This window comes from Macaca mulatta, chromosome 10 (assembly GCF_049350105.2).
Source record: "Macaca mulatta isolate MMU2019108-1 chromosome 10, T2T-MMU8v2.0, whole genome shotgun sequence".
NCBI lineage: Eukaryota > Metazoa > Chordata > Mammalia > Primates > Cercopithecidae > Macaca > Macaca mulatta.
In genome coordinates, this window is record NC_133415.1 from 25,856,700 (window position 1) to 26,386,276 (window position 529,577).

At 44.5% G+C, this 529,577-nt stretch overlaps 5 protein-coding genes, 1 long non-coding RNA gene, 1 other non-coding gene and 2 pseudogenes across 27 annotated transcripts; 3 read left to right on the forward strand and 6 right to left on the reverse strand.

The window, feature by feature from the left end:
* Window positions 1-828: 828 nt before the first annotated feature.
* Window positions 829-161,581, reverse strand: GRK3 (G protein-coupled receptor kinase 3). 3 transcript variants are annotated; one of them, XM_001104308.5, is made up of 21 exons: window positions 161,256-161,581; window positions 119,880-119,956; window positions 78,908-78,981; window positions 61,937-62,038; window positions 59,280-59,354; window positions 55,481-55,542; window positions 50,388-50,439; window positions 48,475-48,566; window positions 47,600-47,699; window positions 40,325-40,403; window positions 38,215-38,345; window positions 35,605-35,699; window positions 30,750-30,857; window positions 22,905-22,971; window positions 22,246-22,346; window positions 16,653-16,719; window positions 15,463-15,558; window positions 11,980-12,142; window positions 7,886-8,022; window positions 4,877-4,990; window positions 829-3,701 (listed from the first exon to the last, which is right to left on the reverse strand). In XM_001104308.5, the coding sequence occupies exons 1-21, from the start codon at window positions 161,366-161,368 to the stop codon at window positions 3,540-3,542; spliced, it is 2,067 nt and encodes a 688-aa protein (XP_001104308.2). In that variant the 5' UTR covers window positions 161,369-161,581; the 3' UTR covers window positions 829-3,539. The 3 variants fall into 3 exon arrangements, with proteins under 3 accessions (XP_001104308.2, XP_028683765.1, XP_028683763.1); XM_028827932.2 differs by lacking the exon at window positions 78,908-78,981; XM_028827930.2 differs by lacking the exons at window positions 78,908-78,981; window positions 119,880-119,956; window positions 161,256-161,581 and adding an exon at window positions 77,707-77,882.
* On the reverse strand, window positions 74,276-76,522 carry LOC100426373 (tyrosine-protein kinase Yes-like; annotated as a pseudogene).
* Window positions 161,210-207,849, forward strand: LOC114670384 (uncharacterized). The gene is made up of 4 exons (XR_013399442.1): window positions 161,210-161,329; window positions 195,124-195,245; window positions 195,696-195,744; window positions 207,714-207,849. It is a non-coding gene; the product is annotated as an uncharacterized LOC114670384 (long non-coding RNA).
* LOC114670298 (beta-crystallin B2) lies at window positions 192,605-287,650 on the reverse strand. 11 transcript variants are annotated; one of them, XR_013399440.1, is made up of 10 exons: window positions 287,452-287,650; window positions 285,106-285,207; window positions 282,101-282,223; window positions 279,699-279,831; window positions 278,433-278,572; window positions 276,332-276,431; window positions 214,449-215,339; window positions 214,153-214,204; window positions 194,498-194,585; window positions 192,605-192,925 (listed from the first exon to the last, which is right to left on the reverse strand). XR_013399440.1 is itself a non-coding variant. In XM_077950296.1 (8 exons), exons 5-8 carry the CDS (start codon window positions 278,513-278,515, stop codon window positions 275,901-275,903), a joined length of 252 nt encoding a protein of 83 aa, XP_077806422.1. In that variant the 5' UTR covers window positions 278,516-278,572; window positions 279,699-279,831; window positions 282,101-282,223; window positions 285,106-285,207; window positions 287,452-287,650; the 3' UTR covers window positions 275,755-275,900. The 11 variants fall into 11 exon arrangements, 8 of the variants coding, with proteins under 8 accessions (XP_077806423.1, XP_077806420.1, XP_077806418.1 ...); XR_013399441.1 differs by lacking the exon at window positions 282,101-282,223 and having other exon boundaries at window positions 215,234-215,339; XR_013399439.1 differs by lacking the exon at window positions 282,101-282,223.
* A 15,051-nt stretch (window positions 287,651-302,701) lies between these two features.
* PIWIL3 (piwi like RNA-mediated gene silencing 3) lies at window positions 302,702-343,267 on the reverse strand. The gene is given in 20 exon segments (NM_001195743.1): window positions 302,702-302,925; window positions 303,096-303,243; window positions 306,801-306,926; window positions 308,282-308,432; window positions 308,893-308,963; window positions 311,077-311,180; window positions 311,621-311,818; window positions 313,432-313,504; window positions 315,325-315,509; window positions 329,078-329,192; window positions 329,587-329,704; window positions 329,882-330,008; window positions 331,169-331,280; window positions 334,378-334,581; window positions 335,166-335,246; window positions 336,171-336,292; window positions 336,864-337,078; window positions 338,225-338,356; window positions 340,187-340,313; window positions 343,150-343,267. Coding segments are annotated over 20 exon segments (2,637 nt in total). The 5' UTR covers window positions 343,261-343,267; the 3' UTR covers window positions 302,702-302,808.
* A 3,358-nt stretch (window positions 343,268-346,625) lies between these two features.
* On the forward strand, window positions 346,626-347,819 carry LOC714242 (nucleophosmin pseudogene; annotated as a pseudogene). The gene has a single exon (XR_013400136.1). The product of XR_013400136.1 is annotated as a nucleophosmin pseudogene (transcript).
* Window positions 347,820-384,873: 37,054 nt separating this feature from the next.
* SGSM1 (small G protein signaling modulator 1) lies at window positions 384,874-504,601 on the forward strand. 4 transcript variants are annotated; one of them, XM_015149942.3, is made up of 26 exons: window positions 384,874-384,989; window positions 385,086-385,129; window positions 421,635-421,710; window positions 423,838-424,000; window positions 427,092-427,244; window positions 432,535-432,602; window positions 432,838-432,983; window positions 433,102-433,233; window positions 437,495-437,619; window positions 445,454-445,521; window positions 446,399-446,562; window positions 446,746-446,878; window positions 451,540-451,704; window positions 453,923-454,061; window positions 457,119-457,183; window positions 461,363-461,508; window positions 463,872-464,000; window positions 469,997-470,179; window positions 471,779-471,847; window positions 474,528-475,115; window positions 479,935-480,059; window positions 483,449-483,531; window positions 491,185-491,294; window positions 496,159-496,255; window positions 498,364-498,531; window positions 501,946-504,601. In XM_015149942.3, exons 1-26 carry the CDS (start codon window positions 384,971-384,973, stop codon window positions 502,032-502,034), a joined length of 3,447 nt encoding a protein of 1,148 aa, XP_015005428.2. In that variant the 5' UTR covers window positions 384,874-384,970; the 3' UTR covers window positions 502,035-504,601. The 4 variants fall into 4 exon arrangements, with proteins under 4 accessions (XP_015005428.2, XP_015005430.2, XP_015005427.2 ...); XM_015149944.3 differs by lacking the exon at window positions 451,540-451,704; XM_015149941.3 differs by lacking the exons at window positions 384,874-384,989; window positions 385,086-385,129 and adding an exon at window positions 421,295-421,508.
* On the reverse strand, window positions 479,249-479,319 carry LOC114670672 (small nucleolar RNA SNORD56). Its single transcript, XR_003720368.2, has one exon. It is a non-coding gene; the product is annotated as a small nucleolar RNA SNORD56 (small nucleolar RNA).
* Window positions 504,602-513,084: 8,483 nt separating the features above from the next.
* Window positions 513,085-524,597, reverse strand: LHFPL7 (LHFPL tetraspan subfamily member 7). Of its 5 annotated transcripts, none has more exons than XM_077948642.1 (4): window positions 524,450-524,597; window positions 517,249-517,466; window positions 516,143-516,281; window positions 513,085-513,580 (listed from the first exon to the last, which is right to left on the reverse strand). In XM_077948642.1, exons 2-4 carry the CDS (start codon window positions 517,447-517,449, stop codon window positions 513,318-513,320), a joined length of 603 nt encoding a protein of 200 aa, XP_077804768.1. In that variant the 5' UTR covers window positions 517,450-517,466; window positions 524,450-524,597; the 3' UTR covers window positions 513,085-513,317.
* Window positions 524,598-529,577: the final 4,980 nt, after the last annotated feature.

Below are 529,577 nucleotides of genomic sequence, written 5' to 3' on the forward strand. Positions count from 1 at the left end.
TGCAACAAACAGACGGTTGTTGGTTGCTGCTGCTGTCTTGAGCAAAATGCTTCCTTTCCTCGGTGCATCTCACTGGATATTTAGCCCCCCCCTTTTTTTTTTCTTTTTTTTGAGACGGAGTCTCGCTCTGCCGCCCAGGCTGGAGTGCAGTGGCGCGATCTCGGCTCACTGCAAGCTCTGCCTCCTGGGTTCATGCCATTCTCCTGCCTCAGCCTCCCGAGTAGCTGGGACTACAGGCGCCCGCCACTATGCCCGGCTAATTTTTTTTTGCATTTTTAGTAGAGACAGGGTTTCACCATGTTAACCAGAATGGTCTCGATCTCCTGACCTCATGAACCGCCCCCCTAGGCCTCCCAAAGTGCTGGGATTACAGGCATGAGCCACCGCGCCTGGCTGGCCCCTTCTTTGTGAACATAGGATTTGAAATTGTCACGTCAGTGAATGGACCAATCAGAGGCATAAGCACTTTGCGTGAACGTTGACATAATAAGCTGACTTCTAGAAGTTTTGTTGAAAAATCATACTTAAATATGACAAAGAAGGAAAACCAATGAGCCCCCAAGACATGAGGGCATGAATGAACCAAAGATAATGTTTTAGGTGAAAAATAATAAACCTGGATTCACAAAAGTTTTTAATTTATTCCATATGTATCTTACATAGCAGCTTAAAGTAATCTATTATTTTTAGGCTTTGTTGATTCTTTTGAATCATGAAATCAAGACTTATTACAGCGTGATTTTGTAAAAATACCAAACTCAATTATTTTTCTCATCAATGTTAAAATATCCCAACCACAGAAATCTAAAATAATGAAAAAACGTAGGCTGAATTTTGACCTTTTTAATAGTTGGAGTGTAAGAAGGGTGAACATCTAGGACTTAAGTAACACTTGGAAAACCTTCTAAAACATTCAAGTACTACGGCTGGGCATGGTGGCTCACATCTCTAATTCCAGCATTTTGGGAGGCCGAGGAAAGAGGATCGCTTGAGCCTAAGAGTTCAAGACCCCTATCTCTACCCAAAAAATAAATTAGCCAGGAAAAGTGTCATGCACCTGTAGTCCTAGCTACTCAGGAGGCTGAGGTGGGAGGATTGCTTGAACCTAGGAATTCAAGGCTGCAGTGAGCCATGATCATCCCACTGTTCTCCAGCCTGGGTGACAGAGCGAGGCCCTATCCCAAAAAGTTAAAAAATTAAAAAAAAAAAAATCAGCCCAAGTATACCACGATGTTTAATCCAACTGACTTTTCCTCTGGCCACGCAGGCAACCCGGTGCAGCAGAAACACCTCCATCACAACACTTTGGCAGAAGACATTCAAACCAGACTCCAACACAACGGGTGACTGCCCTCAGAAGCAGCTCAACCTAGTCTTACAAAGGACTTTAAATAAATGACATCTAGATGTACTTCTCAACCATATCATTACAAATCAAATGTGAGTTGGGGAAGTGTAAAAGTTTACACTTTTGTTTGAAGCAAAAGGACTTTCAGGGTATTTTCCAATTCATATATCTTTTCTAAAAGGGAGAGGAGCTTTATGTTCTTTTCTTAGAGCAGAAATTCTAGTTTTTGAAAGAGATGCAGATCAGCTCAATTTTAGAACAAGTGTGGGAAAGTTGAATAATCTTTCGGAACACATTTGTGTAGCTCATGCCCTAGGTACGAGACATTAGACGCTAACCCCAGGTCCTGGTGGAGTCAACAGCAGGCCCTTTATCCTGGAGAAGAGGCATGAGGCCCAGCGCATCCTCAACTGCACGTGCTGAGAACCTATGAGCTTGAGATGCAGACAGGAATGGCATCAGTCACAGCTATAATTAACCAGGGCTGGGAAGGCATTCACTCTTTAAGAACAAAGGCTTTTCTGCTTCTAGGGTGTGTGTGTGTGTGTGTGTGTGTGTGTATGTGTGTGTGTGTTTAAACAGAATTTGAATACTATTCCTTTTTAAATAAGGAGAATGCATATAAGTAGTACATCCCTCCTCCCACACTGGAAATAACAGATAGTAGAAAATGTACGTTCATTTAAACCCCAACTAGTAGTTAAGATAGACAACAAACCCCCACATTTTTTTTGCAAAGTAACTCTTATGAAATAATGGACCCTTTTGGTAATTTATCTTCCAAACTCTCAAAATAACTGCATTAAAAAGTACTTACTTTGCCCATGAACACAGCACACAAATATAAAAACAAAGATTTAGAACCGTTAAAAATATCAAGGACAGGATGCAGACCATTATGATGTCAAGTGATTTATACTGTTAGTAAAGACATACACTAAAACTACTCCAAGAATGGGACAAATACGTGGACTTGGAAAATTATTTTTTTTAAGACTGATGACATGGGGGACTTTGCTGGTTCTCATAACCCAGCATCTATTTGGGGGTATCAGTGGGGCCTGGAGGCAGTGGGAGAAAACAGACTTCACGGGGCAGACGCTGCAGGGACCAGGAAAAAGGCTTCATGCCCTAAGGTCCTCACTGTCGTACAGTCCAGTGCAAAGTATCACTCATTCATGACAGATGGATGACGACATGAACGTCAATATACACAGTTAACCCATTTTGACACATTCATTCTTCAGCATTTTTTCAATACAATTCATCTTAAATTATACTACAACGTAAAACAGACCTGCTTTTGTACATCCATTTCTGATATGTCTCCCAGGGTCAGGCAGAAGGAACCAGAATGACTGTCACACAACTGCTAATTGTCGAGACCCGAGATGGACTCACCCACGAGTGCTTCTGCACGCCAGGTACTGCTTGTCGACTCGTGCACACTGGACTCAAAGACTTCTGAAAACTGCTCTTGCCCCTGAAACCTAAAACTCCACTGCCTGTCCTTCAGAATCATTGTAAATCTTTCCAGTGATGGACGGATGAATGCCTTCAATGACTAGTTAATCCATACACTTGGAGAGTACGTGTCCATCATTCCCACCTGGCCGAGGGGGCCCCGGAACAGACTGGTGAGAGGCTGGGCAGTCACGTGGGTGCAGCTCCCAGAGGAGGGCCCGAGTGCAGAAATATCTTCAACTTTTAACCCCAGGACAAGAAGTCAGTTGTGAAGTGTGCAAAGGAAACACTGTGGCTCTCCCATCCCCCAGTAGTACAGAGCAAAGACACAGACAATCAGCAGTGACTGGAGATAAAATGCGGCAATGCTTAGGGCAGTCTGCTACCCAACACTGAACATCTTTAAATTCCATCCTGGAAAGTCTAAGACGTGTTTGATATCAGACATAAAAATGTACGTGATAAGTGGGAGTCACTTCAAGTTCTAGGTTCATAGGTACCAAAGTGTGTAGCAAAGAAAAAGAACTTTTATTTCTTCAGTAGTTTTGAATGTGGACAAATGTGACAAGGCAGGGAGCTGAGCTGACCCTGAGCCGAAGGGTCCCGACTCCTCTCGGGAGCCTGGAGGAGTCCCGGTAGCGAATAGATCAGATGCCTCATCCTCGTTCACCCCAAAAGGCTGAGACCCTGGTGTGTCCTCCGCAAGGACCCTCCCTGTTTCCGGGTGCTAGAGGCCGTTGCTGTTTCTGTGACAGAGGGATGGCTTTGGGAGCTCCACAGTGCCGGACCGAGGTTTGTTGAGGAACTTCGGGGCTCGACGTAAGAGACGCTGGGCCTCCTTGAAGGTTTCGTTCAACTCCTTCTTCCACTGCACAAACTCTGGATCACTCTGAGGGGGAACACAAAGGCAGACGTGGTGACGGGCTCACCCACTTTGCCAACAGCGATGGGCGCCTCTATTGATTACCAGCATCCCTGGAACCTCTGAAGGAAGCACACCCTAAGTGTCCACCCCCAGTGGCATTACTAGCTGATGGGCCGTGCTGCCACCTTCTCCAGAATCTCTTGAAAAGAGCAGGGAAAGGCCACATGAAAACCCTTCAGATGATTCCAGTACAATCCCACTCTGAGAAGCACTGCCTTTCATTTTTTAGAGATTATCTTTGATTTCTAAAACAACTGAAATCTATAATATAGGGGAAGGAGTTTTGACAAAAAATTTTTTTAATATATATTCGTGTATGTAATGACGTTAGTAAAAATGACTTTTTGCATCTAAGACGTGTTTATTTCCCTAATATGCTCTCTTAAAACTGGCACACACTAGTATACCAGTCGCAAAGTGTCCAGGAATGAAATTTGTGTTACAATGTAACTTTGAGCAAAAGATGGCATTTTCCTTTAGAGAAGATGGCATTTCAGCTTGCCATCTTATATTTATCGAAATATATAAACCTTAACATCGCACATGCTGAAAAATCTTCAAAGTTATAGAACAAATAAAATTCTAGGCCCCATTAAATACTGAGCAGATTTTCCTGATAGGGTAATGACATTATTTTATGTATATCCTCCTTCCATTTTCTGATAATGTTTGCCTTTTTAAAAAAATAACGATTGCCTGTAATCCCAGCACTTTGGGAGGCCGAGACGGGCGGATCACGAGTTCAGGAGATCGAGACCATCCTGGCTAACACGGTGAAACCCCGTCTCTACTAAAATACAAAAAAAAAAAATTAGCCGGGCGAGGTGGCGGGCACCTGTACTCCCAGCTACTCGGGAGGCTGAGGCAGGAGAATGGCGTGAACCCGGGAGGCGGGGCTTGCAGTGAGCTGAGATCCGGCCACTGCACTCCAGCCTGGGCAACAGAGCTAGACTCCGTCTCAAAAAAAAAAAAAATAAATAACGATTAATTTGCTGAAAACCTTGTACCTTGGGGCTTTCTTACTAAGTCTGTAAGTGATAAAACATGGCTTAAGAAAATGTTTTATAGCCAGGCAGCCAACTTCGCTGAACATTTAATTATTCTAACATTCACCTAAGAAAAAATAAATAAAAACTCACCTCACATTGCAAGACAAATTGCTTCCCTCCTTTTATTCTGAACAAAATGCATTTTTTGTCTTTAATTTGAGTTTCTTCCACAGAGAGAATCTGTTCCATTGTCAGTAAATTTTGCTAACGTAAAAACAGAAATTCAAAATTCAAATTATTTCGTGATTTCTTAAGCAGTAATACCAAAAACTACTAAGTTAGAACAAGTGAAAAAAGAAAACGCATTCAGTTTTCTTTCTTTGATGATATTCTAGAAGTAAGGGGAAAATGGCTGTAGAGGAACACACACCAAAGTTCAAATTATAATGTTTCAAGGAAAACTGCAGAGAAAGCAACGTTTTGCTAAGGCAAAACGGCAAAGCTGTTCCCTCAACACAGAATGGATTTTGAATGCTGATGAATTGCAGGCGTACTTGTTGTACGGCACGCTCATACAAATTCTATCAATAACATTGTGAGGAAGCAATAGAGCCACATATGATTTATGTGAGTCAAAGGTGTGTGGTTCAGTTTTAAGGCAGCAACTCAGTAAATGTTTAGTGATGTCAGCTTGTAAAGCTAACAATATTTTGATAGTATCCCAATGATGTCATAAATAGAGGTGGTTTCACTAAAAGATTAAAAGGTCTATAGGCCATGCGCGGTGGCTCATGCCTGTAATCCCAGCACTTTGGGAGGCCAAGGTGGGTGGATCACGAGGTCAGGAGTTCAAGACCAGCCTGGCCAAGATGGTGAAACCCCATCTCTGCTAAAAACACAAAAATTACCCAGGCGTGTTGGTGAGTACCTGTAATCCCAGCTGCTCGGGAGGCTGAGGCAGGAGAATCGCTTGAACCCAGGAGGTGGAGGTTGCAGTGAGCCGAGATCACGCCACTGCACTCCAGCCTGAGTGACAACGCGAGACTCCGTCTCAAAAAAAAAGAAAAAAAAAGTCTATAGCATTATTGCTTAAGGTGAATGCTATAGTGTCATGAGTTCCTTACCATTTTATGGTTTTTTGTTTTTATTTTTAATAAATACTTCAGGAATCCTGAATGAGAAATGACACCCTGATAAACACTCAGGTTTGCTTTTTCCTTACTTAGACTTACGAATCTGCTCATGCATATGATGCAGCTTCTCAAATAGAACGCTAAATGTCGAATCTTTTAAAACCAAGCTCATTTATTGCATCCAATGTTAAACAAAGGTACGTTGTTGTTTTTTTTTAAATTCTCAAACATCCTGAAAAGTGGGGTGATTTCCTTTTAACATTCCAGTGGGTAGCATAATAAATGTATAATCTGCCCGGGTCCACTCATTACCTGGAAATACGCTGAGCTTTGGGGAGCTACTTTGATGCTTCCCAGCCCTGAGATACAATTCAGGGTCCCCAAAAGAATCTTATTAATTGGAACTTAGATCCTAGATTCTAATTTTTCAAAAATCACTTTGATGGCAGGAGTGATGGTGGGAAGACCTTGATTCTTTTCAAAGAAATGGGGTGATATGCAATTGTAATCATTCATAATTGAATGAAAACTTTGCCAACAGTAAACTAAAAATACAGTCCAAAGTCAAATACATGAGATTTAGGTGCCCTGTTTTCGACACTTCTGATCCCTGCAGAACAGACGGGTGGTATTCCAACACATCCAACACATCAACAATGTTTTCAGTGTTTGGGACCATTGTCCTGCTTCTGATGACTCACCAGGCACCACCCCCCACCAAGAAAAGAAGCGATGCCTTCCACCAGGGTTGGCTCCTTCCTTGGTGACAAGCCCTGGGCTCCTCATACAGTAGGCACTTAATAAATGCTGCCTGATTTGCTGAAAGGTACAGTGTGAATCGGAAACTTCTTTTTATCTTGTTCACAAACATTAGCTCTTGAAAGGATCTTAGAGGGCAGCTACATCTTGCTGTCTGTTGTATGATCCACCTACAAATTCTCAACAAGGTGGAGACACAAGGAAGTACCTTTTGGTGACCTCACCTCTGTGTCAAGTGTCATAGCCTGGGACATTATATTTGACCCAACTAGGAGAGGCCATACAATGGAGAGACTGAGGACACAGGACAACCTGGTCTGAGTCACCCCTCTACCTCCTAATTGTCCAGTTGTTTTTGGGTGGCAGACTTTCCCCCTCTAAGCCCGCTTTCCTCTTTATAAAATAAGAGTTGGACCCTCAAATGTTCCTAAACACATGGAGTTGTTGTTGTTGTTATTGTTCCTGTTTTTTTTTTTTTTTTAATAGCACTTGACCTCACATAAACATGCAAAAATTACAGTACAGTCATCCCTTGGTATCCACAGAGGACCAGAGGACTGGTTCCAGGAACCCCCGAGAATACCAAAATCCACGGATGATCAAGTTGCCGATATAAAATGGTATTGTATTTGCATACAACCATCACATATCCTCCTGTATACTTTAAATCACCTCTAACATAAATGCTATGTAAATAGTTGTTAGACTGTGTTTTTTTTTTTTTTCCTGTATTACTTTTTATTGTTGTGTTGTTAGTATTTTTTTCCCGAATATTTTCTCTCCTTGGTTGTTTGAATCCCAGGATGGGGACCTGTGGATATGGAGGGCTGACTGCAGTTGTTATGATTTCTATTTCCCTCATGTCAGATGAGAGAACGGAGGCTGAGAGAGTCAGTGTGATGTGTTCAAAGTCCCAGAGACACTCAGCAGTGGAGCTGAACACCTCTGTCCAACTTCAAAGTCCGGCTTGTCTTTTTTTTTTTTAGATCTGCCTAACTGCTCTCCAGCCTTCTTCAAATCCATCTGATGATGAGGTGCTTCTGACCGCACTAAATAGCATGTTCTATTTTCAGGTATTACCAAGTTCTTCCTTGACGTGGAAGTGTAAAAACAAGTTAAAGTTTGCACATTACAATCTCATGGATACCAGTAAAATAGACACACAGGGTTTCAGAGGATATTGTATAAAACATGTCAGCAACATGAAATAACCATATGCCATTGTACGTACTGGGAAACATGCTCGGTGAGACCGCCTTAGACTTACCCGGGACTCTCCCTCTCCTCTCCATTCAAGTCTATTTGGAAAGAGGTAAAAATAGCGACGCTGCCACTGAGTCAGAAATGGGTTTCCCAGTTTCAGCATGTACCCGTGCATAATACAGTCCTTCCCCAGAGCGTAATCTGAGGAATACAAAATCACTAGGAGTTAAACAGGCTCTGAAACAAAATGTCTTAGCAGCATTATTCTCTGAAAAAAGAACAGACATACTTTTTGGAAAAAGCAGGTTTCTATAAACAGAACACATTACAGAAGTCATGATTTTTGTTTTAAATGCATGTGCACTGGGGATCTAAAGATCAGAGGGCTCTGCAGCTCTCTCTGCTCACATAGTAAATGGCTGTTTCTCAATATTCTGATAAACTCATGATGTTCATTTATCGCTCTGGGAGGGCAAAAGTTAAGTTTCCAAACTCTTTTCATTATGTATAAGGAGAACTGGAGAATAGAGAGTATTTAAAGTCAAGTTATCCCCAGAGTACCTTCTCCTTTACGTGGCGTTGGGATTCCCCCTTTAACCTCTCTTTTATCTTAAAAATAATAATAGTGGGAATTTTCTTGTCCAAGTAATTTAAGGTAACATAAGGATGAAAAATGGTTCATTCCTCAGCTTAATGTTAGGTTTATTCCTCAAATATGTGGTTATGTATACAGATAATTCACACACATTGTTGAGTCCTGATTACATTTTTATCGTGAAATACTGTGTCTTTAAAAAAAAAAGGTTAATTTTAAAGTCTATATTAAAGGCTTTGGTGATTGTGCTAAAATCATTCACTCACACACTCATTTCTTCAACAAGTATCACATGAATGCCCAGGTGCTGGGCGTGTTCCAGATATTCTAGGTTCAGCAGAGAACAAAAGAGACAAAAACCCCTGCTTCAGAGAGTTTACAATCTAGTGAGAGTTTCAGACCATCAGTAAACAAGTAAAACCCATGGGGTGTCATCTGGAGACAAGCAGGAAAAGAACAAAGGAGAGGGAGGGCCCGGGAGGGTCAGTGGTGATGGGGAAGGATGGAGTTGTCGTTTTCACTGAGAAGTGCTCGCATTTCCAAAATCTATTTAAAATACGAGCACAGTCATCCCTTGGCATCCACAAGGGATAGGTTCCAGGACCCTAGCAGATACCGAAATCAGTAGATGTTCAAGTCATCAATCTAAAATGGCATGGTGTTTGTATAGAACCTACACATATCCTCCCACAAACTTTAAATCACCTCTAGTTTACCTATAAACCTAATACAGTGTAAATGCTACATAAATAGTTGTTACACTATGTAGCATTGGTCCAGAACCTTTTTGGCACCAGGGACCGGTTTCGAGGAAGACAATTTTTCCACAGACGGGGGTGGAGGAATGGTTTTGGGTTGAAACTGTTCTACCTCAGATCAAGCATTTGATTCTCATAAGGAGCACGTAACCTAGATCCCTCACGTGTGTAGTTCACAGTAGGGTTTGCACACCTCTGAGAATCTCAGGCCACTGCTGATCTGACAGGTGGCGGAGCTCAGGTGGTGCCTCCTGCTGTGCGGCCCAGTTCCTAACCGGCCTCCCCCTCCTCCGGGGTTGGGAACCCCTGCTGTATAGCTTTTATTTGCATTCTTTGTTATTGTTGTATTGTTATTCTTGTTGTTTTTCTCCAGATATTTTTGATCATGACTGGTCGAATCCACAGATGCAGAACCTGAGACGTGGAGGACCAACTGTATTATAAGTTTTTTTTTTTTTTTCAGGAATCTAAGCCTAGACTATATTTTTCTATAAAGGTGACCTCTGAGATTGTCAGCTGAGACCTACTTATGCACGAATTACTTACTAACATAGGAAGATAAATTCCTCGATTTGCTAAACTTTCTGTCTAATTACAGCTCTAACTAGAAGGATACACTTGAACATGCTTATGAAGATCTATATATATTTCTGGATCCAATTAATCAGGATTCTAGTGACATCATGACACCTCCCTTGAGCAAGTCCACATTGATTCAATTTCCTGTGTAAAATCTGCTGTGGCAAACAGCCCAGTGTGATCACAATGGACTTGTTCTCCAAAGAAGAGCTTAAGGCTGGGCGCGGTGGCTCACGCCTGTAATCCCAGCACTTTGGGAGGCCGAGGCGGGAGGATCACAAGGTCAGGAGTTCAAGATCAGCCTGGCCAACATAGTGAAATCCCATCTCTACTAAAAATACAAAAAATTAGCCAGGCATGGTGGTGGACACCTGTAATCCTAGCTACTTGGGAGGCTGAGGCAGGAGAATTACTTGAACCTGGGAGGCGGAGGTTGCAGTGAGCCAAGATCGTGCCACTGCACTTCAACCTGGGCGACAGTGTGAGACTCCGTCTCAAAGAAAAAAAAAAAGAAGAGCTTACAAATAAAGGCTGTGTGTCCCTGCAGAATTGAGGTAAGCATAGCTCAAAGAATGCACGATTCCCTTGGTATATTCTGGCAACGTTTATATACAGAGTAAGTCATCCAGAATCGAAGACACTTTAAATGATACAGGGAAATTGTCAGATAAGACCAAGGAATCCTATACTAAGATGCTGCCACCAAAGTAACCTATTAATAGAGTGAAAGAGTTTCTGGTCATTCTTGTTACATATGGTTAACCTTGCAAGGGTCTTTGCCCAGAGGGAAAATGAAATTACATCTTAACATAATCATCAACTACAATAAATTATCCAAAATTCAAGAAATCTTAGAAAAATCAAGAGTAATCATATTCATTGAATCGAGAAAATTTGATTTATTTAAAACTTATGTTTCTTACTTGATGTTATGTTTAGTAGGGCACTGAATTATTTACATAAAAATACAGTTTGGCAATTTTTTTTTTTTGGAGACAGCTTCTCGCTGTGTCACTCAGGTTAGGGTGCAGCAGCACAATCTCAGCTCACTGCAGACACCCTCCTGGGCTCAAGTGATCCTCCTGTCTCGGCCCCCCAGTCCCTGGGACCACAGGCGTACACCACCACACCTGGCTAATTCTTATTTTTTGTAGAGATGGGGTTTCACCATGTTGCCCAGGCTGGTCTTGGATTTCTGGACTCAAGTATCCTCCTGCCTCAGCCTCCTGAAGCACTGGGATTACAGACGTGAGCCACTGCGCCTGGCCTGATTTGGCAATTTGTAAAATGCTGTTTGTAATATAAATGTCTTCATACATTTAACTCTTTTGTCTACGGCCATACCACCCTTAACATGCCCGATCTTGTCTGATCTTAGAAGCTAAGCAGGGTTGGGTCTGGTTAGTACCTGAATGGGAGACATTTACCTTTTTTTTTTTTTTTTTTTTTTTGAGACAGAGTCTTGCTCTGTTGCCCAGACTGGAGTGCAGTGGCCAGATCTCAGCTCACTGCAAGCTCCGCCTCCCGGGTTTATGCCATTCTCCTGCCTCAGCATCTGGAGTAGCTGGGACTACAGGCGCCCGCCACCTCGCCCGGCTAGTTTTCTGTATTTTTTAGTAGAGACGGGGTTTCACCGTGTTAGCCAGGATGGTCTCGATCTCCTGACCTTGTGATCCCAAAGTGCTGGGATTACAGGCTTGAGCCACCGCGCCCAGCCCATTTACCTCTCTTGACAAGTGACGTGTCATGCTAAGTTCCTTGCCAGGACCGGCTACATACTTCTCGGGTCCCAGTGCAAAATGAAAATGCAGGCCCCTTGTTTAAAAATGACTAAGAGTCTCAAGGTGATGACAACAGAGGACTAAACTGAGTGAGGTGCCCAGATGACTGCACAGGGCACACACCAATGACACCAGCCCCACTCCTGACACTGTCATACTCAATCTGCAAGGAAAAAACCTCCAAACTAGTCCCCAAGCACTCCAAGATAAAAGGGCATACTAAAGAAACCCAGCCACCTGTCTCCATAGACTTATTTGTGTGCTGACTGAAGACTTTGAAATATTAGACTGAGCTCTTCCAAGCCAGAGCAAACTGAAACGATTTATGGCATTGATTTCTTCTCAACTGGAAAATACCATAAGACCCAAATACTTTTTCAGCTTTACAAGAAATTCTGAAAATTTACTGCATTAGAAATGTATTGAGACACGTGAGCTATTTTACCTTCTTCGTGGCCAAGTTGCTTATTTTTAGCTCTCTTCCTGGCCTCAATTTTATCCGTGTCTGCATTTACTGCTTCATAAACTGTTTCCGTTACTTCTTGCTGCCACCGTTCAGAGATGACCAAAGGGAAGTTCTTGTAGAGTTCTTGGTCGCAATCAAGCAGCTGATTATTTTAAGAAATCAAGATGTTTATGATTTAACATACTTACAAAGGTAAGAGTCCACGGCGCCACATGCATGGTGACTCGATCATAACTCTATATAGGAAGATAACTAGATGGCAGCAGTAATCATTTCGAGGCAGGTTATTAGTTGTCATAAATATCTGCTAATGACAACTCAAGCAATCAGCATCCACAAACAGAACTGGGGTGCACTTCACTTTCAGTCCTGGATCAGCTACATCCAGCCCAATCTTCTATACTATCTTCATGACATGTTTGCCAATGAAAACTCACATATACGGGGTTTTACCTGAAGTACTAGGAGATTCTGACAACCAAGTAAAATTTCAATTATGGTAAGGATATTTTGTTTATATAGGTAGGAAAACTGTTTCTATAGTTTCAGAAACTGTTACAAGAGAGAAGCCAAGAGGGCTTTTGAACCTACCCTCAATCTGAAAAGTTAGAAAAACAAAAGGTAAATGAGGCTGAGCTTCCTATTAATTCCATGAACCTTCCAACTATTTGCAGTTTGACATCATAATCACATGTGTAAGAACTCTCCAGATACACGGAGAGTTTAGGCAATGGAGACTTTAAGAGCTGCTGTAACAAAAATTACACTTAATGGTAGCATTTTTCTTCCAAGCGAGTACTCAAAATTCTTCTTTCTGCCCTCTAGGTAAGGCTGCACTTTGAATATGAACAAAGAAAATGGTTTTCTGCATGTGAGCTACATTTTTATGGCAGAAATACTAGCAAGTCTACTGATAAAAACATGCTTGTCTTAGAAGCACAGACCTCCTTAGAAACTTAGTTTGCTTACTCCTTGAAAGATAAGCAGGGGTAGGTATCTTAACAGGCAAAATACTGACAAGGACAAGAAAGACCAAGGAGGCTAAGGCACTTGCACACATTCCCTTAGCAGATCAACAGAACACCAGAAGAAGCTGCATCCCACATCCCAATATGGGGCCTACTCCATCCAGTCTCGTTGATCTGTTATAATAATCTGTTGCATCCCACATCCCAATATGGGGCCTACTCCATCCAGTCTCGTTGGTCTGTTATAATAATCTGTTGCTTCTGAGGTCGCTTTGACCTGTAGAGCTTTTCCTCTTTCTGTTTTCTTCAGGCATTCCATCTAAGCCCATAGCTGAGCCCCTCGGTTGCTCTGAATGGGACTGGAGGTGCGTGTGTGAGTGTGTGTGAGTGATGGGGTGTTGAAAACCTCAAGGTCCGATGAGCAGCTGAGATCAGGCGCACAGGGACAGGTTCTGAACGGTCTGGCAAAGAATCAAAGCACACTCCTTGCCCAGGTAGTTATTCTGAAATGGCCAACTCTGTTTAACAGACACTGTTCTACCGCCTATCATCTCAGCAAGACTTCATCTTTATGACTGAGCCCACCTTGCTGAAAAGGAATTAAAAAAAAAAAAAAAAAACTTATGTTTACATGAGGTGAGTTTCCCCCACCCTTTTAAAGAAAATGTATTATTTGGGCTGTTTTTAAAAGATAGTTTCTTAAAATGCAGTCCCCTGCCCTCCCTGCTGGGCTCAGCTCTCATGGGGGCAGGACCTGGGCTTCTTGCTTACAGCTGACTCCCGACCAGACAGGACTTCTTGTTCTAAGTGTGCTCCTTCTCAGCTCTCGCTCAGGAAGAACCAAAGCATAATAGTAGAAGCTACTGGTTTGTCAAGCATTGACTATATGCCTGTAGCCTTCAGCAGGCCACCTCATTTATCCTCAGAGAACGCTTGGCAATGAAACCCCCCACTTTACAGGTGAGAAAGCCAAGACTCGAGAGGTCACAGAATGGCCCACATTCACTCAGCCTTTAAGAGGCAGACCCCAGCCCAGTCTGTCTGACTCCAAAGCCTGGATCTTGGTTTACAACATTTTTAAGTATGATAATCTCTTTTTAACATCAAAACATGTTCGTGGGCGCCCACGTAATAGTATTTTATTTTTAGTACTCTGATGGATAGATAGTGGTATACGGCAGGTGAAAAAATTCTATTGTGACAGCAGTAAATTTTAAAAATTCCTTTGAAAGTGGATTGTTCTCCAAAACACTGCTGTATATTCATATACATGACAGGTATCAATGGTTCCGGCTACAGACGATGCCTGGTGTACAGGTCTAGGCATCGGTCTCAATGCTGACCCCAGCCACTGCTCCAGACCACAGAAGGGTGTCTCTCAGTTGGTCAGCAATCCTCACAGCCCTGTGACCTGGGTCCTCTGCACTTTGTCTTCACCTAACCTCCAACACCTGAGAAGCTGGTCCCGTGAACACCCTAATCATCATCATGGCCCAGCCCCTCGTCTCCTGGGGCCCCTAGCTCTGACCAGCTGCCACTGGGTTCTCCAGGTGCACTTAGCCTGTACATGCTGCTCCCGATAGCTGCTCTCCTTCCCCGCAATCCTCCCATCTTCCTCCAGCCATTTACTGCCTTTTCTGTCCCACAGCCTAGTTGGTCCAAGTCCTATGTGTCTCCGGTTACAGCTCCTGCTAGGCCCTTGTATTTTACTTGTCACTCTTTTATTTACACCTCACAGGCGTGTGTTTTAATAGTGCTGCAGCCTTCTGGAGAAGGAAGCTACTTGGTGGGAAAGGCAAGGAGGGTTAGTGTCAGAAGGGTGTAAATGGGGGCAGCTAAGAAGAACAGGGGAGGCCCGGGGGCAGTGGGGAGAGCCTGGGGCAAGCTGCCAGCATGGGGGTAGGTGAGAGCTTGATGTAGTGATATGCTTTGACCCAGCATCTTAAACAGGATGATCTTCTCTCATGACTCACCATCTCTAATTATGTCTTGTCTACTTGGGGGAATGACAATATGAAAGAAAGTTCAAAAAAGGCAGAGGATTGTATTTAAAAAAAACAGTGATTATTTCACCTTTGACTGACAAATGCAAAATGATTCATGCTGTTTGCTCTTTCATCCTAACGTGGGGAGATCTAAAAACTTAGAAGAACTGAGACAGTTGGCTCTTTTGCACTAGGGAAGTATGTTTGATTATCACACAGCTGTTTTTCCTGTTTCAGGTACAATTCAAGTTTTATTTCAATCACAAATATTCCAAATCAATAAACATTTTATCTTGCAGTTCCTCAGAAATAAAACTATTAGTCTGAAGAAAGCTTTCAAAGCCTTTAATTTAGGTCCTTAACTTACACATTCTTCAAATATGTTGATATTCATTTGTAGGCTAGATACTACAAACAGCCCAATATTAAAACAACCACTAAGTTTGATTTCCAACAGAAATCCCCCCATCCAAAAATAAAAATAAAGAAATAAGTGATCGCATGTGTACCTTAATCCCTTTGGTATCCTCTTCATCAAATGAGCCAATATCAAAGGCATCAGCAGCATTGACTTCTCCCCGGGGAGGAATCAAGGGTGGTGGGTACTGGAAGATCCAAATAAGCATGGTACAGTTATCAGATGATCGTATGGTCCCGTCCCAACCTAACATTCCACAAAGACAGCACAGTGCCAGATATCCGCATGCTACACTGTGCAGCATGTCATTCAAGCTTGTAACAAATCACATTTCATATTGTGTAGAAAAGCCTCTGCACTGAATAGCCCCAAAGGAAGGCCCTAGATTTTAGACAAATTAAAGAAAAACAGGATTCATGTCCAAAGCCTTAAATAATTTTCAAATATAACAAAATCTCAGGACTGCATATCCATCCACCTCAGCTTAAGAAAGCACATTCTCTGAGAGGACGCAACACCACCTTCAGGTTACTAGAACCACAAGAGACAACGGGGCCTAGAGGGAGCAGGGCACACCTGCCAACACCCTGAGGTACATGTTAACTGACCCAGAGGTCGAACTCTAATTCGGCAGGCCTAACAGATTAGTCTTTCTTTACTAGAGAAAATCATCATTTCTCGGCAGCTTGAGTTCATGCAAAGCGAATCTAAAGCTGATAATCAACATTTTTCTAAAAATTGAATTCGGGGTGTTTCCTGTATCAACGCAAATATCATGAAGCTTACAATAAGGAAAGGAAATTATCCTGATATAAAATCATGCTCATTCTTATGTAGTATTGGGCTAGAAAATATACATACATTTATGGCAGAAGTTTCATGTACATTTTATAGAGATCTATGTAAAAATACAGTCACGTTGAGATAAGAATTCAAGAAGAAGAGCAAAAACTAAAAACGGCTCAATTATATGTGCATTTGAATTAACTAGATAATAGCTCCATTTTACCCTGTATAAGTTGATACAGGAGATATTTTCAAAATGTTTATATTAGGGAAACAAAGAGTGAGAGAGTGCCCCAAAGGGAATTGGCTGCATGGTAACTCTTGGGTACTAGGGCACTGCGGACACAGGATGCTGGGGGAGGTGGGTGGCGGGGATGCTGGGGAGACAGAGCCAGGAAGCCATCAGTGCATAGAGAGACAGAGACAGAAACTGAGACAGAGATGAGCGTGTCAGGGCGGCAGTACCCAAAGTTGAGTCCCAGACGGAGGGAGTACCTTTTGTAAGTAGACATGCTGCCAGTCAACACCTTTGAAAAAGCTGTGCTCTTTTACTTCCTGTGAGCTGGAGGAGAAAGAGTCATAACAGTGCTAAGTATGCATTTGGAAACATAAGAAATACTGTGCAAAACTGTCTCCTGTTAACAACGCTGTGGAACAAGTATTTCCAGTTTTTCCTTTAAGAAAGCAAATAAATACGCTTCCTGCAAAACAACAGGAGGAATGCTATGATGTTTAGAATACTGCATGCAGCGCCTGGGAAAATTATCCCATATGATCATTTATTTGGGATAGTTATTACAGTTTAAAATAACCTAGAAATTTTCACAGATATATATACACACACGCACACACACGTACAATAATTCTATAGTCATGAGAACATAACTGAAAATGAGAATTAAATTGGATATCTATACATTAAAGAAATTTATAGCAAATATTTACACATCACAATAGATAATATAATAGGAAAATGACAGGAATGTGAAGCATCACATTTACTCAGAAGCAAACAAGAGATCTAATAATATAATGTATACCAAAATCCTTTATAAATTGAAGAAACCCATCCTGACTAACACGGTGAAACCCCGTCTCTACTAAAAATACAAAAAAAAAAACTAGCCAGGCATGGTGGCGGGCGCCTGTAGTCCCAGCTACTTGGGAGGCTGAGGCAGGAGAATGGTGTGAACCCAGGAGGTGGAGCTCGCAGTGAGCCGAGTTCACGCCACCGCACTCCAGCCTGGGCAACAGAGCGAGACTCCGTCTCAAAAATAAAAATAAGAATAGAAATAAAAAATAAATTGAAGAAACAAGTTTTCTTGAAGGTCATGATTAAAAGTCGGAGTACCCAGAGCAAAAGTTGGCCGGGCATGGTGGCTCATGCCTGTAATCTTAGCACTTCGGGAGGCCAAGGTGGGTGGATCGCCTGAGCTCAGGAGTTCGAGACCAGTCTGGGCAACACAATGAAACCCTGTCTTGATTAAAATACAGAAAATTAGCTGGGCGTGGTGGTGGGCGCTTGTAGTCTCAGCTACTTTGGAGGTTGAGGCAGGAGAATTGCTTGAACCTGGGAAGTGGAGCTTGCAGTGAGCCGAGATTGTGCCCCTGCACTCCAGCCTGGGTGACACAGTGAGAACCTGTCGCCAGGAAAAAAAAAAAAAAGTTGCACACTCCAAGGAAAAGCCTGCGTCGGGGAGCAGCACTCCCAGCACATGCCGCTGACTGTCTCTCCACATCCTGTCACAGAACTCAAGGCTGCTTCTTGGGGCCCTTCTGTAGTCAGTCCCTGGGGCATCTCGCCCAGCCCAGAGCTTGAGTGTCCTTATAGGACTCCTCAATCTGTATCCCAAGCACCAACCTGTGCCCTGTGTTCCAGGACACTCCTACTCCCCAGCCCACTCAGAGGACGCAGGCAGGTCTAAAGCAGCCCTCTCTGCGCTGCTCCTGCCCAGGCCCAGGCAGGATGGTCCTGGATGCTTGTCTTCCCTCAGGCTTCACAGCCACCCCTCGGCCAGACCCAGACCTGACTACTTCCTACCATCTCCCATCCTCACGAGACTCTCGCTTAGGGATGGTCGTTCTTTTCTTCCTTTTTTTTTTTTTAATTTATTTTTATTTATGTATTTATTTATTATTATTATTATTTTTTTTGAGATGGAGTCTCTCTCTGTCACCCAGGCTGGAGTGCAGTGGTGTGATCTCAGCTCACTGCAATCTCCGCCTCCCGGGTTCAAGCGATTCTCCTGCCTCAGCCTCCTGAGTAGCTGGGATTCCAGGCATGTACCACCATGTCCAGCTAATTATTATTATTATTATTATTACTATTATTATTATTGTATTTTTAGTAGAGACAGGGTTTCAGCATGTTGGTCAGGCTGGTCTCAAACTCCTGACCTTGTGATCCGCCCACCTCGGCCTCCCAAAGTACTGGTATTACAGGCGTGAGCTACCATGCCTAGCCAGGGGTGGTGATTCCTGCTTAGGGTGCTACTGGCATTTGTGAGCAGGCAAGAAAGAATAGACGTCCCGTCAGAAACACTGAGGCATCAGAGCCCTGGCACCTCTTGTCTAAACTGCTCTAATGCCTCCTCCTCTGACCTCTAGTCCTGCCCACCTGCAGCCCCATCCCACTTCATACAGCGCCCAAATCATCTTCAATGAACTCACCACTTCTCTGCTCAAAACTCTCCAAAGTCTTGCTTCGAACTATCTGGACCTGTCTTACTCGACATTTCTACACCATGGCTTTCCCACCGCATGAGCTTCAGGAAGGCAGGGGCCATGCCTACCATGTGCACTGCCTCAGCCACTTCACGGGGTAGTATCAGTGTGTGCCCAGTAAACAGACATTGAATGAAGGAATGGGATCCAAGTCAGATGTTATCCTTGTGCATTTTTACTGGAAACACTTCAGTGATTTTCTTAGTGGGTTCCATTTTGTACCCATCATTGTCCACACATTAAATGTGGTACGCTAAATAAGAAATTTACTTCCATATATCCAAGCAATTAGAAATGCCCCAGAAAGAAGGTTTCTGGTTCAAGCCAGGGATTGCGTGCAAGCATGCAACTTTACACAGTCTCAATAACCACTGAAATGGCAGGAAAGCAACATGGAGATATAAACCCACCACAGGAGCCAGGCCTGTAATCCTAGCTCTTTGGGGGATAAGAGGGGAAGATCACTTGAGGCCAGCAGTTCATGACCCATCTGGGCAACATAGCAAGACCCCTTCTCTATTAAAAAAAAAAAGAATGTTAGCCAGGCATGGTAATGTGGGCCTGTGGTCCCAGCTACTCGGGAGGCTGAGGCCAAAGGATTACTTGAGCCCAGGAGTTTGGGGCTGGAGTGAGCTATGATCATGCCATAGAACTCCAGCCTGGGGGACAGAGTGAGATACTATCTCTTTTAAAAAACAAAAATAGGCCGGATGCAGTGACTCATGCCTGTAATCCCAGCACTTTGGGAGGCCAAGGCGGGCAGATCACTTGAGGTCAGGAGTTCAAGACCAGCCTCGCCAACATGGCGAAACCCCGTCTCTACTACAAATACAAAAGTTAGCTGGGTGTGGTGGTGCACACCTGTATTCCCAGCTACTTGGGAAGCTGAGGCAGGAGAATCACCTGATCCTGGAAGGCAGGCGTTACAGTGAGCCAAGACTGTGCCACTGCACTCCAACCTGGGTAACAGAGCGAGACTCAATCTCAAAAAAATAAAAAGTAAAAATAAATATTAAAAAAATAAATCCACTACGAGAGAGAGAGAGAGGGCCATCAGCAGACAAGAGGGGATGCTGACACAGGGGCAGTGACTGACAGCAAAGCAGGGCAGAGCTACTGCCCTGGAGACGGAGCCAGCATGCTGAGCTCCAGTTCACCACAGTGTGTGGCTGGGGGATGAGACACAGGACTGGAGCTCTGGACATTGAGCTGCACACGCACACACATGCACACCCATACCCGCTATACTTCCTTCCCCCACACCCAACTCCAGAAGCCTGCAGCAAGGTGTTTACTCTAACATGGGGTAAAACCCCTGAAAGGTTCTACTTTTAAGAAATTAAACCTGCTAAAGATTTTTAGAAAGAAATGAATAAAAGGGTTGAAAATGTATGCTATCGGCAAGTAAAACAAAGAATTAAAGCAAAGATACAGATAATATACAAGATCAGGAGCACAGAGGCCCAAATCTAGAAAGGAATCCCAGCATCTGGCTAATAAGAGATCTACGAGAAACGGAGGAGGATAAATGTCAAATAAGTAAAGTAAGGGTGGTCTCCAAGCTGAAGAGCACGAGTCTCCAAGCATGAGGGATGCTATGTGCCTGCCATCGTGAGTGGTAACCTAGCTCCATGACCTGCACGACTGTTCGCTTGTACACAATAAAGCAAGAGCTTCAAAGTTCTGGGGGAAAATTGTTATTTACTTAGAATTCCATATCTAGCCGAAACAGAGCAGGAGGCAGGGAATCGAGTGAATGGCAGATTCAGACCAGGAGACTGGAAAAGGAAGTGTTGGGTGAGATGATGCGAATCAGCAGAAAGAGAGCACCTGTGTCTCACTGCAGCCGCAGGCTGAGTCCCTCCCGAAAGAAACATCAGGGAAAACAAAGCCCACAACTATCATATTCTGTTCTGAGACAGAGAGAGAGAGAGAGCGATATCATATTTTTTATATATATCATATATTTTATATATATATATATAAAAAACTAACTTAAGGTTTATTACCAGGCTAAGTAGAAACCATGTAAGGAACAACATTTTTGATTCCATAAGAGTATAAATATCCCTTCTTCCTTTGCAACCTTTGAAATCAAACTATATGCAAAGCACAAAGATTGAATATGATCACAGAATAGAAAGCAGTATCATCTTGATAACGTAAAAATAAAAATTAACATGAAAGAACATGAGACAGAAGAAGTCAATGAAAGACAGGAATGTCAAAATCCTCAACTTAGATACTGTTTATAGTTGGAAAAAGGCACGACCGAGTTAAGCACAGAATTTAAAGCTACAGAGGCAAGCAAAAGAGGAGCCCAAAACAGCGTTTCAACTTTTGAGAGGTGGAGGAAGCGAAGGCTACAGAGACGGTAATGGGTGAGCTAAATCTTCATCTATTATAGCAGGAATAGGTAATTTTGCAAATTGATAAATAAGGACATACTCATATAAAAATACATTATTTAGCTATCTATGTAAAATGCTTATATGTATAATATGCACACTAAAAATACATACACATATGTATGATATACATATAGGTAATATACAGTGAAAAGTTATTTCTTATGCCAAGCAAGCCTGGGGGTAAAGAGATACAGGAGAAACGTCTGTCTTAAGTCCCTCTCTATAAGATTTCCAGATATTACTGTTCAGAGTGTTTTGGGGCAGGAGAACAGTGAGCATGTGTTAGATCACAGTTACTCATTTCTGCATGAGAGAAATATGTGAGAATCTGATCAGAATGTTAAACTGCCACAATCACAAATACAATCATCACTAAAAAACAAATGGACTACCAAATATCAGAATTCATTTCTGTCATCTACAAGGTCAATCTGTAAAAGTTAAAAACTGGGCTGGCCCCAGTGGCTCACGCCTATAATCTCAGCACTTTTAGAGGCCAAGGCAGGTGGATCACCTGAGGTCAGGAGTTTGAGACCAGCCTGGCCAACATGGCAAAACCCTGTCTCTACTAAAAATACAAAAATTAGCCAGGCATGGTAGCACACACCAGTGGTCCTAGCTACTCAGGAGGCTGAGGCAGGAGAGTTGCTTGAACCCCAGGAGGTAGAGGTTGCAGTGAGCCGAGATCGCGCCACTGCACTCCAGCCTGGGTGACAGGGCAAGACTCCATCTCAAAAATAAATAAAGTAAAAAAGTGAGTGACTTCTTCAACTTCTTAATTATAAAACACATAGGACAATATATGTATATTTCCCATGTGATTTTTTTTCCCCCTTTCACATCAAAATGGAAGATTTTAATGACTAGGGATGACTTTTGATAGGCAGTATTTAAAATCACTCTTTTGCTCTTCTTTCTGGTAAAGATACCGAAAGGCAGGAACAATGGCCTACCCGCCTCCGTGACAGCCCAGCCGCTTGCTAACGTCTCGCTGAAGCAAGCCCTCCAAAAGGGATTTCAGTTCAGGAGAGAAGGTGTCTGGAAGTTCCACATTCTGGGGAAAAGAGTAAGATTTCAAAAATCCGTTCATGGAAACAGTATCCTAACACTCAACCAGATTTAAAGGCTATTACTGGGCTAAGAATAGTATTAAAAATTGCAGCCTCATTATGAATTAATAGTTACTCTATAGACACATAAAAAGGTAACTAATCAGTTGCAAAATCAAAGTGACTAGGGGCAGATCAGAAGAACCAGAAGGCATTCTCATTCTGAGATGCCAACGAAAGGCATTCTCATTCGTTGGCATCTCAGTAATTTCTCCTTTTCTTTGATTTCTTTACTTCTGGTTCTCAATTTTCTTTAGCTTCCTCATACTGTTTGTTAGTAAATCCTGATTTTTGCCTTGGCATCTATTTCCATTAATTTTTCTCCTAGAAATTCTTTTAGAAATTGTATCTGCATTTATTTGCTTCAAGAAAGCAAATTTTTATTATGTTTATACATAATTTTATATTTCCTATACTATTTTATGTAATAGCATTTTTTATTATTGATGGAACGAAGCATGACAATTACCATGCAGACAAGAATACAGTTTTGAATCCCTTACCACGGTGAGTGTCATTCGGTCAATTTCATGCTTGTCTTTGGTTTTATGTTGTCTGAAAGGGCTGTGACTGTAGAAATAAAGAATTGTTCTATTAAAATATGGCATCAGGTGATATAGCACATATCACTGACTAATATTTGGGTAAAGTATGATGTCCTATCACTATTCATTCGAAACTGGAGAAATGCAAAAGTCATAAACATTTATCATTTCCATGGAAGAATTGGCGAACAAACGTTAGGTCCTGAAATAGAAAGACTTGTATCTCACTTGAACTGCCTGAGTCTCACTTCAGTGAACTTGTGGCCCTAAAACACACTGTCCCAATGGAAATATCATTAGAAAAGAACATACAACTAGCCAACAGGTAATCGTGAGAATAAAAGTCATTTATATAACATTTGTCATATGAGAGTTTGAGCTAAACAATAACTTTCATGTACATTTTTCAGGAAAATGGAGATTGTTTCCTCAAACAGCCCCAGGAATAGCAGTTGAACCAAAACATGAAGGAGATGAAACGATTCACCCCTAGAAACCAGTCATTTTAAGTAATACATCCTTTGGATGAAAACAGAAACTAACCATGCACCAGCAGATTCTCCACCGCTCTGCGTACTTCCTGCTTTCCCTGTGCAGAACCCCAGACTCCAGAGTCACAAAAGCTGGGTTCAAGCTGCGACTTGACTGTCTACTGACTGTCAGCCAGATAGAAACCTTCAGTATCAATTCTTCATCTGTGAAGTGGGGATCAAGCCGCATACTTCACAGAAGCGGTGAAGGGAAAAAGTAAAGTGACATCTATGCGAGTAGCCAAGACAATGGCAGTACACGGTAGGCACCTAATACAGTAATCACTGGTGGAATTAATAAAGAGAACTCTGACTTCAGGAAATGAATGTCTACTTGGTGAACTGTGTAAAACAGATTACTTTTACTCTTTCTCATGTTTTTAAAATTTTGGAGACGCTGGTTTTCAAAGGAAATCTTATCATTAAAAGACACTATTAAATATGCAAACTAGAATACCGTGGTTGATTTTTCATTCTGAAAATTAAAGGGACAGATATGATTGAGTTTTCTTATAGCAAGATGTGCCTGGTAAGTAGTAATCTTATAAATTTATTTATAAGGCATATATGACATAATCTGAGGCAGGCAGGATATTATGTAAAATATTTTAATATTAACTCCATAAAATGGATTAGAATGGTGAATACATAAATCAGTGAGATTCTAAAAAAGAACGAAAATGCCACTTATCTTGCACTGCTACTTACTGCTACTGACCTGGTCATCCTACTGAATTAATTAGGTTATACATTAAACTATCTTTTGAGATTATTACATTTCAGACCATTTATTGTCTGAAACACTTTAATTTTATTTTTGTACAAGAGAGGGCACTCTAGTCCTTTATTTCCTTCCATATCATGCCGTGAAATACAAACTAATTGCCATCTCTTAAAAGCATTAATCTGGGGGAAAAAAAAAAGATCAAAACAAGGTAAATTAGCACCCAGCAAGCATTTAACTTTTAAAACAGATTTTGATTGGAAATATTCTTTTTGCCTTATTTCCAAGGAAAAAATGTACAATTACCACATTTAAAAAGCAGCTATAAAAGCAAACAATATCTGTTATTTATAATTTTTAAAAACATACTTGTATCATTCTTTTATACAAAATCCACGGAAATATTAAGGTGTTTACAGTTGCAGAGAAAAGGAATGAAAGTTTATCAAATCTTACGAAAACCGTAGTCTCCCTGCTTGACACTTAGCTGTTTCCACCCCACGAAGTTCCTTAACGTATAAAAGGGATTAAGTGAAGATCCCCTGGTGTTTTGACAAATCCCTCAGACCTGGCTCCTGCGTGCAAAGCCAGAGGACCCCACTCCTGCATCTGGTCCCCGTGTCCTTGCGGCCTGCTGTGTTCTGACACAAGCACTCTGTGCTAAATTTAAAAAGTCTTTCATGAGACCACAGGGAGGCTTGTGAGGGGACTTGGAGTTAAAGTTAGTGGTGCCAAAACCATTTCCAGCACATGGGCCCCATTGCTACAAATTCCATTTATAAATATAGCGATTCCATGTCCGGCTCAAGGAGAAATTATCAGAAAACGCTCTTCAGCTATTCAATTCTATGCTGCCATGTTCAGACAGCTTGGTCTTTCAAGTTGAAATCTTGATGCACATCTGTTTCCAATGTATTCTTGATTATTCTTTGTGAACAAAGCCAAAGACTTGGTTTCTATTTTGAAAAACGTTAAAGAAAACCTATGATAGTAATAATCTCCATTCTGAGGGAGGCACGTGGTGCGCACAGATCCTGTGCGATCGCAGCTGCTCCCTGATGCAGCCGCTTTAAATAGGAGACAGTAACAGGCCTGTCAACAGCTTCCAAGGCACGGCCAAGCTCTTCCCGTGCAACATGCTGGCTGCATCAGGGAATGCTGTGGGAAAAGAATTCACATGTCCTGTGGTCAAGTGTAGCTTTCTGAACTACAGATAGAATGGAACAGCTGCACGTTTCCCCTAAATGAACTGGAAAATTGTTCAGGACATTATAAATGAGGAGGAAACACACCCCCCACAAAGTTACCTCTACATCATTTTCATAGGGAAACAATGGGTTCAAAAACTTATGCGATTAAAAACTCTCACATCAAAAGTTAATTATAAAATACTCAAAAGATGGCTTGTTATATTAAATGTACATTTCAAACCTAAGCCAGTAGCTGTCAAAATATTTATAAACTTTCCTTTTTCCCCCGCCTGGAACAAACTCAATAGCGCCAGCAGCACTCAGTTCTCCCTAGGCCACTGCCCAGGCTCTCTCCTCATGTCTGACAACTCCACAGGGAGACAATCAACAGTGACAAGCTTAAGATGGAGGCCACTGTCACATCAATTGATTTCCTTAACAGACATCTTAAATCTAGGTGAAGATCATGACAGCAGCTACACAGATTTGCAACATGGACGCATCTTCATACGCAGACACTCTTAAGTATCTGACAAAGTCATCTGAAATAGCAGTAGTGACCAGCACCCAAAGATGGGGCATATGAGTGGCTCAGTCAATCACTGTGAGTCCAGGGACGCAAAAAGCCTTCTCAAGCCTTGACAACTTTCTCCCATCCAGACTCCTTCTCCAAGTGCCTTGCAGTATTCTTGTAGGGGATGAAGACAAAATGAAGTGTGCAGAAAAGTGTTTCAGCAGAAGCAAGGGGGCACATTGGTCGAAGCAAGGGGACATGTTGGTCAGAGCAAGGAGGATTAAATCACAGAAAATAGAAAGACCGGCCAGGCGCGGTGGCTCACGCCTGTGATCCCAGCATTTTGTGAGGCCAAGGCGGGTGGATCACGAGGTCAGGAGATTGAGACCATCCTGGCTAACACGGTGAAACCCCGTCTCTACTAAAAATACAAAAAATTAGCCAGGCGTGGTGGCGGGCGCCTGTAAGTCCCAGCTACTTGGGAGGCTGAGGCAGGAGAATGGCGTGAACCCGGGAGGCGGAGCTTGCAGTGAGCTGAGATCGCGCCACTGCACTCCAGCCCCGGCGACAGAGCGAGACTCTGTCTCAAAAAAAAAAAAATAAAATAAAATAAAATAAAGAGAAAATAGAAAGACCCTTCCTTGGTGGCCACTGATTCAACCTCACTGCACAGCTGTGGGAGGAGGGAGGGGCACTTGCTCTGGGGCAGTGGTCCTCACCCTTGGCACTGTTGACATTTAGGGCTAAATAATTCTTTGTCGGGGTGTTGCAGGGGCTGTCCTGTGCCTCATAGGATGTTGAGCAGCATCCTTGGCCTCTACTTAGGGGATGCCAGTAACAGCCCCCCCCGAAGTTATGATGACCAAGAATGCCTCCAGCCATTGCCCAGTGTCCCCCAGGGTTGAGGACGGCGCTCCAGGAGAGTGTCAGGATGCAGAGGGGACTGTGCCCAAGCCTGTGCCTCGGAGACCCTGCCTAGTCAATCTCCTCCTCCACTCAGTTGATTTCTTAGGCTCCGTGTGCCTGAGAAAAGACAGCTGCCAGGGGCTCCCTTGTACACAGCATAGGAAAAATGCGCAGGAGGCTGAGAGGCAGATTTCTGAGGTTCTCCCACATGCAACTTTGTGAGGAAGTAGAACAGGTGGCATTATCCCCTTGTTCACAGCTGAGGCAGTGAAGGCTCCTGCACACAGTCCCACCTCCTGCCCGCCTCGCCACAGGGCTTTGCTCCTGAAAGGCCCTCCAGACACTTCAGTTTCACGTGAATCACTGAAAATTCACAGACACTGATTTTAGTAATGACATCGTTATTCTCCCAATCATCTGGAATGTTTAACTCCTATCCTTCCATATCCAACCATCTATTAAAAAAAAAACAACAACAACACACACCCCACGAAAACACTGAAGCATTACGGATGCTAACTCTGCAATACCGCCGTGTCATCTGCTCCTGTCAGGTTCCAGGGCTGCTGTGCAAGCTCACTGCCTTTTGCTCACATTCTTCTGCCGGCACCCTGTCTCAGTCCCTCCATTGCTCCAGGCTGCTTCCAGAATAATCTTACTGAAAAGCCATCTAACCCTGCCGCTGCTCCACTGAAAAGCTTTCAGCCTCGGGGCCTGGAGGATAAAGGTCAAACTTCCCAGCACTGCATCCGAGGTCCTCCCAGTGCTGACCCAACCATCTGAGCCTTCTCCTGCAGCACTTCCTCCCTCTTGAGAAACATAGAAAGCTGATATTTTCCCTGCTTCCAGGCTCTGTATTGTCATCCTACCTATCTTCAAAATCTACCCCACAGACCATCTCCCACATGAGGTCAACCCAACACTTCCAGGTTAGAACTGCTTCTCCCATGTCTGTGCTCCCAGCACATCACTCCTGTTGAAGTCAGCACAGCTCGGCCAGCTCCTGATACGGTGTGTGTATCAATAGCTACTCTCCTGGACTGCCTATCCCTCACGGATTTTGTGTGTCTCTCTTCCTGGCTGGTCGGCTTTCTTCCTTCCTTCTTTCCCTTCTTCTTTCATTCTTTCCCTCTCTCCCTCCCCCCCTCCCTTCCTTCCTTCCTTCCCTTTTCTCCCTCTCTTCCCTCTTCCTCCTTCCTCTTTCCTTCCCTCCCTTTCTCCCTCCCTCTTTCCTTCCCTCCCTTTCTCCCTCCCTCCCTCTCTTCCTCTCTCCCTTCTTCCTTCCTTCCTCCCTCTCCTTCCTCCCTTTCACCTTCCTTCCTCCTTCCCTTTCACCTTCCCTCCTCCCTCCCTCTCCTTCCTCCCTTCCTCCCTCTCTCCTCCTTTTTTCCTTCCTTACCCCTTTCCTTTCCCCACAGCATCAAGCACAGTCTCTTGTATATTACAGGTACTCAATAAATGCTTATCACATTTAATTTCAATCACTTAAGTCAAAAATGTTTCCTGCTTTTTGGCTTCAGTGCTATATCCTATCTGTGAGTGACTTCTGAATAAACAATAGGAGGAATGGCATGAGATAATAAATCCTAGTGGAGGAGATTCATCTAATCCTATCTATCACACACTGGAAAGATTCCTTCCACTTCAGGATCAATCAATGGTCACCAGACAGTGACAAGGAGCCTGCTATCCATGAGGCAGAAACCTCCTTCATTGGGTAGCTCAAACGACTGGAGATTCTTGTATCAAACTGCAATCTTATTTCTCCTCAAAATGCATCCCTCTGGAGTTACACAGTATGCATATGATCCCTTCAACAAGACGGCCTTCCGGCAGCTGGAGTCAACCATACGCTCCCCTAAGTTCTGCACTCAGCTCTTTCAGTCTTTCCACAGAAGCCATCATTTCTAGCTATTTTACCACTCTCCATTCATCTCATCCATCCATCCCATCCTCACAGCCATCCTCAGGACGTCTTCTTGTCCGTCAAGACTCTTTTCAGCAGGAGCCCCACTGACCATAATGCTTCCATCAAGACCAGTAGAGGATTTCACAAAGGAATTGATATCTTCCAGTTCAGTACACCAAAGCTGAATTAGAGCGAAATAAGACTGAATTCATTTTATTAGCCACAAACCACACTGTTGGAGCTGACAGAGTTATTGAACAAAACCCTCCAGTCTTTTAAAAAGTGAAGTAGTGTTACACCACATCCTCTCCAGCCTATATGCACAGACATTTGAACAGCTAGAGTCACAAAACAGAGAAGTACACAAAGTCCTAGATACAAGGCTTCTGGGATTGTCCGATTTTACTGCTGATTTTTGCATTCAACAGTTCAGCTGTTACATAGAGTTTTTTTTTTTTTTTTTTAATCATCTCCAAATTCTGTAGGTAGGGGCTGTCTGTCTCCAACCACATCTCCAGCAGAGATCCAAAATAAAGACCTCCTGGGTGTCTTCATGCACTCCATATGCATAGAAGCGACTCCACTGGGGAGAACAGCATCTCATAGGGGAAATGGCTTTCTCTGGTTTGCTTAGATAAACTCTCTAATTAGGTCAGCTAGTCTGATGACATGAATTAAAGCCATCCAGGCTCCACAAATACAATAATTCAATTAAGGAATAACAGAACCCGACTTTCTAAGCAATAATACAATTTTAGATCACAAGTGAATGCAAAGCAGAGAACAACTGGATTATCAGAGTCTTGACAAAACAGAGGGTGCTCAGAACCTAGTTTTGGGGGAATGTGGAATTCAGCCTCTCTCCAGGATGTGCTAAATGTAATAAAATGCAGTGGTGCTCACTTAGGCTCTCCGATGGAAAGGTGCAACGTTTAGCAAACTATCAGGACTGTGTTCATATGAAAATATTAACAGGAAAATCATTAACTAGGAAATTTTAATGTAAAATGCTTTATGAGTCTGAATAAAAAAAATTTAATTGAAGCTTTCCATTAAAATTGGCTAAAAGTCTTAGAATTAATGGAAACATTAACATAATTGTTAAGTGTTTAACATGAGAACATATTTTGAGAGTACTTTCCTCTCATAATCTTTTCTACTTTATTTCATCATCTTTGGTAGTTCAGAACAAGGGCCAAGTATACTACTAGCTTTAAAAGACAAATTAATTTCAGCATTTTCCCCAATAAATGCAAGCTTTTTAAAATGGGTTTACCGGCTAGGTGTGGTGGCTTATGCCTTTAATCCCAGCACTTTGGGAGGCTGAGGTGGGAGGATGGCTTGAGGCCAGGAGTTCGAAACCAGCCTGGGCAACATGGCAAGACCTTATCTCTAAAAAAATTTAAAAATTAGCGAGGTGTGGTGGTGCGTGTCTGTAGTCCCAGCTACTCAGGAGACTGAGGCTGAGGTGGAAGGATTGCTTGAGCCTATGAGGTCGAGGCTACAGTGAGCCATGTTTGTGTCACTGCACTGCAGCCGGGCAACAGAGAAAGACCTTGTCTAAAAACAAAACAAAACAAAAACAAATAAAATAAACTAGGTTTACTTTGGGTTTTCATCCTTTTTTTGTAACTCAAAATTCTGTAAACGCTCAAAATGATGAATAATTAATTTCTAGGGAAAAAATTATTCTACCTTTTTAAATTATCTACATTTCAAAACAATACTTATTCCTACAATGTGGCTTATCACAGAAAAAAATTCAAAGCAGTCTAATTTTAGGTTTAAAAGAATTCTGATTTCCTACATGGTATAGAATAAAAATACGAAGCCATAAGCTTTTATCTAGCAGCTTATCGGGAAGCAGCTTTCACTCTTCTAAGACACAGTCTTCCAGATTAGCACGTGGCTTAAAGATCACTGTGTGATTTAAAATAACATTAGCATCTAGTCATTTCTACATATCCTCAGCTTTCATCCAAGCTCCTGCTGCCATGAGGACAGCATTAGAAGGATGCATTTCCACTCACCCTCTCAGAAGTTTGAAAAGCATGCAGCCCAGGGAGAACCAGTCGGCACTGCTGTCATAGGCCGTCCCCTTCTGCAGCACCTCGGGAGCCATGTACCCATGGGTGCCACTAGGGAGAAGGAAGGATACAGTTATCAGAGCATGCGCACTTCAGAAAACACTCACAGCACCCCAAGGTCCAGGTGTCATTCGTTAGACGGCAGTGACTGTAAACAAAGGAGAGGGGACAGTGGTGCTTCACTGCAAACGCAACGCACTGAACATCCAATGGGAAAACGCTCTTTTCTGCCTTCGCTCATATATGAATTAACATAAATAAGCATATGAAATAAACATGTAAAATGCAAGTTCGGGCTCTCATCAGTCCTTCTCTACTCCAGCTATGAAGAGCAGAGGTTCTCCTGCTGTTTCAGGAGCTCTTGTGTGGAGGTGCATGGGGTCAGGAGAGGCAGGGAAAGGGCAGAGAGAACGGACAATGAACAGGCGACCACACGGAGGTGCTGTGGACCTCGAAGGCATGGAGACATCCACCTCTGTGTGGTGTTGCCAACTGTGCTGAGGACCTGAGCTCGCAGGGGCATCGGCTTGGTCATGGTCAGCAACAGACCCTAGAGGGGATGGGGAAGAAGGAGGAACATGAGCCCAGTTGTACATAAGATGGCGAAATCACGTGTCAGGTTTCAAAAGCTGCAGAAGGTCAAAGGACTCAGCACTAAGCAAATGTGAAGATGATTTTCAGGAAGTTGAGAAAAATCACTTGAGAGGACAACCATTTTATATATAATCTGCACCATCTGCAACTCGAAAGCCCTTCCCGCTCTAGCACTCTCCACCCCTCCTTGAAGGACTGAGCTCGCCCGGCTGCAGCAGGAAGCACGTGAGGCAGCCGGTGGGGAACTTTCCAAGATGCAGCCTGAAGGGGCTCTGGCAAAAGGTTGCATGCCCTACAACCTCTTCATCCACGATTAATTTTCTTCATCAGTAAAATGGGTAATCAGACGACGTCTCTACCACGCAGGGTTGTTGTGAGCACTGCACATACATCATGGGCTCACATACAGCAGCAACTGGATTCATGTTAGGGATCTGCATCTCTGTGCTTATCGTAGTGTAAGAATTTTTAGGCCCTGTGCGGTGGCTCATGCCTCTAATCCCAGCACTTTGGGAGGCCAAGGCAGGCGGATCACCTGAGGTCGGGAGTTTGAGACCAGCCTGACCAACATGGAGAAACCCTGTCTCTACTAAAAACACAAAATTAGCCAGGCATGGTGGCGCATGCCTGTAATCCCAGTTACTCGGGAGGTTGAGGCAGGAGAATCACTTGAACTTGGGAGGCAGAGGTTGTGGTGAGCCGAGATCGTGCCATTGCACTCTAGCCTGGGTGACGAGGGTGAAACTCCATCTCAAAAAAAAAAAAAAAAAGAATTTTTAACTTGCTTATGCTCAGCAACAGTGAGAATCTACTCAGAATAAATGATCCTGGATCACTAATGAGGCTGGGTCATCACTAGGTCCAGTACTCTCTGTCTAAGAGGTGTATTTGAGAGTTTTATCAAATAGTGAAGACGGGCGTTGGTCCATCAGGGCAAATCCAGCATTCTGGAAAGCTCAATCAGCCCGAACCTAAAGTCGGACGGTGTAAGGCCATCAGGCCACGCCGTGAGAGCACTGGAGATTTCTATGAGGGGCATCCAAGCCACTTTCTGGGAAGGTTTAATTTCAGGGTTGCCTGGAAAGTCCTTTCTGGTGACCTTGTAATCTGTACTTTATCAGGATCAAGTCACAGTTCTGGAATGGAAAGATATATACAATAGATATCTACGGGATAAATAAGAAATGAATGCAGACCAGTCCCCAATGCTTATACCAGATGCAACGAAAACTCAACCTTGGACTGCCTGCCGCTGAGGTTTTCTGATTCTGCCTATGGGCCAGCTGCTAATGCTTCCTGACGCATTCCACTAAAGATCTGTACTACTATTAATACTGAACGAACACTTGGACGTTTTAAGACACTGTGACATGAGACACAGCTTTGTGTTCTTAGATAAAATAAGCTAGTACTCAAATTAGTCACTGACAATCTGCTCAGCTCCAGAAGTTCTCCTGTGATTTTTCATGGCTACTTCACAGTTAACTTCTAGTTTACAATAATTTGCGATTCTTTCGTTAAATGGACTAAGTCTAAGCTCAAATCAAAAACCTCAACTACAATACTACTTTGGAGATGGGCCGGCCGCGAGATGAAGTCTAAGAATCACAGCTACAGCTTTGAAAAGATCTGATAAACCAAGTTCAGGGTGAAATTGTGGCTTAAAATCTTCAGTCTTGTACTAAATAGATCATGCCAAAGCCTCAGGGAGTTCATCCACACAGTGTACAGGCTTTGGAATCAGACAGAACTGGATTATAATTCCAGCCCCATGGCATACCAGCCATGTGACCTGGTTCAAGTTACTTGATTTCTCTGAACCTCAAGTTCCATACCACAAAAATTGGATAGCGACATCTATAATTTATGGGGTTTCCACGAGGATGACACATGCACGACTGGGACAGCTGGATATTCAGACAAAGTGAATGCTGCTGGTACCGCCACCACTCCATATGCTGGTCACTTCGGGGACAGTTCTCAGGGCTGCTCCTTCCAGGAGGTCAGGGGTCAGCTCTGTCTTACAGTGGCATCGCCAGCAGCTGGCACGCAGCAAATGTTAAAGACTCGCTGAATTATTTCATTAACTTAACCCTCACAACTATCACAGGAGATAAGTATCATTGTCCTCTCTTCCTCACAGAAGGGAAAAATGAGGCTTACACAACCAGGAAGAGGAACCCAAACCCAGATCTGTTGGCTCCAGAGTCTTTTTTCCTAGCCACAAAATGCCTCCTTTACTTAAAAGTACAGGATTTTGACAGGGCATGGTGGCTCACACCTGTAATCCCAGCACTTTGGGAGGCCAAAGTGGAAGGGTTGCTTGAGTCCGGGAGTTGGAGACCAGATTGGGTAATACAGGGAGACCCTGTCTTTATAAAAATATATTTTTTTACATTAGCTGAATGCAGGGGCACATGACTGTGGTCCCAGCTACCTGGGAGGCTGAAGTGGGAGGATCACTTGAGCCCGGGAGAGGGAGGCTGCAGTGAGCCATGATCACGCCCCTGTACTCCGGTCTTGGAAACAGAGCAAGACCCTGTCTCAAAAAAATAAAAAAGATAAAATTGTATTGTATGTTTACCTTTTTAAAGTAGTGGCCTCCTGATCATTATTTAAACATGGAAACCCACCTTCTCAGTCCTACCTCTTTACAGATGCTTTTCAAATATTGTGCTTTCCAGAGCAGGCAAAAGACCAGCCCACCATTCACAGCTGATATGTGAATTATAGCAAAAAGTGCACTAGGTCCTGCTAGGAAATAACCCCATATCTGAAAGTTAATTCCTCTGGAAGAGTATTTCTTATGAACCCTTGGATTCATATTTAGTTATGACTATGCTAACCAAAAAAATTAGCATACCAAATAGCTGTGGCATTAAAAATTCAAATGACTCTCTTAAAAGAATCTGATGAACTCCCTGAGAGAAGCTTATACGACCACAGGTTCTGGTCTAATAATTGTAAAGTGCTAGCAAAATGCTAATGCTTTTATCACCACATCCCAGATTCCGTAGAAAAAGGGAAATATGTTTACAGAAACAGTGCTACTCACTATTAACATTTGATCAGAGCTTTAAAAGGCAATTCTGATTTAATGCAGTCCTTCATAAAGTATTGCAGTTCAGAACCACTTCTAGTTACACAAAGAGAAGGATCTGTGGTTTATTTTCTGCACAGATGCATGAAATGAGACCACTGGGAGTTTTTTTCAAGACCATTCAACACAGAGATGAATGTTAGCTTAAGATGTAATTTTAAAAGATTCAGTGCTAAGGAGGAGACATTTAAAAAGACAAAATAAAGCAAAAGTTGTCTGCTTTTCCACAAACTGTACATGTGTTCATACTTTCCACCCAGATCATCGCCTACCAAAGAAACAGAAATGAAAACCAGTGCATGTTCCATGGTGTTTCTGCAGAGCTGAAACTGTCCTAGTCCTGCTGTCTTTTTAACAACTCTGAGTACAGAGAGAAGTCCTCGGTTCAGGGCCAGTTTGCACTGATCAAGCAGGGCCACACCCAGAAGCAGTCCGGTGTCCCGGAGGTGTCAGGTGCTGGCTGAGGGCTGTGGCCTCAAGAGTTCCCTCCGGGTGATCACGTAGAGGACCTGGTGCAAGACCCAAGTCTAACAATATGACCTGCAGTGAAAGCCTAAACTGCAAGCAGATGATTTGTTTCTTCAATTAAAAAAGAGAGAGGGAAATATTTCTAATTTCTCTTCAGGGAAAAAAAGGAAGTAAAGCCTTTTTGAAAAAGAAGGAAAAGTAGATGAAGACAGAAACTTGGCTCCGAGGACCTCCCTTGACCACATCCACGCAGCTGCCTCGGTGCCTTTCCAGGCACAGTCTCTTTCACTTATCCTTAGGACAGCTTTGAGGGGTTTATTACTTCGATTACTAACAGACTAAGTAACTGACTGACTTTTAGGGTCACACGGGCAGCATGGATTCTGGTTTCTTGCTGAGGTCCTGATTGTTTCTTAGAGGCCACCCTGGTCCCTGAGCAGGTTCAACTCCACTGTGGGTTAATTCCTGCTCTCCGCAGACAGGGAGGAAGGCTCCCCGTTCTTATCTCCTTTCCCACAACCTGTGATGTTGGATCTTCCCGACATACTGAAAATCACCACTGGCGGTGACAAATGGCCACGCCTTTGAAGGGGCATGAGAGAAACGATGGTGAACCGAAGTTGACGCATTACTTACACGCTCGCATGAGGCTTCTTTTTGGAAAAATCGCAGGCAAGACCAAGATCGGAGATCCTTGCGTGTCCGTGTTCATCCAAGAGGATATTTGCTGGCTAAACAGAAAGAGAATGATCTTTAAGAGTGCCCCAAATGCCATGGAGGCTTTGAGAACTTTGAGTGCGGATGCTTGATATCTTACTATTTTATCATAGCTTCTTCCTAAACACAGATTACAGCTTGATCCCATCACATCGAAGTAGGGCATGATACTGAGAATAATATTTTTCATTTTAACTTCGGCAGAAAAGTGGTAACGATAGAGGCGGAGGATTCTACTCATTAGAAAATGAAACATGGGGCAGGTAACACAGGAATGTCGGGACCACAGTTCATCGGCGTTAAAAGCATTTCCTTTTCCCCGTACCAAGGACCGCTGCACAGAAAGGACAGCGTGCCTCTCAAGGGCAGGAGGTGAATACACCAGCTTCCGGGCTTCTGAGAACCACAAGGATTTCTAAGAGTAAAGCCATGAAGCACAGGACAGAGAGGAAGCTTCCAAGAATGTATCAACACTGACCTAAGCAATCAAAATATTCCATAGTGCCACACTAATCCCAATAAATGTCATTTCTGCTTATTAGTACATCATTAACGTAGGGCCCTACCAAATGACCAAATATAATTGTGACCACAACTCTGATAAAATGTATCCATGAAGATTAGATTTAGTCATCATAATCATGAACAACAAATCTAGTCTCTCTGATATACATTGAATTATAGGCATCTTAATATTTTTCTGCTGGCGATCAACTACTGTTTTGCTTGAAATAAAAATAAATGGCATGCTATTATAAAACTGAAGCATGAATAATCATGAGTGACTAGAATTAAGTTTGAATAGAAATTAAATAATACTACTGCCTTCCAAATAGCTTAGAAAATAAAAATAAAGCATAAAGATGATTAGAAACCAGTTATTGATTTAAATTAGAATGTATTGGAATAGCGCTTCATGGGCCTTCAGCATGTGTTTTGTTCTTCTGCAAAGCTCGCATAAGGAAATAAAATGTCAAGGGCCAACTATTGTCTAGCTATTTCTAATTCAATAAAAATACATTTTTCTTCTTTATGCTTATAGGAAAACTAAGGGAGTAATAATAATTCTGTAACCTTACAGAAAGGTTTAAAATTCACAAAGTATTTTGTAAAAAAAAATAACATTCTTGGAAATAAAATACAATTTTTATAATATCTTAGAAAGTAATCTTCAAAAGCTAATCACGGCATCTCAGCTCCCTAGAGGAAGGAACATAATCTGTACATTTCAGTTGGCCACTGTGGGTTCATTCAAGAAGGCATCTGAAAAGAGAGGCAAACACATTCTCCCGGAATCTTCTTGCCTATTGGGAAATTGTCGGTCCCATCATTTTTCTTATTACTATTTACGTATTTCTATGTTTGCGCAATCATTAATTTGTCAAGGTTCCTTTCTCTCCATGCCTGCCTGCAGGCTGTTGGCCATACAACTAGGTGAGTGTCACCATGGACGTCCTGAGCCAGCTTCTATCTCCCTCCCACGTGTAAAACCCAGGACCAAGCACTACGTTCTGGAATGGAAAAACTCAGAATACTCCTATATCATTGCTTTCAAGGCGAGTGAGCTCTTACAGAGGACAAGAACAGAAACCTGGGCACAGCAGTTGGAGGTTACACAGTTCAAGGATCTAAAACTCTATCAGTGATTTTTAAGACAATCTCAAAACAACGTAAAGCTCTGAGGGTGGCCTTTGGGAGAAATTCCGCAGGCTGGTCGGCAATCCACTATTCACTGATAGACCTTGCCTTGGAGGAGTTATGACTCAGCCATTCTATGTCTTAGCTCACCAGCTTCTAAGCCCCATAAAATATATGTTCTTTGCTTATTCATCATTGTACATGTCCACCTTTACAGAGCCATGACCAAATCAGTTGCTTAGTGAACATTAACTGAATTATAATTATGAAATGTGTGACACCAAAAGGGCTCCTAAACTGCTTTTCTTTATTTTTTTTTTTTGAGATGGAGTCTCCCTCTGCCGCCCAGGCTGGAGTGCAGTGACACAATCTCGGCTCATTGCAAGCTCCACCTCCCAGGTCCATGCAATTCTCCTGCCTCAGCCTCCCAAGTAGCTGGGACTACAGGTGCCTGCCACCACACCCGGCTAATTTTTTGTATTCTGAGCAGAGACGGGGTTTCACCGTGTTAGCCAGGATGGTCTCGATCTCCTGACCTTATGATCCACCCTCCTTGGCCTCCCAAAGTGCTGGGATTATAGGCATGAGCTACCATGCCTGGCCTAAACTGCTTTTCATTAACTGATCAACGAAAATGTTTGGCTTAGTATATGCGCTACAGCAGGCACTGTAGTAGGCACCAGCGTTATAATAATGACAGACACAGACATGTGCTCCGTCCCTGCAGAGTCTGGTCTAGAGGAGATAAAATGTCATATAGCTAATGACTTTATCAGGGCTGAGACGAGGGCTATGAGGAAAATGACAGGACTCTGTGAAATAGAAGGGGACTTCTAGAGGACCATTCACACAATGCCTACTATGCAGAATGAGTCCGTCAACCGTCCTCACCTTCAAATCTCTGTAGACAACAAACCGATTGTGCATGTGTTCCAGACCCAGAATGATTTCAGTGGCATAAAACCGCATCTCCTTCTCAGAGAACACACCGTGTTGTGAAAGGTGATAGTGCAAATCGCCCCCTGGAATCAGATTCAGAATTTAATTCAAAGCATATTAATTTAAAGGACACAAAAATCATTCTCATCCTAAATAATCAGGACTCCGTAGAAAAAGGGAAACTATGCTTCTGCTTTGTCTATATACCTATCTTTCATTCCTGTAGTTTAGCAACAACTTAAACGTTATACAGAAAACTTAAACATTGAGAAGATTTAAATGCAATGACAGGAGGGACAAGACAGCAAAACCAAGCCACCATTTTCAGGCTGGCAGCTCAGCTCCTAGTTCCACTATCACAAGATGGGACCAGCTAACCTGCTTTGATTACTTAAATCCTAGTAAATGAATCAACCCATGGAGTGATCCAACAGACACAGCTTAGCAAATGGCTCTATGGATAGACAAACAACAACAACAACAACAACAACAAAAACTAGGCTGGACACAGTGGCTCATGTCTGTAATCCCAGCACTTTGGGAGGCTGAGGTGGGTGGATCACTTGAGGTCAGGAGTTCGAGACCAGCCTGGTCAACACGGTGAAATCGTCTCTACTAAAAATACAAAAATTAGCCAGGCGTGGTGGCACACACCTGTAATCCCTGCTACTCGGGAGGCTGAGGCAGGAGAATCACTTGAACCTGAAAGGCAGAGATTGCAGTGAGCTGAGATCGCACCACTGCACTCCAGACTGGGTGAGAGAGACTCCGTCTCAAAACAACAACAACAACAACAACAAAAATGGATCATATAGACAGATATTTGACAAAGCAAATACAGTAAAATTTTAACTGATAAAAAATCCAGGTGGTGGGTATCCCCAGGAAAATTCTTTCAACATTGCTATCTGCTTGAAATTTTTCATAACAAAATGCTGGAGAAAGGAAATAATCAGATGGCCTGAAATTACAGAGACAGAGAATGCCATCAACAGGGTAAGGGAATGATTTTATATAACACAAGGGAGAAGCCTCTATTGATTTATAAAAATGAGTGCGTGTATCCAACTTTATTACCCTTGCTTTCACAAGCATATTTCTCTCTCCATACACATATTCCCGTAAAACCACTACCACATCAAGATGGAAAAGATGCCCAGCATCCCAAAAGCTCCCCTACCACTATGCCCTTTCAGTCAAGACATTACCCCCCAGTCCCACTCACACAAAGGTCACTCTTCAGCCCTCTCTCCCCATCCATTAGTTTTGCCTGTTTTGGCAGTCACATAAGCAGGGTCACCTAGGGTAGATGCTGCTGGGTTTGGCTTCTTTTGCTCGTTATTATGCTGTGAAATTCCTTCATGCTTTGGGGTAGATCTGGTTTTAAATCAAACACTTGGAACATAATAAAACTTCAAGTGAACTTAAAATAAAAAAAACTAGGCATGTGAGTTGTGAATTGTATGCTTTATTTCAGTTCTTGTTACTAAAAATACTTTAGATATATACCATGACACTTTCTAGTATCAGAAAGCTCCTTTTCTAGCCAAACGTTTTCCAGCATTTTCAAAATCATCATCCACAGTTTAAAAGATCAATGTAGAGTAGTGCAGATTTAGAAGGTGCAGAAGATTGGGCTAAAATCTGTACTTGGCCCAAAGTCAGTCCTTCAAAGTTGGTTTTTAAATACATTTCTATCTTTGGCCTATATTCTTATGAGGTATTTCATTCCTAAAAGTTGAGGGCCAGGAAATAAGCTAATTAAAGATCTAGGCCAGCTGCATTCCAGAAAATCAAGTTTCACTGTAAGTATTTTATGAGAATCTTTTCTAGAATATTCAACTTCTTGGGAAGAGACTGGGAGGCCGAGAAGGATGTTGCAGTCAACATTTAAAAATGAATTTTCAGTGAAGATTAAAGGGTAAAACGTTTCCTCAAACTTCAGGGGGAACCTAATTACCTGAAAGACCCACATTGCTACTCTGCCTAGATTAATGCATGCTAAGATTTAACATCATGGCAAAGTCTTTCAAGGCAGTCAGACTTTCCAAGTTTTGCTTACCGTTCATCAGATCCAGGATGAAACAGAGTTTATCTGGGGTATGGAAGGCATAGGTCATACATACAATGAAAGGACAGTCCTAGAGTGAAAACATAAAAGTTTATAAGAAGAGAAAAGCTGCCTAGAAAGTGCCAACACCATGCTACATATTTTAAAAATTTCTTAATTTTTAATTGACACGTTGCAATTGTACGTATTTATGGTGTACAGTTTGATGCTTTGACATACATCTATATTGTGTAACGATTGAATCAGGGTCGTTAGTGTATTCATCACTTCACACATTTATCATTTATTTGTGGTGAGAACCTTCAAAAGCCTCTCTTCTCACCATTTTGTAATATACAATACATGCCATGGGTTATTATCCAAGCTGCTACCCCATGCACTGAGCACCGACACCTACATGGTAATTTTTAAAGTCACAGTAAAATGGAGCTGGTTACATAATAAAATGCATAGAGACACAACATTAATAATTGGAGCAGATGACCTTGAAGGTCCTTTCTCGCTTGGATTCAATCACGTCTCTATCCTAATTACATCCTCTTCAAAATGCTAGATACAGAAACTTATCACTATCTTGCCAGGCTTTTTGCTGGTCAACATTTTGGTTCTGGCTATTCAAATATCCATTTCAATCTCTGCTTCTGAAGTTGATGGAATCAGCACAGGTCGGGGAGGGAGGAATGTTATTTGTGGTGTTGTTTTGAAACACTGAAAATAAAAATGGAATTAAATTAGCTTTTGAAAGTGGAAAACTATTATCATGACCAAGGATTGAATAACTCAATTGTAAAGATTTCAGTGTTTCCATATTAATCTATAGATGCCATGTAATCTTAATTGAAATGAAAATTGACAAGGTGGATTCTAAAATAAATGTAAATGGAAACAGACAAGAAAAATTCCAATATTCTCGAATATAAACAAAGCCAGAAAACGTACAGGACCAGATATCAAGACTTATTAGAAAGCAACAGTAATTTAGACAGTGTGGTATTAGCCCAAGGACAGACAAATCAAGTGACCATTTATGTGTGGGTCTATTATGGATTACTTTTTCCATTTCATTGCTATTAAGGTGACACAACAGGGCCTGGGGAAAGGATGGCCTATTCAATCAGTGATGCTGAAGCAACTGAATATCTGTACAATAAAATATGAACCTTGACCCCTGCCTCACACCATACACTAAAGTCATTTCCAGCTGATGTAGATCTAAGTGTAAAAGATAAAACAATAAAGCTTCCAGAAGAAAACAAATGAGAATATCTTCATGATCTTAGGGTAAGTAAAGATTTATTAGGCCACAAAAGGCAGTAACAATAAAAATGTTAATTAGACTAAAATAAAATTAAGAACTTCTATTCATCAGAGGATACCATTAAGACAGTAAAAAGACAAGTCACAGGATGGGAGAAGATATATGAAACCCATAAATACACAAAGGACTCATATCTAGAATGTATAAAGAACTTTTAAAAATCAACTTAAAAAAGTCAGTCAACCCCCAGAAAAATGGCCAAAAAATAGGCATTTCACATAAGAGGATACCACATAGCCCCCAAACTAATGAACAGATGCTCAACCTCGATGTCTCCAAGGTAACGCAAATTAAAACTACAACATGCTGTCACTAAACCCACAAGAACAGCTAAAAAGAAAAACACTGATGATACTGAGTGTTGGGAAGCTATAGAGTGAAGGGAACTTTCATATATGGCTGCTGGAAGTGTACAATGAATGGTGCAGCCACTTTAGCAACCCATTTGGTGGTATCTACCAAGGCTGAGTGTCACTCGCAAACTTTCTGACTCAGTGATTTCACTCCCAGGTAGACATCTAATAGCGGTCTGTACTTAAGTGCACCAAGATACCTGCACAAGAATATTCAAAACAGCATCATTCAAAATAGCACAAGTCAGGAAATAACCCCAATGTCTACCAACAGTAGAATGGATAGTATGGTATATTTATACACTAGAATGCTATATAGAGCACGGATCAGCAAATGTTTTCTGCAAAGGGCTAAAAAGCAAGTATTTTAGGCCTTGCAGGCTGCATACAATCCCTGTCATCTATTATTCTTTGCTTATTTTCTTTACAATCTTTTAAAAATGTAAAAACCATTCTTAGGTCATGGGCTGTACAAAATAAGGCCAACAAGCTAGACTTGGCCTGAGCCACACCTGGCTTTCTGACCTCTCCACACAGCTACAGGAGGGAGTTACTGCCATGGGCAACACCACAGATGAATCTCATAAGCAACATGGAGTGAGAGAAGCCAGACACAAAAGAGCACATTTATAAAGTTCAAACACAATTTGCAAAGCTAAATTATGCTGTTAGAAATCTGGATAGTGTTAAGTTGGGCGCGGGGTTAGTGACAGAGAGGCACAAAGAGATTTCTAGAATACTGGTAACTCTCCGTCTCTTGATCTGGGTGCCAGAGATGCGTGTATTTCCTTATGAAAATTCATCAGTGCTATGTTAGATCTATTAGCTCTATTTATATCTATTGTATCTATGAAATCCACTTAGATTCTTTATATATAGTGTATACTTGTCACTAAACTGATTCAGTTTTTAAAATGGCTTAGATTATCTATATCCTCTTTCTTAACAAACACACACATACAAAATTATTAAATTCCAAAGAAAATGTTCAAATTTCAATAGAATCTGTAAACAGAAGTTGCATTGTTAAAGCTAACAGCTCAAGACCACATCCCTAGGAGGTTCAGCCCCCCTTAAAATGCCTGCCTCAGAGAAATCAAGGCTTCCCAAAGAATTTTTATTTGTTCCAGCCAACACTCAAAGAGAGAGCCCCTGTCTCCCAGCCTCCATGGGAGGGTAGGAGTCTAACCTGGATAAGTCCCAGTTAGCAAACCAACATGGGTCCCATATGGACCACACCCCTTCCTGCATTGTAAAATTCTTCACTTCCTTGACTCTGCTCCACTCCCCATTGCACTCCACCAGCCACTGTCCCTTTAAAACATCCAGTCACCTCTGCACAAGTCAGAATGGAGCTCAGCTATTTCTCTTACTGTCTAGTCATTACCAAATAAATGCTGTTTTAATTACCAAGTACATGCTTTAACTAATGTCCAACTATATTTATCTTTGACTCAATGTAAAATAAACATCCGGGTGAAGGAATCAGATTTGGTTATCTCTACAGAAATCAGTGACTGCAACCCTCACCTCTCAAGGTGCTGAACAGACACTATAATGGGTTTCATGTGGAGTCCAGGACACAATCGAATACTGACCAATATGAAAAAATAAGTGGCAATTTAATGAATGGTGGGATATAGTTCCAAGGATAATTATGGATAAGAGGGCCTGCCTTGATTACAAGTCAGAATAAAAGTGGATTTTTAGAAGTAGACCATTAAGTAAAACTCTTGAGCAAGGAACTGTCTTCTTTGATTTCCTACCAACAGTGAACAAAACAGCTTACATTTTGCAGGAACTCGCCATAAAAAAACTGTGATAAAACAGGACCATGAAGTCGTTAAGAAAATCCTTGGCCAGGCGCGGTGGCTCACGCCTGTAATCCCAGCACTTTGGGAGACTGAGGTGGGTGGATCACGAGGTCAGGAGATCGAGACCATCCTGGCTAACACGGTAACACCCTGTCTCTACTAAAAATACAAAAAAAATTAGCCGGGCATGGTGGTTGGCGCCTGTAGTCCCAGCTACTTGGGAGGCTGAGGCAGGAGAATGGTGTGACCCTGGGAGGCGGAGCTTGCAGTGAGCCGAGATTGTGCATGGCGCCACTGCACTCCAGCCTGGGCCACAGAGCGAGACTCCTTCTCAAAAAAAAAGAAAAGACAATCCTCCACACTGCAGTCGGAGCAATCTTTGTGAATTGCAAAGCTGATTATGGTCTCTCTCTAGTTAAAACACTTGGTTTCTAACTGCGGTCATATCATTTAGGCTCCTCAAGATCGGCCTGCGATGCCCTTCATGGTCTGGCCTGGCCTTCATGTCTCTCTCCAGCTTTCTCTTGCACGCCTCCTCCCACCACCGCAGACCTGGCCCCTTATCTGATTCCCCCAACCTCATGTGCCTGGGCTCAGACGTGCACTGGCTCCTCCAACTTCAGAAGGGCATTCACTGACCCCATCTCCACCTGGCAAAAGGCCTTCTGAGCACCGTGTGCCTGTCTTCCATGGCTCTTGCCACAGGTCCCAGTTGTCCATACATTCCCATCATCATTTGAATAATATCTTTTCGCTTTCTGTGCAGCTCTGTAAGAACTAAGAACTGGGACCACAGTCAGGTTTTCGGAGCCCCAGCTTGCCGCAGAGTGCCTGGTTGAACCTAGACATTCAACTGTGGTTCAAGGAATAAATGAGTCACACTTCTGAGGAACCTAAATGATTGACTGGATGAATTGCTGACTGCTCTTCACAGCTGTGGACACGCTTATGCTGGTTCTCGAACATGCATATTTCCTTTTTTGCCATCTGAGAATTACAGAAGAAAACCGGAACAGCACTTCCTACTGTCTTTTGGGGAGATGGGTGGGATACTTAAGTTGAGATTTAAAAACAAAACAAAACAAAAAACTTCCAGTAAAAAGAAAACTGTGGTGAATGAATGCATTTCAGTTACATACCCACAACACAGGAAAGCCTGCCGATATAGGCTGATCAAAAGCTTCGCCTAATGAGGGTATTTTCAACTATGTTTTACTAAAAACTATAGAAAGTATGCCTTGATTAGCAAAAACAATTCCAAATAACTTTACTGTAATTATTTTGGTTAAATTATGCACTTATAAATTTTAAAAGTATCATATAGTTTTGATATCTTTTTTTTTGTTTGTTTGTTTTTGAGACGGAGTCTCGCTCCGTAGCCCAGGCTGGAGTGCAGTGGCCGGATCTCAGCTCACTGCAAGCTCCGCTTCCCAGGTTTACGCCATTCTCCTGCCTCAGCCTCCCGAGTAGCTGGGACTATAGGCGCTTGCCACCTCACCCGTTTAGTTTTTTTTATTTTTTTAGTAGAGACGGGCTTTCACTGTGTTAGCCAGGATGGTCTCGATCTCCTGACCTCTTGATCTGCCCGTCTCGGCCTCCCAAAGTGCTGGGATTACAGGCTTGAGCCACCGCGACCGGCCCGTATAGTTTCGATATCTAAATAAAATACAAATAATTCTTTTAAATTAGTTCAAAGTGATAGCCTCAAATAACCCTAATTTCTTAGGGTTACACCAGTGAGAAACTACACAGCTACTTAACCACATCTCCTCTCACCTGAGAGTCAAATCAATATAAAAATACTACATGAAAACTATACTTATGTTTTTCCAATATTAAAACTTTTTTTTCTATAGGCCTTCTTGAGAATAAATATCCAAGGCTTTGAGATAACTCACTGAAAATTAATATTTTAATAACCACTTATAATCTTCATCCAGTACTCACATCCACGTCTGAAATTTAGGATACAGACATTTCCAATAGAAATTAAAAGCCAATGCCATTCACACTGATTCCAACAGAGTATGCAGGATGTTGGTTTCCATTCTCATCAGTTAAAAACTTGGTCATACACACAAAGCAACTCTTATTTGAAATGCTTAATGCCCATACAGTGGGAGGTCAAGGCACATAATTAGAAATTATTTATGGCTATGGGGTTTCCATTTGTTACAACTTAGCAACATTACGCTATTCTTTTGCTTCAAGAGCAAATACCTCTTCTAGAAACACTTTAACAATAGAATAATATAAACTATAATACAATAAATACAGATGATAAATGAAAAACATACAGTCTATAAAGTGATGATAATAGGAGTACTGGCCAAAAAGTCTAGAGATTTGGGGAAGGAAATTAACCTCTCTGGGTCTCAGGTTACTTGCTCAGCAATTGAAAGGAATTCTTTTGGCTGGGCGCGGTGGCTCACACCTGTAATCCCAGCACTTTGGGAGGGTGAGGCAGGAGAATCACAAGGTCAGGAGATCGAGACCATTCTGGCTAACACGGAGAAACCCCATCTCTATTAAAAATACAAAAAAAATTAGCCAGGCGTGGTGGCGGGTGCCTGCAGTCCCAGCTACTCGGGAGGCTGAGGCAGGAGAATGGCCTGAACCTGGGAGGCGGAGCTTGCAGTGAGCCGAGATCACGTCACTGCACTCCAGCCTGGGTGACAGAGCAAGACTCTATCTCAAATAAATAAATAAATACATACATACATACATACATACATACATACATAAAATAAAATAAAGGGATTCTTTCATTAGCCACTAAACTTTGGTTTTTGCAGATCCTTTTGGTGAAGACCTTATTTAGAATCCAGCCATGGGATCTGGAAGTCCCTCACATTTCTCACTGAATATAAATCTTCCTGGCTGGAGTATCTACAGTTTCATTCACATGTGGGGTACACAGTTAGTGTCTGGCCCCTCCACGCTCGCTCACCCCATGCCTCTCCCTCTCTGTCCTGACTCCCTAACCCACTCTGAACACCAGGTCCCAGCCATGCCAGTGCACACGCGCAGGAACAGGGTACTGGGAGGATGGGTTTTTGGATGTGTCTTCACATACACTGGCATCTGTACAGACACATAAATGCTGAGGTTTTCATCTTGGGTAATACCATTAACAGAAAAAGAAATTGGAATGGGCAGCTATTTAGTAAGAAGATGTAGGGTAAAAGTGGGGTCACACATGTTGAGCTAAAAATGATAGCTTAGTATACAAAGAAAGTGTCCAGTAAGTAGAAATACGGTGCTAGAAATGGAAAGGCTGATAATCAGAGTAGCAGGTAGGTACTGGCAGGTACCGGTCACCTTCCAGGGAAACACTGACTAGGGACAATCTCAAAAGGACAATTCAGAGGTGACTAATCCAAGTCGCTTCTCTCGATTTGCTTCTGAAGGACAGAAGCCACTTTTCTCTTACTTCTCCTCTCTAGGTTAGTCCTTCTTGCCAGTCGTTTAGTCAAGGCTTGACTATATTCCAGTGATTTTTCTGGTTATCATTATTTTCTGCCATCTCCACTACCATATTCTGCAAAGAAGGAAGTCAAGGCCAAATAAATAGACACTAAAGGGAGAAGCCATGCGTGTGCATAATGGAGTTGGCTAGTGTTCTTCTAACTTGCAAAATCAAATAAAGAGATACTATCAGATTCTAACCCACCCAAGAACTCACTGGCCTTATAATCAGCTAGAAGAAAAAATAATAAATCATCCTGCTATAAAACAAACAAAACATTTTTAAAAGAAATGCTGGAAATGGAATACTTACTCCTGTGCTGACAAGAGACAACATGATTCTTTCATTTAAGGCTAATGTTTCTCCTTGCTTCATTTTGATCCTCTTCTTATCTAAGCATTTCATTGCATACCTAGAAACATAAATTTATTGAAAAATCTATGCTGCAAATATATCTAGACTAATTTAAACAATATACATCATACTGGGGCAAGTTTCTGAATATTTAGGCCATGTTTGAAAGAAGCAGAGTAGCACCCAAGCGCCATGCAAGAAGTATTTTTATTTTGCATGTATTGTGAAAATGAAATCAAGCAATACTTAAGATATTTGTATCATTAAATGGATACAAATCCCAGTGAAATAAATGATAAGGCAGATGAATATAAATAAATTTTATTATGACTGATAATGGGGGCATATGTATATATTTAGCAGCTAGGAATTGTGAATTCAGCAATGGTCAATTTTTGTTTTGTTTTGTTTTGTTTTGTTTTTTTGAGACAGATCTCACTCTGTTGCCCAGGCTGGAGTGCAGTGGCGTGATCTTGGTTCACTGCAAGCTCCGCCTCCTGGGTCCATGCCATTCTCCCACCTCAGCCTCCCAAGTAGCTCGCCCGCCACCACACCGGCTAATATTTTGTATTTTTAGTAGAGATGGGGTTTCACTATGCTAGCCAGGATGGTCTCGATCTCCTGACCTCGTGATCTACCCGCCTCGGCCTCCCAAAGTGCTGGGATTACAGGCGTGAGCCACTGTGCCCGGCCTACAGCTTAATTTCTTTTGGAGGTAAAGTACTTCAAAAGCAATGTCATAGGCTTCCATGTTTCTCTACAGGAATTTTCTTTTCATGCAAATATTAAAATCTTAATAGTGCCAGTAAAACATACGAACACTGAAAGCTTACATTTTTCCAGTGTCTGCTTTCCTGCACCCATAAACTTCCCCGAATCCTCCTCGTCCAATAATCCTATGCACACTGAACTCATTCATGGTCAACTGGGAAATCCAAACACAAAATGAAAACATAAGATTACATAAAGCTATGGTGTTTTAAATATTTTTTCATGCAAAACATAGACAGTAATTAAAATAGCAATCTGACTTAGGGATCTACCCTTTTCATGACTGAGTCTTTAAGCTGAAGGATGAGATGCCCCAGGAGCAAGATTTTCCACAGACTCCCTCAGCTCCACCTCCAGGATAAACGAGGCACCAAATGGAGGCACGAGGGAAGATGATGGAGTGGAACCAAGCCGAACTGTTTCTCCATTCTCACGAATCCCAGATTACAATATGTATATCTTGAAGACAAGTGAATGTGAAATGTCTAATCAAAATGAAAAGTAGCCTTAGCTACTCCAAAGCCTAATGTCTGGGAACAATCCAGTGCTTCCAAGAACTATCAGAGTTGAAAAATGAGAGTCCATGTCAGGGGCATCTATGTGTTTATGATACGAGGCCATATGATCAGGAAACCCAACAGATGCAGGCCATGTGAAGTTGTTATTGATAACATTAGTGAATAGAGAGAACTCATGCTGGCCATGTGAGCGTGAAACAAGGCTAAATGTGAGTAAAGTATATACAGAGGCTGTATTCATAAGCACTTTCCTTCAGTCAATAATATCTCAGTAATGCCCCACTTCATCATTAGATTTAATAATGTGAAATGGCACAAAGACAGATAGTGAATCTGACATTTCACATAAGAGGTCATAAGACAATAGCAAGTACCTATTACTTTACATATCCTGGAAAATTAAAGGTGGGATTCTTTAAGGGTTCCCCCAAACAACCTTAAACATCGTATAGAAACCTGCATTTGGGCCACAGAATTCACGTTTGATTCTCAGAGTCCACAAGGACACAGGGTCACAGGGTCTCCCGAGGCAGAAGCATATGAAAGAACCAGAGCAGAGATAAGGGGTTTTTAGGGTATGTGTTATTGCCTCTTGCTTCTAAATCCTTCCAGGAAATATCATGGGGAAAGGAGGTTAGATATTAAAAAAAAAAAAAAAAAGATCATTTCTTGGCCTTTTAGTGAAGATTAAAAAGAGCAAATATTTTTAAAAATTTTTTTTTAAAAAAAACTGCTCTTCCAACAATATTATTCAAGTAAAAATCTAAAAAAAAAAAAAAAAAAAAAAAAAATTCCAGTTGATTGTTTTGCCCAATTGCAAGCCTATGAGAAGGGAGATTGTAAAACAGAAGGTAAGAAAGACTGTGCAAAGAAATGTGGGCATTTTCAAACTGCAATAAGGATGATGCAATAAGAATTATTGAAATTGAAAACTTAAAGTAGATGCAACACTAAGGAGATGACGTGTTAGAACGTGGCCTGGATTGGAAGATTGCTTTTATCACTCTCAAAATGATAAAAAAGAAGATGAAGCCTCGGTCTGATAAAAGACGTCATTATTTTTATTATGACACTCAATTTGTATTACTACATCTAATAATAAGAAAAAGAAAAGGAACTCTACCAGAACGGCAGAAGGCAAGGACATGAAGGACTTACATTAAGTAAAAGATTTGTGTTTTTACTACTATTTTTGTTAAAGAGTCAATTGCCGCTTAAAATATCCTTTCTTACATAAATAAGCACATTCTCATCTGAATATGAAAACGAATTAAAGCTCCAATTGTTTATAAGGAAGCATGGGAGGGTGAGTGCTTAGTACTTAAAGCTGAAGAGAGACATCTGTGTGGGCAGTGGACCCTCTGGGAGTACGTTCCAGAATCAAGTATTTTCTCATGAGGTTAAGCCAGAGGAAGTTTTTATTTCAGAAAAAGAAAAAAGAAAAGAGTGATACTCACATGGATATTTAATTCAACGTTTTTCCACTGACAAAATCTAGTGAACTTGTCACTAAAAGAGAATAAAATAATTAGTAAAAAGTTAAATATTAAATTAACTGGATTTACAAAACAACACTGTAAGACAGACTAGAACGGCATTCTTGGGTAGCTTGTCAAATAAAGTACGTTTTCTTAAACCCTTTTTCACAGAGCATTTACCAGTATTCACGGCTTTATTTCATGATTCAGATGAAAGAGTTCATGTTTCTTCTTAATTGTCATAGGCTATGGTAACACTTTTATCTGAATAAGCACAGACCAATAGGGAGATAATATGAACCACACATATAATGTAAATTTTAATAATATACTTTATGTAACCCAATATATTTAAAAATTATTTCAACATGAAATCAATATGAATTAATGAGATATTCTACATTCTTGTTACTATATTAAGTCTTTGAAATCTGATCTGTATTCTGTACTTAAAAGCACATTTTAATTTAGACTTGTCACATTTGAAGTGTTCAATAGCTGTATTTGGCTACTGGCTACCATATTGGACAGCCATGGCTTTTAGAGCACAGCTTTAAGACAAAAAATTAATGTTTACAATAATTCTAAGAGTAGCCACGTGCCAGGCCTGCTCATGTATTCCTCCTACCGACTCTACAGCCAGGTACTATTATGATCCCCATTTTACAGCTGAGACCAAGGCATCAAAATGTTCAGAGGCTTGGCCAGGGTCACACAGTGACAGAGTGGGACAGTGGAATTTGAACCCAGACCAAAAGAATCTAATGTATCGTCTTAATCAAGATTTAGTACTGCCTCTCAAAGACACAGGTAGCATAGAAGAGAAACTCTCAGTCTAGAATCCCAAGAGGCAGTAAGTTCGCCACAATGACATGCTCCCACAATTCACTCAACTGCTTGATGAGTGTTTTCTTTATCCATGAGGAAAAAGATATATCCTGTATCTATTTAAAAAGACATTTTGATCACATTTTTTATTAATGAGCAACATATCTGTAAGGTGGGTTTTTTTTGTTTCTGTTTTTTGTTTTTTGTTTTTTTGAGACGGAGTCTTGCTATGTCCCCAGACTGGATTGCAGTGGCACAAAGTCCGCTCACTGCAAGCTCTGCCTCCCAGGTTCACACCATTCTCCTGCCTCAGCCTCCCGAGTAGCTGGGACTACAGGCGCCTGCCACCACACCCAGCTAATTTTTTTTTTTTTTGTATTGTTTGTATTTTTAGTAGAGACAGGGTTTCACCATGTTAGCCAAGATGGTCTTGATCCACCCGCCTTGGCCTCCCAAAGTGCTGAGATCACAGGCATGAGCCACCCTCCCGGCCAGGTGTTTGTTTTTTAAACTATTTTCAAAATAAATGCATTCTTGATTGAACACTTTTTTTTTTTTTTTTTTTGGTTTTTGTTTTTGTTTTTTGAGACAGAGTCTCAAAGAAAAAAGTCACCCAGGCTGGAGTGCAGTAGTGCGAACTCAGCTCACTGCAACCTCCATCTCCCAGGTTCACGCCATTCTCCTGCCTCAGCCTCCCGAGTAGCTGGGACTACAGGTACCTGCCACCACACCCGGCTTTTTTTTTTTTTTTTTTTTTTTTTGTATTTTTAGTAGATACAGGGTTTCACCATGTTAGCCAGGATGGTCTCAATCTCCTGACCTCGTGATCCACCCACCTCGGTCTCCCAAAGTGCTGGGATTACAGGCGTGAGCCACCGCGCCTGGCGATTGAATACTTCTTAAAAGTAGAGAACATTGTGGTGATGGTTCAATCTCATTTTGCCCCTGGCATGATTCATTACACAGACACAGGATTCAGGGAGAGAGGGAGGAAGGGAGGAAGGCAGTTACAGGTAATATCAGCATCATACTGGAATGCCTTAAAGACATCCAAATATCACAGTTCCCTAGGGGCTTCATTTAATGAGCTTTACAATTTTTTTTTTTTTCTTTTGAAGACAGGGTTTCACTCTGTGTCCCAGGCTGGAGTGCAGTGGTGCAATCCTAGCTCACTACAACCCTCAATTCCTAGGTTCAAGTGATCCTCCCGCCTCAGCCTCCCAAGTAGCTAGGACTACAGGTACACACCACCACACTCAGCTATTAGTTTTTAATTTTTATTTTTGAAGACATTGGGTGTTGCTATGTTGTACAGGCTGGTCTCGAAGTCCTAGCCTGAAGCAATCCTTGCTGCCTCAGCCTCCCAAAGTGCTGGGAATACAGGGGTGAGCCACCACACCCAACCAGTAGACCTTTTAAAAAATAAGGAGGCCGGGCGTGGTGGCTCAAGCCTGTAATCCCAGCACTTTGGGAGGCCGAGACGGGCGGATCACGAGGTCAGGAGATCGAGACCATCTTGGCTAACACGGTGAAACCCCGTCTCTACTAAAAAAATACAAAAAACTAGCCGGGCGAGATGGCGGCGCCTGTAGTCCCAGCTACTCGGGAGGCTGAGGCAGGAGAATGGCGGGAACCCAGGAGGTGGAGCTTGCAGTGAGCTGAGATCCGGCCACTGCACTCCAGCCTGGGCGGCAGAGCAAGACTCCGTCTCAAAAAAAAAAAAAAAAAAAAAATAAGGATCTGTAACAAATATTTCTGAGGCTAATAATCAAATTAAAAATCAAAAGCAGAGGAACAGTTGCAATTACAATAGCATCTTTTTTTCAATTAATCTAAAATGACTCACAAAGAGTGTTTCACTGATCCTCCTAACATGTCTGATGAAGTTGGTGAATTAAAATTATGTTTTGAGAGTTTCTAAGAGTTACTTCAACCTATTTTTTAAAAGCATGGTGCATGCAAAAGGCAAAAGCACATTTGGGTGGTGCACTCTGCATTTATAAATCTATGACAGGTCTTTGAAATTCACTTGGTTTGTTGGGCTAGCTCATACCTGTTTTCTCACAGATTCTGGAGTCCAGAGCTGGTGACAGGGATGGAAATCTGACACATTTTACAACTAGCTGAGGAGGGTTAACAAACAAGGAAGAGAGAAGTGCCCACATATTTTGCCCACTAAGAATGGATTTGCTGTAACAAGTTCCTCTTTAGGAAGTACAGATGGCCCTGAGTATCTAGGCTCAGTTCTGTCTCCACGGGGGTTATCTGAGTGCTATTCCCAACCAATGCCTGGTTACTGAGTGGGACACTTTGACAGGAGGGGAACTGTGGCAAACGAAAGAGCCCAGACAATTACAGGGCTTCAGGTAGCTAGAACCCTTGCAGATGACTTAAAAGGATCTTGGAGAGAAGATCAGAGGTTAAAGACATGGAAACGCCTGGGATGCAGTAAGGGTGGAGTAGAAGAAGTGTTTTTAACTCTGATTCCTGACTCAGTCGTTGTCCTGCTGAGCTACTGAAGTTCACTGCCTGAATGAGGCACAAAGCTCTCAGCTAGAAGACAGAAAGCCTCCACTGCCCTCTCCAGTTCTGCCTCACCTGTAACTCAGCCCCATAGCCCTGCTTGGACCTCAGGGAAGGTGGGAAGACATTGCACACGGCCCTGCATTGCTGATGGCTGCCTCTTTACCATGAGACTCTGGGTGGTCATGGAAAAAAATCGCCTTTTCCATGGCGCCCTGCATGTGCCCAGTCCCAATGAGGTCAAAGGCTACATGACCATATTGATGGAGTCCCCGTGCTTTTCAAAATCAAAGCTCCAAATGTATCACCTGACATGAGTTTTTTTTCTAATTTGATAGAAATTAACACATCAACTTTAAAAATAATTTATTCATAGAAAATTGTAATGGCTGCAGAAAATCCCGTGTGCCTGCTTGCCTAAAATGCAAACAGCGTCACTTGCATTTATTGCAAGCATACGAAATGACTGGCTCAAGGAGTGAAAATCACTATTATCTGTGAGCCTGGTTTCAAGCGAAAGGATGCATGGCAAAGTTATAAAATATCCATGGGAGAACCTCATCCCCACTTTTAATTACCTTCCTCTCTCTCCTTTCTCCCCTAAGGATCACACAAAAGTTAGGTTTACCCAAGAGTTGGGAAAGGTCAGATTTTAGGACCAACAGCCACGGAGATGGCTCAGGAGTTGGCTGCAACTCGGCCCTGAGCCAGCAGCCCACCCTTTCCATTTGATGCGGGCGCTTTTTGGCAAAGCTCCTGCTACTACTCAGAAGACAGCGGTCATTTGTATGAATATTAGTTTCCCAACATACTGACTCTACTCCAGGATAAAATTATCTCTTGAACTCCAATAGAATTGCGACACAACTTTCTTTTTAATTGCTTTAGTTCTGTGAATTTGTGGAGAAGAAAACTACAGTAAAGTAGCGATTGTTCTTAAAGGGCAATTACTGAGCAGCTGCAGAAAGCTCTAGCATGAGATATCATCATCATGTATATTGTCTAGAAATTAGCCAAGCTCATAACGTAAAGTCAGTGGCAATGCAGATTCTGTTTTAGAAGGTCCAATTTCAGTGGTGCATTGTCACAGAGACACACTCAAAAACTGAAGAATTGACCAGTAGGTGCCTGAAAAGCGTATGAACTGGACATTTTTATAGGTGTCACTAAAAAGTTTCAGAATATTACATGATAAACATGTTCTATAGTTTGAGTAACCAAGGGACATATTTATTAGGTATTTAATGATGTACACGATTATAAACAGACATTGACCTATGTCCTTAAATTCTAATCCCACATAAATCTCCTACACAGAATCTACCACGCTGCCACTTTTCAACAAGTTCAGGCTTGTCCTACTTTGGGAGACATGTTTCCAAAATCCAAGCAAATGAATCCAATAAATTATAGTCAAGTTTGCATTATTAGCAAAGGTCTCCCAATAAGACACTTTCTAAAATTGAGGTTCCTCAGTGTGTATTTTAGACTATATTGAAGCTAAGAAATTGAAGGTCAAAGAGATGTTAAGATAGACAAACCCTAAAGTTATAATGTAAAGTACTGAGGAAACAGCTGAACACAAAGCCTGGCACATTGTATGTGGTCAATGAATACTTGCTGAATGATTAACACACATTCTAAGGTCAGCATTTACAGCATAAGATGAGGTACACATACACAATAAAAAATTGTGTGTATACATGCATAAAGTTTCATACCTTTCCATAAATTTTTGAAAAATGTCACCTCGAAGACTTTCACAAATTTCTTCTATGTATGGCTGGAAGAGATGGAAAAGAAATTCCACACTGAATGAATCGGAACGTATCAAAAAAACACAAACCAGTGAGACTCAGGTTAAGCGAAGTTCCCAATTATGCACTCCCCATAGCATCATGTCTGGTACCTGCCCTTCTCTGTGCTTGTCTAATATTCACTAATGGATTCGTCAATATTTATCTATACCACTTGATTCCATGAAGACAACACAGACAGGTCTGCCCTGTTTGCCACTATATTCCTACTACCTAATATGACTCCTGGCAAGTTACAGACACTTACTCCCTGAGCAGGGCTTGCTTCACAGAGGTGTGACTCGGAAAAGTCTGGTGCTGGGTTTAAAGCTCTGTTGTTGCCATTTCTGAAATTCTTCATCATTTTTGTATGAGGAGCCCTGCATTTTCATGTTGCACTGGGCCCCACAAGTTATGTGGCACAACTTGTAGGCTAATACAAGCATCTGTAATCTGCACTGAGTTTTAAAAACTCAAAGCTAATAGGTCCATGAAATGAAATTTTTTTTTAATTAGCTATTTTATTTATTGATTTTCTATCTCTTAAGAGTCATAGAGATACCCACAGGGGAGAGTTGATCCAATCCCACTCCTCATCTTGCAGGTAAGGCTACCGGACTGCAGGCAGTGCACTCCCAAGGTCTCTGAGAAGGTCCATGGCTAAACTGGGGTTAAGGCGAGGGTTCCTGGTTCACATACACAGCGCTCTTGCCCTCCTGGAGGACAACTACCATCTACTTCAACTTCAGGCCACTTTACCCGTTACTGAAGAAACAGCATCAGCTTTCCTTTCCCATGTGATGAACTTTTAAAATCAAGAACTATAAAAATATAAAGTGCCAATATTTCACAGTTCAGCCCAGAGTCAATTAGATAGTTTCAGGAAACATTTTGGCACCCTCGGTTCATTGAATGATCCAAATTTAAGCTTTTTTTATGTCTTCATAGATCATTCTGAAAGTTTACAAAAAAAAAAAAAAAAGAAAAGAAAAGAAAAACTACATCATGGAACAGTACAAACCAAGCGACGAGAATAGGAAGTCTGCAGAAGCCACAGGAACCAAACATGGGCTGGGAGGCAGCTGCAGTCCTTCTGGGAGCCTTGCTTCCTGCAAGCAGAAAGGACGCTAGCCTGGCGGGCAACATGGGGTAGGGGGTAGTGGTGGGGGGTGAGCCAGTCTACGCCAACTTGCAGAACTATCCCTGTCCTGGGGAAGGCACCACAGCTAGTTGCAAAAACCATATGGACTTTGTCCCCTTCGTGGTGAAAGAGGAAGCTAAATTATCTCTCTCTGAAGTTCCTTCCAGCTCTGAAATCCTATGATTCCAGGAAACACACATCTATCTTAGCCAAGTCCTCAACAAGTCTCAAGAGGTTCAAAAGAGTCAAGAGACGAAATAGGTTCAAATGTTCAAAGATCTAACAAAAGGCTACATTTATAGATCACAGATTTTTCTATTTATAAAAGTTATTATGTCAATTAATATTTTTCTTTCACATTTTATCAAACATCCCTACATTCTGCTAATAAAGTGAAAGATGAGTGTCACTGGGAATTTCTAAGACTACACAGAATCTACCACGCTGCCCCTTTTCAACAGAAGGAACTGCAGCAGGCCTGCTAAGGCGTATGAAAGCCAGAGTTCAACAGTGACATCAGGATCAGACTACTTTCCCTCTCTGATCCTCAGTTCCCTTAATCTGTAAAAGAGAACAGTCTTATCTAAGTTGCAAGGCTGTTGTGAGAATTCGGTAAGATTAAGAATGCTGAGAGCCGAGCTCAGGGCCCAGTGCATTTTAGAAGCACCCAAGCACAAGCCAGGGCCCCTCCCAAGCCCGCCACCAATGGACCTACCCACTTACTTACTTCTAAAGGCAATCTTACAACAAAAAGAATGTAATAAAAAGCATTTGTATTTACTTTAAAAAGTTTTGTTTTACTATGAACTTCAACTGACTTTATTGGTTAATGTACCTCTGTAAACAGGACATTCAGACACATACTTTTTACTTATACTTAGTCATTATGCTCTGATGGTACAGAATACATAGAATTGTATTAAGACACTCTTTTAATAAACATTATAATATTCTCTTCACCTCTGAAATAAGAATAATACCCATTCTATATCCATTTAGCCAGAAAATTATTTTGACTATGTTTTTAACAAACAAAACAACTCAGTAAAGTGTTTTTTAAAAGATATATGAAAGAAATTGCTTCTAAATTGAGTGTTTTTTGAAGGTATGAAAAGAATCCTAGTGGTCTTTGTATCTCCACTGGAACAATGTTTTTTCAATGTTATTTATGTTATAGTAGAAGCTAAAATCAGATTTGTAACACCCATGTATTATGAGGTATAGTTTAGCAATGTTAAATGTAATTGACCATGAGGCTGTCTACGTACCATGGCAAAGTCTGATGAAAACTGAAATTCTGACACTCAAGTACCATGGAGGCAACAGGAAGCAGATATTGACATTGTACTTTCTGACTGTAAGATGTGTGATAATAGCTAACATTTGTGGAGCACAGTGATGGGCGGGCCTCGTACAACGCAACCCGTGTGTGCCCTTCTCACTGAATCCTCAAGACCTCCCTTTGAGGGAGCGCGCAGTGTCGTCTCCACTTTGCAGATGAGAAAACTGAAGTTAGGAAGGTGGAGAAGCTTACCCAAGGTCCTCCAGCTGCGGTCCTGGGACTCAAAGCCAGGTCAGGTCAATGAATTCCATAACCCAAGCTTATAACCCACTACTATCCAGACAGGTATTACATTTTATGAAAGTCCATCTAATTATTGTCACAGAAAGGTAACACCCAGTTTGTTACTATCTAAAGGCTCTAAGAGCCAAATCGGCATTTGCTCTGCCGAATAATCAAATTCATTTTGCATAAACACTATCATAAAATGCCAAAGTCAACTTACCTCCCTTTAAATGACCAACTTGTCCAGGAAAAAGATGAGTTGATTATTTTCATTTATTAAAACCAATATATTACTCAATGACATTCTTTCCTATTTCTTGTAATTCACAGAAACATGAAAAGCACTTAGTCACTGAAGAATCTGACTGTCCTTGTAAACCACTGCCACCTCTATAAAAAACACAGGATGGAAAAGGCTTTTGGGAGGAGGTGAAACCACCTCATCTAAAGAATGCCAAATATATAGGCCTTTTAGTGGGGAATTTGATTTTCCAAGTCTTGTCATTTAAACCTATATGACTGTATTGTGTTCAAGATACGAACAACCAAGGTAAAATACAATTTTCCATGACTCAAAGATCACTCAAACATTTGCTCCTGAATCTTGAAAATAAATCGTATTTCCCGTAGAGGATAATCACAGCAAGTATCAACAGCCTGGCACTACAAAATAAATCTTGTCGAGTCTTTGCTCATCACAGGTGCTAGAATGTCAAACGGGAAAAAAAGCTTTCTTCTCTGATATCTTATCTTGACTGATTTCTAGAACATAATGTTACTGCAAAGCTCTGGTGGCCTTTTTCAGAAAAGGCTTTATGAAGCACATTGGTAAGAGGACACTTTGCAATGGGAAGACAAGCGATAACAAACTCAAATTGTCCCAGACAAAGCTCCAGATTAGAACACAGTCTGTACAAAGCAAGTCCTCTAGTGTAATTGCACATGCGGAAAGAATGTCACCAAGACCAACTGTTAAGCAAATATTATCTATTTATTTTGGAATCATTTTAACTTACCTGAAAAAGAGTTGATGTCACTTGTTTCTTGGATAAATGACTTTGTACGTGTTCTACAGCTTGCTTTGAGAAAGGCTATCAAAAGTCAAAAATAATATTTTTTAACAATAAGATGTAACGAATCTGTGTATATTATATAATATCACAACAGATAAATTTAGCACAGCAATTACTAAACAGTAACCTATGGTAATTATATTAACAAACACTCTTTAAAAATCTGTTGAGTATTTACAGGCAATCCCAGCAAGTGCTTGTTCCTCTGGGCATCCAGTTCTTAGCTACATGTCCAGAAGAATGACCATGCAGGGGCTGACACTATGCAATTCCAGAAGGGTTCAAGATCACTCTGATAATAAAGTGTAAAGAATCCTATTATCAGGCCAGTGCACTGGCTCATGCCTGTAATCTCAGCACTCTGGGAGGTCGAGGCAGGAGGATCACTTGAGCCCAGAAGTTTGCAATCAGCCTGGGCAACATAGTGGAACCTCATCTCCATGAAAATAAAAATAAAAATGAGCCGGGCATGGTGGTATGCGCCTGTAGTCCTAACTACTCTGGAAGCTGAGGTGGGAGGATTATTTGGACTCTAAATATATCCATCAACAAACTGATAATGGGGTTGTAAAAATGTAAAATTTCCACCAAATAAGAGAAAATACACAAAAATACCCCTAAGAATTAATGTCAGGATTACAAAGTCAAGTCATAGCGGTAAAAGGCTCTAAGTTAAGGAAAGTCTTACTGTAACCCCAGCGAGGGCAAAAACAATGGAGCTTCCACTGATAAAATTTTTTTTTTTTTTTTTTTTTTTTTTTTTTTTTTTGAGACGGAGTCTGGCTCTGTTGCCCAGGCTGGAGTGCAGTGACCGGATCTCAGCTCACTGCAAGCCCCGCCTCCCGGGTTCACGCCATTCTCCTGCCTCAGCCTCCCGAGTAGCTGGGAGTACAGGCGCCCGCCACCTCGCCCGGCTAATTTTTTTTGTATTTTAGTAGAGACGGGGTTTCACCGTGTTAGCCAGGATGGTCTCGATCTCCTGAACTCGTGATTCGCCCGTCTCGGCCTCCCAAAGTGCTGGGATTACAGGCTTGAGCCACCGCGCCCGGCCCCACTGATAAAAATTAAAAGGGTATCCTCCCCACTCCAAACTTCACATTGTGTCTTCTTTAACAATGCACAATAAGAAGAAAGGCTTAAAAGTACCATCATACGAATAAACACCCTGTAAATTGTTGAACTACATAAAAACTAAGTTTTCGGAGGCTTTCCCATTGAACATCTGGCATTCTTCAAGGGTTCAGTCCTTCCCTACTGAGGCAGCAAGGCAGGGAGTGGCAACAATTAGCCCTAGGCCCAGAAATTTCTTCACCAAGCCAGGTGGGTCCAAGGAACAGAGCAGTGCATGCCACATGAAAGAGACGCCCTCTTTAGCCACAGTTATGCAAATGTCAGCAGGAACTGTAAACAAACAATGAATACAGAAGCACCAAAATACACCATGACCACGACCTGTGCTGTCCAATAGGACTTGCTGCGACGATGGAAGGGTTGTGTATCTGTGCCATCCAGTACAAAAGCCACTAGCCCCATGTAACCACTGAGCGCTGGAAAGGTGGCTCATGAGGAACTGAGGTATTAAATTTTTACTCCCATTTGATTTTAGTTAATTTTTTTTTTTTTTTTTTTTTGAGACGGAGTCTCGCTCTGTCGCCCAGGCTGGAGTGCAGTGGCCGGATCTCAGCTCACTGCAAGCTCCGCCTCCCGGGTTCACACCATTCTCTTGCCTCAGCCTCCCGAGTAGCTGGGACTACAGGCCCGCCACCTCGCCCAGCTAGTTTTTTGTATTTTTTAGTAGAGACGGGGTTTCACCGTGTTAGCCAGGATGATCTCGATCTCCTGACCTTGTGATCCGCCCGTCTCGGCCTCCCTAAGTGCTGGGATTACAGGCTTGAGCCACCGCGCCCAGCCGACTTTAGTTAATTTAAAGTTAAATGTAAATTGCCACAGGCAGCTAGTGGCTACTGCGTTGACAGAGCGGGCCAGGACTGTCAGGCCACGCTTTGGAAAATATTCCTACTGTAGAGATAGTACATGATAAATCTTTTTCCAGTTACTCCTGGTAGAATCATTTCCTAATAACCTAGTTTATCCTAATGACCAAGTTAGATTGTTTATCTGATTTAAAAGAAAAAAAAAATTACAACTGCTATTTAACTACTAATGAACAAAATTAACATAATGATTATAAGCCACCTTATTCATTCAAAGAGACCATTTAAAATTTATATTTATCAATAGTTGATTAGCTTAATTGTTAAAGTATAGCTCATTTTAAAATAACAAAGCTTAATTTCCTTCAGAATGTCTTGCATTGAGACGAACTTTTTCTTCAGTTGATCTAAATTAGCGATTTTATTTCATTGATTTTTGCAGTGAAAGTATCAGCTTTTGGAAATGAACTAAGCTTAGATGAAGCAACACACGTCGTGCCAATATTACCAGGAAACAAATGACAAAGCAGAAGAAATGGGTTCCATCCCGGGCATGCATTTTTCAATTGTAAACACCTTTCTACTGTTTTATTTTCATTCTGGAAACACTGAACATGGTTCCATATTCAGCAGTACTAAAGTAACAGAGTTAGAAGAAATACTTACATGTGAACAGGAAAGAAGTTCCTTCATGATGTAGGCATCGTAAATTTGTCGACTTCTGCAAAGGCGGTCTTCCTCATTATCAAGTTTTTCATATTCTTTTATCTAGGTTTTTTAAAGTTATCATAGTTAGGTTATGTCTTCCTGGAAACTTGTCTCATTAAAATATATTACTGGCCCAGGCAGAAACCACTTGCACATGAGATAAAGCAAATTACTGAACCAGCTATTCCACAGGAAACAGCTACTTCTAATGTTGTAATAATGAAGTTGGAATAATTTAAATTCAACTAGAAACATACAAGTGGATTTTTTCCCTATGATGACTCTCATCACTTAAATGTAGAAACGTAATATTAGGAAACACGCACTGCCATGGTTACAATTATCTTACAACACACGAGCCATAGACCATGCATCCTTGCCAATTCTCCTCTCCAAAGCACAAATCATTTCAATTTGGCTGTAATTCAGTTCTAGGAGTTATGATAGGGAATGTTCTCACTCAACTACAGTGTTCCAAAACTACAAGGAGGAAAAAAATACATTGCCAGAATTCCTGCAAAGAGATTTTTCAAAAATCAACTAAAGCAAATAAGTATTATAGAAAGGAATTCACCCACAGATGAAAGCAATGACTTTGCAGGTTGGAACCTCAGTTGCACTATAAAAGTATTAACAGGCAAGTGACTTCAAATCGCGTACTTTGCTGTATTCAGGAAAGGTAACCTGGCTGGTGTTAAAAATAACTAAATAATGAGACTGTGCTTTACAAATATTTGCCTTATGTGGAAATGGCTCCCAATGCTCTAACCTGGTAACAGAAGGTCCTGGACCTCAGAATTGTTCCCAATTTATTTACAGAAATACTTTTAATCCAAAAGACAAGAAGAAAATGAAAACATACATGATCTATGAAGCTCGGAGGGAGACTGTCACAAAGATCCTCACTATAATGACTGATAGTACATACGACTTATTTTTGGAAAAGAAGGTTTCTAACAGTTAACCACTTACTATATTGACCTAAGCACTCTTTATTTGGGTATGATAAAAGTTGGCACTAATTACGCCCATGGGAGAGAGCACCAACTAAACAGAAATAAAGGTTACCTTTTACTTTATAGTATGACCTTCACAGTTTTGAAATCAAAACCAGCATATCCTATTTATTAGATTCCTAATTAAGATAAGGGCACAGTCACGCAGGTGAAGGGAAAAGGGTATGTGAAGCACTGAGGTCCCATATGGTTCACACGCTGAGAAATTACCAGGAACATCTTAACTGTCCTGAAAGATCATCAGTGTTACACTGTGATGGCTGAAATTCACATGGAGTCTTCTTGAAAAAGACAATAAAACCTGACATAAAGGCAGGCAGGCTGGGGAAGGTTGATACTCTATCCCACAGGAAAAGACCATCTTAACGAAGAATCAGTCCAGTAATGTCAACACAGCCAAAAGACCAGGGCTTAACCATCCTAAGGCAATTCAGGAGAACAAGTCTAACATGTTCAAGCGCCATACCAGATGTGAATATGGTAGCTGCAAAGTAACAGAAGCCAGATACCAAAATCTGAAGGAGAGCTGGAAAATAAATCAAAGATTTTTGGCTTGGTTGATTCCTTTTGTTGTATTTTGCTTTAGGCAAATCCAAAGGTTAATGCCAGAATGCTAGGATAAAATGGCAGACTATAACTAAACCAAAGGCAAAAGTTTCTGCCTCTACCTAAGAACAACCTCAAGGGATAATAAGACTTCATGGAATGATGATCCTTGAAAACAAATGTAATGAAATTTAAGTTTATGTTCCAAGAAACCTACAAAGCAAACTGACACCTGGTTAAACAAATGCTCATTCTGTGGAAGTTCCTTCCCATGAACAGTCAAATCCCATCATTTCTGGGTAAATGATGCTCTGAACCACAACACTGTCTTTACTAAGAGCCTTGTGCCTTCTAAGCTCCAACTTGAGCAACAGAAAAGGTAGTTCTTGGAAGGCAAAGTAAGAGCCTAAAGCATCTGTGGCTGTAATTTGGTATTCACTTTCTATAATCAGTAAGACCACTGATTAAAGACCATGCAGTCGACTCCCAATAGCTCTAAACAGATGTCCTATTGCAGCATATAAGTAGCAAATGCCATCTCTGATCCCAGAAGTTTGGTTGTCCAGGTAACCTGGGCAGGGAAAGGTCTAAGTTCAAGGTGAAAAGCCTTCCCTGCTGCAGGATAGAAACATTATCATCAATAATAAATATTCACAGACCTGTGGTCCCTTTCTGCTTTGGTGGTTACAAAGCTCCCAGCTGAACTGGAAGACTAAATAACCTGAGCCCTAACAGCAAGCACTTTTGGTCCACAGGTGTCATAGTCTCTGCTTCTGCGCCCATCCTTTGTTCCACCACCACTGCAGTGACATGGTCTAGTGAAGTCATCTCTGCCTGGCCCAATCCAATGCTCTCTCTTTCGTCCTTCACCTTATTGACTTCTCAGCAGCATTCAACTCAGCTGTCCACTGACGCCTTCTTTGAAACATTCTTCTCTGACTTCTGTGACCCATCCTCTCCAGGCTTCTCTTTCTTGGTCTCCTTTGGTAGTTCCTCTCCTCCGCTTGACTTCCAAATACTGAACTGCCTCCCCTTCTTTACCAGCTAAGTTCTCCCTAGGTAAAGTCATTTAGTCCCATGGTTTCAAATATCAATTATATTCTGATGACTAAGTCTGGATCTCTAGGACTCCTGAGCTCCAGATACTAAATATCTAACTAGCTATTTGACATTTCCAGTTGAATATCTAGAAAGCATCTCAAATTTAACACGTCTAAACGAAACCCTTAACTTCCACATCCTCTGTACTCCAGCCAAACAGGCTCCTCTCCCTGTCTTCTTTATCACAAAAATGAGTAAAATCATCCTCCCAGTTGCTTAAGCCAAAAAACGAATAATCGTGATTCCACTCTTTCGCCACGCCCCTGCCACCACCACCCCTTACATCCAATTCATCAGCAAATCATGTTTGCTTTACATTCAAAATATAACACAAACTCAGGCTCTGCTTCTGGTAAGCACCAATTAACTCCTAACACAACAATCCTCCTGAGATAACAACTAGCATTCTGGACACACACACACACACACACAATAAGCACCGAAGAGTCACCAAAGGTACGCAGAGAATGGAAAAGGGCCTCCAACAGAAACTGGAAGAAAACAAAGAGCCACAGAAGGAAAGCTCCAAAATTCTACATATAAATCCAATCAAAATCCCTGGTGGACCCCATAATGACACATGAGCATGGCAGACCCTAAGCAGCCTAGCTAAGCCTTAAAGAACTGAACAAGATTCATCTTCCCCCATGCAGAGAGGACAGGGCTCAGAGTTTGAGTAAGCCAAGTTAACTGTATTCTTCAACAAACAAATGAAAAAATCCATATCCCTTGCAGGAGCATAACAGAGTTTATAGTATCCACAATATATCAATCACATGTTCCAGACACAGGCTAAAATTATTCTACAGATGAAGAAACAGAAAATGTGAGCCATATGCAAGAGGACAAACCATCAATGAAAACCAATCTAAGATAGCCCAGACGTTAGAATTATCAGACAAGGATTTTAAAGCAGCTATTATAACTGGACATAACAGAAAGGATGTTAACAGAAAATATTCATGTAACGAATAAAAAGATAGGAAATAGCAGCAGAAAATAACTATGAAAAGAACCAGATAGAAATGTCAGAAGTAAAAAATAGAGTGTCTGAAATAAAACATTCAATGGATAGACGTAATAGCAGATTAGAGATGCCAAAAGAAAATGCCAATAAATTTGAAGGCAAATCCATAGGAAGTATCCAACCTAAAGAAAAGAAAGAAAAAATATTGGGGGAAAACTCAGACAGGGCATCCAGGATACATAGGATAGATAATATCCAAAGATCAAACATATATATAATCAGTCTTAAAAGGAGAGGAAAGAAAGATTGAGGTAGAAAAATAATCCTTTAAGAAGTAATGGCCCCTAATTTTCCCAGATTTGGTAAAGAAAAATATATATAAATTTACAGATTCAAGAAACTCAGCAAACTCCACAAAGGATAAATACAATATCTAAAATTACTTCACTAAAAAGCAGAAGCTGTCGGAATGAGGGAAAAAATAATCAAGATACTTTTATATCCGTCTAAAAGAAACACACTTTATATATAAAAACAAATTGATAGTGGAACGATAGGAAAAGACATATCATGAAAATAGTAAGCATACGAAGACTGAAGTGTCTACATCTATATTAATATCCAGTGAAGCCAATTTCAAGACAAAGAATATTACCAAAGATACAGACATTTCATATGGAAAGATACAACAATAAAAAATGTTTATGGATGCAATAGCAGAGCTTCAAAAAATGTGGAGAAAATGGTCAAAATAAAAGAAGAAACAGACATTCTACAATCAGAGTTGAAGATTTTAACACCCTTTTTTCAGCAATTGACAGAACAACTAGATATAAAATCAAAAGAGATGTAGAAGCTATCATATCAATTACCATGACCCTAACTGATACTTATAAAACATGACACCTAATACTCTGTTTTAATTTTTCCATGGGCATTAGAATAAAATATAAATATGTTACTCTGGACCCCAAAACTCTGCCTCTCTCTTCAATCTGATCTTATCTCACACTACCTGCCCCTCTCTTCATGCAGTACAACCGGACCACACTAGTTTTCTTTCAGTTCCCCAGACATGCCCAGTTCTTTCCTACCATGTTAGGGGCTCTGTTTTGGCCATGACTTTAGCCTAAAATGCTCTCCCGCTCATCTAGCTTCCATCTTCAAAAGACCAACCTCTTTAACAATCAAACCTGGGTTGAGATGTCATCTCCTCAGACAGTCTTTGACCCATCAATCTAAAGTGGTCACCAAAGTCACAATACAACATGCAGAGTTTTGAGTAGGTTTTGAGTCATTACGTAGCAGTTTTTACTTCCGGGTACATTTCCTGTTTATTATTTGTTTATTGTCTATTTCTCTCAACCAGAATACAAGCTCAAAGAGATAAGTTCTTTGTATCTGTTCATCTGAACAATGTCTGGCATGATGTTGCTGTTTAATAAATATTGGTTATGCTAGGCATAGTAGCTCATGCCTGTAATCCCAGCACTTTGGGAGGCTACGGTGGGAGGATCACTTAAGGCCAGAAATTCAAGACCAGCCTGGGCAACACAGTGAGACCTCATCTCTACAGAAATTTTTAAAATAAAAAAAAAGTATCTGGGTGTGGTGGTACACACCTGTTATCTAAGCTACTCAGAAGGCAGCGGCAGGAGGATCACTTGAGCCCAGGAGTTCAAGACTAGAGGGAGCCATGATTGCACCACTGCACTCCCGCCTGGGTGACAGAGTGAGACCCTGTCTCGAAATTTTAAAATAATAAATAAATATTGGTTGAACCAGTGAAAAAAAATCTATATAGTAACTTTACCTTGGAATAATATTTATTTTCTCTTTTCCATTATTTATTTTTAAATATAGGTATAATGTACATGTTTTTATAAGCCGCCTCAAAATCTAACTGGAACAAGAAGTATATAAATCAACACACGGAGCAGTAACTGTGGGGCATCACTGTCCTATGTGTGTTGCGTATACACACAACCACTCTACAAGACAGGTACTACAATCATTCCAATTCTTAGCTGAGGAATCCCAGGTAGAGAAAAGCTTTCCCATGTTTACACAATTAGTAAGTAGTAGAGTTCAAATCCAGGCAGTCAGAGTTCAGCACTTAGAACTCTGAACCACTATGCTGCACAGAACGGAACAGCATATTATAGATACTATGGTTTTGAAAGCAATTGTTCACTTGGTGTCCTATTTGAACCTTACAGCCCACAAAGTGAGCAGGAGATGATCACTAGCCTCACTTTATAGATGAGGTAACTGAAGCTCAGATATGAAGCCCTCATACTATGACAGCCTCAAGTAAAGGGACAGAGTCTGCATTTCTAAGCTCAGGGTCTGACATAAGGTAGATACTTCAGGGTTTGCTGAATCACTTGCCCCATATGCCACGGCAGATGAGAGGCACTGTTGCACCTAGATCCTAGCTAGGTCTTCTGCTGATGAGTCAAAGAATGGTCGAGATGAAAATGCTGACCACACACACAAGCAGCAGGCACATGGTAGGCATGACATGAGCATTAGACAACAGTGTAAGAATCAGAGGAGTCAGCCATCACAGAAGACGGAAACAGCTGCACAAACAGACTTGCTAGAAAATGTAGAAATTTTCCATATTGAGCTAGACCTTACAGAAAGCTAGGCTTCCAATAAGTGAAGAAGCAGCATTCTAGGCTGGGGAAAGGACACAGTAAAGTAACAAAAAGAACAGGCTTGGATTTGGGGAATGCCGGTTAGTCAGGTTTGGCCAATGTAGACATTCTATGTAAGAAGATAGTGAAAAATAAACAGGGAGAGGTAGGTAATAAGTAATGTAAAGCTACTCTGAATGCCAGGATACGCAGTTAGAACTTTAACATGAGAAATGGGTAACTGTTTGGGGACACAGGGAAGTGGAAATACAATGTACAAAATGTACATTTCAAGATACCTGACGAGAGCTTTCTAGAGATTGGGGTCACAAACCAACAAGCAGAAATTAAAGAAAAATTACTAAACTGACAAAAATGAGGGGTCAGAGAAGAATTCCTGACAACTTCAATGTGTAAAGGCTGCACTGATTTAATTAGAGAAATGCACTTGAGCCCCAAGAGTGGAGGATATCTTCAGTGAAAGAACACAGAGCAGGTTGCTGAGCAGTTTTGCAGCATCCTCCAAGGGGATCATCTGATGAGCCAGACCCACCATGTACCAAGCCAGAAGAGAGATGAAAAGAGCTGGGGAGGACGCCAGTTAAGAGAAACACCAGTGCTTCAAGTTCAAATGGAAATGCATCAGCAGCAATCACCACCGTATCTGCAATAAGTACTTAGGAAATAACCACAAGTAGATTGCCCATCTGTTTCAACCCAGCAAAAATTATCTGCTAAAGGAGATTTCTATGTGTTTGACAAGGTGACTTAGTAAATGCTGAAACGGGAGAGTTCAAGTTTTTAGAAACACAAGAAAGAAACTTCTTATGACAGATCACGCTGTGATACGTATCCAGATAAAATGCCTGATTATGATTCAGACTGAAATAATAAGATCACTTTATACTGAGTAAAATCCTTTTGGATTTAGCTTACTTTTTTTACATTATGGTAGATGTACATCATAATTTGACCCTTCTTTCTAAAAATATATTAACATAATTGTTTAAGTTTTCATGTGTATGTATATTTTTATGTGTATTTTCATATATAAATGAGAAAGAAAAGAATATTCCTCCAATTTTCAAATTTTTACAAGGATGACTTATATCAGTCAGGCCCAGTCATGCTATGCTTTCTTTTGACCATTTAAAATGTTTTAGGATAAAGATACACCACACTAATAATAATGGCATATATCATTTCTTAAATATATTTTCATTAAAAATAGTTTCTAATTTCTACTTTACTTTCCTCTTTGACTTACAAATTGTTTAGAAGTATATTCATTTTCAGGTAGTTAAGGATTCGTTAGTTTAACTCTGTTATTAAATTTGAGCTTAATTCTACTGTTGTCAGAGAACATACTGTAAGCAATTTCAATCATGAAATTTGTAGAAGCTTTCTTTAGGACTCAGCACATGATCTATTCTGATGCTCCATGTGTACTTTAAAGAATGTGGGCTGGATGCTGGTGGCTCACGCCTGTAATCCCAGCACTATGGGAGGCTGAGGCGGGCGGATTACAAGGTCAGGAGTTCGAGACCAGCCCGGTCAACATGGTGAAACCCCATCTCTAATAAAAATACAAAAATTAGCTGACCGTGGTAGTGGGCACCTGCAATCCCAGCTACTCGGGAGGCTGAGGCAGGAGAACTGCTTGAACCCGCGAGACAGGTTGCAGTGAGTCGAGATCATGTCACTGCACTCCAGCCCAGGCAACAGAGCAAGATTTCATCTCAAAAAAAAAAAAAAAAAGAAAAAAGAAAGTGAATTCTATTTTTGCTAGATGCAGCATTTTACATATGTCAATTAGGTCAAATTTACTCATGATGTATTAGGATCTTCTATATCCTTACTAATTTTTTTGTCTGTCTGTTCTATAAGCTGTAGAAGGGTATGTGTTAGGATCTCCCAATAGGATTATAGATTTGTCATTTTGTATCTGCCAATTTTTGCTTTATATTATTTGAAGTGATGTTATTTGTAACATACAGATTTCAGTTTGTGATATCTTTTTGTTGGATTGACCCTGTTATCATTAAGAAATACATCTTTATTTCAAAGCAGCATTATTGCATAGTTTGCCTGATATTAGTTAGTGTACTTATGCTGGCTTTGCTTTGGTTAGTGTTTGTATTATACCACCTTTTCCATCCCTCTGTTTAAACTCTATCTCTTGTAAGCAGTATATTGGGGGAGGGTCGGTTCTTTATCCAGGCTGAAAAACCTAATCTTTTACTTAGAGTATTTAATCCTTTACATGAAATGTAATTACTTAAATAGATTTGTAGCTACTTACTCTTTGTTTGCAATTTGACCCACCTATTTTATGCCCTATTTATATTCCTTTTATTGCCCTTCTGTTGATTAGCAAATGTTACTTTATTTAATTTTTCCCTCTTTTAACTTGTTAGATATACAGTCATGTGGAGCTTAATGACAGGGATACATTCAAAGAAATGTGTCAATAGGAAATTTCATAATTGTGTGAACATCATAGAGCATGCTTACAAGAACCTACATGGTATACCTACTACACCCCTAGGCCATATGATGTAGCCTATTGCTCCTAGGATTCAAACCTGCGCAGCATGTGACTGTACTGAATACTGTAGGCAACTGTAACACAAAGGTAAGTATATCCAAACAAAGAAAAGGTACAGTAAAAATACAGTATTATAATTTTCTGGGATCACTGGCATATACATGGTCTTTTGTTGGCCTAATACCATTATGCAGTGCGTGGCTATATATACTTTTTTTTTATAAATTACCTTAGAAATTAAAATAAACATCCCTGACTGATTACAATCCAATGGAAATTATTACTTATACTAAAATTATTACTTACACTAATCCCCAATAATCCTAGAACCTTAAAATATTAACTTCATAAACCTCCCCGGCCTTTTCTGCTACTGTCATGAAATTTAGTTCTAGATTATTTTAAGCTCGAGAAACACGACATTATTGTTTTATACAGTCAATATTCATTTACATTTTACATACATATTTACCCTTCATGCTCTCCATTTCTTCCTGCATCTCCATCTGGATCATTATTCTTCTGACTAAAGTACTTCCCTTCAGTATTTCCTGTCATGCAGGTCCACTATTGACAAATCCCTCAGCTTTTGTTTGTCTAACTATATCTTTACATCACTTCATTTTTTTAATGAGAATTTTTTATTTCAATTATCCACAAAACAATATTATAATACTTTATAAAAATGTTAAGTTTAGGCTACTATTACTCATTTTAAAAAGTGTGCTAGAAGGCTGTTTTTGCCAAGTTCCTTTTTTGGTAAAGGTTAACTTCCACATTAAGACACTGAAGACGAAAAGCTGTTGGAAAAACTCTTCAAATGTACAAAGTTGTTTATTTTTCTTGGCAATTTAAAAATACAGAACAATTTAAAATGAATACATGTTAAGTTAGTGTTTTATCCCTACTATACAATTGTTATTATATAAGGAACTGCTCCATTCAGTTAAAACCTAATGAATACCATCAACTTTTCCTGGCTTACTTTCCTGATCAGATTTAGTACATAAACATAATTTTGTTACTTAGAAAAATTACAATACCATAGTTCACAGAAAGCCCTTTAAAAATCTCATGTCACAAGTTGTTGACAAGAGGAAATAATGATGTCACTCTTCTTAGGAAGACCCTCTTGGTAGAAAGAGTCAATACGAAGCAGGTTACGTAAACAGAAAAAACAACTACGATTTTTAGTACCAGAACCATTGCCAACTTACATGAAGTCCATCTGTCACATTTTTAAATGGTTTGAATTTGAACATATATGCCATGGCACAGAATTTCAAATCTAATGATTAAATCAGGTAAATAATGATAGTTAAGAATTATATCCTGAAAACAGAGAAACCTAGTACAAGGCTTAATTTAAGGTGTGACTGTATGAGAGTATTTTATAACATACACACCAGACCTTCATTTTATTTATTAGATTCAATTTTTCCTTTGCTAGACACTGATACCACTAATGCTGCTATTCAAATTTGTATTTTGAAATTTTTGAGTGACTCTTAAAAATAGTCTTATTTTGTATGTTTAACTTTTGCACTTCAGGGCAAAAACTGTCCTCTTTTCACCACTGTTAATATTCAGAATAAGTTTTCCTCCCCAAATCAACTATTTAATATATTCTAAAGGGGAAAAAATGACCACCATTAAGCAGACTTTAAAAGTGAACGTAGATTCAAACATGATTTGAAAACTGGAGTTCTAAAAATGTTTTGCATAAAAGCCGTATCCCACTGGAATGAATGTGAAGCCGCAACTTCACTATTTTGAACAAATAATACCCATTTAGTGTGTAAGAAAAATCAGTTTATAGTTAGTTACACCTTAGAGCTCTTAAAAGTCTCAGAAGATAGCTAAGTGAGGAGCTCTGAACACCAGCAATGTCATTTTGTCATTCCATGACATCAACACTAAACATTACATTCCATCTCTCTTCTTGTAAAATTTTCACATTTTCTTTTAAATACAGTTTCCTCTCTCTGTTCATCGATTTCTTTTCTTTTTCTTTTCTTTTTTTTTTTTTTGTGACAAAGTCTCGCTCTGTCGCCCAGGCTGGAGTGCAGTGGTGCCATCTCGGCTCACTGCAAACTCCACCTCCCGGGTTCACGCCATTCTCCTGCCTCAGCCTCCTGAGTAGCTGGGACTACAGGCGCCCACCACCGCGCCCGGCTAATTTTTTGCATTTTTAGTAGAGATGGGGTTTCGCCGTGGTCTCGATCTCCTGACCTTGTGATCTGCCCGCCTCGGCCTCCCAAAGTGCTGGATTACAGGCGTGAGCCACCGCGCCCGGCCTCTGTTCATCTATTTCAACCTGAGCAAAAGTGCGTTCAAGTCCCCGATCTGGTCATATTTTCTATTTGTGGCACCTATCACCATAAGGACATATTAGCAATATCTCACAGTACCAAGTCTATTTTTTCAAAAGGGCTTTTTAAATGCTGGGTCTTACTCTGCATGTTATCTAAAGATTAAAAGATTTCCCCTTGGATTGGATAGTACAGTTTCAATTATATATTGCCTTAAAAAGTCACTGGGCATGGTGACTCACGTCTGTAATCCCAGCACTTTGGGAGGCCGAGGCGGGCAGATCATGAGGTCAGGAGTTCGACACCAGCCTGGAAAACATGGTGAAACCCTGTCTCTACTAAAGATACAAAAACATTAGCCAGGTGTGGTGGCAGGTGCTACTCAGGGAGCTGGGATTACAGGGTGCTACCTGTAATCCCAGCTACTCAGGAGGCTGAGGCAGGAGAATCGCTTGAACCAGGGAGGCAGAGGTTGCAGTGAGCCGGTATGGCACCAATGCACTCCAGCCTGGGCAACAGGGCAAGACTCCATCTCAAAAAACAAAACAAAACAAAAAAATCAATGCAACGTCACACAAGATTAAGTCACTTTCCAGTTACCTTCATTATTCTAAGCCAAACTCTTCAGAAAAGGAGTGAAGTGAAAAATTTATTGTTTTACTTTTCAGTTCTATTAATATGAATATTAATGTACTGCATTATACTTTCAAATTCCACTTCTGTGGTCTAGCATTTAATCAAGTTTGAGATCCTGTTTATATTCCTTTTGAAAAACCTGGCCCATGTCCATGCAAAAGGAGGCATATATTAAGATTGCCTACTGACTGTTTAACTTAGAAAAAACTTTTGAGAATAATAAATGCAAGAAACTTTAAAAAACTGGAATGGAATTATTCGGTCTAAAATCTAATTTTAGATTTTATTATGGTATAGCTTTTTATCTCTCAAGTTTTATCTATAACAACAATTTTCTTTGAGTAATTCTGACTTTGGGGAAGAAAAGAAAGGAAATGATTTATAAGCAGTAGTCTCAGTGTCCTTCATTACCATGCTATCACCCACATTGTCATCAGTATCTTAGCTCTATTTTCTTTGGACCCTGAAATTGGTTGGAAAATTCATCATCGGTACTCTAGAGTTTAATACTTGAAGAAAAAAAAGTGGTTTTGTGGAGCCATATCTGGGATTCCAGTTTACCATTAAAAACGTGCAGAGTAAAGAAGATACTCTTCTTTTGATCCCTGTAGAAACTCTACACAGGTTCTTCATATTTTGGTAGATATGTGCATATAAAATAGGCTACTTGAATTATAAGTTTTCTCCCGGCTGGTACTATGGCTCTGTAGCAGTGAAGTAGTCTTCCAAGAAGGACTGAATATATTCAAATGTTGATCTTTCATCAGGGTCCTTCTTCCAACACAGATTCATCAATTCATGGAGGGATTCCGGACAGCCCTGAGGGCAGGACATCCTGTATCCTTGCTCCACCTATTCCAGTACTTCACGGTTCACCATACCTGGATATGGCACTCTGCCCTTTGTTACCAGTTCCGTCTGTAGAATTCCCAATGACCAGACATCAGACTTTATTGTAAACCCATCATACAGTGCAGCTTCAGGAGCTGTCCATTTGATTGGAAATTCTGCACCTTGTCTTGCTGTGTATTCATTGTCTTCAATTAACCTTGCTAAACCAAAATCTGCTATTTTGCCCACAAGATTTTCTCCTACAAGAATATTAGCAGCCCGGAGATCTCAGTGAATATAGTTCATTCTTTCAATATATGCCATACCATCAGCAATCTGAGCAGCCATATCAACCATTTGTACAAGCTTCAAATACTTTCCATCTCCTTCCTTCAGTCCTTAAGGAAATCTAATAAGCTTCCTTTTGACATATATACAGTGACAATGTAAATTGGCTCTTCAGAAACAACAGCATATAGTGGAACAAGTTTACCATGTCTTTTTTTTTTTTTTTTTTTGGTCATTATCTGAGCTTCTTGAAGGAAAGTTTTGGGCATCATTGTGCCTGGTTTTAGTGTTTGATTGCTACTTTTGTGGTTCCATTCCATGTTCCCATTAATATTTTGCCAAAACATCCTTGTCCTAGTTTAACCTCTAGTCGCAAAATTCTCAAGGGATTTCCCAAGCATCTTTTGCTAGACCTTGAGTCTGAGGTTTCACAGTTGGACACACAGTTGTTAACGTGTGGCATACACTATCAGCATGTTCTGTGTAGTGTTTTGCCAATTTCTGCAGAGCATCCAATTGTTCTCTGGTTGTGATATAGTATCCACCACTGACAAGTTTCCTAATTTTGTAGTGTTTCATTGTCACCCCTTACCTCATCCCAATCACGAATAGAGAGGGAATAAGCACCTTTAGTAGTTTCACTCTCTCATTTTTTTGTTTTGTTTTGTTTGTTTGTTTTTTAGATGGAGTTTTTGCTCTTGTTGCCTGGGCTGGAGTGCAGTGGCATGATCTTGGCTCACTGCAACCTCCGCCTCCCAGGTTTAAGTGATTCTGCTGCCTCAGCCTCCTGCGTAGCTGGGATTACAGGCGCTCACCACCACGTCCAACTAATTTTGCTTTTTTTTTTTTTAGTAGAGACGGGGGTTTCACCATGTTGGCCAGGCTAGTCTAGAACTCCTGACCTCAGGTGATTCGACCCTCTTGGACTCCCAAAGTGCTGGGATTACAGGCGTGAGCTACCACGACCAGCCGTTTCACTCTCTCTTCCTAAGAAAATACCTCATTGATTTCCAGGATTCAGAAGTAATCTTTCAGCATCTTTTCTCCCCATTTTGCGAAAATACCACTCTTCTGCCTGAATGGAATCTGCAGGCGCTACAACTGCTCAGGATATAACCATTCTTTCCTGCAGCGATTGATCTTGCTTTCCACCAGTCTCCTTCCGTATTGTTAATTACTTGAAATCTTTCACCCTTCTTAAATGAAAGGTCTTCTGTAGCTCTAGCTTCATAATCATATAAGGCCACAAATATAGTAACACCACCTGTTAAACCAGCAGGATATGAACTTGGCACCACTGAGAATGAGGAAGATGCACCTCCAAAAGGTGTTACCCCTGAGGATCCTCCAAATGGTGTCATGGAAAGACTGCTGAAATTAACTGCTGTTCCCTTTGCTGAAGATGACGGACATGGTGACACTGCGGCGGGTTCTGCTCCTATGGCTCACCCTTGTACGGACAGGCTCTGGAGTATTTTCAGGTATTTAATGGCTGGAATTTCGTTTTCTTTGCTTTTAATGCAGCCCATTATCAAATCTGTCCTCCAGCTGTGCTCTCATGAGTCGCTGCTGCTGCAGCTCCGGGTGGTGGGAGGGGGCGGTGGGTGGAGGGGAGGCCCCGGGGCGCTCTCCCTCCTCCACCTCCTCGTCCCCCATTTTTGAAGGAAATTTTTGCTGGGAATAGAATTCTAGGCTGGCAATTATCTCTCTCTCCTTTAACGATGGCCATTTCATTGTCTTTTTTTTTTTTTTTTTGAGACAAAGTCTCCCTCTGTCACTCAGGCACCATGGTGCAATGGCACCATCTCAGCTCACTGCAACTCCTGCCTCCCGGGTTCAAGCGATTCTCCTGCCTCAGTCTCTTGAGTAGCTGCAATTACAGGCGTGCACCACGCCTGGCTAATTTTTGTATTTTTCGTAGATACGGGGTTTCACCATGTTGGTCAGGCTGGTCTTGAACTCCTGACCTTATTATCTGCCCGCCTTGGCCTCCCAAAGTGCTGGGATTACAGGCGTGAGCCACTGTGCCCAGCCTCACTGTCTTTTTTAAAAACCATTTTTCTTAAGATGTCAGTCAGTCAAATTGTTGCTCTTTAAAAGTATTGTGTCTTCCCCACCGTTCACCATGGCTTTTTTTTTTTTTTGAGACGGAGTCTTGCTGTGTTGCCCAGGCTGGAGTGCAGTGGCGCGATCTTGGCTCACTGCAAGCTCCGCCTCCCAAGTTCATGCCATTCTCCTCCCTCAGCCTCCCGAGTAGCTGGGACCTCAGGCGCCCGCCACCACAGCCGGCTAATTTTTTTGTATTTTTAGTAGAGACGGGGTTTCACCGTGTTAGCCAGGATGGTCTCGATCTCCTGACCTCGTGATCCACCCGCCTCGGCCTCCCAAAGTGCTGGGATTACAGGCGTGAGCCACCGCGCCTGGCCTGTAAAATTCTTAGTATTATCTTTTCAAATATTGCTTTTGCCCTATTCTCTCTCTCCTCTTTCTGAAACTCCAAACCTACATGTGTTTAAGAATGTCTCATGTGTCTCTAATGTTCCTGTTTCTTTTTTTGATTCCTTTTCTCTGTGCTTCAGTTTGAGATTATCCACTGACCTGCCTTCCTATTTATTTTGTCTTGAACTATCTAACCAATCTGCTATTGAACTGAACCATTAGTTCTAATTTCAAATATAGTACTTTCTGTTCTAAAGTGTTTAAGTCTTCATAATAAATTCAAATTATCCTGAAATTATGTATCCCTTCATCTATTTTGTCCATCTTTTTCTCTTTTTTCTTGAACATATGATTCATAGTTATTTTAAAGTTATTGTCTGCTAACTCCAATATCTGACTCACCTGCTGGTCTGCTTTTATCGCCTTATGATTCACATGATCTTGCTTCTTAGCATGTCTCATAATTCTTTACTGTATGCTAAACACTATACAGTCCTTATATAATGTTATTGCCTACCTGTAAAAAAGACAGAAAAGGGTTCCCTTTGTACTCTGGTAAGCAGGTAAGGAGGGAGCTCATCATCCAATAAGGGATGGCGCTAGGTTGGGTTGTCATTTTTGTAGGACCCCGTCTGCTTCTGCCTTGACCCTGTTTCTAAGGCATGCCCTCCATGGAGTTCAAGGAGAGACTTTTATTTCCTTAGCACTGGATTCAGTTCTGCCCGTAACAAGTTTTCAGCTTAGCTCTTTGGCCTCCCACCCCACTCAGCTTGAAAACTTGGCATGTGTTTTGAGAGGGTGACTAATCTCATATGTGGGGCTCTCCTCTAGTCTTATTTTTAAACTCTAGCTCCAGAAACCTTTTCTGTATTTTTTGTCTCCCAGAAGCAGCCAAGCCTGGATGCTCATCTGCCTGCTACACCTGAAATCAACAGACACCCTGGGTGAAAAGTAGCCGTAGACACTCAATGTCACCAGACCACTTCCTCTAAGGTTTTCACCTCTCGCCCATTCTGTTTCCAGCCTCCAGCCTCCAGCAGGTCTGTTTCCTAGGCACTGTAAGGCTGTAGGAGATTTCAATGTGCCTTCCAGAAGTTTCTGGCCTCTCTCTTCAGCTCCCCTCCAACCTCAGATTTCACCAAATGTCGTATGGGGAAAATCGGTCATGCATTTGAGTGCCCCATCACACCCCCAACCAAATATCCAATTTGTCAATCCAGTATGACCAGAAAACCTGGGCTAGTATCTCTTTCAAAGCTAATAGCAGTCCTCTGCCTCTGCTCACATCTCCAGAACTAGCACGCTTCCACAGAAAATAAAATACCTGGCGCTCCTTGGTGCAGCTCTGGATGAGCCTCCTGTCTCTGGAACTGTCCCTCACTGCTTCCATAGCACTCTAAAGCCTTTAAGAATGCGACTTTTATGGCATGCTCAGCTTTTTATACCTGTTAGCATCTCAAACTTGATACTATATTTTGCACTACTAATTACTTTCAATGAATTTCTAAATATTTATAAGATATTGAGTAGTCTTAATATGTTCCAAAGTACAGTTTAAATATGCTTTTGAAAGAAAAGCATCAGTAAAACAGTTACTTCTTACCTCTTCATAAAACTTCACCTGAGGTACAGCTTCATTAATTTCATTCAAACAAAAATCTTTAAATAGCAAGAAACCTAAAGGAAAAAAATAAAAAATTTCAGGGTGGGCAATTAATTGAAATTTTATCCCACAAGGGTGTTTTCAAAGCAATGTGTTTATACCTCAACCTCTTCCTCCTCTACTTTTTTTAAAAAAAAATTCAAGAAACTAGTGAATTAATTAATTCCTAGAAGGAAATACTCTGGGCAGAAAAATACCACATACTTGGCTCATTGCTTCAGGATTCCTTCTCTATTGATGTTCCCCCCTCCCCACCCCCCACTTTCTACATACTTTCTACAAAAGTATGATACAACAGGGCTGACTTTCGCGACCGTCACTTGGAGCCGCTGACCATTGTAGTGACCAAAATAACAACCAAAGGAATAAGAGATACAGACAGTATGAAAGTGTTGGTGAGAATCACCAAGACACTAATAAACACTATGCCCACTAAAATAGGACTAAACTCCCTTAAAAAACAAAAACAAAAACAAAAACAAAAAACTTCCAAAAAGAACTTTCCAAACCTTTCTAGTCCCTTCTCTTGCCACTTACTCACTATTTCCAAGTCCCTACCAAATACCTAGTGCCAGAGAAGATTACCCACTCCCAGGTCATTCTTTACTCCTTCACAACTACATGCCTCACCTTTAAATACCTTTGCCTAGAATATCACACCCCTCTCTGTATCTTGAAAATTCCTAAAATAACCAGAATTGAACTCAAAGGCCGCCTGTGCTCTGAAGTCTTCTCTGATGAGACAGCCCCTATTGCACAATGCCTGGTACACAGTAGGTGGTCAAAAAATGTGCATTGAATGAATGGTTGTTTACTCAGCCTTTCCAACATTCTGTCAAAATATTTACCACACACTAATTAGTTACCTGATTTATAAGGCTCCCATTCCATTTGAAATCCTAGTGCCTAGCTTAATGCCTAATGGTCACGCCTAGATAAACAAAGTTGAATAGAACAAGCTGATACCAGACTGAAGGTAGAGATACTTGAAGATTATAAAATTCCAAAAAGTCAAAACAATTACATGGAGAGTTCGCAGAAACAGAAGCCGCAGAAAGGAACTGAAGAAAGACTCACAAAGTCTACCACATAGAGATGAAGTGGACCAGAATTCCCCAGGTGGGACTGTAAAAGGAAGTGGCTGTGATGAGATTTTAATTAACATTAGCATAAGGATCTTGTAACTTGAACTGGTCGGTGACTGATCCATAAATTCCCCTCCATAGTTCCTGGAATATGGCCTTTGAAAATGGTAAGCGTTCGTTCACTCAAACTAGAGTAGAATGACAAAGAGTACTAGTTAAATAGGCACAGCCAGACTTTACCAGGGTCAGGCGCACACCTGCAGGGGGAGCACAGCCACGCTCCTCCCATGGAGAAACTGCGATGACCCCAACATAGGCAGGAAGTAGGAAATTCAAGAAGCAGGCAAATGGGAAGGATACATCTCTACCTGTTTGTATGTTAGTATTCTGATTTTAAGAGTAATGATTGTTTCTTGATTTTCATTCATTTCAAAGGATTTCCTAATTTCCCTTGTTATTTCTTCTTTGATCTGTGAGTCCTTCAGAAGGGTGTAGTTTAATTTCAAAATATTTGGGGATTTTTCAGACACTGATTTCTGTTTAGCTCTGTTTGCGGTCAGAGAACATGCTTGGTATGATTTCAATGCTTTTAAATGCATTGAAACTTTTAGTCTATCTAGGTGAATGTTGTATGGCACTTGAAAAAAATGTGCATTCTGTTCTTGTAGGGTGGAGTGTTTCATTTAAAAGAATACAAAGGCAATTAAACCAAGTGGGCTTGATAGAGTTGTTCAAGATGGTCCTCTGCAGCAACACAAATGGAACTGAACGCCATTATCCTAAGTGAAGTAAGTCAGAAACAGAGAGTCAAATACTGCAGGTTCTCATTTACAAGTGGGAGCTAAACAACGGGTACACGTGGACATAGGGAGTAAAATAACAGACACTGGAAACTCCGAAAGGCAGGAGGATAGGAGAGGAGTGAGCCATGAAAAATCACACACTGGGTACAATGTACACTAAAAGCTCAGAGTTCACCACTATGCAGTGTATCTATGTAACAAAATTGCACTTGTACCCCCTAAATACATCAAAATAAAAGATCATCCTCTGAATCTTTACTGAATGTCTATTTATTCTCTTTTGTTTGTTTGTTTGTTGTTTGTTTTGAGACAGAGTCTCGCTCTGTCGCCCAGGCTGGAGTGCAATGGCGAGATTTTGTCTCACTGCAACCTCCGCCTCCCAGGTTCAAGTAATTCTCCTGCCTCAGCCTCCCGAGCAGCTGGGATTATAGGCACCCACCACCATGCCTGGCTAATTTTTGAACTTTTAGTAGAGATGGGTTTTCACCATGTTGGCCAGACTGGTCTTGAACTCCTGACCTCAGGTGATCTGCTCGCCTCGGCCTCCCAAAGTGCTGGGATTACAGGCATGAGCCACCACGCCTGGCCACCTGTCTATTTTTTCTATTCATCATCAACAGTGAAGTGTTGAACTCTCCATTTGTAATTGTAGATTTGTTCATCTTTTTTCAATGTTGTCAGTTTTTGCCACATATATTTCTTTTTCTATTTCTGGAAGAGAAAACTAACATGAGAATTTGAACTTAAGTATTTTGATCAAATCAGAGATGTTTTCAAAATGTCTAAATGACAAAATGAAATAATACCACACATGGACCACTGTCTTTTGACTACACTTGGAATCAAACTGAAACTCTTTACCACAGCCTACCCACACCCTACCCACACCTTCTAGAGTCACCATTTCCTTCTCTGGCCTCATCTCACAGTGCTCTCCTCAAGCTCACTTCACTTAGGCCAAGCTTCTGTACTGCAGTTTCTCTAATACCAAGCTCATTCCCTTCTCAGGGTTTCTTACCAGCTATTCCCACTGTCTCACACACTTGTCCTGGATCTTCTAGACGAACAGCTCACTAGCTCACTTAAAATACCCCTTTCCTTGAGGAGGCCTTTCATGATTCTCATTCATTCTCACTGTCCTGCTGTCTATCTCGCATCCATTCACACACACACACCACAAAACACTTTGTAGCACTTACGATGAGCAAAAATTATCACATGTTTATATTTGCTTCTTTACTGTCTACCTCTCCCACTACAATGTAAGCTGCAATGCATAGGGTACAGGTGTTTTATTCTCTACTACATTTGCACAAGAGGATTGACTGTGACAAAGACAGAGCTCAGGAGAGAGAATAAAGGAAAAAAGGTAGAAGAGAGAGAATAGGTACAAGGAGAGGGAGGGAAGCGGGTGGAAAGAAGGAAGGAAGAGGACAGAAAGAGGAGAGATGAGGGAAAGAGGGAGTTGAATGAATGAACATCCAGCTTAGAATGTGTTTATGTACTTCTTTAAGGAAATTTCCATTGTTGGTTGGTAGAATAAGCCAAGGACTTAGTTTAACACACTATAGGAAACACAAAATATTATTTTCCTCCTGTGTGCACATAAACTGAAGCCTTACCTTCTATCAGCTGTTTAAATGGAGCTGTTAAAATGAAGCAGCAGGAAGAAAGATATTTGCCTTTTGGCTAAATCCTAAATCACTAGGACCTCCTAAATGTCCTAGGCTGAACACAACTTACCTTCATCAGCCTTAAATTATATAAAAAGCAAATGAAGCATGGCCTAGATTAGGGCAAAATATAAGAGGCAAAAATAAGGAAATACTTTGCCTAACAAGCTCACTTCATCATTGCAATTTCTCCAGATCTTAAAGAGTAAAAAATAGTGGCCTAACACCTGCTTAGTAGATATCTATGAAATGTGTTTACTTTGTTTCTATATTTGAACCACTGCAAAATGCTGAATATTAACTTTTTAGTGTATGTAACACCCAGGAAAGGCAAACTATCCCAATTTGCCATCACAATAATTTTTCAAAAATTAGTAGAAAGAATTGTATTGCTTTTTATAAAATGTAAGTTAAGAGCTTTTGAAAGTATTAAATATAAGTGGTTTCTATGAGAAAATTTGAAATCTCCTAAAAATTAGAAAGGTGAAAAGAGAAACATGAAAATTTTCTTGCGAGAAAAAATACTTGTCCTCAGTTTTACCAAGGAGATTAAAACACTAGGAAGGAGAGGAGACTGCATAACTGCTAAAACTTCCTCCCAATATTGACTAATTCTAGAAAACATTTGCTGAGTATCTACTAAGAGCCACTGTGTTACTCACTGAGGATGTAATTGTGAAAACAGTGTTTTTCCAATACGGGGCTTATGGATTAGTGTAAGAGACAAACAACAAAGAAATAAACACATACAATTTATAACAAGGAATATATAGTAATTAAATATGATGCTGAGATAATGATAAAAAGAGGAAGATGTATTTCAGAAAGAACGGTCAGTAAGGCCTTTCTGAGCTGTGAGATAAACAAAATACAATGCATGTCAGATAAGAAAAAAGCTGGAATATGTAATCTCACTCCTCTTCAACACTGTATTGGAGGTCCTAGCCAATGCAATAAAGTAAGAAAAGGAAATAAAGGTTTTCCAAATTGAAAAGGAAGAATTAAAACTGATTCTATTCAATCTGGTTACCTACCTGGCAAATCCTATCTTTGTCAAATCCAAAGTAACTACTAGAATATGTAAGTAAATTTAGCAAGGCCACAGGATATTAGGTCATTAGATAAGAACCAATGAAATTCTTATAAACTCATAGCACACAATTTTAAAATGGAATTTTAAAAACAAGTCAGTTTGTAATAACAAAGGACTATCAATACATAGGAATAAATAAATAAATGACATACAAGACCAATATGCTAAAAACTATAAAATGTTACTGAGAGAAATTAAAGAAGATCTAAATAAATGGAAATATATACTCAGTTCATGGATTGGAAGATTTAGTATTGCTTAGATGTTAATTCTCCTCAAATTAATTTGTAGATTCAGTGCAATTACAATCATAAGTCCAACAGGCCTTTTTAAAGAAACCGACAAGCTGATTCTAAAATATATATGGAAATGCAAAAAACCTAGAATACCCAAAACATCTTAAGGAAGAGGAATAAAGTTCAAGGCCTTAACGCTATCCAATTTCAAGACTCATTACATAGCCCTACTAATCTTAATCAATGCATTAGATTGATTAATATGGTTATATAATTTAGTGGCATTAGATTAAATCACTGGAACAGAAATATAGGGTCCCAGAATATATCCACATTTATATAGTCAATTTAAGTCTTTTCAGCAAATGATACTGGGAAAGCTGATATCCATATGGGGAAAAGGATGAAAGGAATTGTTACCTCACACCTTATAAAGAATTAAATTAAGGATTATCATAGAACTAAATGTGAAGGCTAAAATTATAATGCTTCTAGAGTATATATAGAATATCTTCACAGAAAATCTTTATGTAAAAAATTTCTTAGGCAGGGTAAAGAAAGAAATGATAAATTATACTTTATCAAAATGTAGAACTTCTGTTCTTCAAAAGACACTGTTAGAAAAATAGACCAGCCATGGACTGGGGTAAAATATCATAAAACCTAAGTTAGAAAAAATGCCTTGTAAATTTGCATTCAAAGAAACAAACAAAATTCTTACAAATCGATGTTAAAAGAAGAACAACTCAATAAAAGAACTCAAGGAAGATTTGAACACATCACAACACATGAACACTTCACAAGAAAGGAATATAAACACCCAGTAAGCCCATGAAAGGGACGCAGCATCATTGGTCATCATGTAAATGTAAATTAAGCCACTCTAAGATACCCCTTCTCAACTACTAGAATGGCTAAGTTAAATATTGACAACCCCAAGTGTCAGCAGGGATACAAGGCAGCCAGAACTCCAATAAGTTGCTCAGGAGGACAGACAATGCCTTGGGTCCCCCATGCCTCTGAATCAACAGCCAGGGAAGGGAGATTTTGTGTGGGCTGGAGTGACTGAGCCTGACTGCCAAGGGGATCCACACTAGAGAGATAAGGAAGAGCGTGTCTGGAATACAGGAGATTTCCTAGGGTATCCCCCCACTATTACTATGGCCTGTCATTAAAGTCAAGGGAAAACTATAACCCAATTCAGGTGGGGCTATGAATGTCCCAGACCTTTCAGGAGTAATGATTTCGGTCATCCCACCAGATACAGAACCATGACCCACTGAGGTGCTTACTGATGGTAAAGGGATCACATAATGCATGGCAGTAATGAATACCAGCTACAACCACGTGACCAGTTAGAGGAATGAGGACTGCAACTGTCATGAGTGGTTCCCCCTTATTGTGTGTGTGTATGTTAAACAAATATCTTTGCTTTCTTTCCCCCTTCTTATCCCTTTATCATGTAACAGAAGATATACTGACTTCCTAGTGTAGCATTTAAATATTGTTAACTTTACATGAAAGTATTTAAGTTGCAGGACGTCGAAGAAAAGAGCAAACGTTATCCAAGGACTTTGCATCCTCCTCTGGGAAAAGAATCCATGCATTTTCCATTGTACACAGACTAGTTGTATCATGTTAGATGGAAGTATGACCTTGTTATCGTCTTTATTGGAGATTAATCGTGGTGTAGGGAGATGTGTATGAGCACCAAGATGACAAGAGGTGGATGTGTGATGATTAATTTCATCTTGGAGAATGTCCTGGAATGAGATTAACATTTAGATCAGTAAACTGCGAGTAAGCAGATTGCTCCCCATAACGTGGGTGGGCTGCATCCAATCAGTTGAAAGCCTGAATAGAACACAAAGATCAGATGCCCCAGGGAAGGGAGAATTTCCCAGCAGACTGCCTCCAGACTTCATCTGCACTACCAGCTATCCTGGGTCTCGAGCCTGCCAGCTCACACTGCAGATTTGGACTTGCCCGTCTCCATGATAAGCCAGTTCCTTACAATAAGTCTCTTTCTGTCTGTATACACACATCCTATTACTTCTGTATCACTGGAGAATGTTGCGTTAAATAGATTTTGAGCATGGTAAAGAACGTTCAGTCCCTTAGGAAAATAGTTTGAAAGTTTTTTATAAAGTTAAGCACACACTCATATAATGCAGTGATTCCTCTGTTAGATACTTATCCAATGAAAACCTGTATCTCCAAAAACACTTGTATAGGGATCTTCATAGCACCTTTATTCATAACTTATCTGAAACAATTCAAAGACTACCAACAGGAAGATAGGCAGAATGTGATATTTTCACACAATGGAATACTATTCAGCAATAAAACAAAACAAACTACTGATACATCCAGCATTGTACCTGTATTAGTCACGGTTCTCCAGAGAAACAGAATCAGTAAGATATATATAAGCAAGTAAGAGGAGACTTATTATAGGAATTGGCTCACATGATTATAGAGACCGAGAAGTCCCATGCTATGCTGTCTGCAAGCTGGAGAAACAGATGGTGTAACTCAGTATAAGCTTAAAGACCTGAGAACCAGGAGAACCATTCTCTAAAGCCAAGGGCAAAGGTCTGAGAACCAAGAAAAGGCTGCTAGTATCAATCCTGGAATTCCAAGGCCTGAGAAACTGGAGCTCCAATGTCCAAGGGCAGGAGAAGATGGATGCCCAAGCTCAAAAAGAGACAAAGGATGGGCCCTTTCTCTACCTTTTCGTTCTATTCCTGCAGGCCCCCAATGGATTGGGCAATAGCCATCCATATCCCTGATGGTGGATCTTTTTACACTGATTCAAATGCTAGTCTCTTCCAGAAACATCCTCACAGACACATCCAGCAATAATGTTTTACCAGCTATCTGGGCATCACATTTAACCTAGTTAAGTTGACTACTAAACTTTACCATCACCGTCAGTAAATGTCAGACATTATGTTGGTCAAAGGTTGCCAGATACAAAGAAGTATATGCTGTATAATTCTACATACATAAAGTCTAGAACAGGCAAAAACTGATCTGTGTTTTTAAAAAAAAAAAAAAAAAAAAAAAACCAGCTCACACTTGTAATCCCATCCCAGCACTTTGGGAGGCCGAGACAGGCGGATCACGAGGTCAGGAGATCGAGGCCATCCTGGCTAACCCGGTGAAACCCCGTCTCTACTAAAAATACAAAAAAATTAGCCAGGCACGGTGGCAGGCGCCTGTAGTCCCAGCTACACAGGAGGCTGAGGCAGGAGAATGACATGAACTCGGGAGGCGGAGCTTGCAGTGAGTGGAGATCGTGCCACTGCACTCCAGCCTGGGCGACAGAGTGAGACTCCGTCTCAAAAAAAAAAACAAAACAAAAACAAAACAAAAAACAGAAAAATACTTGCCTCTATGAACATGAAATTGGGAAGAGGCATGAAGGAACTTTCGAAGAATGGAAATATTCTGTCTTTTGATAGAGGTAGGGGTTATGTAGGTCAATACATTTATCAGAATTAAACTGTGTACAGTACTGTAAGTAAATTTACCTTAAAGAACTGAAAACAAATATTAACTCTAGCTAGTAGGTTTGCTTTCACAGTAGTACGAGTTAGCAGTTCGGAAACTATTTACAGTGTATTCTAGGCTTACACAAATGAGTAAATATATTGAGGATAATAAGAGCCTTTTTGGACAAGAGAGTTAAAACATGGAAAGAGAACAGAAGGTACACTGTAGCACTGAATTGGAATGGGAGTATCTATTTGAACTCATTGCTTTTGGTAGGTAGAGATGTGAACACATACACATATACACAAACATTTCTTTGCTCCGTGTATGAAGGTCTAGAAGCAATGACACACCAGCAGCAATGAGCACTTCTGTGTCCAAATTTAGGCTGCTAAACACCATTCTCCATTAAAAGCAACTAGCGCTCCTTAGAGAAAAGGCTGATTGATTCTAGGGCAAGGACAGTGAATAAATAACAACATGAGCTTTAAACATCTGCTAGAAAGTAAGCAAGGGCTTGTAGGATGATGGAGCTATTTGAACAGGAACCAGCTTAAAAGCGCTCCTAGTAGCCAAAACTGGGAAAGTGTGAACATATCAAAATAAATATGAAGAGTAATAGATCATAACCCATTAGATAAATTAAGGATCCATGAGTGCATACTGATATAAATAAGCAAATAGGGAGAAGGAAAAGTGCTTTCTTATAGTCAAATGCCAATCAAAAACTATGGAATGAATGATGGAGTCAGAAAACTGATGGGTGCCAAAACTAGTGAGTAAGTTTGAGTAGGAGCAGAATATTTACGTAGTGTCAAAAGCAACTCCCACAAGTTACTTATTTACAAAGGGAAAACTCATAACAGTGGAGGATGCTAGCAAACACCCACTTTAAGCAAACGGTCAAAATTAACAATCACCAGACTTGGGACAACTCCACATCGTGATGCCTTGAGAACAACACGACATCTGACCTATGGTCTCCCCGACAAAAGTGCCTAACATGAATCTTAATTATTATGAACCACTAAACAAAACAAAAGAAAGGGATATTTTACAAAATAGTTGTCCTGTGCTCTACCAATGTTAAGGTCAAGAAAGTAAAAGAAAGCTGAGGGATTTGTCCAGATTAAAGGAGACTAAAGGTATGACAAGGAAATGCAGGCATGTTCCCAGACTCAATCCTGGACCAGGAAAAATTATCGCAAAAAAAGAACATTTTGGAGAACAACTGTCGAAATGTGAATATGGACTTTGGATTAGACAGTAATATTATATGTGTGCTCAATGTCCTGATTTTGAACACTGTACTGTGGATCTCTAAGACAAAAACCTTGTTCTTAAGAAATATAGGCTGGCCAGGTGCGGTGGCTCACGCCTGTAATCCCAGCACTTTGGGAGGCCGAGGCGGGCAGATCACGAGGTCAGGAGATCGAGACCATCCTGGCTAACACAGTGAAACCCAGTTTCTACTAAAAATACAAAAAAATTAGCCGGGCGTGGCGGCAGGCGCCTGTAGTTCCAGCTACTGGGGAGGCTGAGGCAAGAGAATGGCATGAACCCAGGAGGCGGAGCTTGCAGTGAGCCGAGATGGAGCCACTGCACTCCAGCCTGGGCGACAGAGCGAGACTCCATCTCAAAAAAAAGAAAAAAAAGAAATACAGGCTGAAACATATAATAGTCAAGAAGTGTGATGTCTCTAAATTACACCCCTTAAAAATCATACAAAGAAAGAATAATGAAACAAACGAGGCAAAATGTATACAAACAATGAAACTGTTTAAAGCAGGGGTGTCCAGTCTTTCAGCTTCTCTAAGCCACATTGGAAGAACTGTCTTGGGCCACACGTTAAAAAAAAAAAAAATCACAAAAACATCTCATAATGTTTTAAGGAAGTTTATAAATTTGTGTGGGGCCACATTCAAAGCCATCGTGGGCTGCATGAAGCCCACGGGCCGCAAGTTGGACAAGCTTGGTTTAAAGGGTATATAGAATTCTTCATACCATTCTTATGGCTTTTCTGAGTTTGAAGTTATTTCAAAATATAATTTTAAAATGCATATCAAAATACAAAGTTATTAGAAAAGTGGCAAAATCACAAAACTCATTTATGACTAAAATTATATATAATTATTGGCAAAAAGGCTAGAGAAAAATAACTGAAATGTGGCTTTTAACTATTAGAAATTTTATGTGACTAATAATAGAAATGATTGCTGTCCAATTGGCTTTTCAAATATTTATTCCTTTTATAATTAGTAATTTCCAACTCATTTAAAAACTATATACAGACTTTTGTACTGGAAGAAAACTTACAGCACTTTAAATCCTTGAACAAACACAATATAATGGAAATGCTAATATAATTTAACCAGAGCAATGTTAATAAGCACCCTTATAATTAAACATAATTCTGAGAGGAAACATAAAGGTGCTTTAATGCAGCAAATCAGTTACATGTTCCAAGAGTTCTCTAAAATATTTTATCATAACAATTTGAAGATTATCATTTTCACGTATTATATTTCTCTGCAGTCTTTTGAATAAAACACCCTAAGCAAGCACACTAGCTCCCGTATAATTGGAAATTCCCTCCAACCCCTGCAAGCACCATGAAACAACTACCTTACATCTTATCATCCAGCATCACAACACGTATCATGAGACAGCCCCATTGACCCTACTAGAATTATCTCTAAACCAGGATCTCTAAACCAGCATTACATGTTAGACCTTGTGTCTTAATCTGCCCATGTGAACAAATTAACAAAATAGGTGTTAGGTTTCTCTAATATTAGTAGATTTTTTCAGGTTTAAAAGAAAAACCCCTTGGATTAATCTCCAGAATTTTTTCAACTCTTAGATTCTATATCTCTAAATAAAATAAAACTAATCAAATTAGAAAGTCATGAATTGAATGGTGAAAAATACAAACATAACTAATAATCATGAAATCAAAGAGAAGAAGAAAATGAAATGGACAAAACAAGCTGATTATTAAAAGACCTTAAAAGCTAGGGACAAACACCTAGACAGTAACATGAAGGTCTAGAAATAAAAATTAAATTATCCAAAGAGCAGATAGTGAACACTCACCATAACTATGCTGTATGGAATAATGAAAAGCCCTAATAATCAAATAATCAAATTATTATAATGCATTTTCTTACAAAGTTTCAAAAGTTTGACCAACCAAAGCATTAAAATAAAACATGAAAAATCAACTATTTAAAATATTATCATGAAATACATAACCATTTTGCCAAGAGATAATGGAATCGAAAGTGCCCTAATTATCATTTGCTTGAGAAATAAATTAATTAAATAGATGTATTCATATATTTGGTGCACATTCCGAATTGATATTTTTATTTATTAGTACTGAACAATGGGAAATTTAAACTTAAGCAACAGAACAATAATAACACAAAAAAACCCAACACTTAGAAATAAATCTAACCAGATATGTGCATGATTTGTATGCTAAAAACTACAAAATACTAATGAACAAAAACAGAAGTTATCCAAATAATTAAGAATAATACCATGCTCATGGAATGGATTGGAAGACTTGATATTGGTAAGATGGCCATTCCTCCTAAATCAATCTATAGACTTAACATGATCCCAGTCAAAAATCCAGCAGAAATAAACTGATGCTAAAATTTATATTAAAAATCAAAAGAACTAGAATAATAAACTTTTTGAAAATAACAAAAAGGATTTACACTATCTGGTTTCAAGATACATTATAGGCTGGGTGCGGTGGCTCACGTCTGTAATCCTAGCATTTTGGGAGGCCGAGGCGGGTGGATCACTTGAGGTCAGAAGTTCGAAGCCAGCCTAGCCAACATGGTGAAACCCTGTCTTTACTAAAAATACAAAAAAAAAATTAGCCAGGCATGGTGGTAGGTGCCTATAATCCCAGCTACTTGGGAGGCTAAGGCAGGAGAATCACTTGAACCTGGGAGGCAGAGGTTGCAGTGAGCCAAGATCGTGCCACTGCATGCCAGCCTGGGTGACAGAGCAAGATTCCATCTCAAAAAACAAAAACAAAAACAAACAAACAAAAAAGATATATTATAAAGATACAGTAATCCAGGCAGTATGCTGTTGGAGAAAAGGATAAACACATACATCAATGAAAAAGAATACAGTCCAGAAATAGATCTACATATACATAATCAATTGACTTTTCACCAAGGTGCAAGGATGGTTCAATGAGGAGAAGAAAGCCTTTTCAACAAATGGTGCGGGAACAATTGAACATCTCTGTGCAAATATATGTGATTCCTACAAAAATTAACTCAAAATGGATAACAGAATGAAATATAAATCTTCAAACTATAAAATTGTAGGAAAAAATTCAAGAAAATCTTTGCAACCTTGGGTTAAAGCAAAGGCCACCAAGATCCAACATGATCTATAAGGGTGAAAACTGGCAAATTCAGTTTCATTATACTTTAAGACTTCTGTTCTACATGCTTAAGAAAATGCAAAGACATGCCATATATTTGGAGAAAATATGTACAAAATACGTATCTGCTAAAGGACTTGTATCCAAAATACATGAAAGACTCTCAAAATGCAATAACGAGAACACAAACCAATATTTTTGAGCAAAAGACTTGAATACACTTTCACCAAAGATACGTAAATGTCAACTGAAAGCATGAAAAACTAATATCATTAGTCATTAGGAAAATACCAATTAAAATCACAGTAAGATAATACTATATACTAGAATAACAAAAGCAAAAAAGAAAAGACAATAGCAATGCTGGGAAGGATGTGGAGCAGTTGGAACTCTTAGACCACTAGTAAGAATGCAATTTGTATAGCCTCTTTGAAAACAGCTTCTTTAAACAAACATTTGTCATTTGACCCAATAATCCCACTCCTAAGTATTTACCCAAGAGAAATAAAAATGTATGCTCTTATAGTCACACAGAAATCTGCAAACAGCTATTTATAGTAGCCAGTTTTATATACAGAATCCAAAAACTGGAAACTACCCAAATATTCAGTTGGCGGATGGATAAACCAACTGCGACGCATCCATACAATGGAAGTTTCCCAATACACGGGAGTGAACTACGGATACGTGCAACATGCCAGTTTCAAACACATCATGCTAAATCAAAGAAACAAAAGGCTACATGCTAAATGATTCCACTTATAAGACCTTCTGGAAAAGGAGAAATCATAGGAACAGAAAACAGATCCACAGTTGCCAGGAGCTGGAGCATAAGGCGTGGCCTGACTATGAAGGGTCACCAGGAATTTGGGGAGGTAACTAACTGCTTTGTATCTTGATTTTGGTAGTAGCTGCACACTTTATGCATTGGTCAAAACTCATAGAATTGTAGATCTAATTGCTGAATTTTACTTTATTTAAATTATACCTCAATAAACCTGCACCTCCACACCCCCACCTAAATAAAAATAGCACCATGAAAGAAGAAAGAAAAATAAAATTGGGTACATACAGTTGAGCCAGGAATAAAGCTCAGAGATGTTCCCTCACAGTGGCTGTAAGTAGGCCACAAACTGGAATCTAAAATTTCTAGAAGCCAGCCTGATCACTTGCATAGTTCTCAGTGTCTACAGGATGTTTTCATAAATGCAAGTTTGTATGGAGGATAAAATTATTCATACACATAAGTGTTGACTAAAATGAGTCATTAGAAAGGTTCTTGGTAATACAGAGGTCATAAACAAGTACTCTGACATGTCTAGGATACAAAACATTCTTTACAAATGAAAATAAGGGAAATTGTAGATGACAAATAAAAAAGCAAATTCATAAATAAAGAAAAAAGCATACAGATATAAAACCTGAAAACTCCATAAGATGTTATGTCTCTACTGGCTAGGGATTACTAACCTACATTCCCAATTAACAGCTCTCTGCTTTTTTTCTTCCAAGCTCCAACAGGAGCCAATAAACATAAATCAAAGTGAGTATTCAGTTAACTGTAATCATCTATTTCATATAAGCCTTAAATGCGTTTATTTTTATTTAACTCTACTTTTCAAACTGGAACTGTTACTTCTTGACTTAAAACTTGACAGGAGGAGAAAATTATAAATGAAATATAATTTGGGAATATTGTAAATAGTTTTGGATCTTCTAAAACCCAAGTTCTCCATCCTGCCCCCAATTTAAATTCAACACATATGTGTTCTTCCAGCATATCAATAAAATATTCCTAGATTTATTAATAGGATCATTCATTTAGATAATGGAGAGATTTTGAGCCATGAATATTAAGAGTCCAATAGACAAAAGCACAAATGGAAATGAATGTGGCCAAAGAAAAATTCATGGAATGTTCCAAGCAATTGGCTCTTGACTCAAAAAGGAACAACGCGAACTGGGACTGGGAGAGAAATGTAAGAATGTAGGGGCGAGAAAATTCTATCAAACCCTTCCAATGGCTGGCTTGCTTTCAGCCTTTTAAAATCATTACATAATGACAGAAAAGTAAAAATTTCTGACTATGCCACCATGCTAATACTCCTCTCCAGATTGCAGTCAATTTTTTCCTTTATCACAGTTCTCTGCACATCAGACAGTAAACAAACTGACAGTTAAAATAAAGAGAGATTTAAAATAATTTAAAATGAAATAGAAATATTATTCAAATAAGCCATATGACTTACATTTCCCAGGAACTTCTCTAAGAACAAATATGAAAGCTGGCATTATGGATACCGGGGTCTGAGTGTACAGCACAAATCATCTATCCACCTCTCTGGACAAAGTGGGGGTGGGGAGGTTGTGAACATGCTGAGTCTAACCATAATTTTAACAAGGAAGGAACAGAATAAGAGCCAACCAATCGATACCCATGAGTTTGCTTTGTGATAATTCTTGTGGCTATGAACTCATGATTTCAGCACTTTTCTATATGTATATTTTATTAAATCAATAAAAGTTTATTGAAAACAGAATCAGTCAGGCAGTATTTATGGCATGATACTATAATGTAAAATGAAGGGTCCTCAATGCAATTGTACTCTGCGTGGAGATCCTGATAGCTACACACAAAATGATAACACTTAGTCGTCTTGTATTAAGTGCCAAATTCACTTGGTAGAGGAGAAATGCTAAAACGTCAGTGTTACTTCCTTAGATGACAGCAACAGCATCCTCACTAAGCTCCCAGCCACCTGTCATCCTCCTTTCCGATTCATCCTTCATGCTACTCACATCAGATCTGGATCTGATCATGACACTTCCTTGCTTTAAAACTTTCCATGGGTGTTGCAGAGGATATTGGATAAGACATTCATGTTACTGTAACGCACACCACGCTCTGTCCCATACCTCTGCCGTGCAAATGCACTGCCATAGACCTGACCTGACCAGACCTGACCTACCCACCCACCAGCCAGATGTCCCTTACGACTTAACAGTCCCTTGCACAGAGTTGGGAGAAAAGACATCAAAGTCATCACACTGATTTCTTAATGGCCTTGGCCCAGAGGTGACACAACCCACTTTTCTGAAACGATGGGAGAAACTAATAACAGTGGTTGCCTTGGGGGTGATGGTAGTTCCAGCAGGTTCCAGCACCCACAGCTCCGCATGCTGTATTAACCTATCTACCGTAAATCCTGCCTCTGTATCTTCATACGGACTCCTCCCATCTCGGCACCCACCCTTTCTTCACCAATCTCCTGGCAATTCTCTGCCATCCACTTGTCTAGCCCCTTTCTCACAAGCCTCTTTTCCTGCAGGCTTGACCTGGTTAACATCTGCTACACCTTCAGGGCTTCAGGCGAGCACTACAGAGAGCAGTACACTTGGAAGGCCGCTCCTCAAGGCAAGGCAGAGCTGCCCCTTCTATGCTCCCACAGCACTGGGTTATTACCATTTTCTGAACATGATCCGACTTTATGACAATGATTTGTTTTTATTTTATAAATGAATAACATAGTTCAAAATTGTTAAAATATATTTTAAAACTTTTCCTCTCTTTCCTGCCCTTCATCTTGCCAGTCACGTACCACCACCATCACCCCCAAGGCACCTGCTGCTATTAGTTTCTTCCGTCTTTTCTGGGAAGTGGGGTATGTCACCTCTGGGCCACGGCTGTTAAGAAATCGGTGTGACAGCTCTCTGCCAGGGACTCCAAGTCCTAAGGGACACTGGTGCCACAAGATGGAAGACCTCAGTGCATGCAGAAAAGCCTCACGCTGATCTGTAACAACCTGTGACAAATGTTACAGGCTCGTGACAACTTGTGACAAGCACTGTTACCAAATGAGAAAAAACATTGCCTGTGTACAGTCCCTGACATTCTGCGGATTCCTTGTTACAAGTGTTTGCGTTACCTTCGAATACAATATAAAAGCAAGTGCAAATATGAACTCTAATTTTCCACTGTACTCTATACACACTGTCAACATCAGCCTTTTTTTCAAAACACTATGCCTTGGAGATCTTTCTATACCAGTCAGGAGGAGCTACTTGATTCCCTTTCACAACCGCATGGCATTCCATCTCATAGCACAACATAATTTACATAACTTGCTCTCCAGTGAATATTTGGGTTGTGCCAAATAGTTTGCTTTAACAAAACTGCTGCAATAAATAACCCTCTACGTCCACTGTGTATCATGTATTGAGGTACGCTTGCAGGATGCCTTCCTCAGAATAAAACTTCTAAGTTAAAGGTCATGTAGACATTTTGTTATTTCAGTAGACAGGGCCACATTCGTCTCTGCTGGAGTGGTACCTATTTTAACTCCCACCAGCAATGGATAGGAGTGCCCAGTTTGAAACCTACTGCCATACCAGAAGTGTGTTCTTTAACTTTCGGCTTTTTATCGATTTGAAAGATAATAAAATAACATTTGAGAGCAACTTTGTGTTTCTCTCACTTTTGAATAACATTGAAAATCTTTTCTTAGGTTTAAGTTCCATCTGTTTCCCTGTTTTAATGACCTGTCTGGCTCTCAATAGGCTTTGCCCATTTTTACCCTGGATGATGGGGCTTTTGCTTAGAAGTTTCTAGGGCTTTTCTGTATTGGGATTTGCAAGTCAACACTGTTGCTCAAGGAATCCTCTGGATGACCGCCTCTCAGGTACTTGGTCAGATCCATGTGAGTGATCTGTGTGTCTGTTCCTGGTTCCATGTCATTCCTGGTGTTGACAGAAATACCTCTAGCATTCTCCTCTTAAACATGACACTGGCCTTTGAAATCAACAGCCTGCATCATGTTAAGGACCGAACACATCGTTTCCTAGTTCAATGAGTAGCACCTGGTTCCTCATTTGTCTCCCTGACTAGGCTGTGGGCTACAAGAGGGAAGTGGTCTGTTTTTGTTTATTTTTCTCTCTCATCCCTAGCACAATGGCTAGTACTTAATCAGCTCAATGAACGTTGGATAAATTTACTTAAGGGAAGACAGCACCGTTGCGGTAGGGAAGACAGGCACGGTTGCGGCAGGGAGGACCGACACCGTTGAGGTAGGGAAGACCCGCACGGTTGCGGCAGGGAAGACCGGCACGGTTGCGGCAGGGAAGACCGGCACGGTTGCGGCAGGGAAGACCGGCACGGTTGCGGCAGGGAGGACCGACACGGTTGAGGCAGGGAGGACCGACACCGTTGCGGCAGGGAGGACCCGCACGGTTGCGGCAGGGAGGACCGGCACGGTTGCGGCAGGGAGGACCGCCACGGTTGAGGTAGGAAAGACCGGCACCGTTGCGGTAGGGAGGACCCGCACGGTTGCGGTAGGAAAGACCGGCCCCGTTGAGGTAGGGAAGACCCGCACGGTTGCGGCAGGGAGGACCGGCACGGTTGCGGCAGGGAGGACCGGCACGGTTGCGGCAGGGAGGACCGCCACGGTTGAGGTAGGGAAGACCCGCACGGTTGCGGTAGGGAGGACCGGCACGGTTGCGGCAGGGAAGACCCGCACGGTTGAGGTAGGGAAGACCCGCACGGTTGCGGCAGGGAGGACCGGCACGGTTGCGGCAGGGAGGACCGGCACGGTTGCGGTAGGGAAGACCCGCACGGTTGCGGTAGGGAGGACCGGCACGGTTGCGGCAGGGAAGACCCGCACGGTTGAGGTAGGGAAGACCGGCACGGTTGCGGCAGGGAAGACCGGCACGGTTGCGGCAGGGAAGACCCGCACGGTTGCGGCAGGGAAGACCCGCACGGTTGAGGCAAGGAAGACCCGCACGGTTGCGGCAGGGAAGACCGGCACGGTTGCGGTAGGGAAGACCCGCACGGTTGCGGTAGGGAAGACCGGAACGGTTGCGGTAGGGAAGATCAGCATGGTTGGGGCACAGTCACAGATGGTTTCAGGAAGACTTTAAGTGCAAGCTAGGCTTGGAGAGATTAATGGGCTATAGAGTCAGGAGAAAGAATGAACCAGTAGTGCTCAAAGGCAGGAAATTTGGCATGAGATAAGGAAAGAGTGTGACTTCAATTTAGGCAGAGCAAGTTCCTACAGGGAAGAGGTGGAAGGTATGCTTTATGACGCCAAGGAGGCTCAGGGAAGGTTAGCCTTCAGCCACCGGGCTCAGGGATCCAGCCTCAGGAATTCCAATACTCAGTATTTATTAGTTATATAATACTCTGCTTGCTGAAAGCTTCAAATGCCAAAAAGCCTGCTGGGGAATAGTTTTCAGTATAAGTGGGCAATTGTTTCATAAAAAATAAAAACTCGGCTCTTGGGCCCAGTCCTGAGGATTTTAGAGGAGAAACTCTTTCTCCCCAACACGGGAGTCCCTGAGCAAGGCTGAAGGTCGGTACTATGAATTTGTACTCCTTCTCCTTCCCCCAAGGTACTCTGCAATATGACGCTTATCTGCCATGACACCTGTCCCCAGCTGACCCTTGCATCCTCTTCCCTGTCCCTAACCTTACCCAAAATAGGTACTTGGTGTCAACACCTATATACTAATAGTGCCTGCCTACCTCCACCCCACTGAATATTTCTATTAGAATGTGAAGATGTTATCAAAAGCCTTCAAGACTCAAAAGACTAAACTTGTAACAGTGGAACACGAGGTGATATGGGTGCCACTGCCAACCCATTGGGGGCAGAGGTTAGCCCTGACTGGGCACCAATCCTCACACCCACAGCCTGGTGCTATGCCGCCCCAACCAGCTTGTGGTTAGAGCTGCTTTTCATATTTACTGTGGAATCTAATGCATATAAATTGACTACTTGCTAGAGCAATCAGATGGTTTCTGTGATTATTTTGCCCCAATTCATTTTAACTTATAGCCAACTGAATATAGTAATTTGTCAATTAAATAACAGAGGTATTTTTTTAAAGTCATCTGGTAAGTTGTGAATACCTCTAGTGAGAGTTCACTCTGAATGTTTTAAAGAAAGTAACACCCAGTGGCTTCACAGCCTCCCAGAAGAGGGGATATCTCCTGTGGAAATGAAGTTGGCTTGATTGGTGAACACTCCCTCCCGCTCCCAGTACAAGGGAAGGGCAGTGGACACAGCTGCTATTCCCTGATCCCTACTCCAAACAGCTGCCCAAAGGATCCCTCTACTTCCACAGATATTCATCTTATCACCCATCCCAACAGTGCACAGACATCTGCAAGTCCTACGGCAAGATGACTTGGAGACAGGTGCGTGGGCTAAGACTTCACACTAAGAGAATCATCATCGGCCAGGCGCGGTGGCTCATGCCTGTAATCCCAGCACTTTGGGAGGCCAAGGCAGGCAGATCACGAGGTCAGGAGATGGAGACCATCCTGGCTAACACGGTGAAACCTTGTCTCTACTAAAAATACAAAAAATTAGCCAGGCATGGTGGTGGGCGCCTGTAGTCCCAGTTACTCGGGAGGCTGAGACAGGAGAATGGCGTGAACCCTCGGGGGTAGAGCTTGCAGTGAGCCAAGATCGTGCCACTGCACTCCGGCCTGGGCGACAAAGCCAGACTCCGTCTCAAAAAAAAAAAAAGAGAGAGAGAGAGAGAATCATCATCTAGTATACACTCTTTATATTAAATGCTGCAAATAACAGTTTGATACTAATGGCAGTTGAAATCATTGTGTGCGGAAACAGAAAGTCAACCAGAAAAGAAGACTCAATTCCTCAGATGTGTAAAATACTCAACTAGAAGCTTTAGAATTACAAAGAGAACATAGCCTCAGAGATGAGCTTTGACCTCAAGGATGAGGTGGGAAACATTAAAGAGGCACCTCACAGTATTACACTTTCCACAGTAAGCGCCCAATGAATGCTACAGACAATAAGTAGAGCAGGAACATCAAAAGAGATAATTCATAGTCAGAAATCAGGGTTTTTGTTGTTGTTGTTGATGCTGTTTTATGACGGAGTCTCGCTCTGTTGCCCAGGCTGGAGCTCAGTGGCCCGATCTCGGCTCACTGCAAGCTCCGCCTCCTGGGCTCATGCCATTCTCCTGCCTCGGCCTCCTGAATAGCTGGGACTACAGGCGCCCATCACCACGCCCGGTTAATTGTTTGCATTTTTAGTAGAGTCGGGGTTTCACTGTGTTAGCCAGGATGGTCTCAATCTCCTGATCTCGTGATCCGCCTGCCTCGGCCTCCCGAAGTGCTGGGATTACAGGCATGAGCTACCGCACCCAGCCAGAAATCAGGGTTTTAAGCTAATCCCTGAATGGTGAATCTTTGTGAAGAGGACAGGAAAGAAGGTGGCCTTCCACAGAGGGAGACAGACTGTGAAAGAGGATGCAGGGTGCCAGGAGCATGATGCCTGTTCACAGTGAACACTGAAATTAAGAGATGAGGAAAAAAAGACGGAGGCAAGTTCTGGGTACCTGAGTGACAGGAACAAGCTGACCGCACCCTGCAGTGGGGGCTTAGGAAAGCTTCGGAATGCAATCACACCGTGATAAGACTGTTTTCAGACTGCCAGACAACAGAAAAAGAGCTGGAGATTGGAAGTGCCTGATCCTAACTCCTGGCCAGAGGCTATGCTTCCCAGCAACAATGAAAAGTTTAACAAAAGGGCTGGAGAAAGAAAAAAATCAAAATAGGATAGCCAGGTAGGAAGGTCCTGAACTATCTGGGTTAGGGCAATAATGGCATAACTAAGGTGGCTATGGTGGAAATGGAGGATAATGGGGCAGGAGAGACAAGGACAAGAAGGCATCAGCGAGGCTTCAGAGCTTTGGATCCTGGACAGCTTGGAGAACAGTGGTGTCATTAATGTCAATAGAAAGGGAGGAAAGGACACCAGGTGTGCATGTGCATACGTGTGTATGCGTGAATACAGATGTGCAGGTTTCTTAGTTTGCATTTTTCTGTTCAGGGAGGTGATAATTAGTGAGGTATTGGATCTGTTCTGGTAGAGGCAACGGCAACACATTACACTAGAAATGATCATTCATTATGAAATGAACAACAGAACTGAAACGAGCTGGCTCACTAAGGCTGCACCAAAGCTGTGCCATCAAGTAAGTGCAGAGGTTATTTGTGGGAAGGCACAGGTGCAAACAAGGATGCAGGAGACAGAGAGGAGCACAAGCCAAAGGTGGGGCCTTACAAGGCGGGAATCAGGAAGGCCTGATTCCGTCGTAGCTGCTGCATCCCTCTGTCTCGTCACTTCATCTTTCTGTGCATTAGCTAGCCCCTCTCCTTCTATATTTTTGAATAACTTAAGAAAGTATGGCTGGGCGCGGTAGCTTACACCCATAATCCAGCCCTTTGGGAGGCTAAGGCAGGCAGACTGCTTTGAGCTCGGGAGTATGAGACCAGCCTGGACAACATGGAGAAACCCTATCTCTACAAAAAATACAAAAATTAGCCATGTGTGGTGGCACACACCTGTGTTTCCAGCTACTCAGGAGGCTGAGGCTGGAGAATCACTTGAACCCGGGAGGCAAAGGTTGCAGTGAGCCGAGATCGCGCCACTGTACTCCAGCCTGGGTTACAAAATGAGACCCTGCCTCAAAAAACAAAAAGAAAAGAAAATATGCTTTATAGAATGTATTTATTCCCCTGAATTATAGAAACTATGTATACAGTGACCCCAAAACTATGGCATTGAACTTCTCCTTGAGTCTTCTCTTCCTTATTCAGTTCTGGCTCCAGAACATATCCCAGGCCACCCATTCTTGCATCTCTGCTGCTCTTACTCTGACAAAAGCCAACTTTGGCGACTTCCTAAATGCGATAGGAGTCGCCAGATTCTTCTTCCTGTTTCCATGTTCCCACTCTGATCCCAGCAATTCATTCTTCATAAAGAGGCTAGAATGATCTTAAAACATACATCTGGCCTGGTCAAAACCCACCAGAGCTTCCCATCACACTCAAAACCTTGGCTCCTGCGCAGTTCCCTGCCTCCCTCTTCTCTTTCATCGGATGCTGCCCGTGTGGGCCTTCTGGTAGTTTCTGAAATGCACTGCCCTCTCTCCTGCCCCTGCTGATGACGACGCTGCTCCCCATGATCCCCTGATCACATCCTCAAAGAAATGTCCCCAAACAACTAATCTAAGTAAGCGCTACTCGGTCTCCTTCAGGTTGTGGCTCTTCATGACCCCACTGCACAGCAGACGCTAGGATCTGGCTAATACCCTCACACTGAGGGAGCTGATCCCCGCATCCCACCCAAGGTCAGTGTTCCCTGCATTCCAGCGCCTGCTGCACACCAACGAGCTGTATGGTTCTACCAACTCACTTCCTGCCAGTGCTCCTTAGTTTCCTCATCAATCAAATGAAGGGGGTAAACTCTCAAGTTTCACTTAGGCCTAACATTCTGTGGTTTCATGAATTCAAGTGGGGTCAGTTTTGATTTCATTCTCTTCTGCTGGTGATCTTACTGCTATTTTGACAAAGAGAGGAGGGATTTAAAAAAAAAAAAGGCAAAGGATGTCAACAGGACACAGTTGGAAAAACTGGTTATTTTACCAAGGCTTCAACTGAAACAGTGTGTTTCCCTTCAAGGAATCAAGCTTAACATGTACAGCCAATAAAAGCCCGTTGGCGAGAACTGGCCTCATACCTTGTCTATACAGTCTCTGCACAGGGTTCCTAACCCATGGTCAGTAAAGAATGTCACTTTCTAACAGGTCTGGGAGCTCCCGGTTTATCCTGGGACCTCAAGAGGAGAGGATCACCCAACTCACAGGTATTTGAGGATACAAACCCATGGCTGGGCTTTAAGGGTCTTATCTAAGATTCCTTGTAGAATAGAGTCTCATCAAAGCTAATCCAAAAGGCCCATGTAAAAATAACCATTCTTGCCGCCCTTTATGCAAATAATCAGGCCAAAAGTATAAAACTAGCGTTTATTCATAATTAGTTTTTACCAAACATGAGGACTGGAGAGAAAAATTTTGTTCCAAAGGTTATCATACATTTGTCATTAAATCCTAGTCTCATTAATTGTTTTTAAGCTTTCTGCCTACATTTAGACTAACCCTGCCTATTTCTGTGAATCAAGTGGTGATCTTCTGCAGCTTGAAAAAAAAAAAGAAAAACAGGGATGGGTAATGTAAAAATGTGAATCAATATACTAGTTCTGGGCAATTATCTTGCAAATTCTGTCAGGTAACGGAAGTGAGTAAGGTGTCCATAACCCAGAGGTTTCTTTGTTTGGGAAAATAAAACCAAGGAACTTCACAGACCCCCACAGGGGAACTCTATATGTTGGCGAGTAAAATTTTAGATGGAAATTACCTACCACACCACACTTGTGGGAACTGCTGTCCTCACTCTACTATTTGCAATAGGGTTATATACAGTAGCACCTTCTAGCTGAAATACTGGACAGAAAGTTTCCATCGCTGTCATATTTCGCTTAATTATTATCCCTATAGCAGGGATAACATTTACTAACAAAAAGGAAACATGAAAGTTTTACTATCACTAAGTCTGCTAGGACTTTTTATTGGGTCTAGCGATGCACTTTTAAATGAAACATGCTGCTTTTGGATTAACACCTCTAGTATAGTAAAGGAAAATCTACAGGTACTTAAAAATCAAATCAAAATTATTGACAGGCTTAGGGAAAATGCCGGCTTCAGCCCCGAGTGGCTACAATCCCTCTTTAATAAATTGCAGTCTTCTTTATGGAATTCTTTAACTCCTTTATTAATCCCTCTCTTACTTATATGTCTTGTATTGATATTGGACCCTGTATACACAACACTACAACTCAAATTGTTTCTTCTTGCCTAGAAGCAATCAAACTCCAAATGGTGCTATCAACTGAACAACACATGGACACGCCATTCTTCCGAGGACCGTGATCGGCCCCAGGAGGAACCTTAGCTCTGTTCCCCACAACACCCTTTTTCCGCAGGAAGTAGCCAGAAAGAGTCGTCACCCAAAACCCTCCAACAGCAGTTAGTGTGGCGTCTCCACAAGGGGGAACGTTGTAGGAGTTATTAAGAAATTATTTTAGGCAGATAGGGAGGAAAAGTTTTGGGACGTTTTCCTTTTTTAAAGCATCTTGGGAAAAGTTTCTTGTAAAGCCCCTGCTCTTAGAATCAGGCTGGCAACCTTTGATATCCAAATACAGGCCATTAGAAACTAGGTCCACCCAACAGGACAATCACCACCGCCTTCCTGCCCTTGCCCCACGTTCCTGGCAACCTGATGGCCCCCGCACATCCCCACGTGTGTAGAACATCACGGTGCCCTGCATTTGCATATTAAAAGGCTAGAGTGGGAGGGCCAGCTTTTGCCTCGGGCTATGTGAAAGACAGGCCTGGTCAAACCAATCCCCCGAGCCCTGTGCAAAACCGACAGCGCCTCCTCCAGCCTTTCTCTATATACACCTGGCTGGTCTCTGCCCCATTTGGGGTTCCCTCTCTTGGCTTTGGAGCGCCCCTCCCTCTGTCTCTGTACAGGGGAGCTTCTTCCTTCCCCCTTCCTTCTTGCCTATTAAACTCTCCGCTCCTTAAAACCACACACACACAAAATAAAGATGAAGGAATGTGGGGAGCAGGAGAGAGTAAAGGAAGAGAGAAGGGGGAGAGGGAACCACTTTTTGTGGGAAATGAATCATAATGCTTTCTCCTGGCAACAAGTAGCTACCTCAGGAAGAAACCAACCACTTCATGGACGTTCCAGCACCACTTAACCTGCTGCTGCCCCTTAAGACATTTCAAAAACTTAGTTTGGTCTGGCTCAGTGGCTCATAATCCCAGCATTTTGGGAGGCTAGGACAGGAGGATCACTTGAAGCCAGGAGTTCGAAACCAACCTGGGCAACAGCCAGATCCTATCTCTACCAAAAAAAAAAAAAAATACTAGCCAGGTATGATGGTGTGTGCCTGTAGTCCTAGCTACCCTGGAGACTGAGATGGGACGATCGCATGAGTCCAGAAGTTCGAGGCAGCAGTGAGCTATGATTTCGCCTCTAAACTCCAGCTTGGGCAACAGAGCAAGACCCTTTCTCAAAAAACAAACAAACAAACTCCTTAGTCAGCTTAGTACAGTGGTCAAAAGCTTTAGCTTGGAGTGTGGCAGACTCCAGCTCAGCCCATCACTATGTGCAAGACACCAGGCAAATCCCTTCACCTCTGAGGCTCGGCTCCTTACCTGTAAAAGGGAGCCAAGAACGACCCGCACAGGGTCACTCTGAAGACGAAATGAGACCACATATATAGAGCACTAAGCACCAAGGGCTCAACAACTGTCATTGTCACCCCAAACTGTACGGATACAGCCTTTTCTAAAGCTTCTTAGTCTAACCTGTGCTGTTATGGGTAACCTGGAAGCCAACCATCATGTTTGTGTTGCACCATAAAGTTGTAACAAAGGTGCTATCTGTCTAGGATTTTACAGGGTGTCTCAGTTTCAAATATTTATCAGATTTTCCCACCAAGAGCCAAATACTTTATTTCAAAAATGAAATTATGCTTCAAGGGCATAATACAACAATAAGGACCAGACTTAATCTCTCAACATGAACAACCGGGAAGCTGGACAGAAAAGTTCCATAAAATAACTGTTTTCAGACATGGAAAGGGCTGTGGTCTTTTAGAGAAGGAAAATAAACCAGGAGGATCCCAAGATGGGCTGGCTCTTGGCCTGGAGGTACCTTAGTATAGCGGTCAACTGCACTGAACTGCAGCGCTAGGAGGGGGACCCAAGCAGACCATGGTGGTCTTGCTGAGGTGAAGGCATCAAGAGTTCAGGGATGCTGGGGTTCCTGGAAACACCAAAAAAATGTAAAAAATGAAATGAACAGGTACAGCTAATAAGCCAGTGTGGCAACAACCTAACATACCAAAGTATATTCAATTCAAAAGACAACAGGAAAAGGAGGAAAAAGAACAAACAGAAAACAGGAGGATGGGAGACTTACGTCTAACTATTTTGATAACTAAATGCAAATGATCTAAAAATTACAATGAAATAACAGGGATTGTTAGTCTGGGTTTAAAAAACAGTCTCAAGCAGAGGCTGCCTGTAACAAACACATTTTAAATAGAGACACTTTGAAATTAAAGAATGGAGAAGAGATGTACCATGCAAACACTAACATCAAGAAAGTTGAAGGGACTAAATCAATATTAGACAATGTAGATGCCAGAACAATATATTGCCAGGATAAAAGACATTTCACTGTGATAAATGAGTCAATTCCTCAAAAAGACATCACAAGCATAAAGTCTGTGCACCTATCAGAGGGGATCCAGCAATTCCTCTCCCAGGTATTCACCAAAGAGAAATGACGGTGCACGTTCACAAGGCTTGTACAGAAATGCCTGTGGCAGCTTTATTCATACTTGCCCCACACTGGAAACAATTCCAGTGTCCACAGACAAGTGAACCGTGTTAAGTGCACAGAAAATAATAATATTCAGCAATAAAAGGAAACGAAATCCTGGCTGGACATGTTGGCTCACGCCTGTAATCCCAGCACTTTGGGAGGCCGAGGTGGGCGGATCACCTGAGGTCAGGAGTTCAAGACCAGCCTGGCCAACATGGCGAAACCTTGTCTCCACTAAAAATACAAAAATAAGCCAGGCGTGGTGGCGGGTGCCTGTAGTTCCAGCTACTCGGGAGGCTGAGGTACAAGAATCGCATGAACCCGGGAGGCAGAGGTTGTAGTAAGCCAAGATTGCGCCATTGCACTCCAGCCTGGGCAACAAAGCGAGACTCCGTCTCAGAAAAAAAGAAAAAAATCCTGATACGGGAGACACAGTATGGAAGAATCTCAAGAATATTATGCTGAGCAACGTAAACCAGACACAAAAGAACGTGTACTGTTTGAATCCACTTATATGAAGTTCTAGAAAAGCTGAATGTGATCTATTGTGACTGAAAGCAGATCAGTGGCTGCCCAGGGCTGGCGTGAGTTGAACTCAAAGGGTAAGACTATACTTTTTGAAGTTATGGAAATGCATATTATAGAAATGCATATTATATATCCATTAAATTGTTTTAAAAAGTAAGAGTACAAGTACAGAGCACATTTATTAGTAAACAAGAAAAAAATAACATTGGATTCTTATATTTAGTACCTCATGAATAGGAAATCAGGTATATTCTGAAAATAAACTAAAAGGCAACAATGAAAGAAAGGGCCAAAATCACTGTTCCCAGCAAGCTATTCCACTTCAAGTTCTTTTCTGTCACCAATTGTGAACTCAATTGCTGGCTGAAAAGTAGAAGCCAAAAACAACTAATTTCAATCTTCCTAAATAGACATAAATTTTAAGATAAGGAAATGAATTCCTAAAGAGCAAACTCCAAAGGCTGACAATGATTTAAACTAAAAAATATATATATTTCTTTGGAAAGTAAGTGCATCATACAAGGTAAGAATATTTGCTTCTTTAAAAAGTTGTCCTAGTTTCTCTTTTTGTGTTCCAATGTTATAAACAGACTCTCTGGGGGCCTAGAAGGACTCTCTCTGTCCCAGCTGGGATTTCACTCCTGACTCACACCCGTAAGAATCTTCTCTGTTCATCTAGCAAAAAGCTATCAGCCTCAGGACAAAGCTCTTAGCTTAATGCTGACCTCAAAGCCCCAGCTAGAATGCAGAGGAGGTGTGACAATACTCCAGCAAACGGCCCACTGTGCACATCAAGTTACTTTAATTCCAAGAGGCATAAACATCATCGCCCTACAGTCTCAACCTCTTATCTGAACCTCTCCTCTATCTTTAGACCTGAGGACACAGTGTCCCCAGCAAACCACTTCTCCCCGCAACCCTTTTTTGTACTGCAACATAATTTCTTACAAATCCATGACTTCTCTCTACTTCCACGGCTACCCCAATGGTCCAAAGGCCAGCATCGTCTCTCATAGCCTCCAGCTTTCTAAGAGGCCTCTGAAACGGTTTGGACGTGTAGCCGTGCCCAAATCCCATGCTGAATTATAATCCCCAATGTTGAAGGAGGGGCCTGGTGGAAGGTGACTGGGTCATGGGGACGGATTTCCTCCTTGCTGTTCTCTGAGTTCTCACAAGATCTGATGGTTTAACAGTGTGTGGCACTTCGCCTTTCTCTCTCTCTCTCTCTCTGCCCCCCGCCCTCCCCTTCCTCCCTCCCTCTGTCTCTCCTGCCTTCATGTGAAGAAGGTGCTTGCATCCCCTTTGCCTTCCGCCATGACTGTAAGTTTCCTGAGGCCTCCCAGTCATGCTTCCTGTTAGGCCTGTGGAAATGTGAGTCAATTAAACCTCTTTTCTTCATAAGTTACTCAGTCTCAAGCAGTTGTTTACAGCAGTGTGAGACAGGACTAACACAGCCTCCCTCGCCCATGCCTCCCCAACAGCCAGACTGATCCAGGAGCACTTGAGTCAGATTATGCCATCCCAACTCTCAAACTTCCCCATGTCCCACCTCATTCTGAGTAAGAGCAGAAAACCTCACAAGGGCCTCACGGGCCTGGCCACTCTCCACTCCCACCCCTACTCCCACTGTACTTCCTGTCCTGCAGCCCCCTGGCCTCTTTGTTGTGCCTCAACCGGGAGGTTCCAGCCTTAGGGTCTTTGCCCTGCTGAACACTTCACCTGGGCACTCTTCCCCCAGATAAATCCACAGGGGCTCGGCACCTCCTCTCCCAGAGGACTTTGCTCAATTGTCCTTTATGAACGGCACCTTCTTAAAATGCCCTGTTTAAAGCCGCCACATGCACCAGCACTCCCTGCCTCTCTTCGCAGCTCTTCTACCCTCCTTGAGATTTACCCCCTTGTGGGCAGTATGTATTTTGGATCTTTCTCCCCCAAGAAGGAGGAGTTAGCTCCAAATGGGTGTGGATTTCTGCTTTTGTTCACTAAGGGATTCCCCAGTGCTTAGGAGAAACGTATGGCACATAATTAAATGTATTAAACGAACAACTGAATGTTTAGCAACAAGTTTCAAACAAAGCTTAACCATCACCTCCATAGCACATCTCTATATTTCCTGGTTTTAACTTTGACTAGAAGTAGAAATACTAAAATAAATCAAAGACAAGGTGTAAAACCGTCAGAAAAGCTATCTCCAAAAAAGGCTAAAACCAGAAGATATTATGACAATGCACCACCACCTTGAATTTCAAAACCAATGGAGGGCTCTTAAAATCCTAAAACAGCCCCATCGTCCCCCACTGTCAGTTCAAAAAGTTTACAGAGAACTTTTCCAGTAGAGGTGATGCTTCATAGTTCCTTGGCATTCTCTAGCCATATAGATTAAGATCCCACATTTGCTAATATTGCTGGAGCATATAATTTTTTTTTCCTAAAATACGTCGACCCTGGCAGAGACAGAGCTACAAAGTTGAGTTTAGCTGCAGAGGCTGGCTGATCAGCAAGGCTTACGTTTTGGCTAAGAGAGTAGCTTCTCCACATTTGCCTTAGGATTTAAATTCGTGCCTCAGGAAAATGACCAGTAGGCTCTTCTGGGAATCTCAGGGGCTCCCTGGCGATAGTAAACACACTTAACAACTGTTCAATACTGGAATGCCAGAGGTCTGTGCACTTCCACACATACTTTGCTACCCATCTTTTGCAGGGTGAGCTGGTTAGGGATGGGAGCCTTCTGTCTTAGTCTTCTCTATGTGCCTTTTTGTTTAATGAGACATTCCCAGTGAAGGACTCAAACATATTTGATTGAATGTCCCCTTCAGCAAAGCACATAAAGTAGACCAGCTACAGAGAGATCTTTGTGCACGGCTGCCAAATCCTGGATTTTGGTATCGTTATATAGGAAATAAAAATTATACAGTTGATATGTCATTTTTTTAAAGAACTTCATATGCATGCTAATTTCCACACTAAATTTTGCAGGTGATGGGCAGAAAAAGCACATGACTTCCAACTCTGGCTTTGCCACTTGGGAGTTGTGCAAACTTGATCATATTATTTTACCACCACATAAAATACTCACTGAAGTGTCTAGTACACAGGTAGCATCACTGTCTTAAACCAATAGTAAATCCAATTATGGACTAATAGTATTCCAATCACACAATCAGAAGAGCTCAGGGAAAATCAAGCAGTAAAAATGTAACAGAAGAAAATCTTTGCGAATTTGTTAGGCAAAAAGCTCTTAAATATGACACTAAAGGCCAGGCGTGCTGGCTCAGGCCTGTAATCCTAGCACTTTGGGAGGCCAAGGCCGGTGGATTGCCGGTGGATGGCTGAGCCCAGTGGCTCACACCTATAATCCCAGCAGTTTGGGAGGCTGAGGTGGGTCAATCTCTTGAGCCCAGGAGTCCAAAATCAGCCTGGGCAACATGGCAAATCCTTGTCTCTACAAAAAATAGAAAAATTAGCCAGGCATGTTAGCATGTGCCTATGCCTGTAGTCCTAGCTACTCGGGAGGCTGAGGTAGGAGGACTGCTTGAGCCCAGGAGGTTGAGGCTGCAGTGAGCTGAGACTGTACCACTGCATTCTAGCCTGGGCCACAGAACGAGATCCGTCTCAAAAAATAAATAAATAACATTAAAAAAAAAAAAAGATAATATATTTGCTAGCTGGCAAATCAGCGATCCTCCAGTTTCCAATGATCAGTAGATGTTAAAGGATTGTGCTTTTCCAGTAAAATGCAGCTTTTCTGAATTATTTTTGGGTGGGGCGATGATAATTATGGCTGGTCTTTGAACTTGAATGACAATTTTAAGAAGGAAAACCAGCCCTACTAAGCTGGGTTAAAAAAAAAAAAAAAAAAAAAAAAACAACCAAATTTTCCCATAGAACTGGTTTAGCCTTTTTCTCCTCTTTTTATCCTTTTTAACCCAAAACGCTCAGATGTCCCAAATCTTGAGAGTCACAGAGGCTACACTGTGGGGGCATGTGGCGGCTCCCAGCCTGGGCAGACTGCAGCACCAGGAGCTGATGCCCAGACTTGTTTAGTCCAACACAGATAATGAAGTCAGCTGAAAAGACCGCCTTGCCAGTAGGTTTGTAAATAATAGCTTTTCCTCTCCCCTAGTGTCTTTCCTCTCTGGGCAGCATTTTTATTAGGAAACCTAAGTTGAAACTGTGCAGAGGCTATGACCCTAAGTCACCCAGGCTCCCCTTACTGCTTGCACCCTGTCACTTCACTGCCTCTTCAACAGAAAATCCAATTAGCTGTGCTTAGTCCAGTGTTGGTCTCTGCTGTTTGAAACTTTACATGCCTCTTTAACTCCTTCCCTCACGAAAAGTCTCCACAAAGGCATGGATAATGGATGCAGAATTGAATGGGGCCCCAGGTTTTTCTCCTCTGAGGCTGTGATTGCTCTGGTTAGAGAAATCTTATAGATAAGGCAGGGTGGGAACTGACTGTGTCACTGTCAATCAGGGGATCGGTCAGGGGAGGCCCTTCACTGTGACAGAAACAAACACTTCCAAACAAAGGTAGGAACACAGAGGAAAACAAAGTTGAAGTTGGTTCCCAGGATAACATTTCCCTCTCTACAACCTTATGCAAGAGGGCTCGACTTGCTATAATTTAACCTTAACCATTGAATCCAAAGCTGCTGACTTATACATGTTTTCAGCTTTTAACCATCTATGTGTTGTATTTTAGATAATTAAACATGTCAAGCAATAATTTTACAAATTATGAAATCGATTGGCAACTTTATTCATTGAAACTGACAAAAAAAAAAGTGATCCTAAAATGTTTTATGTTTTTTAGTATTTGGGTTTTTTTTTTTTTTGTAATTACCAAATTTTAAAAATAAGCATCTATGGTATATCCACATCCATCTTCATTATGATAGAGACTGCTCAGAATTTTTGTGTGTGTGTGTGAAAAAAGGACTTTTAAAGGTAGTAGCTTCTGTTTTTATCAATGCATTATTTTTTATAATGAAACACACACCTTTGCTTTCAAAGCCCACAGCAAGTACATTTCTTATGCCTTGGCCCTAAATGTCAAATATAATTTATGTATTCTTTCTAGATAAATGTTCTTTGAAACCATGCTAAATATGTTTGAGATCAACTTAAAAAACATTTAAGAAATTAAAGTGAAAAGTAAAAATTGAAAGGAAATAAAAGACACCAAACTGGAAACAAAGTAGTAAAACTCTTTTTATTCAGATAGGATTCCATACATAAAAAATCCTCAGGAATACACATACGCACACACACACACGCACACACACACACACAGGCAGACATACCTTACTAGAACTGATAAACCAGTTCAGAAAGATCACTGGATACAAGATCACTACAAAAAAACTCATTCTATCTCCATGTACTAGCAATGAACAACCAAAATTAAAATAAAGAAAACAATTCTATTCACAATAGCATCAAAAAGATTAAAATACTTGGGAATAAATTTAATGAGAAATAAAAAATCGGATATCCACATGCAAAAAAGATATATTTAGACCTTGCCTTACACCATAGACAAAAATTTACTCAAAATCGACCACAGACCAAAATATAAGAGCTACAACAATAAAACTACTAGAAGAAAACCTCTGCGAATTTGTCAGGCAAAAAGCTCTTAAATATGACACTAAAGGCCGGGCTCGGTGGCTCACACCTGTAATCCCAGCACTTTGGGAGACCAAGGCGGGTGGATTGCCTGAGCTCAGGAGTTCATGACCAGCCTGGGTCACACTGTGAAACCCCATCTCTACTAAAATACAAAAAAATTAGCTGGGCGTGGTGGCATGCACCTATAATCCCAGCTACTCTGGAAGCTGAGACAGGAGAATCGCTTGAACCTGGGAGGCGGAGGTTTCAGTGAGCCCAGATTGTGCCACTGCCCTCCAGCCTGGGTGACACAGCGAGACTCCATCTCAAAAAAAAAAAAAAAAAGACACTAAAGTATGAGTCATAAAAGAAAAAATGTATAAATTGGACTTCAACATTAAAACCTGTGCTTCAAAAGTGACCATTAGGAAAATGAAAGAGACTGGATTCCAGCCACCAACCAGAAGAAAACATTTGTAAATCATACATAAACAACAAATAACATAGATAAAAAGAATCCAACTTTCAGGATGGGTAAAAGATTTAAATAGACATTTTACTAAAGAAAATATACAAATAACTAATTAGCACAAACATGTTTAATATCATTAGCTATTGAAGAAATACAAATCAAGACCACAATAAGATACCACTTCCTATCCATTCAAATGGATATAAAAAAGACTGATGACAACAAGTATTGACGAGGATATAGTAAACCTGGAATGCTCATAAATTGACAGTGGGAATGTAAAACAGTACAGGCACTTTGAAAAGCAATTTGGTAATTTCTTAAAAAGTTAAACACAAATTTGCCATACAACCCAGCAATTCCACTCCTTGGTAAAGACTCAAGAGAAATGAAAATATATGTCCATAAAATACTTGTACACAAATGTTTATAGTAGCATTGCTCTATAAGCAAAAAGTGGCAATAACTGCTCCATAAACAGGCAAAAAGTGGAAATAATCCAAATGCCTATCAACTGCTGAATGAAGAAAGTGTGCTCTGTAGGCCGGGCACCATGGCTCACGCCTGTAATCCCAGCACTTTGAGAGGCCGAGGTGAGATCGCTTGAGGTCCAGGAGTTCGAGACCAGCCTGGGCAACATAGTGAGATCTCGTCTCTACTAAAAATACAAAAATTAGCTGGGTGTGGTGGCATGCACCTGTAATCCCAGCTACTCAGGAGGCTGAGGCACAAGAATCATTTGAACCCAGGAGGCAGAGGTTGCGGTGAGCAGAGATCGAGCTACTGCACTCCAGCTTGGGTAGCAGAGCAAGGCTCTGTCTCAAAAAAAACTAAAACAAGACAAAAAACGTGTGCTCTGTCTATAATATGGAATGCTATTTTGCAACAAAAAAGGAATGAAGTACAGATACACACGACATGGATTAACTTCAAAAACCTTATGCTAAGTTAAAGAAGCCGGATGCAAGAGACTACAGACTTCATACCCTATAATTCCATTTTTATGAAATGTCTAAGAAAAGGCAGATAGAGAGAGACAGACAGATGAGTGTTTGGGGCTGAGGCTGGGAGCAGAGTAACGACAAATGGGCAGGAGGGATCTTTTGGAGGCATGGAAATGTTTTTAAATTGTATTGTGGTGATGGGTGCACAACTGTAGAAATTTACCAAAATCATCACATAATACATTTATAATGAGTAAATGGCATATAGTAGTTTTGCATTCTGAGGGTTGTTTTTTGAGACAGAGTCTCGCTCTATTGCCAAAGCTGGAGAGCATTGGTGCAACCACGACTCACTAAGGCCTTGAAATCCAAGTCTTAAGAAATCCTCCCACCTCAGCCTCCTGAGTAGCTTGGACTACAGGCATGCACCACCACACCCAGCTAATTTTATTTTTAAATTTCTGTAGAGACGGGGTCTCACTATGTTGTCCCCAAGCTGGTCTCAAACTTCCGGCCTCAAGTGATCGTCCTGCCTCAGCCTTCCAAAGTGTTGGGATTACAACCACCAAGTCATTTTTTAAAAAGTAAAAATTGCAGGGCCAGGCAAGGTGGCTCACACCTGTAATCCCAGCACTTTGGGAGGCCAAGGTGGGTGAATCACAAAGTCAGGAGTTTGAGACTAGCCAGGCCAACGTGGTGAAACCCATCTCTACTTAAAAGAAAAAAAATAGAAAAATTAGCCAGGCATGGTGGCATGTGCCTGTAATCACAGCTACTTGGGAGGCTGAGGCAGGAGAGTTGCTTGAACCGGGGAGGCGGAGGTTGCAGTGAGCTGAAATCGCGCCACTGCACTCCAGCCTGGGTGACAGAGCAAGACTCTGTCTCCCAAAGAAAAAAAAAGTAAAAATTGCAAGTTTTTGTGTCTATATATCAGACACCAAATTATTTCACACAAATTGAAAAAGATTACTATTTAAACTGGGGACTGAGCTCTGAAGTCAGTATTATAAAAAGAAATGCCTTTAATGGCAGTATGTGATATAATATTACATTAATCACCATGTTCTTTATACATGAGAATGACATTTACATACACCATGTATTAAGTATTGATTTGGGGGCTGGGCGCATTGGCTCAAGCCTGTAATCACAGCACTTTGGGAGGCCCAGGCGGGCAGATCATGAGGTCAGGAGCTCAAGACCAGCCTGCCCAGCGTGGCAAAACCCCATCTCTACTAAAAATACAAAAATTAGTTGGGCATGGTGGCACATGACTGTAATCCCAGCTACTTGGGAGGCTGAGGCAAGAGCATCACTTGAACCTGGGAGGCGGAGGTTGCAGTGAGCCAAGATTGTGCCACTGCACTCCAGCCTGGGCAACAGAGCAAGCCTGTCTTAAAAATAAAAAAATAAAATAAAAAGTATCTATTTTGGAGTCTCCTTATAATTTCAAACATGCTCCTCTAACAGGAGTGAACATGCAGACAGAGAAGCTAAGTAGACTGTCCACAGACAGATGGACTTTATCAAATGCCATGTGCCTCACTTGCATGTGATGACGTTACAATTTCAATGTATCTTAAAGAAGAAAAATAGTCACAAAAGAATCTTAACTATAACTGATAGAATGATTTTCCTGTCTATTCAATAACCAGTATCCCCTTAAAACCAAAGATACTGCGTCAATATCTAAATGTGTAAGTTTTACTGACAGCAAGTTAGGGATCAACTTAACTAATATTTATTAAGATATAATTTCTTTATAAGGATAAGGATAAAAGTAACTGTCACGTAATCCCTTTATTCTGAATAATGGCAATTAAAAACAATGAATGGAGATTTCGCCTGCTGTATTAGTTTTCTCATGTTATGCCACAAATCACTACAAACTTAGTGACTTAAAAACAACACCCACATATCATCTCACAGTTCTGTAGGTCAGAAGCGTGGGTGGGTTCCACTGGGCTCTCTGCTTAGGGTCTCACCAGGACAAATTCAAGGTGTCGGTCAGCCTGGGTTCTTATTTACAGGCTCTGAGTAGGAATCTGCCTCCAAACCCATTCCAGTTACGGATGGAATTCTGTGCTTTGCAGTTGTGGGATGGAGGTGACTGTTTCCTCGCTGCTGCCAGCCAGGGCCACTCTCAGCTTCTAGGGAGCACCCACACGCCCTCCACCTGCAAAGCCAGCAACAGTGTGTGGAATCTTTCCTGAGCTTCGTATCTTTCTGACTTCCTCCTTTCTGTCGGCCTGAGGAAACGCTGCTTCTAAAGGGCACACGTGAGTAGATTAAGGTCACTCGGACAATCATCTTAATTCCACCTGCAGAATCTCTTTCAGCCATGTTATGCATGGGGGAAATACCACGAGGCAAGGGTCATGGGGTTGCACCGACACACCTGCCTTTCTAATTAAACTATATTTAAAGGCAACTAAATATCCTCTCACTGAAGAATCAAAGTAATCAATGCAGAAGGAATCGTGTATTTAGAAAACTCACCATTTTGTAAGTCCCTAATAAACTCCACTGTTTGTTTTTAATTGCCAGTATTCAGAAGAAAGGGGTTAAGTGCCAGCTACTTTTATCCTCATCCTTATATAGAAATTATATGTCTTAATGAACATTAGTTAAGTTGGTCCCTAACAAAATAACTGATTGAGACAATGATTGTCAATAAGAAACTGACACCGACCGCATCTGAGCCCACTTTAGAGACCTGACTACAGAGACCCTAAGTGGCATGTGCCTCCTGCTACGACGCACACAGCACCACCTATAAAGCGCTCCTGCCAAAAAGCAGCTGAGGCTAAACCTCATTAAGCTGTTAGAGCGAACTCTCGATTTATAGGACATGTAGGAAACACAGTATAATTTAAATGATACCATTAAAGGCCAGGCATGGTGGCTCACGCTTATAATCCCAGCACTTTGGGAGGCCAAGGCAGGCAGATCCCTTGAGGCCAGGAGTTCGAGACCAGCCTGGCCAAAATAGCGAAACCCTGTCTCTACTGGGGAAAAAAAAAAAATTAGCTGGGTGTGGTGGTGCACGCCTGTAATCCCAGCCACTCAGGAGGCTGAGGCACAAGAACTGCTTGAACCTGGGAGGTGGCAGTTGGAGGGAGCAGAGATTGTGCCACTGCACTCCAGCCTGAGTGACAGAGCAAGACTCTGTCCCCAAAAAATAAATACATAAATAATTTTTAAATGACACCATTAAGAAGCAGACAGAAAAGCCCAGAACATGGAACATTCTACAACACATAGGACCCAGTTTCTTCGGTAAGTTAATTACCTATGCATGTGCTGGCAGGGGCAATGTTTGGGGAACTGTCTAGATTACAAGAAATATTATCACCAATTACAATATAAGAATAGTATTTGAATCCTGATTCAAACCAAGAGTTAAAAACAAACAAACATTTTTAAGTCAATCAGAGAAATCTGACAATAAACTCAGTATTAGAGTACACTAAGAATCATGATAAATTTCATGTTTGGGATAAAGGTATTGCGGCTGTATAAGAAAGCATGCATATTTTTTAGGGCTGCATATAGGACAAAATGCTGTGACTGCTTTGTTAATTCAGTAACCGCAAAAAAAGACGGGATGGGAAAACAAAGTATAGCAAGATGGTGAAATATATCAAATCTAGGTGATATAAATATATATATACACACACATACACATACATACATATGGGGTTAATTATTCTAGTCTACTTTCTGTATGTTGAAAATTTTTAACATAAACAATTAGCTTCTATTCACTGAGCATCTGCTGATGTCGTGTTAAGGGCTTCATGGACACCACCAGCTAAACCCTCTCAACAGCCTCATGGACCAGAACTATTATTATCCCTACTTTTATAGATAAAAAGTAATGAAATAACAGGCACTTCAGGGTGTAGCCAAACAATCTGCCAGTTCGGCAATGCCTCAGAGGCCAAGTAAATTAAAGACTTCTATGGTTTTCATTTTGAAAACCATTTTACCAACTGCCCACAGCACACATTGGAGGGCAGTCCCCAAGCCCTATGGAGATGCTATGTGTCGGGGAGCTTGGGAGGTAAGCAAAGAGGGAAAAGGAGCAGATGGGTAGGCAGGTAAGAGGGTGAAACAGAACAAGAGGACCAGCAAAACAATGAGAGGAGAGGGACGGAAAGATGGCGAGGGGAAAGAGTAAGGCAGGAACGCATGGAGTCAGTGCTGGAAGGCGCGAATGGAACCTGGAAAAGGAAGACCTGGAGTGTCAGACACATTTACTCCCACCATGGCCCACCTTCCACTCTCCCCCATCCCTGAGACCAGGCAGAGAAATTGAGACCAGTCTCAATCCCTGAGACTACTACAGAGAAAAATGGGGAGCAGGCCAACACCACCACACAGCTCTGTCAAAACGTAATTACAGATGGCGGTGTGCGCTCTCCCTAAGCCTCCATCAAACTTGGCTTCTCCTGACCACATCCAAGCTCACGAATTGAAGGCAAGAGAAGAAAGTATTTATTTAAACAATGTTTAACAACTTCAGATAAGATTCAGAGCCCATCAGCGCCCAGTGAGGCTGCTCTCAGGGAACGCACTGTGCAGCTGAGATACTGGGCCACACTAACGCCAATGGGCGCTCAGGTCAGAGCCTCCCGGTGCCAGGGTCTGGTAAGGTTTTAATCCAAGCAACGGGAAATACATGTTTGGGGGGCTGTATGTATGTTTAGGGGGATTGTAGACAGGAAAGGAGCCACAGGAGGGAGAGAGAAGAACAGAAAACAAAAAGAAGAATCCTCGATGCATTTCAGAAACTGGAATGAGAGCTGAAGGGAAAGCAGACTGAAGTTCTGCTCCGTGCTACCACCACAACGAACCTTGAAGGCATTATGCTGAAGAAGCCCAATGCGAAAGGCCACACAGTGTGTGATTCCCTTCATGTGGCGCGGCCAACACAAGCAAATCCATGGAGGCAGAAACTCAATTCGTGGTTGCCAGGAGCTGAGGGAGGGTAGAAGGCAGAAGGACTGCTAATGGGTACAAGTTCTTTTGGGGGTGATAAAAACATTCTAAAATTAGGCAGTGCAGATGGTTGTATGACGGTGAATACACAAAAAGTCACTCAACTGTTTACTTTCAATGTGGGGACTGTATGCTATGTGAAATATACCTCAATAAATCCACAAAAAGAAATTAAAAAATTTTTAACTAGCAAATAAAGAGATAATTCCTTTTTCCCTCCGCTCCCGGAGATACAGAGTTTCTCTCTTGTTATCACGAGCTTTATTTTGTTTTTTAGTACAAAATCAGAAGCAAAGGAGAACATCTGTGTAGCTTATAGTAACCACACACCATGAAAATAATGAGAAGCCGTGAGAACTAACAAAATGAAAGCCAAACTCTTTTAACTTATCTGTTCCCCAACCAGCTCCTGAGGAGCAGGATGAAATATCTCTATATGGCAAAGACCAATCGCTTTCCACACACAGTGCTCAGGCACAGACAGACCACACATCATCTACTTCTCCAAACCACTCCGTCCACCTTCCCCATTGTACTTCATGGGTGATCAAAGAAGCTGTATCTACCAAAGACCACCTTCACAGACAGGTTAATTTTTGTAAACCAGATAAAGTGGTTTACCAAAATCCAAAGATTTCTGCACCAGCTTCTACTCGTAATTATTTTATTATTTACTGGTTACTATTTTATTATCGGAATAAAGAAGAAGGAGAACTGGGAATTAGAACAAGTCACGCCACCTCCCTGTGTCTACATCTCCTCATCAGCAAACAAAAGGGCAAGCCCAGAATTATCTCGAAGGATACACAGTCTTAAAGGGATCTATCAGTCTATGTCTGTTAATCATGGAAACAGAGCACAAATTGAGTTCTAGGGAACTTTAATTTCTTGGAATTTTCATAAAGTAATTTCCTCCAGTCATAAAATAATTTTACAGCTATTACACACAGCTCCCCAGCAAACCACCTCAGTAACCATATGAGGCAGGCAAGACGCAAAGAAAAGAAAGGAATATCCTATTTTCTTACATTCAGCAATGCTGATTTCATGTAAAAATCCTAGAAATACCCATCTCCTAAGAGCTTATTAATAGACTATGCTACTAGGAATATAAGTCATTATTAAATACCTTATTAATTACATGAAATTTCCTTTATTCCCAGCTGCAGCTATAGAGGATATAAAGCACTGGAGGGTGCATTCATTTATTACTATAGTATCGCCCAATTTCATCACTGAAATTACCGTATGCCAAATGAACAAGCAGGACTTACCAATTTTCTGATTGAAAATCTTGTCAAAGGTTATTTCATTTCTCTCTGCAAGGTACTTCTGCATCACACTCCGGATACTGGAAGGGAAGAGTGACACATTTTTAACAATACAGCCTACATTGTGAGTAACCATCCCCAGGATGAGAGAGATAGGGTGTCTTGACTCAAAGATATCAGCTTTACAAGAGAACTTCTTACCACGACTGCATGAAACGCAGACTAGCCTAAAAGCTGGAAACTTCACGGACTTAGCCACCATCCCCTCCTGCGACACAGGGCCAACATTAACACGTAGAAACTCAGCTGCAGAAAATAACTTCAGGGCTTTGAAAACCCACCCTCAATATATCTGCTCTCCAAAATATTCACAAATGTGTCTGCACGCAGCACACACATGCACACACCCTACATGCACACAGCACACACCCTACACGCACACACCACACACTCTACACGCACACACCACACACTCTACACGCACACACCACACATGCATGTGCCCCCCCCACCACAAATTCTGCTCATCAATAAATGGGCTTCTTTCTAAAACAAGAGCAAAAGTTCCCTAGATATACATTAACATTGTTTAAAATCATATTTCTATACACCAACAATAAAGCACAAAACATAATTAAAAGATTTAGCTTGCAATAAAATAAAAAACATCAAATACTTTGAAATTATTCTTTCAAAATATGTGCAAGAACTTTATGGGAAAAATTACAAATTGTACTGGGAGACATTAAAGAGGATCTAAATAAATAGCAAGATATACCACAGTGATCAACAGAGAAATTTAATACTGTAAAAGTTTAAAGTCTACCCACATTTATCTATGAAATCGATATAACCCCCATCAATCTTCCAATAGGATTTTTCATAGAACATAGAAATAAATAAGCTCCTTCTAAAATGTATACAAGAAATACAGGATCAATAATAGCTAAAACACTTCTGAAGAAAGAGAATAAAGATACTGGGGCTTACTATGAAGTTAAAATAATAAAGACAGGATCAACAAACTGATCAAGGAAATGGAAGAGTGCAGAAACTGAGCCACGCATACATTCAACTTTGACATATAATAGAAGTAGCAAGTCAGAAAAATGGGGAAAGGATGGATTATTCAGTAAGTGAACCCCAAAAGTGATTATCCAAATGGAAAAAGTAGAAAATTGAATCTCTATTATCCACTGATGATGGGAGTGAACAACAAATTAGCATTACTTTTTTTTTTTTACCTTTTAAAACAAATTGAGGCATAATTTATATATAATTAAATCCACACTTAAAGTATATTGTTAGCCAGATGAGGTGCCTCACGCCTGTAATCCCAGCACTTTGGGAGGCCGAGGCGAGCGAATCACCTGAGGTCAGGAGTTCGAGACCAGTCTGGACAACATGGTAAAACCCCGTCTCTACTAAAAATACAAAAATTAGCTGGGTGTCGTGGTGCATGTCTGTAGTCCCAGCTACTAGAGAGGCTGAGGCAGGAGAATCACTTGAACCTGGGAGGCAGATGTTGCAGTGAGCTGAGATTGTGCCACTGCACTCCAGCTTGGGGGACAGAACGAGACTCTGTCTCCAACAACCAAAAAAAAGAGTATATTGTTAAATGTGCTTTTGACAAACATACACACCTATGTAATTATTATCTTAAGATACAGGATATTTCCATTGCCCCCAAAAGCACTTTTTACAATCAATCTCCCCATAATCTAGAATCCAGGCAACTATTGACCTGCTTTCTATTTACATAGATTACATGCTCCAATTCTAGAATTTTATATAAAATAAAATTACACACTATGTTGTCTGTTGTGTCTGGCTTCTTTTGTTTGACATAAGACAGCTTCATCCAAATTGCTATGTGCATAAGTATTTCATTCCTTTCTAATGCCACACAGCATGCCATTGTATGAATATTCCGCAATTTGTTTACCCAGCCATCTGTTGACAGACATTTGCGTTGTTTCTATAAATAAAGGTGCTTTAAATATCTATGTATAAGTCTTTTTATGGGCATGCGTTTTCATTTTTCACAGGTAAACACCAGGAAGTGAAATTGTTGGTCATATGGAAAATCATATTTAACATTATGAAAAACTGATTAACTATATTACAAACTGGTTGTACCATTTTACAATCCCACCAACAATGTATGATAGTTCCAGTTGTTCCACATCCTTGTCAACACTTGGGTTGTAAGTCTTTTTAAATTTTAGCCACTCTGTTGGGTGTGTAGTAGTATCTTATTGTACTTTGTATTTTAATTTGCATTTCCCTAATGAATAATGATGTTGAGCATGTTTGTACATGATTATTGGAATTCTCCTCTCTTCCTTTTAGAGGTGTGTAGACAAATCTTTTGTCTATCTTTTAATTGAGATGTCTTATTATTCAGTTGTACAACTTCTTTACTTAGTCCAGAAATAAGTCCTATGTCAGATTTATGTGATGCTAAGATTTTCTCCCAGTTAGCAGCACCTCAGCTCTTCATTTTCTTCAAGGAGTCCTTCTCAGAGTAGAGGTGCTTAGTTGATGAGTTCCAATTTATTGACATTTCTATGATGGACAGTCTGTGCTAAGAAGTCTTTCATGCCTCAAAGTCATGAAGACTGTAAACTATATTTTCCTTTGTAAGTTTTAAAGTTTTAGATTTTGTGTAAACACAAATATGGTCTAATATCCGTTTCAGATTAATTTTTGTACAGAGTACAAGGTAGAAATCAAAGTTCTCTTTTTTCCGTATAATATTTCATTATTCAGGTATTACTTGTTGAAAAGACTTCCTTCTTTCTTTTTCTCCATTAAATTATCTTGGCACCTTTGTTGGTTCAACACTAAGTATGTGCAGGTCTATCTCTGGGCCATCCTGTTGCATTGATCTGTATGTCTATCCTTACACACACATTGTATTGTCTTCATTGCTTCTTTTCTAACTTAAGAAATTGGATCAACGGATTTAAATTATTTCTAATGTAACCATTTAAAATTATAAAATTCCCTCTAGGCATCGATTTAACTGCATCTCACAGATATTGATACATTCTATTTTCATTTTCATTCTATTCTGATTATCTTCTAATTTCCCTTGAGATTTCTTCCTTGATCTATTCGTAATTTAGAAATGTGTTGCTTCATTTCCAAATACTTGGAGATTTCTAGTTATCTTTCTGTTATTAAATTTTATTTTAATTCTCTGATGGTCAGAAAACATACTTTGAATAACTCAGTTCTTTTACGATTTGTTGATAGGTGTTTTATTGCCTAGAATATGATCTACTGTTTTGAGAAGTTCATGTATACTTAAAGGGCATGTGCATGCTGCTGTTGGATAGACTGATTCATAAACGTCAACTGGGTCAAGCTGGTTGATAGTGTTGCTTAGATTTTTCTATATCCTTACTGATTTTCTGTCTATTTTTTCTATAAATTACTGAGAGAGGAGTGTTGAAACAGTCAACTATAATTGTAAATCTATTTCTCTTTTCAATTCTGTTTTTGTTATATATTTTACTGCTCTGTTGTTAAGTACATGAAAATTTAAGAACAATGTTGTGCTACCGTGATGAAACGACCACATGGTCATTATGAAATGTACCTTTTTAATGCCTGTTTATAATCTTTGTTAAGTCTATTTCATCAGATATTAATCAAGTCATTCCAGCTTTCTTTTCGTTAGTGCTTATCTCTGTTAGTTATTATCTCTGTCTATCTTTTTACCTTTAAGGATTTACATCTTCATGTTTAAAATAAGTTTCTAGTTCACAACAGATAGTCATCCCTTGGTATGTAAGCCATGAGTTCCAGGACCCACCCCGGATCCCAAAATCCTAGGATGCTCAAGTCCCTTATATAAAATGGTGTGGTATCTACAGAGCACTTACGCACATCCTCCTGAATAGTTTAAATCATCTCTAGGTTACTTATAAGACCTAATGTAATGTAAATGCTATGTAAATAGTTGCTATACTGTATTGGTTTTTATTTGTATTTTTGTTGTTGTATTGTTATTTCTCATTGTTTCTTTCTTTCCAAATATTTTGATCTGCAGTTGGTTGAATACCCAGATGCAACTCACAGATATGGCCAGGTACCGGGGCTCACACCTGTAATCCCAGCACTTTGGGAGGCCAAGGCAGCTGGGTCACCTGAGGTCAGACGTTCAAGATCAGCCTGGACAACATGGGGAAACCCTGTCTCTACTACAAATACAAAAATTAGCCGTGGTGGCGGGCGCCTGTAATCCCAGATACTCAGGAGGCTGAGGCAGGAGAATCATTTGATCCTGCGAGGCAGAGGTTTCAGTGAGCCGAGATCGTGCCACTGCACTGCAGCCTGGGTGACAGAGTAAGACTCCATCTCAAAAAAAAACAAAAAACAAAAAAAAAAAACAAAAAAAAAACCCCTGCAGATATGGACAGCTGACTGTAACCCACAGATATGGACAGCTGACTGTATAGCTGGATCTTGCTTTTTCACCCTACCTGATGATCTCTTTTAATTGAAGTGTTTAAACAATATGCATACTTCGGTTAGGTAGATACATGTAAGTGAATTAGCTAGATCATATGGTAAATATGTTTTAGTATGACTTTTTAAAACACTGCCAAACCACCTTCTATTGTGGCTATACCTTTCAGATTCCCATCAGCCAAACAGAATTCCTGTTTCTCCTTGAACATACTTAGAAATTTTCTGAGTTTTTTCTTTTAGCCATTTTAGTGGGTGTGAAGTAGCGTCGCACTGTGGTTTTAATTTGCATTTCCCTAATGAGCAATGACGAGCATTTCTGCATGTGCTTATTAGCTATTCATGTATCTTCTTAGTGAGCTACTCAAATATTTTGCCCATTTTGAGGAGGACTGGTATCTTAATATTCAATTGTAGAGTTCTTTATATGTTATAGATACCAGTTATTTATCATAGATGTGATTTTCAAATATTTTCTCAGAGTCTATAATTCATCTTTGCACTTGCTTAGTGGTGTCTTTAAAGGATAAGCTTTAAATTTTTTATTAAACCCAATTTAACAATATTTTTCTTTTAAGGATTGTGCTTAACAATATCATAGCTAAGAATTCTTTGCCTAACCCAAGGTCACAAAGACTTTTTCTTATGCTTTCTTCTAGAAGTGCTAAAGTTTTAGCTCATAAATGCAGATTTATGATCAATTTGGAGTTATTCTGGGAGTATGGTGGGAGGTAAATATCTAAGGGTTTTTGGTTTGTTTTTGTCTTTGGTTTTGCATATGAATATCCAATTTTTCTAGCATCATATTTTTTTAATTCCTATCATTTCCCCCACTGAATTGTCTTGGCATTTTTTTCAAAAATCAATTACTGTAAATGTGAGGATTTCTCCCCTCCATATTCTGCTCCATTATCTATGTTCTTTTTTTTTTTTTGAGACGGAGTCTCACTCTGTCACCCAGGCTGGAGTGCAGTGGCACGATCTCAGCTCACTGCAAGCTCCGCCTCCCAGGTTCACGCCATTCTCCTACCTCAGCCTCCTGGGACTACAAGCGCCCGCCACCACACCTGGCTAATTTTTTGTATTTTTAGTAGAGATGGGGTTTCACTGAGTTAGCCAGGATGGTCTCGATCTCCTGACCTCGTGATCCGCCCATCTCAGCCTCCCAAAGTGCTGGGATTACAGGCGTGAGCCACCATGCCTGGCCCATTATCTATGTTCTTTATGCCAGTGTAGCACCATGTTGATGACGACAGCCCTACAGGAAGTGGTCAAACCAGTCAAAGTTCTCTTTGTTCTTTTTTCAAAATTGTGTTGCCTATTCTGCTTGGATTTCAAACAGGACTGCAGTGAATCTATAAATCAATATGGGAAGAATTGCCATCTTTTTGTTTTTGGGTCTCTGTTGCGCAGGTTGGAGTATAGTGATGAGATCATGGTTCACTGCAGCCTTGGCCTACTGGGCTCAAGCAATTCTCCCACCCCAGACTCCCAAGTAGCAGGGAACACAGGTGCATGCCACTGTGCCCAGCTAATTTATAATTTTTTTTGTAGAGACAGGGTCTCACCATGTTGCCCAGACTGGTCTTGAACTCCTGGGCTCAAGTGATCCGCCCCGCTCAGACTCCCAAAGTGCTGGGATTACAGGCATGAGCCACCATGCCAGGACCAGAACTGCCATCTTAATAACATTGAACCTGCCTTTGTCTGTACTTTGTTCCTTTTTCCTCTTTTCTTGCCTTCTTCTTATGATTCAATTTTTATCTCCCCTACTAGATTGTTTTAACTCTTTTCTTTCTTTTTTTCCTTAGGGGTTGCTCTAGGGTTTACAATACACATCTTTACTTACCATAATCTACCTCTAAATAAAATTTTACATTTCCATGTCCTCTCTGTGATTTGTGCTGTTATTGTCATACGCTTTATTCCTACGTGTTCTAAACCTCACAATATATTTTTACTGTGTTGGCTTTAGATATGCAATGTCTTTACATTCAATGGCTTTTATATTAGTGCAGGTGCTCTATATTTCTTTGTGTATATCCAAATGTCACCTGGTACCATACACTTTCTGCCCAACACACTTCCTCCAACATCTTTTGTAGTGCAGGCTAACTAGCAATGAATTTTCCCAGCTCTTGTTTTTCTAAAAAGTCTTTATTTTTGCCTTTAGTTTTGAAAGGTATTTTTATTGGGTATAGGATCCTAGGTCAGCAGGTTTGTTTTCTCTCAGCACTTGATGTCACTCCACTGTCTTCTGCGTGCATAGGTTATATAAGAAACTGTGCTACAATTTTTATGTTTGTTCCTCTATACATACATTTTGTTTTAATCTGGCTGCCTTTCTTTATCTAGCTTCTTTAAGAATTTTTCAGCTGGGCGCGGTGGCTCACACCTGTAATCCCAGCACTTCGGGAGGCCAAGGCAGGCGGATCACGAGGTCAGGAGATCGAGACCATCCTGGCTAACACGGTGAAACTCCGTCTCTACTAAAAATACAAAAATTAGCCAGGCGTGGTGGCGGGCGCCTGTAGTCCCAGATACTGGGGAGGCTGAGCCAGGAGAATGGCGTGAACCCGGGAGGCGGCGCTTGCAGTGAACTGAGATCGTGCCACTGCACTCCATCCTGGACGACAGAGCAAGACTCCGTCTCAAAAAAAAAAAAAAAAGAATTTCTCTTTATTGTTGGTCAGTAGTTTAACTATACTGCATCTAGAGGTATGCTTTCCCTCCCTACCTTTACCCTGCCTGGGGTCCTCTGAACATTATTTTAGCTTTGTGAACTGACACATAATAATTGTACATATTCATGGGGTGCACTGTGATGTTTTGATACATACAATGCATAGTGATCAGATCAGGGTAATTAGCATACCCATTATCTCAAACATTTATCATTTCTTCGTGATGGGAACATTCAATGTCCTCCTTCCAGCTATTTGAAATTATGTATTACCGTTAACTACAGGGCTACAGAACACTAGAATGTATTTCTCTTATGTAGCTGTAATTTTATATCCTTTAACAAATTTCTTCCTTCCCCACCCTTTCTCCTACCCCTCCCAGTTTTCTATCTTTCACTGATTTTGGAAAATTCTCAGCCATTTTCTCTTTGCATATGTTTTTAGTCAGCTCTTTCTCTTCTCTTTCTGATATTTCACTTACTCGTATGTTAGAACATTTGATATTGTCCCACAACTTTCAGACACGGAGCATGAGACCCTAATTATAAATCCAAAACTAAAAATATAATCTATAGAAATACATGTAAATAATAAAACCATACATTTCTGAAAGGCAGGGAAGTGCGTCATGTGCAATTCATGAGTGGCTGTCTACAGGGAGGAGGAGGAAAGGAAACACAGGGCCAGGAGACGGAATGGGGAAGGAACTCACAGTAGAAAGAAATGATTCTCAGTATCCTCGTTCTCATGCTGGTACTATAAGTGCTTATAATACTTATTCAAAATGAATTAATGAATGATTCAATGACTACAAAATAAAGAAGGCCATGCATAAATTAATAATGAGAGAGTACCATGAATCAAGTGCCATGATTAGTTAAACTCTGTGAACACAAGTTCAGCACTTGAGTCATGGTAAGTATCAAGTAAATTATGAGTCTCAATAAAGATATGAATGAAGAGAAAGGGCTTATTTTTCAAACAAGTTATAAGACATGCTAAGACTCTGCCAGGGATGGTCTATCACTAATTGTAACAGTACATAGATTAGCCAGTTGCTGGCCCCTGCATTTAATCACACCTAGTTATGAGAAGTCACTCATAGTACTCTCCTGTCTCAAAGTTCTAAGGGAATAAATCAAATGATAGTTTTAAATTTTTTTGAAATTGCTAATTTATTGATAACATTTTCAAACAGATGTTTAAAATGCACGTAAAAGTAAAAACGAGAGATTAAGATGTTCTTCATCTCTCACTTTTCATATTGTCAAATATTTCCTTGATTGAAGCAGAATAGTTCAATTGAGTCTAAACTCTATTCATAGATCACATTACTTCTTTTTGAAGAATGGCAGTCTTTTTCTTTAGTAAATTAAAAGACCTCATTTATTTGATTCATCTAACATTTCATGTATGACAATTGGCTTTTCACCTACCATGACTCTCATTTTTCCCCATGAATACTCTTGAAGAAGTGTTCCAGAAGCATTCTAAAACAGTCACCAAATTTAGCAATTTACTACCTATTCCATTCTGAGTTTCCAATTTTTCCATACAATTCCTACCATGATATGATTTTTACTCTTCCCTTCCTGTAGAGGGTTGGTGCTGGTGGTTCTTATACACCTTCATGTAATCATCTGCCTTGAGGTAGAACATTTTATACTTATAAATACATACATACATGTATATGTATACATATACATATGCAAAAATATACATATACTATGTATATTACATGTACATACATACATACAAAGGTGGTCTTGCTCTGTTATCCAGGCTGGAGTGCAGTGGTGTGATCATAGCTCACTGCAGCCTCAAACTCCTGAGCTCAAGCCATCCTCCCACCTCAGCCTCCTGAGTAGCAGAAACTACAAGTGCACACCACCACACCCAGTAATTACTTGTTTTTGGAGACAGAGTCTCACTGTGTTGCCCAGACTGGTCTTAAATTCTTGGCCTCAAAAGATCCTCCCACCTCAGCCTGCCAAGTGGCTGAATTATTGGTGCAAGCCACCATGCCCGGCAATTTTTTATTTATTTAAAAAGTCTAATTTCCTAACCATGAGAAATCTAGTCTGTGCTTATATTTTTATTTTTTCCTACAATTCTTGACTATTCCCTTATGCTCTACTTGTAATTTTCTTCACTGTGATATTCAGTTCCTATTTGTATTTTTAATATCTTGCGTGTTTTTATTTTTAGCTCAAAGAATGTGGCTGGTTGTCTAATGTTACGTACAAAAAGTAATCTGATGTATTCCTAAGTATTTTGTGTGTGTGCAGCTACTGTAAACGGGACTGCATTTTAATTTGGCTCTCAGCTTGAACGTTACTGGTGTATAGAAATGCCACTGATTCCTGCATATTGATTTTGTATCCTGACACTTTACTGAAGTCGTTTATCAATTCCAGGAGTCTTTGGCAGAGGCTTCAGGGTTTTCTCGGTATAGAATCATATCATCAGCAAAGAGAGACAGTTTGACTCCTTCTTTTCCTCTTTGGATATCTTCTATTTTTTCTCTTGCCTGATTGCTCCAGTACTACGCTGAATAAGAGTGGAGAGAGTGAGAATCCTTGTCTGTTCCAGTTCTCAAGGGGAAAGCTTCCAGCTTTTGCTCATTCAATATGATATTGTATTTAGGTTTGTCATAGACAGCTGTTATTATTTTGAGGTATGTCCCTTCGATGCCTAATTTGTTCAGGGTTTTTAATGTGAAGTGTACTGGATTTTATTGAGAGCTTTTTTCACATCTATTGAGATGATCATATGGTTTTGTTTTTATTTTTTATTTTTATTTATTTATTTATTTTTTGATATGGAGTTTTGCTCTGTTGCCCAGAATAGAGTGCAGTGGCGCAATCTCAGCTCACTTGCAAGCTCCGCCTCCCAGGTTCACGCCATTCTCCTGCCTCAGCCTCCTGGGACAACAGGCACCCACCACACACCCGGCTAATTTTTTGTATTTTTAGTAGAGATGGGGTTTCACTGTGTTAGCCAGGATGGTCTCGATCTCCTGACCTCATGATCCACCTGCCTCGGCCTCCCAAAGTGCTGGGATTATAGGCGTGAGCCACCACGCCTAGCCAGTTTTTAATTTTTTATGTGGTAAATCACATTTATTGGTTTGCATATGTTGAACCAACCTTGCATCCCAGGAATGAAGCCTACCTGATCATGGAGAATTAACCTTTTTGATGTGCTGCTGGATTTCGTTTGCTAGTATTTTGTTGAGGATTTTTGCCTCCGTGTTCATCAGGGATGTCGGCCTGTAGTTTTCTTTTTTTACTGTGTCTTTGCCAGGTTTTGGTATCAGGGTAATGCTGGCTTTGCAGAATGAGTTACGGAGGACTCCCTCCTCCTTGACTTTTTTCTACCAGTAGAACCTCAAAACACTGATGAAAGAAATCATACATGACACAAACAAATGGAAGAACATTCCATGCTCACAGATTGGAGGAATCAATATTGTAAAAATAGCCATGCTGCCCAAAACAATCTACAGATTCAGTGCTATTGCTATCAAACTACCAATGTCATTTTTCACAGGATGAGTAAAAAATATTCTAAAATTAATATGGAACAAAAAAAGAGCCCAAATAGCCAAAGGCATCCCAAGCAAAAAGAACCAAGCTAGAGGATCATATTACCCAACTTCAAACTATATTATAAGGTTACAGTAACCAAAACAGCATAGTGCTGATACAGAAACAGACTCATAGACCAGTGGAATAGAAGAGAGAACCCAAAAATAAAACCACACGCAGCTTCAGCTGTCTGATCTTTGACAAAGTCAACAAAAATAAGCAACAGGGAAAGATTCCCTATTCAATAAATGGTGCTGGGATAGCTGGCTAGCTGGCTAGCTAATATGCAGAAGATTGAAAATGGATCCCCACCTTTTAGCATATACAAAAGAGTCCTCAAAAAATTCAGAAAAAGTCCTCAAAAGCAACTGCAAAGAAAACCAAAATTGACAAGTGAGACCCAATTAAACTAAAGTGCTTTTGCACAGCAAGAGAAACTACCAATAGAGTAAACAGACACCCTACAAAATGGGAGAAAATATTCACAAACTATGCATCTGGCAAAGGTCTAATATCCAGATTCTATAAGGAACTTAACAAAAAAAAAACAAATAATTCCATTAAAAAATGGGCAAAAGACATGAACAGACACTTCTCAAAAGAAGACATACAAGCGACCAACAAACGTATGAAAAAATGCTCAATATCACTAATCAACAGAGAAGTGTAAATCAAAACCACAATGAGATACCATCTCACTCCAGTCAAATGGCTATTATGTAAAAAAAAAAAAAGAAAGAAGGCAACAGATGCTGGCAAGGCTTTGGAGAAAAGCGAACGCCTATACACTGCTGGTGGGAATGTAAATTAGTTCAGCCACTGTGAAAAGCTGTTGGGAGATTTCCCAAAGAACTTAACAAAAAATTACCATTCAACCCAGCAATCCTATTACTGAATATACTTATTTTCTTTCCAAAAGAAAATAAATCATTCTACCAAAAGAAAAAAAACCACATGCACTCATATGTTCATCACAGCACTCTTCATTAATAACAAAGACAAGGAATCAACCTAGGTGCCCAACAATGGTAGACTGGATAAAGAAAATGTGGTACATATACACCATGGAATACTGTATTGTCATAAAAAAGAATGAAATCATGTCCTTTGCAGCAACATGAATGCAGCGGGAGGTGATTATCCTAAGCAAATTAACACAGGAACACAAAACCAAATACCACATGTTCTTACTTACAAGTGGGAGCTAAACACTGGGTACTCATGGACATAACCTTTTTGATGTGCTGCTGGATTTGGACACCAGGGATGAATGGCGGGGAGGGAGGGAAGGGAGCAAGGGTTGAAACACTATTGGGTACTATGCTCACTACCTAGGCAATGGCATCAATCATACCCCAAACCTCATCATCACACAATATGCCCACATAACAAACCTGCACATGTACCCCTTAAATCTAAAATTAAAGCTGCAATTATTGTTGCTAAAAAGTAATTCGAGATGGACCATAGATCTAAACATAAAACCTAAAACTATAAAAGTTCTCAAAGAAAATATAAAAAAAACTTTGTGACTATTTCAAGCAAAGACTTTAGACATGTGAGCAAAAACATAAACAATAAGAGAAAAACTGATAAATTAATTTCGTCAAAATTAAAAACCGCTGCTTCTGAAAAGACACTTAAGAGGATGAAAAGACAAGCCACATGCTGAGAGAAAACACTGGCAAGTCATCTACCTGAAGATCTGCACCCAACATAAATAAAGACCCTTTACAGCTCAAGAATAAGAAAATAACCTAATAAAAAATGGGCAAATGATTTGAACAGACACTTCAAAGAAGATATGTGGGTGGCAAATAAGCATATGAAAAGTTGTTTAACATCATTAATCATTAGGAAAAGGCAAATTAAAATCACAGGAAGATTCCACTACATACCTATTAGAGTGGCTATAATTACAAAGGACCATACCAAATGTTGGGGGGGATGTGGAGTAACTGAATTCTCACACACTGCTAGTGGAAATGTCCAATGAAGCACATACTTTGGAAAACATTTTGGCAGCTTCTTAGAAAGTAAAGTTAAACTACACCTACCATATGATAAATCCATTCCATTTTTAGGTATTTTACCTGAGAGAAATGAAAGCATATATCCATACAAAGATTTGTACATGGATATTCTCAGCAGCTTTATCTGTGATGGTCAAAAAAACACAGTGGCCACAATGGGTAAGTAAATACGGGTATCACTATAATGAAACAGTACTCAGCAATAAGAGGAATGAACTATGAATACATTTAAAAACACAGATGTATCTCAGAAAAACTGTGCTGATTTAAAGCAGCCAGACCCCCCAAAAAAATACACAACGTTTGATTACAAAGAGGCAGGAGCAAACTTTTAAGGATAGTGCATGTGGTATAATAAAAAACATATTCAGTCTTTGTCTCTGGTTCCTGACACAGAGCTCCAAAAACACTTGAAATTTCCTGATAGGAGTGTCTTTTATTCCTAAGCAGCCCTTTTCAACCATACCTGAGTTTATGCTAATGAGTTGACTCTTGGTGGGCTTCTAGATTCCTCAATATGGGGGCCTGTTGCCAGAGGAAGCAAAAAGTGTGACTAGAGGGTTAAGACTTTCACCCTCATCCCCTGATCTCAGGGAGGCTGGGGATTGAGTTCTGTCACCAACACCCAAAACTTTCTGCAATCAAGGCTACTTTGCTTAAAAACTCTTGAAGAGTTTGGAGAGCTTTCGGGTGAACACATCATGAGATGGGAAGGTGGTGCACTCAGAGAGGGCACAGAAGCTCTGCTCTCTCCCCCTCCCTGCAAGACCCTGCACCACGTACCTCTTCCATTTTGCTGTTCCTGAGTTGCATTTTTCATAATAAAATAATCACAAGGATAGCGTTTTCCTGAGTTCAGTGAGTCGTTCTAGTGACATAGCACACCAGCAAGGATGGTCATGGGAGCCCGTGAATTTGTGGTCAGCCAGGCAGAAGTATGGGAGACTGGGAACCCCATTCCTAGCTGGCATCTGAATTGGGGCAGTCTTGTGGGAATGAGCCCTTAACCTAGCAGCGGGGAGGGGTTTCTGCTAACGTAAGGTGGTGTCAAAATCAAACTGAATTGTAGAATGCCCAGTTGGTAAGACAATTGAGACATTCATTATCTAAATTTTGGTAATGGTTTTGCCAATGTAGACATACTTACGAAACTGTGCACTTGTAATATGTTGTTTATCTTAGGTTAATTATACCTCAATAATGCTATTTGTTTGTTTGTTTTTTGTTTGTTTTGAGACGGAGTCTCGCTCTGTCACCAGGCTGGAGTGCAGTGGTGCAATCTCAGCTCACTGCAACCTCTGCCTCCTGGGTTCAAGTAATTCTCCTGCCTCAGCCTCCCAAGTAGCTGGGACTATAGGCGCCCGCCACCATGCCCAGCTAATTTTTTGTATTTTCAGTAGAGATGAGGTTTCAACATGTTGGCCAGGATAGTTTCCATCTCTTGACCTCATGATCCACCCACCTCGGCCTTCCAAAATGCTGGGATTACAGGCGTGAGCCACCGCGCCCGGTCTGTTTGTTTTAATTACACCATTGGGAGGTAGTAAGTAAAACCCTGTGTGGGGAAACTACACAACAAAATGACCTGATATCTTTAACAAAAAGTCTCAAGAGAAAATAATGATAGCAGAGGAATGTATAGGTCAAAACAGACTCAAAAGAAATAATAATCTGGCATAATGTATGGACCTTATTTAAAAACTCAATTCAAGTAAAAAAGTATTCTTTAAAAAAAATAGAGAAATGAGAATATGCATTGACTATTTGATAATATTAAGGGAGCATTTTTTTTTTTTTTTGCATTGGCATTGTATTCCACTTTCACTTTTGTATTCTGAAAGAGTTCTTATCTTTCAGGAATGCATATAGAAATATTTAAAGATGAAATTATATATGTATGATCTCTAGACATATTTCAAAATAATCTCAGGGAAATAGGAGGTATAGATGAAACAAAATTAGCTATGTATTTGACCTGCTTTGGCTGTGTCCCCATTCAAATCTCATCTTGAATTATAGTTCCCATAATTCCCACGTGTTGTGGGAGGGACCCAGTGGGAGGTCATTGAATCACTGAGGCAGATCATTCCCATGCTGTTTTCCTGAAAGTTAGTAAGTCTCACGAGATCTGATGGTTTTATAAAGGGGAGTTCCCCTGCACGCACACTCTTGCCTGCTGCCATGTAAGACAGGCCTTTGCTCCTCCTTCACCTTCCACCATGATTGTGAGGCCTCCCCAGCCATGTGGAACTGTGAGTCCATCAAAGCTTTTTCCGTTATAAATTATCCAGTCTCAGGTATGTCTTTATTAGCAGTTTGAGAACAGACTAATACAGTATTAGTAACTGAGAAAGCCGAGTGATGGCTATATCAATTTCATACTCCTATTCTCTCCTTCTGTGTATGTTTAAAATTTTCATTCTACAAAGTTTTAAAGCATCAAATTCTGGCCTCCAGAGTCCAGGGTTATTACTTTTACACTTCTCACCAAAATAAGAGTTATGTACATTATACACTGTATACTGCTTGGAGGCATAATGACTTGTGTTAATTTAATACCAACTGGCTGGAAATATACCAGCCCTACCTGTCATGGCCTACTGGGGTACTGCTACATAAATGCATGGTAAATATAATAAATATTGTATTATAATTTTGGTTTTTTTCTACTACGAAAGTGGTTGAAAGACCAGCCACCAGGTATCTGCTCCCTATGGGCCAAGAATAGATGGGCTAGGTTGTACGTCAACACCTTACTAGTAGAGAAACTACAATCTTTAGGACATAGTTAAATAACCTCACATTATTAAGAGCCTACATATTCTATCTGAGGTTTAATTGTTTTATTCTAATGTCCAAAATAAAATGCATTTAAGCAAATATTTTAATTAACAGGTAACATATTGCCTAGAAAAACTAGTAGTACATAGTAAGGTAGTTGTAAAGGTTGAACAAGTTTGTAAGAGAGTGCTTTCTAAACTATCAGCAGTGGGTGGCTTGGTGGTTCTATAATCTCAGCTCTTCGGGAAGCTGAGGCAGAAGCATCACCTCAGGCCAGGAGTTCGAGAACTGCCTGGGCAACATAGCAAGAACCCCTCTCTACAAAAAAAATTAAAAAGCTAGCCAAGATGGTGGCATGAACCTGTAGTCTCAGTTACTCAGGAGGCTGAGGTAGGAGAATTACTTGAGCCCAGGGGTTTGAGGCTGCAGTGAGCTATGATCTCACCACTGCACTCCAGCCTGGGTGACAGAGATAGACCTTGTATCAAAAAAAAAAAAAAAATTAATAAACTATAAGCAGCACACAGATGAGAATTGTTGCCATTACTGACCATCAAGAAAACCAAAAGACAGATGTTTTTTAATGACCACACAGTCATATCAAGATTCTGTTCCCCCAACTTATATGTAGTTACTATTTTCCACAAACCACTCATCAAGCACACAGAATAGAGCTCTGTTATTCAAAGTCACAATAAAAACTTGACCACTAGATTTAAGACCACCAAACTCCATCAGGATTCTGAAGTAGTCTATAAAAGAATCTTAAATAGTTTAATGTCAACTCTTTGAGTTTCCTCAGTTTCTTCTGTCTCTTACAGGAAAGTCTCATATAATTTGCATAGTATTAAACAATTCAGCACAGGATAATCTACATTCAGATAACCACCCAATTAAGCTAACTACAAATTTATTTTGTGCTTTTCCTACAATATTTTGATAATCCACATTCTGTTTTAATGCCTTTTTCTTTGCAATATAACTAGATACTAAGGTTACATTAAATATACTTGATTTTCACTGGCCCACAGTCATCAGATACAAAAATCATCCCCAAACAGACACCAGCTGAAGGATAAATAAAGTTATGGGGTCCTCAGCTTATCTAATCAAAGAAACTGAACCTTTATACTTGAAACTATCCCTTTAAATTAGTTACAACAAGCAGGGCGCAGTGGCTCACACCCGTAATCCCAGCACTTTGAGAGGCTGAGGCAGGTGGATCGCTTGAGCTCGGGAGTTTGAGAACAGCCTGGGCAACATGGTGAAACCCCATTGTATTGGTCCGTTTTCACACTGCTGATAAAGACATACCCAAAACTGGGTGATTTATCCAGGAAAAAGGGTTTAATTGGACTTATAGTTCCACGTGGCTGGGGAGGCCTCATGATCATGGTGGAAGGTAAAAGGCACGTCTTACATAGCAGCCGGCAAGAGAGAGAACGAGAACCAAGCAAAACGGCTTTCCCCTTTTCAAACCATCAGATCTTGTGAGACTTATTCGCTGCCACAAGAACAGTGTGGGAGAAACCGCCCCCGTGATTCAATTATTTCCCACTAGGTCCCTCCAACAACAGGTGGGCATTATGGGAGTGCAGTTCAAGATGAGATGTGGGTGGGGACACAGCAAACCATATCACCCATCTCTACCACAACTATAAAAAAATTACCCAGGCATGATGGTGCGTGTCTGTGGTCCCAGCTACTTGGGAGGCTGAGGTAGGAGGATTGCTTAAGCCTGGGAGGCAGAGGCTGCAGTGAGCCAAGATCGTGCCACTGCACTCCAGCCTGGGTGACAGAGCAAGACTCTGCCTCAAAAAATAAAAAATAAAAATAAATTAGTTATGAGAATCATTTCAGAATTCATTTGCCTTTTCATCAAAATCCTTTAAATCAGGAATAATACAGAAGAGACTGTTTTATAGCTATGGTGTTATTAGAGGACAGAGACTAGGATCAGGGAGCCTTATGCAGGGAGGATGCAGCCTCCTTGTTTCCAAGAGTAATTTTTCTAAAATATAAATCGGACCATGTAATCATCTCATTTAAAAGACTGCAAGGGCTGCTGGGTATGGTGGCTGATGCCTGTAATCCTAGCACTTTGGGAGGCCGAGGCAGGGGGATCACCTGAGGTCAGGAGTTCGAGATCAGCCTGGCCAACATGGTGAAACCCCATCTCTACTAAAAATACAAAAATTAGCCAGGCATGGTGTCAGGCACCTGTAATCCCACCTACTCGGGAGGCTGAAGCAGAAGAATTGCTTGAACACAGGAGGTGGAGGCTGCAGTGAGCCGAGATCACACCATTGCACTCCAGCCTAAGTGAGACTCTGTCTCAAAAAAAAAATTAAAAAACATTGCAAGGGCCTCTCACTTTGCCCAATGTCCAAACCCCTTAGTGTACTGCAGGGAGCATTTTCATGGAGTTGTCTTTCTCACACTGCAGCCACACTTGATTTTTTCACCTTTCATGAAAGACACAGGCTCTTCCACAGCTCCATCACGCTGTACATACCATTCCCTCTAATGCCCTTTCCTTTTCACACGAAAATCTCCTGCTATACTCCATGACCCAGTTCAGGGGTCACCAACACTATGCAGCCCTCCCCAACTCTGCAGAGGTGAGCCCTCCCACTTCTGTTCCTACTGCTTGCTGTACATCACTGCTGTATCATTTCCCACAATGGACAGTCATGATTTTTATTTTATTTATTTATCTTTTAACTTTTGTGGGTACACAGGAGGTAGATATATTTATGGGGACATGAGATGTCTTGAGATAGACATGCGGTGTGAAATAAGCACGTCATGAAGAATGGGGTATCCAACCCCTCGAGCACTTCTCTGTTGCGGGAAGTCAGGGACCCTGAACGGAGGGACCGGCTGAAGCCGTGGCAGAAGAACATAAATTGTGAAGATTTCATGGACATTTATTAGTTTCCCAAATTAATACTTTTATAATTTCTTACACCTATCTTTACTGTAATCTCTGAACATAAATTGTGAAGATTTCAAGGACACTTATCACTTCCCCATTGAATATCCTTGGGATTTCCTATGCCTGTCTTTACTTTAATCTCTTAATCCTGTCATCTTCTTTGTAAGCTGAGGAGGATGAATACCGCCTCAGGACCCTGTGATTGTATCAACTGCACAAATTGTTTATAGAGCATGTGTGTTTGAACAACATGAAATCTGGGCATCTTAAAAAAAGAACAGGGTAACAGCGATGTTCAGGGAACAAGAGACATAACTTTGAACTGGCCACCGGTGAGCCGGGCGGAACAGAGCTATATTTCTCCTCTTTCATAAGCAAATAGGAGAAATATCGCTGAACTCTTTTTCTCAGCAAGGAACATCCCTGAGAAAGAGAATGCGCCCTGAAGGTAGGCCTATGAACAGCCCTCTCAGCCGTCTTTTATGGTGGAAGCCGAAGGGATGAAATAAGCCCCATTCTCCTGTAGCGCTCCCAGGCTTATCAGGTGGAGGAAAATTCCCACCTAATAAATTGTGGTCAGACAGGTTGTCTGCTCTCAAACCCTTTGTTTCCTGATAAGATGTTATCAATGCCAATGCGGCCGAAACTTCATTAGCAATTTTAATTTCACCTCATCCGGTGGTCCTGTGATCTCGCCCTGCCTCCATTTGCTTTGTGATATTGTATTACCTTGTGAAGTACGTGATCTCTGTGACCCACACCTTATTCATGCACTCCCTCCCCTTTTGAAAATCGCTAATAAAAACTTGCTGGTTTTATGGCTCGGGGAACATCATGGATCCTGCTGACATGTGATGTCTCCCCCGGACACCCAGCTTTAAATTTCTCTCTCTTGTGCTCTTTCCCATTATTTCTCAACCCAGCTGAGACACTTAGGAAATAGAAAAGAACCCACATTAAACATCGGGAGCGGGTTCTCCCGATATCCTCTGAGTTACAAACTATCCAATTATACTCTTTAAGTTATTTAAAATGTACAATTAAGTTATTATTGACTATAGCCACCCTCTCGTGTTATTGCATAGCAGTTCTTATTCATTCTTTCTGTTAATGATAGAAGTCTCTGTCTCCCACCGCCCTTGAAGAGACGTCAGCAATCATTCTAGTACTCAATCCCCCACCTTCAACACTGTTGCATACCAAAGGACTCAACATGTCACTGCAAAATGTCCACAAGGAGTGAAAGAGTATCATTTTTCTAAATAAACTACACAATGATATAAGCATATTCATGTTGGTTAATATTTGCTAAGGATCTGTTATGGGTCTGGAAGTATTCTGGCCACAAGAATATAGAAAGATGAGTAAGACTAACTCATTTATACTAAATCTGTACCCATCATCACCACTGAGCCTTCCCCAACTCTTCAAGAATGGTTTCTACAGTTAAGAGTGTATATAGCAAAATAATTAAAAGGGGGCTCTAGAAAATGTGTTGCCCTACCAAAAATGACATTCCTATTTAACCTTAACTTTTTTCAGATTCTACACCCTTAAAGTTGCTATAACCTTTATGTGATGACCCAGGATTTCAATTGACATCACTGGAATACGTTTTGGCTAAAATTGCTTTTCTGCCTCTTTAAACAGCTTGCACCAAGGGAGGCCAAACAAATGAAAAAGTAACCCGCAGCAGGGTTTCCACTCCTAAACAGCTCATAAATGACAGTGAAACAAAGAGCAACAACTTCATGATTAATAGAAACTAAAAGCTTAGTAAATGTAAAACTTTAAAACTTTGTAATTAAACCAAAGCCTCTCCCAAGTCTATGCATCTAGCTCATAGCCTGCCTGTGTGTGTATGTGTATAATTATCTCATATGACATAATTATATATGTGAGGTCAGTTGAGCTCTGTTCAGCTTTAGAGTTGGTAATTGGTAATCAATAATAGTTTTAATTAATGGATAGTATGGTACCCATTACACTCTTCTACCTATAACAGAAACCTTCCCACCTCAAAAATTAGCAGGGCAGATAGCCAACCAGATTCACATCACATTTCTCAACCTCCACTGCAGTTACATAGTCACGTGTCCTAGCAGCTGCCAATGGAATGTGCAGTTACAGAGTCACGTGTCCTAGCACCCGCCAATGGAATGTGCAGTTACACAGTCACGTGTCCTAGCACCCGCCAATGGAACGTGCAGTTACACAGTCATGTGTCCTAGCACCCGCCAATGGAATGTGCAGTTACATCGTCACCTGTACTAGCACCTGCCAGTGGAATGTGAGTGAAACATGCTACTTCCACTTCACCTCCTTAAAAGGAACTTGTGCACTCCACTTCCTCCTGGGTGGGAAACACCCATAACACAAGGCTTGGCCGAGCGGTGAAAGCCCTATAGCGAGGCAGGCGGAGCTGTTCTACAAGTCCAGGATGAGGGATGGCTGCGGGCTGCAAAACTCAGTCACTTCTGAATACCCTCCCTAGTCACTTCTGAATAACTCCAGGCCAGTGGTTCTCAACTGTACCTAGACTTTAGGATGACCTAGGAAGAATTCTAAAAATCTTGGTGTCTGGCCCTCTCCAGGGAGAGTCTAATGTAATTGGTCTGTGGAGTGGCCTGGGCTTGGGGGCCATCTCATTTTGGGATCTCTTGGTTACAACAGCTTAACCCATGTTTTCATTAACAAGACGGCCTTTCCATTCTAGTGACCAGGCACAGAGTTTCTCTGTATCTAAGTTTCTCAAATCATCTTGACTAAAAAAGGAAATACAAGGCCAGTGGATGCCTGAACCCACAGATAGCACTGAATCCTATATCCACCATTTTCCTATACATACACATCCATGATAAAGTTAAATTTGTCAGTCAGGCACAGTAAGGGATCAACAATAACTGCTAATAAAACAGAACAATTCTAACAATATACTGTTCACAGTTTCTTGGATAGAAGATTCATTCTTACTTCTTAGAAACCTCCACATATGATTTATTCGGTTCTCTTACGTTGAAAACGTTCACCTTCTCACTGAGGCAGCACTTCGCAGCTTCCCTTTGGCATATCTGAACTGCCAATATCGCTATTCACATGCTTCGGGGCCATCATTCAATAAAATAAGGGTTACAAAGGATCTGATGCCTAAGCTAGGTACTAAAGGACTCACAGGGCAGTAGCATCTACACTGAGGATTCCTTGAACGAAGGAACCACGTTCCAGACAGAATGGCGCAAGATTTCATCTTTCTACCCAAAATGGCATGCAAGTTAAAATTTATCAATTATCTATTTCTGGAATTTTCCATGTAATATTTTCAGGCCTCAACTGACTCCGGACAACTGAAACTGCCAAATGCAAAACCGCAGATAATGGCGGAACTACCACATAGCTATAAGCAGAGCTTTCAAAGCCACTTTTCAAAACAAATCAAAATCTTCCAGAAAAAGTACTCCCAAAGATTTTAGGCATTTACTCCCACCTCCCTACTTCTGCCCCCAGTTGATTCTAGTTTCATTTTTGTATATTTCCTTACTCATTAATAAACCATTCACTTTTCTCTAGTATTTATCTCACATAAGCTGCCGTAGCATTGTTTAAACTATTTTTCATAGTTTATAAAATCTATAATGCCAAATCTGTCCAAATTTGGAGTTGAAATATGATGTTATAACCTATACAATATTTTTGGACATTCAAACGAATTCAAGAATTTCTGATCTCGCATAATTTGAAGAATCAAATCTTTGCCACAGCTGTCTCTAAAGAGTCAAATACTGCCGGGCACGGTGGCTCAAGCCTGTAATCCTAGCACTTTGGGAGGCCGAGACGGGCGGATCACGAGGTCAGGAGATCGAGACTATCCTGGCTAACATGGTGAAATGCCGTCTCTACTAAAAAATTCAAAAAACTAGCCGGGCGAGGTGGCGAGTGCCTGTAGTCCCAGCTACTCAGGAGGCTGAGGCAGGAGAATGGCATGAACCCGGGAGGCGGAGCTTGCAGTGAGCCGAGATGGCACCACTGCACTCCAGCCTGGGCGACACAGCAAGACTCCGTCTCAAAAAAAAAAAAGACTCAAATACTTGGTATATTAGCTATGTGTAATATAGGCTATAAATACATAGACTCATTGGGAGGAAAAGGAAAAGACAACTCATCTGTTCATTCACCCATTCGCTCATTCAGAAGATGGGTGCTGCATCCTTATCCTGAGCCAGGCACTGAGTCTGACCCTCAGAATACACAGTGAACCCCACTCATCCCCGGCCTTCAAGAAGCGCATGTCCAGAGGGGGTGCCAGCAGAGGACACAGGCAGTCCCAACACAGTATGATGGGTCGGCCTCCACAGGGGCAACTGCAGGGTGCCCCAGAACCCAGTTCACTACAGCTCAACGATAGAATCTAAGGGATCACGGGCAAGGCTGAAGTGACAGAAACCAAGGGGACCTCTCGGGAAGGATCGTGTAAGTCCTGTTAGCCTGCCCTAAATAATCTAATGGAACAGACAATGGATGACAGTAACTAAGAAAAAAAAAAAAAAAAAGAAGTACACAGAAAAATGCCAGGCCACAAATAGCCTCCACTTTTGGACTGACTTATTTTTACAGTCATGTGAGAAGAATTCCTAAATTACCACCCATGAAATTAACGTCCATCTTTCTGTAGCATTTTTAAAGCAAACTCTTCCTTCCCAATGACTGACAGATGAAATTACCACTAGCAAACAGGCGACTCACTTGATACAAATTGCCTTACTTCCTGGACACCCAAACACAATCCAGGCCTCCTACCCACTCTCTTCCCTAGGACAAGAGCCAGTCAGGAATTTTAGTAAGCACACGCTATCTAAGCAGACAGACTGACAAACTAAAACATGCTCCCCAGAAGGTCATGCAATGTAAGTTTTCCGGTTGTCTTTTAATTTGGATTCTGAGATCTCTGTCACATGCCAACTTTTCATTCATGTCCTCGTATCCATTCATCTCCTTCTTTGTGGTTTCCAGGTTTGGGATTTGCTTAAGAAAGCCCAGAGTATCTGTACTCCATAGTAATAAGAATATATCCTCTTTCTGTATTTTTAGCTTCTTTCTTATCTCATTAAATACCCTGGAATTTATTTTTGTGTATAACATGGAGGAATTATGGCTTTATTTGATAGACAGCTACTACACATCACTCTTCCTCCTAGACTCAAAATGCCACCTGTATTTTACATAAACCAAACTGAGATGTGTACACATCTATGCATGAATATTTACACTGTTTTAGTTGCTAGAGGAATGTTTTATATTAGAGCAGATCTCCATTGTTTTACTTTTCCAAAATTGTATTGGTTATTTTTGCCCATTTTTTTCTTCAGATGAGTGAGCACTGGCTTGTGAGTTTCTTTAAAATTCTCATTTGGAATGACTCTCATTTGAATTTTGGTCTTGGATTTACAGATTAATTTGTGGAGACCTGACAACTTCACGATGCCGAGTTTTCCTGTCTAGAAATACGTTACAGCTCTCAATTTACTCTGATTTTTTTGTTAATTTTTCTCTTAATAAACTTTTGTTTTTCTTCACACTGGTCCTGTTGGTAATTATTTAGTGAGACCTCGTTTAGAGCAACACAGTCTTTTTTTTTTTTTTTTTTTTGAGACAGGATATTGCTCCGTCGCCTGGACTGGAATGCAGTGGCACAATCTCAGCTCACTGCAACCTCTGCCACCTGGGTTCAAGTGATTCTCCTGCCTCAGCTTCCTGAGTAGCTGGGATTACAGGTGCCCACCACCACGCCTGGCTAATTTTTGTATTTTTAGTAGAGACAGGGATTCACCATGTCGGCCAGGCTAGTCTTGAACTCCTGACCTCAGGGGATCCACCCACCTCGGCCTCCCAAAGTGCTGGGATTACAGGCATGATGAGCCACTGCACCGGCCATGAAACACTTATTTTAAAATGATTATTTTAAAATGTTTTCACAAATTAATATTCAAGTAATTTAAAAATAGAAAGCTGTAACATAATTTTAATAAGAGACTTAGATTGCAAGGTTTCCTTAGGCATGGATAGTATGCTTAGAGGGTAGATTATCTTAAAGAGCACGGGTTATTTTTTTTTTTTCTGCTAAATTTAAACATCAGAGCCGTGATTTAACAGACATCCATGATCTGAATGAAGTCAGTGAAGTCTTTTGTACTCAGGAAGTAAATAGATCATCGTTTTCTGAAGGATAATCTCTTACTGTGCTTTCTCCTTTCAATAGCCTTCTTGCATGTTTTTCATCATCCTTCTATGGCAAGCCTTCAGGTCAAGAAGTTGTACATCTGTCCACTCCGGTTGGATCAGTCAGGACCCTTAGGTTGCAAATGAGCCTCTTAAAACTCTACCCGCATCTTTGTAATCAGCATCACAGAGCCTCTTTTTGAGTCATCCAATGCAGTTTCCAAAAAACACATCATCCTCCCGTCAATCTAAGTTGTCTGACATGCGGTACATTTTGCATCTGTGTATAATGCTGTCATAGAAACTATACAGTACATCTTAAGTCACCAGTGCTATTACACATGACATTGGGAAAACTGAGGCTTCCATCGGCCCTGCAGGGACACAGTTGTGATCTTTACACCTAGCCATCTTCTCTACTGTTTTGAAAAATTATTGCAAAAGTTTTCAAACATGCAAAAGGATATAATATAGTGAACACCTAGACCAATCACTCAGCACCTCACTGGAAGTTACCAAGACTGTAATCTGCTACTTTTCCCTACCCCACCCTCCATTTTTTTTCTTTTTCTTTTCTCTTTTTTTGAGACAGAGTTGCACTCTGTTGCTCAAATTAGAGTTTAGTAGTGCAATCTCAGCTTACTTCAGCCTCACTTTCCTGGGCTCAAGTGATCCTCCCACCTCAGCCTCCCAAGTAGCTAGGACGACAGGTGTGTGCCACCATGCCCAACTAATTTTTGTAGAGATGAGGTTTTGGTGTGTTGCCCAAGCTGGTCTTGAACTCCTGGTTCAACTGATCCACCTGCCTCGGCCACCCAAAGTGCTGGAATTACAGGCATGAGCCATTCCGCCCAACTTATCCCACCTCCATTTTTTAAAGCATTTTAAAACAAATCTCAGCCAGTCACAGTGGCTCATCTAAGGATCACCTCAGGTCAGGAGTTCAAGGCTATCCTGGCCAACATGGTGAAACCTCGCCTTTACTAAATACAAAAAATTAGCTGGGCATGGTGGCAGTTGCCTATAATCCCAGCTAGTTGGGAGACTGAGGCAGGAGAATTGCTTGTACCCGGGAGGTGGAGGCTGCAGTGAGCCAAGATTGCACCACTGCACTCCAGCCTGGGCGACAAGAGCAAAACTCCATCTCAATCAATCAATCAATCAATAACAAATCTAAGACCACATGTCGTTTTAGCCTATTTCAGCTTGCATTTCTAAAAATTATGGAAATTTTTCTCATATAAACACAGTCTATTATTACTTCCCAACTCCCCCTTGGAAATAATAATTCCTGAAGATCCAATGCTCAGTTTCTAACCACATTTCCATGACTCAGGTGTCTTTTGTATAGCTGGTGGGTTTCAATCCGGATCTAACCAAGATCCACACATTCATCTGATAGCGCCATCTCTTAAATCTCTTCTCATCAAGGGCATCTGACTGTCCCCACCCCTCACCTTTATCTGCAGTGACACCCCTGAGGAAGCCGAGGAAGCCATCACGGGGGATGCCCTTTCTGTCTGTTGCTTCCTTATAAGGTCTTTCATTGTTCCTCTCTCTCCATATTTCCTATAAACTGAAAGTTACCTCAAAAGACTTGATCATATTCAAGTCCACCATTTGGGGGCAGGAATACTTTTGAGATGGTTTTGGTACTTTATATTGCCTCACAATATGGGGTACACAGTTATTTCATCCTAGTGATGCAAAAATTACATAGAAAATTCAGTTAGTGATAGTCTGATCTCTCCATCTGAAATTCCCCACCAGTCTTTCATTTAGTGACATCATACACTGATGATCTTTGCCTAAATCAATATTTTCATTAAGAATTGCAATATGGGCCAGGCACAGTGGCTCACGCCTGTAATTCCAGCACTTTGGGAGGCTGAGGCAGGCGGATCACGAGGTCAGGAGCTCGAGACCACCGTGGCGAACATGGTGAAACCCTGTCTCTACTAAAAATACAAAAAAATTAGCTGGGCGTGGTGGCGGGTGCCTGTAGTCCCAGCTACTCGGGAGGCTGAAGCAGGAGAATGGCGTGAACCCGGGAGGCGGAGCTTGCAGTGAGCCAAGACTGTGCCACTGCACTTCAGCCTGGGGGCAGAGTGAGACTCCATCTCAAAAAAAAATAAAAAATAAAAAAAGAAGTCCCCTCATTGATTGGTTGGGCACAGTGGCTCAAGCCTGCAATCCCAACTCTTTGAGAGGCTGAAGTGAGCTGATCATTGAGCCCAGGAATTCTCGACCAGCCTTGGCAACATGGCAAAACCCCATCTCTATCAAAAAAGTAAAAAAAAAAAAAAATTAGCAAGGCATGCTAGCCTATGCCCATAGTCCCAGTTACTTGGCAGGCTGAGGTAGGAGGATCAGTTGAGCCCATGAGATTGAGCCTGAAGTGAACTGTGATCACACCACTACTGTACTCCAGCCTGGGTGACAGAGCGAGAGCCTGTCACAAAAAAAAAAAAATTCCTGTCCCGCCACCCCAACCATCAACTAGGTTCTGAATACTCTAAGAAGCAGTTTTCAGGATAAACGCTTAATTCTTTACCTTTTCAATTGCCACTATTGAGAGACAGGTAGGTGCCACGGTTCTACCGCTGGTGGTGATCAATGAGGTGTTCTCTTCTGTCTTGTTTGGGGATCGCTTGTGGCTAGCATCAGTATCTTGGTTTGTTAGTGCAGTCATAATAAATTACCACAAACTTGGGGCTTAAATCAAGCAGAAATTGACTCTTACAGATCTGCACGTCAGAGGTCTGAAATGGGCCTCCCTGGGTTGAGATCAGAATGTCAGTAGGGCTGTGGTCTTACATGGAGGCCGTAAGAGACAGGCCACTTCCTTGCCTTTTCCAGATTCTACAGGCTGCCAACATTCCTCGGTCCATGGCCCCTTCCTCCTTCCTCAAAAGGCCAGCAGTGGCTGGTTGATTCACTCTCATGTTGCATTGCTCTGACACCAACTCCCCGCCCCACTCAGGGTAACACTAGGGCCCACCTAGATAATCCAGGATCATCTCTCTATCTTAAACTCAGCAGCTTAGCTGCTGTGATGCCACCTACACCCCTAACGCCCCCTTGTCGTAGAATAGAACATGTTCATAGGTTCTGGGGATTAAGATGTGGATATTTCAGGGGGGCATCATTCTGCCCACCACAGTGGGTTTGTATCAGCCATATTCTTTTGATGGTCAGGGTATCTCACTTTTAGCCAGTGGGAACCCCTTCTTCTGGCCTCAGAGTTTGTTAGGGATGGTGCCCACCACATTTCTTAGATGGCGCCTTCGCTTTCTGATACAACAGATAACAGAGGTTCCAGGCTCATCTCGCCCACACCTGGAGTCAGGCGCAGGTGCATGGGGTGCCTACGTGATGGAAATGCAATTGTGTCTTGAATTTTTTTAAAGACTGGGGATGATAAGTACACTTATTTTTTTAAAAAATCATGAATTTCAAATAACCTTCCAATTCAAATTTGATCTTACAGAATTTTTATTTAACTCTTATCTTGTCCTCATGTATCTCTTCATTTACACTTAAATTCTTGGTTCTAACCAACAATAACTTTTTTTTTGTTTCACCCGACTTTATATGAAATAATTTCAAAATAAAAATATTAGTCTTAACAGTAAAGCTTCTGAATAAAATTAAAATTTATTTGCAGCTCTATCCTTAAATGTAGAGGAGAATGTGCCCCTATCTTACTTCTTTCCAGCTATCTACCTCAGAGAAAGGCTCACACATAGACCCAAAGGCACCTGTGTAAGAACATTCACTGCAATTGCACTTGGGCTTCTGAGCACAGGGTTAAGTAGATCTGAGTTCTGACATCTCATGCAGCAATTCCAAACACTGACAAGGTCCATATACTGCTGACGAGGAAAAGCTCCACACGCACCACCAGGTGAAGAAGGCAAAAGCCATAAATGGATTTACTAATGTGTTCCTGACAAATACAACTCTGCCCCAAGCTGAGCTCAACAACCTTTCTGGGTAGGGGTTAGATATGCAACCTGTTCCATTAATTTTCCATCACAATTTAGAATGAACTGCTAACGAGTGCCAAGTTTAACATTAAAAATCCTTTACGGGCCAGGCACAGTGGTTCATGCCTGTAATCCCAACACTTTGGGATACTGAGGCAGTTGAATCACTTGAGGCCAGGAGTTCGAGACCAGCCTGGGCAACATAGCAAAACCCTGTCTCTACAAAAAAAACAAAAATATTAGCCAGGCATGGTGGAGCACTTCTGCAGTCCCAGCTACTCAGGAGGCTGAGGCAGGATAATTGGTTGAACGTGGGAGGCGGAGGTTGCAGTGAGCTGAGATGACACCACTGCACTCCAGCCTGGGCAACAGAATGAGACTGTCTCCAAAAAAAAAAAAAAAAAAACTCCTTTACGTATCTAGAGTAACTGACAAATGTGTTCAAGTCAGGGATACTCATTCACCCACTGGCAGGGATGGAGATGAATTTTAATTAAGAATGCACCTAAAATCACAAAAAGATGTTTGCGGTAAGAAAATATTAAGAACCCATAACATGTAGTTTTTCTCAAGTTATAACACTGCCATCATTATTAATAACAATCTTATTACTTAACATGGAATTTATGACACCTTTTCTAGAGAATTATTAATGTATTTATTATTAAGTTAATGTGGCCAGTGAAATTATGCTACTGGAGCACTTCCTCAGACCCCTGCAGTTGATAATCTTTACTGAATGAATACAATGCATTTTCAAACTGTGTTACTAATGTCTGAAATTGACAGTGCTCCTCTACTCAAATTCATGAGTCCCCCCGCCTCATAAAATAAGATTCACCAGGAAAAAGACAGTCTGAAGGTTTCTCTGAAAATATGCTGAATTTGGAATCAGAAAACCTGGGTTTGAAGCTCAACTGTGCCATTTGTTATTAACGTGACCTTGAGCAATTAACTTTTCCCTGAACCTGAATTTCCTTCTTCTAAAATAAGATGATGAGTATTATGGAGCCATTTCCAAGAATCTCTAAATAAAGAAAAAAGCTTGCTCTCTGAGAATTAAAACTTTAAATCAATACATAACACAAAGGGCCGAGAAATGCCAAAGGTTTCTGGTCTGGGCAGCTTTGGCAGTGGTTTCATGAACTATATTGTCAAATCCAGCGGAGGTGTGCCCACCAGCTACAACAGGAAACATGAAAACACGGAAAGATGACTTGTCCCGAGGCCACCCATGGTCAGGGATTTCAAGTACTGGACATCCAGCGTAAGCCGCCCCTGTGGAGCGTGACTGAGTCCCAAGTAACCATCTGACTCATCCACGTGGGTCCGTGCTCGCTACACCACCTTCTGATGGTCATTTTGCTTCCCACAAGGGCGACCCACGAGAGAGAGCTCCAGCCACACAGACGCTGGGCACGGAGGCTCCTACAGGAGCCAGTGTTCAATGCAATGTAGCAAACTGGACATTCTAGCTATGGTGTAGCTTTTCAGGTAAATCTACTGTGTAAGTGAGTTAGCGCACTTTTGGGAGGGGGAGGCTCTCACTTAGTAGGATTCTCAAAAGGGTCTTTAATCTTAAAATAAGAACCAGAGGCCTATAGGAAGAGAATAATTTAGTCAGGCGGACTTGGCTGATTATGTGAGTTTCACAATAAGAGACAGATGCTTAGTACGGTGATATAATAAAATCTAGTTTCTGAGTCTGGAAGGCTAAAAGCCACTCCCTGCACCATAGTCAAGATATTAGTATCTAAGGAGAAAACCAGTTGTCCTCAAATACATAAAATATACCTCTCAATATCTCCACATGGATGAAGCTGGAGTAATTTTTTGTCCTTTTTAAAATTTCTACCTACTACCTGGGAGGCCGAGGCGGGCGGATCACAAGGTCAGGAGATCGAGACCATCCTGGCTAACACAGTGAAACCCCGTCTCTACTAAAAATACAAAAAAAAATTAGCCAGGTGTGGTGATAGGCACCTGTAGTCCCAGCTACTTGGGAGGCTGAGGCAAGAGAATGGCGTAAACCCGGGAGGCAGAGCTTGCAGTGAGCCGAGATCGCACCACTGCATTCCAGCCTGGGCGACAGAGCGAGACTCTATCTCCCAAAAACAACAACAACAAAAAAAATTCTACCTACTACCAAGCATAATTGTAAAAAAGTTAAAAGTTAATATATATATAAAACTATAAAACACTATCTACAAATATCAGTGGGGTTTTCTTAAACTCTAAATAAATGACCATCTACTGTGGGATTTTCTTAAACTCTAAATAAATGACCATCTAATGTAATAAACACGAAATAAATGACCATCTACTGTCACTGGGTTTAATTAGCTAACCTGTATAACTACAGATCTACATGAGAAGTCCGGCAAGTTGGCCTCTCACTAAGATCATTTCAATACTGACCCAAGTCAAACCCTAGTTCTAGAGCATAAGTTTCCTGAAAGTAAGGGAAAGAGGGTTGTAAAAGGCTAGCACCACTGAGCACTTCAAACATGCCCTGCTTTTTCTATCTGCTCCACCATCACCTATGCCACCCCAGCTAGTCATAAACCATAGGCCATAATGCTTCACTTAGAATGATCATCTCACACGAAGGAGTTTCCACCCAAATAAACTTTTCTTATAGAGGAGCCTGAATTTTTACAATAATTTGAAACATCAATCCAGCATCAAGCAGGTCACCTTACTTAAATGAGGACAGAAATGTGGAGAGTCAAGCTAGTCTTCCATGTGGAATTTAATAAGCCAGTCAAATAAATGATGAAACCCTAATAAATCCCTTTCCAAAAACACTCTCGGTTTTATTTTATTTGAGGGATGATGAGGAACAACAAAGTCACCAACATACGTGTCCTCTCATTCATTGCTTAGAAACTGCTATTGTGCAATGTTTTTCTTCTATACTATTGGGATGTTTTGCATAAAAAACAAAGCTTTTCTCCATTGCCACTGGAAACAAAACAGAAAGAAGCAGGTCCAAAATGGAACGAAAAAGATAGGACAGAAATTTTGCACGCTATTCTAGACTTCCTGGTGATGATGATATTTATTGCATGATACTTTTCCCAGTTACGGTGTCATAATATAAAAAAAGACAAAGAAAATTCACTTGAAAAAGGTAGGACCAGGTTAAAGATGTATATTAAAGTCCCCTGATCTTACTTAGCCATGAGGATTCATTCCATTTTAAATAGAAGATAGACCCCACCACCACCACCAAATACCTCATATTTTTTAAAAAGATGTTTCCAAAATACCATCATGGTCTTAGACATTCACAAAGGAAAATGAAAGTCTGCAATATTTAACAGCTGTGTAAATGCCATTCCATGCGACTTTTAGCTTTTGGTTTTCTTTGTTTTTTGTGTGTGTTTTGAGATGAGACCTCACTCTGTCAGGCTGGAGTGCAGTGACATGATTTCAGCTCACTGCAATCTGTGCCTGCTGGGCTCAAGCGATCCTCCCATCTCAGCTTCCTGAGTAGCTGGAGCTGGTACCATAGGTGCGCACAACTATATCCGACTAATTTTCTGTATTTTTGGTAGAGACTGGGTTTTGCCATGTTGCCCAGGCTGGCCTTGAACTCCTGAGCTCAAACGATCCTCCTGCCTTGTCCTCCCAAAGTGCTGGGATTACAGGCGTGAGCCACCACACCTGGCTTCATTTTTAATTTAAACTTTTATCAAAGGCAATAAAGATATGAAAAATTTCAAAGAAATACACCTGAAAATATAACCAGACATATTAGTATCTAAACAAGATGATAAAGATCAGTTGACTGACTTAATAATAAAATGCACGAATACTAACAGCACATTATTCAAGAAAGTTTTATTGCCGACATTGAAGAAGTTTGCTGTCTTCCCTAGCCAATGGGATTTTATGGGGTTTTTTGTTGCTGTTGTTTTGGTTGGTTTTTTTGTTTGTTTGTTTGTGACAGAGTTTTGCTCTTGCCACCTGGGCTAGAGGCAATAGCACGATCTTGGCTCACTGCAACCTCTGCCTCCTGGGTTCAAGCAATTCTTTTGCCTCAGCCTCCCGAGTAGCTAGGATTATAGGCACCTGCCATTATGCCCAGCTAATTTTTGTATTTTTAGTAGAGACGGGGTTTCACCAAGTTGGCCAGGCTGATCTCGAACTCCTGACCTCAGGTGATCCACCTGCCTTGGCCTCCCAAAGTGCTGGGATTACAGTGATTTTATGTTTTTGACTATATGAAACATACCCCGTAATAAATATCCTATGACTTTTTTCTGCATATTTAAAGCTCCCTTTCTTCCTGAAATATTTTAGTCCATAATTATCTAAGAACACCAGTGCCTAGTACCTACTTAGCGGTCAGCAATGGCAGCTGTTGTCATAATACACATGTAACCCATACCTGGCTTCCAACCTCTGACTAACGAAAATATTCATCACCTAAGCAAACTGGTATAATGAATTTTAAATCATTCAAGGAACTAAATCCTAAAATGGAACTTCAGAGGGACTCAACCACACACTTCAAATAGAATTTATTACTAGCTTTGTCATTACTAAATTAATTATGATAATTTTACAGATCTCTTTTTGGTCTTCATAAATTTTGATATTCTTACTCAGCTCAGTAATGTTCAGACTAATGAGCATAGATTACACACAGCAGTGTGCATTATGAGGAACAACTAAAGGAACTGGGGACAGCTTCCTATAAAAGGCATCTTGAGCTAGAGGAGCTGCCTTCAAATGCTTGATGATCGGTCACATTTGAGAGGAACTAAACTTGTTTCTCACAACCACAAAGGGATAATAAGAGATCAGTGCACAGAAGGTATTACAAGAGAGCTTTCTGATACAACAGTTTCCAAAGATGCTCATCAAAGATGCCTGTGGCTAGATATTAGAGAGGGAAGTCACCCATCAAAAAGCATAACTAGATTGGACATCCCCCAAGATCTTTTCAAACATGAGATACTACAATCCTATGTTATTAACATGCAATCTGTTAATGTCTAAGAAAGACTGGAATGAATCACCTTATACACAATACAATGAAGCCAGCTGCTTTTAGATCATGATTTTTGGTTCATTTTTCTGAAACAAAGACTTCTAAAGAATGAGTCAACTCTGCTAATTGCCTGGTTATACCTATTTAATTAGCACGCTTGCAACTCTTACGCACTGATACCACCATCCCGGAGCCTACAGGATGGATAGATGGATAGATGAAAGAAAGAAAGGAAAAAAGAAAGGGAGGAAAGCAAGCAAGCAAACAAGCATGAGTGCAATGAGATACCATCTCACACCAGTTAGAACAGCGATCATTAAAAAGTCAGGAAACAACAGGTGCTGGAGAGGATGTGGAGAAGTAGGAACACTTTTACGCTGTTGGTGGGACTGTAAACTAGTTCAACCATTGTGGAAGACAGTGTGGCGATTCCTCAAGGATCTAGAACTAGAAATACCATTTGACCCAGCCATCCCATTACTGGGTATATACCCAAAAGATCATAAATCATGCTGCTATAAAGACACATGCACACGTATGTTTATTGCGGCACTATTTACAATAGTAAAGACTTGGAACCAACCCAAATGTCCATCAATGATAGACTGGATTAAGAAAATGTGGCACATATATACCATGGAATACTATGCAGCCATAAAAAAGGATGAGTTCATGTCCTTTGTAGGGACATGGATGAAGCTGGAAACCATCGTTCTGGGCAAACTATCACAAGGACAGAAAACCAAACACTACATGTTCTCACTCATAGGTGAGAACTGAACAATGAGAACACTTGGACACAGGGTGGGGAACATCACACACTGGAGCCTGTTGTGGGGTTGGGGGAGAGGGGATGGATAACATTAGGAGATATACCTAATGTAAATGACGAGTTAATGGGTGCAGCACACCAACATGGCACATGTATACATATGTAACAAACCTGCACGTTGTGCACATGTACCCTAGAACTTAAAGTATAATTAAAAAAAAAAGTGTGAGTGAGGTATCATGCATAGAAGGTTCTAGACACACAGTACCACAATAAGCAACTAGAGGAGGAAAACTAAGAAATCTGGGCAATTAACCTACTTATGAGTCTAAGGCTCCACAATTGCTCTTCTCTGTTCCAACCAATCATCCAGCTTTTTAGAAGTCCTGCCTCCCAAACCCATTCCTTCCTCTCTCAGAGCACATGGCACCAGGGTCTCCTTGCAAGACTGCCTTAATATTCGCTATTACATTGTACTTTTTTAAAGGTGTACTTGTATCTTACACTATACATAATCTCAACAATAACCCTATAGTATAAATGTTTTTAATCATTTCTTTTAATATTCCTTCCCATCTTTTTTCTTGAGTTATCCATGTCTGAAATTCAATATGGGTAATTTTTAATGTTTCCTATTATTTACAAATGTATTGCACGACAGAAAATGCTCACAAGGCAGATTTTTATTGGGACATTTTACAATTGGAAAGAAATAGATATTGTATTTTACAGATGGAGAAACTAAATACAGCAAATTTAAGTGACTTGCAGAGGTCCCACAGCAAGTTGCCAGTGGAATCAGATCCTTACCTCTGGCTCCTGATCTAGAACCTTCTCTTACACGACAGTTTGGCAGGTAGTAGGGAAGGCACAGGAAAACGAGGGGCCCAGCAATGACAGTGGCCTTCTGGTGCACTAAGGATGGAGGTCTGGGCTGGCTATTTTCCTATCAGCATCTTTTCCTGCTCCTGAGACTGTAGGAGAAGGAAATGGTGGCAAACGACAGTACGGGTCCAAGGCTGGATCAAGCTGACTTTTACCAACTACCAATCACAAAATAGTTTACAAAATATTTTGCAAAAACATTTTCACTGCATTTGCAATGGGCTCTTTATATAGTGTCCTACATAGAAAGTATTCAAATATGCGTATGCTCCAGTGGAAGCAGAGAGGACCCAAAAGATGGCTTCCAAAATTAGAAGAAACATTTACAGGCTATGAAGAGCCACATTATTACTTATTCTGCATTTTAGACCCACAGAGCAATCACAAAGGGCCCAGGGGTTGTAACTTCTAATCAATGATAAAAATAGGAAGGGAAGAATAAAAAAGTAAGAAATCAGAGAAGGAGAGGGGGGCCGGGATATCCAGTCCCATTCGCATGCAAATTACTTACCATACAAATGATTCTGCAATAATAGAGTAAAAGTTGCCAAATTAATCATTTCCATGTCCCCACTGCCAATGTCCAGAGAATAAGAAGAGACAATGATAGCCATGCACACAGCCTACATTGTCACCTACAGTGGTCCGCAGATATGTGACTGTATTAACAAAGGAAGATTATTTGAATGAGAAAGTGATTGTTATTGCAAATAAAGCCAAATATACTGTTTTTCCCTTTTACTCTTTTCCCAGAAATGAAAAATTCAGGGCAGGGGACAGCTCAGGCTACTCCTTTTTTAAATAAAAAGGAGAGGGGGCAGCTCAGGCGGCCCCTTTTCTAAATAAAAAGACAGCACAAATCCTGTTTTGAGGCTGGGGGGTGAGATGGTGTATTACACAATTTCTCACGAACACCAGCAAGACTGCATGGCTTGTGTTAAACAGAATAGGCATTTAACCCTCAAGCTCATGGGAAATAAGGAACAAGCTGCTTATTCACTTAATCATAATTACCGTTTCTGCAGGTCCCAGAGGAATAGGTGTTCTCTATCAGTCTCTGAGGACTAGCAGCCGATCGGGAGAGTACGAAAAAGGATTTTTCCCCCAAATAAAAAGTCTCGCAGTTTCATCCATTCCTTGCAAAATAAGACGCGAGGGAGTTTGGTATTCATTTTTGGCGAGGCAGCCCAGCAAGACCCTGCCTGGGCTGGGAAAGACCCCGAGCTGGGCAAAACCTGGGCGTCATTCCTGCCTCCGCCACTGTCAGGTGTCACCTGGGCTGAGCTCCTTACCTTCCCTGAGTGTCTGCAACTTCTGTTAAATGGAGCTAATGCAACTCACCTGGTGGAACTATTGTGGGGACAAATGAACTAATTATGCCAACCGCCTGACAGAGGATGAGCTCTCAACTAAAGGTAGTTAATACATTATGACATCATGGAGGTTAAACTTCTCTTTCACTTGCCAGGGCTCCAGGGACCCTAGGGAGGCCAGGCGTCCTGCTAGCTATTTAATACTATTTTGCATTTCACTACTCTGCTGGCCAGCCACTGACTGAAAAAGACCTGCGTTTCCCTTCCTCTAGCCTTGACACCTTCGTCTGATAGTTTCCATCCTTGCCCAAACAGATGTTTGGCAAAGTCCAACTCAGTGTACTGGGGAAACACTTTAAGAGGCTGCCTCTAAGAACACATTGCGTGTAAAAGCTAGAACTGCTTGTACCTCGGAGAGATCTATGAGGCTCTCCATTCGAAGCATTTCACGATGCTCGGCTTTGGCAGATTCTAGGTCCAAAACAGATTTCGCCGGAACATTCATTTCTAAGAATTGACAACTACACGCACTTCTTGCATCTTCAAGTCACTGGCACAAATTAACTTGGACCAAGAATGAAGTAATAACTGAAAGGTCAGAACCAATTATGTTTTGAATTTGTACCTTAATGAAAAAGCAGCAAGAACACTACTGCTTACTCAGAGAACTACTCCTATCAATAATAAGAAATACTTTCTTTCTAAAGGCTATTTGTGCTTCGAACATGGACTTTTCAGTTAAAAATTAGGCTATGAGTACCGGAGAATGAAGACACAGAAAACTCTACAGCCTAAACAGAGAGGAATATTTCAAGTTATCCACCAACCACTTACTGATTGGAGTTAGAAAATTACTGAATAAATTCCGTGTCCACTAAAGAAGAAAACTGGGCCACTAGCAGTAGCTGCACAAACAGAAAGATGCAAACTACCATATCACTATGGAGACTATGTTTAGCTAGTTCTTCAAAGGTAATCACTAACAAATTATTGTAAAACACTTACCAAACATCATGTGTTCTATGCATTATCCTATATTCTATATTCATTCTTTTTTATTATTCTATATTCCATGCATATAGAATAATAAAAGTCATCTATATGCTATTTGTTTGTGCTTAAATAAAATCTTCAAGCAATTACACTTTAAAGCAAACATCCTTCTTGGCTCGACTCTGTGCATTTTACACTAGTCTATAAGCTCCATGAAGGAAGGGGCTGTGGCTGGGTTTGTCATAGTATCCTGGGCCTGGCTCATAGAAATGGCTCTACAACTATGTACTGAATTAATGTCATAAACGGTATCATAAATGTCCTTTAAGGACTCTCAGTCCTCCTAGAAAATTACAAAGAATCTTTAAAATGTCATTTCAGCCCTTCCTATCATATTGTATGAATACTTTGAAAGGACAAGCTTTGCAATAGGTGATCCAACATTCGCAATGTCCAGTAAACAGAAATGAGACTCCAGGGGAAAGATGAAGTTCACGTTACTCAACCTCTTTCAACTATGTGTGATTTCAAGTCATCTGAATTTCGTTCTGTTTTTAAAAAAAGAGTAACAGAGTAATACAGCCTACAGTAAAAGTCATCTGAATCACTCCAGGGTTTAAGATGTTGACTTTTCGTGGGCCTTTGCTTATGAATTAGACCTTACTTAAGTAAAAGTATTTCTTTTCCAACGTGACGTAAAACAACTGGCCTGCACATCTAAATGCTCCTGTTTTAACTGGGCCTGCACAGGGAGTCTGTGGGTCACAGTCTACTACTCCCAATAGGGCCCATTATCAGCTACATTAGCCCAACAACATTTCGGTAAACTAAAGCAGCTATACCATTTGGACAAATAGTCAGCTTTTCCAGGATTTGCACTCATTGGTTAATTGAATAATGTGTCAACATAACAAAATGTTTGCCTCTTGCCATCTCAGAGAAGCAAAATCTCCCCTGGGCAGAATGTTCCATTTTCTGAGACTCTCCTGCAATAGCAGGAAGCTGCAAACCCAGTGTTTCATTTAAATTAGCTAGATATTTCGTTCTGATGCTCTTCTGTTTAAAACTGTGGAAAAGGCAAAGTAACTAAAATAAGGAAGCACAAAGAATAGTGACTGCAAATAATTTGCTGGAAATAAAAAAATCACTAGTGATAGACCAAAGGCAAATTAAAATGTATGCTTCTCATTCAGATACTAAAAATACAAATCTGAACATCTCTTTCAAGAATACCAAAAACTGGGGGTCACATGGCTTGCTCTATAATGAAGCTGAAATAGAAACTCTTATCAGAAAACATTTGACCCGTATCCCTTTCAACAAAAGTGTGAAGTCATACCAGCCATTTAAGTCATTAGGCTGGGGCATTTTAACACGCAGTTAACTTTCTTACAGGATCTAGAAATTCCCCAACCCCCAACCTCCAAATCAAATAGGTAGGCTACTAACTGCCATCCCGTGGTAGACAGAATTTTGCAAGATGTTGTACCTGATAATCTCAATGTGACAGAATCCTAACACAGCCCAAGGAGTGACTGTTACTATGTAAATAGCTACATTACAAAACTAAAGCCAAAGCCACTAAGATAAGTAGAAAACAAATTAGAATCTCAGGGGGAGGTTCCAATGGCCCAATTCGAGAGTCTATTTTAAAAAGAGCAACAGAATAACAATTACTGAAGAGCTGTTTCCTAAAATTACTCTCTGGTTGGTATTTCTCAATTTTAAAATGTCATGAGAAATATGCTGGCTGTCACTCTGCCTTAAAAGAAAGCATTACCAAAGAATACCACTGAAAAACAAAGGCATTCATACAAGGAAGTGAACACCCTAAGCGCATAAGTAAGTTCTTAAGAGGGACACTAAAAAAGCAGAAGTCACATTAAGTTCCAAATACCAAGAAAAAAAGAAAACTGAACAGAAGTTCCTAACTTTAGTAATATTATATTCTACCCCCCAAAAAAATAACTGCCCATGAGTTGAGATTTATCAATTGTATATATAGAAACCCCACATATTTAGGACTCCCTGCCTTTGGGTGGTGGAGGGACACTAGGAAAGGCAAGAGAAAAAGGAATTAAGCCTTTTTCTACCACATTTATAAAAATGGACAATTTTTTCGGTGAAATTTAGGTTTGATATAGGAGTTCTTGTTCTCTAAGTAAGTTTCCCACTTGCCGGAAATTTTAAGCAGCACTGATTATTTCAATTAGCTTCAGATCTGCTACACTCTGGAATAGGGGTGTTAAACTCACGACATCGCAGACAGGTTTGCACTTTTCCCTGATTTTCACTACTTGGCATTGCCTATCAAAGAGTAGCACACCCTGCAAAGCCAACAAGAGGCCTGGGCTAAGGAGGAAAAAGAGGCCAAAAATATCCAGCAAGCAAGTCTTCATTTGCACAATTTAGCTTTTCACAACAAATAACAAGCGGACTGGTATTCTCTGTATCATAGGGCTCATAGATGGACTTGTAAAAAAATCATATGATGATCACTTAGCATTAGGTAACATTTAAGCAATCTCGGGCGCCTAACGCTTGACGGACTGATGATTTCAAAAGGACAGTAACTTTGGTGTAGATTCCAATATTTTACAGAATTGCATGGTTTCAAATTCACCATAAAGAAAATGCCTCTTTTGAGCATCAATTCCAAGAGCTATTTAGCATCAAGGAACCGCATTAGCTGCACAACTCATGATGGTGTTAATTAGGAAAAAGGAGCTAGAGAAAAAAAAAATCCATCGCTGAAGCCTTGATACACTATTTAAAACTCACCATTAACCTGACGAACTAGTTTTTCTGGGGAAGTGCTGATGATACGAACTAGCAAAAAAATTTACTAGTTCCTTAATAATAAATCATTTGAGAGAAAATTGCAACTTGGTATGGACCTCACCGAGCCCCTCGCCAATTCAATCGGGCCCTCCTTTGATAATTTAACAACAAATTCCTGTCTGGAATCATCCGTTCAAGTGTCTTTTTAAGTGACTCCCGTTTCAATTTTTTAATGAAGTGCCACCAGTAGATCTACAAGTTGAGGAAAGCAGCTCAGGTGACACACTTCGCACCAAAAAGAATATTGAGTGGGTCAAAATCCTGCCTAGGCACAAAATAGAAGAGAAGCCTAAGAAGGCGACTAGACTTAGTGACTACAAGAAGAGCAAGCACTGAAAACAGCAGTTTACCTCGGACCATAAGCAACAAGCCTGCAGTCCCCAGGTAAGCAGCCCAGAGGGAGCTGAGAGATGAAGTTGGAAAGGGGGACCGCAGAGCCCGGGAAGAAGCAGCGACCAGGATGGAGCGCAAAGGAGTGACAGGAAAGGAGCCAAGGGGGACCACACCAATGCAACAGGAAGAACCACGGGGATGGGACAGGGCAGGACAGGGCTGGGCGGGAGGGGGCGAGAGGGATGGAGCTAGTCCAGCAAAGTCATAACCAGCCCCTCGCTGGGGCGCTCGCTGCGCGCAGGGCGCCGCGCCGGGCATTTCGGAGCGCTCTCTCCCGGAGTGCCCCCCACCAGCCCTCCGATGCCCCATTTCAGAGACTGGAACAACGAGGCTGGCCCCGCATCGCCCGCTCCGCTGTGTCACCCGCCCCGGGGCAGCGGAGGTTCAGTGCCTGACCCTCCAGGAAGCAGGGAGTCGCTGGCGGCCGCAGGGGGCGGCGGCTTCGGGCCGGCGCCGGCCGGGGCAGCTGGTACCTGGGCTCCGGCAGGACGATCCTCTTGCTTGCGCGGGCGGCCGGGGTAGCCTTGCTCTTCTCCATGGCCATCAGGTAACTGACATCGGCCAGCACGGCCTCCAGGTCCGCCATGTTGGCGAGCTTTGGCGGCGGCGGCGGCGGTTACTCGGGACCTGGACGGGACGCGCGCCCGCCGCCGCCGCCCGCCGCGCCCCGACCTGGGGGGGCCGCCCCGGGGCAGCCCCCCCCTCCGCGCGCCCCCGCCCCGCGCGCGCGCCGCGCGCCCCACCAGCGCCCTGCGCGCGCCGCAGGCTGTAGCCCGCCGGGGTCGCCGCGCGCCTCCCCGCTCCGCCCCCTCGCGCGCCGCCCGCCGGCCCGCGCACGCGCGCCGCCCCCTGCTCCTTCCGCGAGGGTCTGCGGGGAGCGCGCGCCCGATGGTCGGCGCCCCTGGGTGCACAGTCCCGGCGGCCCGGCTCTGCCAGCGCCTCCTGACCAAGTCTCTACGGTCGCCCTCCCCTCGGGGTGGCCACGAGGGACTCCTCCTCCTCTTCCTCCTCCCTTCCCTCCCCCTCGGCCTCCGCCTTCTCCTTCTCCCCCTTGTTCGCTGCCCCGACCTCCCGCCCCCAGCTCCATGCGCTCTCTTGCCAGCCCCGCTCATCCAGAGAAGCCCTGGGCCCGATGCCCACTACCCAAGCGGCACCGGGGAGGCCTCTGCTCCCTGGACACAGTAGTTCTCAAACTGGACAGTGTCAATCAGCATCCTCCGGGAGGTCAGGGGTGGCCCTGGAAATACACGTGTCCCACCTGTCCCCGCAGGTGATGAAACTCCTGCTCTGGTCCGAGCTACCCCTGAACAGCGCTCAGCGGGCCGGGCCCCCAACCTGGCTCCTGACCCTGAAAATCCCCCCAACCCCGCCGTGAGAATTCAGCGAAGAGTAAAAGCTGGAAAAAGTTGCGTGTCTCAGGCTAAGCAGAACAAAGTGGGTGACGGCTCCCCCTCTTGAACAGAGATGCCGTTAGGGAGCCCCCTGATGGAAGAGCTCTTGGCTTAAGAAGGTCACCACTCCCTTGCACTCAGGTGAGAGGTTTGAGTTTGGGTGTTGAAATGGTGTTGAGAAATAGAATGAGAGAGATTATTCCTGTCGTTAGGGTATTACGGTCAATACTAGGGACAATTAGGAAGCATCTACTGCGAGCACACTCGCACCACGAGGGTGATTTAGGGAAGTGGAGAGGCGAGATAGCGCCCAAACACCCAAGCTAGGGGGGAATTTCCAGCTTCCCGATCTTCGGTCTCGGTGTCTTTCGTCATCACTCCACCCCCTGCCTGGGGTTTTCAGTTGCTTCTTATTTTTCTACAGTGTGCACACAAGTCCACACTCAGGATCCATATGACACTCAGGCTGGCGTGGTGTTAAGGGACACGCAGGCAGTCTTAGGAAGACCTAACCTGGAAATGAATGTTTTAAAATCCCTTTCATTCACCTGAATTGGTCACGTATTTCCATGAGCCTAGACGTTGCTAGAATTTGAGTAAATGTTCTGTCCATAACTTACAGGGTTAACGGGACCCACCAGACACAGTTAAGGTCAAATTTCGGGTATTTCATGTGATGTCATTGCAGAAGCAGCCTGATTCCGTCATCAAGTAGCCTGATACCCTCTTTTGTTTTCTCTCCCAGCCCGCCACCCCCCACAATCTAATTCCCTGCTAAGCCTGCCATCACCATTGACCAGTTTTACCATATGCTTCTCAAGATCCAAGGCACAATAGGCATAAAGTTGTCCTGAAAAGCACAAGAGGAGTGTCAGAAGTAGGAATGGCTGTTGAAGGAGCTTGGTCTGGCAGCAGAAAGTTGAAATGACAGGCAAGCATGAAATATATTAATGAGACAAAGCTATGCATGAGCCAAATATCAAACTTTAATCTTCTACCCACTGTTTTTTTTTTTTTTTTTTTTTTTTTTTGCTTAAAAACAGGAAGACAGAATGTCTTGTCGAGGGTCACCCCAGGAGGAGGAGTAAATTCCCCAAAAAGCAGAACATATTTTTATGATTTAATTAATACAGTTTCTCTCAATGTGTCTGTTTATCATTTGAGCATCCACATGATCAGACCTGACATCCGCCTGCATTTTCTTGGTCGTCTTTGACTTCAGTTAAGAACCTTTTGGGTTTTGCTTTTTGCTCTTTTTTTCCCCCAGCAGTGCTGTGTAGTAAGTTTGGAACAAGACACACCTGAAATCAAATCCCTGCTCTGTGCTGGGTGATCTTCGAGGCAGTCTTTTACCTCTTTCTACTTTATTGTTCTCATAGGAAAAGTAGTAATAAGGCCTTTTACCCCAGGGTTGTTGAGAAGACAGAGGAGAAAAAGCACATAAAAATGCACCTTGTTGGGTGCGGTGGCTCAATGCCAGCACTTTGGGAGGCTGAGGCAGGTGGATTGCTTGATGCCAGGAGTTCAAGACCAGCCTGGCCAACATGAAAAATACATTAAAAATAATGTCTCTATTAAAAATACAAAAATTAGCCAGGCATGGTGGTGCACGCCTGTAATCCCAGCTACTCGGGAGACTGAGGCAGAAGAATCGCTTGAACCCAGGAAGCAAAAGCTGCAGTGAGTCAAGATTGCAGCATTGGCCAGGGGTGGTGGCTCATGCCTGTAATCCCAGTACTTTGGGAGGCCGAGGAGGGTGGATCACGAGGTCAGGAGATCGAGACTATCCTGGCTAACACGGTGAAACCCCGTCTGCACTAAAAATACAAGAACAAAATAAACTGGGCATGGTGGCGGGCGCCTGTAGTGCCAGCTTCTTGGGAGACTGAGGCAGGAGAATGGTGTGAACCCGGGAGGTGGAGCTTGCAGTGAGCCGAGATCGCGCCACTGCACTCCAGCCTGGGCAACAGAGCAGGACCCTGTCTTAAAAAAAAAAAAGTATCTTGCCTGGCACCCAGTAGATCCTCTATAAAGGTCATAGCACTTCCTGTATTTATTTTGCTTCATTTTACCCTGGCATGCTATAGAAGATACTGAAACTAGTTGTTCACAGTCATTACACTTGAAGCAGGAAGACCCCTTACCAAAAATAACGTCTCCCTAGGGCATTTCTAGGAAGCAAAATGGCAAAAACATTTGCATTTATAAACATGAGCAATTACTCTTTTGGCAGAAAGAACAAGGAGTCCAAAATTTGTTCCTCTAACTGAGGCCCCTACACCATTTGAGTCAGCTGACTCAATTACCCAGGGGTATTTTTTTCTGGTATACATAATGTATCAATTTCTGTTCCCTGGCTGTCTCTTTGGTTGTCTCACTTTCTCCACCCCCTCTTATTTCTCTTTTTCTTGACTCTCTTAATACTGCATAGCTTTTTGTGTTCACTGCAAACAAAAGGTGTTAATGACAGTGATGAAGTTGTCATCACTGACCTGCTGGATCCTGTTACTAAACACCATCCCCAGCCTGTAATCATTACAAAGAACAGAGAAAACAAATAGCAAACCATTTGTACTTAGTTAATAATGCTCCCTTGCAAATAATTATGTTTCCCACCCCCAGAGGATTTAAATGACTTCGGGCTCACGCTGCTTGTGATAATAGACAAAACTCCAGCGTTCCCACAAGATTCATAATGTTTCCTTTTCTTCTTTTCTATGCCTTCCCATCGTTAGAGGAGATGTTACTGAGATGGGTGCGTTAAAGTTTAGGCTTTTCAGAGTTTATTTTACTAACAACTGAAAGGAAAAAAGCTAACTAGAACTGACTGGTCTGATTTGTTTTAGATTCTGGGCTTTACTAGGACTTCCTACTCTCAGAATCTCTGGATTATAAAATCTGGGTGGGGTGGGAGCTGGAAAATTAATCACGGATGAAAAGAAAATCAACTCTAAGGCTCCAGTTAGAAGATTTTTGAAAATGGCAGAACATGACTGGCCTTCATTCAAGTCAAAATATTTAAAGCAATCCTTGCTAAGAAGAACTTGATTTTGTATAAGCAGTCCCTTAAATAGAGTTGCTTCTCAAGAAACCCACACACAATTGAGGTTTGAATGGTGTTATTTATAAGCACCTCACTCTGTAAGCCTCTGCAGGTATTTCTAGCCTCCAAGGGGCCACTGTCCCATTTCACCTGTAATTTGGATCACAATTCTGTTTATTGTCACACACATCATACAAACTGCTTTTCATGCTACTTTTATCCACAAAGCTTTACAAACTTTAATGGCAGCTCTATATATGGCAACTTTAAAAAGATCTGCCAAAAGGTATGACACCAGCCTTTGGTTTTATTAAACTATCCCCGATTAGCACTGAAATGATGTTCAATACTGAAGTACTTTCCTTTCAATATGTGAGTGGAAACAATTTCTCTATGGGTGCTGCTGGTCGGAGAGTCACAGTGTTGTGGTTCAGAGCATGGACTCAGAAGTCAAATGGCCTGGATAAGAAGCCCAAGACCAGTCCTCCTGAGCTGTGTGACCTTAGACAAGTTGTCTGCTCTCTCTGTGTCTCAGCTCTGTCTCAGTGTTGTTAACGGGATTGCCGTGACAGCAATGCTGTAACAGGTAAAAAGCACTTAGAACTGTGTCTGGCACACAGAAAGCACTCAATAAATATTGACCGGGTTAGCAGCAGCCGCAGCATCATTGGAGCATCTCCACATCATACAGGGCCTGATGGAAAGAGAGACCAGCACTGAGAATGAACAAAACAGCGCTGGCTCTGACCCGCTGGCTCTGGCATTGCTGAATAACTCTAAGCCAGTCTCTTAAGCTTTTTAAATCTCACTTTTCACCAATAACTAATGAAAGGATTGAAGGAGCGGGTCCCCTGAGGTCTTTTCAAATTCTAAAATTCTCCAGCTTTAATCCTGCAGTGAATCATTTTGCAAGGTAGAGAATACTCACCTCCCTCCATCACATCTTACGAGTTTAGGTTTCAGTGCATAGGGCAATACTCAGGGCATTAATCATTTCCACTGTCACCGTAGCCTGCAGGTGAGGTGAGCAACCCATTAGTTTGCTTCTGGAAACAAGGCTGTCTGTATTTGTTCCCCCAGCATCTGCACTCAGCACACTGACTTTGCTCAATACATGTGTCGGATGGGTAAGTGAGTAAATGAATGAATGACGTAAAGATTGTAGATTCTCTCAACCTTCTATTGGAAAATAACCTAAAGGGAGGGGGGAAAATTGCTACTTAAAACCACAAGTGCCACTCAAGGGATGCCTCCTATGAAAGGAGGAGTGCTAACTGCCAGGTCCCCACTGGTCCTTGGTGCTGCTTATGGCCTGGAAGGCCTCTCCTACAGCCAAGAGCCCTGATGTGCTTGGGCTGTGCAAAGGTGAGTCTGGGAACTCTAGGCATAGGAATGGAGAGCGCTCACTCCCTTTGCCTCAGAAAGGGGATTTACAGAGGAACTTGAAAGAGGGAGTAAGAGAGAGGGCAACAAGATGGGCCGAGGCTAGGCACTGCATGCAGTGGCCGTCAAGCCTGGGGGTGGGGTGGTCTGGAAAACATTCCGGAACAGGAAATCTGTGTTTCCGTCTTCTGTGCCATTTGAAGTTCTGTACGGCAATGCCGTGCTTTTCCAGTGACCCTTACAACTTCCCAGCTTGTATTTGTGGGTACTTTGATGGAAAGTCGCAGGGGAGGCAGGGAACCAGGGCTGGGATCAATAGCAGGACCGAGATAAAGGAACAGTTGTAAGAGCAAGAGAACAAGAACTCAGCAAAAGCAGGGAATTTGGGGCCTGCCATGATGATGGGAACGTGGGCTCCGATGATCTGCAGACAGCCAAGGCAGACCTTGGCCTCTCCGTGGGACTGGAAAGCCCAGCTTGTCTCCCTCTCAAGGAGTAAGAAGATGACCTCTGGATACGTGACCTCTGGATACAAACGGCCAGAACTTTTCTGCATCACAAAGTCACCTCTGGCCCTTAGCCTGGTGGCCTTCCCTCCAGCATTCTGTCCCAAAGGACACGTGCCATTTAGCTGGGAAATTATATCAAAACCAATCCAAGAAAGGCTACCACCGACCCCAGCCTGCTGAGAAAATGTGTACAGATCTCCCAGGGCACCCCTTTACAAACATAGGTCATTTTGGCACATGCCACCTGGGCCAGTGGCAGCAGGCACTGAGCAAATCTACCCCCGACCTCTCAGAGCTTGTCTCTTCCTGTCCTGGCCAGGTCTGTTTCTTCTCTCTTGATCAACAGAAATAACTCCCAGACTGCTTGGGATAGAGTAGCTCATGAATAGAGATTCAAACAGGTCACACTCAATTATGAAATCAGGGTGCGTGGGCCAGGCCTGGCGTAACCCTGATCCCAGAGGACCACCCCTACCCTCCCCAGGGAGCCACCAGAAAAGCTGTCACATGCTCCTAAGACATGCTCACCGCCAGCACCCCCAGACACTTATGTGCTGAAATTGCCAACATGCAGATTCAGAGGTCCAGTGGGGGCCTGGGAATCTGCGCTCTTTGCAAGCCCCCAGGTGGGGGCAACACAGCAGAAACATTGACATCTTCGGCCCCACCACGGAATTAACTAAAGACAAATCTGCACTGGAACAAGATGCCTCGGCAGTCTCCCACCCTGAAGTTGTTCAGGCTGGCCTCACTTAGGGGAGGGAGTTCCGATTAGAGAAAGTTCGGATCCGCTGAGCCCAAATGGACAGCCACCAGACAAAGGAGGAGAGGAGGGACAGGCAGGACAGAGGGGTCAGCAGGACTAGATTCTGCAGCACCTGGAGCCACAGTGGGGAATTGAAGCTATCCTCGGGGCACCAAAAAGCCAGTGGAAGGTTTCCAAGAGGAGAGTGACAAAATCAGATGGACCGTTTTATAGGATTCTTCTAGCTGGGGATACAGGACCAGTGGGAGAGGGGCGGATAGGTGAATTAAGGGAGGCCCTAAAAAGATCTAGGGTAGCAATCCAAGAGACCCAGAAGAGGGTAGCTGCAGTCAGCAGACCAGCACATCACTCGTAGTCCAGGGTAATTTGCAGGCCTCTGAAGCAGCCAAGTACAAAAGGAAGGCCCTCCCACTTCCCTTCTCCCTGGACCAGATCTCTCTGACTTCTCACCTGGAAGGGGCCCACAGGTTGCTAACTCCTTGTCCTGTTTCCAAACCCTCCCTCCTTCAACCCATCTGATACTCTCCCGCCCCCTGCTCAAAAACCTTCAATAACTCCCCATTGCCGGCCAAATGATCTGCAAACTCCTCCGCCCACACTTTTATGTTCTACTTCTATTTCTGCCTAACCCTTGACACAGTAGTTCACACTTTCATTCATGCAACAAATATTTATTGACTACCATCAATGTGAAAGGCACTAAAAAGAAATCACTCATCTGCCAAGGCACATAATCAATTTTGGGAGGCTGATAGCCACACTAAAATGCTCTTCCAAATAAGCGTGTTGGCTGTAGCAAATGAAAATAATAATAGAAAACACTTATTAAATACTAACTTTGTGCCAACTATCATGTTAAATGTTTTGTGGGACTATCTTAATAATCTTCCTCAGACACCTATAATGGAGAGGGTTGGCCTCATTTTTTTGTTTTGTGGGTTTTTGTTTTGTTTGTTTGAGACAGGGTCTCACTCTGTCACCAAGGCTGGAGTGCAGTGGTGTGATCTCAGCTCACTGTAGCCTCAACCTCCTGGGTTTAAGCAGTCTTCCTGTAGCAGGATGAGCCGCAGACAAAACTCCTCAGACACCAGGTTAAAGAAGGAAGGGGTTTATATGGCCAGGGGCATTGGCAAGACTCCTGTCTCAAGAGCCAAGCTCCCCGAGTGAGCAATTCCTGTCCCTTTTAAGGGCTCACAACTCTAAGGGTGTGTGTGTGAGAGGGTCATGATCGATTGAGCAAGCAGGGGGTACGTGACTGGGGGCTGCATGCACCGGTAATTAGATCGGAACCAAATAGAATAGGGATTTTCACAGTGCTTTTCTATACAATGTCTGTAATCTATAGATAACATAACCGGTTAGGTCAGGGGTCGATCTTTAACTACCAGACCCAGGGTGTGGCACCGGGCTGTCTGCTTGGGGATTTCACTTCTGCCTTTTAGTTTTTACTTTTTCTTTCTTTGGAGGCAGAAATTGGGCATAAGACAATATGAGGGGTGGTCTCCTTCCTTATTGCCCCGCTTTGAGACTCTCACTCAATAGTGGGAGTTCTCACTTTCATTTTTACTACCCATGTCTTCTTGCAAGACAGATTGATAGTGATTCATATAGTACACTTGTGCTGAAGCATTTTGGTGAACTAAGGTAGCGATGAGCTTTTTATCATTTGAAGAAGTACAGGTAGCAAACAAGGGAGCAGTAAGCAGGTTCCTATTATTATTATAACTCTTATTATAATAGTTTTAAATCTTACTAGCACTGGGAACCATTTTCCAAACATGGCCCAGGATCAAATCCATGCCACACTTGCACTGGCACATGTGCCAGTTTTGTCATATCTCTAACTATGGCTCCAACTACTTGCCCTTGATTATCTATGTGTAGGCAGCAATTAGTAAGGTTAAATTTCCTACAGACCTCTCCTTCAGCTGCTAGCAAGTAGTCGAGAGTTAATCTATTTTGATAGATAGCATTTCCCATCTAAGTTTCTTGCTGGACCAGAATAGTCAAGGCTCTGCCGGTTTTATTAGTGATTATTTTTAAGACAACTTGTAACCGTATGATTCGGTTGATCATGTAAATGGGGGTCCGGTATCCCCACGAGCTGTCTTGTGCCCAAGTAGCAGGTCCATAATATTGTCTGATTCTCTCGGGGCCGTTTATCATTTTTTCAATTTCCTATAGCTGCAGGAAGCATAGACAGGGAAGCCCAGGAGTTCGCCTGTTTTTATGGGCAGTAGGAAGAAAGATGGTTTAATAGTGCTAGTAACACAACTACCTGCCCACTGGTCAGGTAATTTGGCTTAAGCTCTATGCCCACATATCCAGTATGATCCAGTAGGGGCGGTCCAGTCCCGGTGGGACTCCGGGTGGGTCCACACAGTTTGCAACTTTAGGAATTTACTAAATGGGTTTCTCTGTGTGATTTCAATTCCACCAAGTGACTGTTTTTGTGGTACCAATATACAGTTTCTGTCCCAGACAACTAAGTCGTCCTATGGGGTGAGTGAATTCTTTTCCTTCTCTAGCTATGCAATGTTGTCTAATAATTGAGGCTTTTAGGACCCAGAAATTAGCAGGGTGATTCTTTTGAGCCTGGAATTCATCAGGAACTGGGTCTATAGGTACTAATTCTCAGGCTTCCTATGGCCATTGATCTCCCACTACAGTTCCTCCACATACATAACATGAAGTGACATTGAGAGACTGGGCTACATGCTCGGCTAATTGCAAAAACATATTTCTTGGTTTTCCTGGAATTTCTGGTACTGGTACACTTAGTTCATCATAGAAAGTTTGAAACACTGGCTCAGGAGAGCGTTTGTAAACTTCTCCTTGAGCCAAGATATTTACTGGAGGATCCAGTCCGGCCCCATTGATTCCTAAGGTCATACACACCCCTTTTTTCCAGTGAGGATCAAGGAGATTGGTTATTACTAGCTCTAAGGGGTTACATTGTCCCGTAGTACAGGAAGGGCCATTTTTTTCTTTCTGAAGGTGGACTGGATCCTTTTCATTTTTTTTTTTTAATCCAAGTGGCCTAAATGACACAAGACCAGTATTTACATTTATTTCTACACAGTCCTAATTTGTGACAGATGTACTTATTTTCTGCCATATAGCCTATTTTCTAATTAAGAGAACTACACCTTATTCCTAATTTATTACTATTAATGACAGCACAGGCATCAAATTTTAAGGTGACTTGTTTGGGCACCCCTTTTTCTTCTGTTTTGGCTAACACTTTGCTCGTATCATTTATGAGCCCTCACCAGTCCTCAGTCCTTAATCTTATTTTTAAAACTGTGGTCATGGGAGGCTCAGATGGGGAATAACACACATCAGATTGGTCATTTCCTGGGCTACATACCTTGTATAGAATAACATTATACAAACAAGTTCTTTTTAGAGTTCCAGTACACTTATAACCAGAAAATATTAGGACCGTAGCAACCTTTTGTCCTACCTCAGTGACTTGATGTATACACTGGGAACAGTCCTCAGTCTGAGGAAGGTCAGTTGAAGTCCTTACTGTAAAAGTCCAAATTTTAAGGAAAATGAGTCCCACCATGAGTTTCTTCATGCTTTGGCCATGCATGGAGCAGTCAGCTTCCGGGTGTGACTGGAGCAGGCTTGTCTTCTTCAGAGTCACTTTGCAGGGGTTGGCAAAGCTGCTCCCATCCACATACAGCTCGCAGTCTACTGAGGTTTAAGGATGGTCTCAGAGGTTGGGCCTGCTAGAATAAACTGAGTCCAAAACGTCTACACAGTTATGTTCAACTGAGCTCTCTGATATCAGGAGCAAGGTGGTGGGGTTTACGGTGTTGCAAACTTCAGTGGTTATGTGGGGATTTTCACATAGTGAGCTTTGGTACTTGGTTAATCTAGCATTTGTTAACCAGTGATGTCCTTTGGTATTTATTAAAGTTACCACAGCATGGGGGGCCTTTATATTCAGGTTTGCCTAAGGGTTAGTTTTTCTGCTTGTTGTGCTACTAGGCCCTTAGACCTGGGGACCAGCCTTTGGAAACCCTGTCTAGTTGTTTTGAGAGATAGGCCACTGGCCTTGGCCAGGGCCCCACAGTCTGGGTTAAAACTCCAACTGCCATTTTTTCTCTTTCTGACACATAGAGTGGAAAGAGTTTTGTCAGGTCCGGTAACCTCAGGGCTGGGGCCAACATGAGTTTTTCTTTTAACTCATGAAAAGTTCGTTGCTGTTGGTTGTAATAGATGTAGTTTATCTAATCCACATTTTTATTAACGGTCACCCACCAAAATATTGACTTAAATCCTGCAGCTATTTGATTTCAAGCTTTAAATTGATCTGGTATTCCTCATTATTCCTCATGGGACTCCAATCGCGTCTAGTCATGAGAGTCGAAAGACCCATAAGGGGCTTGTCTCACTTTATGATGTCTTATTTTTTTCCTTCTGGTTGATGAAATGCCAGAGTGAAAGAGATAGCCAATTGGACTAAAGTACAAGTACCACTCCAGTTATTTGGCAGAGTGCCCAGTAAAGGTCCACCACAATACCACCACACATCTGCTCAGGGATGAACAAGGGCTGACTGATTGATAAGCTCTTGAAAATTCTTAAGCTCATTGCATCCTTTCAGGTCTCCAAGGAATGCTAAGTTTCCTCCCTGTCGTGAGAGACACGAAGTGAACTTAGTATTGGGAGATGGAGGCTGGATGGCCCTCAGGGGCTGACCCACAGGGTGCCAGACTTTGGGATATAACAGAGAGAGCTTGGCATGACTTATTACTCCAGGTTATAGAATCCTGGAAAAGAGCTACCATGCAGCCCACACCTGGTCGACTGGAGGACCACCTTAGTGGAAGGGGGACAGTCTGGGCCTCTGGCCTGCCATGTGCACAAGTGTAACAATTGCTTTTGTTCAATGTGCAGATGGAATATTTGATCCATTTTAACGAGGCGTTTGCATCTTGGTATCCTGTCTTAATTGCTAAAGTTTGTTTTAAGTCTTTCTATGATCCTCTAGTAAAATGAGTGTATGGTTTTAGGAAATTACAAAAACTGGTTGGGGCAGTCCATCCTTGCTCTTTAGTAGTCCAGAGAACATTGGACCAACTATGGCATGAAAGCTCTATATCAGGGGGCAAGACTCCTGGTTGGCACTGGGGTCTTTATCGAAATCTCCCTGGATTCAATGATCCTACTTTACTAATGCCTAGTCTGAGGAGAGTCAGGAAGAAGTACTTTTCTGAAGTGGAAAGCTGTCTTTGACTTGGCAAGTCCCCACAGTGTATAATAAGGCAAACATTAAATGCAATAGTTTGAGGCAAAATTGACTTGGTTATGTTAATAACTAGATGGCCAGGAATAGAACAAGGAAAGAAGAAAGAGTAATAGAATAGATGAAAAGAGTTAGATTTTTCTTAGCTTTAGTTTGGTAGGGTTTTCCTCTGGGACTATGGCCTATGACTCTGGAGGGGGTGGTGCTTTCTTGACTCGGGTGTGATAAGTCCATCCTTTTTTTGCTGTGGGAACAGCCGTCTTGGTGGTTAGCAGCACAAGGTAGGGTCCTTCCCAGGCTGGTTCAAGTTTTTCTTCTTTCCACCTTTTGATGAGAATGTGATCTTCAGGCTGGTACTGGTTTACCAGAAATTCTAGGGGTGGTACATGTGCTAAAAGACTTCTATTTTTTTTTTTTTTTTTTTTTTTGAGACAGCGTCTCACTCTGTCGCCCAGGCTGGAGTGCAGTGGCGCGATGTTGGCTCACTGCAAGTTCCGCCTCCCGAGTTCACACCATTGTCCCGCCTCAGCCTCCTGAGTAGCTGGGACCACAGGCGCCCGCCATTGCGCCCGGCTAATTTTTTTGAATTTGTAGCAGAGACGGGGTTTCACCGTGTTAGCCTGGATGGTCTTGATCTCCTGACCTCATGATCTACCCGCCTCAGCCTCCCAAAGTGCTGGGATTACAGGTGTGAGCCACCGCGCCCAGCCCAGGCTTCTTTCTAATGGCCAACCTACCTCTAATGCTGGCCAGTCTATCTTACACAAAGTTTTAAGTTTTCCTAGTGTCATACTACTCCATAGTCTCCTTTAAATTCTTTTTTGAAATTTTCCAACATACGTCCTAGTAGGGTGGGCTTATTTGTGCCTGACCTATGCTTCTTTGAGACAAAATACCATGCTAACACCACATGCACACCACAAAACAAAGAACGAGTTTAAAAGGGCACACACACACTTTTGCGGTTTGCACCAAACCAAAATCAAAACCAAAATCAGAGCATCTGGAAGGCCAAGCCAGGTCAAAACCAAAATCAAAGTATCAAGCAAGCCAAGTCAAGTCAAAAACCAAAACCAAAGTGCTGGTACAGGCACACCATGGGTGATCAGGCCACGCTTCCACTCAAATGGAGTAGGCAGGTTCCCAAGACCAATCCTGTCAAGCAATTCAAACCAAGTCAAAACCAAAACCAAAACCAACGTGCCGATAAAGGCACGCCATGGGTGATCAGGCCACGCTTCCACTCAAACAGAGTGGGCAAGTTTCAAAGACTAGTCTTACCAAGTTTTAGACGTCCAGACTCCAAGTGCCCGTTCCTTTCCCGTGTTCAGCCATTGCTTTGATCCTCCATGGGGGCCTGCCACACACTGCTCTGGCCAGGCGTCCCACCAGGGCAAAGGCCTACCCGGGAGTACTCTTAGGATCCGCGTCGCTCGAGCTGGTCGGAGTCCCCCGCAGGGATATTCCACAGGACAGGCTTAAGCTGCCTAAGGATCTGCCTTGACCATCCGCCATTCACCTCGCTTCCCAGTCAGGGAACCAAGAAATGTAGCAGGACAAGCCGCAGACAAAACTCCTCAGACACCAAGTTAAAGAAGGAAGGGGTTTATTCAGCCAGGGGCATCAGCAAGACTCCTGTCTCAAGAGCCGAGCTTCCCGAGTGAGCAATTCCTGTCCCTTTTAAGGGCTCACAGCTCTAAGGGGGTGCGCGTGAGAGGGTCGTGATCAGTTGAGCGAGCAGGAGGTACGTGACTGGGGGCTGCATGCACCGGTAATTAGATCAGAACAAAATAGGATCGGGATTTTCACAGTGCTTTTCTATACAATGTCTGTAATCTATAGATAACATAACCGGTTAGGTCAGGGGTCGATCTTTAACTACCAGGCCCAGGGTGTGGCTCTGGGCTGTCTGCTTGTGGATTTCATTTCTGCCTTTTAGTTTTTACTTCTTCTTTCTTTGGAGGCAGAAATTGGGCATAAGACAATATGAGGGGTGGTCTCCTCCCTTATTCCCACTTCGGCCTCCCAAGTAGCTGAGACCACAGGGATGTGTCCCCATGCCTGGCTAATTTTTTTGTTTTGGAGGAGTGCTACCATGTTGCCCAGGCTAATCTTGAACTCCCGAGCTCAAGCGATCCATCCGCCTCGGCCTCCCAAAGTGCCGGGATTACAGGCGTGAGCCACTGCGCCTGGCTGGTTGGGCTCATTTGAGCCAAAAGAAAAATATCAAGTCACTTGCAAAGTAAGTACAACAACTAAATTCACAGGATATGAATTCAGGCTGTCTCAACCTCTCCCTCAACCCCTGTCCTCTGAATGTCCTTGTACTCTAAGTCATGGGGCTGTGAGTGAAACAACATCAAATACGGCATGTTAAAGTGCACAATAAAACCCCATTCAGATTCTCTTTCCATCTCACCTCCTGCTAATCCATGATGCCGGGTCACAATGGCCAAGCAATTCCAGCCTTGAGGGTTTTGTCCTTCTTTTCCCTTTGCCTGGAACACTCTCCTTCAAGGCCTTTTTTTTTTTTTTTTTTTTTTTTTTTTGGCCTCTCACCATTCAGATCTCTGCTCAGATATCACCCCTGGCATCTCTGGGAGAGAAGCCACTGAGACACTTGTAGGCAATAATGCAAATCTGTCAAAAATTCTCTGGCCGGGCGCGGTGGCTCAAGCCTGTAATCCCAGCACTTTGGGAGGCCGAGACGGGCGGATCACGAGGTCAGGAGATCGAGACCATCCTGGCTAACACGGTGAAACCCCGTCTCTACTAAAAAATACAAAAAATTAGCCAGGCGAGGTGGCGGGCGCCTGTAGTCCCAGCTACTCGGGAGGCTGAGGCAGGAGAATGGTCTAAACCCGGGAGGCGGAGCTTGCAGTGAGCTGAGATCCGGCCACTGCACCCCAGCCTGGGCGACAGAGCAAGACTCTGTCTCAAAAAAAAAAAAAAAAAAAAAAAATTCTCTTGGGGGACTCCTATCGCGTTGTAAGCCCTTTTCTCCTGTTTCCTTTCTTCTCTCTTCCTCTCCACTTCCCCCCACCTCCCCTTGCCCCTTTAGCCCTTCAAGAACAAGTGCCTCTCTCTTCTCCTCCTTAATCAAAAGCTGCTGGCATCAAAAGATGTCCTATCCATCATATATGCCTTAGTGTGAATTTGTTGGTAGGTCAATTTTCCCAGAAATGTCTGTTTTGTGTGTGTGTGTGTGTGTGTGTGTGTGTGTTTCAGACCAAGTAAGTCTTGCTCTGTCACCTACGCTGGAGTGCAGTGGTGCGATCTCGGCACCCTGCAACCTCAACCTCCACCTCCTGGGTTCAAGTGCTTCTCCTGCCTCGGCCTCCCGAGTAGCTGGGATTATAGGCATGTGCCACCATGCCCAGCTAATTTTTGTATTTTTTAATAGAGATAGAGTTTCACCATGTTGGCCAGGCTGGCCTCGAACTCCTGGCCTCAAGTGATCTGCCTGCCTTGTCCTCTCAAACTGCTGGGATTACAGGTGTGAATCACCACACCCAGCCAGCAGTGTCTGAATTTTAAACCATATGCTTGATTATAAAATAGTGGGGTTTGCTTTTCTTAAAGGAATTTCATACAACAGGATTGCTAGTTTTGTGTGTGTGTGTGTGTGTGTGTGTGTGTGTGTGTGTGTGTGTGATGTGTTAGGAGCAGCAGGTTTTTCCTTAACTCCAGGAATCATTCAGGCTGACTTTGTTCAGTTGGAATAATTTCAGGCATTGTGATACAGTTGAAAGGAAAGAGGATGGACATTAAAATACGGAAGGCCTCAATTTGAATCTCGCCTCTAATAGTACTCGAATGATCTTAGACTAAGTGATTTCACTCTGACTCCCAGTTGTCTCCTTTATAATATGAGGGTAATCAACTATTGTAAAGATTATTGTAAGTGCTAGATGAGATCACAGGACACACGATAAGGGCTCAGTGGGGCTGGAATGCATGAAGTCCTCCTTGCCCTTGGTGCAGTCAGGCCTGATGGACCCTATGCCTGGGCTCGAAGACACCGACACACACTCCTGGGGCCCCCACTGCTCACAATTGTTTCTGGAAAGAACTGGGCATGAAACTTGGCAGGAGACCACAAAACGTCCTGGAATCCTGGCCATGTCGCGTCTAGAATGCTCTCCTCCAGAGAATCACATTCTTGGGGCCAGTGTTAGAGCATGGAAGACTTAATTGGGGATTGGAACTGCTCCAGCCCTGAAGCCCTGCTTCCTGTCCCTATAACCAGCAAATGTCACTGTCTGTCTTGCCAGGCTAACAACCTTTCTCATAAGCATCACCAAACCTGACCAGACATCAGTCCCCTAAAAAGAATTATAATCCAGCCACCATAAACCCAAAAGCCAAAGTGGTAATTATCTAAAGACAAGGAAAGGTTTCCTCCCAGGCCCTCCAGGGGCCGAGGAAGGTCTCACATTAAACAATTACTCACATTAAACAAAAACTGATCTCCATTGATTTCTTCAGTCCATCAACCAATTATTCAGCAAATTTTTCTTGGAAACCTACTGTATGTGAGGTACCGGGATGACAGTGGTGGACAGGTAAACACCCTCCACCTTCACGGAATAAGATATTTGCAGGGGGGAGGGTGCATTGGCAGTTAATTGGTTAATTTATTAAAATTGTGCTCTGAGCCAAAACGATCTAATAGATGTCTTAGAAGAGCCCACAGTTGGTTGTGGGCCCAGGAGGGCTTCTCTGAGGAGGTGACATTTAAGCCGAGAACTGAAGGAGGAACAGAAGGGAGTCACAGACAGCCTCCAGGTGGATCATACAGCCAGGCAAAGGCCCTGGGCGGCAAAGAAGGAGCACAGCTGGGCAGCAAAAGAGTAGGGTGTGTGATGACACCTGAGACTGGGCAGAGGCCAGACCCTGCAGGGCCTTGGAGGCCACACCAAGGACCTGGGTCTCTGTCCTGACAGCAATGAGAAGCCAGAGATGGGCTTTCAGCAGGGGCATGACATGACCCATGACCTTGTGAAAGAGAACTCTGACTGTCCTCTGGATAATAACCTTTCTCTCCCTTTAACACAGTCCAAAAAAGGCATGTGTGGGGGTGGGGAGCCGGCTGGATTTTTCTGGAGGACTTTCCTTATAAACTGCTTTAAATAGAAATGAGAGGAAGCAAACAAATGATAGCTCTGTCCATCCAGGCCTGAATTTTTCTAAACAAACAAGAACCATGGGCAACTGCAGGCAAAAGCGTCTCCACCCTTGAGGTCTTGAAAAGAAATGTCTGTTTCACCTCTTCCTCAGAAGTGCAGGGAACAGTGTGTGCTATGCAAATAGATGCCACATACAGATGGGCTAATTGGCTGGGGACAAAGGCTCTCCGGGGCTCAGCCAGGGCCGGTGTATTTGACAACATCTGACCTCTCCCCTGTGCTCACTGATCTTTCTTACTCCATCAGTCCAGCTCCCATCCATGTGGACGCTGAGCACGTGATCAGGAAGCTTCTCAGGCTGAACCCTTGCTCAAGAAATGTTGCTGCAGCTAACAGCCCACTGGGGAGTCTTTGTGACTCTTTTGATCCCCCTTAGAACCTAGCAAATTGCAAGAGAAAAAGCGATTTCCCAAGAATGGAATTACAATCCAGATGTCATGGGATGTTTGGCTCAGAAAGCCTTCATCTGCTGGTCATGAGTTACGGGACTTCAGCGGCTCTCCAGGGAGTTTTCTCCCGTCTACAAATGGTGTGGTTGTCTGTCACCAGCACTTAACCTGGGTGAGATCTGTTGGCTGATGTGATATTGTGATTTATAAATATTCATATATATTCTTATTACATATTCATATATATTAATATTCATGTATATATTAAATATTCATGTGTACATATATATATTTGGTCTTCATCCTTTTCCCGGCACAGAGCTCCTAAAATCCTTGGAACCTCCAAAATGTTAAGAGTGTCTTTTGTATGTTAATGAGATGACTGGTGGCTAGGGTCCCTAGACAACTTCAAGATGGGACTGGTTACCCACAAAACGAAGGCATGATTAGAGGGTTGACACTAAAAAAAAAAAAAAAATAGGGTCTGGCTTTGTTGCCCAGGCTGGAGTGCAGTGGTGTGATTACCACTCACTGCAGCCTCAACGTCCCAGGCTCAAGCAATCCCCCACCTTAGCCTCTGAGTAGCTAGGACTACAGGACCACCCCATCACGCCCAGCTGTTTTTTTTTTTAATTTTTTGTGTTGATGGGGTCTCACTATGTTCCCCAGGCTGGTCTCAAATTCCTGGGCTCAAGCCATCCTCCTTCCTCAGCCTCCCAAAGTATTGGGATTGCAGGTGTGAGCCACCACATCTAGCCTAGAGTTGAGACTTCTCATTCCACCCCTTAGCCTCTGAGGAGCAGAGAGGGGCTGACGGGTGAGTTGACTACTAATGGCTGGTGATTTAATGAATCATGCCTACAGAATGAAGCCTCCAGATAAATGCAGAAAAACCAAGTGGGTTCAGAGAGCTTCCATATAGCTGAACACATGGAGGTCCTGTAGTGTGGTATGTCCAGAGAGGGCAGAGATGCTCCTAGCCCCAGGACTTGCCCGATGCATCTCTTCCATTTGGCTGCTCATTTATATCTTTTGTAATACCCTTGTAATAAGTCAGTAAACACAGATACGGTGTTTTCCTGAGTTCTGTGAGTCATTCTAGCAAATTAATTGAACTTGAGGAGGGGGATCATGGGAACCCCAATTTATAGCTGATTGGTCAGAAGTGTAAGTGACAACCTACTACTTGCAATTGCTCAGAGTGAATTGAATTAGAGGATACCCAGTTGGTGTCCCCTGAATAATTGACTGGTTGCTGATGGGAAGAAATCTCCACACTTCTGGTGTCAGAAGTGCTGTGTCGAGTGGTATATGAAAGTACAAAAAACACTAGGATTTTTTCTATCTCTATTAGCTGAGGATTTTTCCTATCTCTATTAGCTGATCAAATCAGATTTCCTTCCTTCCTTCCCTTCCCTTCCTTTTCCTTCCTTCCTTCCTTCCTTTCCTTCCTTCCTTCCCTCCCTCCTTCCCTCCTTCCCTCCCTCCCTCCCTCCTTCTTTCCTTCTTTCCTTTCTTTCTTTTCTTTCTCTCTCTCTCTCTCTCTCTTTCTTTTCTTTATTTTCTTTCTTTCCTTCTTTCCTTCTTTCTTTCTTCTTTCTTTCCAGGGTCTTGCTCTGTTGCCCAGGCTAGTATGTGGTGGCATGATCGTGGCTCACTGCAGCCTGGACCTCCTGGGCTGAAGCAATCCTCCCACCTCATCCTCCCAAGTACTAGGACTGCAGGTACACACCACATGCCCAGCTAATTTTTCTTTTTTTTTTTTTTTTTTTGGAGAGATGGGGATCTTGCTATGAGACCACCCAAGATGGTCTCAAACTCCTGGTCTCCAGCAATCCTCCTGCCTTGGCCTCCCAAAGTGCTGGGATTGCAGGCATGAGCCACCATGCCCAGCCAGATCAGATTTCTTGATTACATTCTTTATCTCCATGCAGAGACAAAGCTTTTATATTAGTCATTGCTCTGTAACAATATGACCACACACTTAACAGCTTAAAACAACAAGAAGACATTTTTGCAGTCAACAAACATGAAAAAAAGCTCAACATCGCTGATCATTACAGAAATGCAAATCAAAACCATGATGAGATACCATCTCATGCCAGTCAGAATGTGATTATTAAGAAGTCAAGGAACAACACAGGCTGGCGAGGCTGTGGAGAAGTAGGAACGCTTTTACTCTGTTGGTGGGAATGTAAATTAGTTCAATCGTTGTGGAAGACAGTGTGGCAATTCCTCAAGGATGTAGAACCAGAAATCCCATTTGACCCAGGAATCTCATTACTGGGTATATACCCAAAGGAATATGAATCATTTTATTATAAAGCTACATACACACATATGTTTATTGCAGCAATATTCACAATAGCAAAAACATGGAACCAATCCAGATGCCATCAATGATAGACTGGATAAAGAAAATGTGGTACATAATACACCGTAGAATACTATGCAGCCATAAAAATGAACGAGATCACGTCTTTGCAGGGACATGGATGGAGCTGGAAGCCATCATCCTCAGCAAACTAACACAGGAACAGAAAACCAAACGCCACATGTTCTCACTCATAAGTGGGAGCTGAACAATGAGAACACATGGATACAAGGAGAGGAACACACACCAGGGCCTGTCAGGGGTGAGTGGGGGAGGGAGAGCACCAGGAAAAATAGCTAATGCATGTGGGGCTTAATACCTAGGTGATGGATTGATAGCTGCAGCAAACCATCATGGCACACGTTTATCTATGTAACAAACCTACACATCCTGCACAGAAATTAAAATAAAATTTAAAAATACATGTTTTTTTTTAAAACTACACATTTATTATCTCAAAGTTTCTGTAGGTCAGGAGTCTGGGTATAGATTAGCAAGGTCCTCTGTTCAGGGTCTTACAAGGCTGCAATTACGTGTCAGCCAGGGCTGTGGTTTCATGTGAGGCTTACTGGGGAAGGATCTGCTTCCAAGTTGATGTGAGTGCTGCCAAAATTTAGTTTCTTGTGGTCTGTTGGATTTGGGCTGTTAGATTTTTGTTGACTGTTGGCCAGAGGCTTCCCTTAGCTCCTAGAAGTAGCACTAATTTCCTTGCCACATGAACCTCCCAAATATGGCCCAAAGCATCTCAAGATGGCTATTACAATCTTTTACATCCCATCACCTTTGCATATTCTATTGGTTAAAATCCAGTCATAGATCCCACACACACTCAAAGGGAAGGGCCCACAAAAGGCCAGGGACACCAGAAGATGGGATCATGGGGCCACCCATGAGCCTACAGTCTGTCTGCCACAACTTTAGAAAGCTTTCCTCCATTGAAGAGAACAAAACTGTTAGTCACTGGTTCAAGTAGCTTGCTATTTCATATAGATATTCTTAGTCCACTGGAGTCTTAGTCTGAGCTGCTATAACACGATACCCAAGACTGGGTAATTTATAAACAATAGACATTGATTTTCTCATGGTTCTGGAGGCTGGGAAGTCGAAGAGCAAGGTGCCAGCAGGTTCGATTGTCTGGCAAGGGCTGGTCTTTGCTTCCAACACAGTGCCTTGAACACTGCATCCTCCAGAGGAAAGGAATTCTGTGTCCTCACATAGGGGAAGGTAGAAGTGCAAGCCAGACTGTGTGAAGCCTCTTTTATTAGGGCCTTAATCCCATTCATGAGGGAAGGAACCCTCATGACCTAATCACCCCTTAAAGGCGCCACCTCGCAGCCGGGCGCGGTGGCTCGTGCCTGTAATCCCAGCACTTTGCGAGGCCGAGGCAGGCAGATCACGAGGTCAGGAGATCAAGACCATCCTGGCTAACACAGTGAAACCCTGTCTCTACTAAAAATACAAAAAACTAGCCGGGCGAGGTGGCGGGCGCCTGTAGTCCCAGCTACTTGGAAGGCTGAGGCGGGAGAATGGCGTGACCCGGGAGGCAGAGCTTGCGGTGAGCCGAGATCGCACCACTGCATTCCAGCCTGGGTGACAGAGTGAGACTCTGTCTCCAAAAAAAAAAAAAGGCGCTACCTCTTAATAGGATCACATGGCCATTAAGTTTCAGCACCTGAAGTTTGGAGGGAACACATTCAAATCTTAGCATGTATGTGTGTGTGTATATCTATATATATACACACACATATATATAATTGGTATATAGTTAATAAATAGGCACAGATATCACTTGGATAAAATGTATGCTTTTAACAGAGAATTAGCTCTATCAACACAATGTACAGGGCGTTGAATGGACCAGCCAGGGTGAAGGGTGGTTCCCCAGATTCCAAGGTGATACTTAATAAAACATATAATTACATGTGAGGATACAATACATGGGGATTGTATCCCAAAGCACCTCAGCCTAAACGTTGACTTGGTTGGTGACAGAGTGAAAATGGATCACGGCACAGCACATCCAGCAGGGACCAGCAACCCAGGGTGTTATATGCACAGTTTGAATCGCGACGTTACTATACAGTGGCTGAGAGAGCTTAAGCAACTGGCTCGACCCCCCAAATCTGTGGTTCTTTAATGAGGAAGCAGGAACAATAATAGGTTTGTCATGAGGATTTACTGACATCATGTATATAACTGTGCTTTATGTTAGAATGGCTAAAATGAAAAATACAAGCAAAACCAATATTGGTGAGAATGCAAACGGAGCTCTTCTGTGCCCCTGGTGTGAGTGTCAATTGGTTTGACCATTTCAGAAAGTTGTTTCACAATATCCACAAAAGCTAAATGCGCGACCAAGGAATTTTAACTCCATGATATATACCCTACAGAGATGAGTGCTTATGTAGACCAAGAAAACCTGTACATGAATGTTCACAGCAGCTTTATTCTCAGCCCAAACTGAAACAACCCAAATATTCATCAACAATCTAATGCAGTTGTCCCCAACCTTTTTGGCACCAGGGACTGGTTTCATGGAAGACAATGCTTTCATGGACACAGTCTGGGGAGATGGTTTCGGGATGATTCAAGCACATTACATTTATCGTGCACTTTATTTCTATCATTATTACATTGTAACATATACTGAAATAATTATACAGCTCACAGTAGTGTAGAAGCAGGGGGAGCCTGAGCTTGCTTTCCTGCAACTAGATGGTCCCATCTGGGAGTGATGGGAGACGGTGACAGATCATCAGGCATTAGATTCTCGTGAGGAGCACACAACCTAGATCACTCACATGCACAGTTGACGATGAGAATGTGATTCCTCCACTGACAGGAGATGGAGCTCAGGTGGTAATATGAGCAATGGCGAGCAGCTGTAAATACAGATGAAGCTTGTCTTGCTCACCTGCAGCTCACCTCCTGCTGTGCAGCCCAGTTCCTAACAAGTAGGGGTCTGTGGTCTGGGAATTGGTGATCTAATGGATACATTGTAACATATTCACACAGCGTAATACTACACAGTGATGCTAAAGCACCATGGCATGCAGCAATTTGGTTCACACAGACGTACTGTTAAGGAAGTCAGACACAAAAGAATGCGTGTTATTTGAGACCACAACAATGTGAAAGTGAAAAACAAGCAAAACTGATCAATGCTGATAACGATCAGAACAGGGGTTACCTTGGGTGGGTATTGACCAGGAGCGGGAGAAGGGAGCTTCCTGGGGGCTGGAAACGTTTTATATCTTGAGCTAGTCGTGGTTACATGGGTATATACATGTAATTGACCCATGCGCTTATTGAGTTACAAATAAGAAAAGCAAAGCAAAGTATTTGGTGCTGACCTTCTGTTCCAATCCCTAACCTTCTTGGCCACAGTGCAGCAGACTGCCTTGATTGTCCTTACCTGAGGCATCAAGAGAGAGGCCATCTACCATTTCCCAGCCCAAGATTTCTTCCACAGTGATGCTGACCAGCGAGGCAACATGGGTATGCAACCATGCGAGTTATTATCTACACCTATGCGAGTTATTATCTGATCTACACGAACTTGATCAGAGGCAGACAGAGATGCACAGCTTGCATCCTGCCTGGAGTTTTCCAATGCAACACAAAAAGTCTCTCATTCCTCTGCTCTCTCTCTTCCCTCCATACAAGATTCTCCCCACAGCATCCCACCTGGGAGCCTTTGAGATCTGCACATCTAGTTCTCCCTCTCCCTCTTTTAGAAACAGGGTCTTACTCTGTTGCCCAGGCTGGCATGTAGTGGCATGATCATATCTTACTGCAGCCTCAATTTTCTGGATTCAAGCAGTCCTCCTGTCTCAGCCTCCCAAGTAACTAGTGCTTCTTCCCATATTCTTGTAATGATAACACTGGAGGTTTGGTGTCTTGAACCCCCATGTTTAGGACCTGAATGGCCCTTACTAGTGGGGGAAAAAAAAAAGCAAAAAACAAAAAACCTCTTGCTGTCTTCTTCCTGACATATAAATTATATCATGCTCTGTGACCACGATGACATGGATGACAGGTGTTTCCTTCCACATACCTCCATATCACAGACACCAGCTGGTTTTAAAACGACTTGGTTTTCATTATGCTTGTCCCTGGGCAGGACTCTGCAGAGGAGTGCTTTCCTTCACTCACACCGATCTACTCATTCCCACCCTGTTGTCAGACCTCTTTCATGTTTCCTGTTGCTCTCCATCGCTGAGCACGCTATAAGGACTCAGTAAATGGGAACAGAGAACACTCCTTAGCAAACTGAGCGTGACAGTCTCTAGAAAAGTGAGCCCTGCAAGAGAGCAGGTATAACTCACGCAGACCCATCACACTGTTACTCAATTCATCCTCAAACTGCTCTCACACTCTCCACTCTGACTCCAGGTATAACAACAACTTTATAATGATTCAATTCAATTTCTCTTCCTTCTGAGATCCTTCGATTGCAAGAAGAGAGGCCCTAGCTTAGTGTTTTTTATGCTGAGACTCCAGGCCAATCGGTAGGTCATGGAATACATTTACATGGATGCTAGCAGCATTTTTACACAATGAAGTGAAACAGAATGGAATAAAAATCATCGGAGTGAGTCATACACAGTCAGTTGTAAGCATCGTTAAGTGAAATATTTGTTTCAGGTATGTGTGGTGTGTGTGGTGTGTGTGTGTGTGTTCCGCTGCTTTGTATTAAATATAATGTACTTCTTACCATGGGCCATGATCAAAGACTTCTAGAGTCCCTGAGCCCAAAAATGTATCCACAAGCATTCCAGTCACTGCAGAGGTAAATTAATAAATTGACTTCACCCAAGTGAACGGCAGAGTTGAGTTTCTAAAACAGAGGTCAGTCCCTGATAAGTGGTGGCCTCAACCAAGACACAACCACCCCGTAAGAAGCTCTGCCAACAACAGCTTAAGAATTAGCCTCGCTTCCCCGGTTTAATGTTGAAATGGAAATTGCGACCACAATGATCAATGCAAATTGTTTTAGGTGCAGACGCTCTCCGACCTCTCGGGGAGATGTAAGCACTTTAGAGAACAGGCTTTGAGAGTGTGGCCTTTTCAGAGATGGGTCACTCCTAATTGGCCCGTTTCTATGCCAAGATGAGTGCTGTGTGATTTGGAGCAAACTGCTTTACCTCTTTGGACTTCTGCTTTTTTGACTGTGAAACAAAGAGTAAGTAGGGCTGGGAGGGATCCTTGCAGGGAAGTCTGGAAGCTTGTTGTGTTCAGTTGGTGCAGAGGCACTAGCTTCTCCCTTTTCATCACCTTCTTCCTGGGGGGGAGACAGAATCTTTCCTTTTTTCCCTGTTTTTTGTACGTCTGCATTGCCTCATTCATAGATAGGAGACAAAGTTAACAGAAACGAGAGGGTTGGGCTAGATTGTGATTTCTCAACATTGGAAACCCACATCTCCTTTCAGTAAAATGGAAACTGTGTGTGCTTGGGCCACCTTTGCAGGCCTTGTCCTTCCCCATGCCAAGTTCAGACCAGACCTAGGACATCTATAAGGGAGAAGGGAGGGAAGGAAGAGAGGGAGAGAAGAGGGGAGGAGGAAGGGATGGAGGGAGGAAGAAGGGAGGAAAAGAGGGAAGAAGAAAGTGGGAAAACGGAAAAAATAAATCCAACTTAAACAGTATGGCCAAGGGCTGTGGATTTTACTGAAGATGAGGTGGAGATATGAAGGGAGCGATGACATCACCCATCACACAGCAAAACTGCCCCAGTACCCTCTTTAGACCTCTCTGCTCTTTTTTCCTGTTCTTTGAGTACAGAAACTACATCTACCTGATTATTCTGTTGTCAACCTGGTTACGCTGGGAACTACATTTCCCAGACCTCCTTTTCCTGTGTGATTCTAGGTTAGAGTTGCCCAAAAATGAAGTCATGCAAGACCAGGGAGGCTCACAGGAAGCAGCAGCCGTTACACTCTGAAGGTCATCATTGGTTAGAAGCAGTACGGGGTGGCCAGACACAGAGGGGCCAGCAGCTCCCAGTTTGTCCTCCATCTTTCCTGCTCCGTATCCAGCTCTCCCCTGACCCTGCCGACCAGCAGTGATGGCGAGCCCACCCTCAGGCCCTTAGCTGCAGACTCACAGGGGCACTCACTATGGAGAACTAATACATTCCATAGCCTTCTAGACCAGCCCCTTTCCTGGTGTCTCTGCACCAGCTCAATACACCAGGCTTCGGACTTCCCTGCAAGCTCCTGACTCATTCACTTGTACCAGCCCTTGTTAGTGATCTCCAGTTGCCCTCAATAGACCTTCTTCCCCAGCTTCTCCTACAGGTGTGTATCATCTGATTCCTGTAATGCAGTTCTTATTCCAAACATACCACCGTGTGGCTCTGCTTCCCGGACTAACCTCTCACCAACACACCCAGTTTCTGCCCCCGCACCCAAACCGCCATCCCTCTCTTCAAAGATAGCAGAAATGAGATTCAACTGGAGATATCACTGAAGAGCTAGACTCTGCAAGTTCTCAAAGTTTGAATAGGAAGTGTGGGCTGAATTCTGAGGGCAAAAGGGGGCCATTGAATGTGTTGAGCAGGGAATGGGGCATGATTTTCTTTTTCAAAAAAACTGTTGTGAACATAATGGGTTACTGGGGGGCCACGGGGACTGTGGGGAGACCAGTGAAAGAGCTGTCACATATGTTCCCAACTATTTATTTTCATCTATATAAATGGAGCAATTGTTCAATGAAAGTTAAACTTTAATCATGGCATGAAAGGGGATAAATCACTTGTGGAGTAAATATTTACTGGTGCTGGACCACAGCTCCTCCATAAAATGTGGCTGCCTCCTCTTTTCCCATCCAGTATCCAGCATAAAAACCAGAAATTAAGAACTCCTCTGCTGGATGTGGTGGCTAACGCGTGTAATCCCAACACTTTGGGGAGGCCGAGGCAGGCAGATCACTTGAGCCCAGGAATTTGAGACCAGCCTGGCCAACATGATGAAACCCTGTCTCTACAAAAACACACACACACACACACACAAATAGCCAGATGTGGTGGTGTGCACCTGTAGTCCCAGCTACTTAGGAGGCTGAGGTGTGAGGATGGCCTGAGCCCAGGAGGCAGAGGTTGCAATGAGCTGAGCTTGCACCACTGTACCCCAGCCTGTGCGACAGAGCAAGACGCTGTCTCACACACACACACAAAACCTCCTCAAATCGTGACAACACAGAGTAAATCTTAAATCAACCAAATGAACCAGAAAATATGAACAAGTAACACCAAGAACAAGTAACACCAGACACGTGACACATGAGACAACTTAAACAGTAATAACGGCAGCATGGTGGTACCAGGTACCAGGTTTGTAGAGGTTTGGTCATCTACAATAAGAAAATGTTACAATGTTCAAAAGGAGAAATGGAAGAAAAACATATCACAGTCTCCCTTGCCATCCTACCACTGCCTTTTCAGGTCCGTTTCAACATTCATGCTTCTTTCAGCTCATCAAGAACAGGCTGTGTGCACATCAATTTCCAGAGCAGTTTTCTGAGGCTCCAACTCCGTGTGATATTATCCTTCTGAAAATTAAGTCATAAAAGAAGCACCGCTATTTTTTTTTTTCTTATCTGCTGGAAAAAGAAAAACGAAGGATAAGGAAGGGAAAGATAGGTTTTGATCGCGTATTCTAACTCTCGGTTAAAGCAAAACAGAAACAAGATATAGCTGCCTTGAGCTTCATTCTTTTGAATTTCTGCTTTGAGGTTTGCATTCAATCACAACATTTGATTGAGAAAGTTCCCCCCAAACCTGAAGGGGCATATGGATCTGAGTTAACAGCATTTACCCAACAGCCCAAAGAAAAATTATTTTCATATCTTCTGAAATTAAGGGAACTATCTTTATTCCCATCTCATAAAAAGGAAGTGAAATGTAATGATGAAGCTGAACTGCAGTGGCCCGCGATGTCCTTTTGTTCCCCCAAGTGGATGCTCTCAGATTGCAACTTTGAGGAGAAGTTCCCATGGGTAATAAAGGCTCTGGGAGGGCACAGACCCTGAAATACCAGGGGTTAAGCAGAAATTAAGTGAAGCATCTGAGGAAGCTTCTAATGTTCATTCTATTGTTTTCTTTGGATGAGGAATTTTCTCTTCCTCTGTCTTTCTATTGGTTGGTCTCTCTCTCTCTCACTCTCTCTCTCACACACACACACACACTCTCTCTCTCTCTCTCTTTCTCTATTTATTCCTTTTTAAAATACTCTATGAGGCCAGGTGCCATGGTTCACACCTGTAATCCCAGCACTTTGGGAGGTCAGGTCGGGAGAATCATTTGAGTCCAGGAGTTCAAGAACAGCCTGGACAACACAGTGAGACCTCATCTCTACAGAAATTTTAAAAATGAAAAAAATTAGCTAGGTATGGCCTCAACTACTTAGGAAGCTGAGGTGGGAACATCACTTGAGTCTGGGAGGTTGAGGCTGCAGTGAGCTGTGAAAGCACCATTGCACTGCAGCCTGGGCAACACAGTGGGACTGTGTCTCCAGAAAAAAGAGAGAAAAGGAAGGGAAGGGGAGGGGAGGGGAGGGGAGGGGTCTCTGTGAATAAACCTGGATAAGAGTTTCCAAGTAGCACCCTGCTCCCTGTTCCCTGTCACATTGCTCACACTCCCAGAAATTCCCTACCTTATCATGACACTACAAGTATTTTCTACTCCCTACTCGTCTAAAAAATAAACAACAACAACAACAACAACCACCACCACCACTACTGCCTCTGTTTCACTCCTCAGACTGATTACTTTTTGCTCTGTACCAGCCATGTGTCAGGTGCCTCCAGCACCAGGGACACCAGCACGGGCAGAGGCCCTGCCCTTGAAGAACTCTCAATCTAAGAGAGGATAAATGAACCAGATGACAAGGGAATAAATGAACCAGATACTGTGCCTGTAAAAATGCTGTGAAGGAACTAAACAGTAATTTGTAAAGAGTGTCAATCAAGAAAGACTTTCTTTAGCAGGGTGATCAGGGAAGGTCTCTCTGAGGAGAACCTAAAGTAGATTCCAGGAGAAGTCAGCACAAGTGCATTCTAGGCAAAGAGAATAGCAGGTGCAAAGGTCCTGGGGCAGAAATGAGCTCGGAGGATTTAATGTTCAGTGAGTTGGGGAGTGGGTGGGAGTGTAGCTGATAAGGTCAGATAGGTGGATAGCAGTCAGGTATAAAACCTGTTAAGAGCAATGGGAGGCCGGGCGCGGTGGCTCAAGCCTGTAATCCCAGCACTTTGGAAGGCCGAGACAGGGCGGATCACGAGGTCAGGAGATCGAGACCATCCTGGCTAACATGGTGAAACCCCGTCTCTACTAAAAAACACGCACAAAAAAACTAGCCGGGTGAGGTGGCGGGTGCCTGTAGTCCCAGCTACTTTGGAGGCTGAGGCAGGAGAATGGCGTAAACCCGGGAGGCAGAGCTTGCAGTGAGCTGAGATCCGGCCACTGCACCCCAGCCTGGGCGACAGAGAGAGACTCCGTCAAAAAAAAAAAAAAAAAAAAAAGAGCAATGGGAACCATGAAGGGGATTTGCCCATGTGTGGAAGGCCTGTATTTCTTTTATGGAATATTCATCATCTTTTTGCCCAAAGTCTCCAAACAATTAGACTTTCCTTGGCTATCAAGATAAACAGATATTCCTAGGTGTAGATCACTGTAAACACTTTAAGTGCTGGGAATTCATACTAGGCCTTGTAAACTTTAAATTTTAGAACTAGAAGTGATCCCTGAAGATCAATTATTTTGATACTGTTTTGCATTCTCTGAATAACATTGTCTTACTTGATTAGAAAAGTGATAAAGGCTGAATCCACTGAAAATAGTTTGCATATGAGTAATGAAGATTCAACTAATTCACTTAAACTATATACGCTACTTATTGACCTTTGTTTGAATGAGAATTCAACAGTGTCAGCTTCAGGCAAGGCCTGATCCGGGTGTCTGATATGATGCCAAGGACCTGCTCTTTCCATTGCTCTGTTCTGCCGTTTCTAGTGCAAGCTTATGCCATCCTTAGTATAAACTTTCTCCTTAGGCTGGCTGTTTTTATAATTACAGGATAGCTGCCTGCCCCTACCATGACTATCTATCATCTTCTCTAATAATGTCTAGTAAAAGCACTCGGGGTTTCAACCTGCCCAGCCAACATCTTAAGATTAAATCTGGACCAACTTAGGTCACATGCCCACTTCTGCACCCCTGAACCAATCACTGTGGCTGGAGGAACACAAGACCCTCTTGGCTTAGCTTGGGTTACATACACTACTCCTAGATTCCAGAAAGTGTGGTCACCTTCCGTAGAATCACATCAGCTAAGATTAGAGAGAGGATGATTTCTCTGAAGCAAAATCAGTTACATTGTCAGAGCTGGGAATGGTAGGTGGATGTCTTAAGTAAACCTTCAGGTCACTTATCAAAAATGAACACTCAGATACATAATTCTTATAAAAGTTACAGTTTACAGAGTTAACTCAAAGAAGTCAACAGGTGTCACTAGTGACCACCAAGAAGGTGGGTTATATTAGTCAAGATATGCAAACTGCTATAACAAACTATCCCAAATCTCAGTGACTTGACACAACAACAGTTTGTGAAAGAAGTCCAAGATAGCATAGCTTGGAGACCACTGTGCTCCACATAGTCATTCAGGGACCCAGGCTCTTTCCATCAAATAGCTCTCCTGTACCTGAGGGCCTTGGGGATCTTCACGAGATTTGTTACATCCAATGAGCAGATGAGGAAAGAGAGCACACAGAAAAGGCACAGCCACCCTTAATTTTCTTGACCCAGAGGTAACACCCAACACTTTTAGTCTCTTTCCATTGGCTGGAACTAGTCACATGGTGCCACCTACATACAGCAGAGCTGGGAAGTATAGAATAGTGGGTGCTCAGGTGGAGGCGGGAACATGGATATTGGTGAACACCAGCACCTTCCTAACAGTGTGTCATCAATCACAGCTTTTGGAATCTCTGCAGTTCTTTCACATGGTTATTGTACAAAATTCAGAGATTCCAGAAACACCATTTTTAACCTTGATAAGTAACCAGAAAGCGAAGTACAGAGTGGGATGTGGTAGACTATTGTTCAGAAATATTGACTGCCTGTTCCCTCTCCACTAAAAGGACAGAGGCTATTTCCCCCATTTCTTGATGCTGAGTTAGGCAGCGTGGCTCACTTTGGCCAACAGAATGAGACAGAACTTACTATTGCTAGTTCTGGAACTACGTGTCAAGTGGCCTTGCAGTTCTCACTTGCCTTTTGGTGCGTCTGCTGTTGCCACTGGAAGAACATGCTGGGCTAGTGTGCTGGAACTAGGAGAAGGATGATAGATGCATAGGCCAGAGCTACTCCAGCCAATTCTCCCTAGATTGCCCAGCTCTCATTGCTGACCCTCAGATGTGTGAGCAAACCCAGCTGAGATCAACAGAGCCAACCAGCCAAGTTCACCTAGATCAGCCACAACCCACCCACAAACCACGGACTAAATGAGTTCTTGCTGCATGACATTGAAATGTGTTGTTTATTGTGCAGCAGTGAGCCAATATGGTGGAGTTGCTCAAGCTTGCAAAGGATACTGTGTTTTCCCAGGTTACTTTTTTACAGGAGACAATAAAAAAAAGGGGGTAGGAAGGTATTACAGAAGTGTCAGGCACATGTTGAAGGAAATGTTCCAGACTCTGTTGAAGATAATATGCTCTGAGATGACACACGATCCAGAGATGGAATTCCAGAGCCATGGTTAACTTCATCCCTCATGACGTGAATCCAGGGCTTCCAAGGACAAGGGAGTCAACAAAGCACGGTGCATCAGCAAAGAAGGTGCTGGAATCAAGACAGAAAACACCACCCACCACTCACCACCACCACCACCACCTTCAACCCCACTGCTCATGACTATGAAGCATTTACGCCTACAAGTCACGCGGTTGTTTTGCTTACAGAGGAGTCAATATGGGCATAAATGGAGCTGGAAGAGGTTCAGACACCACGAGCAGAGAGGAACTACAGACCAAAGTTCCCCATTCTGAAAAATCAAAAATAATTATAGAAAAGCTCTGACTTCCGAGTGTAAAAGGGGGAACCGTCCACAACCCAAAGTAATAGAACAAGCACCTAACACCCAGATCTTTGTTTTTAATGCCATTCTCCAATTTAAAAAAAATTTTTTTGGAGAAATGGTTGATTCTAGGACTGGGGTAGGAAATCTACAAGATGAGCCTGGAGGATCTTGTAGTGCTAGAAATTGTTCAAACAAAACTACACACACACACAATGATGGGGGTGTGTCAAAGAAACACAAGGGCCACTGAAAGAGCTCCGAGTGGCCAAAGCTGGAACAATTCGAGCAAGAAAATAAATAAATAAAGTTGCAATGGATTATAAACCAAAGTATTAAAAAATCCAGGAGTTTATACTGATATACGTGAAATAAATACAGAATAAAATAGGCAAATCTGTGCAGAAAAATTGCAAAAAATAACCATATATATTCTGCCCTCAAGGAGGGGGAGTCTAACATCCCACTCCCTAAGTGTGGGCTGTGCATGGTGACTTCCCTCTCTTCAGGGGTTAGGCAGGGGCGGGTGAAGGAAGATAATCATCACTTTACCATGGAGAAAACTGACAGACTCTACCTCAGCCAGGTGATCAAGGTTAAATTATGGTGTCATAGGTAACTTTAATATGATATGATGAGTTATTGCACTTTATGTTTGTGGTCTCCCTCCTAAAAACCCACCTCACGGGTTCAACCATGAGCAAAACACCAGATCAATCCTGGTTGAGGAGTGTTCTATAAAGAAAACCTAACCAGTACTCCTCCAAACTGTCAAGGTCATCAAAAACAAAGTCTGATTAATTGTCACAGACAAGAGGAGCCTGGGGAGGCACGATGAGTAAGTGGAATATGTTATCCTGGATGGGATCCTGGAACAGAAGAAGGAGATTGGCCGGGAGGGGTGCCTCACACCTGTAATCCCAACACTTTGGGAGGTCGAGGTGGGAAGATCACTTGAGGCCAGCCTGGTCAACATAGCAAGACCCAGTCTCTATCAAAAAAATTTTTAAATAAACAAATAAAGGACACTAAGTAAAAATTAAGGGAATCCAAATAAAGTAACAATTTTAGTTAATGTATCAGTACAGGTTCACTTCTGGCAAATTTACCATGTTCATGTAAGATATAATTCGTGTTAAAAATAGAGGAAACAGGGTGGTATGTTAGAATGCTCTCCGCGATCTTCACAACTTGTCTGAAATCAAAATGAATTCTCAAATAGAAAGTTTACTGTTAAAAAATGTGAGAACCAGGGCCATCCTTGAGGATGAAAGAGGAAATTTAAGCATAGACTTTGAGGTCAGGGACAGCCAGATTTAATTTCAAGTTTGCCTTACTTGGTTGTGTGGTCCTGGAGAAGTCACTTAACTTTCCAGCATTTTATCTTCCTTGTCTATAAAATATGATCATCAAGGTGCCTTCCTCCTAGCATGGTGGAGAAATATAAAGGAGGTTACATACGGAAGCAGTGTGTCATATCGCAAACGTTACATGGATTATGGCCATCATCATTATTTATTTCTTAGTAGGAAAATCAGGGAAATCTTACCTTCCCAACCAATAATAAATAAGGCAATAATTACCCTCAATAGGTTGTGCATGCTGAAAAGACAAAATAGTTGCTTTTTTAAAATTTTAGATTCAAAGGGTAAATGGGCAGGTTTGTTACATGAACAGATTGTTGATGATGAAGTTTGGGTCTAAGTTGCCCAAGTAGCGAACATAGTAACCAACAGGTAGTTTTTCAGCCCTTATCCACCTACCTCCCTCCCCGCTTTTTGAATCCCCGGTGTTTATTTTTCCCATCTCTATGTTTGCATGTACTCAATGTTTAGCTCCCATATATAAGTGAGAACGTGTGGTATATGGTTTTTTGTTCCTGCGTTCGTTTGCTAAGGATGATGGCCTCCAGATGCATCCATATTGCTGCAAAGGACATGATTTCATTTTTTTTTTTTTTTAGACAGTGTCTTGCTCTGTTGCCCAGGCTGGAGTGCAGTGGCGCAATCTCAGCTCACTCCAACCTCTGCCTCCGAGGCTCAAGCGATTCTCATGCCTCAGCCTCCCAAGTAGCTGGGACTACAGGTGAGGGTCACCATGCCCAGCTAACTTTTTGTATTTTAGTGGAGACGGGGTTTCACCATGTTGCCCAGGGTAGTCTCAAACTCTTGAGCTCAGGTAGTCTGCCCACCTTGGCCTCCCGAAGGACTGGGATTACAGTCATGAGCCACCACACCTGGCTGATTTCATTCTCTTTTAAGGCTGCATAGTATTCCATGGTGTATCTGTACCACATTTTCTTTATTCAATCCACCATTGATAGGCACCTGGGTTGACTCCATTAGTCTTTTCTTTGAATGCTCCCATTTTTTGTTTATTTTACTTACTATTTTTTCTTGTAGTTATTCATCACCCAAACTGTAGGTACTTCTAGAGTGTCCGTGATGTGTTAAACAGAGCGGACACTTCACAGATATGATCCCTAGATCACACAATATCTTTGTAAAATTTTGCTTTATTGCCTTCAATTTACAGATGAGGAAACAAAGGTCCAGAGATCTTAATTGCATCACACAGCTGGGAGGTAAGTCACAGCCTTCAGGCTCAGATGTATGTCTTTGGTTTCTACAATCTTTGTTTCAATATTGCAACTCTTTTATTTATTTTAGAGACAAGGTCTCGCTCTGTTTTTCCAGATGGGGTGCAGTGATGTGATCATAGTTCACTACAGTCTCAACCTCCCAGGCTCAAGAAATCTTCTTGCCTCACTCTCCCAAGTAGCTGGGAAACTACAGGTGCATGTCACCACACCTAGCTACTTATTTATTTATTTATTTATTTAGTAGAGATGGGTCTCCCTATGTTGCCCAGGCTGGTCTCAAATTCCTGGTTTCAGCTTCCCAAAGTGCTAGGTGTGCCATTGTGCATGGCCTTATTTTTTATTTTTAGATATTTAGAAAGAACAAATGCAGGTTTCTTACCTACATATATCCCATAGTGGTGAAATCTGGGTTTTTAGTCTACCCATCACCAAAATAGTGAACACCATACCCAATAGGTAAATTTTCAACCCTCATGCCCCCTCTTACCCTCTCACCTTTTGCAGCCTCCAGTGTCTATTAGTGTACTCTGTATGTCCATGATTACAATTATTTTTAAAGTGGACCACTAGAATTATGGGATGGGTTCAGAAATGCATATCTAATGTGGGGTTTAGAGACACTGGAAGCTTGGTGAGAGAGGTACCTTTAGATAAGAAGATGTCTCAGAGATCCCCAAGCTACCACCTAATTTAACAGTGACTGTTTATTGAGCATTTATTACATGCCAGGTGCACTATGCCTTGGAGAGGCAGAGATGGGCAAAGAGTCACATGGTAAGGAGATTGAGTTTTGTTCTGAGGGTAAGAGGGATCCACAGAAAAGTTTTCCGTGAGGGCTATGAGGGAGCAGTAAGAAGGCAATTACAGGAGTCCAGGAAGATGTTGGCCTGGACTGGGTTAAGGTGGTGGTGGGTAGAGAGAAGAGAGAGATTCAAAAGGCACTTGGCACAGGCAACAAAAGGAAGAAAGAGACAAACCGAACTTCATGAAAATTTAAAACTTTGGCGCATTGAAGGACATTCTCAACAGAGTTAAAAGGAAACCTATAGAATGGGAGAAAATATTTGCAAGTCATATACCTGATAAGGAATCATATCCAGAATATATAGAGAACTCCTACAATTCAACAACAACAGCAAAGGCCAAACAACCCAACTCAACCCAAACAACTTGAATAGACATGTCTCTGAAAGGGATATACAAATGCCAATAAGCACAAGAAAAGATGCTTAGAATCACTAATCATTAGGGGAATGACAATCAAAACCACAGTGAGATACCACCTCACACCTGTTAGGATGGCTACGATCAAAAAAACAGAAAACGACAAGTGTTGGCGAGGATGTGGAGAAATGGGAACACCTACGCCCTACTGGTGGGAATGTAAAATGGACAGCCTCTGTAGAACACAGTATGGAGGTTCCTGAAAACGAAATAGAATTATCATATGATCTAGCAATTCCTCTTTAGAGTATATACCCAAAAGAATAGGAAGCAGGGGCCGGGCGCGGTGGCTCAAGCCTGTAATCCCAGCACTTTGGGAGGCCGAGACGGGCGGATTACGAGGCCAGGAGGTCGAGACCATCCTGGCTAACACAGTGAAACCCCGTCTCTACTAAAAAAATACAAAAAACTAGCCGGGCGAGGTGGCGGGCGCCTGTAGTCCCAGCTACTCGGGAGGCTGAGGCAGGAGAATGACGTAAACCCGGGAGGCGGAGCTTGCAGTGAGCTGAGATCCGGCCACTGCACTCCAGCCCAGACGACAGAGTGAGACTCCGTCTCCAAAAAAAAAAAAAAAAAAAGAATAGGAAGCAGGGTCTTGAAGAGTTATTTGTACACTAAGGTCCACAGCAACATCATTCACAAGAACTAAAAAATGTGGAAGCTACCCAAATGTCCATCCACCAACGAAAGGATAAGGAAATGTGGTATATCCATACAAAAGAATAGTAGTCAGCCTTAAAGGGGAAGGAAATTCTAGCACATGCTACAACATGGATAAACCTTGAGGATACTACGCTAAGTGAAATAAGCCAGTCACAAATAGGCAAATACTATATGATTCTGCTTACGTGAAATACTTAAGAGTTGTCAAAATCATAGAGACATAAAGTGGAATGGTGGTTGCCAGGGCTGGGGGTTGGGGGGAATGAGGAGTTACTGTTTTATAGTCTCAGTTTTACAAAATGAAAAAGGTTCTGAAGATAGATGGTCATGACAGTTGCACTACAATATGAATGTACATTTAATATCACTGAATTGTACACTTAAAAATTAAGGTGGTAAATTGGCCGGGCACAGTGGCTCATGCCTGTATTCCCAGCACTTTGGGAGGCCAAGGCGGGTGGATTACCTGAGATCAGGAATTCGAGACCAGCCTGGCCCACATGGGGAAACCCCATCTCTACTAAAAATACAAAAATTAGCTGGGTGTGGTGGCAGGTGCCTGTAATCCCAGCTACTCAGGAGGCTGAAGCAGGGGAATTTCTTGAACCTGGGAGGTGGAAGTTGCAGTGATCTGAGATCATGCCACTGCACTCCACCCTGGGCAACAGGGCAAGACTCTGTCTCAAAAATAATAATAATAATAAAGTGGTAAATTTTATGTCAAGTGTATTTTGCTACAATTAAAAATCAAAACAAATGATATTTTTAAAGGCACTTAGGAAGTAAAACGAGTAGGGCTGGGTCTCATTTATTGCATGCAGGTGGAGGGGGCTAAGGAAAAGAAAGGAATAAAAGCAAATCCCAGATTCCTGACTCTGGCACCTGCGTTACTAGTGGCGGCATTCTTTAAGACAGAGAGTACTAGGGAAGGATTCATCCCTCCACACATTTGCCTTTGGCTGGTATGTCTCTTCAGCCTCCTTTATCTATGGCTTCTGCCTCCACCTATTTTTTAAAATTTCCCTTGCAGCCGGGCGCGGTGGCTCACGCCTGTAATCCCAGCACTTTGGGAGGCCGAGGCGGGCGGATCACAAGGTCAGGAAATCGAGACCACGGTGAAACCCCGTCTCTACTAAAAATACAAAAAATTAACCCGGCGCGGTTGTGGGCGCCTGTAGTCCCAGCTACTCGGGAGGCTGAGGCAGGAGAATGGCGTGAACCCGGGAGGCGGAGCTTGCAGTGAGCCGAGATCGCGCCACTGCACTCCAGCCTGGGCGACAGAGCGAGACTCCGTCTCAAAAAAAAAAAAAAAAAAATTTCCCTTGCAATTGACATACTTTTAAAAACTGGATCATTTGCTCTGTAGAGTACCTCACAATCTGTGTTCCATTGGTTGTATCCTTGTGGCATCTTTTGACGTTGTTCCATGCCTTGTATGTTCTGTGAATTGGTCTTTAGATTTAAAGATTTTATCTGATTCAGGTTTGAGTTTTCAGCAAGAATATTTCGTAGTTAGTTGTATTATTCAATCAGCAGGCTCCTAACGTCTGGCAGTCTCTCTTCAGGGGATTTTAGCAGTCGATGATCACCATTGACTAGAGCTCTTATTTCTGTAGGCACTTGCAAAATGGCTCTATTTTAAGTCTATCAGTCCTTCTTATTTGTTGGACTACTATGGAGAAAGCTTTTTTTCATCGACTAAGATACAGTACCTACAGGAAAGGCAAGATAAATGCTCAATTCTTTTATTTGTCCATTTTCAGAATAATAAGTTGGTTCTTTAAAATACCTTCCAAAGGAGGCCAATGCATTTTGGTTTGATTTGTTTTGTTTTTAGGATCATTGGTAACTCATGGACTTTAGAATCGTTAATGTGTTTCACTGCAATGTAGTTATTCTTCTTTCAGATGCTCATAGAATTTCATCTTTAGCCAGCAAGAGTCAGTGGGTTGGTTCCTGAGCCCTTTTGACACAACCATAGTAATCTTTGATAGCCTCCTTTCTTCTGATTACCAAGATGTCCTAAGATCATCTTGTACATTTCCTGCCCCACTCTCGGAATCAGCCATTTCTCCCGGGAGCTGTAATTCCTTTCACTTTGAAATTGTTCTTAGAGACCATAATCTGTGTTATTGCTGGGTTGGTCATTGTTTCTAGGTAGTAGGTTGGTGCAAAAGAATTTGAGGGTTTTGCCATTACTTTTTTTTTTTTTTTTTTTTTTTTTTTTTTGAGACAGAGTCTCACTCTGTCGCCCAGGCTGGAGTGCAGTGGCGCGATCTCGGCTCACTGCAAGTTCTGCCTCCTGGGTTCATGCCATTCTCCTGCCTCAGCCTCCCGAGTAGCTGGGACTACAGGCGTCCACTACCACGTCTGCCTAATTTTTTTGTATTTTTAGTAGAGATGGGGTTTCAACCGTGTTACCCAGGATGGTCTCGATCTCCTGACCTCATGATCCACCTGCCTCGGCCTCCCAAAGTGCTGGGATTACAGGCATGAGCCACCACGCCTGGCCTGCCATTACTTTTAATGGCAAAAACCGCAATTACCTAAAATTTCAATAATCAAAGCTAGGAAGTAAAAATTTTACAAAAGAAATGCATCATAAGTTCATATTATTTCCAGTTCAAATTTAGGATTACAAGGCTTCATTCACTTAGGTGATCTTGTATTTTTATATATTTTCTCTTATGCTGAAAATCTTAGTTGCTAACAACACTAATTTACCAATCCATTTATTTTACCCACTATGTATTGAAATAACAATACCAATATTTTTGCTAATAGTATGATTAATGAGAATAGTTTCTTCCTTTTTTTGTTTTTCTTGTTATTTGGTACAGTCAAATTGCTGTGTTTAGAGTCACATGTATGTGGCTAAGTCACTAAGCCAGCACGGCGAGGTTCATTTGTTTCATTTTCTTTTCAGTTTTAAAGAATTAGTTTTCATTTTCTTTTGGACTTTTTATCATTATAAAAGAAACTTATATGGTTCCCAAGTCAAATCTATAAAATGATATATTTTCGGATGTTAGTATTTTTAAATGTGTCACCCATATCTCTCAGACTGCTTTTTATTATCTAGAAAATGTTAGGTTTTACCCACTAATGAAGAGAAATAAGACTAAGTGTCATTCAGACTGTTAGAAATGATGGGGTATTTTTATGAAAAGAAACATATTCAACCTTGAAACTAGAAGCCATTTTTGTTTCCCCTAACAAGGACCTGTCTATCAATTTCCCACAGTTTCAAAGCCCCACTGCACAACCTGAATGAAAACACAATGTCATTACGGTTATTGAAATCAATTAAATGTCAAGGTTTTCCATTTGCATGCAGCTTCCTTCAGACAAGAATGCTTTTCAGAAAATCTTTATTCCCTTTGGATTTTTTTCCCCTGAAAGCTTTTATGATTAATGTGACAACACAAACGCAGCCATGTCTATAACTTTCTTCCACAGATCCACAAATAGAATGTACCGAAGCACCACAGGTTGAACTTACTCATTGCCTTGCAGGACTGGCACAGCCCTGGCTAGAAGCCTCAGCCTCATTCGTTGCATGCTCTCCCTCTCTCTTCCATCGCTGCTAGTTGCCTCTGTGTCCTACTGATTCCAGCACTCAGGGTCTCAGACATCCAGCCTGCCTCTCCTTTCTACTTGGCCTCTTCCCTCCACCAGCATCTCTCATGATGGATAGTAGCAACAGCCTAGTTTCCCTGCCACCAGTCCCTCCCCTCCAAGCACTCACAATACAGCAACCAAAACTGTCTTCCTAGAAAAATCACAAGCCTGATAGTCTTAAAGTCCTGTTTAAAAATTGTCAGTGGGGGCCCAGGCATGGTGGCTCACGCCTGTAATCCCAGCACTTTGGGAGGCTGAGGCAGGGGGATCATGAGGTCAAGAGATTGAGACCATCCTGGCCAACATGATGAAACTCTGTCTCTAATAAAAATACAAAAATTAGCTGGGTGTGGTGGCTCAATGTCTGTACTACTCCCAGCTACTCGGGAGGCTGAGGCAGGAGAATCACTTGAACCCAGGAGGCAGAGGTTGCAGTGAGCCGAGATCATGCCACCACACTCCAGCCTGGCGACAGAGCAAGACTCCATCTCAAAAATAAATAAATAAATAAATAAAAATTAGAAATAAAAAAAATTGTCAATGGCCTCCCATCAATCAAGGAACAAAATACAAAATCCTTAGCATGGTATAAACACCTTTCATAGTCTCATAATCTTACCCTCTCTTTTTTTTTTCTCTCTCTGTCTCTTTTTTTTTTTTTTTTTGTCTAGAAACTCTTTTATGCTCTTCCCACATCATGGTCCTGATTAGGGCATGCTAGAAATTTTTATTCCTCTCTGCCTTGACTCATATCGTTTCCTTACATGCAATGCCCTACCCCTACATCTTCACCTAACCAACTACTACTCATTCTATGGTACCCAATGTGTTTCCATCACCTCTCCTGTGAATCTATTTCATCTCCCCAACTCCAAAGGCAACTAAGCCTTCCCTTTTCCAGGTTTCTGTTACATTGTTGTCAGGCTTTGTTTTAGTATTTATCTTCTACAGCAGAGATGGGTTTGTATATCCACTTCTTAGAAGTGTTATACACCAATAAATTCATCTATATGAAATGGACAAATTCCTAGAAACACACAAACTACCAAACTGTCTCAAAAAGAAATAGACAATCTGAACAGGCTTATAACAATGTAAGAGATTAAAGAGATTAAAGCATAATCAAAAAGCTCTCTAAAAGGAAATCCCAGGACTAGATGACTGGTAAATTCTACTAAATATTTAAAGAAGAATGAACACCAATTCTTCCCAAACTCTAGTTGAGGAAAAAAAAAAAATGGAAGAGGAGGAAACACTTCCTAACTCATTGTATGAGGTCAGCATTACTCTGATACCAAAGCCAGATAAAAACATCGCAAGAAAAGAAAACTACATACCCACTTCTTACTATAGGATGTGAATGCCTGTGTCTTACTCAGCTTTGGGCTCTTAGCACCCAGCACAATTCCTGGCACGCAGTGAGAAACCATAGAGCCTTCTTTATTCCTGAATAATTTAATGGCTAAGCATGGGCAATGTTTGAACTGGAAGAGGTTGTCTGACTTGAAAGGATTTGAATCCCAAGATAGTTTTAGATGGTTATAGAAAGATGTGTTATTCTTAACATCACTCAGAAAGTAAGTCTATCACATTCAATCAGCTCTGTGATTTCTCTCTTCCAAATTCCCCAAGGGAGGGAGTTGGAGCTGGGTAAAGTTCAAGTTTCACTTAATGAGGTAATGATTTGTCCTCTTTCTTGTGGGAGTGGCTGCAAAGATGAGAGGATCGCACAAGAGCCCAAGAGCATTCCTTGTGTATTTCTAGAACACAGTAGATAACCATATGGAAATATTACTCAGCAGCTGAATTACTCTCTGGGAAGTGCCTTGGGTTGGGATTGGGAACAGGCTAGAGGGACAGAGGATGACTTCCCCCCCACCCATCGTTGCTGTTGTTTTATTTGTTTGTGTGTTGCAGCACGCAGAACATTAATGGAGCACGAGAATGCAGTTACTAAGGAGATGTTAGAAGCTTCAGGGAGAAAGGGAAAAGGAAAAGTGGAACAGGTGTCATCACAGAAGTCCTATGGGGATGGGTGATGAGGAATCTTAAGTTTTGCTTTTTCATATGTGATGTAAATTCTCTCCCCAGTGTTTCCATAACGATGTAAAACACCCATTTCTCATTAACATAGAGGGTAGCTAGACTTTGTTTTTAAAGATTGGTCCCAAGTGCTGTGTCCATTTTAAGGTGCTCTTACAATGACAGCAGATCTCCCCACTGGAACCCACTTGTATTTAAATGGCAAGCATAATGCTTGATGTACCAACTGGAATGCTTTTAGTTGAACGAAACAGAACCCCAGCTTAAAATAATGTGAACAGTGAAAGAAACTTATTGATTCATGTAAATAAAAATGGGTCAATACTAGTTTCAGGAATGGCTTGATCAGGGTGCTGACTCCATTGCTCTGCAGTTCTCTTGATTTTGCCTTCCTGAACGTGATGGTTTACTTTTCACACTCACTTTTGTCATGGTGACACAATGTCTGGAACAGTTCCATACCCCACATCTTCCTGAAGAAAAGTGTCTTTATCTCAACTACCAAACAAAATCCTAGGTTTCACTCTAACTGAGCAAACGGGTCACATGTCCATCTCTGAATCAATCACCATGGCCGAGGGAAGTGCCATGCTCCTGAGAGGTGACAATGCGCTAGCAGCCCTCACTCTCGGTGTCTCCTCTGCCTCGGCATCCACTCTGGCAGCACTTGAGGAGCCCTTCAGCCTGCCACTGCACTGTAGGAGCTCCTCTCTGGGCTGGCCTGGGTGGAGCTGGCTCCCTCCCCTTGCCGGGAGGTGTGGAGGAAGAGGTGCGGGCAGGAACCCGGGCTTCGCACCATGCTCACAGGCCAGCCCAAGTTCTAAAGGGGTCGCAGGCTCAGCGGGCCCCACACTCAGAGCGGCCAGCCGGCGCTGCTGACCCAGGGCAGTGAGGGGCTTAGCACCCGGGCCAGCAGCTGCGGAGGTTGCGCCAGGCCCCCCAGCACTACCAGTGCTGTGCTCAAATTCTCACCGGGCCTCAGCTGTCTCACCGCAGGGCAGGGCTCAGGACCTGCAGCCCGCCATGCCCAAGCCCCTGCCTCTGCCATGGGGCTCCCCTTGCAGCCCAAGCCTCCCCGACGGACGCCACCCTCTGCTCCGTGGCACCCCATCCTATCCACTGCCCAAGGGCTGAGGAATACAGGCGCGGCTTGGGACCGGCAGACAGGTCTGCCTGCAGCCCCTGTGCTGGATCCACTGGGTGAGGCCAACTGGGCTCCTGAGTCTGGTGGGGACTTGGGGAACTTTTATGTCTAGCTAAGGGATTGTAAATGCACCAATCAGTACTCTCTGTCTAGCTCAGGGTTTGTAAATACACCAATCAGTACTCTGTGTCTAGCTCAAGGTTTGTAAATACACCAATTGGTACTCTGTAACTAGCTAACCTAGCGGGAACTTGGAGAACTTTTCTGTCTAGCACTGTGTCTAGCTCAGGGATTGTAAACACCAGCACTCTGTCAAAACGGACCAATCAGCTCTCTGTAAAATGGACCAATCAGCAGAATGTGGGTGGGGTCAGATAAGGGAATAAAGGCAAGCCACCCGAGCCGGCAGGGGCAACCTGCTCCTTTCCTCTTCCATATTGTGGAAGGTTTGTTCTTTTGCTCTTTGCAATAAATCTTGCTGCTGCTTACTGTTTGTGTCCATGCTGCCTTTATGAACTGTAACACTCACCATGACAGTCTGCAGTTTCACTCTTGAAGCCAGCGAGACCAGGAACCCACCGGGAAGAACAAACAACTTCAGACACTCTGCTTTTAAGAGCTGTAACGCTCACCGTGACGGTGTGGAGCTTCACTCCTGTCAGTAAGACTACAAACTCACCAGAAGGAAGAAGCTCCAGACAATCTGAATGTCTTAAGGAACAAACTCTGGACATACCATCTTTAAGAACTGTAACACTCACCACGAGAGTCTAGGGCTTCATTCTTGAAGTAACTGAGACCAAGAACCCACCAATTCTGGACACACTCTGATGAGCTTAGGATGAGATGTGTGCCCATCTCTGAATCAATCACCATGACTGAGGGAAGTGCCATGCTCTGATTGGCTCAGGATGAGATGTGTGCCCATCTCTGAAACAATCCTGTGCTAGAGTAGGATTTTCTGATTGATTTTAGTCAATTGGAGGGGCGTTTACCTTTGGAACTGTGAATGGAGCCACTGTCCCCTAAATTATTACATATGACTGCCATGCATTGGGAGTAGTGTCAATACTCTCAAAATCACATGACCCCATGCCTTTGGGGAGCAGATGAATGGGTGCTGCTAAAAAAGCTGTTAATGTCTTTTGGAATGGGAATTTTCCTTTGGGATGTAAAAAGTGCATTTCATTCCGGCCTTTGATTCTCCAACACAAAATTAGGCCACTCTGCTACTTCCCCAGGGTGCATAGACGTGTCCACACTTACACTTTGATGTATTTTATCAGTTGCTCCAAATATTAGCAAAAAACTGTTCATGGATTTCAACATTATTTAAAAACAAACAACCTTGCTGTTGAACATTCCCTTGACAATATACAGTTGTCTACCTTGAATCTTTTGCTGCTTTCATTAGGCTGAATAGCACAATGGTTAGGAATTGGACTGCCTGATTTCGGAAACTGGTTCTGCCACACACTGGCTGTGGACCTTGAATAATTTACTTAACCTTTGTGGGGCTTGGCTTTTTTATCACCAAAATGGGGATAATGTGGGCACAAACCTCATAGAGCTGCTATGAGAACCATATCCTATGATGAATATACAATGTTGGTTCAGTGCCTGGTAAATAGTAAATATTCCAGAAATGTGGTGGTGATGATGATGACGAGTAATTGGCCTTAGCTCCTGTTTTGTCCTTACTCGCTAAATAGAGTCTGACACCACAAATGTAACATTTTCTATAGTTCCAATAACAAACTCTAAGCATTATGGATTCTACACATTTGCTCCTTGATAAGAATTTATAGATTCACAGTCACCTAAGTTGAAAGGAGGCTAAAATCTAAAGTTGGCATTCAAATAACAGTGCTATTGGAAAAACAAATTTAGAAAAGGAAAACGGGGGCTAAATAGCTGAATAGTTAATTGTAGTACTTGAGCCATTAAAAATATTAATGAATTACTAATAACAATGATTAACAGTTTTGATATTTAGATATGAAAGAGTTCCTTCCAGAAGAGTTGTTTTGGTCCTGTTTCACAAACAGGCATCATCATCTGTAGCAGGGTACAGAAAGCAGCCACCAAGCACGAAGACATCAGTCATTTATATGATTAAGAAAGCGCTTTGGCCAGGTGCGATGGCTCACGCCTGTAAACCCAGCACTTTGGGAGGCCAAGGTGGGCAGATCACGAGGTCAGGAGTTCAAGACCAGCCTGACCAATACGGTGAAACCCCGACTCTACTAAAAATTAAAAAATTAGCCGGGCGTGGTGGCACATTCCTGTAATCTCAGCTACTCAGGAGGCTGAGGCAGGAGAATTTCTTGAACCCAGGAGGTGGAGGTTGCAGTGAGCTGAGATCACACCACTACACTCTAGTCTGGGAAACAGAGTGAAACTCCATCAAAAAAAAAAAAAAGAAAAGAAAGGACTTTAGTTTTTAGGGAAGCAATGCCCTTCTCTCCCTATCCTTTCAAACATAAATTCAATTTTAAAAATCCTGATCCACTGAGATTTTATTCCCCGTTTCTCTACTCACCAAAGTAGTAGCTCATTAAATCCATGTTCCAAAGCCTGCTATAGTCACAAAGCCCTTTCTGCATCCTGCTCAGCCTTTGTTATATCACATGGCTTTATGTGTCATAGTCATTATAAAGACAACTGATTTAAGAAGGTACACCAGTTTTGGAAAATCTCCAGAGGATGCAGAGGCACAGAGCAGTGGTCCTCAAGCTTTGGGAGCTGCTAGAATCTTCTGGGCAGGCAAGTGGAGGAAAGAAGGATTGGTCCAAAATGCAGATTCCTGGCCCCAGCCCCAGAGACCCTAACTTGAAATGTCCAGGGTGGGGCCTGAGAGTCTGTACTTTTGTACCAGCTCCTTGGACAACACTGAAGCAGATGTGGTGTGGATCATTCAAGAACCCTATCTGGAAGCTCAGAGGACCAGACCCTTCCACCCGAAGACAAACCCAACAGCCACTCAATGTATTTATTTTATGGGGGTATATCACAGGGTGTGTGTTATGGACTGAATGTTTCCATCTCCCTAAAGTTCATGTTAAAGCTGTAACCCCCAATGTGATGTTTTTGGAAATGGGAACCTTTGGGAAGTAATTAGGTTTTGATGAAGTCATGAGGACCAGGTTCCCGTGATGGGATCGGTGTTCTAAGGAGATGAAGAGACCGGGGCAATGTGCACACTCTCTCTCTCTCTCTCAATCCCTATCCATCTCTCACTCTGTCTCTGCCATAGGACATGGTAACAAGGTGGACGCCTGGAATACAGGAAGAGAGCCCTCACTGGGGACCTGAGCCTGCTGGCACCTTGACCTTGGACTTCCCAGCCTCTGGATCTGTGAGAAATAAATTTCTGTTATTTGAGCCGCCCAGTCTATCGCATTTTGTGATGGCAGTCTGAAGTGAGACAGTGTGTGAGCATGTGAGTGTGGGGGTGTGATACAAAATGAACCAAAGCCAGCTAAAATCTGCCACAGGCTGAGACAATCCATCAGCCAAAACTCCAGGTTCAGGCTACATAATATTGTCAGAGATCATCATGTGCCAGTTTTAAGTAAAATATTTTCTCTTCTCTAAAACTCATGAATTTAAAAACTCATGAATATGTTACTGTGTTGGAATTGTTTACATACTTTGCATTTTATAAGGAAAGCTTCATTCAATCAATATAGTCAGGCTCTGACTCTGATAATAAAGGTTGTAATTTCTCATGTGTTTGAAACCACCCCTATGAACTTTATAAAATTAATCAGGAAAAACGGGAGGAGGATAAATGAAAATAAACCAAGCTTGCAGCATATTCAGCATTAATCATTAAGTCAGCCTGCTCTCTGACCTGCTTCCTCATATTTTTTGGTACCTATTGTCCCACAATCACATAGACTCTGTTACAAGATTATAGCTCCCCTTAACTGCTCTATAGATAACAACCTGAATATTAAAAAACATTAAGTTTTCCTTTTGAGATAGTCCTTCAGGTCCTGCATACTAATAAGACTATAATGCCAGCCGGTCTGAAGGACCCCATGAGAATCTGACTGCCAAAGAATGCAGTTTTCACATTCTGATGATTTCATCCCCCTTTCCCTGTTCAATCAACAGCTCCAATTCTCTAGTCCCTCACCCTCCATGATCCCCTTAAAAAACCCAGCCCAGAATTCCTTGGGGAGATGGATTTGAGGGTCTCCTCCCATCTCCTCACTCAGTGCCCTATGATCATGGATCTCTTTCTCTGTTGCAAACCTTGCTGTCTCAGTGTAATTGGTATGTTACTGCACAGTGGACATACAAACCTGCTGGTCCTATAATATGGTTGTCCTTCTAGGGATGATCAGCAGAGCTGTATTTGCCTGAAAGTGTTCTTAGCTGCAGATGCTGGTGTCATCTGAGTTTTAATTATAATATGTACCTAGATGTGGGTAGGTACAGGCACATGCATTACATACATTGTATCTGACACCTCTTGGGCACCACTGTGGACTTCTGACCTCTGCTATTTTTGGGACCCTTGGCTACTGGTTCTATTCCAGTTGCCATGGGGGTGATCGACTGTGCATGGGCTCCGACCACCTCTACACAGGGAAAGCTCTGCAGCCCTTGCTCACCTTCATGTTGATGCTGAGACTTAAGAGCAGCAGAGCTGACAGCAACCATTCATAAGCAACTTAAGTTTTTAATGATTGCCCTTTGCAGCAAACCTTTGACAAATCTAGACTGGAAGTTGATGCATCTGTTCCTTCCCCTTCCTGCTCCCAGTTTAATGATCTTTAAACACAGTAATTCATGTAGCCCCACCAAAGATGGTCCCATGAGAGGGGCAACCAGTAGCCCTTGATACCAAGAGATGTCCAGACAGGATTGCATACTTGTGTTGTCTCTCCTTTCTTCCCTGTCTCATTCCTCTCTTCCTTCGCTCATATTTCCCTGGGACTGCACCCCTCCTTGTAAAAGAGCAACACATAAGCTTTTGCCTCATGTTCTGCTTTCTGGGAAATGCAGGCTAATGCACATGGACATATAAACTCCATACGGGCAGAAACTTTTGTCTGTTTTGTTCACTGTTGCATCTTTGGCACTTACTGGCACATAGTAGAAGCTTAATAAATATTTGCTAACTGAAAAGTCAATATCCAGGTTCTGTGCTAAGCACTCTTCGTGGATGATGTCATTTCATTTTCACAACGACCCTGTGACATAGGTACTATTATTATCTGTATTTTATGAGTGAGGAAAGAGTCTCAGAGGGGTCAAGCAACTTGCTCAAGGTCACTCAGCAAGAAAGTGATAGAGCTGGGATAGGAACACAGGAGATCTGAGCCACGTTCAAAACAGAAGTTGTACATTCATGCCACTAATCAGTTAATCAAACTGGTAACAGTTAATCAAACTGGTAAGAGTTAATCAAACTGTTACCTTCTCGTTTTAGAGCTCTCCCACCTTCCTTTTTCCTTTTTAACTGTTAAAAAAAAAAAAAACCACATAACGTAAAATGTAGCACCTCAACCATTTTTCAGTGTACAATTCAGTGGCATTCGTTTACTCATGTTATTGTGTAACCATAACCACCATCCCTCTCCAGAAGTCTTCATCTTACAAAACTGAAACTCTGTACGAAGTAAACAATAACTCCCTTCTCCCCTTTCCCCGTAGCTCTTGGCAACCACCATTCTATTTCCTATCTATGAATTTGCCTGTTCTGGGCACTTCATTGAAATAGAATCGCACAGTATTTGTCTTTTTGTGACTGGCTGATTTCATTTAGCATAATATTGTCAAGGTTCATCCATGTTGAAGCATGTGTCATAATTTCCTTCTGTTTTAAGGCTGAAGAGTATTCCGCTGTGTGGATAGATGGCATTTTGTTTATCCATGCATCACTGGATGGACCCTTGGGCTGTTTCCCCATTTAGCTATTGTGAATAAGGCTGCTATCAATATGGGTGTACAAATACCTCTTTGAGACCCTGCTTTCAATTCTTTTGGGTTTATATGCAGAAGTCGATTCCACTTTCTCTTTTACACCACTCACTGCATAATGGTCAAAGAGTCTTGTGCCTCTGATTCTCCACCCTCCTCCTCCCCATAAGCTTCATCCCTCCTAGCTAAGGGCCTTTAATTATTCTCTGTGGTGTGGTGGGAAAGAAACAAGGGAAATGTTGGGGGGGCACCAGAGATGCAGATCTAGTAGGGATGGATGCAATATTAAGGGGCCAGAATTGAAGACTAACAGAAATGGGATGGGAAGGTGAGGATTGGAGAGCAGGATCCTTCCACCCCAGTGAAACCACCACAAAGACCTTCTTAGGGCCCGTCATGATCTGTGAATATTCAAGGACTCCAGTGGCAGCAGGTCACTACCTCCCAGGATGTCTTGCCACCTCTCTGGGCCTCAGTTTTCATGAGTGTGAAACATGTGGATTGGATAAGCTTAGGGATCTGAACCAGTAATTTTAAACTCTTACAATATGTCACAACCTGTGCTAAGCACGTTTCATGTATTATCTCATTTAATTCTCTCAGTGCTCCCATGAGGTAAGGGTGGTCCCTGTTTTACAGATGAGGAAACAGAAGTACAGGGTGAATAACTTGCCTGATGTTTTGTTGCTGGGAAATGCTGGAATTTGTGCCACAGAGTTTGCATCTAAGCTCTCTGGACATAATCACTAACCTGTGCTGCCAAGTGGCCACAGGCCAGCCTTGGGGATCCCTGAGCCAGGCAATGCCGGTCCTTTGGCTACCTGTTGTCATCTCTCTTCCCCCAGCCCTACTATTGAAGACTATTAGGATTTCCAGAAATGGGAGCATGGTGAGACAGGGAGGGAGAGATGCTACTGACAGTATTGCTCTCTCCCTACAAGAAGAAATTACTAACTTGGCCAGATCATACAGAGTAGGGTGAAACTAGGCTCAAAACATGAAGTTAAATATAAATGAATGAATAAATGAAAAGATATGCAGGGCCAGGTGCAGTGGCTCATGCCTGTAATCCCAGCACTTTGGGAGGCTGAGGCGGGTGGATCACGCGGTCAGGATATACAGACAATCCTGGCCAACATGGTGAAACCCTGTCACTACTAAAAATACAAAAATTAGCTGGGCATGGTGGCCCATGCCTGTAGTCCCAGCTACTCAGGAGGCTGAGGCAGGAGAATCGCTTGAAGCCGGGAGGCAGAGGTTGCAGTGAGCTGAGATCATGCCACTGCACTCCTGCCTGGCAACTCTGCGAGACTCCATCTCAAAAAAAAAAAAAAAGTATGCAGAAAGAGAGGTAGGCAGACTGAGAACCCATACTCTGAGAACCCATTGCCTTTTAGATTCAAATTTCAGTTGATGGCCAAAACCTACCTGAATTTGCCGAAGATACAAACCCAAAGTATCTGAATTAGCAATTTTGGAACTCTTAAAAACAGAAATTTGTCTTTGCATTTACCTGCATAAGCTTTTAAACTTTCCAGGACCCTTCCAGCCTTCTATAGTGGAAAGCTCGAGAAGGTCTGATTTCTGATTTTATCTGTGTGACCTTGTGCCAGTCACTTGCCCTCTCTGGGCCTCAGTTTCCCTGTGCCTCAAACAGTGGTTGGCCTGGATAGACATTAAAGTCCATTCAAGCCATGGCCTGATTTTATGTTCTGGTGCCCCTTTCAGCCTCATGATTTATGACTGATGTAGGCGAAGCAGGCACAAGTCTTTGTAAATGACATAGGAGGAAATAGAGGCCAAGAGAGGTGAAGTCATAGTTAACAGTCACTGGCAAGGCTGGGACAGGGACTCCAGCCAGAGTTCTGGGCCATTGACTTGTGGACCTCATAGTCATGTGAACAAGATAGAAGATAAAATCATTAATGTCTTCCTGAGCCTAAGCAAGATATTAGCTCATTCCCGGGACTCAGCCCAGAGCCTGGCATAGAGGAGGTACTCAATAAATACTTGCAGATCAATAAAGGAATAGACGTGAAAGCATAAACACATTGAAATCAAAACATTTTTACCTGCTTTTTAAAGGTAATTTAAAATAACCTTTTTTGTTTTAGAATAGTCTTAGATTTACTGAAAAATTGCAAAGGTAGTGCAGAGTGCTCCAACAAACCACACACCCAGTTTCCCCTATTGTTAACATCTTACATTCATATGATATGACACATTATTCACAATGAATGAACTAATATTGATACATCATTACTGCTATGGTTTGGAGGTCACCTCCAAAAAACTCATGTCAAAATTTAATTGCCATTGTGATGGTATTAAGAGGTGGGACAATTAAGAGGTGATTTGATCATGAGGACTTTGTCTTCATGAATGGATTAATGCTGTCATGGGGGAAGTAGGTTAGCTATTGCAGAAGTGGACTCCTGATAAAAAGATGAGTTCGGCCTGATTTCCTTTTCCTCACATGCTTGCTTACTCTTCCACCTTTTGCCATGGGATGACACAGCACAAAGGTCCTTGCCAGATACTGGTGCCATGCTCTTGGACTTTCCAGCCTGCAGAACCATGAGCCAAATACATTTCTTTTCTTTATAAATTACCCAATCTGTGGTATTGTGTTATAGCAACACAAAATGAACTAAGACGGTTATTAACTACAGTCTGTACTTTATTCAGATTTCTTTAGTTGTTACCTAATGTTCTTTTTCTGTCCCATGGTTTCATCCAGGATAGCATATTACACTCATTACTTGGGCAACTGTTAAACTTCCCGAGTCAAATATTGCCCCTCTTGTTCACTATTGCCCTACTTCAATCCACGTTCCACGTTGGAGCCAGTAAGACATTTAAAATATAAGAACCTAATAATTTACCTCACCCTTTGCTTCAAGAAGTCCCCCATGACTTTGAGGAAAGAGTTGTAATCTGTTAAATGAGTACCCAAGGCATTTTATAGCCTTTAAGGACCTGAATCTTGCACTCTGTCTTTACTGTGTCGTAAGATGCCGTCAATTGCAAGTTGTGGCAAACCCATTTCTAACAACCTTAAACAATAAAGAATATTAGCTTATGTGATAGTTAATTGTATGTGTCAGTTTCACTGGGCTAAGGGATACAGAGATAGCTGGTAAAACATTATTTCTGGTGTGTCTGTGAGGGTGTTGCTGGAAGAGATTAGCATTTGAATCAGTCAACTGAGTAAAGAAGATCCACCCTCAGCAATCCACCCTCAATCCATTGAGGGCCTGAACAGACCAAAAAGGCAGAGAAAGGGAGAATATTCTCTCTGCTTGAGCTGGGACATCTGTCTTCTTCTGCCCTTGAACATCAGTTTTTCTGGCTCTCAAGCCTTTGGACTCAAAGTGGGACTTACACCATTGGCACCCCTGGTTTTGGGGCCTTCAATTTTGGATTGGAACTACACCACCAGCTTTCCTGGGCCTCCAGCTTGCAGACAGCAAAGCATGGGACATCTCAGTCTCCATAGTCACATAAACCAATCGCTCATAATAAATCTCTATATATCTCTCTATATAGAAATATATGTATTTCTGCTTATTTCTGTTTCTTTGGAGAACCCTGAGTAATACAGCTTATATAAATGAAAAGTCAAACAGGAATGTGGGCTTCAGGCATAGTTTAATCCAGAGGTTTACTCTATCAGGAAGGCTCAGCTCCCTTTCCATTCTCCTCCAGCCTGCCTTTCTATGTCCATTGATTTTGTCCTTCCTAGAACAGCTTCTTACCTGGCAGCAACATAGCCCCAGAGTTCCATGACTCATATCCACACTCCAACACCTAGAAGAAAAAAAAACAAGCTTTTTTTCCCAGCAGAGCTCTGAGATTTACTCTGACTGGGCTAGCTGAGATCTCATGCCTATGATTGGCCATATCAGTTGGTTCAGGGATTATCACAAGTATTACTAGCATAGCCTTTATTGCGTTGAACTACAATTCTGGTTTTCTCATTGGTGTCTCCAATAGATGGTGATTATGTTATTCTCCTTCATATCCCCACTGCCTAGGACATAGTCATACTCACGAAATGTGAATTGGGTTTTCAAAGTACAGGGTTAGTTGTCCTCTTATCAAACTCTTGTGCCAGCTTAATGCGGGCCTCAGCAGTCTGTGGGCATAAAAGGTGCCCCATTAATAGTCATTAATACATAAATAAATACCAACTTGACTGCCTCTTGGCTCCATAGGACCTCAGCTCTTATAATTCCTCCACAGCCGGGTATTCAAGCCCATCTCAGGGGCTGTCTCAGACAGGTTTACAAATACGATTAGTATGTTCCCTCTGGAACAGGTGGGTACCGCTGTCCTTACCAAGTACCATGTCTTTGCTGGGTGCTGCAGTCTCTATCTTTGGGTCTCCATGGAGATCATGGGAGAGTTGGGGGGGCGGTGCATACACCTTCTCCCTCTTCCTTGTAGTTGATGAGTCCTGCAGCAGTGGGCTTAGGCTCCAGTGTGTTGCAGAGGTCTGCATGGAGCCCATTGCCCATTCTTCTTTGCTGCCCTCGCTCCTCCAGGGCCCCAGACACATGTCCATGGACTGGGCCAAAGTAAGAGACCAGAGATGGTCATCTCACTCCACTCAGAATCTCTTCTGCTCTCTGGCCCTGAGATGTGGGATTGGAGCCAAGCCTGTCCTGCTAGATTTCTATTCCTCTGTCATTTGGACTCGGAGATTCCTGGCTGCACACACAGACTGCCTCACTGATAATCAGACCTTCCTGGAAGTATCTGGACTCTGCAGTGGGCATGGCTTAGGCCTCACCCATGAGGAGTACACTAGCAAGGATGCCTCAGGGGGTCTGGTACCTTCCAGGTGCAGCAGAGAACGCTGGCCACTGTGCCTTGATTTTTCTGGGCCTTCTGTTGCCACATCTGTTGACATGGGGAAATATTTCCAACCTCTCAGGGTTCTCTAGGGAGTTAAATGGGATAAAGGACTTGAAAATCCACAGATAATACCTCTTAATTTTCAGGCTGATTTAGGCCCAGCACACTAGACACCCACAGTGCTTATAAATACCTCCCTGGGTATTATCAAACACTTCTAATTATCAAACACATCTGTTGTTCCCAAAAGACAGTATACTCCTAAAAACAAGGGCTATATATGTATGATTTGTATTTGTATATTTCGTCCCCAAACTAAGTTTAGTGCAGCACAGACAAAATCAATCAAGCAAGCAAGCAAGCAAGCAAAGCTGAGATTTATCGTGAACATACTATGCACCAGATTCTACATCAGTACCTTCTTTTTTTTTTTTTTTTTTTTTTTTTGTAGATGGAGCTTCGCTTTTATTGCCCAGGCTGGAGTGCAGTGGCATAATCTCAGCTCACTGCAACCTCAGCCTCTCAGGTTCAAGTAATTCTCCTGCCTCAGCCTCCTGAGAAGCTGGGATTATAGGCGCCTGCCACCACGCGCAGCTATTTTTTTGTATTTTTAGTAGAGACAGGGTTTCACCATGTTGGCCAGGCTGGTCTTGAACTCTTGATCTCAGGTGATCCACCCACCTCATCCTCCCAAAGTGCTGGGATTACAGGGGTGAGCCACCACGCCAGGCCTACATCAGGTACTTTCTATTCACCATGTCATTGAACCTTTACAGCAGTCTCACAAAGTAGGGACTAACTTTCTTTCTATATAAGCAAACAGAGGCCTGGGGGTGGGGTGTAGTGTAGCAATTTATCCAAGATTACTCAGTAAGTAGGTAGCAGAGCTGGGATTTGAATCTGGGTCTCTCCGACTATTAAGCATACTTTTATATTCTATGTAAACATGTTTCCTAAAGACTATCCTTCTTCAAATCCACAACCTGTGAACACAGTTCCTCTAGGACATAGAACATGCCAAGTGAATGCCTGATTGATTAAATGAAGAAATGTAAAAGAATAATAGCTAGCTAGCAAGTGAGATAAAGATAGACACCGATAGATACATAGAGATAGATGGATGGATGGATAGATAGATAGTTGATAGATTAGATACATACATACATAAGATGGATGGATGGATGGATGGATGGATGGATGGATGGATGGATGGATGACTGATAGATTAGACAGATGATTGATAGATAATAGATTAGATGGATGGATAGATAAGATAGATGGATGGATGGATAAGTAGATAGATAGATCTACTGATATGTTAGTTGATAAAGCAAAGGATTCTTTATGGATGGTATTTTCCCTAAGACTTTGCAACTGATTTTCAAAACATCTCCTATAACATCATCTGAATGCCCCTGGAACAGAAAGGTCATGTAGGATCAACGTCAAGGTGAGGTCCCCACGGTTTGTTTGCCAACAACACTGGACATAGCTTATCCATCTTTCCCAGGACACTTTGTGTTACAGAACAAGAGAAGCTTATCCAACCTCGGGGGGTCTAGAGCCTGAAGGACATTAGAATGAAGAAGCTTCATTCCATGATGACAAGTAATCCAGGTGGGGAAGGGTATGCACAAGGCTAGAAAATGAGACAATCTCATTGTCAACACTGCACACGCATGTAGGAGTTCTTCCACGTGACCCCTTTCTATGTGCTGTTGACCTCGGAACAACACAGGTTTGAAATGTGCAGGTCCATGTATGGGTGGATTTTCTTCTGTCTCTGACACCCTGAGACAGCAAGAAAAACCCCTCCTCATCTTCCTCTCCCTCAGCCTACTTAACGTGAAGACAACGAGGATGAAGACTTTTATGATGATCTACTTCCACTTAATAAATAGTAAATATATTTTATTTTCCTTATGATTTCTTTAATAACATTTTCTTGTCTCTAGCTTCCATTATCGTAAGAATACAAATATATAATATGAATAGTATCCAAAATATATGCTAATTGACTGTTTATGTTATTAGTAAGGCTTCTAGTCAACAGTAGGCTATCTGTCATTAAGATTTTGGGGAGTCAGGCCAGGCGTAGTGGCTCATGCCTGTAATCCTAGCACTTTGGGAGGCTGAGGCAGGAGGATCCCTTGAGCCCAGGAGTTTGAGACCAGCCTGGGTAACAAATCAAGACCCCATCTCTACAAAAGATACAAAAATTAGCCAGGCACAGAGGCATGTGCCTGTAGTCCCAGCTAATCAGGAGGCTGAGGCAGGAGAATTGCTTGAGCGCAGGAGATTGAGGCTGCAGTGAGCTATAGTCACACTATTGCACTCCAGCCTGGGCAATAGAGCAAGACTGTCTCTAAAAAATAGATAAAATAAATAATTTTCTTTTTTTTTTTTTCGAGACAGAGTCTCATTCTGTCGCCCAGGCTGGAGTGCAGTGGCACCATCTTGGTTCACTGCAAGCTCTGCCTCCTGGGTTCACGCCATTCTCCTGCCTCAGCCTCCCAAGTATCTGGGACTACAGGCGCCTGCCACCACGCCCGGCTAATTTTTTGTATTTTTAGTAGAGATGGGGTTTCACCATGTTAGACAGGATGGTCTCGATCTCCTGACCTTGTGATCCACCCGCCTTGGCCTCCCAAAGTGCTGGGATTACAGGCATGAGCCACCGCGCCCGATCAAAATAAATAATTTTTAAAAAGATTTTGGGGATTAAAAATGTATACCTAGATTTTCAACTGCATAGATTCAACTTAGATTTTCAACCCTTGCATTGGTCAAGGATCAATTGTATAATCAAAAGCAAAGCTGACCTATTAGAGCCTGGCTAGAAGGACTTAATTTCTGCAATCACCCAAAAATCACTCTATGTGACCATTTTGCTAGGAAGGACAGCCCCATGGCGAGTTCCAAGAGCATCAAAATGTGATAAGTGATCTGGACTGGGAGTGAGGAGGCATACAGCACAGTCCCAGCTCTGCCACTAATAGGCTATGTGACTCTGAACCCAGAGACTCTGTTTCACCCATCTACTTATCATCTCAACTCCAAATGCTGTGACATCATGTCAATAGCTTGAAATTGGCCATGATGGTAGTATTTACACCACAGAAATCAGCCAATGCTAAGTCAGAGTCTTTTTTTGAAAGCCAGTTATTCAACATTTGCTAGCACACTGCTGGAAGGGGCCAAAATTTATTGAGCACCTAGTAAATACCAGGTACCTAATGTACACCATCTCTCTTTTCTTTTCTTTTTTTTTTTTTTTTTTTGAGACGGAGTCTCGCACTGTCACCCGGGCAAGAGTGCAATGGTGTGATCTTGGCTCACTGCAACCTCTGCCCACCACCACGCCTGGCTAATTTTTTGTATTTTTAGTAGAGGCGGGGTTTCACTATGTTGACCAGGCTGGTGTCGAACTCCTGACCTCGTGATTTGCCCGCCTTGGCCTCCCAAAGCGCTAGGATTACAGGCATGAGCCACTGCTCCTGGCTGGCATGTACACTATCTCTTCTAACCCTCAAAACCTCAGACAAATTCTGTGAGGCTCGAAGAGATTCACTACTGTGCCCATTGTCACCTAGCAACTAGGAGATGAGGCTGGTATCAAACACAGGACTTAATCCAAAACCCATGATATCTTCCCATCTCCATACTTGCCTCTCTGAATTTGGAAAGCCAAATATGACAAGAAACCACAAATATAGCTGGGTCACACCTCTCAAAGGTACCCTGAGGCTAGAGGGGTGTCAGCACTAGAAGTGCCAGTTCTTACTTCTCTATTGAACAAAAATTCTCTGATATTCTCAATTGTACTTAAGATTTTCCAGTTCACGCTGTCAATGCAGAATTGACCCAGAATCTACTTTTTCCATTCCACTCCCCCGGTGGCTTTTGTATTACATGAAATTCGAGTCAAATTATTTGGGGCCTTTGGCAAATGTCAATTTAAGGGGCTTACTTTGGGTATTGAAGGTCAATAATATTGTAAATTTTCCACTGTGCAAGGCAGTTTGATGTATGTATCACGCCTGAGTTGATCAGAGGACATTTCCATGCATGTTTGGTCACAGGTAAGCCCTCTAGTTCCCATCATTGACACTGCTATCGTTGAGAGGTTTTATGTAAGCTAATTCAGGGGGGAAATACACAATTTCATGCAAGCACACCACCACCTTTGTTTATTAATGGTTTACTCCCCCAAAGACCGTCCTTCTTTCTCTTTCACCAAGAAGAAATAGCTCCCAACTGAGTCTTTTTGATAGCAATCCAGCAGAAACAAATGATGGGGTTCATTATCAAAGAAGTTTTGAACAAAAGCCACATGCCTTTATTGAAATAAATTGAATGCCCAGAACAGTGATTTTTTTTTTCATGATCCCTGTAATTTTAAGGCAGCTCATGCATCTGCCACTTATTCAAGATTGAATCAAGGTGAGCTTATTGGTTTTCCCGTGACCACAAGGAGGACCTTCTCACTCCGTGCATGACTGACTTTTAATCTACGGCAGACATTCAGTGACTTTGTAGCAGAAATGATTCAGTCCTAAGTCAGGCTCTTCCTGGAGAGGTCTCTCTGGACCCTTTCTGGGAATGCCATTGAGCAGCCTCGATTTTCCTTGTAGCTTGACTCCCCACCCCTTAAAGTATATGCCATTAAGCTCAATAAGCCAAATTAAGTACATGTGGGTGGAAATCCCTATCACATAGATTGTCTCCCAGCCAATGTGGCTGGTGGCCCATCTGCAGCATTTCACCAAGGGGATACAGTGCTTTAAAGCGAAGCAGTCTCCGACTCCTTGGCAACAAGTGTGGAAATATTTAAGGAGGAAGATTTCAACTTGAAAGGTGTGTGGCTTGTGGCTGTGAGGAGCTGTGTGCGCCCTACGGTTAGAGAGTAAATGCCAGGAATCTAAATGGGTTTGTCCCTGACTCACTGTGGGAGTTTAGCCGAGTCACTCATTCTGATCTGGGTCTCAGATTTCCTGTCTATAAAGTATGAGGGTTGGGCTTAACCAGGGGTGGAAAAATCAAACGGCTTCAGAAGCAAAGCAGGTAAAGAAGCTATTTCAGAAGGCTGGATTAAGAATTTAGGGAAACCAGGAAGTGCATGCCCCCACGTAAGAGAAAACTTAACAATATCGACACAGATAACACAAATAATAAATAACAGTGAACACAGTTGAGCGCTTATAATTCCAGGTACTATCCTAAACCCTTTACAAGTATTAACTCGTGTTTCTCATAACACCCTCTGAGATAGACCCTATTCCCATTTTACAAATGAGGAAACGGAGGCACAGAGATGTTAAGAAACTGGCCCAGAGTCACACAGCTGATAAATAAGAAAGAGTTCCTCCTTGGATAAGATAAGGAATGGGCCGGTCGCGGTGGCTCACGCCTGTAATCCCAGCACTTTGGGAGGCCGAGGCGGGAGGATCACGAGGTCAGGAGATCAAGATCATCCTGGCTAACACGGTGAAACCCCATCTCTACTAAAAATGCAAAAAATTAGCCAGGTGTGGTGGGGGGCGCCTGCAGTCCCAGCTACTGGGGAGGCTGAGGCAGGAGAATGGCATGAACCCGGAAGGCGGAGCTTGCAGTGAGCCGAGATCACACCACTGCACTCCAGCCTAGGCAACAGAGCGAGACCCCATCTCAAAAAAAAAAAAAAAGATTAGGAATACATTGCCAGTTTTCAACCTTTAGACTAGGAGATCTCCAAAATCCTTCCAGCTCTAGCCTTCTGAATCTCTATGGAATGCAGTCTGCACACAGTAGGTGTTCTGTAAAGATTAGTCAGATAAATAAGAGTCAAATTTTTGGTACTAAGTAGCAGTTACTGGGCAGTTATATGCCAGACTCCATGATAAGGACCTGTAGACATTCATCCATTGATCGGCCCAAACCCATTTGCAGGTCATGAATCTGAGGTTCTATATAAGATGCACTGGGTCAAGGTCACATAGCACTGGGTCAAGGTCACATAGCTAGGAGTGGTGGACCTGGGGGTTAGCTCCAAGTCTAAACCATCCTCTTGACTAGAGCAGCCAAACTGGGCTCACCTGTTTCTGTAAAAATAAAGTTCTATTGGAACACAGTCACACTCACTCATTCACTTATGTATTTATTGTCTATGGCTGCTTTTATGCAGCCAGAATTGAGTAGTTACAATAGAGACAGAGTGGCCCACAAAGCCCCAAGTATTATCTCTCTGGCCCTTTGCAGAAAAAGTTTGCCGACACCTGGACTAGAAATGTAAAGAAACCAGCCATCAAAAGCAATGGAGACAGTGAAGAGGTGAGGAATGCGTAGGCTTTGGCAGGGCCCAGGGAGCTCAGCAATGGCATCTTTAAGAGGTATGTAGATGAAAGGAAAAGGAATTCAAAATCTGGACAAAGACTTGGCTCAGAAAAGCAAATTTCAGATGTGGAGGAAAAGCAAGCTGCAGGGCAGTTATTCTGGGCAGTAAATGGCACTTTTTTTTCTTTTCCTTTTTCTTTTTCTTTTTTTTTTTGAGACGGAGTCTTGTTCTGTTGCCAGGCTGGAGTGCAGTGGCGCCATCTCTGCTCACTGCAACCTCCACCTCCTGGGTTCAAGTGATTCTCCTGCCTCAGCCTCCCCAGTAGCTGGGACTACAGGGGCCTACCACCACGCCCAGTTAATTTTTGTGCATTTTTAGTAGAGACAGGGTTTCACCATGTTGGCTAGGATGGTCTCAATCTCCTGATCTCATGATTCGCCCGCCTTGACCTCCCAAAGTGCTGGGATTACAGGCGTGAGCCACCGCACCCGGCCAGTAAATGGCACTTCTAAAAGGCAAGAGATTGGTTCAGATCCTGGGCTGATTTTGAAGGGGATGTTGTTGCTGTTCACTCAGCTAATCAATACTGCATTCACCAAGAGGAGTCTAGCAGTGAGACATGCTGGAGTGCAAGGAAAGGAAACTGGATTTCAGATGCAGGAAGGCTTTTCTTTCATTCACTCCTTCCTTCACTGATACATTTCTCAAACATCCACTAGGTACCAGGAATCACACATTCCACTGAATGAGGAAGGGGGTGGGGCAGAGAGTATAAAAAGAGCAGGACATACAGAAAAACAAGGAAGATATAGAGACGGGAGAAAAGGTAACGAGAAAGAGAGAGAGAAAAAAGAAGTAGAGGGAAAGGAAAAAGAGCAGCAAGGGAAACATACAGAAATATAGAAATAGAGAAGGAACAAGATAAGAGAGGAAGTCAGAAAATGAAAAGGATATAGGAAACACTAAAGTGTGAGCTATGAGCTTCAGGGTATATACTTACCTTTCATTGCTTCCTTATGCAATGATGATCGGCCATGGTTCCTGCTCTTAAACCACTCTGAATCTTTTAAGCCTTCAGAAACTGCAGTCTACCTGGTTCTGAATGGGGGAAATTCATCTCTGACTTGCCATGCAGCATCCAGAACACCATGGCCCAATGAGGTGGGTGAAATTAAACTTGGACATTGGACCTCGCCATAAGCAGAACATTTCCCACCATGGGGATTCAAGAAAAGAATTCTAGAAGTCTAACTGTCTGAGGAAATAAGATTTATGGTCAAAGAACAGTGTGAGGTGGTGTGGAATCATAGACTACTGGAGCTGGAAGAAACCAATGATGCTAATAGTGATGATGATTGATGGTGTCATGAAGACAATGGCAATGGTGATGATGGCAATAGATGATGATGATGCTACTACATGATGCTGAGGTAGCAGCTTCAGCAAACGACCCTTTATTGGTTTCGTCTGTCCCAAGCACTATGCTACTTGCTTTAGCGGCACCATTTTTGAATCCTCTCTACAACCCTGTGATGATTAATATTGAGTGTCAAAACTTGACTGGATTGAAGGATGCAAAGTGTTCTTCCTGTGTGTGTGTTTATGTCTCTCTGGAGAACCCTAATACAAATCCTAAGAGAGGTATTACTGTTAACTCAGTTTTTTATTTTTATTTTTTTATTTTATTTATTTGTTTGTTTTTTTTGAGACAGAGTTTCGCTCTTGTTGCCCAGGCTAGAGTACAATGGCACGATCTTGGCTCACCACAACCTCAGCCTCCCAGGTTCAAGCAATTCTCCTGTCTCAGCCTCCCGAGTAGCTGGGATTACAGGCATGCATCACTATGCCCAGCTAATTCTGTATTTTTAGTAGAGACAGGGTTTCTCCATGTTGGTCAGGCTGGTCTCAAACTCTCAACCTCAGGTGATCGGCCCGCCTCGGCCTCCCAAAGTACTGGGATTACAGGCATGAGCCACCGCACCTGGCCAACTCAGTTTTTTAGAGGAGAAAACTGAGGCTCTGAAAAGCAAAGCTACTTACTAAGGTCAAAGCTAGGGTGGAGCTGGGATTTGAACTCGCCTCTCTGAGCCCTCAGCACATGCGAGAACCATTAAACCAGTGATTCTCAAAGTATGGACCCTGGGCCATCAGTATCAGAATAACCCCAGGAAGTGGCTGTTTAAAATGCAGATTCCTAGGCCCACCCAAATCCATTGACTCAGATACTCCGGAGGAGAATAGTCTCAGATCTGCATTTTGAACCAGATTCCCCAGATGATATCCATATTTGCTGAGGTTTGAGAATCACCACACGAGACTCAGGCTTCAAAGATTCCATGACCTACTGGTAATAAATTGGAGTATTGTTCAACACATGTTCACTCACTTTTTCCTCCCTTTTGGGGCAGTGTATTCTTTTCTGGCCCCACTGGCCTTGAGCTAGACCATTTGACTGACTTCGTTCAGTTGAATGTGAGCAGATGTTATACAATAGAATCTTGAGCCATGTTTGTATAGTGTGACTTGTCTCTCAAACTTCTGCCATCATCACAAAAAGAACATGCCTTATATAGCTGCTGCCTCTTCAGCATGGGATCCAGAATCAGACATGTGGAGCAGAGCTGAACTGTCCCACAGCCTAGAGCCAGGCACGGCCAGTCCACAATCTGAAACAGAAACACCTGAGCAATTTATACTTGCATGAGCAAGAAAAATAAATGCTTGTTGTCAGCCATTGAGTTCAGGGATGATTTGTTATGTGGCATAATCACAGCAATAGCTGATTGATACACATAAAATTATATACTGTATATTGTGGATCCATTTTTATATTGTATGTCCACTTTTCTGGAGAGGGTGTACATGTACCATCTAGCAAATTCTCAAGAGACTAGGAATCCCCAAAAGTGTTAACAGCCACAGAACTACTTTAAAATCCTCTCCACACTCAGTGGAACCTCAGGTTCCAGGACTTGAGCTGAATAAGTTTTCACCGTCCCTCCCTGCCTCTTAGAATGTAACTATTTATTTAAGTCTTAAACTTTAAGGGGTCCAGACTGAATATGCTACAGGAGTTCTGAAAAGGGGGCCTGGGTGATGGTCTTAGGACCCATTCTCAAGCACTTGGACTCTTAAAATTATCACCAGATACAAAAAGAAATGAAATGAAAGCAGGGATTATTAAAGTACAGAGAGTATTTTATAAGATTGTCCTCCTCTTGTCCCTTATAACTTACCCATTTATCTCTCCAGTGAAAAGAAATTTCTCTCTAACTGTGAAATAAATAAAAGCAACTCAGTCAATGTTTTGCCAGAAACATGAAAAATTAAAAATATTATGCCCCAGTCTGGGTTGGTTTCTATATAAATAAATATATACAGAATCTATATTCAACACCTCAATCATGAAAATTATGCTAACATGTCACAGGACATTAATTTTTTCAAGACCACTGGGCAATATTTTTAGGAATTTGCGAATACACAGTTTATGGGTTTTGGCCTGCAGGTTATGAAGTAACAGCTCCAAGGCCCCATGGTAGAAGCAGCGAGGCCCCCAAGAAGGATGTGAAGTAACCCAGCCAAGGCTCCATTTGTTTTACGTCACTGCCCATATATTATCCTGAGCTGGAGGCAGAGCAAACCAATCTGTGAGCAATCCATTTTCCTGTGTTGGCTTCATTCCCTTGGCTGTTATCAGCCAAGTATTTCAACACGGACGGGTTCTGCCCGGTCAGGGAGACGCAATTGAACTTGAACTGTGTCCAGCTGGCAGGATTTCTGATTGCCAAGATGACCGGCTGCTTTCAAGGAGAGCAGAATTCAAACAGTGATTAATGAAGTGATAGGAGAAGAGTAAGAAAGAGAACATGATTGTGCTCTGTGACCCAGGGCTACGCTGAGACTAGAGGGAGGATTTCTTGGGTAGTGTGGGAGGAATTAGGAAAACTTAAGTTCTCCCTTCCCCCTAGTAATGGCCATAATACCTTGCCCTTTTGGGTTTTGATGCATCTTTTGTCAGTACAGTCAGATAGTTTGGGTTCGGATCCCAGCTCCACCACTTAGTTTCTGTGCAGCACTGGGCAAGTTACTTAACCTCTCTGTGCTTCTGTAACATCCAGAAAAATGAGGACAATATACATTGAAAGTTAAATGAACTGGCTGGTCCTGGTGGCTCACACCTTGCACTTTGGGAGGCTGAAGCAAGAGGATCACTTGAGGCCAAGAGTTCAAGACCAACCTGGGCAACACAGCCAGATCCCATCTCTACAAAAGGAATTACAAAAATTAGCTGGGTGTGGGGGTGCATGCCTGTGTTCACAGCTACTCAGGAGGCTGAGGCAGGAGAATCACTTAAGCCCAGGATTTGGAGGCTGCAGTGACCTATGATGGCACCACTATACTCCAGCCTGGGTGACAGAGCAAGAACCTATCTCTATTAAAAAAAAAAAAAAAAAGTTGGCTGGGTGCGGTGGCTCATGCATGTAATCCCAGCACTTTGGGAGGCCAGCTGGATCACCTGAGGTCAGGAGTTTGAGGCCAGCCTGGCCAACATGGCGAAACCCCGTCTCTACTAAAAATACAAAAAAATTAGCCTGGCCTGGTGGTGTGTGTCTATAATCCCAATTATTTGGGATGCTGAGGCAAGAGAATTACTTGAACCTGCGAGGCGGAGGTTGCAGTTCACACCACTGCACTCCAGCCTGGGCAACACAGTGAGACTGTCTCAAAAAAAAAAAAAATACATTAAATTAACTGGTGAGATGGGTAGCACATCGCAGTGGTTACGAACATGGGCTCTTTAAATGTCTTTAGTATTTGGCTAAGGAAAAAAAAAGAAGAAGAAGATGGGCTCTGGAGGCTCTGGCTGGGTTTGAATCCCAGCTCTACTACTCACTTCCTGTGTAGCCTAGTGCAAATTCCTTAACCTCTCTGCTTCAGTTTTCTCTTACGTAGAATGAACATAGCAATCGTTTTTACCCTGGAGGCTTGTCTTGGTGAGTTAATACAGTCAGCACCTCTGGGCCTAACCTGGGGCCTTTAAAGGTTTAATCAACTTTAAAGGTTTACGATGATTCTGCAGGAGGTAAGGGAGTAGGGTATCTCTGAGAAAATTTGCTATGCATCCCTGGGTAATTGACTACTCTCCTCTGAATCTTAGTTTCCACATCTATAAAATGGAAGGTTGAACTGAATGGTCTCTGAGCTGTTCCTTTAAAACTCCGTGATTCTGGGCACGTACACCGACCCTGAAGACAGTGCTTCACACTTACATGCCTTCACACATGCGGTTCCTCTGGCCTAGAGTGACTGCCCCCATCCTGTCTGTTTGGGGAGTGTCAACTGGCCCTCCATGCCCCACCCCTCATGTCATTCCCCTCTGTAAACACTCCTCCAACTCCTTCAAGTAAAGACTATGGAGCCAGACTCTGGACTGTCTTCTCTTCCTGCAGCATTTGGCTCTTGTTACACTCACCTCCCTGTGCTAAACTCATGGGATGCGCATGGACTAGATCCTTTCATCCTCCTCCAGGCTCACCTTCAAGCGAGCTAGTGAGTCTATGTTCAGGTGGGTTCCGCTCAACAGCCTTAAGTCAGGCCTTTCTAGAGGGTAGGGACAGGAGATAAGCAGAGGGGATAGGTAGGATGACCCAGGTACTGAGTGAAGTGAACAGAGGTATGGAGATATGGACAGTGAGGAGACCACCTTGTCCTGTTTGGAGGACAGCACTGCAAGATTCTACTTTTATTCTGGCTTAGGGTTTAGCACATTGTGAGTGTCCAGTAAATATCTGTGGAACGAAGGAAAGGATGTGTGGGTGGATGGGTAGATGAATAGATGAATGAATTAATGGAAGGGGTGATGGATGGATGGATAATGATGAGATGGTATATGTATCCATGTAAATATATATGTATATGGATGGGTGAATAGATGGATGGATGGATGGAGGATAGATTGGTAGATAAGAGAATGTATGTATGTGTATATATATGTATATGGATGGGTGGATGAATGGATGGATGGATGAACAAAAGGATGGAGGATCGATGGATGGATGGATGATAGATTGGTAGATGATAGGATGTATGCATGTGTACATATATATAGATATATATGTATATGGATAGGTGGATGGATAGATGGATGGATGGATGGATAATATCAGGGAGTCAGAATGACAAGCCAGATGCAGGGATACATCAGGGCTCGGGGACAGTGGCCAGAAATACAGGAAACCAAGACAGAAAAAAAACAAAGAATATTTTACAGTATCTACAAACAGCAATTTAGAGATTCCAATGAGCTGAGCTGATCCCAGCACCAAAGGTGAGGATTTAGCATATAACCTTGATGATAGGTGATGAGTATGTGATCTAAAGTTTACATATACGGGCTATGAAATGAAATCAGGATGTGTTAGGCAGATCATTTGGTTGCCAGTTTCAAGCAGTGAGATGATGGCAGGAGAGGACAGAGCCACAGAAAATCTGGCTTTCTCTTCCCAGATGCCTCACCCCACCCCTCAGCCTTCACTTTTTGAGCCCAGTTCAGAGTCTCTTTTTGAGAGAAGTCTTCCCTGATCACCACCTCTCCTACCCAAGCCAGCCCCTGTTCTCTTATCCTCTTTTACACCTTTGTCACTGCCTTCATCTCAAGAGTAAACAATGCATTTTGACATCAATTGCTTTCCATATTAGCCCTTGCCACAAAGCCAGATCCATGAGCTCAGGGGTCCTGACTGCTAGCCCTCCTGCTGCATCCGCGGTGCTTAGAACAGTACCTGCAATCCAACAGACATTCAGCATATACAGTTGCAACTATTTGAATAAATATTCATACAAATCACTGTCGTTTAGAATAGGGAGAAGAGAATTGGGAGTCTATGTGAGTTTTGATTTTTTTATACGACTTTTCCAAAAAATGTCCGTCCTGGCCCCCAAAGCTAAGAAGACACTCTATGAGCATCCCAGCCACCCACTTGTTTGCAGGCAGTGGTTCTTCGATTTTACTGTACATATGAAACTCCCAAAGAGCCTGACCACACTGGTACCCGGCCCCAACCAGAGCATCTGACCTCATGAGCTGGGTGCAGAGCTGGCACTGGGATTGTTCCGAGCTCCCCAGGTGATCCTAACGTGCAGCCAAGGCTGAGACCCCTATGTTTGGAACCCAATCTCTACTCCTCTCATTGCTGAATTCTCATTTTAGAAAAGCTGGGGGGATGAGTGTCTAATGTTACTCATTCATGTCTTTGGGTACTGGAATCCTGGAATGAAGGTTGCAAAATGGGCAGTTATATGGCCTTTTGGGTCTGGATGACTGATAGGGCTTCAGGATTCTTTCTGGGGACAAATATGTTCTTTAATTACAAAAAAAAATCTAGGCTGGGCATAGTGGCTCAAACCTGTAATTCTAGCACTTTGGGAGGCCAAGGCGGGTGAATCACCTGAGGTCAGGAGTTCAAGACCAACTTGGCCAACTTGGTGAAATCTCGTTTCTACTAAAAATACAAAAACTTAGCCAGGCATGGTGGTGGGCACCTGTAATCTTATCTATTTGGGAGGCTGAGGCAGAAGAATTACTTGAACCCAGGAGGCAGAGGTTGCAGTAAGTTGAGATCATGCCATTGCACTCCAGCCTGGGAGACAGAGTGAGAATCTATTAAAAAAAAAAAAAAATTAGAGCCAGATGCGGTGGCTGATGTCTGTAATTGCAGCACTTTGAGAGGGAAAGGTAGGAGGATTGTTTGAGTCCAGCAGTTTAAGACCAGCCTGGGCAACATAGTGAGACTCTGTCTCTACCAAAAATTTAAAAATCAGCTGGGTATGGCAGCATGCAACTGCAGTCCTAGCTACTCGGGAGGCTGAGGCAGGGGCATTGCTTGAGCCCAGGAGTTCAAGACCAGCCTGGGCAACATAGCGAGACTCTGTCTCTACCAAAAATTTAAAAATCAGCTGGGCATGGTGGTACACACCTGTAGTCCTAGCTACTTGGGAGGCTGAGTCAGGAGTGTTGCGTGAGCCCAGGAATTCGAGGTGGCAGTCAGCTATGATCATGCTATTGTACTCCAGCCTAGGCAACCGAGCGAGACCCTGTCTCTAAAAAAAATAAAAATAAAAAATAAAAAATCAACCTCACTCTAAGCCCATCTATAAAAAGACAGCAATGAGGCCACTCTATGAGCAACTATAATCATGCTACATCCATTTGCACATGGAATTGCTAAAATCTATCCAGCATCTTTTATCACAGGTGGCAGAGTGGGATAAGGGGTAGCTGGAGATACATAGTGGCCACTGTGTCCTTGGACAACCAGAGTCAAGCCAGGGTGGAGCCAAGTGGCTGGTGGTTGAGGATCATTTCCTTTCTTCCGCAGGGTCTAGAATCTTTTCTCCTCCAGGGTCTCTCATGGACTAATTCATAACTGCACTTTAGTGTCTGACAGTAACAACCGGAGGAAATTTGCAAACAAAATATCAGGAAACACCATCCACTTAGAGATCAGAATTTCATCCCCATTGCAATGCCCTGGAGCGTGTTCGGGGAGAAGGGGTGCAGTTCGAGTGTTTTTTTAAAAACTATGATTATGATTTATGATTTTAGGTCAATTATATATACCTGGGGCTCAGTGAGAAGTGACATCTCCAAGGCTATTTACTGAACCACAGTTGAGTAAAATTTCCCAATGGGAAGGAAGAGGGAGGAAATGAATATTTGTTTATGGCCGATTAAACACAAGCAGATGCTAAGTGATTGACACTATTCCCACTGAATCCTCACAACCACTCCATGGCAAAGCTACTAATTGCCCCATTTGCAGACTGATGGAGAAACTGAGGCTCATAAAGGTGAAAATATTTGCCCATCTTCCTCATTACTATGCTGTACTCAGCACTGTTCGCAACACGGAGAACAACAGCTACTTAACATGGGCTGTGCAGTCACACAGACCTGGGGTCAGGCTGCAGTACAGTGGCATGATCATAGCTCATTATACCCTTGAACTCCTGGGCTCAAGCGATCCTCCTACCCCAGCTGGGGTTGATCTTGCCTTTGCTCCTTGCCTGGTACCACCTTGGACAAATGTTTTCTCAGAACTCCTTTCCCATGTCTGCAATACCAGATAATAATACCTATACAGCAAAGAGTTGTTTGAAGTGTTCAGGGAGATCGTATCTGCAAAGTGCCTAGCAATGGCCCCGGCACAGGTGGGTGCACAACAGATACTAAAAATGAATGTGACCCAGACCTTGAACACATAAGAGATGATCAATAAAATTAAATCTTCAAAACACATACTCTTCTGGTTACAATATGGGGAAAGCTATGACCTGGACAGGATGCAATTTTTGCTCTAAAAGAGCTCACAGCCTTGACTGTGAAAGAAGAAAGCCCATGGAAACAGAAGGCAAACAATAATTGTATAATTGTAATATAATAATCCATAATCATACAATAATCTGTAATTTTATGAGTCAGGATGTACGCAGTTGAAAAAGAAATACCAACTCTCATTAGCTTTTTAAAATGCACTTATTGACCTATAAAATGAGTTTATTTAATTTTAATTTTAAACTGTTAGCCTAAGAGGCTTAGGCCAAGGTAGTGGTTTAGAGCTTGGGATAAATACATCACCAGGTCTGTTTTGATCAGGGGGTGTCAACACTACTAGGCCTAACATCTTTCTATAACAAATAATTTATCATGTCATGAATTCTGAAATGAAATTCACAGAAAATATAATCTACCTACCCTACAGTTTAATAGAACACCAATATAGTGCCCTCTCTATGATACAAAGGAGAAGAAAATAGGTTTATAATAAAAATATATTTTTCAATATATAAATGTTCACACACAACTCCACTAGAAGACATAATGAAGTCATCAAAAGCTTGCATTTTGAACAGACGTGATGCAATATTTGGCTAAATATTGTCAACAGTTTTACTTTATATTTAACAAATTAGAATAATGGTGACATAGACATTTTCATACATATATGCATATCCCTCAGAAAGTCTTCCTAATTAGCATTTCCTGGTAGAATGCCTCGTGGATTTTCATACCCAAACATCATGAAACGAATGTATCTCTCAGTGTATGTTGATGTTAACATAGGAGAAAATTACATTTGCATCTCCAAAATTCAATGCAACGTTGTAAACAAAATGCTGTACAGAGTAAGTTTGATGCTACACTCTAAACACAATTGATGGAACATCACGATCCCAGTTTGAAAAGTCCGCCCAATGTCAACAAAAGGTACATGAATCTCCTATGTTACAGCTGCAAAGACAAGCCATGTCAATATCAACAAAACTACCATTTATGTTCTTTTCTATCACCTTTACTGAAATATAATTTACATGCAATAACCTGCATCCATTTAAAGTATATAAATCAGGCCGGGTGTGGTGGCCCATGCTTGTATCCCAGCACTTTGAGAAGCTGAGGTGGGTGGAATGCTTGAGCTCAAGAGTTTGAGACCAGCCTGGGCAACATGGTGAGATGCCATCTCTACAAAAAATACAAAAGTTAGCCTTGTGTGGTGGCACATGCCTGTGGTCCCAACTACTCTGGGGGCTGAGGTGGGAAGATGACTTGAGCCTGGGAGGCAGACGTTGTGGTAAGCCAAGATTGCACCATTGCATACCAGCCTGGGTGACAGAGCAAGAACCTGTCTCAAACAATAAAAATAAAAATATATAAAGTATGCAATTCAATGAGTCTTGATAGATGTATATGCCTGGGAAACCACTGCCACAAGAATATACCCACCACCCCTCATATATCCTTGTGCCCCTTTGCAATTCACTTCATCTTCCACTCCCAGCCTCAGGCAGTCACTGAACCCAAACAACTGTTCACTAACAATGGTATTGATATTGTGGTGATGCTTTAGGTATTTTACATCATAAGTAAGAATTTGTCACTTATATATAGCAATTTTACTGTGTTTTAATTACATTTTAAGAAATTGGTTGGGGATTTGGGGTAACAAAGGCATAATTTTTCTATTTTAAAATAATGGAAACTAAGACTTCTGCTTCTAGGATGATGAAGCAGATGTATTTTTCCCTCTTCTTCCCACTAAGTACAACTAAAACTCTGGACATTGTATGTAAACAAATATAAGAAAACATTGAGAAATGGAGACAGGACTAGCTAGAGACCTCAGGACTTGAAGAACAACATAGTAGTGAGTTCTGGGAAATTGTTTTTGGCTTCATATATCCCAGAGTTGAAGCTGAAAAAGCTGGCAACTCAGAAACACCAATGGGTGCAGACAAAAAAAGACTCTAACAAAACCCTGCTTTTTCCAGGCAAAGGACCAAGAAAGAGGTAACCTAGAAAGACAGAAGACTTTTAGACAATAACTGTTCTGTTGCATCCAAACATAGAAAAGTCAGTAGCCTAACTACACCTACACCATCAAAGACCAAGTGAGGAGCCTGGAATTCCATGCTCTTGAGGCTGTAATGAGGTGCCCAACACATCTGTTGGGATGGTGTCTGAGAAGGCCTAGTGAAGAGCCAAAACTTTCAACACTGTCCAGTGGTAATAAGGCCACAGCCACCTCGGTGTCAGTGGTACTACAAAGGTAGCTGTAACTCTCAAACCCACCCAGTAATAACAAGAAACCACCTCCTTTTGAGTGTCAGTGATGAAAAATGTGGACTTCTACCTCCTTCTGGTAGTGACTAGGTGGCACCCCTGTCACCTGTTCTTTCAGAGTAGTGTCAGAAAAAGCCAGCCAAGGCAGAAAATTTACATAGATTCAGGGTCTTATAACATAATACTAAAATGTTCAGGTTTTCATCAACAATCACTTTTCATACCAAGAACCAGGAAGATCTCAAACTGAGTGGAAGAAAAAGACAATATATGTCAACACTAAGATGACAGAAATGTGAGAATTCTCTCACAGTGATTGTAGAGATACTTTGATAAACATGCTTCAACAAGCAACTACAAATGTGTGAAACAAATGAAAAAAACAGAAATCCTCAGCAAAGAAATAAGACAGCTCAGAAACGAAATACATATAAAGAAGGAACAGATGGAAATTTTAGAACTGAAAAACACCATTACTGAAACACGAAGCTAAATGGACCAGCTCACAGCAGAATAGAGGGAACAGAGGAAAGTATCCGTGAACTGGAGGGTAGCACAATAGAAATGACTCAACCTGAACAACAGAGAGAAAATAGAGTGAAAAAAAAACAATAAACAGAGACTCACAAAGCTTATGGTTAGGCTTTGTGTCACCACCCAAATCTCATGTTGAATTGTAATCCCCATAATCCCCACATGTCAAGGGAGAGACCAGGTGGAGGCAATTGGATCATGGGGGTGGTTTCCCCCATGCTGTTCTCATGATAGTGAGTGAGTTCTCATGCAATCTGATGGTTTTATGAGTGTTTGGCATGTCCTCCTGTGTTCATTCTCTCTCCTGCCGCCCTGTGAAGAGGTGCCTTCTGCCATGACTATATGTTTCCTGAGGCCTCCCCAGGCATGTGGAACTGGGTCAATTAAACCTCTTTTCTTTATAATTACCCAGTCTTGAGCAGCTCTTTATAGCGGTGTGAGAATGGACTAACACATTCAGGGACCAATGAGATTATAAAAAATAGCTAACATTTGTGTCCACAGAGTCCTGGAGGTGAGAAAAAAAAATGAGAGGCTAGAAAACTACTCAAAGAAATAATGTTGAAACTACCCAAATACATCAAGAAGAAACTTAAGAAGCTGAGCAAACCAAAGATACATCATAATAAAGCTTCTGAAAACTAAGGACAAAGAAAAATTTTTAAAGCAGTCAGAGAAAAATGGCATCTTAGCCATAGGGGGAAAAAAATTCAAATGATAGCAGATTTTTATTCAGAAACCATGGATGCCAGAAAAAAATGGCAAGATAATTTTCAGGTACTGAAAGAAAAGAACTGTAGAATCCTATATTCAGCAAAAATATCCTTTAGTAATCAAAACAAAACAAACAAACAAACAAAAAAACAACAAGACATTCTTAGACAAAGGAAAACTAGGAAATTTTGGTTCTAGATCTACCCTAAAAGAATAGCTACAGAAAGTTTTCTGGCTGGGTGCCATGGCTTGCTCCTATAATCCTAGCACTTTGGGAGGCCAAGGTGGGAGGATAACTTGAGCTCAGGAGTTCAAGACCATCCTGGGCAACATAGTGAGACCTCATCTCTACAAATAATAGTAATAATAAATTAGCCAGGTATAGTGGTACATGCCTGCAGTCCCAGCTACTCAGGAGGCTGAGGTGGAAGGATCACTTGAGCCCAGGAGTTCAAGGTTGTAGTGAGCTATGATAGCATCACTTAACTCCAGTCTGGGTGATAGAGTGAGACCCTGTCTCTTTATGAAAAACAAAAACAAACAAACAAACAAGAAGGAGGAGGAGGAGGAGGAAAGAAGAAAGAAGAAGACAACGTTTTCTAACTAGAAAAGAAGCAATAAAAGAAATTCTAGGACATCAAGAAGGAAGAAAGAACACAGTAAGCAAAAATATGAGTAAATATAATAGACTTTTCTTCTCCTAAGTTTTCTAAATTATGTTTGGTGATTGAAACAAAAGTTGTAACACCTCTAAATGCATATAGAAGATATAATCAAGACAATAATAAATAGTGGGGAGGGCAAAGGAACATAAAGGGAGGTAAAGTTTTATAGATAGATAGTATCAATCATAGACAGTATTTTTACATAGAACATCTGATCTGATTTTTTTTTTCAAGACAGAGTTTCACTCTTGTTGACCAGGCTAGAGTACAATGGCACAGTCTCGGCTCACTGCAACCTCCACCTCCCGTGTTCAAGCGATTCTCCTGCCTCAGCCTCCCGAGTAGCTGGGATTACAGGCATGTACAACCACACCTGGCTAATTGTATTTTTAGTACAGACAGGGTTTCTCCGTGTTTGTCAGGCTGGTCTCCAACTCCCAACCTCAGGTAATCTGCCTGCCTCAGCCTCCCAAAGTACTGGGATTACAGGCATGAGCCACTGTGCCTGGCCAGAACATCTGATTTTTAGGAACGATTACTGAGTTGTGATATATTCATGCACAAGAAAACTATATACCACAGTGCAAAAGAATAACTACCACTACACACAAAAATGTAGAGAAATGTTATCAATTTAATGTTGAGAGAAAGAAGCCAGAGACAAAAGAGTACATACTGTAGGATTCCATTTATTTGCAATTGTAGAACAAGCAAAACTAATCTACGGTGAGAGAATTCAGAATGGTGGTTGCTTTTGGTGGTATATTGACTGGGAAGGAGCATGATGGAATTTGCTGCTGGGGATATGGGAATTTTCTGTATCTTGATCTAGGCAGTGGTGCAGTAGTCTACATCTATAAAAACTGTCAAACTGTACACTTAAAATTTGTGCACCTTACTGTGTATGAGTCACACCTTTTTAAAAAAGAACAGATTACTAGCAGTAAACAGGAGATGCCCACATCCTCCAAGAACATGTCAGCTCCAAATTTAGGCTGACAGGTAGGCTGTGTCCATGGCCTACTACCAGTGGTATGGCTGTGAGTGATGTGGTTTTCCAAACAATGCTTGTTCAGGATAAAAAAGAAATACAATTCTCCTTCTATTATATTTATACCATCGTTTCCCTTCCAGAAAATTCCGTGTAGATTTAGAATGGGGGGAAAAAATGGAGTTCAGCTCCTGGCTGAAATAATTACAAACTGGGTTTTCATCAAACTCAATGTTGGCTGTGGCATTTGAACATAGCCTGAGCTGCTAGACAATTCTTCATTGTGTAGTACTGCCTGGCATCCCTGGCCCCTGCTCAGAAATGTCTGACTGCTTCCCAATCACCTTTGTAAGTAAAGGTTTATTAAAGTCTACCATACATACAGAAAACTGAACAAATCATAAGCATATACCTCTATCGTAATTTTTCAGAAAGCAAATACATCTCTGTAACCAGAGCCAGGAACAAGGGATGGAGCAACATTCTTCATCCCCGCCTCTCAGAAGCCTCCCCTTGTCCTCTGCAGTCATTACCCTCCCCGACTGAAGGGAACCTCAACTCTGATTTGTATAACCATACGTTACTTTTGCCTGTTTTTGATCTTTACATACACGGAATCTCTCAGATATACTCTTTTGTGCCTGGCTTCTTTCATTTAACATGATGTTTGTGAAATTCATTTATGTTGAAATGAGAAGCACTTGTTTGTTCAATTATTTTTATAGTATTCAATCATATGAAAACACCACAATTTTATGATTCATTCTACCACTAAAGGACTATGATTTCTTCTTTTTTTTTTTTTTTTTTTTTTGCTATTAGAGAAAAAGGCTGCTATGCACATTCTTTTGCAAGTCTTTTGTGAACACATCTATTCATCGCATTTCTGTTGGGTATATACCTAAGAATGGAATGGAACTGCTGGACATTGGGTAGGCGTATGTGGTTGGCTTTAACAGAAAATGCCAACTGTTTTCCAAACACTTCCAGTTGGAACCACATCCTCCAGACAATTGAAAACCTTGACAGGCCGAGTGTGGTGGCTCACGCCTGTAATCCCAGCACTTTGAGAGGCCGAGGTGGATGGATCATGAGGTCAGGAGATCAACACCATCCTGGCTAATACGGTGAAACCCCGTCTCTACTAAAATACAAAAAATTAGCCGGGCGTGGTGGCAGGTGCCTGTAGTCCCGGCTACTCGGGAGGCTGAGGCAGGAGAATGGCGTGAACCCAGGAGGCAGGCCCCTGTGTGTGACCACCAGCCAGACAGCCGTCAGCAGCTCCAGGTTTTCATCCTTACTGCACCAAGCCTGGAGGAAAATGAGGCATTTCTGGTCACTTTCACAGTCTCTCCAGACTAAACTGAAGGTTTTGCTCTCACTGCTATTTATCATGTGACTATCTGTCAACCAACCAGAGATGGGGGGCGTTCACCACACTCTGATTGGTCAAAACTTGGTCACATGCTCATCCCAGTAGGGAAGTGGAGTCAATTCCACCTGCAGTTCTGTAGGGAGTGAGGAAGGGAATCTAACAGAGGAAAGTCATGCTGCTGTTACTGGAAGAGTTTCTGGGTGGGAAGAATATCACATAGCCACTACAAAGGTCATATGCTAAACTGCATGATGTAGGCAGAGTTCTCTAAGAGACTGGAAATATGAGGGATTTCAGAATCAAGATCTAAACAGAAGTTAGGAGGCAAATCTTAGAAGATGACATTTAGAAGAGACAAATATAAAGCTTTATACTTAGGTCTTAAAAATGGCACAAGTACAAGATGAATTTTGCAAATGCTCCAATGAGTTAAATACACGGGGTTTTTTTTGTTGTTGTTCAAAGAAAACTCAATGTAAATCAAGAGTGCATTGACATTAACACAAAAGCTAAAGCCTTTTTAGGTCATATTAACAGAGGTCCGGAATCTAAATGAGGGAGATGATGATACCATGCTTGAAATACTTAAATTTTGTTATGGTTCTCCTCAAATTACAAAAAAATAAAAATAAAAGAGAGTATCTAGGTAGATGAAGGGAGCTTGTAACCAGCCTTGTGAGATGTAATTGAAGAAACTTGAAATGTTTTGCTTAGAGTAGGTTGGAGACTGGAGAGGAGGAAGATATGGTCTCTGGAGGGCTGACACTTGTGTAAGTTCTGTGGGACTGGAAGATGTAAGCTTGGGGTCTAGCTGTTAATACAAGAATGAAAATCCAATCACTTGTCTAAACAAACATTTCTCAGCTCTGGGTCTTGGCTGACCGACTGCTTTTCAAGAATGCCATAGCTTGGTTCTGTGTACCAGACGGATACTTATGCCAATTAAGCTTTTTGCCAAAGTGTGTCCCATAGAACTGTAGTGAAAATATGTTTGAGATGCACTGAACATCAAGTCCTCCTTCTCAAACTTAGGATACATAATGAGCATGTTAAAGACACTGACAATTGACTCCATCAAAGACTTTGAGTTGCTTTCATGAAGTCAGTGTTTTCCAAATGTCTTTAGCCAAAAGATCTTCCTTTTTCCTCCTGGTAACATCTGATAACATCCCTTAGAATGAATGCCCTGTGGGACACAGTTTGAGAAACACTGGACAACTTGGTGTTAAGATTTCTGGCTCAACCATAAGACCCATAACTTGGTGGGATGAGTAAGAGCTTTGTATTATTTTCTTGTTCTCCTTCTCTCCTTGTTTTACCAGCAGGAAAATTAAAGGCCCTAGAACGACTGCCCCATTCGAAACTTCTTTCCAATCAAGGGTCAGTTAATTATTAACTAACAGCATAATGGGTTTCTGCTCATGTTGGATCATGTATTTGTTATAGCTGCATAACAAACCACCCCCCCCGCCCCACCCTCAAAAAATCAATGGCTTGGAACAACAGGGATTTACTCAGCTCACAAGTTCTTAGGTCAGCCTGATGGTTCTGTTTATCTGGGAAGTGATTGGCTAGACTGGGCTGGTCTGGAATAGATTCAGCTAGGACAGCACGTCTCTGATCCATATGTCTCTCATCCTCCACCAGAGTAGCTTGGGCTTGTTCACATGGCAGCTGGGCAGAGGTCCAAGAGAGTGAGAGAAAGGTTGTAAGGATTGGGACTTGCATGCCATCACTTCCATCACATTCTATTGGTCAAAGTCACAAGAGCAGCTTAGATTCAGAGTGGGGAAATAGACTCCATTTCTTGATAGGAGGTGCTTCAAAGTCTCATTGCAAAAAGTGTGGATACAGGGAGGCCATGAATTGGCATCAGTCCATGCAATCAATCAACAGCAAACGTCAGTGAAAAAATTCGATTAGGTTCTTCCTTTGACTCCCATCCTGGCCTCAGAGTTGAAACCCCAGCTATTCTTTCATCTTTCTAATATACATGCATTTATTATGTAGGATCCATAACTGGGTGATGGAGGGGAAGCCCAAGGGTGCCTACTGTGTGCACCATGCATTTTATTATGCTTAGAAAAAAGGAAGTAATAGAAGAGTTTTTGCCCACAAACCAAGTGGGGATATCAGACCTGTAAAAACCAAGTGCTGAGTCATGAGTGAGCAATATTCAAATTTTGGTGGCAGCACAAAGGAGCATAGGATTAACTCTGTTCAAACATGTCATAGAAGGGACACAGAGGAAGAGATCTGTGAGCTGGGATGACTGAGGATTTTCTGGGCAAGCCAGCTGAGGAAAGGCAATCCAGGTAGAGGGAAATAGCATTTACAAAGGCATAGAGTGTGAAATAGGATATTGAGTATAGAAAACTGCAGATGTGGCCAGGCACGGTGGCTCATGCCTGTAATCCCAGCACTTTGGGAGGCTGAGGCAGGCTGATCACCTGAGGTCAGGAGTTCGAGACCAGCCTGACCAACATGGAGAAACCCTGTCTCCACTAAAAATACAAGAATTAGCCAGGCGTGGTGTTGCATGCCTGTAATCCCAGCTACTCAGGAGGCTGAGGCAGGAGAATCGCTTGAACCAGGGCAAGTGGAGGTTGCGGTGTGCCGAGATCACTCCATTGCACTCCCGCCTGGGCAACAAGAGTGAAACTCCACCTCAAATAAAAAAAGAAAAAAGAAAAAAAGAAAACGGCAGATGTGGCATAAGTAGGAGCCAGGGAGGGGTGCTGGGAGATGGACCTCGGGGGTAAGGATACAGAAGACCCTGGGGAGAGTCTGGGGAGTAGGTATTAAGTGTGGGGTGGGGGAACAAGGGGTAACATGGCCAGATTTGCATTCTAGAAAGAGGACTTTGCCGGGGGAGTAGGGGAGAAACCAGAGTAGAAGCTGTATGAGGAGTAGGAAGAAGGGATGACTTCTGTTTGGGATATGCTGCGTTTGAGGTGTTGATGGGGCACTGAGACGATGGCAGCGGAGGTGGATCACTCCTCAGATCAAAATGCAGAAGGCGGCTCGGAACACTGAAGCTGGAAGCTTCTCAGAGCTCAGGGGGCCTGTGGGCTCTTGGAACACTAACTCAGTCCTCTCCAGGATTTTCTCACTCTTTTCTGTATCTCTCAATTGGCATTTCTCTCTCATCCCACACAGACACCCTGGAAGTCAGAGCCCAATTCTTCCCCTACACTGGGAGGGGGGTAAATTAAAAAATTCCAAAGGCGGAAGAAAGGATCTGCCTTCCGACGGACAGTCTCAAAGAAGTGTCAAAGCCTCGGACCCCAGCCAAGGGTCCTTTCCCTCCCCACTCCCCCGACACACATCATCTCCCATGGCTTTGGACGCCCGTCGTCTCTGTATCTCTCTGCAGATCTGTGTTTTTCTCTCGGGGCCATCTGTCGCTGACTCTGCTATAAATCTTGTTGTGTTTCCTTGCCATATGGCATAATTAATTACTTCAAGGCACAAAAGACCCCACAGCTCTGCAGGCCAAGAGCCAGCTGGCTCACTGAGGAGCAATTTGCCACGATGGGGCACGGCCGGGCTACTGTGCCCTGTCAGCTGGGTCCCACAGCAGGACCCAAGTTGGCTGGAACCCCCATTCCCTGTGGCAGCATCTGCCACTAGCTCAGCAGAGGTTGGGTCCTCATGGTTACATGAGTGGCATTTATGGACATTAAGGCCACACACCGTCTATTGCTATAGAAGGGAGTATGCATCTATTAACTCAACGGGGACCCCCCCCCCAACCTCATTTATCTTTGTCACTTAACTGCTAAGTCCAGAACAGTCTGTCTGTTCCACTTGAGCAGTGGTTTACTGGACTCCCAAATCTTTGGAAAACAACTGAGGGAGAAAAAAAGAACACAGCCACTGAAAGCTAAGTCCTTGAGTGAGCCCCTCCCCCTCTGAGCAATTGGCCTCTGCATCTGCAAACAGGAAGGATTGGATGAGCACTCAGTTCCCTTCCAGCGACAGCGTGCCAGGACTCCTTCAATCAACCAACAGATATTCAATCAACAACCATCCCTGTACTGAGTGCCGGGGAAACCATTCTGGTGAGGCAGACGTAGCCCCCCGCTCTTATGTAACTTCCTGCTAGAAGTGAGGAGCACACACATGCATGAACACACACAACATACACATAAATGTACCAAATTATCGCAGCTGGTGGTCAACAGGATGGGGAATTGAATAAAGCAGGGCCTGAATTAAAGAACATCAGGAAGCCAGGCACGGTGGTTCATGCCTGTAAGTCCAGCGCTTTGGGAGACCAAGGCAGGAGACTTCTGACTCACTTGAACACAGAAGTCTGAGACCAGCCTGGGCAATACAGTGAGACCCTATCTCTAAAAAAATATACAAGTAAAAAAATTAGCCAAGCATGGTGATGTGTGCCTGTAGAGCTACTCGGGCCTGAGGAAGAGGATCCCTTGAGCCCAGCAGGTTGAGGCTGCAGTGAGCTGAGATGGCATCACTGCACCACAACCTGGGAGACACAGCAAGACCCTGTCTCAAAAAAACTTTTTAAAAGAACACCACCTTCAGACAGAGGACTCACAGAAGGCCTCTTTGAGGGAGTGGTATTTTGTTAAACAGATTTATTGAGTTATAATTCACATGCTGTAATATTCACCCTTTTAAAGTGCAAAATTCAGTGGTTTTTAATATTTTTGCGAGGTTGTGCAATCATCACTACAATCTAAGTTTAGAACATTTCATCACCCCCCAAAAAAGGCTTGTACCTATTAGCAGTCACTCCCCATTTTCTCCTTCCCGCAAAGGCCCTGGCAACCACTAATCTACTTTCTGTCTCTATGGATTTTCCTATTCTGGACATTTATTATGAATGGAATCATACCATATGTGGCCTTCTGAGCCTGACTTCTTTCACTTAGCATAATGCTTTCAAGGTTTATTCATATTGCAGCATGTATCAGAACATCAGTCCTGCCAGGTATGATGGCTCACACTTGTAATCCCAGTACTTTGGGAGACATAGTTGGGAGTTTGAGCCTAGGAGTTAAACACCGCCTGGACAGAAGAGCAACACCCCATCTCTGAAAAAAAAAAAAAAGTAGCAGGGTGTGGTGGCACACACCTGTGGTCCCAGCCACTTGGGAGGCTGAGCGAGGAGGATTGCTTGAGCCTGGGAGGTTGAGGCTACAGTGAGCCATGGTCATGCCACTGCACTCCAGCCTGGGCAAGAGAGCAAGACCCATCTTGAAAGAAAGGAGAGAGAGAGAGAGAGAGAGAGAGATATCAATCTGTTTCAACGGCCAAATAATACTGTGTTGCAAGGATACAGCACGTATATAGCACGCTTTGTGGAATCATCAATCAGTTGATGGACTTTAGGTGTTTTCACTTTGGGGTTATTATGAATAATGCTGCCATGAACACTTCTATACAGGCTTTTGTGTGGACATATTTGTATTTCTTGAGGGGGTGACACTTACCCTAAGAGCTCAGGGATAAGAAAGAGTCAGTCATGTAAAAAGGTAGGGCAAAATTCTTCTTGGCTGAGGGAACAGCACAGACAAAGGTCTGGAGATGGGCTGCTATACATGTCTAGGGCCCTTTAGGTGGCTCACAGGCTTTAGAGGAATTACAAGAGCATCTTTTTCAAGCTGCACAAATCCAATTTTCTGCCGAGCTGTGTCTAGTCTTTTCCTGAATGCAATCTGAGAAAATTTAGTCTAAGGGTTTATTGTCAGCTCAGAGGAAAATTTCTTGGATTGAGCAACTTGGGGTGACTTCTGCAGGCCCCCACAATTTTCAGGAAGCCTGAGGAATCGTGGGTGGGAAAGTCGACTGGAGTGATTTCAGGAGGCAGCATGCTTTGGAGGTAGAGGCATTCGAATGATCGACATGCATGCATTTCACTACCCCGAACTCCCATAAAACTCAGCCTGGTTGCTTGGCAGCAAATATCTTCTCTTGGCTTCTATATTACCTTGGGCATCAGTGAGATTTTTCCCTCAAAATGTCCTTGCATTTGTTTTTTAACTTGGCTTCCCTGGGATCAACCTGGCACTAGGAGCAAAGGGCTGGGCTGATGCTTGCTTAGATGTTCTGTGTGAGGGTCCTGGGAGGACGGTTCACCAAGTGCTGCTGCAGTGAGGGTCTTGCAAGAGTGTGTTGACACAGCAGTAAGAGGACAGATGCACCAACCTGGCAGTGGACGAAAATGAGGCTGAGAGAAGTTAGGATACCAGAACCTAGATCAGGATCATAAAGTCAAGAAGGAAAAATTTACCTCGCAAAAGTGAATTTGGGGGCTCTTTGAAGCAATCCTTGATCCAGTCAGTACACTCCTTTCCACAGTTGATACTGTTGGCTAACTCCTTCTGTCCACCCCCACCCCCAGCCAAGGGAGGCTGAGCTACATCCAAAACTCTGAACTTAGGGCCCCACAGACCTGAGTTCAAAACCTAACTCCTCAATTTCACTATGTTACTTTGCAAGAAGTGCTAACCATTCTAAGTTTCAATTTGCTCATCATAAAATCCCATTATACAGCCTGTATTACTTAGGAATTGCATTCAGCAACAGCAATTCCAAATAATAATGGTATAAACAAGATATACCGGGTTATTTCCCTCACACAAAAGAAGTATTGTACTATGACATCCAGGGCAGTATAGCATTTCCACACAAGACCCAGCTCCTTGTGTCTTTCTGCTCTGCTGTTCTTAGCATCTCACCTCATAGTGCCTTATGGCTGCTGCAGCACCAGCCATCACATCTGCATTATAGGCAGGAAAAAGGAAGGAATGGCAAAATTATTCTCACCTCTGAGTTGAGTTTTCCTCTCTTAAGGAACTTAAAAGAAATGTCCATATAACAACTTACTCCTATCCAACCCTCCTCCTGCAAGGAAGCTAGGAAACATGCTTATATAGCCAAGGATATTGAGGAACTCAACAGTAGATCATGGCTGTTTTATTCAGGGAGAAGTGGAGGGTAGCAGGCAATGAAACAGCTTCACAGCAAGATCTTAATTTAGTCACCTCCTCGCAGAAAGCTCCCCTGCCCGCCCTATCCAAAATAGCACCCCTCACTCTAAACCTCCACTCTGATACATGCTGCATAGAATGTATCACTCTCTGAAATTACTTATGTATTAGTTTCCTTATTTATGGATTGACTTCTCCCTTGGATGTAAGCTCCACGAGAGAACAGCAACCTTATCTGTCTTTATTCATCACTGGCTCAAGTTGGACAGCTGTGCAAATCTGTGGGTGACTAGTACCTATCCCGAAGTGTGGCTATGAGCCTTTAATGAGATGCTGAGGACAAAGCGCTGAGCCCAGAGTCTGGCAAGAAGAGGCTGGAACTGGCTAGTTGCTTCCTATACCATTTCCCTCTTCTTGCTATCCACTTAGCCATAAGGCTGAGTTCCACCAGTGGAACAGAGGCAGGAGTGACATGGGTCACTTCTAGGCCTCACCCCTAAGCCTCCTGGGACATCTTCCATGCCCTTTCTTACCTCATTGCCTAAGGATTCAGTAGAGGAACCTTGTAATATGATCAAAGCTAGAGTATAGAAGAAATGTGGGTTCCTCAATGATGACACGGAGCAGAAGTCTTCATCCACATCAGACTGGGATGGAAGCAAGAAGAAAACTTTTATCATTTGAGCTGTGAGTTTTGGGGATGTTTGTTACAGAAGCAATTCATTGGCCTTTGCTGGGTTGCAAACCACCCCACAATGTGCCTTAAGACAACATTGCCTTGTGGCTTCTGATGCTTTGGGTTGCTTTTGCAGTTCCTCTGCAGTTTTGCCTGAGTTCATTCACAAGGTTGCATTTAGTTAAAGGATTCGCTGAGCTGAAGGGGCCAACTGCCAGTGTCTGGCATTTGATGCTGTCTACTGGGCCATCTCCAGTTTTCTTCATGTGGTCTCTCATCCACACAGGTGCAACTGGGCTTCTACACAGCCTGGTGGAACCAAAGTTCCAAAACAGCAAGAGAAACTACAGCACCCCTTAAGACTGAGCCCTGGAAAGTACCCAGCATCACTCATGCCACATCCTTTTGGCCAAAGCAAGTCATAAATTCAGGAGGGGAAAAGCAACAAAGTACATTGCAAAGGAGTGTGGACTCAGAGAGACAGACTCTTTGTGGGGTTATTATCATCTTAGTCTACCACAAGGAGTTAATGTAACAGGGTGTGTATGACTGGCATTTCAATTTCTTCACCTCCTCCTCCACTCTCGTTCCAGGCCCCTGTGACTCTTATTTCTGCAGAGCCCTCATATGCACACATTTGGTGGCAACAGGGAAGTGAAGTCAGTGGGAAATTGAATCTCAGCAGGACACAGCTACATTAACAGAGCTCATGAGCAAAGGGAATTGCCCTCCTAGGCTTGGCTCAGTGTCCAGAGCTCCAAGGAAAGGTCACCCACTCCTGCTGGCAGGAGGTCTGAGTCAAATAGCTGTTAAACCAAACAAACTAACACCCACCTCCACTGCTGCCCACACACATGTGACCGATTCTCTCCTTGAGAGAGAAAAGAAAAGGTCTATCTTTTTTGTTTGACACTCTGACCTCTGCAGCATGGAAACTACAAATAATACTCATAGGAGAGTGCTCTATGTTTATCCTAACGTTCTTTGCACTCACAGCTACCTGGGCTATGCACACCGAGATGAGAGAGGGAAGAGAATTAGAGACATGAGCGTAAGGCCAAGGCTGGAGACCTAGGTTTTCAGAAACCAAAGCTTACATTTTTTCTACAAATCCATCTACCCATCCCATCCCACCCACCCTTCCACATCTCCACCTATTCACCCATCCACCCATTCATCCATGCCTCCATTCATGCATCCATCTATCATCCACCCATCCTTGTATCCACTCATGCATCTATCTGCCCATCCACCCACCCTTCCACCCACCTTTCCATCCATCCATCCATCCATCCATCCATCCATCCATCCATCCATCCACCTTTCCACCCACCTTTCCATCCATCCATCCACCAGCCCATCCACCCACACCCCCCCTTCTATCCACCTTTCCATCCATCCGTCCATCCATCCATCCATCCACCCACCCATCCATCCACTTTTCTATCCACCCTTTCATCCATCCACCCACATATCTACCCACCCATCCATCCATCCACTCATCCATGCCTCCATTCATGCATCCATCTATCATTCACCCATCCTTGTATCCACTCATGCATCCATCTACCCATCCACCCACCCTTCCATCCATCTTTTCATCCATCCATCCACCTGCCCATCAACCCATCAACCCACTCACTCTCCCACCCATTCACCCATCCATTCATTTTTATCTGTCCATCAACCCATCCACCCATCCATCCATTTTTATCTGTCCATCAACCCATCCACCCTTCCACGCACCTTTCCATCCATCCATCTACCCACCCATCCACCCACCTATCCATCCATCCATCCACCCACTCACCCACTCTTCCACCCACCCTTCCACCATTCATTCACCCATCCATCCATCTATCCACCCATCCACCTACCTTACTCCCACCTTTCCACTCATCCATCCATCCATCCACTCACCTATCTACTCACCTACCCATTCATCCACACACCCATTCACCCACCCATCCATTCATCCATGCATCTCTTCATCCACCCATCCACTCTCCCATTCACTCACCCAGCCATCTGCCCATTCATCCATCCATTCACCATTTACTGAGTGCCTTCTATGTGCCTGGCACCATGCCAGAAATTTACTGGTGAACATGATCCATCTGCCCTTGTTGGCCTGGTGCGGTAGCTCACGCCTGTAATCCCAGCACTCTGGGAGGCTGAGGTGGGCGAATCACGAGGTCAGGAGATCGAGACTATCCTGGCCAACACGGTGAAACCCCGTCTCTACTAAAAAAAATACAAAATATTAGCCGGTAGCCAGGTGTGGTGGTGGGTGCCTGTAGTCCCAGCTATTTGGGAGGCTGAGGCAGGAGAATGGCGTGAACCCAGAGGCAGAGCTTGCAGTGAGCTGAGATCGCGCCACTGTACTCCAGTCTGGGCGACAGAGCGAGACTCTGTATCAAAAAAAAGAAGAAGAAATCTGCCCTTGTCCAGCTTACACTCTGGAGGGGTGTTCAGACACTAAGTAAACAAAGCAATCAATATTACAATTGCTTTTTGGGTAGGTATATTAAGCCATTGCCCAGGGGATGCAATTTGAGCACCTTTTCTGGATAAGGCAGTTACAGGCACATGTTATCTTCTAATTTAATTCTCATTACTACCTAATGAGGTTGTTACTATTAATATTCATGTTTCACAAAGAGGCAAGCAGACTCGCAGTAGTGAGGTTACGTACCTAAGGTCACACAGCTGGCAAGCATCAGAGCTGCGATTGAAACCCAAGTGTAGCCACTGATCACGGTGGAAGATCAGGAGGAGAAATTACTGCATTCAGGGCCTTCTGCCTCTTTTGTTCTGGGCCTTGTAGCAATGTCAGGGCCATTGACACACAGGGGTCTCACCCACACAATCATGCTCTTTGCACCTGCTGTTGGTCTGATGACTCAGATATTCAGGAAATGGGATAAACTTTAACCCAACTCATCCTTGCTAGGCCCCAAGACAGCCATGCCTTCTGCCGGGCTCACATCTCTGCCACTTGCTCAGGCCTTCCACCAGCCGGGCAGCCACAGAGTTTCAGAAGAGACCTTCAGAATGTAAACAGAACAAGCATCTACAGGCAAAGGGATGGGCAACCACCTCTGGGCTCATAAGAGCACTAAAGAGTCTGGACTCAGGTGTCCACACTACCATAGATTTGCTGTGTGACCCTGGGCAAGTCACCACCTCCCTTTTGATCTTTGTTTCCTTTCTGTGCTGCCTGCTGGTGGGGCTTGTGCCTCCTACAGTCACTCATCCACGTTTCTGAGAACCTACTATGTGCCAGGTTTTGTGACAGCCCCCAAGGAGCGACTAAGCGCAGAATTACAGTTACAAGAGACAAGCCACAAGGTGCTATGAGAATGTAAAATGGGTTGGCTTGATCTGGATTAAAGGCTGTAAAGGACTTGCTGGGGGAGTGACATTTCACCTGACACTTAAAGGAGGATTAGAAGATAACTAGGTACAGATATGGAAAAGGGATTCTTGCCCAGAGAAACCAGCATCTGCAAAGGCTCCAATGTGGGAAAGAGCTTGCTGAGTCAAGGACCCCGGAAGTCACCCACGTCGCCGGCACCCAGAGTGAGGGGCATACAGTGCAGGACAAGCACAGGGCGGTCAGGGGCTGAGTCTTGCAGGGTCTTGGAGACAGCAGTGGGATCTGGGACCCTGAGCAGGGGGAGGTGGGGAGTAAGTAGCTCCAGGGAACCCACATATGCATGAAACAGGCTGTGCAGACCCACTTTTTGGGCTGGGGGCTGCACAGAGGGCAGTCAGGTGGGACACTGGAGCTTCAGAAACAGACTTAACCTACTTCATAATATTGCCAGGACTAGATTGTGTAAGAGCATGGGTTAGTGGATAGGAGGATGTGGGTCAATAGCTTTAAGTAGATCCTCGAAATTTACCCTATGGGAGGGCAAGGCTCAGAGCTTTGTGTGAGCAGCTATGTAATTCATTTATCCCTTTGGTTTGAGCACCTCTTGGCCAAGGGTCCTAATCTTCAGTTAGAGCTGAATCCTCTGTCAATTGCAAGTAGCAGAGAACCTGGCCTGAGAAAAGGGAATTTATTGGTTCCTGTGTTTGAACAGCCCAAGGGCAGACCTTCAGGTATGGCTTGATCCAGGGGCTTCACTGATATCACCAAGATCCTGTTTCTCCACTTGTCAACATTAGTTCCTTGGATTTGACAACGTGTCAAATCCTCAACAAAAATGGCATTGACAGCTCTGCATTCCATCTTTACCCATCCAGAGCCTCAGAAAAGAATCCCCAGGCTCTCCTTATGACTGTAGGCCATGCACAGACTCTGAATGACCCATAACTAGACTAGTTAGTGGCTAGAGAGACAGAATGTGCTGACTGGCTTAGCGTAGGTCCTATGTTCCACTACTCATATCCAGGGGTGGAGATGGCTTCCTTGAAAGCGTAGAGAATAAATGAGAGTGGGGGTGGGGTTCTCGCTTTAGCAATACTGGGGCATTGTTGCCACATAAAAGGCAGAGATAATAAGCTGGATGAGAAGAGCCATGCATGTCTACCATAGGGAGGTGCCCATGATCCCCCAGGGGTGAGAGCATTCTGGGGCCTACCTGGGGAGTGGAAAAGGTTGTCTCAGCATTGCTAAGCTTTGATAAGCATCAGGGCAAGGAGCTGGTCAGGAAGACAAAGGGAAGAGTCAAGGAGAGGTGCAGACACTAGAAAGCAGAGACCTGGAGAAAGTGGGGGAGGTCAGGGAAGACTCACAGCATGTATCGAGTTCTGAGTGTACAGATGTGATATGAAGAGCTCTGCATGTCACAGGGAGGGTGCCCACACTGATCCAGGATGGGACGGGGATGCTCATCTTCAGTCCCACTTTCCCACTCTAAGTATCTGGGGAGTTTCTCTCCATGACCTGTCAGTGCACAGAGGTCTCCTATGGTTTCAAACATTGGAGAGTGGAAGTCTGAGAAGATGAGTTGAAGGGCCTGGGTCTCCCTCTGTGTAGGCTGCAGGCTGCCATTGGCCTTTGTTGCAGATGAATCAAAGTTCCACGAGCACAGAGAGAGAGAGAGAGACAGAAACATGATCCTGTTGACCTCCTGATCCAGGCCCCCGGATCAAGCCATACCTGAAGGTTGTCCACCTAGGGGGCAGGCAATATAAAACGATCTCTGGGTACCCAGGTGCTTCCTTACTGGCCATCCAGCCCTCCACTTACGAACCTGGCATTTCCTGGGCAGCAGCCACACTCTTGAACCTCTTTTCAGTCTGAGAACCCACTTTCCCCGTCCGTTCCTTCCCAGACCCTTGTACTCCTAAGGCGACCCTATGTCCTGGTTTCCCTGGACTGTTTTCATGTCTATTGTCCTTGTGTAATTCTTCATGGTGCCTCTTTCATTCTCAAAGTATCCTGCTTAGGATAATAAATGACAGTCACTTCACACATCCCTCCATTTTGACGTTCCTGCTCACTTCCTTTCTCACTACAGACCTCATGGGCCTGAGAGCTGTTAAAACCAAAATTATTAACAACCACCAAAATCCATTCTCTCCCTACCAATGCAGGAGAGATTTAGCCTTTGACAATACCTCTCTGAGTTTTGTTTACATCCAGGCCTTGCAAAAGGCCCTTTCTGCAAGGATATGTGACAGGTGAAATGATTCCTTCTGAAGGAGAAAAAGAAAAAAAAGAATTCTCACATCAAAACAGCTTCAGTCCTAAGGGTTTCCCTGCCTCCACCCCCTCCATGTTCCTGTTCCCATTCATTCTTACAATAAACCCCTTGTTTTAAGGTAGCTTGTTTGGGTCTCTTTTTCCTGCAACAAAAAGAGGTGTACCTAAAATAGGCCAGGGCCTGGGCCAATGGCCAAATTTAGATGAAAAACTGGGTCAGGCAGGAGAGGGAGCAGCAGGCTGGGAACTTTGAATCGGGGCTAGACAGCTCCTGCCGACGGAGCACTTCCTCTGTGCCAGCCCATTAATTTATTAACTAATAAAATTAATCTTATTTAATTCTCTTACTCTCCTTTGAGGTAGGGACTGATATCTACAGTTGATAAGAATACTGAGGCTCAGAGAGTCAGGATTTGGGGATCCTATCCTAGGCCTCTCCATCCAAGACCTGCAGGTTGGAGCACCAGAGCAGACTGCCAGAATACAAAAGGGTAATGGGAGTCTTGGCCACCTGGCATGGAGATGCTCAGCCTAGCATGGCCCAAGCTGGAACTCTTTTGCACAAACAGGTCTGTAGCTTTCTTCATCATTTTTAAGTGAATTTGAGGAGTGTGGAACTGCCAGAGATCATTGTTTTAGCTCAAATGAATTTAAGCAAGATGGGGAAAATGTAGCTAGATCCAGGTTCTCACGTGCTATTGACCCATGTGGCTGGCACTCAATTCTCTCCATCTTTCTTCTGTGTGTTACTCTCTCTACTAGGTAGAAAGAATGGTCACAGGCAGTCCCAGAATCCTTATGGTTTGTAATCCAAAACTTCTGTGTCTGTCTATCTATCTATCCATCTATCTGTCTGTGGCTCTCTCTTTCAGCATCCATATAGAAATCCAACTAAGGATTTGGATTGGCTCTGCTTGGGTCACATGCTCACCTCAGGACCAATCACTGAGCCCAAGAGGACACTGACATGGGTGCTACAATTGGCTCAGCCTGGTCATAGGCCCTCCACTGTGGTCAGAAGGCAGATAACAGTGATTAACAGCCTCTGGGGAGTGAGGGAGGCATGGTTTCATAAAGGAAGGGACGCTAGTAGTCAAAATCAATACATCCAGCATGCTTCAAAAGATATGTAGCAGGGATACCTAGTTTAAAAGTTTTTAATGTGTATTTCATTTTGCTTTCCTGAGTACAGATTTTTATCTCCACCACCCTCGGCATCCATTAGTCTGGGTGAGATTAGAATTTATTACAGAAAATACAAAGACAGAGGTGATGTTAAGCTTTAGACATCAAAATTAGATTATGTACCAGACGATAGCCTTAAGGAAGAATTCTACAGGTTCCTCATCTTTGAGCTTATGAATAATTGTGCCAAACATCTTAGAACACAGAGTTTGTCTGTGGACTGCAGGGTCTGTCCCATCTGCCTAAAACCACTGGATACCCCTGATAAAGAGAGGACGTGATATAGTGGAAGTAGAAAAAATGTCTGCCTGTTTTCTGACTTCCCCCATGATATTTCTCTGTAACATACATCAATGATTATTATTTCTGTTTAAATGTATTTTTAACTATGTTTAAAACAAATAGGGGAAGATATTAGAACACATAACCTGGACACTGATAGTTAATTTTATGTGTCAGCATTGTGGGGAGAAGTGGGAGCAAAATGGGGAAATCCTGTTCCCATGATATTTCTCTATAACATGCATCAGTGATCATTATTTTGGAGCACTCACTGTCTCCCTCAGGCATTGTGCTATGAGAGAGATCATTTGTTGCTTCACTATCACTATGAAATAAGCATTTCTATCATTCAAACTGCTGGTTGTGAGCAAGTTCTATGAACCAAAATGTGTTTAAAATAAATAGGGGAAGGTAGCCTGGTACAGTGGTTCACAGCTGTAATCCCAGCACTCTGGGAGGCTGAGACGGGTGGATCATGAAGTCAAGAGATCAAGACCATCCTGGTCAACATGGTGAAACCCCATCTCTACTAAAAAAAGTACAAAAATTAGGTGGGCGTAGTGGTGCGCACCTGTAGTCCCAGCTGCTTGGGAGGCCGAGGCAGGAGAATCACCTGAACCCAGGAGGCAGAGGTTGGGGTGAAAAGAGATCCTGCCACTGCACTCCAGCCTGGCGACAGAGCAAGACTCCATCTAAAAAACAAAACAACAACAACAACAACAACAAAAAATCGGGGAAGGTATTAGATCACATAACTTGGACACTGTGATGGTTAATTTTGTGTGTCAACTTGACTGAGCCATAGGGTGCCCAGATATTTGGTCAAACATTATTCTGGGTGTGTCTGTGAGGCTGTTTTTGGATAAGATTAACACATAAATTGGTAGACTGAGTAAATTATCTTCCCTGATATGGGTGGCCCTCACCCAATCCGTTAAAGGCCTGGATAGAACAAATGGCTTATACTCCTGTGAGTTAGAGAGAAATTTTCCTGACTACTGTCATTGAGCTGGGACACCGATCTTCTCCTGTTTTCCAAATCAAACAAAAACATGAGTTTTTCTTGAGTATCCAGGCTGCTGGTTCTTGAACTGCTGCAATCTCATAATACAACTTTAAGCTGGGTGCGGTGGTGTACACCTGTAGTCCTAAGCTACTTGGAAGGCTGAGGCAGGAGGATCACTTGAGCCCAGGAATTTGAGGCTGCAGTGAGATATGATCACAACCACTGCACTCCAGTCTGGGTGCCAAAGTGAGATTCTAACTCTTTGAAAAAAACAACTTAAATGAATGGGAAACTGCTTTTTATAGATGAACAAAGAAAGTGGTTTTTGAGGTGGAATCTACGACTGGTGAGGATGCTGTGAACATCGTTGATAAGACAATAAACATTTAGAGTGCGTGTGTATATATATATATATATATATATATATATTTATTTATTTATTTATTTATTTTTTTATTTTGAGATGGAGTCTCACTCTGTCACCCAGACCGGAGTGCAGTGGTGCAATCTCAACTCACTACAACCTCCGCCTCCCGGGTTCAAGTGATTCTCCAGCCTCAGCCTCCCAAGTAGCTGGAACTACAGATGCCCACCACCACACCCAGCTAATTTTTGTATTTTTAGTAGAGATGAGGTTTCACCATATTGATTAGACTGGTCTCGAACTCTTGACCCCAGGTGATCCACCCACCTGGGCCTCCCAAAGTGCTGGGATTACAGGCATGAGCCACTGCACCTGGCCACATTTAGAATATTGCATACACTTAATAGCTAAAGCAGCAGCAGGATTGGAGAGGATTAACTCCAATTTTGAAAGAAGTTCTACTGGGGGTAAAGTGCTATCAAACAGTATCACATGCTTCAGTGAAATCTTTAACTAAAGAGTCCGTCAATGTGGCCAACTTTATTGTTGTCATATTTTAAGAAACTGCCACAGCTACCCCAACCTTCAGCAACCACCACCCTGATCAGTCAGCAGCCATCAACATCAAGGCATGACCCTCCACCAGCAAAATGATTACAGTTTGCAGAAGGCTCAGATGATTGCTAGCAATAAAGTATTTTTAATTAAGGTATGTACAGTGGTTTTCAGACAATGGTATTGCACACTTAATAGACTACAGTATAGTGTAACTTTTATATGCACTGGGAAATCAAAAATTCCTATGACTCACTTTATTGCAATATTTGTTTTGAGGTGGCCTGCAACCAAATCTACAATATCTCTGAGTTATGCCTGTGCGTATTATTTGGAGAACATTGACTAGTACAGATACTCAGCAGGAATACTGGATACGCTTCAGGTATGGCTGGATCCAGGATCTATTTTTTTTTTTTTTTTTTTTTTTTGAGACGGAGTCTCACTCTATCTCCCAGGCTGGAGTACAGTGGCGCGATCTCTGCTCACTGCAAGCTCCGTCACCTCCTGGGTTCATGCCATTCTCCTGCCTCAGCCTCCCAAGAAGCTGGGACTACAAGCACCCGCTACCACGCCCGGCTAATTTTTTTTTTTGTATTTTTAGTAGAGACGGGGTTTCACTGTGTTCGCCAGGATGCTCTCGATCTCCTGGCCTCCTGATCTGCCCGCCTCGGCCTCCCAAAGTGCTGGGATTACAGGCATGAGCCACTGTACCCAGCCGATCCAGGATCTTTAACAATGTCATTAGGCTCCATCATCTCTTGCCAGGTCTCAGACAAGAGCTCTTCATATGGTACACGTGATGCGTGACACTAGCAGCCCTGGCTCATGTCCTAAATGTAGCCACCTTAAGAAAGAAAGAATATCTCCCTATATTCACCTGACTGGTCTCCCTTGGGTCATGTGTCTATTCCTGAACCCACACTGTGATCCAGGGATGTGCTACAGTGGAAGGGCACCAGGACTGATAAAACCTGAGGAGTCCGGGAGGAGTCCTACAAAGCAAGCCTGAGAGGACCACAAGGATGGGTCAAGTAGGCACTGTGACTACGCCCATTTTACAGTTGAGGAAACTGGCCCAGAGTATTTAAGTGGCCACGTACAAGCCTCACAGCTGGTAAGCATCAATGCGAGGATTCAAGCCCAGGCCTCTCCACAGGTCCTTAATTCCTTCTCCATACTGCCTCTCACCCTTTAGTCCTGGCCTAAAGCCAAAATCTTCCAACACCCCAATGCCTGGTCCTCACATTCAGGTGCCCACCACGCACCTGGCACATAGTAGGAATGCAGTGAGCATAAGTACTGCCCCTGCAGCTGGACACAGCCCTCAATGCCTTGCTACAGGCAACTCTGTCTAATTTGCCCCATCAGATCTTTGTTTGGATCTTTCTCCCTGCCTCAGCTCTGAGAAGGAACCCAAGTGACCAGCTGAGCCTGCCAGGCAGTTGGCATCGGTCCCCACCCAGCTGTCCCCATCCTCTGATACATTTTTATTCCTTTTGAGAACTACCCAATTTAGGCAGCTCAAAAACAGATGTTTCTTAACAACTATAGTTTACCATGAGTATTTTTGGTTCTCTAATCTTGGTAAATTGTTGGGATTTTGCTGGTTCTCTGGGGAGAAGACAAAGCTGCTTCCATCCAAGCCTCGCTTGTTATGATGGGCCTTGCTATGGCAGCAGTGAGTTGGCAGAATATTTAGACACAGCATTCGTATCTATTGCTGCAAGCAAATTTACCCCAGAACTTGGCAACTTAAAACAATAAACAGTTGTCTCACAGTTCCTGTGGGTCAGGAATTCAGGAGCAACTTTAGTCTGAGCAGTTCTGACTCTGGTCTCTCATCAGGTTGCAATCCGGATGTCAGCTGCAGCTGCAGTCTCATCTGACAACTGAACTGGGGCTGGAGGAGCTGGTTCCAAGATGGGTCACTCACACAGCTGCTGGCTGGAGACCACAGGTCCTCACCACATGGGTCTCTCCGTTGGGCTGATTGAGCATCCCCACAACATGGCGGCTGGCTTCCCTAGAGTGGGTGCTCCTCAAGAGAGAGAGGAGGGAGCCACAATGTCTTCTATGACCTTGCCTTGGAAGTTGCACACGATCACTTCCACCTTGCTCTATTCATTAAAGGGGAGTCAGTGAGGCTAGCCCACACTCAAGAGATGTAGAATTAGGCTCCATCTTTTGAAGGGATTATCAAAGACTGTGTGGACATATTTTAAACCAGCACAGACAATATGGTATAATGCAAAACTTGCCTCCAATTCTTTACCCTTCTTTGTATTCTCACCCTTACCAAGCGACTTTGCAGTTCCTCCTATTAAAGGAACAGAGTACCATTTCCCACCTACTGACACTGGGTTTGGCCCTCTGACTTGCTGGGGTCAATAGAATGAGGCAGGAGTGACTCTGTGTGTTTCTGCTCATTCCCTTGCACTCCTGCCATGAGCAGGAGGGGCATATGCCAAGGCTGGTCCACTGATCCCAGGAGAGGATGAGAGACACACGGATGAGCACACAGCTGCCCAGCTGAGTTCAGCCTGGCTCAGCCAACCCACATTAGACATGTGAGCTAAATCAATACTTACTGTCCTGCAGCACTGAGATTTGGGGGCTTGTTACACAGCATTACCATCACCACACTTAACTGACAGAGGCACATGGGCTTGAAAGTCAGCCAGTCCTGGCTTCAAGTGTCAGCTCCCCGACTCATCAGCCATGTGACCCTGGACAAAGCACTTCACTTTCCTGAGCCCCCAGCGACCTCATCTGTAAAATGGGTATCATGGCATCACCTCTCTCATAGAGGCTTTTTGATGATTAAGATCATGCCAGTAAAGTGCTTTGAGCACCATCCTGCACCATTGTGATTATTAGGAATGACACATCTGGGCCTATTGTCCCAATATTGATGTACAACCAAGGGTACGATTTAATTCTCTAGCTCAGACACCTGCTATAGCTCCCTAGTTCCAGGTTCCCCAGTGTGGTCTCCCAAGGCTCCCTTCCTCCTCTCATGCTCATTGACCACTCACCCTCAGTCTCTTACCAGCCGGGATGGCTGCCTGATAAACATCTTGGACCCAGAGCTCCAGCCCCACACACCTGTGAGCTTCCCTCCACACTGGGCCCCCTCATTGTCCCAGCTCAGCTCCTGTGAGACTGTGGGACAGTCTCTAACCTCCGTGGGCAACCCATATAGGGATGAATGGCACAGGCTATAGAGTCAGCCACATTGGGCTCTGAATTCTGCCCTCACCACTTAACAGCTGGCTGACTTTGGGAAGTGATTGTACCTCTCTAGACTTCTGTTTACCCACCTGCAAAATGGGGGTCATTAGAATACTTAGCTTCTCAGGTAGTTGTGGGGATTTGATCCTATCGGACACATAAAATCATTCTCCTAGGCCAGGCATGTTTAAAGTGTAAATACTGGTAGTTAGCTTATATTTACTAAGACTAACAATAATGTCTCCATCTATGAATGAAGGGGCTGGATTTCTCTGAACTCTGGACACTGACGTTGGAAGCATAAGCTGAAGGGTTTATGTGTCTGGGAGGACGAGGGGAAGAGTCCCCATGGACAGAATTCCAGGTTCCTCACTTCCAACACTGTTACCTGCTTTACATACTGGGATGCTTTATGTGAGGTTATCCAGGAAACACTTTCTTTGCTTAAAAAAAAAAAGTTTGGGGCCGGGAGCGGTGGCTCATGACTGTAATCCTGGCACTTTGGGAGGCTGATACGGGCAGATCACCTGAGGTCAGGAGTTCGAGACCAGCTTGAACAACATGGTGAAACCCTGTCTCTACTAAAAATACAAAATTAGCAGGGCATGGTGGCTTATGCCTGTAATCCTAGCTACTTGGGAGGCTAAGACAGGAGAATTGATTGAAGCTGGGAGGTGGAGGTTGTGGTGAAGCAAGATTATGCCATTGCACTCCAGCCTGGGCAACAAGAGATAAACTCCATCTCAAAAAAAAAAAAAAAAAAAGTTTGTAAATCATTGGATCAAGAGATCTTTAAGGCCTCCTGGCTTTCCCTTTTGGGATTTCATTGCAAGGAACCAACTAAAGGCTAAGCAGTGAGTACAAGGGGCTGCAGCACTTAAGTTCAGCCTCCAGAAACTTCAAGGGCCAAGACAAGGTCATTCCCTGGCTCCAGGCATGGTGCAATGCCTCTGCGATCTGCCACCCCCCGGAACACCCACTCTCTGATGGCTTCTCTCCTCCAGACCTCGCCATGCTCTGTTTCCTTTTGTGTATTTAAAACCCGCTTGCTGGCTCCTAGCCACAGTCTGCTAGAAGTTAACAATGTGGAGCAGGGAGGGCACTCCTTTAAATTTGAAGATGCAAATCAAATAAGCTCCCTGAACTGAAACCCCAGCAGCAGGAATCTTCAGAGGGCTGGCTGGTTTGGGGAGTGGGCTTTCCAGCTCCCTGTCTTTCCTGGATCTTTCATTAAGAGCTTGTTTTGATTCTGAGGTTGCTACGATACGGGAGCATTTGGTAGCTGTTTCTAAGAGGCCACGTGGATGACTGTGTCTGTTCCACCTCATCACAAGAACGCAGCGGGTGGCCAAACTTGGAGGCTAAGTGAGGAGGGTAGGATTGGAGGTCAAGGATGAGGGCTGTGTAATGGGGTCTGCAGGAGGAGATGGGTTGGCTCCAGGGTGTGGCAACCACAACCACTGGGACCCACCCCAGGAACACTGCCTGAAGAGTCTATTCACCTCTGACATGCTGGGTGACCTGCAGAAAGTCTCTCCACCTCTCTGAGCCACAGTATCCTTATCTGTCAAAGAAGGTGCCTGAATGACATGTGCCTGAACGACCTCACAAGGGTGAGGAAAAGAAGTGGGAAAAGATAAACGAATCTTGGTTGAGTGTCTGTTACAGACTACACATCATCTCATGTTATCCTTATGACACCGCTGTTTCATGGATGTAGAAGGTGAGACTCGGAGCAGTGCAGTGACCTGTTCAAAGTCGCACAGCCTGAGAGATGAGGCTGGGACAGCTCCACTCACACCTTCTCCTATGCTCAATGTTTTTCCATTTTTAAATTTTTATGGATACATGGTAGATGTACACATTTATGGGGCATACGAGCTATTTTGATAGAGGCATGCAATGTATAATAATCATATCAGTACAAATTGGGTATCCATCCCTCAAGCAATTATCCTTTGTGTTTCAAAAAATCAAATTATATTATTTTAGTTATTTTTAAATGTACAATTAAATTATTGTTGACTATAGCCACCCTATTGTGCTATCAAATACTAAATCTTATTCATTCTATTTTTTTGTACCCATTAACCATCCTGTCTTTCTCCCCTAACCTCACCCTGCCACCTACCCTTCCTAGTCGCTGGTAACCATCCTTCTACTCTCTATCTCCATAAATTCAATTGTTTTAATTTTTAGCTCCCACAAATAAGTGAGAACAGCCCCATGCTCAAGTTTTAGCCGCATAATAATTATGTTAAACACCTTATAGTACTAAGCGCTTCACAGATGCTAACAGGTTAATCTTCACAACAACCTCTAAAGGAAGTACTGCTAGTATCTCCACTTTTCTGGATGAAAAAACAGCGTCCTTAAGTTACTTGCTCAGTTGCCCAGCCCATAAATTACAGATTTGGGATCCGAACCCAGTCAGCCCAGTTGCAGAGTTCTTGCTCTCGGCAGGGTCACAGCTCCCTCAAGGAGAGGTGAAGTAACATAGCTCCATATGCATGTGGGCTATTCATGGCAGCATGGTGCACAGCAGCAGCGACTGGAAGCAACGCAAGTGTCCATCAAAACGGGACTGTGGGTGGGTGGATCACGAGGTCAGGAGTTCAAGCCAGCCTGGCCAAGATGGCGAAACCTGTCTCTACCGAAAAGACAAAAATTAGCCGGGTGTGGTGGGGGGCATCTGTAATCCCAGCTACTCAGGAGTCTGAGGCAGGAGAATCACTTGAACATCAGGGGCGGAGGTTGTGGTGAGCTGAGATCACGCCACTATAGCCTGGGCAACAGAACGAGACTCCATCTCAAAACAACAACAACAACAAAGAGAGACCAGATTAATAATTTGCATTATACCTATGCATGAAACACTGCACACCAGCTAAGATGAACGATCTAAATCTACTATATGTGGCAATATACAGTTGACCCTTCAAACATGGGTTTGAACTGTGTGGGTCCACTTATTCCTGGATTTTCTTCCATCTCTGCCACTCCTAATACAGCAACACCAAAGCCTCCTCTTTTCCTCCTCCTCTGCCTACTCAATATAGAGATGACCAGAAGGAAGAGCTTGATGATGATCCACGTCCACTTAACGAATAGTAAATACATATTCTCCTCCTTCAGATTTTTTAAATAATGTTTACTTTTCTCCAGCTTACTTTACTGCAAGAATACCTACAATATAGAATACCTACAACATACAAAATACGTGTTGTTCCACTGTTCATGGTGTTGGCAAGTCTTCTGTTCAATGGAAGTGAAGTTTTGGGGGGAGTCAAAAGTTACAGGGGGATTTTTGACTGCATGAAGGAGACAGTGCCCCTCCCTCCCTCATTGTTCAAGAGTCCACTGTAAATAAGTTTTGGAAACAAAATGTTTTTGTTATTATTTTTGAGACAGAGTCTCACTCTGTTGCCCAGGCTGGAGTACAGTGGCATGATCTCAGCTCACTGCAACTTCCACCTCCTGAGTTCAAGAGATTTTCCTGCCTCAGCCTCCTGAGTAGCTGGGATTACAGGTGCCTGCCACCACGCCTGACTAATTTTTGTATTTTTAGTAGAGATGAGGTTTCACCATTTTGGCCAGGGTGGTCTCGAACCCCTGACCTTGAGTGATCCGCCCACCTCAGCCTCCAAAAGTGCTGGAATTACAGGTGTGAGCCACCTGGCCCGGCCTTGGAAACATAATGTTGAAGGGAAAATTGCAATTTGCTAAATGATACATACAGTTTAACACTTATAGAAAATGTGGAAACAATACTATATATTGTTTGTGGTTAGGCACATGTAGTTAAAGTGAAAAAAAAGATACAAAAATTAAAGTAGGAGGAAAAAAGGGAGTGGTGTCAGAGAAGTACCCAGCAGGCTTCCACTGTATATGTAACATTTTGTTTCTAATCAAAAGGATGTCTGAGACAAGAAATTTACAAATGTGCTTTGAAAAGTACAGGCTGGGCCCTATGGCTGTACTTTTACCTGTGATCCCAGCACTTTGGGAGGCCGAGGTGGGCAGACTGCTTGAGGCCAGGAGTTCGAGACCAGCCATTAATAACGTGGCGAAACCCCTTCTGCACTAAAAATACAAAAAATTAGCCAGGCAGGGTGGCGCACACCTGTAAAGCCAGCACTCAGGAGTCTGAGGCACGAGAATTGCTTGAATCCAGGAGGTAGAGGCTGCAGTGAGCTGAGATCACACCACTGCACTCCGGCCTGGGTGACAAAGCATGACTCTATGTCAAAAGAAAGGTGCAAAAGATGGGACCACATTGCACACTGAGACTGCTGTGATCCCAGGTCCCCCTTACAAGGAATGGGTGCACCAGGGAAATCCTGCCCCATCCTCGGCATGCCCCTGCCTGGATAGCGCCGGTGGTTGGCGTCTCTCACTCACCAAAGGGAGCAGCTTCTAGCCTTCTCCCTCTTTCCCCAACTCCTCACACTAGCCAGAGGGAATATTCCTCAGGGCCAATTGTGCCAGGCAACTCCCTTCCTCAGAATTCTCCCATGGCTCCCCAGTGCCCTCAGAAGCAAGCCCACACTCCTTTCCAGGGTCAACATTTACCTCCACAACCTGGGCCCTGCTGCCTTGCCAGCCTCACCTGCCACCATTCTTGTTCCCACACCCTGCAGAAGCCACATCAGATGCATGCAGAGCCACCTCCACTCCCTCTTGCCCAGTAGTTTTTCTCACCTTGATAATTTTGCATATGTGACCCCCTTTTCTGGAAAAGGCCCTCACCCCCTGCCAGCCTTGTCGGTCAGATGCCTGGAGTCCTCACCACCATGCACAGTGCATCCTAGGAGAAGTCCGACAGGCCATGCCAGGAGATTGGCATCGGCCACCACTCGATGAAGGAAAAGCGGGCCATTTCCCACGGCCCCATCACACTTTCCCGGAGTTCCCAGACTCATTGTGGTTGTTGTTGTTCGCTGACAACTCACATGTACAATCAGTGGTAAAATTCAGCTTCTTTCATTCAATACCAAATGAATGTCATGAAAATAGCTTCGTAAGACAAAAGGACAAAATGACACTTTTCTTCCCACTAAGTCCAAAAATGTCCCCTCTGGCTAACCAAAAGGGTACCTGTTCCATCTGCTCTTTCTGTCCTGCCTCCTCCTCCTCCTGAGTTCCCAAAGCCAAAAGACTGCGGGTAGTAAATGCACCCCAAATTCCCCCCCCCTTTCTCCTCCCTGAACAAAAGCAAGCAAGGAGGTTAGGATACACCTGTGTCTGTGTGTGCATGCATGTATGTCAGTATATGGGTGCTCACACATGGGTACACAGAAATAAAAAACCTTAAAAAATTCCTTTCCTATTTGTGACCCCATATCCTTTTTTTTTTTTTTTTTTTTTTTTGAGACAGGATCTCGCTCTGTCACCCAGGCTGGAGTGCAGTGGTGTGATCTCGGCTCACTGCAACCTCTGCCTCCCAGGTTCAAGAGATTTTTGTGCTTCAGCCTCCCGAGTAGCTGGGACTACAGGTGCACACCACCATGCCCAGCTGATTTTTGTATTTTTTGTACAGCCAGGGTTTCACAACATAAGCCAGGCTGGTCTCAAAGTCTTGGCCTCAAGAGTTCTACATTTCTAATGGAGTTGCTACATATAATACATGTCAAATATTTATCTAATACATATGTACATATTACATGCATATGCTTTTATATGGGTGTGTTTTACGCACCCAGGTCTCACTGCTTGACCAATAACAAAACCTTTCCCTGTGGACCTCTACTTTCCCATCTATAAAATGGGAAATTTAATCCCTTTCATCCCTGACAGTTTATCTGAGTCTGTCTCATATAGAAGGTGGAGGCAAACACCTGCTTTTTTGCATAATTTGTCCTAAATTTTCACCTCCCTGTCTACAATCCTGCTGGAAATCCCACTGGTGACCCCATCCACTATCCTCTTTGGAAATGTACTTATCCCTAGTATGAATATCCCTAATTCCCTACAGTTTTCAACCTGGGGTGATTTTGCTCCCAGGAGATACCTGGCAATGTTTGGAAACATTTTTGGTCATCACGTGTTGGGGGTTGCTACTGGCCAACCGGCTGGTAGAGGCCAGGGATGCAGTTAATATCCTACAGTGCACAGGGCAGCCCCGACCACACATCGAGAGTGGTGAAGTTGATTGGGAGGCCGAGGCAGGCAGATCGCTTGAGCTCAGGAATTCGAGATGAGCCTGGAAAACATGGCGAAACCCCATCTCTATAAAAAATAAAAAAGCCAGGCATGGTGGTGCATCTGTGGTCTCAGAGACTCAGGAGGCTGAGACAGGAGGATCACCTAAGCCCAGGGAGGCTGAGGCTACAGTGAACACTGATGGTGCCACTGTACCCCAGCCTGGGTGATATGAGACTGTCTCAAATAAATAAATAAATAAATAAGTGGTGAAGTTGAGAATGAGTAGCCCTGCCTAGAATGAAAGCATTTATTGGATACTTTTCTTTACACTCTCAAGACTGAGATGATTGGAGCGTTCTGGTAGTACCCAAGGTAGAAGAAAGCATTACAAGTTTAAAAATGGAGAAATTATGTTTTTACACAGCACCTGGGCACCAGGCTATGGATTCCTCACTTTGCAGGCCACATCTCCTGCCAAGCAAGCCACATGCACCGTTTCCAGATGAGAATGTTGAGACGAGGTTGGTTAAGACACGCAGTTCTAAAGAGTTATTGTAACAGATTCTAGAGTCTGTGCTCTGGAAGGGAGGAATGGGGGTGGTCACTAACTCAAGGAGGGGGAAGCATCTGTGCCTGAACCATGAGTTGTTTTCAGCTGAAGAAATCAGCACATGTGGAGAGAACAAGACAAGCTTTTTATCTGAGTCCTTGATTTTCATTAGCATAACAGGTGTCTCCATGGCCTCGTGCTTGGACATGACTAATTCTAAGGAGGCTTTCCTGTTAGTCAAGTCCTAGTCTCTGGGTTTGACCACTCATTCATTCATTAGATCGTTCATTCATTCAATAAATACCTATCAAGCCTCAACTACATACTGTGCTCTGTGGATATACTGAATGAAAAATTAGGCCTGGCCCTTGCCCTCATAGAGCCTAGGAAGAGAGATGGAAATGAAATCAAAAAACTAAACAAATACATATAAAGCAACATGTGTGATTAGGGCTTCCAAAGAGAGGTGAGCACAGCAGAAAATTACACATCAGAGGATTGGCCTGGCCATTGAAGCCAGGGAGGACACTGGGCTGAGATTTGAAGCCTGCATAAGGGGGATAATTAGGTCAGGTGTGGCTCACGCCTGTAATTCCAGCACTTTGGGAGGCCGAGGTAGGCAGATCAGTTGATCTGTCAGGAGTTTCAGACCAGCCTGGCCAACATGGTGAAACCCTGCTTCTACTAAAAAATACAAAAATTAGCCAGGCATGGTGGTGTGCACCTGTAATCCCAGCTACTCGGGAGACTGAGACAAGACAATCACTTGAACCTGGGAGGTGGAGGCTGCAGTGAGCCGAGATCACACCACTGCACTCCAGCCTGGATGACAGAGCGAGACTCTGTCTCTTAATGGGGATAATTAGGTAAGCTGGAGGAAAAATGTGTTTCAGGAAAACAGCATGTGCCAGAGTCCTGTGGCTGGAGGACTCATCAAGGGTACACAGGACAGAAAAAAAAAAAGTTTATTTACATGGTAGGAAGCTGAAAAGACAAGGCAAGGGCTGGCTCACACAGGTCTTGTGAGTCAGTAATTAGAATTTGTATCCAGAGGGTGAAGGGGAGCCATGGCAGGTTTAAGCAGGAGGGTCTCACGATCAGATTTGCATTTTGCGATCCCTCTGACTTCTGCGTGGGATTTGTAGGGGAACAGAGGGAGTGCAGACAGACCTGTGAGAAGGCTGCTGGCGTTGTGTGAACAAGACAGAATGCAGGCCTGGATCAGGGGATTGGTGAGAAGTGTGTGAATTTAACAAATTCATGAGCTCAGCAATGGGTGATGGAAGTTCAGGAAGAAATCATACACTCTTCTTTTAGGTTCTTCTTCAGGGCTGCCCTGCCAAGGCTCCCAGATGCCTGTGTCTACCACCAATCAACTCCCCCACTCGAGATGCGGAGCAAAGATTTGGTTTTAGGAAGCCACTATTGTGGTGGACTGTGGCTCCGACCTGGGCCTAGCTTCCAGCCTGGATTCCTCACAGAGGCTGTCAAGAGCAGCCACAAGACGCCGGGACTCTCAGCCTAGAATACCCCGGCAGCATCAAAGACCACAGCAAGGGGGAGGCCCAGAAAGAGCTATTTCAGGCTTCCTATTTTTAAAGCTGGGGTCAGGGTGCCCTGCCCACCAACATTTCCAGTACTGGAAGCTTCAAAAACTTCACCTCCCGCCAGCCCAGCACGAGACAGGCTCTGTACACAGGGCTGTGCAGTGACCATGGGCAGCCAGGAGACAGGCCTCCAGCATGGTTGGAGCAGGTTTTGGAGTGCCATGGTACAAGGAAAGCCAGAGAGGCTGACCACCCTGGGTGGGATAGAGCCCTGGGTTCAAACCCAGCTTTTTCATTTTCCACCAGCATGGCCTTGAGCAAATCATCTCACCCTTTCTGAGCCTCAGGGGCTCCCGTAGAAAATGGGAGTAAGCCACAGGTGGTGATAGGTTGGAGTGTGAGGAAATCAGCCAGCAATCACTTAATAAATGCCTCCTGTTAGCCTGTCATGGTACGCGGTGGCGGTGACGGTGACGCAATGACGAACAAGATGTGCTTCACTGAGCTTTCATTCTAACAGAGAAACCAACGTTAAAGAAAAATTGAAGGCTGGGTGCCGTGGCTCACACCTGTAATCCCAGCGCTTTGGGAGACCAAGACGGGAAGATTGCTTGAGCTGAGCCCAGGAGTTTGAGACCAGCCTGGGCAACAGAGCGAGACCCCACCTCTACAAAAAATAAAAACAAAAAATTATCAGGGCATGATGATGCACACCTGTAGTCCTAGCTACATGGGCGGTTCAACCAGGAGGATCAGTTGAGCTCAGGAGATCAGGGCTCAGTGAGCTGTGATGGCACCACTGCACTCGAGCCTGGGCAAGAGTGAGACCCTGTCTCTAGAAAGAAGAATACAGTTTCCCTCCTGAATATATAATAATGATGAATATAAAGCATGCCTGGAAGAAAAGGAGGATTTGACCAATATGTGGACCAATCTTTTGGACAGAAACTGCTCTCTCAGGAAATGGCAGCGTGAGCCACCTGGTTGATGTTTCCTAATTCCTGGATTAATGGAGAGAAAGAAAATGTATGCTCAGTCCACTCAATGTTGCCTTCTTTAGTGAAAAAAATAACTCTATGAAGCAGCAGCATTAACTATAAACTGGTCTTGGAAAATGAACATATCACCCACTTATTTTAATGAAAGAAAGATGCAGAAAGGTGAACAATTTAAAGAAATACAAAACCTAAAGGCAATGGTAGCCAGATGCAATGGCTCACACCTATAACCCCAGCACTTTGGGAGGCTGAGGCAGGAGGATCACGTGAGTTCAAGATCAGCCTGGGCAACATAGCAAGACCCTATCTTGGCAAAGCAATGGTTCTTAAACTTGGGTTTACAGTTGAGAGGGGCTTGTTAAACGAAGATCGCTGGACACCCCTCCCTTCCAAATTGTGATTCAGTAGGTTTGGGTAGGACCGAGAACTTGCATTTCTTTTTATTTATTCATTGAGACACGTTCTCACTCTTTTGCCCAGGCTGGAGGTCAATGGCGAGATCATAGCTCACTGTAGCCTTGAACTCCTAGGCCCAAGTTATCCTCCCACCTCTACCTCTTGAGTAGCTAGGACTACAGGTGTGCACCACCACGCCCAGCTAAGTTTTTATTTTTTATGGAGATGGGGTCTTACCATGTTGTCCAGGTTAGTCTCGAATTCCCGGCCTCAGGCGATCCTCCCACCTCAGTTTCCCAAAGTGTTGGGATTATAGGCCTGAGCCACGGTTCCTGATCAGAACTTGCATTTCCAACAAGATCCCAGGTGATGCCAGTGATGCTGGTTTGTGGCTTACACGCTGAGAACCACAGCTTCAGAGCAGCTGGGAATACCTTTGGGGACTCACTAATATTAACCCTGCTTCGCTGAGTCTCTTTTCTCACAAGAGGAGCCAGGAAGCACTCGACAGCCTCTTAGGGGCAGAAGGGTCTGGTTTTCAGCTTCGTGCTGGGAGGAGCTTCGGGCAGCCTGTGAGCTCCTTCCCATCCACATCCCCAGCCAGCTGCTTCATCACTTGGGAGGTGATGGTCAACCTGCCCAGCACCTCGGTCCCACCTTGATAGAAACCAATTCCGTTGCTGAAGAAGATGGGTGGGGTGGAGTCCACGTCCCAGGGGATTCTGAGGCCGGCATCCCATCCTGAGCAGGCATGGTTCTCCCCACTGGATGAGGTCTTATCTGAGAGAGAGAACGTGCTCCTCTCCACCTTTTTTTTTAAACCCTCCCCACCACTCTGCTCACCTGGGTTGTCTCTGCTTTGAAGACTCACCCCTAGTGGTTTTCTTATTTCACCCAGGGGGCACCAAAAAAGCAAGAAAGTTTTGTTCCCCCATCCCAAGGTCCTGAGACTCACTCCACAGAATGATCCTGTTTGCCAGAAAAACGTGAAACACCCCAGAGGTCAGAGATGGCCAAGGAAGTGCAGAAACCCCCTCCCAGGGCTGATGACTGCGCTTTCAGCCTCCCCTGAGAGCAGTGACCACATCTCCACTTCTACTTTCCAAGGCCTCCTCACGGGTGGGGGGTTTTTTAGAGTCACTGCCAGTCAGGAGTGAGAGGGACAGAACACAGCACCCTTCCAGAACTCACGATGATGAAAAGAGACACTTTCTGGAAATTAAAAAAAATAATAATACAGAAAAGCATAAAGCAAATGGTAGCAATTGCCTAAATGGCCCATACCACAAATTCAACATTTTTTAATAATCTGGCATGTTTTCCAGTCTTTTTTCTATGTGCATACTTAAAAAAAATTATGTAACTCAATCAAAATCATTAGCATTTTGTTTAAAAAAGAAAATTGGACAGCAGCTGTGTTAAATCTTCCTGAAAAAAGAAACAAAGATTACGTTGATTTATGTCTATTGCTGGATAAGCTGAAGGAAAGGTCAGCAAACCGTGGCTTGTAGGACAAACCTGGCCAATACTTCATTTTATACAACCCACAAGCTACAAATAGTTTTTACATATTTAAATAGTTGGGGAAAAAAATCAAAGGATTAGAAATAGGCGTGTTCTCACTCATACGTGGGAGCTTAAAAAGTGGATTTCACGGAGGTAGAGTAGATTGGTGATTACCAGAGGTTGGGAAGGGAAGGTGGGGAGGGAAGAATGAAAGAGAAGTTAGATAATGGTACAGAAATACAGTTCGATAGAAGAAATAAGTTCTGTATTCAGGCCGGGCATGGTGGCTCATGCCTGTAATCTCAGCACTTTGGGAGGCAGAGGCAGGTGGATCACTTGAGCTCAGGAGTTTGAGATCAGCCTGAGCAACATGGCAAAACGCTGTCTCTACAAAAAAATACAAAAATTAGCAAGGCGTGGTGGTGTGTGCCTGTAATCCCAGCTACTGAGGAGGCTGAGGTGGGAGAATTGCTTGGGCCCGGGAGGCGGAGGTTGCAGTGAGCTAAGATTACGCTAGTGCACCCCAGCCTGGGCGACACAGTGAGACCCTGCCTCAAAAAAAGAAAAGAAAAAAAGTTCTTTTATTCAATAGTACAGCAAGGAAATTATAGTTAGCAATAATGTCTTACAGATTTCAAAATATCCAGAAGAGAAAAATTGTGTTGGGTAATGTTCCCTACACAAAGGAAAGATAAAAGATAAATGTTTGAGGGGATGGGTATCCTGATTACCCTGACTTGATCATTATACATTGTGTATGTGTATCAAAATATCACATCTACCCCCCAAAATATCAGTAAATAAATTTTAAAATGTAAAAAGGTAACAAAAATATTTGTGTTAATACATGACAATGAAATTCAAATTTCAGTGGACATAAAGTTTTACAGAGGTACAGCCTCACCCATTCATTTACCTACGGCTGCTTCTATGTGATGCCAGCAGGGTTGAGTAGTTGCCAGAGACCATATTGTCCCCCAAAATGTGAACTGTTTACTACCTCGTTCTTTACAGAAAAAGTTTGCCAACACCTACTCAAAGTCTGGTCGGTGGTAATTGTTTGTTATCAATCTGCGATGAGATAAACACAGAAACTGACAGTAAGATTAGAAACTTTTGGCTGGGCGTGGTGGACTCACCCCTGTAATCCCAGCACTTTGGGAGGCTGAGGCAGGAAGACCTCTTGAGGCCAGGGGTTCAAGACCAGCCTGGGCAACATAGTGAGACGCCCCCCTACTAACCCGTCTCTTAAAAAAAAAAGAAGACGACTTTTAATAATTTGACAGTCTGTTTTAATTGTTAATATAAAAATTTTAAATTGGGGATGTTTGTTGTATTTTTCATTCTGCATTTCTGGTCATTTTTATTATATTCTACTAACTTTTCAGTCCATAAGGGGTCAAAAATAGTAAAATACAAAAACTGATCCTTCACTGCAGATAATTTGTGTTTTAAAAACATTCTTATAAACATCAAATATTGTTCTGTAACTTGCCTGTTTTTTTTGGTTTGTTTTTGTTTTTTACCTCCGGCAATGTTTCTGAGATATGCCCATGTTGAATACATAAGGTCTTGTGTATCCCTTTTGTCTGTTGCATGATAATATTATTGCATGCTGATTATTTACTCATTCTCCTTCTCACGGACATGTAAGTTGTTTCCAGTTTTTTGCTAGTGCAGACAACGCTGCTCTGAGCATCCTGAGCCTATCTCCTGTACAGATGTGGGAGAGATTTTCCAGGGTAAACACCCAGTGAAGAAATAGCTGGGCCTCCAGATTTCTGCATCTTCAACATTACTAGAATCTGTCAAATTCTAATTTTTTTTTTTTTTTTTTTTTTTTTGAGACGGAGTCTCGCTCTGCCGCCCAGGTTGGAGTGCAATGGCCGGATCTCAGCTCACTGCAAGCTCCGCCTCCCAGGTTTACGCCATTCTCCTGCCTCAGTCTCCTGAGTAGCTGGGACTACAGGCACCCGCCACCTTGCCCGGCTAGTTTTTTGTATTTTTTTAGTAGAGACGGGGTTTCACCGTGTTAGCCAGGATGGTCTCGATCTCCTGACCTCATGATCCGCCCGTCTCGGCCTCCCAAAGTGCTGCGATGACAGGCTTGAGCCACCGCGCCCGGCCTCAAATTCTAATTTTTGCAAAGTGATGGCACCAGTGTACATCACTGCAGAAGCGCTTTAGAGTTTTTGTTCTCCAAGCCTTGCAAACATTTAGTATTGGCTGATGTCTGAGTTTGGGTTTAAAATTCTTAGCTTTGAGCAAGCTTCAGACCTTTATAGGCATTGAGGAGGCGGCGAAAGGTTTTACCTTTTCCCCCTCCCTCCTGCTGTCTCTCCAATTTCCTCCAGTTTCATCTGCCTGCCCACTGTGAGCTGACCTGGCCTGGGGCTGCACCCGGACCCTGATTTTCATAAAGCCTCCCTCCCGGTTCTTGTGCACACCCCACGGCTCAGCATCTTGCGTTCTCTCAGCTCCATTAACCAGGGGCTGCCCTAGGAGGGAGCAGGAGTTCCTGGCAAGTGACAAGGCAGGCTTGACAGGCAGGCTCCTTTGCTTTGGAGCAGCAGGCAGCACAGGACAGAGTCCCCAATCACTATTCAATGAATGAATGAAGAGCGAAAAGGCAACTAGGCTGTCATTTATTGAGCAACTACTTCGTGTCAGGTCGGTGACCAGGTGTCTGAGAATTACCAATGGGGTAAAAACCCCATGGCCCTTGGTTAGATGAGGAAACAGAGTCTCAGAGAGGTAAGCTCATTTGCCTGCCATCACAGGGTCAATGAGTAGGAGATCTGGGACTTGACTCTAGCCCTGCGTGACTTCGGGGGCCTCTGGCTCCACTGCCTGGCTTGGGGCTGTTTCCACTGCCTGTTAGGGCTGCCCTGTGGCTTCCTCCCCATTTCTGCCAGACTCCAGCCCACTTCCCAGGGCCTAGTCTGGCTGCTGAGTCCAGCTCTCCAACACCAGGAACTAGTTCCCCTGAAACCCAAGGCTCCTGCAGATGGACAGGCAGGCCCTCCGCAGCTGCTTAGAGACAGTGGTCTGCCCACCTTCATAAGCCCACCTGCTCCAGCTGCCCGTCCCTCCACTCCATCACGCTAGGGGGTGACGCTGGGGCCTGGCTGAGTGGCTGCATCTGGGGCCATGAGTGAGGAGAGGAAGGAGAGAAGGTGGAGGTTGGAGAAAAGTGGGGGTGCAGGGCAGGAGAAACCAGAGGACCAGGAGGAACAGGAAAAGGGCGAAGACGACGGAAGCAGAGCAAGGGCGGCAGGAGGAAGATGGGAGCGCTCAAATTTATAAGAGACCATTGGTTTGGACTGAGCTCCTGCCCTAGGCCCCACTGACCAAATCAAAATGGAGTGACTCGTGCTGACATGCCACACCAGCAAGCCCAAACCAAGGTGTTTGCCCAGCCTTCCAGTTTCAGCCGGCAGGAGAACGAAGTTCCCTAGGATTTAACCTTTACAGGGAAAGTAACTTTGAAAGGACCATTCTGCTTTTTTGTTCTATCTTCTCCCTTCTGCCCATTGCTGTCTGTAAACCTCTTCTGTTCAACTCATCTGGACACATGATTCTATTTTACAGAATGAGATGTTGTTGCTCAATTCTACAACGGCAAATAGAAGTCAATTAAAGGCTGGGTGAGGTGGCTCACGCCTGTAATCCCAGCACTTTGGGAGGCCAAGGCGGGTGGATCACCTGAGGTCAGGGGTTCAAGACCAGCCTGACCAATATGGCAAAACCCCCTTTGTACTAAAAATACAAAAATAAAAATAGCCGGGCATGGTGGCATGTGCCTGTAGTCCCAGCTACTCCAGAGGCTGAGACAGGAGAATTGCCTGAACCTGGGAGGTGGAGGTTGCAGTGAGCGGAGATCGCACCACTGCACTCTACCCTGTGCGACAGTGAGATTCTATCTCCAAAAAAAAAAAAAAAAAAAAAAAAAAGTCAATTAAGGCCTTTAAACTAAATTTGTTGTAATTTTGTGACAGGAATGAATAAGTGAACTGGTAAATGAACATATGGAAGGTGTTTCCGTCCAGGCCATCTGGCAAACTCCTATTCCTCCTACAAAACCCAAGACGACTCCTCCCGGGAGCCTTCCTTGCCCACACCCCAGCCCCCACAGCCACTTCTCACGCTGTGCTTTTACCCAGGGCCTTGCTGTGTGACTGGCTCTGCCCTAAACTTTGTTAAGTGTCATCTTCTGGACTCTTCACCGCAATCCTCTGAGCGGCATTATTGCTCCTATTTTAAAGGAAACCGAAGCACGGATTGGTTGGTCTGTCAGATGCCCAAGTGGCGGGACTGGGGTTTTGCTCCGTGGCTTCCAGTGACATCATGGGTGAGAAAGTGCCTTGAAATCTTGGAATCACCTTCCTAAGGCAAAGAACGGTTGCTGGATTTTTTTTTCTCCCCCTCCCGAATTTTGGAAAGCAAAGACATGGGACTCTGGGCCACACTGTTCGGGCTCCGGGCTGAGCCTCAGTTCCCCTACTGAGGGTGAGGAGGTGCGGTGGCCCCGCCAAGCTTGGGCTGCCCGCCCGTCACTGACGGCGCTTCAGAGCCTGCGCAGCTCTGGTCGCCCAGCCGGGAGCCCCGAGGATGACGCTTTGCTGACACCTAGTGGCTGCAGGAGGAAGTGGAGCCTTGACGACTGGAAGAATCGGCCGGGTCCTGCAGAGACCGGAGGAGGAAACTGTAGGCCCCCAGGGGAGGTGAGTAGGGACACGAACAGAGCACTCCTCACGCGAGAAAGAGGGGGAGGAAGAGGGGACGGGCAGGGTACTCTCTAGGAAGTCCCCAGGAAGGCTGGAAGTCCGAGGTTAAGGCATTGGCAGGGTCGGGTCCCTCTGGAGGCTGCAAGTGACACTCGTTTCTCCCCTAGCTTCTGCTGGGTGGCCGACAATCTGCGGCACTTCTTGCCTTGCAGAAACATCACCCCAGCATCATCTTCACATGACATTCTCCCTGTGTGCGTGGCTCTCTCCAAGTTTCCCGTTTGAGACACCAGTCACATTCCATTAGGGGCCCACCCTACTCCAGTATGATCCATTACTATAACTAATTACATTTGGCCAGGCATGGTAGCTCACACCTGCAGTCACAGCACATTGGGAGGCGGAGATGGGATGATTGCTTAAGACCAGGAGACCAGCCTGGGCAACACAGTGAGTCCGCCCCCCACCCCCCAATCTCTACATAAAATAAAAAATTAGAGAGGTGTGGTCATGCACGCCTGCAGTCTCAGCTTCTCCAGAGGCTGAGGCAACAGGATCACTTGAAAGCCCACGAGTTGGAGGATGCAGTGAGCTATGATTGTACCACCACCCTCCAGCCTGGACAGTAGAGACCGTAGCGCTTCAAAAAAATTGCACTTGCAATGACCCAGTTTACAAATAAGGTCATATTCTCTAAGGTACTAAGGATTAGGATTTCAGCATATGAATTTGAGAGGTTCTCATTCAATCCATAATAATCACCATTGCTCTACTCTCAAACTATTACAATCACCCCCACCCCCCTAAGTGAGAGCTTCTAGGGGTAGAATCTATTACTTTGTACCCCTACTCTGCCCAGTTCCAGGAGTGAAATAGGCACCAAGTATCGGGTGAAGAATCAATGAAGAAATGGATGAGAGTAACATTTATTTAGCATTTATTAGTTTCCACCTTTATGATAATCATTTTAACCACTTTAACAAGGTTTTCCATGTGCCCCCACATCTCTGAGCATTCCAGCCACCACCCTGCCTTTGTGGAGTTTCTCAGAGCTACCAGGCTCCTCCCACCACAGGGCCTTTCACATGCCGCTCTCATCTGGGACACTCTTCTTTAGCCCTGCAACCTCTACTCTTCCTTCAGATCTCATCTCAGCTGGAGTCTTTTCCTCAAGGGAAGTAGCTTAGACTTGTGCGGATTCTGTTTTTTTAACTTTTCAGTTCGGGGGTACATGTGCAGGTTTGTTATAAACTCGTGTCATGGGGGTTTGTTGTAGATTATTTCATCACCCAGGTACTAAGCCAAGTATCCAAATAGGCACGCAGTAGGTATTGGTTGAAGAATGAAGAAATAGATGACAGTAACATTTATTGAGCACTTAACTGTTTTTTTCTAAGTTCTGGGATACGTGTGCAGAACGTGCAGGTTTCTTACATAGGTATACATGTACTATGGTGGCTTGCTGCACCCATCAACCCATCGTCTAGGTTTTAAGCCCTGCATGCATTTGGTATTTGTCCTAATGCTCTCTCCTTGCCCCCCAACCCGACAGGCCTGGTGTGCGATGTTCCCCTCCCTGTGTCCATGTGTTCTCGTTTTTCAACTCCCACTTATGAGTGAGAACATGTGGTGTTTGGTTTTCTGTTCCTGTGTCAGTTTGCTGAGAATGACGGTTTCCAGCTTCATCCATGTTTCCACAAAGGACATGCACTCATTCTTTTTTATGGCTGCATAGTATTCTACGGTGTATATGGAGCACTTAGTGGTTTCTACCTTTATGATAATCATTTTAACCACTTTGGCTCATTCAACAAGGTTTTCCACTTTTCCAAATGTGAGGGAACGCTTCTAAATGGAGTCCTAAAGGGGAAAGAACATCTAAAACATTCCTAAAGAATCATGTTATGGGGCAGTGGTCCCCAAATGTTTTGGCAGCAGGGATCGATTTTGTGGAAGACAATTTTTCACGGGCTGTGGGCAGCAGACATTAGATTCTCATTGGAGCATGCAACCTAGATCCTTTGCACGTGCAGTTCACACAATAGGATTTGCACTCCTGTGAGAATCTAATGCCACCGCTGGTCTGACAAGAGGCGGAGCTCAGGCTGTAATGCCCACCTCCTGCTGTGCAACCCCCATTTCAGGCCCTGGGAGGCCCAGGGTTTGAGGGCCCCCGTTTTAGGGACCTCAACACTGACTACAAAGCAATAGTCGTTAACAATGTGGCAAGAGTGCAGGGATACACAGACTACAGGAACAGAAAAGACAGCCCATAAAATCACCCCATCTGTGGGGAAGGGCATAGGACAGCAAGGTGACTGCGCCGCAGTGCAGCAAATGGACTCCGCCGCAGTGCAGCAAATGGACTCCTTCATGAATTGACACTGGACTTCCAAAGAGGAAAAAAAAACAAAACACTGAATCTCTACCATACACCATATACAAGAATCAGCTCCAGAAGGATTAAGAACGCAAATGTAAAGAGCAAATGTTTAAAAAGTTTAGAGAAATAAATGTATTAGGGAATTTCTTTGTGACTGGGGATTAGAAATAATTTCTTCAAGGCTGGCCGGGTGCAGTGGCTCATGTTTGTAATCCCAGTACTTTGGGAGGCTGAGGCAGGCAGATCACAAATGTTCAGGGATCCCAAGACCAGCCAGTCACTCAAGAGGCAAGGGAATTGCAAGTCAGGTGAAGAAACAAAGGCTCAGAGAGGTTGGGTACTGTGTCCAAGGTCACACAGTTAAGAGCTAAGCAGCTGCAAAGAACCATAAGACTCCCTAAGGGTTCTGTTGCCCTATTCCTAGCCCAGATACTTGCCAATTCTTATTTCTATCACACACACACACAGGCGCGCGCGTGCACGCGCACACACACACCCCCCAGCTGCCAGGGGAGATCAAAGACCCACAGCAGACAAGTTGCAAGTCATACTTCACTCACTCTCTGGTTGGTCTGGAAGGTTCCTGGGCAGCAGGTCTGGGTCCTGGGAAGAAGGCATGGTAGGGGAGTGGAAGGCGCCAACATTGGTACCACTGCGTATCGCGGACGTGGCACACGGACTGTACCTGGGGGTGACGTGCCCCGAAGTCGCTGCTGTCCTTGTAGTCTCCCTTCTCCAGCAGGTACTGCAGCCCGCGGTAGCCGGGGTACTGGTAGCCAACCCACCTGCAGGACCAGAGGTGAGGGGAGGGTGAACCGGGGGAACAGGAAGAGAAATGAGAGAAGCGAGGGGAGAGCATCCATAAACCACTAGGAAGGGTGAAGCCTGCCAACCATTGCCACTTCCCAGGAGTAAGCAGGACACCCTTTCCACCCCACCCTTCCAGCACTGAGCCTCTGCTTTCTTCCTTCTCTTAATGGGGAGCTCACTGCCTCCTGAAGCAAATTTTGACTGAAGGCCTGGTACTGGGGTCAGAGCAAGGGGGTGGTATCTTAAGCTCACTGAAGTTTAGAATAAGTCAGACCTTTGAACCATCTCCATCCACTCCTATTCCACCTCCAAGCCCAGCTGCAAGGCCAAAGAGTTGGAGGAGGTTCCAGGGGTCTTCTGATGAAAAGAGGTTCCAGGGGCTACTTAATGAAAGTACTGGTCTTCTCTCCAGAAAATGTCACACAGGCCTGGCCTGCAAGGACCTGCCTGGCCAGGCTCTATGGACATATCCAGCACTACCTTCGCATTCTTATGCTCCCACATCTCTGCATTCCAGCCAGTGGCCTTTGTAGAGTTTCTCAGACCTACCAGGCTCCCCCCACATGCACCACAGGGCCTTTGCACATGCTGCTCTCATTGTCTGGGACACTCTTCCTTGGCCTCTTTACCCCCGCAATTCCTACTGTTCCTTGAGATCTCAGCTCAAGAATCTTTTCTTCAAGGAAGTAGCTTAGACTTACGTGGATTCTTAAATTATTAACAGCTGCCCTTTCTAGACTGTTGGCTACACAGGGCAGAAGCCAGATCTCTTTAATCTCCTTCACTCTGGGCACCTAACACAATGCCTGGCATATGACAGCACTGACGAATGAATGAATGAATGAATGAATGAATGAATGAATGAATGAATGAATGAAGGGAATGAGGGAATGAAGGGGAACAGGAGCACAGAACTTTGCACACCACTTTAGGAGTTTGACAAACCCCAAGAAGCCAGTATGTTTGGCTAAACTGGTTCTGTTGGGGGGAAAGAGCCTTAATTCGTAGCACTTGCTGATTTCTATGCTGTAAATGCACCCACTGTGGCTGGTTTCAAGCTACCAATGATTAGTCAATCAGTTCACACAAATTCTGAAAATGTAAGAGTCTGGGCGCGGTGGCTCACGCCTGTAATCACAGCACTTTGGGAGGCCAAGGCAGGCAGATCTTGATGTCAGGAGTTTGAGACTAACCTGGCCAACACAGTGAAACCCCATCTCTATTAAAAATGCAAAAAATTAGCTGAGCTTGGTAGTGGGCACCTGTAATTGGAGCTACTTGGGAGGCTGAGGCAGAAGAATTGCTTGAACCTGGGAGGCGGAGGCTGCAGTGAGCCAAGATTGTTCTATTGCACTCCAGCCCGGGTAACAGTGCAAGACTCCATTTCAATTTAAAAAAAAAAAAAGGTTTTACAAGCTGGTATAAACTGTTCAGCATACCGCTGCCCAAAGCTCATCTGTGGACCCCCCATGGAATCCAAATTTTTTACCATGAGAAATCCCCCATTGCTGATGGCCAGGGTCGATCTGCCCAGGAACTTCAATTCAGAGGAAAATGACACCTCCTGTTCCCAAACTTAGGGACACATGCGGTCAAAGGCAGCATGGGCTGGTCCTCCTGCTTCTCACAGCTTTCAGACTACTCAACTCATTCCTTCCCTCCTGCCTCAACCTAATCCTCCCTCTGCCTCAACGTGCCCCTCTGACATACATGTCTTGCTCACTGGGGCTGAGGTAAAGGCCAAGGTTTCTCCACTCCAAAGGCCGTTTCCCCAAAGGCAGCTCTAGAGAGAAATTCAGGGGCACAGAATTCCCTGTGGGCAGAGAATTCCCATTTACTTTCCAGTGGGAAGCCAGAGGTCAGCAGAGTACACTGATGTGTGCAAGATCACCAGTGTACACAGAGCAGAGCAGGACTTAGGACCCCAGAGTCTCAGTTCCTGGGGCAGGGTGAGCCAGGGCTGGCAATGCGCTTACGTGCCACTCTGCACCCGCACAGATGACACCTTCTGGTAGCCATGGGCGTGGAAGCTGGGGACGTCGTCATCTATGATTTCCATCTTCTTCCCGGTGAAGTTGGGGTTTTCATAGAGGATGATCTTGTGCTCTTGGCTGTCCTATTGGCAGAGGATGTGGGGAAGTGAGTATGGGTGACGGGGCCCAGGGTTGGCCTTCCCACCCCATGCTCATGCCCCAGAGTTGGGATCCCCATGTCCCACACATCACTCTCTGCCCAGTGCACCTACCACGTGTCTATGACAACTGCTGTTGGATCGCAGCCATTTGTTAAGTTTCTACTGGGCCATTTTCATGTAACAGACACTCTGAAATGCTACACTTTGGGGAATATTTGATTCTGAAATGTCATTTTTTCCTCCTATGCCTCAAGTTTCTCTTTTATAAATGGCAGCTATGATCTACCACCCACTCACAAGTGCACACCCACACAGGCACACACACACAGGCACACTCATAATTATGCCATTTGGCAGACGAGAAAAACAAGGCACAGAGAGGTCAAATGACGTGCTCAAGGTCACAGAGCTGGGAGCAGCACAGCCAACATGGCAACCTGGGTCTGTGGGATGTGAAGTCCAGTGTTCTCCAACCTTCCAGTAGGTCCTGGGAGGAGCTAGACTGGGCTTGGAGGGTTTGGGAGTGTAACTGAGCAGTGATGGGCCCTGTCCCCTCCCTGACAGTTTACACACTCACACACCAGTAAGAATCGGGATCTCAGAAGCACTGAAAACTCACACTGGCACGAGTCTTGAAGAAGAGCTAAACCACCTTCTCCTCCAGTCCTGAACTCAGAATTTCTTGTATTTCTAATGGCTACTGATTATTGAGCAGTGACTCTGTGATGGGAGTTGCCCAACCCTGCGGGGTGGGGGGCACCAACCACGTAAAATAGAATGTGAATGGTGCCCTCTGGAGCATTTCATAGTCTCGTGATTGGAGCCCCCTGGAGTTGCGCAGTGTGAAAACCCTCAAGCTAATAAGCACATTGGAATCTCAGGACAGTAGATACCAATATGCCCATTTTACAGATGAAGAAACTGAGGCTCAGGGAAGTAAAATGACTTTTGCAAGGTCACCCAGGGAGGAGGTTCCTCACCAATCAGAAGGGGCACAATGCTAGAGGGGCAGGCTCCTTCCTGGTCTCAGGACCTCCGGATCCAAGGTGGCAGAGACAGAAAGTAGGATGATGGGCAGAGAGAGGAAATAGAATGGCAGGGGGCTCACCACTTTGATGGGCCTCAGGGAGCTGAGGGAGTCCGTCCTCTGGCTGCTGGTCCACGAGTCCCAGCGGGGGTACTCGCCCTTCTCAAACACAAACTGCTCACCCTTGCAGTTGGCCTGTTCATAGCCCACCCAGCTGCCATGGAGACAGAGAGAAAGGGGGCAGGTCAGTTCCACTCCAAGCTTCCTATGGCAGGATCCTGGCTACTCACATTGGCCCCTGGGGTTCACTCTTGCCCAACCCGGCAAGATGTAGTAGCCCCACCCAAACCTTAAGCACGGCAAATCCAAGCGCACAGTCCCCCCAGTTATCCAGAACTCAGTGCTATGTTGCCTTTAACCACCTGGAACACAGTTAAGAAATAAGAAGGCGGTCTAAATAACGGCCCACAACAAATATCAACATATAGAGACCATGCACTAAAGCCAATAGTATACTGGTAAGTTAACAGCCAACTCTCAAAAAACAAAACAAAAATTAACACTCTTGATTTGCAGCGTTTGCCAATTTCCATGGTGTAAATGCTCCCACTGTGGCAGATTTCAAGCTATGGCACGGCTGCAAGTGGAGCTGGGGAGAGAGATGCACAGTCAGCCTTCACCACTGAGAACTGACCCCAGAACCCCTCTGTTGTGCCCAAACCCCTCTCTTTGGATCTGTTTCTTCTCTTGTCCCTGTTGTTAGACTCTGCCCAAACTCTGGTTTTGTAGATCCACATTAGAAGAAAAATAGTACGTTAAAGAGGGAGGGATGGCCTTCAGGTCAGGCATGGCTAATAGAGGAAGGCAGAAAACAGAAGAAAGAAAACACAAATCTCAAAATGATTAGCATTCTGGGGCCAGCCAGTGCAGAGGCAAACATTTCAGCAATGTGCAGTAACGGCTGTTCAGAGGAATAATCTAAGTTATTAACGAAAGAGGAAATGTTTATTATCCTCTTTTGGAAGAGTAGTCTTGATCCAGCAATTCTCCTTTAGCAAAGGGTCCTTAGAGAAACAGTTGTCAAGGGGCTGGGCACCATGGCTTACGCCTATAATCCCAGCACTCTGGGAAGCTGAGGCAGGTGGATCACCTGAGGTCAGGAGTTCAAGACCAGTCTGGCCAACATGGTGAGACTCCATCTCTACTAAAACTACAAAAACACTGGCCAGGCATGTTAGCTCATTGCCTTTAATCCCAGCACTTTGAGAGGCCGAGGCAGGTGAATCACAAAGTCAGGAGTTCGAGACCAGCCTGGGCAATATAGTGAAACCCCATCTCTACTAAAACATACAAAAATTAGCTGGGCATAGTGGCAGAGATCTGTAATCCCAGTTACTCAGAAGGCTGACGCAGAAGAATCGCTTGAACCTGGGAGGCGGAGGTTGCAGTGAGCCAATATCGCACCACTGCACTCCAGTCTGGGCAAGAGTGAGATACTGTCTCAAAAATAGAAAAAGACGTTCAAGTGCCCAACTGACATGAAAAAATGCACAACCTCACTAATCAGTGAAATGCAACTCGGAAACACAATGAGATACCATCCCACACGGGTCAGATGGCCATTTTTCCAAAATTAAAACATGCTGGTGAGGCAGCAGAGGAAAGGGAACACTGCTACACTCTTGGGGAATGTGAAAAAAGGTTCACACTGTGGAAAGCAGTGTAGAGATTCTCAAAGAACTTAAAACAGAACTACCATCAGACCCAGCAATTCCATTACTTGGTATCTACCCAAAGGACAACAAATCCTTCCATCAAAAAGACACATGCTCTCCTGCACTCATGGCCGTGCCATTCACAAGAACAAAGACTTGGAAGCATCCTAGGTGACCAGCAACAGTGGATTTGATTTTTTTTTTTTTAATGTGGTGCATACACACCACAAAATACTACGCAGCCATAAGAACACACAATTCTGTCCTAAGCAGCGTGGATAGACCTGGGGATTATCATGTTTAGCAAATCAAGGCAAGAACAGAAAACCAAACACTCCATGTTCTCACTATGAGTGGGAGCTAAACAGTGAATACATTCAAACATAAAGATGCAAACAATAGACCCTGGGGACTATCAGATGAAAAAAGGAGGCAGAAAGGGGGTGCGGGCGGAAGAACCACCTGACTGGCACTTTGCTCCCTGCTTGGGTGATGTGGTCAATGACCACAAGCCTCAATGTCAAAGGTTCACATGTAACTAGCCTGCAATTTAATCCAAATAAAAGTTGATCTAAAAAAAAAAAAAAAGAAAAGAAAAGAAACAGGGTTGCCCCGGGCACAGTGGCTCCTGCCTATAATCACAGCACTTTGGGAGGCTGAGGCAGGCAGATCACTTGAGACCAGGAGTTCGAGAGAAGTCCGGGCAATATGGCAAAACCCTACCTCTACAGAAAGTACAAAAAATTAGTGGGGCATGGTGGTGCACACCTGTAGTCCCAGCTACTTGGGAGGTTGAGAAGGGAGGATCACTTGAGCATGGAAGGTTCAAGGCTGCAATAAGCCAACATCGTACCACTGCACTCCAGCCTGAGTGACACAGCGATAACCTGTCTTAAAAAAAGTAAATACATAACAGGATTAGGATATATTATAGACAGATAGGTGGATGATAGACAAAACCTACAGTTATCCAGGCAATCATGGACTGGCATAAACATAGAAAGACAACTGAATGGACAAAATGAGGCAGCCAGGTAATCAACCCAAAATTGTATTTAGGGCACACATTTTTCAAAATCACACCAAAGGCACGACAATTGAAAAAACTGGGTAAGTCATGTGCAAAAGACTGAAATAGCACCCCCATGTTGCCCAATACACAAAAATTTACAAAAAATAAATTGAACAGTTAAATTCAATCCTGAAAGCAAAACACTCCAAGGAGATAACATGGGATAAGTGTATGTTTGGGGGAAACTTGACCCTGTGTACACAGGTTGCAAAAAGAAAAAAGAAAAGGAAAAATTAGGGGGAAAACATGCATAGACAATAAAATGGCTTAACGATCTTTTTTGGATGGCACACTGAAATCACTGCTAACAAATGCAAATGCAAACATGAGAGACTAAGTACAACATTAGAGCCTCTGCGCAGGAGAGAACAAATGAATCCAGAGAGAAGACATCCTAGACCATGCATGGTGGTGCGTGCCTGTAATCCCAGCTACTCAGGAGGCTAAGGCCACAGAATTGCTTGAACCTGGGAGGTGGAAGCTGCAGTCAGCTGAGATTGTGCCACTGCACTCCAGCCTGGGTGACAGAGCAAGACTCCATCGTGGGGAGGGGGCAGAGAAAAAACAAAACAAAACCAGCATCACAAAGATGAGAAGAAAGTTTGGGGAAACATACAGCTGATAAGGCCTTGTTTTACAAAAGGCACAGGCTACTAACACTAGTAACTAGCAAAAAAACTAAACAAAAGAGAAACTAGTAACCGAACCAAAATTGGGCAAAGAGCCGGAATAGATTTTTCGGTCTATAAGACTGACTCTATCTTTACAGAACATGGTTAACATTACTACTTCTGCAAAAAGTGGAAATCAAAACCATAAAAAGCATCTCTTATTTGAAATGAATATGAGAAATAAAAATACAAACACAAAAGCTGGTGTGAATTTCCAGGAAAAAAAGAAGTGTTCATAGGAGGGTCAATTACTACATACACTATGGAAAGCAGTTGCAGATTCCTCAAAAAACTCAAAGTCCAGTACTATACTATCTATTCATCCCACTACTAGCTATACAGTCAAAGCAAATTGGTATTTTGAAGAGACATCTGCCTTTCCATGTCTATTCCATCACTATTCACAATAGCTAGGATGATGGAAGCCACCTACCTGTTCACCCACAGATGAAAGGATAAAGAAAATGTAGTACATATATACAATGATATACTCTTCAGCCATAAAAAAAAAAAATACAATTTTCATTTAGGGCAGCACCAACAAACCTAGAAAACATTCTGTTAAAATAAGCCAAGCACAGAAAGACAAACACTGCATGACCTCGCTTATGTTGAATCCAAAAACTTAACCTTCAAGAAGCAGAAAGAACAGGAGTGGTCTCCTGAGGCTGGGGAAGGAGGGGAGATAGGAGGGATTGGTTATGGAAACAAAGTTAGTTAGTTGGGAGGAACACATTCTAGTGTCCTGTTCCACAGCTGGGTGACTCTGGTTACAATATTGAATTTTTCAAAAAAGCTAGAAGGGAACAATTTTGAGTGTTCTTACCACAGAGAAATTAACACCTGTAGGAGGGAATAGTTATGCTAAGTACCCTGATTTGATCATCACCAAAAATACACATGTATCCAAATATCCCAGATGAGGCTGGGCGAGGTGACTCATGTGTCAGCATGAATCGCAGCACCTTGGGAGGCTGAGGTGGGCGGACTGCTTGAGGCCAGAAGTTCAAGATTAGCCTGGCCAACATGGCAAAACCCCGTCTCCACTAAAAAATACAAAAATCAGTTGGGCATGGTGGCACACACTTGTAATTCTAGCTACTAGGATGGCTGAGGCACAAAAATCACTCGAACCCGGAAGCCAAAGGTTGCAGTAAGCCAAGATCATGCTGCTGCACTCCAGCCTGGGCAACAGAGCAGGACTGTCTCAAAACAGACAAACAAAAACAAGAGTCTCAGATGAGGAAAAAAAAGTCCCAGTATACCCTCTGTTTATGTGCTTTATTACAGACAAAACATTTAAGAAGTATAGGCCAGGCACAGTGGCTCGCGCCATAATCCTAGTACTTTGGGGGTCCAAGGCGGGCAGATCAGGAGGTCAGGAGATCGAGACCATCCTGCCCAACATGGTGAAACCCGTCTCTACTAAAAATACAAAAATTAGCTGGGCATGGTGGCGCATGCCTGTAGTCCTAGCTACTTGGGAGGCTGAGGTAAGAGACTCACTTGAACCCAGGAGGCGGAGGTTGCAGTGAGCCGAAGTCATGATATTGTGCTCTAGCCTCTTGACAGAATGAGACTCCATCTCAAAAAAAAAAAAAAGCCAGGGGGTAGGGGGTGGGGGTGGGGATGGGTGGACTCGGTGGCTCACGCCTGTAATCCCAGCACTTTGGGAGGCCATGGCAGGTGGATCACAGGGTCAAGAGATAGAGACCATCCTGGCCAACACATGATAAAACACCGTCTCTACTAAAATACAAAAGAAAAAAAAATCAGCCAGGTGTGGTGGCACACGCCTATAGTTCCGGCTACTCAGGAGGCTGACGCAGGGGAATCGCTTGAACCCAGGAGGTGGAGGTTGCAGTGAGCTGAGATCACGCCACTGCACTCCATCCTGGCGAAAGAGCAAGAGTCCGTCAAAAAAAAAAAAAAAAAGTTTAAATACACAATGTTAATATTAACATGGAACCACAAATAGTCCTGAACATCTAAGGAACCCTGAGAAATACAAACTAAGTTGGAGGACTCACAATTCCTGATATCAAATAGCGCTGCAAAGCTGTAGGTAGCCAATATTCCAATATACATGGTCCTGTGATGTGCCACGGTGCTCCAGCTTGGGTGAGAGTGACCTGTCTCAAAAAAGAGAATGATTATGAGAAAATAGGAGGGAATCATAGAAGTGATAACTGGTTGTTATCAAACATGTACACAGAAAAAAAGAAATACCAGATAGCATAAAAAATACACATCCAAACTGAAATCAGGCAGAAAACCTGAATTGACATCGCTGCAAAAATGCCATAAAATGCACAAACACATAAGAGAAAAGGTCCTCAACATTACTATTCATTAGAAAAGAATGTACTCCATAACCACATCCAGGTACCATCCCACACCTACTGGAATAAATGTTACTGAAAATATCTTAAAAATGTAAAAGAATGCTGGTGTGGATTTGGATACAGGGAAAATCTCATGCATTGTTGGTGTAAAGATAAATTAGGATATACACTATGGAAAAAAGTTGTAGGCCAGGTGCAGTGGCTCAGGCCTGTAATCCCAGCACTTTGGGAGGCCAAGGCAGGCAGATCACGAGGTCAGGAGATCAAGCCCATCCTGGTAACACAGAGAAACCCCATCTCTACTCAAAATACAAAAAATTAGCCGCGCGTGGTGGGCATGTGCCTATAGTCCCAGCTACTCAGGAGGCTGAGGCAGGAAAATCACTTGAACCCGGGAGGCAAACACTGCAGTGAGCTGAGATCACACCACTGCACTCCAGCCTGGGCAACAGAGTGAGACTCCCTCTCAAAAAAAAAAAAAAAAAAAAGTGAATTCCTCAAAAAATTGAAAATGCAACTACCATACGATCTAGCAATCCCACTACTGCGTATATCTCCCAAAGCAAATGAAAACAGTTATCAGAGATCACAAAGCCTCAATGGGGGATAAGATTTTCTTCATTAAATGGTTTTGAGAAAACTGATGTTTATACGAAAAAGAATGAAATACGACCGTTCTGGTATACAATACACAAAAATCAACTCGAAATGGATTGAAGACCTGAACACAAGACTTGAAATTATAGACCATCATCATCGTCTGTAAGAAAAAAGGGGGCCGGGCGCGGTGGCTCAAGCCTGTAATCCCAGCACTTTGGGAGGCCGAGACGGGCGGATCACGAGGTCAGGAGATCGAGACCATCCTGGCTAATACGGTGAAACCGCGTCTCTACTAAAAATACAAAAAACTAGCCGGGCGAGGTGGCGGGCGCCTGTGGTCCCAGCTACTCCGGAGGCTGAGGCAGGAGAATGGCGGGAACCCGGGAGGCGGAGCTTGCAGTGAGCTGAGGTCCGGCCACTGCACTCCAGCCCGGCGACAGAGCAAGACTCCGTCTCAAAAAAAAAAAAAAAAAAAGAAAAAAAAAGAAAAAAGGGGGTGTAGAGCACTTAAGTTTTGGGGCAACTTGCACCTAGGCTCACAGGCTGGAAATGCAGCAAGAGAAAACGAAAAAAAAAAAAAGGCAGAGAGTAAAACCTCATCGAGAATGGAATGGCTTGTGAATATATTTATCTTTTAAATTGGGAAAGCGAAACACAGGTAACAAAAGCAAAAACAACCACGTGGGGCTACATCCAACTGGAAAACTTCGGTACAGAAAATAATGAACCAAATGAAAAGGAATCCTACAACTGGGGAAAAATTTTGGGGGAAGCACGTATCTCCTAAGGGACTGTTACAAAAAATATGCAATACCTTCACAGTTCTCAACAGCAATAACAAGATCATCAACCCCAAAGTGGGCAGGGACCAGCACAGACATTTCTGCACAGGGGACGTAACACTGAGCAGCATGGAGAGAACCAGGTGCTCAGCTTCCCCGTCACCAGGGACAACTCCCCGTCAGGCTCGCACCCGGGTGTACCTCCCCGCCCCGGTGGTCGTGACCAGAGGGACTGAAGGGGACACAGGCTTCCCTGAAGGCCGGGGAGGGGGGGGTCCCGATGTGTCCCGGTGGCGCGAAGGCAAATTTAAAATTTCATCAAATCCTGGAGGCCGCTGGGATCTTTTCTCCTCTGTCTGAAGCCTGGACAGGAGGCAGCCAAACACCAGGCCTGGTCCCAAGTCCCACCTGGGCCGGGCTTCCCCTTCCTCCTGGGGCTTTCCTCTCTCCCCATCTATACGGGACAGGTTCCCTCAGAAAAAGTTCTCGAACCCTAAAAATACCACAGTCTGCTACACTTGCCACCCTCAAAAGCCCTCAGGGGAACAAAACTCGTGGTAAGACAAATACCAGAATACTAGAAAAGAGGAAAACTATGGAGAAGATGAGAATAAAGGGAACATTGGAGGAACCAAGCTTCTGTACTCACCGCGTAGAAAACAATGCCCCGGAGAAGCTGAGCCGCGCACAGCTCCCGCCTAAGCAGTCAGGGCCACAGACAGGAGCTGTTTTCTCCCTAGGACGGGGCTCCAAGTCGTCCCCAAACCGCCGCGGTGCCCCCTAAAGCGCGTCCTGAAGGAACCGGAGCCGCTTTCCTACTCATTCCGGACGCCACGCCACGCACTCCATGCAGCGTCTGCGATGAGAATACGCATGCGCAATATGTGGGACAGAAAAGGCTGTTTTAGCGCCCCCTGCCAGTCAGTGTGGGATGATTAGCCTCAGGGTCGGCATCACCCCACGCCAGTCTAGGTAGGGTAGAAGGGTGCGTTGTGTGACACCAGAGAGCAGGAACTCCCCAACCTATGCATATAGACCTCCCCCTGTGAAGTTTTTTTTCTTTCCCCGGACAGGGTCTCACTTTTTTTGTATTTTTAGTAGAGACAGGGTTTCACCGTGTTAGCCAGGATAGTGTCGATCTCCTAACCTCATTATCCACCTGCCTCATTATCCACCTGCCTCAGTCTCCCAAAGTCCTGGGATTACAGGCCTGAGCCACCACTCCGGGCTGGTACGTCTTCTTAAGGCTTTACCCTGAATTCAATGTTAACCTTGTATCGTAAGAGGGACCATATTAACATTTATTTTTTGTTTGAGACAGAGTTTCACTCTTATCGCCCAGGCTGGAGTGCCATGAACGGATCCCGGCTCATTGCAACCACTGCCTTCTGGGTTCAAGCCATTCTCCTGCCTCAGCCTCCCACATAGCTGAGATTACAGGTGCCTGCCACCACGCCCGGCTAATTTTTGTGTTTTAGTAGAGACGAGTTTTCACCATGTTGATCAGGCTGGTCTCAAATTCCTGACCTCAGGTGATCCGTCTGCCTCGGTTTCCCAAAGTGCAGGGATTATAGGCATAAGCCACCGTGCTCGGCCTAACATTTGTGTATCTCAGAACAGGGACTGAAGCAGAAAGATTTATATAACATTCCTAGGTATGCACAACTTCTCATAGGATTTGAATCCAGGCCATTCATTAGGCACCAGGTTCTGTGCTTTTGGCAGTCTGCTCTGCTTCCTTTCTACATTCTCATCTAAAGAAAGGCATTTGCCTATAACATCAGTCTGTCCCATTTTAAGTGCTACCCACACTGCAAGGTCTTTCTAGGAGGACCAGGCACAGTGGATCACACCTGTAATCCCAACAGTTTGGGAGGCCAAAGAGGATAGTTTGAGGGCAGGAGTTCAAGACCAGCTTGGGCAACTTAGGGAGACCCCACCTCTACAAAAAACTTTTAGAAATTAGCCCCGTATGGTGATGTGTGCTTGTGGTTCCAGATAATTGGGAGGCTGAGGTGGGAGGATCACTGGGGCCCTGGAGGTCAAGGCTGCAGTGAGTCATGAGCATGCCAATGCACTGCCACCTAGGTAACAAAGACCCCATCTCAAAAAGAAAGTCTCTCTCTCTGTAGGGACTAACTCTGATTCAGGTGGCTGTACTAAGCAGGTGGTAAAAAAATTGGATCAAAAGTTTGATCTCTGAGCAGGGCGTGGTGGCTCATGCCTGTAATTCCAGCACTTTTGGAGGCTGAGGCAGGTGGATCACCTGAGGTCAGGAGTTTGAGACCAGCCTGGCCAACATGGTAAAACCCTATGTCTACTAAAAATATAAAATTATTAGCCGCGTGTGGTGGCCCATGTCTGTAATCCCAGCTACTTGGGAGGCTGAGGCAGGAGAATCACTTGAACCCAGGAGGCAGAGATTGCACTCAGCCCAGATTGTACCACTGCACTCCAGCCTGGGCGACATAGCAAGACTCCATCTCAAAAAAAAAAAAAAAGTTTGATCTGTGCGTCAAGTATTACTAATTTACCTATGGTCTTCTGCCTGTAAGATTTCAACAGCTATCTTTTTTGTAATTTCCTAGGATCTTGCATCCCGAACATAAAAATAATTCCTGAGGAACTGGCAAAGCCTCTGCCGACTCCAATCTGAGCATCCGACACTTCTGGCCCAACAACACTCACCAGTAATCAGTGCAGTCGATATTTCTCCCTGGAAGCAGACCATCCAAAAACTTCTGACTAGGCAAATAATGAGTGTGCATATCAATCAAAGGTACTGCGGTTATTTTATTAAGTTCATTCAAGCAGAGTGATTCCAGTTGGTTAAGCATTTCACATTTAATACAAAACTATTTATTTTGAGATGGAGTTTCACTCTTGTAGCCCAGGCTGGAGTGTAGTGGCTCCATCTCGGCTTGCTGCAACTTCTGTCTGCTGGGTTCGAGCGATTCTCCTGCCTCAGCCTCCTGAGTAGCTGGGACTACAGGCATCCGCCTGTCATCCAGGAGACAAAAATTAACCATGCCTGGCTAATTTTTATATTTTTAGTAGAGACGGAGTTTCGCCCTGTTGGCCAGGGTGGTCTCAAACTCCTAACATCAGGTGATCCACCTGCCTCGGCCTCCCAAAGTGCTGGGACTACAGGCGTGAGCCACCGCACCAGGCCTACACAAAACTTTAAAAATGTTGTGTCGTATTTCTTTTATTTCATATGTGCAACTTTAAATTATTAAGTCAGTTGCCACTACTACAACTATAGAAGTAATGGCATATTTACAACTACAAGTTTCATTCACTTTAAACAGAAAACATCTCAATTGAAAGTCTGAACATTTAGCTCACATTAAACATTAGCTGAGATGGAGCTCTTCCTGAAAGTGTTGCCAGAGGCGGGTGGATCACGAGGTCAGGAGATCGAGACTATCCTGGCTAACATGGTAAAACCCCGTCTCTACTAAAAATACAAAAAACTATCCGGGCGTGGTGGCGGGCACCTGTAGTCTCAGCTACTTGGGAGGCTGAGGCGGGAGAATGGCGTGAACCCGGGAGGTGGAGCTTGCAGTGAGCCGAGATCACGCCACTGCACTCCAGCCTGGGAGACACAGAGAGACTCCGTCTCAAAAAAAAAAAAAAAATTAAGAGTTTATGTAGGACAGTTTTATACGAACGTAGAAATTGAACAGAGTACAGAAGGTTCTCAGACCCTCCTCCCCATTTCTTTTCTTAACCACCTTTTACATGGGTGTGGTCCATGTGTTACAATGAGTGACCCATTACTGATACATTGCTAGTAACTAAAGGCCAGAGTTTGCATTAAGGTTCAGTCTGTGTTTTGGTAGTCTAAAGGTTTTGACAAACTAATAATGCCATTCATTACCATTACAAGATAGTTTTATGCCCTAAACGTTACCTGAGTTTCAGCTATTAACTTCTCTCCCCCTTTTCCAGATCCCTCAGCAACCACCGATGCTTGTACTGTCCCTCTGATTTTTCTTTCCCAGAAAGCTTATAGATTTGGAATTGTAGAGTATGGAGCTTTTTCAGATTGACTTATTTCACTTAATCTACATTTATGACTTTTTCATATTTGTGCCTTTTTATCTCAACGTCTTTTTTTTCCCCCCCAGGATCCTATTTGATTGTTTTTATGACTTTTAAGAATCGAGCATGGCCGGGTGCAGTGGCTCACGCCTGTAATCCCAGCACTTTGGGAGTCCCAGGCGGGCGGATCATGAGGTCAGGCATTCAAGACCAGCCTGGCCAACATGGTGAAACCCCGTCTCTACTAAAAATACAAAAGTTAGCCAGGCGTGGCGGCACTTGCCTGTAGTCCCAGCTACTCGGGAGGCTGAGGCAGGAGAATCACTTAAACCCAGAAGGCAGAGGTTGCAGTGAGCCGAGATTGTGCCACCGCACTCCAGCCTGGAGACAGAGCGAGACTCCATCTCAAAAAAAAAAAAAAAAAAAAAAAAAGTGAGCATGAAAATAAATATTTTCTATTATCTACCAGTAAAAGAAAGTTAGGTTCACAGTTTGGGCTCTTGACACAAAGTGAAATAGGAGGCAAATTTAGATCCATTGGATACAACCAATGGAGCAACTTTTTTTTTTTTTTTTTTTTTTGAGACGGAGTCTCGCTCTGTCGCCCAGGCTGGAGTGCAGTGGCGCGATCTCGGCTCACTGCAAGCTCCACCTCCCAGGTTTGCGCCATTCTCCTGCCTCAGCCTCCCGAGTAGCTGGGACTATAGACGCCCGCCACCACGCCCGACTAATTTTTTGTATTTTTAGTACAGACGGGGTTTCACTGTGGTCTCGATCTCCTGACCTTGTGATCCGCCCGCCTCAGCCTACCAAAGTGCTGGGATTACAGGCGTGAGCCACCGCGCCCGGCCTGGAGCAACTTTTTAAGTTCCGCCTATCTTGAAAGCTTGCAACATATGAGATATTGCTGTGTTGTCTCTCACAACAGCAATGGGTGACACTGAGTAGAAGCTGTGAAATGTTTTAATAGGTGTTTTCTATCGTGTGTTGCTGGAAATCCAGAGGTTTATAAACATGATACACATTTAGAAATGAGTTAGATACCTGAAAAGTCTAAACACTGATTTAGGAGTGTGTATGTTGTAGTCTCAAAAGGGGTCAATAGTCCATATGGACTAAATTAATCTCTGGGTAGCAGATATGTTTGTAAATATAAAATTGTATTAGACATTAGCATCAGTGTAGAACATGCTCAGCATCATAAGATCCAAAACACCAGCACAAGTTTATCCATCATTAGAAACAATTATCTCCTTCCTAAAATGTCAGAATAGGAGGTAACTGAGATTAAATCAAATCCAAATGTATCTCAATGGTTTATCACTGGATAATATTTCATTGAGCAATGTAACAAAGTTTGTTGGTACATTCACCTACTGAAGGACATCAAGGTTGCTTTCAATGTGGGCAGTATGAATAAAGGTTCCCATAAACATTCCTGTGGACTTTTTAGTAGACATAATTTTTTTTTTTCTCCTGAGACAGAGTCTTGCTCTGTCACCCAGGCTGGAGTGCAGTGGCGCGATCTCAGCTCACTGCAACCTCCGTCTCACAGGTTCAAGCAATTCTCCTGCCTCAGCCTCCTGAGGAGGGAGACCCAGCCCAGACAATTTTTTAATTAAACTGGGTAAATACTTAGGATTGTGATCACTTACTTACGTGATAAAACTACCATAAGAATTTGGTAGGATTGCTGGGCATGGTGTCTCACACCTTTAATCCCAGCACTTTGGGAGGCCGAAGCAGGCAGATTACGCAAGGTCTGGAGTCTGAGACCAGACTGGCCAACATGGTGAAACCCTGTCTCTACCAAAAATACAAAAATTAGCCGGGCATGGTGGCGTGTGCCTGTAGTCCCAGCTCCTCGGGAGGCAGAGGCAGGAGAGTAACTTGAACCCAGGAGGCAGAGGCTGCAGTGAGCCAAAATTGTGCCACTGCACTCCAGCCTGGGCAACATAGCAAGACTCCATCTCCCAAAAAAAAAAAAAAAATTTGGTAGGATTTACCAGTAAAACCATCTGAGCTGGTTTTTTTTTTTTTTTTTTGGAAAAGTTACTAATGATCGATTCAATGTCTAAAACTGATACAGGTCTATTCAGTTTATCAATTTCTCCTTGGTGAGTTTTATAGTTTCTGCCTTTGAAGGAATCAGTTCCTAAGTTTATCAAATTTGTGGGCATAGATTTTCTCAAAGTATTCCCCTCATTGTCTTCTCAATGCCCATAGAATCACAAGTGATGACTTCTCTTTTAGTTATTAGTACATTATGACTTCCTTTCTTCGTGGTTAGCCTGACTGGAGGTTTATTGATTTTTTTTTTTTATCTATTCATATAAATAGCTGTTGGTTTTGATCATTTTCTGTTGATTTTCTTCATTCCATTGATTTATGCGATATTTTCTATTCTTCCGTCTGCTTTTTATTGCACTGGCTCTGTTTTCTCTGGTTTTCTAAAATAAAAGCTTAGGTTATTGACTTTAGGTCTTTCTTTTCTATCACATGGCATTCAGTTACAAATTTCCCTCCGAGCCCTGCTTTGACTGCATCCCACAGATCTTAATGAGGCACGTTTTTATTTCATTCTGTTTAAAATATTTTTTCGGCTGTGTATGGTGGCTCATGCCTGTAATCCAGCACTTTGGGAGGCTAAGGCAGGTGGATTCACTTGAGGTCAGGAGATCAAGACCAGCCTGGCCAACATGGTGAAACCTTGCCTCTGCTAAAAACACAAAAATTAGCTGGGTGTGGTGGTGTGCACCTGTAGACCCAGGTAGTAGGGAGGATGAAGTGGGAAAATCGCTTTGAACCCAGGATGCGGGATGTTGCAGTGAGCTGAGTTCGCACCACTGTACTCCAGCCTGGGTGACAAGAGTGAAACTCCATCTCAAAAAACATGTATGTACTTTTTACAACTTCATTGAGGCGTCTTCTTTGATCCATGTATTTTGCAGAGTACATGATTTAATGTCCAAATACTTGGAGGTTTTCCATTTATCTATTACTGAATTCTAGTTTAACCCAGCCTGGGCGACAGAGCAAGACTCTGTCTCAAAAAAAAAAAAAGAAATTTTACTCGTTTACATAAGTTGTGGTATTTTATGGCCCACAGTGTTGCCTTTGCCTTTTTTTTTTTATTTGAGGAGTCTTGCTCTGCTGCTAGGCTGGAGTGCAATGGCGCCATCTCGGCTTACCACAACCTCCGCCTCCCAGGTTCAAGTGATTCTCCTCTCCCTCAGCCTCCCAAGTAGCTCGGATTACAGAGGCATGTGCCACCAAGCCCGGCTAATTTATACTTTCAGTAAAGATGGTGTTTCTCCATGTTGGTCAGACTGGTCTTGAACTCCCGACCTCAGGTGATCCGCCCGCCTCGGACTCCCAAAGTGCTGGGATTATAGGCATGAGCTACCATGCCCAGTAGTCTTTTTAAATCTGTTCTTGGCCAGGCGCAGCTGCTCAGGCCTGTAATCCCAGCACTTTGAGAGGCCCAGGCGGGCGGATCACAAGGTCAGGAGATCAAGACCATCCTCGCTAACGCCATGAAACCCCATCTCTACTAAGAAATACAAAAAATTAGCCAGGCCTGGTGGTGGGCACCTGTAGTCCCAGCTACTTCGTAGGCTGAGGCAGAATGGTATAAATCCAGTAGGCGCAGCTTGCAGTGAGCAGAGATTGCGCCACTGCACTCCAGCCTGGGCAACAGAGCAAGACTCCATCTCAAAAAACAAAAGAAAAAAAAAAACTCTTTTGCTGAGTCTTTAATATTTGAAGTGGGTTTCTGATAGAGAACACATATTTGCATATTTTTATCCACTCTTCTAGTCTATGTCTTTTAGCGTATATAGACCATGCACATTTAAAGTGATTATTAGTATATTTGAATTATTAGCTGTATTTTTGTAACTGTTAACATGTAACATATTGTAACATGTGATAAACATTTTTTGCCAAGTATTGTGCATCAACGGACTAACAAGAAAGCAGAAAGACAACCTATACTTATACAATGGAACAGAACCTTTGCAAATTATATATTTCACAAGGGAATTCATATCCGCAGTATGTAAAGCACCCCATAACTCAAACAATGAAAACAACCCAGTTAAAAAATGGGCAAAGGGCCAGGCACGGTGGCTCACGCCTGTAATCCCCACACTTCGGGAGGCTGAAGCAGGTGGATCACGAGGTCAGGAGATGGAAACCATCTTGGCCAACATGGTGAAACTCCATCTCTACTAAAATACAAAAAAAAAAAAACCCAAAAAACCACACACATTACCCAAGTGTGGTGGCGCATGCCTGTAGTCCCAACTACTCAGGAGGCTGAGGCAGAGGAATCGCTTGAACCCGGGAAGCGGAAGTTGCAGCGAGCCAAGATCAAGTCACTGCACTCCAGCCTGGCGATGGACCATCTCAAAAAAAAAGAAAAGAAAAAAAAAGAAAAAAAAAGGGGGGAGAGGGCAAAAGACTTGAGTAGGTATTTCTCCAAACACCTACAAATGGGCAAGTACAAAAAAAGATACTCAACACCATTAGGCATGAGGAAATATGTATCAAAAACAATAGTGAGACACAGCTTCACACTCTGGGGTGGTTGTAGTGGGGGGATAAAAAGGAAAAGTAAAGTAACTTTTCACAAGGATGCCAAGAAATTGAAAACTATGTATTGCTGGTGGAAATGAAAACTAATTTACCCATTGTGAGAAAGTTTGGTAGAGCCTCAAAACTGTAAATATAAAACTACTCTGATCCAGTAATTCCACTGCAAAGTGTATAAATATATATATAGTAAGTGCAGCAACTCAAACATAGATCTATATATCAAAGCTCATACCAGAATTATTCACAGTAGCTAACAGGTGGAAACAAAATCTTGATTGACACCCAGTATCAACAAATAAATGGACAAACCAAATAATGTGTATATATGTAACAGAATACTATTCAGCCATAAAATGAATTCAATGTTGACATATGCTGTTACATGAATGAACCTTGTAAAATATGCTTAGTGAAATAAAACAACGAGAGGACAAATACTGCATGTTTTTACTTACATGAGATTCTGTCCGGAATTGGTGGGTTCTTGGTCTCACTGACTTCAAGAATGAAGCTGCGGACCTTCGGGGTGAGTGTTACAGTTCTTAAAGATGGTGTATCCGAAATTTGTTCCTTCTCATGTTTGGACACGTTTGGAGTTTCTTCCTTCTGATCTCGCTGGCTTCAGGAGTGAAGATGCAGACCTTCCTGTAAGTGTCACTAAGGCACCGTATCTGGAGCTGTCCATTCCTCCCTACGGGTTCGTGGTCTTACTGGTTTCAAGAACGGAAGCTGCAGATTTCCACGCCGAGTGTTACAGCTCATAAACGCACCGTAGACCCAGACAGCCAGAAAGTGACGCCCGTAGATTGCCGCTGCCAGCGAGGGCAGCCTGCTTTTATTACCTTATCTGACCCCACCGACATTCTGCGGATTGGCCCATTTTACAGAGCGCTGATTAGTCCATTTTACAGAGAGCTGATTGGTCCATTTTAACAGGGTGTTGATTGGTGCCTTTACAATCCCTGAGTTAGACACAGAGTGCTGAATGGTGCATTTACAATCCTTTAGCTTGACATAAAAGTCCTCCAAGTCCCCACCAGATTCGATAGATACAGAGTGCTGATTGGTGCATCCACGAACACTGAGCTAGACAGAGAGTGCTGATTGGTGCATATACAATCCTCCGGCTAGACACAAAAGTTTTCCAAGTCCCCACCGGACTCAGGAGTCCAGCTGGCTTCACCTAGTGGATCTGGCTTCAGGGCTGCAGGCGGGGCTGCCCGCCAGTCCCGCGCCACAGCCTGCACTCCTTAGTCCTTGGGCGGTCGATGGGACCGGGCGCGGGCGCCAGTAGGGGAGGTTCCGGCCGCGCGGGAGCCCACCGCAAGAGAGAGGGGGCGCTCGGACGGGGCGGGGGGAGGGTTGGACATGGCGGGCTGTAGGTCCCTAGTCCTGCCCAGCAGGGAGGCGGGAAAATTCGAGCCCGCGGCGCAGGCGGGCCGGCAGTCCTGGGGGACTCGGTGCCCTCTCCGCAGCTGCTGGCCAGAGTGCTAAGCCCCTCACTGCCCGGGGCCGGAGGCGCCGGCCGGGCGGCCGCGCCGAATGCTGGGCCCGCCGAGCCCGCGCCCACCCGGAACTCGTGCTGGCCCGCGAGCGCCGCGCGCAGCCCTGGTTCCCACCCATGCCCTTCCCTCCACACCTGCCCGCAAGCGAGGGAGGCGGCTCTAGCCTCGGCCAGCCCAGAGGGACTCCCACAGTGCATTGTGGGCTGAAGGGCTCCTCAAGCCTGGCCAGAGCAGACACTGAGGCCGAGGAGGCTGAGAGCGAGCGAGGGCCGCCAGTACGTTGTCACCTCTCAAGATGTCTAGAATAGGCCAAATTCAAAGAGACGGAAACTATAGATGACTAAGGGAAGGAAGGAGAGAAGAGAGGGAGTGTTTTGTTTTGTGATTTTTTTTTTTTTTTTGAGGCGGAGTCTCTGTTGCCCAGGCTGGATGGAGTGCAGTGGCATGATCTCCGCTCACTGCAACCTCTGCCTCCTGAGTTAAAGTGATTTTCCTGCCTCAGGCTCCTGAGTAGCTGGGATTACAGATACCACCATGCCTGGCTAATTTTTGTATTTTTAGTAGAGATGGGGTTTCACCACATTGGTCAGGCTGATCTCAAACTCCTGACCTTGTGATCTGCCCAGCTCTGCCTCCCAAAGTGCTGGGATTACAGGCGTGAGCCACCACGCATGGCCTAATTTTTGTATTGTTAGTAGAGGCGGGGTTTCACTATGTTGGCCAGGCTGGTCTTGAACTCTTGACTTCAGGTGATGCCCCCTCCTCAGCCTCCCAAAGTGCTGGGATTACAGGCATGAGCCACCACACCCGTACGAGGGAGATTTTTTTGTGGGTTCAGAGTTTATATTGGGTCTGATTAAAAATTGAGTGGTGTAGATACTGGTGGGTACAGTGTTGTGAATGTCAACAGTGCCACTGAATTAGACACTTGCAAATGATGAAGATAAATGTGATGTCTATTTTACCATAAAAAAATTTCAAAAATACAATAGAAGATATATGCAAGAGCAGCGGCTGTAGATTCATGGAAACTAAATGATCCCATATTATTTCAAGAAATGTAGGAATTTGCCTGGGCTTCAAAACAGACAAGAGGAGTGATGAGATGCACTCATTGAACCATACAGTGTTTTTCTGTATTAACTGGTTCTTAAGGTGACAGTTTCCCATTGGTGAGGTTGCGCTAGCTAGAAAGCCAAGGCTCTTACTTTCATGTCTTCCTGCTCCTCTCCTTTGCCTTCCTTCACCAAGGAGAATAGCTCAGCAGCAGCACAGTCCACACTTGTTAACCACCCACCTCCCTACACTCCTGCCCCAGTCCACATCCCCCAAAGCTCTCTGCAGGATTCTTCAGCAGCACCAATGGACTGTTGCTCTGTGTTCTTTTAGTTTCCCCTGAGAAGCATATGGAGGACACCTTATCTATGCAGGTGAGGTGCACCGCTTTGTCCGAAAGAAAAAACGTTTATTGGTTTCTTACTTTTTTTTTTTTTAACGGAGTTTTGCTGTCACCCAGGCTGGAGTGCAATGGTGCCATCTTGGCTCACTGCAATCTCCGACTCTCGGGTTCAAGCGATTCTCCCCCCAGTCTCCTCAGTAGCTGGGATTACAGGCACCCACCACCATGCCTGGTTAATTTTTGTATTTTTGTATAAACAGGGTTTCACCATGTTGGCCAGGCTGGTCCCAGGCCAAGAAGCCTCTCTCATGTCCTATCTTCCATTTCATTGATTCTCTCCTTAAGTTGTGTCAAACATGCTGCTATACCCATCCTGAGCTATTTCAGTTATGTTTTTCAGTTTTGGAATCTCCAAATTGGTTCTTTTCTACAATTTGCTCAACATTTATATTTTACTTTTTGGAATACTGTTGATAACTCACATGACCTGAGCACCTATGGTTCTATTTCTGTTGTCTTGCTTCCCTTGGCTTTGTCTTATTGTCCTCTTATATTGGTTGTTGTTGACCGAGTACTATATATTGCATGGAAATGTTAGATTGATGACAAAGATGTTATTATCCTGCAACGAGACTGCTTCTGGCTGATGACTGTGGGGTATTAACGATCCAGGTGGTTTAAAGGTAAGTTCTGTTCCTGGGAAGCCTTATCTTTATCAAGCTCCTTACTACACTGTATCCCTGAGAGTCTCAAACCAGAGTGTGCAAGTAACCTACAACTCTCCATACTGCTGCTGGACTTCAGTTTTTTTTTTTCAAACAGACTCACAAATATGTCAAAACAAACCTGACTTCTCACTCAATGGCCCCTTCCAGAATCTGTGGCATAAGAAGCAGTCCCAAATACCAGGGTCATATTCCTGGATTTCCTTCTGCCAGATATTGGCACTGTTTTCTCTGCTTTTCCATTCCTTTTGTTAAATATAGTGAACCCCAAGTTTCTCTTCAGAGAATCAATATGTCACTATGTTCAGCTCTTAGATTCTCCATTTTAAAGTTTAACTTCCTGGTTCCCTTTGGCCACTTGTTTCTAGTTTCGGTAAACAACTTTCCCACCAGTCTTAATCAGTAGTTCGCATCTGTTCCCCTGGTCACCTGCTCCGTCCTGACTCACCCCTGGTCACTTGCTCTGACCTAAGTCACCTTTAGTTACCTGTTGCTAACCTTCCTTCCTTCCTTCCTGCCAGACTACTCACCCTGCCACTCCAGTTCATACTCCTGCTTTTTTTAAAAAACAACCAATCAGGCCGGGCATGGTGGCTCAAGTTTGTAATCCCAGCACTTTGGGAGGCCGAGACGGGCAGATCACAAGGTCAGGAGATCAAGACCATCCTGGCTAACCCGGTGAAATCCCGTCTCTACTAAAAAGTACAAAAAACTAGCCAGGCGAGGTGGCGGCCGCCTGTAGTCCCAGCTACTCGGGAGGCTGAGGCAGGAGAATGGCGGAAACCCGGGAGGCGGAGCTTGCAGTGAGCTGACTTCCGGCCACTGCACTCCAGCCTGGGCAACAGAGCGAGACTCCGTCTCAAAAAACAAACAAAACAAACAAACAAACAAAAACAGCCAATTGGAATTAGCTTAGATTGTGTGGTCCAGCCATAGCCAATAAGGGAACAATACAGCAGAAGGGGCCACCTATATCAGAAATAAGAACTCCTTCCTCTCCCCTGTCCAGGTGTGCTCTTACCATTGTTCCATCTGCAATGAGCACCCTTTCTGCAGAAAATGAAAACTGCCTTGCTGAGAAAATTAAATTTATGTTTGAGTGCTACTTCTTTGCAGCACCAGGGAACAAGCATTTTGTTTCTAACACTTTGATGCTGTTCAACATTCTAATATTTTGTCCAGCTTTGAGCTGTATTCAGTGTAAGGATCGATATGTTATTGCCAGAGTCAAGTTCATTTTTTGAATTATTGTATTGCTACTTCATAGGCCAAATGGATTTCTTATGATTTTTTTTTTTTTTTTTTTTTGAGACGGAGTCTTACTCTGTCACCCAGGCTGGAGTGCAGTGGTGCAATTTTGCTTCACTGCAACCTCTGCCTCCCAGGTTCAAGGGATTCTCCTGCCTCAGCCTCCTAAGTAGCTGGGATTACAGGTATGTGCCAGCATGCCCAGTTAATTTTTGTATTTTTAGTAGAGACAGGGTTTCACCATGTTGGCCAGGCTGGTCTTGAGCTCTTGATCTCAAGTGGTCCACCCACCTCGGCCTCCCAGAGTGTTGGGATTACAGGCATGAGCCACCATGCCCAGCCCTGACAGACCTTTAATTAGCACTCCCAACCCTGGCTCAACAATGTGAAACTGAGGTGTTGTGATACATTACATTTTTATCTGTAAGCCTCTGAAATGAGACTTTTCCTGGAAATATTGGATACCCAGCTTCCTTCACCCAATTATAAAGAACTAATAGGCTAATTGGATATTTCCCTGGTCACAGCAGTATTTCTAGTTATCTTAGAAAGCAACAAATTAGTATATTAGGAAGGCTAAAAACATTTAAAAAATAACAAGAGCCAGTCATGTTTAATTCACGTTAAAATCACTGATTTTAACATGAATAACTTTATTGAATCACATCATCTTAAATTTAACAGTGTTAGGAATAAATGATATATTGTATTTAGAGAGAACATTCAGAAAGTTTTAATACCTACTTTCAGTTCTTTCCAAGAAACCATTTTTAGACCTCTAGAAATTGATCATTATAAATCAGATTCTAACTTAAGAACATGTTATCTTAGTGTTTCTTAAATTACAGACCCATCTCAATGTTTATTGCCATTGGCAATAACTGCTCAGGAGGACATTACTTAGATTACAATGCGTTTAGATTCTAAAGTCTTTCCATTTTATTTCTTACAAGACCAGTTCAAATTATAAACCTAATATGTAATCAAGCAATTATGTTTCCAAATATACCTTTTCTTGTATATTTGAAGTTAATCCCCACCCCTACACCCACCCCCGCAATAACACTATCTAAGAAAACAAAACAAGGCCAGGCGTGGTGGCTCACACCTGTAATCCCAGCACTTTGGGAGGCTGAGGCGGGCGGATCACTTGAGGTCAGGAGTTTGAGACCAGCCTGGCCAACATGACAAAACCCCATCTCTACTAACAATACAAGAATCAGCTGTGTGTGTTGGCGCATGCCTGTAGTTCCAGATACTTGGGAGGCTGAGGCAGGAGAATCGCTTGAACCTGGGAGGCCGAGGTTGCAGTGAGTCGAGACCACGCCATTGTACTCCAGCCTGGGTGACAGAACAAGACTCCATATAAAACAACAACAACAACAACATTTTAAAAAAAAAATTGTTTCCTGAGTCTAATTAAGGATAGTTTTAGGTGGAGAGAAAAAAGTCCACTTTCAAGAAAAACATAATAGCTCCACTTAAATAACTTACTGAAGACTTTGGATTTTGATCCGGCTAACATAACATACTGGGACCATGCAATAGAATGAATTAAACAAGTTCATTAACAGAGCTTAGTTTTCCTTCTTTGTGGAAAAACCAAATATTTGTGTTCCTAAGCTGCCAATTTTTTGTTTTGTTTTTGAGACAGAGTCTCACTCTGTTGCCCAGGCTGGGGTGCTATGGCAAGATCTTGCCTTGCTGCAAACTCCACCTCGCAGCTTCAAGCGATTCTGCTGCCTCAGCCTCACGAGTAGCTGGGATCACAGGTACCCACCGCCACATCTGGCTAATTTTTGTATTTTTAGTAGAGACAGGGTTTCACTATATTGGCCAGGCTGGTCTGGAACTCTTGACCTCAGGTGATCCGCTCGCCTCGGGCTTCCAAAAGTGCTGGGGATTACAGGCGTAATCAAGCTTTCTTTATGACCTTTCCACCAAAAATACATCCAAATTCTCACCCCAGTACAAGGAATAGCACAATGCTTCCTATGTAGCTCATCAGTAATAGGTTAATTCTAAATACAAAATATTAGAAAGAAATTCGGTGTTGTTACTTTTATGTCTTCCTTTCCTGTCCGTTAACAAAAAAAGTTTCAAAAATAAAGCAGATGTAGTTTTCTAAGTAGAGTTTACTTGTTCACAGATGTACTCTCTGTGACAAATGTCCCGTCTTTTTACTTATTAGAGTGGCCCTGCTTGGGGTGAAAAATGTTCAGTCACGTTTAGTTATGAGATCTCTGTCACATATTTGAAAGGGAAACTGCAAGCCAAACCCTGTCATTTCTCCTTTCTGGAAAAATCAGTCTGTGATAGTACTGAGAGTAGAACATATCACTCTGAATCTCTCCCATGTCCAATCAAGAACAATGGGAATTTAAAGCTATGGACCTAGGAAAATATTTCAGACATCCTGCTTCAAAAGGAAGACAGGCTTACACGTTGTGGTTTCAGTATCACATCAGGTCTTCCTCTGCAGGTCAAAGGTAAAAGAGACGGGTTGACAGGGAACGATTCGGTTCCTGGTGAATGGACTGTCCCACGAGGTAAGCCAGCTTGTGCGCATAGTGGCAAGGCGCTGGAACTCGAATGATGCCCTTTAGTAGGAAAACAAAAACAAAAACAAAAACACAACTAAATTTTTTTCACTTTACATCTACTTTCCCTAAATTTAAATTCATGGAAGCCAATTCAGAGGTCCAACATTGTTCAATCTTGAATAGTACATTTTAAAAATCTGAAGAAAAAAGTAACAGAAAGTACTTACTGGTAAATTATAATACATGTGGCATAGACAGTATGTTAAACGCTGTACTGTATTTGGGCTCAAGCCAATCGTGTCATAGATGACGTTATAATGAGTGGGGGTAACAGTTCCATCTTGCACAGACTGACTCACAATAAAAAAGTCATACCTGGAAATATAGGACATGTGGGTATCAGCTCATTTTCGAAAGAGGGTACAGTTAAGTAAACCTAATGTCTGAAATGAAAACATTTAGTAAAATAGCTTACAAAAATCTATTCTATAGACTAAGTTTCCTTTACATTTAGAAACCTGTCTAACTGAGCAATGATTTGAGAGATCAAATTTATAGAATGCAATTAAATCACTGACAGAGATAGTAACTCTTGTGGGATTTTGACTTCAAGTACATGCACTGAAACCTAGAGGAAGAAACAAGATTGGCGCATTTGATCTGATATGGCCGTAGATAATTCCATTCAGAGATCCTGGGATGGAGGCCTGCTGCCTCGCTGAGGATCACTGGACTATATTTAAACTTCTTAATACAACCCATAAGATTGATCTATGTGTGTGTTATAAATATTGAATTTATTTTTATGTTTACAATCTTATGTTGTACTTTATGTTTATGATACTTTTTATTTGCTCCTTCCTTTAATCCTTTCCTGCCTTGCACTAGATTGATCAAATGTTTCTGCCTTTCCTTCATTTTACTTCATTTCTTCCTAACTCTTGGTATGTCATGATTTCCACTGTGGTTTCACGTTAAGTCTTTCATTTATGTAACTGCTTTAAGTATAAAGCACCAGAAGCTTTATCATTTTCCCTAATAACTGAAGAATCTTATTATGCTTTAACCTCATAACTCCTTTTCTATGTAAGTGTTATATCCAGTATTTTAGGGTTTTGGTTTTTTTTTTTTTTGACACAGTCTCGCTCTGTTGCCCAGGCTGGAGTGCAGTGATGCAATCTCAGCTCACTGCAACTTCTACCTCCTGGGTTAAAGCAATTCTCCTGCCTCAGCCTCCCAAGTAGCTGGGATTACAGGTGCCCACCACCATGCCCAGCTAATTTTTGTATTTTTAGTAGAAACAGGGTTTCACCATGTTGGTCAGGCTGGTCTCGAACTCTTGACCTCGCGATTCACCCGCCTCAGCCTCCCAAAGTGCTGGGATTACAGGTGTGAGCCACCACGCCCGGCCAGGTCTTGTTTTAATATACCCTATAAATTGTCATTTATGAAATCAAGGCTTTTTTATGCGCCATCGTAACTCATCAGCATTGCTTCTTGCATTTCATTCTCCCTTCACTGTTCGATTTCCTTCTTCCTAAAATACAGTCTTTTGGGGTAGTTCTCTCAGTGAGGGTCTGGTGGATCTGCTAATGTATATACTGTATATGCACAAACTGAGCATGTTTGTATTTCACTGTCACCCTTGATAAGTTAGCTGGGTATCAAATTCTAGTTTGATGGCTATTTTTAAGCATTTTAAAGATATTTCATAGTATTCTTGTTTCTACTCTTGCTGAATGTGATTTTTATTGTTTGTAAATATATTATTCCTGTGGTTGCTTTTAGATTTTCTTATGCCTGCTGAAGTTTCGCTATAACATTTCTAAGTGTGAACTTTTACTGATCTTTGCCCAAATCTTGTTATTCTTCAATCTGAGGATTCAGAATCTCAGACTTTCTCTTTGAATATTGCTCCACCCCACCACACCCCCATCATATCTTATCTACTACTGAAACTTCTATTAGATATAGAGCAAATCTTATTTTGCCTTACATTTTTCTAAACATTTTTTTATATCTTCCACATCTTTATGGCTCTCCACTGCATTATGGAAATTTTGTGAACATATGTTCCAGTTAACAATTTGTTTTCTTTTATGTCTAACCTACTCTTTTAACCCTTCCACTGATTTTTCTTCATTTTAACTATATTCATGTTTGTTAGATATTCAAATACAAATTGACCTTTTCATTAGACATTCTTATGGCCTTTATTCCTTTTTATATCTTTTCTTTTTTCAGTACATTTTTATATAGAATGTCTCTAACCATTTCATCTTCTGGAAGTTATGTCTAATCTTAATGTCTTAAAGGCTGGCTCTCACTCATAATGACTTACATCCTCATAACAAGAAAAAGACTTCTAAATCACTGTTTGGAATTACTTTCCTTGCATCCATGAACAACAGGGCTGACTATATGAAACTATTTTGTAGCCTATTCAGTATTACTTTCTGAACACATCATTTCTTTGTTCAGGATAACAAAGAATAAGTGTCATACAAAATGTTTCACATGAAAGAAACTGGTCTCTTTTTTCACACTGCTGTTTATTTTTTTATTTTTTTATGTTTTGGGACAGAGTCTCGCTCTGTCGCCCAGGCTAGAGTGCAGTGGTGCAATCTTCGCTCACTGCAAGCTCCGCCTCCCAGGTTCACACCATTCTCCTGCCTCTGCCTCCTGAGTAGCTGAGACTACAGGCACCCACCACCACACCCGGCTAATGTTTTGTATTTTTAGTAGAGATGGGGTTTCATCATGTTAGCTAGGATGCTCTTGATCTCTGGACCTCATGATCCGCCCGCCTTGGCCTCCCAAAGTGCTGAGATTACAGGCATGAGCCACCACGCCCAGCCCCACACTGCTGTTTTAAAGCAGAAAGACATTTTTAAAATAGAAACCTCTGGCTGGACGTGGTGGCTCACACCTGTAATCCCAGCACCTTGGGTCACCAAGGTGGGTGGATCACTTGAGGTCAGGAGTTCGAGACCAGCTTGGCCAACATGGTGAAACCCCATCTCTACTAAAAATACAAAACATTAGCTGGGCGTGGTGGCAGGCACCTGTAATCCCAGCTGCTCAGGAGGCTGAGGCAGGAGAATTGCTTGAACCTGGGAGGCAGAGGTTGCAGTGTGCTGAGATTGCGCCACTGTACTCCAGCCTAGGCGACAGAGCAAGACTCCATCAGATAGATAGACAGAGACAGACAGACAGACAGATAGATAACCTCTTAGGCTACTGCATAAACATTTTGATGGTCATGATATAGTCAATATAATTCGATTTGTGATGACTCCAAATTGTTAATATAAACATCACTTGCTATCTTTTGTATTCATAATTTAAAGGGTTTTAGGGCCACACTGAAGTTAACTCTTATGTGGTCACAGACATTTACAAATGTTTGATGAAGGAACTTCGACAACCAAAAGACTAATTGCAATTTCTAGATCCAAATGAGGAATCTCTACCCAATAGTAAAAAAACAGACCAAATTAGTTCTAAAGAATCAGAAATGGGCCGGGCGCGGTGGCTCAAGCCTGTAATCCCAGCACTTTGGGAGGCCGAGACGGGCGGATCACGAGGTCAGGAGATCGAGACCATCCTGGCTAACACAGTGAAACCCTGTCTCTACTAAAAAAAATACAAAAAACTAGCCGGGCGAGGTGGCGGGTGCCTGTAGTCCCAGCTACTTGGGAGGCTGAGGCAGGAGAATGGCGTAAACCCAGGAGGCAGAGCTTGCAGTGAGCTGAGATCTGGCCACTGCACTCCAGCCTGGGCGACAGAGCAAGACTCCGTCTCAAAAAAAAAAAAAAAAAAAAACAATCAGAAACGCTTTAAGGTAAATTTATTGGAATTAAGTGATTGTACTGAACTGAAGCAAATTGAGAAAATTATAGATCCAGATACAAAAAATACAGGTGACTTACCATTCATTCCTAGTCAACTCTATGTCAATAACTGTTCCTGGAGGTGGATTTTGAAAATCGCTTCCACGCTTAAGAAAAAATCTAGTGTTTATTCGTTTCTTCACCACAATGAAAGCTAGAGTGAAACTTAAAAAAATTTAGGGTAAGTGTCTCTAGGTTTACTCAGTCTTACCTCAGAAGTATACAGTGTATTAAAACATCTGTTTTACATTTAGGACCCATTAAGAAGAAGAATGGACAGCAGCCCTCCTTACACCCTAATTTTACTGTCTAAGCTCCATGTGCCCAATTGAAGCAGTAAATGAGGAGGTATTTATTCATAGCCACCCACATCCCAGGGGAAGGGTCCCTTCCTCACAACTTTAGGATCATTCCTACAATCCCGGCTGGGCAGCGGGCCCTCAGGAAACAGGAGTTTTACAAAAGTGGAGTTTTCCAGGTTTTGTAAGTCTTAGGGCTGGAGATTCCCTCCCGCTGGCTCCTCCAGTCTGGAGATACACAAAAGTCCAGGATAAGTGTGAACTGTTGGCAGGCTACGTTCATGGATTTCTTCTTTTTTTGAGATGGAGTCTGACTCTGTCCCCCAGGCTGGAGTGCAGTGGCATGATCTCAGCCCACTACAGCCTCCCTCTCCCAGGTTCAAGCGATTCTCATGGCTCAGCCTCCCAAGTAGCTGATATTACAGGTGTGCGCCACCACGCCTGGCTAATTTTTGTATTTTTATTAGCAGAGATGGGGTTTTGCTATGGTGGCCAGGCTGGTCTCAAACTCCTGGCCTCAAGTGATCCACCCGCCTCCGCCTCTCAAAGTGCTGGGATTACAGGCGTGAGCCACCATGCCGGGCCGTTCATGGATTTCTATGATTATCTGAGGTTAACAAGCCCTCCCAAAGCAAGGCTTGAAATAAAGTAGGAAGATTCAGCTGGAGCTTTATGGTGGAAGCAGTCTGCTCCTGCCAGGTCCAATTCTGCTTTGCATTCTGACTTGGGCGTGGAACACAAAATCAAAGCAGAAGGGTCTTCCCCGCGCTCCCTCCACCCATGCACAGAAGCCACTATTTATATCAAGCTCCTACTCTCATTCACAGAAGCCACTATTTATATCAAGCGCCTGCTCTCATCACATATTGTATTGGTTTTCCCCTAAAAAACATCAGATTTTTTTTCAAAGACTAAACTGTCAAGCTAAAATCTTCACAGTATGATTTTTTTTGAGACAAGGTCTCACTGTGTCACCCAGGTATGAGTGCAGTGCTCCTAGGCTCAAGTGACCTGCCCACCTCAGCTTTCTGAGTAGCTGGGACTGCAGGCACACGCCACCGGGCTCAGCTAATTTTTTTTATTTTTTGTAGAGACAGGGTCCCTCTACGTTGCCTAAGCTGGTCTTGAACTCCTGGGCTTAAGTGATCTGCCCACCTTGACCACCCAAAGTGCCGGGATTACAGGGATGAGTCACTACACTTTACAATTAATACAACCTACTTGTTAGGAGAGAGGGTTTTTAAGTAGGTCGACATCTTTTTCGCTTCATGGTCAAGCAATGCTTGAAGCTGACCATCTCCCACTCCGTCCCGATACACAATAACAGAATGCGGCATCGATGATTCGTTTTCACACCAGACATCCAGGGCAGCTGAGAGGAAATCAGAAGCTTGTGTAAATAAACCGTAACTTGGAACAAACTAGCCTTTGCTGCTTTTGACAAATTCTAAGTCCATCTTTTAACACTGCAGCTTTCAGGGCAATTTTACTGCTTAAGTCCTGTCTATTCCCAACACTGTAGCTTTCAGGGCAGTTTTACTGCATGAGTCCTGTCTATTCCGGGGTTCCTCAGCAACAGCACTATGGAAGTTTTGATCCGGAAAATTTGTGGTGGAGGTGGTGGAGATGGGGTCAACCTATGCATGCTAGGATGTTTAGCGGCATCTTTGTCTTCTACCCACTAGACTCAATGGCAGTACCACCTCCACCCCAGTTGAGATCCCAAACACTAAAGGTTCAGTCATTACTAAGTGTCCTCTGGAGGCAACAGGTCCACTGGTAGAGAACTACTTGTATAGTGTCGGGTTCCCCAACCTCTACAAGACACTGACCTTTCAAGCAGGTCTGCAGCTCTTTCACAAGCTCTTCTCCTGTTTTCTGGATGACACATTGAGAGTACCACCTGTTCACAGAAAAAACAAACCACCAGTTTGGAAAACAAGATTCTTAAAATCTCATTTTGAGTCTGCATTAAACTACGAGCAAAAAAATATTGCTATCAGTAGTTGAGGACATTTTAGCATCAATTCATATCGCCACAGAGATCAAAGTCTTGGTTGGTCTCTTTTGATCTTAGGCATTTTAGAAAATTCTGAGTGCATACAAATAGTCAAATAGAATGGAAGCATTTATTCACATTACTACAAATTAGTCATGCTTTATTGTACAAGACGACTGCAGTTTCGCCTACGGGGGAGTGCAATAAAAGGAAAACCCTGTGCTCCCCATGGCTCCTGCTTTGGGATCAATGCTCTCAACAGTGGCTCCTACATGTTCCCCCTCACTGAGGAAGGGGTTTGCTTTGGAATGGTGGCAGCTGTTGTGACAACTTCAACATATCCAGTAAAATGGTATGCTGTCTCAAGTTTCTATCCCCTTACTGCATTCTTGTTTACTTCAGAGTAACCCCATCTGACCACCTGACATATTGTGATATGTATCTGTCTGTCTGCCTCTTCTCACTAGGATTTAATTCATAGGGTATGACCAGGCGTCTTGGCTCCACATTTTCACTGCCAGTGTCAGCATCGGAACATGGCAGCCACTCAGAAAAATCTGTTGACAGCTCCAAGAATGATTTGGTTCGTGATGGTCTCTGCTCTCTTGGGTTTGGAGTACGTAATTGTGATATTTACTTAGCTATGTGTGTTTCTCTTTGTTCAAGGTATTGGCTATTTTCATAATTTTTCTGGAAGTTTGTCTTTCATTGATTGGAAAGCAGATTTTACACTATTAAAATAAGTTTATTACTTGAAAAAGCATCTGTTGAATAATTGAAAGTATAATTTTTCCCTATGATTGTTATTTTCAAACAAAAAGTAGAACGAAACAGTGTTATCATATTGAAGCAGAATATGACTGGAAAAAAAGTAATCATCTATGGAAATAAAGATGGATCTTCCTTAAAAGATTCCTGAATTATACCTAGTGGGCCACGATCATTGTTAAACATAGAGGTAATTTGCAATGGTCACACATCAAGTAATGCGCAAAGGACGGCAAATTTAAGACTGCAAACTTATTTCAAGGTACAGCGTGGTTTCTACTCTGAGAACAGAAAATAAAAGCGCCCTGGGAGAAAACAAGAGCATGGGATATAGACGTACGTCTCCTCTCGGAAGTACATCACATGCAAGTATATGAAGACAAGATCTTCTACTTACAGATCTCTGACCACTTATTATGTTTCAATGTCTCTTTACCCACGCACATCTCAAATATTTCACTATGTGTTAGTGATATCCATTTAAGACATTTACTGAGCAGAGCCTATGGTAGACAGAACTCTACCTGTTCTAATCCCTGGAGCCTGTGATCACGGCAGGATACCACCCCTGTGATTATGTTATGCTATATGGCTCCATTGACTTTATGATAAAGGTTTTCCAAATGGGAAAATGAGCTCCTTTAAAAGCAGGGATGTTTTTTCTGGCTGATGGCAGAAGAGGTGGTCAGATTCAACACAGAACAAGGGCTCAATATGCCCTGGCTGGTTGGAAGATGGAGAGGGGTTTGCTATGTGAGAGAAATCAAGACTGGCCTGCAGCTGACAGCCAACAATAAAAACAAAACAAAAAAAACAAGGACCTCTGTCATCCAACCACAAAGAAATGGATTCAGCCACAATGACATGAGCTTGGAAGGGGAGGGCTGCCCAGCCTCCAGATGATAATGTGGCTTGGCTGATACCTTCATTTATGCCTTGTAAGGTCCTGAGAGCTGTGAACTACCAGGTGTCTGGTGAGAAGAACTGTGCAGATAGAGAAGGGCATTGTCATCAACTGCCACGTTTGTGGTATGTTAGGCAGCAATGGAAAATGATGTAGAGCAGCCAATCGTGCAAAAATGTTCTGGGAACATAACTTTGCCAGCAAAATCAGGACAGCACATGACTAAGAATAACTCATCTGTCAAATTCCCAACCTCTTGAGTTAACAAATATTAATTAGGTTCATCTTTTCTGTTTGGTCCACAGTCAGCTACCAACTAAACAATATCTACCAGAGCTTACTTACTTTGTTAATTCAGCATTGGTACTTGCCACAAATCCTGCTATTGATTTCTGTCGATTTACGATATCGTGGAAACAATCAATGCCAACGAACATTGTTCTTTGTACCTTAAGTTTTTTTTGAAAAGGTAGTAGAGTTAGAACGTGAGCAAAATTTAAGCATTAACAATTAAGAGGCCGGGCGCGGTGGCTCAAGCCTGTAATCCCAGCACTTTGGGAGGTCGAGACGGGTGGATCACGAGGTCAGGAGATCGAGACCATCCTGGCTAACATGGTGAAACCCCGTCTCTACTAAAAAATAACAAAAAACTAGCCGGGCGATGTGGCGGACGCCTGTAGTCCCAGCTACTCGGGAGGCTGAGGCAGGAGAATGGCGTGAACCCGGGAGGTGGAGCTTGCAGTGAGCTGAGATCCGGCCACTGCACTCCAGTCTGGGCGACAGAGCAAGACTCCGTCTCAAAAAAAAAAAAAAAAAAAAAAAAAACAATTAAGAGAATCTTAAGTTTTATTAGATATGAGTTAAATGAAGTCAATGAAATACAACGTACGTCAGTCTCCACCTTCCAGAGGGCTCCTCCCATCTTGCAATTCATCTGCTGGGCGATCTTGGTGACAATGGTCCTTGCCTGGACTTTTTCTAAGGTCTTTTTCACTACACATTGGCTTGGAATCGGGCATTTGGTACATAGGTATCTTTTTATACTGTCATATCTGTGTTTGTCATCATTGGGCAGGATACAAATCACCTTGAAAACCAGCCAACATGACATTCCATAAGATACAACAACAGTGATACAGGAAAGAAAAACCATCTCGAGCAGGCAACTTAGGTGGAAGACTGACAAGCTAGAGTCAATTTATTAAGAAAATATTTGAACCCAAGAGGGTGAAGGATCTAGAGCCATGTTATAAATTATAACAATTATATCAATTATATGGTATGTATTAGAAAATTATAATTAGTTATAATTATTAGTTACATTAAACAATTGGAAGGGCGAATATGTGGAAGAAACAAATTATAATTAACATTACAAACTATAATTAACATTAAATTATTAAGTGTTTAAATTATAGTGTTGTAAATTATAGTTAATACTGATGTAAATTATAGTTAACATTAATGTTATAAATTATAATTATAAATTACAGCAATTGCTGCAAGAGGCAATTTGGCAATATACATCAATTGCTTAAGCCTGCAATATCATTTCCATCCTATTCAGTTTCCAGGAACTTATCACTGTGTTGACAAGGATGGGTTAAAAACAGGCTCAAGGGGCTGGGCACAGTGGCTCACGCCTGTAATCCCAGCACTTTGGGAGGCCAAGGCGGGCTGATCACGAGGTCAGGAGACCAAGACATCCTGGCTAACACGGTGAAACCCCGTCTCTACTAAATATACAAAAAATTAGCCGGGCATGGTGGCAGGCGCCTGTAGTCCCAGCTACTTGAGAGGCTGGGGCAGGAGAATGGCGTGAACCCAGGAGGCGGAGCTTGCAGTGAGCCCAGATCACACCACTGCACCCCAGCCTGGGCGACAGAGCCAGACTCTATCTCAAAAAATAATAATAAGAAGAATTTGCTGTAGTAATTCAGATAAAACATAATGACAACTTGGTCTAAGACACTGAATGGAAGAAAGGAAAGAACAAGCTCCTAGAAAAATACCAGGCAAGAATTGCCAGGCACGGTGGCTCATGCCTGTAATCCCAGTGCTTTGGGAGGCCAAGGCGGGTGGATCACTTGAGGTGATCCAGTCTGGCCAACATGGTGAAACCCCATCTCTACTAAAAATACAAAAATTAGTGGGGTGTGATGGTAGGCGCCTGTAATCCCAGCTACTCGGGAGGCTGAGGCAGGAGAATTGCTTGAACCAGGAGGTAGAGGTTACAGTGAGCTGAGATCATACCACTGCACTCCAGCCTGGGCCATGGAGCAAGACTTCGTCTCAAAAGAAAAAAAAAAAAAAAAAGAAAAGAAAAACACCAGGCAAGAAGAATAACACAGGCTAGAAGATAGTGATCATAGACTTGGCAGGTTACATCTGGGGATGAAAGTTAACGAATGTGGTGATTGTTAATACCCACACTACTTTACACTTGTATGGTGTGTTTTTTTCAAGTTAGGAGATTTTAAAAGTAATTACAGGTCCCCAAGCCTCAGAAAATTAGCTTAAGATTGTGATATTCAGGAATAGCTAAACCATGAAAGTTTGTATTCAGCTATATTATGCAGGTTAATCTGCTTTTGTTGGCAAGTTCAGGAAACCAACAACAACATTTTGAATTCTAAAATACTTATCAAAATGGTTTAGAACAATAACTAAAGACTGTACATGTATCAACTAGACACTTACCATCTGCAGTGTTGGTCTGGTATATTTCCGTAATGTGTCTATATAGGAGTTAGCATCCCCATCTACTTCAATCCTAAAAAATATAGCATGCATATTCAAAAGGTACTGACCAGTGAAACATGATAAACATCTCAGACAGCTAATTAAATATAAAGTAAGACACGATAAAAAGGCAAGATATGCATTTCAGTAGAAAATATGTTTAAAAGAAAAAAGACAGCCGGGCACGGTGGCTCAAGCCTGTAATCCCAGCACTTTGGGAGGCCGAGACGGGCGGATCACGAGGTCAGGAGATCGAGACCATCCTGGCTAACACAGTGAAACCGCGTCTCTACTAAAAAATACAAAAAAACTAGCCGGGCGAGGTGGCAGGCACCTGTAGTCCCAGCTACTCAGGAGGCTGAGGCAGGAGAATGGTGTAAACCCGGGAGGCGAGGCGGAGCTTGCAGTGAGCTGAGATCTGGCCACTGCACTCCAGCCTGGGCGACAGAGCGAGACTCCGTCTCAAAAAAAAAAAAAAAAAAAAAAGACAGTAGACTTTCAGTTTCCGATTCTACTTGTAAGGAGCTTTGAAGTCACTACTCTGTCCTAACAAGTCAAACGCTAAACAGACTGAAAAAAATGAACAGTTCTCCTAGGATTTTCAAGAGAGGTGAGGACACAAGGCAAATCACTGCCTCCTATATTGAAGAGACAAATAAGCAAAACAGGGAGTCCTGGCTAGCTGGAGCAAAGACTCAAGAAACTTCCCAGGATAACAGTTCCTGTGTCAGGTGATCTAAACTGTAACTGATGAATTACTGCAGGCTCAGCATGGACAACTGTGAGGGTTAAAAACTCCAGGTATACCCAGTCATAGGAGGCTCCCACAATTTTGAGAGTTTTACCTCTAGGAGCTTGACCAGGTCCTCACAATAAATACCAGAGGAAAATTGTTTCGTGCTTCCAGCAGGGAAAGGAGAAAATAAACTATTGTGAAATACACCAGGGCCCTGTGTTCCTAACAGGCCCTGCCCTCAGGAGACGCTACTTAACCAGAACCTAACCCTTTTTTAAAAAAAAGAAAATGTTTAGGTTCAGGGATACACATGCAGGTTTGTTATACAGGTAAACCTGTGCCCTGATGGTTTGTTCTACAGATTTTATCATCCAAGGTCGAAGCAAAAGAAGCCAAGGCTGAGAACACTGCATACTGTGTGAGTCTAACTAGATGACATTCTAAAAAGGCAAAACCATGGACATGGTAAAAAAAAAAAAAAAAAATTGTCCTCAGAGGTTGTGGCGCAAGGGGTAGGTGGTGGTAAAAAGGGATAATTAGGTGACGCACAGAAGACTTTTAGGGCAGTGACAAATACTCTGCATGAAACCGATGGTGGATACAAGTCATATACATTTGTCCAAACCAGTAGAATGTACAATTCCAAGAGTAAACCCTACTGTAAACTATGGACTTTGGGTGATTATGATATTTCAATGTGGGCTCATCGGCTGTAACAAATGTACCACACTGGTAGGGGATGTTGATGGGGGAGGCTATGCATTATTGGGGGCAGGATATATATGAGAAGTCTCTGTAACTTCCTCTTAATTTTGCTGTAAACCTAAAACTGCTCTAGAAAGTTTCAGTTCAGTTTTTTTGAAACATGACTGAGAATTCTTAATATTCTCCATCCATTCACATCAAGTTCTTAATTCTCATACCTTCTACAACATGTATCTTAATAGCCATAAACCATATATCACAAAGTCTGTTTTAATATTTTTTGACTAGAGATTAGACTTTACAGACTTTTAAGGTTTTGATACAGTGACCAATTCCTACAATATTTTAGTTGTTATACTTTAAGATTGTTAACTGATTTTCAAATTGGAAGTAATTTCTGCTCTACTTACATTTCTGCTGGTTTCATAGTTATGCCCATGGGGGCTGTGACACTCTGTAGATGACTCTTTAAGGACATGGCTTCCCTGTGACTGCTCCTACTATGGAGTATGAGCCAACTATGTAGCGGCATTGCATTAAGTAACGGTAATTCTCTTATTTCTCTTGACCAGTCTCCTTGTGAATTGGCTTTAACCTGGAAAAGAATTATAAGACCTAGCATAAAACTTTAAAGATCAACTTATGTAAATCTGTGCTATCTCCTATTGAAATGTTACAATTATAAACTTGAATGGCCAATTTAGGTATTTTTTTCAATAAGATATAGGTTAACAGAACTGAATTCTATCCTAGGTGCAAAAAATTTTCGTTGAGAGGCCATTGCGGGGGAGATGACTCCAGAGCTTTAGGTTCCCATGCAGGCAAAGCAAAGCCCAATGTAAACAGTAAAGCAAAGCCAGAGACTTTACCAGTCAGAAAATACCAGTTACCAACTAGAGTTCTTCCACTTAAATAGAGCAAATGTATTTTGTCCTATTTCTCATCAGCCTATAAAAGCTCACTGCTCACACTGCTGCAGCAGAGCTCGCTGAACCCCTTCTGATTGAGTGCCGCACAATTTGTGAATCAGTCTTAGTGCCAATAAACTTAATTGTATTTGATGTGAAGTTTCTTTTGGAGCTTTTCGATGCTGTTAGACTCAGATTGGCTCTTCATACTGTTCTATCACAGCAAGTGCTCCCTAAAAATTTAGTCTTTTGGTGGGAACTCTATTCCAAGGAATGACACTTGAAACATTTAACCAAAGATAGAGTAAGATGGCCAAATAGAGGCCTCCACTGATCATCCCTACAAGAGGAACACTAAGTTTCACAAGTATCTGTACAAAGGGAGCACCTTCATAGGAACCAAACATCAGGTGAGCACTCATCAGCGTCTGGTTTTTACTTTCTATTGCTGAAAGAGGCACTGAAGGTGGGAAAAACAGTCTTGAATTGCTGACGTCACCCTTCTCCCACCCCTGCATGGCGCGGAGAATCTGTGCAGTTGGGAGAGGGAGAGCACAGCAACTGTGAGGCTTTGCATTAAAATCAGCACTGCCCTGTCACAGCAGAAAGCAGACCTGGGCTGTACTCAGCTGATGGCCACCCACAGGGGGAACATTTGATTCTGGCCCTAGACAGAGGGGAATTGCCCACCCCAGTGGTCAGAGCTCGAGTTCTGGAAAGCCTCGCCACCATGGGCTGGAGTGCTCTGTGGCCCTAAGTGAACCTGAGAAACAGTCTAGGCCACAAAGACTGCAATCCCTAGGTAAGTCCTAATGCTGATCTGAGCTCAGAGCTTGTAAACTGGGGGTAGAGGGGTAGGGGACGTGATCTACTGAGACACCAGTCAGGGTAGCTAAGAGAGTGCTTACATCACCCCAACCCAAGGCAGCACAGCTCAAAGCTCCAAAAAAGGCCCCTTCTTTCTGCTTCAGGAGAAAAGAAGGAAGAGTGAAGACTTTGTCTTGTATCTTGGATACCAGCTCAGCTACAGTAGGATAGGACAAGAGTCAGGGTTGTGAGGCCCCCATTCTGGGCCCTAGCTCTTGGATGACATTTCTAGACATACCCTGGGCCAGAAGGGAAACCTGATGCTTTGAAGGGAAGGACCCAGCCCAGGCAGGATTCATCACCTACTGATTAAAGAGCCCTTGGGCTCTGAAGAACCAGCAATAATACCCAGGTAGAATGTCAAGGGCCTTGAGTGGACTCAGAGATGCTGGTTTCAGGTGAGAACCAGCATATTCCCAGCTGTTGTGGCTATGGGGAGAGACTCCTGCTTGAGAAAAGTAGAGGGAAAAGTAAAGGGGACTTTTGTCTTGCACCTTAGGTACCAGCTCAACCACAGTGGGGTAGAGCACCAAGCGGGCTTTTGGGGTCCCTAATCCCAGGCCTTGGCTCGTGGATGGCATTTCTGGACCTGCCTTGGGCCAAGGTGGAGCACGCTGCCCTGAAGGGTAATTCCTAGGCCTGGCAGCGTTCACCGCAAGCTGACTGAAGAGCCCATGGACCTTAAAGGAACATTGGCAGTAGCCTAGCAGTACTCCCTATGGGCCTGTGGTGGTAGTGGCCATGGGGTGAGGCGCCTCTATGTGTAGAAAGAGAAGGGGACAGGATGCGGTGGCTCACCCCTAGAATCCCAGGACTTTGGGAGGCTGAGGCGGGTGGATTACTTGAGGTCAGGAGATCCAGCCAACCTGGTGAAACCCCATCTCTACTAGAAATTAGCTGGCTGTGGTGGTGGGCGCCTGCAATCCCAGCTACTTGGGAGGCTGAGGCACGAGAATCGCTTGAACCCAGGAGGTGGAGGTTGCAGTGAGCCGAGATTGCACCACTGCACTCCAGCCTAGGCGACACAGTAAGACTGTCTCAAAAAATAAATGAATAAAAAGAAAAGAAAAAAAGAAAGGGAAGAGTGCGAAAGGTCTGCATCGTGGTTTGAGTGCCAGCTCAGCCACAGTACAACAGAATACCAGGTAGGTTTCTATGATTTTTGACTCCAGTCCCTGACCCCTGAATGGCATTCTCTGCACCTGCCCAGGGCCTGGGGGAACTTACTGCTCCTGAAGGGAAGGACACCAGTCTGGCTGCTTTGCCACTTGATTGCAGAGCCTTAGGACCTTGATCTAACATAGGTGGTAGCCTGGTAGTGGTCACAGTGGGCCGTGGGAAAGACCCAGTGCTGTGCTGGCTTCAGGTCTGACCCAGTGCAGTCCCATTGGTCATCACCACAGGGGTGCTTGTCACCCCAAACCCAGATCCAGGTGGCTCAGCACAGAGAGAGACAGAAAGTAAGGGAACAAGACTCTCTGCCTGGTCATCCAGAAATCTTCCGGATCATACCAAGATCACCAAAGTGATATCACTATGAATCTGCGCGAACCATAGTATTACTGTGCTTGGGATGTCCCCTGATGCAGATGTGACTTAGATCACAATACCCAAGTCCTTCTGAACACCTGGACAGCCTTCCCAAGGAAGATGAATACAAACAAGCCTGGACGGCGAAGACAATAACGAAAACCTAACTTTCAACGCCCAAACACTCATGAACTTCCCCAAGCATCGAGACTATCCAGGAGAACACGGACCTCAGCAAATGAACTCAATAAGACACCAGGCACCAATCCTGGAGAAATAGATATGTGACCTTTCAGACAATTCAAAATAGCTATTTTGAAGAAACTCAAATTCAAGATAACAGAGAATTGAGAATTCTAGTAGATGAATTCTACAAAGAGATGGAAATAATCAAAAAGATTCAAGTAGAAATTCTGGAGTTGAGACATACAATTGACATATTGAAGAATACATCAGAGTCTCTTAAGAGCAGAATTAAATCAAGCAGAAGAATTACTGAGCTCAAAGGCAGGCTGTTTGAAAATACATAGAGGAGATAAAAGAAAACACATATACCTAATGTAAATGACGAGTTAACAGGTGCAGCACACCAACATGGCACATGTATACATAGGTAACAAAACTGCACGTTGTGCACATGTACCCTAGAACTTAAAGTATCATAAAAAAAGAAAGAAAACACAGAAGCATGCCTACAAAATCTAGAAAATAGCCTCAAAAGGGCAAATCTAAGAGTTACTGTCCTTATAGACGAGGTAAAGAGATAATGGTACAGAATTCACTCAAAGAGATAGCAAAACTTCCCAAACCTAAAGAAAGATATCAATATCTAAGTATAAGGTGGTTACAGTAGATTTAACCCAAAGACGACTACCTCAAGGCATTTGATAATCAAACTCCCAAATGTCAAGGATAAAGGATCCTAAAAGCAGCAAGAGAAAAACAACATAGAATGGAGCTCCAATACATCTGGCAGCAGACTTTTCAGTGGAAACCATACAGGCCAGGAGAGATAATCTGAAGTGCTGAAGGAAAAAAGAATTACCCTAGAATAATATACCCGGTAAAAATATCCTTCAAAAAAGGAGAAAGACTTTTTCCAGACAAACAAAAGCTGAGGGATTTCAACACCAGATCTGCCCTATAAGAAATGCTAAAAGGGGTACTTCAATCAGAAAGAAAGGGATGTTGAGGAGCAACAGGAATTCATCTGAAGGTACAAAACTTACTGGTCATAGTAAGTGCACAGAAAAACACAGTAACGGTGGTGTGTAAACTACTCTTAAGTAGAAACACTAAAAGGTGAACCAATCAAAAATAGCAACAACGTTAAGACATACAATAAGATATAAATAGAAACATGTTAAAAAGCAAAAGGACATAAACAGTTCTCAAATTTAAGAAAATCAAAATTGTATCAAGTACTCGCTCAGACCACAGTGGAGTAAAACTGGAAATCAACTTCAAAAGGAACACCCAAAACCATGCAAATACATGGAAATTACATAACCTGTTCTTGAATGATCACTAGGTTAACAATGAAATCAAGATGGAAATTTTAAAGATTTGAACTGAATGATAATAGTGACACAACTCATGAAAACCTCCGGGATACAGCAAAAGCAGTACTAAGAGGAAAGCTCATAGCATTACATGCCTACATCAACAAGTCTGAAAGAGCAAAAATAGACAGTCTAAAGGTTACACCTCAAGGAACTAGACAAACAAGAAGAAACCAACCCAAGCCCAGCAGAGGAAAAGAAATAATCAGCATCAGAATAGAACTAAATGAAATTGAAACAAAAAACCCACAATAGAGAAATGAAACAAAAAGCTGATTCTTTTAAAAGTTAAATAAAATTGGGCTGGGTGTGGTGGCTTACGCCTGTAATCCCAACACTTTGGGAGGCCAAGGCAGGTGAATCACACGGTCAGGAGTTCAAGACCAGCCTGGCCAAGATGGTGAAACCCCGTCTCTACTTAAAATACAAAAATTAGCCAGGCGTGGCCAGGCGTGGTGGCTCACGCCTGTAATCCCAGCACTTTGGGAGGCCGAGGCGGGCTGATCACGAGGTCAGGAGATGGAGACCATCCTGGCTAACACGGTGAAACCCCGTGTCTACTAAAAATACAAAAAAATTAGCCAGATGTGGTGGCGGGCACCTGTAGTCCAGCTACTCAGGAGGCTGAAGCAGGAGAATGGTGTGAACCTGGGAGACGGAGCTTGCAGTGAGCTGAGATCGCACCACTGCACTCCAGCCTATGGAACAGAGGGAGACTCCGTCTAAAAAAAAAAAAAAAAAGGAGTGGTGACGGGTGCCTGTAATCCCAGCTACTCAGGAGGCTAAGGCAGAGAAGTGGTTGAACCAGAGAGGCAGAGTTCGCAGTGAGCCGAGATCATGCGACCACTGCACTCCAACCTGGGCAACAGAGGGAGACTGTCTCAAAAAAAAAAAAAAAAAATTCTAAAAGCTCAATTAGAAATGAAACTGGAGGCCGGGCGCAATGGCTCATGCCTTTAATCCCAGCACTTTGGGAGACCAAGGCGGGCAGATCATGAGGTCAGGAGATCAAGACCATTCTGGCTAACACGGTGAAACCCCATCTCTACTAAAAACACAAAAAATTAGCCAGATGTGGTGGCGGGTGCCTGTAGTCCCAGTTACCCAGGAGGCTGAGTTAGGAGAATGGCATGAATCTGGGAGGCAGAACTTGCAGTGAGCTGAGATCATGCCACTGCACTCCAGCCTGGGTGACAGAGTGAAACTCCATCTCAAAAAAAAAAAAAAAAACCAAACTGGAGATATTACAACTGATACCACAAAAATACAATAGATCATTCAAGGCTACTATGAACACCTTTACACACACAAACGGGAAAACCTAGAGGAGATGGATAAATTCCTGGAACTGGAAATATACAACCCTCCTAGATTAAACCAAGAAGAAACAGAAACTCCGAACAGGCCAATAACAAGCAGTGAGATTGAAATGGTAATATAAGATGCCACCAAAAAAGGTCCAGGACCAAGTGGATTCACAGCTGAATTCTATCAGATACTCAAAGAAGAGTTAGTACCAGTCCTACTGAAACTATTACAAAAGACAGAGAAAGAAGGAATCCTCCCTAAATCATTCTATGAAGCCAGTATCACCCTAATACCAAACCAAGAAAGAAGAAAACAGTAAAACAAAACTATAGATCAATATCCCTGGTGAACATAGATGTAAAAATTCTCACAAAATACTTGCTAAATGAATCCATCAGCATATCAAAAAGATAATCCACCATGATCAAGTGGGCTTCATACCAGGGATGCAGGGATGGTTTAAAACATGCAAGTCAATAAGTGTGATACACCACACAAACAGGATTAAAAACAAAAATCACATGATTATCTCAATAGATGCAGAAAAAGCATTTGATAAAATCCAGCATCACTTTATGATTAAAAATCTCGGCCGGGCGCGGTGGCTCAAGCCTGTAATCCCAGCACTTTGGGAGGCCGAGACGGGCGGATCACAAGGTCAGGAGATCGAGACCATCCTGGCTAACACGGCGAAACCCCGTCTCTACTAAAAACACAAAAAATTAGCCGGGCGAGGTGGCGGCGCCTGTGGTCCCAGCTACTCCGGAGGCTGAGGCAGGAGAATGGCGGGAACCCGGGAGGCGGAGCTTGCAGTGAGCTGAGATCTAGCCACTGCACTCCAGCCTAGGCGACAGAGCGAGACTCCGTCTCAAAAAAAAAAAAAAAAAAAAAAAAATCTCATGGCCGGGCATGGTGGCTCACGCCTGTAATCCCAGCACTTTGGGAGGCTCAGGTGGGCCAATAACGAAGTCAGGAGATCAAGACCATCCTGGCTAACACGGTGAAACCCAGTCTCTACTAAAAATTAGCCAAGCTTGGTGGCATGCACCTGTAGTCCCAGCTATTTGGGAGGCTGAGGCAGGAGAATCACTTGAACCTGGCAGGCAGAGGTTGTAGTGTGCCGAGATCCTGCCACTGCACTCCAGCCTGGGTGACAGAGTGACACTTTGTCTCAAAAAAAAAAAAAAAAAAAAAAACCCTCAGCAAAATCGGCATAGAAGGGACATACCTTAAGGTAATAAAAGCCATAGGATATAAATAGAAACATAAGTTAAAAAGCAAAGGACACAAACAAGTCTCAAATTTAAGAAAAATCAAAATTATATCAAGTACTCTCTCAGACCACAGTGGAGTGAAACTGGAAATCAGCTCCAAAAGGAACACCCAAAACCATGTAAATACATGGAAATTAGATAACCTGCTTCTGAATGATCATTGGGTTAACAATGAAAAGTTGAAAGCACTCCCCCACAAGAACTGGAACAAGACACTGATGCCCCCTTTCACCACTTCTATGAAACATAGTACTGGAAGTCCTAGCCAGAGCAATCAGACAGGAGAAAGAAATAAAGGACATCCAAATCAGCAAAGAGGAAGTCAACCTGTCACTGTTTGCTCATGCTATGGTTGTATACCTAGAAAACCCTAAAGACTCATCCAACAAAGCTCCTAGATTTGAGAAGTTAATTCAGTGAACTTTCAGGATACGAAATTAATGTACACAAATCAGTAACACTGCTATACATCAACAGCAACCAAGCTGAGAATCAAATCAAGAATTCCACCCCTTTTACAATAGCTGCCAAAAAAAAAAAAAGGGAATATACCTAACCAAGGAGGTGAAAGACCTCTCTAAGGAAAACTACAACACACTGCTGAAAGAAATCATAGGTGACACAAATGAAAACATATCCCATGCTCATGGATGGGTAGAATCAATATTGTGAAAATGACCATAGTGCCAAAAACAATCTACAAATTCAGTGCAATTCCCATCAAAATACCATCATCATTCTTCATAGAACTAGAAAAAAAATCCTAAAATTCATATGGAACCAAAAAAGAGCCCGCATAGCCAAAGGAAGACTAAGCAATAACAAATCTGGAGGCATCACATTACTTGACTTCAAACTATACTACAAGGCTATAGTCACCCAAACAACATGGTACTGGTATAAAAATAGACACATAGACCAATGGAACAGAATAGAGAACTCAGAAACACTTTTAGTCCTAAAAGATCTACCATTTGACCTAGCAATCCCACTACTAGGTATCTACCCAGAGGAAAAGTCATTATATGGAAAAGATACTTGCACATGCAAGTTTATAGCAGCACAGTTTGCAATCACAAAAATATAGAACCATCCCAAATGTCCAGTTAATGAGTAGATAAAGAAAATGTGGTGTATATTCACACCATGGAATACTACTCAGCCATAAAAAGGGTTTGCAGCAATCTGGATGGAGTTGGAAACCATTATTCTAAATGAAGTAACTCAGGAATGGAAAACCAAACATTGTTATCTTCTCACTCATAAGTGGGAGCTAAACTATGAGGATACAAAGGAGTAAGAATGATGCAATGGACTTTGGGGACTGCGGGGAAGGGTGGGAGGGGTAATGGATAAAACACTACGTGTTGGGTACCGTGTATACTGCTCAGGTGATGGGTGCACCAAAAGTACAAATACCACTAGAACTTATCCATGTAACTACCTGTTCCACAAAAACCTATTGAAATAAATTTTAAAAAAGAAAAATGTTTTAAAAAGCAAAGGACAAATTTAAAATAGAGTTTATTCATTTTCTTTTTGCTTGTTTGCTTATGCAAGCAGTGTTGTTGGCACCTTAAAAGAAGGTGTTATAAGACAGGATTTGCAAGCCTTATGGGAACTTCAAAAATATGCAATGGATACACAAAACAAAACAAGTTATATCAAACTAGAGAAAATCACCTTCACTAAAAGGCAGGCAGGAAAGAAAGGAGGAAGAAGAGACCATAAAACCAGAAAACACATAACAAAATGGTAGGAGTAAATCCTTACTTCTCAATAATAACATTGAATGTACATGGACTAAACTCTAATCGAAAGAGTGACTGAATTAATTAAAAAAAAAAAGATCTGCCTGCAAAAAACACTTAACCTATAAAGACTCACATAGACTGAAAATAAAGGCATGAAAAAGCACAAAAAAAAGAAAAAACAGGAATAGCTATACTTAGACAAAATAGATTTCAAGACAAAAACTATGACACAAAGAAGGTCACTATGTAACAATAAAACGGTCAATTCAGCAAGAGGATATGACAATTGTAAATACATATGCACCCAACCCTGGAGAACCCAGATATATAAAACAAGTATTAGAGCTAAAGAGAGATAGGCCCCAATATGATAATAGTTGGAGACTTTAACACCCCACTTTCAGCACTGGACAGATCTTTCAGACAGAAAAAGAGGAAACGTTGCCCTTAATCTGCACTACACACTAGAGGGACATCATAGTTACAGAACGTTTCAGCCAACAGCCGCATGATGAACATTCTTTTCCTCAGTACATGGATCATTCAAAGATAGACCATATATTAGGTTACAAAAGAAGTCTTAAAACATTCAAAAGACAAACATAAAGCATCTTCTCTGATCACAATGAAATAAAACTAGAAATCAAAAACAAGAGGCATTTTGGAAACTATACAAACACATGAAAACTAAACGATATGCTCCTGAATGACCACCGGTCATGGGTCATAAGGAAATTGAGACTTTTCTTGAAACAAATGATAATGAAACCATGACATACCAAAACCTATGGAATACAGTGAAAGCAGTACTAAGAGGGAAGTTTATAGCTATAAGTGCCTACATCAAAAGAGCAAAACTTCAAACCACCCAATGATGCATCTTAAAGAATTAGAAATGCAAGGCCAGATGTGGTGTCTCACACATGTAATCCCAGCACTTTGGGAGGCTGAGACAGGCAGATTACTTGAGGTCATGAGTTCAAGACCAACCTGGCCAACATGGCAAAATCCCAGGTGCTGGGACTCAGAAGACTGACGCACAAGAATTGCTTGAACCAGGGAGGTGGAGGCTGCTGTGAGCCAGAATCACCCCCACTACACTCCAGCCTGGGCAACAGAGTGAGACTCAGTCTCAAAAAAAAAAAAAAAAAAAAGGAAAAGAAAAGGGAGACATTACAACCAATATTGCAGAAATGTAAAGGATCACTCCTGGCTACTATGAGCAACTGTATGTCAGTAAATTGGAAAATCTAGAAGAAATGGAAAAATTCCTAGACATATACAACCTACCGAGATCAAACCATGAAGAAATTCAAAACTTGAACAGACCAATAACAAGTAATAAGATCAAAGACGTAATAAGTCTCCCAAAGAAAAGCCCAGGACCTGATGGCTTCACTGCTGAATTCTGCAGAACATTTAAAGAACTAATACCAATCCTACTCCTATGCTGAAAAATAGAGGAGGGAATGCTTCCACGTCATTTCATGAAGTATTACTAAAACCAAAGACACATCAAAAAAAGAAAACTACAGGCCAATAGCCCTGATGAACACAGATACAAAAAATCCTCAACAAAATACTAGCAAACCAAATTTACTAACACACTAAAAAAGTTCATCATGACCAAGTGGGATTTATCCCAGGGATTCAAGGATGGTTCTATGTAGGCAAATCAATGCGATACATCCACAGAATGAAGGACAAACTCATATGATCATTTCAACCTATGCTGAGCAGCATTTATTAAAATTCAATATCCCTTCATGATTAAAAACTCTCAAAAACTGGGTATAGAATGAACATATTTCAACATAATAAAAGCCATATACATCAGACCCGCAGCTAGTATCATACTAAATGGGAAAAAACTGAAAGTCTTTTCTCCAAGATCTGGAGCACAAAAAGGATGCCCCATCACCATTGTTATTCAACATAGTACTGAAGTCCTAGAGCCATCAGACAAAAGATTAAGGTAATTCAAATTGCAAAGATATGATCTTATATTTGGAAAAATCTAAAGACTCAAAAAAAAAAAACCACACACATAGAACTGATAAATTTAGTAAAGTTGCAGGATACAAAAATCAACATACAAAATCAGTAGCATTCCTACATGCTAATAGTGAACAATCTGAAAAGGAATCCCATTTACAATAGATACAAATAAAATACCTAGGAATTAACCTAACCAAATTGGTGAAAGAGCTCTACAATGAAAACTACAAAACACTGATGCAAGAAATTGAAGAGGCCACACACAAAAATGAAGGTATTCCATGTTCATGAATTAGAAGAATCAATATCATTAAGATGACCATACTATCCAAAGCAATCCCTATCAAAATACCAAGGACATTCTTTACAGAAACAAAAAACTATCCTAAAACTTATTTTAAAACCAAAAGACCCAGAATTGCATAAGCTATCCTAAGCAAAAAGAACAAAACTGGAAGAATCACATTACCTAACTTCAAATTATACTACAGAGCTATAGTAACCAAAATGGCCTGGTACTGGCATAAAAACAGACATATAGACCAGCGGATCAGAAATAGAGAACCCAAAAATAAATCCATACATCTAATGTGAACTCATTTTCGACAAAGGAGCCAAGAACATACACTGGGGAAAGGACAGTCTCTTCTGTATATCCATATGCAGAAGAATGAAACTAGATCCCTATCTCTCACCATATATTAAAAAAATTAAAATGGCTTGAAGACATAAATCCAAGACCTCAAACTACGAAACCACTACAAGAAAACATTGGGGAAACTCTCCAGGACATGAGAGTGAGCAAAGATTTCTTGAGCAATACCGCACAAGCACAGGCAACTAAAGCAAAAACGGATACGTGCGATCACATCGAGTTAAAAAGCTTCTATGTAGCAAAGGAAACAGCGTAAAGAGACAAATCCCAGAATGGGAGAAAATATTTGCAAACTGCCTGTCTGACAAGGGATTAATAACCAAAATCTAAGGAAAGCAAATGATTTATAGGGGAAAAATAATCCAATGAAGAATGGACAAAAGAGTTGAATAGACATTTCTGAAGACATACAAATAGCAAACAGGCATATTAAAAAGTGCTGATATCAATGATCAGAGAAATGCAAGTCAAAACTACAATGAAGTATCATCTCGCCCCAGTTAAAATGGCTTTTATGCAGGACACGCAATAACAAATGTTGGTAAGGATGTGGAGAAAAGGGAGCCCTTATACGCAGTTGGTAGAAATGTCAATTACTATAACCACTGTGGAGAACAGTTTGGAGGTTCCTCAAAACACTAAAAACAGAGCTAACATGTGATCCAGCAATCCTACTCTTAGGCATATAGCCAAAATAAAGGAAATTAGGATATTGAAGAGATATCTGTACTTCCATGTTTATTGCAGCACTGTTCACAATAATCCAGGTTTGGAAGAAACCTAAATGTCTAACGGATAAATGGATAAGGAAAATGTGATACATATACACAATGGAGTACTACTGAGCCACAAAAAACAATGAGACCCTGTCATTTGCAACAAGACTGGAACTGGAGGTCATTGTGTTAAATGGAATTAGCCAGCCACAGAAAAATGAACTTTGCATATTCTTACTTATTTGTGGGATCTAAAAAAATCAAAAAATTGGCCGGGCGCGGTGGCTCAAGCCTGTAATCCCAGCACTTTGGGAGGCCGAGACGGGCGGATCACGAGGTCAGGAGATCGAGACCATCCTAGCTAACACGGTGAAACCCCGTCTCTACTAAAAAATACAAAAAACTAGCCGGGCGAGGTGGCGGGCGCCTGTAGTCCCAGCTACTGGGGAGGCTGAGGCAGGAGAATGGCGTAAACCCGGGAGGCGGAGCTTGCAGTGAGCCGAGATCGCGCCACTGCACTCCAGCCTGGGTGACAGAGCCAGACTCCGTCTCAAAAAAAAAAAAAAAAAAAAAAAAAAAAATCAAAAAATTAAAATGGCTTGAATTGATCACGCCTGTAATCCCGGCACTTAGGGAGGCCGAGGCGGGTGGATCACGAGGTCAGGAGATCAAGACCATCCTGGCTAACATGGTGAAACTCTGTCTCTACTAAAAATACAAAAAATTAGCCGGGCGTGGTGGTGGGCGCCTGTAGTCCCAGCTTCTAGGGAGGCTGAGGCAGGAGAATGGCGTGAACCCGGGAGGCAGAGCTTGCAGTGAGCTGAGAACACACCACTGCACTCCAGCAAGGGTGACAGAGCGAGATTCTGTCTCAAAAAAAAAAAAAAAAAAAAAAATCAAAACAATTGAACTCATGGAGATAGAGTAGGATGGTTACAGAGTCTGGGAAGGGTAGTGGGAGGTTGGAGGGGAACGTGGCGATGGTTAATGGGTACAAAAAATAGAAGAAATGAGGAAGACCTAGTATCTGCTAGTACAAAAGGGTGACTAAAGTCAAAAATAATTTAATTGTGCATTTTAAAATAACTAAAGGAATATAATTGGATTGTAACACGAAGGACAAATGCTTGAGGGGACAAATATCCCACTTACCCTGATGTGATTATGTACTGCATACCTGTATCAAAATACCACATGTAACCCATACATATACATACCTACTATGTACCCACAAAAACTGAAAGATAACAAAATTTAAATAAAGTTTTTTTTTTGTTTTGTTTTGTTTTGTTTTTACATAGGTTAGTGAATTACTTTGATTCTAGGTACTTGACTCTTCAGGATATATTTGAAAAATGGATCTTCTAAATGCCATGAGCAAATGTCCAGAATATTAATTAGATAGACATAATACAGAGCTATGTGCCAAGCACTTTACATGCATTCTTAGTGTTTCTTATTCTGTCAACATAGAAAATATGAGCAGTCTAAGAAGGGAACAGCAATCGTAGTCATTACTGAGACTCAGTTCCTTTTTGCATTCCTCTTCATTTGACCCAACTATGACATGATGATTTTGAAACTGTCTTACCATTCTTCTGCCTTGCACGATGTTTGCATTTTTCAAAACTCTTCCTGAGACGGACAAAAAGTTGGTATCAAATTTCAAATCCCAGAGTTGAAGTAAGTCTCGTACTTTTTTATTACTGAAAATTAAAATATCGCCAAGATGATCAAACCAAGTAAGGTAACCAAAAGCAGTTAGCCATTTGTGCAAGGCAATTTCCTTCTATTCCAAGGTTCATGATGACCTGTCCGCAGCACTGAGATGCGGCAGTACCTTCCGTGAAACTCTGACATCTAGTTTTTGCTCTCATGTTCATAAAGGTACATAGAGCCTTTCGATTTCATTCTTCCCTGCCTAGCCTCCTAACTGCAATGACAGAAAAGCTAGAGTCGTGTCCCAACAACAACAAAATTCCTCCCATTGTCACTTGCTAATAGAAGAAACTGAGATGCCAGGGTTGAGATGCCATCAGCTTCATTGCAACACTATGGCACATGCACACACAAACACTCAGCCAGAAAAGCAGCACTTACTCTTGTATAGTATTGATGAATTCTTTTAATGTGTGATGCCTTCTTCTCGGACTCAGTCTTGTATGTTTAGCCAATTCTTTCATAGTGCTATAATCTTTACGTATTTCATCTGTTAGACCTTTAAAAAAAATCCAAAAGATACATCTGAACAAGCATGAATTTGTGTGAGGACTAAATTATAACAGCTGGAGGAACCTACTACCTTACCAAGGAGACACACTTCGAATTCCCTGAAAAGCCTGCACTAAGTCATAGTTATACCTGACTTTAAAGAGGGGCTGTAAGCCATCAGTACCTGTCATGGAGCATAGCTGAGGAATCAGCAGGATAGGTTCACGCTGTGTACCCGTTAGGCCCTTTTTCCATCTGCCCTGGCTGACCAAAAGTGGCTGTTTCTTCACAGTGACAATTTCTTTATGTTGCTGCTCAACAAACAAGAGACCAGCATGACCACCAGTGAAACCTCAGAAACATCACACACACACAGGTTCACAAGTGCATATGTGAGACTACAAATGAAGGCCACAGGCGTGCTGGTGACATAGCTTCCCCAAGTTTAATAGTGTACTATGAATACTCTCAAAATTCTCTTACCTTTGATACGCCGGGGATCTTTTCTTGTGAGCATACGTGGCCAAAGACAGGACTCCCATGAAACATGACACTGGAATCGTCAAGCTACTCTAACATTGTATATGAGAGTGGGTGAGACAGGATCTGTAGCTCTCACCAGGCTTGCCTTGAAAACTCTCAAAGCATACTGAAAACTGTCAAGAGGACAGTTTAAAGAAGGGCTGTAAGCCATCAGTACCTGTCATGTAGCACAACTGAGGAATCAGCAGGACAGGTTCACGTTGTGTACCCACAAATGCCATGAGCAAGTGTCCAGAATATTAATTGGCTAGACATAATACAGAGCTTACTATGTGCCAAGCACCTTACATGCTTGGTGTTTCTTATTCTCTCAATATAGAAAGAATGAGCAGTCTGGAAAGGGAACAGCAATCGTAGTCATTACTGAGACTCAGTTCTTTTTTGCATTACTCTTCATTTCACCCAATTTGGGAGGCCGAGGCGGATGGATCACCTGAGGTCAGCAGTTCAAGGCCAGTCTGACTGATATGGTGAAACCCCATCTCTACCAAAAATGCAAAAATTAGCCAGGTGTGGTCGCAGGTGCCTGTAGTCCCAGCTACTTGGGAGGCTGAGGCAGGAAAATTGCTTGAACCTGGGAGGTGGAGGCGGCAGTGAGCAGACATCATGCCACTGCAGTCCAGCCTGGGAGATGGAACGAGACTACAACTCAAAAAATGAAAAATAAAAAATAAAGAGTATGATAGTAGCCACTTTTAAGACTGGAAGAAGGGAAAGAAGGGGTCACACTGGCACCATTCCAGTTATGTGACATTATCCTCTATACAAGGCACTTGGACGCATGGATAATAGATCAGTCAAGCTATAATCCTCTAAAAGGAAAATATGTATGTTTATATGACAAATATGTTCAAGTATCTAAATAAGACAAACTGAAATATATGAAGGTTTCCAATTTAAATATATTTAAAGAAATACAGTTTCATACCTGCCTGTAGTAGTCTATATAGGTGATTTTGCTGCCATCTGATCTGTTAAATGTGTCTTCAGGATTCTGCTTCCAATCAATATCATCCACTCTGTAGGTTTTGTTGTTGTATCTGTGGAATAATTACAATATGGTATCATTTCCGACTTATTCATTGCATGGAACCATCCACACAGGATATAAGACTTTTGTTTTTTTGAGACAGAGTCTCACTCTGTCGCCCAGGCTGCAGCACAGTGGCATGATCTCGGATCACTACAAGCTCCGCCTCCCGGGTTCACGCCATTCTCCTGCCTCAGCCTCCTGAGTAGCTGGGACTACAGGCGCCCGCCACCACGCCCAGCTATTTTTTTTTTTTTTTTTTTTTTTTTGAGACAGAGTCTCGCTCTGCCGCCCGGGCTGGAGTGCAGTGGCCGGATCTCAGCTCACTGCAAGCTCCGCCTCCCAGGTTCACGTCATTCTACTGCCTCAGCCTCCCGAGTAGCTGGGACTACAGACGCCCGCCACCGCACCCGGCTAGTTTTTTGTATTTTTTAGTAGAGACGGGGTTTCACCGTGTTAGCCAGGATGGTCTCGATCTCCTGACCTCGTGATCCGCCTGTCTCGGCCTCCCAAAGTGCTGGGATTACAGGCTTGAGCCACCGCGCTCGGCCAATTTTTTGTATTTTTAGTAGAGACGGGGTTTCACTGTGTTGGCCAAGATGGTCTCGATCTCCTGACCTTGTTATCCGCCCACCTTGGCCTCCCAAAGTGCTGGGATTACAGGTGTGAGCCACCACGCCCGGCCAAAAATAAGACATTTTTAATCCTGCAAGGAATTGCAGGATATATTAGATTTACTATGATGTAATTCACATACTACACAACTCACCCACCTAAGCATACGATCACCTGTTTTTTTCTATAGCCAGAGTTGTGCAATCATCAAGACAAAGAAGAAACATAAGCAGTCACTTCCCATTTTAGCCTAATCCACCAGCCTTCAGGCAACTACTAGTCTACTTCCTGTCTCAACACATTTGCTCATTCATTTCATTTAAACTGAGTCACGCAACGTGTGTTCTTTCCCGACTGGCTTCTTTCACTTAGCATCACGTTTAAGGTTTGTCCATGCTGAAGTCTTAGCACTTAATTCCTTTTCATTTCCAAATAGTATTCTATTGTATGATATCCCACCTTTTGTTTATCCATTCACCAGCTAGACATTATGGTTGTTATGTACTTTTGGTTACCACAAGGTTACGAACATTTGTGTGCCAATTTTAGTAAACATGTTCTCATTTCTCTTGTGTATTTAAGTAGGAATAAAATTACTGGTTCATATGGTGATGATATAGGAGTCAATAAGGAATTTAGGTGGTTAGTAAAAGTTCTCGGTGGAATTTTCTCTTAAGAAAGCAGCCCCCAAACCATTTATTTTCTAACAAAACGCAGCCTGAAAAATCAAGCTGCAAGCATAGGTAAGCAAGCTGGAAGCTTGCATAGTTGAATGTCAGCAGTTATGCCAGAAGCCAGTATATCCAACGTGGAGGTTCTCTTCCCTTCTCCTTGTTGCCACGTGCACAGGTGTTATGGTGCCGGCCAGGTGGAGACCACATCCACATTAAAGATTAGAGTGGGATAGCCAGCCTCTTTGCAGGCTATGTAAATAGCACACCTGGTCCAGCCAATCCTCTGGGCCCTACGTAAATCAGACACCACCTCCTCAAGCCCCTCTATGAAACCAACCTCATCCCTCTGCAAAGGGGGAGACCCATTTGGAATGCCCCTCCCCCTGCAAGGGGGGGATTTTCTCTTTTTTAACCTACTCAGCTTTCTGCTCCTAAACCCACACCTCCTGCATCTGCATCTTTGCTTTCCTTAGTGTGAGACAACAAACCTAGTAAATTTCCTCAAACAAGGCCACTTCAGTAATGCACATCTTTAGCATTTTAAGAAAGTGCCAGACTGTTTTCCAAAGAAGCCATACCATTTAATGTTACTACAAGCAGCATACTAGGGTTGCTTCTGATCTTTCCACATCCTTGCCAACACTTGTCAACATCTGTCTAATTTTAACCATCGTAGTGGGTATGAAATGATATCTCATTGTGGTTTTCACTTGCATTTCCATGATGGCTACTGATGTTGAACACCTTCATGCATTGGCCACTTGCACATTTTGTTTAAAGAAATATATCTGGAGAAGTATCTAATCAAATATTTTGTCCATTTAAAAAAGTATGTTGTCTCTTGATTAAGTATTGTTTGTATATTCTAGATACAGGTTACTTATGTGATTTGCAAACATTTTCCCCACTTTTTCCAGTTGTGCTTTCACAATTTTGATAGTATAGTTTAAGTTTTTAATTTGGTGAAGTCCAGTGTATCTATGTTTCTTTCGTTATCACTTCTGCTTTGAGTGGCTTATCTAAGTTTTTGCCTAGCTCAAAGTCAAAAAGACTCAGTCCTACATTTTCTAAGAATGTTATGCTTTTAATTCTTAAATCTAGATCTACTGAGTTGGCTTTTGAATTAAATTGGAATTGTGTGAACTGCATGAGGAAGAAGCAGGTGGATATTCAGTTGTCCCAGCAACATGATTGAAAAGATTATTCTTTCCCCTTTTGAATTGCATTGACATACTTGTCAGAAGTCAACTAAGTGGAGGGTTAACCTTCTGGACTTATTTCATTGGTCTCTGTCTATCGTTAGGCCAACATCACACTGTCTTGACTACTAGAGCTTTCTGGTAAGTTTTAAAATTGAGAAGTGCGAGTCCTCCAATTGCGTCCATGTAAGATTGTGTTGGCTAACTAACTGGTTCTTTAAATCCATTCTCTCATCAATTTAAGATTTCTGTTGTAGAAAGATTTTAAAACTTCCTTCAAATGGGAAATGGCTGATGGATTATAACTAAGCACTGGTTTTTAAACTAGCTAAATGCCTACAACAAAGAGGAAAAGGAAAGAAATTCAGAAACAGCTTAGTGTTATGTGCAAGGGTTCAGAACAAATGGACTGGCATTTGGGATTACAAGAGAGTGAGGTCTACAATTGACACATTCTTCTCCCAAGTTGTATAACCAGAGGAGAGACGTGACCAGTTGTTCTTGCCATTTCTACTCCTGAACTTCAACATTTAGTGATCAGAAAACTATAGGACCATATCTTGGGAGGGGGTGGGGGGGAGTTAAAGTGATTGGATAGGTTTTTAAAAGACAGACTTACTTTGTCAGAACAATTGATCCAATTAATTTATTAGTTACTTCCTCTCGGATGTTTCCTGTCTGGGCCTCGGCAGATGTTCTCTTTATGAAATCATAAGCAGTTTCTATTCGGAGCAGTTTGTGGCTCACATCGGCACAGAGGGTAATGCCGTTTTCGTATTGAAGAATAGAAGTCACATAACCAAGCCAGATTTCCAAACTGGTACTAGAATAAATTACATGAGAGTATTAAGTCCGAGCTCTTCACATAAAGTCAAGGGCTTCTGGGCCTAAGCTCTGGGTCTAAAAAATCAGTACTTAAGAGTCAGTTTTAAGTATTTGTTCTTAGTCTTCTGAAGGACTTTCAGATAAACATTTGTTGGATGTGCTATTTATACCATTTTTGTTAAACTATTTTTTATCACCCACAGGCTTAAAGTATTACATCCATATTTATCTGTAACATAATTTACATGTAATATACACATATACCCATGAGTAATATAGAGAGATATAGTTGCTATGGTTGAAGATATTTTCAAAGACAAATTACCCATTTTGGATGATTGTTTAGGCTTAACAATGTGTATGCAACAACTGAATACCTCAAGGTTTATATTTATCATGCTAAGATTTTTAAAGTGACCCTTACTTTGAGTTGACATTATACTAAATTGTTCATGGTTAGTGGATATTATTTAAAAGGCCATCACTTTTAAGGCATACCACTTCAGATGTGAAATGAATAACTTTCTCAAAAAATCCTATGCTGAAGTCTGCAGAATATGAAATTTTCTACTTTATACAAACCCATGACGGTACAACTGAATTGCCTTCTTTTTGGTATAATAGTTGCGACCAACTTGCTCAAAATCCAGCAGCTTGAAAGTTCTAGAAATGGAAAGAATAGACTTTGTTGAAAGTAGCAGGTACATCATTAAGCATTTGGTAAGACACATAAGGGAAAGAAAAAAATCTGCCCATGACTGTTTATATTATCAATGAACACAAAGTACCTGATAACTAAGTTACATTATGAGGTGGATATTAAGGTTCATTTAACCTCAATTGTTCCATCTCCTTATAAACACAATATTATAGAAAGGTTATCAAAATGTTCTTCATTCTCAAAACTGAACTAAGGCATCTTTTTCAAACTGTGCCTTTTTTTTGAGACAGAGTCTTGCTCTGTCACCCAGGCTGGAGTACAGTGGCACAATCTCTGCTCACTGCAACCTCCACCTCCTGGGACCAAGTGATCCTCCTGCCTCAGCCTCCCGAGTAGCTTCCTCTCGGAAGCACCCGCCACCATGCCTGGCTAATTTTTGTATTTTTAGTAGTGGCAGGGTTTCACCATATTGGCCAGGCTGGTCTGGGACTCCTGACCTCAAATGATCCACCCGCCTCAGCCTCCCAAAGTGCTGGGATTACAGGCGTGAGCCACCATGCCCAGCCTCAAACTCTGCCTTTCAAATTTTACCTTTCAATATTTAGTCATCGTAGTGACCACGGAATAAAACATGTATATCCTACAGAGATATACACAGATGTGCATAGCTGATGTCTATTACTCTTTCTAGGCAGGTATGAGACAAAGAGCAGGGATAGGCCAGGAGGAGAACATTGAGGATAAGCCATGAACTTGCATATGCTAGTTGAGCCTCAAGTATCATTTCGTCTCCAAGACCCTTCACTCTCTTAATACACGAGGACTATGAAGAACACAAAGTGCTGGAAGCAAATGGCCGTGTTCCACACCACTACACAGTGAAACAACCGAATGAATAGCAAAAAAACTCAACCCCGGTCACATACCTTCTAAAGAGAATGTTGTAATAGCGTAGGCAATCTGGCGACGTGGGCCTGATTTCTTTGGAAAACTCAACTGTAATCTTCACAAATTTTTTGTCTTTGGTCATGCTCAACCATTCCACTCTCTGAGATTAAAAACAGAAAGTCCAGATATTCTTCCAAAAAACTCAGCTTGCCTGCATGGCAAATCACCATGTCACCTGGCTATCCAACACCATCGTGATGGAGCAGTATTTCCCACAGAAGTACGTGCATGTAGAAAACATGAGTCGCAAGAGTGAAGAGTTGGAATTAAACACTTAAGTTGAAATATTTTACTTAAGCTCCTGAAATTTAATTGTTCAGTTAATACAGAAATTTATAGAAGAAAATAAGTTCTCTAATTTTTTTTTCTGCTAGGAGTGGGGGGCTGAAGTTTCAAAGGAAACAAATAGAATTTAAAAAAAAAAAAGATCTAAAACTTTGTCAGCATTTGTGAGCCACTTGTGCTATTAAATTTCATTTAAGCGTTAAAATCAGAGGCATTATTGAATATCAGTGATAACCAAACATGGCACGTAGGTTTCACTACAAGTCATATGGGCAAGAGATCTTTGGGGCGTCTCAACAAACAACTGCACAAAAATAGGTATTTTATTATAATAAAGTAAAAACAAGAGAAAGAACACAGGAAAATGTGAAATAACATTACTTAACCCGCTCTTTTAGTGGCCGAGATAACAATAAAGAGTTTCCATCAAATATATGGCACTCTCCAAATTTCCTTCTATGTTGATCAAGTAAAATTGTACGGAGATTTCCATCTTCTATATCTGGTCTGTAGTCAACGTTGTATTTATATGCAACCCACTGAGGACGAGAAATCACTCGGAAGTGGTTGGCGAGTAGCTGTACCACTGTACCCTCTGAACCTGAAAAATTGAGCCACGTGACTATAAAGAAACAGACTGATTGGGCCCAAACAGTTTGGACAGTACAATATTAAAAGCCAAAGTTAGGGCTGGGCACAGTGGCTCACGCCTATAATCCCAACACTCAGAGGCTGAGCCAGGGGGATCACCTGAGATCAGGAGTTCCAGACCAGTCTGGCCAACATGGTGACCCTGTCTCTATTAAAAATACAAAAAATTAGCTGGGCACAGTGGCGGGTGCCTATAATCCAAGCTTCTTGGGAGGCTGAGGCAGAAGAATCACTGAACCCAGGAGGCAGAGGCTGTAGTGAGCTGAGATCACACCACTGCCCTCTAGCCTGGGCAAGAAGAGCTAAACTCATCTCAAAAAAAAAAAAAAAAAAAGCCAAAGTTAGGTCAGACAAGGAAATAAATAACATTTGTAATGTACCTATGTCCAGAATGCCTATCAATTTCAGTGAGCCCTTATGCAAGCATACATTTAGGAAGTTTAATATATTGAACAATAGATTAAAAATTACAACATTGGTGGTTTACAAAAGGAGAAAAAGTGCCACCTTATGTAATTTTTAAAAAAGTCTCAGCACAGACTTTTTAAAGTCCATGTAATTTATACATACTATTTAATAACAACCCTTCAGGGCATGGTGGCTTACACCTATAATCCTAGCCCTTTGGGAGGCCCAGGTGGGAGGATGGGTTGGGCCAGAAGTTCCAGACCAGCCTGGGCCAGGTGGGAGGCACCTCTACTTACAGTGATGACAGAAAGCTTTCCAGAATTTATTAAACAAAGCTTTTATCAAAAGTTTAAAATAGGCCAGGTGTGGTGGCTCATTCCTGTAATCTCAGCAGTTTGGAGGGCCCAGGTGAGAGGATGGCTTGGGCCAGTAGTTCTAGATCAGCAAGACCCTGTCTCTACAAAATTAAAAAATATATAACGTCTATTTGGGCATGGTGGTGCCCACCTATAGTCCCAGCTACTCGAGGTGGGAGGAACAGCTGAGCCCAGGAGTTTAAGGCTGAAGTGAACATCACTGTACTCCAGCCTGGGCGACACAGCAGGACCTTGTCTCTCAACGAAAAAAAAAAAAAAAAAAAAGTTAAAAACCAACAGCTCCATAAACATTGAGTTCTAGGCCAACATACCTGTTTTTGAGTCTTTAACATGCATCATATATCGCCTGGTGTTCACCACCAGGTCCTGAAAAACTCCACCAATCCTCCTCTCCTGCAAGGGTGCTGTATGCAACCCAGCCTCAGGTCCAGGTTCCTTCACTCCTGCGTAAATGTAAATGCCAGAAGTTTAAACAATAAAAAGGGAAGAATAGAAAAGACAGTATTAACACCCAGCATAAGTTTGTTGGAGGTTAAAAAGATGCCACCCAAGGTTCCAAAACACATTTCGGTGACGTGTTGCCACAAAAGTGTAATCTTACCCAGAAACCTTTCCCAAGGAGTCCCCAATTCACATCCGTGGTTGCCTCAGCACTTTGTTCATTCCTGCTACATATTTGCCCCATTTCTTTGTGTATTTGTTCATGGTACAAGATTCTAGAAACCTTGGTTCTGACTCTGTCTCTAAGCCTATCTCCTGGCACTACACTGCCCCCTAGTGGGCATCATAAAATGCCAAATAAGCCAATCATTTAAAAAATCTATAAAACTGGCTTTTAACACAAAACTGATCTATCCTTTCTATTAAGAGCAACTAGGAAAGGATCACACTATTTTAACTTCCATTCTAAGGTTCATATTGATGTAGGTATTCTACGAAGTTAACATTTAAATGACAGCACAACGCAGTCTTTTAGTGACAAGAGAGGTATCCTGAAGGAATATGCACACATTGTTGTAAATCCTGTACCCCTGAATGGCCAGGACGTCTGTGCCTTGGGTTACAATAATGGTTTTCCTCAAAATTTTACTTCTGGAGGCTATTTTTTAGTTTATGATGATCTTACAAAGTAAGTGTCTCCATTTCTATGACAGACTAACTACATTTTACACATAAAATTTGAAACAATTTTATCAAACTCCCAACTAGTTCCTGACACATCCAGCAATCAAATTCATCATATTAAAATGTCAGCAAAAGAAAAACAGGTTATCCTAGCTTGGCACCTTGGCACTTGCTACAAACCATGTACTTTTATTTTTTGAGACGGAACCTCACTCTGTCACCCAGGCTGGAGTGCAGTGGCACCATCTCAGCTCACTGGAACCTCTGCCTTCTGGGTTCAAGCGATTCTCCTGCCTCAGCCTCATGAGTAGTTGGGATTACAGGAACGTGCTACCATGCCTGGCTAACTTGTCCATTTTTAGTAGAGATGGGATTTTGCCTGTTGGCCAGGCTGGTCTCAAACTTCTGGCCTCAAGTGATCCACCCACCTGGGCCGCCCAAAGTGCTGGTGTGAGCCACCACACCCAGTCCATGTAATTTATACATACTATTTAATATAACAACCCTTCAGATAGGATCTGATTATTAAACATATGTTTTAATTTTATGTATTCAAATATATAAGCTCATTTTATAGGTTCTGGATTTTGTTTTGGTTTAATATTTATAATAAAATTTTTTAGTGTTTCAAGTTTTGACTCATCACAAGCTATTTTGCTATAGAAAGCAAAGTGGAGAATCCACACTAAAGTTGAATCACATTAGCCAACTCCTAAGCAAATGACAATATCTGAGCCTGTGTGCATGAGCGCTTGTATAAATGAGGATAACCTGTCAGCCTGCAATGTAGGTAACAAGTTCAACCTGTTAATGCCACAATTTAAAAAGGCAAGAAAATGGTGTTCTTAAGATTCCATTAAGTTAACTTAGAGTTATCATCTGCAAATGTGTCATCTAAATTTGAAAAGCAATTATGTTGATCTGGCCAATAAACAGTGACTTCCATTTCTCTTCCACAAGACATAGGTGAAGAAAACACCATCAGATAATTCACTGCATGAAGAGAGACAGTTGCAAGCTGCACACACTTCCCATCCCACCAAACCTCACAGGGGTCCTGAGGCTCTGTCTAGAACCTTCTACTGCTGTGGTGGCCCTTCACACATGAAGCATCCCCTGCCCCTCATGTCCTCTTTGCCTCCTTTCACCTTGAGACTGTGCTGCTCCTCCTGCTCCTCCTCCTGCTCCTCCTCCTGCTCCTCTTGGCTGCAGAGGTCTAACCACTGGGACTTCCTCCCGCAGTGGCCGGGGCGTCCGCTGCAACTGAGTGGGCTCCTGGATCTGCATGTTTTTGGAAATAGAAATAAAGAGCAGTGCGCCCCACTGTGTTCATTCTCCCTCAAAATGGCACTCTCAGGGCACAAGGCAAAGGAATTTCCTCTGCAAAGCTCACATTCCAGTGACAGAAACCAAGTTGTAATAAGCAACATACATAGCACCTTGTGTGGTAATTGCTAAGGAAACAAACAAAAAAAGAACAAAACAAACCGAGGAGAAAAATTATTGGGAAGGTGGGGTGTGAAGGGGCAGGTTTCACTAGCTGATGAGGGCAAAGGAGGGCCTCAGTGAGAAAGTGACATTGAACCCAAGACTTGGAAGTGCTGAGTGAATTAGCAAAGTTACCCAAGCCAGAGGTGAAGGAAAAAGAGCAGAGTTCTGCAGCTGGGAATGTTCAAGGAAGAATGAGGCAGCCAGTATGGCTGGAAGAAGGAAATGGAGAGAGATGTCAGTGAGATGAAGGGAAGGTCATTTTAAGGAAATTGCTTCTGACTGATAAAATGAGCTGTGACAGAGGCCAGGTGCGGTGGTTCATGCCTATAATCCCAGCACTTTGGGGGGCTGAGGTGGGTGGATCACCTGAGGTCGGGAGTTCGAGACCAGCCTGGCAACATGGAGAAACCCCGTCTCTACTAAAAATACAAAATTAGCTGGGCCTGGTGGTGCATGCCTGTAATCCCAGCTACTCGGGAGGCTGAGGCAGGAGAATCACTTGAACCCGGGAGGCAAGAGGTTGCAGTGAGCTGAGATCACACCATTGCACTCCAGCCTGGGCAACAAGAACGAAACTCTGTCTTTAAAAAAAAAAAAAAAAAATTTGGAGAGAAAAACCCTGTGGTGGTTTTTGAGAAGGGCTTGAGGTCATGGAGATAGGATGAAACCATAGACTTTTGGCCTGAGCATACAGAAGAATGGAAGTCCTTCCGATGAGGTGGATATGGCATGATAGGGTGGGTTGGGAGTGTGAGGTGTTCATGGACACCCGTGGGGGTGCTGGGTGGTGCAGGAGAGGTTCTGGCCAAGGAGATAAATATGGGGATCTGTCCACACACCAGATAGCATTTGGACACTGGATAACTTCACCAAGGGAGTGAGAACATGGAGAAAAAAGATGTGGCTCAAGGGCTGGGTCTTGCAATATCAAGAGGTCATGGGCCGGGCGTGGTGGCTCAAGCCTGTAATCCCAGCACTTTGGGAGGCCGAGACAGGCGGATCATGAGGTCAGGAGATCGAGACCATCCTGGCTAACATGGTGAAACCCCGTCTCTACTAAAAAATACAAAAAACTAGCCGGGCGAGGTGGCGGGCGCCTGTAGTCCCAGCTACTCGGGAGGCTGAGCCAGGAGAATGGCGTGAACCCGGGGGTGGAGCTTGCAGTGAGCTGAGATCTGGCCACTGCACTCCAGCCTGGGCAACAGAGCGAGACTCTGTCTCAAAAAAAAAAAAAAAAGGCCGGGCGCGGTGGCTCAAGCCTGTAATCCCAGCACTTTGGGAGGCCGAGACGGGTGGATCACGAGGTCAGGAGATCGAGACCATCCTGGCGAACACCGTGAAACCCCGTCTCAACTAAAAAATACAAAAAACTAGCCGGGCGAGGTGGCGGGCGCCTGTAGTCCCAGCTACTCGGGAGGCTGAGGCAGGAGAATGGCGCAAAACCTGGGAGGCGGAGCTTGCAGTGAGCTGAGATCCGGCCACTGCACTCCAGCCCGGGCTACAGAGCGAGACTCTGCCTCAAAAAAAAAAAAAAAAAAGAGGTCATGGAGGAGAACTCCGCAAAGGAGAGCAAGTACGGGCGGTCAGTGATGAAGGAGGTAACCTAAACGCCAAGCGGAGGGAGTTGATCAGGAGAAAAGAGGTCGCAAATGTGCCAAGGAAATGTGAAGGGGCAAGTCTGAGGAGAGCTGCCCTGTGAATCTGGCAGAGTGGAAGGGCCCAGGGAAGGTTTCCTGATGAATGGGAGTGAACTCAGTGAGTCTGTAGACGATGGGAATGATTTAGGAGAACACACCTGCTGACTTGGGAGACAGAAAGGAAAGTTGCAGGAGACATGCCCTAGACAGAGGACTGGCTAAGGGGCTAAGTAGAGAGATTTGCTTTAGGTAGGAACAAAGATGGTGCCCTAGGATCTCCGGTGAGGGGTTGGACTATGGCTCATGAGTGAGGAGACAAGACGGGGAGCCACTGACACTCTCACTGGATGCTTTATCTCAGTGACGCAGAAGTCGATGTTGAAAACTGAGAATTAGGACCAGGAGGAGGAATTGAGGTTGGAGGGCTTAGGAGAAGGAGAGAGGAGCAACAATCACACAGCAGAATAAGTGGACCTGGAGGGCGTCATGCTGCTTCCATGCAGTATAGGGTCGCCCTGGAGGTTGTGAGGTGGGGCCCCTCAGTGCCACCATGGATCCTATTGTGTGAATGCAAAGTGGATATGCAGTAAGAGAAGACAAAACAGAGCAGGCATAACAAGTTTTCAACACGACTGGAAATTCTGTCTAACTCAGGCTGTGCCAGGACATTCAGGAAGTCGCTCATTCTGGGTCACTTCCAAAGAGGAGACACTGGCTGAAGCCAAGAGATCTAGAAACCTTTGCATCCACTTTTGGCTGCAAGTCAGTCTGCTTGCACATGTGAAAATGTGAGAAGGAAGCGGTAGAGAGTACATCCGAGTAAAGCCTCCCCATGCTGCCATCTATAGAGCCTGACTTTTCTTACGAACTTTTATTAGTCCTCACTTAGCACTATACCTGAACTAGCTCGGCTCAACCACCAATTCTATGTTCTTTTCAGTACAGGCACGTATCTCTTGCAGAAAGAAAACAATGAACGTTACAGGGCTCACTGTAGCTGATCCAGGTGCTCCGGGTCCCCCAGGTGCCTCTTGTTGGTAGCTCTCCCTGCGGCGGGCTCTGCCTCGGGCGCGAGTCCTGGCCCTACCAGGCATTGTGGTCCTGAAGGTGATGACTCTGAAGAACACAGTTATATTAGACATCTCTGTGGAGTTGCCTGGTGTCTTACTCTTTTCAGTGCTGCTACAACAGAGTAGCTGAAGCTGGGTAATTTATAAAGGAAGAGGTGTGTTTGGCTCATCATTCTGGTGGCTGGGAAGTCCAAGACTGGGCAGCCCATCTGGTGAGGGTCTCATGCTGCTTCAACTCATGGTAGAAAGCAAAAGTGGGGAAGAGGTGTGGACAAAGACCACATGGCAAGAAGTGAAACAAGAAAAACTGAGGAAGTTGGACCCTAACAACCAGCTCAGGCAGGCACTAATCCAACTCACCTCCAAGGCAGGGAATTAACCTATTCTTAAGGATTCCACTCCCAGGACCCACACACCTCCCAGTAGGCCCCACTTTCCAATGCTGCCACATTGGGGATCAAATTTCAGCCTGAGTTTTGGTGGGGACAAGCCATATCCAAACCATAGCAACTGGTAACGTTTTTCTTCCTATATGACTATTACTTTCAATAAAGCATCTGATTACTAATGACACACATTCTCCTATGACACCAAAAAGACTGATTGCCCCGAGTCAGCAGAGAAGCATCCTGTAATAAAAGACAGGAGACCTAGTAAAACTTTTTTTGAGACAGGGTCTTGCTCTGTCACCCAGGCTGAAGTGTAATGGTGCAATCTTGGCTCACTGCAACCTCTGCCTCCCTGGCTCAAGAAATTCTCCTGCCTCAGTCTCCTGAGTAGCTGGGATTACAGGCACGCACCACCACACCCAACTAGTTTTTTGTTTTGAGACACAGTCTCACTCTGTTGCCCAGGCTGGAGCGCAGTAGTGAAATCTTGGCTCATTGTAATCTCCACCTCCCAGGCTCAAGCGATTCTCCTGCCTCGGCCTCCTGAGTAGCTGGGATTACAGGCTCACGTCACTACGCCTGGCCTAATTTTTGTATTTTTAGTAGAGACGGGGTTTCACCATGTTGGCCAGGCTGGTTGCGATCTCCTGACCTCAGGTGATCCACCCGCCTCAACCTCTCAAAATGCTGGGATTACAGGTGTGAACCACCGCACCCGGCCAAACTTTTCTAGAAATTTAAAGAAACTATGGTTATCTTCCACACACAGACTCACAAGACACTGGGGGTTACTACACTTGTCTGTATGAGTCGGGTGAGTAATGGGTTCTTCTCACCTCCCAGGCATCGCCACAAGCACAGCAAGGAGCCCAGGTGCCCCCAGGCCCTCCCACCCTACACTTAAACCTGAGCTCCCGCATCCTGAGTGGGTCCTCTGCCCACCCATCTCTGGCCTGGGCCCTCTGGACTCTGCTCCCACAGCTCACCTGCCCTCCTTCCACAAGAATTAGGGAGATCTGTGCGCTACGCACTGGCGCTCTATGGCCTCGAGTCCCTGGTCCCTACCCCGCAGCGTGCCGGCGCTGATCTCCGCGGGGTCAGAGGCGCAAAGCCCCTTTCCAAGAGGGAGAGCCTCCTGCCTTTCTGGGCACGCAGTCCCGTACGCCGCACCGGTCACTAAAAGGGCCCAGGGAAACAGACTGACCAGCCCAGCCTCCCGAGCAAGACGTGCCGCACACTCAGGAAGGCAGGCATCGCCCCCGCCCCAATTCAATTTCAACCCTGGGGTCCCGGCCTTTTCTGGCGCCGCCTCCGTCCGGCCCAAAGAGGCCACGATGAACTGCACCTGGCGGGCTCAGAGATGCCGCCAAGTCTCCCAGGGATGGGAGTGGGGCCGGCTCGCCCTGCCTTCCTGCCTCACCATGTCTCACCCATTAACCATTCCCGGATTTACCTGCCAGGTGCCCTTACAAAATGATGTGCACTTGGAGCCCCAGGATGCAGCCATTACCACTTAGTAGCTTTAACCAACTCCCTGGTGTGGCCTGTGTAACTAAATGCAGCTGCTATGACCGTCCATGGACTCAAACCTAGATGCACCCTTACTCATCTCATAAGCACAGATCTCTACAAGTGGATCCACTGTCATGGGTAAGCTTTCCAGTATTTCTTAAAAATAAAAATAAATATAAATAAAATTTTAAAAACCTTATCTCTTGTATCCCTTTTTTCATCTATTTATTCCAGGTTTCTTTTCTTTTTTTTTTTTTTTGAGACGGAGTCTCACTCTGTCGCCCAGGCTGGAGTGGTGCAGTGGCGTGATCTCCGCTCACTGCAAGCACCACCTCCTGGGTTCACACCATTCTCCTGCCTCAGCCTCCCGAGTAGCTGGGACTACAGGCACGCGTCACCACACCTGGCTAATTTTTGTATTTTTTGTAGAGATGAGGTTTCACCACGTTGGCCAGGCTGGTCTCGAACTCCTGACCTCATGATCCACCCGCCTCTGCCTCCCAAACTGCTGCCTCCCAAAGTGTGCCACCACACCTGGCTTATTCCAGGTTTCTGTCATTCTTTTTGGCCTTGCCGTGTGTGTGTGTGTGTGTGTGTGTGTGTGTGTGTGTGTGTGTGTTTTGAGACAGGGTCTGTCTCTTTGGCCCAGGCTGGAGTGCAACAATGCAATCTCCACTCACTGCCACCTCAACCTCCCGGGCTCAAGAAATCCTCCGTCTTCCGGGCGTCCCAGTTGAGAAGATTTACAACAAAACCCAGTGGGAAAATTTGCCTGCCATTGACATGGCTGATGAAGACTACGAGTTTTAGCCAGTCTCAAGGGGCAGAGTTCTGTGAAAAGGAACGGTGTGGTTTGGAAAAATGGATAAACTGAGCCTCGCTTGCCCTCGTGCGTGGGGGAGAGAGGCAGCAAGTCTTAACAAACCAACATCTTTGAGAAAAGATAAACCTGGAGATAATAATATAAGGGAGAGCTGAGCCAGTTGGCCTATGGACAACTTATTTAAAAATATTTCAGATGTCAAAATTCTAGCTGTATGATTTGTTTGGAATTTGGTTTTTATTTTCAAGAGGGCAAGTGGATGGGAATTTGTCAGCGTTCTACCAGGCAAATTCACTGTTTCACTGAAATGTTTGAATTTTCTTAGCTACTGTATGCAAAGTCCGATTATATTGGTGCGTTTTTACAGTTAGGGTTTTGCAGTAACTTCTGTATTTTAATATAAATAAATTCCTAAACTCCCTCCCCTCTCCCCCATTTCAGGAATTTAAAATTAAGTAGAACAAAAACCCCAGCGCATCTGTTAGAGTCATCACTCTATTATCATGGGGATCAATTTTCATTAAACTTGAAGCAGTCATGGCTTTGGCAGTGTTTTGGTTCAGACACCTGTTCACAGAAAAGCATGATGGGAAATTATTTCCTGACTTGAGTCTTCCTTTTTAAATGCGAATTTTTATTTCTCTTTAATTATTTTAAAATATTTAGCCCTGGTGTGATGCCGTCCTGCGCGGCTGTTCTCTGGAGCAGCGTTAGTTTATCTCCATCCGCTTTCTCTCCCACCTAAGTGCGTGCCGCCTCCTGATGGAAGATTCGATGGACATGGACATGAGCCCCCTGAGGCCCCAGAACTATCTTTTTGGTTGTGAACTAAAGGCCGACAAAGATGATCACTTTAAGGTGGATAATGACGAAAATAAGCACCAGTTATCTTTAAGAACGGTCAGTTTAGGGGCTGGTGCAAAGGATGAATTGCACGTTGTTGAAGCAGAGGCAATGAATTACGAAGGCAGTCCAATTAAAGTAACACTGGCAACTTTGAAAATGTCTGTACAGCCAATGGTTTCCCTTGGGGGCTTTGAAATAACCCCCCAGTGGTCTTAAGGTTGAAGTGTGGTTCAGGGCTAGTGCATATTAGTGGACAGCACTTAGTAGCTGTGGAGGAAGATGCAGAGTCAGAAGATGAAGAGGAGGAGGACGTGAAACACTTAAGTATATCTGAAAAGCGATCTGCTACTGGAGGTGGTAGCAAGGTTCCACAGAAAAAAGTAAAACTTGCTGCTGATGAAGATGATGATGATGATGAAGATGATGATGATGATTTTGATGATGAGGAAGCTGAAGAAAAAGCACCAGTGAAGAAATCTATACTAGATACTCAGGCAAAAATGCACAAAAGTCAAATCAGAATGGAAAAGACGCAAAACCATCATCAACACCAAGATCAAAAGGACAAGAATCCTTCAAAAAAACAGGAAAAAAACTCCTAAAACACCAAAAGGACCTGGTTCTGTAGAAGACATTAAAGCAAAAATGCAAGCAAGTGTAGAAAAAGCACATTGAACAGCCCTGGGCACTACATGTAAATTAAGCCCAAAGATGGGGAGAAAGGAAAAGGAGAGACAAATATAGTCCATTTTGAGTGTCATCAACAATCCAGACTGAAGTCTTCTAGTTTAATCTCAATCCCCTTTTCTGATTTGCCACCCATGCCTCTTCAGGCTGGAAACAATCTCACTCTTGGTTCCCTAAAGCACTTTCTTCTGACTGCTGTGGTTCAGTGAACCTTGCCCTTTGCTTTCTATTACTTGTGCATTTGCCTCACCTCTGACAATGTTTTAAATTGCCTTTGTATCTCCTTAGCTGCTCAATAAATATTTGAATGAATCAATTTAAAAAAATATTGAGGCCGGATGTGGTGGCTCACGCCTGTAATCCCAGCACTTTGGGAGGCCGAGGCGGGTGGATCACGAGGTCAGGAGATCGAGACCATCCTGGCTAACACAGTGAAACCCCATCTCTACTAAAAATACCAAAAAAATGAGCTGGGCATGGTGGCACGCACCTGTAGTCCCAGCTGCTCAGGAGACTGAGGCAGGAGAATGGCGTGAGCCCGGGAGGCGGAGGTTGCAGTGAGCTGAGATTGTGCCACTGCACTCCAGCCTGGGCGACAGAGTGAGACTCCGTCTCAAAAAAATAAATAAATATATATATATATATATAAAAAAACCTTTTTCTTGATCTTAAAGATCGTGTAGATTGGGTTTGGGGAGGGATGAAGGGTGAGTGAGTCTAAGGATAATGCAATAATCAGTAACTGAAACCATTTTCCCATCATCCTTTTTTCTGAGCATTTGCTGTACTTTAAGATATCCATCTTTTTCTTTTTAACCCTAATCTTTCACTTGAAAGATTTTATTGTATAAAAAGTTCTACAGGTCAATAAATTTAGAGGAAAATGAGTATTTGGTCCAAAAAAAAAAAAAAAAAGGAAAAATAATCAAGATTTTAGGGCTTTTATTTTTTCTTTCGTAATTGTGTAAAAAATGGAAAAAAAACATACAAAGCAGAATTTTAATGTGAAGACTTTTTTGCTCTAATCACTAGTTTTAGAGGCATTGTTAGTTTAGTGTGTGTGCAGAGTCCATTTCCTACATCTTTCCTCAAGTTTCTTCTATTTTTATCATGAATTCCCTTTTAATCAACTGTAGGTTATTTAAAATAAATTCCTACAACTTAATGGGGGAAAGAAAAACAACCCTCCCACTTCAACCTCTCGGGCTCAACAAATCCTCCCACTTTGGCCTCCAGAGTAGCTGGAACTGCAGGCGCTGCCACTATCCCTGGCTAATTTTTTAGTATTTTTTGTGGAGACGGGGTATTGCCATGTTGCCTGGGCTGGTCTTGAGCTCCTGAGCTCAAGTGATCATCCCACCTCAGCCTCCCGAATTTCTGGGATTACAGGTGTGAGCCATCATGCCAAGCCAGGATTTTTTTTTTGAGACGGAGTCTCGCTCTGTTGCCCAGGTTGGAGTGCAGCTGTGCAATCTCCACTCACTGCAAGCTCTGCCTGCCGGGTTCACACCATTCTCCTGCCTCAGCCTCCCGAGTAGCTGGGACTACAGGCGCCCGCCACCAGGCCTGGCTAATTTTTTTGTATTTTTTTTTTAGTAGAGATGGGGTTTCACTGTGTTATCCAGGATGGTCTCGATCTCCTGACCTTGTGATCTGCCTGCCTCAGCCTCCAAAGAGCTGGGGTTACAGGCGTGAGCCACCGCGCCCGGCCTAGCCTAGATATATTTTTTATTTTTTATTTTTTATTTTTTTTTATTTTTTATTTTTTTTTTTTGAGACAGTGTCTCGCTTTGTCCCCTGGCTGGAGTGCAGTGGCACGATCTCGGCTCACTGCAAGCTCCGCCTCCCGGGTTCCTGCCATTCTCCTGCCTCAGCCTCCCAAGTAGCTGGGACTACAGGCACCCGCCACCGCGCCCGGCTAATTTTTTTGTATTTTTTGTAGAGACGGGGTTTCACCGTGGTCTCGATCTCCTGACCTTGTGATCCGCCCGCCTCGGCCTCCCAAAGTGCTGGGATTACAGGCGTGAGCCACCGCGCCCGGCCGATATATTTTTTAAAATCACCAATTCTTTAATATTTTATCACAGTTACATTCAGATCCTTGATGTACACACTGAATACCTGTTAATCATGAGAGAAATAGTTATCTCGCACCGTTTCTTGACTAATCTTTGTCTTGTTGCTTTGAAATTGCACCATTATCCTATAGACATCTCCACGTGTTCTTAGCTTGAATTCCAGACTCAGTTGTGCACTGTTGGCCAGGCACAGTGTTTCATGCCTGTAATGCCAGCACTTTGGGAGGCTGAGGCAGGAGGATTGTTTGAGCCCAGTAGTTCAAGACGAGCCAGGGCAACATATCAAGACACCATCTCTAAAAAAAATAAAAAATAAAAAATTAACTAGGATGGTGGTACACACCTGTAGTCCCAGGTGCTTGGGAGGTTGAGGCAGGAGGACAGGAGGAGCCTGGCAGTTCAAGGCTGCAGTGGACTATGATCACACCACTGCACTCCAGCCTGGGTGACAGAGTGAGACTCTGTCTCAAAAAATTCTGCACTGTCTGTGGGGCAGCAGTAACATATTTGTTTACTATATCTTGAAAATATTTGAAAAGCCTGAACCTGCTAAGCACTTGAAAATTCCTGGCCAGCTGGGCGGGGTGGCTCAGGCCTGCAATCCCAGCACTTTGGGAGGCTGAGGCAGGTGGATCACCTGAAGGTCAGGAGTTTGAGACCAGCCTGGCCAGCATGCTGAAACCCCGTCTCTACTTAAAAAAAAAAAAAAAAAAAAAATTAGCCAGGTGTGGTGATGCGTGCCTGCAATCCCAGCACTTTGGGAGGCCGAGGCGGGCGGATAACCTGAGGTCAGAAGATCAAGACCAGCCTGGCCAATGTGGTGAAACCCCATCTCTACTTAAAAAAAAAAAAAAAAAAATTAGCCAGGTATGGTGATGCATGCCTGTAATCCCAGCTACTTGGGAGTCTGAGGCAGGAGAATTGCTTGCAGCTGGGAGGCAGAGATTGCAGTGAGCTGAGATCGAGCCATTGCACTGCAGCCTGGGCAACAAGGGTGAAACTCTGTATAAAAAAAAAAACAAAGTGCAAAGAGAAAAAGGAATAAAAAGACAAAGCAGAATATGTCCCGAGAACTGGGATAACTATAAAAGGTGTAACGTGCACAATGGGAGTAGCATAAGGAAAGAAAGAGAGAAAGGAACAGAACAAGTATTTGAAATAATAATGACCGAAAATTTTCCAAAATTAAAAACAGAAATTAAATCACAGATCCAGGAAGTTCATAGAACACTAAGCAAGATAAACACCAAAAATTATAGTCTAGGCATAATATTCAAACTGAAAGGACAGTGACTTGCCCAAGGTCACACAGTCAGCAGGTGACAGAAGTGGGATTAGAAGGCAAGCTTACCTATCCCCAGAGCCAACCTCCTTTGCCCCTCACCTGGGTTCCTTCCCAAGCTCACAGGCCAAAAGCCTGCAAACTGAGTCAGGAGAGAAAAATCCCTGTCCATCTCCCACTCTGGGGAAGGAAGGTAAAAGGAGTGCTCACATTCACTTTCAGGTCTGATAGACTCTCCTGCAACTACTTTTTGGAGGACAAATTGCTGTTTCCAATGGCTGATGCCTTCATTAGTGTAAAACTCTTATTGAGAACCATACAGAGCTGACATTTGCCACTGTTTTGTGACCATCACAAAAAGAGTCCCATATTCCGTTTGTTTTCCCTTTTTCTTTTTTCTTTCATTTTTGTTGTCGTTGTTGTTTTTTGTTTTTCTGAGATGGAGTCTTGCTTTGTCACCCGCCTGGAGTGAGTGCAGTGGCACAATCTCGGCTCACTGCAACCTCCACCTCCTGGGTTCAAGTGATTCTCCTGCCTCAACCTTCCAAGCAGCTGGGATTACAGGCGCACACCACCATGCCTGGCTAATTTTTGTATTTTTAGTAGAGACAGGATTTCACCATCTTGGCCAGGATGGTCTTGAACTCCTGACGTTGTGATCCACCCACCTCAGCATCCCAAAATGCTGGGATTACAGGCCACCATGCCTGGCCTGTTTTTCCCTTTTTCATTCTGCAGACATCAAAGGAAAACAAGAGGCAGGAAGGGCTGTGGCTGACAGCAGTGTCTCCCTCAGCCCTTACCTCTATGGGTGATGGGGCCAAAGCCCCACTGTCCTGCCAGCCACTGTGAACAGACAGCATTACCTGCCCCAAGAATGGAGCCCTGCAGGTAGAGGAGGCCCAAAGAGAGAGATTTCATTTTTTGTCCCTCGTCTAGGGGTTGACAGCTTGGACAGTAGTTTCCTAGAAACAAACTTTATTCTCAAGGAGATGGGCATGTCTGAGCCTGGAATGTTTACGTGAACAAATAGGACTTTTCTCTCTGCTCCAGCCTCAGCCTTGGCCATGAGACAAAGTTTCCCCTTCACCATCTGTGGAAGGATCATTTTTGTTCCACGGGCTCAGCTTGTCTGTGCTGGGGACAAAGAGCCACGAGGTGGTGCTATTGTCTCAGGTTAATAAAAACGAGGTCAAACACTGGGTATCCCTTAGGTATCCACAGGGATTGGTTCCGCAGTCTCCCACGGATACCAAAATCTGTGGATGCTCAAGTCCCTGATACAAAGTGGTATTGTATTTGCATACATCCTATGCACATCCTCCTATATACCTTTAAATCATCACTAGATTAGTTGTGATACCTAATACTATGTAAATACTTTGTAAGTAGTTGTTATATTGTGTTGTTTAAAGCAGGAATGTCCAATCTTTTGACTTCCCTGGGCCACATTGAATCTTGGGCCACACATAAAATACACTAACACGGCCAGGCACCGTAGCTCAAGCCTATAATCCCAGCAGCTTGGGAGACCGAGGCGGGCGGATCATGAGGTCAGGAGATCGAGACCATCCTAGCTAACATGGTGAAACCCTATGTCTACTAAAAATACAAAAAATTAGCCAGGCGTGGTGGCTGAGGCAGGAGAATGACATGGACCCGGGAGGTGGAGCTTGCAGTGAGCCGAGATCGCACCCCTGCACTCCAGCCTGGGCAACAGAGCGAGACTCCGTCTAAAAAACAAACAACAACAACAAAAAATTAACCGGGCACGGTGGCACACGCCTGTAATCCCAGCTACTTGGGAGGCTGAGGCAGGAGAATCACTTGAATCGTGGAAAGGGAGGTTGCAATGAGTCGAGATGGTGCCACCACACTCTGGCCTGGGCAACAAGAGCAAAACTCTGTCTCAAAAATAATAATAATCATCATCATCATCATCAAATACTCCAACACTAATGATAGCTGATGAGCTAAAAGAAAAAAAATCCCCAAAATATCTCATAATGTTTTAAGAAAGTTTATGAGATTCAAAGCCACATTCTAAGCTGTCCTGGGCCACATGAGACCCACAGGGCTGTGGGTTGGACAAGCTTGGTTTAAAGGATAATGACAAAAAAAAAAAAGTGTTTGTACATGTTCAGTTGGTTGTTTGAATCCACAGATGCAGAACCCACGGATACAGAGAACCGACTGTATTCTAACCACTGTGGCTTGCCGCCCCACTCTGCTAAGCACTTTATGTAGATCAAAGCATTTCATCGTAACAGCTTTGTGAAAAGGGCAGTGAAGCACCGAGGGATGAAGCTGCTTAGCCAAAGTCACACAGCTAGCAAGTATTGAAGACAAGACTCCGATCCGTCAGAAGTTTTCCGCAAAGTGTCAGTGTGAGGACATCAACTGGTCCCTGCCTGGACAGAGCCATAGGTTTTTCTGAAGTATGTCCTTCTTACTCTTTCGGTGTTAATATGACTAAGTAGCTCAGCTTTAAAATACATTTTAAACTTTTTAAAAAAAATTTTCTAGCCTTAGCCTTGAAATGTACTTTGAGGCCGGGCACGGTGGCTCAAGCCTGTAATCCCAGCACTTTGGGAGGCCGAGACGGGTGGATCACAAGGTCAGGAGATCGAGACCATCCTGGCTAACACAGTGAAACCCCGTCTCTACTAAAAAAATACAAAAAACTAGCTGGGCGAGGTGGCGGGCACCTGTAGTCCCAGCTACTCGGGAGGCTGAGGCAGGAGAATGGCGTGAACCCGGGAGGCGGAGCTTGCAGTGAGCCGAGATCAGGCCACTGCACTCCAGCCTGGGTGACAGAGCGAGACTCCGTCTAAAAAAAAAAAAAGAAAAAGAAAAAGAAATGTACTTTGAAACCCTTTGTTTCACTCTCTTCCCCTCAGATACTCCTTGTACCATGCTAGCTTATCTCATTATGTGCCTGTTTAGAAACTCCAGGGGGGGCTAATTTGAAAATAAACCAAGCATGGCCCGGCGTGGTGGCTCATGCCTGTAATCTCAGCACTTTGGGAGGCCGAGGAGGGTGAATTACCTGAATATACAAAAATTAGCCAGGCATGGTGGCAGGCACCTGTAATCCCAGCTACTAGGGAGGCTGAGGCAGGAGAATCGCTTGAACCCATGGGGCGGAGGTTGCAGTGAGCCGAGATCGTACCACTGCACTCCAGCCTGGGTGACAGAGAGAGACTCCGTCTCAAATAAATAAAAAGGAAGGGAGGGAGGGAGGGAGGGAGGAAGGAAGGAAGGGAGGGAGGGAGGGAGGGAGGGAGGAAAATAAACCAGGCATGAAGATCCAGCTACAGAATTCTCCCCTATCTAGGGGGATAGTCTCAAGGTGGATAAGCTACACTTCAGCCAGACATGATGGCCCCCACCTGTGCTCCAGGGGACAATAACTCAAAATAGCCACCGGGAGAAGACACATAGACTCTGTACCCTTCACTACCCCTGCGTGCTCCCCATGCCAAGTTTCCCTTTTTAAACCCCTTCACTCAGCCCTAAAACTTAAAGTGGTCTCTGGGAGGCATGAGCCTGGTCATTTCCTAACTGCTAACATTTAAAGAAAATTACTTTCCTTTCACCACACTTCACTTCTTGCATTTTGGCTCCTGACTGGTGAGCAGCCAGATTTGTGTTCGGTTACGTTAAGATGGCCTTTCTCTTTTTTTTTTTTTTTTTTTTTTTTTTTGAGACGGAGTCTCTCTCTGTCGCTCAGGCTGGAGTGCAGTGGCCCAATCTCGGCTCACTGCAAGCTCCGCCTCCCAGGTTCTCGCCATTCTCCTGCCTCAGCCTCCCCGAGTAGCTGGGACTACAGGCGCCCGCCACCACGCCTGGCTAATTTTTTTTGTATTTTTAGTGGAGACGAGGTTTCACCATGTTAGCCAGGATGGTCTCAATCTCCTGACCTCATGATCTGCCCGTCTCGGCCTCCCAAAAGATGGCCTTTCTTTTAGAAAATAATTGAGACAGTGGATGTGTGAGGTTTTCTTGTCCTTCATAATCAACATTTTAAAATTTACTATTCTATAATTTTTTATTTCCAGTTTTCAGGCCCAAAAGATTCAGGATTGAAGACTGTTTCTCTTTCTCTCTCTCTCTTTTTTTTTTTTTTTTTTGAGACAGAGTCTTGCCCTGTCGCCCAGGCTGGAGTGCAATGGCATGATTTTGGCTCACTGCAACCTCCACCTCCCCAGTTCAAGCGATTCTCTTGCCTCATGACCGGCTAATATTTATATCTTTAGTAGAGACGGGGTTTCACCACGTTGGCCAGGCTGGTCTCCAACTCCTGACCTCATGATCCACCTGCCTTGGCCTCCCAAAGTGCTGGGATTACAGGCGTGAGCCACTGTGCCCGGCCTATTTCTCTTAATGAACAAGCTATAGTGCTCAGTTGGGAGGACATTCAGGCTCATACTTGGCCAACAGAACTGTGTTGGTAGCCTACTCTTACTGGAATACATCCGATAACACAGTGTGTATCATAAATGCACCAAACAGTAAGAATAATTGCAGCAATTACAGAAGAAGCAGTGCTAAATTTTAAATAGAATGAAAGATTAAGCCCTTGGATTATTTGATAATCATATTAATAAAGAGAAATAAATCTTATCAATATAAGTATTAAGTACTAAGTAGTTGTATATTTCACAATATAAGTAAATCTTATATTGAAGGAATAGATAAAGTCTGCGTAATAAGAGCTCAGTAAATAGCAACTTCTATGAGCAACAGGACAATATTATGTCCCTGGCATTTGGACTTAGACAAACACCTTTGTTGAATCACAGCCTGTCCAGGTATGCACTGTGTGACCCTGAGCAGGTCACGTCATCTCTCTGACACCGTTTCCTAGTATGTTGGGTGGTGAAAACTCACATTACAGAGGCCTGTGGGGGTACGGAAGTCAATCTGTGCAACGAGCTCAGCACGTGCTGAGTGCTCAGGAAGTTACAGCCACTGGAGTTAAAATCACTACCATAATGGTGAAGAGCCCTGGCAAAAGCTGCAGTCTCCATTCTCCCCACTGAGAAATCCGAAGGGCTGATCAGCTCCCCTGTCTTTCCCAAACTAGGATCCCAGGAATTAGAGATGGTGGTGCTTAGGTAAGTACACAGCAGCATCTAGTGGACTAGAAGGAGAACTGATGAGGTGTCACAATAACATTGGGAAGAGGAAGTTTTTTTTGTCTGTTTGTTTGTTTTTGTTTTTGTTTTTGAGACGGAGTCTCGCTCTGTCGCCCAGGCTGGAGTGCAGTGGCACGATCTCGGCTCCCTGCAAGCTCCGCCTCCCAGGTTCACACCATTCTCCTGTCTCAGCCTCCCGAATAGCTGGGACTACAGGTGCCCGCCACCACGCCCAACTAATTTTTTGTATTTTTAGTAGAGACGGGGTTTCACTGTGTTAGCCAGGATGAGCTCCTGACTTCGTGATCCATCCGTCTCAGCCTCCCAAAGTGCTGGGATTACAGGCATGAGCCACTGTGCCCAGCCGAGGAAATTTTTTTTTTTTTTTTTTTTTTTTTTGACGGAGTCTCGCTCTGTCACCCAGGCTGGAGTGCAGTGGCCGGATCTCAGCTCACTGCAAGCTCCGCCTCCCGGGTTTACGCCATTCTCCGGCCTCAGCCTCCCGAGTAGCTGGGACTACAGGCGCCCGCCACCTCGCCCGGCTAGTTTTTTGTATTTCTTAATAGAGACGGGGTTTCACCGTGTTAGCCAGGATGGTCTCGATCTCCTGACCTCGTGATCCGCCCGTCTCGGCCTCCCAAAGTGCTGGGATTACAGGCTTGAGCCACCGCGCCCGGCCCAGCCGAGGAAATTTTAAGGCTGGGGAAAAGGTTGGCAGAGAAGTCAGGAAGGAGGCCTGCACGTGCTGGGTGTCCCCAGTGGGGAGATCAGAGGAGGTCCCTTAACAGTCATCAGGACCTCAAGCCCCCATGTGCTAGCTGAGGGCGTCCTTCTCCCTCTCTCAGGCCTCTGGATCCTATGGGCTCAGGGGCCCTTTTTCAAGCTCTGCTCCACGTGTCTGTGTCCAGCTGAGGGCACTGACCACGCTGCCCTAGTCCCCAGGGCTGATGCCAGGACAGTAGAAAGCTCTGTGCCAGGCCACAACCTAGGTGTCCTCCACTGCTCTGGGTCACACATTGGCAGCTGGGCCCTGTGTCCCTCTGACACCAGATCCTAGGGTTTCTGGCTCTGCCACCTCTGCTGTGATGCTCCATTCCAACCATGTTGGAATGGGAGGGGCACTACACACTGTCCCTTCTCCCTACTCCTTCTGCATTCCTACACGCCCTGCACAGGAGCCCTCTACCCTCCTCCTTCTGTTAGGAGAATTCAGAAGATACCAACTTTCTCCTCTTTTGCTGTCTGCAGCGGAGGTCCCGGCAGGATCCCCTCATGAGCTGTGATGGTTAAGTGGGAGAAGTTGTATTGAGCTTGAAGCACAGGCAGGTCCCACAACAAATGCTCAAAAAATGGAAGCCTCTGCCACCATCTGCCTCATTCCCATCAACCCGAGGAGAAAAGAGCCCGCCTTTTCTGAGAAGAACGTTTATATATTGATAGAAATTCCTTGGTTTTATTTATCACCGCCAGTCGGTTTTAAGGATGCAAGTATATACACATATACATATGTATCTAAAACATATTAAGTTTTGAAAAGTAGGTTATTAAAGGATATGTACAAGACACTCTAGATTTTTTTTCTTTTTTCTTTTTTTTTGAGATGGAGTCTCACTCACTCTGTTGCCAGGCTGTAGTGCAATCTCGGCTCACTGCAACCTCCGCCTCCTGGGTTCAAGCAATTCTCCTGCCTCAGCCTCCCAAGTAGCTGGTACTACAGGCGCTCGCCACTGCACCCAGTTAATTTTTGTATTTTTCGTAGAGACAGGGTTTCACCATCTTGGCCAGGCTGGTCTTGAACTTCTGACCTCAAGATCCAGTCACCTCAGCCTCCCGGAGTGCTGGGATTACAGGCATGAGTCACTGTGTCTGACCAAGATACTCTAGATTTTTAAAATAAATATCCATACCGCACATGCTCAAATATAAACTGAACCCGTAATCCAGCAGCTTAGCAGCCTAACCTCAAATCGCATTTTAAAACTCTTTTTCCTTTCCGCTTTCCTCTCCCCTGCTAATCTGAAGATGTAACTTTGAGACAAATGCAGAAGTGTCTCCTCGCCTCTTGAAATCAACAACAACAACAAAAAGAAATCCAGCCTTGGAATGTGCTGTGAACCTCCACCCGCTTTCTTTTCCTATTCTATGTACCCATGCCTTATGCACATTTATTTACCTAGCTGTTTGGTAAGCACACACCATACTCACTTATCTGGTCACATATTTCCTTAGAAGTTTCAGTAGTCAGATCCTGATATGAACCATGCACCTCCTCCAGCCATGATGGCGCCGGCCATTTCCACAGATGGAAAAATAATTCAAGACAAGCCACTGATCATACCACCTGACACCTTCCAGCCCCACTGCCTCTTTTGCCTTCCAAATCCTCTCTTTCATATGCCAAAAAACAAAAAACAAAAAACAAAAACCTGGTTTTTTTTTTTCAGCCAAGTGCGGTGGCTTCAGCCAAGTGCAGTGGCTCACGTCTGTAATCGTAGCACTTTGGGAGATCGAGGCCGGAGGATTACAAGGTCAGGAGATGGAGACCATCCTGACTAACGCAGTGAAATCCTGTCTCTACTAAAAATACAAAAAATTAGCCGGGCATGGTGGCTGGCATGTGCCTGTAGTCCCAGCTACTCCGGAGGCTGAGGCAGGAGAATTGCTTGAACTCAGAAGGCGGAGGTTGCAGTGAGCTGAGATTGCACCACTAAACTCCAGCCAGATTGGGCGACAGAGCAAGACCCCGTCTCAAAAAACAAAAAACAACACCAAAAAAAACCTGTGTTTTTCTCACATGGAAGAGTGGAATTGCTCTCTGCTCTTGCTCTTGCTAGCACAGATTATAAAATTCTTGCTTTTTAAAATCACATGTCATTATTATTTTGACTTCTTTCTACAAGCAGTGAGCAGCTGGGCCCTTTGGCTAGTTAACAACGTGAGTGACTGGGGCAAATATATCAATTGAGGTTTATCAAGCCAGATTTAGGTTGTTTCTGGGAAAAACACGAGCCAAACATGCACCTGTGGCTATTTTTCTGAAGAGGTTTTCAGGAGGTTTCCTATTGTTTTTAAGAACCTTCATTTTATTTTATTTTATTTTATTGTATCTATCTATCTATCTATCTATCTATCTATCTATCTATCTATCTATCTATCTATCTATTGAGATGGAATCTCGCTCTGTCATCCAGGCTAGAGTGCAGCGGTGCAATCTCGGCTCACTGCAGCCTTTGCCTCCCGGGTTCAGGCAATTCTCCTGACTCAGCCTCCCAAGTAGCTGGGATTACAGGCGCGTGCCACCACGCCAGGGTAATTTTTGTATTTTTAGTAGAGATGGGGTTTCACGGTGTTGACCAGGCTGATCTCAAACTCCTGACCTCAAGTGATCCACTCACCTCAGCCTCCCAAAGTGTTGGGATTACAGGCGTGAGCCACCATGCCCGGCCGGGGATCACAGTTTTTAAGAATGATTTGGTGGTTATGGGCTCAGGAAGTAGGGAGTGCTTATTGATTGGGTTGGAGATGGAACCATGGGGGTGGAAGTGAGTTCTTGCTGATTTCTCTTCCTGGATGGGATCACAGGACTGGTTGGGCCAGATTTTCAGTCTGGGTGGTGTCATCTGCTGCATCGGAATTCAGGGTCTGCAAAATATCTCAAGCACTGATCTTAAGTTTTGCAACAGTGATTTTATTCCCAGAAGCACTTTGGGGAGGTTCAGACTCTTGCAGCCAGAGGCTGCATGGCGCCTAAACCGTAATCTCTCCTCTTGTAGCTGGTTTGTTAGTCCTACAAAGGCAGGACAGTCCCCAGACAAGAAGGTTTTATTTTTTCAGGAAAGGACTATTACCAGTTTTATTTCAGAATTTAAACTATAAACAATTCTTCCCCAAGGCTAGTTTGACCTATGGCCAGGAATGAACAAAGACACCTTAGAGGGTTAGAAGCAAGGTGTGGTCGGCTAGGTCTGATCTGTTTCACTGTCATAATTTTCTCAGTTATGAGTTTTGCAAAGGCCGTTTCAACGGGGTGACTACAGCAAGTTAATTTTCCTCCTCTTTCTTTTGGTTTACCCGGGGGCAGGTGGAGTCAGAACTGTCCAGCAGGCACTGAAAGTAAAAAGGCTGTGATAAACCACCTAAATGTCTAGCTAGGCTAGTGGGAAAGGTGTCTCCTGCACATCAAGGAGTAAGGGGATCATCCTTGGTTTGCTCTGTTTTTCTCCCCCCAGTTGCAAAGCTGTCCTGCAGCCTCAACAGTGGCAGAGGGACCTAAAGCCCTGAGAAATCACTTGGCTCACTGGGCAGAGGAAGAGGAAACAGACTTCTGTGTCTGAAAAGTATGGGGGAAATCTCTTTTCGTTTCTTCCCGTACTTCACTTGAAAGGCTGACCCAGATGCGTGTAACTGCACAGCAGCACGGGGCTGCAACATTGATAGATACATGAAAATGGAGCCCTGCAGAATCCCGCAGAGGAGAAAGCTAAACGGGATCACTTAAATGGATGTATGAGCTAACGTAAGTCCTAGGATCACCCTGAGCTATGCATGCACAGAATGGACTTACGATCACCCTGAGCTATGCATGCACAGAAGCAGAGCAAGGGCTTTGAGAACTGAACTATAATATAAACCACCACTCAACTCCCAGATTTACCCAAGTGGTACATGAGCCATTTGGACACACCAGCATAGCAATGGCTTGAAAACTGCACTGAGACTGGAACAACTGCCAAAGAAAACAAGACAGGGCTGGGTGCAGTGGCTCACACCTGTAATCCCAGCACTTTGGGAGGCCAAGGTGGGCGGATCACAAGGTCAGGAGTTCAAGACCAGCCTGGCCAACATAGTGAAACCCCATCTCTACTAAAAATACAAAAAATTAGCCAGGCATGGTGGTGGTGCCTGTAATCCCAGCTACTTGGGAGGCTGAGGCAAGTGAATCGCTTGAACCCGGGAGGTGGAGGCTGCAGTAAGCTGAGATTGTGCCATTGCACTCCAGCCCAGGCGACAGTATGAGACTCTGTCTCAGAAAAAAAAAAAGAAAAGAAAAGAAAAGAAGACAGAACATGTGGTTTAACCTAAACTATGTTGAATGCGCAATACAACAACAATAACAACAAAATGAACATTCTCTTGCAAATTTTAGTAAGAACCAGAATCTCACAACATAATAAGCAAACTGTCCAGGATACTCTCCACAATTACGCAGTAGAACATAAGACAACTCTGACAAACTCTCAAGGGAAAAGACAATCAACAACCCAGCCTTGAAATGACCCACATGAAGGAACAATTTATGCTTTAATTAGAAGTTTGGTTAAAATTTAATTCTAGTTGGCCAGGTGCGGTGGTTCACGCCTGTAATCCCAGCACTTTGGGAGGCCGAGGCAGGCGGATCACGAGGTCAGGAGATTGAGACCATCCTGGCTAACAAGGTGAAACCCCGTCTCTACCAAAAATACAAAAATTAGCTGGGCATGGTGGTGGGCGCCTGCAGTCCTAGCTGTTCAGGAGGCTGAGGCAGGAGAATGGCGTGAACCTGGGAGGAGGAGCTTGCAGTGAGCCGAGATTGCACCACTGCACTCCAGCCTGGGCAACAGAGCAAGACTCCATCTCCAAAAAAAAAGAAAAAAAAATTTAATTCTAGTTAAAGTGATAATGAGATTTAAAATTTAGAGAGAAAGCATCTATTATAACCATTCTCAAAACTATAAAATAAAGGTAAGTACTCTTAAAATTAATGGAAAGATTCAAGTCCTCATCAGAAGAGAAGAAATTATTTTTTTAAAAAAGAAGCAAATGGAAATCTTAAATGCATGTACAACATCTAAAATGAAAAATGTACTGATTGGACTCAATTATAGACTGGAGAAAAAATAATCGGTGAAATTGAAGACAGTTAAATAGAAATGATACAATATGAAGAACAAAGAAATAAATATTGAGCAGTAATTCTCTGAACCTCAGAAATGTGTGGGACATTATCGAAATTTTTTTTTTTTTTCTTTCAGACGGAGTCTCGCTCTGTCCCCCTGGCTGGATGCAGTGGTGCGATCTCGGCTCACTGCAAGCTCCGCCTCCCGGGTTCCTGCCATTCTCCTGCCTCAGCCTCCCAAGTAGCTGGGACTACAGGCACCTGCCACCGCGCCCGGCTAATTATTTGTATTTTTAGTAGAGACGGGGTTTCACTGTGGTCTTGATCTCCTGACCTTGTGATCCGCCCGCCTCGCCTCCCAAAGTGCTGGGATTACAGGCGTGAGCCACCGCGCCCGGCCTCGAAATTTTTTTAGTAGAGACGGGGTTTCACCGTGTTAGCCAGGATGGTCTCGATCTCCTGACCTCGTGATCCGCCCGTCTTGGCCTCCCAAAGTGCTGGGATTACAGGTGTGAGCCACTGCGCCCAGCCATGCATGGTTTATCACTGTGGATATTGACTTTGATCACCTGTCTTGATGTGGTCTTTGTCAGGTTTCTCTACTGTAAAGTTTCTCTTTTCCTTCGCCCCTCCGTACTGTAGTCTAATGAAGGAAGTCACTGCATGCAGCCTGCACTTACTGAGTGGGGAGTTATCCTCCATGTAATTAAGGGTGAAGTATCTACTTAAGTTACTCAAAATTCTTCTGCATGGTACATTTGTGTCTTCTCTACAGTTTGTTAATTTATTCAATATATATATTTTTTGACAAGGAGTTTCACTCTTGTTGCCCAGGCTGCAGCGCAATGGCAGGATCTCAACTCACTGCAACCTCTACTTCCTGGGTTCAAGCAATTATTCTGCCTCAGCCTCCTGAGTAGCAGAGATTACAGGTGCTCGCCACCACGCCTGGCTAATTTTTTGTATTTTTAGTAGAGATGAGATTTCACCATGTTGGCCAGGCAGCTCTCAAACTCCTGACCTCAGGTGATCCTGAGGACCTCCCAAAGTGCTGGAATGACAGGCGTGAGCCACTATGCCTGGCCTCAATATATTTTTTACATCAACCTGGACTCGTGGATATTTGTTTTATACTTTGGGTTATAATCAAATACTACTTTATTTTGTGGCTCAAATTGTTTTAGCTTTGACTATTGGGCCCTCTTAGTTGACTGCAGGGTTCCCTGTGATACCCTCTCATTGTGGGTGTTCTCTCTCGCTCGCTCACTCGCTCTCTGTCTCTCTTTGTACTTCCTGACTTTCTGGTACTATATATAATGCTCCAGGTTCATCTTGTGTATTTGCTGCACTTGTCATAGGATCAACTAGTTCTCCAGGGTGCCTTGGTTTCTTAATTTGGAGAATGGTGTTAGAAACCAAAATCTGGCCAGGTACGGTGGCTCTTGTCTGTAATCCCAGCACTGTGGGAGGCCGAGGCAGGCAGATCACGAGGTCAGGAGTTTGACAGCAGCCTGGTCAACATGGTGAAACTCCGTCTCTACTAAAAACACAAAACCAAAAAATTAGCTGGGTTTGGTGCCAGGCACCTGTAATTCCAGCTATTGGGGAGGCTGAGGCAAGAGAATCACTTGAACTCAGGAGGCGGAAGTTGCAGTGAGCCAAGGTTGTGCCACTGCACTCCAGCCTGGGCTACAGAGCAAGACTCTGTCTCAGAAAGAAAGAAAGGAAAGACAGGAGAAAGAAAGAAAGGAAAGACAGGAAAAAGAAAGGAAAGAAACCAGGATCTGGGTGCTGGGTGTGGTTGTTGCTACTGGGATGTTGCTTCCAGGCTGTGTCAGCTGATAGAGCCAGGAAATAAATATGGCTGCATGCCGTGGCTCATGCACAAAATCCCAGCTCTTTGGGAGGCTGAAATGGGAGGATCACTTGAAGCCAGGAGTTTGATACCAGCCTGGGCAGCAATGTGAGTCCCTGTCTCTACAAAAACATTTAAAAAAAGAAATAGCTGCGTGGGTGTGGTGGTGTATCCCTGTAGTCCTAGCTACTCGGGAGGTTAAAGCAGGAGGATCGCTTGAGCCTAGGAGTTGGAGGCTGCGGTGAGCTATGATCACACCACTGCACTGCAGCCTGGGTGACAGCAAGATCAGGTTTTACATAAATAAATACATTAATTAAAAATGTAAAAATAGTGTATGCTAACCTGCATATATTAACCTGCATGTATATTGTATATATATCTATAAATATTGGTATATGTAACCATCTGTATCTTTATGAAGTTAAACATGAGTTTACACTGATGTCCCCGACTCTAATCCATTACCACATGGATCATTCCATCCTCCCCTTACTCCAACACCGAGAAACCTGCCTCTGCTCACCTGCCACACATTTACTTAACGTAAGTCAATATTTCTCCATACTTGATTTACAGAGCAAAGATGCATTGCAATTATATAAAGAAACAATGACAAGACTTTATTTAGAAAATACATTGGAAAAAAAAGGGTTATAGGAGAAAAAGTTTGCAGGTTGCAGGGAAGGTAGTGGGAATGGAATGGGTATCTCTGGAGAGAGGTGGCATACTTGGTAGGGCAGGGTCCATAGGAGCAGTACCCTGGGCTCCCTCAGGAGCTGTTCCTTAGTGCTAGGCTGGATCTGTGGGCATCCACCCCAGTGCTCATCCATGAGGAACATGCAGCAAAGCCTGGGCAAACAGGCCCTGGGGGCCAGAGGAAGGAAACCTCTTCTTATAGCTAGGACAAGCAAGGTAGAAGTTTAGGGAGACTCATGGTCCCTTGCAATGATGTAAGGAAGAGAATCCTATCCCCTCCACCCTCCAGCCAGCTCAACTTCCAGTGAAAACCAGGAAGGGATGCTCTCACTGGGATCCCCCAGGATACAGGAGCAGGAGCAGGACAGACCAGGTTGACAATATGAACACATCTGTCTCCTGGCTCCACAGTGGAACTCTCACTGCAAAAGGTAGACTTTTTCTGGTCTCATTCTGCTTCCTTCCCCTCAGAGCTCCTTAGAGGTCTTGGCTCTCTAGTTTATTACAGGCATGCAGCAATCAGAGATGAATTTGTGTTGGAAACCCAGACAGGGCAGAAACAAGGTGCAGGATGGGGGGAACATAACACTGGCTATGTCCCAAGCAAGCTGTTCTTTCTGGTCAACTTTTGCATCTTAGACCCCATGCTTGTGCATCCTGAACCAGAGGAGAATGAGCTGGTTGGTGGCCCAACACCTCTGTGTCAAACAAAGCCCTGGGCAGGCAATGAGGGAGGCCTGAAGACAAAGCTGCTTCTTGCTCTGTCCACACCAGAGGCAGGGTTGCTAGGACAAAAGGCAAGACTGCATGCATCTAAGTGCTGCTTTGCTTTGGGTGGTGTTGGGCCTCCCACTTGCAATAAGGGGATGCTGTCAAAGCTCCTGGGGCTTTGGCTGAAAGTAGGATCCCTAGGCCGGGTGCGGTGCCTCACTCCTGTAATCCCAGCACTTTGGGAGGCTGGGGTGGGCAGCTCACGAGGTCAAGAGATTGAGACTGGCCTGGCCAACATGGTGAAACCCTGTCTCTACTAAAAAATACAAAAATTGGCTGGGTGTGGTGGCTCATACCTGTAATCCCAGCACTTTGGGAGGCCAGGGGGGGCGGATCACCTGAGGTTGGGAGTTTGAGACCACCCTGACCAACATGCAGAAACCCTGTCTCTACTAAAAATACAAAAACTTTAACTGGGGCTGGGCACCATGGCTCACGCCTGTAACCCCAGCACTTTGGGCGGCCGAGGCAGGCGGATCACAAGGTCAGGAGATCAAGACCATCCTGGCTAACACGGTGAAACCCCATCTCTACTAAAAATATGAAAAATTAGCCAGGTGTGGTGACGGGCACCTCTAGTCCCAGCTACTCGGGAGACTGAGGCAGGAGAATGGCGTGAACCCGGGAGGCGGAGCTTGTAGTGAGCCGAGATTGCACGACTGCACTCCAGCTTGGGCGACAGGGCAAGACTATCTCAAAAAAAAAAAAAAAAAAAGGCCAGGCATGGTGGCTCACGCCTGTAATCCTAGCACTTTGGGAGGCCGAGACGGCCGGATCACCAGAGGTCGGGAGTTCGAGACCAGCCTGACCAACATGGAGAAACCCTGTCTCTACTAAAAATACAAAATTAGCTGGGCATGGTGGCACATGCCTGTAATGCCAGCTACTCAGGAGGCTGAGGCAGGAGAATTGCTTGAACCTGGGAGGCGGAGGTTGCGGTGAACTGAGATCCCACCATTGCACTCCAGCCTGGGCAACAAGAGTGAAACTCTGTCTCAGAAAAAAAAAAAAAGAAAAAAGAAGAAAGTGAGCACCCGCGTCTTGGTTCTGATTTAGGGGAAAGCTTTCAGTCTTTTTGATGTTTTCAAAGTATCAACTTTTGGTTTTCTTGTTTTCTTTTCTTTTTTTTTTTTTTTTTTTTGAGACAGAGTCTCGCTCTGTTGCCCAGGCTGGAGTGCAGTGGCTCGATCTCAGCTCACTGCAAGCTCTGCCTCCCAGGTTCACACCTGCCTCAGCCTCCCCAGTAGCGGGGACTACAGGTGCCCCCCACCACTCCCGGCTAACTTTTTGTATTTTTAGTAGAGATGGGGTTTCACCATGTTAGCCAGGATGCTCTCGATCTCCTGACCTCGTGATCCGCCCATCTCGGCCTCCCAAAGTGCTGGGATTACAGATGTGAGCCACCGTGCCCGGCCTTGTTGTTTCTTTATTGTTTTTCTATTTTGAAATTTTCTTTGTCTTCACTTTGTTATTAATTCCTTCCTTCTGCTAGGATTAGGCTTAGTTTGCTCTACCTTTCCTAGTTCCTTAAGGTCTAATGTAAAATTATTGTTTTTAGATTTTTTAATAAGATTTTTCTTCTTTTTCAAGGGGGGACATTTATAACTATAACTTTCACTCTAAGCACAACTTTCATGACTCCCTGAAGTTTAGGGAAGTCATGTTTTTGCTGTTATTTATCACAAAGTATTTTCTGGTTTTTCCTGTGATTTATTCTTTGATCTATTGGTGGTTTAAGGTATGGTGTTTAATTTCCACGTATTTCTGAAATTTCAGTTTTCCTTCTGTTCTTAATTTCTAGGTTTCATTCCATTCTGGGCATAGAAGATAGTTTGTATGATTTCAGACTTTTGGATGTACCGAGACTGGTTATGTTGCCTAATGTATGGTCCATCCTGGAGAATATTTCATGTGCAATTGAGAAGAATGTATGTTTTGTTGTTCTGGTGTGGTATGTTCTTTGGATGTCCCTTACGTCTAGTTGGCTTGTAGTGTTGTTCACGTTCTCTTTTTTTTAAATTGATGTTTATTTTTCTGGTTATGATACGTATTATGGAAAATGTGGTATTGACAACTCTAATTGTTTAATGGTGTGCTCCTCTCTGCAATTCTGTCATTTTCTTCACGTATTTGTTGTTGGGTATATATTTGTTTATGATCGTTACATATTCTCAAGAAGTTGACCCTTGTAACAATATGTAATGTCCTTCTTTGTCTTGTAACAATTTTTCACTTGAAAAATTGTTCAATTGTGGCTGGGCATGGTGGCTCACGCCTGTAATCCCAGCACTTTGGGAGGCCGCGGCAGGCGGATCACGAGGTCAGGAGATCGAGACCATCCTGGCTAACACGGTGAAACCCCGTCTCTACTAAAAATACAAAAAAAAATTAGCCAGGCATGGTGGCAGGCGCCTGTAATCACAGCTACTCGGGAGGCTGAGGCAGGAGAATGGAGTGAACCTGGGAGGCGGAGCTTGCAGTGAGCCAAGATCATGCCACTGCACTCCAGCCTGGGCAACAGAGCGAGACTCCATCTCAACAAAAAAAAATAAAAAATTAAAAATAAATAAATAAATAAAAACCATGCGTGTACCCCTGACATGATATGAACAAATGGCGCTTACTCTGTGATCTTTCTCCCACTGTGATCTAGTCAATTACTATTCACATATATATTCTGTTAGGATAACTTTTCACCCCACAAGATGTATTGTGTTGTGTGGATTGTCAAAAGCTCAACTTCTTGCTATTTACAGAATTTGGAGGTTCCCAAGACCACCCTCAGGTTTGACATTTCAGTGTGAGGACCCACTAAACTCACCGAAAGCTGTTATGTGCCCAGTTATCTCTATAGCAGTGAAAGGATACAAATGACAACAAAACCCGACAGGAGGTGCATGGGGCAGAATTCAGGATTGTTCCAAGGATGGAGCTTCCAGTTGTCCACTCCCTAGAGTCCTGGATGGAGCCAATCTTCCCAGCAATAGTGTGTGACAGTACACACTGAGTATTGCCAATCAGAGAAGATCACCTGAGCTGTGCTGTTGAGAATTTATCTGAGGCTCATTCACATAGATGTCATTGACCATCTACATGGCTGACCTTAGTGCCTGGAGAGGGTGAATGATACCATGCGGCTCAAAGCCCCTACCATGCATCCACTGTTAGCGTGAACTCCCTGTTGTGACCCAAAGCCCCCAGGTACACAAAGACACTCTTATCAGACAGAACATTCTAAGAGCTTAGAGATCACACCCCATGAGCCCAGGACAAAGTTCAGACTTCCCTTTGAGTAAGGTTGATCCTTTATCACACACTATTGAAATAAAAATTCTGGCCAGGCGTGGTGGCTCACGCCTGTAATCCCAGCACTTTGGGAGGCCAAGGTGGGCAGATCACGAGGTTAGGAGATCGAGACCATCCTGGCTAACACGGTGAAATCCTGTCTCTACTAAAAATACAAAAAAATTAGCTGGGTGTGGTGGTAGGCGCCTGTAGTCCCAGCTACTCGGGAGGCTGAGGCAGGAGAATGAGGCAGTGAACCCGGGAGGCAGAGCTTACAGTGAGCCAAGATTGCGCCTCTGCACTCCAGCCTGGGTGACAGAGTGAGACTCCGTCTCAAATAAATAAATAAACAAACAAATAAATAAATAAAAATTCTACAGATATAGACAAAAATGATATGGAAGGGGCATGAGGCTCCACAGAAGACAACAACCCCAGCTCCTTGTCTGATAATGTCTGGCTGATCAGGGGGCAACTGGGAGGAAGATTCATAAAACAGGCCAGCACTTCCAACTCCTGCTGAGACTCTGCCCCATAGTTCTTATTATTTATTATTTTATAGTTTGTGAAAAGGTAACACATGTTTTTAATAATAAAAATGAAAGGACGGGCACGGTGGCTCACGTCTGTAATCCCAGAACTTTAGGAGGCTGAGGCGGGTGAATCATGAGGTCAGGAGTTTGAGAATAGCCTGGCCAACAGTGAAACCCTGTCTCTACTAAAAATACAAAAAATGAGTCGGGTGTGGTGGCAGGCGCCTGCAATCCCAGCTACTCGGGAGGCTGAGGCAGGAGAATGGCTTGAACCCGGGAGGCGGAGCTTGCAGTGAGCCAAGATCACGCCATTGCACTCCAGCCGGGGCGACAGAGTGAGACTCTGTCTAAAAAAATAAATAAATAAGAAAGCAAGCAACTGTTGAAGATGGTGCCCAGCTGAAGGTAATTCTCCCTCCCATATGTTAGTAAAGGAAATTGATACCCATTACACCGTTACACAGCCCAGAGGGAGAAGCTGCAGGATGCTGTCTAGCCTGCCTCTTTTTTTTCTAGCAAATTTCCTTTGTATCTTTTCTGTTTTTTTGGGACAGTCTTCAAGTGATTCTCCTGCTTCAGCCTCCCGAGTAGCTCTCAAGTAGCTGGGATTACAGGCGCCTGCCACCATGCCCAGCTAATTTTTATATTTTTAACAGAGACAGGGTTTCACCGTGTTAGCCAGGTTGGTCTCGAACTCCTGACCTCAGGCAGTCCGCCCTCCTCAGCCTCCCAAAGTGCTGGGATTACAGGTGTGAGCCACCGTGCCCAGTCCAAACTTCCCCTATGTCTTTTTATCAACTTAAATTGAGCAAGTAGATACTCATTAAGTGAGTCGGAGCAGGTGTCTTTTCTATTGCAAGAACGTTCACTAAGATCTGCTTCAGCAGCCTGTTAACATTTTTTTATCACGGCCAGGTGCGGTGGCTCACGCCTGTAATCCCAGCACTCTGGGAGGCCTAGATGGGTAGATCATGAGGTCAAGAGATCAAGACCATCCTGGCCAAAATGGTGAAACCCCATCTCTACTAAAAATACAAAAATTAAGGCCGGGCGTGGTGGCTCACATCTGTAATCCCAATACTTTGGGAGTCCCTGGCGGGCAGGTCAGGAGATGGACACCATCCTGGCTAACACGATGAAACCCCTGTCTCTACTAAAAATACAAAAAAATTAGCCGGGGCGTAGTGGCGAGCGCCTGTAGTCCCAGTGACTTGGGAGGCTGAGGCAGGAGAATGGCGTGAACCCAGGAGGCGGAGCTTGCAGTGAGTCGAGATCGTGCCACTGCACTCCAGCCTGGGCAACAGAGCGAGACTCCGTCTCAAAAAAAAAAAAAAAAACAATAAAATCATGATAAGGGCTATGAAAGAAGCAAAATGGGAAGGGGGAGCCTGCAGGGAGCTGGATCCTCTGAACCCCAGAGGGAAGAAAGAGATTGACGTGTGTGAGAACTGACAGGAGGGGTTCAGAACAGGGGGAAGAGTGGAGATCCACTTTACAAGGCTGTGGCAGTCGTCCAGGTACGGGGCTGGCGAGTGGGAGTGGGAATAGAGCAAAGTAGAGAGGTTCAAGGCCCAAAGGCTTGCTGAATCATAGTCAACGGTGGAAAATTCAGCGCTCTCCCCTAAGAGCAGGAACCAAACAAGAATGCTCACTTTCACCACTTCAATTCAACATCGTCCTGGAAGTTTTAGGCATGCCAATCAGGCAACATCATATTATATTAAAAAGAAGCAAAAGGCATCCAAGTTGAAAAGAAAGAAGTAAAACAATATAGATACGCATATATAGAAGTATGACCAGCCGGGCGCGGTGGCTCACGCCTGTAATCCCAGCACTTTGGGAGGCTGAGGCAGGCGGATCACGAGGTCAGGAGATCACGACCATCCTGGCTAACACGGTGAAACCCGTCTCTACTAAAAATACAAAAAATTAGCCAGGCATGGTGGTGGACGCCTGTAGTCCCAGCTACTGGAGAGGCTGAGGAAGGAGAATGGCGTGAACTTGGGAGGCGGAGCTTGCAGTGAGCCGAGACTGCGCCACTGCACTCTAGCCTGGGTGACAGAGCGAGACTCCGTCTCAAAAAAAAAAAAGAAAGAAAGAAAGAAAAAAGAAATACGACCTTATTTTTTTGTTGTTGTTGCTGTTGGGTTTTTTTTTCTTCTTTCTTTTTTTCTTTTGGTTTTGTTTTGTTTTGAGATGGATTCTCGCTCATACTCAATGGTGGAAAATTCAGTGCTCTCTCCTAAGAGCAAGAACCAATCAAGCAATTCTCCACCTCAGCCTCCAGAGTAGCTGGGATTATAGGCACCTGCCACCACGCCCGGCTAATTTTTGTATTTTTAGCAGAGACCATGTTGGCCAGTCTGGTCTTGAACTCCTGACCTCAGGTGATTGACCCACCTCAGCCTCCCAAAGTGCTGGGATTACAGGCATGAGCCACTGCACCCGGACTGAAATACAACCTTAAATATAAAAAATCTGAAATAATCCACAGCGCAAAATAAAACTATTAAAGCTAATCGTTTTATTAATTTATTAATTGTAACAATTTATTAATTTCTTAATAATCACATTTAGCAAAGTTACAGGCTACAGGATCAACATTAAAAAATCAGTAGTATTGTTACACAATAGCAATGGGCAATCTGCAAAAAAAAAAAAAACTCCATTTACAAAAGCATCAAAAAGAATAAAATGATTAGGAATATAAATCCAACCAAGGAGGTACAAGGCTTGTACATTGAAAACTACAAGGTGCTGCTGGAAGAAATTAAAGACACAAATAAATGGAAAGATATCCTGTATTCATGGATTGAAAGCTTTAATATTAACATGGCAGATACTCCCCAAAACTATCTCCAGATTCAGTGGACTTCCTACCAAAATTCCAATAGCCATTTTTGCAGAAATAGAAAAGCTGATCCTAAAATTTATATAGAATATCAAGAGACGCCAAATAGCCAACCAACCTTGAAAAAGGTGATCAAAATAGGATTATTCAGTCCCCTGCAATAATTAGAACAGTGTGGTACTGGCCGAAGGAGATCTACATAGAAAACTAAACAGAACTGAGCATCCAGAAATAAACCCACACATCTATAATTAATTGATTTTCTAGAGGTTGCCAAGACCATTCAATGAGGAAACAATATAACAAATTGCGCTGGGACAACTGGATATCCATATGCAAATAAAGTCAAACCCTTCCTCATACCATATACAAAAATGAACTTAAAATGTATTGGAGGCCTAAATACAAGAGCTATGACTATAAAACTCTTATAATAAAAGGTAGAGGCAAATATTCATGACCTTGGGCTAGGCAAAGTTTCTTTAGCTATGACATTAATGCTAAAAGCAACAAAAGAAAAAATAGATAAATTGGGCTGGGCGCGGTGGCTCACGCCTGTAATCCCAGCACTTTGGGAGGCCAAGGCGGGTGGATCATGAAGTCAGGAGATTGAGACCATCCTGGCCAACATGGCGAAACCCTGTCTCTACTAAAAATACAAAAAATTAGCCAAGCATGGTGGCAGGTGCCTGTAGTTCCAGCTACTCGGGAGGCTGAGGCAGGAGAACGGCGTGAACCCGAGAGGCCGAGCTTGTAGTGAGCCGAGATTGCGCCACCACACTCCAGCCTGGGCAACAGAGCAAGACTCCGTCCCCCCCTCCCCAAAAAAAGAAAAAATAGATAGATTGGACTTCAGGAAAATTTAAAACATTTGTGTACCATCTTAACAGGTCACTTTCTTTTTCAAGAAAGAGAAAAAAGCAATTCACAGAATGAAAGAAATAATATTTATGAATCACATATGTAATAAGGGTTTAGTATCCAGAACACATAAGGAATTTGTATAACTCAATGGCAAAAAGACAAACAATCCAATTAAAAAATGGGCAAGGGACTTCCATAGATGTTTCTCTAAAGAAGATACACAAATGGCTTGCAGCATATGAAAAGATGTTCAACACATTATTCATAGGGAAATGCAAACCAAAATGACAATGAGATATCACTTCACACCCACTAGGATGACTGTAATAATAATAAATTTTAAAAGTTTTGGCAAAGATGTGGAAAAATTGAAATCCTCGTACATTGCTTCTAGGAGTGCAAAATGGTGTAGTCACTATGGGAGTTCGAAGTTCCTAAAATGTTAAACATAAAATTACAGGCTGGGCACAATGACTCACGCCTATAATCCCAGCACTTTGGGAGGGCAAGGTGGGTGGATCACCTGAGGTCAAGAGTTTGAGACCAGCCTGGTCAACATGGTGAAACCCTGTCTCCACTAAAAATACAAAAATTAGCTGGGTGGGGTGGCGGCACCTGTAATCCCAGCTACTCGGGAGGCTGAGGCAGGAGAATCACTTGAAGCTAGGAAGTGAAAGTTGCAGTGAGCTGAGATCACACCACTGCACTGCAGCCTGGGTGACAGCGAGACTCCATCTCAATAAATAAATAAATAAATAAATAAATAAATAAATTTACTATATTACCCAGCAATTCCACTTCTGGGTCTATATCCATGAGAATGAAAATGAAAATATTTGTAGACACAAAAACTGGTACACAAATATTCACGGCTACACCATTCACATCAGCCAAAACATGGAAACTATCCAAATGTCCATGAGCTAAGGAATGGATAAAGAAAATGTGATCTAGGCCGGGTGCGGTGGCTCATGCCTGTAATTCCAGCACTTTGGGAGGCCAAGGTGGGCAGATCACGAGGTCAGGAGATCGAGACCATCCTGGCTAACACGGTGAAGCCCCGTCTCTACTAAAAATACAAAAAATTAACCAGGCGTGGTGGCAGGCGCCTGTAGTCCCAGCTACTTGGGAGGCTGTGGCAGGAGAATGACTTGAACCCAAGAGGCGGAGCTTGCAGTGAGACAAGATCATACCACTACACTCCAGCCTGGGTGACAGAGAGAGACTCCGTCTCAAAAAAAAAAAAAAAAAAAAAAAAAGTGATCTAGCCATACAATGGAATATTATTCAGCCATAAAAAGGAGTGAAGTACTGATACATGGTACAACACGTATGAACCTCAAAGACATAATGCTAAGTGAGAGAAGCCAGATCCAAAAGGTTGTATTGTATGGCTCCCCTTATATGGAAAGTCCAGACTAGGTAAACTCATAGAGACGGAAAGCAGATTAATGGCAGTCAGGGAAACAAGAGTGACTGTTTAATGGGTACGAGGTTTCCTTCTGGGGTAGTGAAAGTGTTCTGGAACTATGTAGTGGTGATAGTTGCACAACACTTGAATGTACTGAATGTCACTGATTTGTCCACTTTAAAATGATTAAAACGGTGAATTTTATATGAATATTGCTGTAATAAATTAAAAAGGGTTGCTGATGGATAGATGCGGGCTAAGAGTGCAGGAAGGAAATCAAGACTCTCCTGGCTACCTTTAGGGAGTTAAGGGCTGAAAGGGCCTTAAGTGCCCACTTCACTTCGGTCATAACTGCACCCTTTCTCTTCTTTGTCTAGGCATGCTCATCCTCACCGTGGGGACTTCGTACCTGTTCTCCCTTGCATGCACCTAAAATGATCTTCCTCCACCTCTCAGCCTCACTGCTGCCCTCTCCTTTCATGACTCATTCATGCTTTCACCTCCCCAAATAGTTCCACAAGCCTGACTGGCTTCTTCCCATCTGTCACATCTCGGGCCTAACATTACCTTCTCAGTATCCTCACCCTGTGGACACTCACTATCACATCACCCAGCTCACATGCTTTGTTTATCACATTGACTACGATCTGGTATTTTGCTGATGTGATCGCTTGATTATTGCCTGTCTCTTCCCCATGAGCTCCATGCAAGAAACAATATCATGTGATTTATCCACACTCTGTCCCCTATGCTGGGCACGTTGTAGGCTCTTGAACAAAACACTGAAAAAATGAATGAATGAATGAAGCTCATCTGGGAGAAAGCAGAAAAAAACTCTAGACTTAAGTGAAAATCAAGCAGAGAAAAGTTGAGATTGTCTATTTACGGAGAGAAGCAGGGTTCCTTTTTATCCTTGATTTTAGACTTGGAAACGGGTCATAATCACTTCAATCATCAACCTGCTGCCCACCAGGGCTGCTCATCAAAAGGAACTACCAGTCTTTCTCTAAAAATTCCCCTGGAGCCTCCCACCTTCATTCCTTGGCTCCAGGGTTCCCACACTCTTAGGACCCACAGATTCTACTCACCATGACTGCATATGACCAGGTCTTGGCAATCAGTGAAATCATATTCACATCATTCACCTACCACTGAGTTCTTTCCTTCACATGCTCACACAGCATCACCATCCCATTCTGCAAAATGCTCCTTGCTCCATACCTAGGAGGCCCTGAAAAAGAAATTCATAAACCTACTTTGGTGTCAGTCACCACTCAGCATCTGCAATGTTGACTTTTTTCTGTCCTGGCTCCCACCAGGCGATGTCTTATGCTCTTACATCACCAGCAAGAGCCCCACGAGAGCCAATGCTAATGGATGAAGTTCTGGGCCTGGCATACTCTCTAAACTTCCATTTCTGTGTTTTATGCAGAGATGGCTCACCCCACCTGCTCAACCATCACTGGTTAAATCTAGTCAGGGTCATCTTGTTGTTGTTGTTGTTGTTGTTTTTTGAGAAGGAGTCTGGCTCTGTAGCCCAGGTTGGAGTGCAGTGGCGCGATCTCGGCTCACTGCAAGCTCCACCTCTCGAGTTCAGGCCATTCTCCTGCCTCAGCCTCAGCCACCCGAGTAGCTAGGACTACAGACACTCACCACCACGCTCGGCTAATTTTTTGTATTTTTAGTAAAGACGGGGTTTCACCATGTTAGCCAGCATGATCTCAATCTCCTGACCTCGTGATCCGCCTGCCTCGGCTCCCAAAGTGCTGGGATTACAGGCTTGAGCCACCGCGCCTGGCTAAGGGTCGTCTTGTTTCTTTAGCAGATGCTCAATTATCCAGCATCTTTTGCAATAAAAGTGATCAAGGCCAATGAGACTGAAAAGGAAATCTGTGAGTGGGCTCTGGGAGTGCTTTTGCTTTCTGGTAAAAGAAACAGATGCAACTAATACCATTCTTTTCCTTCTGCACTGATACTGGGTTTGAGATCTGAACTTGCGGCAGCCATTTTGAGGCCATATGGCATCAAGCCACAAACCAAGAATGATGGAGTAAAACACAAAGAGCCTGGGTCGGTGATGCTCTCAATCAGCCAGTGAACAATTCATGGGGTGACTTAGTCATTAGACACAGTATGCCTGGGGCCCACAATAATTTCAAGGGCCCATGAAAATGTTTTAATATCTTTGGAAATCAGAAGGATAAACAGCCTGAGGGCACAACCAATACAGGGAGGTGGGCACACCTGCCCTCCTTCAGGCCCTCACCACCCATGCCCCTCCATTCTCTCCCAGCCATGTCCATGGATGTTAGTGGATAGTGGTGTGCAATTTCAAAACAAGGCATCTCTGTTCACATTTGTAGTGATGTCTGAGCCCCAAAGGAACCAATAACATACTTCACTGCATCACCATTTACTCTAACTGTTACAGTTTTAAACAGTTTCAACCTTTGAAATTATATCCTATGGAAGTAATTAAGGGTTCTCTTCAATTACAAAAGTGTTCATGATAGCAAAAGTGGAATCAATTAAAATGCTCAATTATAGAAATATAATTGTGAAGCATCCATACTTATGAAATCCTTTTTCAGATGTGAAAATGAATGCTTTAGATCTATATTTATTGATATAAATTCTTTTTTTTGGGGGGGGGGACAAAGCCTCACTCTGTCACCCAGGCTGGGATGCAGTGGGGCGATCTCAGCTCACTGCAACCTCTGCCTCCCAGGTTCAAGTGATTCTCCTGCCTCAGCCTCTCGAGTAGCTGGGATACAGGTGCCTGCCACCACGCCCGGCTAATTTTTGTATTTTTAGTAGAGACGAGATTTCACCATGTTGGCCAGGCTGGTCTCAAACTCCTGACCTTAGGTGATCCACCTGCCTCAGCCTCCGAAAGTGCTGGGATTACAGGCATGAGCCACCGCACCTGGCCGACATAAATGTTCTTTTTTTTTTTTTTTTTTTTGAGACGGAGTTTCACTTTGTTGCCCAGGCTACAGTGCAGTGGTGCGATCTCGGCTTACTGCAAGCTCTGCCTCTCGGGTTCCAGCAATTCTCCTACCGCCTCAGCCTCCCAAGTAGCTGGGTCTACAGACACCCGCCACCATGCCTGGCTAATTTTTTTTGTATTTTTAGTAGAGACGGGATTTCACCATGTTAGCCAGGATGGTCTCGATCTCCTGACCTCGTGATTCACCTGCCTCGACCTCCTAAAGTGCTGGAATTATAGGTGTGAGCCACCAAGCTCTGCCTTTTTTAAAAATTTTATTTATTTAATTTTTTTTTTTTTTTTTTTTTTGAGACAGTCTTGATCTGTCGCCCAGACTGGAGTGCAGTGGCCTGATCTCAGCTCACTGCAAGCTCCGCCTCCCGGGTTCACGCCATTCTCCTGCCTCAGCCTCCCCGGTAGCTGGGACTACAGGCGCCCGCCACCACGACCGGCTAATTTGTTTTTTGTATTTTTAATAGAGACGGGATTTCACCGTGTTAGCCAGGATGGTCTCGATCTCCTGACCTCGTGATCCACCCTCCTCGCCCTCCCGAAGTTCTCGGATTACAGGCGTGAGACACAACACCCGGCCAAATGTTCATTTTTAAGTGAAAAACTAGGTCAATATTTTTCTTTCTTTTTTTTTTTTCTTATTTTTTGAGATGAAGTGTCTGTCGCCCAGGCTGTAGTGCAGTGGTGCGATCTTGGCTCACCACAACCTCCGCCTACGAGGTTCAAGAGATTTTCCTGCCTCAACCTCCTGAGTAGCTGGGACTACAGGCGCGCACCACCATGCCCAACTATTTTTTTGTATTTTTAGTAGAGTCGGGGTTTCACCATGTTGGCCAGGCTGGTCTTGACCTCGACCTCGTGATCCGCCCGCTTCAGTCTCCCAAAGTGCTGGAGTTACAGGAGTGAGTCACCACGCCTGGCCTGTTTTTCTTGTTCACATGCATGAACATAGACAAATACATTACACAGAATAATTTTATCAGTAAGATGATTTCAACTGCAAGTAAAAGAAAACCCTAACTCAATGACTTCACAACGAGGAAAGGTATTTTCCAAAATAACAAGAAATTCCGAATGGTTGGGGGTACTCTGGCTCCACCTCTCTGTAATCCTCCTGGCTCTGCCCACCTCCTTGTATTGGCTGTGCCCTCAGGCTATCAGGCAATGGCAGCACATAAAGTGCTAATGCCCAGATGTGGAGCTCTCAAGAGTGAGGAGATCATTCCCAGAAGGCACCTGACTTCGCCTGTGTTTCATTGGCCAGAACTGTGTCACTTACTCATGTCTAAACCAACTACTGAAAAAGGAAACAGAAGCATCATGATTTTTATTTATTTACTTATTTTTTTTTATTTCAATAGTTTTTGGGGGAACAGGTGGTGTTTGGTTACATCAACAAGTTCTTCAGTGGTGATTTCTGAGATTTCAGTGCACTCACTACCTGAGCAGTGTACACTGTACCCAATGTGTAGTCTTTTATCCCTCCCCACTCCATGCTTCCCCCAGGGTCCCCAACATCCATTGTATCTTTTATTTATGTACTTATTATTTTTCTTTTTTGTGAGATGGAGTTTTGCTCTTGTGGCCCCGGCTGGAGTGTAATGGCAGGATCTCGGCTAACCGCAACCTCTGCCTCATGGGTTCAAGCGATTCTCCTGCCTCAGCCTCCCGAGTAGCTGGGATTACAGGCGTGCACCACAACACCCAGTTAATGTTGTATTTTTAGTAGAGAAGGGGTTTCTCCATGTTGGTCAGGCTGGTCTCAAACTTCCAACCTCAGGTGATCCATCCGCCTCGACTTCTCAAAGTGCTGGGATTACAGACATGAGCCACCACACCCAGCCCATTGTATCATTTTTATACCTTTGTGTCCTTATAGCTTAGCTCCCACTTACAAGTGAGAACATAGAATGTTTAGTTTCACGAGTGAGAACATAGAATGTTTAGTTTCCTGTTAGCTCACACCTGTAATCCTGGCACTTTGGGAGGATGAGGCAGGCGGATCACGAGGTCAAGAGATCGAGACCATCCTGGCCTAAATGGTGAAACACCGTCTCTACTAAAAATACAAAAATTAGCTGAGTGTGATGGCGCACACCTGCATTCCCAGATACTTGGGAGGCTGAGGCAGGAGAATTGCTTGAAACCGGGAGGCAGAAGTTGCAATGAGCCGAGACTGCACCACTGCACTCCAGCCTGGTGACAGAGTGAGACTCCATCTCAAAAAAAAAAAAAAGGGGGGGCTGGGTATGGTGGCTCACGTCTGTAATCCCAGTATTTTGGGAGGCCAGGGTGGGTGGATCACCTGAGGTCAGGAGTTCGAGACCAGCCTGGTCAACATGGTGAAACCCCGTCTCTACTAAAAATACCAAAAAAAAAAAAAAAGTAGGTACTTGGGAAGCTGAGATAGGAGAATCACTTGAACCCAGGAGATGGAGGTTGCGGTGAGCCGAGATTGTGCCACTGCACTCCAGCCTGGGTGACAAAGCAAGATTCCATCTCAAAAAAAAAAAAAAAAAAAAAGTTTACTGTCCTATTCCTGAGTTACTTCTCTTAGAATAATGGTCTCCAACTCCATCCAGGTTGCTGCAATGCCATTATTTCATTCCTTTTTATGGCTGAGTAGTATTCTATGGTATATATATATATTATTTTCTTTATCCACTCATTGATTGATGGACATTTGGGCTGGTTACACATTTTTGCAATTGTGAATTGCAGAAGCACCATGATTGACCTAGTCCAATCAGGACCTACCTAGATGGGAAGAGGAACGAAGTCTTCCAAGGCAGTGGCCAATATGTAAAGGTGGATACCTGGGCAAATTCAGTTTCATTAAAAAGAGGGGGAGGTAAATGAATATTGAGGTAAGAACTGTATTAGTCAGTATTCTCCAGAGAAACAGAACCAACAAGATGTACGTGTGTATATATATGTATACATACATACATAAGGAGATTTATTATAAGAACTTGGCTTATACAATTATGCAAGCTGAGAAGTCCCAAGATTTGCAATCAGCAAGCTGGAGGCCCAGGAGAGCTGATGGTGCACTTTTAGTCTGAGTCCGAAGGCCTGAGGCCCAGGAAGAGCTGAGGTTTCAATTTGAGTCAGAAGGTGGGAAAAGATGTCCTAGCTCAAGAAGTCAGGCAGGAGGAGTTTCCTCTTGCTCTGCCTTTTTGTTCCATTCAGATCTTCAATTGACTGAATGAAGCTTACCCACATCAGAGACGGCAATCTCCAAACATTAATCTTATCTACAAACTCCCTCACAGTCACCCCCAGAATAACCTTTGAGCAAATGTCTGAGCACCCCCTGGTCCAAGCAAGTTGACGGATAAAATTAACCATCGCAGCAACAAGGAGTATCTGTTGCATGGGGCACGTGACACAACATTAATCAGGATTTCTCTGTACAATAAGAGGGTCAAGAGTGCCTCGGCCTGAATCTAGCCTCTCTTACTTTCCAGTTGCATGTCTTGGTTAAGCTGTTTAACTTCTCTAAGCCTCCACTATAAAATGCAGAAAATGGGCCAGGCGCGATAATGCACGCCTGTAATCCCAGCACTTTGGGAGGCCGAGGTGGACAGATCACCAGAGGTCAGGAGTTCGAGACCAGCCTGGCCAACATGGTGAAACCCTGTCTCTACTAAAAATACAAAAATTAGTCAGTCGTGGTTGGGTGGGTGCCTGTAATCCCAGCTACTCGGGAGGCTGAGGTGGAGAATCGCTTGAACGCAGGAGGCGGAGGTTGCAGTGAGCTGAGATCCAGCCTGGGCAACAGAGCGAGATTCTGTCTCAAAAAACAAACAAAACACAAAATGCAGATAATGGGAGGAACCTACTTCATGAATTGAGGGTGAATTCAATGAGTAAAGTTCACCGCACAGTGTCAGACACATTAAGTGCTCAACACATTGTAGCTATTATTATCATGATCATTTTATTATGAACTGTGACGTTATGCATTGTGCCAGCTATCAATGTGTTTATTGCTTCTCGGCTCCAAATTCATTCTTAGATGTTTGCTCCTCAATAGCCTGGACATTTTTTTTTTAGACGAAGTCTTGCTCTTGTCACCCAGGCTGGAGTGCAATGGTGTGATCTTAGCTCACTGCAACCTCCCCTTCCTGAGTTCAAGCGATTCTCCTGCCTCAGTCTCCTGAGTAGATGGGACTACAGGTGCCTGCCACCACGCCCAGCCAATTTTTGTATTTTTAGTAGAGATGGGGTTTCACCATGTTGACCAGGCTGGTCTCGAACTCCTGACTTCAGGCGATCCAACCACCTCGGTCTCCCAAAGCACTGGGATTTTATCATTTCTCATTTACGCTGATCACAGAGCTGAGCTTTCCCAGTTGAGGGCGCTGAAGAAACACTGCAGGAGAAAGAGGCTTCTCTTACTGGTTCCAGCTGCTGCACCACTGGTCAGCGCTAAGGGTGTGAGGTGTCATGGGCCACATAATGGGATTCTCAGACGCTGGGGGAGGCTTTGGAACCCAGGTAAGTTTTCCCATTCTGGCCACAGGGAGAGTGCAATTCTTCCCAAGCTGATCTTAGGTGATGGTGCCCCTAGTGGTGACTGTTCCAACTGCCGCAGGGAGCAATCCCTGGTCCCGTGGAATTGAGGGCTCCATTGTCACCTGCTCAGGGGGGCCTCCTTCAACCACTCTGTTTCATAACAAAATCCCCACCTGTCTGGGCCCTCCCTGTCTCCCCTGCCTACTTTGTTTTCCTCCAGAACTTTCCAACATACTCTATTTATTATTTGCTTATTTTATTGCCTGCCTCCTAAGCTCCACGAGGGCAAAGCTTTTTGCCTGTCTTGTTCACTTAGAAGTGTCTAGCACAGTTACCTGGCCCACAGTAGGTGTTCAATAAATATCTGTTGACCTGAGTTGCATGCAGGTCAACCATGCCTTCCTGCCCGTTGCGATTGCACCGAACACCATGGAGTCCTTTATCTTGGAGGAAAAGCTCCAGGTTTTTAAGGACCAGCACAGGTCAACTTCCCAGGCTTCGTGCTTAGCAGAAAAAGGAAAAATGTGGGTTTTGAAAAATGATTCCCTAAAGTGAGGCTTAGGCACCCTACCACCTTCCTAAAGTACCCCAGTTAACTGAGGGGTGAAGCCAAGGAGAAGAACAAATGGATCAATCACTTTGTCCCTCAGGTCAGAATCCTGGCTGTCACTCACTTCTTAAACGAACTGGGATGAAACCTCCTCCGGGCTTGGCTTTGTCGATGACATAAGGATCATAGGGTTAGGGTGGGGTGGAAAGAGGGTCAATAAGATCATGTGAGCAAAACCCAAAGCCCTTAGTGCAGTGCCTGGCACATAGTAGGTGCACAATATATGATTATTTTTGCTGCCAAGCAGCCATTTCCCATTCTCCTGGGGGACTTGCTGGAGACTGTGGAGCAAGGGTTTGTGATTGAGACACCTCTCCCTGAGCCAAGGGGCAGGCTCGTGTCCCAAGTCAGAACAATCAGGCGCTCCCTCCGTAGGATGAAAACCTTAAACGAACGGCATTCTCTTTACCAGAGCAGCAGTGCCCTAACCACACTGTCCTCGCCGGGCAAATCTTCCCAAGAGATCCGCTTTCTGGCCTTCCAGAGCTGCCTTGATTTCATCCCATTTCCCAGTTCTCCAGGCTCCCATGGGCTCTGGGATCACACATTATCTTTCCAGTTTATTTCCTTTTGCCTAAGGAAGCCAAAGTCAGCTTCTGTGGCTTGCGATCAGAGACCCCTGACACTGACCAATGGGAAAAAGGGGGCTGTGGATCCACTACTGCAGGGAGAGGCACTCTAAGCTGTCCCCTAGTCCTTCTGAAGGAAGGCCTGAATACTGGGGGACCCTAAAAGGCATTGCAAATCCTTAACGTCACCATCAAAGTCATACAGGATCTTGGCCCTGCACCTTTCGGGCCAACATCCCACCACTGTCCCCATTGTTCACACCACTCCAGCCCCACAGGCATCTCTGCCATTTGTCACTGTTTAACTGGACACACTCCCTCCTCAGGGCCTTTGTATTTGCATTCCCTTGACTCAACTGCTCTTCCTCCAGAAATCCCCATGGCCTGCTCCTTTTCCTCTTTGCTCAAATGTCACCTGCTCAGTGGGGCCTCCCTCAACCACCCTACTTCAGAATATGATCCCCAGGGGTCTGGGCCCTCCCTATCCCCTTTGCCTACTTAATTTTTCTCCAGAACTTTCCAGCATGGTCTGTCCTTTGCTTATGTATTTTGTTGTCTGTCTCTTAAACTCCATGAGGGTAGAGCTCTTTGTCTGTCTTGCTCACTTAGAAATCTCTAGCACAGTCACTTGGCACAGAGTAGGTGCTCAATAAATATTGACCTGACTTGCATTCTGGGTGCATACAGTTAGGGACTTGGGGTGACCAGCGGCTCTCAATGGAACAAGCCTTTTCTCACAGAGCCCACTGCCTGCTCAGCCTCGGAGATCCTGGCTGACAAGTGCCTCCTGTTGGGGCCAGACTCCTGAGAAAACCCCACTCTTCCAGCAAACTGCATGTCCGGGAGGGAGCCACTTAAGTCCCGGCCTCTTCTGGATGGAGAACCAGTGTATCTTGGAAGACTCTTTTTTTTTTTTTTTTTTGAGATGGAGTTTCACTCTTGTTGCCCAGGCTGGAGTGCCGTGGCGCAATCTTGGCTCACTGCCACCTCCGCCTCCAGGGTTCAAGCAATTCTCGTGCCTCAGCCTCCTGAGTAGCTGGGATTACAGGAGCATGCCACCATGCCTGGCTAATTTTTGTATTTGTATTTTTTATTTTTTGAGACGGAATCTCACTCTGTCGCTCAGGCTGGAGTGCAATGGCGCCATGTTGGATCACTGTAACCTCTGCTTCCCAGGTTCAAGTGATTCTCCTGCCTTAGCCTTCCGAGTAGCTGGGTTTACAGGCACCCCACCATCATGTCCAGCTAATTTTTGTATTTTTGTAGAAACGGCGTTTCACCATGTTGGCCAGGTTGGTCTCCAACTCCTGACCTCAGGTGATCCGCCCACCTCGGCCTCCCAAAGTACTGGGATTACAGGGATGAGCCACATGCCCAGCCTAATTTTTGTATTTTTGGTAGAGATGGGGTTTCACTATGTTGGCCAGGCTGGTCTCGAACTCCTGACCTCAAGTGATACGCCCGCCTCGGCCTCCCAAAGTGTTGAGATTACAGGTGTGAGCCACCGCGCCCGGCTGGAAGACTCTCAATAATAATAAATAATAGTAATAACAGTAACAGTGGCAAGCATTTATGCTTGCTGGCCTTTCCCCCTGGGTCTGTATTAAGGGCTTCACATCCAATATCTCACTTAAGTCTCAGATCGTTCTGAGACCCATGATACCCATTTTATACCACATTATACCCATTTTAAAGATGAGAAAACAGGCTTGGAGAATGTCCGTAGTAGTCCCACCATTTCCTGCGACTTCCTGGAGCCTGGCCCACAGAGGAGGGCTCAGGAAGGACGCTTTCCTTCCTCGCCCTAGGGAACAGGGAGGGACCTGAGCGCTGGCGTGGAGGGTGGGGGAGCCTGAAAGGCCCGGGCGCTGGGTGCGCGGGAGCGAGCGTGCGTGCTTGGCGCGAAGGCTCCTGGCGCAGGCAACCCGACCGCCCAACCGCGCGGTGGCTTGCCTGAGGGGTGGGGCGGCCGCCTCGGGTCCTGACGTCGGGCGCCCTCCGGCCGTCACTCAGCGCTCGGCCCCGCCCCGCCGCGGCTGCAGCAGCAGCGCCGAGGCCGGAGGAGCCACCGCCGCCACCACCGCCGCCACCGCCACCGCCTCCCGGGACTCGGAACCCAGCGCTCGGAGCCATGGCCTCGACCCCCGCGGGTAAGGGGCTGCGGGACACGGGGGCGGCGGGAGGGCAGCGCCCGGCCCCCGCACCCACCCTAGGCTAACCCGCGGCTCTCGCGTCTTGTCCCATAGAGGCGGAGACCCGACAGAGGCTTCTACGCACCGTCAAGAAGGAGGTGGGTGCCGGGGTGGGGGCGCTGGGCAGGATTCCCCCGGGCAGGGGGCAGCACAGCCAAACGGGAAAAGAGCCTCCGTGGAAGGGTGGCCTCTGGCGGTGGGGGGGGCGGCCAGACCAGGTGTGGGACTCACCTGGGTAGGCATTGACCTCCCGCAGGGCAGGAGGCGCAGCGAGGGAGTTTGGGGATCGGTATAGGCGTGGGGAGGCTTTGGCCCATTTGAGGCTTTGTGCGGGGGCGGATGCAGCGTGAGGCCCCTCCAGGTGTGGGACCCACCTGGCTATGTCCCAGTAGAACGTCCTGTTGTGGAGGAGCAAGCAGGTGGGTGCGGTTCAGGAAGGGGATCTTCCAAGAGAGACTAGCTGCTGGGGGGACCCCCCACAGGGTGTGCTGGGGGAGGGGCCCTGATAGGGCTACCGAAGGTGGGGCACCCTTTGGGAAAAGGGAGAGGGAAAATAAAGCCTCCCTCCCCAGCCCCCAAATTCTCAGTCCTTGGAGCCACCTCCAGGAGCCAGGGGCCTCCCTCCCGGAGAGTCCCGGGTCAGTGAGCTGCTCACCTGGCAGTAGGGGTCCCTTCACCCCCTACCCCACACACTCAGAGGTGAGAATCAGAAAGGTTCTGCCATTTTTCTGCCCCTCCACTCTCCCTGGGGTCAGCGCGGGGGCCCAGTCTAATCTTTAGGGTTCATGACCAAAGACCTCCCAGAACCCCATAGACAGGGATAATTTGTAGTCCTTGGGGCCTGGGGTAGCATTTCCATGCCTGGACTGTGTGCTCTGCTGCGTACGCCTGCGTGGGTGAGGACCTGTGGCTGTGAGTATGTGCATATGAGAATGTCTGTGTGTCTGGAGATACCTAAGTGTATCTCTTTGCATCGTGTGTACACATATCTATGTGTGTCTGTGTATCTGTTTTTGTGAGAGTGGGTCTATGTGTGTGTATTGTGTGGTGCATGAGTCTGTGTGAATGAGTGATGCTGTGACTGTGCGTGTGTATCTTGAGTGGGTGTGTGGCATGTGATGCATGAGTCTGTGTGAATAACTAGGGCTGTGACGCCGTGTGTGTGCGTGTGTCTGTGTGTTGCCCTCCCCATTCTTCAGCCTCAGACCCCATTGCTGCTGTGTTTTTGTCACTTTTTAACCTTATGAGCACTTAGCCCAAGGCCTCGAATGGCAGCAGACCTTGTGGGCTGGCCTGGTTTGTGGGCCTGGCTTTCAGTGCGTGTGTGTGTGTGCGCGCGTGTGTGCACGTGTATGTGTGTTGTGGGTGTCGGCTGAGGTGGCAGCATCAAGCATCACTGATGACCCGTCCTTCCCTGCACAGTGGCAGACAGCCACCAAGGGCAGCCTGGAGGCTTGGACCTGTTGCTGCCCCTCCCTCCTCGGGGAGCATGAGTATGTGTCTGTGTGTATATGTGTCTGTGTGTGGCATGTCCTATTTTGTTTAAAGAATGAGCTCCAGGGCTGCTTGGCACATTCTAGCATTTTCGAATGAGACATGCAAAATACATTAGATCCCTCAGAAAGGTCCAGAAGTGTTCAGCTCAGCCTTTGTATAGGCTCCTGTGGGTACTCCAAGGGAGGTCTGTCTAGAACCTCTCTTTTTTTTTTTTTTTCCTGAGACGGCATCTCGCTCTGGGGCCCAGGATGGAGTGCAGTGGCACAGTCTCCGCTCACTGCAAACTCTGCCTCCCAAGTAGCTGGGGCTACAGGTGCCCACCACCACACCCAGCTAATTTTACAACTTTTTTTTTTTTTTTTTTTTTTTTTTTTTAGTGGAGACTGGGTTTCACTGTGCTAGCCAGGATGGTCTCGATCTCCTGACCTCATGATCCGCCCACCTTGGCCTCCCAAAGTGCTGGGATTACAGGCGTGAGCCACTGTGTCTGGCTTAGAACCTCTTTTCAACAGAACTCAGACCAACAACATTCTTGTGACTATTTCAGGGAAGGGGCATGTACCTTACAAAGCACCTGCTGTGTTTTTGTTCATGGTTTAACCAGACCTACATGTAATATGTAGATGTTTTGGCCTGAGGCAGCTTTTTTTTTTTTTTTGGTTTTTTTTTTTTTTTTGGTTTTTTTGAGACGGAGTCTTGCTCTGTCACCCAGGCTGGAGTGCAGTGGCCGGATCTCAGCTCACTGCAAGCTCCTCCTCTCGGGTTCACGCCATTCTCCTGCCTCAGCCTCCCGAGTAGCTGGGACTACAGGCACCCGCCCCTTCGCCTGGCTAGTTTTTTGTATTTTTTAGTAGAGACGGGGTTTCACCGTATTAGCCAGGATGGTCTCGATCTCCTGACCTCATGATCCGCCCGTCTCGGCCTCCCAAAGTGCTGGGATTACAGGCTTGAGCCACCGCGCCCGGCCGCAGCTTTGTTTTTAAGGCAATATTTGGTTGAATTGGGGAGGGGGCTGCAGGCAGAAGAGAACACCAGTAAGACATCTGGGGAAGGCTGTGGCTGAGGCCCAGGTCCAAGCTCAGCTACCATCTTCCCCAGTTTCCTGCATAGGTCCTTTCTCCTCTCTAGGACTCAGTTTCTCCATCTGCAGAAGGATGCATTGGTACCAGTGTCCTTCAAGGTCCAATCTGTGTCAGTCTAGTTTGGGTCTTGGGCTCAGAGAGGGGGAATAACTTGCCCAAGAGCGCCCAGCCAAGATGGGACTGAGTTGGGACTTACCCCCCAGGTCTTTTTGATGTCAGAGCCACACTTTGGCCCTCCCATCCCACAAACATGCTCATCCAAATCTACACAGTACCACACCTTGGACAGAATGTGTGGGTAGTACAGTTTCTACTGTACAGATGAGAACACTGTGGCCCAGAGACAATAAATGGCATTTCAAGGACACAGAACCAGTGTGGGGGAACAGGTTCCGGTCTTCTGTCTTTGAGTTCCTATTTAGCATAGGTACCCTAAGAACATGGCAACAACTCGGTTCCCCCCAAAGCATGTCTCCTGTCCTTTCCTTCCTTTGCTTACCTCTTTGAGGGGGCATCTCTCTCAGTGTCAGAGAACCAGTCTCCAGTGGAATAGAAGGGAAAGCTCTTTGCCTAGAAATCTGAGAGTCAAATCAGGTCCTCCTCCCCACTCTCTGGGTTCAGAGGAGCCACATCTCTGCCTGTCACAGCCTCACCCAGAGACTGCATTGTGTGTACACATATCTACATGTGTCTTGTGTGTATATCTGTCTTCTGTGTGTATATCTGTTTTTCCAGCCTTCTTTCTAGAAGGGGTGCCTTAATAATTGACATCTCTGGGCAGCTCTGCAAGGTTTGCCAGAGCCACTACAGCCACCAAGGGGCCGGCAGAGGCTGGGAGCTGGAAACTGTCCAGTGCTGGCCTGGGGAACCAGTAGGACCCAGCACCCATTAGGCAGGTCAAGAAGGAACTTCGGGCTCAACTAGAGCTGGATTCCAATTCCAGATATGTTTATTTACTAAGGGCTGTGTGTCAGACCCTGGGCTAGGTTCTGTGGATATAGCAGGGACAGGCCCCTTGTAGACAGGCCCTGTCCCTGTCCTCCTGGGGCTGACCTTGCTTGCAATGGAGGAAACACACTCCCAACAGATACTGTATCACAATTACAAGGATAATTACAGGCTGTGCACAGAGGCACCCGGGGCTGCAAGAATCCAAAACGGACAACTGACCATGTGCAGGGGCCCAGGATGTGATGTTTCAGAAGACAGGTGCAAGATGAGTAGGACTTTCAGGTGAAGATAGGGGGAGGTTGAGAGACACTAACAAAAACCATTCTTGGCAGAGGGTTTTGTACATGCAGAAGCTTTGTGGCTGCAGGGAAGACTGAATTTGAAGAAACCGAAGTGAGCAGAGCAGAGGGAAAGGAGAAGGGTGCAGATGCAGAGAAGGCAGAACGTATGGTCTTATCCCAAAAGCAAGGGGAAAGGAATGGGGAGGACATGGAGAACAGGGAAAGAAGGTGATGGAGCTGAAATTGATGGCCTGCTCACTGCACGATCTTGGACAAGATCTGTCTTTACCTTTATCAGTGTGTGGGTTTCCGTTTATTCATAATGGGGATGAAAATGATTCAGCTGGCAGGATAAACCCTGCGAGAACACCCATCACGTTAGCCTGAGCTCCTCCAGGGTAAGCATCCTTTTTTTTTCCTCTGTCCTCAGTGCCACCAAGAGAAAGCTGGAAACAAGGTGGCCTCAGCTGCAAACAGTGTGGCCTCAGCATGATTTCCTCCAGTTAAATCTCACCAGCTCTAGCTTGGCTCCTTCCTGACTTCCTTTACCCTCCCTGCCAACCCTTAATTTTGTTTTGGTTCCCGGAGCGAGCAGGGACTGGCTTCCCGTTGCCATGACAACTGCCATTAAAGGAGCCAGCCATGTGATGCCAGTTGATAATGGAAGCAAAGTGACTAACTGCCTTGTTTTGCTGCCTCTGGGCTGGGGCTAGAAAGCCTCTTAATTGGAAGGGAGAATGCAGGGGCTGGTGGCAGGCAGATGAGACCCCAGGAAGGAGACAGGGAGATGAGGCAGGTCCTGGAGGGGAAGCTACATTTAGCTCTGCAGACTGGAGCTGGTGGAAGGGCTGTAATTGTGGAGCCCTCGTCACAGCTGCTGAACAGAGCCTGTTTGGAGAGCTGAGTCTTCCAGCCTCTGGGTTAGGGGCGATGAGGTGGGAGAGGAAGGCAGGACTTGCTAAGAAGGTTGGAGGAAAGCGAGAGAAGCAATTGATGTTACCATGGGGACTCCGCAGTTTTACTGGGACCCAGTGGTTCTTAATGAAGGGGAGCAGTTTTCTCTCCCGTCCCTAGGTTGGGTTGCCAGATAACTACCAGGTCGCCCAGTTAAATCTGACTTTCAGATAAACAGTGAGTAAGTTTTCAGTATGAGTGTGTATTGCTAAATCTGGCAACCCTACTCCAGGGGACATTTGGCAATGTCTGGAAACATTTTTGGTTGTCACAGTTGGGGGTGCTACCGGCATCTAGTGGGAAGAGGCCAGGGATGCTACTCACATTCTTGCAGTACACAAGACACCCCCTCAGCCCACCACCACTAGCAGCACAAAGAAGTGGCCAGCCCAGAATGACAACGCTGTTAGAGCAACAAAACTTGCTCCCTGCTGACCCTACCCATCCTGCACCCACCGCACCCTTCCCTTTTCTAGGCTGCTCTGATACGAATGTCCTATTCTTGAACAACTCATTCTCACTGCTTTTAGATTGTCTTGGATGCATACTTGGAGTCCAGAGCCGGGGCAGGGGTGGGCAGGGGCAGTGAACGAAGTCTTGGCTCCCTAGCCATGTCATTTTGGGAAAACTTCCTCAGAATGCCTCAGTTTCTCACGTGTAAAATGGACTTAGGCCATAGGAGAGAGAATGGACTATGTAATAACACTAGTAATTCCTGGCCAGGCACGGTGGCTCGTGCCTGCAATCCCAGCACTTTGAGAGGCCGAGATGGGATGATCACTTTGGGCCTGGAGTTTGGGACCAGCCTGGGCAACACAGCAAGATCCCCATCTCTGCAGAAAACAAAATAAAAATAGCCGAGCATTGTAGTGCATGCCTGTAGTCACAGCTATTTGAGAGGCTGAGGCAGGAGGATCCCTTGAGCCCAGGAAGTTGAGGCTGCAGTGAGCTGTGATCACATCACTGTACTCCAGCCAAGGCAACAGCAAGACCCTGTCTCAAAAAAAAAAGAAAAAAGAGAAAAAAAGATATTATGACTGGGTGTGGTGGCTCATGCCTGTTAACAGCACTTTGGGAGGCCAAGCCAAGTGGATCACTTGAGATCAGGAGTTTAAGACCAGCCTGGCCAACATGGTGAAACCTCATCTCTACTAAAAATACAAAAATTAGCCGGGTGTGGTAGCATGCGCCTGTAATCCCAGCTACTCGGGATGCTGAGGCAGGAGAATCGTTTGAACCCAGGAAGTGGAGTGTGGTTGCAGGGAGCTGAGATGGCGTAAATGCACTCCAGCCTGGGCAACAGAGCGAGACTCCGTCTCAAAAAAAAAAAAAAAAAAAAAAAAGGCATTCATAATTTCCTAGCTGTTTGCTGGGGACTTCCGGCTTCCTCTGTCCTGGGCACTGTGCCGTGAACTTTCTGAGCGTTATCCCCTTCACTCCTCATGAAGGAGAGAATCATCATCTCTTTCCATGATCGATGAACTGGCGGCAGAGAGATGTTACGCAGCTCGCTTTGAGGTCCCACAGTCAGTCCGTGGGGAAGTCAGGATTCAAACCTCACATTGCCGAGATCTGGAGGGATGGCCTCGTGACCTTGGCTTACAGTGAGCAGTGGTGGGGAGCTGTGAGCTTCAGAAAAGTCCCTGAAAACACAGCTTGGCTTCAGGCAAATGCTGGGGAAGGAAATGGGACAGGAAAGGTCCATTAGTTCCAGCTTGTTTAGGGCTGTACGTGCCAGGCTGTGACATTTGAACTTCCCACAGTGGATAATGGGGAGCTATAGAAGATTATGAGCAAGGGAGGGTTGTGATTGGGACTGTATTTCAGGAAGTTTCATCTAATAGCAGGGACCAGGATAGACAGTTTCTGCCAGCTCTTAGAAGACAACTTTCTCCCTCCCTCTGTTATTTTCTTTCTCCCCCACTTCCTTCCCTCCCTCCCTGCCTCCCTCCTTCCCTGCCTCCCTCCTTCCTTCCTTCTTTCTTCCTTACACAAATATTAGTCGAGCATCCACTATGTGCCAGGCCCTGTTCTAGAAGCTGCAGACTGAGAAGTGAGTAAAGCAAAGTCGTTGCTCATATGCCCTCATTCAGTGTACAGTATAGTGGCAGAAGGGCATATAGAGAAAACGATAAATATATATTAAAGGTAACAAGGGCTCCAAGGAAAATAACAGCTGGAGAGGGATGGGAAAGGCTTGCCAGAGGAGGTGGTCAGGGATGGCCTCACTGATGCGATGGCGTTTGAGCGAGACCTGAAGGAAGGAAGGGGAGCAGTGTCAACATCTGCAGGAAGTGTGTGCCTGGCAGAGGGAACAGCTTATGCAGAGGCTGTGAGTTGGGAACAGACCAGCTGGGAGGCCAGTGAGGCTTGGAGTGAAGAAAACAAGAGTAGAGATGAGGTTTGAGAGAGCGGGAGGCTGATTGTTCAAGACCTTGTCCATCGAAGGCTTTGGCTTTGACTCTGGATGAGATAGGAGCCATGGGAGTATTTTGAGCAGGAAAGGAACAGGCAAGTTTTGGGGACAAGTCGAGAGGAAGCAAAGACACCAGATGATCAGATAAGACAGGAAATGTCTGCCTTTGCTGAGCTTTCCATTCTTGGGCTGGAATCACAGCCCCCCACCCACTACTCGTCCCACTGTGCCAAGGAGAGACTCCAAAAATGCGTGTGCTTGAATGAATGCAGGAATGCCAGGTGGGCTATTTTGGGGCTCTCTGATGCTGGCAGGATTGACTCACATCAGCTTGCGTATGTCGCGTTTGCCGGCTTAAGAGAGCTTTGAAACGCTCTTCATGAATAATGCAGCCATATCCACCTGAAGCGTTTTGATGCTTTTTCAGGTCTGGCAACCTGGCTTCTGGGAGCTTTTGCTAGTGATGAGCATCTGCGGCAGCTTAGGCACCCTGGTTCGATGTGGCGAGGCTGGCAGGAGGGCCCCTGGCTTGCTTGGCCGTGTCTCTTGTACCATATGGCTGGGCCTCCCCCAGCCACCTCATGAGGTGCTCCAGGAGCTGGTGGTAGCACTTGTTGCTGGGTGGCCGGCAGGAAAGGGCATTTTGGTCACCCTTAAGGGCCCCCAGTTGCTGTCTGCAGAGCCCAGGATGGGAAGTGAGGAGACCTGCCCTTGTTCCAGTTCTGACCCCAGCAATGGGTGTGGCTTCTCACAGGTCCCTTCTCAAGATCTCATTCTCTTGCTTTCTAAGTGGACGAGGTTGGACAGCTCCAGGATTCCAAGAACCTCAACTCATCTAATTTGGCCAGCGTCACTCTCTGAGAGCCAAATCTTTGTTTTTTCCATTCTGAATTTGCCAAGTGTTTATTTAAGACTAATTAAAACTAAGTAGCTGGTAAGACTTTTGAAGTGCCTTCAGTTCACTCAAGGAAAACCAGGGCTTAACTAACACCATTCTAATGGGATAAATATTTAAAAAACAAACAACAAAAAACACAAAACTAGCATATACTGAGCATTTTATATCAATGATTTCTTTTAATTATTGATCCCCCATGAAATAGATAACACCCCCTCTTTTATGGATGAGGAACTCGAGGCACAGAGATGGCAAGGAATTCGCCCTAAGGTCACAGAGATTGTCATTGATACAGCAAGGGGTCTGGCTGCACAGTCCTCCTCTGTTATCACTCTGAAGCTAAAACCAGCAAAACCCACACAGGGTTCCAAGCTCCACTGAGAGCGGGGGATCAGGGAAAAGGCCACATTTTGGAACCAGACAGTCCTACGTTCAGATTGTGGCCCTGCCATTTAGTAGCTGCATGAACCTCTTTGACGTTCATTTCCTCGTGTGTCAAACAGCAAGGGCCTCAGCTACCACTACGGTGTCACTGTCAGGCAGTTGGCAGTATTTATGGAGGGGCCAGGCACACCGCATGGCTCACCCTTTTGGGAGTAAGCTGGACTCAATCCCAGAAGGACACTTGGCTGCCCTTTCTGGTCGCATCTGAACTTACAGATGCCCTCAGCGCAGGATCTTGCTGTCTCTAGATAAGCCCGGACGTGGGGGTGCTGCAGCCCCCAGGGCAGTGCTGTGGAATGAGTCAGAAGAGATCTCTCTTGCGATCCAAAAGGACAAGACCTCTAGTGGGCTGAGTCTTGGCTGGCTGCATCATCATCCTGGGAAGGGCAGCTGGGTCTTCCCTCTGGGGCTGGCTGCCCATCAGCTCCTGGAGAGAGTCCCTCAGCCTAAGGAGCTCAGAGTCCCTGGTGACTTTCCTGGCCCTGCACTTGGTTGCTGTGCACACCTGGGCAAGGGGGCTAAGAATGCTAAACTCAGATGTGGGGCAGTGTATTTTTCTTTCACTTAGTGATATAGAAGATGAGATGAATATATTTCTATGTTATTTCTTTCACAATTTTGCAGGAACTCAGATTGTGGGTGTTTACAAAGAACAGTAACGGTTCCTTTTGCAGTAAGGCCTTATTGAGAAAATGGATAGCTGAAGCCCTGAGAATTCAAGAGACTTGGTGATGTTACCAAAATGCCAGGGTTTCGGCCTAGGTCCTGCTGCTGGCCACACAGAAGGCCAATCACTGAGATAAGTATTGCCCAAGAAGAAGTCTTTTAATAGGGTGCTGCAGCAGAGGAGATGGGAGGTCAGGCTCACATCTATCTTCCTGACCAACTAAACTCAGAGGTTTATATAGCAGGGAGGAAATGTAAGTGCATGCAAGAAAACTGGAATTAGAGAGGGGTAAGGAAAAGGAGTTGGTCAACAGGAAGCAGGTGGTGGCTTAGGCAGTCATGGTGGGTGAGGGGTGTTGATCTGTTTGTCCAGATGCAATGATCTGGTAAGTTTCAATTCCTTGGGGGAGGCCTGATGTTTGGTTTCCTGAGAAAGGAACTCAGATAAGACAAATGTAACTTTCTGAAGTTTTAAAACTGGGAGGATCAGTTTCTGTGTTTATTCAAAAGAAACCATAAACATTAGTTCTATGGGATAGTTGGGCCAGTTTCAGTGATACTTGGGGCATTGAATGAATTCCTTTTTAATTATTATTATTTGGTAAATTGTGCTTACTTGGTAAATTAGAATTGTAGCAACTACCATTTACCAAATATTGCTGTAGGTACTTTGCTGTCTCTCATTTAATCCACAGAACAACCTTCCTACAGAGAAGTACAAGTAGCAACTGCTCTTTACTGACAAGGAAATTGATGCTCAGAGAGGCTAAGAAACTGAACCAGGACTACAGAGCTGAGAAACAGCAGGGTAGGGTTTGTTAGCCAGCTCCATCCTCCATGCACTTCAAGTCGGATAAACCCTGATAAAACTAGCTAGAATGATAATAAACATATAAAAATAAAATGAAAAGAGAAAGTGAAGATAAAAAATTGATTTCTTTTTTATTTTTATTTTTGAGATGGAGTCTCGCTCTGTTGCCCAGGCTGGAGTGCAGTGGCACGATCTCAGCTCACTGCAACCTCTGCCTCCCAGGTTCAAGCGATTCTCCTGCCTCAACCTCCTGAGTAGCTGGAGTTACAGGCGCGTGCCACCACACCCGCTTAATTTTTGTGTTTTTAGTAGAGACGGGGTTTCACCATGTTGTTCAGGATTGTCTTGAACTACTGATGTCATGATCTGTCCGCCTCAGCCTCCCAAAGTGCTGGGATTACAGGCGTGAGCCACCGCGCCCGGCCATGAGTATTCTCAGCTTTTGTCAGGACCTCTAAGGAATCCACAACCCAAATACCCAAATACAGTTCAGCATCACCCTGTGTCTTGGTTGGTGCTGGTATAACGAAGTACCGTGACTGGGTAGCTTCTAAACAACAGGAATTCTCACAGTTCTAGTGGCTAGAAGTCTGAGATCAGGGTGGCAGCGTGGTTGATATCTGGTGAGGGCCCTCTTCCACTGCAGACTTCTCATCATGTCCTCATGGCGGAACGGGGTGAAAGAAGTCTTTGGGCTCTCTTTTATAAGAGCACAAATCCCGGCCGGGCGCAATGGCTCACGCCTATAATCCCAGCACTTTGGGAGGCTGAGGCAGGTGGATCATCCGAGGTCAGGAGTTGGAGACCAGCCTGGCCAACATGGTGAAACCCTGTCTCTACTAAAAATATAAAAATTAGCCAGGTGTGGTGGCGGGCTTTAATCCCAGCTACTCAGGAGGCTGAGGCAGGAGAATTGCTTGAACCCGGGAGGCAGAGGTAGCAGTGAGCCGAGATCGTGCCATTGCATTCCAGCTTGGGCGACAGAGCAAGACTCTGTCTCAAAAAAAAAAAAAAAAAAAAAAACAGAAAGAAAAGAAAAAACAAAATAGCACTAATCTCATCTAAGAGTCACCTTCATGACTTAATTACCTCCCAAAAGCTCTTCCTCCTAATACCACCACTTTGGGGATTAGGATTTTATTTGTTTGTTTATTTAGAGATGGAGTCTCGCTCCGTTGCCCAGGCTGGAGTGCAATGGTGCGATCTTGGCTCACGGCAACCTCCACCTCCTGGGTTCAAGCAATTCTCCTGCCTTAGCCTTGTGAGTAGCTGGGACTACAGGTGCCTGCCACCACGCCCAGCTAATTTTTGTATTTTTAGTGGAGATGGGGTTTCACTTTGTTGGTCAGGCTGGTCTCGAACTTCTGACCTCAGGTGATCTGCCTGCCTCGGCCTCCCGGAGTGCTGGGATTACAGGTGTGAGCCACCACGCCGGGCCCGGGGATTAGGATTTTGAAATATGAATTTTAGAGGGATATGCCAAAACATCTATAACCCCCTGCAGGAACTGTCCTAGTGTGATACAGAGATGATTGCAATACAGTTTCCTGTCCTTAGTGTGCCTAGAAATGAACTTGTACCTCTTAGTTTCTAAACCAGTTCCAATAATAATAGCTTTCTGGTAAAAATGACAATAATCGGCCTGGCGCAGTGGCACGCGCCCGTAATCCAAGTATTTTGGGAGGCTGAGGCGGGAGGATCATGAGGTCAAGAGATCGAGACCATCCTGGCTAACACGGTGAAACCCTGTCTCTATTAAAAAATGCAAAAACTTAGCTGGGTGTGGTGGTGGGTGCCTGTAGGCCCAGCTACTCAGGAGGCTGAGGCAGGAGAATGGCGTGAACCCGAGAGGTGGAGCTTACAGTGAGCCGAGATCTTGCCACTGCACTCCAGCCTGGGAGACAGTGAGACTCCATCTCAAAAATAAAATAAAATAAAATAATAATCACAACCCCAGTAATAATTATAATTAGCATTTATTGGGCACCTACTTTGTCCAGGCCTGCCTTGTCCCAGTATGTTAGCTATGAGTCATAAGTGCTTATCTACATTTCAATCAAGTGAAATTTAAATTTAATTCAAAATGCAATTCCTCAGTCACACTAGCCACATTTCAAGTACTCAATAGCCACCTATGGCTGATGATAACATGTGGGACAGCACAGGTATAGAGGGTTTCCCAAAAAGCCTATCCTGTTCCAGACAGTATGCTATGCACTTCGTATGCATTAGTGTATGTAATGTTAAAAGAAAGCAAACCAGGCCGGGCGCCGTGGCTCACGCCTGTAATCCCAGCACTTTAGGAGGCCGAGGCAGGCAGATCACGAGGTCAGGAGATCGAGACCATCCTGGCTAACATGGTGAAACCCTGTCTCTACTAAAAATACAAAAAATTAGCCGGGCATGGTGGTGGGCACTTGTAATCCCACTACTCGGGAGGCTGAGGCAGGAGAATGGCGTGAACCCGGGAGATGGAGGTTGCAGTGAGCCGAGATCACACCACTGCACCCCAGCCTAGGTGATAGAGCGAGACTCCATCTCAAAAAAATAAAATAAAATAAAAATAAGGAAAGCAAACCCAAAAACCATCAGAGGGAACTTGAGGCCCGAGGTCATCCAGGAAATAGCAGAGATTGACCTGTTCATGGTTTTACTTACCCAGAGTGCCTCCCTTGATCTGGCATCGGCTGTGTGCTGGGTCCTGTTTGAGGCCCTCTGCCTCTATTTATTATCCCATTTTACAGATAAATACTGTAAATTGCAGCACAGAGAAGTGAAGTGACTTGCCCAAGGTCACACAGCTGGTAAGAGGTGGAGACAGGATTTGAAACCAGTGTTAGAGATACTTATTGGATTGCTCCTCCTCCTAAGTTCAGGTGGAGGTGGTTAGTCCTTCTCCAGAAAGATAATAAGTACTGTCTGATGTACTTGTGTGTGTTTTAAGCAACCATTTGAGAATTTCCTTTTCCGTTTTCTGCAGCTGCCCAAACCATCTTCCCCTCCACGCCCCCAAGTTTGGCCGTCTGCCAGGGATCTTGGGTGGGCTTCGAGTCTGCGTGTATCTTCCTCATCCATGAGGCCCCTGGGTCTGTGGAGATGGGGGTGCTGCCAGGGAAGCCAGACGCAAGCAGTGGGCAGGCACCCAGGAGGAGGCTGGCCAGTCTCCAGGGTGTGGGCGGGGAATGGAAAACGTGCAGGCAGGCTTCTCTGGGGATGGAAGGAGGCTGGGGAGCATCTTCACAGCTCCATCCTCTCCTGTGCATGGGCGTGGCAGCCTGAAGGACCTTTACACGAGGATGTCCTGGGAGAATGCCTTGGAGTCAGGCCCAGGGGGAGCCTTCTGGTCAAGGAGAGTCTGAGGAACCTGGGCAGGGTGATAAGGGGAGGCTCATTTGTAGGAAGCCCAGCCAGGTTGGCTGGCCCTCACACTGTCACAGAACAATGCCGGTGCCTATTTATAGCAAGCCAGTAAACGATTAACTGGGGCCAGGCTGGCAGCAGCCAAGTTAGTGGTGTTTGCTTCTTCCCTAAGCCTCAGTAACCACATTTAGGGCAGGTTATGTGGCGAGGAATTGGAGGAAGAATTTTTCTAATACCCTAAAGGTCCACAGGCTCTATCGTTTTTCATTCCGCCCTCCCCACTCCCACCTCTCCCATGACCAGGGCTGTGGGCCACCCCTGTGTGGCTTTGTTTTTGTTATCTATGCTGTGTGGAAGTGACAGGAAAGATGGAAGGGTGTGGGTAGGAATGGCAGGGGCATGTCTGTCCTGAAACTGCCTGTGAGAGGGGTCCAGGACAGGAAACTCTGATGCATTCACCAGCATTTGCTAAGCACCTACTGTATGCCAGGCTCTCTGCTGGGCAGGGGGGAGACAGCAGTGAGCACAACAGGTGAGATCCCTACCTTCAACCAAGAGGGCGGAGGTGGATAATGACCATGCAAACAGATGAAGAAATGCGATGAATTCAGAAATGGATGAGAAAACAGCAATGCAGTGGGGAGAGAGGCTGGGGTGAGTTGGGTAGGCGGCAGCTTACCAGGGCGGTCATGGTAGGCCTCTCTGAGAAGGTGGCATTTGATCTCATATCTTTTTCTTTCTCTTCTTTCCTTTCCTTTTTCCTTTCTTGATGGAGTTTCACTTTGTCACCCAGGCTGGAGTGCAATGGCACGATCTCGACTCACTGCAATCTCCACCTCCTGGGTTCAAGCGATTCTCCTGCCTCAGTCTCCCGAGTAGCCGGGATTACAGGTACCTGCCATCATGCCCAGCTAATTTTTGTATTTCTAGTAGAAATGGGGTTTGACCATGTTAGTCAGGCTGGTCTCGAACTCCTGACCTCAGGTGATCCACGCTCCTCGGCCTCCCGAAGTGCTGGGATTACAGGCGTGAGCCACCGCGCCCAGCCTGAGTTAATATCTTGATGATGGAAAGAAGAGGCTGTGTAGAGAACTAGGAATGGCAGAGGGAATGGCAGGAGCAGAGGCACTGAGGCAGGGAGGAACGTGCAGCGTTGGAGGAAGGCAAGGGAGCAGGAAGTGAGGAGGAGAGAGATGGGAGACAGGCCAGAGACAGAGTGTTCCCCTGAATGTCCCCCTTGGGAGGTGGCAGGGAAGATTTCTGAGCTGACACCACCAGACACCTTCTCTACAAAAGCTCCAAAGCCCATTGCAGGTCATGGTGGACTGCAGGCACAGGGGATCCCTTTCAGAAGGAGGCGCTTAGCCTGTCTGCTGAAAGTCGGGATCCCTGCTAACGTCTTCCATGACTTGACAGTGTGAGGAAAGGATGTTTTTTTCTTATTTCCCCCTCCACGAAGTCTGTATTTAAGACTTATTAAAGTCTTATTAGATCAGTTTTAGGTTCTCAGAAAAGTTGAGCAGAAGGTGCAGAGATTTCCCATATATCCTCAACCCTTCCAAACGTGTAGCCTCCCCCACTGTCAGCGTCCTCAGCCAGAGTGGTACTTTTGTTAGGGTTAATGAACCCACATGGACGCTTATCCCCCAGAGTCTGCAGGTGACATCGGGGTTCACTCTTGGTGCTGTGCGTTCTGTGGGTTTGGACAAATGTCTGATGGCATGCATCCGCCATCACAGCGTCATGCGGAGAATGTTTCCGCTGCCCTGCAAACCTGCCACGCTCTACCTGTTCATCTCTCTTTTCTTCCCAACTCCTGGCAGCCCCGGATCTTTTCACATCTCTGTAGCTTTACCTCTTCCAGAATGTCATATTGTTGGAATTGCATAGTACATAGCCTTTTCAGATTGGCTTCTTTCACTTAGTAAAAGGCATGTAAGATAGGACATTTCTTTTTGTCACCATGATTCCTCTTGGGGAGCCGATGTGGAGCAGAGAGGGTGCCAGGTGGTGCTGGGCATGCAGGGAGAGGTGTACTGTGAAAAATGATAGCCAAAGGCAGAGGTGGAGCTGGCAGGTGCCGCTGTCCCCTGGCTCTGGGAGCAGCAAGTTGACTGTGACTGTGATGTTCGACTTCAGAGGGCTAAGGGAGCAGGTGCATTTGTCGCCCTGGTACTGGGGTCTTCACTGCAATGTGGGGCTCCAGAACACGAGACTTTGATTTCAGTCCCAGCCTCCTCACAGGTCTGATGGCGTTTGCCTCTCCCAGGATGGCTGTGTCATTGGGAAAATGGGAATGATAACAATGACACCTACAATGCATAGTAGTTGTGAATCTCTGGGCTCAAGTGTGTAAAGCACCCAGTTATGAAAAACACCCATAGGTGTCTCTCGAATGAATGAACAAACCTACTGTGTGCCAGGCTCAGTGCAGGAAGGACAGTCCTGGATTTGAATCTTGCTCTGCCATTTCCAAGCCTTGTGCTCTCAGGCAAGTCATTTCATCTGACCAGAACTCAGTTTCCTCATCTGTAAAGTAAAGAGCGTTATCGTACCCATTTCACAGAAATACTATGGAGATTAGATGAGATCATACCCCAAGGCATGGCGCCAGGCAATCAGTAAACAACATTTTATAAATAAATGCTGGCCGTGATGACTTAAAACAAATGTATAAAACACTGAGCATGCAACAGCTATTGTGCCAAATGTTTTAAATGTATTGTCTTGGCTGGACACAGTGGCTCATGCCTGTAATCCGAGCACTTTGGGAGGCCGAGGCGGGTGGATCACTTGAGGTCAGGAGTTGAAAACCAGCCTGGGCAACGTTAAAAAAAAATTAGCTGGGCATGGTGGTGTGTACCTGTAGTCCCAGCTACTCAGGAGGCTGATACAGGAGGATTGATTGAGCCCAGGAGTTCGAGGCTACTGTGAGCCGTGATCGCATAACTGTACTCCAGCCTGGGCAACACACTATCCCTTAAAATATACCTAAATAAATAAATGTATTATCTTAACGCCAGTGAGGCAGATATCACCCATTTCACAGATGGGAAAGCTGAGGCTCAGAGAAGGGACAGGATTTACCCAAGATCACGCATGGATAAGCTGGGATTGGAATTCTGGGAGTCTGATTCCAGAGCCTGCTGCAGCAGGTGTTACTCTAGGAGCTCAGCAGAGGGCAACCTGCATGGACTGCTGGGCTCAGAAAGGGATGCGGAGAGGGGCACGTGACTTGGCCCTGGAGGATTGGGGGATTTTTCCAGAGCTGGAGACAGAGCTAGGAATGGGTGAGGATATCAAGTGGAGGGGACTGCATAGGCCAGGACCAGGAGGTGGGAGTCATCTGGGTCACGCAGGAGGAATGGCATGTGTGACCGGAGCCCAGGGTGTGGGGAGGGAAAGAGACAGGATTCAGCAGGGAAGGAAGGTTGGGCCACCGCATAGAACCAGGCACAGCTTGCAGGGCTGCGGCACCGTCTCTCCCCCTCCCCGCACCCCAAGTCTGTTTGTGTCTGTGCTTTGGAGCTTCCCAAAATACTCCTGTCCCCACCCCATCACCATCACCAGCCCCATTCCAGCCCCTCCCAACTGTCACCTTCTGTGTGCCTCACCCTGATAGATTTAAAAATTAAAAGCCGCCAGCTCTTTCCGTAGACTGTTTCTCCCTGATACAATGTCCTTACAACATCTGTTCCTTCCTTTGAGCTCCACGGTGGCTATGTGGGGGCAGTCACAGGCGATTTTTTTCGCTTGTTTACAGTGGGAGAAACTGAGACCCAGAGAGTTAATTTATATTTGTTCTTCACATCTTGAGCCATCACCACCTTCAGGAAGCCCTCCCTGACCTTCCCTGCCACCCTGTCAGGTGTGGTTGCTTTGTTATTCTCCTAGAACCAAGGTGCAAAGAACTGGTCTCACTTTGTAACAGTTTACCCATTTTGTGATTCTGTTTATATCTTTCCATCTCCCTGGACTGTAAGGCTTGCGAGGACAGGGACCACGTCTGCTTGCTCCCTGGAGCCTGACTCACAGGAGCATTCGAGAAATTGAGTGCATGAACGACAGTTTTGGTTCCTGCGATATTTGCAGGGAAGGAGATGTTAATGGGACATGGAGGAGGCACACTTGTCCCAGCTTAAGGGATGGGGAGTCCAGGAAGCCTTCCAGGAGGAGGCGACACCTTGGCGGAAGCTTGAAGCCTGAGTTGCAGCTAGCCAGCTGGAGCATTCGGGGTGGGGCATCTGGCAGAAGGCAGCACGTGAGCAATGGTATGGAAGTGAGCACTTAGTGCCACCTTTGGGGACCAGGGCTGAGGGTCAGTGGTCCAGGCAGGGCTGGAGATGCTGGTTCATGCTTCTTGTCCTGAGAGTCCCAGGTGCCTGTGAGAGCGGCAGAGTGGCACAGCCTGCCCTCCGCTCGCTCCATTGCTCCAGTGGTTGTTGAGGGACCTGTGAGTCACCCCCTCTTCTCCCCACTTTACCCACATACTGAGTTATTTTTATTATTTATGGTTTTTTTTTTTTTTTTTTTTTTTTTGAGACAGAATCTCGCTCTGTCACCCAGGCCGGAGTGCAGTAGCGTGATCTCAGCTCACCACAACCTCTGCCTCCTGGGTTCAAGCGATTCTCCTGTCTCAGTCTCCCTAGTAGCTGGGATTACAGGTACGTGCCACCACAACTGGCTAATTTTTGTATTTTTAGTAGAGACGGGGTTTTACCATATTGGCCAGGCTGGTCTTGAACTCCTGAGTTCAGGTGATCCACCCACCTCAGCCTCCCAAAGTGCTGGGATTACAGGCGTGAGGCACTGTGGCCGGCCTGAGAGTTGTTTTCAAAGGCTCCCTGCAGGGCCCTCCAGGCATCCCAATTTAACCATCCTCCCCACTGCCAGTTTCCTCCGGAGGTAAGCGTCAGGAAGCCCATGTCATAAGTGGGTGCTAGCTCAGTGGTCCTCACCCCACCTGCATGGTACTTACCCCACCTCAACCACCAGAGACCCCAGGTGGGGAGTAAAGGTGGGACGCTCTGAGTCAGCAGGCCTCAGAGAAGCATGGGACAGCTGGCCTGGGTGATTTTTATTTAGACCTACTGTGTGCCTCAAGCACTGTGCTGGGTGCTTCAAACCAGGGGTGTCTGTGGGCCAAATCCCACCTGTTTGTACCCACCCTTTACATTTTTAAAGGTTGTAGAAACAAAAGATACCATGGGCTAGATTCTAGTATGTGGCCTGAAAATAGGTTTGCCAGTTTTGGCAAATAGAAATTTAACAAATAAAAATAATTTGCCAGATGTGGCAAATAAAAATTCAGAATGCCTTGTTTAAATTTGAATTTCAGAGACTCAATTAATAATCCATATAATATTTGGTGCATACCTATACTCAAAAGATTATTCCTTGTTTATCTGAAATTGACATTTAACTGGGCATCCTGTAATGTATCAGGCAGTCCTACCCCAAACCTTAAAACATTTGCTACCCAACCCTTTACAGGAAAAGTTTATTGATCCCAGCTTTAAACACGTATCAATGGGATCTAGAGCCAAGGGGGCTTAGGACACTGCCTGGAACCTAGCTCAGTAAGCATTAGCTGCTGGTGTTAGTGTTACTAACGTAGTCTGATTGATCGTCAGCGTTTACTGATCTCCTGCTGTGTGGCCAGGCACTGTCCTAGGGGCTGAAGCTCTTCATGGGAGAGATGGAGGCTAAATGAATGAGCCCAGAGACGTATAAAGAGAAGTCAAGTGCCTGAGTCCTGAGTAAGAGTACGCAGCAGAGGAAAAGGGTAGTGATGGCAGGTGTGAGGCCCTGTTTTAGACAAGGTGATCAGGGAGGCTCTCCGAGGGGGAGATATTGGAGCCGACTACAGAATGGAGTGAGGATGTAGCTTTCTGGTGGCTACCCCGTCTCCAGCCCTCATGGTGTGCCCGGCCCTGTTCAAGTGCTGTGTATGTTTTGCTCATGGCATCCTCGCATAGCAGTCCTATGAGGTGATGCAGGTACCATCCCCGTTTCACAGATGAGGAAACTGAGGCCCAAGGTCACCCAGCAAATGGCAGAGCTGGAGACTGACCTGTTTTTGTTTTTACCCCCTCCCTGCCGGTCCCCCCTCCCCCTGCTCTCCCCTCCCCCCGCCCCCGCCGCCTAGAGTGCCTCCCTTGATCTGGCACTGGCTGTGTGCTGGGTCCTGTTTGAGGCTCCGCCTCTATTTTCTGCAATCTTTATGACAGCTCAGCACCCTGGGGCATGAGTCTCATCTGGGGTTCAGAGGAGTAAAGTCAGCCCAGTGTGGGGAGGCAGGGACGAGTAGCAAAGTTAATGTGGAACCTGGCAGGACTCAAGGTGGGCAGCAGAGGGTACCTGGGTGTGGGTAGGTGGCAGGTGAGAGGACTGGAGAAGACAGGGCAGGCCCAGGAGACCCAGAAGTCCCCCTTCCTGCCTCACAGATTGCCCTGGGTTTCCCTGCCTGGAATTAGTGCTCACTTGCCCTGAGTCCCTCCTGAGATTAATCCTGTTTTTATGCTGTTTAAATATTTGCAGGTGGAGAGAGGGAGGGAGGGCGGGGCTGGTTTCTGAATGGTTGCGGGGTGGGGCTGGAGGTGGTTGGGCAGGTGCTCAGAGGCATGATGTGGAGGGACGGGGCTGGGCTGCAGCCTCAGAGGCCAGCTAGGTCCCGACTAGCCAGGAGGTGGGAAGCCCAGGGAAGGCGGCACTGAGCTGAAGGATGCCTCAGCAGCCGGCCGTTCACCTGACGCCCATGAGCATCTCCTGGGTAGTCCGTGTCATCTCAGGCTCCTCTATCATTTGTAGAATCCCTGCTGTGTGTCAGGCACCATCTCCAGGATCTCATTCAGGCCTCTCACCTTACCCCTAAGAGGGAGGGGTGCTGGTTACCACCCACCTCCCTTTACAGATATCCACATGAGGTTGGAAACTTGCCCAACATCACACATACAGTGAGTAGCCGAGGATTCGACCCCAAGTCAGTGACTCCACATACTAGGCTCTCAGCCTCTCTCAGCTGCCCCCTGACACCCTGTCCTTTATGCTAATTTGCTGGTTCCAAAAGGAATGAGCTCCCCATCATTGGAGGAATGCAAGGAAATGTTGGAGCACCCCTTAGAATGGATGCTGTGGAGGGATAAAAGCCTCCTGACCACCTGGACCTTTGTGGACCCGCATCTCCTGAAAGACCCCCCTTAGGTGTGATTGGTGCAGTCTCGTCAGGCACCCCAGGTCTGCTAACTCCCAATGAGGTGTTTCTTTTGGTCCTCAAGTTCAGAGAAGCTGAGTAATCCCTTCTCACGGGTTTCCTAGCACCTTGATTTTCAGATGACCCAGTTCTGGGCGGGACTGGAGGCAGGGCTTTAAGGCCATCAGAGAGGCCTAGTTTGAGTTCCAGCAGTGCCCTTTCCTGGCTGTGTGACCCTGGGAAAAATTGCATAAACTCCTTGAGCCTCAGTTTATACACCTTTAAAATGGAGTAATAATGCTCTTTTGAGGATTAAATAAGAATTCCATAAAAGCACCTGGCATATAAAGTATGTTCAAGTAAGGAACTTAAATTTGCAAACCTCATTAAAAGGGGGCAAATGACATGAAGAGATACTTCTCAAAAGAAGACATACATGCAGCCAACAACCATATGAAAAAAAGCTCAGCATCACTGATCATTAGAGAAATGGAAATCAAACCACAGTGAGCTACCGTCTCACATCCATCAGAATGGCCAAGGTTGCAGAGAAAAGGGAATGTTTATACACTTTTGGTGGGAGTGTAAATTAGTTCAGTCATTGTGGAAGACAGCAACAGTTCCTCAAAGACCTAAAGACAGAAATACCGTTCAATCCAGCAATCCCATTACTGGGTATATACCCAAAGGAGTAGAAATCATTCTGTCATAAAGACCCATGCACACCAGTGTTCACTGCAGCACTATTCACAATAGCAAAGGCATGGAATCAACTTAAATGCCCATCAATGGTAGACTGGATAAAGAAAATGTGGTACATATGTACCATGGAATACTATGCAGCCACAAAAAAGAATGAGATCAGTTGGGCGCAGTGGCTCACGCCTCTAATCCCAGCACTTTAGGAGGCCGAGGTGGACGGATCACAAGGTCAGGAGATCGAGACCATGCTGGCTAACACGATGAAACCCCGTCTCTACTAAAAATACAAAAAAAGTAGCCGGGTGTGGTAGTGGGCACCTGTAGTCCCAGCTACTCAGGAAGCTGAGGCAGGAAAATGGCGTGAACCTGGGAGGTGGAGCTTGCAGTGAACTGAGATCACGCCATTGCACTGCAGCCTGGGCGACAGAGCGAGACTCCGTCTCAAAAAAAAAAAAAAAAAAAATGAGATCATATCCTTCTCAGGAATGTGAATGGAGATGGAGGCCATTATCCTTATCTAACTACTGCAAAACAGAAAAACAAATACGACGTTTTCACTTATAAATGGGAGCTAAATAATGAGAACACATGGACACAAAGAGGGGAGCAACAGACACTGGGGCCTATTGGAGGATGGAAGGTGGGAGGAGCAGAAAAAATAACTTGGCTAATAGGCTTAGTACCTGGATGATGAAATAATCTGTACAACAAACCCACGTGACACGTTTACCTGTATAACAGACCTGCACATGTACCCTTGAACTTAAATTTTTTTTTTTAAAGGAATGTGTTCAAGTAAATATTCTCTCTTATCATTTGGTTCAAAATAGCATCCTCCAGCTTCTGCTGTGAGACAAGGTGTTCATCAGAACAAGGGCCCTGGGTCTGACTCCTGCCACCTTTGAGTAACCTAGGGCAGATTATGTGGGAAAAAAAAAAAATCTGTGCCTCAGTTTCCCCATCTCTAAAATAGAATAATTTGGGGACTTAATCATCAGGGTTGTTGTGGTTATACACAGTTCCTGGAGCACAGTGAGTGCCCAAAAAAAGTGAATAATGAGCTTCACCACCATAAAGTTCCTGCACACAGGCCACAGTGATCCCAGACCATCACTGCCTCAGGACCACCCCAGACTCCCTGGCATCTGTCAGCCGTCAAAGTGGATCAAGCCCAAGCCCACGTCTGAGAGCCTGGAATGGGGAAAGAGTGAGCTGAATTCCAGCTCTTCCTTCCAGGGCTGCCTGGCCCTCTTCCCCTGTCCACAGTCTGGTCTGTGCCCCGGGATGGGTTCGGAGGAGTGTGCAGCCTCCTCTCTTCCTGCATGGAGACGATGCCCTTTTCTGCAATGTTCAAGGGTAATAACCTGTTACCCTCCTTGCTAATTACCAGCCTTTTCAACTTCATCTCCTGGCCTTAGGGTGTCAGCCTGTCATTAACTCCTGGGGAGATATTCTAGCAGGTAGCTGGGATATCAGACTTCTGGGGAGATATAACCAGTATTGGGTAGCAAAGGTGGAAGGGGTCCTCACTTATCCCAGCCTGTGTCTCAGGCTGAGCACTACATGCACCCTTAGCATTAGCAGCTCCAGATCCATTCCCAAGGTAAGAGGTTTGCAGTCAGCTTCCTGGCTGTGTGACCTCAGGAGAGGAGCTTAACCTCTGAATTTCAAGATCCACAGCTGTAAGTGGACAGCCTTCTCCACTCTACAGTGTTTGGACTTGAGACAGTGTGTGAAAACTGTCATGGTGGCAACAGGAAACAGATGCCTCCCCCAAACCGAGTACATTAAGGCAAATTTAATAAAGAGGGTATTGACTAAGGTGGTGGGAGGAAGGATGCTGGGAGTCCACAAGGAAGGATGTAGCGCCCCGTGGTTGTTAACAGTAGGAACCAGGAACCATCACCACTCCTGGGTCTGAAGGGACGGGAGGGAGAGGTTACCAGAAGGGGGCTAGGTGTATGGAGAGGGTCCCCAAACAAAAGCTGTGGCTGCCAAGTCCCTTCCTTAAGGAAGCTTGAGGTAGCTGGTTTTCTATCCACTCCCGCCCTCCTTTTCTGTGTTGTTTCACTCTCCCTCTCTCCTCTTCCTTTCGCTTGAACTCTAATGATATTTGGGCGCGCATGAGAATCCCTGGGCGGGCTTGGGAAACGCCTCCAGCAGTTGGGGAAGGGCATTAGGGTTAGCATTTGCATTTCCAGCCAGTTCCTAGGTGATGCTGATGCTGCTGGCTCATGAGTGAGCAGCTGTGCTACTACTGCATAGCACTTTCCCTGAACCTCTTATCTCATCTGACCTTCGGGCTCACTGCACTAAAAGCCCCTCCCAGACAGGGCTGTGATTCCTCCCCTGAGGCTTTCCACACCTTGCACCCAGTATCACAGCCCTGATTAGAGGGGCTAGGCTTCTGCGTCCTGTGTGGCTGAATTTGCGGGCATTGCACCATTTGCAGCTTGTCTCTATTGACTTGGCCCAGATGGGTTCACACTGTAGGTTAGTGGTCCTTGGTGGAGATGGAGGTCAGCGTGCGGGCGGGTTAGGAGGAGGTGCTCTTAGGATCAACACCAGGAGGTGGAGCGAAGCAAGCAGGAGAGGCAGAGGGAGAAGTCAGGCCATGATGCAGCCTCAGGGGAAGCCTTGGCCAGCCCTGCAGGGAGTTCCAAGGGGAGCTGGGATGGCCCTTCCGAGTCATCCTGAGTTGGGGCAAAGTGGCTGGAGGTTTATACCCCACATGCAGCAGTCATTGGATGTGTGCCTCGTGGGAAGAAGCAAGACCTTGGAAGAGGCTCTCTGGATACCTAAGGCAATGTCCTGTCCCCCGTGGGGCTGACAGCTGAGGGTCTTTGACAGTTCTGATGGGATCTGGGTGGTGCAAGGCAGCAACTACCTCATCAGCCAAACTTGGCCAGGGACCTGGGAGGCAGTCAGGGCCTTCTCATGCCCCCTCCACTGCCCTCTCTTCCCATCCTTGGTTCCCATGGCCCCTGTACCCCAAACTCCTTCTTCCCTCAACTCCAAACCAAAAAGCCCTCTTGGTATCCTTTGAGCACACAGGCCCCCAGCGGAGACACCTGCCTATGGCTTTGCCAACAGCCAGCCTCTGCATGTCAATTTTTCTCAACCAGGCCATCCTGTAATACAGAGAAGCAAAAGTCCCCAATGCCCCAACCTAGCGTGCACTGAAACGAAGAATAAACACATCAGTGTTGTTAACCTCCAGGGGCAGTGGTTAGAAAGAGGAAGGGGAAGAGACTGTGTGTTCTGTGTTGTATCACTGAGTCCTGGCGAGGAGGCCCAGGTTGTCTGGGTGCATCGTTCATTCCGCGCAGAGAGTCAGGGCAGCAGCCGTCTGCGGGGAGGCCTCCCGGATTCCCGGCTCCCTGACTCAGCCCGTGGCTGTGTTAGGGCAGGTACTCCCGTAGCTGTCCAACACAGTCCTGGGGTTTGGAGATTTGATAGATTAGCTCATCTGACTCCTAGATGTGGGGCAGTGTGTGGTGGGAAGAGGCTTCCCTCAGAGTCAGATTGACCAGAGTTTAAACCTCAGATTTGTTGATGATTTTGGGCACGTAGTAACCAATGTCCCTGAGCTTTAGTGATACTGACTCCCTGGGGCTTATATTAATCAGGATTCTGTGCACTCACAGGGTATGTGTGGCAAGTGCCGGGCACATATAAATAAGATGGTTAGTGTTATTTTCAGAGATAGTCATTGGGTGAAGCTTCTAGAGGTGCAGTCAAGAGCGTGGGTTTAGCTTCTGTTTCTGCCCACTATTCACTATATGACCTTGGGCATGTTACTTCATCATTCCTTAGTCTTTCTGCCCCTCGGTCTCATCATCTTAGAACTAGGTATGAAATAGAATCTGTCCTCACAGCACTGTGGAGAGGGCATAATGAGCAAATAATACAGATCAAACCTAGATGCCATCTGTTAGCTGAGTCTGGCACACGAGAAGGGCTTGGTCAGAGGGAGAGGTGATGAAGAAGATGAGAATGACGAAGATGATGGTAATGGTGGTACTCTCAGTAGATCTGTTACTTCACTAAGGCTGCCCTAACAGTACACGGAATGGGCGGCTTGAATGACGTAAACTGATTTTCTTACAGTTCTGGAGATGGAAGTCCAAGATCAAGGTGTCTGCAGGACTGGTTCTTTCTGAGCTCCGTGAGGGAAGGATCTGATCCAAGCCTCACTCCTTGGCTCCTAGGTGGCCATCTTCTCCCTGATCTTCAGATGATCTTCCCTTTGTGTCTGTGTCTAAATATCCTCTTCTTCTTTTTTTTCTTAGGTGGAGTTTCACTCTTGTTGCCCAGGCTGGAGTGCAGTGGCGTGATCTCGGCTCATGGCAACCTCCGACTCCTGGGTTCAGGCAATTCTGCCTCAACCTCCCAAGTAGCTGGGATTACAGGCATCCACCACCACGCCGGGCTAATTTTTGTATTTTTAGTAGAGATGGGGTTTCACCATGTTGGCCAGGCTGGTCTGGTACTCCTGACCTCAGGTGATCTACCCGCCTCGGCCTCCCAAAGTGCTGGGATTACAGACATGAGCCACCGTGCCTGGCCAATTTCATCTTCTCATAAGGACACTTATAATCATATTGGATTAGGACCCACCCTCATGACCTCATTTTAACTTAGTCACCTCTGTCAAGATCTAATCTCCAAAGACAGCACATTCTGAGATAGTACCGTTAAGATTTCCATATGTGGGTCAGGCGCGGTGACTCACGCCTATAATCCCAGCACTTTGGGAGGCTGAGACGGGTGGATCATGAGGTCAAGAGATCGAGACCATCCTGGCCAACATGATGAAACCCTGTCTCTGCTAAAAATACAAAAATTAGTCCGGCATGGTGGTGGGTGCCTGTAGTCCCAGCTATTCAGGAGGCTGAGGCAGGAGAATCACTTGCACCCAGGAAGCGGAGCTTGCAGTGAGCCGAGATTACACCACTGCACTTCAGCGTGGCAACAGAGCAAGACTCCGTCTCAAAAAAAAAAAAAAGATTTCCGCTTATGGAATGGAGGTGAAGGGAACACAGTTAAGCCCATAGCAGTGGGGGAGGTGACATTTTGCATGATCAGGTTCCCGAGGGTGGAAGAGGCACGACAAAGAAAAGGAATGGAGGATGAAGGCATCCCAGACAGTGGGAGGTGGGCATGTCTTTGAGGCCAGAGGAATAAGTGGGGAGACCCTGAGTGGTGGTACTCACTTGAGGGTGTCTGCTAGTTGGTGACAAAGCTAGAACTTTCCAAGGCTGGCACCTCCCCCTCCCACCCTCCCACCATGTGCTCTGGAGAAAGCTAGGGGTTTGCCACATGTCCTGAGCAAGCTCATAGCTTCCTTTTGTGGAGGGAACAGATGGGGCCCAGTAGCCTCTGTGCTCACCACGAGGGAAGACACAGGCAGGTGGCTGCGTGCCTGCATCAGAGCCTCTCTGGAGGTGACAGCAGATGGTGGACTCAAAGGAACAGGAGGACGTTGGCAGGATGGCTGCAACCTTCAGAGAGGGCCAGCCACTGTGTACGGGAGTTGTCAGTCACGTCAGCACTGATCCCAAGAGCTGTCCCAGACTGCAGACCACCTAAGTAGGCCGAATGGGCCGTGACTTAGGATAGAGGAGCAGTTTCCTTGGCTGGAGCTGCGAAGTAGACCGGCCTGCTGGAGCCAAATCCAGCCCTCCACTGGTTTTGTGAATAGTTTTATTGGGACACAGCCATGCCCATTATGTATTATCTATGGCTGCTTTCATGCTACAAGGGTAGGGTTTAATAGTTGACATAGAGATCATATTAACCACAGAGCAGAAATTATTTGCTCTATAGACCTTTACAGAAAAAGTTTGCTGGGTACATGGAATGGGCAACCTGAATGCCATAACCCGATTTTCTCACAGCTCTGTAGATGGGAATTCGAGATCAAGGTGTCTGCAGGACCGGTTCCTTCTGAGCTCCGTGAGGGAAGGATCTGATCCAACCCTCCCTCCTTGGCTCATAGGTGGCCATCTTCTCCCTGATCGTCACATGATCTTCCCTTTGTATCTACATCAAATTTCCTTTTTTTTTTTTGAGATGGAGTTTCACTCTTGTTGCCCAGGCTGGTCCTCTGTTTTGGAGTCTAAAGTCTTGGATGTCAGGCCTGGCCCCGGATCTTCCTGGTTATGCTGATTTAGAGGAATGTCCCCGGCCCTCTTGAGTCTCAGTTGCCGCCTCTGCCAGCGGGGGTTTTATTTGCCTGATGTTGTGAGGCAAGGTAGGCAGGAGAGAGCTTTGCAAACTGCGACTCACTCAAGATACACTAGTTGTTCTCTGCGTTCAACCTGCCTATCGCCTCCTCCCCGTCCTTTCCTCGTAGGCAAAGCTCTTTTCGTACCGCCTCCATACTGCCAATAGTGGCAGTGTTTCCCCCTGCAAAGTTAATTTTGCTGTTTCTTCTTAACTTGATTTTTACCTGCATAAACATGCCTGATGCAGGGAGGTGGGATGCACAGACCAGATGTAACTTGTTCCAGGGCAGCAGGGGTGTCTGTTATCATTATTCAAATGCTACTGAGTGTTGAGCACACACCGTGTATCAAGCCCTCTGCTAAACGCTTTACCCGCGTCGCCTCGTTTGAACTCCCCATTCATTCAACAGATAGATTTTGAGTGCCTGCTCTGTGCCAGGCACTCTGCTGGGTCTTGGGAGTAGAGCACCACCAGATGGCAGAGATGAATTCCTGACCTCATAGAGCGTGGAGGCCACTAAATCAGAGAGTTAGGGAATAAGGTAAATCAGCAAAATCATGTAGCGTGGTGGACACCTGAAGGATTATGGAGAGAAAAAAGGTGGAAAAAGGGGTATGTTGGGTATCAAGTGGGGTGCAGGTGGGGGAGTTGCGGTTCTAAATAGGATGATCAGGGAAGGTGACATTTGAAGAAAGAGTTGAGATTGCTGGAGAAAGAGCATTCCAGTCAGAGGGAACAGGAATTGCAAAGGGCATGAGATGGGCTCTGCCCGCGGAGGTGGGCAAGCAGCAAGGAAGCCTGTGTGTGTAGAGCAGGTGTTGGGATGGGGGAAGGGGACTTGGGAGGTCAGCAGAGGGGCCTCCTTGTGTGAGGTGGTGAGGACCTGAGTTGTCACTCTGGGTGAGATGGGAGTCACGAAAGAGTTCTGGGTAGAGGAGGGACGTGGTTTGATAGAACTTTTCTTTAACTGAAAAATATTCGTTTATTTATACTATGTGAACACATACCATATGTACATTTTAAAATGGTAAAATATACATAATATAAAATTTGCCTTCTTAACCATGTTTAAGTGTACTGTTCAGTCTTGCGTACATTTACATTCTTGTGTGCCAACCTCCAGATCTCTTTTCGAAAGATAAACTCTATACCCATTAAATAGTATCTCCCCATTTCTCCTCTCCCCAGCCCCTGGCAACTGTCATTCTCCTTTCTTTCTCTTTAAATTTGACTAAGTACCTCTTATAAGTGGAATCCTGCAGCATTTATTCTTTTGCGTCTAGATTATTTCACTTAGCACAGTGTCCTCAAGGTTCATTCATATTTTGGCATGTGTCAGAATTTCCTTCCTTTTTAAGGCTGGATAATATTCCATCGTGTGTGTAGACCACATTTTGTCTATCCATTCAGCCATCGATGGACACTTGGGTTGCTTCTACCTTTTGGCTACTGTGAATAATACTGCTGTGAACATGGGTATACAAATATGACTTTGAGACTTTGCCTTCAGTTCTTTTGGGTGTATGCCCATAAGTGGAATGACTGGATCATATGCTAATTGTATGGTTAATCTTTTGAAGAACCACCATACTGTCTACCATAGCAGCTGCACCATTTCACCTGATCATTGCACAAGGGCTCCAGTTTCTCCACATCTCCACCAATACTTACTTTCTGTGTTTTCATAGCAGCCATCCTAATAGGTGTGAGTGGTATCTCATTGTGGTTTTGATTTGCATTTCCCTAATGATTAATGATGTTGAGCATCTTTCCATGTGCTTGTTCGCCATTTGCATATCTTCTTCAGAGAAATGCCTATTCAAGTCCTTTGTCCATTTTTGAATTCGGTTGTTCGTTGTTGTTGAGTTGCAGTTCTTCATATATACTGGACATTAACCCTTTATCACATATATGATTTGCAAATATTTTCTTCTATTTCATGGGTTGCCTTTTTCACTCTGTTTGTTGTGTCCTTTGATCCACAAAAGGTTTTAACTTTGCTGTCCAGTTTATCTATTTTTAATTTTGTTGCTCATGCATTTGGTGTCATATCCAAGAAATCATTGTCAAATCCAATGTCATGAAGCTTTTCCCTTGTTTTCTTATAGGATTTTTATAGTTTTAGCTTGTATTGAAGTCTTTGGTCTGTTTTACTTTAATTTCTGTATGTGGTATAAGGTGAGGGTCCAATTTTATTCTTTTGTATGTAGCTATTCAGTTTTCCCAACACTATTTGTTGAAAAGACTATCCTTTTGTTACCGAAACACCAGGGATTTGGTCTAGGTCCTGCCGCTCTTTGCACAGAAAGTCAATCACTGAGATGACGAGTATTGCCAAGGAAGAAGGCTTTAATTGGGTGTTGCAGCTGAAGAGATGGGAGCTCAGCCTCAAATCCATCTCCCTGACTGACTAAAACTAGGTGTTTATATAGCCAGGAAGAAATGCCACAATGTGTAAGAAAACGAGAACTAGGGAGTGACAAGGAAGCAATCATGGTGAATGAGGGGGTCCCCCACCATCTGTGATCTGGTGAGTTTCAGTTCTTTGATACTTTTTTTGAGAGGCCTGAAGGACCTTCTCTGAGGAAGGAACTCAGATAAATACAAGTTTCAAGCTTTTTAAGACCACAAGGGTCAATTTCTATGTTTATCAAAAAGAACAGTTTATGAGGCAATTGGGTCAGTTTCACTTTCTTTGAATGGGCATGGCACCCTTGACAAAAATCATTTGATTATATATGTGAGGTTTTAGTTCTGGGCTCTCTATTCCATTTGTCTAAATGTGTGTGTGTGTGTGTGTGTGTGTGTGTGTGTGTGTGTGTGTGTAAAATGCCAGTACCATACTGTTTTGATTTCTGTAGTTTTGTTAAAAGTTTTTAAATCAGGAAGTATGAGACCTTGAACTTCATTCTTGCTGAAGATTTTTCAAGATTGTTTTTCAAAACTGTTTGGTAGTCAGGGTTCCATGAGACATTCCTTGATATTAATTTTAGGATAAATATTTATGTTTCTGCAAAAAAGAAAAGCACCATTGGGACTTTGATAGAAATTTCATTATATCTGTCTATTACTTTGGTAATATCAACATTTTAGCAATATTAAGTCTTGTAAACCATAAACAGAAGATGCCTTTCCATTTATTTGTCTTGTTTTTATTTTGAGATAGAGTCTTATTCATTTGCCCAAGCTGGAGTGCAGTGGTGTGATCATGGCTCACTGCAGCCTCAGCCTCCTGGGCTCAAGCTATCCTCCCACCTCAGTCTCTCAGGTAGCTGGATTGCAGGCACATGCCACCATGCCTGGCTAGTTTTTGTATTTTTGTATTTTTTTGTAGAAGCGAGGTTTCACTATGTTGCCCAGGCTGGTTTCAAACTCCTGGGCCCAAGTGATCCTTTTGCCTCAGCCTCCCAAAGTGCTGGGACTGTAGGCATGAGCCACTGCACAGTGCCTGACCATATTCTTTTAATATGCTGTTGAATTCTGTTTTTAGTATTTTGTTGAGGATTCTTGCATGCATATTTATCATAGATATTGGTCTGTAGTTTTTTTGTGACTGGCTTCGGTTTCAAGGTAATCCTGACCTTATAAAATGAGTTTGGAAGTGTTCCTGCCTCTTTAATATTTTTGGAAGAATTTGAGAATTAGTTTAATTCTTTCAGTGTTTGGTAGAATTCAGCAGTGAAGCCATGTGGTCCTGGGCTTTTCATTATTGGGAGGTTTTAGCTTACTGACAGCATCTCCCTGCTATGATAGGTCTGTTAAGATTTTCTATTCCTTCATGATTTAGTTTGTATATTGTGTATTTCTAAGAATTTATTCATCTTATCTAAGTTATCCAATTTGTTGACATACATTTATTGGTTTGTAGTATTCTCTTATAATGCTTTTTTCTATGGCATCAGTTGTAATGTCCTCATTTTCATTTCTGATTTTAATTTTGAGAATTCTTTTTTATTCTTAGTCAATCCAGTTAACGGTTTGTCAATTTTGTTGGATCTTTTGGACAAACCATCTCTTGACTTTGTTAGTTTTCTTTGTTGTTAAATTCTCTTTCATTTATGGCTGCCCTAATCTTTATTTTTAAATTTTTAAATTTTTAACTTTTATGTATATATTTTGAGATGGAGTCTCACTCTGTCACCCAGGCTGAAGTGCAATGGTGCGATCTCAGCTCACTGCAACCTCCACCTCCCGGGTTCAAGTGATTGTCCCGCCTCAGTCTCCCAAGTAGCTGGGGTTACAGACATCCACCATCATGCCTGGCTGATTTTTGTATTTTAGTAGAGACGGGGTTTCACCATGTTGACCAGGCTGGTCTTGAACTCCTGACCTCAGGTAATCCACCCATGTCAACCTCCCAAAGTGCTGGGATTACAGGTGTGAGCCACCATGCCCAGCCTAATCTTTATTATTTCCTTCTTTCTGCCAGCTTTGGTTTTAGTTTGTTCTTCTTTTTCTTGTTCCTTAAGGTGTGCGGGTAACTTGTTTCTTTGAGATCTTCTTTATTTTAATGTAAGCATTTCCAGCTGTAAGTTCCTTCTTAGCACTGCTTTTATAGCAGCCCATAGGTTTGGGCATGTTGTGTTTTGTGTTTATCTCAATATATTTTCTAATTTCCCTTGAGATTTCTTCTTTGACCCATTTGTTATTTAAGAGTATGCTGTTTATGACTCGTATTTGTGGATTTCGTAGTTTTCGTTCTGCTGTTGATTTCTTGTTTCGTTCCATTGTGAATGAGAAAGATGCTCTGTATAATGTCATTTTTTAAAAAAAGGTTTATGAAAGATATTCTCTCTCCTGGAGAGTGTTCCATGTGCACTTGAGAAAAGTGGGCGTCCTGCCATCGTTGGGTGGAGTGTCCTGTACATGTCTGTTAAGTCCAATTGTTGGTTTATAGTGTTGCTAAAGGCCTTTGTTTCCTTATTGATATTCTGTCTGGTTGTTCTATTGACTTACGTTTTAACGAGATCCTTCTGGCTGCATTAAAATGAGCTTCTTAGAAGTGGATGCAGGGAGACCGGTAAGAGTCTACAGCATTGATTCAGCGGAGAGGTGATGGTGACTTAGACGGGGAGGTGGTGGTGGAGGGGCTGAGAAGCGGTTGGAATCTGAAGACATTTTGAAGGTACAGCCAACGTATTTGACTGAATCTTTAGAAGTTGGTGCTTTATTTTTTTATTTTTTTATTTTTATTTATTTATTTATTTATTTATTTTTCCTGAGATGGAGTCTTGCTCTGTCACCAGGCTGGAGTGCAGTGGCACGATCTCGGCTCACTGCACCCTCTGCCTCCCGAGTACTGTTATCCTAAGGGGGTAAAGGAATTTGCCCAAGTTGTGATAAGTGGCTCATCCCAGGATTTGAACCCAGGTCTGTCTGTCCCCACATTCTCAGTTCTTAATTAACCATGTGCATTCATGAAAGTGCACCTGACCCAGCTGCCTGGAATTCCCACCCCCAGTGCCTCCCTGGAAGTCCTCTACCATCTATGACTGAGCCTGAACTCACTCCCGCTGCTGCTGTATTCCCAAATGTCATCAGGGTTTGGATGCTTGGCAACTGCCTTCTGGCAGTTTCTCAGCATCACCGTGTCCTGCCGTAGAGGAGCAAAGGAAAGAAGGAGGCAGATTCCTGCAGAGAGGAGAGAGGTGTGCAAATGCCCTGAGACCACGTGGGCTTCATGACATGTTGCAGAAGGAGCTCAGCCCCTGGAGTCGGACAAACCTGGGTTCAAATGCCAAATCCAGTCCTCATCTGCTGTGTGACCCCGAACAGATTACGCCACCTCTCTGGGCCTCTGTTTCCTCCCCTGACAAATAGGGATAATAATGTTACTGCTCTATTACCCACAATTATGTTTACAAGAAAATATTTCTTTTTTCAAATGAAATACTCTACCAAAGCCTGAGGTCAATCATGATTCTTTGAGCCATTCATTTGCAAAGAGAACTTTATTGAGCACATACCATGTGCTGGAACTCGAGGTAGTTGTTGGCACCATGGCCATAAAGCAAGGAGACACAGAGTGCTTGCCCTCATGGGGATCAGAGACTGGCAGGGAAAACAAGTGCTGACCAAATGTTACACATCTGATGGGTCTTTTCTTTTTTTTTTTTTTTTTCCGAGACAGAGTCTCGCCCTGTCACCCAGGCTGGAGTGCAGTGGCGTTATCTTGGCTCACTGCAAGCTCTGCCTCCCGGGTTCACGCTATTCTCTTGCCTCAGCCTCCTGAGTAGCTGGGACTACGGGCGCCCGCCACCACGCCCAGCTAAATTTTTTTGTATTTTTTAGTAGAGACGGGATTTCACCATGTTAGCCAGGATGGTCTCGATCTCCTGACCTCGTGATCTGCCCATCTCGGCCTCCCAAAGTGCTGGGATTACAGGCCCGCCACCAAGCCCAGCTAAATTTTTTTTCTATTTTTAGTAGAGATGGGGTTTCACCGTGTTAGCCAGGATGGTCTCGATCTCCTGATCTCGTGATCTGCCCACCTCTGCCTCCCAAAGTGCTGGGATTACAAGTGTGAGCCGCTGCGCCCAGCCTGATGGGTGTTTCAAAAGCAGCTTCTCTAGTAACCCAAGCAGGGGAATTTGATGTCCTGAACCGGTGACATCCAGCCAGGTCCAAAATAATGGTGATGGGAGGCCAGGTAAGGTTTCAGGTGGAGCTGATGACCTGCATGCAGCTGAAATTTATTTGCAGCACACTTTGTAGACATTCATTGCGTGCCAGGCTCTATGCTCAGTATATGAGGATCATTATCTTGTTCAGCCTTCCCAAGTGCCTTGAAGCTGGTGCTATTTCTATAACCTTTTAAACCAAGGAGAAAACTAAGGTTCAGAGAAGTGACATGATTTGCCTGAGGAAACACAGCTAATAGTGAGAAGAGCCAAGATACAGCAGCAGGAGCCTGTACAGGGAGAAAAAAAAAAGTGCTAAGTTTGAATTTCTACTGTGCTCCTTCCTACTCTGTGACCTTGGGTGGGTCAGTTTGCCTCCATGAGACTCAGTTTCCACATCTGCAAAATGAAGTCAACTTCATGGGCCTCCTTAGATAGTTTTCAGGGTTAGAAATGCTGCAGGCAGTGCCCAGCTTGGAGTTGGTGGAGTGCTGAGATCGGGAGCTGTTCACAGGGCTGGTGCTGACTTGGTTGTGTGGGGTGGGGGTGGTGAGCCAGTTCTGGGGGGACACTGCCATGTGTTTCTGCAGAGAAGATGGACAGGGATGCACCGAACTCTGTGTTCAACTCCCGGAGGGAACCAGAAGGCAGGGAGAGTGGGCAGGGAGGGCCTAGAACAGCTCTCAGATGGATGCATGGATGTGCTGGCCTGGTGGAGTCTGGACGGGCCACAGGACAGTGGGAAAGGGCATGGGAACCCACTGGGTGGGGGTAACTCAGAACTTTGCTTTATTTACCCCAACATCAGAACCCTCAGGGTGATGTAGAGCTGAAACAGGCCTTTGGGATTGTGTTTTCCAACCTCCTCAACCTCAAAGTGGGGTAACTGAGGCCCAGAGAGGAGACGGACCTTGCTTAAATCCCACGGTGACTCTGGGCAGAATCGGGCCCAGAATCCAGTGAAGCAGAAGGGTGTTCAGGCTGCCAGAGGATCGACACCACAAGCAGAGGCACAGCTGCCCTTCGGCACTGTGTCCCTGTGCCTGGCACATTACAGGCACTCAGGTGAGAATTCTTGAGGGAGCGAGTGCGCTGGGAAGAGCACACGGCCTGGGTGTCTGTCTCGAGCTGGAACCTGTCTCTGTCAGCCAGCTCTGCCTACCTGGGTAAGTGCCTTTATCTCGCTGAGCGTCCATTTCCCAAAATAAGATCAGAAACCCGTTTGGGAGGTCTCCAAGCTGGGATTTGAACTCAGGTCTACCTGATTCCAGGGCAGTTTTTTTACCCTGCACTTTCTCGATTCCTTTATATATCTTATTCTTTCATTCATACACTGATTCATTCATTCATCCAGTCATTTAGAAAATGTTGATTGAGCATCTGCCCTGTGCCAGGCACTGTTCTAGGCTGTGCAAATTCAGCAGTGAATGAGGCAGATGAAGTTTCTGCCCTTGTGGAACTTAAATTCTAGAAGAGAGAAACAGACGGTCAACAAATCAACAAATAAAATGGGAATAGTGGTAGACTGGGTACGGCGGCTCACCCCTGTAATCCCAACACTTTTGGAGGCCGAGGCGGGCGGATCACTTGAGGTCAGAAGTTCAAGACAACATAGTGAAACCCCTTCTCTACTAAAAATAGAAAAATTAACCAGACGTGGTGGCGGGCGCCTGTAATCCCAGCTACTTGGAAGGCAGAGGCAGGAGAATGGCTTGAACCCGGGAGGCGGAGGTTGTAGTGAGCCGAGATCGCGCCATTGCACTCCAACCAGGGCCACAAGAGCAAAACTCTATCTGAAAAAAAAAAAAAAAAAAAAAAGAATGGGAATAGTGGTGCGTGCCCTACAGGAACTAAGATAGGGGATGGGATTGGGGAGGGGTCTGCCTTAGACAGTGTGGTCAGGAAAGGAGATGACATTTTTTTTTTTTTTTTGAGACGGAGTCTCGCTCTGTGGCCCAGGCTGGAGTGTAGTGGCCGGATCTCAGCTCACTGCAAGCTCCGCCTCCCGGGTTCACGCCATTCTCCTGCCTCAGCCTCCCGAGTAGCTGGGACTACAGGCGCCGCCACCTCGCCCGGCTAGTTTTTTGCATTTTTTAGTAGAGACGGGGTTTCACCGTATTGGCCAGGATGGTCTCGATCTTCTGACCTCGTGATCCGCCCGTCTCGGCCTCCCAAAGTGCTGGGATTACAGGCTTGAGCCACCGCGCCCGGCCAGGAGATGACATTTTATGTGAACCCTAAGAGAAGCAGCAGCCTGCTATGCAAAGGACCTGAACAAATAATTGATGAAATGGGAAGCATGGAGCTCAGATAAAACGGGAAGCAGGCGTCAGACCTCCAAAAGACAAGGCGAGGAGGGGGAAGGAAAGCAGGTATCAAAATATCCCAAACGGCCCGAAAGGCCTTGTGGGGAGCAGTGCAGCCCTTTTGGGGCCCCTACACCCAGGTCACCTTGGTCACCTTGGACCTCTTCCCCTCCGGTCACCTCTGCCTTCCAGGTGAAGCAGATCATGGAGGAGGCTGTGACACGCAAGTTTGTCCACGAAGACAGCAGCCACATCATCTCCTTCTGTGGTGAGTCTATGGCCTGGGAAAGTGGCTTCTTTGTGGGCCGCCTCGGGGAAGTGGCGTCTTTGAGCCACTGTTTTGCTTTATGACTCTGAAGTTAGTTTTGGATTCCAAAGGGGGACTCCACTGGAGAATCTGAAAATACAGAACAGTGTAGATAAACAATTAAAAATGACTTCTGTACCCCATGAAGAGGTCAGTGTGGTTAACACTGGAGGAGTTGATTGTCTTCCCCTCCCCGTGGGCACCGTTCACACTGACCGTGCCTCAAGTGACACACGGTCTTGCGTCTGAGGAATGGGCTCCCTGTCCATCATTCTGCCTGTGGCTATTGCTAGGTAAAGGGAGAGGGTAAATGGGGACTTTTTAAAAAAGGGAACTAAGAGCCTGTGACATAGCCTGAAGGGTCATGTCCATCTGGCTCAGCAAAGCAGGCAGGCCCAGGGCTCAGAGCGTGACTCAGACATGTCTCCTTGAACCAGCTCTGCTCACAAGCTTCCAGAAATAACCCCATGGCCAGGCTCTTGCTGTACTTTAAGAATGGTAGAGATGGGTTCTGAGTGTCTCTGAGGTCAGGATTATCAGTGTGTACATAGAAGTGGTAGTCTGTCTTTCTGTCTCCCTGAAAATGTCTTAATTTAATAATTGGAGTGTCTCATAATGAAGGACGTGTTCGAATTCCCCTCCCGTGATCTTGGTCCTGTGGAGAGGCCTGAGCTAGGACAGCTGGCCAGCCCATCAGCTGCCGTCCAAATGGCTGGGGGCACCACCCCACGGGGCCCACAACATGCTGAGCACACACCGTGTCCTGGGAGGCCACGGACCTCAGTTCACCCCCTTTTCAGCCAGGCAGACCTGGATCCACCTCTGCCACTTTCTTGAATTGACTTTGGGCAAGATCTTTCTATTTTTTCTTTTTTTGAGACAGGATCTCACTCTGTTACCTAGGCTGGAGTGCAGTGGCGCAATCACAGCTCACTGCAGCTTCAACCTCCTAGGCTCAAGCGTTCCTCCCACCTCAGCTTCCCGAGTAGCTGGGACCACAAGTATGTGCCACCACACCTGGCAAATGTTTAAATTTTCTGTAAAGGCAGAGTCTTGCCGTGTTGTCAGGGCTGGTCTTGAATTCCTAGGTTCAAACATTCCTCTCTCCTTGGCCTCCCAAAATGAAGATCTTATTTTTTTAAGTGGGATGTCTTTATGTAAGCATATAGCTGTACACGCATACACACACACATAATTAGATACATATATGTATGTGTGTATATATATATATTTGTATTCCCAGCTTTTTGTGTGTTCCCGAATATTTTTATTTCCAAATAAAATTGCATGCATGTCCATCTTAAGACTTGCTAGCATACTTACCAATTAACTTAGAGGAATAAAAGTGATGAAAATAGTATAATAATTCGGTAGCTCTACTCAAAAGTATTTGGGTGGGAGAAATTTGATGGCACTAAATGAAACCTGAAGAACCTCCTTGAGGTTTCTTTTGTCCGTTGTTTCTTATAAGCCGTTGTCAGGAAGGATTAAACAATGTCTACAAAGTCTGAATAGACAGCTCACTTACATCACCATAAGCAAATGAAAAGTACTGCATATATAAGTTAAAAGTAAGATATCTAAGAGATCATCTCCAGGAATATTTTAAATCTGTGGGCAGATTAGGCAATATTTGATCATTCATTCAAGACAAACTGTTTTCTAACGTAAAAAAACAAAACAAAACAAAAAAAAAACCCAAAATGATGAGACCAAAACTTGTCAATATTTCTCCTTGCACATAGCATAACCTTGGTCAAGCTCTGCCCCCTGAGAGCGCTGGTTTGCTCTTTAGAGCTCTTACTTCATGGTTTTTGTCACAAGAATTAGGAAAGGTAAATTTTAACAATTATCTGACACCCAGCAGATGCCTAATAAAGAGTACTTCTTATGTAATCACTTTTTCAATAAACGTTGATTATGCACCTATACAAGTGTGAGCTTCCCATCTCTTGGCTAAGACAGAGGGTAAGAAGATTGAGAGGGCTCTCCAAGGTTCCTGTGTCTGACAGAAGCTCTGGGACACGCTGGGTGCTGGGGAGCATGGGCAGGGCAGGGCAGGGCCTGCTGACTGTCATGTCCCCGCAGCGGCTGTGGAGGCCTGCGTCCTACACGGGCTTCGGCGGCGGGCGGCCGGCTTTCTACGCAGCAACAAGATCGCAGCCCTCTTTATGAAAGTGGGCAAGAGCTTCCCGCCGGCTGAGGATCTGAGCCGCAAGGTGCAAGACCTGGAGCAGCTGATTGAGAGCGCGTGAGTGCAAAGTGTGGGGCACAGGTGGGAGCAGCTCCCCAGAGAATAGTCCACAGTCCTCCCTGGGCCCCAAGAGAGCCTGAATCCCCGGGCACTCTCTTCACTCCCTATCCTGCTCCTCAAACCCACCAGACTCTTTCTCACCCCAGGGTCTTTGCATGTGCCTAACCCTCCACCAGACTCACCCATCTGATCATCCGTAGCTGCTTTCTTGCCATCATTCAGACCTTCCGTTAGCTCAGAAAATTCCACCCCTCCATGTTCTCTTCGATATCGCCCTGTTTATTTTCCTCCCAGTTGTTGTTGATTGGACATCTGTAGTTATTCATGTCAGGTTTGTTTGATTGTTGTCTATCTCACTTGATGCTGAACTCCATGAGAGCAGGCAACTAGATCTGTTTTCTCCCATTATGTCTCAAGCATCTGGGCCAGTGTCTAGCACCTGGTAGATGCCCAAGAAACAACTGTTAAGTGAGAGCCTACTGGGAGCCACGGCCCATTCTAAATGCAAGGCAACCAAAGTTTGATAGAACCAATATGGTCTCTGTCTGTGTGGACCAGACACGAGGGCCACATATCAATAGGCATATTGTAACACATTCAAATACACTGATTAGAAGTTAAAAAAAAAACCCGGCTGGGTGTGGTGGCTCACACCTGTAATCCCAGCACTTTGGGAGGCTGAGGCTGGTGGATCACCTGAGGTCAGGAGTTCGAGACCAGCCTGGCCAACATGGTGAAACCCCGTCTCTACTAAAAATATACAAGTTAGCTGGGCATGGTGGCAGGCGCCTGTAATCCCAGCTACTCGGGAGGCTGAGGCAGGAGAATTGCTTGAACCTGGGAGATGAAGGTTGCAGTGAGCTGAGATCGTGCCATGGCACTCCAGCCTGGGCAACAGACAAGACTCCTTCTCAAAAAAAAAGTTAAAAAAAAAAACCCTTATATTGAAGTAACCTTTGAAGGGGAGAGGTGGCTTCCCTCCCTCGTCTTGGTGGCTGGTGGTATGTGTTAGGGGGAGGCTCAAGGACAGAATGTGTGCATGTGAGCACTTTCAGCCAGAGCCACTCCCTGGGAGGTCCTGTCTGCACAGCCAAACCCCCAGTCTATACTACAGCCTGGTCAGGGATGACAAATTTGGTTTCAACTCCTGGCAACAAATTTGGTCTAGTGGCTTCCCAGAGGAATGTACTGTGTTTCTGAAGCTATGATTGGGTGTTCTGGGGAAAAGCATATGGATTGATTGGTCATGTCTGTCAAGGGCAAGGGCAGGGAAGAGACAAGCATACAAGCATGTCCTATGTTTGCAGACTCTGTTGTGGATGGTCACTCCACTTCACTGGATGAGAATGGCCCTTTGCTTGCGTTTCAGGCCCTGCCTGCCCAGGGCTGCTGGCCAGAACGGTATGGTGGTCAGAGCTAAGGATTTGGCTCTGTCAACTCCCATTTGGAATGACTTCTCAGCCAACTGGTCTTTGAGTACCTTCCAGTCCATCTGCTAAGTTCCCAGGTGTTTGCAGATAACTTCTTAAAGGATTAGATTTGTCACCCTCCTAATGGAGGAATTAGAGATGCCTGTGCAAGTGGTAAGGGAGAAGCATTTATTCATATATGCAATCACTCATTCATAAACTTTTTTTTTTTTTTTTGAGATGGGGTCTCGCTCTGTCGCCCAGGCTGGAGTACAGTGGCCAGATCTCAGCTCACTACAAGCTCCGCCTCCCGGGTTTACGCATTCTCCTGCCTCAGCCTCCCGAGTAGCCAGGACCACAGGCACCCACCACCACGCCCAGCTAGTTTTTTGTATTTTTTAGTAGAGACGGGGTTTCACCATGTTAGCCAGGATGGTCTCGATCTCCTGACCTCGTGATCTGCCCGCCTCAGCCTCCCGGAGTGCTGGGATTACAGGCTTAAGCCACCGCGCCCGGCCTCATTCATAAACATTTACTAAGCCTCCTCTATATGTCAGCCACTGTGCTGGGCCCTGGAGATATAAACACGAAGAGGGCCCGTGCTTGCCACATGGTAGACTCTCAGTAAGTATTTTATTTAAAAAAAAAAAAAAAATGAGTTGCGGCCAGGTGCGGTGGCTCACGCCTGTAGTCAGCACTTTGGGAGGCCAAGGCAGGCAGAGCACCTGAGGTCGGGAGTTGGAGACCAGCCTGACCAACATGGAGAAACCCCATCTCTACTAAAAGTACAAAATTAGCTGGGTGTGGTGGTGCATGCCTCTAATCCCAGCTACTCAGGAGGCTGAGGCAGGAGAATCGCTTGAACCCGGGAGGCAGAGGTTGCGGTGAGCCAAAATTGTGCCATTGCACTCCAGCCTGGACAATAAGAGTGAAACTCCATCTCAAAACAACAACAACAAAATAAGTTGCCAATTTCATATCCTCAAGATCACAGCATAGAGGGGAAGACAGAAAAGTGAGCAGGGAGCTCAGCTCCAGAGGCTGACAGAGCACAGACCAGCTTTGATTGGTCCAGGAGAGCTTCCTGTATGTAGGAGGCGAAGCCCTCGCTGAGACCTAAACAGTGAGAGGGATCAGCCTGGGAATGGGTGGGGAGGGAACCCGGAAGAAGCGGCAGCCCAGGGAAAGGCTTCAGATGAGACTCTGGTGCCCTCAGGCATCTGCACATACCTCTGTCTGGCTGGATCATGGAGTGATAAGGGTTAGTGGTAAGGAGATTGTTGGAGAGATGAGTGGGGCAGGGTCTTGTAGCTCTCTGCCAGTCATGTTGAAGAGCTTGCTTCCCAAGTGCACTGGAGACCCAATGAAGGATCTACACTCCAGGACTCTTCTTGGCCAGCACTCCTTTCCAGGAGAGAGAGGCAGGGGGATATCCGTATGAGAATCTGGCTTGCCCTTTGGCAGTGTAGGAAAGTGTCTGTTTAACCACATCTGCACATTCATTGGGTATTATTATTTTTTTAACTCCTGACCAGCTTGCTAGCAGCAATATGGGCTCTTGTGGTTTAGCTGCCATTCCTTCATTTTCCCGAGAGATTGAACATTCTCCCATTTGCCAATTAGTCCTGTGTGGATTTGCTCTTGTGAGTATTTATTCCTCTCTCTCATTGGTCTCGAAGGAGAAACCAGATCCAGGGCCTCCAGGAGAATGTGCGTAAGCTGCCGAAGCTGCCCAGCTTGTCCCCACTTGCCATCAAGCATCTGTGGATTCGCACGGCCTTGTTTGAGAAGGTCCTGGACAAAATTGTGCATTACCTTGTGGAAAACAGCAGGTGAGAGGGAAAGACCCAATACCTGGCCATGCTCTGCCCCCACCTGCTGGCCGTCGTGGGAATTGCATCCCCTCACACAAAGCTGCTTTCTTTTTCTCTTTGACAGCCACTAAGTTTGAAAGGGATTAAATGCCTGAACACTGGGTAGATTCAAGAGCTTAATGGCAGTGCAAGGTCTTCGGATTTAGGGTGGAGTATAGGGATCCTGAGTTTCTTCCTTCTCCTGTGGATTACTCCACTCAATCACTGTGTGGCCCTAGAGAGTTGCTTAGCCTCTCTGTGCCTGTTAATCTCCTTTGGTAAATGGCATGGCGATTCCCGATACTCCAGAGAAGTGAGAAGGGAATTTGGTAAATATACAGCATTTTGAAAATGCATGGTGAGCCTTTCTACATTTTCTCCACTAGCTTAGATTAATCTGATGTGAAAGTTTTATAGTATGAACCCTCTTGGGTAACCATTCATCCATGCATTCATTCATCCAGCAAATATTTAATGAGGACCTGCTGTGTACTGGCACTAACCTAGACATCAGGGATACAGTGGTGATGCCTGTCATGTTACAGAGCTTGTACATCATCTCAAGAGCCATGGAAGAATTTATCACCTGACACTCCTCGTGGCCAGCATGCCTCTGCCAGCCCCCAAGAGGTGGCAGGAACAGTGGGGTGGGGGAGAGAGAGAGAGAGTGTGTGTGTAATATCTCAGAATCTCCCCATCTTTCAGAATATAAAAGTGCTGGCTTAACCACATCTTCACACAGTGGATGTTTTTGTTATCATTCTTTGCCCCTTTGCAAGGAAAATATGCATGAAAGTGGCGAGAAAAATCCCTCTTCTCATGAAGTTCATGTGCTTGCAAGGAAAACCAGCAAACAGTCATGGTGATAATATGTGATGGATGTTCCAAGGGGGCGTGGTGGTGGTGATTATTTTCTCCTGGTGGTCAGGGAAAGTGTCCTGGATGGCGCAACAGTTAAGCCTCCATTTGAAGAGCACGGAGGCATTAGCCAGGTGATGGGATGGGGAACGAAGTGTTTCTGGTGGAGGGAGTAGCAGGTGCAGAGGCCTAGAGACAGGAGAGAAAATGCAAGAAATCCAAGCTCTGGATCTCCAGTTCACTATTTACCGTGTAGTAATAGCATGTCTCTGCCTCCTGCCCCATGAAGTTTTCTGGGCCTCTTTAATTATTGCCTTTGGCATATGACCTTGAGCATATGACCTGCTGATTCAGTTGGTCAAAGGGAATTAGTAATTTATTTGAGAAGCAATGTCAACCTGCTTTCTTTTCATTTCAACTTTTTATTTTTAATTTAGATTTACATAGAAGTTGCAAAATTAGTACAGAGAGTACTAATTGCCTAACCTCAATGATAACATTTTACATACCCATAGTGCCATGATCAAAACCAGGAAATTGACATTGGTACAATACTATTAACTAACCGCAAAACTTTTTTGGATTTCATCAATTTTTATAGGTACTCAATTTTTTTTATACAGTTCTATGACACTTTAACACATGTATAGTTTCATATAACCCACACCACCATCAGGATACAGAATTATTCCAAAATAAACCTCATCACCCCAAAGAAACTCCTTTCAGCTTCTTTTTTTTTTTTTTTTTAAGATGGAGTCTTGCTCTGTTGCCCAGGCTGGGGTGCAGTGACGCGATCTTGGCTCACTGCAAGCTCTACCTCCCGGGTTCATGCCGTTCTCCTGCCTCAGCCTCCCGAGTAGCTGGGACTACAGGTGCCCACCACCACGCCCGGCTAATTTTTTTTTGTATTTTTAGTAGAGACGGGGTTTCACCATATTAGTCAGGATGGTCTTGATCTCCTGACCTCGTGATCCGCCCACCTCAGCCTCCCAAAGTGCTGAGATTACAGGCTTGAGCCACTGCGCCCAGCCCCTTCAGCTACTTTTTACAGTCACACCTTGGTTCCAACGCTACCTGCTAATTTTAAAATTTATTTTTATTTTTTGAGATGGAGTCTCATTCTGTCGCCCAGGTTGGAGTACAATGGCGCAGTCTTGACTCACTGCAACCTCTGTCTCCCATGTTCAAGTGATTCTCATGCCTCAGCCTCCCAAGTAGCTGGTTTTACAGGCATGCACCACCACGCCAGACTAATTTAGTATTTTTAGTAGAGACAGGGTTTCACCATATTGGGCAGACTGGTCTCGAACTCCTGGCCTCAGGTGATCCTCCCACCTTGGCCTCCCAAAGTGCTGGGATTACAGGCATGAGCCACTGTGCCTGGCCTTTTTAAATTTATTTTGAGAGCCCTACCTACTCATTTTTGAGGCAGCATGTTTGAGGTAATTCTGCTGATTTTTAGAAACTGAGTGGTGGCAAAGTGAAAAGTTTCTTAATGTGTTATCTTCAGATTTGATGCCAAAATGTACAACCTTGATATTGAATAAGTCCAGAGCGTGTCAATTCTGGCTCATACAATATTCCAGTTGATGGAAGACTCTCAGGGGGTAAGATTACAGTGATGTTGCCACCATTTCGTGAGGATTTCCTGATGTTGGGCTCTGTGCTGTGCTATGTAAGCAAGTTGTCATTGAATCCTTCCAACAACCCAGGCATTTGAGTTCTATACTTCCTCCCATTTTACAGCTGAGGACCAAAGCTCAGAGAGGGCTCTCACTTGTCCAGCGACACACAGCAAGGCAGGGAGTGGCATAGCTGGGCTCCGACCCACTCTGTGTCACTCCAGATCCCGTGTCCTTTACTTTCTGCTGGATGCTGGCAAGAGTTGAGGCAGGTGGGCTCAGCCCAAGCCTGTATCTGCCTGCCGTATGGCCTCCAGCAACTAAATCACTTACCCTCTTTTGGGAGAACCCACTCCCGATGTTTAACATGGGTTATTTTCTATTTCCTAAGTATCTCGACTGGGTTGAGAAATAAAGGGAAAGAGCACAAGAAAGAGAAATTTAAAGCTGGGTGTCCGGGGCAGACATCTCATGTTGGCAGGATCCGTGATGTTCCCCGAGCCATAAAAGCAGCAAGTTTCTATTAGCTATTTTCAAAAGGGGAAGAAGTGCACGAATAGGGTGTGGGTCACAGAGATCACATACTTTACAAGGTAATAAAATATCACAAAGCAAATGGAGGCAGGGCGAGATCACAGGACCACCGGATGAGGTGAAATTAAAATTGCTAATGAAGTTTTGGCAGGCATTGTCGTTGATAACATCTTATCAGGAAACAGGGTTTGAGAGCAGACAACCTGTCTGACCAAAATTTATTAGGTGGGAATTTTCCTCCACCTGATAAGCCTGGGAGCGCTAAAGGAGACCAGGGCTTATTTCATCCCTTTGGCTTCGACCATAAAAGATGGGACGGGATGCCTTGAAAGGGGCCGTCTATAAGCCTACCTTCAGGGCGCATTCTCTTTCTCAGGGCTGTTCCTTGCTGAGGAAAAGAATTCAGCGATATTTCTCCTATTTGCTTATGAAAGAGGAGAAATATAGCTCTGTTCTGTCCGGCTCACTGGCAGCCAGTTCAAAGTTGCCTCTCTTGTTCCCTGAATATCACTGTTATTCTGTTCTTTTTTTAAGATGCCCAGATTTCATATTGTTCAAACACACATGCACTACAAACAATTTGTGCAGTTGATACAATCACAGGGTCCACACGGTCCGCAGGGTCATCCTCCTCAGCTTACGAAGGAGATGACAGGATTAAGAGATTAAAGTAAAGACAGGCATAGGAAAACTCAAGGGTGTTGATTGGGAAAGTGATAATTGTCCATGAAATCTTCACAATTTATGTTCAGAGATTACAGTAAAGACAGGTGTAAGAAATTGTAAAAGTATTAATTTGGGGAACTAATAAATGTCCATGAAATCTTCACAATTTATGTTCTTCTGCTGCGGCTTCAGCCAGTCCCTCCGTTTGGGGTCCCTGACTTCCCGCAACACCCTCTCTGGGCCTGAGATCCCTTGGGAGGTCAGAACAAGGTCCTTTTCAATCCTAAAATTGTTTGTTTCTAGACTGTATGAGTTTTCAAGGAATTAGAAACCACTACACGATAACTCAGTTGTGGAAGCATTCACCACAAACATTGTATTGATGGTGTATTAGTTCATTTTGATGCTGCTGATAAAGATATGCCTGAAACTGGGAACCAAAAGAGGTTTAATTGGATTTAAAGTTCCACATAGCTGGGGAAGCCTCAGAATCATGGTAGGAGGCAAAAGGCACTTCTTACATGGTGGTGGCAAGAGAAAAATGAGGAAGAAGCAAAAGCAGAAACCTCTGATAAACCCATCATATCTCGTGAGACTTACTCAGGATCACAAGAATAGCATGGGAAAGACCGGCCCCCATGATTGAATTACCTTCCTCTGGGTCGCTCCCACAATACGTGGAAAGTCTGGGAGATACAATTCAATTTGGGATTTGGGTGGGGACACGGCCAAACCATATCAGATGGCATCACTTGTTATTCTTCACAGCCAAATCCCAGGGGGCATTTTTGAGCATCTGAGGCCAGTGCTCTCCATATTAGTTATCAAGGCAGGAAAGCTTGTTATACAGCCTTTCAGTACCCACTGCTGCTAAACAGCATTTGGTGGCCCCAGTAATAGAAGGGCAGACATCATCTGAGCCTCTAAGTCACTTCCTGTCTCAAATGGAAGATGTGGTAGAGGCAGATAGAGTCAGCCAGGCCTCTGCAACCTATTAATTATTATTCCTGTTACTGTTATAAAGGCTCTATCATGACCATGTGTTAAGGATGTACATGTTGAGCACTCCGCTAAATGCCTTTAATTTTTTGTTTCTCTCAAAAGTCCTTCCAATAGGCTGGTCATGGTGGCTTATGCCTGTAATCTCAGTGCTTTGGAGGCCAAGGTGGTGGGATCACTTGAGGCCAGGAATTCAAGACCAGCCTGGGCAACATAATAAGACCCTGTCTCTACAAAAAATTAAAAAATTAGCCAGGTCTGGTGGCACATGCCTCTAGCCCCAGCTAATCGGGAGGCTGAAGTGGAAGGATCGCTTGAGCCCAGGAGTTCGAGGTTACAGTGCACTTTGATTGTGCCACTGCATTCTAGCCAGGGTGACAGAGAAAGACCTTATCTTTAAAAACAAAACAGAAAAAAAGTCCTTCTGTCAGCCCTATGAGCTATATTATTATGATCCCCATTTTACAGATGGGGCAGCTGAGGCTCTGGGTGGTAACCAAGTGACACTGGGGATTGAACTCTCGTCTGTGGATTGTGCGTCCTCTGCTGGTCTCCATCCAAACCTGCATATTTTCTCCTCTTGCTAGTAAATACTATGAGAAGGAAGCTCTCCTGATGGACCCTGTGGACGGCCCCATCCTTGCGTCTTTGTTGGGTAAGTGGTCCTGTGACCACTTCTAGATGGAACTGAGCTTCATCTAGACCCCTGGTCTTGAGTCTCAGGGGCAACTCCTCTGGGACACTCTCACCCCTCTCCAGCCTCGCCCATCAAAATGCACGCTGTCCTGGCAGGCTGGAAGAGAGGGTAGTGAGGTGGGCGGCCATCTGGTGGTAGATGAGCGGGAGGACTTTCCGGGGCAGTGGGTTCCCAGCTCCCATGTGCCCCTCAGTGGGGCCCTGTGCCCTAGAGTACACCAAGATGAAGACTGCAGATCACTTCTGGACCGATCCCTCGGCTGACGAACTTGTCCAGAGGCACCGCATCCACAGCTCCCACGTGCGGCAGGACTCGCCCACCAAGCGTCCCGCGCTCTGTGTGAGTGGGGTAGACGGTGGGGCTGTGGGAGGGACCTTGCATGGGGGCAGGAAACAGGGTAGGAGTCCTCAAGGTCACCTCAGGTCTCATCCCTCTGTCTCCCCTCACGCTCTACCAGATCCAGAAGAGGCATTCCAGTGGCAGCATGGACGACCGGCCATCCCTCTCTGCCCGCGATTATGTGGAGTCCCTGCATCAGAACTCCCGTGCCACCCTGCTCTATGGCAAAAACAACGTTCTGGTTCAGCCGGTGAGAGGTTATCTTGGGCCCAGATCTTGCACCGAGGGTCTCACTCCAGGTTATGGAGGAAGAGGCCTCTTTGGCTCCAGGTTGCCAATCCATTCATCCATTTATCCACTCACCCATGCACACATCCATCCGCCCAACATTCATTCATCCGTCAATCTATATGTACATCCCCCCATCCTTACATCCATCCATCCATCCACCCATTGTTACATCCATCCATCCACCCATTGTCACATCCATCCATCCACCCATCTTTTTTTTTTTTTTTTTGAGACAGAGTCTCACTCTGTCGTCCAGGCTGGAGTGCAGTGGCGCGATCTCAGCTCACTGCAAGCTCCGCCTCCCAGGTTCACACCATTTTCCTGCCTCAGCCTCCCGAGTAGCTGGGACTACAGGCGCCCGCCACCTCGCCCGGCTAATTTTTTGTATATTTAGTGAAGACCGGGGTTTCACCATGTTAGCCAGGATGGTCTCGATCTCCTGACCTCGTGATCTGCCAGCCTCAGCCTCCCAAAGTGCTGGGATTACAGGCATGAACCACTGCGCCCGGCCAATCCACCCATCTTTACATTCATTTATCGACCCATCTTTCCATCCATCCATCCATCCATCTATCCATCCATCCATTTGTCCATTTATTTTCCTGTCCATCTCTTCACTCACCTGCATACTCAGGCTTCTATCCATCTGTTCACTTTTGTTCTCACTCATTGATTCAGCAAACATTTCCTTGGACCTCCTATGTGCTAGGTGCATATGGTGTCAAGATCTTCATTCTCATGGCCAATATTTCTTGATGCTTCCCTATGTGTCAGGCACTGTGTAAAATGTTTTCAACTGTATTAACTCTTAAACCTCCCAAGGACCCTTTGAGGCAGGTACCATTATTTCAGGCCTCAGTATTATCAGATGGTAATACTGAGGGCTATACAGGTGAAGTAAGGTGCAGACAGTTATGATTTGAATTCAGGCCAGCTGGTGCCAGAGTCAGTGCCATCACTCAATCACCTTCTCTGCCCCATCACACGGCTAGGCTGCAGGGATGGGTGGTAGGTGAGGCATATGTAGTTCCTGCCTTCATGCAGTGTCCCCTTTGGCTGTATCCTCCCTAGGGCCATTTGGTTGCATGGTCATTGTGGTGTTTGGGCTCTCAGCGGGAGGAAGCAAAGGGAAAACCATCAGCCACTCCATCTCTGTAGTCAGTTTTAATCACTGAGTGACCTTGAGCAAGTCACTTTTTCCTCTGAGCCTCCATATCTGCATCACAATGGGTATAAAATCCGATTGCTGCAAATCTTAAGAAGCCACTAGTTTAAGATACACCGTTTTCTTTTTTATTGTTTTCAGACGGAGTCTCACTCTGTCACCCAGGCTGGAGTGCAGTGGCACGATCTCGGCTGACTGCAAGCTCCGCCTCCCGCGTTCACGCCTTTCTCCTGCCTCAGCCTCCCAAGTAACTGGGACTACAGGCGCCCGCCACCATGCCCGGCTAATTTGTTATATTTTTAGTAGAGACGGGGTTTCACCGTGTTAGCCGGGATGGTATCCATCTCCTGACCTCGTGATCCACCCACCTCCGCCTCCCAAAGTGCTGGGATTACAGGCGTGAGCCACTGGGCTCAGCCTAAGATACACCGTTTCTTAATGTAATCTAAACCAATTAAAAATGCTATTTAGAGGGATTGCTGGCTCATGCCAGTAATCCCAGCACTTTAGAAGGCCGAGGCAGGAGGATCACAAGGTCAGGAGTCCAAGACCAGCCTGGCCAATATGGTGAAACCCTGTCTCTACTGAAAATAGGAAAAAATAGCTGGGTGTGGTGGCACGTGCCTGTAGTCCCAGCTACTCCGGAGGCTGAGGCAGAATTGCTTGAACCCAGGAGGTGGAGGTTGCAGTGAGCCGAGACTGGGCCACTGCACTCCAGACTGGGAAACAGAGCGAGACTGTCTCGGAAAAAAAAAAGGAAAAAAAGCTATTTAGATCATTATATACAGTGTTTTCGTTTTGTTTTGTTTTGCTACTTAAAAAATTTAGCTTATGCTTTTTGAAAGAGGTCTTTGAAACTTACATGGATGTAGTTTTGTTTTTTAATCTATATCACTTTTATAAGTAACACACAGGGAAAATGTCATTGAAATACATTAATTAAGATATTCTTCAAGCTTCTTCCAGTTCAGAGTTCCATCCTCTGTATCACTCTTCGACTTAGAGTCATCAGTGCCCTCATTTTTCCACACGTTGTTTCCTGTTCCATCAAGAGAAGGAGTTAACAATCATCTGTGCCTCTACTTGTTTTTGCAAATAAAGTTTTATTGGGATACAGCTACAGCCTATGACTGCTTTCAGGCCTTGCTGGCAGAGTTGAGTGGTTGCAGCTGAGCTTGTATAGCTTACAAATCCAAAAAATATTTCCTATTTGTCCCTTTACACAAAAAGTTTGGTGGTCCCTGATCCAGGAGCACAGGAAGTGCAGCATTTCTTGCAAGAATGTCCACTCTCATCTCGGGGATGTTTTTTGTTTTTTGTCTTTTTTTTTTTTTTTTTTTTTTTTGAGACAAGGTCTTACTGTCACCCAGGCTGGAGTGCAGTGGTGTGATCATGGCTCACTGCAACCTCAAACTCCTGGGCTCAAGCAAGCCTCCCACCTCAGCCTCCTGAGCAGCTGGGACTACAGGTGTGTACCACCATGCCTGGCTAATTTTTAAGTTCTTTTTTTGTAGAGATGGGGTCTTGCTACATTGTCCAGGCTAATGTAAAACTCCTGGGCTCAGGTAATTATCCCACCTCAGCCTCCCAAACCTCTGGGATTGCAGGCATGAGCCACTGCACCCAGGCTGTGATGGTTCTTAAGTCCTGTAAAGTATTTGTTTGTTGCTTTACAAGAAAATCTTGGCTGGGCGCAGTGGCTCATGCCTGTAATCCTAGGACTTTGGGAGGCCAACGCACGTGGATCACCTGAGATCAGGAGATTGAGACCAGCCTGGCCAACATGGCGAAACCCCATCTCTACTAAAAAAAAAAAAAAAATACAAAAATTGGCCGGGCGTGGTGGCAGGTGCCTGTAATCCCAGCTACTTGGGAGGTTGAGGCAGAAGAATCACTTGAACCTGGGAAGCAGACGTTGCAGTGAGCCGAAATCGCACCACTGCCCTTCAGTCTTGGCAACAGAGCAAGACTCCATCTCAAAAAAAAAAAAAAAAAAAAAAGAAGAAGAAGAAGACAGACAATCTGGACTTGTGGGCTTCCCTGCAGGGATGAATACGTGCCTGTCTTGCCAGCATCACGCAGGCACTCTACCGCTCCGTTCCCAGCCTTCATATGTGCACAGTAGGTTTTCCATTCAAAGATGAATCGCGGTCAAATCTTTTTGAAGACATTTAAAATAGCACCTACATTCCACATGTGAAATAACAACCGTGTCCAAAACTTAATTGAAATGATGATGCTTTGAACGGCTGTTCAGTCAGGCAGGACAGCCATGTCACAGTTGTGATTAGAAGACCCACCCCCATTTCAGGTACATGAAAAAGTGAACAATCAAGATGTGTGTCTTTGGATCGATGAAATACTACACTGCTCCTCCCTTGGGGTTGTAAGCGCGTGGGTTAAATCAAGACAGTACGTGTGAAGGCTGAGCCGTGCTTGGGACACATTTGGTGCTCAGTAAATGTTGGGGTGAATTTGGTGGGGGGATGGTGACATCGCCCTCCCCACACACCCACCTGGGATAAAACAAAGCCGGTGAGAATCCCTGTAGGTAAATCTAGGAGAGAAAAGGGACCGGCTACTGGGCGGGGAGTGTGGCGGGGGTCTTTGGGAGGAGGTTTCTGAGTATTGTCTCTGGGAAGGGCCCTAGAGCCCAGCTGCCATCTGTTTCTCCCTTAAGCCTGGCCAAGATAAATGCCTTCTGTTTTGAAAAGCATGATTTTCAGTGGGGCAGGGCCTCCTTCCTGGCTCTGAAGGAACCTGGGGTCAGGGACCCTCGAGATCAGAAGGAAGTCAGAGTGTGAAAGTGATGGGAGTGGGAGGCTTTTACAGCTGGATGATGTAGAACCCATCCTGGGAGGTTGGCTGCAAATGGCTTTGCTTAGCAAGGCCACCTGGAAGGAGGCTTTAGAGTCTTCCACGTGGCCAGGGCCTTGAAGGGATTAACCCAGCCTCTTAGTTCCGATTATGTGTGTTCTTGAGTCAAATGGGCCAGGACCTATGTCCACAGCGACTCCAGCACCATGACCAGACCTGAGTCCTCCTCTCTCTGCAGAGGGACGACATGGAGGCTGTGCCAGGGTACCTGTCCCTGCACCAGACGGCTGACGTCATGACCTTGAAGTGGACCCCCAACCAGCTGATGAACGGGTCTGTGGGGGACCTGGACTATGAGAAGAGGTAGGGCACTGCGTCTGCTCTGTGTCCCTTGGGTCCCTCCACTCCCCTCGGCACAAGGAAGTTCCTCCCCGGGAGAGGGGAGGCTTGTATCCAGCCCCTGCTTCTGCCCGCTCTTCTGCCTTCTTGTTAGGGTCACTTGGCTCAGCCTCCCTGCAGCTGTGGCCTCCTGGGAAACTCAAAGGCTCGAGAGGATCTGGAAATCAGCTGGAAGAGTCTTAAGGCATGGGAGTTGGCAATGCCCTGGACAAAACCATCCAGAGGGAGAAATCTTTACAGAGATCTCCTAAGCCTACAAATGGCAAATATTCTTCAGTCTCTGTCCTCCTTCTCGATCACTCAATAAAAAGGGAAGGCAGGAGGTATTAGCAGGCGTCTGGTCCAGGGCTGCATCTGCCATGAAATCCTGTGATTTATGAGACCCAGGAAAGGCTTTCGAGTCACACTTGAAAGGAATGCAGGGACGGGATTTCCTGCTGCAGTGCCTGGATTTCAGCCCAATTAGGGAAGACTTTAGGAGGAACAAATAAAGCCGTGGTGCAGAGGTGTGGCTGGTTCAAATATTTCAGCTTGAGGAGGCTTGGCTGCGGGTGGGGAGGAGAAGCAGTGGTTTTTCCCGCTCCAAGTCCACATCGAATCTTATTTTTATGTTACATTTTATTGCTTTCCTAAAAAATTATTTTACAATTAAGAATTTTTGGCCGGGCACGGTGGCTCAAGCCTGTAATCCCAGCACTTTGGGAGGCCGAGGCGGGTAGATCACGAGGTCAGGAGATCGAGACCATCCTGGCTAACATGGTGAAACCCCGTCTCTACTAAAAATACAAAAAACTAGCCGGGCGTGGTGGCGGGCGCCTATAGTCCCAGCTACTGGGAGGCTGAGGCAGGAGAATGGCGTGAACCCGGGAGGCGGAGCTTGCAGTGAGCTGAGATCGCGCCACTGCACTCCAGCCTGGGCGAGACTCCGTCTCAAAAAAAATAAATAAATAAAAAGGATTTTTAACCTAAAGATAGACAGAACTCAGGTACCCATCACCCTGCCCTCATGGCCACGAACCCATTTCCTCCTTCCAGAATATTATTATTCTGGGCCAGGTGCGGTGGCTCACACCTGTAATCCCAACACTTTGGGAGGCTGAGGCAGGTGGATCATGAGGTCAGGAGTTCAAGACCAGCCTGGCCAACATGGTGAAACCCCATCTCTACTAAAAAGACAAAAATTAGCTGGGCATGGTGGCGCATGCCTGTAGTCCCAGCTACTCAGAGGAGGGTGAGGCAGGAGAATTGCTTGAACCAAGGAGGCAGAGGTTGCAGTGAGCTGAGATCGTATCATTGCACTCCAGCCTGTGCAAGAGAGCGAGACTGTCTTAAAAATATGTATATATATATATATATGCCTGGCATGGTGGCTCACACCTATAATCCGAGCACTTTGGGAAGTGGAGGTGGACGGATCATGAGGTCAGGAGATCGAGACCATCCTGGCTAACACAGTGAAACCTGGTCTCTACCAAAAATACAAAAAATTAGCCAGGTGTGGTGACAGATGCCTGTAGTCCCAGCTACTCCGGAGGCTGAGGCAGGAGAATGGCATGAACCTGGGAGGCAGAGCTTGCAGTGAGCCGAGATCGTGCCACTGCACTCCAGCCTGGGTGACAGAGCAAGACTCCATCTCAAAAATAAATAAATTATTCTGAAGCGACATGCAGACATGATATGATTTCATCTGTAAATATTTTAATGTGTATCTCAAAAAATATGGACTCTTTTCAAGAAACATCCGGCCTTGTACTGATGAAAAATGTTCTCTAGACTGGGCGTGGTGGCTCATGCCTGTAATCCCAGCATTTTGGGAGGCTGAGGTGGGTGTATCATGAGGTCAGGAGTTCAAGACCAGCCTGACCAACATGGTGAAACCCCGTTTCTACTAAAAATACAAAACTTAGCTGGGCATGGTGGCGGGCACCTGTAATCCCAGCTACTCGGGGGGCTGAGGCAGAAAATTGCTTGAACCCGGGAGACGGAGGTTGCAATGAGCTGAGATCGCGCCACTGCACTCCAGCCTGGATGATAAAGCGAGACTCTGTCTCAAAAAAAAAAAAAAATGTTTTCTAAGCTGGTCATTTCTTGTGCAGGAGTCACCATCTGTCCTCAGAGCTGGTCAGTGGACAGGACAATTGGTCCTGTGCTAGGCACAATAATTCAGCTCCAGCCAGACCCTGCAGTCTCTTACTCTCTCTTTTTAAACACTTTAATTTTATTTATTCATATTTTATCTTATTTATTTATTCGTTTTTTTGAGACACTGTCTCGCTCTGTTGCCCAGGCTGGAATGCAGTGATGCGATCTCGGCTCACTGCAACCTCCGCCTCCTGGATTCAAGCGATTCTCCCACCTCAGCCTCCCGAGTAGCTGAGATTACAGGGACTTGCCACCACACCCAGCTAATTTTTGTATTTTCAGTAGAGATGGGTTTTCATCATGTCGGCCAGGCTGGTCTCAATCTTATCTTAAGTGATCTGCCCGTCTCGGCCACCTCACAAGGTTATTTTTATTTTTTAAATTTCTATTTTATTTTATATAGAGATGGTGTCTCATTTTGTCGCCCAGGCTGGTCTTGAACTTCTGGCTTCAAGCAAGCCTCCCACCTTGGCCTCCCAGACTCTAGAGTTTCTAATCAGAAGACCATCATGGAAGAATAGGGGAGGGGCCCCGGCATGCTCTGGGCTTGGAACCTCGTCTTAGCCTCTTTATCTTAAGCCTTGGTCTAAAGCCTTCTTTGACTTCCCTGCTGAGTCCAGATCACACAAGCCCTGAATCTCCTTTGTAGCATTTAGAAGACTGCGTGACTACACAGTTGATCTGTGCCTGTATACCTACCATCTTGCTCTCAAGAGTTCAGTGCCTTAAAGGCAAGAGTCCTGTCTTGTTCGCATATTATCCCCAGCACCTACCACAGCTTGTAGCACATAGTAGGTGCTCACATCAGCCTTGTGAAATGAACCAGGGAAGTCAGGGGACCTGGATTCATTCACTGGATGTTTACTGAGCACCTACTCTGCCAGCCACTGTGCTAGATGCAAGGGAGACAGCAGTTGTAGAAAAGGAGGGGAAAATCTACCTTCTCAGAGCTTACATTTTACTGGAAGACAATGAATGGGCAAGGAGATGGATGGACATATGCTATGGTACCAAGCCTTTGCTCCACTCTCACCTTGCTGGATGACCTGGGGTACGTTACTTCACCTCAATGAGCCTCAGGGTTCCCTTTTTATCAAGTGGAGAAGTAGGATGAGACAGTCTCCTTAGAATTGAAGGCATTCCCAGGGGATCTTCAGGGGCTCCTCAAACCTTGAAGCATCTTGCACCCAGTGTCAAAGCTTTAACTGCGCGAGGACCCTGTTTGTTGCTTGGACTTGAGCCCAGGGTTGTGTGGGCCGGAAACCTGATGCTAGTGTTTTGGGAAAAGCATTGGCTCCGATGATTGCCAGGCCCCACCCCAGCGCAGATCATCGGGGACCCGTGTTTCTGCATCATCTTTCCCTGTTGGTGAACAGGCACCTTGTAGGCACTTTGATACTGAGTTCTGGCTGAATCAGAACTTCTTTTTTTTTTTTTTTTTTTTTTTTTTTTGAGGCGGAGTCTCGCTCTGTCGCCCAGGCTGGAGTGCAGTGGCGCGATCTCGGCTCACTGCAAGCTCCGCCTCCCGGGTTCCCGCCATTCTCCTGCCTCAGCCTCCCGAGTAGCTGGGACTACAGGCGCCACCACCACGCCCGGCTAATTTTTTTGTATTTTTAGTGGAGACGGGGTTTCATTGTGTTAGCCAGGATGGTCTCGATCTCCTGACCTCGTGATCCGCCCGTCTCGGCCTCCCAAAGTGCTGGGATTACAGGCTTGAGCCACCGCGCCCGGCCCTGAATCAGAACTTCTAAGGTCACTGCCTAGGAGCTGGGGTGCCTCTAGCCCTGGGCTGTGAACTCCTGTCTATCCTTGTTATTCTCACCAGAACCTGAGGCTCAATGGAAGATAAATGGCAGGAGTCAGAAATATGGAGGTTGGTGTGTGGGGAAGGGGTTTGCCCCGGGAGCTCCAGCATCCCTTGTGGGACCAAGAAGCAATGAAGTGGGGTGGTTTTTGTCTGAGCTTGTGCAGGAGCCTCTTTTTTTTTTTTTTTTTTTGAGACAGAGTTTTGCTCTTGTGGCCCAGGCTGGAGTGCAATGGCGTGATCTTGGCTCACTGCAACCTCTGCTTCCCAGGTTCAAGCAATTCTCCTGCCTCAGCCTCCCGAGTAACTGGGATTACAGGCATGTGCCACCATGCCTGGCTAATTTTGTATTTTTAGTAGAGACGGAGTTTCTCCATGTTGGTCAAGTTGGTCTCGAACTCCTGACCTCAGGTAATCCATCCACCTTGGCCTCCCAAAGTGTTGGGATTACAGGCGTGAGCCACCGTGCCTAGCCGGAGCTCTTTTTTCTTTTCACGGCCAGCCTCACTCTTGCACAGCCACGATCCTCACTCACTAGCTAGGTATCCCAGTGTTACAGGGAAAATGTCACTAAAAAGCTGGATGTTGGGGTTCTGGAGTCAGGCTGGACTTGCCTCCGATCTCAACCCTACTGTGTGGAGTAGCAGCGGAATCCTCCTGTGCTGCTGGTAGGACAACCAATTTGCAGACCAGTTTGGCAGTTTCTTGTAACATCCCCTTATCATGTGACCCAGCAATTCCACTCAGAGGGATCTACCCAAGAGAAATGAAAACTTAGGCCCACACAAAAACTTACACACAAATGCTTATAACAGCATTATTCATAATAGCCCCAGACTGGAAGCAAGCCAAATGCCCATCAACTGAAGAATGGATGTAGACATCTGTGGTCCATCCACGCAACAGAATATTACTTGTCTATAAAAAGAGATAAATCACCAGTGGACATTACAACATGGACAAACCTCAAAAGCCTTATATCACATGAAAGGAGCCAGCCATGAAGGGCGCATGTAGGATTTCATTTAGATGGAATGTCCAGAAAAAGGCACATCTGTGGAGTCAGAAAGCAGACTGTTGGTTGCCTAGGGCTGTAGGTGGGAAGGAAGACTGACCACAAACAGGCAACAGGAACCTTTTGGGGGTGGTAAAAATGTTCTAAAACTGGCTTGTGATGATGGTTGCCCAAATCTGTATATTTACTCATCAAACTGTACACTTACAGTGAGTAAATTCTATGGTGTGTAAATTATACCTCAGTAAAGCTGCTAAAACATGCAAAAGAAAACCAGAAACAGCCCTTGCTCCTTCCTAGCTATGCGGCCTGGGACAATCAGCTCCACTTCCTTGAGCCTCAGATTATTTATCTGTAGGATGGGAATGTAGTAAGGGAACCTCTGAATAAGCATATAGGGAGAATTTATGTAACAGAAGTGCGTGGAAAACCCTTAGCTGGGAGCCTGGCACCTGGACAGGGCTGTCAGTCATGGGGGCTGTTGATGTCATTTTCGTGGATCCAAAGAGACTATGGCCACAGAGCTCCTCCTTGCTGATGGCTGGTAGTGGCTTTGTTCACTGGGCATTTCCAGTGCTCAGCATTCACTATGCACTGTGAACATTCTCTGAGCATCACAGAGAAGCAAACAAAACAGAGCCCTTCTGCCGGTGTCGGCACCCTTTGGGGAATCAGAGGAGAGGACAGGTGGTTGCAACCCAGCGTGATGGGCACACGGGGCTGTGGGAGCCCAGGGAGGACACACTGACTAGACTGGGTATGGGAGGGGCTCAACAGAGGCTGCTACCCTTGTGTCCTCGACTGTCTTCGAAGGACATTTACTTCCGTGAACTCTGGTGAGGCTGATTCTGGTACAGGCCAGGGCAGGAAGGGCTTTCCAAGAGAAAAGGTCCCCAGCAGCGTGACTTGAAGGTTTTTCTGAGCCTATTCCACTTTTTTCATTTCACAGCTGGGGAAACTGAGGGCCAGAAACTGAGGTAGGAACTGGCTAAGGTCTCCGGTGGAAGTGGGATTTGAACGCTGCTGACTTTGAAGCCTGTGTTAGTTTGGGTCCTCCAAGAAGCAGGCACCAAGACAGTATTGGACCAGCAGAGATTTACTGGGGACACACCTGTGCAGGTTAAGGGAGGGGCAGGAGCAGACAGGGAGAGCCTTCAGACCGCCATGCAGGGAGGAAGAGGAGGAAGGAAGGAAGGTCGGGCAGAAGGAGACTGAGACACAGCACGGCTCTAAGACCGTTTGGCCAGGTCAGTTGGAAGTCTCCAGTGGACCATTGACTGTTGGAGGAGTTCCTTGTCTCGCAGGAACGAGTGGCACTAGTGCTCCGGCATGCTAGGTCCTGGCTGGGAGCAGCCTAAGGGAAGCACGGCTTCAGTGCAAATGTGGTGATAGATCCAGGGGGTGCCCTCTGAAGTTAATCTGCTCTGCTCCCCTCAGCAAGGTCTTCTGAAGGAGATCTGAGTGGTGCATTTCCATGGCCACCACAAAGCCCAAGTTCCTGTGGCCTCCACCTCCTGGTGTGTTCTGATGAGAAAAGCTATTTGTTTCAGGACAGGACAGCAGCAAGGTTTTGAGCTGGAAATGGAAACGCTTAAAGACATAATCATAGGGACCACTTCCCAGGTACGCACTTGTTAATGTATCATCTCTGTGCTGAGCCCTTCAAATACGTGATTCTATTTAATCCTCACAGCAACACAATGGGGTGGGTGTTATTCTAGTCCCCATTTTATAGATGAGGAAACTGAGGCTCAGAGAAACCCTCAAGTTGCACTGCTGGGGACCTGTGAAGCTACTGAGTGGCTATTCTAACTGCTGCACATGGACACATAGTGACCTGGAGTTAGGATGTGTTTTAGTCAAGACTCCTAGACGCCAGTTAGAGAAAACCAAATTCAAGCTGACTTAAGCACTGGCCCACATGAACTGAAAACTCCAGGGGCAGTAGCTTCAGGCATGGATGGATCCAGGGACTTGAATGACGGGGACCTGCACTCTTTCCATCTCTTTGCTCTGTCTTCCTGTCTTTTGACGCCATTCTCAGGCATAGTCGCTTCCATCTTCAGACTTCTTTTTTTTTTTTTTTTTTTTTTTGAGACGGAGTCTTGCTCTGTCACCCAGGCTGGAGTGCAGTGGCCGGATCTCAGCTCACTGCAAGCTCCGCCTCCCGGGTTTACGCTATTCTCCTGCCTCAGCCTCCCGAGTAGCTGGGACTACAGGCGCCCGCCACCTCGCCCGGCTATTTTTTTGTATTTTTTTTTTAGTAGAGACGGGGTTTCACCGTGTTAGCCGGGATCGTCTCTCGATCTCCTGACCTCGTGATCCGCCCGTCTCGGCCTCCCAAAGTGCTGGGATTACAGGCTTGAGCCACCGCGCCCGGCCCCATCTTCAGACTTCTGCCCTTATCACTCCTCTCCAGACAGAATGAGGCGTCTCTTTCCCAGTCATTCAAGTGGAAACCTAATATAATTGAGTCTCATTGGTTCTGCCAGAGTCAGGAGTCAGTCCTGCACTGAACACTGTGGCTGGAACAGTGGGACAGGTTGATTGACCAGGCCTGGGTCAGGTGGCCATTCCTGGAGTCCCAGGGTGGAGAGTGGGTGGGGTCCACCTCACCTCTCATATGGACTGGGGGTAGGGACGATGGTAACCTCGGAAAATTGGGGTTCTGAGACCAGAAGAAGGGGAGATAGAGTCTGGGCAGGATGGGACACACATGCGGGGGACCTAGTGGGAAGGGTGGAGGAGCTCCTGGGTGTGGTCTGCTGGCGTCTGAGCCTCTCTGCACACTGGGGTAGGTAGAAGTCTTGCAAGCCTGACCGTCCCTCCACTTCCAGCGTCTACTGGGACTATGCCATGACCATCCGCCTGGAGGAGATTGTCTACCTGCACTGCCACCAGCAAGGTAGGGACTGTGGGGACAGGAAGGGGGCTGTGATCCTCTGATCCTCTTGGATCGCCTGCCTGTCTCCACCCCTGCCTATTCATTAGCGTTGTATGACAGTGATATGGTGGACACCCCATATTACCTGTGCCACCTTGGGCAAGGGACCTCGCCTCTCTGTACCTCAGTTTCCCCATCTGTAACATGGGAATTACAACAGGACCCTCTCATGGGGTAGTTGTGAAGATGAAATGATGGATGTTAAGGGCTCAGCATGAAATCCACCTATGGCTATGGCATTAGTTGCTGACACTAAGCACTGATAATGCTTAGATGACTCTGCCATCGATCAGCTGTGTGACCTTGGGGGAAGTTACTTAACCTCTCTGAGCTTTGGTTTCATCATTTGTAAAATAGGCAATAATAGATAGGACTCTTAGGGATATTGTATTTCAATAAGACAGTGCCTCTAACATGCTGTGGTTGTACTCAGTAAGTGCTCAATACATGCTAGCCAGAGTCAGCTACTGTCCGGAGACAGGGGACGTTGAAGGCTTCCATACAAAAATAGGTCGGGTAGATTTGTAAAGGATTCCTGAGGAGCGTAGGGTGCTAGGGGGCATCTTTTTCTTTTGGTGGTTAATGTCAGGAAGGTCAGCTTGGTTCTTCTTGACTTTGTCCTGTAGTCCCCAGTCAGAGGTGGATGGTGGGTGAGATGAGAGAGACTCCGGGGAGGTAAAAACTGCTCCTGACCTTTGCCCAGGCCTTTCCCAGAGCCTCAGAGCAGGATCCCTGGGTCTGGCTTGGCACCCCTGGGGGATGTGTTTGCAGGAAGGGGCTGTCACTGTGCCTCATAGTGACTTCCCAATGGGTCTTCTCTGGCTGCTGGTGGCGGCAGTGGACAGCGGCGGGACAGTGGTATTGGTCAGCCAGGACGGGATCCAGAGGCCGCCCTTCCGCTTCCCCAAGGGTGGGCACCTCCTGCAGTTCCTCTCGTGCCTGGAGAATGGGCTGCTCCCGCATGGGCAGTTGGACCCGCCACTGTGGTCCCAGCGGGGTAAGGTGAGTGATCATGGGGACCCGGGGAGGTTGGGGTGGAGGCTGGTCACAGAGAGTGGTTGTTTTTGCCTGTGTGCCCTTATGTGGCTGTGTGGCCTCATGCGCTCCCCACTGATACCCTCAGACTAAGCAAGTTGTGGGGACAGGTGTGTCCCAAGGATCTTGCTTTGGGACATGTTCTTGCAGGGCAAAGTGTTTCCTAAACTACGCAAGCGAAGCCCTCAGGGTTCTGCCGAGTCCACATCTTCAGACAAAGACGATGACGAGGCCACGGATTACGTGTTCAGGATCATCTACCCTGGCATGCAGTCGGAATTCGGTGAGCTGCTCTGTCCCGGGCCCTGGGGAGTCACCTGCTAACTGATGCTGAAAATGATTCCAGGTGTTTAAAACTAGAAGATGACAGGTCTGGATTCTGGGGCTAACAGGAAGATCTGGAAACAAAGTTGGTTTCTTGGTAGCCTCAGTTCCCCCCCAAATAAGAACAATAACCACCCTCTACTTGTCTAATAAAGACACTAGGAGAGGTGGCCTGGGGTAGTGGCAATGGCATAGGTTCTGGAATCCTGGCTGAACTTGGGCAAGTCATCTCAGCCCTCTGTGCCTCAGTTTCCTCATCTGTAAAATGGGTATGTTCATAGCACCAGTTACATAAGTCATTCTGGGGATCAAACGAGGTAAGGCGGCCGGGCATGGTGGCTCACACCCATAATCCTGGCACTTTGGGAGGCCGAAATTTGGGAGGGAGAACTTTGGATTGCCCGAGCCCAGGAGTTTAAGACCAGCCTGGGCAACATGGCGAAACCCTGTCTCTACAAAAAATACAAAAATTAGCCAGGTGTGGTGGCATGCATCTGTGGTCCCAGCTATTTGGGAGGCTGAGGTGGGAGGATCACCTGAGCCTGGGGAGGTCGAGGCTGCAATAAGCCGTGATTGTGTCATTGCACTCCAGCCTGGACAACAAAGTGAGGCCCTGTCTCAAAATAAATGCAAATTAAAATATTTTTAAAATGAGATCAGGCATTTCACACACATACAAAATACTCAAATGTTGTTGTTGTTAATATTCTACTTCTCGTTATTATAAAGAGTCAATGAGATGATGAAATATTCATCGTAGAGCTCATGGAGTAAGGCCTTGCACACAGTAGGCCCTCAGTAAGTTGTAGTCAAACTTGACACCAATAGAGGCGAAGCACATGAGATGATGGTGAATGGCAAGCAGGTTGCACGGTGCCTTCGTGACACAGATGCGTAGCAAATGGAAGTTCTTACTGCTAAGAGCGTCATCATTGCGGGGCTATTGTGAGGATTCAGTGAATTAAGATTTGAAAAGTACTTAGAAGAGGGCCTGGCATTTATGAAGCATGGTATGGGTGTCTGTTAAACAAATCAGTATTGAGTGGTAGGCTCTTTCTGTTCACTTCATTTTATTTAACATGCAGCGGCCCTGATGTTCCCATCCGAGGATAATGGCTCTGAGCCTCCCTTTGCTGAAGCAGCCACGTGCTGGGCAGTGAGAGGCTCTTTTGAGAGCAGATGTCCTCCTGGACAAGGCTGGAATCCCTTAAGCACTACAGAGTGTCCTGAAGTATACATGACTATGTCTGTTCCTGCCCTGGATCAGGGCCTCCCAGCCACTCCATGGAACCAGGTGCTCAAAATCCTGGCCAGACACCAAGGCTCTTGTGGGCCCCAAGGCTGAAAAGGCTCCATGTATGAGGGTGAAATCCCTTGGGATGCTGAGCCAGCTACTGTCCTGTTGCCCGAGAACTTGGGCTTCCCACCCCTGTGAAGACCAACATTCATTAAGAGTTCCACTTGAGAGCCTGTTATCAGAGAGGGCTAGATCCCCTGTAGTTGCCTTCCCAGGAAACTCCACAGCTTCTCATCCAACAGGCAATGTGCACACTCCCGCTGGGAGCTAGGCAGAGTGCTGGGTGTTTAGTTTATTTGGAGATTCTCCATGTCATCCTCCTGTGGCTTGATGAAGGCCAGTGGAACAGACACTGGCTGTGCTCACCCACAACCTCAGCATTTCTCATTCTGTGCATGCTGTTCAGCTACCAACTGCAGCTCTCTGTCTCAGTATCTCTTTGCCTGAGGGTTTTCTCTGGCCGCAAGAGTCCCTTCTGGCCAGGGATGGGGCATATTTGGAAGCATCAGGGAACCAGTGCCTCCCTGGAGCAGCCCTCAGCTCATGGCTGATAGGAGTTAGTGTATCAATGTCCCAGCTCCCTCTCCCTTTGTGAGGCAAACTCTGACATACATGTTCTGCACAGACTCCTAGAGCTTCCATGGGAGATTAAGCATAGTTACCTCTATTGGTAACTTGCTTGGCGACTAACCCTTTACTCCCTCCCCTTTTCTTGTTTTGTCTCAGTTTGCCCCTCCCTTACTGATGTGCCTTTGGAACTTGCACTTGGATCCTCATCTGCCCTTGAGGAAACACCCAACTAATTCAGTTTATCTAGAATTGGACATCTGAACCTTAGTGTTACTGTCATTTGGGATGGAATAATTCTTTGTTGTAGGAGGTGGTCCTGTGCATTGTGGGATGTTGAGCACCCGCTAGATGCCAAGTAGCAAACTTACTTTGCTCTAAGTTGTGACAACCAGGTATGTCTCTAGGCATGGTCAGGTGTCCTCTGAAGGGTGGCAAAATTGCCCCTGGTTGAGAGCCATTGGTTTAGAGAAAAGAATGCATCACTGTATTGAGCTCTGCCACTGCGGTGTGGTTAAGTGACCTGTCCTCCGCAGACCTCACTTCCTTCTCTGTAGAATGGGGTAACAGCACTCCCCACCAGCATCATATTCTGAGGAATCAGCAAGATCATTCCTAAAACACCTGGTGACCTGACATGGGGCCTGGCGCTTGGCAGATGCTTAGTAAGCAATAGCAGATATCGTGTCTTGAGTGCCACTGTGTGCCAGGCCCACTTCTGTCCATTGTCCCGCTGTCCCTATCTTAATTCATTCCGTCCTCACCATAGCCCTCCCAGGTTGTCATCACCATCCCCCATTTTGCAAGGAGGAAACTGATTCACAGAAGGGTTAAGCGACCAGTCCAGGATCACATAACTAATTCTTGTCATGGCTGGGATTTGAACGTAGGAGGTCTCGCTCCAGAGCCTGTGCCTGTAACCACCACTCCATGCGCATCGTTTTGACTGGCAGGGAGCAGGCATTGTGCTTTCACTGCCTTCATTCTCAAGGTCAGCTTCAACCCACATGGAAATGGCAACCGCATCCTTGGTTGATTTTCTGGGGCTTGAGCCTCACAGGCTTAACAAAAACAGTCATCTTACGGTTTCCATCTGTGACAGGTTTCTATCTGTGAGAGGTATGAAGTTCTTTCTGAAAGAGGGCCTAAATCAGAAGTCAACAAACCCCTTTTCATGGGCCAAATTCGGCCCATTCACCTGTTTTTGTAAATAAAGATTATATATAATCTCGCTCTGTTGCCCAGGCTGGAGTACAGTGGTGCAATCGTGGCTCACTGCAGCCTCGACCTCCTGGGCTCAGTTGATCCTCCCACCTCAGCCTCCTGGGTAGCTGGAATCACAGGCACAAGCCACCATACCTGCCTACTTTTTTTTTTGATTTTTTGTAGAGATGGGGTTTTGCCATGTTGCCCAGGCTGGGCTTAGAGCTTCTGGGCTCAAGCAACTCATCCGCCTCGGGCTCCCAAAGTCCTGGGATTGCAGGAGTGAGCCACCTCCCAGCCCCTTGATTGTGTTTCTATTGGATAGTGCTGGTCTAGCGTGGGATTTCTCAGCCTCAGCACTGTTGACATTTAGGGCTGAATAATTCCTTGTGTGGGGGTTGCCTTGTGTACGATATTGAGCAGCATCCCTGACCTCCAGCTACTAGACAACAGTAGCACCTAATTAATCCCCAAGGCGTGAAAACCCAAAGTGTCTCCAAACATCGACAGGATTGCCCAGGTTGAGAACAGGTGGTGTGGAGAGAAGTGCCTATGAGAAACCAGCTGAGGTAGAAAGAGTAGGATGACAGTCAGGTCCTCAGGCCAGGCACAGTGGCTCACGCCTGTAATCCCAGCACTTTGGGAGGCTGAGGTGGGAGGATGGCTTGAGCCCAGGAATTTGAGACCAGCCTGGGCAACATGGCGAAACTCCATCTCTACAAAAAATTTTAAAAACATGAGCTGGCCATGCTGGCACGTGCCTGTAGTCCCAGCTACTCAGGAGACTGAAGATGGAGGGTCACTTAAGCCTGGGAGATCAGGGCTGCAGTGAGCCACGTCTGTGCCACTGTACATCAGCCTGGATGACAAAACAAGACCCTGCCTCAAAAAAAAAAAAAAAAAAAAAAAAAGAAAGTCAAATCCCCTGAGTTGGGATCTTGGCTCCTCTGCTTATTAGTTGGGTGGTCTTGGGCGTGTTGCTTAAACTCTCCATGCCTCAGTTTTCCAGTCTGTAAAAGGGGATAATGATAGTACTGTACTCAGTAGGGACAGCTGTTGTTAGGGGAAAGAGGAGAGGGACTTCGGTCAAAAAAGACTAGATATGTCCTTATCTTAATTCATTCCGTCCTCACCATAGCCCTCGCAGGTTGTCATCACCATCCCCCATTTTGCAAGGAGGGATGACTTGCAAATGGCCTACTGCCTGGCAGGGCTTTGGGTGATTAAGTTGTGCCATCATTCTGAGCCTCAGTTTCTTCTTCTGCAAAGTGGAAGAGGAAGGATGCATCCCTCACAGGGTCGTGAAGGACAATAACTGGTTTCCTTAGGTTTGCTCAGGTCGCAAACTGCCTAGCCTGACACTCAGCACATAGTAGGCACGTTATAAAAATCGGCATTCTTTCTTCTAATTGAACACAGTATATGTGGGATCTGTGTGGAGCCAGGGAGGGGGAGGTTTGGAGCCCCCAGAAACGGACTCTTCCAGCTATCTCAGTGTCCTGAGATGGCTCCGAACCCCCACCTCACTGGTTCTTTCTGTTTTGTATCTCAAGTTGCCCCCGACCTCTTGGGCAGCACTTCCTCCATCTCTGTGGGCCCTGCCTGGATGATGGTTCCTGCAGGCCAGTCCATGCTGGTGGTGGCCAGAGGGAGTCAGTGGGAGCGAGCCAGATGGGACACTACTCTCCCCACGCCGAGCCTGAAGGAGCAGCCCCCCAGTAATGTCTGGGATCTCCCCTTCCCTGGGGGCTGGGTGCCAGCCACCTCTGCCATGTTGTCATTTGAGTCCTGGTCCCAAGGGAGGTGGAGGCAGGAAGGGAGATGGAGACAGAGAGATTGATGCCCTCCTGCTGTCTAGCCTCCACCCTATGGAAGGCAGCTTGCAGTGTGGTAGGTTCAGTAGCAAAGGGATCAATTGGTGTTACCTGTGTGGATGCGAGTGTGAGAGGCTGAGACGGAGGAAGGCACGGTTACCATGCTTGGGCTAAACTGGTCAGGGCACCCCTGAGATTGGCTAAGAACTGGGGCTATTTTTCTAGAACATTTTACAGGGGCTTACTGGTCTTCCTTGGCTAGCTCATGGGTGAGTTACATGGGGAAGAATAGTGTAACAAGCCACATTTGGTGGCTGCGAGAACTACATCATATAGCAGCTTCCTCTTCTGTCAGTGGGTAGGGGCTGACCTTGTCAGCTACGGAGCGCTGACGGCCAGAGGACCAGTTCCACAACTCCCCCTTACCTTGGGGCCCAAGGGAAGAGTCAGGGTATTACCAGCTGTCCTGTGGGGACCATGACATATGGGTGTGCCACTCTCTTCACTTCCTACAACAGGGATTACAAAACTAAGACTCAGCCTGGCGCGGTGGCTCAAGCCTGTAATCCCAGCACTTTGGGAGGCCGAGACGGGCGGATCACGAGGTCAGGAGATGGAGACCATCCTGGCTAACCCGGTGAAACCCCGTCTCTACTAAAAAATACAAAAAAAAAAAAAAAAAAAACTAGCCAGGCGAGGTGGCGGCGCCTGTAGTCCCAGCTACTCTGGAGGCTGAGGCAGGAGAATGGCGTAAACCCAGGAGGCGGAGCTTGCAGTGAGCTGAGACCTGGCCACCGCACTCTAGCCTGGATGACAGAGCGAGACTTCATCTCAAAAAAAAAAAAAAAAAAAAAAAGAAAAAGAAAAGAAAAAGAAAACTAAGACTCGTGAGCTAAATTCAGCCCCATTCTATACCAGCCTATGAGCTAAGAATGGTTTTTCAATTTTTAAATGATCCAAAAAAGCCAAAAGGAGAGTAATATTTTATGACATGAAAATGATATGACATTCACATTTCACTATTTATAAATAAAGTTTTATTTATTTTATTAGAATGTGCGCATGCTTCCTTTTTAACATTTTGTTTATGGCTACTTTTGTACTACAACAACAGAGTCAAGTGCTTATGACAGAGACCAAATGGCTTGCAAACGCTAAAATATTTACTAGCTGTCCCTTTGCAGGAAAAGTTTATGGGTCCCTGTTTTAAAGAAAATAAAGCTTTTGCGCCTGTCTAGGACTACCAAGAGACCAGGAAATTGACTATAGAATTTGTAATGCATGTGTCCCCAGTATGTTTGTTATGTGGCTTTGTAGACACTGCAGTTTTTACGAAGCTGAGAAAGAAAAATAAAGGAAGCTATGAGTGCTGTATCCTAAGAATGGCTGGTCAGGAATCACCAGTGTCCACAAGTTGGGAAATCAGAGTCTGTTGAATGTACTTGCTGTATCGAAATTGCTTTAGAAATACAGATTTGAGAGCTCTGTCTCCAGGATTTAGTTGAGTAGGCCAGAGTGTGAGGCAGTCATATTGCTTTTTAACAAGCCTCCCACATGATTTTAGGGAGTCGCTAATATGTTTGAGACCCACTTGGTGGAGCAGCTTTAGCCTCAGAACCATGGACAGCGCAGGTGCCCTCTTCATCAGCAGGGGCTTCACTGGGTCTCTGGCACTTGGGTGCCCTGCCTCATCTGTTAAGTCAGGCTCCCTTCCATCTCACCCGTGAGGCCTGTCTCTTCTCCAGAATCATCCAGCAGCCTCCCCTTCCCTCCTGCAGCATCCTGTTAGTATGACTAAGTGACAACATGGTGAGGTTTGGCTTCCTGCTCTGGGATTGGGCCTCTTTCCTTGGCTCTTGGCTCTCTGTGTCCTCTTCTTCTCTCTTTGGCTGTCATCAGCTCTGCCCATCTCTCAGGGCCACCAGATTTTGGTGGTGGCTTTCATTGGATCAGGTAGACTCAAGGATGTTCGGGGCTGCTGTTTCCTACTGTCACCTTCAGGGTCTTTTCCTATCTCTGTGCTGGCTGGGGCGGGTGAACTGCTTGCTCTGGGGTGAGATTTCTGTGACCCACATAGGCTTAACCAGGGTGATTCTTCTGCCCCTCCTTCTATCCACCACAGTGCCCCAGGATCTGATGGATGTCTCCGTGAGCAACCTCCCATCCCTATGGCAGCCCAGTCCCCGGAAGTCCTCCTGTTCCTCCTGTTCACAGAGTGGCTCGGCTGATGGTGGCTCAACCAATGGCTGCAACCACGAGAGGTATGAGGAGCCTGAGCTGCACATGGAGGGAGCTGAAGGATGTACCAGAAATCTGTAGATGCCCATATCTTACCCTGCACTGAATTCAGAATGAAATAACCTGTGGACTCAGGCAGATATAGGTTAAATCCTGGCCATGAAATCCTAGCTGTTAGAGGGTCACATGTATTAGTCAGGATAAACAAGGTTATGGTGCAGTAACAAACAGTCCTAAAATCTCAGTGGCTTTTTTATAACAAAAGTTTATTTCTCGTGCATGCTGTGTTTCTATCATGGGTCATCTGGTGCTATTTTTTCCACACTAAAGGGCCTGGGCAATGGAGCAGCTACCATCTTGAATGTTGCCAGTCACAGTGACAGGGAAAGGTAACTGCAGAGGTTGGAACCCACAATAAAAAGGCTCTGCCCAAAAGCAGCACATGTCATATCCACTCACAGCCCATTGGCCCCATCCACAAGGGGACAGCAAGTGCAGTCCTACCATACACTTAGAAGGCAGAATAATCCCAGAACTCTAATTTAATGACAACCACATCTCAGTTTGCGCCTCCACACAGTGGGAATTCCAGTTCTTACTTTATATGGCTGTGGTAAGGACCAGCTCAGGTAATGGTTTAAAGTGGCCAGAATGTGGCACCTGCACATGGTACTGTTCAGTAAATGATACTTCCTGTTTTGTTGTATAAAGTTAAATCTCAAGCTCATCTCCTGTTTGCCCATAGATCTTTCGTCTCTTTGAAACTATTCAGCCAGTTCATGAGACTGGTTTTGTTTTTACCTGGTCCGACCTGGCCTGGCCTGAGAGAATGGAACCCTTTTGTCCTTGTGGGGCTTCTGTCCCAGTGGATGGTCCAGTCATCAGCCATAGGATGTAAGGGGTGGGAGTCGGCATCAAATTTTTGAAGTCATCCAACCCCCTGGTTCCTCAGGGTGTGGTCCGTGAACCAACATCAGCACCTGGGCAAATTCTGAGTCTCTCATCCCAAACTTCCTGAATCAGAACCTGTATTTAACACGGTTTCAAGACCATGTGTATACTTTAAAGTTTGAGAAGTGCTAATATTACTGGAGATTCTTTTTTTTTTTTTTTTTTTGAGACGGAGTCTCTCTTGCCCAGGCTGGAGTGCAATGGGGTGATCTCAGCTCACTGCAACCTTCACCTCCCATGTTTAAGCAATTCTCCTGACTGAGCCTCCCGAGTAGCTGGGACTACAGGCACGCACCACCATTCCTGGCTAATTTTTGTGTTTTTAGTGGAGATGGGGTTTCACTATGTTGTCCAGGCTGGTCTCGAACTTCTTTTTTTTTTTTTTTTTTTTTTTTGAGGCGGAGTCTCGCTCTGTTGCCCAGGCTGGAGTGCAGTGGCCGGATCTCAGCTCACTGCAAGCTCCGCCTCCCGGGTTCACGCCATTCTCCTGCCTCAGCCTCCCGAGTAGCTGGGACTATAGGCGCCCGCCACCTCGCCCAGCTAGTTTTTTTTTTTTTTTTTTTTGTATTTTTTAGTAGAGACGGGGTTTCACCGTGTTAGCCAGGATGGTCTCGATCTCCTGACCTCGTGATCTGCCGGTCTCGGCCTCCCAAAGTGCTGGGATTACAGGCGTGAGCCACCGCGCCCGGCCTGGTCTCGAACTTCTGACCTCAAGTGATCTGCCTGCCTCGGCCTCCCAAAGTGCTGGGATTACAGGCATGAGCTACTGCACCCGGCCTGAAGATTCTCTTGTTGTGCATCAGAATCACCTGGGCTAGGTGGCAAGACATACCAGTTCCTGGACTACTTCCTAGAGGTCCTGACTGAGTAGGTATGTGCAGGACCCAGGAATCCACATGTTGGAGAAACTCCAAGTAACTCTTGGGCTGATGGTCCATGGACCAGTGAGAAAGGCTGCTGTAACCCATTGCCCCCTCTCCTGTTGTAGCATCTGCTTACACACCTTGAGTGATGGAGAACTCACTACCTTGCAGAAAGCGAAGTCTACAGTGGGAAAGCTGTTGATGCGATCCTATTCTCACGTAACCTGAGCAAGTCTGAGCCTCACCAACCTGAGGGCACAAAGGGGGACTCTTTCCTGCTTAATGTTCCTACCTGCCTCCTTATGCCTAAGTGGAGGACTTCAGCTATGCTCCTCCTGCCCTGCCCCACTCTACCTGTTTTTCTGGATCTCTCCTGGGATGTCCTGAGAACAAATATGCAGATATTCTTCCATTCTATCCTCTATGAGAGTGTACAACACTCCCTTCAGTGTCCTGGATTTCTCCAACAATGCTAGAATCTGACTCCTCTCACCTCTTTTAGCCAAAAAATTCCCAAAAATTCTCACACAAAGGGAAGCTTTGAGATGTCACCTACTTAGCAATCAGCCAGATTCCGAATCCCAATTTGGTTCAGCTTGATTCAACTGGATCACTTTAGAAATCAGAACGCTTTCTGCAAGGGATAGAAACCCACTTCAAACTGGTTCAAGTAAAAAAGGAAATGTGTTGGCATAACTGAGAAGTTCAGAGACACAGTGGCTTCAAGCATGGCTGGATACAGATGATCGAAATAGGAATCTCTGTTTCTTCAGCTCTTGGCTCTGCTTGCCTCTATGATGGTTCCATCCTCAGACAGGCGCTTCCTATGCAGTGGCAAAGATGGCTCCCAGCAGCCACTGCCTGATATCCCACTGGCTTAGAAACCCAAGCAGAGAAGTGTCTGTTACCTAGTAATTCCAACAAAAGTCCCAGGGCTAATTCTCACTGGCTCAGGTTGGGTCACATGACCATCTCTGCCCCAATCACTATGACTCCAACCTGAGTCCTGTAGTGGGCAGAGTCATCCCCATGCAAACCACACAGACAGAGAGTTGTGGAGAGCGTGATTTCTCAGGGGAATATTGGGGCTGGTAGCAGAAGAGGCGATAATGCTGTACAAGTAGAGATAATAGGTGCCCTCCCTACAGTCCCCCTGATTGGTTGATTTTAATCTGCCCTCTAGAGATAACACATGGTTACCCTCTCCAGAAAATCTGGGCTGTGTTTGGATCTATTCTAAGCATCTCCCTCTTTTTCCACCTGCAGGGCTCCCCTGAAACTTCTCTGTGACAATATGAAGTACCAGATCCTCTCCAGAGCCTTCTATGGATGTACGTATAGGGCTTCATTGCCAGTGTGTCTCCGTGGAGCAGCTATTGGTGCCTGCTGTATGCCAGCAACATCAAGAGATACTGGCTCTGGAATTTGGACCTCTCCTTCTCTATTCCCTAAATGTGTGGTTTTAGTGACATTACATGAACCTCTGTGAGCCTCAGTTTCCTTGTCTACTGACGGGAGAAATTTTATCCCTGGGTCCTGACAGTGGGGTCCCCTGGGGGCAGAGATTTGGTTTAATCACCACTGCATCCCCAGGTGCTGCAGCAGAGGACTTGTTTTCAGGATTGAATGAGGACCACGTAGAAAGCCCCTAGCGCCTGGTATTGCATGCTGTAGATGCTCAATGAATGTCAGTTTCCTTCTCTCATGAGCAGAAGCTGCAGCATGAGTAAGGTGACCTTATCCCTCCCCCAAAACTTAAATATTAAATTCATAATACTTGTGTTCTGATTATTTCCATTTAACAGATGAAGACACTAAGGCACAGAGAGGCAAAATGACTTGTCTAAGGTCACACAGCTAACAAGCAGCAGAGCTGGGACTCAGATCCTGGCCTGTCTGACTCCAAAAGCTTTGTGTTTTCCTCTCTGCTGTCTTATCTTTTCTTTTTTTTTTTTGAGACAGAGTCTTGCTCTGTCACCCAGGCTGGAGTGCAGTGGTGTGATCTCCGCTCACTGCAGCCTCCGCCTCCCGGGTTCACGCTATTCTCCCACCTCAGCCTCCCGAGTAGCTGGGATTACAGGTGCCCGCCACCACACCCGGCTAATTTTATGTATTTTTAGTAGAGACGGGGTTTCACTGTGTTAGCCAGAATGGTCTTGATCTCCTGACCTTGTGATCCACTCGCCTCGTCCTCCCGAAGTGCTGGGATTATAGGCATGAGCCACCATGCCTAGCCTTTTTTTTTTTTTTTTTTTTTTTTTTTTTGAGGGAGAGTCTCACTCTGTCGCCTAGGCTGGAATGCAGTGGCGTGATCTCAGCTCACTGCAAGGTCCACCTCCCAGGTTCATGCCGTTCTCCTGCCTTAGCCTCCCGAGTAGCTGGGATTACAGGCACCTGCCACCACACCCAGCTAATTTTTCTGTTTTAGTAGAGACGGGGTTTCACCATGTTGGCCAGGCTGGTCTCAAAACTCCTGACCTCAGGTGATCCACCCACCTCAGCCTCACAAAGTGCTGGGATTACAGGCATGCGCCGTCATGCCCGTCCCCGCTGTCTTGATTTTTCGGTTTTATTTCCCCAGCCTCACAGCCTATATGGGGAAGATAAAACGTGTGTGTATATTCAGGGATTCTAGAAATATCTTAATACAACCTGCATGGGCCTGTGAAACAGCAGTGGCGCTCACACCCTGAGTGCCTGGAGAGGTGGGGAGAGTGTGACTCCACTAGGGCAGGGGTTTTATCTGTTCTGTTACCACCCATCTGCAGTGCCTAATGCAGGACCTGGCACGAAGCAGGCTTTGGGCAAGTATTTACTAGACCCAAATGGAAGCTCTTCCTGCAGGAAGGGGTGGGGGGTTGAGATGGGTCTGGAACAATGTTGTTGGTCGATGTGGCTCATCCGTGACGGTGACCGAGAACCCGAGTTCTGGAGCGAGGTGGCCTGGTTTCAGATCCCAGCGATGTGACTTGGGCAAGTGACATAACCAGTTTGTACCTCAGTTTACTCCATCTATAATATGGAGATAATGGTCAGGCATGGTGGCTCATGCCTGTAATCCTAGCACTTCCGAAGGCCGAGGCGGGCGGATCACCTGAGGTCAAGATTTCGAGATCAGCTGGGCTAACATGGTGAAACCCCATCTCTACTAAACATACAAAAAAAATTAGCCGGGTGTGGTGGCGCACGCCTGCAGTCTCTGCTACTCGGGAGGCTGAGGCAGGAGAATCGCTTCAACCCAGGAGGCGGAGGTTGCAGTGAGCCAAGATCACACCATTGCACTCCAGCCTGGGTGAGAGAGCGAGACTCCGTCTCAAAAAGAAAAAAAAATGGAGATAATAGTAGTAACTAATTTCTAGGGTTGTGGGGAGAATGGGATGAGATAAGTTATGTAACTCTGGGAATAGCTCCTTACCATGCAGTGTGTGTTGTGTGTTAGCTATTATATCATTGTCATCATCCTCCTCCTCATCATCATCACTATGATTGTCTCTTTTGTTAAGGTTTAGTCTGCATTCTCCAGAAGGTCCAGGGTTCTCTCTGAGAATTGAGGATGAAATAGTCTTGGAGAGCCAGAAGGAAGGGGCACAGCCAGAGCAAACAGCAGAGGCTGGCATTTGCTCAGGCACTTTACCTAACATCCTCCAGGTGCCAGTGTGGGCCAGATAAGGGGTGGCACGTTGGTAGGCATGCTTTAAGAAGGCAGGGCCATCTTTGAAAGCAAACTTGGTGCCCCTTCAGCATCTCCCTGGTTACTGACTTAGGGGGGTCTTTTTAATTCGGCTGCAATTTTTGTTTTCTTTTTTTAAAATTCAAAATTTCTATTTTTATTTTATGTTTTTTTGAGACAGGTTCTCGCCTTGTCATCCCAGCTAGAGTGCAGTGGCACAATTACGGTTCACTGCAGCCTCTACCTCCCTGGCTCAAGCGATCCTCTCACCTCAGCCTCCCAAGTAGCTGGAACTACAGGCGTGAGTTGCTGGAACTACAGGCACGTGGCATCATGTCTGGCTAATTTTTTGTATTTTTTTTGTAGAGATATGGTCTCACCTTGTTGCCTAGGCTGGTCTTGAACTGCTGGGCTCAACAAATCTGCCCACCTAGGCTTCCCAAAGTGCAGGGACTACAGGCTTGAGCCACTGGACTGCCCTGTTTTTAATTTATTTTTTGATACATATATTGTGGTTGTACATATTTTAGGGGTACATAGGATATTTTGATAGATGTATCCATTGTGTATTGATCAAGTCCAGGTCATTGTGAAATTCATCACTTCAAACATTTATCTTCATTTGGGGAACATTATGGTTCTTCTTTTATAGTTATTTTGAAATATACAATAAATTATTAACTATAATTTCCCTACTATACCATCCAATACAAGAATGTGTTCCATCTAACTGTATTTTTGTACCATTAACCAACGTCTCTGCATCCTCCTCCTACCTCCTTCCATTCCCAGCCCCTGGTAACCACCAGTCCACTCTCTACCTCCATGAAAACTACTTTTTTAGATTCCATTGTAAGAAAGAACATATGATATTTGTCTTTCTGTGCCTCACATTTTTTGCTTAACATAACCTCCAGTTCCATCCACGTTGCTGCACATGACAGGATTTCATTCTTTTTATGGCTGAATATTCCATTGCATTTGTATACCACGGTTTCTTTATCCATTCATTCATTGATGGACACTTAGGTTCATTCTGTATCTCGGCTATTGTGAAGGGTGCTGTGGTAAACATGAGGGTGCAGATATCTCTTTGATTTCCTTTCTTTTGGATAAATACTCATTCAGCTGCAATTTGAACAGGAGTTGTCCACATTTCACATTCTCTTTCTTGCTGTATGGATTAGAGGCAGACAGAGGCACAGCAAGCCCACAGAGTCACTGGCCACCTTCCTTTCTGCCCCTTCTCTGCCTCTAGCCTATGAGTTAAATGCTTTGGCTTAGAGCAGAGAAGGGTGCCGTCACCCTGACTGAGGCTGAGGAAGGTGATAAGACTTCCCTGTGGTTATAGAGCTATTTAGCAGTCCAGCCAGCAAGTGCATCAAGCTCCATCTTCCTTGTCTGGAAAAGGGGAAGTTGACGAGAATTCACTGAGTCATGGCGTTTAGTAAGAACAGGAGTGGGCCAGGTGCAGTGGTTTGTGCTTGTAATCCCAGCACTTCGGGAGGCTGAAGCAGGAGGATCACTTGAGTCCAGGAGTTCAAGGCCAGCCTGGGCAAGATGGTGAAACCCCGGCTCTACAAAAAATAAAAAATTAGCCAGACATGCTGGCTCGTGCCTCCAGTCCCAGCTACTCAGGGGGCTGTGGTGAGAGGATCGCATCAGCCTGGGAGGTTGAGGCTGCAGTGAGCCATGATAATAATAAATAATAGAGCAAGACCCTGTCTCGAAACAAAAATTTTAAAAAATGGGGCATGGGACAGCACTTGGGAGGCCCCATGAGACAAGGTGAGGGGCTTCAGGTGGTGGATGATGACACTTGCCCTCCCTCCCTCAACAGGGCTGGCCTACTGCAGACACCTGTCCACCGTGAGGACCCACCTGTCAGCCCTGGTCAATCACATGATCGTGTCTCCGGACTTGCCCTGCGATGCTGGACAGGGGCTGACAGCCGGGATCTGGGAGCAGTACCTTCAGGACAGCACAGTAAGGCTTAGCCGGGCTTGGTCTGCAGTGTGCAGAGGCTCCAGGGGGGTCATCTTATTATCTGAGAAATAAGCCCAGGACTCGAGCTGATGTGCTTGGATTCTGCATATGCAAATTGGAGTTCCCCTTCTCTTCTTGAGAGTTCCAAGACCTACAGCTCACTTCCGCCCATGAGTAGGGAGATTGAATGGGAGGTAAAACATATGCTCACCTGGAAGTAGTAAAGAACAAATCGGTCTATGAGCATTTATTATTAAGTATCAGCTGGGCCGGGCACAGTGGCTCACGCCTGTAATCCCAGCACTTTGGGAGGCCCAGGCAGGTGGATCACTTGAGTTCAGGAGTTCGAGACCAGCCTGGCCAACATGGTAAAACCCCATCTCTACTAAAAGTACAAAAATGAGCTTGCCATTATGGTTGAGTACACCTAAGACTAAAGTGAAATAGGCTTTTAATATTGGAATGTGAATAGGTGAGAGGGAACAGGCCCCGGGGCCCTTCAGGGCAGCCTTCCCACCACGCATGTGCAGTTAGGACCTGCTGGCCCCGCAGCTTTACTAATTGTAGCTGCAAAACCTTTGCTTGAAAATGAAATTTTAGAAAGAAAACAGACAAACTCAGCCCCACAATGCATCACATACCTGTTAAAGTCATCCTAGTGTACACAAAAGATATTAGTGTATGATGTAGCAGCTAGAATTGTTCACTTTGGATTAATTTGCTTTCGATAATTTTTTTTTTTGAAATGGAGTTTTGCTCTTGTTGCCCAAGCTGGAGTGCAATGGCACAATCTTGGCTCACCGCAACCTCTGCCTCCTGGGTTCAAGCAATTCTCCTGCCTCAGCCTCCCAAGTAGCTGGGATTACAGGCATGCGCCATCATGCCCGGTATTTTAAGTAGAGACGGGGTTTCTCCATGTTGGTCAGGCTGGTCTCAAACTCCCGACCTCAGGTGGTCTGCCCACCTCAGCCTCCCCAAGTGCTGGGATTACAGGTGTGAGCCACTGCGCCCAGCCAAGAAATTTTCCTAGAGCTGAGTCAAGACTAATAATTGCAAGATAATATTTTCAAATAAGCACACGGCAAAAATGGGCTGAAAATTAATTAAAATATTAATTCATGATAGCCTGCCCTTTCTCTTTTTATAAAAATGGGCTCATCCTACATACTACATACGTTTTACAACTTTTTTTTTTTCACTTAACGATACACATTGAACATCTTTTTTTTTTTTTTTTTTTTTTTTTGAGACAGAGTCTCACTCTGTTGCCCAGGCTGGAGTGCAGTGGTGCAATCTCGGCTCACTGCAAGCTCCACTTCCCAGGTTCAAGCGATTCTTCTGCCTAAGCCTCCTAAGTAGTTGGGTACCACTGCGCCCCGCTAATTTTTGTATTTTTAGAGATGGGGTTTCACCATATTGGCCAGGCTGGTCTGGAACTCCTAATCTCATGATCTGCCCGCCTCAGTTTCCCAAAAGTGCTGGGATTATAGGCGTGAGCCACCGCGCCCATCTGAACACCTTTTTATGTGGGTTCCCATAGTTGTATCCCATACTCTTTTACATCTCTGTTGCATACCCGTGTAGGGACACATGTTCACCCATCGATGCGCAGCTGGAGAGTTGCCTGGGTTTGATTTTTTCATACGATGCCACGACAAATACCCAAGTGCCTATGACTTTGCTTATTCATGCCAGGATATCTGAGGGCTAGGTCGAAGAAGCAGGACTGCTGGACCACGGAAGTAGATCATAGAAGTAGATCATACCCCCAGGTAGATCATGGAAGTAGATCATAATGATACAGTTAGGGCGTTGCCAATTAGTATTCTAGAAGGATAAGTGCACAGGAGTTGAGGAATATTGGTGAGAAGATAGCTCAGGGTGGCCAGGTGTGGTGGCTTACACCTGTAATCCCAGCACTTTGGGAGGCCAAGGAGGGCGGATCACGTGAGGTCAGGAGTTTGAGACCAGCCTGGCCAACATGGTGAAACCCCATCTCTACTAAAAAAACAAAAATTAGCTGGATGTGGTGGCAAGTACTGGTAATCCAGCTACTCGGGAGGCTGAGGCAGAAGAAGCACTTGAACCTGGGAGGCGGAGGTTGCAGTGAGCCAAGATCACACCACTGCACTCCAGCCTGGGTGACAGAGCGACTCTGTCTCAAAAAAAGAAGATAGCTCAGGGTGGCTGGGTGCAGTGGCTCACACCTGTAATCCCAGCACTTTGGGAGGCTGAGGCAGGCAGATCACTGGAGGTCAGGAGTTCAAGACCAATCTGGCCAACATGATGAAACTCCGTCTCTACTAAAGCCACCTCCTGTTTTTCTGTTGACCAAACTCTTTGCTCCTCCCCACCCACCACAGAGTTACGAGGAGCGGGAGCTGCTGCGCCTCATCTACTATGGGGGCATCCAGCCTGAGATCCGCAAGGCCGTGTGGCCCTTCCTCCTGGGCCACTACCAGTTCGGGATGACGGAAACGGAAAGGAAAGAGGTCGGTTACCCACCATGGGCACTGGGGTCTTTCGCAACAAAAGGAGCCAGATACTGTGGGGCTGGGGAGCTCTGGTTTCATGCTGGACGAAGGAAGGGGAGGGAGATACGGGAAAGATGGGAACCTGAAGGCAGCGCTGTCCAATAGAAACATAACACTAGCCACATATGCAATTTTTAGGCTTTTAAATTTTGGACTAAGTGTAGATTCACATGTAGTTGTAAGAAATTAATGCAGAGAAATATCGTGCGTCTTTTACCCAATTTTTTTCTGATGGTAACATCTTGCAAAACTGTAAGGTAGTAAAATATCGGAACCAGAGTATTGGCATGGTATAATATACTCATCTTAATCAGACTTTCCCAGTTTTACTTGTGCTCATTTGTTTGTGTGTGTGTGTGTGTGTGTGTGTGTTTCCCTACAGTTTTCTCAAGTGTGTAGATCTGTGTCCATCACCACAGCCCACATGCAGAACATTTTTGATGTTATAAGGAACCCCACGTTGTCCTTTTATAGCCAGACTCACCTCCCCCGTACCCACACCCTGGCCCCAATCCCTGGCAACCACTAATAATATATTCTTCATTTCTATAATTTTATCATTTCAAGGATATTATATAAATGGAATGATACAGTGTGTAACGTTTTGGGATTGACTTTTTTTCACTCAGCATAAAACCTCATCCAAGTTGTTGAGAGTATCGAGAGTGAATTCCTTTTGATGGCTGAGTAGTATTCCATGATAGGCTGTAGCACCTGTTGCTAGACAGCTGAGTTGTTTCTAGTTTTTTGGCTGTTACAGATCAAGCTGTAATGAACATTCGTGTACAGTTTTTGTATGAGCATAAATTGTCATTTCTCTGGGATAAATGAGTAAGAATGTAATTGCTGGGTCATATAGTAGTTGCGTGTTCAGTTTCATGTTTATATGAAACTGACAAACTTCCACTGTAGCACATGCCTGTAGTCCCAGCAAGAGGTTCACTTGAGCTCAGGAGTTCTAGTGCAGCCTGGGCAACATGGGGAGACCCTGTCTCTAAGGGGAGAAAATAAACTTCCACACCTCTGCAGTGGCTATACCGTTTTCTGTGTCCACCAGCAAAATAGGAATGATCCACACTTGCATCTTGACCAGAGTTTTGTCTTGTCACTATTTTTTATTTCAGCCACCTGACACGGATAATTGAGATTTCATTGTTATAATTTGCACTTCCCAAACGGCTAGTGAAGTTGAAGGTCTTTTCATGTGTTTATTTGCCATTGTGTATCTTCTCTGGTGAAATGTCTGCTAATGTCTTTTGCCCATCTTCTAATTGGATTGTTTGGTTTTGTTTTCCTGTGGAGTTGGAGAGTCCTTTATATACTCTGATAACAGTCCTTTGTTCAGATAGGTGATTGCCAAATATTTCCTCCCAGTCTGTAACTTTTCATCTTGTAAGCAGGGTCTTCTGCAAAACAAATCTTTAAATTTTTAATGAAACTCAGTTTATCAATTTTTCCTTTTGTGAATTATGCTTTTGGTGTCAAGTCTAAGAAAATTTTGCTGGCCGGGCGCGATGGCTCAAGCCTGTAATCCCAGCACTTCGGGAGGCCGAGACGGGTGGATCACGAGGTCAGGAGATCGAGACCATCCTGGCTAACACGGTGAAACCCCATCTCTACTAAAAAATACAAAAAACTAGCCGGGCGAGGTGGAGGGTGCCTGTAGTCCCAGCTACTCAGGAGGCTGAGGCAGGAGAATGGCGTAAACCCGGGAGGTGGAGCTTTCAGTGAGCTGAGATCCGGCCACTGCACCCCAGCCTGGGCGACAGAGCAAGACTCCGTCTCAAAAAAAAAAAAAAAGAAAAGAAAATTTTGCCTAGCCCTAGGTCCTGAAGATCTTCTCTTATGATTTATCCTAAAAATTTTCTATTTTACATTTGACATAAAATCTTTTGAGGGTTTTTTTTTTATATATACAGTCTGTCATTTAGGTCAAAGTTCATTTTTTGCTTTTGGGTCTTCAATTGCTCCAGCATCATTTGTTGAAAAGATGTCCTTCCTCCATTGAATTGCTCTTGCACTGTTCAAAAACAGTTGGGGCTGTCTGTGGTGGCTCACGCCTGTAATCCCAGCACTTTGGGAGGCTGAGGCGGGTGGATCACCTGAGGTCAGGAATTCAAGACCAGCCTGACCAACATAGCGAAACCCTGTCTCTACTAAAAATACAAAAAAAAAAAAATCAGCTGGGCAGGTTGGCAGGCGCCTGTAGTCCCAGCTACTCAGGAGGCTGAGGCAGGAGAATTGCTTGAACCTGGGAGGTGGAGGTTGCAGTGAGCCGAAGTCACGCCACTGCACTCCAGCCTGGGCAATAGAGCAAGACCCCGTCTCAAAAAAACAAAACGACAAAAAAACAGTTGGGAACATACTTGTAGGTCTGTTTCTGGGTTATCCCTTCTGTTCTGGTGATCTGTGAATCTATCCTTCTGCCAGTACCACTCTGTCTTGATTATTATAACACATGTGTAATTTTAAATGTTTTCATATTCTGTTTTTTGGTTTTTTTTTTTTTTTTGAGGTAGAGTCTCTGTCTGTCGGAGTCTTGCTCTGTCGCCCAGGCTGGAGTGCAGTGGCGCAATCTTGGTTCACTGCAACCTCCGCCTCCCGGGTTCAAGTGATTGTCCTGCCTCAGCCTACCAAGTAGCTGGGATTACAGGTGCCCACCACCACGCCCAGCTAATTTTTGTATTTTTAGTAGAGACGGGGTTTCACCATGTTGGCCAGGCTGGCCCCGAACTGCTGACCTCGTTATCTGCCTGCCTCGGCCTCCCAAAATGCTGGAATTACAGGCATGAGCTACCGCGCCTGGCCTTAAATGGATTTTTGACTTAAGATGTTTTCAACTTATGATGCATTTACTGGGACATAACTCCATCATAAGTCGAGAAGCATCTGTAATTATAAGTTCACAAGAAGCTGCAAAAATAGTAACAGAGGTCCCAGATACCCATCACCCAGCTTTCCCCAGTGGTAACAGTTTATGTAACTAAAGTATACTGTCAAAAGCAGAGCGTTAACGTTGACACAATACAAGTAGCTAGACTGCAGGCCTTACTAGAATTTCACCAGGTTTTGCATCTGCTTGTGTATTTTTTTTTTTTTTTTGAGATGGAGTCTCGATCTGTTGCCCAGGTTGGAGTGCCGTGGTGCAATCTCAGCTCACTGCAACCTCCGTCTCCTGGGTTCAAGCGATTCTCCTGCCTCAGCCTCCCAAGTAGCTGGTACTATAGGCGCCTGCCACCACGCCCGGCTAGTTTTTTTTTTTTTTTTTTTTTTTTTTGTATTTTTAGTAGAGGTGGGGTTTCCCTAGGTTGGCCAGGCTGGTCTTGAACTCCTGACCTTGTGATCCACCCACCTCAGACTCCCAAAGTGCTGGGATTACAGGCGTGAGCCAACCGCACCCAGCCTAAAATCTGGTGGTATTTTACACTCTATATTCTTGTATCACTTGTACTATTATTTACTTAAATTTGTCTTTAAATTGACTCACTTAAGATTTATACAACTTACTTTAAAAGATACTTTATATCCCTGCCATAAACAGGAAGCCAGTATAACTGGCCGTGAATAGAAGGAAACTATAAAAATAGAGTAAGACTAAATGGTGCAGTTCTGTTCTAAGTAGATGTTATAGCCTGCCTAAGGCTTGTCCTCTCTTTGTTAAAAAGGGAGATTATGTTTGGGAGGCCAAGGCAAGAGGATTGCTTGAGGCCAGGAGTTCAAGACCAGCCTGAGCACAATAGCGTGACCCCCATCTCTACAAAAAATTTAAAAACTAGCTGGGCGTGGTAGCATGTGCTTATAGTCCTAGCTACTCAGGAGGCTGAGATGGGAGGATTGCTTGAGCCCAAGAGTTGGAGGCTGCAGTGAGCTATGATTGCACCACTGCACTTCAGCCTGGGTGACACAGTAAGACCTATCTTAAAATAAATAAATAAATAAAGGATGGAGGGGAGATTGTAAAGTATCGAGAAGTGTGGGAAGCACAGGAGCACCAGACTGGCCCTTTCTCCCTGGAGTCATCAGAAAAGTTGAAGGAGAGTTGAAAGCAGAAAGTTTCTGTAGTTCTGTATTATAAGGACCCATGCCAGTGAAATGTCTGTTCATCTCAGTACTGGTGTGAGGCCCCTCCACACTTCACCCATGCCTGATGGCTTCCTGGGCAGTCAGTAACTGACAACTCTGATGTGCAGAGCCCCATGCTCAGAGCTGGAGGACGCAGAAGCGCATTAGGTGAGGTCCATCCCAGTTTTGTGGGGGTTGTGGTGGTCCCTGGTGGGATTGAGGCAGCCCCAAGGACTGCAGGAGCACATGGGAAGCACCTAAGCCGGGCAGGTGGGAAGGCGGTCAGAGGAGACTCCTGGAGGAGCTGGTTGTTCCTATATTATCGGAAGGAATTACTTTTCAGGCCAAGAGGGTGAAGAAGGGAAGAGAAGACAGCACAGGCAGAGGTCTGGAGGGGAGACCAGCGTGACGTGGCGTGTGTCCGCGTGGGTTTAGAGAGGGGCAGGAAGGGCATGGTGGGCGTGAGTTGCTGAGACATCCAGGACTAGGATGGTGGAAGCAGCAGTGAGAGAGGAGGCTGGAGAGGAAACAAGGATCACGACTGCTAAGTGGTGCATGAATCGGAGGGGCCCGGCTGCAACAGAGACCTGGATGGAGGCTGCTGGGGCCATGCATCTAGGTGAAAGTGGTGTAACCCTGGCCTAGGATGGCAGTGGGAATTGGGAGGTGGGTAGGGAGGGCTTGGAGGAGTCTCAGGGAAGTGGGCAGGAGGGAGCGGCTCAGGCGAGGCCCTTGGGCAGGATGGACCTGAGTCCCCCTCCCGAAGTCCTGAGTAACCATAGGAGAGGGTCGAGCTCCCCACCCTCTCTTTTCCCCTCCTGCCTCTCCTTAACCTAAGTCAGCCTATCTGTCCCCATGGTGCCCAGAGGTCTGGCAGACGCAGAGCCTGTTACCTGGGCTGTGTCACTCAGGGACAGTGGAAGCTCCCCACCTCTTGATTGAATCCCACAAGGAAAAAGCTGGGAATCTGTGGCCCTTCTGTAAGGCCATTGCTGTAAGGAAAGGAAGAGGGTTGGTTTTATTCGTATTGTATCCTCAGCACCTGTAGCCCATGTGGGGCACATGGGAGGCCCTCAGGTCATGCGTTGATTGAGTGGATGGGTGGAGGAAGGTTAGCATCTTGCTCATCTTGTATTCCATATGGCTAGTGGTGCCTGGCATGTAATAGGTACTTATCAAATTAAATGAATGAGTGAATGAATGGATGAATGAATGAGGAAAGAGAGAGGGAAGGTAGTAAAAAAGAATGAAACAGTCTTCTCACTTTTGGCCAGGCGCGGTGGCTCACATCTGTAATCCCAGCACTTTGGGAGGCTGAGGGGGCGAATCACAAGGTCAAGAGGTCAAGACCATCCTGGCCAACATGGTGAAACCTCGTCTCTACTAAAAAAAAAAAAATACAAAAGTTAGCTGGGCGTGGTGGCACATGCCTGTAGTCCCAGCTACGTGGGAGGCTGAGGCAGGAAAATCCCTTGAATCTGGGAGGCTGCAGTGAGTCGAGATCGCGCCACTGCGCTCCAGCCTGGTGACAGAGCAATACTCTTTCTCAAAAAAAAAAAGAAAGAAAAAAGGCAACAGTCTTCTCACTTTTATATCCCCAGGGCCTGTGTACTGTCTAGCACATAGAAGGGACTCAGTAGTTGAAATGTATATATGTGTGCATGAATGAATAAAGGAAGGAGGGAAATAAAGAAAGAAGTAGCCTTGCTCCCTCTGTGTCTTCAGAGCCTAACCAGTGCTAGGAGTAGCATAGTAGGTGCTCAGTTAATATGTGCTGGATGTTGACTGCGTGAATGTTGGATGGGTCAGAGTCACTCTCTTCCAGGTTGCTCTGGCCCTCCCCATGGGCCCCTTTGTTGACACCTCAGGTGACATTGCATCTGCCCTGGCAGGTGGACGAGCAGATTCATGCCTGCTACGCACAGACCATGGCCGAGTGGCTGGGCTGCGAGGCGATCGTGCGGCAGAGGGAGCGGGAGTCCCATGCGGCCGCCCTGGCCAAATGCTCATCTGGGGCCAGCCTGGACAGCCACCTGCACCGGATGTTGCACAGGGACTCAACCATCAGCAACGAGGTGATGGGCGGCTGGCCTCGGGGAGCATGGGCACTGGGGACGGTCAGGGTCTGCTTCACTGGGCTGTTCTAAAAGTGGTGAAGGCTGGGTATCTGGGGCCTGGTGACAGTCTCACCCCTGGCTTTTTCTTTAAGAGTGTGGGGTGACTTTGGAATCAAACCTGAGTTCAAACTCTAGTCCCACCATTTTGTAGTTCTGGGGTTTCCTACCAGTAACTTTTCTTCTGGGCCTCAGTTTTCTGCATCTGTAAAATGGGAATAATCAGGTGTAGAGGAGGTTTGTGTAGAGTCCAAACAAGATGATGTATATAAAGTGCCTGGTACACTGCCTGACTTTCATTGATTCAACAAATGCTTATTGAGTATCTACTATGTACAGGTACTATCAGGAATATCCTGGGATATCAGGAATGTTCCAGTGACACAGACAGACTGCCAGAACCTCCAGTTTAATAGCCCAAAGTAGGAGCTCAGAAAAAAAGTTAATTCTTGGCTAGGGGTGGTGGCTCACTCCTGTAATCCCAGTACTTTGGGAGGCCAAGGCAGGTGGATCACCTGAGGTCAGGAGTTCGAGACCAGCCTTGGTCAACATGGTGAAACCCCATCTCTGCTAAAAATACAAAAAAATTAGCCAGCCGTCTGTAATCCCAGCTACTTGGGAGGCCAAGGCAGGAGAATCACTTAAACCCGGGAGGCGGAGGTTGCAGTGAGCCGAGATTGCGTCACTGCACTCCAGCCTGGGCAACAAGAGTGAAACTCCCTCTCAAAAAAAAAGTTAATTCCCTTCACCAGTGATTGTATCAGTCATCAATTGCCATAATAACTGTATGTAACAAACAACCACCAAAAATCAGTGACTTCCAACAGTCAGCATTTATTTTTGCTCACAACTCTGTGGGTCAGCTGGGAAGGTCTGTTCTTCACTGGGCTGGGTGAGGCTTATTCCGTCACTGGCTGTCCGTAGCTGGTCAACTAAAACATTTGTTTATCTTGGTTGGGCTCTCTTATTTGTCTGGGGTGACTCAGCTGTGCTCCACGTGCCCCACTGCCCAGCAAATGAACCTGGACATGCTCTCACGGTGAAAGCAGATGCCGCAGAGAGAAAGCAGAAATGCACAAGGGTGTTCTAAGCCTCTCCTGAATCAAGTGTGTTAACATCCCATTGACAAAAGCAAGCAACACGGCCACGTCTAGTGTTAGAGTAGGCAAGGACTATGAGTTTATAGGGCAGAAGCATGTATACAGGGATCAGGTTAAAAAAAAATGTGGAACCATTAATAGAACCAGTTACTCTGTGCGTTGAACTGAAATATTAGCAAGAAGTCTCAGTTACAGAGCAGTTAAAGGCGGGGTGCTGTAGTTGCAGAGGTGAGAGGTGGGAACCTAGAGGTCAAAGTGGTCTCTGAAGAGGCTCCAGGAAGCAGGGAGTGGTCCCCTCCTTTCATTTCACAGCTAGGAAACTGATGCTCTGAGGGAGGACTTGTGCAAGTTAGGAATAGAGATGAAACAAGACTTCCTGGGCTCCCAACCCAGCAGTCCTTCCTACTCTGGGCAAGGGTGCAGCCTCACCCTCCCTCCCTCCCGCTCTTTCTTCTCTCAGTCCTCCCAGAGCTGCAGTTCGGGCCACCAGAACATCCGCCTGCACAGCGACTCCAGCAGCAGCACACAGGTGACCTTGTGGAGGCCCCGCCCCCTCCCACCCACGCCTCTCCCTTCCACCTGGGGTCATGGGGATTGGGTGTCCGTCATCTGTAGGTCACTTTTTGCTTCATTTGTTTTAGCTTTTTATATTAGCATTAAACATTGTTTTTTTGTTTGTTTTTTGTTTTTTGTTTTAGTAATGCAAGAAATATATGGATCTATCACCCCTGCAAAAAACTAAAACATTGCAGAGAAAGTCAAAGTCTGCTTTGATCATCCTTAATCTCTGCCTGCCCTCCTTTGAAATAACACCGCTATCATCAGTTTGCTGTGTTCCTTTCAAAACCTTCTGCATGCCTGTACATACACAGAAATATGTAGATAATCTATAGCAATGTTTGATAGTTTTAAAAAAAGTGTACTTAAATGCCATCATATATGTTGTTCAACAACTTTCCATTTCAATCAGTGAAAAGAGATGACTCAATCTCACTCCGTTTTTAAAGAAAAATGCTGGCTTGGCACGGTAGTTCACACTTGCAATCCCAGCACTTTGGGAGGCCAGGATAGGCAGATAGCTTAAGCCCAGGAGCTCAAGACCAGTCTGGGGAACATGGCAAACCCTGTCTCTGCAAAAAATACAAAAAATACAAAAAAAAATTAGTTGGGCATGGTGGTGCATGCCTGTAGTCCCAGCTACTCTGGAGGCTAAGCTGGGAGAATCACCAGGGCCTAGGAGGTTGAGGCTGCAGTGAGCCATGATCACGCCACTGCACCCCAGCCTGCGCGACAGAGTGAGATCCTGTCTCACACACATGTACACACAAAGCCAAGTGCTAAAACATGCATAGTGTGTTGTCACCTTTTATGTAAGAAGAGGCAATATTAATGTCTGTATGTATTTGCCTCCATTTTGGAGAACAGTGTAAGGAGAAACCAGAAACGAATCAGAATGGTTACCAAGAGAGGAGGGGCAGAGACAGAAGCTACATTTCCTTGAATATGCCTTGTTTCTTAATTCTGATTTTGGAGTTAAAAAAACCCTCTGGTTCTGGCTCTGAAGCTAGGTAAATATTTTACATAATTTAAATCAATTGAATCAAAAAGAGGTTTTTGAAACATGAAGCTAACCATAGATCAAGTTGGTGACATAAACACGCAGGGAAGAAATATTTCAAGTGACTTTGGAACATGATCTTTAACTGCGTACCCTTGATATGACCTAAGGACACAAAGAATCACAAAAAAATCTCTAAAATGTATTCTGGAGATTTTTTTCATAGTATTTCATGTATTATCTAACTTTAAAAATTGATTCATAGTAGTCAACCGCATGGTGTAAAAGTAATAGGGTTTTTTTTTTGTTTCTTTTTTTGTTTTTGTTTTGTTTTGCCTTTCCGTGTGTAAACTAATTTTTTTAATGAGAAGAATTATGTTTACATGAGGCTGGGCGTGGTGGCTCACACCTGTAATCCCAGCACTTTGGGAGGCTGAGGCAGGTGAATAACCTGAGATCAGCAGTTCGAGACCAGCCTGGCCAACATGGTGAAACCCTGACTCTACTAAAAATACAAAAACTAGCTGGGCATGGTGGCACTTGCCTGTAATCCCGGCTACTTGGGAGGCTGAGCAGGAGAATCACTTGAACCCAGGAGGCAGAGGTTGCAGTGAGCCAAGATCATGCCACTTCACTCCATCCAGCCTGGGCAACAGAGCGAGACTCCATCTTAAATAAATACATACATACATAAAAATAAAATTATGTACACATGGTAAAAGTCTATATGACGAAAAGCTATTGTCTCACCTTATTTTGATTCCCCAGTATCCCCTTCTCAGAGTCAACTGCAGGCGGGGCACGGTGGCTCACACCTGTAATGCCAACACTTTGGGAGGCCAAGGTGGGCGGATCATCTGAGGTCAGGAGTTCGAGACCAGCCTGGCCAACATGGTGAAAGCCCGTCTCTACTAAAAATACAAAAATCAGCCAGGTGTGGTGGTGGCGCCTGTAATCCCAGCTACTTGGGAGGCTGAGGCAGGAGAATCGCTTGAACTGGGGAGGCGAAGGTTGCAGTGAGTCGAGATTGTGCCACTGCGCTCTAGCCTGGGCGACAAGAGAGAAACTCCATCTCAAAAAACAAAACCAAACAGACTCAACTGCATTACTTTCTTGTTTCTTTCTGGGTTATTCTATGCATAGAATACGTTTTTATTGTTGTTTGAGACAGGGCCTCACTCCCATCACCTAGGCTGGAGTGCAGTGGCATGATCACAGCTCACTGAAGCCTGGACTCACCGGGCTCGGGTGATTCTCCCACCTCAGCCCCCCAAGTAGCTGAGACCACAGGTGTGCACCACCATACCAGGCTAATTTTTTGTATTTTTTGCAGAGACCGGGTTTCACCATGTTGCCCAGGCTGGTGTCGAACTCCTGGGTTCAAGCAGTCTGCCTGCCTCGGCCTCCCAAAGTGCTGGGATTGCAGGCGTGAGCCACCACGCCCAGCCTAGACCACTTTCTTATTCGTCACAAATAGGAGCATACATTACACTTTACTTTGCCTCACTCTTTTCACTGACTGTATGGTATTCCAGTGCATGCTTGATCCATATTTAAGCCGATCACCTGTTGTTGGATATTTAGTCTGCTGCTGTAAGTAGTGCTGCAGTGGACATGCTGGTCCATCTGTTTTTGTGCACCTTGTCCTCAGGTGTTTGAGTCTGTGGATGAGGTGGAGCAGGTGGAGGCTGAAGGCAGATTGGAGGAGAAACAGCCCAAGATCCCCAATGGGAACCTAGTGAATGGCACTTGTTCCCCAGACTCGGGTCATCCTTCCTCCCATAACTTCTCCTCGGGCCTCTCAGAGCACTCGGAGCCCAGTCTGAGCACAGAAGACAGTGTCTTGGATGCCCATCGGAACACTCCCCCAGTGCTGCGACCTCGGGATGGCAGCGTGGATGACAGGCAGAGCAGCGAGGCCACCACATCCCAGGATGAGGCTCCCCGGGAGGAGCTGGCCGTGCAGGACAGCCTGGAGAGCGACCTCCTGGCCAACGAGAGCATGGACGAGTTCATGTCCATCACGGGCAGCCTGGACGTGGCCCTGCCTGAAAAGGACGATGTCGTGATGGAGGGCTGGAGGAGCAGCGAGGCAGAGAAACGTGGCCAGGCAGACAGCGAGGACAACCTCTCGGAGGAGCCTGAGATGGAAAGTCTCTTCCCTGCCCTGGCTTCTCTGGCTGTGACTACTTCTGCCAACGAGGTGTCCCCTGTGTCTTCAAGCGGTGTCACCTACTCTGTAAGTCACCAGGACCCTCCGTTCCATTTCCTTTTTTCCAGCTACAGGAGGGTGAGATGTACTACAAGCCCATTATCCAGAATGACCCCAGAGTCAGACCTCTGGTTCGTTGCATTTTTTTCCATCATGGAGGATTCACTGTAGAAACCCATTTGGGAGAGAAGATAATACAATATTTTAAAATGGGGGCTGGGCACGGTGGCTCACGCCTGTAATCCCAGCACTTTGGGAGGCTGAGATGGGCGGATCACGAGGTCGGGAGATTGAGACCATCCTGACTAACACAGTGAAACCCCATCTCCACTAAAAATACAAAAAATTAGCTGGGCGTGGTGGTGGGCACCTGTAGTCCCAGCTACTTGGGAGGCTGAGGCAGGAGAATGGGGTGAACCCGGGAAGCAAAGCTTGCAGTGAGCCGAGATCATGCGACTGCACTCCAGCCTGGGCGACAGAGTGAGTCTCTGTCTCCCAAAAAAAAAAAGACAAAAAGAAAAGGCCGGGCGCGGTGGCTCAAGCCTGTAATCCCAGCACTTTGAGAGGACGAGATGGGCGGATCACGAAGGCAGGAGATTGAGACCATCCTGGCTAACACGGTGAAACCCCGTCTCTACTAAAAAAATACAAAACTAGCTGGGCGTGGTGGCGGGTGCCTGTAGTCCCAGCTATTCGGGAGGCTGAGGCAGGAGATCTCAGTGAGCTGAGATCCAGCCACTGCACTCCAGCCTGGGTGATAGAGTGAGACTCTGTCTCAAAAAAAAATAAAGAAAGAAAGAAAAAAGAAAAAAAAAGGCAGGCTTTGTTGTCAACAGCCCTGGGTTCAAATCCCAGCTTCAGCAAGTCATTTTATTCTTCTGAGCCTGAGTTTTTCTGTGTGTGTCTTACTTCTCTTCCTGAGTTGTTTTCAGAATGAATGAGTTAAAGTCCTGTGTGCCTGGCACATAGTAAGCAGTCAGTCAACAGCAGCCTTGGTCATGAGCATCATGATTTAGAGTTAGGTCCAATACTTTGTAAATACTCAAGTTTGGTTTCTTACTAGAAAGCCCAAGCCAAAGGCCATCAACTGAAAGGGAGGATCATATTTATGATTATTTTTTAAAGAACTTGTTATTTCTTTCAAAGATAGGCAAGCCCATAAAGAGTGAAACACAGAAAAGGCTGGATATAAAACCCAGAAGATACCTGCCCCATCTCACCCTATTTAACCCTCCACAGAGGCAATCATTTTACTTATTCTGCCCAAATTATTTGGTGTTTGCCCCCAGGTCTCTAACACACTGGCATTGCTGCTTCTTGATCTCTCTTTCTTTCAGTTTCAGACATTTTCTAGTGACTTCCCACTATGAAAGAGGATGGTTCAGTTCCCATTTCTTCCCAACTTCCAGCTCTCACCACACGTGACACCTTCTCATCCCTGTCCTTCTAATATAGTTATGTAATGATTTAGTTAAATGTGTACAGTGTTAGCCGGGTGCAGTGGCTCACGCCTGTAATCCCAGCACTTTGGGAGGCCGAGGCAGGCAGATCACGAGGTCAGGAGATCGAGACCATCCTGGCTAACGGTGAAACCCCGTCTCTACTAAAAATACAAAAAATTAACCAGGGATGGTGGTGGGCACCTGTAGTCCCAGCTACTCGGGAGGCTGAAGCAGGAGAATGGCATGAACCCGGGAGGCAGAGCTTGCAGTGAGCCGAGATCGGGCCACTGCACTCCAGCCTGGACGACAGAGCGAGACTCCATCTTGAAAAAAAAAAATATGTACAGTGTTAATATTTTATGCATCTACTGTAAATGTCAGTGCTTGCATTATTTTAACAGAGTAATATGTAAGCCGTGTAGTAAACCATCCTAATTTTTGTCTTTCCTGTAAAAAATTTGTTTTTCCTAGATGTGTTTTCATTTTCCTGTTTTCTTTTTCTTAGTTTGCTGCATATTTAAAGTGAGTTCACCCCCAGAAGTCTTTGCCACTTTCCTAAATCTATCTTCAGACATTCAAACATACCAGGTTTTTCATTTATTCTATGTGTCCAAGGACTTCTCCCCAAAAGCCTACTGACGCCCTCCACTCCACTGCACCTGATGTGTCGTTATCATTCACGATCTTCCTCCGTCCTGATCTTGAGCTTTCTTTTGTGTCACTCATGTTTTCTCTTTCTTAATCTACTCTCTTAGATGAAGCACGTACCTCAGTGACTTCCACATTTTTCGCTTTTTTTTTTTTTTTTTTTTTTTTAGATTGAGACAGAATCTCGCTCTGTCTCCCAGGCTGGAGTGCAGTGGCACGATCTCGGCTCACTGCAACCTCCGCCCCCCGAGTTCACGCCATTCTCTTGCCTCAGCCTCCCAAGTAGCTGGGACTACAGGCACCCACCACTACACCCGGCTAATTTTTTTGTATTTTTAGTAAAGATGGGGTTTCACCGGGTTAGCCAGGATGGTCTCGATCTCCTGACCTCGTGATCCACCCGCCCTGGCCTCCCAAAGTGCGGGATTACAGGCATGAGCCACCGCGCTTGGCTTGCTTCTCTTTTTTATCATTTCTTTGTCCTTCTGTGCTGAATTCTGGATCATTTCTTCAGATCGCCTTTCAATTGAGCAATTCTCTCTTCCAGAATATTTTATTTTCTGTCACCTGTCTCTAGTGTTTAATATTTTTTTTAACATTTTATTTGGCCTTTCTTCAAATATGCTATAAAATGACCTACTTGATTATTTCATATAGTCTCTTGTTCTGTTTTTTTTTTTTTTTTAGACAGTCTCCTTCTGTCCCGTTGGTTGGAGGGCAGTGGCGCAATCATGGCTCACTGCAGCCTTCACCTCCTGGACTCAAGCGATCCTTCCTCCCACCTCAGCCCCACAAGTAGCTGGGACTACAGGGATGTACCATACCAGCACGCCTGGCTAATTTTTTTATTTTTATTTTTTTTCTGAGACAGAGTCTCGTTCTGTCCCCCAGGCTGGAGTGCAGTGGCGTGATCTCGGCTCACTGCAAGCTCCGCCTCCTGGATTCACGCCATTCTCCTGCCTCAGCCTCCCGAGTAGCTGGGACTACAGGCGCCCGCCACCACGCCTGGCTAGTTTTTTGTATTTTCAGTAGAGACGGGGTTTCACCGCGTTAGCCACATGGTCTCCATCTGACCTCGTGATCCGCCCGTCTCGGCCTACCGAAGTGCTGGGATTACAGGTGTGAGCCGCCACGCTCGACCATTTTTTGTAATTTTTATAGAGACGGGGTTTTGCCATGTTGCTCAGGCTGGTCTTGAACTGGCCTCAAGTGATCTACCCGCTGTGACCTCCCAGAGTGTTGGGATGACAGGCGTGAACCAGTGCACACCAGCTTTTGTTCTTACTGTTAACCTTTTCTTTTATTATTTATTTATTTATATATTTATTTATTTATTTTTGAGACAGAGTTTCTCTCTTATTGCCCAAGCTGGAGTGCAATGGCATGATCTTGGCTCACCGCAACCTTCGCTTCCTGGGTTCGAGCGATTCTCCTGCCTCAGCCTCCCGAGTAGCTGGGATTACAAGCACACACCCATGCCCGGCTAAATTTGTGTTTTTAATAGAGATGGGTTTTCACCATGTTGGTCAGGCTGGTCTCGAACTCTCAACCTCAAGTGATCTGCCCACCTCAGCCTCCCGAAGTGCTGGGATTACAGGCGTGAGCCTTGGCGCCCTGCCTTATTTCTTTAAATACAGTAAACATACTTATTTTATGATCTGTTTCTGATACCTCTAACAACTGAGGCCCTGATGGCTCTGATTCTGTTGTCTTGTATTTGTGCTGACCGTCACTCTGGGCACCTTCTTTCTCTGAGTGTTTTGTGATTTTTTTGAACACGAGCTCATATTTCTTGGGATATTATCTGCTGCACTATTTAAGACCCAGGTGGAAGGTAGATGCCTCAAGAGAGGGGTATTCTTTTGCTTCTTTCTAGTACTAGGGAAATAACAAATTTGAGATGACAGCTACGTTCTCTGATCTTTCAGACCACCAGGTAATGGGAGTTTGGGTTATAAACCGCATGAGTTACAAACCTGATTTGTGGCTCTTAATTATCCAGGGAGATAACATTTACATTTAATTTAATGACTATGATCAAGGTATAAGCAGTCAGGTATCGTTGCTGTTTCACTCAGACCCAAAGTGTCAACATTCATAAGGTGAACTACTGTGGATGAAAAATACTGCTGTCACTGTGGACAGGCAATTGTTTTGAGATCCCAAAATATTAGTGGGTTTTTCTAGTTTTTCCTTGCTGAGAGTGTGACTCTTTGGGGTCCTACCTTCCTGTAGGAAGGTCTCTTATTAGATCTTCAGCTTGGGTGGGGGAGCATAAAACAATTAAATCTAAGCTTAAATTTTCCCACTTGACTAGCTTTCCTTAAGGCAGAGGCCAGCTTTAGTGTTTTCTCACATTTCTGGGTTAGTTTTTGGTCCTTAAATGTTTCTTATTTTCTTGCCATATCATTGAGCCATTTTGAAATTAAGCTAATTGTTCAAGCAGCCAGGCTGGTTTGTTACCAGAATTTGACCTCTGTTCAGTTCTTCATTCTCCTTGTCCAGTTTTCAGCAGGGAGAGGTTCACTTCCAGCTATAGTTGTAACTCTCTGAGGGAGAATGTCCATCCTGCAAATTAAAGACACCCTCCCGGAAAACAAAAACAAATCAAACACCTGGCTGGTCCAGGTAGGAGATGTATTTTCAGTGACAACAGGAGAGGTTTAGGAGGAGGAGATAGGATTGCTGCTTCCCAGTGGGGACTCAGATGTAATTTTTCATCTCTTCCCCCTACCCCCCGCCCCGGTGGCCTATAGCCAGAGCTGCTGGACCTGTACACGGTGAACCTGCACCGCATCGAGAAGGATGTGCAGAGGTGTGACCGCAACTACTGGTACTTCACTCCCACCAACTTGGAGAAGCTGCGTAACATCATGTGCAGGTGGCTGGGAGCAGCGAGGGGCTCTAGGGGATGGGGAGGGGGGATGGGTGAAATGGGGGACATAGGGGGCCCACCTAGAAGTTATTTCAGCTTCTGAAGCTGGCATCGTACTCACGTGGAATCTTACTTAGCTCACAGTGACAATTTAACAACAATAATATAGAGCATTTATTAAGCACTTACTGTATACCAGCCACTGTCCTGAGGCCTATACTATCATCGCTCACTTACTCCTCAACCCTACGAGGTATTAACCCCTTTTATAGGTGACGATGTGGAGGCTCCAGAAGAGCCTCATTGCTGAGTGGGCATCGGGCAGTGGCTGAGCAGGAACTCATAGCCACGCCTCTCTGGCTGTAGAATCTGTTCTTCTTCTGTTTTTCTTGAAGCCAAGATCTAAGACTGTTTATTACTGTTCACTAAAAAGATATTATTCCTGTAATCCCAGCGCTTTGGGAAGCTGACGTGGGAGGATCACTTGAGACCACTTGAGTTCCTCACAGACTTCAAAAAAGTAGAGACTGGCCTGGCAACATAGTGAGACCCTGTCACTACAAAATAATTTTTTTCAACTTAACATTTAGCTGGACACAGTGGTATACACTTGTAGTCCTAGATACTTGGGAGGTGGAGGCAGGAGGGTAGCTTGAGCCCAGAGGTTAGAGGGTTGCAGTTAGCTATGATTGCATCATTGTACTCCAGCCTGGGTGACAGAGGGAGACCCCATCTCTTAAAAAGTAATAAAAATAATAAAAAATTACTATTGGTATTTTTTTTTTTTTTTTTTTTTTTTTTTTTTTTGAGACAGAGTCTCGCTCTGTCGCCCAGGCTGGAGTGCAGTGGCGCGATCTCGGCTCACTGCAAGCTCTGCCTCCTGGGTTTACGCCATTCTCCTGCCTCAGCCTCCTGAGTAGCTGGGACTACAGGCGCCCGCCACCGTGCCCGGCTAATTTTTTTGTATTTTTAGTAGAGACGGGGTTTCACCGTGGTCTTGATCTCCTGACCTTGTGATCCGCCCGCCTCGGCCTCCCAAAGTGCTGGGATTACAGGCGTGAGCCACCGCGCCCAGCTACTATTGGTATTTCTTAAAATATGAAAGTAACCCATGCTTGTTAAAAATCTAAATCACTGACAACTCTAATCCCAGCACTTTGGGAGGCCAAGGCAGGAGGATCGCTTGAGGCCAAGAGTTTGAGACCAGTCTGGGCAACATAACAAGACCCCATCTCTACAAAAGTTTTAATAAATTAGCCAGGCATGATGGTGTGCGCCTATAGTCATAGCTACTTTGGGAAGCTGAGGCAGCAGGATGGCTTGAACCTGGGAGGTTGAGGAACAATGAACTGTGATCATACCACGGCACTCCAGCCTGGGCAACAGAATGACACCCTGTCTCAAAACAAAACAAAAACCTAAATCAAAGAAATTAGAAGGTCGTAAGATAGAAAGAGAAACTTCTTCCTTCATCTCTGCCCATCAGTGCCACTTACCCAGAATTAACGACTACTAACAATTTAGTAATATCTAATTGATTATATATTGTATAACATAATATGAATGTACTTTTTTTGTGTGTGGGGGGATGGAATCTCGCTCTGTGGCCCAGGATGGAGTGCGGTGGTGAGATCTCAGCTCACTGCAACCTCCGCCTCCTGGGTTCTAGCGATTCTCCTACCTCAGCCTCCCGAGTAGCTGGGACTATAGGCGCAGGCTGCCAGACCCAGCTAATTTTTTGCATTGGAATACAGATGGGGTTTCACCATGTTGCCCAGGCTGGTCTTGAACTCCTGAGCTCAGGCAATCCACCTGCCTTGGCCTCTTAAGTGCTAGGATTACAGGCATGAGCCATCGCACCCAGCCTGAATGTACTTTTTTTTTTAATGTTTTAAACTGTGATATAGTCTGATAAGTGTTACATTAAAATGGAAAAAAAATGCTGGGAAGAAGTAAAAATGAACTGACTTCTTCCTGGTTAAGGCATAGGGAGAAATCATGGAAGACTTCACAGAAGTGGTGACCTTTTGAGATGGATTTTGACAAAGTTAAGAAAACTAAAGAAACCATAGGCCGGACATGGCAGCTCACACGTGTAATCCCAGCACTTTTTGGGAGGTCGAGGCGGGCAGATCACCTGAGGTCAGGAGTTCAAGACTAGCCTGGCCAACATGGCGAAACCCTGTCTCTACTAAAAATACAAAAATTAGCCAGGCGTGGCAGCACGCACCTGTAATCCCAGCTACTTGGGAGGCTGAGGCAGGGGAATCGCTTGAACCAGGGAAGTGGAGGTTGCAGTGAGCTGAGATTGTGCCATTGCACTCCAGTGCGGGCAACAAGAGTGAAACTCTGTCTTAAAAAAAAAAAAAAAAAAAAGGAACACTAAAGAAACTGTTTCACATAGAGGCTAAGATCATATATCCTTGAGTAAGGCCTCCTAGGTTCAAGTACTGCCTCTGCCACTTATTAGGTGTATGATTTGGGGCATGTCATTTACCTGTCTATGCTTCAGTCCCCTCATCTGTGAAATAGGATAATGGTCCATGTTTCACATGACTATTTTGAAAATAGTGGGTGGAGGGGCCAGGAGCGGTGGCTCACGCCTGTAATCCCAGCACTTTGGGAGGCCAAGACGGGCAGATCACGAGGTCAGGAGATCGAGACCATCCTGGCTAACACAGTGAAACCCTGTCTCTACTAAAAATACAAAAAAAAAAAAAGGCTGGGCATGGGGACAGGCGCCTATAGTCCCAGCTACTCGGGAGGCTGAGGCAGGAGAATGGCATGAACCCTGGAGGTGGAGCTTGCAGTGAGCAGAGATCACGCTACTGCACTCCAGCCTGGGCAACAGAGCAAGACTCTGTCTCAAAAAAAAAAAAAAAGAAAAGAAAATAGTGGGTTGAGTATACAGTAAGTGCTCAGTAAATATAAGCTGTTACTAGTAAGGGACAGATTGGAATTCCTGACAAAGGGAGCTGTAGGGCAAAGATACAGAAACATAAATTTGTGATCTCTTTGTGCAAAGTGAATACGTCAGTGTAGCTGGAGAGGAGGACAGTGTGGAAGCGATATTTGAGGCTGTGAAGATGAATTGGGAGGAGGCCATTACTCCTTGTACCCCCAGTAAAGGAGTTTGGATAACATCCCATCAGACAGCAGGGTGCTTGTGCAAGTTTTGAGCCTGAAGAGGCCTCCTGAGTTGGCCTTTAGGGAGGTCATCCTGGTAGCTGCACATAGGATGTTTAAAGAGAGACACTGGGAACAGGGATGCAGGCAGGAGGCTGAGGGAGAGGTCCAAGTGAGGGATTGGGGACAGAAGCGGGAGGAGCGGAAGTTGGAGTGGGTTGGAGAGGCAGGCCGTGGCTGCCATAATTGGCCCCTTATGTCTTTTCTAGCTACATCTGGCAGCACATTGAGATCGGCTATGTCCAGGGCATGTGTGATCTTCTGGCTCCACTGCTGGTCATTCTGGATGATGGTGAGTGTGTCTTTACTGCCCCAGGGCTGGGGGCGCATTTCCTTTCCACTGCATGGCAGAGGGGTTGATCTCATTTTTTGACTGTACGGAATGTGGCTCCAGCCAGGTGCTCCGAAGGCCTGTTTGGTGAACACATCAATATCCTAGTGAAATAATAAGTCCTTATATTCCATGGTGCCCAATACTCAACACCCAGATAGGCATTTGCTAGCCACTGATTGTATGAATATGAATGAGAACAAACAAACCAAAACAAAAAACAAACCCAGACGGCTTCACTGGTGAGTTCTATGAAACATTTAAAGAATAATTAATGCCAATTCTTCACCTGCTCTTCAAAAACGTAGAAAAGGAAGGAATGCTTCTTAACTCATTCAGTAAAGCCAGACCTCGTATGAGGACTGGGTGTCTCATTGGCATGCAGATACCAGTAACAGACAAAGACGTAACAAGAAAACTACAGACCAATATCCTTTATGAATACAAATGCAGAAATCCTCAACAAAATACCAATAAACTTAATTCACCAAGATATAAAAAAGATGATACACCATGACCAACTCGGGCTTATCTCCAGAATGCAAGGGTGGTTTGACATGCAAAACTCAGTCACTTTAATTCACCACATTACTAAAATAAAGGGAAAAACCCACACAATCATATCAATTGACACAGAAAAACACAAGAAAATCCAACATCCTTTCATAATAAAAAACATTCAACAAACTAGGAATAGAAGGGAACTAAACACGATAGAGGGCATCTGTGAAAACCTCACAAATATCATCATACTCAGTGGTGAAAATCTGAACACTTCCTCCCTAAAAGCAGGAACAGGACAGGTATGTCTATTTTTGCCACCATAGGTTCTAGCCAGGGCAATTAAGAAAGACAAATAAATAAAAATAATTCAGATTAGAAAGAAAGTAAAACTATCTTTGTTCACAGATGTGATTTTGCATATAGAAGATCTTAAGGAATAAAAAAAAAATTAGAACTGATATAGTTTATCAAGTTTGCAGGATACAAGATCAATAAACAAAAGTGTCTTGTATTTCTATACACTTGAAATGAACAATCCCAAAATGAAATTAGGAAAACAATTTTATTTGCAACAGCATCTAGAAGAATACAATACTGACTGGGTGCAGTGGCTCATGCCTGTAATCCCAGCACTTTGGGAGGCCGAGGCGGGCAGATCACCTGAGGTCAGGAGTTTGAGACCATCCTGGCCAACGTGGTGAAACCCAGTCTCTACTAAAAATACAAAAAAAAAAAAAAAAATAGCCAGGCGTGGTGGTGCATGCCTCTAATTCCAGTTACTTCGGAGGCTGAGGCAGGAGAATCGCTTGAACCTGGGAGGCAGAGGTTGCATTGGGCTGAGATTGCACCACTGTACTCCAGCCTGGGTGATAGAGTGAGACTCCGTCTAAAAAATAAATAAATAAAAAATAAATAGTCCAGGCATGTTGGCTCACGCCTGTAATCCCAGCACTTTGGGAGCCTGAAGTGGCTGGATCATCTGAGGTCAGGAGTTTGAGATCAGCCTGGCCAACATGGTGAAACCCTGTCTCTACTAAATATACAAAAATTAGGCCGGGCGCGGTGGCTCAAGCCTGTAATCCCAGCACTTTGGGAGGCCGAGACGGGTGGATCACGAGGTCAGGAGATTGAGACCATCCTGGCTAACATGGTGAAACCCCGTCTCTACTAAAAAAAATACAAAAAACTAGCCGGGCGAGGTGGCGGGCGCCTGTTGTCCCAGCTACTCGGGAGGCTGAGGCAGGAGAATGCCGTAAACCCGGGAGGCGGAGCTTGCAGTGAGCTGAGATCTGGCCACTGCACTCCAGCCTGGGCAACAGAGCGAGACTCCGTCTCAAAAAAAAAAAAAAAAAAAAATTAGCCAGGCATGGTGGCAGGCGCCTGTAATCCCAGCTACTTGGGAGGCTTGGGCAGGAGAATCGCTTGAACTCAGGAGGCGGAGGTTGCAGTGAGCTGAGATTGCGCCATTATACTCCAGCCTGGGTGACAAGAGCAAAACTCCATCTCAAATAAATAAATACATAAATAAAATACAATACTTATGAATAAACTTAACAGAAATGCAAGATTTGTACATTGAAAACTACAAGGCATTGTTGAAGTAAATTTTAAAAAACAAAATAAATGGAAAGATATCTCATGTTCATGGATTGGAAGACTTAGTGTTGTTAAGGTAACAATGCTCTCCAATGATCTGTAAAGTCAGTGCAGTTTCTGTCAAAAATCCCAGCTGCCTTTGTTTTTTTTGTTTGTTTGTTTTTTTCAAAAATTGACAAGCTGACCCTAAAATTGGAAATTTAAGGAATTTAGAATAGCCAAAACAATTTTTAAAAGGAGATGTTGCAGGACTCACAGTACCTGATTTCAAAATCTACTACAAAGGTCTTAAAATAGTGGTATTTCTATAAGGATCAACATGTAGATCAATGGAATAGAATTGAGAATCCAGAAGTAAGCCCTTACATTGATAGTCAATTGATTTTGACAGAGGTACTAAGAAAATTCAACTCAGTGAGGAAAAACAGTCTTCTCAACATATGGTGCAAGAACTACTGGACATGCATATGCAAAAAATTGAAGTTGAACCCTTACCTCACACCACATACAACAAACTAACTCAAAATGGATCATAGACCTAAATGCAAGAACTAAAAGTGTAAAACTTAAAAACAGGAGTAAATCTTTGTCACCTTAGGCTAGGGAATTTTTTTTTAGATATGACACCAAAAACATAAAGAAAAAATAAGCAAATTAGACTTCATCGAAATTAAAAACTTTTGTACTTCAAAGAACACCATCAAGAAAGTGAAAAGAACCCAAAGACTAGAAGAAAATATTTGCAAGTCGTATGTGTGATAAAGGACTCGTAGTCAAAATATATAAAAAACTCTTATAATTCAACAATAAAAAGACAACCTGATTAAAGTGGCTGAAGGATTTGAATAGACATTTCTCAATAGAATTGAAGATACGCAAATGCCAATAAGCAAGTTAAAGGATGCCCTGCATCAGGGGTCTCCAAGCCCTATGCCACAGACAGGAACCTTGCTGCACAGCAGGAGGTGAGCAGTAGGCTAGTGAGCATTACAACCTGAGCTCCACCTCCCACCTGCTGTCAGATCAGCAGTGGCATTAGATTCTCCTAGGAGTGCGAACCCTATTGTGAATTGTGCATATGAGGGGTCTAGGTTGTGCACTCCTTCTGAGAATTTAATGCCTGATGATCTGAGGTGGAACAGTTTCATCCAGAAACTATACCCCCCACTCCACTCCCTGTCCATGGAAAAATTGTCTTCCAGGAAACTGGTATCTGGTGACAAAAAGGTTGAGCACTGCTGTTCTACATCATTAGTCATTAGGAAAATGGAAATCAAAACCACAGTGAGATACCACTTCATATACACTGGGATGGCTGGAATCAAAACAATAGAAAATCATGTACTGATAAGCATATGAAAAAATTGGAAGCTTCATACATTGCTGGTGGAATTGTAAAATGGTTTGGCCACTTTATTTATTTATTTATTTATTTATTAATTATTTTGAGATGGAGTCTCATCCTGTCACCCAGGCTGGAGTGCAGTGGCACAATCTCAGCTCACTGCAACCTCTGCCTCCCGGGTTCAAGTGATTCTCCTGCCTCAGCCTCCCAAGTAGCTGGGATTACAGGCACCCACCACCACATCTGGCTAATTTTTGTATTTTTAGTAGAGATGGGGTTTCACCATGCTGGCTATGCAGATCTCGAACTCCAGACCTCAGGTGATCCGCCCACCTTGGCCTCCCAAAGTGCTGGGATTACAGGCATGAGCCGCCATGCCCGGCCGGTTTGGCCACTTTAAAAAACAGTCTGGCAGTTTCTCATAGTAATGAACATAGAGTTATCATGTGACCCAGCAATTTCATCCATAGATATATGCCTAAGAGAATTGAAAATATATGTTCATGCAAATACCTGTACATATGTTCATGATAGCATTATTCATAATACTCAAAAAAGTGGAAATAGTTGCAATGTCCATCAAATGATGAATGCATAAACAAAATGTGGTATATCCATACAATGGAATATTATTTGGCAAAAAAAAAGAATGATGTTCTGATCCAAACTACAATGTGGATGAACCTTGAAAACATTATGCTAAGTGAAAGAAGCCAGACACAAAATATCACAAATGGTGTGATTCCATTTATATGAAATGTCCAGAGTAGACAAATCCATAGAGACAGAAAGACTAGTCGTTGACAGGGACTTGGGGGAGAGAGAAATATGAAGTTGCTGCTTCATTGATACAGGGATTTCGGGGTTGCAGGGGTGAAGAAATGTTCTGGAACTAATAGTGGTGATTGCACAACATTGTGAATGTACTAAAACCACTAAATGGTACATTTAAAGGGTGAATTTTATGTGAGAATCTCAATAAACCTGTTAAAAAATGGGATTGGGTGCAATGGCTCACACTTGTAATCCTAGCACTTTGGGAGGCCGAGGCAGGAGGATTGCTTGACATCAGGAGTTCAAGATGAGCCTGAGCAACATAGTGAGACTCCATCTCTACACAAATAATTAAAAATTAGCTGGGCATGGTGGTGCACACCTGTAGTCCCAGCTACTCAGGAAGCTAAGGCAAGAGGATTGCTTGAGATCAGGAGTTCGAGACCAGCCTGAGCAACATAGTGAGACTCCATCTCTACACAAATAATTAAAAATTAGCTGGGCATGGTGGTGCACACCTGTAGTCCCAGCTACTCAGGAAGCTAAGGCAAGAGGATTGCTTGAGATCAGGAGTTCGAGACCAGCCTGAGCAACATAGTGAGACTCCATCTCTACAAAAATAATTAAAAATTAGCTGGGCGTGGTGGTGCACACCTGTAGTCCCAGCTACTCAGGAAGCTAAGGCAAGAGGATTGCTTGAGATCAGGAGTTCGAGACCAGCCTGAGCAACATAGTGAGACTCCATCTCTACACAAAAATTTAAAAATTTGCCGGGCGTGGTTGTGTACACCTGTAGTCCCAGCTACTCAGGAGGCTAAGACAAGAGGATTGCTTGAGCCAAGGAGTTGGAGGTTGCAGTGAGCTATGATCGTGCTACTGCATTGCAAGCCCCTGGGCTAAATATATAAACATTTATGTCTAAAATACAACAACTAGGTCCAGGCCCAGTGGCTCACGCCTGTAATTGCAACACTTTGGGAGGCTGAGGCAGGTGGATCGCTTGAAGTCAGGAGTTCAAAACCAGCCTGGCCAACATGGTGAAAAATTTCTACTAAAAATACAAAAGTTAGCTGAGCATTGTGGCAGGCACTTGTAATTCCAGCTACATGGGAGGCTGCAGCAGAAGAAGCACTTGAACTTGGGAGACAGAGGTTGCAGTGAGCCAAGATCATGCCACTACACTCCAGCCTTGGTGACAGAGTGAGACTCCATCTCAAAATAAATAAAATAAAATAAATAAAATAAAACAAAATAAAATAAAAAAGTAGGCCAGGCATGGTAGCTCATGCCTGTAACCTCAGCACTTTGGGACGCCAAGGTAGGCAGATTGTGACTAGCCTGGGCAACATGGTGAAACCTCGTCTCTACAAAAAATAGAAAAATTAGCCAGGTGTGTTGGCACACACCTGTGGTCCCTGCTACTTGGGAGGCTGAGGCAGGAGGATCACTTGAGGCTGCTAAGGTCGAGGTGCAATGAGCCGTGATTGTGCCACTGCACTCCAACCTGGGTGACAGAATGAGACCCTATCTCAAAAATAAATAAATACATAATAAATGGGGAGCATAATTCCGTACTCTTTTTTTTATTTTGACACGTTTCACTCTTGTTGCCCAGGCTGGAGTGCAATGGTACAATCTCAGCTCACTGCAACTTCCGCCTCCCAAGTTAAGGCAGTTCTCCTGCCTCAGGCTCCCAAGTAGCTGAGATTACAGGCACCCGCCATGATGCCTGGCTAATTTTTGTATTTTTAGTAGAGACAGGGTTACACCATGTTGTTCAGGCTAGTCTTGAACTCCTGACTTCAGGTGATCCACCTGCCTTGGCCTCCCAAAGTGCTGGGATTACAGGCGTGAGCCACCATGCCCAGCCAACTACCTACTCTGTAGACACGGACTGCACATAGTGACTTGTTTCCAAAAAGTACAGTATGGAAGGCAGTGACGGGATGAGAAAGAAACTACAGCAGAGAAACGTGACAAACACGACTTCAGCCAGGTGACCATGGCCAACATCAGCAGTTATAAATCATGCTGATAGTATATACCCTTATGATATGATTAAAATGGCCCTTTACCTCTGTGGTTTTCCTCTCGATAACCCATAACCCAGTCTTACCATGAGAAAGGCATCAGATAAATTCCATTGCTAATAGTGCAGCATCCTACAAAAAATACCTGACCACTACACCTCAAAACTGTCAAGGTTGCCGGACGTAGTGCCTCACGCCTATAATCCCAGCACTTTGGGAGGCCTAGGTGGGCGGATCACAAGGTCAGGAGATTGAGACCATCCTGGCTAACACAATGAAACCCTGTCTCTACTAAAAATACAAAAAAATTAGCCGGGTGTGGTGGTGGGCACCTGTAGTCCCGGGAGGCTGAGGCAGGGGAATGGAGTGAACCCGGGAGGTAGAGCTTGCAGTGAGCCAAGATTGCGCCACTGCACTCCAACCTGGCCGACAGAGCGAGACTCTGTTTCAAAAAAAAAAACCAAAAAACAAAAAACTATCAAGGTCATCAAAAACAAGAAAAGCCTGAGAAACTGCCACAACCAAGAGGAGCTTAAGGGAACATGACCAGTCGACGTAATGTGCTGTTCTGGATGACAGCTTGGAACAGAAAAATGACATTCAGTACATACTAAGAAAATCTGAATACAGTATGGACTTTAGTTCATAATGTGTCCATATCGGTTCAACAAATGTATCATGCTAATGTCCAGATACTAATAATAGAGGGAACCACGTGTGGGGTGTATGACAAGTTTTTACTGTCTTTGCAGTTTTTCTGTGAATCTAAACTTTTCTAAAATATAAAGCCTTTTGTCTGGGCATGGTGGCTCACACCTGTAATCCCAGCACTTTGGGAGGCCGAGGCGGGCGGATCACGAGGTCAGGAGATCGAGACCATCCTGGCTAACACGGTGAAACCCCATCTCTACTAAAAAATACAAAAAACTAGCTGGGCATGGTGGGGAGCCCCTGTAGTCCCAGCTACTCCGGAGGCTGAGGCAGGAGAATGGCGTGAACCCAGGAGGCGGAGCTTGCAGTGAGCCGAGATTGCGCCACTGCACTCCAGCCTGGGCGACAGAGCGAGACTCCGTCTCAAAAATAAAATAAAATAAAAATAAAGCCTTTTAGGCCGGGCACGTTGGCTCACGCCTGTAATCCCAGCGCTTTGGGAGGCTGAGGTGGGCGGATCACGAGGTCAGGAGATCGAGACCATGGTGAAACCCCCCTGGATAACATGTGAAACCCCATCTCTACTAAAAGTACACGAAAGGTCCACCCCCAACATTGAAGGTCATATTTCAACATGAGAGTTGGAGAGGACGAACATCCAAACCACATCACTTGGGCAGCGGGGCAGCTGACTGTTCTGTGCTGCTTTCTCAGAGGCGCTTGCCTTCAGCTGCTTCACGGAGCTCATGAAGAGGATGAACCAGAACTTCCCCCACGGAGGCGCCATGGACACGCACTTTGCAAACATGAGGTCGTTGATCCAGGTATGACTCCGCGTCCAATCCTGCTTTGGACTTTTTTGGGAAACAGTAAGTAAAGCTTAGTGGCTCCAGACTGAGCTATTTAGAGCCCACCTGGATTGGAATCCTATTTCTGCTGTACAAACTCGGCATATGCTCTTATCTTTCTGGGCCTCAGTTTTCTCATCTGTGAAATAGGTTTCCTCATTTTTATGAGTCCCAATAAGTTATTAGAATTATCATGGAAATGAAATAAACTAATGATGTTATAGTGCTCAGCACAGTGCCTGAGTGCCTCTCAGAGCATAGTCCATGGACTGGCAACATCAGCCTCACTGGCAACTTGTTAGAAGTGCAAATTACTGGGCACCTTTCCTCCACCGAATAAAAATCTCTGAGTTGGGCCCGGGAGTCTGTGCCATATGAAGCTCTCCAGGTAATTCTGGTGCAAGCTCAAATTTGAGAAGTATTGTAATAAATGCTAGCTCTTCAGCATTCATAGCGATTAGTATATCTACTCCCCAGAGGAGTTAAGACACTCAACCCTGGCCGGGCGCGGTGGCTCAAGCCTGTAATCCCAGCACTTTGGGAGGCCGAGGCGGGTGGATCACGAGGTCAGGAGATCGAGACCATCCTGGCTAACATGGTGAAACCCCGTCTCTACTAAAAATACAAAAAACTAGCCGGGCGTGGTGGCGGGTGCCTGTAGTCCCAGCTACTCGGAGGCTGAGGCAGGAGAATTGGCGTGAACCTGGGAGGCGGAGCTTGCAGTGAGCCGAGATCGCGCCACTGCACTCCAGCCTGGGTGACACAGCGCGAGACTCCGTCTCAAAAAAAAAAAAAAAAAAAAAAAAAGACACTCAACCCTTTGAGTAGAAGGAATGCAAATGTGTTAACGAGTAAATGGTGGGGATGCTTGTTATCTACACACTGGCAGTGGAGCTACAGTTAGCTCTGATTTCTTCTTTAGTGGAACTTTAAAATACTACAAAATATTTTGGACATAAGGAAGGTAAAAGAGTAATACAACGAACACCCATGTTTCCACCCCCACCTCCCCAAGAAATAAAATATTAACCACAGGCTGGGCGTGGTGGCTCACGCCTGTAATCCCAGCACTTTGGGAGGCCAAGGCAGGCGGATCACTTGAGGCCAGGAGTTTGAGACCAGCCTGGCCAACATGGTGAAACCCCATCTCTAACTAAAAATACAAAAATTAGTCAGGCGTGGTGGCGCACACCTGTAATCCCAGCTACTCAGGAGGCTGAGGCAGGAGAATCTCTTAAACCCGGTAGGTGGCGATTGCAGTGAGCTGAGATTGCACCATTGCACTCCAGCCTGGGTGACAGAGCAAGACTCTGTCCCGAAAAAAAGTTAACTTTAGATTTTTCATTATTCGTGTACCCCTTCTTGATGGCATTTCTCCACCACTCCTGTCCTCCCAGTGGTAAGCACTTTGCAGATTCCTGTGTTCACCATTATAATGTACTTTTAAAAATTCTTTTACAATATATGCATATATTCCTAAACAGCATATAACTCTGTTTCTTTACTCCCCACTTTACATAGTTTTAAATGGTATGAACTCTTGTGCGGCTTGTCTGTATACTCAGTAACAAGTTTGAGAGGCTCATCAACAAGGGGGCAGTTGATTCCTCTTTCCCGGAAGTACAGTCTTCTGCGTTAGGAGCACAGTGCATTCTATCACATTTGATTTGGATCCATTTTCCTGTTGGTGGTCATTTAGGTTGTTTTTATTTGGTTTGGTTTTGCTTTTGCTTTGGGGAACTTGGGGTTTTGCTTTTGGCCTTTATAAACAGTGCTGCACTGAAATTCTTGTGTGCATCCCTGCTGCATGCATGCAACAACTTTGCTTAGTCATCTACTCGGAATGGAATTGCTGGGGCAGAGAGAATGCACGTTCTCAGTTTTATCAGGCACGACGGAATCACTCTCAAAGCGATTGTACCAGTTTCTTAATGCTCCAGGGCAGTATGGTAAGGGTTTCAACACACACCATCCTCACTTGATATTGTCACACTTACATATTTTTGTCAATCTCTTGGATATGATTCGAGCATCCCATTGTGATTTATAATTACATTTTTATTTTTAATTTTTGTGGGTACATAATAGGTATATATATATATATGTGGAGTACATGAGTTGTTTTGAGACCGGAATGCAATGTGAAATAAGCACATCATGGAAAATAGAGTATCCAGTTCCTCAAGCATTGACATCCTTTGTGTTCCAAACAATCCAATTATATGCTTTTGGTTATTTTAAAATGTACAGTGAAATTATTGTTGACCATAGTTACCCTGCTGTGCGATCAAATAGTATGTCTTTTTCATTCAGTTTTTTCTTTGTGATTTTATTTGCATTGTCTTGATTGACAGTGAAATTAAATATCTTCTTCTTTTTTTTTTTTTTTTTAAGTTCATTTGGATTGTGAAGTGCCTATTCATATGCCTTGCCCATTTTCTTTTTCTTTGTTTTTTTTTTTTTTAGAGACAGAGTCTCACTCTATAGTCCAGGCTGGAGTGCAGTGATGTGATCTTGGCTCACTGCAAGCTCCGCCTCCTGGGTTCACGCCATTCTCCTGCCTCAGCCTTCTGAGTAGCTGGGATTACAAACTCCCGCCACCATGCCTGGCTAATTTTTTGTATTTTTTTTATTTTAGTAGAGACAGTGTTTCACCATGTTGGCCAGGATGGTCTCAATCTCCTGACCTCGTGATCCACCCACGTCAGCCTCCCAAAGTGCTGGGATTACAGGCGTGAGCCACCGCACCCAGCCAACTTTGCCCATTTTCTATGTACATTTTTTCCATAATTAGAGTCATTTTGTACATACTTTTCTTTCCGTACATTATTTTTCAAACAAGGTTTTTTTTTTCCCCACTGACTAGCATATCCAATAGCTGGAGGTATTCTTCCACCACCTGTTTTTTTATAACATTTTGTTAAAATATAATTTAGATACATAAAATTTACCCTTTTGAAGTGTATGATTCAGTCAGTGGCTTTTCATGTATTCACAGAGTTATGTGATCATCATCAATTTCAGAACATTTTCATTACCCTAGAAAGAAACTCTTCATTAACAGCCACTCCCCATCCCCTCCGTCTTCCCAGCCCCTGAAAACCAAGGAGCTGCTTTCTGTTTCCGTGGATGTGCCTTTTCTAAATGTTTCATATAAATGGAATCATACAATATGTGGCCTTTTGTGACTGGCTTCTTTTACCTAGCATAATGATGTCAAGGTTTATCGTGTATGTATGATGCATTGTAGCATGTATCAAAACTTAGTTCGAGGCCAGGCGCAGTGGCTCATGCCTGTAATCCCAGCACTTTGGGAGGCCAAGGCAGGTGGATCACCTGAGATCAGGAGTTCAAGACCAGCCTGACCAATATGGTGAAACTCCCATCTCTACTAAAAATAACAGAAATTAGCCAGGCATGGTGGCAGGTGCCTGTAATCCCAGCTACTTGGGAGGCTGAGGCACAAGAATCACTTGAACTCACTTGCAGTGAGCTGAAATCATGCCACTGCACTCCAGCCTGGGCGATAGAGCGAGACTCAGTCTCAAAAAAATAAAAACAAAACTTAGTTTGTTTTTATTACCAGATAATATTAAAATAGATGGTATGGATATGCTACTTATATTTATCCATTCATGTCTTGATGGACATTTGAGTTGTTTCCCAGTTGTTGGCTATTATGAATAACACTATTACACACATTCATTCACGTACAGATTTTTATGTGGATATGTTTTTGTTTTCATTTTGTTTTTTTAGACAGGGTCTCACTCTGTCACCCAGGCTGGAGTCCAGTGGTGTAATCATAGTTCATTGCAGCCTTGAACTGGGCTCAAGTGATCCTCCCACTTTAGCATCCTGAGTAGCTGGGACTACATGCCCAGGACACCATGCCAGGCTAATAATAAATTCTTTTCTTTCTTTTTTCTTTTTTTAGAGACAGGGTCTTGCTATGTTGCCCAGGCTGGTCTCAAACTCCTGGCTTCAAGTGATTTTCTTGCCTTGGCCTCCCAAAGTGCTGAGCCACCACACCTGACCAATAGATGTTTTCATTCTTCTTGGGGATAAACCTAAGAGTGGAATTGCTGCATCATATGGAAATTCTGTGTTTAGGTTTTTGAGAAACTACCAAACTGTTTTCCACAGCAGACACACCATTTACATTCTCAGGAGCAGTGTATGGGGGTTCTAGTTTCTCTGCATCCTTGCCAACACTTGTTATTGTCTGTCATTTTTCACTATCCTAGTGAGTGTGAATTGGTATCTTGCTGTGGTTTTGAATTGCATTTTCCTAAGGATTAAGGATGCTGAGCATCTTTCATGTGCCTCTTGACTATTTGTGAATCTCCTTTGGAGAAATGTCTATTCCGATCCTTTCCCCTTTTTTTTTTTTTTTTTTTTTTTTTTTTTTTTTTTTGAGACGGGAATCTCGCTCTGTCGCCCAGGCTGGAGTGCAGTGGCTGGATCCCAGCTCACTGCAAGCTCCGCCTCCCGGGTTCACGCCATTCTGCTGCCTCAGCCTCCCGAGTAGCTGGGACTACAGGCGCCCGCCACCTCGCCTGGCTAGTTTTTTGTATTTTTTAGTAGAGATGGGGTTTCACCGTGTTAGCCAGGATGGTCTCGATCTCCTGACCTCATGATCCGCCTGTCTTGGCCTCCCAAAGTGCTGGGATTACAGGCTTGAGCCACCGCAGCCCAGCCCCTTTCCCATTTTTTAAACTATACCTGGCTGTTAAGGGCTATATGGTGTCTGGTGTGTGGATGTACCACCATTTGTTCAGCTGTCTCCTCTGCTCCAGCCTTTTCCCAAGAGGCTGATGCTGCCTTTCCTTCCTGACAGATCCTGGACTCGGAGCTGTTTGAGCTGATGCATCAGAATGGGGACTATACTCACTTCTACTTCTGCTACCGCTGGTTCCTGCTGGATTTCAAGCGAGGTAAGACTTTAAACTGGGGACCTGTGTCCAGACTCTTTGTAGCAGAACTTTCAGGGGAAACGATCCTGTGGAGGTGAGGTTGAAGGGTTGGCAGCAGAGGCAGCAGGGGAGAGAAGCACGTGTTTATGGAGTTGGGACTATCGTTTCACCTGCCTTATCTTGCATTGACACTCCACAGTAGGCACTGTTAAGATCTTCATCTTACCAATCAATGAGGAAACCGAGGCTGAGAAGGGTTAAATTCAGAGCTAGGGAGAGAAAACTTCAGGGCTAGGGTGAGAATAGCCAGGATTTGAACCCACCTCTTTCATTCTGCTGTGCTGCTTTTCAGAGCCCAAGAACTCTAAAGCCCACGAGGCAGGGGCTTTCATGCACATTCCAACATGACATAAAACTGTCATATAACACAGTACTTTGTTGCTGTTGTACTGATTTGGGATGATGTTAAAATTATAATAATATCAGACATAGGCCGGGTGCGGTGGCTCATGCCTGTAATCCCAAGGAGGCCAAGGAGGTCAGATCACGAGGTCAGGAGATCAAGACCTAACATGGTGAAACCTCGTCCCTACTAAAAATACAAAAAATTAGCTGGGCGTGGTGGTGCACGCCTGTAGTCCCAGCTACTCAGGAGGCTGAGGCAGGAGAATTACTTGATCCTGGGAGGTGGAGGTTGCAGTGAGCTGAGATCACACCACTGCCCTCTAGCCTGAGTGACAGAGCGAGACTCCATCTCAAAGAAAAAAAAAAATCTGACATGTATGGAGTGTTTCAGTGCCATGCACTGTGCTGAGTCATTTATGTGTATTATCTCTTTAGCCTTTTTCTATTATCAGCTTCACCCCACTTACAGATGAGAAAAGAGACAGGCTCATGGAGAAGTAACTACCCCAGGCTCCCCTTGCCAGCAAGTGATGGAGGAAGGATTCACACCAAGTTTATCAGACATAGGAAGGCTTGCTTTTTTTTTTTTTTTTTTTTGAGATGGAGTCTTACTCTTTTTGCCCAGGCTGGAGTGCAATGGCGCGATCTCTGCTCACTGAAACCTCCGCCTCCCAGCTTCAAGCGATTCTCCTGCCTCAGCCTCCTGAGTAGCTGGGATTACAGGCACCCACTTCCACACCTGGCTAATTTTTTTGTATTTTTAGTAGAGGCAGGGTTTCACCATGTTTGGCCAGGCTGGTCTCAAACTCCTGACCTCAGGTGATCCACCCACCTCGGTCTCCCAAAGTGTTGGGATTACAGGCGTGAGCCACCACACCCGGCCTTTTTTTTTTTTTTTTTTTTTTTTTGAGACGGAGTCTCGCTCTGTCTCCCAGGCTGGGTTTGTTTTTGTTTTTTTTTTTAAGACTAAGCCTGGCTCTGTCGCCCAGGCTGGAGTGCAGTGGTGCAATCTCAACTTACTGCAACCTCCACCTCCTGGGTTCAAGCAATTCTCTGCCTCAGCCTCCTGAGTAGCTGGGATTACAGGCGCCCACCACCACGCCTGGCTAGTTTTTTTTTTTTTTTGTATTTTTTGTAAAGATGGGGGTTTCACCATGTTGGCCAGGCCAGTCTTGAACTCCTGACCTCGTGATCCACCCACCTCGGCCTCCCAGAGTGCTGGGATTACAGTCATGAGCCACCGTGCCCAGCCAAAGGCTTACTTTTAACCATTGCTCTACTCTGCCTCTTCACTAGACTCAGAGGCCACAGCCGGCTCTGCCCGTGTGTGGGGGGAAAGGAGAAAGGCCTCCATGGGTGCTGATGGAGATGTGGGTGCAGGGATAGCAGGTGTTGCTGGTCTAGGGGCAGGGCAAGGACGAATCTGTGTAATTCAAACTCACACATGCCTGGTTCCTCCACTTACAGAATGTCAGAGCTGGAAGGAAGTTAGAACTTACCTGGTTTACACAGCCCATCCTACAGATGGGGAAACTGAGGTTTCTGGTGGTCAAATGACAGAGTCCTCTCCTGTCTTCTGACCTGAGTTCTATCCACTGCACCAGGGCAGAGGCATAAGGCAAAACTTGCCTGGGATTTTCCCAGCTTTCAGGATTTCCCAAGGGAAGGCAACATTGTGAGCCCTGTCACCAATTCTCTCCCCATGTGTGTTGGTGTCTTGGCAGAACTCATCTATGATGACGTCTTCTTGGTCTGGGAGACCATCTGGGCAGCCAAACATGTCTCCTCAGCACACTACGTCTTGTTCATTGCGCTGGCTCTGGTGGAAGTCTACCGCGACATCATTTTGGAGAACAACATGGATTTCACAGACATCATCAAATTCTTTAATGGTACCCACATGATTGGGGCCTCATGAGAGGGGTGCAGGCTGCTGGAGGCCCCTTCTGGGGGTCTCAGGAGGCATGAAGATGGGCTGAGATGGATGCATGGTGAAGGGGATAAAGAGGGCTCTGCACACTTCTTATGGCTATTTCCAAAAGGACAAGTTCACATCTCGTAATGCTGAGGGTGCATTTCTCCCAGGGATCTGGCAGAGGGACTACGGGTGTTGAAATCAGCTCGGGGCAAAGCCTGGTTCTACCGCTGACCAGCTGTGCCCATGGTCAAGTCACTTCCCCTCTCTCTAAACATCCACTTCCTCATCTGTGAAATGGGCTAGCAGTGGTCTGCTTTGGTTGATGTGTGTGGGAAAAGCAGGCCCAGGGCAGCAATTTAAGTAACACGAAAAAGACACAGCCCTTGAAATCAGACAGATGTGAATTCTGATCCAGGCTCCTGGGAACTGTGTGACCTTGTCCAAGTGACTTCACGTCTCTAGGCCTCAGATTCTTCAGGGATAAAATGGTACTAACATTCCCTCCCTCACAGGGAGGTCCAGAGGATTACAGGAGACAACATGGTTAAATCCCAGCACCTGGTACCTGGAGGGAACCCAATAAACGAAAGCTATCGCCACTGTTATCACTATTAAACATTTTTTTAATGAAAAAGTTCTGGAAAAAACAAAAGAAAAAAGCCACTGTGACCTCACTTTTGAAACATTATTAGGGTTCTTAATTTAAGTAAACTTTTGGGGGAAACAGTTTTGCATTTTAGTTGTCTACTAAAATTGTAGATTGAGAACTGTTTTAGATTTAGATGCACAGAAAATGCATGATACCTTGGCCTAGCTTTGCCTACTGTTAGCATTTACATGACCCTGGTACATTTGCCAAAACTAAGAAATTATCATTGGCACATTACCATCTACTAAACTACAGGCTTTATTTGGATTTCACCTGTTTTTTCACCAATATCCTTTTTCTGTTCTAGGGTCTAATCCAGGAAACCACAGTCATGTTTATTTTTATGTTTTTACAATTTCAGAATCCAGTTGTATATACCTTTTTTCACTTAATATTTCAAACATTGTCTTTCATATAATCTTTTTTTTTTTTTTTTTTTTTTTTTTGAGATAGAGTCTCTCGCTGTTACCAACGCTGGAGTGAAGTGGTTCGACCTCAGCTCACTGCAACCTCCGCCTCCCAGGTTCAAGCGATTCTCCCACCTCAGCCTCCTGAGTAGCTGGGACTACAAATGTGTGCCATCACACCCGGCTAATTTTTGTATTTTTAGTAGAGACAGGGTTTTGCCATGTTGGCCAGGGTGGTCTAGAACTCCTGACCTCAGGCGATCTGCCTGTCTTGGCCTCCCAACGTGCTGGGATTATAGGTGTGAGCCACTGTGCCCAGCCAGTCATTTTTTTAAACTACAAACTATATCTCAAGTGACTGTTCCATAACTTACTGAACCATTTCTTATCATTAGCATGTAGGTTATTTTCAGTTTGAAGGTGTGATTGAGAGTCCAAAGCAATTCATCTGTTAGCATAAAGATTCCTAAATTTTCTCAATTCATGCACTGCTAGTGTCTCTGTAAAATTATAACAGCCCCTCAGACCAAAAGTTTCATTTAGTAAATAGTTCATAAACCACTTCATAAATATTTATATCATAGCAACTTAGAAGCCGTTAAAAAAATAACACATACATTATATCTTTTTTTTTTTTTTGAGACGAAATCTCGCTCTGTCGCCCAGGCTGGAGTGCAGTGGCCGGATCTCAGCTCACTGCAAGCTCGGCCTCCCGGGTTTACGCCATTCTCCTGCCTCAGCCTCCCGAGTAGCTGGGACTACAGGCGCCCACCACCTCGCCTGGCTAGTTTTTTGTATATTTTAGTAGAGACGGGGTTTCACCGTGTTAGCCAGGACGGTCTCGATCTCATGGCCTCATGATCCGCCCACCTTGGCCTCCCAAAGTACTAGGATTACAGGCGTGAGTCACCGTGCCCCGGCCCATGGCACTTACTTTCTATTTCAGCAGCTGCTGAAAAATCTAACTTTGCAAAGACAGTCATTGATGGGACTCTGGGTACAGTGGCTTATGCCTGTAAGCACTTTGGGAGGCCAAGGTGGGTGGATTACTTGAGGCTAGGAGTTCCAGATCAGCCTGGCCAATGTGGCAAAACCCTGTCTCTAATAAAAATACAAAAATTAGCCCAGCATGGTGGTGCACACCTGTAATCCCAGCTACTCAGGAGGCTGGGATTACAGGAGGCATGAGAATCGCTTGAGGTTGGGAGGCGGAGGTTATAGTGAGCCGAGATCACACCACACTGCACTCTACCCTGGGCAACAGAATGAGACATTGTCTCAAAAGAAAAAAAGAAAGTTATTGATGACAGCGTAGTGAAATTCATGAACTCACTCCAGCTAACAGTTGACGTGGCGCTCAACTTAGATGAAGCATTGCCGCGCTTCCCTCGAAATATCCAAATACTCCACAGTGTCCCTGTAAGTTCACTGTGACATGCTGGGGTACGTTGGTACCCAGTTCAGGAACCATGTCTTAGTTTTAGTGTTGTTTTGTTTTGTTTTTTCTTTTCTTTCTACTAAATGGTTTATTTATGATAAATGTCTAAGTTTAGGATTATTTGGTTTGGAAGTCTGACCACATTGTATGGCTCTTGATAAAATTATTCTTTTCTTTGCTTTTTTTGTCCCTTTCTCCTCTTCCTTTTCCATCTTTCCTCCCTCTGTTGCTTCCTCCTTTTCATATCTTTCAGCATCTGCTGTGTGCCCAGCACTGCTTTCAGTCATTCTGTTTATAGGAGAGGAGTGGAAGGACTTCACCTTTTCATTTTTATTATTATTATTTTTTTTTGAGATGGAGTTTCGCTCTTGTTGCCCAGGCTGGAGTGCAATGGTGCAATCTTGGCTCATCACAAGCTCTGCCTCCCAGGTTCAAGCGATTCTTCTGCCTCAGCCTCCTGAGTAGCTGGGATTATAGGCATGCACCACCACGCCCGACTAATTTGTACTTTTAGTAGACACAGGGTTTCTCCATGTTGGTCAGGCTGGTCTCAAACTCCCGACTTCAGGTGATCTGCCTGCCTCAGCCTCCCAAAATGCTGGGATTACAGGTGTGAGCCACCGCGCCCGACTGACCTCACCTTTTTATAGCACATCCTGTGAACCAGCATTATCCCATTCAATCCCCACAGCAACTTGGTGAGGCGGCTGCTGTTCCAATCCCCATTTTACAGATGAGGAAACTGAGGTCCAGAGTTAGAGGGCTTCTCCAGGGCCTCTGCTTCCTGAGCCAATCTGTGATGGAGACGCCCCCAGAGAAGCCTCCAGGGGCTGGAAGTGTGCCCTAAGACTGGACGCGGAAGGAGGCTCATGAGATTTTTTTCTGCTCTTTCAGAAATGGCTGAGCGACACAACACCAAGCAAGTCCTGAAGCTGGCGCGGGACCTCGTGTACAAGGTGCAGACTCTGATTGAGAACAAGTGAGGGGCACCTCACCCAGGCAGCCTCAGCCAAGCTGCCCCACCTGTTCCTCTGCTTATTTTTCCTCCTGGCTGGACGGTCACCCCAGGAGCGGGGTCCTGGTGTCTGTTCACAAGCATGGAGTTCAGTGCAAAAAGAAACTACCGTGACTTTCACTTCTGGGCAGATGGGGTGGAGGGAGTACCCCTTCAATTTAGCCTTACGTTTTCCTGTTTGACCAAAGATTGCCCAAGTCTGGCGTTCCTCCCTTGCAGGAGGTAGGGGATGTTGGTGGATGAGGAGCCATCGTTGTTTGCTGGTGTCCAGAATGGTCTCCTCTTCTTCTTTCCCTATCCCTCCAAACTGTCTTGTAAGATGAGACCTGGGAAGGGAATTTCTTTTTGGAAATTGGTGTAGAAGAGGTGTGTGGGGCTACCTCTGTGCTCCTCGGCAAGGGGCCTTTGGCGATATTCTGGACATGGCTAGAGATTGACCCTCCACGTCGACATTACTGACATTTGCAGCCAGGTGATTCTTTTTGAGGGGACTGTCTTCTGCATTGTAGGATGCTGAGCAGCATCCCTGGCCTCACCAGATGCCAATCGCACCATCCCCCACTCACACCCCAGTTGTGACAACCCCCAAAAATGTCTCTAGACATTGCCAAATGTTCCCTGCAGGGCAAAGTTGCCCCCATTTGAGAACCACTGGCTTGGAGGAGGGACTACAAATGACTTCCTTCCCCATTCTTTTGATGCTAAACCACCCTGGTCCTGAGGCCTCCCCCCACTTAGAAAAGGCACACAGGAGGCCCGGCGCGGTGGCTCACGCCTGTAATCCCAGCGCTTTGGGAGGCCGAGGCAGGCGGATCACAAGGTCAGGAGTTCTGAGACCAGCCTGGCCAACATAGTGAAACCCTGTCTCTTCTAAAAATACAAAAAATTAGCTGGGCGTGGTGGCGGGCACCTGTAATCCCAGCTACTTGGGAGGCTGAGGCAGGAGAATCGCTTGAACCTGGGAGGTGGAGGTTGCAATGATCTGAGATCACACCACTGCACTCCAGCCCGGGTGACAGTGCGAGACTCTGTCTCAAAAAAAATAAAAAAAGAAAAGGCACACAGGAGTCCCTCACACATCTCTCTTGGAGTCTGGGATTCCATCTGTTGTATTTTCTCCTTTTTTTCTCCTCTGTGTGATGCCAGAAGATACTCATTTTCTTCTTTTCAAGAAATGCATCTCCCCACATAGGGAGTGGACCCAAAAAGTGTCTGTAGGCATGAGACGGTCAGAGCTCTTTGGGGTCCTGCTCAGAGCCCCCCCAGGCCGGGCAGAGTCTGTATCCTGCTGCCATCTTGCAAGGGAAAACCGCCTTTCCTTCCAAGTATTGGGTCTTAGAAATGTGTGTGTTTGGTGAAAGCTGCTTAGTGGTGGTGGGGTGCAGCTTTTCTCTAAGCGCAGTTACTCACTCAGGACAAAGGAGGAAAAGGAAGGCAGAGGTCGGCCAGGGTAGAGCATGGTGTGTGTTTTCCTTGGGGAACATTAGCTGATGAGCTGGGTCCAGGACCATGCTAGGTCTGGGAACAGTCCCCCCGAGGTCTTCACACAGAGTGTCACCAATCCACAAACAGACCCGAAGTGAGCTAGTGTACTCTGCCTACCTGTCCTTTTGATAGAGCAGTCTTGCCCGCTCTTCTGTTCTGAGAATGCACCCAGAATGGGGGAAACCCAGCAAGCATCAGAGAGAAAGGCTCTTCTCGGGAGACCTGCCACCTCTAGGGTGGTCAAAGAATGGCAGCTGGGATTTTGGAGAGGGGAGAGGATAGGTAAAGCAGCGTATTGAAGCATTGGCGAAGGGGCGTATCAGTCCTCCCATCCTGAGCACACCGGGATTGGGATGCATCCTTGTGTGCTTGTGAAGGCTTCTTTCCCTCGGTACAGCAACTTCAACTGCACCTGAACCTCCAACCTCTGCCCAACCTCTGGTGCAGGGTGGATAGAGGTCTAGTCAACCCTTACTTTCTGAAGAGAGCTCTGTGGGAGACTTGAGGCTACGGTAGCCTTCATGGCTCCCAGCTCCTACCCCACCCCACCAAAGCAGAAATGGGAGACGGCAACGTTCTGGCTGCCATTAGACTTGCGTCTCCCTGCCCTACGTACCCCAGCTTCCAAGACAGGAACAAATGTGCAAAAGGCCCCTCCGGAGAAAACTGTATTTTGCCATTCAGCTGTTCTTTACACAGGGTGTTATTTTGGTGAGACCCAGGTCCCAGACCTTCTGGTTCCTATTTATTTTTTTAACAGACCAGTCTCGAAGTACAGCACAAAATCTCTTCTCTGCCTTCTCTCGTGATGTTCCAGAGAGCATCTGTGGTTGTGATTTGGAATAAGTCATATTTATTTGGTTTACTGTGCCTATTCAGATCTCTGTATGTCGTGTGTGTTTCTGTGTCCTGGAATTGGATGCGTGGGAGTTGTTCTGTCCACGGAGTGCACTCTTTTTTTTTCAATGTGGCCCACATATCTTGTAAATGTTTGCTGAAGAGTTGTGTCTATATATAGAGAAAATATATATAAACAGAGAAATATGTGAATCTGGTATTTTTTGTCTTTTTTTTTTTTTTTTAACTTTGAAAGAAAGAAATGCTTGCTTCTGAATACTGTGTCTTCCCACTCACACCCCAGTAACCCTATACGGGGTCAGATTTTTGTAATATCTACCTGGCCTTTTCCCCAAAAAGGTGAATCACTTCTGACCTCTTGTATGAGTTGGCTCTTACCACAATTAATGCTGCATTACAAATGACCCAAAACGTAGTGGTTCAAAACAGCCATGTATTTAGCTCATAATTCTGTGGGTCAACAGTCCAGGCTAGGTTCAGCTGGGAGGTTCTTCTGTTCTTAGTCAGACTTCTTCATGTGTCTGTGGTCAGCTAATGTCCAGATAGACAACTCTGCTTCTGATGGTTGTCTGGCTGTTGACTAGGGCAGTGGGGGAAACTGTGTTCTCCATCTCCTATCCTCCAACAGGCTAGCTTAGGCTTGTTTACATGGCTATGATGGCAGATCCCAGAAGGTAAGCAGAAACATGCGCTGCCTCTTGGTCTCAACTTCTCTGGCATAGTCATTTCTGCCACATTCTGTTGGTCAGAGAAAGTCACATGACCAAGCCCAGCTTCAGAGGGTAGGCAAATAGATTGTACTTCCTGATGAGAGTCTTTGGAAAGTGATACTGAAAAGGAACATGGGCCAGGCACAGTGGCTCACCCCTGTAATCCCAGCACTTTGGGAGGCCAACGCAAGAGGATCACTTGAAGCCAAAAGTTCAAGATCAGCCTGGGCAACATAATGAGACTCCATCTCTCCAAAAATAAAAAATTAAAATTAGCTGGATGTGGTAGCATGTGTCTCTGGTCCCAGCTACTCAGGAGGCTGAAGTGGGAGGATCACTTGAGCCCAGAAGATAGAGGCTGCAGTGAGACATGGTCATGCCACTGTGCCTCAGCCTGGGTGACAATGCAAAATCCTGTCTCGAAAAAAGAAAAGGAGCATGGATCCAGGCTCAGAGATAATTGAGGCCATTTTTGCAAAGAGTCTGCCACATTCCCAAAGGCCCAGTGCACAAGAGGGGTTCCCAGTCAGCCATTTGACCTGAGAGCATAGCTCTAAATTAACACTTCCCTGAATCCCGACTGCTGAGCTAGCTCATTTCTCACCTCCGATGCTCCCAAAGACAACACGTTCATTCCCCCAACATCGCTGGTTCTCACTCATGGCTGCCGTTCAGAACGATAGTCATCAGGCAGTGAGCACTGTGCACAGATCTCCACCTCCATCAGTCTCTAAACATGACTGAGGAAAACTAGTTTTCAGCTATGGAAGCACAGCCTGATTTAATATAATGAGCAGCATCAAAACCTCAGGGTTTTTTTGTTTGTTTGTTTGTTTGTTTTGAGACGGAGTCTCACTCTGTCACCCAGGCTGGAGTGCAGTGGCGTGATCTCTGCTCATTGCAAGCTCCGCCTCCCGGGCTCACGCCATTCTCCTGCCTTAGCCTCCCGAGGAGCTGGGACTACAGGCGCCCGCCACCACGCCCGGCTTATTTTTTGTATTTTTTTAGTAGAGACGGGGTTTCACTGTGTTAGCCAGGATGGTCTCGATCTCCTGACCTCATGATCCGCCTGCCTCGGCCTCCCAAAGTGCTGGGATTACAGGCGTGAGCCACCGCGCCTGGCCAAAACTTCAGGTTTTGAATAGAAAAAGATTTCCAACTAAGCCAGCAAAGTAGAGGAGGAGTTTGCAGGTGGCATTGGCTGCCTGGGTGTGCCTCATCACCACTTCCTTGGAATATTCCCAGCAGAGGCAGGAATGAAACCCACAGCAGCCGGCAGGTGGGGGCTCTTTTAGTTGGAACATATGCTTCCTCCTGGGGGAAACGTCTCAGAGCAAATAATAGTCCTGATGTTGCCACTGTCCCTTGAAGCCTCCAGTCTCCTTTCTCTGACTTCAACCTGAACTCCGTCCATGGGCTCTCCTCCTGGAGGGCGCCACTGTCGTTTGCAGCTGCCTGGCATGGCCAGACCTGGGGAGTGCTGGGCACCTGTTGTGTGTGCATAGATGCCTGGTCGTATGCACTATTGGCCTTTGATCATTGGCAATATATTTCACAGGGAAAAAAATCCTAAGATAGCATTTTTGCTTTTGTAAAGGCTTTTCTAAACACATGCACTTGACCCACGCGCAGTGGCTCACACCTGTAATCCCAGCACTTTAGGAGGCCAAAGTGGGCAGATCACCCAAGGAAGGTCAGGAGTTCAAGACCATCCTGGCTAATATAGTGAAACCCCATCTCTACTAAAACTGCAAAAAAATTAGCCGGGCGTGGCGGCGGGCACCTATAATCCCAGCTGCTCAGGGGGCTGAGGCAGGAGAACCACTTGAACCCGGGAGGCGGAGGTTGCAGTGAGCGGAGATCGCGCCACTGCACTCCAGCCTGGACAACGAGCAAAACTCCATCTAAATAAATAAATAAATAAATAAATGCACTTGAACTTTGCATAGACACGAAAAGATAGGTCTTGGATCATGAGGCACATTTTCACGACTCGGTGGGGCTGAAGAAGTGGTCTTGGTTTCCACGGGCACCTGTAGTTGGCATTGTGGCCCCTGCTCTTCTCCTCTTCATCCCCCTTTCCTCCACCTCTTTCTCTTTTCCTTCCCCTTCATCATATTTCTCTCCTCCTCCCCCTTCTCTCTCCCCTTCTTTTGCCTCCTCTCCTTATAGCAAAGAGCACTTGGATAGTGTCTGTGCTCACATTTTCTACTTGAATGATGTTGGTCTTATACAGAGCAAGACTGCAGTGTTAAGGCCTTTCTGGATGCTCCAATTTCTTCTTAAACCATCTGCCATTTCCTTTTCTCCTAGAATTTCCTTTTGGCTTACAGGAGAGAACTTGGGGCAGTTGAGAAGCACCTTTCATGCCAAGAATTTGGGAGACCCTCGCCTTCCCATTTCAGAACAGCTGGCAGTCACGTTATGCCATTTTATTTTATATTCCTTCTTCCCCTCTGTCCTCCTCTCCAAGGCCTGAGATCTCAGTAGCCCAGGGGAAGGGAGGTAAGGGTATAATCAGGGACTGTGATGGGACGCGATTGAGATTTCTCTCTTCTCTCTCATTTTTTTTCTTTTCATCAGATGCTCTTAGAATAGAATTTTGCTGTCTTGGCTGGCCGTGGTGGCTCACGCCTGTAATCCCACCACTTTGGGAGACCAAGGCAAGTGGATCACCTGAGGTCAGGAGTTTGAGACCATCCTGGCCAACATGGTGAAACCCTGTCTCTACTAAAAATACAAAAATTAGCTAGGCATGGTGGCGAGCGCCTGTAATCCCAGTTACTTGTGAAGCTGAGTCAGGAGAATCACTTGAACCCAGGAGGTGGAGGTTGCAGTGAGCCAAGATCTGCACTCCAGCCTGAGCGACAAGAGCGAAACTCCGTCGAAAAAAAAAAAAAAAAGCCAAGTGCGGTGGCTCACGCCTGTGATCCCAGCACTTTGGGAGGCTGAGGTGGGCGGATCACGAGGTCAGGAGATCCAGACCATCCTGGCTAACATGGTGAAACCCCATCTCTACTAAAAATACAAAAAATTAGCTGAGCTCAGTGGCACCCACCTGTAGTCCCAGCTACTCAGGAGGCTGAGGCAGGAGAATCACTTGGGCGGAGGTTGCAGTGAGCGGAGATCGTGCCACTGCACCCCAGCCTGGTGACAGAGCGAGACTCTGTCTGGAAAAAAAAAAAATTATTTTCTCACCATACCAACTAAAATCATGTCATATAGCTCTGTCCACATATTCAGGGAACAATAACGTAGGATCCCAGATCTGGTACTATGGCCATGTGGCTTTGGGCGAGTGCCTTTACCTCTGTGAACCCAGAAAATCTGAGGCAGGTCTCAGTTAATTTAGAAAGTTTGTTTTGCCAAGGTTGAGGACATGCATGTGACACAGACTCAGGAAATCCTGACAACATGTGCCCAAGGTGGTCGGGACACAGCTTGGTTTTATATATCTTAGGGAGAAATGAGACATCTATCAATATATGTAAGAAGTACCTTGCTTCAGTCTGGAAAGGTGGAACAACTTGAAGCAAAGACAGGAAGACTTGAAGTGGGGAAGGAGCTTGCAGGTAGGTCACAGATGGGTGAGACACAAACGGTTGCATTCTTTTTAGTTTCTGATTCGTCTTTCCAAAGGTGGCAATCAGATATACATCTATCTCAGTGATCAGAGGGCTAACTTTGAATGGAATGAGAAGCATGTTTGCCCTAAGCAGTTTCCAGCTTGAGTTTTCCTTAGTGATTTGGGGTAGTTTCCTTTCACACCTCTTAGCCTCAGTTTCCACTTCTGCAAAATGGAGATAGTAATGCCTCCTTTGGTTCTGGACTCAGTCTTGGCCCCTCCACCCTCATTTACTGGAACTCTTTGCCCCTCAGCATCACTGAGGATGGGGCTGGGAACCCATTTGTCCTGAGTTCCCATCATCTACCTTTCTTAGGTTCTCACGTGAGACTTTGAAACTTGTCTAAAAAAAAAAAAAAAAAAAAAAAAAAAAAAGAAACTTAAGAGAATGCAGCCGTAGGAGGAGAACTCTAGAAAGGGTGAGCCTGGGACCCTCCTGGACTGTGTCTTGGAGAAACCCCAAAATGAGGTATGATGAGGCCATCAGTTCTTGGCAGGAGCAGCATCTACACTGACACTGCAGTCTGCATCTGATTCTGCTGTCAGGAAAGGGCTCCCAGCTCCCCATCTTCCTGGCTTCCAAGTCACTGTGCATATTGAGAGCTTGAGCCCAGGACAGGTATAAACTCTAGAGGAGCACAGTTTGACACTTTTTGAAGTACCAGCTTGCCAATCCATTTCTAGGTCAACTCCAGCAGAATTCAAATAACCAACGGGATTGTGGAGACTTTCCATTACATGAGGATGTGGGACAGGGACCCTCCAGTGTCTTCCTGGCTTTCTTTTTTCAGATTTGTAGGCACAGTCCTTTCCAGGCTTTGTAGGTGCAGGGCTCCTTGCAAACGATGGATGCCTCTTGTTTTGATGAAGAGAAAATTACAGCACTCCCTCTATTGCCAAATAAAGACAGAGTCTCTTTCTAACTGATTTTGCTTTACCGGCTGGAGAATCATTACCTTTGGCATTGCTGAAACAGTTCAAAGAGAAAATTAAGAAACTTGGGGACCATAGTGGGGTTATTACAGAGAAGAGGCAACATGTTCCAAGCACCAGTAGGTGATGTGCAAACTGAGTTTGAGCTGCTACTTGCCGGCTTCCACTTGCCCCACCTTATACTGGGATCTGCCCGAGGCTTAAGGAATCTTCCCACGTGAGACTGATTTGCATTGAAGTGCTTGAAAAGTGGCACTTTTGAAATGAACCACTTGAAATGAATCACTGTCCTTCAGTCCATTTGAACCCCTTGTGGTATCTTCCTAGATTTTCTATTAATGTTTTTCTATTGTTCTATTCTGTTTTAAAAAGCTGTCAAGTTGTTCTTATGGTTTGTACTGGAAGATAAATAACAAGCTGCGTTCTGTGTGATCTATGTGTCTTCAGAACAGTGGAATCACTCTTGGGGGCTGTTCGTGTATACTCTTGGGTGGGTGTTTGAAGCCAGAAGAGTTTGATTATGATGAGCTGGATGGATGGGGGAGCAGAGGGAACAAATCCAGGTGTTGTTTTGCATCTACCACAGAGTCCAACAGACCTAGATTCAAATCCCAGCTCTGCCACTGATCAGCTGTGTGGCCTTGGGCAAGTAATTTCACCTCTCTGAGCCTCGATTTTCACTTCTGTGAAACTGGGATAAGAAAGACTCCCTTAAAGAGAGAACTGACCATTGAGTGTTTCTGTCTGCTCAGCATCCTTCCCTCCTTCTGGTACCAGCACCCCCTCAACTTTGGGGAACTGTAACCAGTGACCTTCTAATGAGACTCCTGACATGGCCCTCCCTGCCCAGGGGTAAGCACATGACCCACTGCAGGCCGATCAGACTCCTTCCCTGGGATTTATATATACCAAGAGAGGAAAGAGAAGTTCACTGTTTCCTCTGGAGCAACTGTGCTAGGGGATGCCAGCCTAGAACTGCCTATGACCTTGTTTCCTGCAGATAGGAGTCAGGTATGGCTGGGTCCAGATGTTCAAATGAAGTTCTTAGAGTTCCACCTCTCTCCATCTCATGCTTCTGTTCTCCTCCATGCTGGCTTCCACAGAGCCCATGCCCAACTCTGAATCAATCATTCTGACCAGGCTTGATTTGCCAGAAGGGCTCATGTATCCATCTTAAAGCCCAAGGTGGCCACAGACTGGCTGTGGGTGTTGTTTGTTTGTTTGTTTGTTTGTTTGTTTGTTTGTTTTTGGGACAGTGGCTCACTCTTTCGCCAGGCTGGAGTACAGTGGCACGATCTCAGCTCACTACAGCCTCTACCTCCAAGGTTCAAGCCATTCTCCTGCCTCAGCCTCCCAAGTAGTTGTGACTACAGGTGTACGCCATCACGCCCAGCTAATTTTTGTATTTTTAGTAGAGACGGGGTTTCACCATGTTGGTCAGGATGGTCTCGATCTCCTGACCTCGTGATCCACCAGCCTTGGCCTCCCAAAGTGCTGGGATTACAGGCATGAGCCACGGTGCCTTGCCAACTGTGGGTCATTTTTTATAGGAAGATTAGAGTACTGCTCCCAAAGAAGAGCAATGCGTGAACACAGGAGAAATCAACAGATTGAGTCCCGGCAGAGAAAGCAGCACGTGCCAAGCTGTAGAGATGAGAATGTTCCCGGACCAAACTGAGGGTCAGGCTGCTATTTCTCATGGCCCAATAATGAGATGCAGATGAACTGGGGAGAAAGAGAGTTTCTATTTCTGTAACTGTTACAGGGAGAAGGCCTGGAAATTATTGCCAGACCAACTCAAAATTACAAAGTTTTCTAGAGCTTATACACCTTCTAAGTTATATGTCTACGTGTAAGCGTGCATTCATCTAAAGACATAAGTGGGCCGGGCGCAGTGGCTCATGCCTGTAATCCCAGCATTTTGGGAGCCTGTGGTGAGCAGATCACCTGAGGTCAGAAGCTCAAGACCAGCGTGGCCAACATGGTGAAACCCCATCTCTACTAAAAATACAAAAAAGTTAGCTGGCTGCAGTGGCGCATGCCTGTAATCTCAGCTAATCGGGAGGTTGAGGGAGGAGAATCGCTTGAACCCAGGAGACAGAGGTTGCAGTGAGCTGAGATCATGCCATTGGACTCCAGCCTGGGCAACAAGAGCAAAACTCCATCTCAAAAATAAATAAATAAATAAGTGATTAATTTCTTTTAATCTATAACTAAGGTCTGAGTCTTGAAGACCTTCTTCTGGAGCCTCAGTAAATTTACTTAATCTAAATGGGTCCAAGTAATGGGGCGATTACCCTTATCTTGTCTCCTGCTAAATCACGGGGATTTGGGGGAGTTCCTTCAGACCTCCAATAAACTTGTTTGTGGAGGTCTGGGGAGTTTCTTCAGACCCCCAGTAAAACTTGTTTAATCCTAAAATGGGTCCTGTTAAGAATTCCTTCGTTATTTTGTCATGCTTTGAGGCCCAGGAAAGGTCTAGGCAAAATTCTTGGTGGGCTTTTGTTCTATTCCAGCATTTGTATGAGGGCACTGGCTTTTAATATTAAACTTAACCACTCACTCAGTACTGAAATAGTTGTTATGGAGGCCTGTATTTGGTGAGACCTGGCCTGCCACAGGAAGAGGACTTCTGTGGGCTTTAGAAGTTCACTGTGAGACAGAAGGAGAGGCACAGGTGTTGAGTGGGTGACAAGAAAGAGCCTGAAGAGAGAGGTTGGAAATAGATTCTAAAGGGCCCCAAGTAACAGTGTAGTTTCCACATCAATGGGATTATTTGCATAAGGGGTGAGTCAGGTCCTTAACTCCTTCTCCCCAACCCAACATTGGCTTGAAAAAAAATTTTTTTTTTTGAGATGGAGTCTCGCTGTGTCGTCCAGGTTGGAGAGCAGTGGTATGATCTCAGCCCACTGCAACCTCTGCCTCCAAGGTTCAAGCAATTCTCCTGCCTGAGCCTCCTGAGTAGCTGGGACTACAGGCATGCACCACCACACCCAGCTAATATTTGTATTTTTAGTAGAGATTGGGTTTCACTGCATTGGCCAGACTGGTCTCGAACTCCTGACCTTGTGATCTACCCGCCTCAGGCTCCCAAAGTGCTGGGATTACAGGCGTGAGCCACCACACCCAGCCCATTGGCTCAAAATCTTGTACTTAATAGACACTCACTAAATATTTGATGAGAAAATAAATAATTTTCAAATTCTCTAAAACAAGGAAGAATTATAAAAACAGAAGGAACAGAGAATATGCGCATGCCAATTAAACAATTTAGTTTTTGAGTGATAGCCATGAGCTCAGAATTAGCCTGGGCAGTTTTCATAAAGATGTTGAATTCTCAGCACAGTCCTTGAGGTAAGGATTATAATAATAGTAGCCAATGTTTATGAAACACTATGTGCCAGACATGGTGCAAAGTGCTTTATTTACATAGAGTATCTCCAGTGAATTCTCAGAACAACCTTATGAGGTAGGTATGATTTCAACTTTCATTTTCCAGAAGAAAAAACCATGCCAGAGAGGTAAAGTGGCTTGCCTGAAGTCACACAGCAAGAAGGAGCAGAGGTGGGATTTGAAATTGGCTACACGATTATTTCATAAACCTCTGGAGTGTGTTCTCTGTGCCTCTCCCAGGAGATTTTTATTTGTTCATTTCTGGCACAAGGATGATTCTCTCGGTGGCCCTGGAGAAGATGATGGTCCTCCCTTGGCCCTTGGTCCTGTGGGGCCAGCTGATGATGGGCAGGAGGCTGGCCAGGACTACATTGAGGATAGCGGTCGTGTAACCCCAACCCAGACGGCACTTCCCACCGTGATACATGGAGGAGGCTTCGCAGACTTCCTTGACGAATGGGGAGGCAAGGCCGATTGGAAAAACCAGCAGACCCATAATCATGGCGGTAGCTGGAGATAGCAGGAAGGAAAGCCAGTGTGTTGGCCAAGGGGCACCTCAATAACTTTCCATCCCACAACTCATCCACCCTATATCCACCCATCCATCTATCCACCCACCCATTCATTCATTTGCTTATTTATTGGCTCATCTCTCCTTTTATCCACCCACTCATTCAACCATGCTTCCAACTATCTGTCCATTCACTAACCCATCCATTCAAACATACTCTTACCCACTTATTTTCTCTATCCTTCTATCTACATATCCATTCACACATCCATCCTTCTATCCATATTCCTACTTAACCACCTGCCTCCCACCCATCCATCTGCCCACCCATCATCCACCCTCATCTTCCATTCATCCATCCAGTCTGCCCATTTTCCTTATCCACTAAGATATCTGCCCATTCATTCATTGTTCATCCATCCACTTATCAACCCACTCATTTATGCAATTCCCTAGCCCACCCATCCATCTATTCACTTACTTATTGGCTCATCTCTCCTTTTATCTACCCACTCTCTCAACTACACTCCCACCCTTCTGTCCATCTGCTCATCCATCCACTCAACCATGTTCAACTCCACTTATTCTCTCCATCCCTCTATCCACCTATTTATTCACTCATCCACTCATCTGTTCATCTGCCTGCTTAGCCACCTGCCTCCCACCCATCCATCCATCCACCCATCCACCCATCCCTCATCCTACATCCATCCAACTATATTCCATTCTATCCATTTTTCCTATCCTTCCATCCGTCCATTCATCCATCTACCAATCCATCCATCCAGCAGTCCATCCATCCATCCATCCATCCATCCACTAATGTATCCATCTATCTGTCCATCAGTTCATCCATCCACTTGTCAACACACTTATTCATCCATTCACCAGCTTACCCATCCAACCACGTGTTCATTCATCAAAACTGTTGGAGGTGTTGCAGTGGACATTAATGATACTAATGAAATGACTGGACACCTTCTTGCTTCCAAGGCACTCATAACAGAAATCAGAAGATCCCTGGCCTCCCTTGCTGCTCTCCAGCCACCCTTGTCTACTTTCAGTTCCCTGAACATGCCTTGCTCCCTTGTCTCCGTGCCTTTGTTCTTCGTGTTCCCATTACCAGAAACGCCCTTGCTTGTACTCTTGGCTAACTTCTACTCATCCTTCCAGACTTGGCTCAGGTGGGACCTCCTCCAAGAAGCTTGCCTTAACCCATCCATACACTGGGCCCATCCATACACTGGGCCAGGTGCTTCCTGGAGTTTTTTCTAGCATCCTTTGCTCATCCCCATCATGTGAAATATCCATTGACTGATGCCCTCCAACCCCCCAACCAACTAGACACTGCAAGCAAGCCTAGGACAAGGATCATGTCTCCATCAATTGACTCAGCAAATGTTTATTGGGCATCTATTATGTATGAAGCACTGTGCTAGGGGCTGGTGATAACAAGGCAGACAGACATGTCCTTGTCCTCATGGAACTGATGTTCTTTGGAGAAAGGGACAATAATCAACTAGGCAGATTCGATATTTCAGGTAAGTATATGCTATGAAAGGTATAAAGCAAAGTAAGAAGATGGAGAATCTAAGGAGAGGGAAGCTCCCTTAGCTAGAAGTCATGGAAGACCTCATGGAGGCAGTGATATCTGAGCAGAGCCCGTAATGAAGTGAGTAGCAAGACCTGCAAAAATCTGGGGAAAGAGGAGTCCGGCGGAGGGAGCAAGCATGGTATATATGAGCAACAGACTGCAAATCAGAATAGCCAGGGCACACTGAGCCTGGCGGAGGAAGGAAGAGATGAGGTTGGTGAGAGACTGGGGACTGGGTTAGGTGGAGCCTCATAGGCTACGGTAAGAAGTTCGGATTTTAATCGGAGTATGATGGGAAGTGATTGGAGGGTGGATAAGCCAGTCTGAGGGGCACGATCTGATGTCAACTGAACAGGACGCATTTGTCCAGTGTGTGGCCAAATAGACACTAAGGGGGAGGAGTGAGAGCAGTGAGACCTGTGAGGTGCTTATTGCTATAATCCAGGCAAGAGATGGTGGAGCATTAATTGAATGAGGATTGCAATGAAGACCTGGCTAGTACATTCAAAAGCTATGTATAAATTACAGAAAAGTGACTCTTCTCGAGAGATGCAGTCTTGCAGGTTCACAGTTTAGCAAGTGAAGTATGGGCTAGATTTCAGCATCTCCTCAGTTCTCAGCTGGGCATGCTTGCACAGTGCACAACATCCCCAACTGTGTATGGTGGTCTTGGTAAGGATGACACGAAGTGGATGGATGAGAGAGAAACAAAGGGGGACAGATTATTAAGACTGGGTCAGCTAACAGCGGGAATGGGTGACACTAAGGATGCCATCTCTCCCTCCCCCTGATTTCTGGCTTGCCAAAGGACCAGGAATAGTCAACAATCTTAGGGTTTATCTCTGAGATCTGACCCAAGAGGCCAGGCTCTGCTCACAGACTCATTCATTCATTCATTCATTCATTCATTCACTCATTCCATAAATATGTCTAGAGCACTGACTATGTGCCTGTGCATTGGATTTACCTGCCACTGCCTGCACCCCCGGCATTGGAACACTGTTTCTTCTTGGGCACAGCCCTTTGGGGGCCACAGCCCAGGACAGGAGGAAAATTGCATTGAAGGCCAGCAGGAGCCAGCCTCCGAGGAGCATCACAGCTGAGACCTGCAGGGAAGAGACAGAAGGAAGTGTGTTGGCTGGGACAGGGGCAGGTGCTCCCTCTGCTCATTGACCAGCTTCTGAGTCCTTGCAGCATGTGGTCTGTGCTATTACGATTTCCATTTTACATAGAAAGGAACTGTCCAAGAAAATAAACTGTCCAATAAAAGTCCAAGAAATTGAAGTCATTTGCCTCAGAACACATGGGTAATTAAGTGGTAGAGCCATAATTAAGATCCACACTGACTGACCAGCATATAGTACCTTTATTAAGCACTTGCTACGTGTCAGGATCATCAGGAGAGGCACCTGGTAGCTGCCGTTACATCACCCTTATAACAATCAATTTTGAAGACTGTATATTCTTCCTTAGACGTGCTGGACTAGGAGTCCTTTCCCATTCTCCCCATTGTTGATTTTGGCAACGTGCATCATAACAGGGACTTTAACACCTTAGCTTTCACTTTTAAACCTAGCAGTGTTTAGAGGGTGGCCGGGTAGGAGTGTGCAGGTTGTACACTGCACAACTCTCAGAGGCGCATTGCGGGCCATCATAGATTTGCAAACTGATTACAGTGACTTTCCAGCAGATGGCAGTAGAGCATCCTAAAGAAGGGACACCTTTTCCTAATTTGCACGAAGGTGCTATATTGGCTGGCAGCTGCCTTTGGAATCATCCTGCATGTTTGCTAAATTATCAGTAGCCAGACCCCACTCCACGCCTATGGAGACAGGGGCTCCGGGTGGAGCACAGAACTTGGCATTTTTGCAAAGTTGCACAGGTGTTTCTGAAGGGCTGTCAGGTTGAAGAACCTCTGTGCTCAGTTCTAGGGAGAGTAATGGCAAATTCGTAGCCACTGGGACACCTAGGCAGCGAGGAAAGCCTCCTCGAATTCCACTCAGCCAGCTTTCCTACCCTGATGAGTTTAACCGAGCCCCTGAAGACCCAGTGACTTGGTGAACCAGCTCTCACCTTCCAGGCAAAGTCAGGAATATCCTCCAGGGAACTGAAGGTCGCGCAGCTCTGGTTCCAGCTGTTGCCCTGAGGCCAGGAGCAGTAGGTGAGGATGCCAAAGGAGAAGGTTGGGGTCTGGAACCAGGCAGGGGAGATGAGGCTGAGGGCTGAGGTGCAGGTCAGAGAGAGCCCCAGAGCTACCCACACGCTGCTGAACATTAGGAAGTATCGCTGACCTAGGGGTCAACAGGGAAGATTACTGATGGAGACTGCAGGGACAAGGAGAGAAACGGACTGGCAGAGGTGCTCCCTAGCCAAGGACCTGGTGTTATGATCAGACCCCACATCATCAGCCCCCCTTGAGCCTGGAGATGCAAATGGGAGGTGCTAATAACTGTGGTCTGGTAGTGGGGGTTACTTTGTCCTAACAAATTCTAGAAGTACAACCCCCAAGTCCTAGAATAAATGTTAGCCCTTAAAGACCTTTGAACATGTGCCCCTCCACCTTCTGCATGGTGCATCATTCTCACTGGTCCATGCAAGGATCTTCTCATATTCTGTCCATACTTTCATTTATTCATGTGTTTGTTCATTCATCCATTTATCCATTCTTTCAGCCCATCAAGCCTCCCCTGTTCAAAAGGGCTGCTTCTACCCAGACGGGGCACCTTTTAAAAATTCACACACATAGAGGCCGGGCGCGGTGGCTCACGCCTGTAATCCCAGCACTTTGGGAGGCTGAGGCGGGCGGATCACGAGGTCAGGAGATCGAGACCATCCTGGCTAACATAGTGAAACCCCATCTCTACTAAAAATACAAAAAATTAGCTGGGCGTGGTGGTGGGTGCCTGTAGTCCCAGCTACTCGAGAGGTTGAGGCAGGAGAATGGCATGAACCCAGGAGGCGGAGCTTGCAGGGAGCCGAGATTGTGCCACTGCACTCCAGCCTGGGCAACAGAGCGAGACTCTGTCTCAAAAAAAAAAAAAAAAAAAAAATTCAGACACATATGCTTGCTTGCTTGCTCTCTCTCTGTCCTCTCTCTCTCCCTCCCCCCCCCCTTTCTTTCTTCTTTCTTTTCTTTCTCTTTCTTTCTTTCAGTGAAAAAAAGCTGGAGTGCAGTGGCATGATCATAGCTCACCACCACCTCAAACTCCTGGGCTGAAGCAATCCTCCCACCACAGCCTGCTAAATAGCTGGGAGTACTGGGGCACACCACCATGTCCAGCTAATTTTTATTTATTTTAATTTTTTGCAGAGACATTCCGTCACATGTGGCTAATTAGAAACCTTTTTTTCATTTTTTGTGGAAACAGGGTCTCCCTATATTGGTCAAGCTGGTTTCAAGCAGCACAGATGCTGTTTATAGCAGCCACCTTGTTTTTTTATTTTAATCATTTAATGTGTGTCATTTTGTGTGGAGTTAGGTTTGCAAAATTGGTGTGGTGCTGTATGCATGCATTTCTCATTGCTGCAGATGGTATTATCTTTATTTTTTTTTTGAGACGGAGCCTCACTCTGTCGCCCAGGCTGGAGTGTGGTGGCGCGATCTCCGCTCACGGCAAGCTCCGCCACCTGGGTTCACGCCATTCTCCTGCCTCAGCCTCCCGAGTAGCTGGGACTACAGGCACCCACCACCACGCCCAGATAATTTTTTGTATTTTTAGTAGAGATGGGGTTTCACCGTGTTAGCCAGGATGGTCTCAAACTCCTGACCTCATGATCCGCCCACCTCGGCCTCCCAAAGTGCTGGGATTACAGGCGTGAGCCACCGCGCCCGGCCTATCTTTTTTTTTGTTTTTTGTTTTTTGTTTTTTTTTTTTTTGAGACAGATTCTTGCTCTGTCACCCAGGCTGAAATGCAGTGGTGCCATGCCAGCTCATTGCAACCTCTGCCTCCCAGTTTCAAGCGATTCTCCTGCCTCAGCCTCCTGAGTAGCTGGGACTAAAGGCACGTGCTACCACACCTGGCTAATTTTTGTATTTTTAGTAGAGACGGGGTTTCACCACATTGGCCAGGCTGCCAGGTGGTATTATCTCATGTTTTGCATTCTGTGTCTTACTTTTGGGCTGAAACAACATGGGTTTAGGATGCATTCATGTTGTCATGTGTACACCTGTTCTGCCTGTCTTGGTTTGGGTTCCCTTGAAGCAGATCCCAAGGGCCTCACCTCCTAATATCAACCTTGGAGGTTAGGGTTTCAAAATATAAATTCTGAGCGGACACAAATATTCAATCCATAGCAAGATTCTAGTGAGAATCTGTGAATGTGGTTTGATTTTGCATATATTTGTTCTTCTTTTTTTTTTTTTTTTTTTTTTTGGCATGATACTGCTTTTCCAATGGAAATTCAAATGTTGGTTTTCTGTTTGTTTTGTTTTGTTTTGTTTTGAGACGGAGTCTTGCTCTGTCTCCAGGCTGGAGTGCAGTGGCACGATCTCGGCTCATTGCAACCTCCGACTCCCTGGTTCAAGTGATTCTCCTGCCTCAGCCTCCTGAGTAGCTGGGATTACAGGCACAAGCCACCACGCCCAGCTAATTTTTGTATTTTCAGCAGAGATGGGGGTTCACCATGTTGGCCAGGATGGTCTCAATCTCCCGACCTCGCGATCTGCCTGCCTCGGCCTCCCAAAGTGCTGGGATTACGGGCGTGAGCCACCGTGCCTGGCCAAAATTCAAATGTATTTTAATAAAAAAGCAAGTCAGTGTAAAGTCAAGTCTTACTTAAATAATAATAGACATGGTTTCATGGCATGGTTGAGGCTGGAAGGTGATTTGCTAACAAACAGCCAATCCTGCCCTTGATGGCCAGAAAGGAAGCCTGAAAGGGTGAGCCTGCCCAAGGGCACTCAAGGTCAAAAGCAGCTGAGCTGCCAACCAGGCCAAGGGCACCTGGGCAGCTTTGCCAGGCCCCTGCCGTACAACCTTGGGTTTCACCTTGGCCAACTAAGCCCAGCCACCCACTAAACATGGCGGGAATTCTGGGGTTGGAGGCCAACCAACCACTCTACCATATCCCTGGTGCGGTACCTGGGGCAAGTGGCCCCATTGCTCTGGGCCTCAGTTTCTCCATCTGTACAAGAAGATTATGAATCCCTTAATCTGGACTAGGGGAAGATAGTGTTGGGATCAGTCAGTGGGCAGGGTGATATGATGGAAAAAGGCAGAGAAGCCCAGATCCTCCCCTTCCCATCTATCGGAGTTTGGGGAGATGGCCTCACTTCTCTGGAAAATGGGAGTGAGGGTTGTTGTGAAGCTTCAAGGGGATAAAGTGTGTGTGTGTGTGTGTGTGTGTGTTGCAGTGGGGAGAGGCAGAGATAAACCTGGGCAAGTATGTCTGGGTCAGGTTGCATGGGTTTTTTACCCTGAGATGAGGAAAACCTCGTGGCTGCTCCCCAGCAAGTGAAACGTGCTCCTTTGAGTAAGAGGAGATGGGGTGTGTGTGTGTGTGTGTGTGTGTGTGTGTGTTTTTCTTTTGGTGTTGCTGTTTTCCCTACACCAAAATCAGCCTCTCCTTTGGGTTGGCAAGATCCTGAGGGGTGTAATTCCAGCCAGGAAGCCTGGGAGAGCTGAATCCACTGAGGCCTATGATTGTGCCTCTCTCTGGCTGCGCTAGTGACTGTCCAGGCGTTTCTCACCTTGAAAGGAGTTTTGTTCTCCAGATAATGCTCAATGTCACCTGGGAAAATCACGCCAACCGTCCAGGTGCCCAGAAACCTAAATGAGGCATTATAACCCGAAACCACATCCGACCAGGCTGCAATTAGCTGGAATCCACCTAAGGGAAGCTTGAAAGGGACTGAATATTTTCTCCTCTGGTTCAGTGCTTAACTTTTAATAGCAGTTAACAGTTTCTGTGCGCTCACTAGGCTTCAGTCTAAGCAATTGCATAGGTAAGCACTCATTACCTATAAACCCTGTGGCCACCTGATGAGGTAGATACTATTATCACTGTTCCCATTTTACAGATGGCAAAACTGAGGCTCAGGAAGCAAGCCATAGAACTGAGACTCAGACTTAGGGAATCAGGCTCGGGTTCTGGGCCCAAAGTGATATTAAGGATTTAATTTAAAGGCCAACGAACCCAGTGGCTTACTAGAGCTGCCCAGGGTTAGGGCATGGTCAACTCTCCTGACAGCCCTGCCCAAGGGGCACGGATGATTCCAGAGAAGCCACACGAAGGCAGAATCTCAGGAGGAGAAATGGGATTGGGAGTTTAGAGGTGGTTGCTAGGGACTTGATATGTCAAACCAAGTTTCCTTCTTCTTCTGGCTTCTATGTCTTTCTTCTTTGTAAACTGGAGGGGTTGATCAATCATTCATTCAACTTTAATGTGCCCAGCTCAGTGTGACTCCTTAACCCCCTACCCCCAGGATACAGTGGTGAACAGAACGTAGTCCCCACCTTCAAGGAGCTTAGAGTTTTGTGGGCAAGACAGACCCACAAGATATAGCAATATGTCCATGTGCTCATCCATTCAACAAATATTTATTGCGTGTCTACAATGTTGCAGGAACTGTTCTGGGTCCTGGGGATTCAGCAGTGAGGAAAACAGACAAAGCCCCTCCTTATGGAACATAGACTCTGGAGGGAGAGAGACAGGGAGGAAATAAGCAAGTCAATATGTAATATGCTAGATGTCAATAAGTGCCCTAGAGAAAAATGAAGCGTTGGAGGGATATAGCAAGTGACTGGGTAATTGGGGGATGGTCATGGAAAGCCCCATGAGAAGGTGACCTTTGAGCTGGGCCTGAAGAAGGTGACGGAGGGAGCCACATGGAGAGGTGTCAGAGGAATATTACAAGCAGAGTGGGGAGCAGGTGCAAAGGCCCTGAGGTGAGTGTGCTCTTGGCACATTTGAGGATAAAAAGAGGCCCATGTGACTAGAAGAAACGAGGATAGAAAAGAGCGGTGGAACTTGTAGTAGAGATAAGGTCTTATTCTGTTGCCCAGGCTGGAGTGCAGTGGCGCAATCACAGCTCACTGCAGTCTCAACCTCCTGGGGCTCAAGCAATCCTCCCACCTCAGCCTCCAAAGTAGCTGGGGCTACAGGTATGCACCACCATGCCTGGCTAATATATATATATATTTTTTAGAGATCTGTCGCCAGGCTGGAGTACAGTGGCATGATCTTGGCTCACTCCAACCTCTGCCTCTTGGGTTCAAGTGATTCTCCTGCCTCAGCCTCCTGAGTAGCTGGGACTACAGGCATGTGCCACCACGCCCGGCTAATTTTGTATTTTTAGTGGAGACGGGTTTCTCCATGTTGGCCAGGCTGGTGTTGATCTCTTTTGTTTGAGACAGAGTCTCGCTCTGTCGCCCAGGCTGGAGTGCAGTGGCACAATCTCGGCTCACTACAAGCTCCGCCTCCCAGGTTCACGCCATTCTCCTGCCTCAGTCTCCCGAGTAGCTGGGACTACAGGCGCCCGCCACCATGCCCGGCTAATTTTTTGTATTTTTAGTAGAGACGGGGTTTCACTGTGTTAGCCAGGATGGTTTCGATCTCCTGACCTCTTGATCTGCCCGCCTCGGCCTCCCAAAATGCTGGGATTACAGGCGTGAGCCACGGCGCCCGGCCGAACAATCCTAGGTTTTCAAAAGACCACTCTGGCTCCTGGGTGGAGAACAGGCAGAAGGGAAGCAGAGGGAGAAGCCTTCAGAACGTGACTCATCAGTCAGACAAGAGACAAAGGTGGATGTGGATGGACGTGAAGGTAGGGGCAGGGGAGGAGGACAAAGAGTGGTCAGATTCTGGATCGATTTTGAAGGGCAAAGGTCAAGCTGATCAGATTTGCTAATAGAGTAGGCCTGGGGTGTGAGGCAAAGTGAAGAGGCAAGAATGCCTCTAGGGCTTTTGACCTCGGACAGAGAACCTGCAGAAGCAACAGGTTTACTAGGGCAGGTGGAGGTGTCTGAGTGTGAGGTTGTGTAAGCAAAGCTTGAGATGTGTATCTTCTCCAACCCACCAATCAATTGATATATACAGGCATGAGTACAGACACAGCTCCACACCATGAAAAAGACTGGGGTGACATTGGGGATGAGCACAGAGGAAGGGCACCCAGTCTAGCCTGGGGGGTGCAGGCCATGTCCAGGCTAAGATGCACAGATGGGCAAAATGGGTCTAGGGAGAACTTGTATCCTTTATCACATTCTCCTGGCTATGCAGCCAAGTAAGTCCAATTTCTGGGTCTATTTCAGCATCTGTTACAAATTGTGCCACCTAGGAGAAATTATGTACTGGCTCTGAGCCTCAGGTTCCCCATCTACAAAAGGAAGGTCAGTGGGACTTAACCCTTTGGAGGGTGATGCGTTCCTTTGAAGATATGATTTAAAACTATGGATGGGCCGGGCGCGGTGGCTCAGGCCTGTAATCCCAGCACTTTGGGAGGCCAAGATGGGCGGATCACGAGGTCAGCAGATCGAGACCATCCCGGCTAACACGGTGAAACCCCGTCTCTACTAAAAAATACAAAAAACTAGCCGGGCGAGGTGGCGGGCACCTGTAGTCCCAGCTACTCGGGAGGCTGAGGCAGGAGAATGGCGTAAACCCGGGAGGCGGAGCTTGCAGTGAGCTGAGATCCGGCCACTGCACTCCAGCCCGGATGACAGAGCGAGACTCCATCTCAAAAACAAACAAACAAACAAACAAACAAACAAACAAAAACAAAAAACTATGGATGTTGCCCAGGTGCGGTGGCTCATGCCTATAATCCCAGCACTTTGGGAGGCCAAGGCAGGCAGATCACCTAAGGTCAGGAGTTCGAGACCAGCCTGGTCAATATGGCAAAACCCTGTCTCTACTAAAAATACAAAAATTAGCTGGGCATGGTGGCAGGCGCCTGTAATCTCAGCTATTCAGGAGGCTGAGGCAAGAGAATCACTTGAACCTGGGAGGCGAGGTTGTAGTGAGCCAAGATCATACCATTGCACTCCAGCCTGGGCGACAGAGCAAGATTGTCTCAAAAAAAAAACTGAAAAAAACCCGAAACCCCAAAAAACAAAACTATGTATGTTTCCACATGCACTCTCACACGAGCAAGCGTGCACAATAGCACGCATGCACACACACACACACACACACGCATAGAGTTGTATGTCATTTCAGAGGCTCATGGTCTCCCTGAAGCCCCTAACAGTCCCTGAGCAGTGTGCTTCATGCTATCCCAGTTTCCTTGCCTCCCCACTACTCACCTCAGGTCACTTTTCCCTCCAGACTCACCACACTTTAGGTCAAGACCTTCCAACGTGGCCAGCTCTGCTCAGGCTCCGGCTTTGGATCCACGTCTGTGACCTTGTAAAATTCTCCTTTCCTTTGGAGGAAGAATTTAGCTTGTAGAACAATGCCCGGGCACGCTTGATAAACTGGTCTGAGGGTGTGTGTGTTTGTGTGCGTGTGTGTGTGTGTGTGTGTGTGGTTTTTCCTTCCCACTTCCTTAAATCAATAGTCTTCACTCCAGGCTGCTGGGTAGGCTGAGCAAAGAGGGGAAAGCCAGCCCCAAGTGGGGACAAGGGGAGGGTATAGTGTTTTCTGGGTAGGACAAGGCACCAACAGGGATTAACTGATCTATGATTAAACGCCAGGTATAGGAAACCACAGATAGAATCTCAGGAGGAGAAATGGGATTGGGAGTTTAGATGTGGCTGCCACTGTGTTCTCTACCTTTCTGCCCTCATAATTCTAGCCCAGGCAACTGATATGCATATTTGTCTGTATTTCTCATAGGACCTTCCCTGTGAGCTGTGAACTTCTCAAAGTCAGGCACTGTGTCTTAAATATCTTTATCCTTAGCACAAGACTTGGCACAGAGTAGGTGCTGGTATTCTTTTGCTATAAGTGATAGAAGCACCACTCAAATAGACGTGAGAAATGTGTTGGTTCACACAACTGAAATTCTCTGGGATGGGCTTCAGGCACAGCGGGATCCAGGTAAATAAGCAATGTCTTCAGAACCTCTCTCTCTCTCCATCTCTCAGTTCTGCTTTCTGCTCAGTTGGCTTCACTCTCTAGGCAGATTCTCTCTAACAATATTGTCCTTTGGTGGCTCCAGGCTGACATTCCCAGACTCAGCAACCCCACAGAAAATAAAGCTTCTCTTTGCACACTATTGTAGCTAGTGTTGTGCTTAACACTCAACGGACAAACGTGAATCCCATGCCCACCACCAGTCAATCATTGTGGCCAGGCAAATGGGATGCTCTGATTGGCCAGACCTACACCCTGTGTCCTGGGGTTGGGGGTTGAGGTTTGGAAAGTGAGGATCAAGTAAGGGTGTCGCGAGGCCTCACCCCCCTTGAAACTCCATGGACTGAGTGTAGAGGATGGGGTTCTTCTCTGGAGGAAAACGGAGATGCTGCTGGCAGAGGGGAGATGGCTGCTAGGAAGGTGAGAACAAAAGACATTGCGTCAGTGCGCAGGAAATGCTAGCTTTTCCCTGTAGCTTAACAAATGAGCACATGGCAGTTGGTACTGTCGGAAGCAGGAGATTCCCAGCCAGTTAGAGGCAGAAAATCTCAGTGAAGCCTGTGGCTCAGGCTTTACTCAAATCCCAGCTCTGCCACCTCAGTCAGTGTGACCTGTGTTGGGTCATCTCTGCCTCCTTGGCCTCAGTTTCTCTACCTGTAAAACGAGGGCGTCTGGAGTGGTGGTTGCCAGCGTTTTTCCCCCAGTCACTCATTCAAGTATTCATGTATTCATTTTTCCCCTTTCAATCGATATGTGTTGAAGGGCACTGGAGTTAGCCTAAACTGGATTTGGATTTCAGTTCTGATGTTTACTTGCTGTATCAGGCTTGACTGATGCACCTTCTCAGGTGTGCTCAGCTGTGTCCTTCCCGGCCAGCCAGCAGCTCTGGACAAGATCAAGCCTCCTCTCACTTCCGCCTGCAGGTGGCTTGGGTCAGTTGCTGCAGCTACTGGGCCACCTAGGCCGGCATCTCCCGTTCTCATTCAAGTAGACCTGACCCGCTTTAAGGGAGGGAGCCCTGGACCCTCTTCTAGGCTCAGGTGAAGCCCTGTGTATGGAATTAGCTTCCCTTGGGGCTGTCTGCAGGCACAGATAACACAATTGGGCCCAATGGTGACTAATCATGGACAGGGGACGGGAGGTGCCGGCCAACAAAGTCTTTGCCCTTCCTTCATCCCTTCCATGGTCTGTTTCATGCGGCTTCTGTAGCCAGCCTAGTAAGGCATGTCTTACATTTGCTCTCCCTCCTCCCCTGCCTTGAAATCCCTTTCCCTTCACCCTTACTGAGTTGGATTTTATCCCTAATAAAGCATTAGTGCATAAAATTTGCCTTGGGCTCTGTTTTCCAGGGAGCCAGGCTGAAATACTAGCTGTGTGACCTTGGGCAACTTACTTAACCTCTGAGCTTCAGATCCTTCATCTGTAAAAGGTAGATAATAATAGAGTATCTCAGCAGGGCACAGTGGCTCATACTTGTAACCCCAGCACTTTGGGGGATTGAGGCGGGTGAATAGCTTGAACCAGGAGTTCAAAACCAGCCTGGGCAACACGGCAAAATCCCATCTCTATAAAAATACAAAAATTAGCCAAGCATGATAGTGCACACCTGTAGTCCCAGCTGCTCGGGAGCCTGAGGCGGGGGTATGGCTTGAGCCCAGGAGGGCGAGGCTGTGTAGTGAGCCAAGATTGTGCTACTGCACTCCAGCCTGGACGACAGAGCGGGACTCTGTCTTGAAAAAAATTAAGTAATAATAATAATAATAATAGAGCATATCTTATAGGTTGTTGTGGAGTTTAATGAGATAGCACAGGCAAAATATTTGGCTGAAAAAATGATAACCTTCATTAGTATCATCACCATGAACCAAATGCTGGATTCCAGCATGTGAAAACATTTATGCAACGTTGAACTTCATGAATATTTATTGGGTGTCAGCTCTGTTTCAGGTACTACGCTAGTCTCTTCCCACAAGGACCTCACAGCCTAGAAAGTGAGTGAAAAGTAATTGGGCAATGATACGACAGTGTGATCAGAACTTTAATGGGTGAGGGCACCAGCCCCAGACTCTGCAACATCTAATCAGTTTTGGTGGTTAGGGATGGCTTTTTGGAGGAACCGACGTAGAAGCTAAGATCTGAGGGACATTGTTAACCAGATGATGGGGAGGCAGAAGGCAAAGACTTCCTGGTGGGGGTAATGGCATGGGCATAGGACTAGTGTTGAGGGAAAACATTTCAAAGAACATATTGGCTCTCACACTGAAGATGCAGATAAATTTGAGGAAAAACAAAATGGATAAATATGCACCAACGAAAATGCATGAACATGGCCTTTGCAAGGAGTGTGTGGTGTGTAGAGCTATACTGTTCAATATGGTAGCCAGGGCCACATGTAGATTTTAAAATTTATACTAATTAAAATTAAATAAAATGTAAGACTTAGTTCCTCAGTCTCCCTGACCTCATTTTAAGTACTCAGTAGTTATCTATGGCTAATGTTGGACAGTGCAGATATAGACCATCTCCACCGTTGCAGCAAGTTCTGCTGGCAGAGCCGACAGAGGCTAATCAGGACAGACTTCCTGGAGGAGGGGACAGAAGAATGCAAAGAAAGGGTTCTGGGAAAATCCCTGGGAAGCACTGTGCTCTATTCTTAGAAAAAGAAAAGCCAGGGCTGGGAGTGGTGACGTGGGGGGAGGGAGGGGTGTTGCCTCTGGAAACAGTGTACAACCTGACACCTCTTTGGTCAGGGTCCACCTGTGGGTGTGTGCGAGCTGGCATCTCTTACCTAGGCGGGAAGACACAGGAATGCAGGGGGAACCAGCTAAGGCGGGGGCTGAACCAGGAAGTCCTGCCCCTTCTGGGTCCAGGTTCAGGAGGACTCTGGGAGTTGTAGTTCAGCACTTCTGGAATCCCCTTAAAGCTTGACAGGGATGGAAGAGCTGACACCCGGCCTGGGCTGGGCATCTCTTGAGGCGGAGAGTAGGGTTGATGGTCGGGGCTGGGGACATGTCTGGGTTTGAGTCTCCATGGGGCGTGGGAGGAGGATGACTGTCTTGTCCCCTCCCATCCTTATGTTCTGGAATGGAGAGGAGATGCCAAGGTGGAAGCCTGCATTGGCTGGGGAGCTGAGAAACATGGAACATTCCGTTAAACAGAACCCCCAGCCTACACATTCTGGTTCATGGAGATTTGCCCAGGAGAGACAGGAAGTTCCCATAAGGTTAGGGAGGAGGGGCAGCAGATGCATGTCATTAGCTCTTGGTCATTCATGCACTTAGCATATATTCTTTGAGCACCTGCTGTGTGCCAAGCCCTGTTCTAGGCACTGGGAATCGGAGGTGAAAGAGAGAGAGAAGTCCCTTCCCCCAGGAGGTCTAGAGAGAAGAGCAGACAATCAACAATGATTTGCCTTTGCTGGTGTAACATACACGTCATGTAAAAGCCTGACTTAAGTGGATTTTTAAGGATTTTAAGTTTCAGTCCAGCCGTTCCTGGTCTCCTACTCACAGACTTCTCTCTGGAAGTGGTAGTCGTCTGTAAAAGCGACTGGGTTTGATCCTTTTGATGACTGTACTCAAGATACACAGATGATAAGGAGAATGTCCTGAGACATGAGACCTCATGGGACCTCTGCCCCCCAATTCCTGGGTTCCGGCACTGTACACAAGTCCGTTGGGGGTTCTCAGGCTGCTGTTTGGTAAACAGGGTTTACCCTGTCTGGGTCTGAGGGTGATGATCAGACCTTCAAAAGGCTTGTGGTGCAAATGGTGTGGAACAGGAGCTGCCCTTGTTTCTTACACACACCCAACAACTTAAAAGCAAAATGAGGCAAGAAGTCTCCCCACCAATCCTCCTGAAGCCACACAACGTGATGTCCTTTTCTTTTCTCTTTTTCTTTCTTTCTTTTTCTTTTTTTTTGAGACGGAGTCTTGCTCTGTCGCCCAGGCTGGAGTGCAGTGGTGCGATCTTGGCTCACTGCAATCTCCACGTCCCGGGTTCAAGCCATTCTCCTGCCTCAGCCTCCCGAGTAGCTGGGATCACAGGCATCCGCCACCACGCCCAGCTAATTTTTGTAATTTTTAGTAGTGATGGGGTTTCATAATTTTGGCCATGCTGGTCTCAAACTCATGACCTCAGGTGATCCACCCGCCTCGGTCTCCCAAAATGCTGGGATTACAAGCCACCGCGCACAGCCTGTGATATCCTTTTCTTTTTCAGCTTTATTGAGGTCTATCTTGCTTATAATAAAGGCACATTGATTTTAGGTCCTCCAGTTATTTATGCTCTGTACATTTCCCATAGGAGCACATGTCACAGAGTCAATTCGATATACTCGCGAAATTATTTGTTTCAATATCTGTAAGCTGCACAACAGCCTGGA

Excerpts from the sequence above, each read along its gene's own strand:
- GRK3 (XM_001104308.5), bottom strand. The coding sequence starts at position 161,368 with ATGGCGGACCTGGAGGCCGTGCTGGCCGATGTCAGTTACCTGATGGCC. Across the intron at positions 16,720-22,245 it reads CTGGGCTGTCACGGAGGCGG|CTCACAGGAAGTAAAAGAGC; the intron begins GTAGGCCATTGT and ends TTTCTCCTCCAG. Across the intron at positions 3,702-4,876 it reads AATTTGTCTTGCAATGTGAG|AGTGATCCAGAGTTTGTGCA; the intron begins GTGAGTTTTTAT and ends GTTCCCCCTCAG.
- LOC114670298 (XM_077950290.1), bottom strand. The coding sequence starts at position 278,515 with ATGGAAATCATAGATGACGACGTCCCCAGCTTCCACGCCCATGGCTAC. Across the intron at positions 276,432-278,432 it reads GTGCGGGTGCAGAGTGGCAC|GTGGGTTGGCTACCAGTACC; the intron begins GTAAGCGCATTG and ends CTGGTCCTGCAG. Across the intron at positions 275,927-276,206 it reads CCTTCCAGACCAACCAGAGA|TGACTGGCTGGTCTTGGGAT; the intron begins GTGAGTGAAGTA and ends TTGCCTCTTGAG.
- SGSM1 (XM_015149941.3), top strand. The coding sequence starts at position 421,422 with ATGAAATGGGAAGCATGGAGCTCAGATAAAACGGGAAGCAGGCGTCAG. Across the intron at positions 421,711-423,837 it reads CCACATCATCTCCTTCTGTG|CGGCTGTGGAGGCCTGCGTC; the intron begins GTGAGTCTATGG and ends ATGTCCCCGCAG. Across the intron at positions 496,256-498,363 it reads CCTGCTGGATTTCAAGCGAG|AACTCATCTATGATGACGTC; the intron begins GTAAGACTTTAA and ends GTGTCTTGGCAG.
- LHFPL7 (XM_077948642.1), bottom strand. The coding sequence starts at position 517,449 with ATGTTCAGCAGCGTGTGGGTAGCTCTGGGGCTCTCTCTGACCTGCACC. Across the intron at positions 516,282-517,248 it reads TTCCTGACTTTGCCTGGAAG|GTCTCAGCTGTGATGCTCCT; the intron begins GTGAGAGCTGGT and ends TCTTCCCTGCAG. Across the intron at positions 513,581-516,142 it reads GGGGGTGCAGGCAGTGGCAG|CTACCGCCATGATTATGGGT; the intron begins GTAAATCCAATG and ends TGCTATCTCCAG.